Source organism: Lynx rufus, unplaced genomic scaffold, assembly GCF_022079265.1.
Source record: "Lynx rufus isolate CCGP_SWC_20201006 ecotype Redwood Valley unplaced genomic scaffold, mLynRuf1.p SCAF_23, whole genome shotgun sequence".
Taxonomy (NCBI): domain Eukaryota; kingdom Metazoa; phylum Chordata; class Mammalia; order Carnivora; family Felidae; genus Lynx; species Lynx rufus.
In genome coordinates, this window is record NW_025814838.1 from 5,692,782 (window position 1) to 6,242,398 (window position 549,617).

The following is a 549,617-nucleotide window of genomic DNA, read 5'->3' on the forward strand; positions in this document are numbered from 1 at the left end:
TTTATTTTTGACAGAGACGAAGACAAAGTGTGAGCAGGGGAGGGGCAGTGAGGGGGAGACACAGAATCTGAAGCTGGCTCCAGGCTCTGAGCTGTCAGCCCAGAGCCCGACGCGGGGCTCGAACTCACAAACTGTGAGATCATGACCTGAGCCGAAGTCAGACGCTCAACCGACTGAGCCACGCAGGCGCCCCTGCATGTGACGACTCTTAAGGGTTAAATGAAATGAGTTGTTGGGAGTCTGCGTTCTACAAATTCACCGCGTGGGTGTGGGCCAGCGCCTCCCTCCCCAGGCCTTCTGTCCCATGGTAAAGTCTGGGCAAGTCATGTAACCTCTCTTGCCTCAGTTTCCTCCTTGGGAAAAATGGGGCTATTACTGGCAGGATTAAATAACGAAGTACGTGTTTGGTGCTAGATCACAGCCTGGCACGTGACAGCGTTAGGTAAGCGTGAGCTCTTGGGACCATCGCTGTGCCCTCTGTGGTGATCGCAGCCCTAGGTGGGAAGGCTCTCCGGAAGTGTGAGCATCTGGCGTGGGCCAAAAGCCCTCTAGGAAGCCAGTGTTGGCAGAGGTGACTTTGACCTCTCTTGCCTTTTGGTACGGAATATTCAAAATATTCAAATGTCCTTCCCCCGTGCCCTCAGGCCCCCTCCCCCCATATAGAACATCTATTTGGCTTCTGTCTTCCTGCAATGATGCTTTTGCTGTATCCCCCTCAACCCCCAAATTCATATGTTGAAGTCCTAGCTCTCCTTGTGATGGTATTTGCAGATGGGGCTATGGGGAGGTAATTAGGGCTCCATGGGGGGCGGGCTGTGCTGGGAATAGTGGCTACCTAAGAAGAAGAAGGAGAGAGAGAGAGACAGAGACAGAGAGACAGAGCGAGAGAACTGCCACCTCCGAGCTGTGAAGACACAGTGAGAAGGGGCCATTTGCAAGCCAGAAGGAAAGCCCTCCACCGTGGCTCTTAGGCAACAGACTTGACAAGACAAAGGGCCCACAGTGACACCTGGCTGGATACAAAGAGGCTCTTTAAGCCACAGGCCCTATGCAGCTGACCAATGGGCTACTTGCAACCCACCTAAGATTACCAAAAAAAAGGGAAAGTTCTATCCGTCCCCCCCCCCCAACCCCACCCTCCCTGACTCTGCCCTGTGACTCTGGCCCTTCACCACCTCCTGGGGCAGGACGGCCTCTCCTGTGCTGTCCTGCCCGCTGCCCCCATTGCGGTGTATTCAATAAACGCTTCTCTCTTCTGTTCTGCTTTGGGCGAATCCTCGCCCGGCCCTCACCACCGGCCTCCACCCAATCGGGGACACCCCACACTCACCAAGAACCAAATCTGCCGGCACCCTGATCTTGGACTTCCCAGCCCAGAAGGATGAGCAGCAAATATCTGTTGTTTAAGCCTAACTCCTAAAACTAGGAATTTTGTAAGAGCAGTGCACGTTGACTCAAATAATGCTCACTCTGCTTAGAATGCATCCAAAAATTAAAAACCTATGTATTGATTATTTACACATGACATTTTGTTTCAGCCTCACAACTCTGTGGAGAACACTCTACCATGTTCCATTGTACAGATGAGGAGACTAAGGCTTCAAGGTCAGGTGCACTCGTCCCGGGCCTAGAGCTCCTGGGTACCAGAGCCAGCTTGCTTGCCCCCAGCTAGCCTCCAGGGATTCAGGGGAGGGACTCGCCGACTCTGACACTGGTCGGGGGAGCACCTTGCTGGCCTCAAGGGGTGACAGGGTGGTGGGGAGCCTTCCTGGTGGTTAGCGTGTGATGAGCAGAATTCAGCTTCTCACACAGAGGCGAGCCAGTCCCACGGCAGGCAGGGAGTTTGTGCAAGAAGTAGCCGGAAGAAACAGAACACTCCCAGCTTGGTTGGTTACAACAAGGCAAAACCTTTAATAACATGAGTGCTTATTACATTAGCTGCTTCAGGGCTCTGACATCTTTGATTTCTGGTCATGTTTTTCTAACACGTAAAGGTGAATGCCTCCCTCAGGGCCACCTGGATGGTTGGGGTCCTGAGGATTCATGTGAGTGGGCAATGGGGACAACTGCACGCGCCTGGGGAATCGGGGGTCCCCCTCCCCCCCAAGCCACCACCCGTGACTTTGAGTAAAGTCCTCTTCCAAGGAGGGAAGAATGTGGAGGTCCTTCCAGTAAAGAAGGAAGAGAGGAAAACATCTGGCACAGATACACAGAGAGAGAAATGACATCATGGGGTTGGCTTGAAAAGTGGGGGGGAGGGGGCTGGAGGGGGAGGGTTGGGAGTTGGGGGAGGGGGGTAGGACCCGGAGGGCCCGGGGCCAAGTTTGGGAGAGGGCTGAGTCCATTTGGTTTCATTCTTTGTAAAAAGTAATACCATCACGAGGACCATGCCATGCAACCTCCCAGCCACCTCTGTTCGCTGCCCCCGCGGCTGTGCTGGGGCGGAGGCCAGAGGGCAGAGGTCAGTTCAGACGGGCGTAGTGCGCCTGTTGGCCGGATTATTATGCAGCGACTCCTTGAACTCTTTGGGCGTGGAATTGTGGAACTGTAGAAAAGCGTGGTCCCGGTCGGAGTTGAGGAGGGTCCCCATGGTGATCTTTGAGGGGTCCCGGGAGAGGGTGAACATGGAGATGTCAGTGGAAGGGATGGTGTGGAAGCCTTTGCTGATGGGGGACAGGTCTCGGGATCTGGGCTCCGTGGAGCGCGAACTTGAACGCCTCCGGAATCGATACCTGTAGGGCGGAAGGCGCGCAAAGGTGGATTTCTTCAGGAGCTCCGAGTGGGATTTGGCACGTAACTGCTGATGTTTTTCTATATAGATGTGCACAGCGACAACTCCCACGATTTCTGCGATGATGAAAGAGAAGGCCCCGAAATAAAAGGACCAGCCATAGGAGTAGCTTTTTTTGGAGTCACGCTGCCCGGGGTCTCCGGCATTGGCTGATATATAAACTATGATGCCGATGATGTTGCTTAACCCTAAAAGAAGGGAAAAGAGAAACACATCTTTCACACACCTCTGCGGTAACTTTGAGCCTTGAAATATTTATAGAAAGTGTGGAGGTAACAGGGAGACAGGTGAATGGATTTATGGCTGGGAAATCCCACCACGGGGTATGTCTCACGAGGTCCGTCTCTTGGGAAGTGAGGAATTCTGCTGCTCGGTCCCAGGTGGCCTGCGTTCAGCTATGGGATGCGCCCTATTCCTGTAGCGAGCGCCGGCGAGCTCCGGAATGCATGCATTCTCCCTTACGAGCCATTCATTCCACCAAAACCTGATCTCTGGCGCTAAGTCATGAGGATGGCAGAATGAAGGAGGTACAGGTACCCGCCTCTGAATGCCTCACCGTGGGTAGGAGAGACTGACATGTAAATGCAATTAGAGCAAAATACAGTGAGGGCTCTATCAGAGACGCATGTAAAATGGTTCGGGAGCAAAGGGAGGCAGGACAGGTGCGCCCCTGGGGTTTGAAAACAAGGTGACATTGAATGGGGTTGAGCCAGGAGCTGAAAGGCTACTGACTACATAATGTGACAGAAGAAATCAAGAGTGACCTGCTAGGGTGTTAGCTTGGATGATGAGGTGACACCCTGAGCTAAAATGAGAGGCAGCAAAGAGAACAGGTTTAGAGAAGAGGAAAGATTGGAATGCACTGAGGTGGACGTGTTTATCGAGAGTCTAAATGCAGCTGTCCGGTGGACATAGATGGGTCTACACCTGCAGTTGGGGGACCCAACGAGTCCAAGGGGAAGGGACCAGTAGCTGACTAAGTCTTTTTTATCTGCACCGGAGAAGGTAATGCTTTCAGTTAGCTGTCGGTTGAGCATCAGGAATTGGGGAGCGCAAAGCCGATGTCCCCAGTAGGCATGGCCTGCAGACTTAGTGTCCCTAAGTGCCATCGGAGTAGCCCTGGAAATAGTCACTTAGAGATGAGCTGATTCTCTAGGGAGTGGTAAGAAGAAACAATAGAACCTGAGGACCCAGGGGCTGTGATGATCTCTGACCACCTTCCTCACATTATTGTTCCAAAGGTTGAGTCTCTCTTTTTGTCTCTTCCGGGGCGTGATACCAACATTGACTCGGGGGAGTTGGTATATCGGCTGGCATCTCCTTGCCTCCAATTTTAGGGCGGGGCTAAATGGAGGCCCTCGTTACAGTTCCTAGCACAGCTGGTGAATAACCAGATCCAGCGGCCTCCTGTGCTCCCTTTCTGGTCCTTGACTGCTCCGTACTCTTCTTGTGGATCCCCAAGGTCTCCCCAGTGGTCCATCAACTAAAGGGTTAAAGCTGGGCACGCAGGGGCCACGAGACTCTGCTCCAGTGCTGTTCTGACCTGCTGGTGCACGTGCATTGAGGGGAGTTAATATTGGATTATGATCTCTGGCCATTCATTCTCCATCTAGGACTTGCTTCAGGAAGGCGGGCTGGGGGGTCTGCTTCTGCCCCGTCTCCTCTTGCAGGCATGATCCTACGCAGGCATCCAGCAGGTAGGCAGCGAGTTCTAATCACTGAGCTATTTCTAAACATGGGCGTTGACACAGACAGCCCGTGTCAGGCTGCAGGAAACCACAGGATGAAAAACTCCTTCTCTTTCTGGAGTGTCAATTCGGCTTGAAGATTAGTGGGGAAGACACATTCTTTTATATTAAAATGAACATGGATATAATAAGGAGGAGAGAGCAGAATTCACATGAATTTTTAAGTGTAAATGGGAGACAGACTTCAAAGACATTTCAGCTCACTCAAGGCGCTTCTAGTGATGCCCCCCGAGTCCCCAGGGCCATGTTTTCTTTCTCCTCTGCTAGCAGGGAAATTCTGGTGGCAAAGTTTGGGAAGCCCCTCAAGGAAGCCTTTTTTGGGGGAGGGGGAGGGGGAGAAGTTCAAAGAAAGACCTGGATGTCAGACCAGGTTAAAGGAGGTAGGAAGCCAAGTGACTTGCCATTAACTTCTAGGGCTCTTACCATGTGCCAGGCACTGTACAAAGTCTTAACATGCACCATCTCAGTTATTACAACCGACCTGCTCCTCCCTTGGGGAGTCTGGGTGGCACAGTTGGTTAAGCATCTGACTCTTGGTCTCAGCTTGGGTCACGATCTCACAGTTTGTGAGTTTGAGCCCCACATCAGGCTCTGAGCTGATGGCACAGAGCCTGCTTGGGATTCTGTCTCTCCTTCTCTGTGCCCCTCCCCGACTTGTGCGCACGCGTGCTCTCTCTCTCTCTCTCAAAATAAATAAATAAACTTAAAAAATTAAAAAAAAATTAATCCTCTCTTAAAGTTTATTTCTTTATTTTTTGGTAATCTCTACATCCAACGTGGGGTTAGAGCTCACGACCCTGAGATCAAGAGTTGCACACTCTTCCAGCTAAGCCAGCCAGGTGCCTCTAACCCTCTTTTACAGAAGAGGAAACTGAGGCACAGAGAAGATATGTAACTTTCCACGCTGACAGTGCTAGGAAATAGTAGAGGTGGGATTTGAACCCAGGACTGTGTTTTGGCCACAGCGCACTTAGATTTCAGTAACAAATTTTAGGAAGAACAAGATGTAGGTGGGCAATCACTTTCTCCCAACCACTAGACTGTCAACATCTTGAGGGCAGACCTAGGCTGGCTTTGTTCATGGCTTTGGCCCCATCTCCTAGCCCAGAGCCTGGCCATAGCCAAGAGTGTTTCCTGAACGACTAGGCACATTGAGTTGCCCGAGAATTAACAGGTGCAATGTATATACCAGCAGCTCCTATGTAGTAAGTGATTACTGTGTACTAGGTGCTATCCTAGGCATCTTGCAAATACCAACTCATTTCAGCCTCTTAACAGCCTCAAGAAGTAGGGCCATCGTTACCCCCACTTTTCAGATAAGGAAACTACGTCACAGAGAGGTGAAGGGACTTGCCCAAGGTTACACAGCTGGGAAGTAGTAGAGCCAAGATTTGCACCCTGCAGCCTGGCTTCAGAGCCCATGCTCCTCTGTATTATGCACAGTGCCTGTCCCGTAGTAGGTGCTCAACAAAAGGTTGTTGACTGCTTGCCTGAAACCTCAGATCCTAAGAAGAGCTGAGCAAAAAAGAGCCTTAGAGAGTGCCGAATCCTCTGACACTTTCATTTTATAGGTGGGAAAATGGAAGCATTTCAGCATTCCTTTGGGAGATGGGCGTGTCTAGGAATAGACCCCAAGCTTCTGGCTTCTCCTCAGGGCTTTCACCGCTGCCCCTCATGTTTCCCAGTCCCCATGTGTCCGATCCACCTGCCATCTTTCACAATACCCTTTGTGAGAAAGAAGTTGCTGGTGACACACTCTTCCCTGACAATCCCCTTGGGGGACAAAATAATGATCCTTCTCCCACATGGGAAACCCGAATGTCAGCACAATGCATTATCCACTGGGTCAGTCAGAGCCCAGCGGGTCTGGACAGGCCGCGGATGACTAGAAAGTGCCTCAAAGCCACACAAGTTCCTGAGTTTGCCAGTTGCTACCGTCAGTCCACACAGAGCGTGGTCAGGGGCCGTGACCACCTTTGGGCTGACCACATCCCCACGGCAAGATGGCGGCTTTCTCTCTGGTCTGTTGCTGGATTTGGTGTGGTTCAACTTCCCCGTTTTCCTGTTTCCCAGGGCAAACAGTGGGGGAAGAATGGGGGCAAGGTCTAGGAGGGGAGCAGGGCGCTGGGTTTTAGACTTTGGAGCCATGTTGTTGCTGCTTTTCCAATACTAGAAAATAATATTGGGGGGCACCTGGCTGGCTCAGTCGGAAGAGCATGTGACTCTCGATCTCGGGGCTGCGAGTTCGAGCCCCACGTTATGTGTAGTGATGACTAAAAAAAAAAATAAACTTAAAAAAGAAAATAAAACAATATTGTGCTTTTTATGGTCAGCCTCTTTCCAACAACACTGAGACGTGGATACTATTATTATTTCCCATTTTACAGTCGAAGAAACCAGGGTATGGGGAGTCGGGGAGGTTCCCGAGGCTCACCCAGGTAGAGCCAGAATTAACATCTAGAAGGAAAGCCCCCCCTTTACACACCATTTCTTCTTCTACTGTTCCCACCCTGCTAAATAGTCTGCCATCACTGGGCCAAGTTGGAAGGCCACCACCGGAGTTGAGTCCCCTTCCCCCACCCACCTTGTTCTATGCTTCTCTAAAGTATTCGTCCTGAGGGCACTGGATGAGGGGTGGGGTGGGAAGAGATGGAAGGGGGGATGGAAACGCAGGGGTAAGAGAGGAAATGAGGCGGGTGGAGGAGGGATGGAAATGGGGGGAAGAGAGAGAAGGCAGAGCATAGGGCCCCTTCCCGAACTGACTCATCCTTCTCGCCACCTTCTGGACAGGCCAGGTATTGGTTATGAGCTCTTCCCAGAGGGCATCCGGGGCTGCTGGCTTTTTACCTGGTTCCCGGAGACGCTTTGAACAATATGAGGATTTGAGCCCTTGGAAAGCCGTGACACGTCTCAAAGGGCCAGACACATATGCAGACGTGCCCAAATGAACAGCAAGGCGGACCCCGTCAAAGCACACTGAACCAGTCCCTCAGGTCACACATTACACGCACCACACCTGCCCCCCACCCTACGCGCAAGCATGACACTTGAACAACAGGGGAGTTAGGGGTGCTGACCCCCCGCACAGTCAAAAATCTGTGTTTAACTTTTGGTTTTCCCAAAACTTAACTACTAATTGCCTACTGTTGACGGGAAGCCTTACTGAGAACACGGTCAACAAACTTGTATTTTGTTTGTTCTATGTATTCTATACTGTATTCTTACAATGAAGTAAGCTAGGGAAAAGAAGATGCCATTAAAAAAATCATAGGGAAGACAAAAATACATTTCCACTACTGTATGCATTTACTGAAAATCCATTCCTCAGTGGACCCGCGCAGTTCAAACCCATGTCGTTCAAGGGTCACCATACATATGCTGTCTCACTAGTCAGCCCCTGTCCCCCTCTGAGCTGATCCTGCCACCCTAGTCTCCTGCCTTCCTATGATGCCACCCTCGCGTATCAGCATCTTTGGTTCTAAGTGAAGTCTGTGGCTCTTCATTCTTTTTTTTTTTTTTTTTTAATTTTGTTTCAGAGAGAGAGAGAGAGAGAGAGACAGGGAGAGCAGAGGAGAGGGGCAGAGGGAGGGAGAGAGAGAATCCCAAGCAGGTTCCACGCCCAGAGCAGAGCCTGGTACGGGGCTCCATCCCACGACCCTGGGATCATGACCTGAGCAGAAGTCAAACTCGGAGGCTCAACTGACTGAGCCACCCAGGAGCCCCTGGCTTTTCATTCTTCACACGAGCGGAGTATTTTCTCGCTCTTGCCCTGGACGGAACCCTGAATAGCACTGCTCTGTCCTTGTGGGCCTGGCTGGGGGTTGGTGCCTGTGAGGACCTCGGGGCCGGGGCCGGAAGCTCACCTGCAGAGACGAAAAAGATGCCCGCGCTGAGGATGACATTGTGTCTGCTTCGGTGGAATTCACTGGCCGCCACGCAGAGCCCGCCAAAGAAGAGCAGCGTGACGCTGAGGATGGGGAAGACACTGGAGGCCCTCACAGCTCCTGCGGAGAGAAGGGGAGAGGGTTCCACCTGCGTCCCCGCCAGCCCCGGGATCCACCCATCCCAGGCACAGGCGCCCCCGGGGAAAACAGCACCTGCGGAGGAGGACAGAGCCTGCATCTAACATGGGCGTGAGACCAGTACGGCCGCTCAGGGCTCTGTGCTCGGTGCTAACGCTCTCCAGTCGCCGTCCTGAAATTCTTAATCAGTCTGTCTTTGAATTGCGTTTTAGAAGTGAAGCCTGATGGGCCCACAGACATTGCACTAGGGGACTCGGAGCCTTGACTTGTGTCATCGTCTCTGTCTCCCCACACCCCCTTCTCCTTGGGATGGGACCTTAGCTGCCCATTCTCCTGCCCCAACCAGTGATCACTGGCACCCTTCGTTCCTGGTGGGGGCTGGGCATGGACGGAGGAAGGGTCAGGGTTCGGCGCGAGCCCCAGGCACCTGCAAAGCTATGCATTCACCCCTCAGAGTGTCTCCATGCCCCTCGGAGTAGTGTGACATTAGGTAGGCAAATAAAAGACACTGTGACAGATCAAGAGAGAGAGAGAACAGAAAAGAAGAAAAAGCTTTTTTGCCTGTGTTTTGAAGGAGGAGCTGGGATCTTCCTTCACTCTGGACCCTGCCAATTCTGTAGCCAGCCCTGCACCCAGAGTCTCTCCCGTCGGCTCACATGCTGTTGGCCAAAATGCAGAGCCTTTTCCCACTGCACACCTATCTTTGCCTATTTCTTGGTCTGGCAATATTCTCTTGATACCCACTTAGTCACCGAATGAACAAAGGAGTTTACTTATCCATGCAACAATGTTACTGTGTACCTACTGGATGCCAGGCGCTGTGCTGGGCCCTCAGGTACCACCAGTGGACATGTGCGGCCACCCCCAGGGCACAGGAGCTGCCCTTCAAAGTAGGGGCTGGCTGAGGGGCTGGAGCAGCTCCTGGAGGCCCCTGTGTTAACTCTTTAGTTGCTGGATCATGGAGAGGCCCTAAGGGAGGCCCCTTAGGCCTTGGGGAGGGGTCCTATGGTAGGGGTTCCAATATTTACCCAGCCAGTATAAGGGTATTTCCTGGCCTGTCCAGACCAGAATATACCAGTTGAATAAATTCCATGTTCACGGTGTACAAAAGAGTTAGGGTCCCAGGTCTCATGGGGCTTACAAGCCAGTTGAGTTGACAGTCAGACATGGCTATGTCATTTGCAGGCCCCAGCGCAAAATGAAAATGCAAGGTCTCTTGTTCCAACATTAAGCATTTCAAGATGGCGACTGGAGAGAATTGAACACCATGAGGCTCTTGGAAGGGCCGGGGATGGTGAGAAGTTGTAGGATTTAGGGTATATTTCTTTTGATCGATCGATCGATCGATTGATTGATTTAGAGCAGGGGAGGGGCAGACAGAGAAGGAGAGAGAAAGAATCCCAAGCAGGCTCCAAGCTGTCCGCGTGAAGCCAGACGTGGAGCTTGAACTTACAAACCCCGAGATCATGACCTGAGCCAAAACCAAGAGTCGGGTGCTAACCGACCGAGCCACCCAGGCGCCCCAGGATATGATCCTAAGGTGAAGCCACCAGAACTGGCAATGCGTGGTGGGAGACACAGGAGCTGAAAACCGTGCCCATATCGGGTGCCATGCTGCTGAGCTCAGGGTGGTGCCCAAAATGCCTAGGGCATGTGCAGGTGCAGCAGTGGGGGGGGGCGTCATGGCAGGAAGGGTGTGAGTTCATTTTTGGCCTCGGGAAGTTCAAAGCTGAAGGTTCAAGGCTTTCAAGCCCCCATTCATGGTGACCCTACCCCTGCTGTTTCTCTTTGCTACTGCACAGAGGTGCTTATGTGCCAACTGCCAAACTCTTTCTACAACTTAATGTCATGTCACAAAAGTTTTCTGAAAGTCTGGTAGCTGATTTAGCCAAGGGGGCTGCCTGGGAAGGGCATTGGAGTAGACGTGGGGTGAGGGTGTGCGGGCACACAAGGGTGAGGTTCTCTTAATGAGAAGAAAATGAAAGAGTGTTTGCTTTTGCTTAAAGACAGCCACCCACATACCCAGCACTGGAGTCTGGGCAGACCCGGGGCCCCATAACAGCGTCCCTCCCAACACTCTGCTTCCATGGTGAGGTTTTGGGAGAGGCTGGGTTCCCTGCTTCCTTTAGCCCCCAGTCGAGGGGTACCCTGGGGAGGGGGGGCTCTGGAGTCCCGGGTGGGCACATGAGCCTGGCTGCAGGCACAGCTCATTAATAACTTCTCAATATTGACACATATGACTTATGGGCTTCCATTTGGACCCTCAGCCTGGCACCCCACAAATATCAGGGGTTGATCTGCCTCCAATGGCTTCAAGGGAAACTTGCGGACAAACCTTTAAAGCATTTGTTCGCATTGTGTATTGGCAGGAATTGCGCAAATATTCAATGTGATGAGTTTAATTGATTGAAAGAGCCTTTAAATTAAAAAAAAAATTTCAAAGCATGATTAAATTATGATTATGCACAAAGGAGACAATCTGAACGTTTGACGCTATTGAACTGTGTTGCTTATAAAGGTGCAACTTTGCAAGGTGGCTGCAGTAACGACGTGGCAACCAGCTGGTGGCCAGACTCACTCTTTACCCACAAACGAGACACAGGGTTGCAGGTATCTGCCTCAGGACGTCGCCTCTGTGATTTACTCTACTTTCATTTTAGCCCTATGGACACGAGGGGGCTTCAGACAAAAACGTTTTACTGTCTTCCTCCCCTACTTACTTCTTTCCTCTACTGTTCTTCCTCCCCAAACTATCTAGGGGTAAGTTGAGGTTGGAGAACCCTGCAGGAGCGTGCCCCTGGCTCCGTGTGGTGGGGTCGGGGATTCCAAAATTCCCAGCGGGACATTCGTGTACTCATAAAGGCCTCTCCTTAACCTCAGCCTGATTCTGTGGCCAGTGAAGTGTGGGTAGACCGTGGGATGGGGGCAAGGACCCTCACCTTCTTAGGGGGAGCAAAATACTCTGTTGGAAAAGCAATCCACCTCTGGGAAGAACTTAAATCAGTTTTACAAGTTGTGAAATAGAAGTTATAGCTGTGTTTCACCTCCAGCAGGGCAAACATCACCATGTTGCATTAAAGCAGGAAAGAAAAACAAAGAAAAACCATGCGTACTCAGTAAAATCCCCCTGGAGATGACACTAAGGTCATTCTTCTGAGGAGGTCCGTGTACGAAGCAACATCTCTACATGTGGCCTGTAGTCCCCGTACCAAATTTTTCTGCTGCTGGTACAAATTCCCATAGGCATTTGGATAAATCCTACTAGATGCATAAGGACCGCAAACAGAGAAATGGTATGTTTACATTTTAAAAATCATCTTAAAAACAACTATTTCTTAATCGACCCTACTACCCCTTACATTGTAATGTGGTTCAAGGCTCATATAGAGACTTACAGTCCGTCTGCAGACTAACAGGTGTGAGTAGGGCTAAAAATGGTTGAAATTGAAACACCATTCTTCTTGAGCTACGAGTTACAAACATACTCTGAATAGGACAATTTATTGAAGTTTTTATTATTTTATTTTATTTTTAAAGTTTATTTTTGCGAGAGAGAGAGAGAGAGAGAGAGAGAGAGAGAAAGCAGGGGAGAGAAAGAGAGAGACAGAGAGGGAGGCAGAAAATCTGAAGCAGGCTCTGTGTGGACAGTGGAAAGCCCTACTCAGGGGTCGAACTCCTGAACCTCGAGATCAGGCCCTGATCCCAAGTTGGACACTTAACCGACTGACCCGTCTAGGTGCCCCTCTTGAAGTTTTTATTTGTAATAGCCATAAAAAAAAAAAACACCCCTTACTTTTAACATTCCCTAACAGTAAATTTAGTCAATGCCTTTGAAATTCCCTTTTGTCTGAACTTGACACACATTTTGTTGAAGAAGTTACATTTAGATTATGTTAAGCCCCAAGTTCTCTCTGTGCCTAGATCAATGTCAGGTCCCTATTTGCAGCTGGACTTTGCTATGCTTGTCTCGTGCGACAGAAAAGAGAGAGCCCACATTGCTTCATCATTCCAAGTTGAGCCCTGGGCTGAGGGTAACGTGTCTGAGCTCAGTTAAATTTCTTGAGCCTGTCACGTAGATGACATTATCATCTCCATATCCGACTAGATAAAGACGGCTGAGAGATGGAAAGGTTAAGCAATTTGACCCAGGTTTAATCCAGCCAGTAGGGAGTCAGACAAGGGTAAAAGCCCAGACCAACCAGAACCCAGAAACCTCACACCAAGCCATCATCTCTTCTGCCCCTCACGTGACGCCTTTGTGACAGTCCCGCGTCAGATCCAGGTTACTGATCTCGGGACAACCCCAGCCCACATGCTGGCCCTGCCCCAATAGGATGGAAACTACAGAGAGGTGAACTTGGATTTACATCTATTCTCCCAGGGCTTGTTCCTTAGGACCGTGCCCATTAATACCTCAACTCAACTCTCTCAGGAAGGCGAAAACTTGTGTTCTAGTTGAAGAAAATTCCTTAGATTTTCTCCTAAGCAGACTAAAAAGAACCTTTCAGTTTTGACTCACCTACTTTTCCCCTTTCTATTTCTGGTTTATTGACATTAAAGAGACTTAGATATCAGAATCGCTTGAATGTCTCTGTCTAGTAGCAAAGGTCCCAGAAGCTCCTTTGGAGTATCCGTTTCCAGGGGTGAGCACTGAGGAGCCTCAGGGGCAGCCGGGCAGGGCCACCCTCCCCTCCCTGTCCCCCCACCCTGGGGGAGACCCCAGAAGTGGAAACTTACGCAGGAGGTACTCTGCTGTGTCTTGTTCATAGTCTGCGTCTTCAGGGAAGTGATCGATTTTCTTGCACACTCCTCGGAAAGCCCCTGTGGAAACAAATGTGGGCCTGAGCTGGGGGAGGAGCCAGAGCCCCTGGGGTGAGCCTGGGTCCTCACCCCTACGGTGAAGATCCTTCCATGGTTGTTGTTGGCTGTGCATATTGTTGGCCCGTCAGCATCTGTCTGGGACACAAAAGAGAAACAAGTAGAGGAGGAAAAAAAAAAAAAGAAGCAGAAGACTTAACTTTTTTGCCTCCTAGATTTTTTTGCATGATGTTGAGATCTATCGGGAAGGGCAAATAGCTATGAAACATAATCATTCATTATGAGGACTGCTTTATCTATTCCCCCCCCCCACACACAATTGGTGAGGAAAAAAAGAAGGAAATGGAGTTTGTGTGTATTAATTTTCCGTTTTATCGATGAGGAAACGGGCCTAAGAATTTTGCTTGGGCTCACATGGTAAATAGGGGAGCCAGCATTCCAATCATGATCTGCTGACTCCCAGGTGTCTATCCTGGGCGTAGCTTCAGGAATAGCACACTGCCCCTGATCCTGCTCATATCTGACACGGGACTATCCCCTCACTCCTTCTCCTACCCTGGGTCATAGTCTGCTGTGCTTGGCTGTGTGGCCCACGCCTTCAGGAAACACAGAATGTACAGGTTTCTTGCAGAAACTGTCAGCATTTGCTTCCTTTTTTCTCTTCAAGATCAGTTTATAAAAAATGTTTATTTGAGACAGAAAGAGAGTGGGGGAGGAGCAAAAGAGAGAGAGAGAGAGAGAGACAGAGACAGAGACAGAGACAGAGAATCCCAAGCAGGCTCTGTGCTGTCAGTGCAGAGCCCGACCTCACAAACCCCTGAGATCATGACCTGAGCAGAAATCAAGAGTTGAACACTTAACGGTGCCACCCAGGTGCCCCTAATATCAGTTTGACTTAAATCATTTTGGGTATTTGATAGTCATTGTGGGTGTTTGTTAACTAGGCAATTAACCAGTCTCTGGGGCAGCTAATGGCTGTGCCAGTTCTTATAAATGACAGCAATTTCTGAACTCCTCACCTTAACCCAGCAGGACATTATGCATCATTGTTCTCATCCCAGCCTGAGAAGGTGGCATGGAGGGGAGGGGCAGTGTGATGTCACGGAGAGTAGACAAGGTTTTGGATCACACAGATCTGGCCTTATACTGCAGCACAGTTACTATAAGGATTAAATAAAGTATGTGAAGTGGAGATAATTTTTGCAAAACTCCAGGCGTGCCATCATAACAGCTAGTGCTTATTCAATGCTTCCAGTGGACCAAGCACAGAGCTGAAACCTGACATTCCTTTTCTCAGTTACTCTTGTCCACCTCCCTGGGAGGTAGGGGCTATTAATCCTGACATTTGATGATGAGGCAACCCAGATCACAGAGGAGACTGAGGTGTCACAGCTGGAGAGGAGAAGAGTCGATATTGGAATCCAAGCTTCAAAGCCTGTGGTTTTCACCATTAGACTATGAAAGGTAGCCATTATTATTATGTCGATTATTATCTTGTAATAATGAGTGTCATGCACTTAACCCCTGCTACAAGTAGGCTCCGAGCCAGAGGCATTTCCCAACAAATGTGATGCAATATGCAGAACATCTCCTTGGTTCTGATTCTCTGCTCACCAGGCAAAGGGTGGACACAGAACCAAGGAGAGGGTCCTGGAGAGAAGACTTGCAGATTAAAGGAAATTCTTGGAAGAAACACAAAGTCATAGCTTCTTCCCTGATATTGAAAGAAAAAGCCTTCATTTTTTTTTCTTGTTCAGACTGTGTAAAAATTTTTGAATATTTATTTGAGAGAGAGAGAGAGAGAGAGAGAATGGGGGAGAAGAGCAGAGAGAGGGAGAGAGAGAGGATCTTAAGCAGGCTCCACGGTCAGCGCAGAGCCCGACGTGGGGCTCGATCTCAGGACCACGAGGTCATGACCTGAGCCGAAATCAAGAGTCGCATGGTTAACCGAATGAGCCACCCAGGCGCTCCTTTTTTTGTTGTTTAGATTTTAGAGTTCCATTCGCATATTCCTGTTAGTTTGTAAACCCCATTCCCTTCCAGCTAGTTGAATAATAAGTCATAGGAAGTCACACACGCTGAGCCCATGTCATGTACTGGGTGCTAACCTAATTCCTTTACATGTTTTATCCTTGTTAGCTCTCAAAACTGCCTTATGAAGTACCTGGCATTTTGATCCCCTTTTACAGGCGAGAACACAAAGGCTTAGGAAAGTGAATGATTTCGTCAAGGCACACAGCCATAAATGGCATTCTTATAAGTGGCATGCTTGAATGGAAGTCTGCCTGACTCCAAATTTAAAAATTTTTAAATGTTTATTTATTTTTGAGAGAGAGAGAGAGAGAATGAGTGGGGAGGAGCAGAGAGAGGGAGACACAGAATCTGAAGCAGGTTCCAGGCTCTGAGCTGTCGGCACAGAGCCTGATGTGGGGCTCGAACTCACGAATGGTGAGATCGTGACCTGAGCTGAAACCAGGAGTCAGCCGCTCAACCAACGGAGCCCCCCAGGTGCCCCTCCAAAGCCAGAGTCCTAACCACTGTTGTGAACTGCACTCTCTTCCACACATTGAGAGTTGCCAGCAACATCCTGGGCCAGGTGGCTTTATGATAATTTCGTGGTCTATCCATAGCCACCAATTGTGGAAATGAATCGGACCAGTGAGTGATTTTTTTTCCACCAACCATGTTTTTTTGCCCCATAATCTACGCTGGGGACCACCGAGCAAGGCAAAGGTGGTGGTTGTAGGACCGCCTCCTGTTTGTTGTTTGACAGGCACCACAAAGGCTTTGATAGGAAGAAACGTTGGTGCTGAGAACGAAATGTGGACGTTACTGAGACAGACCCGTCGGATCCACGTGGGAATAAAGAGCTCCGCGCATGTCTGCACCTGCTTGTGAACCGGGCCTTACCCGAGGTGGTTCACACCTGGAAACTACAGCTTAGAGCCAGCAAACACCGGAAGCTCCCGGAGAAACAGTCCCCGGTATTTAGGGTCTCAAGCCACCCACCACCTGTTCTTGCACAGCCCATGAGCTAAGAATGGTTTTTGCATATTTAGATGGCTGGGAAAAAAAAAACAAAAAAAAAACAACCCGAAGAATATTGTTTCATGACACACAAAAAACTACATGAAATTCAAATTTCAGTGTCTGCAAATAAGATTGTATTGAAGCACAACCGTGCCTGTTTGTTTACGGCTTCCACGCTATGATGGCAGAGCCGCGGAGTTGTGGCAGAAACAGCAAAGCCAAAAAATATTTACTATCTGGCTGGGGAAGGTCTTGCTGATCTGTGGTCCGAAGATCCCTGTCCGGTGAGAGAACACAAAAAGAGGAGTCTGGGCCTTCCGGGGACTCTCGGAGGACATAATCCGAGCTGGTTCTTCTGAAGGGGATAACATCTAGGGCAAATCTGGGTCACGGAATGTTCTGTTTGGTGTTTTTGCCTGGTTTGTTTTATTTTTTACCTGCGGTAGTTTAATGCCTATTTTGATGTATTTTTTTTTTAAGTTCAATATGTTGCTGCAATTTAAAATTCAGGATATGTCACATGAAAGCCTCATTTACAGCTTCTGTTAAAAAAATGGGGATCTCTGTCCCACATCTCCATGTGAAAATACTCCCCTGCACCTGGGGAGTCGGCCGCCCCCTGGAGACCGGTGCGAACTTTCCAGCTGGCCAGATTCCCCACCTGGCTCTCTGGCACTTGAGCTACCTGTGGCGAATTACCTCCCCCAGCCTCAGTTTCTTCCTCTGTAGAATGACGACAGCAACATCAATGTCGTGGGGGTTGTCATGAGAATGAACGGAGCCTCTAACAGCAGACAGAGCGTCGGCTGGTATTCTCAGCACATACTCTTTTAATCAGGCAATGACGTAAACCACTTAGCACAGCTCTTGGCACATAGTAAGAGCTCAATAAATTATAGCTATTACTACCATTGGTTTTGGTAGGTATTTTAGGACCAGAAGAGACACATTGGTGCCAGGTTGAGATTTAAAAAAACAATCTAAAACGAAAGGGAATCAAGAATTTCCCTGAGGAAGACTCCACGCTGAAAAGGAAGCTGCTGCCATCACGACTCATCAAAAAGTGAACTTGGCTGTTCATGCAAAGAGCACATTGCCAGCTCCCTGAAATAACCACTGTTTAGCATTGCTGTATATTTCCTTCCAGACTTTCCCCCCCCCCTCCATGCTTTCACACACAAATGGTTTTATAAAATTGAGATCATGATGTTCTTCTCACTTACATTTTTCTCAGGAGTATTTCCCCCTATCAGTAAATCTAAGAAAAACAGGATGGGTTGGACTTGCCCACGAACCGCAGAGGGTGGAACCAAGAGAGACGTTGAAAGCATCTTCCCTGCAAGGATGAGGCAGGACACAGGGACAAGCACTCACCCAGCACAGTTTAAGCCAAGGCCCTGGGGCAGAGAGAAGCAGAAAGCAGGAATGTGGTAAACTGGGAGGAGGATCGGTGGTGGGAGGTGATCTGGGCGCAGATCCGGTGGTTACAGGGGAGAGGCAATGTGCACGCAGGGTAGGGCAGGTGTGAGACCTAGGCTGTGAGAACCCACAGACCGCAGGACCCTGGGAAGAGGTCTGGAGTGGAAGAGAGAACCAAGGTAGATTTCCTGGCGTGTCAAAGTGAATCAGTTGCAGAGACTGGCTTTCTGGTGAAAACAAGCCTCATCCTGGGCAGAAAAGAATGTGCTGATGGTTCATCTCTGGCTCAGCCGATGGAAAAACACGTCTTCCGTAAGAGGAAGGGGACTTTCTTTCGACCAACAAGCCTTCTTAAAGGTCAGACCCTAGAAATATTCCCAGTAAAATAAAAAATGAGGTAAGAACGCCCACCATCGCTTCTGTTATTTACCACGGTTCTACAAGTTCTAGTGCAAGAAGAAATAAAGCAGAATTGAGAGTAACAGGCAATAGAAAAAAATAGGACAAAATTATCATTTTTTTTCCAGGTGAGAGAATAGTCTGCTTAGAAAGCTCGAGGCAATTTGCTGGACAAAATATTAGTATGAATGAAAGAGCTCAGTCAGGTGGCTTCTTCTAAGCTATTAAACCACATAAGAAAGAAGTAATAATCAAGTCATTGTGGCACCGATGTTTGAAGAGTAACATTGATCAGAATATTTGTCAATGCAGAGAAATATTACAAGGAAAGCAAGAAGCAGTCCATTATCCCATGCTCAGATAATCGCCGTTAACTGAAAAGAATAGAGGTATTCAGGGGTGCCTGGATGGCTCAGTTGGTTGAGTGTCTGACTCTTGATTTCAGCTCAGGTCATGATCTCATGGTTTGTGAGATTGAGCCCCACATCAGGCTCTGTGCTGACAGCATGAAGCCTGCTTGGGATTCTCTCTCTCTTTCTCTGTCTGTCTCTCCCTGGCTCGTGCTCGCTCGCTCTCTCTCAAAAATAAGTGAATAAACTTAAAAAAATGCAGGTATTCATAGTTGGAAAATTCAGACAGTATATATCAAAAGGCATAAGATTAAAAGTGAAAGCATTTCCGTAAACCCCCCCCCCAAATTCTGTCACCTGATAGCTCAGTAGGGCGACTTCTGTTGACCAAAGGTTGAGTGAAATCATGTCTATGCTGAGATCTGAAGGGTAATTAAAAGTTCATCGGAAGAAGGGAGGTGTGTTGTCCCAGTCAGAGTGCAATAGCGTGCGTGTCATCGAGAGGGAGAGGAAAACTCGTTTGGGAACTCAGAGTAACTGAGGGTGTTTAGAGCAGCAGTGGTGGTTGGTCTGAAAGACAGTTCCAGTGGTTCCCGGTGGGTGGCAGAAAGGTGGTGGGAACCTGGGATAGGGCAGGTATGACATCTGGGCTGTGACGATTGGTCGCTTCAAACTTTGTCCCCCCCCTTCCTAGGAATTCACTAGTGGCCAAGGCAGAAGATTCTGGTTCTAGGAACGTACATTCTCACTGGGGACAGAGTCTCCAGACTACATAGATGAACAAGGTCCCTGTGCTTTGAAGGAAACAGAACAGATGATGTCATCGTGACTAGGCATGGGGTGGGGGCAGACGGTGAGCAATTTGGGGCAGTGTGGTGGTGGTGGGGGGGGGCGGTGTTCGGGCTCTGACCTGCATAAAGAGAAGGAGCCAGTTATGTGAAGCGTGCGGAGAGGGCTTTCTAGGCAGAGGCATGGGCTCTGAGGTGGGAATGAGCTTCGTTAGTTTGAGGAACAGAAGGAAGCCCAGAGGGTCAAGACAGGGTCTCTTGTGGCAGATTTACTGGGTCAAACTTCAGCGAGAACAAGCCTAGACCACCTGCTGTGCCAATTCGGGCAAGGGCCAGATAGAGCTTTTCTGGGTCATCTTAAGACAGCTCTGCTCAAGTGTTTTTGGCCTCGGGTCCAGAAATACTGGACACAGAGCAAACAGACCTTCTCAAGTGTGAAGTCCTGAAGGGAGACCCTGAGTGAGGGGCAGCCATCCCCTGGATGTCCTTCCTCCAGCATCAGCAGAACCTCTAGATGGTTTTCCAGGAAGGACCCCCACATCTGGCTGCTGAGTGCAGTGTGCATAGCCCACACTGATGGTCCTGGGAGAGAATTTGGTGGCCGGGGCACCTGCCTTCCCCAACCTAATAAAGGGACATCACTTCTGAGTAGTCTCTGGATGGTTACCACGTGCTCAGAATGACGGTGGCCCTCTCAGCTCAGTGCCAGTGCCCAGAACACGGTCCAGCCCAGGAACCCTGCCAACCCAGTGCCTGGACCTTGGCACCCATCTCAGCCAGCAGCCCATCTGGGGCACCCAAATTTCAGGCCCCCAGAGTCCAGCTCAGAGCTCAAAACCAAGGCTAAGTGGAGACCGGAGCTCTCGGTCTAGAGACATAGGTCTTTTGTTAGGTCCCCATCGTGACGACTTTGCCTTAAGGAATCAGGAACGAACAAGCATCAGGTTTGTTTATGCACCAGGAATACTTAAGAAAGCAAAAGTTACTGCCTGACTGTGAGAATGTAATAGAATAGAGCTCTATTACGGAGGATAAGAATAGCTTAAAACAGTGGTTTTCCAAATGGGCTGCATGTTGGAACTTCCGGAGTGGAGGCTGGGGTGGCTGGAAAATATTGGTGCTCTGTTTTACCCCCGGAGCTTTGTACTTAATCTATCTGGGCATGGGGAGTTTTCTATTTTATTTTTATTTTTTAATGCTTATTTTTGAGAGAGAGAGAGAGAGCGAGCATGAGCAGGGGAGGGGCAGAGAGAGAGAGGGAGACACAGAATCCGAAGCAGGCTCCAGGCTCTGAGCTGTCAGTGGGTTCGAGCCTGATGTGGGGCTCGAATTCACCAACTGGGAGATCATGACCTGAGCTGAAGTCGGACACTTAACCGACTGAGCCCCCAGGCGCCCCTGGGCATCTGGAGTTTTCAAAGCTCCCCAGATGAGCCTAACTGTTCAGCTGAGATTGAGAACCACCCCCTTCCAGGTGAGTCCACTTGAAAGTAGGGACCTTTATTTCATAGTAAATAATGAGGTTCAAAGAGACGCTCCCATCTTTATCTTGAAAATGAAACGATCATCTATGAGCATACATTTGTTTGGTCTTATCTTTTCCAACTATGCGCTGGGATGAACAAAAAAGCAAGCTGTGTTGATTTTCAGCGGGAAGAGAACATAATTTCTTTCTGGTAAAATCACGAGAGCCCAATATGAAATCCTTCACTCTCCCAGCTGGATCGTAAAGTCTGACTTTCCCAGTAGGATCATAAAGTAGGTCCTTTTGGCAAAAAATATTTGAGTACGTCATCATCTTCTCAAGAGGTTCTCTTAATCCTTTGATATTCAAATCACTGGATGTGCCCTATAGCACATCATCCTTCTTGTTGATTTTTTCTTCTTCCATTGCTAACGGGTGTCCCTCCGCCCGGCTCCTGGGGCCCCCGGCTGGCATAGCACATCACTCCTCACATCCATTCCGTGACACTCTGTGGATTTTGCTAGATGTGCAATCTCACTTTGCAATCGTTTTTGCCTCTATTTGCATTGCATTGGATTGTCCCATGTTGACAAGAGCTGGCAATCAGAGAGAGGCTGCCAGACAAAGATGGTGAATTGCGGGGTACGGAATGGGGGTGGGGGTGTGGGATGGGGCAGGGAGGGTGTTTCAGTTGAGCCTGGTTTTATAAGTGGTCAGGCCATGCATGCACATATTCCCGTGAAGGGGATTTGCTTGCTTGTCCCCGCAACCGAGCATGTGCGGGGATTTGGGTAATGAGTTCCTGAACTAACCTGGTCTGTCTGAGCACATACAGTATAGCTATTACGGCTCATGGCTTCTAATAAGGGGACCACAAGAGTGAGTGAGTTTGGGAGAAACAAAGATCCTCTTTGATCGAAGTGTACAACCTGATTCACTCTCGTTCAATGGATGTCCGTCGAGGTGCCTGGTTTGCATCAAGCTCTGTCCTGGGCACTTGGGGGTTTATCAGCGAACTAGATAGACTAGGTTCTGGATCTCAAGGCTGTTATGCTCTAGTGGGGAGACACCTACAGTGAAGGAATAAATACAAATATTTCTGTACAAAGGAAAAGGTCCTTTTAAATAGTGATACGTGCCATGAAAATAATAAACGTGGAGTTTATTATTTTGACTCGGGGACGGACAGTCATGAGATTGGGCGGACAGGGAAAGCCTCTCCAAGAAGGTGCCATGAGTGAGAAGATGAAGCCAACCACGGGGAGATTTGAGGGAAGAGCTTTCTAGGAAGAAGGCATCACATAAGCAAAGGCCCTGGGGCAGGAAAATGTGTAGTGTGTTTCTGGAACCAGGAGAAGTGATACAGAGTGAGTAGGGGGAGAGCAGTTCCATGAAGAAGCTAGACTAAGCTTTAAGCAGCTGAGAAACGCAGTCTGCCTTATAGTTTTAAAAGATCTCTGGATGCCAGGGGTTCGCAGAGGAACAGGAATGGAGTGCACCTTCAGAGGAATCATCGAAAGCCACTGTGAACCCTTTGAAGAAGTAACTGGCAATTGGGGGTGGAAAGGCAAGCCAGCCAGAGTCCTCGCACATCCACTTGAAGAGAGATGCCCAATGGAGAGAGCATCTTGCCTTGGGACCAAGTACGGGAAATTTAGCCAGGACAAGGGACTCTGGGTCCCTTCTCTGCACCTAGTTGATAGGCCTGCTTCCTTCCTTCCTTCCCTCCTTCCTTCCTTTTAGAGAGAGAGAGAGAGAGAGAGAGAGAGAGAGACTGAGGGGGAGGGGCAGAGGGGGGGGGAGAGAGAGGGAGAGAGAGACAGAGAGAGAGAATCTTAAGTAGGCTCCATGTTCATGTGGAGCTGATGCAGGGCTTAGTCCCACAACCCTGGGATCAGGACCTGAGCCGAAATCAGGAGTCAGACGCTCAACCAACCCAGCGCCCCTGGCTTGCTTTATTTCTGAAGAGCCTAGTGTTGTCGATCAGCCCATTGGGTGGGTTTGGGGTAAAATACTTTCCCTGGTCCTTAATTATTTGGCTAACTGCAGGTGCGACAGGGACACCAGCCTAGCCCAAACTCAGGTCCTAGCCAGTCCCGGAGCCCAGAGCTCCGCCCATCTTGACCGAGATGATTCCAGTCCACACCTGTCCTCTGCCTCTCCTTTGCATTCGCACCCAACTGCACAGGCACCGGAGGGAGATTCACCAATGAGGCATGTATTTGGGGTACAGCAAAACAGGGGTACATAGAGGGAGAATGACACTGGAAATTATTTGATTTTTGACTTTTACAAAAGAGCATTAAAATAGTATGAAAAAAATCAGAAGTGTGTTGATTTTCCTTGTTTGATAGCTTATTATTTTTTTTTTTAAGTTTACTTTCTTGAGAGGCAGAGACAGTGTGAGTAGGGGAGGGGGAGAGAGAGAGAGAAAGAGAGAGAAAGAGAGAGAGAGAGAGAGAGAGAGAGAGAGATTACCAAGTTGGCTCTGCACAGTGAGTGCGGAGCCTGACGCAGGGCTCGAACTCATGAAACCATGAGCTGAAATCAAGAGTGGGATGCTTAACTGACTGAGCCACCCAGGCACCCCAGTATTATCTTAAAGGTGGATTACTATGAGGGTGGGGTGGTCACCATAATCACTTGTGTGCTTCTGAAAGCCCTCCTAATCCTACCTAGGCAGGCACTCACAGGAGTGAGAACTCAGCCCGTTTCCTTACCACAGAGGCGGCCATGGCTGGGCAGGGGCTCTGGGGAGAGGCCTGCAGCCCCTTCATTTCTGCTGCTTTTAGGTGATGGCATCTCTCCTCCAGAGGTGCCTGGGAAAGTTGCATGTACCTGTGAAAGGTCCATGAAGGTCCACGAAAGGTCCATGAAAGAGTCCACTGGACCTTTGTTTTAAAAAAAGCACACTCCCGGGCCCCTTACTGGAGGCACTAGTTGGATTCTGAGAACCTGTGCTTCTTATCAGGCACCTCAGATCCCAATGCACATCAGAGTCTGAGAGCCACGCTCTCTAGCCAAGTGGACACAAGGTCATCGTCACACGCACAAAGGCCGTGGCCGAGGACAAGGAAGGTGGGGTCTGGAGCGTGGAGGGTTTAAGGACGGCGATTCCCCCTTACAAGATCTGAAGCTGCAAGAGGCTGGAAACGGAACAAGGTTGTCTGAGGTCTTCCAACATGTGGGCACCCCACAGCCCGGTCCCTGGCACACCTGTGCCTTGGACTTAGCTTTCACGTTCACCAGTGTCAGCGGACTTCGGCACCACTCCCAAACGCAGCCCTGCACACGACCACGGAGGCGCGCTGACATTTGAAGGAGATTCGGTGACCTATCCCTCGTGACCTGACCCCTCCGTTTGCTCTCTAACTTCTGCATGTCACATGTCAACGCCACAATCGCAGCATCACGTGTGGAGGTGTGGGGTTCGAAAGGTTTTTATTTTGAGTGGACTTTATTTTTCAGATCAGTTTTAGGTTCACAGCAGAACTGAGCAGAAGGTACAGAGATGCCTCATATCCTTCCCGTATCCTCCGCACACACAGCCTCCCCCGCTACCAGTGTCCCTCGCCAGAGAGGTGCACCTGTGACCGTCAACGAACCTACCTTGACACGTCATTATCACCCAAAGTCTACAGTTTACACGAGCGTTCGCTCTTGGCGTCGCACATTCTATGGGTTGGACAAACGTGCAATGATGTGTATCCACCAACATGCAGAGTGGTTTCACTGCCCTGAAAATCCTCTGTGCTCCACCTGTTCGTCCCTCCATGTCCCCAGTCCTTGGCAACCACTGTGCTTGTTACGGTCTCCATAGTTCTGCCTTTTCCCAGCATGTCAGAGAGTTGGGATCACACAGTATGCAGCCTTTTCAGATGGGTTTCTTTCACTGAGTAATATGCACGTAAGGTTCCTCCGTGTCTTTTTTTTTTTTTTAAATTTTTTTTTTCAACGTTTATTTATTTTTGGGACAGAGAGAGACAGAGCACGAACGGGGGAGGGGCAGAGAGAGAGGGAGACACAGAACCAGAAACAGGCTCCAGGCTCTGAGCCATCAGCCCAGAGCCCGACGCGGGGCTCGAACTCACGGACCGCGAGATCGTGACCTGGCTGAAGTCGGATGCTTAACCGACTGCGCCACCCAGGCGCCCCAGGTTCCTCCGTGTCTTGTCGTAGCTTGAAGTTCATTTCTTTTTAGCACGGGTCAAAATCTCATTGCCTGGATGTAGCACAGGTTTATCTATCCATTCCCCTACTGAATGACGTCTTGGTTGTTTCCAGGTTTTTGGCCTTTATGAATAAAGCTGCTATAAATATACACTTGTGGGTTGTGTGTGGACATAAACACCAAGGGGTATCTGGGTAAATACCAAGGCGTGTAATTGCTGGATCATATGGTCACAGTAAATTCAGTTTGGAAGGAACTGCCAAACCGTTTCCTTTAAAAGGCTTATTTATTTATTTTGAGAGTGAGAGTGAGCAAGCATGAGTGGGGGAGAAGCAGAGAGAGAAGGAGAGAATCCCAAGCAGGCTCTGAGCTGTCAGTGCAGTTCCTAACATGGGGCTTGATCTTATGAACCTCGAGATCATGACCTGAGCTGAAATCAAGAGTCAGATGATTCACCGACTGAGCCACCCAGGCGCCCCACTGTTTTGAGTGAGTTTCTGTTCTCCACATCCTTGCCAGCATTTGGTATTGTCAGTGTTCTGGATGTGGACCATTCTAATAGGTCCACAGGTCCATAGGTCCATAGGTCTAAGAGGTATTCTGTGGTTTTAATTTGCATTGCATGACGACATACGATGTGGAGCATCTTTTCATACATGTACTTGACATCTGTATATATTCTCTGAGGATGTATCTCCTCTGTTATCTGTTCTATTTTTTAATCAGGTTGTTTGTTTTCTTATGGCTGAGCTTTAAGACTTCTTTGTATATTTTGGCTCACAGCCCTTTATCAGGTGTGTCTTTCGCAAATGTTTTCTCTAGCCTGTGGCTTGTCTTCTTATCTTCTTGACATTGTCTGTCCAAAAGTTTATTTTTTAAATGCTGATTTGGCACTTTCTTCATTAGAAAAAAAAAAAAAAATTAATCCAGTGGAGCGTTTTAAAAAGCGGCGTCTCTTAACTCTTGAGAGAGCTGGGCTCAGATTTCTGCCGCTACAAACTTTGTAAACATGTTGCAAAATCAAACCCGCAGCACCAGAGCCCGTGTTTAAACTGTCTGTGCAGAAAGTCATACTTTTTGACATTTTGTGCCATTCTGACTCTGCTAAATGGAGGAAAGGGAGAGAGAACCTCCGCGGTCTGTTTCCCCGCTACCCTGGGCTGCTCATTTCAACCTCCACTGGTCAGCTCTGCCCAGCGCTAAACAGCTTTGCTCCCAAGCAAATCCAGCCCAGGCCCTGACATTTATATCCAGAATCTTTTACTCTCTTCTATTCATTAAGCATGGGAGGTTGCCATGGCAACCATTAACCGCACCTGACATCCAGGAATAGTTCTGGCATTTCGAGCAAACACCACACTGGGATTTCGTTCTGCAAGGTAACCTTGCAGCCTGCGCGGTTTCTCCCCGGCACCTGAGCTTTTCCTTCCAGGCCCTTTGCCTGGCTCAGAGGCGGAGAGAGAAGGCGGGTCTCTCCTTCTCGATTCCCCATTCCCCTGCCCACTCGCCCACTAGGATCTCCTCGGGACCTGCAGTATGATGGAGCTGTGGTGGGGTGTCTCTGGGCAGGACGTGTGAGGGCCGCAGCGCGCGCACGTGTGTGTGTGTGTGTGTGTGTGTGTGAGAGAGAGAGAGAGAGAGAGAGAGAGAGAGAGAGAGAGAGAGATGGGGTCGGCAGAGGCGGATGCCAACGTATTCCAGAAAAGCAGAGAATGGAAAGGGGTGTGCACATGACTGTATACACGTGTGCTGGCGGGGGTGTGAGCTTCTGTGAGTGGTGCACGCACGCCTGGGTTGCACCTGAACCAGAACCATGGGCTGCGTGTGGAACCCACGGGACCTCTCTCCCCTCTGCCATCCCGCCTTGTCCTTCTCGCAAGCTCTCCCTCTTGCTATGCTCTAGATCAGCCATTCTCAAACTTGAATACGCGTGTGACTAGCCTGGGCACCCCTGAAAACGCAGGCCCTGAACACGCAGGTCTGGGGGAGACCCTGAGATTCTGCCTGCTTCTGGGATTTCTAACCAGTTCCTGGGTGCTGCTCATGCTCCTGGTCCATGAACCACACTTTGAGTAGCCAGGCCTGGCTGACCCCAGAAGCACCACCCCCCCCCCCCAGAAACTGAAATAGTACTGGTGCCTGGACCCTACCACGGAGATTCTATCAGAACCTGTGGATATGGGCCCAGTCTTTTTATTTAACTTGTTTTTTAAATTTTTTATTTACTTTTGAGAGAGAGAGACAGACAGAGCACGAACAGGGGAGGGGCAGACAGAGAGGGAGACACAGAAGCCGAAGCGGGCTCCAGGCTCTGAGCTGTCAGCACAGAGCCCGACACGGGGCTCGAACTCACATTCGTGAGATCATGACCTGAGCCGAAGTCGGATGCTTAATCGACTGAGCCACCCAGGCGCCCCGGGCCCAGTCTTTTTTAGAGGCTCCGCCAGATTATTCTAAGGTGCAGCCACAGCCCTGGGTCTGCTGCTCTCCTTACTGTTCCTCTAACACACATTTTCTGTCTGTGAGACCTTTGCTGTGGCCGGCCTGTCTGCCCGACCACTCTGTCCTGGGCCTTCGGGGAGCTGGCTCGTTCTTAACACTCAGGTCTCCGCCTGCCTTAACCGCTTCCAGTCACTTCCTTCGTAGAGCTTACGATTCTATGTGAGTGTGCTAATTATTTCTATTTATTGCCTTGTTTACTTTCTGACTCCTTCACCGGAATACAAGTGCCTGTGTATCTCAAACGTCCCACACGAGACCTCATGCAAAGTAGGTAATGTGTGAGTATTTATCAGATGTCTCTCCGTTGTGTGTGGCACGGGAGGGAACCTCAGACAAGGTGGCTTCTCATGGGATAATGAGCAAAGTTGTTAACCTGGCCTGTGTGGTCTGGTGTGATCTGGCCCTTGCCCACCCGCAGCTTCTTCCACCCATACTCCTCTTGGCTCCAGTACGTACTAGCTGTTTATCCTCAGGCAAGTCACTTGACTTCTCTGAGCTTTAGTTTCCTTAGCTTAAAATGGGTATAATGATGCTACCCTCGGAGGGCTGCTACAAGTGTTAAAGGGACAGTGTTAAGAGCCAAAAATCTTGGAAACATCTTCTGGTGGTTTTAAGGGTTGGATTCACTATATAGGTGACCAGGAAAGAGGTCCATAATGGGTATATTTTTAAAAAGTTGCAGTTCAATATGGAAGCCCTCATCTCATTTTTGTAAGCAAAAAATATGTGCAAATGGATTATAAGGCAGTTAATGTGAATGGTGGCCCCAGGAGTTGAGCAGTGCACTGCCTGAGCAGCTGTACATAGGTTCTTTTGTGGATTGAAGCTAGATAGGTAGATATTGATTCAGATTTCAAATAGTCATGGATACAGATCTGCACATAGATATGTCTCAGTAGGCACAGGAAAAGATTAATAAAGTTACTTTCAACAGTGGTTACCTCTGTGGGGTGGGGAGGGCATAGCATTTGAGTGGCAGAATTGGGAAGGCAACTTTTGCCTCTTACTCTCTATTTTTTAAAGTGGATTATGAGTGGGTTTTGCTTTCTTTGACTCTGTTTTCCTATATTTCTCAAATTTATTTTATTTTATTTTATTTTTTTAATATTTTTTTTTCAACGTTTATTTATTTTTGGGGGGACAGAGAGAGACAGAGCATGAACGGGGGAGGGGCAGAGAGAGAGGGAGACACAGAATCGGAAACAGGCTCCAGGCTCCGAGCCATCAGCCCAGAGCCTGACGCGGGGCTCGAACTCCCGGACCGCGAGATCGTGACCTGGCTGAAGTCGGACGCTTAACCGACTGCGCCACCCAGGCGCCCCACCTATATTTCTCAAATTTAAAACCTGAAAATTTTAAAGTTTAAAACTAAAAGCAGAGATAACATATAAGGAAATGTCTAGCTGATCACTGTCTGCTGTGGGATTGTGTGTTCAGGAAACAGGTCAACTAGAGGGGAACGAGAGGCCATCGAGAGTCTGCATGATGGGGGCGGGGGGTGCAGGTAGGTTGGAGGCTAGAAGAAACCCTCAGCATGAAGCTTACAGCTTGTCTTGGCAGTTTCTGGCCATACCCAGGGGTGCCCCAGGGTTCCTTGGAAGTGCTAATGAGCTCACAGAGCTGTCCTCGGGTGCTGGCTGGGCCGTGTTTCTCTGGGGCATCTGGAGGTGGTGTCTCCTCTGTCTCACCTAACTACACAATGATGCTGATGTGAGGATCTCAATCCAAGTAGGACAGTGGGAGTCACCAGGAGGGAATGGCGGCGGCTCCACGTGAGTTCCGGGCTGTTTTGCTCTCCTACTCGTGCGTTTCTAGCTTCTAATGCAGGTTCTGCCATGGTGCTAGCTGTGTAACCTTGGCAAGTGATGTCTCAGTTTCCTCATCTGGGAAATGGGCATAATCATAGTACTTAACTCTCAGGGTTGTTGTGAGGATTGAATGAGATCAAATAGATGAGGCAGATAGCATGCTGAAATCCTCATTTTTAAAATTAAAAAAAATTTTCCAATGTTTATTTTTGAGAGAGAGAGAGCACACACGAGAGAGTGGGGGAGGGGCAGATAGAGAGGGAGACACAGAATCTGAAGCAGGCTCCAGGCTCCGAGCTGTCGGCACAGAGCCTGACACGGGGTTTGAGCCCACAAGCCGCAAGATCATGACCTGAGCCAAAGTCTGATGCTTAACTGACTGAGCTGCCCAGGTGCCCCTAAAATTCTTTTTAAAAAATTTATTTACTTAAGTAACCCCTATATCCAATAGCGGGGCTCGAACTCATGACCCTGCCATCAAGAGTCGCACGTTCTTCCAACTGAGCCAGCCAAGTGCCCCTTGGTGAAATACTCATTAACTCCCAGCTAGGATTAGTCTAAATATCATTTCCAAGGGCTACCATCCCTAATTCGAAATTCGGAATTCCAAACAGCTCTGAGCAAATAAATGCACCTTATGATTTGGGAGCAAAACTATGAGATCGTCACATGGACTCAGCTGGGGGCAGAACCTGACCTGAGCTGACTTGGGAAAGCACTCGTGGTCTTCGTTGGTCTCACTTGGTGCAATATTCCCGAGTTTTGCTGCAGAGCGACGGATGCATCTATCTGATGGCGGGAGGCTGTTACAGAGGTGTTCAGCCATCTATAGTAGATGTCCCCTAGCACCTTTCTAAAATCCTACCGTTCTGATTCCTGGAATGCATCTGAGGAAGAGACTAGAGGTACAGCTACGGCAGACCACACACTCTTCATTTGTATGCCTTTCTCCATATATTTATATCACATGTTTTGGCATTTGTTTTCTATTGCTCTTTAAATCAACTCACTTTTTTTTTTTTAACTGAGATGTATTTTAAAAGGAAACTTTATAACCCAACTGTAAATGGAAAGCTAGTACCGCTGGCCATAAATAGAAGGGCATTGCAAAAGATACATACAATGGAAACAAAGTGATGTTATTAAATCCAAGCTGGATACTGTGAATTGAAAAGCAAATACCTTTCTCCTCATGGGGTGAGATGTTATTTAGTGCCCTGTCTGGGTACCAGGCATCTGCCGTGGGAGCATGGGTGTCCCCTGCTGGTGGGCTGTCGGGTAGCCCCCTGGGGGAATGAAGGGACCAGGTGACCCCCTTCCATCTGGGGTGGGCAGCACTCACATTCCATGCCCACAGGCACGTGACATCAACGGTCATACTTCATGTGATGAGAGCAGCCTGAATTTGCTCAGTGCCACCCTGCCCCCATCTGCAACCGGAAATTTCCTTCTGATCCACCAGGCCCTTGGACCTGTGTTGCTGAGACTGCCCCGAGGGAGGCATCATTTAATTTAACTAGAGGACTGCGAGCCTATAAGCTGGTTTGGCCAGGAGCTAGACTCTAGGCAGGAAGATGTTTGTTCATTAATTTGTCCAAAAAAAAAAAAAAAAAAAAGGTCTACAGAGTGCCTACTATGTGCTAAGCACCATGCTTGGTTCCATCGGTGCAGAAGAACGTTAGATGAATGAAATCCCTGCCCTTCTGGACGTGGGGGAGAAGGAGCAAGCTCATTACTGCTTAGGAAACATGCTATGAAGGCAATAAGTAAGGTGCCATGACCGCCAATCACAGTGGGATGGATGGGAAGCCTCTAGAAGGGTTGTCTGAGCTGAGGCAGGATGCTGAACGTGAATCAGCCACGCTGAGAACAAGGGGGAGAGCATTCTGGAGGGCTGGCCGACGTGTGCAAAGGCACAGAGGCTAGAATCCTCAAGGGTGGTGTTCTCAAATTTCAGGGGGTGCAGCACCCCCAGGAGCACTTGCTAAAATACAGATTCCTCAGAGATTCTGAGCCGGGGGGTCTGGAGCGGGGCCCGAAATTCTGCACCGGCTCCCAGGAGATGCTCAGGGTCTTTCTATTCTGCATGCCCCACCCCCCTGCACATGTGATGCTTCTCAAGAGAAGCTCCTTTCCTTATAGCCATGGATGCCATCTCCAAACACAGATCCCCCGGCCCAGGGTGTTGGGGGTGTGCGTTCTCTCTGGGCTTCCAGACCCGCCAACACTCCACACGCCAAAACCAGGCTGTGGTCTCTCCAGACCTCACTTTGCCAGAAGCACTCATCGGCCTGCACAGAAACAGGAGCCTCGTTCTCTCCAGTGCTGTGACTCCAGGGTCTCGTCCATCCCTGGGAGCAGTGACTTCACATTCTGCTATGGTCCCTGGAAGAGGCCGAGGAGCACACACATGCCCTGTCCTCTACCCATCTCGCCTCCCACTGTCCGATTCCTGCACGATGCAACGGCCTTGAAGAGAGCCAGCCTGCTGGGATGGCTTGGCAGTCAAGAGCGCAGGTTCAGGACTAGCCAACCCCAAGTTCGAACCTGCCTGCCCCTTCTTGCTGGTGCAACCTCGTTCAAATTTCTCCATGTCTATGCTTCAGTTTTCTCAGCTGGAAAGCCAGAGAGGCCAAGCAAATGAGATGCTATAAATACAGCATTTGGCATGTGTCTGGGACCCAGGCTACATGGACGATGGTCATGATGACGGTCACTATGCAGCCTGGTGGGTCACTCGTGGGAGCCCTTCATTCACAGGAGTCCCCTTTCTTCCCGTCTGGGAAGCTGGCCCCCCTTGTGAGGTGTGTGTCCCAGGACTGTAGGAGGCCTTTGTCTTGTTATGTGTTTGCCTGTGCGTTTTGCCCCATGTCTCACGGGAGAGGGCACTGCGGCTCAGGGAAATGAAGGACGTGATCTGAGGAAGACCCAGCCAAGTAGCCGAGTTGGAATCTGAACCCAGACCTGTTTGTTTTCACTCCCCAAGTCGCCGCCATAATAGGACTGTGGGAGACACCAGACAAACTGGGCAGACCTGTCACTCATTCCAGGAGCCAAGGGCAGACAAGGCACACACAGCCTGGGTCAAGCTGGGGGGTTTCCGGGGGTGGGGTGGAATCTTAGGGCGTCTCAGCTGGGCTGCTGGGAGGCCATCTGGAAAGGCGCCCAGAGCAGAATGAAGCCACAGACGGATCGATCCGTCGTCGCCCCAGTGAGCAACATGGCCGCCCGCACCATGCTGGTTCTGTGGGGATGTCAGGAAACAGGCCAGGACCTTCCCGCGGGAGCTTTGTCTCATTGGGGAGAGAGCACACAGACTCACAAAGAGGGAATCCATTTGGAGTGGGCAGTGAGTACTCAGAGTTCAGAGGAGCTTCTGGAGTGCTGGGCATCAGGCGGGGCTGAAGGGAAGTCTGAGCCTGGTCCCCAGCCAAGTCACTGACGCGGAAGGCGTGGGGCGGTCGTGTTTCAGGAGCTGGCGTAGCCGGGGCGGCATCCCCAGGCGGGGGTTCCTGCCAGGGATTGGAAAGGACGGCTGTGCTTGGCCTTGGAGCCCTGCGGGATGGGTAAGGTCCAAAGGGTTCCTGAGACCCTCCAGGTGCTCTTGGGACCTTGGGATCACTTACACTCTCTGAAACTCAGTTTCCTCCTCCGTAAAAGAGGGATCATAACAGTACAAGACCCCCGATGAGACAACGCCTGTGCAGCTGTTAGCAGGCAGGCACAGAGTACACGTTCAATACGTGCTCTCAATGAACACCTGATGCTGGGGATACGGAGGGTGGTGGCCAGAGTTGGGGGAAATGAAGTGACAGGTGTGTTCTCACAGCTGAAGAAATACACCCCAGAAGTCCAAATGCCCCTTCCTTGGATTTGGAGAAGACCTTTCTCCCAGAATGTCTGGGCAAGGCGCAGAGGTGGATAAATCTTGGCCAAAGACACAAGGCAAAGGAGCTGTATGACAATGTGGCCTGGTCCCCTGTAAGCGGTCAGTGAATACTTGTTGAGTTAAGAGAACTCCAAAAATAATTCTGCGGGGCGTCGAAATGGGGCTGGGGCTGCTGAATTGCGGAAAGTGCCAGCACGAGCCATCTCCTTTGAGCTTCAGGTGGGCCCGGCCACTCCCTTGTTCCGGGAGCTTCCCTAAGATCCTCGGCAGAGAATAAAAACAGCCGCACGAATCTGCAGCTTCCTTAGGCGGTGACCGAGGGGCTCAGGTGGTGATCGAGGGGCTCACAGCCTTGCACACTTGGCGACTGTGGCTCCTCAAACACCATCATGCTCAAAGCCCACGGCTCCTGTTTTCTACCCACTACCATTCCTGATTGTGCAGCAGGGGGGCTCCCGGATGGCATGGACTTGGACAGGGGTTGGTGGTGGGAGGAGGAGGTGGAGGAGGGGGCAGGAGGGGGGGGAGGAGGAGGTGGAAGAGGAGGAGGGAGGGAGCAAGGGAGAGGAGGATCATGGGGGAGGAGGAGGAGGGGGCAGGAAGAGGGGGGAGAGGAGGAAGAGGGGACAGGCGAAGGGGGAGGAGGAGAAGGTGGAGGAGGGGGAGGAGGAGGGAGGAGAAGGTGGGGGCAGGAGGAGGAGGGGGCCGAGGGAGGAGGGGGAGGAAGAGGGGGCAGGAGGAGGGAGGAAGAGGAGCAGTGGGGAGGAGGAGGAGGAACAGGAGGAGGGGGAGAAGGAGGAGCAGGGGGGACGAGGAGGGGGCAGAAGGAGGAGGGGAGGAGGTGGAGTGGGAGGAGGAAGAGGGAAGAGGAGCAGTGGGGAGGAGGAGGAGGAACAGGAGGAGGGGAGGGGGAGGAGGGGGAGGAGGAGAGGGGAGGAGGAGGTGGGGGCAGGAGGGGGAGGGGGCAGAAGGAGGGGGAGGAGGTGGAGGGAGGGGAGGAAGAGGGGGCAGGAAGAGGGAGGAAGAGCAGGGGGGAGGAGGAGGAACACGAGGAGGGGGAGGAGGGGGAGGAGGAGGTGGGGGAGGAGGAGGGAGAGGCACAGGCAGCCGTGAGAGTCCTTAGAGAATTTGCCAGGTTTCAGAATGAAGCTGCCACATGGCTGTAGGGGAGTCGGTGGGAACACAGGGACATATATATCTATACGTGAGGGCTGTGGCACCCACACATGCAGAGCATTGTGCTGGCTAATAAACCCCGGGGAAAAGAACCAGGCTCCGACCAAAGAAGATCCCGTTGTCCAGATTGGGCCACGAGGGCAAGGCTTCCTACGTTCTCCGCATCACCGTGGTGCGTTGGGGCAGAAGGGCAAAGCCCCTCGCTCAGGCGGCAGGCTCCGGGTCAGCCTCGGCTGCCGGGCTGCCCTGTGGGCGGAGGGGCTCTCGGTACCCTGCAGCGGGCCGCTCCGTGCGCCTGGGCCCAGGGCTGTCTTACAGGGTCCCGTGCTTAGAAGAGTCCCGTGCTTGACCGAATGCTCTGCCCCACTGTCTTGAAAGCCTTCGTGTTTCCTGACCCGGGAGCTCCCCATTTTCAGCTAGCACAGGACCCCACAAATCATGCTGCCCATCCTGCAGCCCACACAAGGCGACCAGAGAGGAGCTCTGTTTGGGGGCCGTGTACACATCCTACATCTATCTTTTGGGCCAATTTCGTCTTTTCACTGAACCCAAAAAGGGTAGAAAAGTTGAGGTCTTAAACACAGAAAAGTGCTAAGAAAAGGAACCTCTCAACATAGGGATTGGGGCGCCTGGGTGGCTCAGTCAGTTAAGCAACTGACTTCGGCTCAGGTCATCATCTCATGGTTCATGGGTTCGAGCCCTGTGTTCGGCTCTGCACTGACAGCTCAAAGTGTGCTTGGGATTCTCTCTCCCTCTCTCTGTCCCTCCCCGACTTGTGCTTTCTCTCTCTCTCTCTCAGAATAAATAAATAAACTTAAAAAACAACCACATAGGGATTATGAGCCTTGACTCTGGAGCCAGAGTGCCTGGGTTTAAATTCTGTCCCTGCTGCTCAAGCTGTATAACCTCAGGCAAGTTGCTCTAGCTCTCTGAGTCTGACTTTCCTCATCTGTAAATCAGAGATAATAGATTCATCTCAGAGGGTTTTTGTAAGAAATAATGATTTTACATATGTAAAGTTCTTAGAATGTGAAAGTTTCAGCTACTATTATTTTTTTAAAAAGACAAATTGTTATACACGCTGTGATTACTATTTATTCAGTGCCTACTGGGTGAGAAACATAGTTTCATTTAATCCTTACAAGAATACCGTGAGATACATACTGTTGTTTTCATCCGCGTTTTTATAGATGAGAAAACTGAAGCACAGAGAGGGTAAGTGACTTGTGCAAGGAAGCACGGCTAAGAAGGGGCCTTGAACACAGGTGGCCTAGCTCTGGACCTGGACATTATATTCCTCTTTGCTATGCAACTCACCAAAACTGGGGAGGGACGTAGATTGTTTTGATGGGGAGGGAGGCACCACTGAACTAAATTATGGGCAGGTCGATTAGAGAGGATTATGGAGGAGCCAAGTGGAGATGCCCAGTGGGCTGTTTCCGACCCACAGCCTCAGAACAGGAGGCCATGGTTTATAGTCTAAACCACTTTTCCCCACTGTCTGATACGGTCCAGCCCCAGCTACCAATGTTTAGTTCTGTCTTCCTTCTTGTTGGCTGGGATTTCATACTTAGAGCAGGTTGGTGAAGGCGGGCTCTAACAGTTTTCCAAATCAACTCCTAAACGGGTCAGGTCCAGAGACAGACGGGGCAACCGATCACGCTGGAAACACGCATCTGAGGACAATAGGCCTGGCCTGGAAAAGCCTCTCCTGCTTCCTTGTGCCCAACCTCCCGCCTCATTGCTTTTTATCACATACTTAAAAAGGTCTTAAAATGAACCAGGTATTTTTAAATAGCACTTTACAGATACTAACTCACAGTAACCCCATGGGATACTGACTTCCCATTTTACAGATGGGAAAGTCGAGGCACAGGGAGGTCAAGTAATGTGCCTTGTACCTGTCTGTAGAGCTTTTGCTCTTAAGTTTTGCCCCATACTGTGGCTGAGAGAGGCAACCCAAGTGTGCTGTGGTTGGCTGCCTCCTCCTGACACAGAAAAGGGAAACTGCCTGAGAATGCTCTGAGGGTCTCGGTCCCCTGTGTCCATGCTGGAGAGCTGTCCAGGAAGCAGGAGCCTGTAGAATCCTCGATATTCGTCGCTTGCAGGGACATCACCTAGAGGGTGTCCAGGAAGAGCGTCTACCTCTGTTTGAGCTCAAGCACCCTCAGGAGAGTCGCTCCAATGAGCTGATCTGTGCACACTGACTGAGCACCTCACAGCAGGATGTGGGGAGTCCAGAAAGCCCCCACTTTTTGAACCCTCCTCCTTGAGGAGGAGAATCCAAGGTGAAATTCCAGGATATGGACACCGGAGCCAGACCGCCCAGGTTCAAATCCCTGCAGCAACACCTACTAGCTGTGTGACCTTGGGAAAGTCACCTAACCTCTCTGTACCTCAGTCTCCCCACGTGTAAAATGGGGATAACAACCGCCCTATCGCATAGGAATGGTGCGAGGATTAAACGAGTCCATCTGTGATAAGTGATGACAACAGTGGCGGGCACGTAGGAGACACGGTCTAAGCGACAGCTATTTTCATTGTTGGGGATTTCCTGTCTGAGATCGACTATCTGATACCTTTCCCTTGCCCTCGGATGTTCAATTTGTCAGCGGATTCCGTCAATCTCCAAAGCGTGCCACCGTGTGGAACACTTCCCCTGCATGCTGGTCCGAGCTACCAGCACCTCCTGCCTGGATGGCTCCAGTAACCTACATGTTCTCCCTGCTCCACTTTTCCTCATGCCTGGCCCACAGTGATGTTTTACAGAGAAAACCACTTCGCATCACTCCCTCGCTTCCCATCAGATTTAGGACCACCTCTGAAGTTCCCACCAGGCTCAACGGTCCCTCCGTCATCCGATTCCCTTCTGTCTCCTAGCCCTCATCTCCTACCATGCTACCCCCTTGGTGTTCCAGTCACACCAGCTGCAAACACACGGAGCTCTTCACTGCCCCAGGGCCTTAGCACATGCTATTCCATCCACCTGGAATACGTATCTGTATTCTCACATGCCTGGCTTCATCTTCCACTCGGGTCTCGGCTCAGATGCCCTCCCCATCATCCATGGTAGGACATGATCTGATTTCCTCTTGAAGATCTGCTCCCGTCTTTGGGGAGAAATCATTACTTACACAGCGTGCTCTTGCAATGTTTCTACCAAGTCCCACCAGGCACTAGGCACCCCTGTGTGGAAGCACGTGAACTGGAATTCATCTGCTCACTCAACAGGCATTGTGCTAGGAAGTGTGTGCAAAACCAAGGCAAACGAATAATGTGCCGGCTCACCAGGAGATCAAAGCCCGAGCTAGAAGCTTATCTGGTGGTTTTCTCAGGCTGAAAACATGCCGTGGCCCAGAACTTTCCGTGAAGAGTGAAACTGCTCTAACAGGTGTCAGGAGGCCTAGGTTTGAATCCCAGCTCTGATGCTTGTTGTGTTGACCTTGGGCAAGTTACTTAACCTTTCTGAGCCTCTCCTACCTGATGATGCTGCTGTTGGGAGAAAAAGACATAAAATACAGAAAAGCAGCTAGCACATTAGGCACTAAATACTTGTTTGTTGCCTTCTTTTTCTACCCTACATACTCATTAGTCCTTTTTCCTTCGTTCAAATGCCTTAACTTTGTGCACTTTGCTGAGATATAGAGCAGTGGTTAAGCATTTGTACTAGAGCCTGACTCCACTGCTTTCTCAGCTGTGTGACCTCAGGCAGGTTGCTCGACATCTCTGTGCCTTAGTTGCCACATCTGCAAAGTGAGAATAATAATTCACAGAGCTGTTATGAAGGATGAGCTAATTCAGAAAAGGTGGGTTGGCCGGTGGCACCTAGTCAATGCTTTAAAAACCATTAGCTCTAGGGGCGCCTGGGTGGTTCAGTCGGTTGAGCGTCTGACTTCAGCTCAGGTCATGATATCCTGGTTCATGAGTTCAAGCCACGCCTCGGGCTCTGTGCTGACAGCTCGGAGCCTGGAGCCTGCTTTCGATTCTGTGTCTCCCTCCCTCTCTGCCCCTCTCCCACTTATACTCTGTCTCTCTCTTGCTCTCAAAAGTAAATAAAACATTAAAAAAATCCCAAAACGATTAGCTTTCACCACTGATACTATTAAGCAGTGGGCTCAGGCACAGACAAGGGCAGCCTGCAGAGAGGACGGATGGGATGGAAAAACACAAGGCCACAGCCTCGAAGTTGTAGAGATGGCACAGGCACCCCAGAACGCAAGAGGGAAACGCGTGCTCGGTCTGTGCCCTGGCCAGCTGCAGGCACCAGAAGGGCGGATTGCTTCCAGAACAGCCACACTCAGACGCAGAACGCACTGCACTTCTGTCTACGGTGGCTACAACGGGGAGTGCTTTGGGGTGACCCAGCATCTCCCCCCCACCGGGTGCACTGGCCCTCCTCCTGGATCCCTGGCTCATCTGTTCGTTCATGTGAGCTTTCCCGAGGGTCCACAGAGACAAAGCCTGTGTCCCATGCCCAGGAAGTTTCAGGTGCAAACAAGAGTCGGGGTTGGGGGGCAAGTGAAGAATTCAGGGAGGAGAGGAGGCAGACGCATCGTCAAGCTCATCCCCCTCCTCACGTGCAGATGAGGGGACGCTAAACGGACACCCTTGTGCTGCAGGCCCAGGGCTGCTGGAGGCGTCCGGCCTCCGCAACCCACCCCTTGTTTTCGGAGATGCCACCGCCAGCCCCAAGACGCGGAGCCATGCCTCAGAAACACGAAGGACACAAGGACGTTCCCCCCACCACCCGGGGATGAGAGCCCTTCCCTGTCACACACCAGGCAGGATTCCTTCCCTGGCTGTGTGTTCCCCACGAACATTTTGTCGCAGGTGGGGGGCCTCTGGTTCTCTCAAGGGGTGCATGGAACAGAAAGGTGACCCTTCCCTGTTCACTGGGTGCCGTGATGGGGGGAGCACGTGGGTGCAGGTTACAGCAGAGTCTAGGAGTGCAGTGTGTGACTTAGGAGTTGTCGTCGCTTGTGTTGCTGGTACACACACTCCTGGAGCTGTGTGTGCCAGAGGCTTCCGGGCTGGGCTCTTGGGAACAATCCCCGAGGGGCGGCGGAGGGAGAGGGAGAGCGGAACGGCCGCGCAGCTGTTATGTGGACTCAGCACTTCCATGGGGACTGTGGAGTGAGAAGGCATTTTATTAAATTATTTACTTATTTATTATTTTCTCAAAAATGTTTTTTTTTTTTTTTGAGATACAGAGCGCCGGTGGGGGAGGGGCAGAGAGAGAGCGAGGAAAGAGGGTCAGAAGCGGGTGTGGCCCTGACAGCAGCTAGCCCGACGTGGGGCTCGAAACTCAAGAATCGTTAGATGGTGGCCTGAGCCCGAGGCACCCCGAGAAGGCGTTTTTGAGTGTCCCGAATGAAGGCAAGGAGGGAAGGCCTCCGCATCCCCACCTCGACCAGCTGCGGGATGTGGGATGCGCGTGTGACCTTGGCCAGGGCAGCTCCCTTATGCGAAGGGCAATTCTGGGATAGGCGCTCAGCTGTGAACAGGCTGGGCCAGCAGGTGCAATCCCAGCAGTGGGAGGAGGAGGGCTGAAGGGGAGCTTGTGCACCTGCTGCAAAGGTCAAACAGACGGGGGTGCGAGTCCTGGCTCTGTCGCTTTCTAGCCCAGAGATCTTGGCTAAGTCAACCTCTGGGAGTCTCATTTCCCCCACCTGTAAAAGGGGGAGGCGGCCAGGATGGGCTTCCTAGGGCTGGGGTGAGGGCTGATGGAGGGCTGAAGGTGGAGTGTAGCCTAGAGCTTGGCAGTGTTAGGAGAGGTCGTTATTATGCCCGGAAACAGCACATGGAACTGGGGGATTGGTGTGTGGTGGGGGGTGGGGGTGGGCAGGAGTTAGGAGTGGGAAAGATGGTTCCCCGGGAAAGCGTCTCACAGCTGGGGACGGCTGAATTTTGAAGAAACTGGCCATACAGGGAAAGGTGTGGGGTGGGGGAGGTGAAACACGGACAGAGGAAGAGTTAATAACCCAGTGGTGGGAGAGAGCCCGCAGATGGCCAGGAGGTCCCTGTCCTTTGGGGTCAGCACCTGCCTCCCTTTGCCCCACACTCCTGCTACACGGGAAACCAGAGTTTAGTACCTTTCTGCTTCTGAAACTTCCATTCAGCCTTTTCACTTGCTCAGCTTGGTGAGCTTCACCAGCTGGAAGGGAAAAAGCGAAAAGCCCAGAAGGAAGAATAGGAGCCCCGAGCTTCCATGGGGCTAAATATAAGCCCCAGTCAAATGCAAAGAAACCTAAAAGGCAGTGAGCACGGTGACTCCAAGAAAAGCCCACTGGAGGGATAATCCCCTCAATGGCGGTGGCACGGCTGGGTGAATGACACCAGGTAGGCACCAAAGAAAATTCACTGGGTTGGTTCCATCAAAAGGCTCCACGCCAACTGGACCTGGAAAATGTGCCATACTGCCTGGTGTCCAAAAAAGGAGACTGAGACCAGCTCTGAGCCTACCTCTTTTTTGGGTTCAAATCAGTTCAGTCTCTGAGACTGGATTCCCCAGAAAGGGTGAGCAGAGAGATGACTGGAGGCGAGTAATTCATGAATTAGTCCATTAGTTCATTCAACAAACACCGATTGGTCAGCTAGTATTTGCCGGGCACTGCTTAGTCGCGGGGCCTCAGAGGAGATGATGTTGGATTAGCACTTTCAAAAAACCCAGTCTCCCCGGTTACAAGTCAGAGCTGGTGGTGACCGGAAGGTGAATGACAGAGGCTGAGCAAACGCACCTTTCTTGAGCCGGGTGCTGGTGACCAGGTGTGTTTAGTTTCTGGAACTTCATGAAACGGTATGCGTGGGATGCATCTCTTTGTGTGCACCTTACACTCTGATTTTTTTTTTAAAGTTGAACAATTTAAAACCTCTAAGTCCTAAAAAGATGACAGTACCCTTTTCCATGTGCAATTAGAAAAACCACTCTCTTTAACATATGTATGAGGAAGTACAACACATTCTAATTTTTTCCATGATGACTACTCTGGTCAGTTTTTGAAATATCAAATCTCATTTTTAAAAAGCTTTTCTCTCTCTCTCTCTCTCTCTCTCTCCACTCCCCCACGTGTTCTGGCCCCAAGCACACACGCTTAAGTTTGCTCCGAATCCAGCCCTGGTGGTGACTGAAACCCACCAGGTCTCTGTCTTCCCGAAACTGAAATTCTAATGAAGGAAAGCAGCCATTCTGTAGGCAAATTAATACAGAAATGAGTTGACTGCAGATAGCAATGAATGCTATGGAGAAAATCAAACAGGCAACGGAGCACAGAGCTGGTGGGGGGTGTGAAGAGTCAGGGAAGGTTCCCTGAGACGATGATATTTAAGTGGATTTCTAAATGGTGAGACGACCTCCACAAGAAGAGCTTTGTAGGCAGCAAGAATGCGCGGTTGAGGGACCACAGAGCTTGCTAGCTATGAACAAAGGGTTGATGTGGCTGGAGGAGAGGAGAGAAGGGGGAAAGGAACGGGAAGGAAGCTGGAGAGGCAAACAGGGACAGAACGGGCAGATCAGCACTTTACAAACACCTAGGCAGCTTTAAAAATTCCAGTGCCTGGAACCCTCCCCCCCGCCCCCCGACAGTCACTTGCAGCCCAGGCATGAGTGTGTTTAAAAAGCCCCCAGGTGAGTTCATGAGTTCGAGCCCCACATGGGGCTCTGTGCTGACAGCTCAGAGCCTGGATCCTGCTTCGGATTCTGTGTCTCCCTCTGTCTCTGCCCCTCCCCCACTTGCACTCTGTGTGTGTGTCTCTCTCTCTCTCTCTCAAAAATAAATAAACATTAAAAAATTCTTTTTAAAATTGGATTCTGTGTCTCCCTCTCTCTGACCCCCCCCACTTGCACTCTGTGTCTCTCTCAAAAATAAACATTAAATATTAAAAAAAAAAGTCCCCAGGTGATTAAATGTGCAACCATGGGCACCGGAAGCCCACACAGACGTTTTTGAACTTTTATGTGCATCCCATTCACCAGAGGATCTTGTTAAAATCCAGATTTTGATTCAATAGGTGGGTTTAGGAGCTGTGTTTCCTTTTTTTTTTTTTTTTTAGTTAAAAAATTATTGATTTTGAGAGAGGAAGAGAGCAGGGGAGGGGCAGAGAGAAGGAAGAGAGAGAGAACCCCAAGCAGGCTCTGCACTGTGAGCACAGAGCCTGTTTCGGAGCTCAAACTCATGAACTGTGAGATCATGACCTGAGCCAAAACCAAGAGTCAGATGCTTAACTGACTGAGTCGCCCAGGTGCCCAAGGAGCTGCATTTCTTTTTTTTTCTTTTAAATGTTTATTTATTTTTGAGAAAGAGCATGAGCAGGGGAGGGGCAGAGAGAGAGGGGGAACAGAGAATACAAAGTGGGCTCCACACTGACAGCAGAGACCCTGACCCAGGGCTCGAACTCATGAACTGTGAGATCATGACCTGAGCCAAAGGCGGACTCTTAACTGACTGAGCCACCCAGGTGCCCCAGGAGCCGCATTTTTAGCGAGCTCCCAGGTGATGCTGATGCTCCTGGTCCAAGGACCACACTTTGAGTAGCAAGGTTTTGGGCTGTGATAAGGAGGCTTATTTTTTAAAGAGCCGGGGAAGCCATTGGAGAAGAGTAAGCAGGAGGCTAGCACGACCTTCTGGATGTTTTCAAAAGATTACTCAGGCGACAATGTGGAAAATGGATTGGAGGGAGAAAAGAGTGGGCGCTGGAAGATAAGGGATAAAGGAATCAAGGGGGAAGGCTGAGTGACTTCTCTTGCTTTTCCTGCTGCCCCAGGCCCTAGGGGCCATGGGCATTGGGAGAGCACGAGAGAGATTACAAATCTACAGCATCCAAGGCTTTAATCTCGAGTACCTATCTGTGTCATCTCACTAGACAGATATTCAGAACTATCCCACAAGGAGTAAGTCAACTAAGTAATGACTTTCAAAGCCAGACCTATGCCCCAAGCAGAGCAGAAAGGAGGTGCAGGTCTGGGGAAGCACAGAGGACCAGGAAAGTATACGGTCGTTTTAAAGTATAAGAAAATGATCACTGATGTCTCAGCTCTTTGGTTGACAGCTAATAGCAGTCTCTTGGGTGACAGAGAGGCCAAGGTGAGTGAAGGAAGCATGTTGTTATTTGGAGAGCTGATCCTGCTGGATGCATATTACTAATTCCCCCAGCCCTACTCCCTGCCTCGAGCAATGCCTTCAAACCAGTCTCCACAGTCCCGAAAAGAGTCAGGAGCCAGAGAAGCAAGGGGTGCAATGAAGATCGCGGGGGACGAAGGGCAGACCTTCGCAGAGCAGACAGGGGTCCTTCCTGCTCACGTACTTGCTGTGACCGTGTTGGGCTGTGGGATGTCACACTCCTCCCAACCCTACCAGAGAAGCTGGCTGACTTGGGTTGCTGTGCCTCCAGCGGTGCGCTAACATTCCGGGCTTAATCCCTCAGCCCCCAGGGAATAGATCCCAACTTATCTGGAAATTCATTGACCCAGGAAAGAAATAAAAGTGAATGTTTCTGCAAGACAAAATGACCCAATGTTACCCAAACTTCATAGTGTGTGAGACCCCTTTTTAGTATAAAGGACGGCCATAGATCCCCAGATAATTGAGTTATTATGCTTTTTTCTAGCAACCAGGGAGTACAAAACCAGGGGTTCTGAAGGTCATATCCTGCCAGAGAACTTAGTGTGGTTGGCTCTTACAGCATTTTGGAGAGACTGACAATCATAGCTAACATTTGAAAACTTCGGAAGCTCACACAAAATCTAGAATTCTGGCTTTCTTCCAAAAAAAAAAAAAAAAAATCAGAGGACCCGGCAACAGTGGGCCCACATTTCTGTATGGGGCCGTATAATTTCCGGCTTGCCATCATGCCTCCAACCCCTTCCCTCTAGACAACCCATCTGGCTCTGTAGGCACCTGGGTTTGTGGCCCTTGTCTCCACATTCCAGAGTCCATTGCTTGGACCCATGAGGTCCCAGGTCCACAAGCTGGGAACAAAAGACTGACTCTTTATCTGCACTTAAAAGCAGTTTGGAAGCCACTCAGATCAAAGATCTTAGTCATAGCTCAAAAAAGGAGCCTACAAAGTGAGAAATGAATGTAGAAATAACCACAGCTTTCCACCCAGAGTTCTTTGATGTCAGTGGTCTCTGATTCTCAAAGTGGGGGAGTTGTGCACACAAGTACTTTCAGATTTTGATCTCTCCAAGCAAAAAGGACTGTAAGTCCCTCAAATAGCACGGGAAATGTTGTCCTAGGAGGCATCATTCCATCCTCTGTGTGTGTTCAAACGACTTCATTAAGACCTGATGGGCAGCAAATAGGTTCAGGTCATACTTCTCCCCTTCCTGTCCTCCCCTCACCACTCCCCGCCCCCCCCCCAGAATAAGTTCATGGAAGGCAACATGGCAATATAAATCAAAAGACTTTGAGATATGGCTATCTTTAAGGAGGGAGAAGGCTGGAATAAACCATGTGATTCTGGATTTCAACTGGAGATACGATGGCAAACTCATGTTTAGCTTAATATCAATATAGATTGGGAAATATCAGGTTATAGATATGTCTATACACGTGGGTTTGTATACACACATACATTTCCAAGCTCTGTCTGCCGGCAGGGTCTAGAAGCAACAGCATGCTGGTACACCGAGCGTAATCAGTACCCCGGATTTTGATCTCCAATCAGAGAACCAGAGCTCTCTGGAGAAATAACTTCCTCTAGGGCTGCAGCAGGGAACACATAAGATGAGCCTGGAGCATCTCGTAGGCCAGGAAACGAGGAAGTGTCCAAGATACCCACCAGTGGGCATCTATCAAAAGGACACAGGTGGGGTGCCTGGGTGGCTCAGTCGATTAAGCGTCCAACTTCCGCTCAGGTCATGATCTCATGGCTCGTGGGTTCGAGCCCCACGTCGGGCTCTGTGCTGACAGCTCGGAGCCTGGAGCCTGCTTCTGATTCTATGTCTCCCTCTCTCTCTGCCCCTCCCCTGCTAGTGCTCTGTCTCTGTCTCTGTCTCTCAAAAATAAATAAACATAAAAAAAAAAAAAAAAAGGACACAGGAGCCAACCAACAGAGCTCCCAGTAGCCAAAGCTGGAACATTCTCAGCAATGAGATAAACAGTGGAGTAATGGATTATAATCCAAGGTATAAAATAAGTAGCTACGGGTCCATAGTGACATAAAGCAATAAACGGATGAATAAGTAAATGGGCGGTAGGGAAGGAGACAAATCTCCTGTACAGAAGAATTCCAAATAATTTATACAGTTATGGCCACCTCAGGGAGGGGAGCATAATTCCCCAGAGGAATTTCCTTCCAAATAGCAATGTCCAGAAAGGGGTGCAATGCAACTCTACAGGGGAGAAACCTGACACACACAACCTCGGCCAGGTGACGGAGGTCAACATCAACAGTGACAAGTCATGTGGAGAGTTCGCGCCCTTGGTAAGATGTGATGAGAACGGCACTTTGTGTGGTCCTTCCTCTCGAAGCCCCATAACCCCTGATGTAATCATGAGAAAAGCATATTCTACAGAATCCCCAGACAGCCCTTCTCAAAACCACCGAGGTCATCAAAAACCAGGGAAGTCTAAGAAACCCACAGTCTAAAGAAGCCTAAGGAGATATGACGGCTAAACATAATAGGAGTGGCCCAGATGGGATCCTGAAACAGGAAAAGGACATTAGGTAAAAACTAAGGAAATCAGAATAAAATTCAGCTTTAGTTAATAATGTGTCAATATATTGGTTCATGAGCTGGAACGAATGCATCATTCTAATGTCCTTAACACCAAGGGAAACTGGATGTACATATACAGGAACTCACTCTACTATCTTGGCAGCTTTTCTATAAATCAAAAACTATTCTAAGTCGAAAGTTTATTGAAACATATGCTCATCTTTTAACTCAGTGTTCTCAGCTCTAAAAATTCCATAAAGAAATAATTCTGAACGTGCGCGAGAATTTATTTACAACAGTGTGTGTGTGTGTGTGTGTGTGTGTGTGTGTATTGTTTTTAACTGGAAGCAGACTAAATACCCAATAATAGGGGATGAAGTAAATAAATTATGATACATTAGAAAATGACATACTATCTGGTCATTAAATGATGCAGTAAAACATTTGTTCATGTAGAAAAGATGAACGTGATGCTTTAGTAAATAAAAAAGTACTTTACAAAAAAATTTATGGTATAATCTCATTCTGGTTAAAAATAAGGGATTCCTCAGTTAAGCAACTGACTCTTGGTTTTGGCTCAGGTCATGATCTCACAGTTTGCGAGTTCAAGCTCTGCATTGGGCTCTGTGCTGACAGTGCAGAGCCTGCTTAGAATTCTCTCTCTCTCTCTCTCTCTCTCTCATTCTCTCTCTGCCCCTCCCCCATTTGTGCACGCTCTCTCTCTCTCTCAAAAATAAATAAAAATAAACTAAAAAAAAAAATAAGGGTTGGCTAAGTAGGGCATAAAATGTAAATGAGCCTGGGTGGCTCAGTTGGTTAAGCGTATGGCTTCAGCTCAGGTCAGATCTCGCAGTTTGTGAGTTCGAGCCCCGTGTCGGCCTCTGTGCTGACAGCTCAGAGCCTGGAGCCTGCTTCCGATTCTGTGTCTCCCTCTCTCTCTGCCCCTCCTCTGTTCACATTCTGTCTCTCTCTGTCTCTCAGAAATGAATAAAAATGTTAAAAAAATTAAGAAAATGTAAATATATATATTTGATGGGGGTTATAGCTGTGCTAAGAGAATATGAGGATTATCATTACTTGTTACTTTCAAGCTAATTTTTATTTCCTAAGTTTTCTATAGTGAATACATTGTTTCTATTGTAAAAAAGAACATTAAACATACATATATATTTATGTTTGCATATGTTTATATATACATATGTATTAAGTACATACATATATATGTATATAGTTTATATGGATATATATATTTTTTTCTATATATATGTTTATATATACATATGTATTAAGTATATGCATATATATTTATATGGTTTATGAGACTGACTCAGGACAATATTTATATGTTTTATATGGATATATATATATATTTATTTTCTTTTTTTTCCTTAAGAAAAGGAAACACAGGCCCAGGCTGTGGACCCCCACTTGACTATGGCGACAAGCAGCTTTGGGGTAAAATCCAGTTCTTCTCTTTCTCAAGGCCACTGGGAAAACAACGAGGAGATCCTTCTCAGTACAAGGGTTTTGCTGCTGGACACGTGTGGGAAACAGAACAAGGTGGCACACGTGGGTGGAGAGGTTCTAGAACTTTGCAGACCCACGGTCCTTCCTGTCCATCTTCAGGCTCCTTTCTTGGATGATTCTCCAAGAGGTTCCGTTTGTTCAGGCCGCCAAGTCTGGGGGACTCTCCCAGCTGCCTGGCGTGCACTAGGCTCTCACAAAACGCTTGCTGAGCGAGCCAGTGAGTAAGTGGACGGACACAGGCATCTTCTGCTCTGCTTGCTCCTTGTCCTCTCTTGTTTCCCTTTCTAAGTTGAGAGGATTTCTATTTTGGTTTTTGGAGGCCTTGCTTTCCATAGCACAGCCGTCCTCTTTCCGGCTGCCCGTTCCAAACCCCTGAGCAGCTTCAAAACAAGCCCAGGACTCGGGGTCTTGGGGGTCTGGCGGAGGGGGTGGGCATCAGTGCTTTTGAGCATTCCCTGGGTCACCTTCTATGTAGCCAGGACTGAGGACCGCCCTGCCGGCTGTGCTCCCAGCTCCTGTCCCTGGGTGGGGGGCGGCTGCCGGTAAGGGCCACTCGCAGATCCAAATAACCAGCAGACTCTGAATGAATGACCAAGCCCTTTCTGGTGCAGGGCATCACCCGCTTGGGACTTTGGTGACTCATGCAGGCACCGGGCAGCCCCTCCCTCCTCCCTTCCTTGGCATTCTGATAATCCTGGGTTTACAGATAATTTCATTCTTCAGACACAGTAGTTGTCATGCACACCAAGGAATGAGGAGGGTTAATGCTTTAAAATCATCACTTAATGTGTGTGTGTGTGTGTGTGTGTGTGTGTGAGAGAGAGAGAGAGAGAGAGAGGCATCACAGGGGAGCCTGTAGATCTTGAAACACCCCTGGGATGAGCACGCGTCCCCAGCAAGCCCAACCTCCCTTTCCAGAGGATAGTTCAGGAGTGTCTTCAGAGATAACAGAAATATTGCCTCAGCCCCCCTGAGCTTGTCCTTTGCAGCGCTTATCTCAAAAATAATTGATTAATTTTTTGTGCACAGCTGGGTGTCTGGTGAGGAAGAGGTTTAATTTTGTTTTCTGCAAGAGAAACAGTTGATGTGTGGTTCTGGGAAAGCTGCAAGTTCAGAGGACAGATTTATGGAAGGAGACAAAAATGGGAAGTTATAGAGCCCTGTCAGGGCAAACTGGCCCAGCTGTTGGTGCGGGAAGGCAAGGTGTACCTGCCCCCAATATGGAAGCCACCCTGGGGTAGGGGTGGGGGGCAGGGGAGGATAGGACCGGAAGTGAGGTCATCGAAAGGGAAAGACAGTCATGGATTGATGGACAATGGGAACACTCCTGACCTTGCCATCCAGAGAGCAGGCTCGTACTTGAATCTAAAAAATCTGTATCTCTTATTCTGGTGTGATGTACCTCTTGCAAAATTCTCCTCTTTAGCTGCTCCAGCAGAGTTTGGTGGCTGGAGGTGATGGCTCTAGGTAAAATCCTGGTGCTGTCCCTTAGAGCTGTGACCTAGCAGGTTACTTAACCTCTCCAAACCTTAATTTTCTCACCTGTAAAATGGGTTTAATCCTAATACTCCTTAGAGTTGTTTTGTTTTGTTTGTTTTTGGTTTTGTTTTTTAGAGAGAGAGAGAGAGAGAGAGCACGTGAGTGGTGGAAAGGGCAGAGGGAGAGAGAGAAAACCTCAAGCGGGCTCCACACTCAGCATGGAGCCCACTGTGGGGCTCTGTCCCATGACCCTGGGATCATGACCTGAGCTGAAATCAAGAGTCAGCCACTCAACGGACTGAACCACCCAGGCGCCCCACCTCTGAGAGTTATTTTAAGGATTAAATGAGATATTGTGTGAAACATGCTCAGAATAATACCCAGTCCAGAAATCGCTAAATCACTCAATAAATGTCAGCTTTTTCCTTTTTTTCTTTTTTATTCACACCTTAAAGGATTATAGCAGCATGGGTAGAAATTGCACTATCTCTGGATACTGAGATCTAGCTGCCATCAGCGCCAAGAGTAGCAACTTGAGAATGTATTTGGGATTTTCCTGTCCCAGGAGGCAGGCTGGGTGGCTCGGCAATGGGGATCCTTTCTGAAGCTAGAATCTATGGTGGCAGTTGTGACACATCGTAGCCTCCAGGGAGCACATCTCCCTGGGCTCCAGTTCAGGCAGAGACTCTGCAGAAAGATGGACTGCCCATCTGGACCCCAGGAAGCAACCTGGAGACTTAGAAGGACCCAAGGAGAGAAACTGGACCTCCCGCTGAACTGGCAGGTGGACTGCTAGGACCTGGCCTCTGGAGGGCGCTCCTGAGAAACCATTCCTAGGCTGAGGCGGCAGTCACCTGTCCCCCACCTCGAGGGCAGTCACCACCTAGCACCACTCTATCCCCAGTGCCTGGCGCCTAGTGCACACTCAGTGTCTATCTGAATGAACAAGTGAATTAATGAATGACATACATTTTCCAAAGTCCTTTCACACCTAGTATCTCATTTAATTCTCATAAAAGCCCTATGAAATATGCAGGGCAAGGATCATTTTTCCAATTTTTACCGGATAAACCGGACCAGGACTCATACGTAGTTGGCAAGATTCCAGGTCTCAGACCCCTATTGTTCTTTCTACTATAGCGTGCTGCTTCTAAAATGTCTTTTGTTTGTTTTGCCAGAAGTTAAGGACAGTATGGTTTTATCACCATCATCTGCCTAGACTTTTTTGGAGTGTATAAAGTCACTTGACCTCCTTGCCAAGCATCTCCTGGCTATGAAGACAATTATCTCCTCCAGTGCCCTGGAACCTGGACCTTCTGCCCATCAGAGCAGACAGACTTCTCCCTTGGCCTGTGGGCAGCATTAATGAACAGCGGCTGGGAACCCCGTGGCTTTGGCACAGGAAGCCCTGCTGCCAGCAGGGATGGTGTTGTGTCCCTTCACACTGGCTAATTCAGGGGATTTCTCATTCCTAAGCCAAGGGGATTGCTGGCCCAGCTGCCTGGAGGGGAGACATCCTGGTGTCTTCTCCAATGCCCTCTCTAAGCGAAGAGTTTTCAGATAAGCAAAAGGACGCAGTTTCACTACCTAGATTTGCCTTCCTGCTCCTGGACCTACGACAGGTGCACAACACTGTTTGTGGGAAGAATAGATCTTTTTAGAAGCAGCAAATTTTTCTCAGAAGGGAGATAAGGCATGCACAGTTTTCTATGAAAACACATTCCTGCAGCTGAGGAAGAAGCTGGGGAATCAGATGGATGGGATAAGAGGCAAGAGGATTGGAAAGGTTTTGATTCAAGGTTTTTATGTTTTTTTTTTTTTCTTCCCCACCCATAATGTTTCTAGTGTGGATCCTGGAACCAGATGCATGGTCAGGGGTGAGAGAGAACCTCTCCTCTTTAGATCTCCCTTGGTGATTTCCAGGGGACTCAGAACATCTGTTGACTGATGCGAGGCAGATAGATTTGCTTCACTGGGGGTCAGGTTTCGCAGGCTGGAACCGAAATGGAACCAGATCCGAGTTGGAGAATATTTCTCAATCACTTGTAGAGGGTATCACAAGAATCTTATTATCAATAACTGTAAGTTCTGAAATGTGCAAGGGATGTGCTTCTTATTTTTATATTAGGGCGGCCTCTGTTCTCACTCGATTGCATTCTGATATACTCACTTCAATGGGACGGAAAAAGAAGGTGGAGCGAACAACCTTATTGTCCATTTTGCAGATGAGGAAACTGAGGACACCAAGAGTTCCACAGTCTCTTGTGCAGATTCACAGCTGTCAGGTATAGAGGAAGATTCAAATGCTGCAAGGTAGCTCTGAAGTCTACACTCCCAACTGGATAAATGGAGTTACAAGAGAACCAGAGATTGTATGACAGAGTTGGGGGACCCTAAGGTCATCTAATCTTCTTGTTCTGTAAAGATGGGGCCCCCAAAGGGCTTGATTTATTCCGGGGCACAGAGTAAGTCGGGGCAGAGTGGAGTCCAGAACTAAGATTCTGGCTCTTCTAACAGGGAAGATTTCAGATATTTTCCCAACATCTCCAGGATCTTTAAATCCAAGGGACAGGTATTTTCTTGACTTGGGTGAGAACCCATGTCCAGAGTGGTCAAGATCTGAAAAACCAGGTCTACACAATCACCCACACGTTTTCCAGAGCCAGATGTTTAGCATGGAAGAAACTTGACATCCAAGCAACGGAAATAATGTTTCACTTTCTCCCTGCCAGCTTTCCGGTCTTCTAATCAAACACCTTGGTTTGGTTTCTTCTCCCAACACACCAGCGTCAAGTCCTCTCTGGCCTTCCCCGTGCCCCATCCTGGTCTGGGAAATTTAGGCTCTTTTCCTTAACCCATTTCATTTTTTAGGATTATTGTTTGGTTCATTCTGGTTTAGACTGTACCCAAATTTCTTAGGACTGACTCAAAGGAAAAAGCATTTTGTTAAAATAGCTGCATTGCTTTTAAACAATTTGTCCTCCTACTCACTTTTTCTTTTTGGAAGACAGAAACTGAATATAGATTTGTGGGAGAGAGATACAGAGGGAACCAGAGAAGAGGGGCAGAGAAGAGAGAGGCTCGGGAGAGGGGACGGGAGAGAGGAAGAGGGGAGGGCAGGACAAGGCAGAATACCAGCTCCAGGAATGACGCCAGGAAATCAGCCAGGACTCTTCCCCACTTCTGGTTGTGTACAGGCTGAGACCCAAAACCAGTCCCTGTTTCTGTCAAAACGGAATCAACGCCCAGCCCAAATGTATATTTTTAAAGATCGCATCTTTTCCACTGCCCCTAAACAGGTAGTTTCATTAACGAAGGGAAGGGACGTCTCTCTGTGGTCCCCTAACCGGGTTTGGGTTTGGGGAAGCTGGTAGCCAGAACACAGGGAAAACAGGCACAGGCTGTACCCCACAGGGGGGATTCCTGCTGACTCTGTTTCCCCATTCATGACTCCCCAGGAGGAGCAATTGAAAAATTGAGCTGCTTGGCACAGCGGGAGGGCAGTTCATGCATATTCAAATCCCTCCCTCCCAGCACTAAACTTAGCTGCCACCTTGCTCATCCTGAATGCCTTCCACCTCCGCGTACCGGTTATCCTATCCGCTCCACCTGTGCCCAGGAGCCTGTCTCCTCTGTCGCCCCCACGTGCTTACCTTGTCATTGACCGTGATAATAACAGCTAACACTTAGGCTGGCTCTACCCGGTATCCCTGTTCAATGCATGCTACATGTGCGAAACCGTTTAATCCTTATCACAACCATATGAGGTTGGTGCTGTTATTGTCCCTTCCCTTTTGTTGACAGATGATGAACCTGAGGCACAGAGAGGTTAAGTAACTTGTCCCAGGTCACACAGCCAGTAAGTGGCAGAAGCAGGTCTTGAGCCCAGCACTGTCTGGCCCCCTATGCCATGCTTCTGTGGCATATGTCTGACCCCCTATGCCATGATAATAACTCAATCCTGTGTACCTGGCTTTCGCCAACACAACTTTTCTGAGGAGAATACTGGCCTTTCATTCTGGTCCAGGTTCTTACAGGGCCCCTTGTCATCTTCTCCTAAAGGATATCGCTTCTACCCCTCACTTGATTATTTAGGACTGAATGGTTTGTACTAAGTCAGCAAGATAAAATAGTTGCCCTTGAACGCCTGCCAGAGAGCGCATTCTTCAAGTGCATTGTTACAAGGTGGTCGCCGAAAGTACAGAAGTACCACTGAGAGGAGGGTGTTTGGCAAAGGTTTCATCCATCTCCCAGGTATTCTGAGTATCCCTCTGGATCAAGCCAGACTAGTGCTGGATCACTCAGTGCTGTGAACGTCCACAATGCCAGCACGGTCACTGAGTGAGAACGATACACAAACACTTGGCCAAGGGCTCTATCAATTATTATCTCATTTAATTTCCATAATAACCCTAGAAGGGAGGTACTATTTTTTAAAATGTTTTTAATATTTATTATTTTTGAGAAAGAGAGAGAGGCAGAGAGAGAGGGAGACAGAATCTGAAGCAGGCTCCAGGCTCCGGGCCGTCAGCACAGAGCCCGACGCGGGGTGTGAACCCACAGACCAAGAGATCATGACCTGAGCCGAAGTCAGACGCTTAACCGACTGAGCCCCCCAGGTGCCCAAGGGAGGTAGTATTACTTTGACCATTTACAGATGGGTACCCGTGTACCGGAAAAGTGAAGCAGTGTGCCCAAGGTCACACAGCCACTTAATGGCAGAGCCAGACGGGACTTCAACACAGAGCACTGTGCTCTGTGGCTTTGGGGACTTTGCCATCAGCCCGTGTTGAGGATTCTCTGTTTTGTGACATGAAACATCATCCACTTAGGAAGGAAAATATTCTTATCTGATCTTGGTACCAAGGAGAGTGGGATGTGTCTAAATTCTAAAACTTATTTATTCTAGCAACTATTTATCAAACACATACTATGTGGCCGGTGCTGTGCTAAACACTTCATATATAATATTTTATTTTGCCCTCAAAATAACCTCATGACTACAGTTTTATCCCCATTCCATGTAAAGAAACTCAGACTCCAAGAGATTAAGCAATTTGCTCAAGGACGAAACACGGAGCCTGTTGGAGAGCCAGGTCGGCTTGACTGCAGGTCTGCTTGGCCACCGGGTTCTCCCGTATTCTGAGCACCGTGGGTGTGAGGTTGACCAGGTTTCCCCTAGACAAGGGACTGCGAGGAAGCTTGGTTCACAGGCGGCTTTATGAACCACCCTTAGTAAGAATGTAGTTCATTGTCAGGTGCAATTCACTCTCATTCTTGGCTCTGTCCAGTCCCTTTTTTCCCTTAGTCCAATTTTAAAAATTGGACCCATCTTTTCTTATTTTGTGTAACTAAAGCCCCCTTAACTCTTTTCTGGAGCAAGACGGGTATCAATCGACAAATATATTAAGTATTATAGCCCCATTTCACGGATGAGGAAACTGAGGCACAGAAGAATTAAGTAACTTGAATAGGGTCCCCTAGTTTACAGGTGGTAGAATCAGGACTGCAAACCCAGGTGATCGGGCTCCACAGGCTGAATCCTTGCCCACTCTGCTAAGCTACCAGCAGCTACCAGGGCAATGGAAGGAGCCAGGAGTGTCTCTTAGAGTGAGCTCTGCAGGTAGCTAGAGGGGAGACTGGGACCCAGGCACGAAGGGCTCCCTGCGAGTGGGTGGCCACCCATTGTGTTGATGGCTCAGGCCCACGGGCTCATCAAAACCCTCTGAAATGCAAGGCTCCCACTCTTGTCAAATTGAACCGGCTTTGCAGATTTCAGTTTCAATCCTGCCAACTTGAAAGTTTTAGCATTTCAGCTGTTTCAGAATTATAAAAGCCTACAAATGCTAAGGTGCTTTTTTTAGAGTTAAAAAAAATGTGTCTTTTCCCCACCATCACATAACAATCTGAAGGGATTTTTTTGCAGATTCTTGCCAAATGTGTATTTTTAAAGATTGCATTTGGCTAAAGACCAGAAGTGGAAAATCTGGGAGGAATGTTGAGGAAGTTCTAAGGCATATTCACAGAGGAGGAGAGGGGAAAGCTCTTTCCTCTCTGCAGACCCCTGGGTCTGCTGGGGTGGATGTTGTTTATTTCAGCTTTCTTGCTACCTTTGGTGACAAAGAGTTTCTTTAAAATACTGACACCTCAGCTGGTCGGGTGGCCCAGAGGACATGTGGAGTGTGGCCCTGGCCAGGGAGGAACACCATCACTGCATGAAAAGCTCCCGGCTCAGCAACTGTCACCAGGAGCCAGATGGCCTCTTAGTGGACAAAGTTACTGCACTTATTGGATCAGGTGGCAGCTCAGTCCTCACTAATTAGGTGTCTTGTGTGTGTGTGTGTGTGTGTGTGTGTGTGTGTGTGTGTTTATGTGTCACAGACTCTTCCCCAGTGTGAATCAGCTCAATCATCATTTTGCAGTGTTTCAGATTCAGATTGCAAACATCCACCAACAAATAGGAGCCTTGCTTTCTAACGAGCTGGAGATGTGTGGAAAATAGAATCACTCACAGTAGTAGTGAGCCACAGATGTTCCATGGAGACAGCCGGCTGTGCCAAGCACAGACGGTATGTGTGACCACGAGACAGGATGCAGAATCTTGCAATGAAAGTGTTGCCCACAGAGCCCAAAAGATGAAGAGATGAAGACAGGCAGAGATGGAATCTGGTTTCTTCTTCCAAAGTCCTGGCCTTCTGTATAGCTGCCTGACACTCCATTTGGGAGTGGTCCAAAACGCTGAATGTTTAAATTTGAGTAACTGCCACCAAGGCCTTCACTACCAAAGTAAAAAGATGCTTCTAAGGAATCAGAATAACCTGGGTTCAAATCCCAGCCCCAACCCTCAACTGACTGAGTGTCTGTAACAAGTCATTTAATCTTTTAGGACCTTGGGCATAATAATAGGGCTTCCCTGTTGGGTTTTCATGAGGATTAAATGAGAGAATACAAAGAAGTCTCTTGGCATCATGCCTACTCACAGCATATGCTCAGTAAACAATAGCTATTACCACCACCATCACCATCATCACCATTACTACATCATCATCACCACCACCCTTATCACCATCATCATCATCACCACCATCACCATCATCACCATCACCACCACCCTTATCACCATCACCATCATCATCATCATCACCACCATCATCATCATCACCATCATCACCATCATCACCATCACCATCATCTCTAGCTCTGCAATCCTAGCAAGTTTGACCTGCTAAACTTCATTTTTCTCCTCTGTAAAAATGGAAATAATTATGTCTACTTCAGAGTTGAGTTAATGTTTATTAACTTCCAGCACAGTGCCCAGCACATAGATGCTCAGGAAATGTGAATTAATTTTTCTTCTCCACATTACCTTCAACTTTACTTTAAAACATCACTGAATTTGGCTATTAAGAATCAATATTTATAGTTCAATGCAGGTTCCCTCAGCACCTGTGAACCAAGAGGCATGGACATTGACCTGTCCTCCAGGAGATGATCCTCTAATAGGTAAGACAAAAGCTGAGTAGAATGGTTATGTTTCCAGGGAGACCAAGAGGTTAGAGAGCCTCAAGGCATTTGCTCAAGGATAACAAAGTGGTTTCCAAACAGGTCATTCTGAGTCCAGAGTGTACACTTTTAACCATGACTATCATGACTACCATGGCTTCCAGGAGAGAATGGGTAGAGGTGAAACCAAGGGTTTGCATTTCTCTTAATTGCTTCAGTTCTTTGTTTTGAGGAAGAAAAAGAGAGAAGGGGAGGGAGAAGAAAAATGGTTTCTGATTTGTGTGTAGGGGAAAACAAGTATGCTCCTAGTGTCCTGGGAGCTCACTCAGTTTCCTCTGAATAAGGAAGGCCCTACTCAGAGGTCAAGATCACTTTAAATACCTTATAGAGGAGTACTCCTCCTTCACAGCAGGAGGCAGGGCTTGGCCCCTGCCACTGTTCAAGGCAAATAGCAGAGTTTGTGTCACTGTTGGGGCTCTGATGAAACAGCCCCAGCAATGGCATCCTTGGAAGAAATCCCACACAGTGGTTAAGAGCCCAGGTTTGGAGCCAAACAGAACGGGAATCACATCCCAGCTATGCTACCTACTGGATGGGTGACCTTGAGTAAGTGGCTTAAACTTTCTAAGTCCCCGGTTTCCATTTCTGTGAAGTGATCACTCAATAAATGGCTTTGCTGTTTTTATTGTTTTCAGAACAGTGCCCCCTGGGGGCGGGCGTGGTGGTGGCAACAGAGGGTGCTAGGGACAACTGAAACTCAGAGCTCATATTTGTGCTTCCAGCCCATTCTAGGTGGTCTCCTTTCACTGCAAAATCTTTGAATGTATGTGTGTGTGTATGTGGGGGGGTATCTTTTAATAATTAAGACATTTTCCTGATAACCACCCCCTTGCTACAATCTTTCAGGATAATAACCTGTCCATATCTATTAAGATCATAACCCCATACCTCTACTGATTTAGCAATCTCATTTTTGGTAATCTAGCCTACAAAAACAAAAGCAACAGCATATAAGGACACATGTGTAAAAATGACTGAAAGTGAGACAAAACAAAACAAAATTGGAAACAAGGTGGATAGTGCGCGCTTCGGCAGCACATATACTAAAATTGGAACGATACAGAGAAGATTAGCCTGGCCCTGCGCAAGGATGACACGGAAACAAGGTGGATATTCATCGACAGGGAAAAGGTTGAATACACTGAAGGGATTCCAGTCTGTGGAATATTATGCAACCATTAAAAAGATTGAGTCAGATCAGTGCCTATAAACCTGGAGGAATATCTATGATGTATTGAGGGAAAAAAGCAAGTGGCAGACCAGTATCTCCAGTGTGGATTCAATTTTAAAAGTCAAACAATGCCGCTCCCCCACCATGTGCATGTACGTATGTGTTTCGAGAGTGAAGATACAGAGGAAACACATCTAGCTGTTGACATTGGTCACTTTGGAGTGAGGTAGGGAGGGGACAGAGTGGGAGTCGGGTAGGGCATATTATTACTTCTCTTTCTATTTTTAGATGGTTTCACTACTTAGAGTAAACAAATGTTACTCTTATAATTTTATCTAAGTAATCTCTACACTCAACGTGGGGCTCAAACTCAGGATGCCAACAGCAAGAGCCACACGCTCTACTGACTGAGACAAGCTTGTGCTATAGGCGATCACATAAAATAGGCTTTTCTTGACACTCCCAAGTCCTTGAGGGAAGGGGTCACACCTTTTCAGCTTTGCTGGTCTCAGACCTGCTCAGTGCCACCCTTACCCAGAGGAAGTCCTCAGTAAGTGTGAAATACATGAGTGAGCATTTACTCAGCCAGTGTTATGGGATCTGGCTTTCCAGGGAGCCCATTGACCTCGAAGTGAGTTTCCACTCAGACAAACCTCCTGATGGCGATCATGCTTAGCTAATTCCCTACCACAGAGCTGTGTTCTTCAATGTTTCCTTTTCAGTGATTGATGACTGTGAAAAATTGAAGTGGCAAAGCTTGTCAATCACCCTAGAAGATGACACTTAGCTGGGAGGTCTAGTGGCTTTGCTGGATGACAGTTAGGACCCCTAAAAGGACCTCTTCACATTAACACACACCAACCTGTACAAGGAGCAAATTTAAATCTGGGTTAAAAAGTCCCAAGGGCAAAAACGTGTTGCTCAAAATGGCATTTGGCTAGCTACCTTCCAACAGCTTTTCCCAGCTTCTTAAAAAATACATAACATACCAGAAAGAGATAAAGACTCATAAGCCTAAAACCAAAGACTGAAAGACAACCTAATGGCACAGTCTTGGGAGAAACAACGCCAACTATTAATGCAGTTGGAGATAAATGAGAAAATAGAGGGGGAAATAAGACAGATTTGAAAGAAAATAAACTGTAAGCAATCACACTGTTCAACTCTGTACTAAAACATTTATACGTTTCTATGAAGCGAATGATTTTCCAGACAACAAAATGACTCCAGAAAAAGGCCCAATATAGACAAGACATGAGAGAAGTTATCAAAGAACTACTTTCAAAAAAGCCCCAGGCCCAGAAGGTTTTACAAGAAAATTTCCATGCTGCAGAATCTACGTCACAGCATAGAAAATCATTTTATCAAGCTACTACCACTCTGATTCCAAAACTTGACACCAGGAGCACACAAAAAGGCAAATTTCATTGACAAATACAGAGAAAAACCCTATTTACATATTAGCAAATCTATTTCAGCATTATGAAAAATTAAGTATGTCTCAAACAGATTTATCACAGGAATGAAAGATAGTTGGCTAATATGAAAGGCACTAACTTCGCCTATTAGCCAGCCAAAGGAGAGAAAGCTAGCCATGTCAATAGATACCCAAAAATGGAAACCTTCATGCCCAATTAAAATTCTTACTTAGCTACATAGTGACAGAAACTCCAGAGCATGATAAAGAAAACACTTTACGCCAATAGCAGATGCCAGGTTTCTTGGTGAAACCCTGGAGCAGCTAGATGTTCACTTTAGGGGGAGCAGGAATCACCCCTAGGAGTCTGCTAAAATGCAGATTACCAGCTTTGTACAAATTCTATGATTTATATCCAAATCTGCAACCACACTTTGAGAAACACAGTCTGCAAAGCATTACAATTACAGTTAGGAGCAGGGCAAGGCGACCTTTGAGCATCACCACTACTTAACTAAGCCTCTAACTAAGCCTTGACTATTCTCTAAGCCTCGAAGGAAGAACAGCAGGGGGAGAAAAAGTTCTCTCTACTATTTGCAGATGATATGACTGTTTACCTGAAAAACCAAATTAAATTAATTACAGTGCAGATAGCACCGCTAACCAAGTTCAAGCAACTTACAAATAGATTAATTACTGAACACTAGCTTCTTCATATTAGTAATACTAACCACTTAGAAAATATCTTGGAGAACACCACCCATTAATGTTAGTAACCAAAAATATAAAACCTACCTACAAACAATGTGCCCAATCAACATATAGGCTTGAATGAGGAAAATGGAACTTCTCTAAAATACATAAAAGAAAACATTAATAAATGGGATATATATTATGTTTTTAAATGGGGGAAGACTCGATGTTTGAAAGAGGTCAATTGTGCCCAAATAAGTCTATTAATTAAATTTTTATTAATATCCCAGTTTTCCTAGCAACTTGATAGAATGGTCAGAAAATTCACAGGGAAAATCAAAACGTTAGAACTAAGAAGATGTTGATAAAGAAGCATGGTAAGGGAGAACATGACCTTCCGGTATTAAGAGTCTCATGAAGCTATATTAGTTCAAACAACAGAGTGATAGAGCCTCAGAAATAAAAATATAGATTAAAAGAAAAGAATAGAAAATCCAGAAACAGATACAGTTCTAGTATGTGTGTGTGTATGCATGCGTTTAATAAAAGATAAAGGTCATAATTCAACTCCATGTGGATGAACTATTTCGTAATTCATAAATAGTGTAATTTGCAGTTTAAATATCTAGGGCAACTTTGTGTCCAAGTACTTGGTATTTTCCTACTGCTTACAACAAACACAGGAGGAAAGTAGCATGGAGGCGGGAGAGGGGTATAAAGCCTTCAGGATTAGCTTGCTATGAGCCCAATACGAGTTTCCAGGCCCTCGTGGTTTCCCAAACATTTATTAAGCTCTTAGGCTCCATTATTGCAGGGTCAGAAAGGATGGTTGCAGTTCTTGTTCCTCTGTTTACTTGATGTTTGACTTGGGGCAAACCACTCAGCCTGAACCTCAATTTTCTCACCAGAAAATGAGGAAAATGCTCCCAAGTCTTGTGTCGTTACTAAAGTTGGGAGGAAAAATGAAGTCATGGATGAAAGCTCTGTAATCGTAAAGCATTGAGTGAAGGTAGACATCTGGTGACCTGATCCTTATTTAGGGTTAAAAGCCCAGACTGTGGTTAGAGGCTGCCTTAATTTGCATTGGGGCTCCATCACTTCCCATCTGTGGGTCTCTGGAAAGGCTCTTTGTACATTGGTTTTGTCATTTACCAGCTGTGGGTCCTTGGGCAGTTTAGTTAACCTCACTGTATTTTGGCTTTCCTCATCATTAGAAGGGTGATAACAACAGTGGATAACTCAAAGTGTTGTTACAGGAAGCATACCACTTAGAACAGTGCCCAACGTGTACTAGCTAATCAATAATGTTTGTTGTTTATCATCATAATTACCTCTGGGGATCTATGCCTCTCCTACTCCAAGGTTAAAAGACTGGGCCTGAGCCAATCAGCCCCGTGGGACCTCTGGTCTACAGTGATTGGGTCAGTAATGGACATGTGACCTAATCAGAGCCTATGAAATGAAATGAGGCTTGTACCTGCTGCAAAAGACACTCCTACACTAATGCTGGATTCAAGCATAGAAGAATCTAACCCTGAGAGCTGCTCTCATACATATTGTATCCGTGAGTCTCTCATTGTTGGAGGAGGTCATTGAGAGGATGTGGCTGCCAGTTGACTTAGGAACTGGACCCAGGCAATTGGAGGCTCCTCACACCCCCATCCCCACCCCCACCCCCACCTTTGGAATGTATGCTCTGCTCACTGTCCCCACAGTGGAAGCCATTTTCAAGGACATAACCTTGAGAGAGTAAGGTGGTGTTGAGACCTTCTGGACTGAAAATGTGACTGAACCCAGTTATAAGGCCTCTAAGTAAACTTTTACGATTCCGGCAGGCAATGAAGAGAATAATTTGTCTTGCGGCCGGCTCAAGACAAGCCTTGTATATAAGTTCCCTTGCCTATTAAAACTACCACCTTCCAATCTGTAGTGGTCTGCCTCTTTCTTGGGTCTCTCCTTGCCCTCGGGGCATGCGGGGACAGTTTACAAAGCCCCACTCCTGTGCTACTATGAACCGAAGTCAACAGAGAGGAAGAGAGAAGAGAATGGTAAGAGAAATTCTGTACTTGTGAGTTTGATCCCTGAGCCAATAGAGATCTCTCTGAATGTCTGTCTGTCTGTCCCTTTTTTCTTAAGACCATTAGAATTGGGTTTTCTGTCACTTACAATTGAATGAATTCTATACAACAGTATTATTATCCTATTATGAGCTCAGACAATATGTTCCCAAATTCGCCAGAACAGTTGGGTCTTGCTGTTAACACAAACTCGGCACTTAGTACATTTTTCATCCTCAGTGTGTGGTCACAGAATTATGAATGACGATCCTTCATCCAAATGATGGGCACTTTTAAGGATGAAGACAACACTGCCCTTTTCCAAATACTGGTTGAGAGCACAGACTAGGGACAAGTTCGGAGCTTCAAGCTCATGACCTTCAAGCAGCAGCCCCAGGGCTGGAATGGAAATTAGCTGAGACCATCATTTCAAATTTCAAAAGGTCACCATTTATGAATAGATTCTTTAATGTTCACCCAAAACCGGATGATAAATCAGAAATGAAAGGATAAAGGGCTGAAACAATGGTTACACACGACTTGCTTTCCATGACCCAGTAAACTCTATCTGTGCCCAATTAGACTGGCAATGACCTCCTGGGGTTGCATTCAGACTTTTAACATCAGTTACTCCGTCACATGGCACCTCATCTAATAACCTTTCGCTGGCTGTCTGTGATAGAATTAGCAGGGGTTGGAATGTCCGTGTTTGAGTGTTTCCTGATCAAAAAATACAGGATGAATATGGGGAAGAAATTAGATAAAACATCCCTTCTGAGTTCAGCATTAGTGCATCCAGTGGCCCTCTTAACACCCCCACTCGAATGTTCGATGGGAAGCTGTAAATTCATCATGTTCAAAACCTAATTACCAGCTCCCCCTACAAACTTTCCATCAATAGACGGCCTCGCCATCCATGCAGAGGTTAAAGCTAGAAACATAGGAGTCCCCTGACCTTGTTTTCCCTTGTCCTTGATGTTCAATAGGGAATTCTGTTGATTCCAGCTTTTAAGCATCTCCCAAAGCGATAGCCAATGTCTCTGTCACCACTGCCACTTCCCCAATGGGGAAATCCATCATTGAACCTGGATTATTGCATGAAGGACTTTTTTTTTTAATTTTTATTTGTTTTGAGGGGTGGGGAGGGGCAGAGAGAGAGGGAGAGCAAGAAAACTGAGCAGACTCCACAGTATCAATGCAGAGTCCTATGTGGGGCTTGACCCCATGAACTGTGAGATCATGACCTGAGCTGAAATCAAGAGTCAGACTCTTAATCAACTGAGCTACCTCAGGCGCCCCTGCATGAAGGACTTTGAACTGGCCTTCAGATATTCTTCTTCCCATCGATTGTCCACACTGCAGCCAGAATGAGCCTCAAAAATGAAAACCTTATCATATCAGATTTTTAAACTTACATTGTAAATGTTCCAAAGGGCTCCTTTTGCTCCCAGGATAAACTTAACATACCTTCCACAGATCTGAATGGCTCCTGCTATTCTCGGGACTCACCCCACCTGTGAATTTACACCTGCCTCTAGCCACTACTGAATGCTTAGGCTTCTCTACTAGTCCATACTCTCTCTAGCCCTGAGACCTCTGTGCCTGCTGTTCCTTCTGTCTGGAACAACCACCTTATTCCTTCATCTCTGTAACTCCCTTCATCCTTCAGCTCTTAAGAGAATTGTGATTTTTCTTAGTTCTTTTTAAATGTTTATTTATTTTCGGATGCCTGGGTGGCTCAGTCGGTTGGGCGCCTGACTTCGGCTCAGGTCACGATCTCACAGCTTGTGAGTTCGAGCCCCGCATCGGGCTTTGTGCTGACAGCTCAGAGCCTGGAGCCTCTTCAGATTCTGTGTCTTTCTCTCTCTCTCTGCCCCTCCCCCGCTCACACTCTCTGTCTCCCAAAAATAAATAAACATTAAAAAAAATTAAAAAAATAAATGTTTATTTATTTTTGAGAGACAGAGCACAAACGGGGGATAAGGAGAGAGAGAGGAAGGGAGACACAGAATCTGATCTGGGCTCTGGGCTCTGAGTTGTCAGCACAGAGCCCGATGTGGGGCTCGAACCCATGAACTGCAACATCATGATCTGAGATGACGGAGCCACCCAGGCGCCCCTGTAATTTTTATTTTGGAAGATTCGTCTCAGCCCAGGGAGGAAGCAGCTTGGTGGTTAAAAGGAAAAACCACGGAGTCGTGTTGTTGTGAGTTCAAACTCTGTCTCAGATAATAACTAGGAGTGTGACTTTGGGCCACTTACTTAACCTCTCCATTCCTATGTTGTCTTATTTGTAAAATGAGGACGATAAGCATTGTTAAAAGGGTCAAATGTGATCACATAAATTACTTAGCATAGTAGCTGGCACATAAATTCTCAAGCAGTGTTAGATATTGTCATTATTATTTCACTTCTATACATGGTCGCTTGAAAGGCTTTGTCTTTGGTTCCGTTCTCTTATTTTTCACACCCAAAATGTGAAATTTTTTTCACAAATGTATTTTCACATTTTGCCACTGACAATTTCTAAGTATGCATTTCCAGATCAAGCTTCTAAAGTCTTCTCTTACTGGGGTTGTTGTAATAGCCCCATGGCTTAATCTCTCTGCTTTCCTTTTAAATCTCTAAAATCTGTTTCCACATAGCACCTGACTATACTTAAAAAAAAAAAAAAATGTCAGTTCAGACCACATCACTCCTCTGCTCCAAACCTTTCAATGGCTTCTCATTATCTTTCTTTCAGTCAGGTGTCTCAACCCCAGTTGCCACTGTTGACACTGGGGACTGGAAAGCTCTTTGCTGTGAGAACTGTCTTGTGCATTGCAAGACGCTTAGAAATCATCCCTGGCCTCACCCAGCACCTGCCAGTGCTTGCCTACACCCCTACCTAAGTCGGGACAACCAAAAATGTCACCGGACATTACTAATGTCCCCAAGGGGCAAAACCACCCCCTGTTGAGAACCACTGCCTTGGCATAAACTCTTGATACCTTATGATAATCTTCAAGATTATTCCTGGGTCACATGCTCATCCTGAGAGCCAGGCCGGGGTTGGTGCCACTCAAGCCACATGGACAGAGAGGACAGAATGACAGAGTGATGGGGCAGCCCCCAAAGTAGATTAGAATACTGTTATCAGAAGCGGGGGGGATGGATGCAGGGCTGGCCAAACAGCAAACCAGCAGGAACAGACATTCCTGGAAGCATCCTCAATACCCTTTGATTCTGCATTTCACTTTGCTTCCCAGGGCCCAGCACTGGGACCGGCCAGGAGCAATGTCTGTTCTCTGGAGGCCTGGCAGCACCCTCCCTCCCCTAAACTCTCCATCTTCACGCACAGGGTCCTTTAATTATAGGTAGAAGGTAGACAGTTTATACATTTAAGCCCCCATCCGCTAAAAACCTGAGGACTCAGCTCTGTTTTCCTGTGCTTTGCTTTGTCTCACATGTAAGGTGTCTCTCAACAGATCCCGAGCCTCCAGCTCTCTGTGGAGTCGTGGCTGAGCTTTGTTGGTGTTCCTGAACAAAGACACGAGGCGCAATGAATCCTCCAGGCCCTGTCGGGCGTTCTACCAGCAGGGTTGCATTTTAATCAAAGACATTGCTTTCAGTGCTTGCTGGAACCTCACGTTGCCTCTTACATCCCAGTGGTGGTGCAACAATGGTGGAGCTTAGCTGCAGCCAAAGAGAACTCAGAGCAGAGAGACTGGAACGCGCCAAGGGGACTGTTTCATCTCCCAGTGGGGAAGATAAGGCACAACTAGAAGGAAATCTTCTGAAGGAAGTACGAAAATGGTTCCTTCAGGTTCTCTCCTCAGCCACTGGAAGTTTGTCAACAAAATTAAAATCACAGCTGTAGCAGCCATTCTCCACGTTTTTGATCTCAGGACCCCTTTCTATTTGTGCAAATTACTGAGCTGCTGTTAACGTGGGTTATATTTACCAGTATTTCCTGTTTCGGAAAATAAAACTCAGAGAATTTAGAAATATTTATTTTAAAATTCGTTTTGCAAATATTAAACTCGACTGCATGTTAATACAAACAACATATTTCTATGGAAAATAGCGATATTTACCACCCTCCCTCCCCCCAAAAAGTAGAGGAGTGCTGTTTGTTTTTACATTTTTGCAAATCTCTTTAATGTCTGGCTTAATAGAAGACAGGTTCTCGTATCTACTTCTGTATTTGACCTGCTGCCAAATGTTTTGGTCGAAGCACAGGAAGAAAACGCAGCCTCACACAAATATGTGGTTGGGAAACACACGAGTATCTGAATAGCCTTCAGACATGATTGTGGATATTCTTCTTTGATATGACACCAAAACTCAACAAGAACTGATTTCTTAAAGGCTGGTGACTATGTGGAATCTGAAACCATATTAATTAACTTTTCATGTTCTTACCCACTAAAATCTTTGTTCTAATCCTGTATTTTGACCAAATCTTTTACCCAGGGATAATTTTTTAAGTAGGCTCCATGCCCAATATGGGGCTTGAACTCATGACCCTGAGAGATCAAGAGTCATGTGTTCTACCAAGTGAGCCAGCCGGGCACCCCCAGAAATAATTTTTAACATGATGCATTGGTTCTTTGAGAAATACTGGTTCACTGAGTTACACGGGTCTTCCAAATTTGGCACATTTCTTGACACAATATAAAAAAAAAATCACATTCACTCACAGGGGCAGATACAAGCAAAATTGTAATTTTCATTTGAAATCTTGAATTTTACCCTTGGCAACAAATGCCATCAGTGGCTTTCCTCGAAGTGACAGGATCACTTAGCTCATTTTCAAGAAAATGTCTGCCAAATATCCAAGACCAAATAACCATCATTTGCCTGTCAGTCATTCTTTCAAGTGAATGTGGTGTTTCATGGGAAAAAAAAGCAGCTAGCTCAGCACACAACTCAGTTGCACAAATGCCTTTGCTGGAGACCAGCAGTGTAGCCAGTGAAGAGCTTTTGTGTGCTTCCCATGTTGTTACACGTAAGGCTTGAGATTTCACAAAATTTAAAAAAAAAATTTTTTTTTCAACGTTTATTTATTTTTGGGGGGACAGAGAGAGACAGAGCATGAACGGGGGAGGGGCAGAGAGAGAGGGAGACACAGAATCGGAAACAGGCTCCAGGCTCTGAGCCATCAGCCCAGAGCCTGACGCGGGGCTCGAACTCACGGACCGCGAGATCGTGACCTGGCTGAAGTCGGACGCTTAACCGACTGCGCCACCCAGGTGCCCCGAGATTTCATAAAATTTAATAAGGACACTTTGAAAGGACACTAGTGTTTTCTTGCACTGTGAGTTAGCGATGGTGATAAACACAGTGACAGCTAGTGTGGATGGGTGCTACTGCCTTTATTCGAGCTCAGGTTCCAGTAGTGTCACCCACTGTTGGCTTTGGCATCATTGGTGCAAATGTCAACACAATGAAAAAGGCGGATCACATCTAATTATTGCTCTGAGATAGTCTTGACCTTGCAGACTCGCGGCCATGAAATGGTCTTGGGAGGCCTTCCTTAGCCGCTGGAGTTAACAACACATGCTCTGAGAACACTGAACTATCACAACAGTGTTAAGGATCTCAGTTGTCAGATTTGAAAGACTCAGGGTTGAATCCCACCTCTACCACTCACTAGCTGTGAGACTTTGGAAGTTACTATGCTGAGTTCCCCTTGTTCATCAGTAAAATGGGTATAATAATACCCCATGGGGCCCTTGAGAGAACTAAGTGAGATAATGCATGCAAACACTCAGTATGCACCTGCTATTGTTATCTATCAAGGTTCTAATGGAACTAACGGTTCCTCAGTGTGGCTTATCTGGGGGACATTCTAGAATACACATTTCTTAAAATTTTGACCACCTCATCAACCAGTATGAAAAGAACCTGGCTTAAGATCACTAGTTGGGTTCTGGGCTGACAGCTCAGCGCCTGGAGGCTTCTTCGAATTCTGTGTCTCCCCCTCTCTCTGCCCCTCCCCTGCTCATATTCTGCCTCTCTCTCTCTCTCTCTCTCTCTCTCTCAAAAATTAATACAACATTAAAAAAAATTAAAGACGTGTCACTAGAGACCATGAATCTGATTCCTTGGTAGGATCTCCGTCAGCTGTATCACTGGCTTTGCTCCTAGAAAGCAAAGATGCGAAGATTTGTGAGGGTGAGGGGACAACAGAATAGTGGTAACCATGGCCTGGAGAGTTCCTTGCTGTGGACGGAACTACGAACATGGGCAGACATTGCCCAGTGCCAGACACTGTTCTATGTGTTGTACAGATACTCGCTCATCAAATACCCATAGCAACCTCTGGGTGGTACAATAAGAACCTCCCTTTTACGGATGAGGAAAGAGACACAGAAAGGTTAAGTAACATTGGTATACTGTCGTGCACTGTTATACACTGTTGACCTTGGGATGTGAGCCCAAGCAACCTGACTGTAGAGGTGAGCTCTTAACTACTACACTATACTAGGAAAGCAGAAAAAAAAGGAGGGGCGTAGGTAATGGCTTTTCCAGAAGGTTCTTTCCTCCACCACAGGACTTATATTTAAAAAGCACAATTTTGCTCTGAAATAACCTGTTAAGAAACCCTTTGAGTCACTGAGAAACTCTAAGAAAAATGAAAACTGTACCAAAAAGCACAGTGCAATGCAGATAAATATATGGCATGATTTTGAACAACTGGTTAAGTGTTAGAAAAAAAAGATTCCATTTGGACCTTTTTTTTTTTTGAATGGCTATGAGACTGTGACATTGAAACCACAAAAAGGAAAATGAAATCCTAGAAAACAACTTAGATTTGCACTGAACATTGTCCACCTAATCATAATAATTTCATTGGCTTTCAAACTTCAGAATCGACCTGTAGCCCCAGCATGGGGGGCACTGGCATAGATACAGAACAAAATGCAAACAGAATGAATTCTTGACAATGTAAAAGTAAAAATACAACTAACAGACATGGGTGAGTGGAAGGGACAATGTGGACACCGTCATTCCAGAAAGGGGAAGCTGAGACATTCTATCCAAGGTGGATGGGGAAAGAAATAAAGATTTATGTTATCTTTAGAAATTGGAAAGGTAATCAATACAGAGGGTGGAGTGATTTAGCTAATCCTCCTCTATTATGGCAGGAAGTCGATAGATTGTAAATCAAGAAATAGAGGATAAACATGTTATTTAGACATACAGATGTAACCACTGGGAGAACCAAATCAGAAATGGTTAAAGAGGAAACAAAAATCTTGCTCTGAGGAAGAGAACTTGGGGTAGGGGGAGTAAGCACCCCTGAGGCAGATGCTTGTCATTAAAAGCCCTTCTGGATGATTTAATTTTTTAAGTAGGCTCCATGCCTAGCGAGCAGCCCAACGCGGGGCCCAAACTCATGACCCTGAGATCAAAACCTGAGCTGAAATCAAGAGTCGGATGCTTAACTGACTGAGCCACCCAGGCGCCTCTACATGATCTAATTTTAAACATAATGCACATGATTAAATGCCTTCATAAATTATAAGATAATTTTTAAAAGCTTTTTGAGTAAATTGTGAAGAATTTGAACCGGAGGAGAAAAACACACCCTTTCCCATCTCTTTCACACAGTACAGCACAAAGACAGGGAAATGATATTTATTACAAATTCACCAAACTGGAAGTAATAGTCCTTTCGGGGCAAGGGGATGAGATTCCAGTGATGGGGATCCAGCACAGAGGAAAGCTTGCCTGGCCTGTTTTGTTTTAAAAGTTTATATTGAGAATGCGTTTTGTGTTACTTGTATGTTACCAGTGTTTTAAGAAAATACAGTAAGAAAAATATGCCACTCAAAAAACATAACAAAAATCAAATATCCAGGTTTTTTTTTTTTAAAAGACAGTTTAAAATTTTAACCAATGTGTGTAGTCACTCAATTTGTCTCCATGGATTTTTCTAGAAGTAGGCTATTGTCCTGCTTTCTTTCCCCTCTGCTTAAGGATAAGAAACCAGGAACTCTGAGTTCGTTTCTACTCCAGCCCCCAGCACTTAGGAGAAGTCAGTTCTCCTCTGTGTGACCTACACAGCCTTTCAGTGAGTGCATTTGGCAAATGTGTTTTGAGCCCTTACTGTAGGTCAGGCTCCTTGGAGACATACAAGCCCGAAGAGAACGTTCTGTGGCAAGCCCCTTCTCCCCGTGACTAATACAGGACCCTTGCTCCATGTTCGGAGAGTCATCTGGTCCGAGAGACATCCTGGTCTGTTCACCTGGATACACTCTCTCAGCATCTTTCCTACGCATTTCTGGACTTACCAAAGATTCTGAGAACTTGTCTACTTTGCTCTCTGCTGAGTCCTCAGCACCTAGAACACAGTAAGTGCTCGGTAAGGACTTGGAGAGCAGGGGATCCAGGATGGGTCTGCCCCGGCTGCAAACCACTCACTCCCCACCTCCCATTGGATCTCCAGGCTGAGAAGAGGGACCAGCCCGGGAGAAGGCGTTAGCCTGGGCTGGAGAAGGGCGAGGATCTGAGTTAGGAGGGGCTGCCCACTGGGAGGGGTGAGTCTAAGAATTTTGCAAGATTCGCTCAACGTTAGAAACTTCCATGTCACTATCATCCACCCCATTTCCCCACAATAAGAGATACAATACTGAAAACAGTAAGGGGCCAAGAGCTTGCTTTCAGGGGAAGAGGTAAGATGAGGGTGAAGAGGTGCTATTCCACTGTGACCAGTTTTCTAGAAGCACCAGGGCAAGGTGAGGCAAAAACTTAGAAGACTAGGGTCGAAGTTCGTGCCTGCGGGAAGCCAGGGAGGTCACAGGACAAAGCACTCCTTTTATCAAGCAGCAAAGAACTCCATTGAGGAGGAAACCCAGACCGTGGCAAACTGAAGAACATGTCAGTTGTGGGCTTAAAACCTCCAAAGCCTTCCAGTTCACCCAGAGTCAAAGTCAAAGTTCTTACAACATCTTTCAAGGCCTTATACAATCTGGTATCTAGCTCCCTCGACTGATGTACTTGCTCCTCTGAGCTCATCCTCTTCAGGCACAGTGGCTCCCTTGCTCCTTGAGCACCCCAGTCACATCCCACCACTGGGCCTTTGCACTTGCTGTTTTTTTCCCCCTGTCTGGAATGATCTTTCTCCCAGTAGCTGCCTGGCTTGGCTCCTCATCTCCTTTATACCTGGGGTTAAATGTCGCCTTCTCAGGGAAGCCCACCTTGATCACACTACACTTTCACCCTCCTTCCTGCTCCAGTGCATCTTCCAGCTTTTGGACAGTTTGGAGAAAGTCCATAGCGCTGGGCTGGGACTCTCCGTTACCTAGGCTAAAGGGATGGCCTCGCAGCTCAGCCCCAGGGACTGTGACTGGAAAATCATCTTTGGAGGTGGCCCAGCATGAATTTTCCTTGGTTCAGACCTTATGATCTCTTGGAACCTAACCCCTGCCATCCCCCCAGCACACGGGAGCTGAGCCATCACTCACCACAGAGCGAAAAAGCAGAGAAGAGCAATTATTATGCTGTGCAGCAGACCTTTGACTCAGATTAACATCGTTGCCTGTTGATTTGATCTTTTTATTTTTCTCTAAACACTTAGAGCATTTTGATCACAAGCCGGATTCATCTCTGGTGAAAAGTACTATTTTGAAAAACCAGGACTTACATGGTAGTATATATTTTAAGGCATTTTCAGCTGATAAACCGCTAATTGGTCCTGCAGTCCTGTAATTTGCAAAGGGTCAAAACGATTTGTTGTAAATACACATCTGTATTGACTGCGGCATGCCAAAACCAGTTTCCACAGGTGAAGCAGAATTTTGCAATGGCTGAGATGTGGAAGACACTTCAACAGTTACCCGTGATTTTTGGAACTATTTTAACAGGTGGGTGTTATTGTATTGCAAGACAGCTTTGCCTCATGCTGAATGGCATATGCCACGGAATACAGAGTGGTGGAGATACCATTTCTTAAACATGCAGGTAACTGAATATACATAGAATCTGAAGCACAAGGGATGGAAACAGAGTCTGATGGATTTGTGCACACTATGTCCCCACAACATGTATTTACTTTTTTCTCTCCCTGAGTGTGCACCCAGAGTATTGCAAGAATTTGAAATGAGACTATTGAACTACTCTGGATAATCTTTGAGGGAAAAGATGGGAAATAAGGGACAGACAAATAATGTTGAGATATTCAACATAGTGACGTCAGTCTTCCTCAAAAGACACGCTTACTGAATTGCTAACAGTCATGGCAGAGATTATAGGATATATTATTTTAAAAGTGGTTTGTGAACGCTTAAGAGCAGAACAGTGACTGGTAGGGATTAGCATGGGTTCACCAGGAGAAGCTCAAGGTAATTGAATTACCCACCCTGAAGCGACAAATTCAATGAATATTTATTGAGTATCTAGTATGTTCCAGTTCTAGGTGGTTCAGCAAAATGTGGTGGGTAGAGCTAGTTGATAATATTTCTTAAAACGCACAGGCTGAAAGGTAGATACATGGTGTCAGGTTTTGCCCGCCCCAATCTCATCCCAGGTGCCCACTTCTGTCCTCTCCAAGCCCAAGGTCATCAAGACCCAGGCCTGGTGGTGTATTGGTCTGCTGCATATCTAGTGGGTGTTTGTGCTCCTCGAAGATGATTTCAGGGGTGCCTGGGTGGCTCAGTCGGTTAAGTGTCTGCCTGCAGCTCAGGTCATGGTCTTGCCTTTGGTGATTTTGAGCCCTACATCAGGCTCTCTGCTATCAGCAAGGAGCCTGCTTAGGATCCTGTCTCCCTCTCTCTGCTCCTTCCCCACTCTCTCTCTGTCTTTCTCAAAAATAAATAAACATTAAAATATATATATATATATATATATATATATATATATATATATATATATATGGTTTCCGCCTTTCTGAGTGCTGCGTGAGAATCAGGCTGCAGATCCCGAAGTAACGGCAATCTACACCAGAACTTGATTCCTGCCTGACACAGAGGCGAAAGCTCAAAGAAGTCAAACAAATGATGGGCCCCAGTGTACTCCTCAGGAAGTGGGACAGCCATGAACCTAGTGGCTTCCCCAAGTTTGCAGACACTCAAGCGCAACGTAGAAGATGCAACGATCTCCAGTGGTTTGCTTACTTGCATCTAATCAGGTTCTTTAAGAAACTCTGTTCTTCTCACTTCCAAACCATTGGTGTTGCCGTTAAAAAAATACACACACACACACACACACACACACACACACACACACACATATCACAGGGCACCTGGGTGGCTCAGTCGGTTGAACGTCTGACTCCTGATTTTGGCTCAGGTCATGATCTCACGGTTGCAACATGAAGCCCCACATCGGGCTCTGTGCAGAGCATGGGGCCTGCTTGGGATTCTCTCTCTCCCTCTCCCTCTGACCCTCCCCTGCTCCTGCACACACACACACACACACACACACACACACTATCTCTCTCTCTCTCTCAAAATAAACATTAAAAACAATTTTTTTAATTTACATTTGATTTAAAGAGGTGGTGTTTCTCAGAAGCCCAGTGCTACAGTATCTGAATCTTGTTAGCTTTACCATTTCTTTTCCTTGACCTTGCTGGATTTAGAGTAAACATTGGGGAAGGTTGGGATAATTCTTTTTCACAGTTGTTTCTGTTGTTGAATGGCTCAGAGCCAGTGACTAACATCAAATACTCCTTGGCACAGGAGTGAGCTGGTTGGAAGAGACCGTCCGTCAGGCCCCAGGCCCTTCAATGAAGGCAGTGCAGTGTGGTGGTTCAGGTGAAGCTTCTGGAGATCACATTGGCAGGTGACCCAAAGCAAGTGAGTTACTTCTATGAGCCTCAGTCTCCTTGTGGGTGGAGCAGGTCTGCTAACAGTACACAGGACTATTATGAATTGCATCTATTTGCCCTAAATGCTTATCCAAGTGCATGGAGTACAGTCATGAAAGGCAGCACAGGGTAGGGTTGGGATACTAGCTCTGCCTCTTACTAACCATGGACTCTCTGGGTCTCCATTCTCTCCTTTGCAAAATGGGGATAAAAACAGTATCTACCTCCTGAAGAAGTAACAAGGATCAAATCATATTTGTCAAACACTCACTTAGAACAGTGGCTGGTATATAGTATGTGTCTGGGTTTTTTTTAAGTTTATTTATTTATTTTTGAGAGAGAGAGAGAGAGAGAGAGAGAGAATATGAATAGGGTAGGGACAGAGAGAGAGGAAGAGAGAGAGAATCCCAAGCAGGCTCTGCACTGTCAGCGCAGAGCCCAACGTGGGGCTTGAACTCACAAACCGTGAGATCATGACCACAGAACCACTGAGGCGCCTCTACGGTATGTGTCTGTTAAGTAAGTAAATAAATGCTCAGGATTTAGCCCAGATGTGAACATTCAGTCGGCCCCAGTAATCGTAGCTTGGTACATGCAAGGCGTTCGTTAAGTGTCAGTTATTTCTTATTTCCTTGGCCCTTCCGGGTTCTCATGGCCCAGCATCTCCTTTTCCAGCTTCCTTGGAAGCAGTCCCCAGGATCTATAATTGACACCTGCCCTGTTTCTGATTCCAGGAGGGAGGGCAGGCCTATCCTGGAGGTGTGGCCTCTTATGCAAGCCTCTTGGGCTGGAGAGCTGCTAGTCTAGACTTTACTGTTCATCTACATCATTTTGGAGCAAGCCTCAAGAGACCCTTAAAATGCTAGTCAAATCCTGACAACTTCTTCAATCTCTGCTTTTCTTTCCAATTTTCACCAGCCCCTCTGCTCCTTGCCCCCTAAGCGTCAGTGCTCCCTAGGGTTTTGTCATTTTCCCTGTTTATATTCATTGGCTTTTCTCTGGCCCTTCTTGTGTGCTTTCATGTCTTCAGTTTCCACCTATGTTTAGGTGATCCTAAGGTCATGCCTGGTTTCACCTCTGACCTAAGCTCTACAATACTGATCCTTAACATTTTGGAGGATGCAACTCTCTCCCTAAAAGCACCTATTTACATGACATTTTTCTTCAAGTTTCATGAACTACTGAACCTCATGTATGGAGCAAATGGAGGGGAACTGCTGTCTAGACTTCCAATACCAGCTGCCTGTTTTTTGTGGACATCGGTTTCTTTACCCTCACTTACTCAGTAGCCATCTATGATTGACTCCACCTTCACCCTAGTCTCTAGGGTCCTGTTCTTTCCACTGCCATCAGAACACTGGCTCCTAAAGTTTCCCCCTTTTGCCAGCGCTGACAGATGCTGTTCCCTGCATACCTGGGCAGGGGTTGCATTTTCCTGGAGACCTTTAAGAGGGAAGGATCTCACTGACTTTCTTCCACCCTCTCCAAGTCTCAGGAAGAAGTGAAGTACTACCTGGGCAAAGAACTAAGTGCCAGTTCTCCCAGAAAGAGAAGAGGATGCACAGAATACCTGGTGAGATGAAGAGTCTATGATGAAGGCAAATAGTACAACCACCTCTCCCGACCCAATATTCTTTTATGAAAAAGACTATTTTTTTACATTTATTTATTTTTGAGAGACAGAGTGAGACAGAGCACGAGCAGGGGAGGGGCAGAGAGAGAGAAGGAGACACAGAATCTGAAGCAGCTTCCACACTCTGAGCAAGCAGTCAGCACACAGCTTGATGTGGAGCTCGAACCCACGAACCGTGAGATCATGACCCGAGCCGAAGTCGGACGCCCAGCCGACTGAGCCACCCAGGCTCCCCCGCCCCCAATATTCTTGAGAAAACAAAGGCTACTTCCAGAAATAAAATGTTGTTATGGATTCCTACATGCCTCTCCAGTGAGATATAACAGGAGTTGGCAAACTTTACTTCTTCTGTAAAGGGCCAGACAGTAAATATTTTAGGCTTTGCAGGCCAAGCAGCAAAATTGAGGATACTATGTAGGTACATATGCAACAAGAGAGAAAACAAATTTCCATAAAATTTTTATTGGCAACGTTCAGAAGTACAGATGCTTAAATTTGAATTTCTCATCATTTTTATGTGTCATGAAATATTATTGGATATTATTTAATTTTTTCAACTACTTAAAAATGTACAACACATTCTTAGTTTGTGGGTTGTACAAAAATAGTAAAAGGGCTGAATTTGGCCCATGGGCTATAGTTTGCCAACCCCTGAGATATAGTTACGTATCATGGTAGATATATACTACTGTGTTTTCGGCTTCCGGAATTTTAGAGACAAAGCATGAGGATATATACCCTGTCTATTGAAGAGTGTCAAATGAGTGGAGTGTAAGTGTGTAACTTTTATTTTAGCTTTCAACTGTGTTACATCTAATCTCTTATTTCCTTAATGATATTTTGGGCAGATGTCAAAACTTTCCAGTCACTTGTGCCTGTTAAAACTTCCAGATTGCAATGCTCTATCCACGTTTGTCCCTCTTAAAAAAATTTTTTTTAACATTTATTCATTTTTGAGACAGAGAGAGACAGTGTGCCAGTGGGGGAGGGGCAGAGAGAGAGGGAGACACAGAATCCGAAGCAAGCTCCAGGCTTGGAGCTGTCAGTAGACAGCCTGATACGGGGCTCGAACCCACAAACCATGAGATCATGACCTGAGCTGAAGTCCGACACTTAACCCACTGAGCCACCCAGGCGTCCCTCGTCCCTCTTTTAGCTTCTAGCACCTTCAGTATGCTGTGGCCGGGAGCAGAAAGAAAAGAAGGCCAAAATGTTACTTCACTCAACTTGGTGAAGGTGTAAACCTTTACTATTTGTTGTTACTGCTTCGCCAGCTAACACTGACGGTCAGGGTTCTCTGCGTGGCGGGGACCTACGTGTTGTCTGTCTTGTGGAGACACATGCATTGGTTACTGGAGGCCTTCCCACTGCAACTTCCCTCTCTGATGTGGGGTATCTGAGTCTGATCCAGTCTCTTCCCTCCCACTTGGCTTCCGACACTGGAAACTCATGGCTCCACGCTGCTGGACCAGCAGCTCCTGTGGTCCTGTGGTCACGCTCCTGTGACCACTTTCGAAAGGACTTCTTCCCTTTGGATGGACTCAGCTCTGGGCCAAGGTGCAGGGTTTGGGGAATGCAGCGGGAGATGACTCTCAGTCCTTGCTTCACCCTCAGGCCCAGCAGCCCTGTGCAGGGCAACATCTTTGTGAACATCATGTAGCTCTAACCAGGGTCTGCTTGCCTAATGGATGGCTCTCTTGGGTGGGATACTGACCAAATGGCTCACGCTCAGCTATTCACCAGTTCCACACAACCCACTGAACCTCCCCATCCCAAAAAGGCTGCCCCAGTGTCATTCCCTCTCTCAGCCTGGTGTCTCCCCCAACTTCCCTGCCCAAATAGGCACACAAGCAACGTCCAAACCAGGAATGTGATGCCAGTCTCTCTTTTTTCCAGGCACCCTCAATCTTTATAAAAGATTCTTCTTGGAGCCACAGGTGACTCACTGAAGAACCACAAGTATTTAGGAGAAAGGGAGGTGGTATAAGAAAGCTAGCTTATCGTTTGTCTTTGCACATGGGTATTATCTTTACAGGATGAATTAAGGACTACTGGTCAACATATTATTTAGAGGTATGAAGGAATAAAGGAACCATAAGAAGCATAAAAATACAAATAGTTGAAAATGCTTGCTACTGTGTTTCTTCATTTTACAGGTATGGAAACTCATGATCAGAGGTTAAGCATCTTCCCAGGTGTTGCAGGCAATAAACGGCAGGATCCAGGTAAGAACCCAAGTCTACCTGATCTCAAGCCCCTTGCTGTTATCCCATGTTCTCTGTGGTCAGAGAACAGTGCATAAATGATTAAAGGCCCATTTGCTCCTACAGTGAAAAAGTGGGCTTTGGCAGGGTCGTGTGGATGGAGGAAAAAGAAAAACAACATTGGAGTTTTGTGGGCTTCTCTTTAGCCTCAGAAACACTGGTGTCACTGGGGGGGGGCACTTCCACATGTCAGAGTATAATTTTTAAATGGTTAGAAACATAATTTTCCTAAAATATACAATGAGCTCATGTCAAGTTTTATTCAACTCCTCAATGAGAGAACTGGCAGAATGACAAAGCTAGTTCAAAGGGGGATGTTATATATATTTTTCAGGGAAAAAATTCTGAAGCAAGATTGTCAAGTTAGGAAACTGATTCATGTTCTAGAGAAAGGGCAATAAATCTACAACATTTGGGGTTATGTCTTCTAATGAACAGAAATCATTTGCACCTCTAATGAGCAAATTAATTTGCATCTTTCCACGTTTCTACAAGTAAACATCTAACTATACCACTGACCCTGAATCTGTAATGAAACTTAAGTCAAACAAAATTACATTCCCCTAGAGGATCCGATGACCCCCCCCTTCGGTAAGATTGTTAGAAACTGCTCTAAGAGAACATTCAAAGGATACAGTCATCTTTTTGTGGGCTTTTTTTTCTTGTTTTATTTTTTCTTGATGGATACCAGTAAGCCCACTAGTCACCATGCTAATAACCTACACTGGTTACCCAACCTTGGAACTCGGATCACTTGCCTTTTTTTCTAATCCAGAAAATAAAATGTCAAGTGATGAAGCAAACAGAATTACTTTCAAATCATCTACTTCCTTGAATGAGTAGGATGGTAGGGGGGCTGGTTTGAGGTAGAAGGAAGAGGAGTCAGTCCTTTTCACCAATGATAGAACTTAGGAATAAGATTCAGAATATTTAATCACCGGTAAGACACAAGACCAGTCAGAATAGATGCTTCCGTAGGGCTGGGGCAGGATCATGATGGACCCTGCTGGGCTGGGTCTTAACCCTTTACTGGACAAATCTCATAGATGTCTGGGAGGTTCCAGGATAGGCTAGGGTAGCTACAGTGGTGGTGGAAGGGGGAGGGTTGATGGGGGACTTGGGCCAGATGCTGTTTACCAAGAAGTAGGAAAGTATTTCAACATTTTAACAAGCAATATGGCCATACAGACATGTTCTAGTTGAATGTTATCATGCTCACACCTCAACCTCTGCCACCTCCCCAATCCTGACTGGCCCTACAAACACAGGCATAGTTACTCACCCCCATCCTGCCTTAAAGCTCCAGTCCACCTCTCTCCTCTATTTGCCTCTTGGGCTTTAGGGACAAAGAAGAAGCATGCAGGGAAAGGAACAGAAAGGAGGTCAAGAGTAAGGAAGAGAGTCAGAGCATTCTGTACCCACGTCTCAGGGAAGGTGCTGCATCAGATCTAGGAGAGGAGGAGCAGAAGTGACTGGCTGGTACTGTTCCTAAACTCTAGAGATAGACCAGGGCTCCCAACAGCCAAGGATCCCTGTCCTTATATTCTGTTGGAGGGAGCTAGGAAATAGGAAAAGTATGAGTTACCATATGCGAGAGCACCCAGCACAGAGCTTGGCACATGGGAAATAGTCAACAAACGTTACACCCTTCTCTCATCCCTGTCCTCAATCACATCTTTGCAGCTTCCCCGAAGGCTTCTGAACACATAAATAAAGCTGCAACCCCATCTGGCTGAAAAAGTCAACCATCTGGAGATTTGGAAATATAGGGGAACTTCTAATGACTGGCTAATTTTTTTTTTCAGTTTTTCAGCCAGATGTTTGATGTCATTCAGGCCCATCTGTAGCAGAAATAGCATTTTGTTGAAACTCTTTTCTGTCATTTTAAGTTCCTTGTCCTAAAAGCTAAGTGGGCTTTATTTTCTTTGTAAGCATTTTTTTCAATGAATTGAAAAAGTGATCACTGACTAATGGAGAACAATTCAGGAATAAAATACGAAAATATCAGAAATTTAGATTAAAAAGGACTTTTAGATAATTTCCAGGGCTCAAAACTGGCAGCCTATGGATCAAATTCAACAATAAGGTAAGTTTGGCTTGGCAGGCACTGCATTAAAAATTGTTTTAATTTAGTTTCCCACATTTTATTTACTTAAACATTTTTTTCAGTGTTTGTTTATTTTTAAGAGAGAGAGAGTGAAAGAGACAGAGACAGAGACAGAGTATGAGTGGGGAGGGGCAGAGAGAGAGGGAGACACAGAATCTGAAGCAGGCCCTATCTAGGCTTGGAACTGTCAGCACAGAGCCCAATGTGGCGGGGCTTGAACTCGTGAACCACAAGGTCATGACCTGAGCTGAAGTTGGATACTTAACCAACTGAGCCGCCCAGGAGCCCCTAGTTGCCCACATTTTAAAAATCAAGAGATCTTACAACTGGCTTTTTAATATTTGGAATATTGGGATGAATTTGGTACACATCGGCCCAGAGTAAAAATCAACTCAAGTCCCATAGTAACTGTCCCTTAGATGGGGGATTCTTCTCTCTGGTTTGCCTCAGTCCCCACCATTCTCTGTTGCCCCACCCTGAGACCACATTTCAGTTTCTATAGATCTTCTCAAATGCAATTACTTCCCCCTCACCCACCATAGAATTAAGAGGACAGCGAAATCCTTGTTCTAAATGTTATATTACCTGCTTCATCTGCATGGACATTTGGATTTGTTACTCCCTAATCTTACCTGGGGCTTTCATTTCAGAATTGGATAAACTGAGGCTCAAGGGAGGAAAATAACATGTACAATTCACAGAACTGTTAGCGACAGAAATGTGATGAGTCCTCGGGGTTCCTTGCTACCAGGCCAGTGGTCTTTCCATTATGTAAATATATCACTTTGACTGTGTCTCAGACTTCAAGAGGTCTTAATGAGAGAATCATGCATTGAACGTGTTCTCATTCAAATGCACATGCTGCCATTGAAAACATGCAGCAAGTTGGGGCCCTACTTTGTGAATGCCTTGCGTGCTTTCCAGATAATGAGTCAGGCATTCGTTCTGCTTTCTGAGTGTGGGTGTCTCTACATAGGTCGATTGTTTTTTTTTTTTTTTTTTTTTTCATTCAAAACGTGTCCTTTGCTGTCTCTGAGTGTGTGCCTGTCTGATGTCTCCTGCACTCCTGCAGATGCTGCACAGGCATGCTGAGTGTTCCGGGACCTGACACTTCTGAATGGAAAAACCCATGTGTCTGGGCATTCTCATGAGCTAATGTTTGTAGCAGTAGCAACCTATCCACTGGAGCATGAATTAATGTTCTCTAGCAAATGCTCTGAGAAGAAACATGGCTAAGGTGAAGCAGGGCCTGCTGGGTTTAGGTATATAACCTCAGGCAAGTCATATAATTTGTCTAGGCCTCAGTTTCTTCACCTATAAAGTGAGGATAATATGGGTGCCTGGGTTGGCGCTGTCGGTTAGGCATCCGCCTCTTGGTTTCGGTTCAGGTCATGATCTCACGGTTGTGAGATCGAGCCCCACATCGGGCTCTGTGCTATCAGCACGGAGCCCACTTGGGATTTTCTCTCTCCCTCTCTCTCTGTCCCTCCCCACTCTCTCTCCCTCTCAAAATAAACTTTAAAAAATGAGGATAATAACAATGCCTACATCAATGAGCTCCTTTAAAGAGGAAAAAGTTAATTTTTCAAAATTGTGAGAACAGTGCTAGCATATAGTAAGTACTAAATATAAATGACATTCTGGTGAGTTATAGAAATGAAAACTGGAAACATCCCTTCTCTCACTTGAGTGATGTGATCCTTCTTAACTCATGTAATCATTGCCAGGCCCGTTGTAAATAGTCAATACTTGTTGCTTTTAACATCATAATGACTTAGAGGAGTTTCAGAAAATTTAGATTCCAGTGATCCACTACAGACCTATGGAAGCAGAGAATCTACTTGTGAGGCCTCATAATCTTTTTTTTTTTTTTTTAAGCTGCCCATGTAATTCTGATGATTTAGCCAAGTTTGGAAACATTGATGTAGTTTCATTATCCTTGAATATCTTTGGTGGTGGAGAACTCATAACCTCTTAAAGCTCCCCATTCCACACTGCATAGTTATTTATATTGAGGTAACACCTATTTTCCTCTAGCTCTTACTTCTACCCTCTGGAGGCCACAGAGAACATTTCAAATCTCCTTTCCATATGACAACTCTTCAGATATTTGCAGACAGCTGTCATGTCCCTCCCAAGCATTCTCTTTTGGACAAAATAGTCACATTCTCTCATGGTTCTTAAAAAAGTGTGGATGAACTGACTCTTCTAATTTGATATTAGGGAAAACTGAGCTACAAGACCTCCAGTTATCCTTTGACACTAAAAGACCAGAAAAATGAGGATGTCGAGACTCTGGGAGACAAGGGATCCTGAATGAGAGATGGGTATGCAGCTTTTTTCCACAGGATGAATGCTGCCTACTGCATGTGTCTTCTCATGCAGGAGATCAGAGGTTCCTGAAAATTCCTTGAACATTTGCTATATTCATACACAAAGAAAAATCTTGGCTTCAGATTTTCAGCCAGGTCCATCTAGGTGGTAGTTCTACAGGTGTACACATAGCTAATAATTCACTGTGATTCATTCAAGTTCATGCATCTTACTGTATTTAATACTTCAAAAATGTAAAAAAAAATGTATAGCTGGGTCAAGTTGCATGAAGACTGCAACAAATTTTCTCCAAAGAATTCACCTAAAAACATATCTTAGATTCATCTAGTTCCATCTTGATTCAAATTCTCACTTCTCCCACTAAGCCCACAGAATGCCTGGGTGGGATTCCAATTCCTTGTGCAAACTGTGGGTGTAGGACATGATGTTGGAGAAAAGAGAAACCATCAGTTGAGAAATTCTGAGCAAGGATTCAGGGATTTTAGGCCCTAACAGGAGAAGCCAAAATTGGTGTTTAATTCTGCATTCCAAGGTTAGTTCCCAGAGGCAGAAGAATCAGAAATAACTGAAGCATGGTCTACATATGTACCTTGTTTGACTCAGATTTTTTATGCCATCCCTAGAACCATGTATACATCAAAACATCTACCAAATCACAACTTTTCAAAGATAACTCAATTCTTTGTTGTCAATATAGGAAAGGGAACTATGGAACTTCCCTAAGGTAAATGACTTCACCATATCTGATCACCAATGATCACAAACTTTAGATTTTTGTCAATGTTTGGGAAATAATTATTCTAAAATTTCCATCAGTACCCTGGATAAAATAAGAGCTTTGGATAGTGCTAATTCATGACCACCTATTCCAAACTAATCATTTCCCAGATTAATAATTGAGGGTTGGAATAGGTAAATGTCTTAGCCAAGGTCACATGCATAGTTTGCAGCATTACCCAGGTCTTCTGGCTTCAAGTACAATGATCTTTGTTGCATTTAAAGTAGTCTTTTCCTACCTGGGATTCCCACCAGTTGCAAATTTGTGTTGGAAACAGAATCAATGGTAGTAGTGCTACAGTCAGGAGAGCAGTTGTTCAGAGTGTGAGGACATGGGAAGAAGGCCAGGGAATGATGCAATATTACACTAGCAAGTGATGTCATAGCATGATTTCCTAAGAGATTTACATAAATGCAAGTTCTCAAAAAGCCCTGACAAATGCCAGCCAGTGGGAATGCAGGCATGGAGAACCAATGGCAAACAAGGGAGGGGAACATACAGGAAACCCAGATTTCCTTGCTCATCACTGTGACAAGCTTCCCAGATTCCTCAGAAGCCTGAGAAAATTCCCTTTTGCCCCTCTAATCCAGTGCCTTCCCTCAGGCACACAAGCTCCACAGAGCTTTGATTTTCTTCTCTATTTTCCTATTTGCTACCACTGACATTCAGGCATTTCCCAATGATGCTGAGAGTGACTCCTCATGTAGTGAAAGTGAGTTTAATCATCAGTCAGGCTACCCAAGAGCTTGACATTCTAAAAATTGGTCTGTCCTCTTTGTTATAATTTGGAGCAAAAATCTTCAATTTTTTAAATTAGAAGCTGTGATTTTTGGAGAATCAATCTTATACAAATGTAATGGGAATATATTTGTTGAGTTTGGAGATGACTTAAGAAAGAAAACAGATGGATACCAAATACTAACACTTCAGTTTTGTTTTGATCCCAAACAGTGAAACATCTATTAGTAAGGAAGTTTTGTTAAAATGTGTGTGTGCATGTGCGTGTGTAAGGGTTCACATATGTTAAGTCTCGTTGGCAATGCAAGTTCGTGAAAATATCTACTTAGACCAAACTCATAAGAAACTGTTAAGACTACGTTAGAAATAAGGAAATAGCTCAGAGTGTGCCAGCCTAGGTCACAGTTTCTCCCTCTCTCTCTCTTTCTCTCTCTCTCCCTTTCCCTCCCTCCAATCCTCCCTCCCTTTCGCCCTCCCTTCCCCTCTCTCTTCCTTCCTCCTTCTCCCTCTCCCTCCTCCACTGAAAGGCAATTTAAGCAGAGCCAAAGACCCCATCTCAAGCCACAGATCAAAGCAGTTCACAATATGCTTAGGAATTTTAGATTTGAAGACTTTGCTCAACTGCAGAAGCTGCCTAGAGTGCCACAAAATCGCATCTCACAAAGCTTAAACCATAAACAATCAACAAGACCCAACCCCTTCATCCCACTCAGCATTCGTCTTGCTGGAAACAGTCTGGACATCTGCACATTCTCAGCAATAATTCAAACTATTCCTCTTTCCCCATCACTCCATCTCCCCCAACACCCGCTGGAATATCATAATATCAGAAACTGCATTATTTGGGGCCACTGAGAGGAATTTTGTAAATACCTTCTAGGCAGCAGGTCCTCCACAGCCCCGAATGGGTCATTACTTCTTCATTCTTCCTGCTGGTTTCATTATCACTTGTAGATTTAGTCCTGCACACACCTCTGGAATATAACCAGTAGTCCGTGCCCACTGCAATGGTCATTAAACTAAAAGCTGCGAAGGCTCCCACGGTGGTGATCAACATCTGGATACCTCTGTCACACATCCTCATAATTCTTCATGGTACTCTGGATGGCTGGGGGTTGGAGGGGTAGGTTCAATGCCAGAGGGGAAAATCACTCTGCAGCTGGGTAACCTAGGGCAGGCTCTTCCAAAAATTCGGGTCTCCTTTTGTCACCATCCACAGAGACTTTAGGAAACCTGGGATCTCCTGTCTGGAGCTCTCTCCGGTTCCCTGGGTCGCCTATGGCCCTTGGAAGGGTGCAGGCTCCAGGGGGTTGGTCCACATCACTGCTGCCTTCTGAGGATCCCTGGGTTCCTTTCATTCCTCAGGAGCTTGGTAAAGATGAGGGTCCGTGCAGGGCATGGCTCCGGAGCCTGGAGCTGCCAGCTTGGTTTGAGATGCGCCTGGCTCCTCACAGCCCCGGGAGACTCAAGGCAAAGAAATCCAGAGAGGTCTATGTGTGTGTGTGTGCGTGCGTGCGTGTGTGTGCGAGCGCGTGTGCTGGGGGTGAAGGCGGATGGCAAAAAATAGCACTGCTGGGAGGCGAGTCGCTGAGAAGAGTGTTCATTGCTTCCCCAGCCTCCCAGGAAAGCTCTCCGCCTGCTCCTGACACCCCCGCTCAAACTGGAGAAAAGACAGAGTCCTGGGGCGGGGGCCGGCCGGTTTCATCGGAGGGCAAAGGTCTGCGGTGCTGAAGGGACAGCTCCCGCCTGTTGCCCCGCCTCCGCCTCCCTAACGCCCAGGCTTTAGGTCCGTGGTGCTGAAGGGACAGCTCCCTGGCAGCCGCTGCTGTTGCACCCCCTGCCTTTCCAGCGTCGGGGCTAGATTGCTGGGGTGCCGGAGGGTCAGTCCTCCCTCCCGCCGCCTTTCCCCAGTCCCTTTCCAGGCCAGCCAGCCGGCTCGGCTCTGCCTGGTCAATCCCACGCTTCGCGCAAAGTTTCCGGAGCCCAGGGCAGTCAGCGCCCCGGCTCGTCGGCGCTGCAGCACACCCTGTTCCTCCGCTCCCGGAAGGGTTAAGAAAAGGGGAAGGGGAAAGAAGCCCGCAGCGCACTCTGGCGCGCTCTCAGCTCCCACCCAGCGCGGCGTTTTCCCCCCACCAATGAGCCAGGCAAGTTTGCCTTTTGCTGCGGGCGCCGCTGGAGCCCATTGGGGAAGACCGAGTCTTCTTAAAGGGACCGGCAACTCCCGGCGACAGATCTATGTCTTACTCGGGCGGGTAAAAAGTGTGGTCACAGGCACATCTGTGTATAGTCTGTCTCAATTTGGCTCCCCAGAAAACAAACCAATATGTCTACCCTCCTTTCTCTGGAGCTTTCGTTTACACCGGAGACAACGTGCTCAGATCAGACCCGGAACTGTTCATATACATATGATCATGTATTCCTAAAAGACAGAAGGAACTGAACGTATATAGACTCTGTTGTACGCATATCATAGATTTGGGGCGACAGGGTGTGAGATATTGGTCTTTGATCTCATATACTTTAACATCTTTACATCTGTGGTGGTGGGGGTTGCTGGATTCAAGGTGGGATAGTCAATAAAAATGTCAAATTCTTTCCAAAAGTCCCTGGAATGTTCATTTGTTTACATTTTTGTCTAAGTTAGACCATGAAGCAGGTGAAGTTAGGTCTGCTTTCCTTGTTAGTCCAAAGTGCAAATGCCATTGCACACTTGAAAGCTAGTGAGAGTCTCCCTTTAAAATAGTGTTGCAAATGATCAGCATTTGACCAGCTTTCTATTACTATGTATTCTGGCTTACACATGAACACAGAGTTGACTAATGACAGTCCACAGAAATGCCATTATTATTATTATTATTATTATTATTATTATTATTATTTTCCTATGGCATGACGGGAGGCTGGGTGTTTGGAATTGAGGCTGCTTGGGTTGTTTCTGCAGTTTCTGAGATGTGACCACTACCAACTGTCATGTTTGAGTATTATTAAACTGGACAGAAATATAATGGAAGGTAATCACAAACACATATAGTCTCCTGGTGCCAAGTCAGGCTCTCTGTCTAAGAGCATCTATACAGATGACTGAGTAGCAGTAATGTATTGAAGATTTCTCAGATGTAATCACAACTTCTTGGTTACTTTGCTACATTGGGGGGGGCAGTTTAAGGTCACTTGAAGACTTGATTCTTGGTGTTAGATAAACATACCTGTGCATACATGGATTTGAATATAAGGTCATGGTGTGATTGTGTTTAAATGTTAACCTGTGCTGTGTTCAATTTAGTTAGGAGTTCTGAATGCCTGGGAATTTGTGGCAGAAGAAAAGAATGCATGCAAATATATACATGTACCTGTAGACACTGTTGTGGGCCATGTGAATATGTTTGCTATAAATACATAGCTGTGTGGATGGGTGGGCACGCATGCTTGTGTATAGGCATAGCATATGTTTGTGCACCTATATGTATTTAATTCCATATGCATATGTCATGGTTCACAAATACTGTTTTATGGGCAGGAAGTAGAAATATGAAAAATCTGCCACATAACCAAAATGAAAAAGATAAACTTGGGCCCAGAACCATAGCTAGCTTTACTCCCAAAGAATGTAAGAGACAACAGAGGAAGGTCTCCAAGGCCTTCTATAAGTGACTTAATTTTTTTCTTAAAAAGAAAATTTGCTTCTTATTACAATGTTCTGCTTTGGCTTTTTTTTTTTTTTTCTTTTTCAAGGAAAAAGCTATCTGTAACTTGGAGATGAAGTTGCTTTTTCCTGGGAGATGTTATTAGATGAGTGAAATTTTCCTTCCCTCCTCTCAGAAAATTAAATAATATAAAATAATTGAAAAATGACCATAATAGCCATTCCAGGATCTGTTTCTTTCTTCCTTTAGTCCAGTAAGGGTGAGAAAGGTCTTTTCCCAGAGCAGGGCCACGTAGATGGGAGGTCAGTGACTTTGGGCTTAAGGAGAGTATGCTCTAGTCACTCCATTCACCAGACCTGCAGTAAAATGAAAGCAGCTTCAGCTAAGGTGATTGTGCCCAGGAGGTCCAGCAGAAGGAATTGGGTATCCAAGTAAGATACTGTGGAATAGCGAGGGGAGAGTAAGGAGCTCAGGCAGATGAAAGTGATAACTGTAGATCAGGATACTGTAGACAGTAGGAAGGAAAGAAAGGGGCATGTGTTATAAGATGGAGCTTTATACTGAACCTTTGGCCTGATGAAGCAGGATCATTCTTTGCAACTTCTGCCCAGGGCCAAAGCTGATCACAGAATGTGGGAAGTCCTGAACCTGCATTTGAAGCAAGTAAGAACACCTGCCTGGAGTGGGAGTGTGGAGGTAGGGGGGCCATCAGTTAGTTCCCTGTGATGATTCCCCACTTACTAGGGGGTGACCTCATCCTTTCATTCAATTGAATGTGTAGGCGGTATATACATGGGAGCGTAGAATCGGCTTCTAAGCTTAGATTTAATTGCTTATTTCTACCACTAGAGGGCTCTTTCACCAGATCAATCTGGGACCCAAGAGATTCAAAGCACTATCACATCTGAGGAGCCAAGATGGCAGAACAGCATGGAAGGTTTTTTTTTTGTGTGTGTCTCGCATCCATGAAATACAACCAGATCAACACCTAGAAAACCGATCTGAGGATTAACACAACAATCTGCACAACCTGAACCACAGAACTCAGCAGGTACACGGCGCAGAGAGGTGAACTGGGGTAGAGAGAAGCCGCAGAGGGCAGGGAGCTGGTGGAGAGAGGATGGAGCCGGTGAAGAGTATGGGAAAAGCACTCCCCAGTAGCAGCTGGAGAGAAAGTGGAAAAGTAGAAACAGCCGCAGGGACCGAACTAAAAAGGAGAAAGGAGAAAGGAGAGGGTTTAAATTTCATTAAGACTATAAACAGTGGGAGCGCAGAGTCTGAAACGCCGCAGCTCTATACCTGGCGGTGCTCTGGTGAGAAGGGCGAATCCCCAGGAGCAGAGTGGGGTCCGGTGTTCTTCAGGCCACACAGGAGAGGCGGTTCCCCTGCTGGGAGGACATCTGGTAGAGGCTGTGTGGGTCCCCCCCAAAGCAAGGCTCCAGTGGCCCCGGGAGAAAAACCACTTTCGCTGGTGCTGGAACAAAGTCCCCGGGGGTGAAGCCTGGTGCCAGATGCGTGTTGTGATTTGCCATAGACCCTGAAACGCTGCTGCTACACTGTCGCGCAAACTTTTTCTGGGGCGGGCTGGCACCCGGTCGCAGTCTCCGGCCCGCTGCAGCAGTACAGTCTTGCGAACATTCCTGAGTGTGGCCGGCATCCGGCCATTGCTCGGTGAGACCCTCCACAGAGGGGCAGAACAGGTCGATGCCGCAGTCCCTCAGAAGTGAGGGGTCGGGAAACACAGCCGCATCTGCCTGGGTCTTGGTCACGGACAGTCTAAAAGCGGGGAATGGATGGAAGCCGAAGACAAAGGATAGATGTGCGATTGCTGATCCGCGAGAACAGAATTCTGATACTAGAGACCTGGCGGCTGGCTGACGCCATTTTCACTGCCCCCGCGCATGCGCATACGCCCCTACAAGCGCCACAATCATCCACCCCAGTAAGCTAAGCAGCGCCATCTAGTGGAGAATGGAGCCATTACACTAAGCCCCTTCCAAATGGGCCAACATCGCTCTTCAGGAACACAACTCTCTGCCTGCTTAGTTTACGGACAATAAAGCGCTTCACAGTTTGACTTCTAGGGGAAAACGAAGTAATTTCAATCATATTTCAGTCTGTTTGCTGGTCCATCTATTAAATTTTCTTTTTTTTCTTTTTTCTCTTTTTCGTTTCTTTTTCTTGAATACAGAAAGAAAAATTATTTGAATTTTTAATTTTTATTAAAATATTTTTCTTCAATTTTTTCTACTATACTTTTTACTTTTGTGTAAATTTTTTCAAATTCTATTTTACTTCCATCATTTCATTTTATTCTACTTCAGTCTATTCATTTTTTCAAATTTTCAAACAATTTCCTTTTTTTTCTTTCTTTCTTTCCCCCATTTCTCTAATTTATCAAGCTCCTTTCAACACCCAGACCAAAAGGCACCTAGAATCTGACATCATTTATTTCATTCGTGTGTGTGTGTTGTTTTTAATTTTTTAATTTTAATTTTTCTAACCTCATTAATTCCTTTTATCTCTTCAAAATGACAAAACGAAGGAATTCACCACAAAAGAAAGAGCAGGAAGAAATGACAGCCAGGGACTTAACCAACACAGATACAAGCAAGATATCTGAACCAGAATTTAGAATCATGATAATAATAATACGAGCTGGAGTTGAAAATACATTAGAATCCCTTTCTCTGGAGATAAAAGAAGTGAGAGTTAGTCAGGATGAAATAAAAAATGCTAGAACTGAGCTGCAATCTCAAATGGATGCCACGGAGGCAAGGATGGATGAGGCAGAGCAGAGATCAGTGATATAGAGGACAAACTTATGGAGAATAATGAAGCAGAAAAAAGAGGGAGATTAAGGGGAAAGAGCATGATTTAAGAATTAGAGAAATCAGTGACTCATTAAAAAGGAACAACATCAGAATCATAGGGGTCCCAGAAGATGAAGAGAAATAGGGGTAGAAGGGTTATGTGAACAAATCATAGTGGGAAACTTTCCCAACCTGGGGAAAGACACAGACATCAAAATCCAGGAAGCAGAGAGGACTCCCATTAGATTCAACAAGAGCCAACCATCAACAAGGCATATCATAGTCAAATTCACAAAATACTCCAGGTAAGGAAAGAATCATGAAAGCAGCAAGGAAAAAAAGTCCTTAGCCTACAAGGGAAGACAGATCAGGTTTGCAGAAGACCTATCCACAGAAACTTGGCAAGCCAGAAAGGAGTGGCAGGATATATTCAATGTGCTGAATCAGAAAAATATGCAGTCAAGAATTCCTTGTCCAGCAAGGCTGTCATTCAAAGTATAAGGAGAGACTAAAAGTTTCCCAACAAAAATTAAAGGACTTTTGACCCCTAAACCAGCCCTGCAAGAAATTTTAAGGGGGACTCTCTGAGGGGAGGAAAGATGGAAAATAAATAAATAAAAATAAATAAATACCAAAAGCAACAAAGACTAGAAAGGACCGGAGAATGCCACCAGAAACTCCAACTCTACAAGCAACATAATGGCAATAAATTCATATCTTTCAGTACTCACTCTAAACGTCAAAGGACTAGATGCTCCAATCAAAAGACACAGGGCAACAGAATGGATAAGAAAACAAGATCCATCTATATGCTGTTTATAAGAGACCCACTTTAGACCTAAAGACACCTTCAGATTGAAAGGAAGGGGATGGACAACCATCTATCATGCTAAGGGTCAACAAAAGAAAGCCAGGCTACTCATACTTATATCAGACAATTTAGTCTTTAAAATAAAGACTGTATCAAGAGATGAAGAATGGCATTATGTCATAATCAAGGGGCCTATCCACCAAGAAGACCTAACAATTGTAAACATTTATGCTCCAAATGTGAAAGCACCCAAATATGTAAATCAGTTAATCACAAACATAAAGAAACTCATTGATAATAATACCAGAATAGTGGGGGGCTTCAACACCCCACTTACAGCAATGGACAGATCATCTAATCAGAAAATCAACAAGGAAACAATGGCTTTGAATGACACACTGGACCAGATGGACTTAACAGATATACTCAGAATATTTCATCCAGAAGCAGTGGAATATACATTCTTCTCCAGTGCACATGGAACGTTCTCCAGAATAGACCACATACTGGGACACAAATCAGCCCTCAACAAGTACAAAAAGACTGAGATCATACCGTGCATATTTTCAGACCACAAAGCTACGAACCTCGAAATCAACCACAAGAAAAAAATTTGGAAAGGTAACAAATACTTGGAGACTAAAGAACATCCTACTAAAGAATGAGTGGGCTAACCAAGAAGTTAAAAAGGAAATTAAAAAGTACATGGAAACCAATGAAAATGATAACACTACAACCCAAAACCTCTGGGATGCAGCAAAGGTGGTCATAAGAGGAAGGTATATAGCAAATTCAGGCCTTCCTAATGAAGGAAGAAAGGTCTCAGATACACAACCTAACCTTATACCTTAAAGAGCTGGAAAAAGAACAGCAAATAAAACCCAAAACCAGCAGAAGACAGGAAATAATAAAGATTAGAGCAGAAATTAATGCTATCAAAACCAAAAAAACCCAAAAAAAAAACAAACAAAAAAAAAACCAAAAAAACAAAACAGTAGAACAGATCAATGAAACCAGAAGACGGTCCTTTGAAAGAATTAACAAAATTGATAAACCACTAGCCAGTTGGATCAAAAAGAAAAAGGAAAGGACCCAAATAAGTAAAATCAAGAATGAAAGAGGAGAGATCATAACCAACACAGCAGAAATAAAAACAATAATAAGAGAATATTATGAGCAATTACGCGCCAATAAAATGGGCAATCTGGAAGAAATGGACAAATTCCTAGAAACACATATACTACCAAAACTGAAACAGGAAGAAATAGAAAATTTGAACAGACCCATAACCAGTAAATAAATCGAATTAGTAATCAAAAATCTCCCAAAAAACAAGAGTCCTGGGCCAGATGGCTTTCCAGGGGAATTCTACCAAACATTTAAGGAAGAGTTAATACCTATTCTCTTGAAGCTGTTCCAAAACATAGAAATGGAAGGAAAACTTCCAAACTCTTTCTATGAATCCAGAATTACCTTGATTCCAAAACAAGACAGAAACCCCACTAAAAAAGGAGAACTATAGACCAATTTCCCTGATGAACATGGATGCAAAAAATCCTCAACAAGATATTAGCCAACCAGATCCAATATACATTAAAAAAATTATTCACTACAACCAAGTGGGATTTATACCTGGGATGCAGGGCTGGTTCAATATTCACAAAACAATCAATGTGATTCATCACATCAATAAAAGAAAGGACAAGAACCACATGATCCTCTCAGAAGATGCAGAGAAAGCATTCGACAAAATACAGCATCCTTTCTTGATGAAAACCCTCCAGAAAGTAGGGATAGAAGGATCATACCTCAAGATCATAAAAGCCATATACGAAAGACCCAATGCTAATATCATCCTCAATGGGGAAAAACTGAGAACTTTCCCCCTAAGGTCAGGAGAAAGACAGGGATGTCCACTCTCGCCACTGTTATTCAACAAAGTATTGGAAGTCTTAGCCTCAGCAATCAGACAACACAAAGAAATAAAAGGCATCCAAATTGGCCAGGAGGAGGTCAAATTTTCACTCTTTGCAGATGACATGATACTCCATATGGAAAACCCAAAAGATTCCACCAGAAAACTGCTAGAACTGATTCATGAATTCAAAAAAGTTGCAGGATATAAAATCAATGCACAGAAATCAGTTACATTCCTATACACCAACAATGAAGAAACAGGAAGAGAAATCAAGGAATCGATCCCATTTACAATTGTACCAGAAACCATAAAATACCTAGGAAGAAATCTAACCAAAGAGGTGAGCAATATATACACTGAAAACTATAGAAAGCTTATGAAAGAAATTGAAGAAGACACACAAAAAATGGAAAAGTATTCCATGTTCCTGGATAGGAAGAACAAATATTGTTAAAATGTCAATACTACCCAAAGCAATCTATATATTCAATGCAATCCCTATCAAAATAACACCAGCGTTTTTCACAGAGCTAAAACAAATAATCCTAAAATTTGTATGGAACCAGACAAGACCCTGAATAGCCAAAGCAATCTTGAAAAAGAAAACCAAAGCAGGAAACATCACAATCCTGGACTTCAAGCTGTACTACAAAGCAGTAATCATCAAGACAATATGGTACTGGCACAAGAACAGACACTCAGATCAATGAAACAGAATAGAGAACCCAGAAATGGACCTACAAACATATGGCCAACTAATCTTTGACAAAGCAGGAAAGAATATCCAATGGAATAAAGACAGTGTCTTCAGCAAATGGTGCTGGGAAAACTGGACAGCGACATGCAGAAGAATGAACTTGAACCACTTTCTTACACCAGACACAAAAATAAACTCAACACGGATGAAAGACCTCAATGTAAGACAGGAAGCCATAAAAATTCTTGAGGAGAAAGCAGGAAAAAGCCTCTCTGATCTTGGCCTCAGCAAATTCTTACTTAACATATCTCTGGAGGCAAGGGAAACAAAAGCAAAAATGAACTACTGGAACCTCATCAAAATAAAAAGCTTCTTCACAGTGAAGGAAACCATCAGCAAAACTAAAAGGCAACCGACGGAATGGGAGAAGATATTTGCAAATGACAGATAAAGGGTTAGTATCCAAAATCTATAAAGAACTTACAAAACTCAATACCCAAAAAAACAAATAATCCAGTGAGGAAATGGGCAAAAGACACGAATAGAGACTTTTCCAAAGAAGATATCCAGATGGCGACCAGACACATGAAAAAATGCTCAACATCACTCATCATCAGGCAAATACAAATCAAAACCACAATGAGATACCACCTCACACCTGTCAGAATGGCTAACATTAACAACTCAGGCAACAACAGATGTTGGCGAGGATGTGGAGAAAGAGGATCTCTTCTGCACTGCTGGTGGGAATGCAAACTGGTGCAGTCACTCTGGAAAAAAGTATGGAGGTTCCTCAAAAAATGAAAAATAGAACTACTGTACAACCCAGCAATTGCACTATTAGGCATTTATCCAAGGGATACAGGTGTGCTGTTTTGAAGGGACACATGCACTCCAATGTTTATAGCAGCACTATCAACAATAGCCAAAGTATGGAAAGAGCCCAATATATATATATATATATACACACACAATATATATATACACACACACATACATACATACAATGCAGTGTTACTTGGCAATCAAAAACAATGAAATCTTGCCATTTGCAACTACGTGGATGGAACTGGAGGGTATTATGCTAAGTGAAATTAGTCAGAGAAAGACAAATATCATATGACTTCACTCATATGAGGACTTTAAGAGACAAAACAAATGAACATAAGGGAAGGGAAGCCAAAATAATATAAAAACAGGGAGGGGTACAAAACATAAGAGACTCTTAAATATGGAGAACAAACAGAGGGTTACTGGAGGAGTTGTGGGAGGCGAGATGGGCTAAATGGGTAAGGGGCACTAAGGACTCCTGAAATCATTGTTGGATGTAAATTTAAAAAATTTGGATGTAAATTAAAAAAATACAAAAAATAAATTAAAAAAACAAAACAAAACAAAAACACAAAGCACTATCACATCTTACAGTAATGGAGCCTGGCTCTCCCTGTTTGCTGATAATTTCTGATCCTACTTTTGTGGTGGGAGACTGGGAGGCATTTACATGGTTTAAAACTGATGTTTGATCCTCTTATTAAGGCTTCGTTCTATCTCTTCTTTAAGTAGGCTTCATGCCCAGCACAGAGTCCAACATGGGGCTTAAACTCACAACCCTGAGATGAAGACCTGAGCTGAGATCAAAAGTTGGATGCTTAACCGACTGAGCCACCCAGGTACCCCGAGGCTTATCTTTTTTTTTTTTTTTATTGGACTCTTAGTGGAGTAGCTGGCTTGGTATATCTGCTTTTTTCTCTGTGTATCCTTTTATATATTGTAGTCACCTTCAACTCAGGAGGGGTCAGTGCCCCTTGAAGGTGGTTGTGTCTTTCAGGAAGGTGTACTGACAGTTGTTTTAATTCAATAAATGCTTCCTGTGTGCCTACTATGTGCAAAGCTTACCACTTTGCAGGACACAAAGATATGGTTCCTATCCTCCAAGGAGCCCATAACATAGTAGGGGGCATTTCATTACTACATTTGGCTGTAAACACTGGAAACTCACTGGAGACAGTTTAAAAAATTGGGAGATTTTGTATAAAGATACGGTGGCATTTCAAGGAACCTTAGGGCAAAGACACAATCAGGCCTTAGCAAGGAATTGAAGCCAGGAAATAAAAGTCATCAGGGGCCTTGCCAGTCACTTTATTTTTCATCTCAGCCTCTTTTTCTTATTATTTTGTTTTTGTTGTTGTTATTGTTGAGAAAAACCATTTTGCCTTCTCTATTCTGCAATCCTTAAGATAAAACCTGGATATAGAGTTTTTACATCATCTCTACTCAAGAGACCCAGACTGAAGTGGGAAATTTTAGTCCCAATTCCAAATTTCCAGGAGAGCAAATGATTGGTCTGTCTTGTTTCATGTGCCATTTCTTGGCCCAACCAGTTGTGGTCATGGAGAGAGGATTGTGTGCTACAAACATGGCTATCGGGACCACCGCTGGGAGCTGAGGAAGGGAGGAAAGATCTTGAGGTAGGAGGAATTTCTGTAACGTCTTAAATGACTACTACAAAAAGTCCATGTAATTCACATTTGGAGCCACTCCATGACGCCCAGATATTCAACAGTAAAACAGGATCACAAATGAGAAGACAACATGGCAGGATTGGGGGACTCTTGGAGCACTCTGATAGAAGTGGTACTGGGCTAAGTGTCAGTGATACCAAACCAGCCTCACCTTTTGTCTATGCCCTTATTCCAAGGGCAAAAGGTTAAAAGAGAAAAATTTTTCTAGACTTACCTGAGGTAAAGGTCAAGGAGGATGGTGGAAACCAAGCTGACTCAGCCTGGGTAGTATAGTTTCTGCTGTCTTATAATTTCTCCTTGATGTTTCCACATGGTCTAGTTATTCGTTTTTCTACTGTTAGATTCAACTTCATGCAAAAAAGCATTGAAAATGACATGTGGCTATAAAGCACACCTTCCCATTATTATTGAAACTCTAGTCTTACCAACATTTAGGCAACTGAAGCCCCCTGGTCTCACTTGCTCACGGCCAAGTGCTTGCAAGTTCGATTCCCACTATACACACAGGTGACGGGACAGTGGGTGGTGGAACGGGGGCGGTGGGGGGGGGGAGAGGGATGGCAGGGACGCAGCATCCTGATATTACAAAGAGAACAGCTAAGATATACCGTCTAGAGTTCATGAAAGGAGAACCAGAGGTTGAGGCATGTTATTGAGAGTTACAAAGATAACAGAGGAACTAAAAATATCCTACAACTGTATTTGGGGTGAAGCAATTTGAACTAAGACAAAAACACAACTTGGTTGCCTTCTGGGGAGAGGGACAGGAGTGAGACCAGTCCCTTGGGACTGGTCACGTAGGGCCTTGCATCCTATTGGATTAAAAATCTTGTGCATGTATCCTTTGAAAAATGTTTAGTCAATTAGAAAATAAATGAAAACAGTATGCAGCTAGCTGCCACCTGCCCATCTCTCTCAGCCACCTCCTGCTTTATCAGTATAGAAATGCCAGGTGTTTCCTGTGACTCATCTGTCTATTCCCCGTGCCTGGAATGCTCTTCCCTGAGATAGCCTTTTTATATAAAAAAAACACATTTATTTTGAAATAATTTTGAATTTACATAAAAGTTGCTGCCACCAGATGTTCTCCTGGTTCAATCCCTCACTTCATTCATATCTCAGCTCAAATGTCACCTTCTCAGAGAGTCCTTTTTTAACTGCTCTCTCTAAAATGACACCCCGTGCTTCTCTCTGTCCTCTTACTCTTTTCTCTTTCTCCATAGCATTTATTAATATCTGACATTATTCTATGTATATATACACATATGTCCATATGCATGTATATATGCTTTTATGTTTATTGCCATCTCCCCCAACTAGAGCAAAAGAATCCTGAGAGGACAGGTGCTTTGTCTTGTTCACATTTAAATTAGAAGACCCTGGAACAGTGCCCAGAATATAGTAGGCACTCAATTAGCATTTGATTAATCAATTAATTGCATAAAGAATCATTACATTTCACACACTGCAACAGGCGCTGGAAAGTCAGTAACAATAAGCAAGACAGACATGTTATTAATCGTCTGGAACTCTCAGTCTACTGGAGAGGACAGGGGTAATTGAACAAATCAGAGTAATTGTAGTAGATGCTGCCGGTACCCCCCAGAAGCCCAGATCCCCTTTACTGGGTTGGTGCATTTTTACCCCCAATCTTGATCTCTTTAGCCCCTCTACCTGCTCTCAGCTGCCTCTTCTTGGGAGAATTGCTCTCAGCCAATAGGAGCCCGCCCCCCCCCCCCCCCCCCCGCCAAGGAACTTCGAGGCCCTTCCTCAGGGACAGCCTGCAGTCAGCCAGTGGCTGAAACAAGGGAGCAAAAGGCAGCCCTCTTGCCAGAGGGACAACTCTGTGGCACAGGTGATGCTCCAGAGTCCTCCGTGGGCCAGGCCAAGGCTAGACTTCACCTGGGGCCATGCCCTTGTTTAACTTTGTCCCCTTTCTCTGTGGTTCTCAAACTTTTAGTGTGCATCAGAATTGCTTTAGAGACTGACCACACAACATATTATCACTGAGTTCCATCCCCAGAGCTTCTAGGGTGGTTCTTGAAATTTTTCATTTGGAGTAAGTTCCCAGGTGATGCTGATGGTGCTCCTCTGAGAAATCACAAGTGGAGAATCACTGCCTTCCTAATGCTGCTCCCCATGCTCCCTTACAGGTTTCCCCCAAAGATTACTCCTTCTATAAATCACATGTATCTGAATCCCTGCCTCAGGCTCTGCTTCCAGGAAACTCTTCCTAAGAAAACAAGGAGGGCCGTCAAGGGGTCTGTGAGGGGAAGTGCAGGTCAGGGACAATTAGTGTTGTCGAGGGTCATGGAAGAAGGCTTCACAGAGGACGTTCCATGTAACCTGAACCCTTAGGGATGGGTAGCCAAGTGAAGAGCAGGGGAAACTGTGTTCCGTGCACTGGACTAGCATGTGCAAAGGATGGTGCATTAATGAACTTGAGGGAGTGAAAGATGTTTAGTGTGGCAAGTGTATAATGTGGGGTCAGCGTGGTCGACCCTTCATGCTTGAATATTGTACATAGATAAGATGCTTGGCCATGAACACTCTTCAAGAAAATATTCGAAGCCGATTAGCTTTTTGGAGGAACAATATTGCCAACTGATTCCCAAGCTTGATATGTAGCAACCTGTGAATATTAAACCTTGAAACAAGTAAATCCCAGGGGCGCCTGGGTGGCTCTGTCGGTTAAGCGGCCGACTTCGGCTCAGGTCTTGATTTCGTGGTCCATGAGTTCGAGCTCCGCGTCGGGCTCTGTGCTGACAGCTCAGAGCCTGGAGCCTGTTTCAGATTCTGTGTCTCCCTCTCTCTGACCCTTCCCCGTTCATGCTCTGTCTCTCTCTCAAAAATAAATAAATGTTAAAAAAATTAAAAAAAACCACACAAGTAAATCCTGAAAAGATCCTTGAGCCCAGTTGGGAGCTGGTCATCCCCCATTCCACCTAAGACAAGTCCAGGAAGAGAGATGGACAGAGGAGCATCTCCCAGAGGGCAGAGAGAAGGGTGGTGGAAAGCACTAAATAAAGGAGTTCTCCCTGCTCACTAGGAAACTTCTTTCATTCTCAGGAAAGGGGAATTTTTGTTATTCCTACCCAGTTGGATTAGATGGTGTCTATGGACCTTGACTGCTGCGGGTACCTCGGTCTCTGCTTTCAAAAGGAGTTCTTCTTCCAGGCCAGGACTGCTTATCTACAACCTTCTTATTACATGACAAAAATAGATTCAATTTATTTCATCCCTTTTTGAGTTTAGCAGATGAACATAAATCCCAATTTATACAGATGACAAGAAGTGAAATTAGACAAGTAGTCTATTGGTCATGAAGTTTCTAGTCAGTTGACAGAAACCCAGCTCCAAGCATAAAAGACAAATGAAAGCAATCAATCAGTGCACGTGACTGCAAAGTAGATATGCCCGTGGGTGGCTGGACCTGGGACCTGCATCTTCCTCTCAGCCCTGTCTCCCTCTAGACAGGTCCATTCTTAGATGGGCTGTCTTCTCAACTACCAAGAACTCCTGGCTTGCATCCTCCCAACTGAGTAACCCTAGAAGAAAGAGAACATTTCTCCATCAACAGTTATAGTAAAGGTCTTGGGACAGGTTTCTCAGTGACTCATTTTGTTCATAACCACCTGAGTCAATCATTGTGGCCAGGAAATGAGATTCACTGATTTTCAAGTCTGGGCTATCTTTTTGTCCCTGAACACACAAGAAGGATGATCAGCCTCACCTTAATTCATGTGGCCTGAGAGTGGGATAAGGGGCTGACTCTTTAGGGGAAATCAAGGTGGTGTCCGCAGAAGGATAAGTAGATGATGAGTTGTAAAAGCTGACAGATGTTCATGGTGCTCTACAGATAAAAAGATGCCAGATCATGCAGGGTCTTTTAGCCATGTTAGATCATTCAACAGATTATCTCCTAAGAGCCACTGGTTTACCAAGTCCTGCTGTAGCTACTGAAGATACAGCAATGAGCAGTACAGATTCTCTGCCCCTAAGGAACTTCCATTCTAGGTGAGAGAGACAGCCAGTGAACACGTAACCCAACAAAAAAGGCAGGTAGTGATAAGGCTGCAAAGGATACAGAATCAAGTAATCTAATGGGATATGACTGGTGTTGGCAGCAGAGGAAGGACCACACTAGGTAGCATGGTTGGTGGGAGGGGGGGCGTTCTGAGGAGGTGACTAAGTTGAGAAAAGTCAGCGGTAGAGGAGTCAGCCCTAAAAGGATCTAGAGCAAATGCCCACAGGAGAGGGGTTTTCAGATGCAGAATCCCTGAAATGAGCATGAATGTGGCTCGCTGAAGAACAGAAAGGATAGTGTGGTGGGAATCTTATGCACAAGACAAAAACTCATAGCAAAGTGAGGTCAGGGAGGTGGGCTGGGGTCAGATTATGCAGAACAGGGGCCAGGGTAAACTGGTTTTCTTCAACAGTGTAAAGCCACTGCATGATTTCAGACAGGGAGTAAAATTATTTGATCTATACTTTGGAAATTTCACTCTGCCCACTGAGTGGGTAGACTCTACAGGGGCAAGAGTAAAGGTCTGGAGACAAATTAGGAAGCTATTTCTTTTCTTTTTTTTAATTTTTATTTATTTTTGAGACAGAGAGAGAGAGAGAGAGACAGAGCATGAGTGGGGGAGGGGCAGAGAGAGAGGGAGACAGAATCCAAAGCAGGTTCCAGACTCTGTCTGCACAGAGCCTGACGTGGGGCTCAAACTCACAAACCTTGAGATCGTGACCTGAGCCGAAGTCAGACATTTGACTGAGCCACCCAAGTGCCCCAGGAAGCTATTTCATTAACTCAAGCTAGACATATTGGCATCTCAGACTAGGGTTGCTAAGGATTGTGACTTTTTCCTGAGGGCAGTGGGGAATTGGGATGTTTTAGCAGGGAATGATGTTTTCAGGGTTTTTTGTGTGTGTTTTTTTTGGGGGGGGGTTGTGTGTGTGCATGCATGCGCATGTGTGTATGTGTGTTACATCGGAGCTTTGGCTGTACTCCATGGAATAGAAATTACAGCAGAGACCAGGACGATAACAAGAAAGTAGCAGTCATTTGGCCCCAAGCTTCTCCAGGACATTTGCTCTCCTTCCCACCTTCTAGGCTGAGGTATGTGGAAGGAGGGCATTGTCTTTTCCTCAAGACCTCGCTAAGGAAATCAGACTTGGGGGTAGGGGGTAGAGACAAACTTAGCCAGAAAAGTTAGGAGAAAGAGCCTTTCTTCTTCTCTCATCCTAAACTGGTTTTGGGGACAGAAGCTTACCTCTATAGAAGCACCAAACATTGTAACTTGGTTGACATCTGACAGAATTGGTGGAGAGTATGGGTTTGGAGTCTGTTGAAACCTGGATTCAAGTCCTAATTGCATTACTTGCTCTATGACCTTGAGAAAACTACTGAATCCTCTGTGCCACTCTTTCCTTGTAAATACAATGATAGGACCTGTGTCTTTGGTCCATGTGATCTCCTTATTATATAATAAGGATTATATATGACATTACACATAAAGGCTTAATACAGTGCCTGGCATATATGAAGTGCTCAATAAATGTCAGCTGTAGCTATAAATAAAGTGATGATGCCAAAGAAGCCCGTCCTCTTAACGAGATTAGTTTTAATCTGCCACCTTCAGAATAACAAACGGGTGACTATTACATGGTTAATCACTTTCCATGAGAATTCTGTGCTAGGAAAGCAAAATGACCCAAGAGGCACTTAGAGATTCAAAAGGTGTCTTTATTGAGAGGTAGGATTAACACCTCAATAGACAACTAAGAGGCACAACATCCTTTTGGATACCTTCCTAAAATCAGTGGAACAGGATGTGGTTTAGGACTATTCCTATGGCTTGGAATGTTGGCCAAAGTCCTAAGGCTAAAAACAACAAGCACGAAATAGTTCCACATCTGGAGCCACAGAGCTGCCAAGCAACTCCCCCAGGGTCTTGAAGAGATGGCCAGATAGGTTCTACAGCTCTGCCTCTGATAACTCCCATCTAGACTCTATGGACTGAAGAGTAGGACTCAATGAGGTAGGGGAAATAAGAGGGCCTGGGGGAGAAAGGTGCTTTGGTTCTTTTTGTCCCAACCCCATGGTGGAGGAGGGGATGGTTCTTACCCACCAAACCAGTCAACTCATGAGAGAGATTATGGATACGCCAGAGGGGAGGCTGAAACCTCATTCCCTGGCCAGTGCTTGCTGAGACGTGGATGCTCTAGGCTGGCACCTGAAACTAAGTGTGGGCTGGAGCAGAGCCCCAGGAGGGAGCACATGAGACAGACTAACAAGTGTCACCCATGAACGCGTGAACATAGAGAGGTGCCTGGTTCCTGCCTGGAGAATGGCGAAGGCAAGAGGCTGGCTGGAGCAGCTCTCCCATTATAGGGTGAGGAGAGAGGGCACCAGAAAGGCAGTCTGGACTATCAGGGTGTCGTGAGGCATCGATGCACTGAGTGCCGCACCGGTACTGAAGAAAATCACTGAGCTCAAACTCTCTTCATAGGACCATTCACACAAGAGATCAGCATTCGGGAGAGCAGCACTTGAGATCAGCAGCTACAAGAGACCCGCTTGTGGCACCGTCTAAGTAAGGCGACTCTTGACTCTTGCCCTCTGCCTACCACTCCTTCCCCATCCTCAGCCCCAGAGGAGGAGGAGGAGCAGAGAAGGACCTCCTAGCCTCCTCTCCCACTGCAGAGGCCCAGCACTGGCAGCCAGGCTGGACCTGGAGAGAGAGAAAGGCTTTGGATTGAATGCGAGGTTGGGGTTTTGACTTTGATGGAACTGGACCTAAAAACCCTTTCATTATGCAAAAATTCCAAATATGCATAAAGGCAGGGAGGAAAGTATAATGAATGAAGGCCCCTGTGCTACGTGCCACACGCTGCAGCAGTTACTGGCATATGGCCCAACTTGTCTCATCTCTATGTCCCATCACTGTCCCTCCTCACTGAATTATTTTGAAGAAGGCCCCAGATATCATATTGTTTCTGGGTTGGGCTTTTGACTGCCTACGAATGAGTCCTAATTACAAAACTCAGGTTCTTTTTTTTTTTTTTAATTTTTTTTTTTAACGTTTATTTATTTTGGAGACAGAGAGAGACAGAGCATGAACGGGGGAGGGTCAGAGAGAGGGGGAGACACAGAATCCGAAACAGGCTCCAGGCTCTGAGCTAGTCAGCACAGAGCCCGACGCGGGGCTCGAACGCACGGACCGCGAGATCATGACTTGAGCCGAAGTCAGCCGCTTAACCGACTGAGCCACCCAGGCGCCCCAAACTCAGGTTCTTAACATTGAGAGTGACCAGGAGCCCCTGGGTTCCGTCTGTTGCTTCCTTTTATGTTCTAGAACATAAAGAACATAAAGTTCCATGGATGCAGAGACTTTTTCCTTTTTACTCACTGCTCTATCCCCATACTTAAAAAAATATTTTTTAATGTTTATTTTTTAGAGAGAGAGACAGAGACAGAGAGTGTGAGTGGGGGAGGGGCAGAGAGAGAGGAGGACAGAGGATCCGAAGTAGGCTCTGCACTGTCAGCACACAGCCTGACGTGGGGCTCAAACTCACGAACTGTGAGATCACAGCCTGAGCTGAAGTCCAGTGCTCAACCGACTGAGCCATCCAGGAGCCCCAAGCCCCCTGGTTTAGAACCAAACACAGACATGGAAGTATGGATTCAACTTCTGTCAGTTTGCCCAAACGTATGATCTCATTCATGAAACCAAGTGGGCCCATGGCCATTCTTTGGCTAATTTTTCAGTTTTCCCCGCTGTGTTGTATTGCACTCAGATCTTTTGAATCTTCTTTTGGAATCAATTTTTTGGCCATCTATATTTTCCTATAATATAACCTAGTTCATCAAAATTTTCTAATTTCCTAGTCTGTATTTAGTTATGCATAATATTTTCTTGCATGTTTCATTTATTTTCCTTAGTGGTAATTCTCTTATTCTTTTTTTTTCTTGATTTCTCTTGTTCTTAATGGTTCCTTGTCTCCCTTCTTCTTGATCAGATTAATTTAAGATTTCCTTTTTTTCTTATTGATCCCCAATACCCACCAAAGATCCACTTTTGAATTTTGTCTCATCCATATCATATTGGGTGTAAGTGTTTTAAAGTTTCAAATATATGCATGGCAGCCTTCCATAATTGTTGACAGAGAGATAGCTTTACCTCTCTTTAAAAAATAGGTAAATCTGTATATAACTATATATACTGTGCATACATACATATGTGTATACACATACATACATATATGTTTTTATGTATAAACTTATATATACATACGTATCTATTTTTTTAAACAATTTTTTAAAAGTAGGCTTAATGCCCAGCGCAGAACCCAATATGGGACTTGAACTACAGCCCTGAGATCAAGACCTGATCTGAGATCAAGAGTCAGACACTTAACTGACTGAGCTACCCAAGCATCCCCATACACATCAATTAAAAAAAAGGGGGGTATTGGGGCACCTGGGTGGCTGAGTAGGTTAAGCATCCAACTTTGGCTCAGGTCACAATCTCATGGTTTGTGGGTTTAAGCCCTGAGTCGGGCTCTGTGCTGACAGTTTAGAGCCTGGAGCCTGCTTCAGATTCTGTGTCTCCCTCTCTCTCTGCCCCTCCCCTGCTTGCTCTCTCTCTCTCTCAAAAATAAACATTAAAAAATTAAATAAAATAATAAAATAAAAATAAAAAAATGGGTATCTGGAAGGTAGGAGGGCCAGATAGATATTAGATACGTGATCAAGTGATCAAGTTTCCTTTGTCCCCAGAAGTTTCCTTTGTCCCCAGAAGTCTAGATTGTTTATTAGTCTCAATTAACTTTTAAATTACTTTATACTCTTTAATCAATCTGGAATTCACACTGATGTATAGTGTGAGATGAAAATTTAATTTTGCTTTATTTATTCCTCCCCCCCAAATATTAATCAACTGTCCCACTGTCATTTATTGAATATTTTTCTTTCTTGCCTTTGTGTGGCTGCTTTTATTATCTAATAAAGTCAGGTACATGAAAGATTATCTCAGTACCATCTGCTCTATTCCATTGATCTATGTTTCAGTACTTACACACACTATGCTCTTTTCATCTTTGAAACTTTATAGTCCATTTTAGTATCTGTATTCAGTGTGTCCCTTAATTATGTTTCACTTTCAAGTCTTTTGGCCATTTACTTACCTGGTTGAATTTTAGAGTTATTTTGTCAAATTCTCTTCCTCCCCACCAAAGGAAAAGAAGTACAACAAATAAAAATTAGGAGTATGGGGATATTTGTTAGGATTGCATCAAACCTATGTATTTGTTTAGGAAGAACTGACATTATGAAATAATTATTCTTTAATTCCATTCATCTGATCTTGTTTCAAATTCCCTGGATGATTTTTCTTCACATATGCTGCTTCTTGTTCTGTTCATCCTCATTTTAAAAGGGAAGAAATTGGGGCGCCTGGGTGGTTCGGTCGGTTAAACATTTGACTTCGGCTCATCTCAGGTCATGATCTCATGGTTCCTGAGTTTGAGCCCTGCTTTGGGCTCCCTGCTGTCAGTGCAGAGTCTGCTTCGGATCCACTGTCTCCCTCTGTCTCTGCCCCTCCCTCAATCTCTCTCTCAAAAAAAAAAATTAAAAATTAAAAAAAAAAAGATACAAGGGAAGAAATTGAGTGTTGCCTGAGATTACACGGCTAGTACGCAGTAGAGGCTGGATTTGAACCCACATCCATCTGATGGGGGAGCCTGCCCTCTTAATAATCACTATGCTCCTTTATTTAAGATTATATTATACTAGGAAAGAATGCTAATGACTGTTTTCCAGAGAAGTATCAATTTCATCAAGATTTTCTGGTGTTCCAGCATGAATTGCACATTGCACTTTTAATTAATAATTTTTTAAATTAATTAATGGAAACTATTGTGGCTACCCTCTCATTCCCATGCCCCTGGCCCACTCTCTCATCCTGAATTCAGAACCTTATGATTTGGGCTTTTCCACACGCGGGTTCGTCAAGCCCCTGTTGCGTGAGTCGAGAGAATTCTCGCTCAGGATAGAGTGCTCTGGTCAGGCCAAGCAGTTCAAGTCTCGGATCCCAAGGGTCTGGTGTTCAGTTCAAGTTCAGGGTTACAAGGTCCAACTGTATGCCCTTTGGCCAACGCTGAGTAGTTTCCTGGCCTACGTGTCGCCCCCTCAGGTGGGTCCATGGAACAGCCAGAAATGCCACTTCTTTAGAAATTAACCAGATCCTGTCACTACCCAATGAAAAAGCAAAAACTTCCACATTTCCCATGTTTCTTAGAACAGACCTATGTTCTCTTTACCTTGGTCAACAGGGCCGTGTGAAGTCTGGCCTCACCTCCCTCTTTGTCTTCATCTCGCACCCTGTTTTCTTTTGTTCACTTCGAGGCTGGTGTCTTTATTTTGCTTCTTGAATGTGCCAGGTCCTTCGCCCAACCCTGGCTCCCCTCTGGGTGTTTCTGCTGCCCGGGATGCACATCCCACAAAGGCCACTTCCTCGGAGGGGATTGAAGGCAGCTCTTTGGCTCCTACCAGCCTCACTGCTCTTCCCAGCAAGGCTCACACAGCAATGCTGTTATTTATTGACTCGCTTGCTTGTCTGTTTCCTTACCACCCGCCTGCCGCCCTGGAGTCCGCATGCACGAAGTCTTCTCCGCAGTGTCTCCAGAGTCCAGCACAGTGTGGGGCACATGGTAGGAGCTCAATTCATACACGTTGGACCGGGAATCCATGACAACCTGGTCTTGCGGCATCCTAGCTGTGCGCCTCTGGACAACTTAACTCCTTGAGTACAGTTCTGAACCTGAAAAACTGACAATACCGTGGGGATGTTTTGGGAAAGAAAGAAAGAAAGAAAGAAAGAAAGAAAGAAAGAAAGAAAGAAAGAAAGAAAGAAAGAAAGAGAAAGAAAGAAAGAAGGAAGGAAGGAAGGAAGGAAGGAAGGAAAGAAAGAGAGAGAGAGAGAGAGAGAGAAAGAAAGAAAGAAAGAAAGGTGAAGCCCTTAACTCTCCATGTGGCACACACAAAGCTCTCAAGAAGCGCTAGCACAAATCACCACCACCCCACCATCATCATCATCACAATTAATTAATAAAAGCGCTGTGACAGAAGCAGGCAGAGAGTGGCCCAGATGAGATTTTGTAGGATTGGAATCTATTCAGTTTGGAGCAAAATCATACAAGTCAAACAGCTCATTGCTATTTTATTTATTCATTTTTTGCCAGGGCCCAAAGACTGATAATTTTTTACAGGAACTAATTCACCCTGACTGTTGCTCACACCAGCCATTTATTATTACCTCTCACAGTTCTGGGAACTGACCTGGGACCAGCTGTGTGGTGCCGTTCAGAGTCCTTCCCTGGTTGCAGTTAGTTGGTGGCTGGGGCTCGATTCATCCCAGGGGCTTCCCCACTCACGTGTCGATGCTGGCCGTGGGCTGGGACCTCAGCAGGATTCTTCGAGGGAGCACCCACACGTGGCCTCTGCGTGGCCGGGCTTCCTGACAGCATGGCAGGTGGGGCCCAAGAGCGGGCATCCCAGGACATGAAGCCAGGTGGACACTCTGTAGCTTTTTCTAGCCTAGCCTTGGGAATCACAAGGCATTACTTCTGCCACATTCTATTTGTGAGAAGCAGCCCAAACTCAAAGGGAGGGGGTTAGTCTCTACCTTTGGGTGGGTGACGAGTCAAAGAATTTGTGGACATGTTTAAGACCACCAAACTAGCCCTAATGAGAGAAAACTGGGGTATGGATCAGATGATTCTTTTTCTTTTTTACTTTTTATTTTAGAGAGAGAGAGAGAGAGAGAGAGAGAGCGTGTGTACAAGAGCAATGGAGAGGGGTAGCGGGAGAGAGAGAATCTGAAGCAGGCTCCACACTTAGTGCAGAGCCTGATGTGGAGCTGGATCCCATGACTCTGGAAGCATGACCTGAGCCAAAATCAAGAGTCGGTCACTCGACCCACTAAGCCACCCAGGCGCCTTGATTCTTTAATCATCAGCAGAAATAAATACAGTTGTCAAGTGGCTCCAAACATTCACGTCAGCTCTCTCTCCCGGTAGGCATTACGGTTATTATGTTGGAGCGCTAGGTTTGTACCCACCGAGGTTCAAATTCTGGCTCTGCCACCATTAGCCTGGAGACTCTAGGCGAGTTTGCTGGCCTCTCCAGGAAGCGGATGTGATAACAGCAGAAGCACAACGAGCATCGGCACACGGGAGATTCACTATCTCTACTGTCACAGGCACTCCAACCGGGCAGAGGCACACTCCTTCCAAAGGAGGGGACAAGCGTGAGGGTCCCTTTGCCCTCAGCCAGGTCCCTTGGGGACTTGAATTCCACGCTTCTTACCGTTCATGCGGCTCTCAAGTGAGCCCCTCTAAAGGCTGGGTTCCAGGTGCTGGGGTGGGTGGTCATGGCAACAGCCCCGTCGCAGCCGGCGCGTGGCCAGGGACTCAGATTTGCCAGTGTGGGCGCAAACACTCTCTCCCCAGAAAAGCTGCTTGAAGGCATAGACTAGGGGAAGGGAAGGTTAAAAATAAAGAGTGGTCATGTTCGGTTTTGAAATTAAGGAAAGCCTGGACTCAAAGGCCCTTTGATTCTCTTGCTTTGGGAGAGGCAGGCTGTTGATGGAGGCATCATGGAGCTTCCTTCCCTAGAGCTTTAATCCGTGGGAACATGTCGAACCGAACGACTGCACTTCCTGGCTCACAGCTGGGGTCTCCTCTGGAACATTCATGTTTCAGTTGCTTTTCAAGGTTTGTGAACTGGCAGCCCTCGTCCTCAATTTGTCTGAGAGATTTTGAATTTTCAAGCTTGAATGTTGTCGCAGTGGGCACTTACTCTCCAGTTGTTCCCTACCCTCCCTGTTATCTGTGTCCAGACAGCTCGTTTACATCTAATGTTTTCTTGGCTCCAACAGTCATCCAAGTTTGGTTTTGATCCCGCTTCCTTTGGCTTTCGTTTTCCTGCTCTCCCAATGCCAGTAAAACATACCTGTATGAAGTGCCCATGGCGTTGCCAGAACTGTGCTCGGTACTAATCAGCTATAACCTCAGTTACTATCCTGGAAACCCTGCCACGGAGGTGATCTCCACTCCACGGAGAAAGCAGCCAAGAATCAGAGGGATTCGTCGATTTACCCAAAATGACAAGGTTTATAAAAGTGACAAGACTGGTGTTTGAATCTAGGTGGTAGCAGTCAGGTGTTTTTAGTTGTAAGTGACAAAGAAATCCACTTCAAATGGGCTTAATTTAAGAAAAAAAATAATGTGATTGATTGTCTCTAATAGTGTATGTCCGGGTCCAGGGGCTCAAACTCGATCTCCCAGTTCTGGCTTCCTCTATCCGGCATCATTTTCAGACCAGCCCTATCCTTGTGACAAGACGGCCTCTAGCAATCTCCTAGCCAACAGCCTACCCTCTCACCAACCCTAGTAAAAAAGAAAAAAGAAAAAAAGAAAAAAAAAGAGCTTTTTTTTCCCTCCAGTAGGCTTTTTTTTTTTTTTTTTTTAAACACCCAGGACACGATGACTCTGGTAAGAATCAAATCCCATAATCATCTCAGAACTGATCTTGAGGCCAGAGGTATACAGTGGACTTAGGTCACATCTTCATGCTTGAAGCCTCGGTGGGTTAGCCCCACCTGAACCGAAGTGACGGAAAATGAGGGATGCACTGTATCGCAGGGAATATTGGTGTGCTCTTTTTTTCCAGAAGGGAAAAATGTCCAGTACCTATGCTAGCAAAGACGTTTATGGACTTTCTCATAGGCCTCAGAGGTATTGAGAACCTTCCACTAAGAGTGAATATGTAAGCACATTAGGGACTAGATGGATCTGTGCCTATAATCTTAGCATCTAGAAGGTGACTTTATAATATGAGCTTATAGAGGACACCTGTTGTTGGCATCTCCTAGAACCCATTCCCCTCAGTCTTTTAAAAATTAAAAGACCATTTTCTTCTGGAAAACCACCTATCTCCCATGTAATCCAAGGAGACTGCCTCTTATCTCCACACTATTCCAAGGGCAAACATGTGACCCAGGCTTGAAAAATCTGATATTTATCTCCCTGGTGAGGATAATTAAATTAGAGATGGATATTCAAACCAAGCCAGAAAAACTCCATCCTAACACTTTCATGGGGACCATTGGAAAAAAAGAAATTCTCCTTCCACTCGTATTGCTAAGCTCTGGGGGTAGTGACTGGAGCTTCCAGGGGCAACCAAGAAAATGAACTACGGAGAAAATTAGATGAAGGTAGAGAGGGACAGCTTTCTGATATTGTATGAGTCCCTGGATCCGTTTGTACCCGAAGCCAGACAACCCAAGGCTTATTTGGTTATCGAAACAAAGAGATCATGTCTCTCTTTTTTTCTTTTAATGACTCCACTTTGAGGTGGCTTTTGCCACTTGTAAACCTAAAAGCACATACAAGTGCAATCCCCAGGCAGGAATTGCCCTCCAGGAGGGAACAAGGCGGAAGGACACTCTTCACATTTAGCCAGAGGGAAAGGGAGGGCAGATGGCCCTCTTGTTTTAGGCTGCGGGGTGTCTGAGGGCTGGGGCTCATCCCTAGTGAGGCTCTGTCCTAAACCTTGACCCCTTAGGCACTGCCCGCCTCTGTGGACTTCTTTTTGGAAATTCCCTGGAAGTTATTCCATGGCTGATTAGCAATAGTGATACTAATACCGTTTCCATTGATTTCATCTTTTTTAGCAGAAGTTGTTCTGGAAGAAACAAACTCCTGAACATTTAACGTGGGGCTGAAGCACGCAGGCAGTAGGGTCTGAAAGATCTGCATTCAAGCCCTCATTTGATCACTTACCAGCTGTTTGACCTTATTCAAGTTCCTTGGAAACTCAAGATTCTGCTTTATCGTCCATAAAAATGGGTTGAATGATAACATCCAGCTCCTGCGGTTTATATGAGGCTAATGTGGACTTCGCCTTGGTGAGAACCTAGTGAAAACGCAATAAAAGCTAGTTGTTGTCATCATTATGAAGCAAACTGCATTTCCCCCAAAACGTTCAGTTTTGTGAGTAGTTCAATTAGAAATCTCTCCCTTTGAGGGGCACCTGGATGGCTCAGTTGGTTAAGCATCTGACTCCTGATTTCAGCTCAGGTCATGATCCCATGGTTCATGGGATTGAGCCCCAAGTTGGGTTCTGTGCTGCAAGTGTGGACTCTCTCTTCCTCTCTCTCTGCTCCTCCCCCCTCTCAAAATAAATAAATAAACACTGAAAAAAAGAGAGAAATCTCTCCCATTGCTCTGTTCTTTCTTGCGCATGGGCATTTTGGTAGTGGATGTAACTAGAGGTGATGGGTATTATCGAAGATTTATGAACAGAGTGCAGTTAAGACTTAGACTTAGGAACCTATCCTCTTTTGTGGCTGGGTGGACTTGGACAAAAGGCTCCATCTCTTTGTGACTCAGTTTCCACATAAAATGGGGATGATGGAAATTAGTATCTGTCTCTTTGGAATTAAGTAAATTAATATTTGTAGAGTGTTTAGAAGAGCGACTGGAACATGGTACATGCTCTATGAAGGCTGGTCATCAACTATGCATTTAATGTGGTGCCACATCAAATGGAAACATGGCTCAGTGGCCAAGCACTGACTTCTGGTAGACACCAGCAACTCTGGGAACGTGCTAAGGCTTTGCTGAGTTCCCATTGCTTGGGTCCTCCTGTGGTCTTGCTAATCTCAACATCCCTCAGCAATGCACATTTTGGTGACAGCTCTGGCCATGCCGACATTGTGTGTGGGCTTTAGAAAAATTTTATGTGATTCATCACAAAATTTTTTTTTAATGTTTATTTATTTTGAGAGAGATAGAGGGAGTGAGCGGGGGAGGGGCAGAGAGAGAGGGAGAGAGAGAACCCCAAGCAGGCTCTGCGGCTGTCAGTGCAGATCCCGACGCGGGGCTCGATCCCACGAACTGTGAGATCATGACCTGAGTCAAAACCAAGAGTTGGACGTTTAACCGACTGAGCCACCCAGGTGCCCCTCATCACAATTCTTTTTTCTTTTTTTCCCTCATCACAAATTTTTAAAGGCAGCCGGCATTCAAAATCTGGCTCTTCCACCTGCTGTCTTATCTAGGGCAAGTTCCTTAACCTCTGAGCTTTCAGCTTCCTCCTCTGTAAAATGGCAAAACTAATGGTCTCTACCTTGTAGGGTTGTTGTGAGGGTCAAGTGAGTTATTACGGTAAAGCCCCAGGATAGGGCTTGACACGCTGTAAATGTTAAATTACTATAGTATTTACATTATTATAATACGTTATTATAATAGCGTCCAGTTAATGAGTTCTGCAAATTAAAGGCCCCCCAAATACCCTCAGCATTCTTTTAAAAGGGCTGAAAATATGTGTCCATTGATTTTGTACATTAGAGGTTTCAAGCTTGTGGCCTGCTTCAAATAAGTATCCAATGGGCATATTTTATTTGCATAGTCTAGAGGTTCAAAAAATTAGAATTCGTGGCCCATATTTTAAAATCAGGATGTTTTAAAAAATAAAAAAATAAAAATAAAATCAGGATGTTTTACATAAAAATCCAGACTTCCAGCTTTTCTGGAGGAATGGGAAAATATGGCATTACCGGCCTGTATTCCCGCACATTGTCTCTGGGAGAGGACACCACAGTGGTTGCTCACATCAGACAGGACAAGGTACTCTTCCAGTCAAGAACTCTTGGCTCACAACACTTGTGATTTTCCCCCCTGGAATGCTTCATGCACTTGGCTTATCTGCCTGGCTCCTGTAATAAGGAAAATAATAGCTAACACATATACAAAACATACCATATTTCAGGCACTGTCTTATTTGATCACCACAACAATCCTAAGGGAGAAGTATTAGTATTGTCCCTCACCTTAAGGATGGGAAGTCATGGCTAAGGAAGTTCCCAAGGTTATGAGCGCACCATTTCACTTTTCTCTAGAATAACCCCTTTATTCTAACCTAGGTAAAGTTTTCTGCAGTTGTATCAGTGAGATGGGAACATGGTCCAAGAGTGTCGATATTCAGTTGTCATGGTCATGTTGGCCAAGAGGGCTTAGTCATGGATGTCTAAGGTCATAACTTAGGGAATTAACTGCCTAATTTCCCCATTGCCCTCAACGTCACCAGACTCATCTCTGATACCCGAGGACAGTCCTACTCAGAATAGAAGCTCCTATCAGAAACCATTGCACTTGAAGTGAGTGTGACCTCCCAACTCAGCCCTGTGCTGTAGGGCATGGAGGAACAAAGCTACCCACAGAAGTTGGTCCATTCTGCTCATCTTTGACACCCCTTCCTAGATGGCTGTACTCACTTCCCAAATGTGCCTAGAATCAAATGAAGATGACACACCCCTATACTGAATGCATTACCCACCTTTCTTTATTAAACCTGTGTCCTTTTTTTTTTTTTAAATGTTAACTTACTTATTTTGAGAGAGAGAGAGGAGGGAAAGCATGAGCAGGGCAGGGAGAGAGAGAGAGAGAATGAGAGAGAGAGAGAGAGAGAGAGAGAGAGAATGAGAGAGAGAGAGAGAGAGAATGAGAGAGAGAGAGAGAGAGGGAATATCCTAAGCAGGCTCCATGCTGTCAGCACAGAACCCGATGCAGGGCTTGAACTCATGAACCGTGAGATCATGACCTGAGCCGAAATCAAGAATCAGATGCTTAACCGACTCAGCCACCCAGGTGTCCCCTGTGTCCCTTTTTGATAAACATAAAAATCTCACCAAGGCCAGGAGATATCCATAGGCTTTCATCCCAGAGCCTGTGATTCTCGATTGAGAAATTTCTCCATTTCCTACACCGTCCTTTCAGCAAGACTTGGTCTGGCTTTTCTTCCTGAAATCTGTATTATAGAAACAAGACACCTTATTTCCCTTTTCTGGTCCTACAATTATGTAATAATATTTGAAGATGTTGTTTCAAAATACGACTCACCCTTTCTTCCAAACCCTGGAGAATCACTGATCTCTGAGTGATTCTCCTGGATATTTAAGAGGATATCTTTATCCAAATGGTAGCTTTGGAGATAATGCCTGACAACTGCTATCAAATGCTTAACATTTGAAAATAAATTCACAAAACACAGAAGATGAACAGATGGTCTGTGAGTTTTGTCCATTCTCTGTAGCTTTCCACCACTCTCTGCTGCATCAGACATAAAGGAGTTGGAGCCAGCCCCAGGTGGGTGTACTTTGAGGGGGAGGTGAGCGGTCCCCGGGCCTGAACCATACAGAGCAACAGCTGTCTTCAGGGGCCCTGCACGAGGGCTACGCCCACAGAGGTGGGGGGTCCTTGCTCCTGGTTCCTGCCGGTGGGGACAGCGCGAATGGGGAAGGGGCTTAAAGTCATCCGGTCCTCTGGTTGCTAGGACGGCCTTCTTAGTTTCTTTTCATCTTGTTCCCCGGACAATTAGGAGTGAGATTTCACCCCTGCCTGTGCTTGCCTGGGGCGCCCCACATTGGAAGGTGTGCTTCCAGAATCCAGTTTGGTCGATTTACTGGCATCTGGGTCAGACTGTAGGCTACAATCTTGTCCACGCTAGGTGTATCAATTTCTTGGGGTTGCTGGAACAGATGACTACAACCTAGATGGCTTAAAACAGTAGAAATTTATCCTGATCGAATTATCCTCTTAAAACAATAGAGATAGGCAGTTCTGGAGGCCAGAAGGCTAAAATCAAGCGGTGGGTAGGGCTGCGCTCTCTCTGGAAGCTCAAAGGCTCAAAGGGAGACTCTGCTCCTCACCCCTTCCAGCCGCTGGCAGCTGGCAGTATTCCTTGTCTTGCGGCCACATCTGCACCCCAGCTCCCCCTTTGTGTGCCTGTGTTGGCTCCCTTTGCCTCTCTCTCTGATAAAGATAGCAGTGACGGTGTTGTGGCCCACGCTGGTAATACAGGGTAACTTTTCATCTGAAGATCCTCAGTGTACTCACACCTGCAAAGACCCTTTTCCCCAAGGGTAAAAGCTAGAAAAGGTGACCTTTACAAAGTCCAGGGTTAGGACTGGAAATCTCAGGGCGGTCATTCTTTGACTTACTACATCAGACCAGAGCCTTAGTCTTATCCTTCTTCTCCTCCATTCCAGTCCTGGCCTCTTCCTTTCAGAACAGTCATACAGACCCTGGCGGTTCCTACAAAGTCTGATCCTGGGATGGCTGAAAAAGCACCCTACTGGGAATCAGTAGAACCAGTTTGGTTGGATAGTCTGAGAATCAATCACTTTTTCCTCTTATCTCTTCAGGGATAGCAGTCAAGGTCAAGTGCACCTCTGCTTGCTCACTGCTCTATTGGAATGGTCTCTGTTGATCTTCCTTCTCTTCCCCCAACTCGTGCACTCGTGTTCTCTAAGGTAGATCAGATGTTATCCCTTTGTTGAGAGTCTCTGTAGAAAGACAGAATAAGGGCCCTTCAGAGACGTCCATGTTCCAATCCCTCAGACCTGTGAGCACGTTCCCTCACATGGCAAAAGGGACTTTGAGGATGTGTTAAGCATTGTGAGTTGGGAATATTATCCTGGGTTATCCAGGTGGGTCCAAAGTAATCACACTGGGGACAGTCACAGACAGAAAAGGAGACATGACAACACACACAGAGGTTGGAGTGATGTGTTTTTTGTTTTTTGTTTTTAATGTTTATTTATTTTTGAGAGAGACAGAGACAGAGCATGAGTGGGGGAGGGGCAGAGAGAGAGAGAGAGAGAGAGAGAGAGAGAGAGACAGAATCCAAAGCAGGCTCTAGGCTCTGAGTTGTCAGCACAGAGCCCGATGCAGGGCTTAAACTCACGAACCACAAGATCATGACCTAAGCCGAAGTCGGATGCTCAACTGACTGAGCCACCTAGGCGCCCTGGAGTGATGTGTTTTGAAGGTGACAAGAGGCCATAAGCTAAGGAAATGCAGTAGCCTCTAGAAAGTGAAAAAGACAAGGAAACAGATTCTCCCCTAGAGCCTCCAGAAGGAATCTGTTCTTCTCACACCTTGATCAGTAAGACTGATTTTGGACTTCAGGCCTCCAGAACTGTAAGATAACAAATGTGTGTTGTGTTAAGCCAGTTTGTGATCATTTGTTACAGCCACATCAGAGGGAATGAATATGGTGTCCACGGGATTCTCACTGGACTTCGAACAAAGTCAAGCTTCTCACCAAGGTTGACAAATGCCTACCAGATCTGTCCCCTGCCTTCCTCTCTGGCTTTGTCTCTACCACTTTGCCCGGTTCTTACTATTCTCCCTGTGCTGGTCTTCAGCAGGCCAGGCCTCACGCTCTGGCCTTCGCTGTCCCCTCTGTCTGCAATGCTTTGCTCTGGCTCCTTGTCACTCAGATAAAACTAGCACCTTCTCACGGAGGCCTTTCTTGAGCATTTGGGTTAAATAGCTGACAATCCAACCATCCCATCCCTGCCAGTCTTTATTTATTTTTTTTCCTAGCACTTGCTGCCATCTGCAATCATGTTATTCACTGTTTAACATGAATCCCTCCTGGAGCATCAGCTGCATGAGAATAGGGCCCATGTTTTGTTCCCATCTGGATCAGTCATTGGTCCTAAAGAAGGATTTATCAAAGGAATGAATGAATGAAAGATATTCTTTCATTTTCAGCTCTAATAATTTCTCTCTGCAGTCATGGACTGTTTGACATAGCTTCAGCCTTTGTAGCATAAGAGCAAATCACCCTCAAGCCCAGGTTTGAGGCGGGAGATGATAGAGGATGGGATCTGGAGGCCTTTTCTGCTTGTGCCTTTCTTCAATCAGTTTCCTCTCCCTTAAAATATTTTTAAATATTTCCCCCTTTCCCCCTTCTTCCCTGTAAGCCCTCCTCTGGGTTCTGTCTACTTACAACCAGTGGCACTTCTCAAGGATAATCTTGGGGTCAGATACCTTCAGGGGCTCCTCCACTAAAGTTGCCATGGTTGCTTTTGGCCTTCTGCTGCTTAACTAGGGCAGTGATGTGAATCTGATGCTGCTCATGTTTAGGGGCTCAAGGAAAACTCCTCTATTTTGAGACTAAGGGCCTTTAGTTCTTGTGGGCTTACATAAATGATGATTTCTGTTCCATTCACAAGGGGCCTGAGTCTTTTGATCCCAGGAATAAGTCGTTTCCATTTGGATACATGATGTCAGTCTGCTTACCCACAGCAGCTCAGAAACTCTCGGTCAGGGGAAGGATGACCATAGTGCCTCCTCCCACCCTCCACTTTACCTCAAGGGGGAGTGTTGATCTGATCCATCAAGATCGTGCACATGCATTAGACACAGTGCTAAGACCCCTTTTCTCTCCCATACTCCACCCTGTATTATGTCTCTTAGAGGAAACCTTTTCCATCCACGTGGTAGGCAGGTTCTCACATGGCTCTCACTAAGTCTCTGCCTTGCCTATTTATGCCTTGTATAGTCTCTTCTCCTTAAGCATGGGCTGGACCTAGTAACTTGAATGGAACTTCCAGCTTAGAGGTATTATCGCTATACTGTCTTTTTAGCTGGTACACTTTGAAAAGCAAGATGACATTTTGGAAGAGTGCATATGGTAAGGAACTGAGGGCAGCCTCCAGCTAGGAACCACTGAGGAATTGAAGCTGTCAGTCAAATTCCTCACAGGCAACTGAATCCTGCCAGCAACCATGTGAGTGAGCTTAGAAGTGGATTCTTCCCTAGTTGAACCTTCAGATGAGACCACAGACAGTGACGGCCTGAGCCAACACCTTGATTGCAGCTTGTAAGGGAGCCTGAATCAGAGGACCCAGCTAAACTGCCTGGATTCCCAATCCACAGAGACTGTGAGCCAAGAAATGTGTTGTTTTAAGATGGTAAGTTTTGGAGTAATCTGTTAACAGCGATAGATATGTAATACAATCCACATGACATCTAGGAATTCTCTATGCAATACAGCTCACGTTAGAATTAAGATCCCACATTGGGATATGCAGTCCAATCTTCAAATAGTAATCAACGTTTTATTTGCTAGGCACTGTCCTTTTTGTATTTATTCCCTCTTGGGCCTTGTGGGGGAGAGTGACCGGTTGAAAGAGAATTGGATGTTGCTGTGTCTCTTGTCCAAATACCATTTTAATCTTAACCTGACATCTGGCCTAATTTGGGCAGGCTATATGCTAGGGAGAGTTGCATTTAGGGGACAAAATCCATAGTGGAGAGAGTGTGGTTCAATCATTGGGCAAGGGCTCTAGAATTCAAACTTTTATTGCTTTCAGAAGTCAGGATTCACTTTTGGAGCCAGCGCTGCAGGTCTAGGAAATGATAAACAGCAGAATTCCATGTGGGTCAAAGCAATTTCAGATCAAAACCAGCAAAGACAGGACCTGAGATATTTGGCTTTAGGGCTTTTACAGCCAGATATTGATAGATGGCACTGGATTGAGTGTCCCAGATTTGGTTCCTATTTATCTTGCTTTGCATTCCTCTCTGATTTTTCCAGCATCTGTTTGTGTATGAGGTTAGAAAAAGAACCACAGCAGAAATAACATCTGAAGATTTCAAAATGTTGTCCTCATTGGTTTATAAAGCCTGTACCATCAGCTCCCCAGTTGGCACTGGTATTCAGTTGACAAGCCTGAACTCTGGAACCATGTCTTTGTATGTTGAGATTGAAGAGACAAATAAGAAGACTGACTTCTGGTGGTCCATAACCATGGGGAAGCCCAGGTAGTTTTCTGGCAATTTCTTTCCCATCTATCTAATTTCTCTAATGCTCCCTAAGTTCATGAATAGCTCCATTGCGGGACTGGGTAGTAGATACAAAATTGGTCACTTCTGAGATTAGATGGCTTCCATACTGGTCACTGGGGAAAGCCACTTGCCATGTGCAGACAGTCCTATGGAGATGTCTGTCTGGTGAGGAACTGAAGCTTCCAACAACCATGTGAGTAAGCTTTAAAGTGAATCCCATCTCCCCTTCGTTGATCCTTCATATGTTAACTGCAACCCTGGCCATCAGCTTGACTGCAACCTCATGAAAGGTATTATGCCAGGTAAGCCACACCCAGCTTTCCTGCCTGTAGTGATTGAGAAGCAATACATATTTGTTGCCTCAAAGTTTTGGAGTAACTTGTTATACAGCAATAGATAACTAATGCAATGTAGGTCTGGCCAAACTACCTCCCCCAACTCCCCGCTCTACCCCAGACCTAGTCCTTGGTTTAGGACTGTCCATGTGACCATGCTGAGTCCAATCAGAGTAAACTGCTCCCACTCTTTCTCACTGGACATGATCCTAGGAAGAGAAGAGGCTGGGGCTTCTGCATCTTCTTGTCCTTGTGAGTGGAAAGTTCTGGGATGTCTTGTTGGTCTCTATATCCTCAGCACCCAGAATTGTGCCTGGCTCAAAGGAGCTGCTCAATAACTATGAAGTGAAAGGTGGGTTTGTATCCAGCAGAGAGAGAAAAGATGAGGGGAGTGCTCAGAAGTACAACAGCAAGCTCTTCTCTAATACCATCTTAAATGGAACATGTCATCAAACATCTATAGAAATCCGGTTATTTTTGTTTTCTCCATGTGATGCATAGAACACACAGTTTCTTCCTTACGTTTAAGTTGGCTTTCCCCAATGTTAACTGGCAGAGTTTCTAAAATTCTGCAAAGAACGTACTAGGATCAATGGATTCACTGCATCTGCCCGATGCTCCATTTACTGGGCGTTTTCCAAGGAGGCAGGAGATGAATAAATTTTGTGGAATCATAATGTACTTGGTGTGACAGGTTTGCTCTTTTCTGCTACCCACTAGCATTAGCAGCAACAAAGGCATGTGCTATAGATTGGATTAGTACATCTTTCAAAAGGAAAATAGAAGCATGATTTCATTCAGAGAAGAAGATATTAGGCTGACACCCAGTGATTCATTAATGTGCCACTCTGATCTCAGAGACTGGGGCTCCTTCTCATGCCAAACATATGGCATATTTTATTTTCCTTTCCTCTCCTGGCCTCCCTGGGGAAGTAGGGTTGTGGAGAAAAGGGCATACACTTTTGTTGTTGTTGTTGTTGCAGATGCTGAATTAGAAAATAGGAAAAGGTAAGTTGTTTGACAAATAGTGACATCCTCATTGACCGCAGAAAAGTGTTGCTTCTGTACTGACAGCGACCTCCTTGCTTTTGTCGTAGCTGGGATGAAATTTTTGTTAAGTACTTTGTGCCCGAGGATTTCATACACCAAGCCACACTGATTGGATCACTGAGTGGATACTCTGATTCTGGGCACAGGATAATTATTGAGTCCATTAAGTGTGAGATTTGCAAATGGCAGAAGTCTCGACCTCAAATTTACAGCAGCCAGGTAAGTGGATGGAGAGTGTGACACAATAGGGCATAGTGGAGACTTTGGTGGAGTGAGAATCCGACTGCTTTTATAACTTTTTTTTTTTTTAAGAGAGAGAGTGCACGTAAGTGGGGGAGGCGGCAGAGGGAGAGAGAGAGAAAATCTTAAGTAGGATCTACACTCAGCACAGAGCCCGACGTGGGGCTTGATCCCATGACCCTCAGATCATGACCTGAGCTGAAATCAAGAGTCAGACGCTCAACTGACTGAGCCACCCAGGCGCCCCAGAGCCCACACCGTTTTAAAGGAGACAGCTATTTCTCAGTTCGGTGGAATTATTTCCACGTGGAAACCAGGCCGAGGGCTATTAGTCTCCCAATTTTTTTTTTCAAGTGAATCTTATTTATATAAGTGAATCAAAATTTATATAAAGTATCCCATTTTTAAATGTTCACAATGATTTCAATGAAATAAAAATTGTGTGCCTGTGAAACAAAGCTCATCCACTGGCTGCCTCAGCTTATGGCTCTCAGTTTATAACCCCTGTACCAGGACCTATTTAAAAGCAGACATGTTAACAAGAGAGTTTGCATATATTAACTCAGTTTAATTATATCAATTCTTAAACAAAAAATTTCCTCCAAGAGACAATAGTTCACGGTAACTGCAAAGCTCACTCACAATTTTTAAAAATACCAGTCATGCTTAGCATTCAAAGAAGATAGGGTAGAATAACTGTAAAAACATTTACTGGGAACATCAGCCTCTGACTTTAAAAATTACAAATACTGAAGCGTTTTGGTATCAGACACAGTAGTTTTGACATCGTCTGTTCATTTGATGAGTTTCTGGAAGTTTGGAAAATTGTACCTCTATAATTGGATAAAGCGCTTACTCTAAACTAAACATTTTCAAATGTAGAAAACAAACTAGCAAGCTACACATACAAAGAAAAGCCCTCTAGGACAAGCCCTCCACATGTTGAATGCCAGCAAATGCACCATGGATCCTGGAAGACTAGAATTGATACATACACTTGGCCTGAAGTCTTAACACTTCAGGCTTGACAATGGAGTCTGCATTCACCTACACATTAATGACAAACTCTGGGTTAGTATAGGAGAAGCCAGCAAATTCATTTTGGTCCAAGTTCATGATGAAGAGTTTATCAGTAGGCGTGAGTTCCACAGGCTGTCTGGTGAACTCTTTGTCGAAGTTGGAGGTGTCTCGCTTGTCTCTCTGCCAAATGGAAAGCAAACACATTAACATGGCATAAGAAGGAGGCACGACCCACACCTGCCAGTTAGTGGGAAGCCGATGACATCTCATGGGCAGAGTCAGAAAGAGCCCTGTGCTGAGTTTTTTAGCAGGTGCATTGTGGCATACTACCCCTGGCTTTCATTTCACATTGTATGTTGTCTTCAGGAGAGAACATTTGGTGGAGATTGCCTAAGAAAAGAAATGAAACATGAATTTCTGTAAGGATTGCCATACAGTGGTATGTGTGTATGTGCGTGTGTGTGTGTGTTCGGTTTTCTTTGGCTTTGAGATGAACTGAATTGGAAACAACTTCTTACCATGCAAAATGCAATAGAACTAGTCATGGGGTAGAACTAGTCCAGTGCAGCGACCCCTGTGGCTAGGAGGCTCCTTTCTTTAAAAAGGAGAACAGGTGCACCACCACTCAGCTCCCAAGAAGGTAGAGTGGCATGTGGGGACATCAGATGGCTGCCTGATGAAAGGAGCTGACCACTGTCCACCCCACATCCCCTGGTGCAATCTAGGCTTTGAAGGGATGCTCATAAATCCACCCACAGACTAGAATTTGGGTCTTCGTCAGCCACAGGCTCTCTCCAAGGACGTTTACAGCATGTATCTAGTTAACAAACTATAAGAAACAAAACCCAAAGCTTAAAGTCAAGTCTGTAAGGGCAGCCTTAAAACAAACAAATATTCTATTCTGGTGAGTCTGAAATTTCTTTTTTTCTGGTGGGGGGGGCATTAATTGCAGTTTACTGACCACAGTTTGGGGCAATCTTTTCCAGGGAACGTCAGAATGTGGGCTAATGACAACATCTCACAGCTGTATGATGTTCTCACCTCCTCAGGGTCCTTCAGCCTATTGTCCCCTGCAATTCTCACCACCCAAAGGCAGGGGAGCTGGAGTCCTCACCCTCCATGGTTTGACATATGACAGAACTGGGGTGCAGGAAGATACAGTGACTTGCCCAAGGTTGTACAGTGGGTTAGTGATCTTCACTTGACCACACTGCTTTTAATTCACCTCAGCCCCTCTGACTGGGGGGAAAGCCTGATGGCTGGTTTATTACTGGATAGCCAAGAAGGCCAGAGTTTGCCTGGCAGAAGCCAGAGCTGGGTCAGATTGTAAAGAGGGGAGGTTCAGTGAGTACTGACTGATTTGCTGGAGTTCGGCCAATTGCCACCCATGCTTTAGGTTTAGCTCCTAATGGGCGCTGACTGGTAGGGTTTCTCATTGCTGGGCTCACGCCTCTTCGCCAAATACCTCCCACAAGAATTCCTTCTTTTAGGATGCTCCTTTGAGATGGGCAAAGTGTCCCTAGGAAGTTGCCACTTACTCTTGGTTGTATGTGTTGTGGTGTGGGAATGGGAAGCGGGGAGTATAAGCAACACACTCGAGGAAGTGTAGCCAGACTGCAGTGGGCACAAGATGTCAATGGAGCTGTTTTCTAGACGGTGGGCCATCTCCTGCCATGTCCCACCCACTCTGCTTCGTCTTGTCCTGCCTGATGTCAGCCTGTCCTGTGCTGTCCCAGGCACTGCTGGTGTTATTTCCTGTATTCAGAGAAAGCTCAAATGTCACCTCTTCCTAAGGGAAGTGCCTGTACATCCCTCTCTGGACCTACAAGTCATACATTGGCACCCTTTTAATCATCTTCATTGCACTTACTTATTATCAGACATTGTCTTGTTTACTTATTGCCTCTCTCCAGGTAGGGAGGGTCCTTGCCTGTTTCTTCACTATGGTATTTCCAGTGCCAAGAATAATGCTTGGCACACCGCAGGCTGTCCACAACTATTTGTTGAGTGAATGAACCAGTCAATGAACGAAGACTTGACTAAGGATGAGCCTCTTTGCTTTTTTCCAATTTATATTTGTCCTTGAGTCAGAGACTACCCTCCATAGCAAAGCAATGAAACTGTTCCCACTGATTCTATGGGTCCCTCACATTGGCCTCTGTCCATTTTGAGCTGCAGTATGGATTGAACTGTGTTAGGTCCCTTCAAGGTCTGAGAGCTCCACGATGGTATGTGGGCGCCAAGAAGGCAGGCACTTGCCTCCTTTCAGGTCTCTCCTGGGAACATCGACCCCATCTGGCCTTCCCTGCCTTTGGGCATCCCTGGAGGTTCCCTTACCACGAGCCCCAGCTTTCAAAGCTCTTCCCCATCTGTTGTGCTGGTGAGGTCTCGTGCTTCAAACAGCCACATGGTCCAAATAGAACCTGCCATTCTAGATTTTGTCTTCCAGGCAGATCCCCCTAGGAAATACCCCTGAATTTTACCCTAGAAGGTGGGAGAGGATGGGCCTCTCCTTTTTGGGTTGATAGCATCTGAAGCCACGTGAGCATAGCATCACTCATGCAAGGAGGGTTATCAATTCCACTGGCCTTCTATTGATTCCCCAAGAAGGCCATTATGGTCCTACCCTTCCTTAGAAGAGGTACAGGTGAGTGAGAAGTCTCAGAAATGCCAAGAGGGATCCTTGGCATACCAGCAGACAATTAGCCATGGCCAACACGGACTGTGTTTAGGTTTCTTTGGATTTTATTTAATTTCTTTTTAAAAATTCTTTCTTAATTTAAGTTCTTTTGGAAGATCTCAGCTTGTCTCATCTAGAAGAGCCAGGCAGGGTCAAGCTGGGGGCAGTGTGCTGGCAGAACTGCATCTCCCTGAGGGCTGGAAAGGATGCCTGCAGGATGATAAACTCTAAGAAGCAAGACTCAGGCCTCAGAACTGAGCTGTAAAACCAGTTACCTCTCTCTCTATGGGGATCTGTCTCTGTTCAAATCTTGGTGATTTTGTGGTCTGTTCAAGCACAGAGACTGTGCCTTTGGCCTTCTGGAAGAAACCCACCCCGCTACCATCTAGCCTGTGTCCTTCCCCGCCCCCCCCCCCCCCCACATTGCACTCGAGGAATGCCCCAGAAATCCGGGTCAAGAGAGCATTGCTGCATTTCCTCCTTCAGCCTCAAACTATGGTCTGCAGAGAGAAAGACGGGCCCTGAAGACTTCTGATGACTTTTTCTTTCTTGTAAGAAGGCTCCACCGACTAACTCAGAGACTGGTTATCTCTAGATCACATCATGCTTTCAATCACTTATTTAGCGGCAGTGGCATCTGTAGGGCTCCCTACTGTGCTGCTGACACCCAGCAGAGAGCCTGACACTCAGCTGGTGCTCAACGAATGCTTCCCAGATGAACGGAGAGTGGAATACATGGACGATGGCACAATGATGTGGAAAAATCTTTCTTCCTGAATAAATTTGCAAAGCGTTGCCCGGAGATTACATATGCTGAAAGCTCTGTTTCTTGGTCTTCCTTGTACTTAAAACATTGATAGAAAAGGAAACTGCAGGAACTCTGACCAAGGATCCCTCACTTCCACAGAGGCCTTTGTTGACCAGCCCTCAGCAAGGTGTGTTAGGGGAACAAAGACTTTGGCTTGAGTACCTCTTTCTGCAAACTATTAAACTATTTTGAAAAAATAATGGCAGCAATTTGGAAAATGTAGAGTGCGGTGTGTATATACAATATATTTTTTCTATCTATCATCTTATCTATCTATCTATCTATCTATCTATCTATCTATCTATCTCATCTATCATCTATCTATAGCTACCTATCTACCTATCTTACATTGTTCTCTAAAGTTGTCTCAAATAATCTGTCAGTGGCCCAATGCTTCTGTATGGTTTTTATCTTCCTGACAGCATGTCCAAGGAAAGACCTGGTGACCCAACAGCCAGACGAAGGACCTCAAATAACTTGCCTGTTGGTGGGCATGGCTCAGAGACGCCAGCTATAGAGTGGAAAGAGTCTTGCACCGAATCAGGAAACCTGGGTTTGCACCCCAGCTGACTGACCTTGGGCAAGTCACTCCCTCTCTCCAGATGCCAGTTTCCCCCACAATAAAATGGGGGTGGAGGCTTCCGCCCCAATTTCCCTCCTTCTCTAACTTCCTGAGCTCATCAGCTGAGACTTCAAGTTTGCCACACATGAGGTCCTGCAGCAAGGAGACGCGGAGGGCAGACAGGAGCGAGCCAGGGGCCTCTCTGCCTGTGCAAATCCAAAGCACGCTTTTCTTAAAGATGAGAAGTCTTACTTCAACGGCATTAGTCAAGTTTTTAAAGTTCTCCTGATGGTCTCTTAGAAGCCCTGGTGCTTCTGGAAATCACTCGACTTGTGATAGGAATTCTCTGTAGGGCTGCCTGAGAATAGAAGGAGGCAGTAGGCAAGGATGGGAAACACCCTGCTGTCCTCGTCCACTCAGGCAGAAACAGGATTTCTCCCACCCGAGGGCTTTCCTTGGCTTCTGGGGGCTCACAAAGCTGCTTGCAAGAAAGAATATTTAGTCCAAGCTGGGAGGAGTGGTGATTTTGATAAGAAAATCAAGATCTCCAGCCATGCTCCTAGCTGGCCCCTAAACTTGACTCTGGCTTTGAGCTCCGATATCGTTGGAAGCCTCAGCCAGCTCATCCCATCCCACTACAGGCCACCAGAAGTCCCTGAATGGTCCCCAGCCCTGGCCTCTCTGACCAGCTGAACCCTGGGGCTGAGGTTAAAATCTGGGTTTAGTTCCTTTCTGTCCTAAAGCCTGAGGAGCCCTGCTTTGTAGTTTGGGTCCACGTTTTTCAAAGAGCCGTTTTCTTGAAATAGCATTTCTTCTTTTTTTTTTTTTTATTGTATCTCGATGCTAGAAAAAAAATGGCACAGAACAGATATCCAGATACAAATGGACATTTCCACAAACATCTTGCAAAACAACATCAAAGTGAAGAATACGACTGTCTATGTTTCAGGAAATGGTGTCTTTCTCAGAGTGCTTATTTAGTTTCCCAAAACAGCCACAAACCTAGGCGAATCCCTTCCACCCAGGCATGGGTCTGCCAGGCTCCAGAGCCGCCTTCTCGACAAATCAAAGCAGGTCATTGTGGTTAATAACACTGGGACACAAATTTCAAAGCATGTGTAACAAAGTGGTTTTTTTTTTCTTTTTGCGTTTGAACAACAACAGAAATAAAACCCCAAAGCAAATAAAATTTGAAATGTAATGTAAAACCACGGTCCTCTGGGACCTTGCTAGAGTGACCATGTCTTTTCAGGGAGTGGTGCAAATGCCCTTTGCAAGTAGTTTGAGGATGAAGGTGATCAGGGATGCAGAGGATCAGAAATCACAGCATTGGAGGTGGTGCCCGAGCTGGCTGCCTTTTGACTGACCCCTTGAGGTACTTTTAGATTGAGACTGTCTAAAAGCACACTCTCGGCATTTTAAAAGGGCCGAGATAATCGTCTTAACTTTGAGTCTAAAAAAAATAACAAATAAAATTTTATTTTTAGCATGCGGCTCACGGTGCCTCCAAACCGGGCAGAATGGAGGGCTTCCCTCTAAGTGAAAGCCACCATATACTTGGATACACGCCAAGCTCTGGGTCCGGCAGGAAGGGAGAGAATACTGCTAGCGTCCGATCATCGACTCGCTTGGTGGGAATAATCTAGACTGGATGCTTGGAGTTGGAAAAACGTGTGAAATGGGAGCGCTGGAAAAAAGGGAGAGAAAGCAGGCATTTTCTGTCCCCACTGGATCTACTGAGCTGACACATTGGCGAACGTGGATTGTAAGAGGACTTTGCGAATGTGCTAATTATGCGGCAACATTTTCGCCATGCCATCTGCATAATCCCATCTCACAGAGATGCTCCAAACGACCTGAGGACATTTGGGTTCTGAAACATGGTCACTCTAGTCTCGTCAGCAAATAAAACATGGATGCAACGTTGCAACGAAAAAAAGATGTCACCACGATAGCCGTTGAGCTTGAATGACAGAAATGAAGGACGGAGGTCTACACATCTACTTAGCTCTTGACTTCAGGTTTTAAAAATTCAGAGTTAACAAAGGAAAATCCTTCGAATTCTGATTGGTCAATATTCCTGATGACTTCCTGGTCAGGAGGTGTTAGGACGGGTGGATGGCGGGTGAAAAACCGGTCGAAGTTTTCAGCATTTCGCCCACACTATGAGAGGGGAAGAAAAGAACTTGTGGTAGGTGGAAAAACAAAAACGAAAACAAAACCCCGAACAAAACAGAACCAAACAAAACTGGGCTGTGGTTTTCTCGGATCCCTTCCCTTTCGCCGCCTCAGAGAGGTGGTTTCGATGACCAGAAATGAGAGCAACAGAAAATGCAAAATTCTCATGACCTTTGGTACATGACCTTGGGCTCCCGACTTTCAGTTTCTAGGGCTTGTGAGCCACCCCTGGGTGTCCCCTGGGCAGTCAGGAGCTGCATGGCAAAGGCATGAGATGGTGGGGCTGGTGATATGTGGCATGTTCCCCCCCCACCCCCGCAAGGCATCAGCCAGGCCCACCTGTTGAAAGAGATGGGATTAAGGTACCTGTGATGTTTCATGTGGCACCAGATGCTAAGTCATGAGCCAGTTATACGTCACCTGGGAGATCCCAGTATTTAGCAGTGGATCCCTCAAAGGGCTGTCCTCTGGCTGCCAGTCAGGAACAATGTATGTTTCCAGCTCCAGAGATACAGGAATTTACAAACTCTAGTCCATGAAGACAGATCCCAAGACCTGGGTTTGGTTTCTGCAATTGCCAGCCAACCACGAGGCCTTGGTGAGCTGGGTGGGTCACTGACGCTTAAGTGCAAGATGCCAGCAGGCAAGCTCAGCCATTCTCTCTCCAAATGGGAATGGAAGGTGTGGAATGAAACACACAGCAGTGCTTGGTGGGGCAGTTGGGATCGAGAGAGAAAAGCATGATCATTTCTCACCCATCCTGGGGTCCTCGGGCTGAATCAGAGTTGTAACGTGTGTGTATGTATGTGTGCGACTGATTCCCACCCAAACATTGGCACGAAGTTCTGGTATTTCGAACACAGTGTCTACAGGAGGCGACCACAACCTGACAACACAGCAGAAGCACTAGCAGTCATGATGGCTAATATTCATTACACATTTGCTAAATGCCAGGCACCCTAGAATGCTCTCCTTGCGTTACCTTATTAAATCTTCCCAATGACCCTACGAAGTGGGCATCATCCCTACTGGACAGATGAGGAAACTGGGGCCAGGGAGATTACGTAACTTGTTCAAGGTCACACAGTCAATGAATAGCAGAGCTGCAACGTGAGACAGGCCCCTCTGACGTCGGAGCCTAAGCTCCTGGCTCCATTTTACACGAATGGTTTGTCGGTTGATGAGTACGTGACTAAGTGGGGCAGGGGGGTGGGGGAGGGAGGAGGAGTCAGGGATGGGGATGATGAGGTCTCTGGTTTGAATGACAGTGAGAATGTGGTTATAGCAATCCCAGAGGCAGAGAAAATGGGAAAATTCGGAAGGACAGCTACTTCCGTTTGGACATGATGACTTTTTTTTTTAATATTTATTTTTGAGAGAGAGAGCGAGCGGGGGAGGGGCAGAGAGAGAGGGAGACACAGAATGGGAAGCAGGCTCCAGGCTCAGAGCTGTCAGCACACAGCCCGACGCAGGGCCCGAACCCACGAACTGTGAGATCATGACCGGAGCCGAAGTCATATGCTTAACTTACTGAGCCACCTAGATGTCCCTGAACACGATGACTTTGAGGGACCAGGGAGGTTCCAAGAGATGACCCAAGGGGGTTAGAAGTACAGATTCTGGAGCTAAGGAGAGCAGTCTTAGAAAAAAAAAAACAAAAAACAAAGTACAGAACATGGAAAGTGGGAAAAAGATAATAATAATAGTAATAAAACCCACTGAGCAGTTTCCAGGCAACCCGCACTGCTAAGGGTTTCACATACATCACCTCTTTGCTTCACATAACCACCCTGGGAGGTGGGGATCTGATTCCATGTGCCAGGGAGAAAATTGCCCCTAAAACTGAGAGCGGGAAGAGGAGAACCAGAAGGGAGCACTGTCAGGCAAGCGGGGGACTGAGGGAATCCAGGGAGAAGGGCGTTGTCGTAGCTATCTCCAAGAGGTCAAGCAGGAAAAGTTGCAGAGAACAGGCCACCCCACTTGGCAATTAGGAAGAGACAGATGAGAAAATGGAGAGCTGACACTGAGCCTGAGTCGCTGGCAGAGGGAAGGAAACTTGAGAAAGTCAAGGAGTGCATATTTCCCCTTTGCTCCTTCAAGCCCTACAGTCAAGGGAAGCAGAGATATGGGGGGGTGTGTGCATGGGACTCAGCTCTCAGATGGCCTCAGCTTCCTGCTTTGTTCCCGTCTGGGCAGAAGGCACCCACGAGGCCATAGCCTGCAGACTCTTACAGGGTGTGCGGAGGAGATCAGGACATCATGCGTGCGACTGCTCCTGGGCACTGAGGAAGTGTCAATGCACCCTAGCTATAAGCATTATAACAAACTGATTTGTTATTCCAAGCTAAATTCTTTGAGCCCTGTTGATATCTTTGCCTCCGGTCTCAGAAAACAAGAAGTGACCCCCCCCCCCACCACCAATGCCCAGCCATGCAATCAGGACTTGGGATATGCTATGCTGGCCAGTGTGGGAGGGGGGAGACTTTTGCCCAAAGAAGGATGGACCCTCAGCGCAGTGTGGTCAGGATTATTGCTCACGTTCTTGCATTGCTTATGCATTTGTTTTCACTCAAGAGATATTTACTGAGTTCCTACTATATGCCAGACCCTGTGCTAATAGTAAATTATACAGAATCTATGCCTCATGGGAACCTACGTCCTACTGGGGAAGGAAGGCAATAAACACATAAATAGAAGGGGAACTGTAAATGTAAATAGAGGTATCTTAATGTCAGTCAGAGGTAAGTGGTATTAAGAAAAATAAAGTCAGGTCAGTGATAAAGAGCAAAGAGAACACCATTTTCGAAAAAGTGGTCAGCTCTGAGGAGATGAGCTTTGAAGCAAGCCCTCAGTGAAGTAAGGACATGTGAACGTCTGGAGGAAAAGCATTCTAGGTGGAGGAAAGTGCATGTGCAAAGGCCTGGAGACAGGTGCTCGCTCGGCAGAGTCACCCAACAGCAGTGAGGCCAGTGTGGCCAGAGCAGTGACCCGGAGGTAGAGGATTTCCATCTCAGCTCGGTAAGAAGCCACTGCAGGATTCCGATCAGCCCACAGGCTCTGCTCATATTTCTGTGGGATCATTGGTGCCGCGTACAAAGTTGATGGACGGGCAAGGAGCAGGGATGCCAACCAGATGAGACAGGATAGTGCCTCAGAAGGAGGTACCTCTGGGATAGAGGGAAAGGTGCATCTGGAGTGGGGGAAGGGGTGCAAGATTTGCTGATGGGTCAGACCGGCATTTCAGGACGAGAGGACTTGTCGGACCCTACAGCTTTGCACTTGGGCTCCACGGTGAATGGGGGAAGGGGTAGAGAGCCTTCGGGGGGCAACGGGGCACTTGGTTTCCTGTTTGATAAGTCTGAGAGTCCAGTGGGGATGTCGAGGGTTGTAGGAGTCCCCTCATCTGTGGTGTGGGGACAGAAAAGGGGGCAGCAGCTAGACTGACAGCAGAGGCACTAGGGAGGGTTAGAAACTGGGTGTCATCATCTGGAGCAGAGAGACGGTGCATGGAGCTGGGGGGCAGAGCGTGGCAGGGACCGGTGGTTGGGAGTAAGGCAGACCTGCGAGGCTTCCTCTTTGGCCTGGGTGCTGGGACCCAAACCAGCCAGCATAGGAAGCACGTGAGCTGAGACACAGAATCTTCGGGGGCCGTTTTTCTTTAAAAGCCATCAGTTTCCCATGCACGCCAGAAGGGCTGCTGCTTTGCCGGGGCCTCCCCAGAGGCTGTGATAGGACACAGAGAAACAGCTTCCGGGAGGCTCCGAGCCTCCCCCTTCCCTGCACTCCCCGCCACTCCCCCCCCCCCCCTCAGAGAACAATGAAATCTTTAAGTGAGATAGCAGAGGGGACATGGAAAAACAGGGGTTAACCAAGGGGGCACAATACAGCGGGAGCGTGATTTTCCTGCTAATAAGCAGCTTACGGAGCTGGCAGATCACAGCCTCCCTAAGTGTTTCCGTGTTTTTCAAATGGAGCTGTCACTGCCCATTAGCTTCAGGAGCGCTCCCTAAATGGAGACGTCAGCCCTGGGGAGGCACAGCCTGGAGGGCTCTGAGCCTGCTGTGTCCTTGGAGAACGTGCTGCTCTGCGGCTGTGATCCAGTGACACGCGCAGCGTGGACCACACCTGTTTCTCTGGCTGCCCTGGCTGGGTACTTCAGCCTCACTTAGCGACTGAAAGAAAACCCACCTCCCTTGTGGCCAGGGCACCACCGGAGCTCCCGGAACCGTGCCGGGGACCCAAGCCAACATGGTTATTTAAATCACAAGGCGCCTCTTTCCAGGGTGGGAGAGGAGAGCAATAAGGATTTTGACTTGTTGTTCAATTGTGCCTCTGAATCTGAGAACCTAGACAGTTTGAAAAGCTTCTCTGTGAGCTGCTACATGTGAGCTCTTCGCCCCCCACCCCTTCTCTTCTTTCTAATTTCTGTTTCATTGTGTTAATAACAGCTCCGGGTCTGGCTGTCGAAAGTGGAGTTGGCTTAGTCATAGCAGCAAGAGGGATCTTTCAGATGCCAACCTGGATATGTCATTTCTCTGCAGTGGCTCCCCCTTGCCCAGGGCCTACACTCCTCAGCATGGCTCACAAGGCCCTGGTCACCGGGTCACTAGCCTCTCAGTGCCCATTCCCCCACCCCAACACGCCCTCCAGCTGTACTCGGTCCCCGGGGTTCCCAGAACACTCATGCACTCTGTCACTGCCCAGCCTTTGCAATGAGCTGTCTCCTCTACCTGGGGGGGGGGGGGGGGGGGCGCAGAACACCTGCCTCCAACCCCCCCCCCCAAACCAGGGCATTTCCTACACATCTTTTTCCTCTCCAGACAGATGTCACTTCCTCCAGGAGACTTTCCCTGGACCCCTCCTCTATATGCCTGGGTTTATCCCACCAAGATATAAGATGTTCATCAGACAACTGGTGGGGGGGTGGGGGGGGGGGAAGAAAGTTGACATCAAACTATCCACCAATAGGGAAAAGAAGTTAAATAAGTAATGATACATCTATTTGATGTATTATAATGCAACACACTTTTAAAAATTAAAAGGAGATGTAGAAGAATATTAAATGGCATAGTTACATATAATTACTAGCTGCATACAATATGTTCCCATTCTATAAATTATACACACAAATGTGTGTGCTTACAGATATTGTATATTGTCTATGTGCATATAAAGACCAGCAAGTTACAGACTGCTTACTTTTCTCCTTTATCTCTTCTGCTTGTGTGTTTGAAAATTTAAATGACAGATTTTTTTTTTAATAAGAAAAAAACCCACAAAAGCTCATTTAAATGAGGGAGCTATTGCCATTTTGAGGCCTTGGTGCTTCTTCTGCTGGAGGTGTGCTAAAGCACTGGAGATATGATGGCACACAAGAGGATCCCTATCCTTGTCATCACGGAGCTTGTGGTCTAGCAGGAGACAGACACACACACAGGCCACCACATGGCACCATGTGACAACTGGGGCCATTGAGCACAGAAGTGAGGCACCTAAGAAGGGCCAGGAAGACTTTCTGGAGGAGGTGACATCTAAGCTGAGTGCGACCAGAAAGAAAGACACCAGGGGAACCCGGCCTCTATCAAGACAGCAGGAACCCAAACTACAAGGTCACGTTGAAAATATACGTAAGCCATACAGCCTGGGCAAAAAGACAAAAGAGTATTCTTTTTTTTTTAATGTGCAAATTCAATGAAATTCTGGGTCCTTTTCATGCCTTACAGACAGTTCTTCGCAGCAGGACAACACAGGAGGGCCCCACCCAGTGAGAAGCAGTCAGTTAAGCACAGAGCTGTAAACACGTTGGATCATTTTTAAGTCGTTTGTGTACCAAGGTTTCTCTCCCCAGCAGAGTCAGACAAAATACAGCATAGAAAGAAAAGAAAGATTAAAGCTCCTTTGTCTGCAAATAGTGAAGATTCCTTACAATCGGGGTGTTTGATCTCTTGTGTCTATTTAGAAGGAAGTCAGCAAGAGAAGGGGCTTTTGCACTGGGTAGCAAGTTTGGTGTTTTGTTTTATCTAAAAATAAGATGCAATGCTTTCTTTTCCTCCAGATTTTGGTCTAAATGCCATCGCCTCAGAGGAGCTGTTCGGGATCATCTCCGGACAAAGTAGGACCTCCAATTCTCCCTTCCTGTTAATTCTCCCTCAGGGCATCACTTTCGCACAGGAAATAAAAATACCCAAATAGCCCAATCTCTATTACATGTTTATTTCTTTGCTTCTCTGCTGATGAATTATATTCCCATCTAGACTGTAAGCCCCACAAGAGCTGAAGTCACACCATGGCCTTCCCAGGACTCAGGACAGGTTCTGGCACACAGCAGGCACTCAATGTTGTCAGACGGATGAGTAGCAGTGCCTATTAAGTACATATAAGCCCGATACTGTTTAAGTACTTCATAAGCAGTATCTCATTTAATCCAATGGTTCCATGATGTCTCTGCTGTACAGCAAGGCTTAAGTACCTATGATTTGATCCCAGATCAGGCAACAATCCAGACTCTTCCATCAGCCTTGTACATTTCTTGCCGAAACAAACAAGTCATTCAAAAGCACAAGAAAAAGAAACAACAAAACCCTTTGTTATTTCACCCTCTCCATACCTTCATGACCTTAACATTTTAGTCTGCTGTCCTGGCCGGACAAACAGATGGATGGAGACTTTGTATAAAGATACAAAATATAGAATCAGTCCTTTATTATTTACCCTGCTTTTAAGAAACAAGATGAAACACTCTAAACATTTTCCCGTGTGAACAGAGTGTCATATTTTTCTTATCTATTCTTCACCCATGTCGCTGGCTTCAAATAAAGTTACCCCATTTATTTGCCTATGTTTTTATAACTTCGATTCTCACGGGTCTGTGAGACAGGCAGGAAAAGGGTTATCTCCACCGAACAGATAATTTGGAAAGTTAACGACTTGGTCAGGGCCATACAGCGTCAAGGAGGGGAACCAAGATCCAGGGTTGGGTCTGTTCGATTCCAAAGACCACAGGCTTCCTACTACATTTTACTGTCTTACGAATGGTGGGAACTTAAATGCCGACTCGGGTACCGATTCCTTAAGCAGGTGAGCTGACTTCCCTAAGCCAACTTTTTGTTATGTCGAATTAACCTACCTTATCGTGTGGGGTGAGGAGGACTTGATAAAATGCACAGAAGACATGTGACATGGTAGCTGGTAGCTTCCATGGAGTGCAGTGAGCTAGTCTACTGGCAGTGGCCGTGCTCTGGCTACAGAGGGGTCCTGCAGGCCCTGCCATGACTCAGCCTGTCCTGGGATATTGCTGTTGCAAGTACAGACGTTTAAGAGACAAACGGGTATCTTTTCCACCTGAGGCTAGTGGGATATGGGAGGGTGCAAGGTGACATCAGGCCCTAAATGGGGCTCCCAGTTAGAAGTGAGGGGCAGATGTGGGCCCGGGGGGCAAAAGGGACACATTTCCACTCCCTCCCCCCCACCAACCCAAGCCTTGCTGCCTCGAAAAGACATTTTTTTAATTTTTTAATGTTTATTTATTTTTGAGAGAGACAGAGAAAGAGTGAGAGTGGGGGAGGGGCAAAGAGAGGGAGACACAGAATGGGAAGCATGACCTGAACCAAGTTGGACGCTCAACTGAATGAGCCACCCAGGCGCCTGGGCTTGGAAAGACATTTTAATGCAGATTTACATACCAAGAAGTTGTTGTTCTTCAGTGGTGAAGGGTGGTTGTTTTTAAGAAACTGCACATGTAAATAAACAAGAAATGAAAGTTCTTCTTTCCCTTTCTGGGTCATGCATGTCTTGACATCATGGCCTCAGAGCCTTCATGGAGTCAGTATTTCTGGACAATCAGTGAGCTCAGGGCCATATAAATGAGAAAGAAGAGGGGCTTAAAAAGAGTGGAGGAGGGGACTCTGAATTTACCCTACAGAGGCACTCATGCGTATGCGAAACTAGGAAGCTATTGAAAATGAAGTAGATCTCGAGATGCTGACAAAACACAATCTGCGAGACAGAAGGTAACAAAGTGAGGCACGGGAATTGAAGACGCGTGCTGGCATCCTCCTGTGTGATGTGGGGTAGTCCTGCGCTTGTACTCAGCCTCTCTAGAAGGCTGGCCCAGAACTGGGCCACTGTGAGTGGCTCCGGGAAGGAGAACCAAGGCACCTAGCTGAGGGTCAACGGCGGGCGGAGGAGACAGTCTCACTGTATAGTTTTGATGCTGCTTTGCATATTTCACATATTTTAGGATTTTTTTTTTTAAAGGAGAGATCAGAATATCGAATAATATAATGAGGTCAAGAATGAGAAGACGAGTCTCTGAGAGAAGATTGTTCTGAGGTCACTGACAACTCCCCAGGAGAAATGTCAAAACAGAGAGGTGGAGGCAGAAGCCGATGCACCAAACTAGAAAAAGAATGGATTGTAATGAAATACGATCTTGGAGGTAACAAGAATTAGCAGTTCTTTCAAAGGTTGTGTGTATGAGCAGACAGGGGCAGCGGTCCTACTAGTGGGAAGGAGCGATCCCAGGTTTGAGGGAAGGGGTTTTTCTTTAATGTTTATTTATTTATTTTGAGAGGGTGGGGGAGGGGCAGAGAGAGAGAAAAAGAGAGACAGAGAGAGGGTCTCAAGCAGACTCCGTATTTTCAGCACAGAGCTTGACATGGGCTCGAACTCACGAAATTAAACTGGCACTCATTTGGACTTACTAGCTGTGTGGCCATGGGCAAGTTACTTAACCTCTCTGAGCCTACCTCCTTACCTACACACGGAAGGTAATAACAGTAGTATTTCACAGGGTGGTTGTGAGTAGACCGAAGGCTCTGCTTTCTAGTAAAACTGAATAATTTCACAGAACATGCCTGGCCCATTTTATCGTTACGGTTGTAAACAGTATTAATAAAGTCCTGCATCCATTAACTGGAGGGCCCATCTTCTTGGCCTGGTTCCGTTCTATTTCCTGTGTAAGTCACCGAAGCAAATCTTCTGGCCTCTGCTCGTTCCTCTCTAGAATGATGGTATCTATACCCACGTCGAAGGGCTCCTCCAGTTCTGGACTTCTGTTACTTTCCAGAAGTTATTGCCAGACACATCCTAAGAGCTTTGTGCTCTCCCCCAGCATGTGACCTTCCCATCTACCAGTTCAGTTCACACGGCTGGCATCTCCACCAGGGGACAGCTCAGAGTCATGCACTTGGCAAGTGATTTAGGAACTTCAGTTGGCCCAGGAGTCTGCCAACTCCAACTGCCCAAAGGGAGCCTGGTTTGATCCACAGCTCTCCACGGGTGGGTGGAGGGAGGGAGAGAAAGATAAACAGACAGACCCCGGGCCTCTGTGTCCTAAACAACTCTTGGCTATTTGTGCGTCAGTGTCTGAATGTAGCCTAATATCTTGACGAGGATCTGTGTAAACTTCACACTCTGGATAACCGAAAGAACAAACAGAGCCGAGTGGGGAGATGTCTACTCCTTAATGAGCCCGTCTTGAGTGCCTCAGCTCGGATGCTGCCATGCCCTGCCCTCGGAGGGCATTCAACGTCTGCGGTCTTTGTCAGCCTCGAAATCAAAGCCTGAAGGAGCCGGTGAAATTTGCATCTTTGAAAACCCTGCCAGTGAAGTGTAAAAGGTGTGAATATGTTACTTGTTTGTTGCGACATTTTAAGATAAATTTTAAATCATTTGAATTGTGAAGAATATCTAGTCTCTGTCTATTATGTAACAGACACTGTTGGATGGTGGTATTGGCTCCTTCCCACCGGTGCAATTTCAAACCTTAAAAGGGGCTCCAAGTGCTCCTGAAAATCTTTCCAAGGATACTGGCAGTGTGGAGCCCGTGGTTCAAGGCCTCGCTCTGCCACCTGCTAGCTGCGGGACCTTGAGCAAACATCCTAACCTCTCCAGGCTGCGTGCCCTCGTCTGTCATACGGTGACAATGACACCCATAGAGACCCCCATAATGACACCCATAATTCTCTCTCATAGAGAATTAACTGAGGTAGTGCCTGGAAGGCACTTAGAACGCTGCTTGGCACAGACAGTAACTCAATATTTTGTCCGGTATATTTGAATAGTACGGGTTTCAGAAGAATGACTTTAAATCCCAGCTTTCTGAAAGGTATTGTTCTCCTGAGCATTTGGTGCTGCCTCGGGGAGGGAGGTTCTATTCTTAAATAAATCGTATTAAGTAGAAAGTTCGCCCCCTTTCTTAAGCCTTGCTTTTGGAGTTGTAATAGCAAACATACAAAGGTTACACTTTGTGGTTTCAATTCAGAAATGTCAGCACATCAAACACACATTCAGACATGCACTCAGAGACACTTACTCATACGCTGTAAAGGGCAATTAGGTTCGGAGGAGAATGTCACATGAACAGAACTGCAGCTCATTAAAGCAGTACTTGAAGCTTTTGACCTCGGCTACACAAACAATGTTTTCAGATGACAGGATTGCCGAGAAACCAAGTCCTGGGAGCATGATTTACTTTCCGAAGCAGTTTGGCATCTAGACTCCTGGAGGATGCAGGCCATGATATGTGATCAGATAACGATGCAGTGTTTGGGAAACACTATCACATGAAAGGCTGTCGTGATGTAGAATGGGGACCAGGGGCTCTGCGTTTTCAGCCTCCAATATCCCAAAGCTTTGCTGATGTGCAGATGCCTGAAAACCGTACGGGGCTTTATGTCAAGTGACGAGGAGGACAGGTAACAAAAGCGGAAATGATTGGAATCAGACTATCACACGAGGAGGGGTTGGAGTCGGTGAGGCCTGACACCCCGGCTGGAGTGAATGGAAGGAGTGAGCAATGCTGATCACGTCTGGGTGGTCCCAGACGGTTGCCCAGAATGAATGGCTCTTACTGTCCGCTTCTCAGCGAGCTGTACTCCTCAAGCCCCACTCAGAACGAATGGGCCATCAGATGGAGCACACTTTAGAACCGAAAGAGAGCCACGTTCAATAGCGGGCAAGTCACTGTACAAACACCCTAGTAGTTAGGCCTCCGTGGGCCGTAACGAAGCAGGGTGCCTTTGTGACCTGGTTACTCTTCTCCCACCTCCTCAGTTTGCTGCATCTCTGCTGACAGCTGGGGAATGGAGCCCAAGGCGTGTGCCTCTACCCAGTTTTCACAGCAAGCTTTGCACTGGGCATTAGGGACACCGCCAGACTTCACTAAGGCAATTCCTACTAGCGTATGAATGCCACCAAAATCTCGATCGGGCATGTTGATTTAAACACACTACATCGGCATATCTTCTACTGTGACTCGAAGCACCACATACGACAAATTCAGCCAGCAGACATGCTTACCCATGGCCTCCATGCACCCTCTTACTGCAGCATGGCCAAATTCTGAGCTGCTCACCCAGACCAAGGGGACTGCCCGGCTACCACCCCGAGCACGTGGGACCTCCCACACTGCCATAGAATTTACACTGACAAGAGGAGGAACAGCCATGCCCTACTCCGTGCCCCGCATGCCAGCACTCTGAACTCCAGATGCTTTCACGACAACCTATTTCATCCCTTCATCCTGCTTTTCGCCAGGACCAACAACTGGCTACCACATTACACTTGAGGAGCGATTATGCAGGCAGTCTGAAGGGATTCTCCTTCATCCATTCCTTCTTGGCCCCTGGGGTAATCACTGGGCATCCACAAGGTGCCAGGAACCAGGGAGGGCTAGGTGTGCCGATATGAACACATCCTGGAGGCCCTCAGGCATCTCTGTCCCGTCCAAATGCCCACTGGCTCCCACCTGGACGAGCGCAAGAGCCTTGAACCAGTCTCCTGATTTCACCCCTGCACCTACAACAGTCAGAGTGATCCTCTGAAAACCCAAAGTTGTATCATGCCATTTCTCTGCCCAGGGCCCTCCAAATGCTGCCCATCTCAGCCGGAGTAGAAGCCACAGATCCTACAGTGCCTGCACCATCTGCCCCTCCCGTGGCCTCACCAGTATCATCTTCTTTTCCCCCTTCCTTCGCCCACTCAGCTCAGCACTTGGATTCTGTGCTCTTCCTTGAACATGCCAGGCAAGCTCTTGCCTCAGGGCCGTTGCACCTGTTACCACCGCCCGAACCACTCTTCCCCCAAGATACACACATGGCTCACACAGTCCCTCACCTTCCTCCCATCTTTGCTGAAATGCCAGCAAGGCTTTCCAGCCACCTCTCTCTGATCCACCTCTCACCATCCTCACCCCTGCTCTGATTTCCTCTACAATGCTTATCTCCTTCTAACATATTTGCTGATGTTTTTTAGTTTATTTTGAGAGAGAGAGAGAGAGAGAGAGAGAGAGACTGAGAGAGTGAGCAGGGGAGGGGCACAGAAAGAGGGAGACAGAGAATCCCAAGTGGGCTCTATGCTGTCAGCGTGGAGCTTGACACAGGGCTTGAACCTGCAAACTGTGAGATCATGACCTGGGCCAAAACTAAGAATCGGGGGCTTAACCGACTGAACTACCCAGACGCCCCCATTTGCCGATTTCTATGTCTATTGTTTGCCCATTCCTTCTAAAATAGAAGTTCCACGAGAGCCGGAGATTGTGTTATTTTCACTTCCCTGTCTCCAGCACCTAGAATGGTACCTAACGTCAATAAACACCTGCGGAGAGGATGACCCAGGGCGCTGGGCGACATCCCAGGAGGACAGAACCAGAACACCCTGCTTCTCAACCCACTGCTCCACCACACACTCAGCAACACACACCGCCTTCTAGCACACAAACTAGCACCACCCACCAACACACACTGACCCACCACAGCCTGCCGTGTGGCCCGAACCACATTCACCAGCACGCTCTGTACTAGAGCTTACACACCCCTGCAGCACAGCCTTCACCATCCTACACGGCATACTAACTACAACAGGATCTGCCTTTCAGCAGATGAAAGGTCCGGCAGCAGCCCAGCACATGTGAAAATACGCAGCATCTCGGGCCCTACCCCGGACCCGCTGAATCAGAATCCATATTGTAACCAGGTACCCAGGTGACTCGTGTGTTCACAGCAGCATTTAAGAAGATCTGCTAGGTGACCCCAGGGCACCCATAACACTGAGCTGGGCGACAACAGAGTGCAGGAGCCACGGCCCTCGATCCAAAGCGCAAGGATTCACGCGCTGCATCACCGACCCTTCCCCATGCTCTCCCTGCGCACACAACCACACGATGCCATGACCGAAACAACTCAGCACCCAAATCGAGCTCTTTAGGAACTTACACAACGACCTATTCCTTCGAGATGCCCTTCTGCACATGAGAAAAGCACCGCAGGCTCTAGTATATATCCCTAGAGAACCCCTTATGTTCCTCTGCTCAGAGCATTGCAGCCTCTTACCTTACAGCCGTTCGTGGATTCCTTCATTTATTCAGTAAAAATTATGAAGTGCCGGCTAGGTGCTAAACCTTAGGCTAAGCACCGGGAATCAACACTGACAAAGACAGTCAGAACCCTTCAGTCCTAGTCAAGAAGACCGGCATCGTGTGGAACAAGCAATTACAATAAAGTGTGATGAGTTTGTTGATAGGACACTAGCAGAGAATCAATAAGAGCCTCCCTGAGGGGATGATGTTCTCCTGATCTGATGAGGGGGAAGGAGCAAGACACGAACAAGGGACAGAGGACAGAGGTGGGCGAAGCGTGGGGAAGGGTGCGGGCATCCCAGGTGGATGGCTACGCACGGACAGAGCCGGGAAGGGAAGAGAACGCAGTCGCATGTTTGAGGAACCAAAGGAAACTCAGAAACGCTTGTTTTTGGAGGCAGGAGCTGAAGCTGTGGAGGGGGCAGACGCCGGACCATGGAAGATCCCTAGATGCCACATATGCTAAGGAACAGCAGGCACGATTCTGGGGGCAGCAGAGAGCCATCAGGGAAGCTTTAAGCAAGAGCGACACAATCAGATGCACATTTGAAAAAACCACTCAGGTACGTGAAAGAATGTGCCAAAGCTAGTGTATCTCAGTAGTTATGAACAATGCTCCGTATACGGCTCCCTGCCATAACAAAAGATGGCAAAACCCACGTTAATGAACCTCCAGTAATAGCACCCTTCACTGATGTTTGAATATGATCCTCTGTTATTACCCCATGTTTTTTTTTTTTTTCTCCCGTTGCTCTCTGCTTAATATTATGCATGAATCTGGAACACTGACAGATACACGCATGCCTTTTAATAACCCGCAAGGCACATGGCACTCTGCACACACTTACCACGGGCCTCGGGGAGGGTGTGCGGAAGGGAAATGTGAAATCCTTGAGTGGGATGAGGACTCTGAGGCCAGCATCCACAGCCCAAAGGCACAGGTGCAGGTTGAATCGGAAGACGGGGTGATGCATGTGTTATTATTTCTAATTCAGTCTCAGGCAGCAAGGGCAGTTCCTGCTTCCCCTGAGAGCTGGCGGCTGAACATCTTGAAATATCCAGTCCAGGGCAATCACTGCACTTTGAAAGCCACTGTTCAACCCACCAGAGGGAATTCAAGACATTGGCTGGTTGGAAACCATTATCGAACGCAGAACAGTCTGAGGATCCTATTGATCTGTTATTAATTATTGTAATCTTTTTATATTATCAGTGGTTAGAACAGCTCCTTTTTCCTAAGTATCTTCTATGAGCCAGGCGCTGGCTAGATATTTTTATATTCATTATTGCTCAGCAGGAAGTTTCAAAATATTTACCCAGTCAGCATGGACTCAGTTGTAAAGAACCAGTACTAACAGGAACCGGTTAAATGCCAACCTGACTTTGAGTAATCACTACCCCCCAAAATTTTAAACTGAGTCCTTGGGCCTCGTATGACTTGCGGATGTGTTTACTTCGGCCTGAACTGGGTTTAATTTTTAACAATGTGTGGCTGATATATCAAAAACTAGTGAGCTCTCACCTAAAAATCTTGGTGAGGACAGAGCAAGGCAGAGCCTGTATCCCTGCAGGGCAAACCTGGCTCGTAGAAGATGCTCAGAAAAAGGTAGCTGTTATTATGGATAATTAAAAAAGAAGATCACAGTCATTAGTAACGGTCACCAGAACCCTGCAACTGGGCAGCTGGAGGTGAGCGCCTGTGGGGCCTTGTAGATAGCTTGCCCGCCCTGCGGTCTGCCTCTGTCCCCAATCACTCCCTCTCTCATATTTACATTACCTGCCTGGCCTTGTAGGCAGCTGAGCCTGCGACCTGTTCCCAGAAGGCACCACCCCTCACCCAGACTAGGCGAGAACCAATGTCTTCCCCTTAAAGAAATTTTCCTCCTTGCCACGTCCCCCCCTCCCCATGAGCTCTTAACACTAAAATCCACAGCACAGAATCTCAGCCTGGGGCACATCAGATTCACCTGGAGGCCCCACCCGCAGGGTTTCTGAGTCACGGTTTCTGGGGAGGGGCCCGAGCATTTCATTCCTCAAATTCCCAGATGATTCTGCTGGTCTGGGGACCACCCTTTGAAAACCACTGCTCTACAACTAAAGAATGAACCCTACCCAGAATGTCACCGGGTTCAACGCTGGGAGAGATGCAGACATTTGCATCTTTCTACCGGCCAAGTGGAGGGGAGGGTCCACATTTTGAGACGTCATGAATAGCCCATGAAACCCCCATAAGTTTTGTGTCCCATCTCTGAGTTCCCAGTTCCCTGAACAGAGAACCTGTTCTTCTCTCCCAGGCTGCCATTTTGATCTTTTTCCAAATGGTTCATTAGAAGTGAAAGTGCTGCCTAGGACATGCAGTGCCCCTCTGTCACGCCCAGTGCACACACGGACGTCATCTTTGGGAAACAGCATCAGTTGGACTCAACACTGTTCTATCCCTCAAAGACCCTGCACCCAAGACATCAATCAATGTGTGACGCCGCTAACAAAAATCATTATCCACTCTCCAAGAGGGCCGACTGCATGCCCCGCATGCACTGAGCACTTTACGCGTCATAACGATCCTCTGATGCAGAGACTATTAACATCGCTGAATCACAGGTGATGAAACAGGGGAGCAGACAGGGGAACAGAGTTCACCAGCTCTAGAATAATCAACAGATTTTTGTTGGACCCCACTGTATTCACTTGAGGGTCAGACACGATTAGAAACGTGCTCAATCCTGTGCCTGTATTTGAAGACGGATGCTGATGACCCGGCAGACAATCAGCACCTGCAGGTGATGTCATTTGGGACATGCTTGCAGGTGGAAGGTGTGCATGTGTGTGTGTGGGGGGGGGGGGTGGGTATTTGGCCTGAAATCACAGGGCTCGGGAATTTAAGACCAGCATCTGCAAATGTCTGAAGGGTGCTCTGCAGAGAAAGAGGCTCTTGATGACAGAACAGGCCAGAGGGATGGCAGTCCGGGGAAGCTGATTAGACACCAACACGTAGGTTTGCCACAATTAGAAGGGCCGGAAGGTGGAACTGGCGGTCTCTAAATAATCTAGCTTCCTAACCTCAGGGAGTGTCCAGAGAGACACAGGATGCATCAAGGATGCTGTAAAGCAGGGATGCTAATGGTGTGGGATGGTCGGGAAGGTGCAGCACCAGGGAGATGGGGAGAGTCACCTGGGAGGCTTTCTTTTTTTTGTTTGTTTAATTTTTTTTTTAGTATGTTTTTACATATTTTTGAGAGAAAGAGAGAGTGCTAGTTGGGGAGGGGCAGAGAGAGAGGGAGACACAGAATCCGAAGCAGGCTCCAGGCTCCGAGCTGTCGGCACAGAGCCCAACGCAGGACTCAAACTCACAAACCGCGAGATCATGACCTGAGCCCAAGTTAGACGCTTAACCAATTGAGCCACCCAGGTGCCCCACCTGCGAGGCTTTCCTAAACCTACACGCCCTTTGCCCCTGGGCATTCTGCTATGCCTCGATGGAGTCAGGCTGTCTGAGATTTGAATCCCTACGTCCTTGCACGCTGGCCAAGTGACCCTGGACAGAGCACTTAAGCTCTCCATTTTCTCTTCCAGGACACAGAGTAACAGCACCTCCGTAACAGGCTGTGGTGAGGATTTCATCAGATGCCACGCGTGAAGCGCTTACTAGGGTGCCTGGCGCGTAATAAGTGGCCACGAAATGAATAATAATGCTATCAACATAACTACCGTTATCGTCATGGATCTTACAATTTCCGGTTACAATGACAGTGTTTTTGTGCATGTTTCAGCCTCGGTAGGCAGTTTCAGAGCTCATAATAAAGTCATCGGGTCTCCACTCGTCTTAGTCTAACAAAGAAATATCCTGTCTGGGGAGCTGTAGTTTGGATTGGATTCATTCAGGGCAAACTCCTCCTCCCTGGGTGTGACAGTGCGCCCAGCCGAGTCTCTGGGGATGGAAAATCCTCCCGTGTGTGCACAACTGTGGAAATGGGAGGCTTGTCTTTTTATACTATAGACATTGCCTCCCAGCTACCTACACTCAGAGCCTCCAAGAGGTCTACGAGTGGGCCAGCTTTTGCTTTTATTCTGTTTCACTCGGGTGGGAGCTGGCTGGTGGAGCTGTCTTTATTTACTGCCTCAGACGCACTGTATGTTTCAGAATTAAATTTAAATACTGTAACGTGGCCTTTTCAATGTCAATTTGAAGAGAAAAGAACACAGTCGAACCAAGGAAAGAACGAGGGCAAAATGAGACTCTTTGTCATGGTCCAAAACTGGACCTGAACTCCCGCTCACTGACGAGACATCTCCAAAAAGTTGCCAGCGAAGACAGTCATAATAACTGAACCAATAAGCAAAAGTTCGTATCTAGCATCTCTCCCGCATTTGTAGAGGCTGGGCTGTGTGAACGGAGATCTCCGTTTTTGTACCCAGTGACTGTGCGCATCAACGGGAGCACTTACAAACATATTTGAGGGAGCCATCGATGTCTAGCCCTCGGAACACCGAGGGCGCACACACTCGGGAGAGGAGAGGGTTATGTTACGCATGTGAAGCCAAGAGTCAGAGAGACCAGTTTACTTACGGCTTTTGGCTTATATGGGGGCTGGATCTCTTTGCGTTCAAGTTTCTCCCAATCAATATACCGGAAAAATGCATGCTCTTTGATGTCACGTTCACCTTCAGGTCCACAACCCAGACGTTTGCCCGGGTGTTTGGTCATCAGCTTCAAGAGAAGAGAAAGGTTGAGTTTAATGAACTTCGGAGGACACGTGAGCCACTCAGACATGAGGACTCCAATGAATTAGGGAAGAAACGACAATAAGAGACTCAATTTTTATCTTCTGCTTTTCATTCCAGCAATACTTTCCCAGAGAGGTCTTTATAATCGGAAGACCTGACAACAGTGCCTGCCGCTGCTTGTCCCAAAGCAAGACTGCTTATGGTTAATCAGACCTAAGCCTCAATGTGGCCCTGAACTTCAAGTTAGAAATGTCACACAATGCATTCTGATTTAAGAATGAGTTTTACGCAATTACTGGTGCATTTAATGAGGACAGTTTCAATATCTTCAAATGCCCCGCCTCCCACCTCGAGAAAGCTAGAGTGTGACCAAGGCAAAGGCCACGTTCATTCTGATAATATTTGCATTTCTCAGTAAAGCGCTTGTGAAAATGACAAAACAGAAGAAAAAATATTAGTCAAATGGACCCAAGTTTCAAGTAATTACTTTCCAAAAGCTCATTAAATAGTCAAAAGCTAACCCAGCTCATTTTGCTTGGATCGCACATTACACTAAACTCCGCTGAGGTTTCTTTGGTGTTCCATTTAAATTACTTAATTATCAAAACCCTCCATCTTTGGGTCTCTGAGCCAGTGCTAAATAACAAGATGAATAGATGCTCCAAGATGAAACCAGACAGGCTTCCTCTTGTAAATGAATCCAAAGCAGCATGAAAATATGTCTGATCTCAAGATTTGAGCAAATGCACAGAGAGCAAAGACAGAGCTGGTGATTTCAAAACAAAACAAAACAAAAAAACAACCAACAAGAAGACCCTCAAAGAGGAAAAACAAGCAATGGAACATATAAGACCAAAAAGCTTCCCAGAGTTGACCTGACACCATGATGTCAGAGTCCTTGGGTTGTGCCCAGGATTTATGGATTATGGCAAAGAGATGAACCCAGCAATGTATACCTACCCTGCTGGACACTCAGCTTAGCCTGCTTCCTGCTTCCAAATAACTTGTCATCAGAAACTATCCCCCTATACACACACATACTCACACACACACACACACACACTCACATGAGCACATATACTCCATATGTGCTATTCTCATATTCTCAGGGGGGAAATAAGTGGGCATTTCTATTCTAAGCTTCTACCTGATTTGCATGCACCTGATTCCCACAATAACCCAGTGAGGTGGGTTTATTATTTTTCCCATTTCAATGGGAATAGACACTCAAAGAGGTTAAACAACTAGCAAGGACTTGGACAAGTGAGAAGTGACAGAGCTGAGCTTGGATCTCACCTCTGCCTTCTCCAGAACTTGGGCTTTTATGTTATTTTAAAAGTTTATTTATTTATTTATTTTGAGGTGGAGGGGGTAGAGAAGGAGCAGAGACAGGGAGGGAGGGAGAGAGAGAATCGAAGCAGGCTCCGTGCTGTCAGTGCGCAGCCCGACCCAGGGCTCGATCCCACAAACTGTGAGATCATGCCCTGAGCTGAAATCAAGAGTCAGATGCTCAACTGACTGAGCCACCAGGCCCCTCCAGAACTTGGGCTTTTAATAACAAAGCTCTTCGTGTGTGGGCTCCCAGGGATATTTGTGGTGTGGCTTGGTCAGGAAGGGTTTATGGAGGGCAAGCACGTTGGGCCAAGCCCTGACAGCTGTGTAGGGTTAGGATAGGAGGAAAGGAAGGGCTACGAGGTCTTGATTAGCACTACCAGTGATATTATCAATGATGGCCTCTGTGTACTGAGTGTTTCCTGTGCACCCAGGCTCTGTGCTTAAGGCTTCCTAGCCATTACTCTTTCATCTTTATTTTCACTTTACAACTAGTATCCTCATTGTCCAGTAAGAAACTGGTCCAGAGAAGTAGTCATTTGCCCAGAGGCACACAGCTAAGTAGCAGAGCCGTGCTTTGAACAGATCTGCCCTGCCCGGAGCTCTAGCTGCTCTGTTATGCATTCTGCTTGCTTTTGTGCGAACCTGTGGCCAGTGGGGGCTTCTGTCTGCTTTAAGTTTTTCGAAGTGGGAGTGGCATTCTGAGCACGTGATACTAATTTTTTTTTTTCCTGGCAGAAAATAGGTTCTTTAATGGGATGGATATATAAAGAAAGGACTTTTCAATGGGAACAGAATGGTTTTCAAAAGCCGAGCTCAATTTCCGCATAAGGACAAGGATGGCCAAGCGAAGAAAAGCCACTGCAGAATCATCCAGCACTAATGCGAGTCTCTGCCCAGTTACTGCACTCTGAGCTGATGTGCCTGCAGCCATGCAGACAGCTGGATTTAATCACTGTTCCGATCTCTGATCACCTCCCAGACGCATCCCCTGGGGCCTGCGGTTCGGGAGGAAGTGTCTGCTGTTCGCTTGAGTGTTTTCTCTTCTTTGGAGCCTCAACCTTGAAGAAAGAGCCCACACCGGACGCAGCCCACTCAACTCAGTAAGGTCCTCCAACCCGATAGTAAGAAAGTCACCCCAGTTAATCCTGAAGGTTATGGGTCCTAAATTAATAGAAATCTGCTCCACCAGGGAAACCGCTAATTGGAGCTGAAGCTGAATGCAGCTGACCTGGAAAATCCTCTCTCCTCCATGACCCACTTAGAACCCCCAGCTGTCCCAGCAGGGCAGAGTCGTGAAGGGGAATGTCTTGAGCATGTATGAAGCACCTACTATGCGCCGATACCACAGAAGGGGCTTTCTCTTATGTTACCTGATTTAATGCTCTCAGACAACTCAATGATCAATGAGGGTTGTTAGTCCATTTTTAGAGGTAAAGAAACAGAAGCCCAGAGCTGCAGAGTAGGACCACACACCTAGGAAGTGGATGGGGTGAGCTGTGCAGAGGGTCTTGGGCTCCCAAATCCCCCATTAAAACAACTCCTATGGCAGCGTATGCATACTTAGATGCCAAGAGGGGCCTGGCGTGTAATGTAGTAGTGCCAGCATCAGCAACAGTAATAATAATAATGGCCCATGGGTTCTGGGTCAGAATGCCAGGCTCTGTTGTAAGTGAGCCGCTGGTATGAACTCATTTAATCGTCACAGAATCCTGTATGGAGAACTATCATTATCCTCAATCCACAGACAAGGTTGAGGAATTTACCTACAGGCATAGTGCCGCTCATGCTGGGACCAGGATTTGAACCCAGATGAAACTGGGCCGGATGGGGATTTCTGCAAATTGGAGAAGGCACGCCCTTCAGGGGACATGGGCTTCCCATCCAGCTGGCTATCACATGCTTTATAGGAATGACAGACCAGCATGGCGGGATCAGATTTCTCAAGAGAAACTGGAAAGTTAATGTTCATGGGAAATCCCTTGCCCTTTAAATGGTGGCAATTGCTAAACAAACTAAAAGCTCAATATACGACCTCCGCCCACTCTTCCTCCCTCACAATGAAATGTCTACAGGGGTCTGCACTGGCCTTATGCTGTGTTCTCCTCCTCCTCTTCTTCTCCTTCTCCTTCTTTTTTTTACAAGCCTCACTTACGCTCCTCACGGCCCTCTGGATCTCTATTCTCTGTTCCTCGTTTTCCCTCCCCTTGCCTCATACTTTCAAAGAAAATATTTTCACCCAATTCACTTTAAGATGTTGGGGACTGAGACAAAGTCACACGTGGTTTCCCCAGGGATATTTGCAGCTTAACCTATACAGCTGAGATACAAAGCTCAGATGAGTCACCAAGAGTGAGAATCTAGGTGGTGTGAGAAGGTGCTCTACACGGAGAGGGTGGCCCAGCTAATACAAAGTGCCTGCGTTTTCCAGCTTTTCTGCATCCATGCAGAGCACCAGGCATCTGATTGGGGCTCGGAAGCACGGGGCTGGATCGAGCCGTGGGAAACCAGCAAACACCCCAAGGATCTAAGACCGGCAGCCCTGGTTTATTCAGACACACAGGTGGGAATCCACTGGGAAGGCATGGTCATGCCCTAACCTTGAAAATGCACCTGTACCTCCACCTGGTGGGAGAGTGAATACTTCATAAAGGCAGGATCCACGAGCCATATTCTCTGCGGCTCTCACAGCGTTTTCACACTTCCATCAGAGCTGAAATGTTCCCACATTGGGGTAATAGGTTTAAAAGCAGTGGTTCTCAAACCACTTGGGGACTTTTGCAGACTTTTACAGATGTCCAGACAATCTCTGGGTGAGACTGAGGTTATGTACAATCTGAAAAAGCCCTGCAGATCATCCTGATGGCACCAAAGGCGAGGACCAAGGATCTGCAGGGACTCACCGAGGTCAAGCACATCTGGCTTAATGCCAGATGCATAACAAAGCAATCTTCACCAGCACCCATGTGCCCTGCCTTCTTCACAGGTGCAATCTGCATACACTGCAGGATATAGTGTACGTATGCTTTTCAGCCCTTCGTGGGTTGGGCGAGGGGAGACCAGGGGTTTTGAAGACACAAAATTTGGGTCAGCTTATCCAGAGAATCCCTTAAACTCAACACTGCATGGTATTTTCTTAAGACAAAAGTTACACACTGTTAGTATTAACCACACACACATATAGAGCAGAGCAGGGCGAGGCTGACAGATCGGTGCTGCAGACCTCTTGCACACCTTCCCATGGGTCCCAGCTCTTTGGCAAAGACTCTGTGTTTCCTATCTCATTCATTCAATATGCATTCCCCTGTGCCGGGCTAGAGCCTGGAGCCCAGCCAGCAGCAAGATACTGTTGCAGGCAGACCTCTCTGGTACTTTTGTGCAGATTGGAAAAAAGCCCCCTTTGCTCCGGGAGGTCCATGCCAGGCTCACAGGCCAGCAAGGGGGGAGAAAGATAGAGTTCAGTCTCCATTCCCCCTCTCTCCCTGGGTGAGTTGTCCTTGCGCGGGGTCCTGACCGCAAGCTTTCAGGGGCTCACTCACCCCTTTGCAGATGGCCACAGCTTCCTTGGACATGGACTTTGGGTAAGCCACGTTGTGTTCCATGATGGACTGGAAGAGCTCGTCCTCATCCTCCCCTTCAAAGGGTGCCTGTGGGGCAGAGGATAGTGTGGGAAGAGAGGGTTCCTGCCTGCCCCTCCCCAACTGCCCCAAACCATTGGGCCCTTTCCCCTGGGGTCCAACAGCGAGGCCATACCCAGGGGCTTCAAGGGAGAAGACAAAGAAAAACAGTCAAAAGACTACGTTAACCCTAAGGCCAAGGAAGTCACAGCGTTTCCAATCTATGAGCTGGTACCAACGGGATACCTTCGTCTAGAGAAACCATGCAGATGGGGTTGGGGGAGGACTTTTCTTACCAATCAGCTAAAATTCAATTACCTGGCCAGCTAACATTTCATACAGCAGGACTCCAAATGCCCACCAATCCACGGACTTCCCATAGGGCTGATAAGCAATTATCTGGAAAAGAGAAGGCATTCCATCAGGGAGGCGGGCAGGTAGCCATGGCTGGAGACTGAACACTCACTTCTTTAATGTAAGAGTGGAGCATCTTGGGGCTGGGAGGTGGAAGGAGAGCTCTCCGTTTGCCTCTCATCTGCCTACTGCGAAGGATTCAATTGGCTGTTACAGTCCCAAATATGAGCCACTAAAAGAGTGACTAAGGAGCCTAGTGCCCACTCAAGCCATTTCTTTACCTTAGGAAGACGGATAGATGCCATTTACAAGAGTACCTGCAGGTGGGGGAAAACATCTGTGGCTGTCAACATTGCCTTTTAAAAGCTCTTAGTACAGTGCATTAATTTTATTTTTTTTGAGAGAGAGAGCAAAAGAGAGCGAGCGAGCAGGGGAGGGGCAGAGAGAGAGAGAGGGAGAGACAGAATCCCAAGCAGGCTCTGAGCTGTCAGTGCAAAGCCCGATGCTGGGATCGATCTCACCAACCGTGAGATCATGACCTGAGCCGAAATCGAGAGTCAGACCCTTAACTGAGTGAGCCCCTCCAGGAGCCCCCAGTGTGTTACTTTTTTTGTTTTAATACAGTGAATGGCATTTTTAAGAAGGAAAACAGTGTTTGCTTCTCATTACAAAAGTAATCACATTTATACAACAACAGAAATACACTTAACTGAATGCTGAGCTGTACTCATAGAAAAGAGTCTAGGAAGAAATAGACCAAAGAGCTATCATAATTTTTCTCTTGATAAATGATTATGGGTGATTCTAATTATTATATTCTCTCAGCTTGTCTACTGCTACTACTGAACTGTGCCTTAGAAATGGTTAAGATGGTGAATTTTGTATTTTTTTACCACAACTAAAAATTTGTAAGTTACAAAGCTGTGATAGCATTCTTATTATTATACTATTTATTTTAAAATATAGATAAGCAAATAAATAATAAAAATATAGACAAGCTAAGAGAATACAATTAGTATCACCCATAATCATTTATCAAGAGAAAAATTATGACAGGTCTGTGGTCTATTTCTTCCTAGATTCTTTTCTATCAATACATAGTAAATTCAGTGTGTATGTATGTGTTTTACACACACACACACACACACACACACACACACACACACACTTTAATATGTGGAATTTTAATGAAGTATTTTATTCACTTAAAATTTCCACGCAATAGTTGCACATCGATGTAATCAGTTTTTATCTCTGCACAGCATTCCCCTGGATGGCTATACCAAAATTTATGTTGTCTATTCCCAAGATCAGGTTTCTTCTGATGCTACAATATGGATCCTTGCAACTGGATGGTTGGACATTCGTCCAATTATTTCCTTAAGATAAATTCCTAAAAATAGAATTGGTGGATCAAATGGGATGTATGGTTTTTTAAAAATTATTTTATTTTATTTTCATCTTAATCCCCTTCACCTATTTCCCCCATACCCTCCTACCCACCTTGTGTCTGGTAACCATCAGTGAGTTCTATATAGTTAAAAGAGTCTGTTGATTTGTCTCTCTTTCTTTCTCTCTTTTTCCCTTTGTTCATTTGTTTTGTTTCTTAAATTCCACATATGAGCGGGATTGTGTGGTATTTGTCTTTCTCCGACTGACTTATTTCACTTAGCATTATATCCTCTGGATCCATCCATGTTGTTGCAAATAGTAAGGTTTCACTTTTTTATGGGTGGGTAATATTCCACACATATATAATCATGTATATTCATTCCACACCTTCTTTATCCATTCACCTATCGATGGACACTGGGGCTGCTTCCTTAGTCTGGCTATTGTAAATAATAAACACAGAGGTGCATGTGTCCCTTTGAATTAGTGTTTTTGTATTTTGGGGGTAAATTCCCAGTAGTGCAATCACTGCATCATATGACAGATCTATTTTTAATTTTTTTGAGAAACCTCCAAATTATTTCAGTGGCTGTACTGGTTTGCATTCCCACCAACAGTGCAGGAGAGTTCCCCTTTCTCCCCATTCTCGCCAACACTTGTTGTTTCTTGTGTTTTTGATTTTAGCCATTCTGACAGGTGAGAGGTGATCTCATTGTTTTGATTTGCATTTCCCTGATGATAAGTGATGATGAGCATCTTTTCATGTGTCTGTTGAACATCTGGATGTCTTCTTTGGAGAAATGTCTGTTCATGCCTTCTGCAATGATAACATATTGTTTTAAGATTTCTGATACTTATCACCAAATCGTTAGAGCATGGCCAAGTCTGGAATAGCTGTGTGACCATCCACCTTTCAATATATAGGGGTGTAAAACTAACTGTATCAAAAGGTTGAAAAGGTGATACAGCAAAGGTTCAGGGTCGGTCCCGACTGCTACTTCCGAGTTGTGTGACCGTGGGGGAGGTTACTCAACTTCTTGATGTCTCAGTTTCCTCACTTACAAAAGGAATTTTATAACATCTAGATCACGGGGTTTTGCGAGGAAGAGAGGGAGATACATTCCTCTCGCACATTACGTCCTCCAAATGTTAGCTGTAAGTAGAAGGTTTTCTCATTCAGTCATTGTTTTACTCAATGAATGTGTCTGAGCAAACTTGGCTCTAAAATGAATGTCTGCTTATTGAATTCCATCTTCTACCTAAAATCTTCTACCCTAAAATCAGAAATGCCCTCTGAGGAGAATTAAACAGCAAGAGACCGGAGGGAAAGCTTTCCGTGAGAACACTTACTGAAAGTGTTTTCACACTTTTAAAGTACTTCATGTCTTATTTGATCCTCATGACAACCTAACAAGTTAATCCTTTCACAAAGGAAAACAGAGCCTGGGAGGTGAAAGAAGTTGCCAGAGGTGATGTGGCTATTAGTTAATGGCAAAGCCAGGGCGAAAGCCTGACCCCTAGCTTATTCCTCCCATCAGTGGGTTGGAGGAGGGAGCAAGGGCTTCCCCGGGAACACAACTCCAGGCATCTCAGGTATCACAACCACCCGGGAACTCTGGAAAATCACGGATACGTGGGTCCTTCCTTCAGAGATTCTGATTCAGTTGAGGGTAACACCTGGCCAGCCTACATTTTAAGAGCTCCCCGGGGACCTCGAAGTGCAGCAAGCTTCGAGCCAGAGATTACTGAACTCACGGCAGATCAAGGACTTGTCTGATGCTCTATTTAACAAAATGATGATGAACCAAGGTATGGCACATAGGGAAAACACCACTGGATTCTAATACAGGAGTCCCCTGCGTTTTGAAAGTTTGTGTTATGCCACTTTGCTTCTACGAAAGACCTACAATACTTCCTGCTTTCATTAATCTAAAGAAATATGAACAGGACTTTTGCTTTTATGCTAAAGGGAAAAAGCAAAAATAGAGTTCAGCATTTGGTTTTCATGGAGCCATTACAAAGGCAGCGAGAGTGGTACTGCCACGCTTCTCCCCAGGAACGACATTCAGCATCAAGCAGTCATAGCTTTGAATCGTGTGAGCATCTGTGCTCGATCTCAATTTATTTTTCTTAAAATCCTTATTTATTTTTGAAAGAAAGAGAGCACAAGCAGGGGGCGGCAGAGAGAAAGGGAGACAGAATCCGAAGCAGGCTCCAGGCTCTGAGCTGTTAGCACGGAGCCCGATGTGGGGCTCGAACTCAGGAACTGTGAGATCATGACCTGAGCCAAAGTTGGATGCACAACTGACTGAGCCACCCAGGCGTCCCTTGATCTCAATTAATTTTATGTACCCACTAGCCAGATGTGTGTTAATGCATCAAAAAGAAGTTATTTTTGGGGGCTCAGAACATTAAAAAAATGTCTCCATATAAAATTGCTATGCTATAAAAATACTTCTTCAGGGGCGCCTGGGTGGCTCAGTCGGTTGGGCGGTCGACTTCGGCTCAGGTCATGATCTCGCGGTCTGTGAGTTCGAGCCCCGCATCGGGCTCTGTGCTGACAGCTCAGAGCCCGGAGCCTGTTTCAGATTCTGTGTCTCCCTCTCTCTGACCCTCCCCCATTCATGCTCTGTCTCTCTCTGTCTCAAAAATAAATAAACATTGAAAAAAAATTTATAAAAATACTTCTTCACTTCAAGCCATTTTGGCTTAGAAAAGGTTTCACAGGAATGTTCTACTTTTAATAGAAGGGGAAATCTAAAAAAGCATTAATTTAAAAGATTACTTTTCAAGTAATCTTTCAAATAATTATTCAAGTAACACACAAACATATTTACCTTGTGAAAAATGTAAACAGTATACAGATTGAGCTAAATTACTCGTCACTGTGCCCTTAACCTCAGAGGTAACCAATGTTTTGAAATCAGTCTGTAACCTTCCAGATTTTCTATGCTTTTACATGAATTTCGACATACTCATAAGAAGCATATAGCAGTGTTCTGTGTATTGTTCTTGTTTTCCATACATGGTATCATATTGTATTTAACATTCTGTACCTTGATTCCCGCCCCCCCCAATTTTATTGAGAATAATTGGCACACATCACTGTGTAAGTTTAAGGCATACAGCATGATGGTTTGATTTACATATGCTGTGAAATGATTAAAATAAGTTCAGCTAACATCCACCTTCTCATATAGACACAATAAAAAGAAATGAAAGAAAAAAAAGGAAAAAAGTTTTCTCCCTTGTGATGAGAATTTTGGTATTTATTCTCTTAACTTTCCTACATAACACAGCAGTGTTTGCTATGGTCATTGTGTGTACATCCTCAGTAATCTTATGACTAGAAGTTTGTATCTTTTGACCACCTTCCCATAATCTCCCTCCCCATCTTTCACCTCTGGTAACCACAAGTCTGATCTCATTTTCTGAGTTTGGTTTTCTTTTTAAAAATTCTACATATAAGTGAGATCATACAGTATTTGCCTTTCTCTGACTTATTTCACTTAGCATAATGCCTTCAAGGTGCATCTGTTGTTGCAATTGGTAGGATTTCCTTGTTTCCTACCCCTGAATAATATCCATTGCATATATATACCACACCTTCTCTATCCATTCATCCACGGGGGGACACTTAAGTTGTTTCCATGTCCTGTAAATAATGCTGCTATAAACATGTGAGTGTAGATACCTTTTTGAGTTAGTGTGTTCCCCACACCCCCCCCACCCCCGGATATATTCCCAGAAGTGGAATTGCTAGGTCATATGGTAGTTCTATTTTTAATTTTTTGAAGATCCTCCACACTGTTTTCCATAGTGGCTGCACCAATTTACATTCCCACCAATAGTGCACAGGGTTCCCTTTCTTCCATGCCCTCACCAGTTCTCTCGTGTCTTTTTTTTTTTAAATTTTTTTTTTCAACGTTTATTTATTTTTTGTGGGACAGAGAGAGACACAGCATGAACGGGGGAGGGGCAGAGAGAGAGGGAGACACAGAATCGGAAACAGGCTCCAGGCTCTGAGCCATCAGCCCAGAGCCCGACGCGGGGCTCGAACTGACGGACCGAGAGATCGTGACCTGGCTGAAGTCGGACGCTTAACCGACTGCGCCACCCAGGCGCCCCCTTTTTTTTTTTTTAATTTTTTTTCCAACGTTTATTTATTTTTTGTGTATCGTGTCTTTTTGATGATGGCCATTCTAACAGGTGTGAGGAGACATTCTCATTGTGGTTTTAATTTGCATTTCTCTAGTGATGTTGAGTATCTTTTCATGTACCTGTTGGCCTTTCATTTATTTTCTTTGGAGAAATGTCTATTTGGGTCCTTTGCCCACTTTTTAATTGGGTTATTTGTTTTGTTTTGTTTCCGCTATTGAGTTGTAGGAGTTCTTTATATATTTTGGATATTAACCCCTTATCAGATATGTGGTTTGCAAATATTTTTTCCCATTCCCTAGGTTCTCTTCTCACTTTGTTGGTGGTTTCTTTTGCTGTGCAGAAGCTTTTTAGTTTGACATGATCACACTTGTTTTGATTTGTTGCTTGTGCTTTAGGTTTCATATCCAAAAAACATCATTAACGAGACCCATGTTGAGGAGCTTTGCTCCTATTTTCTTCTAGGAGTTTCATGGTTTCAGGTCTTACATTTATTAATCCTTTTTGAGTTAATTTCTGTGAGTTGTGTAAGATATGGGTCCAGTCTCATTCTTTTTTTTTTTTAATTTCTTTTTTTTTGAGAGAGAGAGAGAGAGAGAGAGAGAGAGAGAGAGAGAGAGAGAATCTAAAGCAGGCTCCAGGCTCCAAGCTGTTAGCACAGAGCCTGAGATGGGGCTCGAACTCACGGACTGTGAGATCATGACCTGAGCTGAAGTCAGATGCTTAACCTATTAAGCCACCCAGGCACCCCTCATTCTTTTACATATGAATACCCAGTTATCTCAGCATCATTTATTAAAGAAACTGTGCTCTGCATTGAGTATTCTTGGCTTCTTTTTTAAACATTAGTTGATTACATATGCTTACGTTTTGTTCTGGGCTCTCATTTCTGTTCCATCCTATTTATCTGTTTTTGTGCCAGTACCATATTGTTTTGATGACTGTAGCTTTATGGTATAGCTTGAAATCAGGAAGTGTAATGCCTCCTGCTTTGTTCTTTCTCATTTCTTCAGCTATTTGGAGCCTTTTATGCTTCCTCATAAATTTGGGGAGTGTTTTTTGTACTTCTGTAAAAAATGAAGTTGAAATCTTGATAGAGATTATATTGAGTCGATTGATAGCTTTTGGTAGTACTGACATTTTAATAATATTAATTCTTCTATCCATGAACATGGGATGTCTTTCCATTTATTTGTACCTTCTACAATTTCTTTCAGCAATGTCTTGTAGGTTTCAGAGTAGAAATATTTCACCTCCTTAGTTAAATTTACTTCTAAGTATTTTATTGTTGTTGATGCTTTTGCAAATGAGATCCATTTCTTTATTTCATTTTCAGAAAAATCATCATTAGTGTATAGAAATGCTACTGGTTTTGTATACTAATTTTGTATCTTGTAACTTTACTAAATTCATTGATTCTATCTAACAGTTTTGGTTGAGTCTTTAGGATCTTCTACATATAAAATCATGTCACATGCAAATAGAGACCATTTTACTGCTTCTTTTTCAATTCTGATGTTTCTTTTTCTTTCCCAATTGCTCTAGCTAGGACTTCTAGTACTATGTTGCATAAGAGTAGTGAGAATGGACACTTTTGTCTTATCCCTGCTTTTTCTGCATCTATTGAAGATATGATTCTTTTCTTTTCTTTTATTAATGTGATGTATTACAATGATTGATTTGCACATGCTGAGTCATCATTGCATCCCAGGGATATATCCCACTTGATCGTGGTGAATGATCTTTTTAATGTGCTCCTGAATTCAGTCTGCTAGTATTTTACTGGGAGTTTTTATATCTATATTCATCAGGGATATTGGCCTGTAGTTTTCTTTTCTAGTAGTGTCCTTTTCTGTTATTGGTATTAGAATAATGCTGACCTTCTAAAATAACTTGTGAGTATTCCCTCCTCTTTGATTTTTCAGAAAAATTTAAGATAGATAGATGTTAATTCTTCTTCAAATGCTTGGCAAAATTCACTAGTGAAGCCATCTAGTCCTTGGTAAAATTCACTAATGAAGCCATCTAGTCCTTTGCTTTATTGGGAGATTTTTGATTACAAACTCAATCTCCTCACTAGTAATTGATCTATTCAGATTTTCTATTTCTTCCTGATCAGTCTTGGTAAGTTGCATGTTTCTAAAAATGTTTCCGTTTCTTCTAGGTTGTCCAGCTTGTTGGCATGTAGTTGTTCACTGTACCTTGATTTTTTTCTCTTAACAATATGTCTCAAAGATCTTTCCATATCTACATATATATCTCACTCTTTAAAAATTTTTTTTTATGTTTATTTATTTTAGAGAGAGAGAGAGAGAGAGAGAGAGAGAGAGAGTAAGTTGGGGAGGGGCAGAGAGAAACAGAGACACAGAATCTGAAGCAGACTCCAGGCTCTGAGCTGTCAGCACAGAGCCTGATGCGGGGCCTGAACCCACGAACCATGACTGAATGACACACCCAGGCACCCCTAACTCACTCTTTTGAATTGAATTGATGTGGTATTCCATACTATAAATAATTCAGTCTATTGCTCATTCCTTGATAGACATTGCTCAAGTTAGTATATACAGATGTGCTCTGATCTTTATAAGAGCTGTATGATATTTCTTAATGTGAATGTAACATATTTTAGCTAACCATTCCTTTGTTGATAGTCATTGAGGTTGTTTCCTATTTTTCATTATTTAAAAATAGCACTGTAATGAAGAAAGGACTTTGAACATGTATCCTATCAGCTGTGCATGTACGTGTGTGTGTTGTAAGCTAAGTTCCTAGAGGAGGAGCTGCTTTGGTAAGAGTATGCAGGTTTTAAATTGTGTGCCAGATTATTTACTTACATGGGGCCCTCCATCATCATTGTTCCATATAAGTGACAGTCAAGAAAGGAATTCTAGAATTCCCATTTCCAAGACTCTGTGCCACATCCTCAGTTCCTTTCCTTAAAAATCTAGTAACAGATTGCAAAATGCCACTTCTCTGAGCACCAATTCAGAGAAAAAGGAAGGCTATCATCTGGCACAAATTCTGTACCATGCCATGTTGGGGAAATCCATTCTGCAACTGACCGTTTCCTTTGGGAAGGGAGGGGGAGGCACTAGAATTAAATCTTTTCCCTTTCATTTATATCTTACTCACGGAAAGGAAAATTCTGAGTCTTTCAGGGTTTAGTATCAGTACACAGATCCTGTGTCATATGTCAGCCCAGGAAAGCCCTCTCTGTCTGTCTCTCTCTCTTTCCCCCCTCTTAACAAATGTTTCAATGTCATAATTAGGCAGTATCATATGGCCATGAGCCATCGCAGCTTGAAGAATTTTACTGATGTGCGGTGGATGGTTCTTTTTGAGTTTTATTTAAATTTTCCCCCAAACCTTGATGTATTTTGGGCCTGAGCTTCTGGATGTGTGCTAAGTTAATTTGCATGTGTGATAGCAAAGGAATGATTTAGAGTACAGGAGAAGGACCAGCCTGAGGTTTGCTTGCCAGGTACCCCCCTGGACCTTTCCCAGTCCTGACATGGCCATCCAGGGAAGAGAGGAGACATCAACGCAATGTGGACACGTTAGGGGTCCCACCAGCTCTCACCTCAGGGGCGATGTAGTCTGGAGTGCCACAGAATGTCTTGGTGGTCACCCCATCCCAGATGTTTTCCTTACACATGCCAAAATCAGCAATCTTGATGTGGCCCTCTGAATCCAGCATCACATTGTCAAGTTTGAGGTCACTGCAGCAGACATAAGAATTTAAGGATTTAACCAATGCTATTTATTTCAAATCAACCAACAGCTACTCATGATGCGCAAAACACCATGCTTAGTGTTGGGGAAGCACAGAAATGGATATAAACCAGTCCTTGCCCCCCGGTAGCTTCCAATCTGGCAGATAAAGAGAGGTCTACGCGCTTGTGTGTTTTTCTTTTCCTACAGATCCAACTGTGCCAAGCATCTCACAAGGACACAATGAGACAGCAGCTCTGAGAAGAGAGAGATCCACAGGAAGCTAAATAAAGAGCAGAGCATCCATAGAGCTAATCTTTGTAATTTAAGGGCCCCTTATATTTCATAGTAAGATATATTTTTCACAAAATTATTATTTTTGAAAATAACTCTGAAGATCATGGAGAAAAAAAAACTGATGGGGACAATCTGATTTGAGTTCAAGTGCTCTAAGCTCTCCTAGGCTGATTCCTAGCACATGACCCCAAGAGTTCCAGTTGATTCTTTCAATTAAAAAAATATGTTGCACACCTACTATGTGACAGGCACTATGCTTGGAGCTACTGTGAACGAGATAAACATCTTGTCCTTGTTCAGATTAAATTCCAATAGAGGGGAAAAGACAATTAACAAGTGTTCACATCTATAAGCATGATCATTACAGATTTTGATGGGTGGTGTGAAGAAAATGAAGAGCACAGTTAGTAACTGGGGAAGGTTTCTCTAAGCAGGATGTCAGGATGTGTCACCTCCATGGAGGTAACATTTGAGCTTTAACCTAAAGGACATGTGCTATACTCTCATTCTTTTATTTCATCTGTGTCGATGAGGAGAGCTTGGTTATTTTGGTAAATGCTTGCACAATCCCAGCATATTGGGTTATTCCAATATCATCACACTTTCCTCTTCCCTAAACATCTACTCCAATGTCAACACTTGGCATTTCAGTACCAATGAGGAGTCATGATCTGTGGGCAAGTCTTCCTTGATCTCAATAGAGACCACTTTCCTGAGAGATAAGAGGGTCTACTATACAATTCAGATCTCTACCTTAAGTCATCTTCATTGGGTGGTGGACATCTGTGGTCCCTACCTATTTTAGCATCTTATGACAAGATCATCCCAATATTCCTTCGAAGGATCACCCTTCCCTGATTCTCATGCCATAGAAGGGTGGTGGTGCTGATCCTAGCTCCTGGCTCCAGGAGTGGTTATGTGGGCCTGTTCTGGCCATATGAAACACCCCACCGTGCTGGTCACAGTGATAGCTTCAGGAATGGCTATGTGATCCAGTATGAGCTAGTCAAAGACATTGAGCATCAGCCCCTGGCACTTTGGCTGGTATCGTCAAAAAAGAAATGAGCTCTTTTTACTCTGGGATTGCTCAGCTGGTAGAATGTAAGTCTAGAAGTCCCAGGGGTCACCAGAAAGAGAAGAAAGCTAGTATAGATAAAGAGGAGCCTAGAGGAAAGGTGATACAGTGAACACTCATAACGTCATTTGAGCCCTGGATCCATCCATGTGTAAAGTCAGATCTGCCCCTTGGGCTTTTCAGTTATGTCGGCCAACAAATGTCTCTTTTAAACAAGTTAGTTTGAATTGAGTTGCTGTCATCACTTTAGACTAAAAGAATACAATCAGAAAAAAACAAATACATCGGCATCTCCTATCTGTGTCTGTGAGGTCTATGGGGGGGTGCCCACTTGGCACCACCTGTTCCATGATCTTTGGTACTGTCCATGGTACCACCCATATCCAGGTTTCATACTCATCTACAAGCCACAGTGGTCTCTGAATGTCAGCTTAGAATTTGTAAAACTGGATTTTGCAGCAACATGCCAAGTCTACATGTGACCTGATTAACAGAGACCCATGACATTCCCCTCAGCTTGACCATATGCCCCAAAACAGGCAGCTGGGGCAACTAGGGAAGTGATAACATCTTCATGTGTTCTAGCAAAGGAGTGGGCCACCCTCAGGTGCCAAGGGCCAACAGGTTGTGCAGCTAGGGGACACTCCAGTCATATTCATTGTCACAGAGTAGCATTTTGATAGTCTACTGCATTCTTTTGTTCAATGCAATAATCCTTCATTTCTGTTTCAAAAGGAGGCTGGAGCAGTTGTTTACATTTTCAGAAATCCACCAATGGCAAAATCATCACACATTCCAGGGATGGTGATCCATAAATAAGACTCTAAGCTTGGAAGGATCTTTGTCTCCCCTCCATCCAACATCTCCAGCCATGGTCCTCAGAGAGGGCAAGTCTAACATAATTCCTCATCCTCTTTATATAAGGATTGTCCAATTAACTGTAGAGCTAAATGAAAGAGGGAAAAAGACTTTTACCACATGAAGGTAGTTTCAATGAAATTATAAAACCACACATCCTCTGTTGTGTGATTTTTTTAGTTTTCATTTGATTATCAATTTCAAAAACTCTGTCTCAATCAAGGTTCTTGACTATGAGCAACCCCCCCCAAAACAAACAAACAAAAAACCCCCACAAAAAAACAAAAACAAAAAACCCAACTCTGACCATTTCAACCTAGAAGGAATTGTTTAAAAGGTACTGGGAGTTCACAGAATCTCCAAGGAGGCTAGACAACCAGATGTGGAGGCAAGGCAGCCAGGAGTAATGCTGAACTGCAATGCAGAGCTAGTCCAGTGACGATGTCACAGATGCCACCACAGACGTCTTGTTCCATGAGGCCTAATGCTGGACTCTGGGTGCTGTTGCTAAGAACTAGTTCCCCTCATGCCTCTGGAAACTAGATGTGGCTGATTACTATGGCCACTCTCAATTCTACAGTCTCTGCCTTTCTTGGTCACTACTTTCTGATTCACGGTGTTGTATGAGTGTGACAAGTGTCAAAGCCTAGGTTATGTGTCTGCCCTTGCTGCAGGAAGACTGTGAAAGTATGTCATTTTCTCTCTGTAGAGTAGGAGCTAGACTCTGTTCCTACACACAAATGAAAGAGATTCAGATGCTGAATTCCTTAAAAGAGTGACAAATGTCCCCTAAAAAATATGACTAGTTGAAGAAGAAAGGGAGAATGTGTAGTTAGGAGAGATAGCTTTGAGAGTTAGCTGAAGTCTCAGCACCTGAAATTTAATCTTTGTATTTTATGACCTGAATGGCAAAGGTCCTGGATGCCAGACCCCAACCAGGTCCCTACTAGATTGGAAACCTAGCCCTGGATCTCAACCCAACTGACAGGAAACTCTACTTCCTCTCCTGGTCCCTCCCCTGGAACGGGATTTTCTTCCAATAAAGTTGCAGTCCCACATTTAATCTACTCAGCAATCCTGAGCGGCCAGTTCTATTCTAGTCAAGACCCATCCCTCACAAGAGTTAGGTTCTAATGTCAGCACATAAGGTGAAAATCATGTAGAGCCAACGATTACCCACAATCCCCCTTTCTTTAGTTAAGCACCTGCTGAAGTCACTGGCTTGAATTAGGAGGTCATGCCACAGGGTGGATAACGTGTTCCTTTTAACACCAGAGTTCTGTTTGGCACAGGACACTCCCACTATGGCGGTCAAATGGAATCGGGGGCTTCATAGGTGCCATCTCTTGCACACGTGGTGACACAGTTTCATTGAGGGCAAGCATGGCCAGAATGAGCACACGATTTACAGTTTAAATTCTTATTTTTCTCTCTCTTCCTATTTCTTCACTGAGCTCACCCTTGTGCCAGGTGAAACCACTCCTTTTCCTGACCTTCATTCTTCCACTATCAGGAATAACTATGGAGAGTAGGGATTCTATGTACTCAGGATGACTGTCCTTCTCCGCTAGCTTCATATCATGGCTTCAAGGAGTAAAAAAAAAAAAACAAAACAACAACAACAAAAAAACAACAAAGCCCCTGGACTCTGCAGGCTTCTGGCAAGATACACACTTTCCATCCCTTCATTCCACCAGTGCCCACAGCCCCCCCTCCACCATCTGCCTTGAGCCCACCAGGGTTCATCTCTTTATACCTTTTTGGTCCTATGTCTTTCAATTGCACTGCGATCCCAGGACATTCAGGTCACCCTAACCCTCCAGAGCCCGATCCCGTGCTCTCCACAGAATGACAGGCACCCTGCTCACCACGTGGCACACACCAGCCCCCCACCCTGCTCGACTTTTCTCTACAGCACTTATCGCAACCTGACACACCGTGTCTCTGGGATTTATGGATCTGTCTCCGACCACTACAACAGAAGCTCTACAAAGGCAGGCGGTTTTGCCTGTTTCCTTCCCTGCTGCATCCGCACCATCTAGAAGAGTGTCCAGCACATAGTAGGCTTTTAATAAATGTATGTCAAATAAATGAATGACATGGCGTTTCATGGCTCTTCACGATCTTTTCGATAGACTCTCGCCCATGCCAAGTGCCCTTTGGAAGCCCCGTGCCCCTGCCAGCCTCTCTTGCATAACCAGCCAGCCCAAGCCTGCACTGCCTATGCCATTTGCATCCATGTGGCATCAGGAGAATTGTACACACTGGACTCACTGACCAATAGCAGCCTCAGGCTCAGTAGTCTGCCGTGCGTGAAATATAAAACGGTATGACTCACACAGCCATGATCATACACTTGCTCCTCCAAAAACGGGCAAATGCCAAGTCCTGAACTTAATCCTGTCTTTCAGGGCAAGCATTTCAGAGATTCATTTCTAAATTGTAGTTACATAGCAAAAAAAAAAAAAAAAAAAGTGTTTCATAATAATAGGATCCATCATATCCCGCCAGCCGAGATTCTCTGCTTGCTCCCCCAGATTGGGGGTCCAAAGACAAGAGAAGGAAGTGCCAGGCCCCCACCGGTGAGCCTCCCCTTCTTAAAGCGAATGGTCTCACATCTGAGGCTCTGAACCATCACTGGTGGTGGAGTCCATAGAGATCTTCCCATCACCATCGAGAGCTGCCCAAACTTTGCCAGGGCAGTGGGCGATGCTGCCTGGCAGAACACATGCCCAAGTCAGGACTGGAGGATTCCTCCCCCACCATGGATTCTAATTTTAAAAGCAGTTAAAGAAAGAGGCAGGGAGGGAAGGAGCTGAGGGAGCCGCAAGGATGGAAAGGGTAGCAGTGCTCACTTACCGGTAAATGATGCCCTTGCTCTGTAAGAAGAACAGACCGATGGCAATTTCTGCAGCGTAAAATCTGAAATTAGAAAAAAAAAAAAAAGCGATGGAGAGATTCAAGGACATCGTATGCCTGGCAAACCCTCAGAATTCCATACGATATTGAACCAGGCGTAGGGCATTAACATCTCACCATGGATGGTCAGCCACACGTCTCCTAAAACGACGTCTGGGAGTGTAGATGTGTGGACAGAGTTTAGAGAGCCGGGAGGCTGCCTTAAGGACAAATCAGAGGTTCAGCACTTGCTCAGCGGGGAGGAGGCCCTGGGAGAGGACGGACTGGATGGAGAAGGACAATTTCTGTCTACGACAAATCGAGTATCTGAATACTAACAGCTAAACTGTTGAAGGCTTACTGTCTACCTGCCACCATCTCAGGTTATTATCTGATTAAATTCTAATAACAGTTCTGTGAGGTAGGCCCTACTTTTACCTCCCTCTTCCTGACATGAGGAAACAGAGGCTTAGTGACAGAAAATAACTTGATTAAGTGATATCACTAATGAATGGCATGACATCTGTCTAAAGCGTAAGCTCTTTTTTTTTTAAAGTTTATTTATTTATTTTGAGAGTGAGGTGGGGAGAAGCAGAGAGAGAGGGAAAGAGAGTCCCAAGTAGGCTCCAGGCTGTCAGAGCAGATTCCAATGCGGGGCTCAATCCCACGAGCCCATGAGATCATGACCTGAACCTGAAACCAAGAGTCAGACTAAGCCATCCAGGTACCCCTAAAGTAAGCACTTAGCAAAGGCTGAGAAGAAAAGAGATTTTGAGAGAACCAGAAAGTCCAGTTATACCACAGGGTTAGGCAGGGCTTTAGGGAACTATGTTAAGTGTTCTGACAATTTGTTTTCTGTGATAATGAGCATAGGGTCCGTGCTCAGTTAGGCATTAGAAGCAAAAGAAGAGCCAACCCCCTGGTCCTATGGGAATTATGAGTAGATCTAGAAGCTCAAGAATGCAAACCCTACCAGAATACAGTGCTCACAACCTCAGCAGGTGGGAAGAGAGGGGGCAGAGCTGAACTGAACAGGAGCCAGCAAGCCTTGGGAGTGACCAGATAGAGCCCTAGATTGAGCCCTCGGGGGCTTTCCAGAGGGACAATAAGATTTTAGCAAACCCCTCAGGAGAGGCTAACTCTGGTCATCCCACAACTTGCTGTCCCTGTTTACCAACAGCAGGGGAGGAACACGATGAGATCTGTGTTCTCAAAAGAAGATTCTGGCTGCCTTGGAACTGACAGGGACAGAATGGACTCAGCAGGGGAAACAGTTCCAAAAACCTGAATCAGTCTCCCCACCCAGGAGCCACAGGGCACAGCTACAATGCAACTTGATTCCTCATCCCCCAGGAATAAGGGCATCTGAGTGTGTGTGTGTGTGTGTGTGTGTGTGTGTGAGAGAGAGAGAGAGAGAGAGAGAGAGAGAGAGAGACAGCGAGAGAGAGAGGGAGAGAGAGAGGTGTAGGACAAAAATCTGGGTCAGAATGTGGATCTGTCTCACACCAGCTCTGTGATCTTGAGCAAGTTTCTACAAACTCTGGGCCCAGGCACATACTAAGCTCTCAACAAATACTGACAAATGAATAAACAAAACCTACAAGGATATCCCCCGAGGCATCTAGGGGGCCTTTCCCTTAGGAGTCTGGGGCAAAACATCAGCGATAAAGAAAGAACTGTGGTTCTCAAGCTTTAGGTTCTTAGCTGGTATCAGGAAAACAAAAAAGAAAAGGATCCCATATCAAGCAGAATACCTTTTTCCCCTGGCCATACATTTATCATGAAGCGGTTCAAGATGTTAACAATCCCTATTCAGCTAAAAATCCAAGGGAACAAACATGCAAGGATCCCACAGGAAAAGAAGCCCAGCACAAGTTTGTACTTACACAGCATGAGGCTCCTTAAACCGGCCAACTTGTTGGATGTGGTACATGAGGTCACCCCCGTTCACGTACTCCATCACAAAGTACAGGCGGTCCTGGGACAGGAGAGCAAATGGCAACATCAATATCCTGTGTTTCTCAGGTTCCAGATGGAGAGCAGCGAAGAGCTGGGATTTATGATCAAAACCCCCAGGACTCTGTGACAAGCCCCTATTTGCCAGTCCCATTATTTCCCAAATGCAGTATTTGTGACACTGGAAGAATGCAACTGGGCCAAGGTGGCACATGATTTTTTTTTAAATTAATAACTGCAAAGTTCTATTTGTTTGGAAATGGAAATTGTAATTAGATTAATATTGTGACTTAATGGATATTATTATTTAGGATAAAAGCTAATTGTAACAAAGAGTGGAAAATAAATCCATGGATCATATTACAGATAACAGGTAACTGTGGTAACCAGCCTCCAGGATGGCCCCCTGTGATTTTCACCCCCTGGTCCTCACGTCCTTGTGTAGCCTCTTCCCACAAGGAATAGGACTGACTTGCATAACTGGTAGAGCAGTGTAAAAAATGGGGGCACCTGGGTGACTCAGTAGGTTAAGTGTCCGACTCTTGATTTTGGTTCAAGTCATGGTCTCACGGCTCGTGAGATTAAGCCCCGCATCAGGCTCTGTGCTGACAGCATGAAGCTTGCTTGGGATTCTCTCTCTCTTTCTCTCTCTCTCTCTCTCTCTCTCTCTCTTTCTCTCTCAAAATAATTAAATAAACATTAAAAAAAGAATATTGTAAAAATTACAGTGTGTGACTTCCATGACTAGGTCACAAAAGATACTGTAGCTTCCATTTTGCTCTCTCTTGGATCATTTGTTTGGGGAAGTTGGCCACCACGTCATGGGAATGCTCAAGCAGCACATGGGAAGGTGCATTTGGCCAAGAACCAAGGCCTCCTGCCAATGGCCAGCACCAACTCCCCAGACAAGGGAAGGAACCACCTTGGGAATAAACTCTCCAGCCCCAGTCAAGCCTTCTGATGACTGCAATCCCAGCTGACCACTTGCCTACAACTTTTCATGTGAGACCCCAAAACTAGAACCACCCAAGTTAGCCACTCGTGAGTTCCAACCCCAGAAACGGCTAGATAATAAATGTTTATTGTGGTTTTAAGCCATTAAGTATTGAGGTATTGTAATAGATAACTAACTAACATGTGACTACGGAGGGAAACAAATTCTTTGAATTTGAGTGGCCTTGGAGGGCATATCCAGAAGGAGTGCAGGACTGTGAGACAAGGAGCCCACAGAGAACTAAGCTGACATACGTGAAGTGCTCTAACACGATGGTGGCCTCATCACAAATGTTTCAGCTACCATCAACAAAATCTTATGGCTCACAGAAGATTATTTTATACATAATAGTCATAGATGCCTTTGCCCAATGTGTACTGTCTAATAACTGGAATGATAACTATTATAAAATAAAGCTGCCAGGGCACGTGGGTGGCTCAGTTGGTTGAGCATCTGACTCTGGCTCAGGTCATGATCTCATGGTGTAAGAGTTCGAGCCCCGCGTCGGGCTCTGTGCTGACAGCTCAGAGCCTGGAGCCTGCTTTGAGTTCTGTGTCTCCCTGCTCTCTCTGCTCCTCCCCCACTCGCACACACTCTCTCTCAAAAATGAATAAACATTAAAAAAATTAAAAAAAAAATAAAGCTGCCATCTTGTGAGCATTTATTATGTGACTTAGCCAACTGTCTTTACATATTTTGTCTCACTTATCTCTCTAAACAATCCAACAGGACAGTATTACCATGCTTCCCCTTTTAAAGATGTTAAAGTTCAAGCCCAGAAAGGGTAAGTAACTTGCTGATTGTCGGTGATTCAGCTGTTCAGCGGCAGAGCCGGGATTTGAACCCCAGGCAGGTTGGTTCCAAACCTTATCAGGCTGCTACCCGTGTAAGACTCTGACTAGACGTTGTATGGATGTGTGCGTGTGTCCTCCCTTCTAAGAGCTTCCAGTCCAGGAGGGGCGAGAAAGGACCTAGAGATCCAGCCACACAGCAAGACAGAAGCTGACAGGTCACAGGGCAAAAGTACAGGTTGATCACTTATTTTTGCAAAGTCAAGGGACTTTCTCACACTACTTCACCCCCTCAACATCTTTACTGAGAGGCAGAGAGGGAGGCAGAGTTATCACTTCTGTCTCTCAGTGTCCAAGGCGTATGAGGCTTGCAAAAAAAGGTCATCCACAAGGTAGTGGCAGAGTGGAGATAGTCAGTCAGAACCGCCGACACCCAGCCCCTGGTTCTTTGGGGGTTTTTTTTTGATAGAAAACAAGCCTTAAAAATAGCATCTGTCTTTGCTGCACATTGAAGGGAACCAAAACACTTGCTTTTAAAAATTATTTTTAAAACTAGCAGATGGCATTGGCCACAGAGAGAAAAGTAAGTAAAGGAGAGATTTCACTTGCTTGCTTGCAGCTTTGGAAGAACTCAGCTTGCCCCCCAAACTCATTAGTTAGAATCCCAACATCAGGGAGAGCTCTGCTTGTAGCTAATGCCGTGTTTTGTGGTTTGCTTCTGCCATGAACCGTATGCGGGAAAATCCTGAGATCCATCATCTTTGAACTGTACTGAGTCTGCCTTGGGCACACCAGTGCTTCATATAGGAAACAGTGTGGCTGGCGTCCTGCCTTCTCTGTTTTCTGAACGAACACTTAATGATGCCCGCCCTAGGCCAGGCATGATTTTACTACCAGGGAGGCTGCTATGAATAATCCATGGTGCCTGATGTTAAGGATTCCCCAGATGCGTGAGGAGACCAGGTAAATTTCTAAACGGCACTGTTTCCCAAAATGTGGAGGGAGATAATTTTAGGTGGGCTATGGATGCATAAGGCTTTACCTTCATAGTTTTGTGTTTATTTTAATGTGTATTTTGGAAAACAGAACTAGCCCTTGAAGCCCCTGATTCTGTGGCTATTATTGCTGAGGGGGACAGCGGAGTGCATAGAGTTACAAAGGACGAAGGAGTGAGGCAAGGCTGGGACCAGATTATGATAAATTGCATAAGGCCATCAACTTCAAACTTTGGTTGTCTCCCACACGAGCTCCAAGATTTTACCACATTTACCCGCCTCATCCGCTAAAATTTACTTAAAGATATTTCCATTAAAATTTACTTCACTTTTTTTTACTTAGACACATTATTTAACGATTTTACAACTTCATACCAAAGTCATAAGTGGAAATTCATTGTCTCTGTAAAAAAACAAAAATGCATATCTGGAGTCTATCAACTCTATGCTGTATCTGGTCTGGCTTTTGCTCTATCGGTCCCTCAACGGACTTATTTTTAAAGCAAATGCAATTTGTCCATGTACCACCAAGTTCATCTGGCACTCCAAGGTAAGGCACATCCAAATTTGAAAAACACTGCCAGGGGCAACCTCGAGCCAATCTTGAGCAGGGAGGTGAATTTTAGAATGGTTCCTTGAGCATTTATTTTTGCAAGTCATGTATTAGGTGTTAAAGGGGTAAACAATGATGAATAGCATATGGGCCTTGCCCTCAGAGAATTCAGAGTCTTGTGAAAACAGATATGCAACCAACTCGAGCCAGAATCTAAAATAAAACGTGATAAGAGGAATTGCGTGACAGGCACGAAGAGGGAGCTCCGGGGGCGTCAGCTAACTAAGTGGTCCTCACCCACTGCCTCGGATTCTTACATAATTATCCCCCCCACCAACATAATGCCCTGAGATCTGACTTTGCTCCCCACTCTTCCAATAAAATCGTTTCAAGGCCTCAAAAGATCTTTCTTCTGGTCACGTGCAGGGTTCTCCATTAGGACCTCTTCGCTGTACTGAATCTCCCCGAATTGTTCAAGTTTCCAGCGAAGACTTGTCACAGCTTAAGACTTCAGCCCTCATCTCTCTGGGCTGATGAGTCTTGACTTATATTTCCATCCCCTGTCTTTCTCCTGAGCTCCAGTTCGCTCCAGCTGGCTACAGGACGTTTCTACGTGGGTGTTCCACTGTCGACTCCAATTAAAAGCGCAGAAAGGCAAGCTCTCCCTTCCCTCTTCAATCTAGACAGCCTGCTCAACTTTCAAAGCGTTTCCCCCAAAACTGTCATTGTTATTGTTGTTATTCTTCATTAACACGCTGCCCTTGTCCCCCGAGCATGAAACGACTTCAGGTAATTTTAAATTTCCCTTCCCCTTTCTCGCTTGTGTTCAGTCACTGAGGAAATCAAACTAAATGTCTGTCTGTCACACCGCATCATGCAAAATGGTTGGATAGAATGTCTCACATCTGGAGCGGGAATGTAAGGGTAGTTTGATTTAAAACAATGACTGCAAGGCATGTGCCGAATTTATCTGGGTGGGGGAGGGCGGGCATGGCAGAGAATTCAAAGAAATCGTCATTCTTTCCCCAAGGCGGCTGAAAGCGGGATGTGATGTGACGCCCACGTGACTGCTGGGGGGGACACCTGACACTTTTAAGAAGATGCCACAGACAGAGAGGATCCAGAATGTGGGCAACTCCAAGAGCATGCGCCATGCTTTCAAGTGAGTTTCAGTAAGCATTTGCCTATTGAATGATCTTTAACGGTTTGCGAAGCTGGCCAGTGAATCGATCCTGTCCGTAAGCCGTTCCTTTTATTGCTCAGATGCAAGTACTCGTCTCGAGAAGCTGTGCAGTGCCATGGTGGAGAGCCGTACCTGTAGCATGCACTAGTCCTGGGTTCAAGTCTCAATTACACCGCTTGCACACTCTGAGGGCTTGCATCCGGTACTAAACCCTCCCTGCCTTCCCAAAGGGGTAACGACAGCTTCTCCTTCAGAGGGTTTTGCAGAGATATAGAGATGATGCATGTCACATCCTTGCAGATTCAGTGCCTCCCTCAAGTAGTCATGGACATGTGTCACACACAACTTTTTCCCCTCTGTATTCTATAGCCTTAGAATCCTTCTCAGAATCAAGCAATGGATGCTCCTCTAACTTTCTTTCCAGCTTTCCAAGCCTTGCCCTTCCACACAGAGAGCAAAGCTCTCAAGGGCTAGGACCATCTCTACTCTTCCTTGGATTTCTATAGACCTTTGATTACTGAATGAACATGCAAAGGCCACCATTATATGCCTGGGCTACGTTCCTGAGTCCTCTCCTGCACTCACGATCCTCAGATGCTTCAGCTGCCTAAAGCGCCAACACGTGCAAAACTCTCACCAGCTTCCCCTCCTCGGAGGCACTCGATGCTGTGTTTGTACCACCAGCGGTACGTCATGCCTGGCTCCAACCTGTTAGTTTCCTTGCACTCAAAATGGCGACTCCCACTTGACAGGAGCACCAGTGATCCTTTCCCTATAGATCCAACCCCTTCTTAAGGGTTCCTACTGAGTTGGTAGCAGCCAACTACCAGTGGACTGGGCCAGGAATAAAACTTCTGACCTATGCTGAGCCAATCAGATTCTGTTTCCCAAGAGTACGAATTAGAACCAATCAGATTCTCTTTCCCATGAGTGTGAATCAGGGAATTCGGCAGATAGGCAACCTGCAAGGAGTTAGAGAGGCTATGCTGTTACCATGATCAGGGAGAAACAAAGAAAACAAGGATAAAGAAACAAACATCTATTCTAGAAAGCTCTGAAGTTCTGGTTCTTCATGAGGCTCAAGTATATCTTTGCCTTTGGGTTGTTTCCTTCCAATAAGATTCTGTCTCTCTCTCTCTCTCTCTCTCTCTCTCTCTTTTTAATGCAATAGTTTGGAGGAGGAGGTTTTCTGTTTCTGGCAACCCAACTATTGCCTACTGAGACTCTGCCAGAGTTCCTACAGCAACACCCTTCTATCAAACCATACCCCTGGGCACTCATGCCAACTCTGAGCCGATCCTGAGTTACCAGGACCCCTTGGATGTTCTCGGTGTTCAAAGGACATGACCTCAGGGGCCAGGTCTACAAGTAGAACCATCCTCACCCCTCTCCCTGTCCCTGCGTGCATTCTGGGGCGATGCCCATCCCAGCATGCCTTGCAACTGAGTTCTTGCTGGACCACGACAGCAAATTTGGGGAGGAAGTAACTTCTGTCCTTCAATGACTCATAAAATCTAATTCTATTTAAAAAAAAAAAGAAGTGCATATGTTCAATTGAAAAGAAAACATTTAAAATAGATGTTTTGCTAAGGAGACTTAACTGCCTGTGCCCACTGGCAGTTGGGAAATTGCATGAATGTGCCAGGCTGACAATTGTCCCTGAGAAAAACTGTAAAAGGACCGGAGGAAACATAATCCTTTTGTGCCCATGCAGCAAGGCGCCCCTCAAACTCAGCTCCATTAGTGCAGGTAGCCTCCATTTATTATTTATTCTGCACATTGTACATCGTCTCAAATCCTCACTTATTACACTCACTTGAAAGATGATGAAACCAATATTCAGAGCTGTTAAGTGACTTTCTAGAGGTCACACAGCCAATAACCACACACACAGACTTATGTGGCTGAGGCGCTCATGCTTATCCCTCTGTGCTTCTAGAACAATTTGCCGAAACCCCAGTTCATCTAATGAGCAATTTTAAAAATTCAACTTCTTTCTGATGGCTTTTACATCTCCTTGGGTATTAACTTTGGCCATCTTGTGGCACATTCAACACTTTCAAATTGTTTTATTATAGACATTTCTGAAATAATATAAATTCAAAACAAAGATAATTATCCACGGACCCCTCCCTAAATCAAATCAAGGTTTTCATTTGTCTGTGTCTTTTTCGGATTCTTTTCCGTGTGCATATGCAGTTTTAACACGTTTAGAACAATCTCTTAAATAAAATTTAATACCTTTCATTTTCGGTTAACGTTGTGCCATGCATATTTTTCAGAGATTTTTTTAATCCATTTTTTTTGAGAATATACTTCTGATGTAACTTTGCTTTTCCAAATAAGTTTTTTAAATTTAAATTTGCATCATTCTAAGAATGACAAAAGTTGTTTTGCATATTGGTGGGTGTCTTTTTCCCTTTTATCTATTTTGGCCACCTTCGGATTTTTTTTTTTTAATTCTATTAAGGATCTTTCGTTTTCAAAATTCTAAGTCACTAGCGAGAAAAACACATCAAATTTGCAGCACGTTAGACTGGATTTGTCATTTTTTCAAAGTAGCTGATTCATAAAGGAATTCTGGGTCACAAAATACAAAATGACAATCCACTCGGGTTACACCGGCCTCCTCTCTGCTCCTCAAACACGCTGAGTATATTCCCGCCTAGGGCTCTTACACTCACTCTTCCTCCTTGTCTAGAACGCTTTGCCTCCAGATAACCACATGCCTCGTTCCCTCACTTGCTCTGGCCTCTGCTCAAACGTCACCCTTATCAGAAAGACTTTTCTTTGATCATCCTATCAAAAATAGCATCCCTCCGACCCAATCCCTCCATCTCTTCCCCCGTAATGTTCTGTCGCACTGTTGTTGGTTATCTGTCTCCCCCCTTGGACATAAATTCCACAGGAACAGGGGACTTTATCCCTTTTGTCCACTGATGGAGCCCTCACAAGGATGCAGCTGGGTCCTGACACATTTATTTCAACAAATAAATATTTGCTGACAGGATCAATAAGCATTAGTAGCCTCTGTATACTGCAGGCATGGTCTGACTTCTAGGGAGGCTGGCTTTAGAGATACTGCCTGCTGCAGCCCAGCCTGCCTCCCCTCCTCCGCGGCACCAATCAAGGGGTCAGGGGCGATGCAATTCCAGAAGGTGAGTGTGAGCCAGATGACCGCCTCTATGGGCCTTCCCCAAAAACGGGGTGTTGCCTTCCTGCTCACCTGAGACAAGCAACCGATGATGGTTTGCCTCATATATATGCAGTGCTCCCTACATTTGAAAATCTCTCCCACCATAAAACCTTTCCAATCATTGCAGTATCCTTGTAGGGTGAGCAGGTGACTCTTCCATAGTGGAAGGAACCCCTGAAGGGGCTTTAGGAAACCTGGCTGTCTAACCAGACATTTCGCCTCTCTGAGGGGTGGTTTCCACCGAAATGTGGACAGCACTTGCTTATAGTGTTCTGGTGAAAACTGGATGGAATCATGAGAGCAAAAGTGACTTAGAAACTAGACAAAGGAACCTGGGTCAGGATAGCAAGGTTGGGGGTCTGGATTCTTGCAGAACAAATCCCAGTGTCACCATTAACCTACTGTGTGAGACTGCACGAGTTACTTAACATCTCTGAATCTCAGCATCCTCCTGGAGAAAGCAGGGGCAGTACCGGTGTCTACCAGGAGAGGCGCACAGAACATACACTGCGAGCACCTGCAGAGTGCGGAGCGCACAGCCGGCCCACGCTGACGTGCTCACAACGCCAGCTGCTGGGTTTTGTTGTTTGTAACATCACGGTTAAGGCCATGTGGGCTGCAACTCAACATAATGTGCTAGCAAAAGCCTGGCTCTGCATTCAGTGGGCCTGGGAGCCCGTGCTGTGTCTGGGGAAAACTACCCCCAATATCCTACGTCCTCAAACCTTTCTCCTGCAAAGTGGGATGACAGGTAACCCTTTCCATAGCATGGATTTTTTGGTGAAGTGAAACCAAGTGTTTGGAAGACCACACGTGGGAGATGCTCGGATGGAAAGTCAGGTCCATTCCCAAGACAGAAACATGGGGGAGCACCACGAGCCTTCACTGAGCAGGCGAGAGGTGAGCCAGCAAAGGGTTGGGGCTCGGGCCCCTGCCAGAGCCTACGGACAGGATGGCTGCTGGTGGCTCTGCCCCAGGGGCATCACATGGCCTAGAAATCCAGGCAGCCATGCTCAGCACCCTCAAAAGACTAAACATTTGGGGGCGCCTGGGTGGCTCAGTCAGTTAAGCGTCCAACTTTGGCTCAGTCATGATCTCACGGTTCATGATTTCGCATCCATGTGCTCTGTGCGGACAGCTCAGAGCCTGAGCCTGCTTCGGATTCTGTGTCTCCCTCTCTCTCTGCCCCTCCCCTGCTCATGCTCTGTCTCTCTCTCTCTATCTCTCAAAAATGAATAAACATTAACAAAAAAATTTTTTAAAAAGACCTAACAGTGTCACAGTTAAGTGTAAAACCCCGTGGAGCCAGGCTGCCTGGGTTCAAATCTTGGCCCTGAAATGTACTTGCTGTGTGGCCTCAGTCCCCTCGTCTTGGAGGGGTGATGACAGGACCCATCCAAAGGTTGTCATGTGGTTTAACAGTGTCAGCCTTTGCCTCACGTGAGTAGGCATTATTATGTCTTTGAAGTGAATTTAATTTATGTAAACTCAAAGTATATGTGCTTAAAAAAACTATCTGCCACGAAGGCAGTGAGGGCATCTCCTCAAGCCAAGCACAACTGTGACATTTATGGTTACATTTTCCCCAAACCATGCGGCCCTTAGAGAGAGTAGCTACTTTGATCCGCACCAACAAGATGGCAGTCTGTTCCACCCTCAGCCTTGCTGGATTAGGAGACTGCGAGGTGGCCGCCAACATGGGCCTCCATCCCCACACAAGACTCGAACCCATGGAACTGTGTTCTCAGCGCCGTCTCTCTTCCCTGACATGTGACACCCCTTGAGGGGACCCAGGGCACCGCATGATTTCCAGATAAACCCCAGCCCTACTGTCTAATGCCAGAAAGCATACTGAAATACGAGTGAGGCAGTGCAGTATGAAAAGAATTGCCTCAAATCCACTCTACTATCATTTTGAAAGCAGTACCTTACTAATAAAGATACTGTACGTTAATAATGTTTGTCACACATGACTAATACCTCCAATCTCAATACATTCAACCGAAATTGAAAATGGCGCTCTAAGTTGGTCCAACCTCTTGCTTGAGAACAGGATCTCTTCTTGGTCTATTCACCAGACTGAGACCCTTCTTGATCTACTGATGTCAGTGGGTAAACCTGGGGACCCACGATGGGAAAAGGAGAAGATGCAGCGTGGAGGAGTTTAGAGGTTTAAGAATCTAGTCTGGTCCTGTCTCTGCTACCTCTTGAGTGCCTGAAGGACCTAATTCCCTAAAACTCAGGCTTTGGAACTCTCTTCACCACTGTGCCAAGGATGTGAACTGTTGCTCGCGTAATATTTTTCTTCACATCGACTCTCTTCTTTTACGCAAACGTTTTATTTTAGAAGCAAGTGTTGACTAGTCACCTTTGGAGCATAATCATGAACCAATTTGTGACAAACTGTCCAGTAACAAGAAAGAATCAAGCGTTTATCCAGCGTTTCCTATACGAGCTGTGCCATGGGGAACCAGGCAAGTGAGGAGGGGCAGCCTGCCTTCAAAGAGGCATATCCTACCAGTAAATGAAAAAGAAATGACAGAATTAGGGTACCGCCATTAACGGGCCTAGGGGCTGAGTGAGCATCAGTGACGGCCAACATCACAGAAAGAGAGACATGGGGTGTTCTGTGCCTTTGAACCAAAGAGCACGCCTTCTACGTTCTTACCAAAGGGATCGGACCTGATTCTGCCCGAGTCTCTAGGCCCGGCTACCGATTTGCAGGAGACACATCAGACAGGAAAACTGTGCAAGAGGCCCACACCTGTGCAATCCGCAAATCCAGACCGTGAAAACGCTCTGGGTCAAACAGCCCAGGATCTTCAGCAGATGAAGGAACGGATAAACAGAAGGGATGGAGGGGAGAAATCACTGTATCAAAAGGCTTAAAAGACACAGCCAGTGTCTAAAAATGGGAAAGATTAAACTACCGTATTAAAAGACGATAAGACTCAAGTGATAAAACTATAAAGACGCACAAGGAAGTCAAGCCACCGCTTGCCGGGAGATCGAGATTAGAACACGAATAACCTTCCAGAGTGGCGGCCAGAGTTCTGTTTCCCAACCGGGGTGGTGGTTTGAGGAACTTAACCTTATAAGAACTCATTACTAAAACATCTATTTTGTGTGTGTGTGTGTGTGTGTGTGTGTGTGTGTGTTTTTAAATATTTGTCTTATAATACCTCGTAAGCAAAACAGTGACTTAGAAATGGGTGTTTGCCAAAGCTTAGAAACGGAAGCCTGGTACTCTTCTGTTAAAAAGAGGATACAGGTGTGTTGACACCAAACAGAAACATTCCCCTGGAGGCATTCAGGAGAACTTAAAGCTAATTAAAAGGGGAATGTAACTTTAAATCTATGCACCAGCCAAAGTCACCCTTTGTACCCAGGGCCACTTTGCGCTGGGGCATATGCACCCTACTTTGGCAAATACGGTAAGTGACAGAGCCGGGATATGAGCCCAGGTCCTTCTGACCCCAAAATGTATCAAGAGACTTCTTCGAACAGGGAAGGAGCCGAGGTCCGGTTCCGTCCCTTTCACACAGGGCTGTTCTAAGCCCGGTGTGCGGTTACACTGAGAAAACCCACCCCAAACCCAGTTTTAGATCTTTCTGGGCTGGGAGTGTTGAATCTAACTTAGCAGAGCACAGGACTTGGTGATGTTGGAGAAGAGAGGAAGTCTCAAGCCTTAAATTACATGCAATATACGATAGCATCCCGTCTTACATAGGAGGTGGGCTCTAAAATTAGCATGCATAGTAAGAGCTGCACAGAATTGAAATAATCTCAAAGAATCCCTTAAAGCATCTTGAAGTCACTGGGCCACTGGCCCTTTAGAAGCTCCAAAGGCAAGGATTAATTTTTTACCTTTTCGCATTTGGGCTCTGGCCACTCCCTCCTTAGGCATGGAGGCCAGGGTCTAATTTGAATGGGGAAAAGTGACAGGTTCCTTAAAGGGATGGCCCCTGCTCTCGCAGATAGACATGGAATCATAGTTAACAGCGAATAGGGCACAAGTGTCCCCTTCTTTTCTTGGGAGCCACGGTTTTGTGCTCACTAGTCCCTGCCTAGGACACTGTGCCCCCTGCTCCATTAGTCTCCCACAGGCTGTGTTTTCAGGCAACACCTCCCTCAAGGAGGTCCCTGCAACTGGCAGAATATACCGGAGCATTTATCTGGAGGGTCTGGAGGGCTGACTATAACCGTCTAAACCCACATCCTGTGGCCCTTCCCAACTCACTCCCATCGCTAAGCTCTGCTAGAACATCTTATATTGTGAGAGCAAAAGTCCTCAGCTCCTGTCCTCAAGTCACCTCTTGCTGTCTGAGAAAGACCCTGCTCTGTTGGTTATTAAACCAATTGCCTGAGTTCTTCTATCCTCATTGAAACAGCATCTGCCTAGGGGAGAGCTTCTCAGTGGCAACCTCAGAAACTTTCAGCAGCATCCCCTGGGCACAGCAGCCTCCCATCTCCAGAATGGAAAGGGTCCAGGTGCTTCTTTGGAGTGAGCACTGCTGGGATGGCTTTGGTCAAAGCCTGGAGAAGCCCTAGAGGTGGAATGGCCAGGCCCCCGGACAAATTACCATGGTCTGGAAGCAGGAATGGAGCTGGGTCAGGAACGGCGGCTTCCCGGGCAGGGCCAGCACCCGCTTCTCCACCATCGTGCATTCCACATCGTCATCTTGGATCACGACGTCCTTCTTCAGAATCTTCACAGCATAGAGCTCGTCTGTGCCTTTCCGCTCTGAGAGCATGACCTGGGAAAGAGAATAAGCCTGTCAGGGTGGTCGGAAGGGCCCAGAAAGCCGCGGCAGCGATGCTCATTCAGACCCACTCCAAGCTCTGCCCAGATGCCCTCTGTGGACACTGAAACAATGGATAAAGTTTTCTCCAGACCTCGCATTTTGAATGGCTAAACCCAATCAGTAGGGAGGGTTCCAACAACAACAAGCAAGTATCGATCCTTTTGGGATTTGTATCAATGCCCAGCCAACAGGGCTAGGATGTAAACCTCATGAGGGAAAGGATCTTTGCTGGTTTTGTTTACTGCTGTCACCCAAGAGCCTGATATAGTGCCTGGTACACGGTAGAGTTTCGATAAATATTTGTTGAATGAGAGAATGGGCAAATTCCTGATAAAACTGAATTTGGAGCACCTGTCTCCTTATTCACTCGATTATTTAATATTCAAGAAAAGCCTGCTAAGCACTGGGAATACAGCAATAAAGAAGCAGACACGTTCTCTGCCCCTGCCGTCCAGAGGAAGAAAGGCTTCTGATATTAATTACAGGGATGATTAGTGTAATATTTTAACACCCTCTCCTGTTGTCCTGGGGCTTCCTTCCATGCAGCTGTGGTCACCAATCCAGCATGTTAATCAGGGTGGCCCAGGACACATCATTATTTTCACTGGTTGTGATTATGCCAGATGCCACAGTGGCCAGCGGGTACCATTTTCAAGAAGCCTCTTAGAAGCAGCACAGGGCAGTACCACTACCCTGCAGGAGACCTGATCGGCCCTGGGGCTTCTGGGAAGGCTTCCTGGAGGAAGAAGCAATCAGACTGCAATAAGCATTCACTGCATGCAGTGTGTCGTGTCACCACTACATTTTTGAGTACTTATCAATGCGCCACGCAAGTGGTGGTTTTCATTTGTTATTTCTCATTACTTTGCAGAACCCCATTTTACAGGAAAGCCAGGCTCATGGAGGGGAAGATGCCCTCACACAGCAAATTCAGTTAGGGACAGGGCCAGGGTTTGAACTCAGGTCTGACTCTAAAGTCTCTGCCTTTAAACACTTGACTTGCTCAGAGCTCCAGAAGAATCCTCAAGGTGCTTAGGTGGTTGGGTAAATAAAATGCTCACACCTGACTCAGCTGGGGGACCAGAGAATGCAATAGAGCCTTAAGGCCAGAGGGAGGGAGACCTAGAAAGCTCTTTGAGGCAGGAGGGCAGCTTGGCATATTTCGTTCAGCTCTTATCTTAATGGTAAATTAGAGTCTAACTGCATGGAAGCTTCCAGGCTGAGCCCACCGGCTCCCAGAGGCCCCATTTCCTGCTCTCACCATCTCCTTTCTCATCACAGCCAGGGGTGGCCATGGGCACTGTAGACCCAGGAATTTAGAGCACTTAGCAAGAAAGTTCCTGGTGCACACTGCCACTACCATAGGACTTTCTCAGCTTCTCTCCTCCAGCCCCACTAGAGAAATAAGGGCTGCCAAGCTGAGCAGGGCCTACCTGCTGGGCATCTACTCGATCCCCACGCAGACCCGCCAGTCCACATGGCAGGGTGGGGCTCAAAGCGCTGGGCCATGTGTCTTCAGTTTGTTTCCGGTCTTCCCTGTTCTCTCGCTAGTCCTCAAGGGCCATTTTCCCTTCCCCAGCCCTCACCACAGCAGAAACAATGCCTCCAGGAGGCCAGTGTTCAAGGACGCAGAGAGTCAGGTGGAGACAGGGCTGTTCTGCTCCCAGGGTCCAGAGAAGATTGGGGAAGGGACAAGTGCAGGGTGGAGGCAGGGACGTGACTTGCCTGGGAGACAAACCAGTAGAGGGGCTGAAGGTGGAAAAAAGAACCTTCAGCTGAGAGGACCCCTGAGCCCAACAGGAGGGGGCTCAGTAGTGAGCCGGTTTCGAGTGTGGACAGCCCCACCGACCCGTCACCACTGGTCAAGGCACCATCTAACAATCCCTTTCTCTTTTTTTTTGCTTTTTAAAAATTTATTTATTTTTTATTTTTTATATTAAATATAATCTATTGTCAAACTGGTTTCCATACAACACCCAGTGCTCATCCCAACAGGTGCCCTCCTCAATACCTATCACCCACTTTCCCCTCTCCCCCACCTCCCATCAACCTCAGTTTGTTCTCAGGATTTAAGAGTCTCTTACGGTTTGCCTCCTTCTTAAGTCTCAGGATCCACATATGAGTGAAAACATAAGGTATCTATCTTTCCCTGTATGACTTATTTCACTTAGCGTAATACCCTCCAGTTCCATCCACCTTGCTTCAAATGGCATGATTTCATTCTTTCTCATTGCCAAGAAGTATTCCAAACAATCCCCTGCTCGACCACCCAAGACACCGAGGAGGGGGCCCTGGACACCTTGAGTGTCAATGCAGTCATGATAGGACATCCCAGCCCCCTGACAGGAGGAGAAGCAGGACAGTTGGCCGAGAAGTTCCCTGATAATATTTCCATTATCCCCATTTTACAGATAGACTAACTGAGGCTCAGAGAGCTTAACCTGCTCGAGCTAACAACTGCTCTAAAAATGCTGCTCTGGCCATGTTACTCAAATGCATACAATCCTTCAGTGATCCCCACAAGCCAGACAATTCCGTGACCACATTTTCTTCTTTCTTTTTCTTTGAATATTCTATTCCCACCGCTTGCAATGTCCTTCTACACTCTTTCACTGCCCAGAAAATCAGTGATTCAGCTCAGATGTCACCTCCTTCTCAAACCCTCAGGGATGTACTCAGACTAAATGGGTCACTCCCTCCGCTGGGCACCAGGACTTTTTTGTAGCTATGTCAGTCACTTTAACACAAGTTTCCCAAACTTCCATCAATCATTCGTGTGCCTTTTGCACATCTTTTCCCATCACCTAAACTGGTATTTGCTTAGTATTTTAACAACCTCGTCATATTTTTACTTAACTAAATTTATCTGAAAAAGGAAACTCTGTATCACCACTATTAATGGCAAGCCAGTATCACCAGCCATAAATGGAAATAAGCATAAAAATAAATAAAAGCAAAGCAGTGCTAGGAAATTCTAGTTAGCTTTTGCTAGCTGCTGAAGGTTCCAAGCCAGCCCCTGCGTGCTCTCCTTGTTAAAGGGAAAAATGATGTTAGCAAGTGTTAGAGAACTATTAACGGCATATTGTCATCAACTGAGATTTTCTTGTTCAAGTAATAGGAAAGACTGAAAGAAAACATAAAGAGAGAATCGTTCTATCATGATGTGATTTAATTTCATTTAATATCACTTCTATGTACCACCTAAAAAAATCTCAAGCACTAAGCTAAAATCACCTTGCAAATCATCAATGCTATGTGCTTTGCACCTCAGGAAATACTGTGGCATTTGCAGAAATCAGGTTTTTTAAAAATTTCTTTTACATTTATTTTTTTTAAGAGACAGAGAGAGACAGAGCACAAGTGGGGGAGGGGCAGAGAAAGGGGGAGACACAAGCAGGCTCCAGGCTCTGAGCTGTCAGCAGAGAGCCCGACGCGGGGCTCGAATTCACAGACTGAGATTGTGACCTGAGCCAAAGTCGGACACTTAACCGACTGAGCCACCCAGGCGTCACTGAAATTTTTTTTTTTTAAGTCAACTAACAGGGATGTGTGTGGATTCTGGTGCCTTGCTCTGTCCCAAGCAACATGGGTAGAAGGAAGAAAAAACCGATACCAGATAGCATCTCTGACATTGTGTGAGTGGTGTACAAATGAGCCAAGGTCGGGAAATTCCCCTGTATTGGCTGGAGGAAGGTAGGAATGAAACACATGAAACGCTAGTAACTATGGAGATACAGAACTGAATCAAATCCTAGAGCAGGGGTCAGAAAACTTTTCCTGGGAAGGGCTGAATAGTAAATATTTTAGTCTCTATATCAAACACTCAACTCCACCACCATAGTGGGAAAGCAACCATAGACAATACACAAATGCATGGGTGCAGTTATGTTCCAATAACATTTTTTTGTATAAAACTAAGTGATGGCTGGGGTGCCTGGGTGGCTCAGTCGGTTAAGCATCCGACTTCAGCTCAGGTCACGATCTCGCGGTCCGTGAGTTGGAGCCCCGCGTCGGGCTCTGGGCTGATGGCTCAGAGCCTGGAGCCTGGTTCAGATTCTGGGTCTCCCTCTCTCTCTGCCCCTCCCCCGTTCATGCTGTGTCTCTCTGTCTCAAAAATAAATAAACGGTAAAAAACATTTTTTTTTAAAAAATAAAAAAAAAACTAAGTGATGGCTAAATGTCCACTGATAGATGAATAGATGAATGGATAAAGAAAACAGTGTGTGCATGTGTGTGTAGGTGTGTGTACACAGTGGAATATCATTCAGCCACAAAAAATAAGGAGATCTTGCCAAGTGTGACAACGTGGATGGACGTAGAAGGTATTGTGCTAAGTGAAATTAGTCAGAGAAAGAGAAATACCATACGGTTTCACTCATATGAGGAATCTAAAAACCAAACAAACACACAAACCAGAAACAGACCCACAAATACAGAGAACAAACTGGTGGTTGCCAGAGGGGAAGGGGTTTCAGGATGGGAGAAATAGGTGAAGGGGATTAAGAGGTACAAATTTCCAGGGGTGCCTGGGTGGCTCAGTCGCTTAAGCATCCGACTTCGGCTCAGGTCGTGATCTCACAGTTCGTGGGTTCAAGCCCTGCATCAGGCTCTGTGCTGACAGCTCAGGGCCTGGAGCTTGCTTTGGGTTTTGTGTCTCCCTCTCTCTCTGGCCCTCCCCTACTTGCGCTCTGTCTCTCTCTCTCAAAAATAAACATTAAAAAAAATAAAAAAAAAAAAGAGGTACAAACTTCCAGCCATAAAATGAATAAGTCATGGGGACGAAAAGTCCCACATAGGGAATACAGTCAACAATATTATAATCACATTGTACGGTGATGGATGGTAACATTGAGGTGAGCATAGCATAATGTATACAATTGTAAATCACAATGTCATACACCTGAAACGAACAGAATAACGTGTGTCAACTATACTTCAATATAATTAAGTAAATACGTACATACATACATAAATGGAGATGGGCCAGGCACCAGATGTTTCTAGAATATGTGTTTCAAGAAAGATCAGAAAAAATAAAAGTGACCACATATTCACATTGGCAGTTCAATTTGGAAGTGAATCTTGGCATGCCTTTCAATTCTTCTGACTCTTTATTAGAAGAACCTTCTGGTTGGGCAGTGCACCCACCTGGCCACAGCTGATTGGATCAGAGGTAGCTACTAAGCTACTCCTAAGCTGAGCCAATCAGTTTCTCTCTCCAAAGAATTTGGAATAGGCTAAGGGCCAGGGCAAAGTCAGTCCTGGGTCCCTGAATAGAGAAACACATAGGTCTGCCTAGATTGGTCCTTTTCTACCACATGCAGGCAAAGAAGAAACTGATGTGTCTTGGGGGCAGGGGGGAGGGGAAGAAGTTCAGAGAATGAGAAGAGGCCTTCCTTTCCAGTTCCTGGTTCCAATTTCTCATGAGGCTTGGCTGTTACCCATGAGAAACCTCCATATCCCTACAATAAAGTTACCATTTTTATTTATATCAGTTGGAGAATATTTCTGGTACTTAGGGGGTCCTGTAAGACAAAATTATTATTTGGGTGGCTCAAATTCTTAATCAAAATTAAAATTTCAGAAAGCCAAATACCAACAGGTCAGTATGCAATCAAAGCCAAGGCAAGGTCCATTCTCTATAAAGGACGATGCCTCCTGCTTCTTGGGGGACATTCATTTATGACACAGATCCCAAGCACCAGAAGGTCTGGGCTGTGGCCTGTGGTCTGCATGTTAACAAGTGTCTCTCCCCCTCCCGCTCATGACCCTAACACGAAATCTGTTGATTTGCGGAACTCTCAAAATCGATTCATTTCATATGGTGGTCAGGAGGTATTCATGGGGAAAACAGACTTCTACCTTGATGTTCCTAACAGCTTCTTCTTCTCAGCAGTCATTAACAGGGGTAAGAAGGAAACTTCTCTTTGTTCCTCCTTAATATTCTCATCAGGCTTTCCCTTTCAATAGGAATCTCTCCGGCCCCTCTTGGAGGCCTTTTTGAGAGCTTTCCTCACGTCATGAAGGAGGTGGTTTTTCACAGTGCCTATAAAGATTTAATACTCCTCAATCCAAGACACAATTTATGCCCCTTGAACCTGGGCAGGCCTTTGTGACTGCCTCAATGAACAGGATGATGGCAGTGGCCCCCTGTGACTTCTGAGTAGTAGCTTCTCAGTTTCTCTTGGGACACCTGCCTTTGGAGCCCTGGTGCCACCATGCCAGTGAGGCCAAGGAATGAGACCCCGTGGAGAAGCCCTGGGACTACATGCCAGCCAGCCCTGGTGCTCCAGCCTCAGCGGTCCCAGCCACTGCAGGAGAGACCCCAAACCACGATCAACCAGCAAGCATTCCCAATTCGCGATCCCTGATGCACGGAGACATTGGGAGATAATAGTCTGTGGTTGGTGGAGTTTGGGGATGATGTCTCACCAGCGATAGATGACTAGAACAGAGTCTTCTAAGTTTCCACGTGCACTGATGTAACCCAGTGTTGCCAGGTGTGGTCCCTGTTACCTTGGTTTCTTTAATTCTTGGGTTTCATTATGCATATTCTCTTCTATCACTTTCTTTATTTTATCTTATTTCATTTCATTTTATTTTATTATTTTATTTATGTTATGCTATTTTATTTTTAAATATTTATTTTTGAGAGAAGGAGGGAACAGGGGAGAGGCACAGAGACGGGGGGAGACAGAGAATCCGAAGCAGGCTCTGTGCTGACAGCAGACAGCCTGATGCAGGGCTCAAACTCACAAACTGTGAGATCATGACCTAAGCCGAAGTCAGTCTCTTAACCGACTAAGCCACCCAGGTGCCCTTCAATCAGTTTTATTTTTAAAAGGCTTCAATTAAGAGATGCAACAGAGAAGGAATTCATTGTGCCTTCCAAATGTGTCATCTTTTCTAGTCTTATCCAGGACTTGGAAGGCTGGCCAATTCATCCATTCATTCAGTAAACATTACGTGTCTGGGATGCACCAGGCACTGGGATAGGCACTGGGGATGCAGGGCTCACAAAGCTCGCCCTCCTGCACAAATAATTACCTAAATCAGTTACGATTAAACTCCAGCAAGAGAAGTGCACGGCACCTCACGACTGGTTAAACAGAGGACCCAACCTGATCTCGCAGGTCAGCGAAAGATGTTCTGGGGAAACAATAGCGAAGTGTGAACCTAGAAGATCAGCAGAGCCAGCAGGCATATTCCAGGCAGAGGGAAGAGAACTGTGCTCCCTTAGGATCACACTATCCAAACCTACAAACCTTCTCCTAGAATTACTGTAGGAAGTGAGCACTCAAGCTCTAGAATGCAGATCCTAGATTTCAATTCCCAGCTGTCTGCGAGGCAGCAGCCAATCATCTCTAGCAGAATTGGAGAGATCCAGCAACCAGAGCAGCTGGGATGGAATGGTACAGGGTTTGCACCAGGAAGAAGGGACGGGGGCGCTGGAGGCGGGACCAGCATAGGTCGGGGGGGGGGGTCCTTATGGGTTGGTAATGATAACCCCTCCCATTTCTTGCTTATACTGCTCAGGATCTCCTTTAATCTCCACTGGAATGCACAGTGGGAACTTCAGTACCTCACTTTACAGACGAGGAAGCCAGGGCGTAGGAAGTGCGTGTCTTGCCTAAAGTTTCTCCCCTAGAAGTGAAACTTCCTACGGCCCCTGTCTCCAAAACCCACGCACTTAACCATATTCTGATTCTCTGGACCTCAAGCACCAAGTGTTCTGCTGTGGGAAATTATTCAAATTATTTACCGCAAGCTGTCACAGGAGGGTTTCAAATTCGGCTCCAGATCCCAGCCCTGTTCCTCCTTTTTCTACCCACCCCACGTGTTGAGGCTGGGGAGCTCATGGGCTAATTCAAGGCTCATGAGACAGAACAGTCATTTCTTTCTCCATTTCTTATACAGCCATTGACAAACCATTCATTTACTTGGCGAGATGGGCTTGGTCTGAGTTGGTGCCACAACCATGCATCCAGGTTCCTCCATCCACAAGCTCTTTGGGATTCTGTGCCAGGCACAATGCTAGGCATTGGTGATGTGCCCTAAAACAGATGGGCATGGCCCTGCTTCCAAGCATTAAGCGACCCGGGGAGATCTTCCTTCCTCCCTCTGTGCCCTGATGCACTGGCATGAGAGAGGGAAATAAATGGCAGAGAAATCGCCATTGCCACGGCCACAGCGATGGCCAGGTTCTAAAATGTTCCTTCAAATGGAAATGATCTTTTGCTTTTCATTAATTGCCTCATGAAGTTTCTGGAGCTTCCAGTTCAGTTAATACCAACATAGAGGGCGTGGGCTGTTTGCTCAGCTGTCCCTCCGTCTCCAGGGTGAGGATTCCAAACAGATTGAAAGGATGTGTTGAAGTGACGCTCTTATCAAATTCCAAGCCACATCTGTTACCCAAGAATCTTCTGGGAGAGATGTGATAAATAACAACGCTCCAGTGGCAGCAGATAAAATGTGGGAAAGTAGCCCAGGGACTCCTGGATGCAAAGTACGTTGCGATGAACTTTACTGGTGAATGCAAACGGCAGAACGTGCCTGGAGTCGTGGCCTTTGCATAATGTTGCATGATGGTTAGGGCATGGGGTTCAGAGTCACGGGACCTGGTACCTGCCCGAGTTCCACTGCACACTAGCTGCGTGACCTTGGGAAGTTCACCGAACTTCTCCTCCTCTGGTAATACGGGGACACCAACAACACTTAGCTGTTGGTGGTAGTGAGGGAATTTTACAGGATACAGTGAGCAAAGTGTGCACCTTAACACCGTGCTGGGCAAATGATGCGGGTTTAACACCTGGTGGTTGTCCATTTTTCTAGGGCTGCCGTAGCAAAGAACCAGAAACTGGGTGGCTCAGCACCACAGGATTTTATTCTCTCACAGTTCCGGGGGCCAGAAGCCTGGAACCAAGGTGTTGGCAGACGTGCTTCCTTCTAGAAGCTTCCTTCTAGATTCTCACGGAGAATCTGTTCCATGCCTCTTTCCTGATTTCCAGCGGTTGCCAACAATCCTTGGCTTACAGATACGTCACTCCAATTTCTATTTTCACGTGGCGTTCTCTCCTGTGCCCCCATGTCTGTGTCCAAATTTGCTCTCCTTTTAAGGACACCAGTCACTGAATCACCATACCAGAACTTGATTACATCCTGTAGTTAGGACTTGAACACATATTTTGGGGGAAGACAATTCCACCCACTACAGTGGTTATCATCTATTCATCTTTATCAGAGAACGATCGACCGAGAACGACCGAGGGGCCTGATCATGATCCTTGCCCACCAGCACCAATGTCTGCTTCTCAACTAACTGTGGGTCCGTGCACTTACCAATGTGAAAGGGCAGGCATAGTCAGGAACCCAAGACCCCGCTCCCATTCCCCAACTTCACTGGACACCTGACGAAAGTCCAAAGCCAAACTGAGTCTCTCTTAACTCCTCTTGGTTAAGCCCCTCATCCAAGGCGTCAACAAGTTTTGTCAGCTCTGCATTCAAAATGTATTCCCTCCCCGACGTCCTTCCTGACCTAAGCCACCATGCTCCTGAGTCTGGCCTCCTGAATTGTCTCCTAATTATTCCTTGCTCCCCCGCCCGCCCCCACCCCGACCACTTGTTCCCAACCAACACGCCCACTGTTTTCTACATACCCCAATGATGCTATAAAATGCAAGTGGGTCTGTGCTCACTCTGCCTTCCTAGGATCTTCCTCTCCCCCCACTGCACTTAGGGCTCTCCCCATAGATATGCTCAAGTTTACTCCCTCATCTCCTTGCAGAGGTCCTCCCTGACCACCTTCTCTAAATTAAAAAAAAAAAAAAACTTTTTTAATGATTATTTATTTTTGAGAGAAACAGAGTGTGAGTGGAGGAGGGGCAGAGAGAGAGGGAGACACAGAATCCGAAGCAGACTCCAGGCTCTGAACTGCCAGCACAGAGTCCAACTCGGGGCTTGAACTCACAAACTGCAAGATCATGACCTGAGCTGAAGTCAGATGCCTAACCAACTGAGCCACCCAGGTGCCACTGACCACTCTCTCTAAAGTTACAGCCCAGTTTGTTATTCCTCATCCACTTCCCCTTACTTTGTTTTTCTTCACAGTACTCACCACACCTGGCATTAGAGTCTTCTCTCTCTCTCCTTCCCTCCCTCCCTAGATGTAAGCTCTCTGAGAGCAGTTATTTTGTTGACTTGTTTACTGTTGTACCCCCAACAGACACTCAAGGAATATTCATTGCATAAATGAATGGGAAAAATCTGAGTGAGGAGAAAGTAGCTTCAAAAAACAAACAAAAACCCTAGCTCTGGGTCCCTGGAGATCTCCAGTGACTTAGGTCTAAGCGTTGTTTAACTTATATATGGCCATATCTAACCCACATTTCACAAAGAAATTGAAGTGTCATTCAAGATTATATAACAGAAACAAGTGGATTTCATGATATGTAAATTAGACTTCAATAAAGGTGGTTAAAAGCATTATACACTATAAAGTGTTTACAGTTTCTCTCTTTTTCTCTTCCTCTCTCCTCAGGTTCCTGGAGGCCAAAGCAACCAGAGACACATGAAATCTAACACAAGTTCATATTTCCTTTAAGGAAAATCATTTTTTAAAGAGAAGAATAAGCTTTCCCTAGAACTTAGGTCTCAAAGAAATGTCTCGCATGGATCTTGAACTCATAGTGCTACAGTGGATGGTGTTCTTAACAACATCCCTACAACAGGGAAGGTGGAGGAAGGGGAGGAGGAAGGGGAGGGGGAGAGGGAGGGAGAGAAGGGGAAAGGAGGAGAAGGGGGAGGGGAGGAGGGGGGAGAGACCAAGCATCTAGCACTGTTGGAACCTCCAAGCTGAACTAACACACTGGGATTAGGGAAAGACTTGAACTTGAACTCAAATGGTGCATCCAAAAGAGAAAGACAGAGACAGACTTGAGGCTCATGGGGTCCCGAAAGTCCAACCTGGGAGAAGAGGATGGGTCAATAAGGTGCCTGAGCTGAGGTTGGCATGGGACAGGGAGAGAGAAGCAAGTTAACGCCGGGTGTATACGCCGTAGGCTCACTGTAGACCCCTGGCCCCCTCCTCTCCCACACCCACCACACAAGGGAGCAGGCTCGGGGGCAGGTCTTGGGTGGTGGTCTGCTGCAAGGCGTGCATCCTCCCTTATTTTAGGGTTCCATCTTTTCAGGGGTTCCCCTGCTCTCTGGGCTGTCTCCTGTGGGTTGCACCCAGCCCCATGGAGGCCAGCAGAGGGTACTTTAGATCAGCTCAGCTCTGATCTGGAGGCAGACGCTGCTCCTCCCCTCCCCACCCTTAGCTGGGGTCTGCCTTGCAGGCTGGCACCAAGCTCCTGTTTCTCCAGGACGCACATTAGAATTCTCTGCGGAGCTTCCAGAAGCTGATGCCTGGGCCACAGTCCAGACCAATTAAATCAGAATCTTCTAAATATTGGGGGCCTTCTTGTGCCAGGCTTGGCCTGCCCGGGGGAGGACGTAGTGGTGGTTTGGCAGGCCATCAGGGTGGTGGTGTAATCAGGGGCTGGAGCACTGGGCAAACACTGTCCATCTGCCCCTCCCAAAGTGTTCACCCACTCAGGAGGAGGACTGTGAGAGAAATCTGGGTGCGGCTGCGTTACAAAATGAAGGTTAGCTCCCGCATCCACATCTTCTAACATGACAGGGACGCTGACAAGCTCTTTGAGGTAAGAATGCGGCTGCGACAGAGTCTGAAGAGCTGGAAGCTTTGCATCTAATTAGAATTGTGAGACCCCGGTGGTACAAGTTCGGCTCTGTAATCATGAATTTAAAGCCTGGCTCAGTCATGTGCTTGCTGTGTAATCGTGGGTGAATTACTCAACCTCTCTGAGTCTCAGTTCCCTCGCCCATGAAAGGGCCACAGTGGCAGCTCATCCCCCACAGGGCTGCTGTGAGAGCGAGTGACACTGGGTCAACGCAGTGTCAACGCAGGTGACACTGGGCACTCAGCACCACAGCAAGCCACATTGTTAATGCGAAAGCAGAGTCAGGAAGAATAAAAGAGATGCTCCAACTGTCTCTATGGGGAGCATGGTTCTCTCTCCCTTTATCGGAAGGGACAAACAGAAAGGCAGAAGGCGAGCAGAAGCCACAGACCAAAATGTCTGCAAAATCAATCTCCCAGGAGATGTAATGCCAAGTCCGGAATGAAAGCCAGGTCCTACATTCGTGCTTAGAGATGGGACGGGCACGAGCCCTCCCCAGGAGGCTAAGAGGACCCTCGGGGAGGTGAATGCTCAGTGTGGACAGGGCTTCCCTGTGAAATCAGCAGAGCCTCTGTCAGCTTCCAAAGTTCTGAACGAGGGAGGACGATATGCCTGGCCTCCAGGCCTTCACCGATCAGTCTGTTGTGGCATGCAGATATGCCGAAGTCCGCCCTCAGACTGGGCCAGGGATAAAGACTTGGCTCGAGCCACTCAACCCTTGGTAACCAGAGGCCTGGAGTGTGGGGCAGATCCATTCCAACTGAGCGACCTTAGAGCATGCTGGATGTGGGAGCAACATGTAGACAAGAGTCCATCATGGACTGATGGATGACTCCATGGCATAAGGCATGTGAAGAGCTCAACAGAGAGAAAGAACAGAAGGTGCCATGTTCATCATGGCCGATGAATTGTTAGCCTTTGAGGCTTTCCCGACCTTCAACTTTCACTGGACAAGAAGATGTCCTAACATGCTCTAGGTTACCCTCAGGGCCCCGAGTTTGATTCTACAAAGTGTATTCTTTTTTTTTTTTTTAATTTTATTTTTTAACATTTATTTATTTATTTTTTTATTTTTTAAAAAAAAATTTTTTTTTCAACGTTTTTTATTTATTTTGGGACAGAGAGAGACAGAGCATGAACGGGGGAGGGGCAGAGAGAGAGGGAGACACAGAATCGGAAACAGGCTCCAGGCTCTGAGCCATCAGCCCAGAGCCTGACGCGGGGCTCGAACTCACGGACCGCGAGATCGTGACCTGGCTGAAGTCGGACGCTTAACCGACTGCGCCACCCAGGCGCCCCAACATTTATTTATTTTTGAGACAGAGAGAGACAGAGCATGAACGGGGGAGGGTCAGAGAGAGGGAGACACAGAATCCGAAACAGGCTCCAGGCTCTGAGCTGTCAGCACAGAGCCCGACGCGGGGCTCGAACCCACGGACCGTGAGATCATGACCTGAGCCGAAGTCGGCCGCCTAACCGACTGAGCCACCCAGGGGCCCCTCTACAAAGTGTATTCTTATCGTTCAAACTTCGGATCAAGTTTTCTAAGCACGTATGTCCACACATACTGTGTGTTTAAATTTTATTTTTAATGGTGGTCACATTAACCAAATATGAAGTCATGTGGGTTGGGGGAATCAAATGCCTTTGCCTCTAGCCACAAACAGGAAGTTAACAGTGTAGAAATGATTTCTGGCAACTGGGGAGACTTGTTAATTGAAGAAGTACTTCAGAAAAAATGGAAAAGCGATACAGTGGGGAAAAGATGTTAATTGGGAGTTAATAGTGTGGATCTGGGTAGGACTTGGTGGGTACAATCTTCAAGTTGGACGAACAAAAAATAAGAACCGTGACACTCAGCACGCAGATCAACTCCGATGATACAACTTGGTTATTTCATGATTTATTATGTAAGGCTTTCTGTATTTAAAATAAAATCTCTTTATATGGTTACATATGTATGATTCCAACTATATGACATTCTGGAAAAGGCAAAACCATGGAGACAGTGAAAAGATCAGTGGTTGCTAGGGGGTAGGGGGGTGGGAGGGATGAATAGGCAGAACGCAGAGGATTTTTAGGGCAGTGAAACTATTCTGTATGATACTATAACGGTGGATACATGTCATTATACATTTGTCCAAACCCACAGAATGTACAACGCGAAGGGTGAATCCTAATGTAAACTGTGGACGTTGGGTGATAATGACGTGTCAACACAGGCTCATCAATGGTAATGAATGCACCACTGTAGTGGGGGACATTGATAATGGGGGAGATCAGCCAAAATTTCAGGTCAGAGTTTGGGTTAACAGGTGTGTTAAGATTTAAGCCTTTTAAAACGATGTCATGTGACACCTCAGATTTAATCAAGTTGAACTATTGCCCACTAGCAGAGAGAGCCGGAGGAAGTGTGAAAGGAAGTTTAGAATGGAGGTACTTTTAGCCGAGTCATCTCTGGGCTTGCTATTGTTAAGCAAATGTCACTACACCGAGGAAGGAATGACTCACAGCCAATGCTGGGGACAGGGGGGCAGAGGGGGATAAGGAGATTGGAACCTCATATGCCTAGCTCCTATGTTTTCAATGAAGACGTTTAGTTGGATTTCATTTAAAAATTTTTTTTAATTGTTTGATTGGGTTGTCCTAAGAAACGCAAAAATTTCAAAACCCTGGGCTATATCACTCCTAATTACTGATATCATAGAATCGGTTAATGATAACTGATAGGTATCAACTCCAGTTATTGTAGCGTTCTTTTGAGCCAAAATCAATGCTGGCGATATGTATGCTTAGTCAATTTTCTTTGAATCATGTGTTACAACTGACAAAGGTAGATGGTTAAAATAAAAGCAGATTTCATTTGACTGTTTTTTCACACGGTTCCCCAGGGAAAGCAAACCAGTAACTGATGCCTTTTACCGAAAGAAACTGCAGTGAAACCCTTAAGGGTCTGTCATCGATTTGAACAATTAGGTTGCACAAAGGAAGCCTGTTTTCTCTCTAATCTGATCTGCCCTGTGTGCGCAAGCCTTCCTTTGCTGGTGGTGTTATAGGCTAATGGAGAACGGGCTTCCTCCAAGGCAGAAATGGAGCACTTGGAGGGCACCTGGCCATGTGGCTTAGTGGTTATGCATTCAGGAGACGGACCCCCTGGGTTTGATCCTGCATTCACTGTTTGCGTAAATCTGCAAGTCTCTTGTCTGTCTCAGCCTCTACTTCCTCATCTGTGAAATGGAGCTATCAATAGTACCCACCTTGTAAGATCGTTGTAAAGTTTAAAAAATTTTTTTTAACATTTTCTTTATTTTTGAGAGAGAGAGAGAGAGAGAGAGAGACAGAATGAGCAGGGGAGGGGCAGAGAGACAGGGAGACACAGACTCCAAAGCAGGCTCCAGGCTCTGAGCTGTCAGCACAGAGCCCACTGTGGGGCTCAAACTCACGAGCCGTAAGATATGACCTGAGCCGAAGTCCGACGCTTAACCGACTGAGCCACCCAGGAGCCCCAAATTGCTGTAACATTTAAATGAGCAATGCATACAAAACATTTAGACAAGTTCTCAATGCTCAGAATATATTATCAATCTCTGCAGTGGTTTTCAATGAGGTTTTGGGCAGGAGCGGGGGTTGAAACACACTATGTCTAATCATATTCACTATCCTTATTTGTGCATCCCACATTTTTACCCTGGGTGTTGGGCAATTATAACCTACAGGTTTCTGCTATTATGTTTGTTGTAGAAAAAAATTATGGGTTATGCTGTTAGAAACCCGGGATTCATCTTAACAGGACTGTGGATTTCTGAAACAGCACATAAAGATGCAGTTGACATGGATATGCAGAGAGTAGCAGGAGCCGTGACAGCACAGTAATTGGACCAGTGGCCATGAATTATCACCTGAGACACAGTTTCCATGCTAATAGCCTCTAGCTGGCCCTTCAACAGCAGAAGTAGAATTCACTTCGTATTATTTTTCCCAAAGAGTCAGGCAACACGTTCAAGAATGTACAGGCTTAACAGCAACTCCCACTTTGGTCTGTGTATCAGACAGGACAGTTATTTCCTTCCTTCTCTTAGAGAAACTGCCCAAACCCCCTCTGCTTTTCAGAGAGCCTGTTTCTGTTGTCCTTCCTGATGGATGGCTGGCAAAGCGACCTCTCCCCATGGCCACGGATCATCGGGATCCCTGTGCCATACTGGCCCATCAGATTCTCTTTCCTGGGATTTTAAAATTCTAGGATAGTCCAGATGTGAGAAATAGATATTGAGAATTGAGGAGTGACACAGGCTGGTGCATATCCACAGAGAGAGACATTAGCAAGAAGCAGGGATGACAGACTGGGGCCCCCAAGATGGAGGCCATGTTGTGGGTTTCCTGGAAGAAGCTTCCTTGTTCCGGCTGTACTTCCTGCCTTTGGGTATTGATGAGAGACACAGAAACAGGCACGTCTTTCTAATAAGTACCCCCTTTGCTCACTCTGGCTTGACCATCTACTCGTAGCAGGGCAGAGGCTTATAAAATTTGAATTCCAGATATCTCATTTTCCTTGATATAATCAATTCTGTTGGGGGAAAATGGACCCCTCTAATTTCTTGTTCTGTAATGGACTCTCTTCTGAGGAGTGGAGGTAAGGGCTGTAGAACAGCAGCAAGTCATTTCACGGAGGAGAGCCGTGGAAAAATCAGGAAGGTGGAAGGACCTCACCATGATTTGGGAAGATGAGTTGGCAAAAACACGCTGCAATCAGAATTGCATTTGAAAACGGCTGGGGGCTGGGAGGAAGGTGCCATAATTGGGATAGAACCAAAGAGAAGGCAGGAATCCAAGATCAGATAGCAAATGTCAAAAGGTTCTCTGGAAGAGGATTAAGGGAACAGGTAGCAGAGACTTTGAGCTATCCGTGAACCATATGATAAAGGAGCTCACCATATGGCGCAAGAAGATAGCAAAGCAGGTTCAAGGAAAGGAAAGTGCTTTTGTCTGTAGGATTATATAACCACATCTAATGTATGTACGTGTATGTGTGCGTGTGACTCCATACCACTAATGAGATTAAAATTAGGATAGACTCCTACATCAGGAGCTCCAAGACTTAGGAAAGGCCTTTGTTACGGGTTTGAACTAAACTGCCTTTTCATTCCCTCATGCCGTTTCTTCCTGTGTTAACTCAGCGCAGTGGCTGGTTCCAGCAGAAGACGCTGTAGTCTGGGGCTCGGAGCTCTGGATTGCTCTCTTGTGCACGAACCCAGAGCTCACGCTAGCTAAGCGTGCTGGTGGCTTTCAGGGAGACAAGCCTTGACGTTGCTGAGGATGCAGTGCTAGGGGGCGAGTGCTGGCAACCGGCACCCACTATAGCAGGCAAACCAAGCACAGAGCTGGGGGTGGGGGCACAATCTTTTTAGGGGCTCGTGAGAGCGTTTTAATTTCTCTTAAAATCACAGAAAAAATGGGCTTTTAGGTTAAAGAAAAATGCTTTAACTTATTATATTAATATATTCGTCCTTATACCAATGCAATCACATAAGGCATCATTTTTAACTTTTTTTCCACAGCAGAAGGAGGGACCCACAAATGTCATTGTGCAGCTCCCTAGCAGTTCTGAAACTGCCATTTCAAATAAAGACAAGACCAGCAGGTTGGGGGAGATGAGTGGACCCCAAAGCAGAGACATAATCTGTCCGAGATGGGAAGTTGTAACTAGAATCACAAGACCTACTTTCAAATCCTGGCCCTGCCTCCTTCCCGCTGTGTGGTGTTGGGGAGGCCACTCAACCTCTCTGATTTACAATTTCCATGTAAGTATAATAGGGTTCATGTCAGTAACTACCCCGCAGGGCTCAGGGGAGAGTTCGTATGATGTAATGCATGTAAATCCGTAGCATGGTCCCAGGCAATTCATACGAGGTCAGTCAAAGTTGGAGGCAATGGGGATGGGGTGTGTGGAATTGTAGAGGTAGGACAGGTGAAAGGGTGGGTGCAGGTTAGAAGAAATGGAGGTTGGGGGCTGAAAGGAAGCCAGCTGAGGAGTTACTACACACACTAGAGATGCCTCCCGGACCTGGAGGATCCCACCAGCTGAGACCCTCAGAGAAGGGAGAAGGGCAGGGGCTGGAAGCGGGGAGTCCATTGTCATGAGCCTGCTCAGGAATCCCTGCAATGGCTCACAGGTCCCATGAGCATCTGCACACAGGTAGGTGATTGACAGGAGCAGTGATGAGGGAGGGCAGGCAATGTGGAGCCTTCCGTCACCACGGGCATGCAGTTTGTCTAATGGCAGAGGCTCAAAGTAAAACCAAGGCACGTAAACTCTGCTTACACTCAGAGGGAAAAAGAAGAGAGTGGGAAATGAGCAAATAAGAGGGAAAGCTGTTAACCTTCTAGAATATGCCTGAGGTATACCACCGTTGGGACCAGGAATGCGAGATCGCATGCATCTAAACCAAACCCGGTCTGTCAAATGCCACTGACTAGCTATGTGACTTTAGCAAGTTATTTTAACTTTCTGTCTCTCATTTCCTCATCTGTAAGATAGAGATAACAGCAGCCACATTATAGCATAAGTGTGAGTGAATACATGCAAAGCCCTTATAACAGAGCCTGGCGTATAGGAAGGACTCAATTGTTAGGTGGTATCATCACCATCATCACCACTGCCACAGAATATATGTTCCATGAGGGCAGATATTTATCTCTGTTTTGTTCACATCCATTTCCTCTTCACCTAGAAGAGTACCTGGCACATAGTAGATGCTTAATAAATACTTGTTCGAATGAGGGAATCCTTAATTATGCCTGTTGGTGAGGAGTTTATAAAAGTGATGACTTCTCCTTGGGATGGGGTATGGATTCCAATCTCGGCCCCAGTTCCTGTCCCTCATGTCTGCCCTCTGCTGTCGTAAGCAGCCACCATGCCTTGTGTTCAGATGTGGGGAGTAAGGAGCCAGGAGATCACTGATAAAAACTGGGAGGCAGGTGTTTCAGAATTTGCTGAGGGTAGAAGTCACAGTTCAAAAGGACAGGGCACAGGTGGTGGGTAGGGAGTGGAGGCAGCAAATCTCAAAAGAGTAGTTTCATTCTCTGGATATATTTGGGGAGGAAAGGACCCAGAGGGATGGTCAAGATCACAGGAAAGATTTTTAAGGGTACAGGAAATGTTGAGCATGCTTCTCATCTAACAGAAAGGACATGGGGAACAGGTTTCAGACACTTTCTGTACCTTCCAGATATTCACTGAAAAAGGAAGCAAAAGACCTCATGTTCTTAAAAATAACAATAGTAATTGAAGTGCCAAATCGTTGTGTGAATGTAAGATCTTTAAGACAGTTTTTCACAAAACATGACACTTGTACCATCAGCAATACAAGGACAAAAGTATTTTTCTTTTAATAAGTTTTCCTAAAACATAGTAGAGTAAGTATACAAGTGGAAGATCAAGTCTGTGACTTTATATATATCATTGTTTAAGGGCAATGCTAAGAGAAGAAAACAAAGTCAACTAAATCCATTTAAAGAAAAAAATTTAAGATAGTAAGGAGGTATGTACATGCCCCCCCCCAAAAAAAAAACCCTAAACAAGTGCATGAATAAGAGAATATTTGGGAAATGTGGCCAAGGCTATATTCAACTCTGTTCTACAGTCTGCATTTTGAGCTAAAGGAATTAGCATCAGCACCTTGGAGAGTGGCACACAAGTTCTAAGTCTCTAGGGGTACCTTATGGGAAGGCGCCATGGCCTAATCCTCAACAGTCTCCTTAGTGACACTCAGGCAGTAATGTCACCAACCTCTTGGGCATTATTCTAGCAAAGTCAGGCATTTGGCGAGGACACTGAATGGTGTCTCATCTCTCAGTTTTTTTTTATTTTAAACCTTCTTAGATGCATATAGAGCAACGGACCTGGATGGGACCTTTTGAAGATAGAAGTGTTATACCTGGGCACCCAGTTTCTATGGACTTCCCACTTTTTCCTTTTAATTTCATAAGCTGCTGACTTCTTCCTACTTAATTTATTCCTGGCTTATGCTATGCTTCAGGAAAAGCAGCACCAACACCTGGCATGTTCCATGATTCGAACACAAGGAAATGTCACCAAAAAGAGGAGCTTGATGGTTTTTTGTTTGTGGAGCATGATAAGCCGGGAGTTCTGAGGGCAAAAGTCAGAAAGTCTCTTGTGTCCCCAAGAAAGATTCCATCCAGAGCTGAAAAGTAGGCTGATGCCACTAGCTTTCCACCAAAATTGTTCTCCCGGCCTCCCTTGTACAGAGGCATGGCCATGTGACTAAATTCTCTCTAATAGAGTGTAGGCAGAAGTGATCGGTGTCACTTCCAAAGCAAGGCTTTTAAGAAGCAGCTTGTGCCTCCCCCATACTTCTCCCCCTCCGCCCTCTGAATGTAGACAAAAAAACAAGGCAGGAGAAATTAATGGAGTCATGTAAGACGGAAGGAACCTGGGTCCCTTAATCACCATATGGAGAGAGTGGGTGAGGTCAGGAACACCCATCTCAGACTATTACACGAACGGAAATTGAACTTCCTTCATGTCTGAGCTAGTGTACATTTGGGGGTCTATTTGTTACAGCAGTCGAATCCACCCTAACTCGTGAAGGAGCTCAGGTACCTTGGCCACCACACAGGTCAGCCAAACCTGGCTTGAGGCTGGGGTCAAGAAGAGGAGACCTTCTGAGATTTTCATTTACTCCCCCATCGCCGTTTTGTGAAGCTCACTTAACTCATCCTTTAGGTACAGCCCAAGACCCGCTTTCTCACGGAAGCCTTTGCTGACTTCCAATGAGGGCCAAGCCCACTCCCGCGAGCTCCCACAGCACACATCAGACATCACAGTTGCACGTCACGTGTATCAGTGTGATTTCTTGACTAATGTTTATACCTCCACTGCATTTTAAAGTATGCACTTTTCAGAACTCATAGAATGACACACTACTTAGTGCATTTTGTTGTATGTAAATTTCACCTTAAAAATTACCAAAAACAAATACTGAACTCTGGTTAAATGGCACGTATGCTGAAGAATTTAGGGGTAAAGTATACCAGTGTCTGCAACTTGCTTTTAAGTGCATTAAAAATGGGTTGACAGAAAGACGGATGGATGGATAGATGTGTGATGAAGCAGAACCAGTCAAATGCTGTTGTAGAATCTAGGTAGTGGGTATTAAGGATCTTCACTGTACAATTCTTTCAACCGTGCTATATTCAAAAATTGTTTTTCCCACAATAAGATACTGGGGAAAAAGTTCAATGAGAGCAGGGACCATGAGTACATTACGTGAAAAGAATTGTTCTGTGTATATTATATATTTTTAATCATAATATTCTATGATTTGCTTCTGTTTAAATTGATATTATGTCATGGACATCTTTCCATGATGACAGGCAGGCAGACAGACAAAGAGAGACCTCGTTCTTTTGAATATATCATGGATATACCATAATACGTTTAACTTTCACGTTATTGAACTGTTTTCATTTTTCTCTATTACCAATCATTTCCCATGATTTCCAATCATTTCCCATAGACTTTTGTGTTGCTGGGTTTGAGCTTCTTTATGTTACGTCTACTTCACCACAGCGTACATCTGCCTCCCCTTGCTCCCCACCCCAACTAGCACAGGAGTCCATAGGCAAGAGTCAGGAGTATAACAGAGAAAGGAGTCTCCACTCAAACATCTCAGCATAACTTTTCAAAAAAGATTTGGGTCCTACAGATCACTACCACAAGCACATCTGAAGTCTTAGAGGGCAGGCGATACTGGCCTCAGTTAAATGTTTGTTGTGGCCACATTTGAGGGTTAGAAGAATCAAGTTTGTAATGTAGACAGTTGTACTGGTGCTGTGTCCATTCTCTATCAGGTACCTGCTGTCTTTCTCTTATAAGGTCCACTCATGCAATCCATCTGGGCAGTGCACAGCTGCCCAATTTATATAGCTGGAGAATAATTTTATCTCCAGTGATCCCTTGACAACCACAGAGGTTAAATTCTTACAAAGTGTAGTGGCTGGTAAAGCAGAGAACTCACAGATGAAAGGAATCATGGAAAACAGAGAGTCAAACTCACTGTAAGGAAAAAAAAAATTTAACTATGGATGGGGACGGACGTTAGCTAGACTTCACCGTGGTGGTCATTTCACAATATATACAAATATCGAATCATTAGGTGGTATACCTGGAGCTAATAAAATGCTATATGGTGATTATACCTCAATAAGAATGCGTGAATGAATGAATGAATGAATGAATGAATAAAATAGAGCATGAAGGATAAAACTAGAAAAACAAACATTAAATAGTAAATGAGTAATAGATTTGAAATGCTCTGTTACAAAAGTTCCAGAAGGCATCTATCTCCAAGTACGCCAAATGTGCCAAGAAGCCCTGCTTAGCAAGACAGCCCTTGCAGGTAAACACTCCCACCTGTTCAGGAAAGTAAACTCCAGACTGTTCTCTTTTTCAGAGTTTTTGAAACAGGGCTTACTCGTTTGGAACTCAGTGGCCTTCCCGCTTGCTTTGTCATTTGTTTTATTTCCACAGGTCTTAGCAAAAGGCATGTGTCACTCCCTAGCTGCCCCACAAATTATGACAGTGCTTAAGAGCACATTTTTCTGGGCCGGATCTGATACGGTGGACCTGGGAGAGGAGAGGTGTGAAGGCATCACCTCAAAGACCGATGCCTTCCATCTTTGGAAGAGGGAGACCAACGAGCATGCTGTGTCGTTCTGTTTAAGCGGGTTGACCTATGGGGCGCCCCGCGTCGGATTCTGTGCTGACAGCTCAGAGCCTGGAGCCTGCTTTGGATTCTGTGTCTCCTTCTCTCTCTGCCCCTCCCCTACTCACAGTCTTTCTCTCTCCCTCTCTCCCTCCCTCTCTCTCTCTCTCTCTCTCTCTCTCAAAACTAAATAAACATTAAAACAATTTTTTAAGGGGATTGACCTATACACCTGACAAGATTGCAACTGTCAAAAGTAGGCATTCAGGGACACCTGGGTGGCTCTGTCAGATTTCGGCTCAGGTCACGATCCCAGGGTTGAGGGATCAAGCCCTGCGTCAAGATCTGTGCTGACAGCATGCAGCCTGCTTGGGATTCTCTCTCTCTCCCTCTCTCTGTCTGCCCGCCCCAAATAAGTAAAGCATTAATTTTTTTAAGCAGACATTCAAATATAAAAATCACATTAATTTAAAACCATGGTGGGCAAAACCGGAGGTGCAAAGGGTTACTCTACGTTTTAGAGGATCACTGAGGTTTTGTTATTCTGTCTCGGCTTTCATGACATACTTTGTTTTCATCTGTGATTTGTTTGATGCCACATCCCCAGCCTGGAGCAGAACTCTCAATTATTGTTACAGTTTCCATGGAAACATATGATCTATTCTCTCTCATTCCCTCACTGTTCCCCAAAGACCCACTCTCCCACTTCTCCAGCCACCCCCAACTCTAACCATTTCCGAAAAGTCCTCTGATACTTCCGTTCCTCAAAAACTCTCCAACCTGTGTAGTTAAGTGACCACAAAGGTGCAGAACTATACACAGAGTATGCTAACCTTTGCAGTAACAAGGACAAAAAAACCCATATTTATATTTGGTAAATTAGCATGTAGGAACCAGAAGCATGCAAATTCAATGAACAAAATGTTTGCACACGGAGGGCAGCGGCAGTGAGGGGGCACAGAAAGGTGTGAACCTGGGTGGGAGCAGACTTCTCAATGTTTATCCTTTCCATATAATTTTAATTATGAACCACGTGAGTACACTGCTTATTAAAAATAGAATTTCACTTTTAAAAACTCCCTGACGGGCTCATATTACCAGAACCCCTTCTTCATTTAGGCCCCTTCTTTCCTGGTCATCATCTGAATGCCCCTGTTCTTAGCAGTTTAAATCTCTTGACCTCACCGGTTTGTCTTTCATCCCTAGGCTTCCAGACTCCTTTCCCACGCAGGTTGTGACCCTCTTCCTGTTCTGACTTCTTTTCCAACCTGATCTACATTCCATTTGTATTCATTTATTCCATATGCTTTTATTGAGCACCTGCGAAAAGCAGGCTACGTTGGATCTGCAGTGGGCATTTCTCTTCCCAGAATCCTTGACTCCCTTATTACTGTAACCTTCTGGCTCACTGGTCCTGTTAATTCCCCCCTTAGCTCAAATTTGCCACCAGCTTCCTCATGTCCACACCCAGGCTGCTCAGAGGTACCAGCAAAAATCACACAGAGGCATGGACCACTTCCATCACCAACTTTAGAGAGCTGCTCAGCAGTCTTACTGTGTTTTCCTGCTGTCACTCCCATTTCCTGCCCAAGCTCTGCAAACTCTCCAGCCTTCACCTCAGATCCCTTATTTCATCTCAGCAGATCACCCTGTGACCCACGGACAGAGAAAATGCATGCATTCAATCCATAGGCACTGGATGAACAGTGGTGAACAGGGTGAACAGTGGATGAAGAGTGGCGAACAGGGCAGAGAAGGTCCTCCTCTTGTGGCATTCAGCTCTTAGCAGGAGTGGAGAGACAAACCAACCAACAAACAAGAAGTGTACCATCCGGTTATGGCTGCTAGGGGAGAGTGGAATATGATGGGGAATGATGAGTGGCTGAGGAGGTGGCTATTAGGGAAGGCTTCTCAGAAGAGGTGACGTGGCTGAGATGAGAGTTATAAGAAGGAGCCAGCCATGCCAAGAATAAAGGGAATAGCATCACAAAAGCTCTAAGAGACGGGGGCGCCTGGGTGGCTCAGTCCGACTTCAGCTCAGGCCATGATCTCACGCTTCGTGGGTTCGAACCCCACATCTGGCTCCACAATGTCAGCAGAGAGCCCACTTGGGATCCTCTGTCTTCCTCTCTCTCTGCCCCTCCCCCACTCACACTCTTTCTCAAAAATAAATACATTTTTAAAAAAGTTTAACAACTGTGAGAAAAACAAACAAACAAACAAACAAAAGCCCTAAGAGAGGAAGGGGCTTTCTGTGTTTCAAAAACCCAAGGACCACGGCGGTCAGAGCACCAGGGCGTCACAGGGGCAAGAAAAAGAAGTCAGGCAGAGAACTGGGATCAGATTCTAAAGAGCAATGTAGGCCAAGGACACAGTATGAAATTTATTTCAGTGTGACGGGAAATCATTGAAGAGGTTTTATTATTATTATTATTATTATTATTATTATTATTATTATTATTTTAAGTTTATTTATTTATTTTGAGAAAGAAAGAGAGAAAGGTGCAGAGAAAGGAAAGAATCCCAAGCAGGCTCTGTGCTGTCTGCTCAGAGCCCAATGCAGGGCTCGAACCCACGAACCATGAGACAATGACCTGACCAGAGCCAAAGTAAAGAGTTGGATGCTTAACTGACTGAGCCACCCAGGCGGCCCATCATTGGAGAGTTTTAATCAGGGGAGCGTCTTGACCTAATAATGTAACTGTTCCAGAATGAGCACAGGTGCTAAATGGCAAGTTACTGGTTACAGGTAACAGGAGTGGCCGCAGGGAAGTCCAGCGGGTGTATGAGGTTTAGACTAGTGCTCCATTTGTGAAGGTGGAGAGAAGTCAGTAAATGCACAACATGCTTTGGAGAAGGATGTGTCAGCATTCGTGAATGGATTTCACATGGCTGGGGGAGGGGAGGGAGGCAGCTAAGAACAACTCAAGGAAAACTCCCAGATTTGGGGCTTAGGCTGCAGAGGTGGAGAAGAAATTTATATTTTTTGCACACTTAACTTCATGGTATGTATGAGATTTACACAAGACATATCTCTGGCACACAGAGGGATTAGAAGACCCAAAACAACACTAAACAACTCAGGAATACTTATAGCACAATCTCAGCTTCAGTAAAACAGCGTCTCCCAGTATCTATAAAAGTATCTAGAACCACTCTACGAGTCCCAGGGTCATCCTTCAACTCTGCTGCTGTTTGAGAGGAGGGGTTCCTATTCTTGGCTGCAAAAGTGATCTTTTCCAAAAGGCACATCGGATCGTGTCACTTCTCTGTTTAAAAACTTCCAATGGGGGGCGCCTGGGTGGCGCAGTCGGTTAAGCGTCCGACTTCAGCCAGGTCACGATCTCGCGGTCCGTGAGTTCGAGCCCCGCGTCGGGCTCTGGGCTGATGGCTCAGAGCCTGGAGCCTGTTTCCCATTCTGTGTCTCCCTCTCTCTGGCCCTCCCCCGTTCATGCTCTGTCTCTCTCTCTGTCCCAAAAATAAATAAACGTTGAAAAAAAAAATTTAAAAAAAAAAATAAAAACTTCCAATGGTTCCCCAGTGCTCTACGAATAAAATCCAAACTCTTCATCACAGCTCACAAGGCTTTGCAGGATCGGGCCCCTGCCCATCTCTGCAACTGCACATCCTCCTACCTCGCCCTGCTCATGACATCTTGGCCCCGACACCTTCTGATGGTACCTAGAGTGTGCCAAGCCCTTCTGCACCTCAGGACCTTTGCACTTGCTATCCTCTCAGCTGGCAACATTCATTCTTAGCCCTTGGAAGGTATAGCTAATTCATCCTTATCTTTCAGGGCTCACCTCTTCAGGTGGTCTAAATGGGTTCCCTCTGGATGTGTGTTTCTGGCGCACAGCAGGCTATTCATTTTCTTCACAGTTTTCATTATGAACTGTAGTGGGGATCTACTTTTTACTCTCTCCCTCGCTGGAATGTAAGCCCCATATGAACAGCAAATGTGCCTGCCTTGTCACCTGCCCTTCTGGAGTGGGTGCAGCCCCCAGGCCATACCGTACCTTGCCAAAGCTTCCTTTCCCGAGCACCATCAGGAAGTTAAAATCGGTCAGTTTCATTCGGTCTCTGTTCCCATTGTTGTCAAGTTTGGATATGGTGTTGGTCGTCTTTTCTTCTGGAGCCTTGGTCCCCTGACCGATCTTGGCCCTCTAGCAGAGGAAGCACACAGAACACATCATTAGGGTTTGAGGATGCCCTTGTTGGAGGACACAGGTACACGTTGTGAGCTGTGGTTTCTGCAGCTCGCCCCCTCCCCCAGCCTGCCTCTCAATGAAAAGCATGGCCAACATCCACTCTGCAAGCCCGAAACCTGGAAGCCACCCTTGGCACCTGTGTTTCTCTTTTATCCATCATGTCTCAGCCACCACCAGGAACTGTTCTTTCTTCCTCCTAGCTGTCTCCAGAATTCATCTTCCTTCCACAACCACCTGTTACTATGTTGCACCGGGACAACCCACCTTGGTTCCCCTCTCACTGGGCTTTTCATGCAACCGGAGTGAGCCTCCACCTCTTCATACCAACCAAGTCGCCACCTGCTTAAAAGCTGTGACCCACTAGGTTGGGGATAAAGACCTCGGTGCTTTCACTGGCCTACATGGCCCGGTATGATCAGGTTCTCCAACCTCATCACTTCTTGGATCCTGCCCTGCAACCCACCTTCATTTTTTCATCTCCCACCTCAGGGCCTTTGCACCTGCTCTTTGCTACTACGGGATGGCTATTGTCTCCTCTTTGCCAACCGAGTTACCCCTGCTTCACATTTTCACTTCCCCAGGGAAGCCTTCCTTAACTGTCTATATCTGGATTACATGTCCCTATTTGCTTCCTTCATCCACTTTACCCCCCACTTATACTGGATGGTAACTGCTCACTGTTTTCCCCAATGCACTGGAAACTCTGTGAAGGCACAGAATCTATCTCTGTAACTTCCCTGACAACTAATACAGTTTCCTGCTACACAAAGAGATGGATGGGGGAGGCCCGTGCTGGCCCTCAGTGCAGTGGGGGGAGGGTCTCGCTGCTGTGAGCAGCAGAATGGTGACTCAGAATAGCAGCAAATGCTTTGCAATGGGGAGAGAAGAGAAGGTCAGCAGTGAGAGATAAAATCGCCAGGACTTTGTTACTGGGTTCACCTCCAGGGCTAGAATCCTGGCCCTGGAGTGGAGGAGCGGTGCGGTCCTGAGGAAGTCAGTCAGCTCAGGATGCCCCTCTGCTCAGATGTCCCGTACTTTAGCATCTCTCTCAGAGAAAAGGCTAGAGGCCACAGACGACCTGGCCCCTCTGTACCTTCTCCGATTTTGGCCTCTTCTCCTTGCATCACCCTGGCGTCATGGCTGTTCTCTGATAGCACCAAACATGCCCTTGCCCCTGGGCCTTTGCACTTGCTGTCCCCTGTGCCTAGAGTCCTCTAGTCCTCAGTCCCCTGAGCTTCCTCACTTCGGATAAGACAGCCTTGCCCAACAACGACACACAGAAGCTCTCAGCCATTGCCATTACCCTTCTTTACTTGTTTCTCATCATATCCCTTATCACCATCCTACAAACCCAATATTTACTTGTTTCTTAATGTCTCCTCTTTGTCCTCACACTAGAACATGAGCTCCATGAGGTCAAGGATTTCGTCTGTCGTGTTCTCCTTTCTCTGGCACAGAGTAGGCACTTAGTTGTATTTGGCACTTAGTTGTTTCTAAACCTTAGTCCCCTTTTCGAGCACATGGAGATCATGAGAGAATGTATCTTGGAGTTCTTTGCACCATTCCTAGCACATAGTAGGTGCTCAACAAATGCAAGCTATTTTTTGGTTTATTTTGAGAGAGAAAGCATGAGTGGAGGAGGGACAGTGAGAGAGGGAGAGACAGAAAATCCCAAGCAGGCTCCGCACTGTCAGTGCAGAGCCTGATGCAGGGCTCGAACTCACAAACCGTGAGATCATGACCTAAGCCAAAGTCAGAAAGTCAGACGCTTAACCAACCAAGCCACCCGGGCGCCCCAACAGATATTATTATTATCGTCCCATTATTATCGTCCCTCTATTCTGTTAGAGACAAAGAGGCAACAAAAATTTTTTCAGGGTTTTGAATTTCGGGAAAGACTCATTCATTCAAAAACTACCCACCGAGTGCCCGCTAGCTGCCAGGTGATACTCTAGATGCTGAGGATCAATCAGAGAGAAAACCAAACATGGATGCTCAAAGAATTTACACCGCAGCAGGAACCGGGTCCCCCACCCTGTGTCCAAAGGATATTCTGGAGTTATCCAGATAAACAACTTGATGTCAGCAACAGAAACAGCATTTGTGGAGTAGAGAGTAAGACATATTCAAAGAACCAAACACCATTTAGTCTGGCCGGAACACAGAGTGCAAGGTAGATGTGGCACGGGATGGACAGGCCTTAACCCTGTCAAGAAGTCAATGCTGGGGCACCTGGGTGGCTCAGTTGGTTAAGCATCTGACTTTGCTCAGGTCATGATCTTCTGATTCGTGAGTTTGAGCCCCTCTGGCCCCCTCTCTCTCTGCCCCTCCCCTCATACCTCTCTCACTCTCTCAAACGTAAATAAACATTTTTAAAAGAAGAAGTCAATGCTAATTATGAGCATAAAAGGCTTTAAGGAGGCCCTGGCATGATCATATTCCATTTATTTTATTTTATTTTTAAAAAAAAATTTTTTTTTCAACGTTTATTTATTTATTTTTGGGACAGAGAGAGACAGAGCATGAACGGGGGAGGGGCAGAGAGAGAGGGAGACACAGGATCGGAAACAGGCTCCAGGCTCTGAGCCATCAGCCCAGAGCCTGACGCGGGGCTCGAACTCACGGACCGCGAGATCGTGACCTGGCTGAAGTCGGACGCTTAACCGACTGCGCCACCCAGGCGCCCCTCATATTCCACTTACAAGATCATCCTGAGTCCAGAGAAGAGACCCATTTGAAGGAGGTTGAGTTTGGGAACCACTGGACGTGACTAGAGACATCAAGGTGCCAGATGCCGGGTGTCTCCGGCACAGAGGGAACAAAGTGGGTCGGTTTGGAGGTAGACTTATCGGAGCTGGGTGCAGACTGGGAGAGAGGCTCAGGGATGAAGCCCTTGGCTCCTGTGTTGTGCACCTATGAGGACAGGATGCTTCCCCACTCAGAGGAGAAGTGGAGAAGGGGCAAGTGTGGAGATGTGGGTGAGAGGGTGGGAAGAGCCTGACTTCAGACACACAGAGACTCCCCCCTTTCCCACAGGGGCTTAAACTCTGAAGTTTACTTCCTCCTCGGGACACGCCTGTTCATTGTCGTTGCCCCATCTGTCCTGCTGACAAAGCATCCACCGTTTTTCCTCTTTTTGCAATTGATGTTTTTTAATTTACATCCAAGTTAGTATATAATAATAGTTTTTTTAATGTTTATTTTTGAGAGAGACAGACAGAGAGAGAGACAGAGAGAGAGAGAGGAGAGGAGGAGACACGGAATCTGAAGCAGGCTCCAGGCTCCAGGCTGTCAGCACACAGCCTGATGCAGGGCTTGAACACACAAACCGCGAGATCACGACCTGAGCTGAAGTTGGATGCTTAACCGACTGAGCCACCCAGGTGCCCCTGTAAATTAATGTTTTAAATATTACAGTGGATAGACTGAAACGCATAAATCTCAAGCGTACAGTTCTAGGAATTTGGACAAATGGATACACCCTTGAAGCCAGACCCCAATCAAGAGAGGGAACATTTCTATCACCCCCAGAAAGTTCTCTGTGCCCCTTCCCGGCCAATCCCCACTCCCACGAACACAACCTCTGTTATGAGTTCTATTCTCATAGGTCAGTTTCGTTTGCTCTTGAACTTCATCTAAATGGAATCATAGAGTGTGCCATAACCATAGAGTGTACATAATAAGGAAGATATATTTGGTCTCTGCCCCTGGTTCCTGACACAGAGCTCCTAAAGTTCTTGTTAATTTCCCAATAGGAGCATCTTGTATTCTAATTCTCTTGGTGGGCTCCTGGATGGGGCATGGTCACCAGAAGGACCAAGCCATGATTTTTCAGAAGCTTGGAATTTTCAGCCCCATCCCAGGGTTGGAGACTGAGTTAGTTAATAATCAGTCATGCCTCCATGATGAAGCCTCCATAAAAATCCCTAAACTATGGAGTTTAGAGAGCTTCCAGTGTGGTGAATCTCAACCCCCTGGGGGATGGAATCTCCTGGGCTCCTTTCAGACCTTACCCTGTGTATCCCTTCATCTGGCTGTTCATCTGTATCCTTTATCATATCCCTTAATATATAATAAACCAGTAGAAGTAAGTGTTTCCCTGAGTTCTGTGAGCCATTATAGCATTATCAAATCTGAGGAGGGGGTGGTGGGGACCCCTGATTTGTAGCAAGTCAGACAGAAGTGTGGGTGAGCTGAGAGCCCACAATTTGCGACTAGAGTCTAAAGTGGGGACAGCCTTGTGAGACCAAGCCCTCAACCTGTGGGGTCTACACCATCTCCAGGTGTCATCCGTGAATTAAATTGTAGGACACCCAGCTGGTGTCCACGGAGGACTGGAGAATTTCTTGGTGAGGGAAATCCACACATTTGGTGAAGATCTGTGAAAGTCTAACAGGCTTCCCTTTATGGAATAAGCAGTCCTTGCATCTGGCTGCTTTCGCTCATCATCGCGTTCTCCAAATGCACCCGTGCTGTTGCCTGAATCAGTGGTTTGTCCCTTTGTATTTGCTGAATAGCGTTCATTGTTTACGTTCTCTTCTTTACAGGCATTTGTGTTGTTTCCATTTGGGGGGCTGTTAACAGAGCTGCTGTGAACACACACGGTCAAGTTATTTCCTAGTAAGATACGTGCTGATTCCAGCGTCCGTGGGGCAGCCAAGCATGTGCACCTGGGAAGCACATGCAGGGACAACTGGCATCTGAGCTGGAGACAGAGGTTTGGGGGTTACAGGCGTAGAGCGAGTGGTTAAAAAATGAGCTCATCAGGTAGAGAAGCAAAGCGCCAGGGCAGAAGTAGCACTGCCTTTTCCGGGCCATTATCTTTCCATCATCCCAAATCCTCACCCTTGGCCCCAGGGATTTTTGCCCAGGCTGTCCCGACTCGAATACGTTCCCTCCTTCCTCCCTGACCCTACCGTCTTCCCTGCTTTAGGACCACATCTCCCACCTTCTTGGAATCCCGAGTCAGGACCCACTCAATCCACACACTGCATTCTCCAACCTGTGAGGACCCAAATCCTGACTGTCCCTGGTCCCCAGCCCCCATTCCGGCCCTTAGGGGGACACCGCAGGTCTCAGCATGGCCGGCCAGTGAAGCACGAGTGAGGGACTCACCCAGTTTCTCCGTTTGCCTTTGCCTGGTGCAAAAATTTTTTTCTGTTCCTCAAGGAGCAGCAAATGACCAACCAGCTTCATCCCTCAGTCCTGTGAGTAACCTCCCTCCTCTGAATTATGGGACCCAAACCCCCATCTCAACTTGCTTCTGTGACTTTTCCCATAGGTACAGGCTATAGACCTATAAAGTGTATGTTCCCCATACAAGCTACGGTGTTCGTGTCTCCCCCAACTGCCATGTAGGCTATAAGGTTTGGGTCCTCCCCTCCAAAATTCACACATTAAAATCCTAACCCACAAAGGTGATGGCATTAGGAGGTGGGGTTTTGGGGAAGGAATTAACTCATGAGGGTGAAGCCCTCATGGGGGGGCAGCAGTGACCTCCCTCCTAGAAGAGTCCCTCCCCCACCAAGAGCTCCATGGGTCCTTCCAGGGGGTGAGGACACAGTGAGAAGAGAGCCATCTAGGAACCAGGAACGGGCTCCCTCACCAGAATATGACCAGGCTGCAGCTTTGATCCTGGACTTCCCAGCTTCCAGAACTGTGAGAAAAAAAGTCTCTATTGTTTAAGCCCATGGGTTTTTTGTTGTTGTTATAGCAGCCTGAACAGACTAAACCAGATTCTAAACTCTGGATCAGAAGTCTAATGGCCCCATCCGCCTGGTTTGCACAGTGCTGATGTTGTTTTAATAATTAAATTAGTTGACAACTGTTGAAAAGCAGATGTTCTATAAAAACCCATATTTGCAGCTTCTTTCAGGGAAGTAAATATGGCCACATGGGGCCCCATCCAGCAAGGCATAGTGTTTTTAGATAGGACATGTTCTCTCCAGTTTCCCACAGTCCCCACCATGCCCTATTGTACGACACCAAGCTTTTTTCCCTCCTTGTTTCCTGCCTGGCTCCTGAAAGCATTTGGGTTTGTGACCCCCTATACGGTGAGCCTGTGGAGGACAAGAAGCCCATTCTGGGTCCCCTCTGAAAGTCCCATGATCCCCAGGAGCCCCAGGCCTAGCAGGTACTTTGTCAAAGAGCAAAACTTTTTAAATTGAGGCCCAAATTAAAATTAGCCCCTATCTTTCCGGGTTGGATATGTCTTCAGATACAGGAGTACACTAAGAGTTGTCTTTTCATGTTTGCAATTTAGAGCCCTAGAATCCAGCACTCAAAAGGAAAGCAAATTGACCACGCGTCTGAGGAAGAAGCCTGCCTCCTTCCAAACTGTGCTGGAGGGCAGCAGAGGCGTCTCGGCGGCCGGCACCCAGGGCTCCAATTCAGATGATGAGTGCCTCCGCTGGCTTAACCTACAGACTCCACTGTCACCCCCACCCCTATAAGGAGCTCCGGAGGGGCACCCCAGGACCAGCAGCAGAGGCGAGGCGTCAGGAGGCTTGGAGATCCTTCCTAATCCTCAAGCGGCCCTTCCAAAGCTCCGAAGGAACACGTTCTGAGCTTTATTTATTCCAAGGGGGAAGCTGACGATGGCAACAGTGGCCTGACATTTATATGCTATGACGTGCCAGACGTTCTAAACGCATTATCTCATTCAATCCTCACATAACCTTGGAAGCTAAGAAGTGTTGTGATTCTCCCATTGTACAGATGGGGAAGCAAAGGCTCACAGTTAAAGTAACTTGCCTGCAGTCACCCAGTGAGAAAAGTGGCAGAGCTGGCCCTTGAACCACCCGAACGGAGCAGGCTTCCCACTGCACCCACAAGGCCCAGGTGTCCCTCCAGTCCCTCCAACCACCCCCCCCCCCCCCCCGCACTGTCCTCTCCACACCTGAGGCTCCTTACGGCTCACACCTGCAGCTCTGCCTGTGGGTTCATTTCCTGGTTGCAGGAGCAAGCGGAATCCACAGGCAGGGCGAGCGGCAAATGCTGGCCGTTAACGCCACTGAATGCAGCCGCTAGCCAGCGGCAGAAGTTGAGCCGGTGGATAATAACTACTGCAGTTTCGCGTCCCCCACATGGGACCCCGTGAGGCACACGTTCAGCTTCTCTGACGAGTCAAATCCCAGCGGCCCACAGCGCCGACCTGCTTCACGACACACACTTTCCCGGCCTCCTGCCTTCCCAGCGTCTCTCCCACTGACGAGCATCAGTCGTCAGTGATGCTTCCCAGGATCACTTCCTGAAGAAACTACTTGTGCTTGAATCTTTAACGGCTGCTTGTGGGGAAAACTCAACCCGGGATGATGACCAGCGATGGGATGTGAGAAAGTTGCTTAGCCTGTCTGGGCCTCAGTTTCCTCATTTGTACACCAAAAATGGGGGTGCTCATAGTATCTCCCATTCGGGGGTGTGGTGAGGAGTAACTCAGTTAACATTCCGCAGCACTTAAAATAATAAGGGGCACACGGTAAGCATTTTGTTACGTAAGAAAATCCCAAGACCATCAGAAAACCCATTCTGAACCGTCCAAAGTGGAGTTCTCCCTTCTCTGGCCCATAGGCAAGCCCGTGGTCAGACACAAGGCCCCCAGGCTGAGCCGACTCGGACGTTCTGAAATACACCCCACGCAGTAACTGCACTGAGCTCACCCTACCGTGAAATTCTATTACCCCAACTCCAGCAGCTCGATTTCACCATCACTCAGAATTTCTCCAGATAAGAGGCTTGAAAGTAATTTCTGAGTCATTCTGGGTGCTAATTGCTTATTGCGTAGGGATTACATTTCTCACGTTCAAGGTCAACTGAAATTTCTCTATGTGTCTGAGAATAATTTTCGGTCTGTTGGAAGCATTTTTTTTTTTAATCAACAACTATGGTATGGGGCAATTATAATTCAGGCATAAACAAGCGTTTGCAGGCTCTTGCTAGAAATAAACGGATGCGTTTTGTTGCACGCAGATAAAGCAGCCCTGTACTTCATGCCAATAACTGGCCCCAACAAATGCCATGTTCACGTAGGAACTGTTTTCTCTGACGTCCTGAAATGTCACCCCGGCTGCCCTAGGATGGAAGAGATCATTTTGCAAACTGAGACTTTATTTTATGTGAGAAAATAGTGGCCTTTTTTTTTTTTTTTGTCCCCACAACAGTACATTTTTGACACAGCAGCAAATGGGCATATCTTCCTCCAAAAGCTGAGGGAAAGCGATGGAAGGTGTTCTTTGGAAGGGTGAGTCAAGTGTCCAGCTGTTGGCCCTGCTGCATGGGAAGTCCTTTTACCAGCTCATATGGGCTTGAGCCGGCTCCAAAGCAATAACCTTCACTTATCAAGTTCACTGGAGAGTGACTGATAAGCTCAAGGCCCATGTGTTTGTCCCACTGGTTTCCAGGAAGGGATATTCCCTTCCCCCTGGGTCAGACCCATCACCATAGTCTAGTGTTGTGGAGGGCACAAGAGTCAATACTTAAATGCTATTTCTGTCAAGTTGAGGGGGAAATTAAGGTAGATCTTGGGACAAATGCCAAATCCTTGCCAAGGCCAGAAGTCCTTCTACTGTGATGACCAGCTACTTCCTTAGTCTTACCTTGAACTCATCCATTGTTCTCTCTCCTCCACCCACACTGGCCTTTAAATTTCACACAGTTGCCATGTAACCCCACCACCACAGGGCCTTTGCACATGCTGTCCTCTCTGAATGGAATTGTCTTTTGCCTCTCTATTCAGTTAATTTGCACTGTTGATGCCTCAATGACACCTTCCCTGTCCTCTGAGACAAAGTTACATCTCCCTCGTAGATGTTCTCAAAGTAACATGGACCTCTATTTCACAGAACTTTACCTGGTCACAACTTTTTTTCTTATTTGCCTGTGTAATTACTTGATGAACAAATGATAGTGATCTAATTCATTTTAGCTATTTTATTCATTTTTCTTTGGATTTAGCAGGCCACCACTGTTTATCTAGAATTGATGATTTCCCATCAGACTCAGTATATTGAGTTTGTGCAAACAAAATAATGTGTTTTCCCTTCTGAAACTACTTTAAAATCATTCAATACATATGTAATGAAATAACTCAAATCCATCTTCCCCGAAACATTTTCTTTGTAAAACTGGAATGTGTCCTACACATCTGCTCCTCTCACGTAGCTGAAAATGGGGTTTATTGGCCCCACAGAAGGGAGGGGGCTCAGCTCACGTAAATGTAGAGGCAGCACTCTAGTCCAAGGTTACGGCCAAGGGCTCTTCATCTTTGGAAGATACACCTATGAGCATTTCATGAAGTCACTAGCACAAACAAGTCCATTTGCTAACAGTACAGCACCATCCCACCAATGGATCCAAACCCAGATTCTATCCCTCAGCAAGCCTAGTTGATTCAGCCTTCAAAATATATCACTTCTCAGTCCACTTCGTTCATTTACCATTGCTACCGTCCCGGTCCAAGCTACCATCACAATGACTCAAGGAGCGAATGAGCACTTTCGAGGAGAAGTCTAAATCTAAATGAGGACAGGGAGGTGGGAACGGCTTCACAAAACAGGGTACGTTTGGCTGGGGTTTTGCAGGATACATAGGAGTTTTCTGGGAGGTGGAATAATACTGCAAAGGCACAGAGTCATGAAAGGCCTTGGTAGAAACCACACTATAACTGGGCAAAATGGCACAGAGGCAGACTCAACCAGTTCCCACTGGTGTAGAAAGAAAGACATCTTACCTCGAATTTCTGCCGTAGTTCTTCATTCCCTTCACTTCCCTCTGGCGGCACGGGCACATTGAAGTACTCGCCTTCCTCCTGGCTCAGCAGCTTAAACCTAAAGGGAGACAAGGAGACATGACAAATTCCATGACTGTACTCGATATTATTTTGTTGATTAGGATAAGAAAAGGAAGACTGTAGACAGCTCTACCTTAAAAAACGTGTTGAGGGTTTTTTCTTTTGGGGAGCGTGTGCGTGTGTGTGTGTGTGTACATGCATGCATGTCTGTAGCCAGGCATGCTGTATTTTTGTCACTATCCTACAGATATCAGAAAAAATGAATATACTGTGTTTATAAGATGCAAACTTCTGGCTGACTCTGCCTCTCTCTCAACACGCACATACTTTCTCCACCAAGTGCTTTCCCATTCTGAAAGAATGCTGTGAAGATCTCCCATAGTCGATGGATTCTTATCACATTCTCCCAGCATCCTGGCACTCACTCAGCAGCATTTGGATGACTACAGACTTGTCTCCATGACGCTGTTTTCTCTGCAGATGCCTTCCTAAAGTGCCCTGTATTAACCTCTTGAGAAACGGCATCCCTCAGTGGGTAAGTACGCAAGCCCCTGGTCAAAGTCTGCCTGGGTCCAAATCTCACCTCTGCCTTTGCCTCCCTGGGTCACTGGATAAGCTGGCTAGGCCCTCTAAGCCTCGATCTTTCTCATCTATAATTGGAACAGGGGCACCTGGGTGGCCCAGCCGGTTAAGCATCCAACTCTTTATTTCAGCTCAGGTCATGATCTCACAGATTGTGAGTTCGAGCCCCACATCAGGCTCTGCACTGACAGCGTGGAGCCTGCTTGGGATTCTCTCTCTCTCCACCCCTCCTCTCTCTGCCTCTCCCCAACTCGAGTTCTCTCCTCTCTCTTGAAATAAACAAATAAACATTTAAAATAAATCAATAAACTGGAACAAAAGTCTTTTTCAGGGGCGCCTCGTTGGCACAGCTGTAAGAGCACGTGAGTCTTGATCTCAGGGTCATGAGTTTGAGCCCCATGTTAAGCACGGAGATTACTTAAAAAAAATCTTTCACGGGATTATTGTCAAGCTGAGATACGGTGACTCATGTAAAATGATAAGCATAGTGCTTGGCATTTAGCAAGAGATAAAAGAAATCATCATCATCATTACTGATATTGACATTATCCTAATAAACAAGATGGCTTCAGTAGGCTTTTGACCACAAAGATCTTTCTGTCTACTCAAAGGGTAACACGAGAGTGAGGAAGGAGAAGGAACCTTCCAAAGATATTTGAGTCACTGGGGGGGGGGGGGGAGCCACCTCACTCCCAAAGAAAGACTTCCTAACTCCAGTTCACAATTTTCATGACGACTTTTCCTCCACTCACAAACCTTCCTCAGCAGCTTCTAAAAATAGGAGGAGAGGTGATTCAAAGCAGAGGGGACTAGTTGAGCCTTTAGGCCTCCACGTTTAATATTCAATTACCTTCTTCCCAGTTTCCATTGAAATGACCAAAAGAAATGCAAACGTAGGAGAACAACTGTATCTTTGCTGGCAATCAAGGGTGCCATCCACACAGCAGAGACGTCTAGGAATTCCCACAAATTAAAGTCATAGTAAGAGAACATGAAGCAGTGGTTGGCAAACATTATTGGCCTTTGTGAATTTTCCTAGTCTAGATATTATGGTCAACTTGATGTTTTTCATGATATCATCTCTTTTTTAAATGATAAATACACTTCAAGAAGGAAGCCAACGGGTTACAAGTAAAGGAACTATAGAAGAGTAAATGTATGCAAATCAAAGTTACACAAGTCCTAGCAGATGGCCTGGCTTATCAGAGGCTCTGAGCCTAATGCCTGGACCTCTTTGTTAACATAAGAGTTCAGCCAGCAGCAAGAGTTAAAGAATGTTAAGGGTACGGCAGCAATGTTAAGGGACTCTCTCTTTGTGGTTAATCTGAAAGTTTGAAGGAGCTGGCCAAAGAATAGCTTGGTCAGGGCACAACTCAGTATTACCAATGCCCAACCATGAGCCATCCAAACCGTGTACAGTCTAAGCCACTTTGGAAACTACAGATCAAGCTGTGACCAGTCAATGGGACCTCTGACTGAACCCAACTAACAACCTGGGCCAGACCACAGGGACTGGATGACAGTCACCAATTCTGGTCCATAGTCAGGAAGCATGGGATGCATCAAAGTGCCCTGTAGACGGTATGCTGTCACTATTGCCGCTGAACAAGGACGCTGTACCTGTGAGAAAAGGAAAGGAGGGATCCCTTCCAACTTGGAGTTGCACAAAACCAGCAGGGGAAAATGCCCCCCTCTAGAGCAGGAAGGCTGCCTATTGGGTAGCTGTCTCCAGCAGTGGATCTCTCAAAAATAGCCACAGGGAAGAGGATCCCTGTTCTGACAAGGAAAAGTTCCAAAAAATTCCAAAGACCCCTTTCTCCCTTCATCTGAATTTGAAAAATTAGAACTGAGAAACTCATCATTCCTGTACTCATCAGTCTACAAGGATGGGCAGATATAAAAAAATAACAGGATATATGAAAAACTCATTCAAATAAAGAGAAACAATGAGAAATCAGGTAAGTACCTCCCATGAAACAGAATTATTGCCAAAAGAGAGAAAATTCTAAAAAATATCTGGTTTGTACTTTCAATGAGATTCAAGAGGCTAAGTCATCTCTGAAAAGGGAACCATGGGAGATTAGAAAAGGCTACTTTCAAAAGAAAAATATAATTACGAAATTTAAAAATCCACTGGAAACAATGAACACTAGGATGGATAATTCAGATAACAATTAGGAAATTAGAAGACAAACCTGAGAATTTTTTCTGGCAATTAAGGCTGATATTTATATATTGATTAGGGCTGAAGTGAATGCTTAATATACCATTAAGAAAAATTCAGGGCATGTGGGTGGCTCAGTCAGTTGAGCATCCAACTCTTGATTTTGGCTCAAGTCATGATCTCATAGTTTGTGAGATCGAGCCCCATGTCGGGCTCTGTGCTGACAGTGTGGGGCCTGCTTGAGATTCTTTCTCTCCCTCTCCCCCCACCCCGACCCCACCCCACACTCACTCTCTCTCCCTGTCTTAAAAATAAATAAATAAACTTAAAAAAAAGAAAAATGCATCTCACCAAAATTAACATACAACATGAAAGGAAGGAATATCACAACATATATACCAAGAAACACATATTATGATCCATCTTATATAAAAAGTTCTTATAATTCAATAAGAAAATGAGAGGCAAAAATCAGGACACAGCCATTTGTAAATACAAACAAATGGCAATATACAAATGAAACTATTCAACATAATTAGTAACAAAGTATGTATGATAATGAGTATTATATAAATATGTATAATTAGTAACAAAATATGTATAATCCTTGCATTATATCTTTGAAATTTACAATACCAGGTGTTGACAAGTGTGGGTGAAATGAGAAGCATCACACAGCACTGGTGAGAATGTAAATTGAAAAAAATTGCAGAACAGTTTGGCAAATGCTTTAATAATACATATGTTCTCAAAGCCATCAATTCCAGGATTAGAGATTCCTTAGGAAATAATGAAAGCTGTGCATAAAGGTTTTGCTGCAAGGATTTTGGCTGTAGAATTATTTACATAGGTAAGCATTACACATCTTATAGTAAGGAAATAATTCTGTAAGTGGAGGCAGATCTATAGAATGGACCACAGAAAATGATGTTGCCCAAGATGAGTGATTTATAGGGAGAAGTGTTCATTACACATGGTTAGGTGAAAAATGCAAAAGCTGCTAAACACTATGTCCGATAAGATTTCATTTGTGCTTCATACACACATACGTGAGCACAGACACACGCACAATCACATGTACACAATACAGACACACAGAGAAGAACCTCTTAATCAATAGTGATTATTCCTGGGCAGTGGGATTCTGGATAATATTTTTTTCTTATTTACATTTTTCCAATAATTATTCAATTTATAATAACCACTAACACTTACTGAGTGCTTACTATTCAGCAGACACTGGGCACTTCACTGATATTAATTATTTTAGTATTATAGCACTCCTATGACATAATTACCACTATTATCTCCAAATGAGGAAAGGAGTCAGAGAGGCAAAGTAAGTTGCCCAAGAGTGCACAGCGAGGAAATGATGGAGCAGAGATGTTAACCCAGGAAGTCTGATTCCAAAGCCTTAGTGTTTTGTTTTGGGTTTTTTTTTTTTCAAAAGAAAAATAATAAGCCAAATGACATTATTAGTAACACCAAAAGAAAGCTTAAAGAACATAATTTTAAGGTAACAATGATATAATAGTTGTCTGAAGAAGGAGAAGGAGGAGGAGAAGGAGAAGAAGAAGAAAAAGAAGAAGAAGAAGAAGGTTGGACCCTGTGCTGACAGCTCAGAGCCTGGAGCCTGCTTCAGATTCTATCTATCTGTCTCTCTCTCTGCCCCTGCCCCACTCACACTCTGTGTCTCTCTCTCGAAAATAAACATTAAAATGTTTTTAAAAAGAAGAAGAAAAGGAAGAAGAAGGAAAATGAAATAGGATGGAAAAAAAACCCTCAGAATCAGAAACACCATGATGAAAACATGGCAATTATGACCATAAACATTAAAACGTTTCCCTATGGAAAAGAAGAAAGACTTTCAGATTCAGGGTTTGTTTTGTTTTGTTTTGTTTTATGTCCAAGAACACACCGCTTGCTATACCAAACAAAAGGACTCAGATTAAGCAGAAGAAAACGCACAGGGTCCATGAGGTAAGCTGTATTCACCACTCTGCAACCAAAGGTGGCAGGTTAAAAGGTAAATCAGATGTCCTCATTCCTTGGCTTCTCAACTTACTCCTGTGGGCAGAAGACAAAGTTCCTAAGAGGCCCCCATGGTATCTGCCGAGCATTCCCCCCAATCCTGCCAGTCCTTGTCCCCCACCACTACCCCGTTTTCAGATCCAGCTTCAGCCACATAGGTCACTTCTCTGCCCCTCAAGCCTGCTAGGGATGCTCCTGCTTCAGGGCCTTTGCACTTGCTGTTCTCGCCATCTGGGACAATCCCTTCCTAGACCTCCACATGTTCACTCCCTCACCCCCCCTTCAGGCCTTTGCCATATGTCACATTTTCAGTGTGTCCTTTCCTGGGAACTGTATTAAATAAATCAGATTATCACCACTGCCTGGCATTCCCTATCCTTGTTTCTTGTTGACTTTTCTCTATAGCATTTGTCAGCCTCAAATGTGCTATTTTTTACTACTCATCTGTAAAAATTTTGTATATTGTTCTCCAGATAAAAAGAAAACTCTGTGAACACAAAGATTCTTGCCTGTTTGCTCACCAAACTCTCCTCAGTATATAGGTACTCACGATGTATATCCACTGAAGAAATGTCAGCCACAAGGCAAAACCATGGGCAAAGAGTATCTATGGCAACAGATATAATTCAGTGTTGATAGAAGTCATTTTTGAAAATAAGTCTTGAAGAGTCATGTGGTCAGTGATGATGCCACACACATATAAGACCAAACCCATCAAATGAAATCAGATGTTTGAATAAATCATTACTGGGAGAACCTTAGAGAGCACTATACATTTTGGTCAGATGAAACAAATAAAAAAATAGGAAGGCATAAGAGATCTAGATATTATATTAAGATGGAATTAATAAACACTGAAACGCATGCCCTACAAGTAGTAAATATAATCTCTGTATTGAAATGTGAACATTTAGCAACAATGAACTAAGCTAAATTGGAAAGAAAGAAAGGGGAAGGGTGGGGAGGGCACAGGCCATATTCTCTGACCATAAAGTACTGTACTGTCATTTGACATTATTAATGAAAAACAAAACAAAAAGCTAGCGTCAGAGGTTTCCAAAATGCCTAAATAAAAGCACGCTTGAAAGGAAATTAAAAACACAAGTGCAGACCTTGAACAAGCAACAAAGGCTGGAACTCAACATATCACGAGTTGGAGGAAATCTTGATTCTCTCTAATGCTTGTTCTTTATTCTTGGAGAGCGGAGTCAGTTCAGAGAGGAAAAATAAATTAGCGCAACGTTCAACTGAAATTCAAAGGCAACGACCCAACAAACCCACAGAAAACAAGAACACCGAAACGCAGAATTGATATGTAAATCCCAGAGCTCCTTCTTTGCAGAAAAATAAACCACAGCAAAACAGAGGAACCTCTGGAAAACAAGGGGAAGGAAAGGAGACAGCAGAAACAAAGTTAGAAACAAAGGAGCGGATCTGACGACAGATGCGGGGCTGGTGGCAAAGCAGCAGATGAGGGGCCTGAGGCTGGCACACCACATCTGGGAGCTCTCACAGCTGCCGCTGTTCTGTATCTGTCACGTGGTCTCCAATCGCCACGCAACAGAAGAGCGGGGAGAGCTCAGTCCCCGCCAGATGGGGAAACTGAGTCTCCGAGACCAGATGTAACTCACCCAAGATCACATGGGGACAAGAATGCGAATTTCTAGAATTTGATACATTTACAGCCAAGACACCAGCATAGATGTGTTGGCCCTGAATCTGAAGAGGACATTTATTTGCAAAAATCCCAAAGGAGATTTTATTTAGCAAAAGTTCCCTCCTCTAATTTCGTCGGCTTCACGATTCTCCTAGAAGGGGCATGAGCGGGGCTGGAATGATCTCTGATGGATGGAATCATAACTGCTGAGAAGGCTATAGTACAGAGACGTGACGTGATACACCTGAAGTCACAAAGCATCCATCCCCTTAGGAGACCCAGGGTCCAAACCCACCCATCTACTCTCTAAGCCTCTGCCAATCCCCGTCCCAGCAGGTGGAATGTGGTGTGCATGAGCTTAGGCCCTGGCATCGTAAAGACCTGGGCCCAAACTCAAGCGCGTCACTTACAAGCTGTGTGTCCCTTCACACATTGCTCGACTACTCTGATCCCAGGAACGACGATGCACCCAGAACTGGTGGGACAGTTGAAGGATGATGAGGTGTACATGCGGGGATAGTTTGGACTTGGTCCTTCTGTCCTCCCTGTGCTCTGCTGTCTGTTTCCAGGGGGTCGATGGGGGCAGGCATGGGACCAAGGAAGGAGTGGCACCTGTAGGAGAGAGCCCTGCCCTGTGGGCCTGAAGAACCACGAGAAGAGAGCAAGGAGAGGGTAAAAGCAGAGGGGCTCTGCCCCACCTTCTCCCTGAGCCCTGGACACAGACCTACGTGGAGGGCCAAACGTCACAGGAGCAGCAGGCCAGGGAAACAGGGAGAAACCAGACGGCACTCTGGGTCCCCGTGCAGGAGACAGAGATGATGCTCCAAAGCCAGGGAAAGGACCCGTCCTGCCTCAGCGGGCACAGGTTCAGGGACCAGGTAGGATCGGCCGCTTCGTGGCAGTGAAGCCCAGAAGGCACCATATGCAGGATGGTCCCCTTCTCCTCGCCACCAGGAGGTCACAGAACCACGTAAGAAAAGTCTGGGTGCATTATAGAAAATAAAGAAGCTATTATGGGTACCTGTGTATGACTTCAGGACACCTGGAAAGTGATCAGCACAGAGTCTGGCATCCAGTACAAGTCGATAAGTGGTAGCTATTGTTCTTGTAATTACTATTATTATATTCTCTCTCCTGTCTCACTTAGACCCCGTAGGGTTGTGCATCCTTTCTCTTTAACCTCTTTACTCCTGACTTAAAGAGAAAGGAACATGCAATCTGTCAGTAGTGACAATGGCAGCATGCAAAGTCAGATCATCCACATGCTAAGAAAAATTACCCATGTTTTTGTCATGAATGGAGGTTGTTACTTTGTCAGATGCTTTTTTTTTTTTTTTTGCATCTATGATCCTGTGAGTTTATCATTTCTCTTGTCGATGTGATGCATCACACTGATTGATTTGCGAATACTGAACTACCCTGGCATCCCTGGGGTATATGCCCCTTGATTATCGTGAATGATTTTTTTAATGGATTATTGGATTTGGTTTGCAAGTATTTTGCTGAGGATTTCCGCACCTTCGTTAAACTTGGGAAAATGGCAAAAAGATGGCAGTGTGACCTTTCACTGTCACGTGAGAGTATTTTCTAATTAATTCTCCTTCCTCACTTCTACTTATTAGTTGTTACTATTTTTTTAAATTTTTTTTTTAACGTTTATTTATTTTTGAGACAGAGACAGAGCATCAACAGGGGAGGGACTGAGAAAGAGGGAGACACAGAATCCGAAGCAGGCTCCAGGCTCTGAGCTGTCAGCACAGAGCCCGACGCGGGGCTTGAACTCACGAACCTCGAGATCATGACCTGAGCCGAAGTCGGACGCTTAACCGACTGAGCCACCCAGGCGCCCCAAGTGTTGCTATTATTTAGTCTTGTTACTTATAAGCCACAGTCAAATAGGACCCAGATGGCCTCCCAACTCTGCAAAGATAGACACTAACTTCTAGAAGTTTTTTCCAGTCTGGAGCGCCTGGCTGGCTCAGTCGGATGAGCATGCAACTCTTCATCTCTCTGGGTTGTGAGCGCCTCGGTGGCTCAGTCGGCTAAGTGTCCAACTCTTGATTTGGGCTCGGGTCATGATCTCAGTCTGTGAGATCGAGCCCCACATTGGGCTCTGTCCTGAGTCTGGAGCCTGCTTGGGATTCTCTCTTGCCCTCTCTCTGCCCCTCTGCAGCTCAAGTGCTCTCCCTCTCTCTCTACCCCTCTACCCACCCCCCTAAAATAAATAAATAGACCTAAAAAAATAAAACAAAATCTTAAAAATATATATAAAAAAGAAGTTCTTCCAGTCCGGTAGACGGATGCCCTCCGTGGTTGTGATTTCATTGCCCTGGTTACCAGCTAGTGTCACCACTAATTTAGCAACGTTATGTCAGCATTCCTGTGTCTCCTGGCATACCAGGATCAGCTTCTCAAACCTTCAGAATCAGCCATTCATCTTCCTGGCTTCCAATTTGTGAGCTAAGGAAAACTGTGACAAATGCTCATTATCTATTTTTTGAGAATGAATGTTGTTAACCATTTGTGAGCTGTGCTTGAACACACCTTATTACTACAATTCTTTTAAAAAAATTTTTTTTACGTTTATTTTATTATTGAGAGACAGAGTGAGACACAGCATGAGCCTGGGAGGGCAGAGAGAGGAGGAGACACAGAATCCGAAGCAGGGTCCCGGCTCTGAGCTGTCAGCACAGAGCCCAACACGGGGCTCAAACCCACCAACCGTGAGATCATGACCTGAGCTGAAGTCGGATGCCCAACCGACTGAGCCACCCAGGCGCCCCTCCTATTCTTACTTTTATACACACTTAGCTTCTGTCCTCCTTCACAATCGTTAATAATTGATTACTAGTTATTCCTGACATTTCCTCTTCCCTTCCGGAAGCTAAGCTCCATGAGGGCGTGTTTGTCTTATACCTGACGGATCTCTAGTGACGCAAATGGAATGGAGACTCAGTATCTATTTGGATAAAAGTCTACAATAAGGAGGACAGACATGGAAGTTGTAAGGTGAACAATGGGAAGAGAGTGGAGTCCAGATGCTACATTCTCTTTCTTGCTACACCAGTTGGATTCTTATTTTCTTGCACTTGTAACTGAAAAAGCCCTGAATGAAGGCATTCAGAAAGGAGACCATTTCTCTTAAAGAGATAAGAGCATCCACTAACCCCTGCTTTGCCCAAAGCTATGGTGCCAGGTTAGACTACGTATTCTGACTCCTTTCCTCAGATGATAGAGAAACTGTTGCCCAGGGGGCTTACCCAGCCTCTTTGCTGGGAATATGGGAGCAAGGATTTTTTTTGCCACAAGAAGGGAACAAAAGAGACCATTACAGCCTCTTCCCAGTACCTCTGTGGCCAGGCTTGGTAGGCGGGCCCAATGGAGTAGTATCTTCTTACGAAACCAGAATCTGGCAGTGGATTGCAAATATCTTTAGGGTATATCATGAGAGCCACGTTAGCACCCATGGGGCCAGCCAAGACATAGAACTGCGTCAAGTAGGACAGACAGAAAACAATAGAATAGTGAAGACTATAGCAAACAGAAAATCCGTGTCCTGTCTGGAGGGGGCATTAACGACTCACCTGTTCTCAACCGTTGCCTTCTAGGCCCAGTTGTCCAGGTATTTCTGGTTTTGCAAGCCAGAAGTCCAGACTTCTATGGAAAGTGTTCTGATTTTGAAAATACTAGCGAGTGATTTTTTTTTTTTTTTTTTAAGCACGAGGACCAAATAAAACATATATGTGAGGTAGGTCCAATCTACCAGCCATCACTCTGTGACTCTGCCTTCGTATTTCATTTTAGGAGGAAAAGGAAAACATTGTTCCCACGTTCGATGGACCAAGCTGTGTGGTAGCTTTCAAAGCAAAATCCCCCTTACCAGCCATCAACACCGGCTTTCTGCAGTTCGGAAATCCCAAACGACAAAGATCCCATGAAGTCGTTCCTGCTGGTCAGATCCCAATCCCAAATCTCTACAGACAGCCTTCTGTCTTTGTCCGATTCTTTCAGTTGGCTGCAAAGGGAAAGAAGAGAGAAGTCAGAGGAGGTCACAGTGATTTTGCAAGCAGATGAAATGTTTAAGAGGACAAGGCCCCCGAAGGTAGGAATTTTTAAAGAGTACAAGATGTTGCAAGAAACGTATTCTGTTTCCAATTCCAGAGGAGATCCCCAGGGAGGGAGAGGCTTTGCCAGTTTGCCAGGCTGTGGCTTAACCGAGCAGAGGACCTAGGCCAGCTCTGACAGAAACAGTTCTAGCTACTCCTGCTGCCTTATGTCTTAATAGAGCTCGTGGTGTTCAGGAAACCCTGCTGCCACAGTCACTCTAAGAAATGCGGATATCAATTATATAATTGCGCGAGTGTTTGCACACGCGTGAGTTCGCGTGAGGCTGAGGACGTGCACAGAGGAAAAAGTCTCGTTGGTGCTGGTCAGGGCCAATGGTTCTGAGGCGCATCCTTGAATGAGGCTGAGATGGGCCCCCAGTTTTGCCCTGAGAGAGGAGCGAGGGGATGGCCGTTCCCACAAGCAGTCATGCTTTGGGCCCACAGTCCTGGCGAGTCAGACTGTTGGAAGCCGAATCCCCCTCAACCCCGTATCTTCTGGGGGGACTCTGGCCACATTCTTTAGCCTCCTCAAGCACCATTGGTTATTGGGGATGAAATTGCCAATGGAGTTAGATCACTGAATATCGTGCTTTTTATAACCACGATATGTTCAATAAATATCGGTTCACGTAACTAACACTCGTGGGCCCAAATGCATCAAAAAGTGGCCCCAGGTTCTTGGAGCACTAGCCAGGGAAGACCCTCCATGGAAGCTGGCAGAGAACTCCCAGCAGGCTTCAGCCTCAGCACATGCATATCTACAAACTGAGTCCTAGAGGGGTTATCACCACACCCTATGCGTTATGTCCCACTGTTCACAGAGACCACTTCTCCCACAACTTGCCTTCACCTAGCAACACATCACACTATTTTCTATCCCACCCACTCCCCACACCACAGACATTCTCAACTCTATTAAAAAAAATAAGTTCCAATTTTTACTTGGCTTGCAATGCAAAAATGCATATGGAGGGGGAGGAAGAGAAGGGAGGCGGGGGAGAGGGAGAGAGGGAAGGAGGGAAGGGAGGAATGAAATGGAAGCTAGGAGAGGCACTCCCCGATCTCAGGTGGCCCACAGGCCAACCTCCACCACCCGCGCTGGGCGTAATAATTTTAACTCACAATCTGAATGTCTCATTCCACTCGGGGTTGAGGGAGCATTTGATGGTTTTGGTCTTCTGCTTGCTCTCGCTCTTGGGGTCAGGAATCAGTTTCAGTTTCACATAAGGGTCTGACAAGCCATTGGGGTCCATAGGTACAAGGTTTTTAGCATCTCTTACTGGAAACAGAAAAAGCAGTTTCAGCATTAATAGCCCCAAAATGTTTTTGCATCAACCAGTGAGGGTTGTAGAACGTCCGGAAGAGTCCTTAGCATCACACTTACTGGGAGGTGTAACTTATCAACATCAATAGCTAAGAAGCATACAAAGTGAGATAAACTGGTAAGATGCAGCCTCTGCTCCATATCGGTTCCAAACTGATTTCTGACTTTCATACTGCTCTACCCACTGTGCCTCCGAGATTAGTTGTACGTTCTCTAAGCTTGCTTTCCACAAAGCCAACAAGAGAGATTGGCTTCTTTCATGGAGCATGTTTTCAAGGTTCATCCATGTTGTAACATGTTTCAGTACTTAATTCATGGCTGAAGATCATCCCCTTGTGCGGATAGATCAAATTTTGTTTATCCATTCATTGGTTGAACATTTAGATTGTTTCCACTTTTTGGCTATTGTGAGTAGTGAAGCTATGAACATCTGTGTACTCTGCCCTAAAAGGTCACAAGTTGTATGGTTGCATTTATAGGAAATAATCCAGAACAGGTAAATCCACAGATACAGAAAGCAGACCAGTGTCTGCCAGGAGCTGGTGGGTAGGGGGAATGGGAATTGACTATTTAATGGGTGAGGGGTTTCCTTTACTAGTGATAAAGTTTCTTGAAACTAGATACAGGTGGTGGTTATACAGCCCCGTGAATGTACTAAATGCCACTGAACTATACGCTTTAAAATGGTTAATGATGGGACACCGGGTGGCTCAGTTAGTTAAGCATCTGACTCTTGATTTCAGCTCAGGTCACGGTCTCATAGTTCACGAGATTGAGCCCTGTATCAGGCTCTGCACTGATGGTGCAGAGCCTGCTTGGGATTCTCTCTCTCCCTCTTTTTCTCTCTCTGCCCCTCCCCTGCTCATGCTCACTTGCTCTCTCTCTCTCTCTCTCAAAATAAATAAATAAACTTTTAAAAAATGGTTAATGGCTAATTTTATGTTACATGAATTTTACCTGGATTCAAAAAGCAAAAGCTAAAAAAGAAAGAGTTGCCCTCCAAACCAAGGTGCACCTGTCATCCCCAGACAGCCCAGAGAGAAGGCTGGAAAAATATCACAGCATTACAGGTAGACTTCACCCTCAATGCAGAACACCCTGAGTAAAGGAGGCTGTAAGACCAGCTTAAAGAAGAAAGGATTCAGAGGGTCAGTAGTGTAGACGCAACTAGCGACAGGAAGGACGAGGTGGAGTAAGACATCAACTTACAGAAACAGGAAGAGGTTAGCTAGGAGTCAATTTGAAAGTCAGTAATGTAGGTAGCCAAGAGAAGGAGACAGGAAAATGGGAGTTGTGCAGGTCTTAAGGATACAGTGCCAACCATCTCACTTATGATAGAAAAATCCAAAGTATTATATTAGCAGATTGAATCAAGCAATGTAACAGAAGGCTAATATAGAATGACTCCTACCAGGAATGCAAAGATGGTTCAATCTTAGAAAAATCTATTATTAAAAATTTTTTCATTATATGTATAGGTCAAAGGAGCAAACCATAGGATCACTGCAATTAGCCAGAGATAGCAGGAAATTTTCTTCACGTGATAAAGGCTATCTGCAATAATAGCTCCATAGTTAATGATAAATGCAGCCCCATTAAAGTCTGGAATGAGACAGACATTCATTACCACAGCTATTATTCGACATTTTTTCCTAAGTGTTCTGTAAGTGCAATAATATAATAGAAACAGAATATTGGAAAGTAGGGGATAGAGCACCTCCTCATCTCTTATCACCTTTGCTTCTACCCTATTACAGTCACCTCCTCCCTGAAGTTTATCATCCCAGAAATTACACCACTTTCCCAGTCTCTGTTTCGTGTACCCTGCAATCCTATGCTCCTTCCTGTTTTTCCACTTCATTAACCCTAGTACCCCACTGCAACAAGTCTTATACCACCAGTCTGTTGAGCCAATATTATTTTTAATTTGTTTTAAGAGAGAGAGAGCAGTGGAAGAGAGAGAATCATAAGCAAGCTCCATGCTCAGCAATGTTCATTCTCAGGTTGTTCAATCCCACAACCCTGGGATCAGGACTGAGCAGAAATCAAGCTGCTCACTCAACCAGCTGAGTCACCCAGGCGCCCCTGAGCCAATATATACTTAGCCTAGTTTCTCCTCCCTATTTCCTCTTGCCTTTACTTAATTCACCCCCAGCCTAGAGTTCATAGTGCATTATAATCACTCTCTTGGAAACACCCAAAACTCGCTTGCTTGTGCCTCTTTCTTTCCATTTTATTTATCTGGAAACAAAAAACACAAACAAACAAAAAACCCAGCACTACTTAAATTCAAAGATCTTTCCTTTATTTTCCTACAACCAAGCCGCAGACCATTGCTGGTGTGAGTGGAGGTAATGACATCTGACTTGTCTAAGAGTATATCACTAGTAATGGGTTAGGACCGAATAAATGAGATGGAAAGGGGGCTGGGAGGACTTCCGGGGGAGTGACAAAGGGCCCCAGGACACAAGCTGTAAGTTATTCTGCACGGATGCATTTCTGCACTCCAGCATATGGCCTTTGCTTCCACTTATCCACAGGCTGAATTCTCACTCCATCTCATCCTCATGCAGGTTGTACCTCATTCTTGCACCCAAAGCAAGAACTTTTCCTCTTTGACTTCGACTCAGTGAAGGTCGATAAGCAGGTCCCCACGAGGCATTAAGAATTCTGCTAGGCACTGGGGACACGGGGACACAGGGACAACATCAGATGTCGATCCTGTCCCCAAGGAATATAGAAAAACAAATGTATTCAAAGTATAGCTGATTGCTAATGAGTCGGTAGCCAGGTCACATAGTGTGGTGGATACAGGCTACAGTATGTCAGGGTCTTGCCTAGAAGCTACTTTACATTTCAGAACCATTCAATCGGATGCAGAATATACACATTTAGGAAAAAACCTGGCACCCAAGGAATGGTCAATAAATGCCACCTATTGTACTGCTATTTTAGTGTTATCATGCCTCATATTCAGTGTCTTCTCTTATTGTATTTGTCCATTTTTATTATGAAGACTTAACCATTTCCAAATGGACTGATATCAAACAGCACCACTTCTGGAGCTTTTTCTTTGCGAAAGATGCATCTGAGCTTTCCACGTGAACCTCTCCAGAGTGCTGCTCAAACCTTAGTGTGCAGAAGAGTCACCCACAGGGCTTGTGAGACACATATCCCCGAGACCCACTCCTACAGATGGATTCTGATTGAGTGAGTCTGGAGTGAGAGCTGCTCATTTGTTTTTCCAACACGTTCCCAGGTGATGCTGCTGCGGGTGGTCCATAGAGCACACAGGAAGTAAAGCTTTTCTAGAGGATGTAATTTCTTCAGATCCCCATGCATTTTCCCCATCGAATATAATCTCCAACTGTTACTTCTTCTCATTTATGGAGCCTTCCAGGGAAAATAGCATACACCAGTTTCCAGGCTGGGATCTTGTAATGCCGCATCTATCACATAGGGAGCTGCATAAAAATCTGATCTGAGACGCCCTGAAGCACCAGAAACTTGTCTGTCTGGTTGATCGGCAATACATATGCAAGTGCGAACAGCTCACTTCTCCTCTCTCTTCCAAGGCCGACACCCCTGTCCCTCACTCTCTGTTTCATGAACTGACACCAAAGAACCATCGCCAGAATGTTCTTCTATTGTAAGTTTACAACTTCACAGCTCTTTACAGAACAAGTGTGTGCTGTATTCTTGAGCCGATCTCACAGTTAACAGTTTAAGAATGACCTCTCCTTGGGCATCTACTTCTGCCGAACCCAACATCTGTGACAGTGATATGACTGTACCTCTTCCCCAGACCTTATAGATCCTTTCTTCCCCTTGCGTCCTTTTGGGTTGATCCTCTACTGAAAAGGTCAGAACTCTCTGTGGAAAAGAATGGAGTGGAACTGATTCTGGGGCTGTGGCATTCACATCTCAAGAGCCCTAACTACTAAAACCACCATATCATGAGCTGTTGACAGTAGCTGCGGGCTAACAGCCAGAGGCCTGTCCCTCCTGAAGCTTTTCAAAGTAGAGTCCTGTTTCCCAGCCACAATGTATTGAGGAAGCAAATCTCTCTAGACCACACTTGGCGAGACTGACTTTGATTTTTCTTGATAAATGTTTCTTTACTATCTTTGTTGATATCCAGCCAGCCCAGATGGTACAAAATGCTTCACACAAAGCAGAAATAGCAACCTTCCCCCCTGGTGGAAGTTTGCTAAATGTACAGAAGAAAAGTGTCCTGATCCAGAGAACACTGCTCGTCTTGGACATGAAGCAGGTCGGCGGGGGGTGGGGGGTGGGGAGGGAAGGTCTGGTTGTTTCCATCAAAGGGTCTTCAGAGCAAAGGAGGCCTTCTGCATTCTGGTGGAAGCTACCTAAGACAGTGCTGAGTCCATAAAAAAACAGCACTACTGTTAACTATTTTCCTAAGAATTGTTCTTCAACCAAGAACTTTCCTACTCTTTCCCCTGACCCTCCCCCCACCCAAAATACAACTCTCTATTGGAAAAGTCTGAATAATTGTGTTGCTTTAAAGCCTCTATCTCACACTGTGGGAGATAAGCAGGAGCTTCTCTTCATCAACTCCTTTAAAAGGCACTTCCTTCAACATTATGAGTCCTCACTTGTCCTCCCTGTGTGCCCTTACAACAGTTCTTGAAAGTACTGCCCACTATGATGACAGCACAGAGGAGGAAATACTGAATGCCCCTCCACAGGGGAAGCATAGATAATCCATAGCACAGTCATACTGTGAAATCCTGTGCACAGGTTAATAATATGAACTAACTATATGCGTTAACACGTTGAACAAAATGGCAAGGTGAAGAGAGATGATCACAGTGTAAAGCTTCTTTTTTTTTTTTTTTTAAGAAAAACGTCTGTGCCCACCAGTGGTTCAGTTGCGGAAAGGTGGATCTCTGCTGTGAGTTACATAATAGCATTGGGTCAATGTTATATTTCCTGGTTTGGATAACAGTACCATATGCCCATGTAAGAGGATGCTTTCGTTCCTAGGAAATACACACTCAGATATTTAGGGCCAAGGGAACCATGACTCCAACTTACTCTCAGATGGTTCAGAAAAAAATATTTACTAGAATGATAAACCAAATGGGGCAAGATATAAACGACTGGCTAATCAGGTAAAGAGTATACAGATGTTCCTTGTACTAGTCTCACAACTTTTCTGTCATTTTGAGATTACGGCAAAATAAAAGGATTTGAAAGACAGGGGCCTCCAAATCTTCAAGGGAGAAGTACAATAAAATACATTTTCTGATGAGCACCAGGTGATGTATGGAAGTGTTGAGTCACTATATCATATGCCAGAACCTAATAATACTACACTGTATGTTAGCTGACTGGAATTAAAATAAAAACTTAAAAAAAAAAAAACAACCACGACCCAGCAATTGCACTACTAGGCACTTATCCACGGGATACAGGTGTGCTGTTTTGAAGGGACACATGCACCCCCATGCTTATAGCAGCACTATCAACAATAGCCAAAGTATGGGAAGAGCCCAAATGTCCATCGATGGATGAATGGATAAAGAAGATGTGGTGTATGTGTGTGTATGTATGTGTGTGTGTGTGTGTGTGTGTATATATGGAGTATGGAGTATGGAGTATGGAGTATGACTCGGCAATCAAAAAGAACGAAATCTTGCCATTTGCAACTACGTGGATGGAACTGGAGGATATTATGCTAAGTGAAATTAGTCAGTCAGAGAAAGACAAAAATCATATGACTTCACTCCTATGAGGACTTTAAGACACAAAACAGATGAACACGTGTGAATGGAAGCAAAAATAATATAAAAACAGGGAGGGGGACAAAACAGAAGAGACTCATAAATGGAGAACAAACTGAGGGTTACTGAAGGGGTTGTGGGAGGGGGGATGGGCTAAATGGGTAAGGGGCATTAAGGAATCTACTCCTGAAATCATTGTTGCACACTATGCCAACTAATTTGGATGTAAATTTTTAAAAATTAAAAATAAAATTTAAAAAAAAGACAAACAACAACAACAAATTTTCCACAAAGTCGTGTATGAATTTAAATATCTAGATAAGAATCTGGAAGGATATACCCAAAATTTACTTAATGTAATGATTATATGTGAGGAAGAGGGGAAAAAAACCTAGTTTGGGGGTTGTGGGCAAAACAGATTTCAGCCTTGTCTGTCACATTCTGAATTTATCACAAAGAGAAAGCATTTTGGTATTAATAGCATTTTTTAAACTAAATTAAAAAAAAAAAAACACACACAACTCGGTTGTGCACTTCCGGCCTCCAAGAACCCACCGCTCTGGCCTTCAGAGACCCCGTCCTTGTTCCCCAAGACCACACAGCAATTTGGGTCGGCAGAGTGAGGCTCACAAACTCGTGGTTTGAATCACAGAACCTTTGGTGAACCATGCACAGACGCAGGATGACCTCACTGAGATCAGATGGACCCCCTCAGCACCCACCCCAGGAGGAATGGAGCAGAGAAACAAAACAGGTAAAAAACAAAAACAAAAACAAAACAAGTGCAGAGCCCATTTTTTGCTATCCTGCCCCACCCCTCTCCTATTCCAGTGACCCCCTGGTGGCTGACGGTTTACCTGGGCCTTTGGTTAACCCCAAATCCCTCCCCATTTCCCTGCCACACTGTCTCAAGTTGCAAGCTTCCCTGGCCTTTGCTCTAAAGTCTACCCCTGGATCCGTGTCCCTTTGATTCCCGTTCACTTATTACTTCCTCTAACCCCAAGGTTAGAGGCTGTGGCTTTTGTGAGCCCTGGATCCATTAGAATCCTCCTCCCATAGGTATCTTAACTGGCCATCCTCTGTGGCCTCATCTGATGGGTTCTAACTGGTAAGCAAGCAAACCTGGGGTCTTTGGGCAGCACACATGCAGCATCTAAGTCACCCCAAGTGCGTCGTGACCAAGGGCTCCCGGAACAGCTGGCTTCCTGTCACTGCTGGCAGGGGCACAGTTATCACACATCTTATTATCTGTGTTGAGACAGACTTCCAGCTGGGACCGTCACAGTGTCTGTCTAGAAGACAGCCTGTCAAGCCATGGCAAGTGATGATCAGGGTGGAGCATTATTGCCGATGAAATCAGGAACTAAGTTAGCAATGCTCAGACTTTGGAGTCAGACACATCCAGGTTTGAATCCTGCCTCTGCCATGACTCTCATTAACTGGGTGACCTTGGTTAAAAGGCTTCTCTGAGCCTTGGTTCCCGTGTCTCCAAAATGCTGGTAAAACCACAGACAACTCAGTGGGCTGTTGGATAATAGCTAGGGCAACATTCATCCCAATTTGCCCAGGACAGCCTCAGTGTATACCTGTTGTCCCTTTACTCTCAAAGTGAACTCTACTTCGGACAATGGATTTGATGGTGACTGTAAATTCGGAGGACAGTAGTGTTAGGGCAGAATGTAGAGTACGTGACAGAGGCTCAACAAATGTTGATTTCCCTTTCTCCTTGGGGAAAATTCAAATCAAATTATGTAACTATCAAATTATAATCAAATTATATCTCTGGCCTAGGAGACTATCCCTCCACTGCAATGTTCATGCAAATGAATCTGGAGAAGGTACTAAGAGAGCAACAGGTAATCTGAAACCAGATGCGACACATCTACTTGGAAGCTTCCTGTTATGACTTGCCTCTCCATTCTGATCCAGCCACCTGGAGCCTCACGTGGAATGTTTTGTCGATCTCATTGAACCCTCCGATACCTCAACTCTTTCCTTTGCTCTGCTCCATCTATGCACTGCTATGGTATGACTTCTTTCCTGACCCTGCCCATATAGAGAAACCTTCCAGTCATTCTGGCCAGGGACTTCCCCATCTTCACCACATCTAGTCTTTGCAACAACGCATCCTCTCTGCATCCCTCGGACCATCCGTGACACATGGCGTAGAGAGTGTTCCTGGAAAAAGCATCCTACGTGGGGCTTGGTACCACCATACACACACACTCTTCGTCTCCAACCACAACTTGGTCCTCCACACTTCCTGTCTGCCCTATGGGGTGTCCCTAATCAACTGTCTGTCCCATTCTCTGCAGAAACATTAGGAATTCCCATTTTTTTAATGTTTGTTTGTTTATTTAATTATTTAATTATTTTTGAGAGAGAGAAAGAGTGAGAGAGAGAACACAAGTGGGGGAGGGACAGAGAGAGGGAGACACAGAATCTGAAGCAGGCTTCAGGCTCTGAGCTGTCAGCACAGAACCCAATGTGGGGCTTGAACTCATGAACTGTAAGATCATGACCTGAGCTGAAGTTGGGCGCTCAACCAACTAAGCCACCCAGGCGCCCCTTAGGAGTTCCCATTTTTAAGGCTCTCATCAGATTCCCATTCCTTCTCATTCACTTGGTGATCTTCTGTTCCCTATGTTTGTGTCATGGATTTCTAGTTCCATTATGGAAATGTGGGCTGAGTAATTTGTGGGCATTGGTGGGCGGGCAGGATTTAATGAGGTTTCCCTTGAAAGTTAACATATCACCAATCTTGTGCATACGAGAAGATTGTCTCATTAGAGGGTACAGGCTTCAAGATAGAGATAATTAGTAATGACTCTAATAATATTATTTAAAGTCACCTATATCCATATTTTTTTAACCTGTTTTATGTGTCAAAGCCTGGCAAAGTATGTTTAAAACCCTCTAACAAGAGGTGGTTTTTTTCTGTACATTTCTTTGTTCATTTCTACTGGTTTTTGCTTTATGTATTTTGACCCTATGTTATCTGAGATTCATCACCACTTCTCAGTCTTAGAGTTACCTTGCACAATTAAAATATGCTTTGTGTACAGTTTATTATTTGTCTTGAACCCTACTTTGAATACAGGTGCTTTTCCATTTGCCCTGGCCTTTTCTCCAGGAACATCTGATACCCTTTTACCTCTGGATAAATATTGTTTGTCCTCTAATCAGGAGACTATAGATGCTGGAGAGGATGTGGAGAAACGGGAACCCTCTTGCACTGTTGGTGGGAATGCAAATTGGTGCAGCCACTCTGGAAAGCAGTGTGGAGGTTCCTCAGAAAATTAAAAATAGACCTACCCTATGACCCAGCAATAGCACTGCTAGGAATTTACCCAAGGGATACAGGAGTACTGATGCATAGGGGCACTTGTACCCCAATGTTTATAGCAGCACTCTCAACAATAGCCAAATGATGGAAAGAGCCTAAATGTCCATCAACTGATGAATGGATAAAGAAATTGTGGTTTATATACACAATGGAGTACTACGTGGCAATGAGAAAAAATGAAATATGGCCTTTTGTAGCAACGTGGATGGAACTGGAGAGTGTGATGCTAAGTGAAATAAGCCATACAGAGAAAGACAGATACCATATGGTTTCACTCTTATGTGGATCCTGAGAAACTCAACAGGAACCCATGGGGGAGGGGAAGGAAAAAAAAAAAAAAAGACGTTAGAGTGGGAGACAGCCAAAGCATAAGAGACTGTTAAAAACTGAGAACAAACTGAGGGTTGATGGGGGGTGGGAGGGAGGGGGGGGTGGGTGATGGGTATTGAGGAGGGCACCTTTTGGGATGAGCACTGGGTGTTGTATGGAAACCAATTTGTCAATAAATTTCATATACATAAAAAAAAATAAACATTAAAAAATTAAAAAAAAATAATAAAGTTACACGTTTGTGAATGAAAAGTTACTTTATATTATCAACATCATTCCATGCTCTTACCATTATCATTGAATATATGTAAGAAAATTTGACATTAAAGAATAGTAAGTTAGAAAAAAAAATATTGTTTGTCCTCTACATCTATCACTTTTTCATGATTGTATTCATTTCTTTGTCTCCTTCCTCCACCCTCTGGGAGCGATCCTTAAAATTTGTTTCCATATTACTGATTATATTTTATGCAGTAGGCATTCCTGCATTCACTGTTTCTATGCATTTTAATTTATTGTTTTAAATTACCTGGTATCATAACATGATATCCTTCTTGTTTATGCCTTCTTCTTGACCAGCTCCTTTTTCATTTCAGTCTATTGATTTATTCCCTCCTGCCTTCCCTCCCTCCCTCCCTCCCTTTCTCTCTCTCTCTCTCTCTCTCTCTCCCCCTTCTTCCCTCCCTTCCTCCTTCCTCCTTCCTGCCTATGGTATTTATTTAGTTTTTTAAACTGGCATTCAGTAAAACTGACTTTTTCTTTTGATATATAGTCCTGTGAATTTTAACACATGTATAGATTCACGTAACCAGCATCCAACCAGGATACAGTTCTGCCAACCCCTAAAAAATCCCTTGTGCTGCCGTCTGTGGCCACAACCTCCACCAACTCTCAGTGCCTGGCAACTACTGATTGTTTCCCATCACTATGGTTTTATCTTTTCAAGAATGGTACATGGGCGCCTGGGTGGCTCAGTCAGTTAAGTTTCCGACTCTTGATTTCAGCTCAGGTCATGATCCCAGAGTCATGAAATCAAGTCCTGCATCAGGCTCTTTGCTGAGTGTGGAGCCTGTTTGAGAATCTCTCCCTCTTTCCCTCTCCTCCTCTCCCCTGCTTGGACTCTCTTTCTCTCTAAAAATAAAATTTAAAAAAAGGTATATAAATGGAATCATATAGTATGCAACCTTTTGAGACTGGCTTCCTTCACTCAGCATAATGCCTTTTGAGAGTCATCCAAGTTGTATGTATGAGTAGTTAATTCCTTTTTATTGATGAGTAAGTAGTATTGTGCTGTACGGAGGTACCACCATTTGGTTATCCGTTCATGTGATGAAGGACATTTGATGAAGGACATCTGAATGGTCTCTAGTTTTTGATGATTATGAATAAAACCACTACAAATATTCATAGGTTTTTGTGTGAACATAAAGTTTTATTTCTCAAGGGTAAACTCTCAAGAGTGGCATCATTAAGCCATATGGTATATATGTACATTGCCACTGGCAATGACTGAGAGAGTTCCTCTTGCTCTGTATCCCTACCAGCACATTGTATTCACAGTATTTATTGCCATTACTATTTTAGCCATTCTAATAGGCATGTAATGGTATCTCATTGTGGCTTTAATTTTCATTTCCTTAATTTCCAATGGTATTGAATATCTTCTCAAGAATGAATTTGCCATCCTTATATTATCTTTGATGGCATATTTGTTTAAGTCTTTTGTCTTTGTTTTGTTTTTGTTTTGAGAGAGAGACAGGGAGGGAGGGAGAGCGAACATGAGGGTGGGGGACAGAAAGAGAGGGGGCAGAGGATCTGAAGTGGGCCTTGCACTGACAGCAATGATCCCAATACGAGGCTCGAACTATGAACTGTGGTATCATGACCTGAGCCGAAGTCAGACACTTAACCAATTGAGCCACCCAGGTGCTACTGGTTTGTTTTTAGTGAGGCTGGTGTTTTCAAGCTTATGAGTCTGAGAATTCTTTACTCTGGATACAAGTCCTTTGTCAGATATGTGATTTGCAAATATTTTCTTCCAGCTTGTAGCTTGTCTTTTCATTCTAGAACAGTGTCTTTTGCAGAGCAAAAGGTTTTTTTCAATTTGAATGAAGTCATTTTATAATTTTTTTCTTGAGTCATGTTTTCAGTGTCATGTAGAATTCTTTGTGTAACTCTAGGTCATAAAATTTTTCTCCTGTGTTTCTAAAGTTTCGTATCTTTACATTCTACATTTAGATCTATGATCTACTTTCAGTTACTTCTTATATAAGGTATGAAGTGAAGGTCAAGGTCCATTTTGTTTGCATATGTCTGGTCAATCATTCCAACGTCATTTGTCAAAAGACTACTCTTTTTCCATTTGTTTTTTTTTTAACTTTTTTTTTAATCAATGGGCCATATTTGTGTGGGTATATATGGACTCTCTACTCTGTTCCAGTCATTTACGTATCTATCCTTTTGCCAAAACCACAATATTCAAATGCTGAACCTTTATATAGTAAGTTTTAAGACTGTACTGTGATTCTTCCAATTTCATTTTTCATTTTAAAACAGACAATAGGGGTGCCTGGGAGGCTCATTCGGTTATGTGTTCGGTTTCTGTTCAAGTCACAATCTCACAGTTTGTGAGCTCCTGTGTGGGGCTCTGACTGAGAGCTCAGAGCCTGGAGCCTGCTTCAGATTCTCTGTCTCCCTCTCTCTCTGCCCTTCCCCCATTTGTTCTCTCTCTCTCTCTCTCTTTTAGAAATAAATAAACATTAAAAAAAATAAAACAGATAATAAAGTCTATAGTTCAATCTATAAGAACTGACATCTGTACTATGCTGAGTCTTCCAATCCATGATCATGGTATGTCTTTTCATTTATACAGATATTCTTCATTTCAGTGTTTTGTAATTTTCAGAATAAAGATCCTAGACATGTTTTGTTGGATTTATATCTAAATATTTCATTTTGGGGGAGTTACTATAAAAAATTTTTTTTTCAGTTTTGTTTCTAATTGTTTACTACTGATATATGGATTAACAATTGGAGCACATGAGTGGCTCAGTTTGTTAAGCACCCAACTCTTGATTTTGGCTCTGGTCATGATCTTGCTGTTTGTGAGTTTGAGCCCCTGCACTGTCAGTGCAGAGCCTGCTTGAGATTCTCTGTCTCTCTCTCTCTGCCCTTTCCCCACTTGCATTCTCTCTCTGTCTCTCTGTCTCTCTTTCTCTCTCAAAAATAAATAAACATAACAAATTTTAAAGGTGTTTATTAAAAAAAAAAAGAATAGAGGGGCTCCTGGGAGGCTCAGTCAGTTAAGTGTCTGACTTCAGCTCAGGTCATGATCTCACAGTTCATGAGTTTGAGCCCCCTGTCAGGCTCTGTGCTGGCAGTTCAGAGCCTGGAGCCTGCTTCAGATTATGTGTCTCCCTCTCTCAAAATAACTCAAAATAAACTCAACATGGATGAAAGACCCCACCCCCACTCATGCTCTGTCTCTGTCTCTCTCAAAAATAAACATAAAAAAATAATTAAAAAATAAAATTAATAAAAAGAATAGAAAACTTATAAAAGAAATTGAATAAGACACAGAAAAATAGAAAAATATTCCATGCTCCTCAATTGGAAGGACAAATATTGTTAAAATGTTGATACAACCCAAAGCAATCTACATATTCAATGCAATCCCTGTCAAAATAACACCAGCATCCTTCACAGAGCTAGAACAAACAATCCTAAAATTTGTATGGAACCAGAAAAGACCCCGAATAGCCAAAACAATCCTGAAAAAGAAAATCAAAGCTGAAGGCATCACACTCCCGGACTTCAAGATGTATTACAAAGCTGTAATCATTAAGAACAGTATGGTACTGGCACAAAAACAGACACTTATATCAGTGGAACAGAATAGAGAACCCAGAAATGGACCCACGAATGGATGGACAACTAATCTTTGACACAGCAGGAAAGAATATCCAATGGAATAAAGACAGTCTCTTCAGCAAATGGTGTTGGTAAGACTGGACAGTGACATGCAGAAGAAAGAGCCTGGACCACTTTCTTACACCATACACAAAAATAAACTCAAAATGGATGAAAGACCTAAATGTAAGACAGGAAGCCATCAAAATCCTCGAGGAGAAAGCAGGCAAAAACCTCTTTGACCTCAGCCACAGCAACTTCTTACTCAACACATCTCTGGAGGCAAGGGAAACAAAAGCAAAAATGAACTATTAGGACCTCATCAAGATAAAAAGCTTCAGCACATTGAAGGAAACAGCAAAACTAAAAGGCAATTGACAGAATGGGAGAAGATATTTGCAAATGACATATCAGATAAAGAGTTAGTACCCAAAATCTATAAAGAACTTACCAAACTCAACACCCAAAAAACAAATAATCCAGTGAAGAAATGGGCAAAAGACATGAATAGACACTTCTCCAAAGAAGACATCCAGATGCCCAACCGACACATGAAAAAATGCTCAACATCACACATCATCAGGGAAATACGAATCAAAACCACAATGAGATACCACCTCACACCTGTCAAAATGGCTAAAATTAACAACTCAGGCAAGGATGCAGAGAGAGAGAATCTTTTTTTGCACTGCTGGTGGGGATGCAAACTGGTGCAGCCACTCTGGAAAACAGTATGGAGTTTCCTCAAAAACTTAAAACTATAACTACCCTACGACCCAGCAATTGTACCACTAGGTATTTACTCAAGGGACACAGGTGTGCTGTTTTGAAGGGGCACATGCACCCCAATGTTTATAACAGTGCTATCGACAATAGCCAAAGTATGGAAAGAGCCCAAATGTCCATCGATGGATGAATGGATAAAGAAGATGTGGTATATATATATACAATGGAGTATTACTTGGAAATCAAAAAAAAAAAAATGAAATCTTGCCATCATGGATGGAACTAGAGGGTATTATGCTAAGCGAAATAAGCCAGTCAGAGAAAGACAAATATCATATGACTTCACTCATACGAGGACTTTAAGACACAAAACAGATGAACATAAGGAAAGGGAAGCAAAAATAATATACAAACAATGAAGGGGACAAATCATAAGAGACTCTTAAATACAGAAAACAGACAGAGTTGCTGGAGGGGCATGGGCTAAATGGGTAAGGGGCATTAAGGAAGACACTTGTTGGGATGAGCATTGGATGTTATACATAGGAGATGAATCACTGGAATCTACTCCTGAAATCATTATTACACTATATGCTAACTAACTTGGCATGTAAATTAAAAATAAATAAATAAATAAATAAATAAATAAATAAATAAATAAAAAGGAAAGAAAGGAGGGAGGGAGGGAGAGAGGGAGGGAGAGAGAGAGAGAAAGAGAGAGGGAGAGTGGGAGAGAGAAAGAAAAAGAAAGAGAGAGAAAGAAAGAAAGAAAGAAAGAGAAAGAAAGAAAGAAAGGAAGGAAGAAAATTGACATTTGTGTGTTGACTTGTATCTGGCAGCCTATTTAAACTTATTCTTTCTAGAAGGTTTTTTGGTAGACTGTGGATTTTCTACACAAACAATCATGTTATCTGTGTTTACAGCCAATTTTATATTTTCCCGTCCAATCTGTATTTATAATTTTTTTATTTCTTATTGTCTTATTGCACTGGTTAAATCTTCCAGTATGATTTTGAATACAGTGGTGAAAAGGGACATTTTTGTTTTGTTCCATAGCTTATGCAGAAAGCATGTGGATTTTCTACAGATGATCTTGATCAAGTCAAGGAAGTTCCCTTCTATTTCTAGTATGCTAAGAACTTTCATCTAAGTGGATATTAAATTTTGTCAAATGTTTTTCGGCATCAATAGATATGTTCGTGTGTTTTTTCTTTCTTTAGATTATTAATATGATGGATTACATTAATTGATTGTTTATTACTTAAACAGCCTTGTAGTCCCAGAATAAAAGTCACTTGGTTGGGGTATATTATTGTTTTTACATATTTCTGGATTTTATTTATTAATATTCAGTTGAATATTTTTGCAATTGTGTTCATAAGGAATATTTTTTGTATTTTTCTTGTACTGTTTTTGTCTGGTTTGGGTCCCAGGGTAATGCTAGCCTCATAAAATAAATTAAGAAGAGTTCCTCTTCCTCCATTTTCTAGAAGAATAAGTGTTATTTCTTCTTTAAATATTTGGTAGAATTCCACAATGTAAGTTTCATTTCAAGCACTTCTTTATCTGGATGCTGCAAATTTTGATGTGTTATATTTTCATTTTCTTCATTGGTTCAAAATATTTTCTAATTTTCCTTGAGATTCTATCTTTGAACCATGGGTTATTTGGACATTTGTTTTTTAATTTCCATATTTTCCCATGAGGCTCTACTCCCATGATTTTAATATCTACCTAAAAACTCTTTACTGAGCTATAGAACATTATACACAACTGTCTAATGTATATCTAGTATTGGATGTCCCATAAGTACATCAACTCAAAAGGTCCAATAATATTCATTATCTCCCTGTTCTCTCCCATCACCATGTCTGCTCTCCCTCTTTCAATGTCACTCTTGATGAGTGCTCAACCATCCACCCAACTGTCGAAGTGAGAAATCTGGAAATCTCCCTGGTCTCCTCCTCCTGGTGCAACCTCACCTATGACTATGTACTGTTCATTCTACCTCTTTATCACTTCATGTACCTGAGCCTTTCTTATTATCCATACAGCTACCATCTTAATAGTAATAACTGTGTCACAGGATTACTGTAATTACCAGGTTAAATTTGAAGCCTGTAAAGTGCCTGGTATTGTCCTTGGCAGGTAATGAGTGATTAGTAAATAGCAGTCGTCATCTGGTTGTAGTTTGGGCACTCATTTTTTTCTTTCCTAGTGAAATTAAGATCCTCCTAGTTGGTTTCTTGCCTACAATCTTGCTCCATCCAGCCCTTCCTCCACACCCCCACACCAAAGCGATCTTTCAAAAACTCAAGTCTGAACACATACTTTCTAAACTAAATCCTTCATAGTTTTAGAAAATCTATTAATATTATTCACTCTAAAACTAGGTCAAGGGAGAAAATAACTCCAAAAAATTACAAAAGGAAAGTGACAAAACTCAATAATCATTCTTTTTTTTTTTAACCTTTAGAAAAATGGGAATAGATGACTGCTTTTCTTGGCAAAATAAATACATCAAAGGCCTTCATCACACTTATTGGTACAACTCTAGAGGCATCTCCATTTCCATTAAGACCACAATCAAAGCATTGCCTGGGTGGCTCAGTCGGTTAAGTGTCGGACTTTGGCTCAGGTCATGATCTTGTGGTGAGTTCGAGCCCCACATCAGGCTCTGTGATGTCAGCTCAGACCCTGGAGCGTGCTTCAGATTCTGTGTCTCCCTCTCTCTCTGCACCATCCCCCCACCTCATGCTCTGTTTCTCTCAAAAATAAATAAACATTAAAAAAAATTTTTTTTAAAGACCACAATCAAATTAAGAATGCCCACCATCACTATAATTTAACATCATTCTGGGAGTACCAACCAATGCAATTACATAATAGGAAAGTATTAAGAGGCTTAGACATTGGAAAAGAAAAGACAAAATTAGCTTGTATTATCCAAATTGTATCCTAGAGAAATTCCTCAATGGTCCTGGCATGTGACTGACATTCTCCTTCTGGTTTGCAGCCTTCATAAATTTTTCCCATTTTCAATCTCTTAGTCATTCAGTGGGAATTTGGATGAAGGAGAAGTTAAATATATGGTCTCAGCTGAACATGAATTACTTTTTTTAATTAGGAAAAAAAATGTTACTCTAAATCTGAAAGAACTCATTACTTAATGGAAGGCCAGTCTTGTGCACATTATTCTTAATAAACTAGCACTGGATACAGCTTGGAGGCTCCAAGATTCAGTCAGCTGCTTTCCCTAACTTCTGACCTCCAACTGTCATGCTCTGTTGCTGCGTTCTCCTTGGAACCCAAAACCTGGGAAGCTGGCAGTTCTGTACTCCCCTAAGCCCAGTTCAGTGTCATCCATTCTCTACGAAGGTTTCTCTGGTCACTCAGGGTGCTGCAATTCCCAGGGCTGCTCGACACCCACTGACTCTATACAACCTCACCCCACCCTCCTGGGGAGGCTCTGATTTGGTCTTCTTTGAGGTCTCACAAGCCCGGTCTCTTCATACCTGGTACTCCCCAGTGGCGTGGGCAATATCACTGCCAGGTTCTCCTCCCCACCCAGGGATGCAAGGCTTGATGGAGACAGAAGAGGAGCTCTTCAGACCAGCTTCGAAAAACAAGAATAAACCCTGCCCCCATGCACATCTGTTCCCCTGAGGCTGGCCCTGGGGGGTCTTTCCTTATGCGTAGCACAGATGGCTTGTGAGTAAGGCATCCAAAAAGCTAGTTTTGGTTCTTGTTTGGAGACCATCTCATGCCCCAACTTGAGAGAAAACAAGGACAGATGAGGCTTACAGCTTCTTCACCCACAACCTTAGGACAGGAACCATGATGGTGTGCCTGGGCCAACTGCCCCCCCCGTCCCCCACCCCCAGCACTAAATGCAGCAGAAACACCAGGCGGATGCCGTTCAAACCCTCAGCTGCAGAGGCTGCTGACATGGCTCTGGGCGCTGCTTCACAATGTGATTATTTCTAAAGATGTGACATAAATACTAACATGGGGTCCCTGGAGCTGTAGAGTTGCTACTTGGCAGCTTAATTTGGACATTCAATCAAAACTGTCCGTCGGCAGCTTTGCACATTCCAAGCAGCAAGGGCCAGAAGCCCCGCAATCTGCTCTCTAAGTGATGGGTTTAATTTCCAGAGGCTTGGGACAAAAGCCTACCCAGCTCCAAGGAAGGCGGGCTTACCTCCCTTCTCTAGAGAAAAGTACATATTTTCTTATTTCTTCAATGGGCTCCCTGCTTTGATAGAAGAGCCCTATCTGCGTTAACCACATCACTGAATCATGGAATCCAACGGATTTTTTAAAACTTGACAGCCACATTCCCATGCCATGTTCCCCAGGCAGTCAGAGGAAAGGGCTGTCATTTGAAGATAAGTTTTCTGTTTCTTCAACCGTCATACAGGGGCGATGGGGGAAGAAAACATCTGTTAAGATGAGTCCCAACAGGGGAATGTTCCCCCTTATGTGCTGTCAAACATCCTCAATGGTGCAGAAGCACTAAAAGAGGGAGATTTTTCCTGCTGGATTCACTTATCCTAAACGGATGGATGGATGGATGGATGGATGGATGGATGGATGGATGGACAGATGGATGGGTTGGGTGGATGGATGATTAAAGCAATGGGTCTTAACCGAGCTGAGAGAGACTGCCATCCTTCCCACTTTTTTATTATAATTTTACCAAACTATTCACATCCCAAGGCCATTGTGGCACCTACTGAATATTTACCACCTTCCCTCACTCTTCACACACACACACACACACACACACACACACACACACGCATGCACACACATTATATTCAAAATACTTCCAAAATGGCATAGCCCAGGCACCTGCTAGCCAGTACTGATGCCATCGTCAGCACTGGAACAGGGTCTTGGAGGCCGCTGATTTGTCCGGGTGCTAACTTTCGTTACTGGGCTGTGGGGAGGTTCAAGGAGGATCCCAGGAGAGTAGCTGAGACAGTGAGGAGGGCCAACTTGGGAGGATCACAGCTATCTGCCCGCTGATGCAGAATATTGCTGGTGTGTTCTGAAAGAAGGTCTATCCTGGGGCGCCTGGGTGGCGCAGTCGGTTAAGCATCCGGCTTCAGCCAGGTCACGATCTCGCGGTCCGGGAGTTCGAGCCCCGCGTCAGGCTCTGGGCTGATGGCTCGGAGCCTGGAGCCTGTTTCCGATTCTGTGTCTCCCTCTCTCTCTGCCCCTCCCCCGTTCATGCTCTGTCTCTCTCTGTCCCAAAAATAAATAAACGTTGGAAAAAAAAAAAAAAAAAAAAGAAAGAAGGTCTATCCTAACTGCACTAAGACACTCATGCACATCTGATGACCACTTATAAAAGGGTGCACAGCTGGGATGAGGAGCGTTCTATTGCTTCCGGTCTATCACAGCCCCATTCTATGCCTCTGTCTGATAGTCCAAGCTCAGCTCAGACCCAGGTGAACACTCCGGGGACCCTAGCTCGCTGAGAACGAGCCCTGGGATGTTTGCTTGTGCAGTTCAAACAACTAGTTTGAGGCACACTTGTGGCTGGGCAATATGTTGAGGTTTTAAGTGATGTATTTCTTCCACTTTGCATTTCATTGAATTCTGTCACTCACCTGGAGGCCCTTCCCTCCCACCCCCTACCACGCAGCTAGATATGAGTCATTTGTGCCTCGGGGAGAAGGTTGCCAAGGTATGACTGAGGGACAAAGGCAGCAAAGTCTTGGCTTTTTAATTCTGGAAGCTTCCGTCTCTACCTTCGTTGCCATCAGACCTCTTTTAAAAGCAAAGCCCCAGAACGGTAGGGAGAGTACAGAAAGCAGCAGGTATCACTCCTTTGGACTCTGAATTCGTTCCACCTTTCTCCTTCAGCCAGAAAAGCCGAAGCTCCTATGCACGTCCCCTCATGAAACAGCCTTCCAGGAGCCTCCCCAGCCTGCCAATCCTGGAAAGAGGTGGGAGTCCAAATCCCAAATGGGCTTAGCTGGGACATAAATAAGACCCACATGGTTTCCAACAAGCTCAAAACAACTCCCCTTTCCCTCACACCATGAAATGAGAAATGCTATTCCAGGGAAGTGGTTCTCAAAGTGCGGGAAGTGGGCGGGGGAGGGTGTCCCAGACCAGAAGCATCGGCATCTCCTGGGAACTTGTTAGACATGCAAATTCCCAGGCCTCACCCCAGACCTCCTGAATCAGAAAGTCTGGGGGTGGAGCCCTGCAATGTGTTTTTTTACACACCTTCTAGGTTATTCTGATGCACACTCAGGTATGACAACCATTGCTCTCAACCTGCTCTGTCCAACAGAACCTCCTGGGAGGATGGACATGTCTACCGTCCAATACAGTTGCCACTGGCCACATGTGGCTATTGAGTACTTGAAAGGTGATGATCGTGTCCCAGGAAATGTTCTTCGGCTTTTGAAATTTTCATTCACAGCCACATGAGTGGCTGCCATGTTGTATGGCACAGCTTAGACCATTGCGTCAGACTCCTGACGGATACCGCTGCCTTCACCCTGTCTTCCTTCCAGGTCAGCCTGTGAGCTGCAGACAAATTAATCTTCCTAAAGCACAGACCTTACCATGTCATCCCTACTCTCAAAAAAAATCCTCAGTGACTCACCATTGCCTACTGATTTCCAGTCCATGTTCTTTTCGTTCTTTTTTAAGAAGCCTGAAAATGATTTATTCCCAGATATGATAGAAATAAAGGTTAAATAATAACAACTAGTGGCAAATAAGCTCTTGCTATGAGCCAAGCACTGTTCTCAGTACACATAGTATCTCATGTAGTTCTCCCAAAAGTCTCATGATGTGAATATTACCATTTCCCCCATTTTACCGATGTGGAAACTGAGCGGATGTTAAATGACTCGTCCCAGGTCACATAGATGGTGACCGTACGGCAGGGATCTGAGCTCAGGCCGTCTGGCTTCAAGACTGCATCGTTAACCATGACATCACACAGTCTCTGAAAACCTACATGGGTCAGACTCTTCCCCTTATTTAATCCATAACTACAGTCCTTTGTTCTGTAGCAGCAGTCTGCCTTAAACATATCACTTGCTCTCTTGTAGTGAACAAGCAAAAGCCATCTTCAGATGTCTTAGACATATTTCTCCCCAATATAGCATCTTTCCATCTCAAAGTTGCCTCTGGCACATTTTAGGTAAAGTCAGCACATCATTTATCATGGTGTTAAAAAAAAAAAAAAAAAACCATGGTGAAGAAAATATTGAACTTTAAACTAAGAGATTTAAAAAAATGGCCAAACTGTTGAAGGCAGGTGGGATGCAATCAGGTGAGAAATGGGAGGCAGTCTTTGGATTAGGAGAGGCTTTTACATCTAGAAGAAGCCTAGCCACCACAAGGCTGACAGCCAAAATGTTTAGCAAGCAGTGTTACCCATCAGAATGGACACAGTCAAAACCCTGGAGTAGATGTGAAGGCTCCCCCTGGCCTAGACATTCACCTTTTCATTGTTGGATCACTTCCCAGGGGGGTGGGGTTCTGGAGAAGGGACCAAGAGGTCAAGGAAGCAGAGGGCACTTGGGGTCTTGATGATTTGCAAACTGGTACAGAGGTATTTGATGTTTTGACAGCAGCCCTGGTCTAGATGACAGAGCATTGCATGATTATCCTCCACTTTATGGTAAAAAATACTTATGGGACTGAATCATTTTAAGCAGTTAAAAAAAAAAGAGTTAAAGAAAGCAGATGGATGGTTGTCAGGGGCTGAGGGCAAGGAGGAACGGGGAATAACCGCTTCAATGGGGGAGGGGATTTTATTTTGGAGTGATGGGAATGTTTTGCACAACACTGCAAATGTATTAAATGCCACTGAATCATTCCCTCTGCAATGGTCGGGTTTATGTTATATGAATTTCACCTCAGTAAATAGGGTGGGAGAGAATCAGGCTCCATCCAAAGCCCAGAAAAGATGAGCAAGCTGACCTTCATAATGATAATCACACCGTAGCTGAGACTGTGGAGCAGGGTCTGAAGATGTCTACGATCCCTCCAGAGTTTGGCCACTCTGATCACTGGCTCCTTTCTGTCCCCACGATAACTTTCCAGCCTTCTCTGCCACTTCCCTCTGAGTATCCCAAACTCTAGTCACACTTGGCTGCTATTCCCTGAAAGTTCTGCTTCCTTCGGAGGAGACAGACAGGATCCTGTCTGCCAGCAGCTTCTCACAAGGTATGTGCAGAGTGGCCAAGCCGGGCAGATAGTCACTCTCTTTACGGGAACTCTGTTTACCCTAATCACAAGTAGGAGCCCTGGTGAGTTGGGCTGGACCAATTCTCAACTCTGGGGACATATCAGAATCAGCAGAAACGGGACAGGTTCCTTTTGCTTCCTTTCCTCTAATCCTGTTCATTTTCAGGGCGACTCGGAGATAGAAGTCTCCATGCAGGAGACCCGTTCGGGCCCCTCTTACCGTGCAGGTCATATGGAGCATTGAGAGATCTGAAGGCAGAGTAGGCTTCAAAGAGAAACCACCGGGAGAGAGTGCTTAAGGGTGTGTCATGATGGGGCACCTGGGTGGCTCAGTAGGTTAACCGGCCCGACTCTTGATCTCGGCTCAGGTCATGATTTCACAGTTCGTGAGTTTGAGCCCCGTGTGGGGCTCTGTGCTGACAGCGCAGAGCCTGCTTGGGATTCTCCCCACTTGCACTTGTGTGTGTGGGCTCTCTCTCTCTCTCTTTCTCTCTCTCAAAATAAATAAACTTTAAAAAAGGGTGTGCCATGATGATGATGTCATTAAGCTCCTCCTCTTCTGCCTGGAAGCCCCACTTGCCCTGTAGCTAAGGCTCAAGAACCAAAAGCATCATGCTAGTCCTTACCCCTGACCATAATCCTCACACCTGCCCTGGAGGGCAGATAACGTCAGCTCCCCCTAGAGGTCAGAATGCACACAACCCCTTACCAAGTGGGTTCCATCCCTTGGTCTTTTGCTCAAAGCCAACTCATCTTTGAAGTCCCATCCCTAGTGCCGCCTCTCACCTGAAGCCTTCCCTGATTTCATCTAACCCTTCAATGGGATTCATTCCTTTTTTATGTTCAGTAGCACAGTACATGTTGGGGATGTGTTTACTTGCCTTACGTATTCTATTATATTTAACAAGCTCTTTAAGGGAAGGGACTAAGACTTTCCATCTGGGGAAGGAGCACTGCCCAGTGGCTAAGATCTTGGCCTCTGACAGACCTGGGTTTCAGTCAGAGTGATGCCATTTTCTAGTTGTGTAACCAGGGAAAGTTACAGAAGATTAACTGCTACCTCACCAGGCTGAAGTGGTTTTAGGAGCTATAATGCATCTCTCCCAATAAGCACCTAGGACTGGGCCATATATTTCCTAGGTGCTCAATATATGCTTATTAAGTGTCATTAATTCACTGATTTCCTGCAAGGTTAAAAGCCTCGTGACAGCAGGGTCCCTTCCCATATTATGTTCCTAGTCCTAGCACAGTGTCTAGCACACAGGAGGTGGTCAAAAAATGTGGAGGACTGAATTGATAAGTGGATAAATGAGATGTTCCCTCCTCTCCATGCCCTAAACCACCACAGAGCTCCAATACCTGCATGGGTGGATGGCCCTCCTTGGGTTTCTCAGAACACCTTGCACTGATGTCTGACACAGCACATCCAACATTTTATTGTGATTATCCACTCACTTGTCTTATGCACAGTGGTGACTCCATAGCCTAACCCAGTGTGAGGCACAGGTGGAAGGAAAGAATGAATGGCCAAGAATTCTGTCACCTTGGGAGTATCCCGAGGTCTCAAGCCCAGAAAGAATCTATAGGTTTTGTGATTTGGGTCGTTCTGGCCAATGATGATGGTGATGACATTTACTGAGCATGTATTATGTGGCAGGTGCTGAACTACCGGCCCTCCAGTGCCCAAGCTTTACCACTGCTCTCTGGGAGGCAGGAATCCAGCCCGTTCAGAAAAGGCAGGGTCTTGGGGCACCTGGTGGCTCAGTTGGTTAAACATCTGACCCTTGGTTTCAGCTCAGGTCATGATTTCACTGTTTGTGAGATCAAGCCCCACATCGGGCTCTGCACTGACAGGCGGAGCTTGCTTGGGATTCTCTCTTTCCCTTTCTCTCTGCCTTCCCCCCCCCAACCCCACTCAAAATAAATAAATAAACTTAAAAATAGTAATAAAAAAGAAAAGGAAGGGTCTTGACTCATTTAAGAACAGACTGTTCTGAGACCATCTGCTTCATTGCCCCAGGATCTGGGGACTGAGCTCTTCCTCGGCATAGCACCTCCTGCATTTTAAGTTCCCTTATCTGATCTAAAGCCTCTTTCTTCAGCAAATAAGTATCGTGGGGTGTGAGGGGCTCAGGCACAGAGCCAGAGTTCCTGGGTTTTAATATAAGCTCTGCTACTCAGCACAGTGTGCCCTAAATGTTCCCTAACTCCTCAGTGACTCAGTCTCCTTGTTTAAGAAATGGGCCTGGGGTGCCTGGGTGGCTCAGTCAGTTAAGCATCCAACTTTGGCTCAGGTCATGATCTCGCAGTTCGTGAGTTCAAGTCCTGGGTCTGGCTCTGTGCTGACAGCTCAGCCTGGCCTGCTTCAGATTCTGTGTCTCCCTCTCTCTCTGTTCCCTCCCCTGCTCATGCTCTTTCTCTCCCCAAAATGAATAAACATTAAAAAATAATAAATAAATAAATAAATAAATAAATAGAAATGGGGCTAACGATAAGGATATAATCTCATAAGGATATTGTAATAATTAAATGAATTAGCAGGGATGCCTCGGTGGTTCAGTCAGTTAAGTGCCCGACTTCAGCTCAGGTCATGATCTAGCATTCGGGAGTTCAAGCCCCACCGTCAGGCTCTGTGCTGACAGCTCAGAGCCTGGAGCCTGCTTTGGATTCTGTGTCTCCCTCTCTCTCTGCCCCTCCCCTGTTTGTTCTCTCTTTCTCTCTCTCTCTCTGTCAAAAATAAATAAACATTAAAACAATTTAAAAATGAATTATCAGAATGTCTGGCACATGGTAAACATCCTGTTTGTGTTAGGTTGTTATTTTTGGCTATGATTATGTATTAATACTTCCATAATAAACTTAGTGACCTTGACCATGGTGTCTTCATTCCCCAGAGCTCTCAGGGTCCTCCCACCAGGACCCGGGAGAAATGGGCACTCTTCATTCTATCTCTGAAGCTCTCACCACCTCCTCTTTAAAAAAAATTTTTTTTTTTTAACTTAATACATATAAAACAGAATCCAAAGCAAATGTTGCCTTTCATCCTACCTGAACTTAAAATAGATGCTTTAATTTGTGCATTCACCTTTGGGTCTTTATCCACATTAACATTCAATTTTTACCTAATCATAGAACCATAACTCTATTTCATATTTTACATTTTCACCTACCATCATCCCACGTGGGGCCATGATGGAGTAGCTCCTAGAAGCTCAACATTCCCACTGAGAACTATAAAAGAGCCAGATAAACAAACAAACTGATTGTCCAAAGAATTGGAATGTTGAAGGAACTAGAAATGAAACGAGCCCCATATTTTATGTGGCACTCTCGCATTGGGGCGTAAGCCAATTCTCTGCACAGGGCAAGAGGCTGGGTGGGAAGCCAAGAAGAGGACCGCTGCGGAGATACAGAGAAGTCCGGGCCAAGGGATGAGGGGTGAGAGCTGCAGAACTTGAGGGGCTAAGCGCCAGACAGAAGGAAAGAGCAAAGAAGCCAATCTGACACCAGGGACTGGTTTTCCCTCCAGGTTTTGCCAATGTAAATGCAAAGGCTGAGACACAAAAAAGCCATCCACTGAGAGTTTCTGACGGTATCATGCATGGTGCTGGAGAAACAAAAATTGCAGGTCAGGACCCAGTAAGGAAGAGCACCCTAGGAAGTAGTCAGCCTTATGGATGGAAACCTTTAGCTGGCTCCATATAAAGGGGGAACCAGCCCGAGGAGGAAGAGAACCTCACGTGCAGTTCTCTAATTTGGCAAAAAGTTGACTGGAATTCAAACAAAACTTGCAAGCATACCAAGAAACAGGACTAAAATAAAAAACAGATGGAAGTACGGATCAACAGGGGACCCAGGTGGCTGGGTGGCTGTCGGCTGAACGTCTGACTTCAGCTCAGGTCATGATCTCATAGTTCATGGGTTTGAGCCCCATGTCGGGCAGGCTCTGTGCTGACAGCGTGGAGCCTGGAGCCCGCTTCAGATTCTGTGTCTCCCTCTCTCTCTGCCCCTGCCCCTGCCCCGCTCATGCTGTCTCTCTCAAAAATGAATAAATGCTAAAAAAAATTTTGTAACTAAAAAATAAAGTAACCTCCATTAAGATTTTTTTAAAATGTGGGTGGGGGGATAACAATATGGGAAATTTCACCAGAGAACTATAACCCATAAAAAGATAAACTTTAGAATTAAAAATACAGTAATTCCCAAATTGAGGGATATTCTACAATAGTACCCTTCAAAACCAAAAAGATTACAAAAAGCAAAAAAAGAAAAAAAAAAAGACAAATTGTCATGAACCAGAGGAGTCTAAGGAGACATGACAACTAAATGCGATTTGGTATCTTGGGTGGGATCTGGGAACACATAAAGGATATTAAGGAAAAAACCAGGGACACCTGAATAAAAGCTGGAGTTTAGTTAGTAGTAATGTACGAATTAGCATTCATTTCTTAGTTTTGACAAATGTACCATGATAATGCAAGATGTTAACAACAGCAGAAACTAGGTGAGGGGTATAAGGAAGCTCTGTACTATCTTTGCAACTTTTCTGTAAGCCTGAAAGTTTTCTAAAATGAAAAGTTTATTTAAAAAATGCAATACCTAAAATTAAGAGCTCAATATAAGGGGTAAGCAGCAGACTAGAAGCCGTAGGAGGGCACATTAGTGACTTGGAAAACAGCTCATTGAGAACAATCAGACTAAACAGAGAGCATAAAGGATGTTAATACTGAAGACAGTGTCAGAGGCAAAGGGACACAGAGGTCTAACATATGTGTAACCAAAACCACAGATGAAAAGAAGAGAAAGAATGGGGCTGAGAATGGCCACACATTTTTCAGTACTGATGAAACACAACAAGCTCAAAATCCAAGAAGCATACGAATATCCAACAAGATAAACCCACAAATGTGTGCATACATGCCCTCCTCCCTAGGAACAGCATGGTCGAGTTGTTGAAAATCGAAAATAAAGGGAAAATTTTAAAGTAGCTAGATGGGGGGAAAAGACATTATCTTCAAGGAGCAACAAGAAGAATAAGAAAAATGGTGAAAAAGAAGAACAATGAGATAATGTCTTGAAAATAATGAATGAGGGGCACCTGAGTGGCTTAGTCGGTTGAGCATCTCTCAGTTTCAGCTCAAGTCATGATCTCTATCTCTCAAAAATGAATAAACGTTAAAAAAAATTTTTTAAATAAAAAAATAAGGTAACCTCAATTAAGATTCATGGATTCAGTTCGTGGGTTCAAGCCCCACATCAGGCTCTGCACTGGCAGCACTGATAGAGCAGAGTATATCTCTCTCCCCCTCTCTCTGCCCCTCCCCCACTCTTGCTCTCTATCTCAAAATAAATAAACATAAAAAAAAAGAAAATGCTGAACAAAAATAACTCCCACAATTCCTATCAAAATAACACCAGCATTCTTCACAAAGCTAGAACAAATAATCCTCAAATTTGCGCGGAACCAGAAAAGACCCCGAATAGCCAAAGCGATCTTGAAAACGAAAACCAAAGCAGGAGGCATCACAATCCCAGACTTCAAGCTATACTACAAAGCTATAATCATCAAGACAGTATGGTACTGGCACAAGAACAGACACTCAGATCAATGGAACAGAATAGAGAAGCCAGAAATGGACCCACAAACAGATGGCCAACTAATCTTTGACAAAGCAGGAAAGAATATCCAATGGAATAAAGACAGTCTCTTCAGCAAATGGTGCTTGGAAAACACTTTCTTACACCATACACAAAACTGAACTCAAAATGGATGAAAAACATAAACATAAGGCAGGAAGCCATCAAAATCCTCGAGGAGAAAGCAGGCAAAAACTTCTTTGACCTCAGTCCCAGCAACTTCTTACTCAATATGTCTCCAGAGGCAAAGGAAACGAAAGAAAAAAGGAACTACTACTGGAGTCTCATCAAAATAAAAAGCTTCTGCACAGTGAAGGAAACAATCAGCAAAACTAAAAGGCAACCGACAGAATGGGAGAAGATATTTGCAAATAACATATCAGATAAACGGTTAGTCTCCAAAATCTATAAATAACTTATCAAACTCAACACCCAAAAAACAAATAATCTAGTGAGAAAATGGGCAAAAGACATGAATAGACACTTCTCCAAAGAAGACATCCAGATGCCCAACCGACACATGAAAAAATGCTCAACATCACGCATCATCAGGGAAATACAAATCAAAACCACAATGAGACACCATCTCACACCTCAGTATAGCTAAAATTAACAACTCAGGCAAGGATGCAGAGAAAGAGGATCTTTTTTGCACTGCTGGTGGGAATGCAAACTGGTGCAGCCACTCTGGAGAACAGTATGGAGGTTCCTCAAAAAATTGAAAATAGAACTACCCTATGACCCAGCAATTGCACCACTAGGTATTTACCCAATGGATACAGGTGTGTTGTTTCGAAGGGACACATGCACCCCCATGTTTATAGCAACACTATCAACAATAGCCAAATTATGCAAAGAGCCCAAATGTCAATTGACAGATGAATGGATAAAGAAGATGTGGTATATATGTGCAATGGAGTATTACTCAGCAATCAAAAAGAATGAAATCTTGCCATTTGCAACTATGTAAATGGAACTGGAGGGTATTATGCTAAGCGAAAATAGTCAGAGAAAGACAAATATCATATGACTTCACTCATATGAGGACTTTAAGATACTAAACAGATGAACATAAATAAGGGAAGGGAAGCAAAAAGAATATAAAAACAGGAAGAGGGACAAAACATAAGAGACTCTTAAATATAGAGGACAAACAGAGGGGTGGCTGGAGGGCTTATGGGAGGGGGGATGGGCTAAATACGTAAGGGGCATTAAGGAATCTACTCCTGAAATTATTGTTGCACTGCATGCTAACTAACTTGTATGTAAATTAAACAATAAGCAAATTAAAAATAAATAAAATAAAATAGCTGAAAAAAAAAAAGAACTTCCAATTTTGAATTCTATACCAAGCAAAAATATTCTCCAGATGTGAATGTAAAAAACGTATCTTTTGATTCATTTCCAGCTGTCCTAAACTAAATGCTAAAGGCTTTTTTTTTTTTTTAACATTTATTCATTTTTGAGAGACAGGGAAACAGACTGCAAGCAGGGGAGGGGCAGAGGGAGGGAGACACAGAATCTGAAGCAGGCTCCAGGCTCTGAGCTGTTAGCACAGAGCCTGACGTGGGCCACGAATCCATGAACCCTGAGATCATGACCTGAGCCAAAGTTGGACACTCAGCCAACTGAGCCACCCAGGTGCCCCTAAGGGGGTTCTTTAGATAGAAAGATAATAATTGCAGAGGATAATGTGACTGTGTAAGAAAGAATGAAAAACTAGAAAGGATAAATATATTAGTAAGTCTAAACGAATGCTGATTACAGGCAATAATAATAATAATGTATAGTTGAAATGACATGTGAAGTTAAAGTACATAGGGTTGGATGTGTAAACGGAGCTAAAATGTTTACACACCTAGGGTTATTTGGTTGGTAATATAATGACTCTAAAAGTCAAGGATGCTTGTTGAAATCCCTGGAGACAACATAAAACTGTAATAATATATAACTAACCAGTTAACAGGAAGGAGAAATGAAATGAACATACTTGAGTAATCCAGAAGAAGGCAAGGCAAAACCAAAGAGAAACAGGAACAGAAAATGGGGGACAAATAGAAAATAAATAGGAAGATCACAGATATATATAAATGGTCCAAATGCTCACATTAAAAATCAAATAACACTGAATTAAGGTTGTGTCATATATATACACGATACATATCTCCTTTTTCCTTTCCCTTGTCATCACTCACTTTTCAACCACTTTTATTTTGCATAAATATATATACATATATAAGAAACAGTATACATTAACCAAAAGAAAACTTGTATCTTTATAGGAGGCACAGAGGCTTTAAGGCAAGAAGCATTACTTGAGATAAAGAGATACATTTTAAAAAGGTAAAAAATATCAATCCAGCAAGGAGATATAACAACTATAATTTATAATAGTAACATTGCTTCAAAATATATAAAGCCAAAGTGGAGAAAACTAAATTGGAGAAAATCCACAATCATAATAGGGAGACTTGAACACTGTTCTTTTAGTAACAGAACAAGCTAGCAAAATAAAACTCAACAAAGATATAAAGGACGTGGATAACACAGTGAACAAATTTAACCCAATTTACACATATTAATGTAGTGTGCAACAACCAGGAAATATATATTCTTTACGAGTGCAGGTGAACTATTTACCCAAATGTCAAAGGAATGAAGTGAGGCGTGTTCTCTGACTACGTAGAAACAAAGTAGAAATTCGTAGCAAAAAGACAACGAGAACATCTACAAATGTTTGGAAACTAAACACAGAAATACCTATCCTTCTATGTCCTTCCAAGAATCCTGAGACTATCCTTGTTGTTTTTCATTCTTTCTTACATAGTCACCTTTTCCTCTGCAATTATTATCTATCTAAAGAGCCCCTTTAGCATTTAGTTTAGGCCACCTGGAAATAAATAACCCACAGGAAAGGAAAACATGGAAATTCAGAATTTTCGAAATGTGGGAGAGTCCACTAAAGTTGTGTTTAAAGGAAAAAGTGTTCATCTGACAAATTATAATCTAAGCATTTATCTCAAAAAAAAAAAAAAAAAAGATTAGAAAAAGACCAGCAAATTAAATCCATGTGTACTTTCTCATTTTGCTGGGTTTTCCCCCAAGTTCCCCTCCCCCATCCTCTGCCACCTTCCTTTCTCTGGCTCCCCGACTCCCAGCTAACCAGCCAAGTGGCAACCAGGGCTCTACCCTTCCACACCTGTCCCCTGCTGAGACTACCACCTGGAAACAAATGGATCGAGAGGGTTATTCTCTGAAAATGGAATCACGCTGTACACGTTGCTCGGCAAAATGCTGTTCCTACTTAACAAGACATCTTGCCGATTTCTCCGCATGTCAGTTTGGAACTACCTCATTCTTTTCAAACTGCCTGTTACACCAGCACACAGACAGACCACAAACTATTCAGCCACTCGTTCTCCCATCAACAGGCATTCAGGAGGTGATTAGCCAGAAATATCCTTCTACCTCCTTCCCAGAGTCCTGAGAATCCCTGAACGGAGCCTAGACGATGAGATTTCTCACGCTCTAGCGCTCAGGTTCTTCCTGCTACGACAGCATTTTTGTAGGCCACACGCTCCTGTGAACTCCGTTTCTTTCTCCCCTTACAAGAAAAATGAGGAAAGTATACCCTTGTATGCCCAAGCAGGAAGCAGAATCCAGGTCGGATGGTTCAAGAGATTTTAATCAAAGGACTGTCACAAATGTGAGCGTTGAAAGGGTCAACAATGGATGGTGAGGCACTGGGGACCAGCAACTATGAACACCCCCCACCCTCCACTCCAGGCCAGTGAGCCTGGACCTGGGGAGAAGTACTGACACCTGATCTCTCCCCTACAGTCCTACAATTGCTTCCCAGTGCTCGACCAGAGGCTACAGGGCAAGAGGACCTGGGTGATGCTGGGGTCGGCCTGCCCAGGCACAGAGAAGAGCAGAGAGTGGAGGGGGACTGCAGGAGACAAGCAAAGAACCACCAGCAGGACCGGCCAACGTGAGTAGTAATAGATAAAAGAATAGCAGCATTTCAAGGCTGAGTGACGGGCCCACCATGTTGATACTCCCCACAGGAGGAAGCTGTCTTCCTGGATGACAGCTTCCAGAAATGGTCGAGGGAATGAAGGAAGGGGAGATAAAATGTGGCAGCAGAGGGTGACCTCACCTATGGTGGAGTAGTTACACAGAAGGTTCTTGGCTTGCTGTGTGACCTCAGGTCAGTTGTTCACCCTCTCTGATTCTCAGCTTATTAGCTATAAAATAAGACTGCTTGGGATATTCCCTGCCCACATACTCCTCTCTGTGGTTGAGAAAATGAAATGCCAGTGAAAGTCTATTTCTCCATTCTCTGAATGTGGGCTTGGTCATGCGACTTGCTTTAGCTGCTGGGACGTTAGCCAATGTGGTGCAGAGTCCTAAAAAAGCGTATGTGGTGGCATGAATTGAATTGCTCCCAGTTAGTGCTCTTGAGACTCCTAAGTCAATAACCGTGAGAACAAGTTAAGGCTAGCCGGCCCCGTCGTGGGAAACACACGGTCACGCCGTGCCTGTCACTCCAGCTTAAGCTGTGCCAACCACCAGACATGACAGTGAGGCCATCCTAGATCATTCAACCCCAGGCAAGCCGACTCAGGTCGGAAGCACTTCCCAGCACACCCACAAAATTGACAGAAAACTTGTTGTTCTAAGCCCACTACATTTGGAGTGATTGGCTGCACAGTAAAGTTTACTGATACAAGATAGCAACAGAGTGGGGGGTTAGGGTTCCAGAGGTGCAAATCTCATGGGGCAATGCTCCAGAGGATACACCGCTCCCCTGTCCCATAACGATGCCAGGGTGAGCTCTCTCCACAGTATGGCTGTTGTCAAAGTCTAGTGAGCCTCAAGTTTTTTTGTTTTTTTGTTTTTTTAAAGGAGGAAAAAAAAAGATACAATCTAAATGTTTAGATTGCTTTGCTCCTCCAGACTTCCTCTTTTTTCCTTTCCTTTTTTAACAAATTGCCCACTGTAAACAGTTCTTTTCTTTTTTCCCCTCCCGGGAAGTTATTTATTTTTATGGGCTTCTTTCGGGAAATAAAAATCAATTTTGGAATGCAAGTGATACATTTTACTCTTCCAATAAATGAAAGCTAGAAAATTAAAGGCCCCGAGGAACAACCCCTCTGTACTAAAATGATGTAGAATGCAGCCCAAATGTTCTTATGTGAACGTTTTATAAATCGTGGCTGCTGCTTGCTGATGGAAACTTGGAAATCACTCATAGAAGACACAGAACCATAGCTAGGAATGGCTTAAGGCCGGGCAGGCCCGTGCAGACTCACACATCCACAAAAAGGCACTTCTCAGTAACCTGTTCCTGTAACTCACCATTCTAGAAAATTGTACATATCAGGGCACACTTCCTATATGTGTGTCTGGGAAACCTGCTCGTTCATTTATTCAGTATATAATTAATGAGTATCTACTACGTGTCTAGATCTGGTGTCTGAACAATGAACAGGACAGACATAGATGGTGCCTTCAAAGAGCTTACAGTTGGGGCGCCTAGGTGGCTCAGTCAATTAAGCGTCTGACTTCAGCTCCAGTCAGGACCTCAAGGTTCCTGAGTTCGAGGCCCGCGAGGGGCTCTGTGCTGACAGCTCAGAGCCTGGGGCCTGCTTCAGATTCTGTGTCTCCCTCTCTCTCTGCCCTTCCCCCACTCACACTCTGTCTCTCTCTGTGCCTCAAAAATAAATAAACGTTAAAATAAACAAAAGTAGCTTACAGTTTAGAGAAAAGACACAGACATTAATAAACAAGACGTCTTAAGTCAGGGTCCCTGAAAACAGACTCTGATGTGGAGACTGGTGGGCAGGGGGCTTACTGAGGGAGTTTCATTTGGAAGAGTCCCAGCAAGGAATGAGGGGAGAAAAGTGAAACAGAGGGAGGAGTTAAATGGCAAAGAAGACACAACAGAGACCTCACCCCCTCTCTCAGGAGCTCTGTGGTTGGGACTGCCCTTCAGACATGTCCCCAACTGAGGCAGGGGCTGGGCCCTTGTTCTCACTCTCCACTGTAACCAGTCACCGGGCTGGCCCTGTAAGCGGGCATAACCTTGAACGATGCAACTCCAGTTCCTGGAGAAGGACTGAGCTGTGAGCGGCCAGCAGCCAACACTCCCCACAGCTCGGGGCAGAAGTGCCTCAGTCTTAAAAGGGGACCTGGGTATCACACCACAGTGTGCACGACACAGGAATTTCTGCCAGGTGTGACAATGTGTTGTAAGTTCCAAGCTCAGAGCAAAAGGGACCTAATGTGGACTAAGGGTCAGCAGGTGTCACTGTGCTCTTTTCTAAGTGGTATAAATAAAGAAGTTTGGGGGGGCGCCTGGATGGCTCAGTCGGTTGAGCATCTGACTCTTGATTTCAGCTCAGGTCATGATCCCAGGGTCATGGGATGGAGCCCCACATCAGGCTCTGTGCTGTGTGGAGCCTGCTTGAGATTCTCTCTTTATCCCCCTCCCCTCCACCCCCCCCAAATAATAAGAAGAAGGAGGAGGAGGAGGAAGCGAAGAAGGAAGGAAGGAAGGAAGGAAGGAAGGAAGGAAGGAAGGAAGGAAGGAAGGAAAGACAGAAAGAAAAGGATAAGAGAGAAAGAGAAGGAAAGAAAGAAAAAAAGGAAGGAAGGAAGGAAGGAAGGAAGGAAGGAAGGAAGGAAGGAAGGAAGGAAGGAAGGAAGTTTGCTATGCATTCACAAACTCAAAACTCACTAGCCACTCAGCCCTGATACACCTCCCTTTCATCCTTGCCATGACCCTGGGAGGTAGGTGCTCTCTCCACTGGGAAGGTAAGGATGCTGAGACTCAGAGGGTTGACTCACTTGTCTGGAGTCCCAGAGCCAAGTCCCAGAACTTGTCTGGATCCCAGTAGCAGAGCTGGGATCCAAACACTTGGCTAGCTCTGTGAGAAAAAGGCCTATGACCCTTTCTGCACACTTCTGGTCTCGTCTCTCCTGCACCTCGGGCCCCTCCTTCACCACGCTTCTTCCACTCACATTGTAAACCTGCTCACGTCCCTCCCGTAAATGACCTTCTCTTAAGCTGACTCTTTCTTTCATAACCCACGTTCTCTTAAGAGCTGCCCACACTTTTCTTTCCACTTGCTCTCCTTAATGCCCAGCCCCTCGCCGCCCACACTTGCTCCCACCGTGCCATTGAACCAGCACCATCCAAATCTCGATGCTCAATGACCACATCCGGTGACTTTGTTTCCACTCTTAGCCTGTTCCCTCTACCATTACCAGTTAGCAACATCTAACAGGCCGGCCACATCCACTTTCTTAAACGTTCTCCTATCTTGGTTCTTGTGACCCCCACCCCCACCCCCAGCTCTCTGGTTCACCTTCTTCCTCTAGAAGCACCACTTTTAAATTCCCCTTCACTGGCTCCTTTCCTTCCACTAACCCCCGACGTGGATCTGTTTCACAGGGTTCCAACCTACCACTGCTTCGCTACTGACCTGAGTCTCCAGATACATAAACACATCCACCTACTGGACATAGGCACCCATGCAACCCCGAAACATCTCAGACCCAGCCCATACAAAACCAGCATCATCACCTTTCCTTCCACGGGAGCCTGACTTCTAACCCTGATCACTTATCACGCTCGCTATTCACACATCTTCCCAAGCCACCAATCTCACTTAATCCCTGACCCTCCCTCCCCTCCTTGATTCTCCACATCAACTCTTCTCGTCTGTCCATTTCTTCTGTCACTTCCTTAATTCAAGCATGTCCCACCTCATCCATCCTACTGAGATCCTTCTTTTTAACCATCACCTGTGGTGTCTAGATCAGATCATTACCACCTCCAATGGCTCACCGTCTACCAAATAATGTGCAAAATCCCTAGAATGTGTGAGCAAGGTCTTCTGCGACCTCGCATTGATCTGTCTTCACAGTCTCATCCTAGAGTCTCAACATACCAGAAACCTTCACTCATGGGGTCACTTCAGCCTGACAGCCCACCTATTCAACCCACTTTTCCACCTACTTAGTAACCTACTTAGAAACATTGACTGTGCCCCTGCATGTGTCAGTTACATGGGCATATTGTGGTAGGAAAAATAAGGTGGGTTCCTGCCCTTCATCCAGTGGAGGGGAACAAGTAAGAAGCAAACAAACAAACATCATGACAGCTACATGTGATAAACAGAAAGAAAGTATTTAGACAGGGGAATGGGATAGAGAGGGCCTGGGAGGAACTTCTTTGGATAGGCTCAGGGATGGCCCTTCTGAGAAGGTGACATTTAAGTGGACAGCTAAGGGGTGCCGCAAGCCAGCCACATATAGAGACTGAGGAAGAACAATCCCAGGCTGAGATCTTGAAGAGCAGGTGAAAGAAGGAAGGAAATCATCTGGTGGGGCAGGGAGAAGGACATCATTGAAAGGGACAGAGGGGAGATGGGGTTGGAGAGAGAGGCTGAGAGACCCAGATCCTGCAGGCTCCTGGAGCAGTGGGGAGGGGCCCAGACTGCGGGCAGAAGGCTCTAAGAAGCAGCTCTGGGGCAGTGTAAGCAGGGGAGCGGCATGGCCCCATTCACATTTTAGCATGGATCTTTCTGGCGGGGGTATGAAGAGTGCATTTCAGAGGGCAAAAGCCCATGAAAGCTGCTATTCATCTTTCAAAGGACAAAAGCCGACAAAGCACCTAGCTGAGCCCTAGCAGGGGGCTGGTGCTCCCCCACCCCCCACCCCTCAGAACTAACTCCTGGCTCTGTGAAGCCATTCCCACCCCATGGGTAGGGATTCCTGTCTCTCATCAGCAGGCACCCCGCCCCCAGCACTTTCTTTCAAGCTGGGTTATCACTTCACACACACCCCCTTCTAGAGTGAGCTCTCTCTTCCTCTCCCTCTCTTAGTAGGCTGTGAAATACTCTGTGTGTAAAGGGTCACACTCCTTCATAAAGCCCTCACGGTGTCTGGCACACGGCCTCCCACACGGGAGAGACTCAAAGAACAAGGGAGGAATGAATGAAGGGAGGAAGTCCAAAAGGGAATAGCTCTGTGTTCCCCGGGAACACTGTGCATTAAGAGCCTTGGTTTAGAATCAGTCACATACGTATTTTAATTCAAGCCCCGCCACCCACTAGCTGTGGGACTCTGGGCAAGTGAATCCACCTCTCTGAGCTACACTTTTCTCTTCCGTAAAATCAGAATAATAGCGGATGTAGGGTGGATATTTTTTCATACAGTTGTCTCAAGGACCTACAGAGACCAAAAAAACCCACCAGTGTCTCTTCCCCTTCCCAAAAGTATACCTGCTGGGGAAGGACAGGGTCGGCACAATATAATACCTGTCAACAAGGTTCAGTCTTTGTTGTTTTCCACAAACATCTGTTGAGCGCTGACCATAGGCACCGTTACAACCATCACCCCATTTTATCTGCCACGAACATTTGGGGAAAGACACACCAAATGTGGTCCTGGGTGAGGGCTGAATCTGGCCCTTGCCAGTGTGCCCTGGGCCCAAGACCCACCAGTAGCCAGGCCAGGGAAATAGGCCTTTTGAGTTCACTTTCAGCCCCCAAGCCCGAGTCACCAACCCCCTTCCCTGGAGACCCAGTCTGTGGCACCCCTGCTAAGGCAGTCTGGGGCCAAAGACATTTCAAGCCCATCTAGAAGAACCTTTACCCACAAGCCCCCTGAGCTGTCCCTGAGTTAATGACAGGCAGAGACAGCGACGAGCCCAGGGGCTTCTTTGGATAAGACTGGGAGAGGACAGGGTCAGCACAGTCCAAAGCACGGACTTGCAACTACAGAACACCAGGAAGGATAGATGAAGAGGCTGGGGCCAAGGGGGACCACATGCGGAGGAAGGAAGAAAGCTGTTCATCTGCTACAAGGCTGAAGAAAAGCACACTCATCCCTCAGTTGAAATCACTGTTTCAATTCCTAAACCGTCCATCTGGCACCGTGGCCAAGGGCCTGGGCTTTAGATTCAAACGGACCTCAGATCAAACCTCAGTTCTGCCACTTATTAGCCAGACCTTGGGCAAGTCAGGTAAGCTCCCTGAGCCTCAGTTTCCCCATCTGTAAATGGAGATAAGATGCATTCATTCGGGTAAAGAGTTCAGCGCTGTGCCTGGCACTCAGGAGGCCCTTGTTTTCATGCACTTTATATTTACAGAGAGGGAGAGACTTTAATGATTTTTGCCAAGGGAACCGTACTGCACACGCCCCTGCAACACAAGGAGAAATAAGCAGAAAGATGCCACGGAGCATCCTTTGCACCTGTTGGCTCTTCGTGCACCTGCCCACGTGTCTTTCTCCACTAACGATTCCATAATCTCCTGCCCTTTGATTCCCTTTTCTTTCTTTAATTCTTTTTTTTTTTTTCAACGTTTTTATTTATTTTTGGGACAGAGAGAGACAGAGCATGAACGGGGGAGGGGCAGAGAGAGAGGGAGACACAGAATCGGAAACAGGCTCCAGGCTCCGAGCCATCTGCCCAGAGCCTGACGCGGGGCTCGAACTCACGGACCGCGAGATCGTGACCTGGCTGAAGTCGGACGCTTAACCGACTGCGCCACCCAGGCGCCCCTTCTTTCTTTAATTCTAAAGGCCTCTAGGATTGAGATTTCTTCAGCTACTGGTGAAGACGGTGGGTCAGACTGGAAAAAGAAGTAAAATCAAAAGATCATTGATCTTCAACTCAGGGGGCAGGCTCTCAGCTCTTTTTCCAAGCCCCTGTGCGGGCTCGTCCTCTAAGCCGAGGCAGACACCCAGCAAGGACCACGGAAGCTGGCGTGAGAGTCCCAATCCAGCCATCCACGGCCGCCTCCGTAGGGGGAGGAGGAACACACAATAGCAGTCAGTTACCCACCATTTCCCTCCTTCCCCGGCACTTCTCAGAGCCCAGCAGGCAGCTGATGATAACGCGGTGACATCTGACAGCTCATGGAAAGCTCGCTGTCTCTGGAGCTTCCAATCACCAGGTGTCTGAAGAGGCTGCAGGAACAGTCAGCTTCTGCCCTCATTAAGAGCCCTTTGGTGGGCAGAAGGGATGATTGTTAGAGCAACTGTCAGGTTCATCAGCCGACTGATGAGGAGGGGAGGGCGGCAGCCCCCAGAGCTCTGACCTCCTGACCCACGCCAATCCGGGCTCCTCATTTGCATCTCATTTGCATGGCATGCTTCAGAAGAGGGGGGCTGCTCCAACTACCATGCGGAGAACTCATTCCCTGTTTGCCGCAAAGCCAGTCCGCACAACGGTATCGGCCCTCCAGGAAAACAAGACCTCAATCAGACCACGGGGAGGAGGACAGATGTAGTCCGCACTATTCCGGGACGCATGACCAACTAAATAAAGCCACGGTTACCTCATGCGCGAGGCCAGACAGAGGGAAAATTCCGAATGTTTTCAAGACACTGTGTTAGAACGATTCAGGCTAATCGCATGCAAGTCTTGTACTATGAATGTCAAGCTGCACCAGCATCAAATAAATGAGCTGTCAGCAGCTTGGTCAGAGTTCCCAGAGAAAAGAACCTTTCCCTTCTCTCAGAACAGTTGCTATTTTGTTTGATTGATACACACACACTCCTCCTTGGCAACCGTTTTCCATGGTACCATTGGATCCAAAAGCCACAGGGTCCCCCGATCTCGGGAGGATTATAGCATTGTCTCTCAGTGTAATGTGGGTGCCAAGATCTCTATGGGAAAGCAGGCATGGGTTCAAATCCCAGCTCTGGCACTTACGAGCTGTGTGACCTTAGCCAAGTCACTTAACCTTGCTGGGCTTCAGTTTCCTCCTCTATAGAATGGGGACAACGTTAGTCTATCTTAAAGGGATTAAATGATGTCATGCCTGTAAAAGGATGTGGTACAACACCTGATACCTCTCACGAAATACAAAGTCAGGAGATGCTTCCTATAAGCATCTCCATTTCTCATCTATAGTTGAGAAAACAAGAAATGGAGTTGTAAATATGTACCTCAAAGGAGCTAAGAGAACCCCTGGAGTCACAATAATGGATTCGCATTGAACTAAGCAGAAAAGGCAAAATCCTTACAGTGGATTACAAAGCCTTCAGCAGCGGCCTCCTGTTACGTCTGACCTCCTTCTTGCTCCCCTCTCTTTGCCTCACTCCACCTAGACACTGAGCCTCTTCGCTACTTCCTCAAGCATGCTGAGCCCACTCAGGCTGTTCCTCCACCTGGAATGCTCTTCTGGAAGAGCATGGCTCTTTCCTTCAGCTCCTTCAAAAGTCTTCACTTGGGGCGCCTAGGTGGCTCAGTCGGTTAAGGGTCCGACTTCAGCTCACAGTTCGTGAGTTCGAGCCCCGCATCGGGCTCTGTGCTGACAGCTCAGAGCCTGGAGCCTGCTTCGGATTCTGTGTCTCCACCCCTCTCTCTGCCCCTCCCCCACTTGCACTCTGTCTCTCTCTCTCAAAAATAAACATTAAGAAAATTTTATAAAAAAAAAAATTTAAACACACAAGTCTTCACTCAAATGTCTCCATCTCGGTGACTCCTTCCCTGCCACCATAACTAAATTTGCAAGCCTGATCCCTTCCCTCATACTTCCTGCCCTCCTTTTCTGCTTTATTTTTCTCTTTAGCATTTACCATCTGGCATATTGTATATTTTACTAATTTACCTACTTTATAGTCTCTCTCACACACTACCACAGAGATCTATCTATCTAAGTACAAACTGCAGACCAAATCCAGCCCCCTGCCTGTTCTTGTAAATAAAGTTTTATCAGAACACCTCCTCCCCCGTTTGTTTACATACCGTGGCTGCTTTCATATCATCGCAATGGCAGAGCTGAGTAGTTGTGATGGTGACCAGATGGCTCCAAAGTCTACCTGGTCCTTAACAGGACAAGCTGGTGGAGCCCGGCACAGCATATGCGCTCCCAAAGGGCAGGACTTTGTCTTGTTCTCTGACAAATCCCCGTGAGTAGGTCCAGTGCCTGACATCTACAAGATGCTCCATAATAATGCCTTCTTGCTGAATGAGTCAAAGTGGGGGTCAAAGTGGGGTACCAGAGGGATGGTGTCAGAGAGCTAAATCCTGCTCAGGAAGTCAGAGCCATGAAGCAGTGAAATGAAACCATGACAAGGTATGTCATTAAAATATAAAGTGCCAGGAGAAAGAATTAAAAATGGTGGTTCTCAGAACACCTGGGTGGCTCAGTCGGTTAAGCATCTAACTCTTGATTTCGGCTAGGGTCATGATCTCACAATTTGTGAGATTGAGCCTTGAGTCAGGCTCTGTGCTGACAGTGCAGAACCTATTTGGGATCCTCTCTCTCTCCCTCTCTCTCTGCCCCTCCCCTGCTCATACTCTCTCTCTCTCTCTCAAAATAAGTAAATAAGCTTAAAAAATACTTTAAAAAATGGTGGTTCTCAAGTGTGGTCCCCTAGTATGATGATACATTGGCCACCCCTGGGAACTTGTTAGAAATTCAGAGTCTCAGGTGTGCCACAGACCTACAGACTCAGAAACTCCAGGGGGTGGGGCAGTCTCCAGGTGATTCTGATAGAAGTTCAGGTTTGAGACGCATAGCCCTCCAGAGCAGAACCAGGGTTGGGGCAGGGGATGTTGCTTTTCATCATAAGCTCTTCAGTGCACACTGGGTTTTTTAACTCTAGTCTAAAATGTATCAATCATAGCTTTTTATTTTCTGTATCTCTGATGCTTTGACGACCCTTCCCAGGGCTAGCCAGTTCCAGGAAGTAACAAGTGCACCTTTCAAAAGCCAACCAACCAATCCTCAACTCACACCCCAATCGTCTCCTCTGTGAAGCCCTTACACAACAGGCCGTTATTCCCCTGCACTGACCTCCCCCCGGGCCCAGGTACCAGAAAACCAGAGACAGTGCCTGCACCTCAGAGCCTGCTATTACTCAAAGGAGCCAGTCCTAAGCCTGCTTCCCCTGCCTCACCTGTTCCTTCCCACGGAAACCACAAGAAAGGCTCCTCCCCACAAGTCCCCCTCCAACCCCCTGCCTCCCGACTGAGCCAGGTGCTCCCCTGTGTGGCCCTGCGTGGGGTGGCGAGGCGTGGCCTCCTCCTCTTGGGAACCATGAATAACAAACTCCCCTTTCAATGACAATCACCTCCTCACCGCTGGCCTTACTATGCCTGAATAATAATAATATCGACATTAGACAGGTGGGGGAGGGGAAGAGGCACAGACCTAACACAAAGAACAGTGTCAAAGAGGTGACATCCAGAAGGCAATTGGCACAAGAGTGACGGGATACAAAAAGCTCTCGACACGGCCCCAGAGAAAAGGGCCACAGCCAAGAAGATGAAATACATCCGGCCCAACCCTGAGTCTGGAAAAAACCAAAAACCTGCATAAGAACATGGGGAACGTAGGCCAGCAGCACCTGGTGTGGTAGGCGGAGAGGTTTCACTGACTGTAAACCCATGATAAATCAATAGGGCGATGTGGCTGGCCTGAGCCCAAACCCCCACCCCCCACCCTGCAAACAAAAGAATAATGTCATCTCGGGATGCAGAAAGGGAATCGTGTTGACTACAACACTGATTTTTCAAATGGCAGGTCAAAGGTCAGTGAAATCAATTGAGAGAGTCTAGGCCATTTTTCTTAAAAGATTTTCTTAAAGGAAGGAGAACAGGACAGACCAGAATACAAGGCTGCGGAAGGAAAGATACCACAGCAGAGTGCCGCACTGGCGTGAGGAGAGGGGAGTATTATTTCGTGATGGCTCGATTTCAGTTGTGAATGTGCGCGTGTGTCCGTGATCTGTCACACAGCATAGCAGGCTGCGGTCAGGAAAGACTGAAAGCCACCGACATAGAACAAGGAAGGTGACAACCCCTCTCTTTGCCGTAGCCCTGGAGGATTCTCCTTCACGCGGGGCCTCCTGCTGGATACGGGAGCTCTTTCACTTGGAGAGGGGTCTGGGAAGAGCTCTGGCTTCGTGCAGGTGAGGAGGTGCACACCTACACCCACTGGGGCTCCGGGCTGTGGGTTAGGTGTTAGCAAGTGGCTGAAGGAGCTGGGACAGCTTCACCCGGGAACTGAAAGATGCTGGGGCACCTAAGAATGTCTTCAGGTCAATGCCAGCCTCAGTGTACCTGTACTGGATGAGCCAAGGAGAAGCTTCCCCAAGTTCATTAATATCCGCTGTAGCAGCTCGCTGGGCCTGGCTTCTGGGATCGCCCGCTAACTTCACCCCATCCACCTGTGCCGTGGTCCTTCCTCCGGGTCTCCTGACTCCCCCTTCCAGAGATCTTCCCGTCCCCAGCTTCTCCAAGATTGCGTAAGATCTAATTCCTTCGGTAAACCCCTTGTTCCATGGTTCTCAGAGTGGCTCTGATTTCCCTGAATACCGGAGCCTCGCAAGGCCCAGCACCCACAGCGCTAGGTGAGCAGTGGGTTCTGCCATGGAGCCCTGCCCCTCCCCCGTGCTCAAACCCCTTTGTATCCTGATGTTTCCCAGTGTAACCTGAACACCCCGTGAACACCTTTTTATTTGTAAATGAGAATGCTTTCAAGACTCTGCTGTGAACTTTATTCTATCCCTCTCCCTCTCTGGATGCCCTCAATTCCTAACTAGCTTGAGCTGACCCAGAGCACTCAAGAACAGGCCCCGGAATCACACAGCCCGGGATCTGACCTGCCACTTCATAACTGCGATCTTTAAGCCGGTTGCTTAACGTCTCCCACATGCAGCCTCTTCCCCTGAAAAATGGGGAAAACTTCAAAGGTTCAAGGTGAACATGACTTGAGACAGTCTCCTTAAAACACCTGGCATATAGTAAATGCTCAGTAAATGCTGGCTGTGTATATAATTGGGACAGCGTGTCTTCAGGCAGCAGATTTACAAGTCATGTGCCCTGAACACCTCGCTGGCCAGATACCATCTCGCAGGCCATTTTAGGCAGAACCGAATGTCTCGTAAAAGACTCGGCCCAGGTCTCATAAGTTTTCCAGGACACACGGAGCCAGGGAGCGAGGTAACGAGAGAAATAACAACAGCTGGCATGCATTGGGGGTGCCTCTGACCAAAGCTCTCTCTGCCTGCCCGTTACAGGCGGGGTCTCCGAAAAGCTGGACTTCTGCCTCGGGAAACCCACGTCCTGACATGGCCACTTTGGAAGGAAATAAAAACATCACTCAACAGGAAACTCCCAATTCGGCAAATCCAGCAAAAATCAGCCAGGAAACTCAGAAAGGGCAGGGAAAACCATGCCACTCCAAAGAACAGCAAATACATACAGCACCCCTGGGACATAGCAGGTGGTGTTCTAAACACTTTACATACACTGCCCGTGGGCTTCTCTCAATGACCCTACGAGATGTGCATTTGGGCAGGTCTTGGCCAGTGAAGTCTGCCTTTCTGCAAAAAGACAGGCTGCCTTCAAGAGGGGGCATCATCCCAGGCTCACAATCCAGCAAACACTGGCTCTCATACTCCCAAAGGAGATAAACTGATGAATGGGGGCATTGGGAAAACGGAATCCTATGAAGCAAAATCTCCATCACACAAGGGAGCCAGGTCCTGCGCCTCTGTTTCCTTTCCGTAGAATGGAAGGAAGCACACTGAGAGGGGAAGTCGTGAGCCAGATTCACTGAGGGAATGCCTGTAGAGCTCACCAGACAAGCGCATGTCAAGTGTTTTAGAAAAGGAAGCGGCCTGGGTGGCTCAGTCGGTTGAGCATCTGACTTCAGCTCAGGTCATGATCTCGCGGTTTGTGGGTTTGAGCTCCGCGTCGGGCTCTGTGCTGACGGCTCGGAGCCTGGAGCCTGCTTTGGATTCTGTGTCTCCCTCTCTCTCTGCCCCTTCCCCACTCATGCTCCATCTCTACCTTTCTCTGTCTCTCAAAAATGAATAAATGTTAAAAAGAAAGAGAAAAAAAAAAGAAAAGAAAAGAAAAGAAAAGAAAAGAAAAGAAAAGAAAAGAAAAGAAAAAAGAGAAAAGGAAGCTGCTGTAGGGGGTGCCTGGGTAGCTCAGTCAGTTAAGCATCCGACTTTGGCTCAGGTCATGATCTTGTGGTGGTGAGTTCGGGCCCTGTGTCGGGCTCTGTACTGACAGCTCAGAGCCTGCAGCCTGCTACGGATTCTGTGTCTGCCTCTTTCTCTGCCCCTCCTCTGCTCGTGCTCTGTCTCTGTCTCTCAAAAATGAATCAACATTAAAAACAAATTTTAGAAAAGGAAGCTGCTAATAGTCTCCACCATCACCACCTGCCAGCTCACGACAGAGGCAGGACAGACGGGATCAAGTCCCGGTTGCACTCCTCCCCGACCATTTGACTTGGGCAAGTTATTTGAACCCCCCCCCTTGGTGCCTCAGTTTCCTCATCTGTAAAATGGAGATGATATTAGCAACTATCTCATAGGGTCATTGATGGGATTTCAGGAGGTGACTGGGAAGGGACTTATGCAGCCCGGGGCCCGGCACCTCTTACCCCAAGTGTTGTTACTGCTCTGTTTCTTGCTGGCAATAGCAGCAGGAAAGAACCCCAGTCAGTCGGAGAGGCAGCTCAAGATCTTGAACAGTATCCCCTCACCACCCACCCCTTTAGCCTTCTCTTCCCCGAGGCGGCCAACCCAGCACCGGGGTCATGTGCACATCCATTAGGTGTCAACTATCAGCCCTCCTCTCTTCCCTCCCCCTCTATCCAGTACCCATGCTGCCTCTTCCAGGGAGCTCTCTGGGATGTCTTGGGCCCATACTGCTCCCTCCCTCACCAAAACTACAGCTGCAAGAAAGGTGGGGACCCCATAGAGGCAACAGGCAAAAGATGAGGTCTCTCCTATGGACTTGATGCTAATCTGTGCACTCAGGGAATTGCCAATGTTAAACCACCTCCTGCCACTCTCCCCTTGGCTGTGTCTCTGTTCTAATACCCTCACAGCCTCAAACTGTATCTTTCCAACAGATGCCCTGATATGCTGGAAATCCAACAGACGGCTCCTGGGTGCAAACCCTGCCTCCCCCATGTGTCGACAGGGTGACCAGAGGCAGGTGCTCAGATTCTTTAAGGAATGAGCAAAATAAAATGACTAAGGACGGCAGTGACTGAACACAGTGACCTTGGCTCCACAAGTACTCCCAGGATCTAAGTCCCCTGCAGCCTCCTCCCCCCACCACCCCCATCACTAGGCTCCAGCCACCCCACTTCCTGTCAGTTCGAACATAATGCCTAAGCCCACCTCTCTCCTCCCTAGGGCCTTTGGCTGTGTTGTCCCTCTGCCTGGCATGTCCCTCCCCTGGATTTCAGGAGCTGGCTCCCTCCTGCTCATCACGCAGGTCTCAACCAAAAGCTGTCATCCCTGCCCACACCCGAAGGCCACCCTCAATCACAACACTCTGCTGTTTTTACTCTCTTTATGGCCTTTATTGTGGTCTGAAAGTATTTTGTCGACTTTACCGTCCTCTTTGACTGTTAGAAAGAACTCAGGGGCCACAAGAGCAGGTGTCTTATTTGTAATAGTAAGCAGTGCCCACACACAGGAGGCACCCTGTTGTTGAAGAAGTAGGGAAGCCAATATTCGAACCCAGGCCTGACTCCACAAAGCCCTTCCTCCAAAGCCAGACTATATTGGCCTGCAATTAGTACAGACTCGCAGCAAGTCAATGAGAAAAGCAGGCTGGAGGCTGGTGACTGGAGAGCTAGGTAAGCCCTCTCCCTCTGGATGCTGGGAGTCAAAGGCAAACCAGGGAGGAAAGGTTCTGGGTCATTTTACACAAGCGACTCATGCCAGGCGCTCGTGCTTCATGAGGTCTACCCCAGGGCAAGCAGGTAGGTCCAGGACACCGCAGCTTTGTGACCTCTGAAATACCACAGCCAAGGTGAGGCTGGATGTCACAAAACCATCCCAGGCACGTCCGTCCGCCTGTGGCCGCCTGTGTGGGAGCAGAGCACGGGTAATGCCTGCCACCTAGTGGACACGGCACACCGTCCTGTTTCATTTCGACTGAGCAAGGGTGATGGAATTTTTAAACTGCATACAGATGACCTGGGATTTTGTGGAAATGCAGACTCTGATTCCACAGGCCTGGATGGAACACGAGGCTCTGCATTTCGAACCAGCTCTCCAGCTGGTGCCAATGCCGCTGGTCCACAGGCCCCACTTAGCGCAGCTGGTGCCTTGCGATTCCTGAAGCATGAACGCCCCCAAATGAAACTCTGAGGCTTGGGGCAGCCACGCTACGGGGAACAGAATCGGAAGGCACCAGAGTATTACAAGCTTTTTGAGTCAAGGAAGTTAGACCTGGGGGCGGGGTGGAGGGGGCGGGCGGGTTGTGTGTCTCAGGGATCTCGCCAGGGAGGTGCTGCTAAAAGGGCTGCAAACAGGCATCAAATGGCAAACACCAGGAGGGTCAGAACTCAGGCCCAGCTCACAGGATGAATGTCACACAGAGGCGCACGCTAGTGACAACGAAAACCCGCAAACACCCAGGCAGGGCCTGGGCCCGGCTCTGCCCCAGCTCAGACTCACCCAGCAGTCCTCCCAGAAGCCACAAACACCCTGTCGCTGGCATCGGCCGCTTAATTTTCGCTGCTACTGTGGGTGGAGAATTTCATTTGAATTCATTTTTCCTATTCGGAGATTTTTATCTTACGTTTGAAAAATCACAACTTGTAAGTAATAGGTTTACTGCAACCGGAGAATCAGTTCCTAATACATACAAAGAGCACCCTCCGCAACCCCAGTCTCTCTCTGCTCCTGTTTCCCAATCCTTCTGCGATCCCGGTGTTTACACCCTGGTTTGTATCCCTCCACACCTTACTTCCCATCCTTATGAAAATACACACACATCACTTCACACACAGGAAGTGTCTGTTGCAGCCGTTTATTTCTTCGAAATGAGATCATGCAAAATATATTTTTATGCAACCTGATCTTCTCACTTAATATTACATCAAAGATGTTCCTCCAGGTCAAGGGTTGCCAAACTGTTCCTGGTAAGAGCCAGAAAGTAATAATTTTAGTTTCTGCAGATCATCCAGGCTCTACCACAGCCACTCAATGAACTCACGATTATGTCACCAAAGCGGCCATAGTCAGTATGCACATGAATGATGTGGCTATGTTCTAATAAAACTTTATTTGAAAAACGTGCAGTGGCCATATGCACAGGCCATAGTTTGCCAACCCTGCTCCAGATCAACAGCTGTAGCTCTAACCTACTAGTGTTTTGTTTTTAATTATTTAGAATGTTTAACAAAAGTATAATACGAAGTGTAAAATACTATAGAAAAGTATACAAGTCATTAATTGTACAGTTTGTGAATACATGTGTGCTACTAGTTCCCATATCAAAAAACAGAATATAACCAGGTCCACAGAAGCTCCATGCACCCATTTTAATTCACTATTTTCTCTTTATTTTATTTTAGAGAAAGAAAGAGAGCACACAGGGGAGAGGGCAGAGGGAGACAGATGAGAGAATCTTAAGTGGGCTCCCCGCTCACACAGAGCCCGATGTGGGGCTCTCCCATGACTCTGAGATCATGACCTGAGCCAAAATCAAAAGTCAGACGCTCAACTGACTGAGACACCCAGGCGCCCCTTAATTCGCTACTTACAACAACTGCATAATATCCCATAAAATGGAGACGCCCTAACTAGGCTGATTCCAATTCTTTGCCGCCACAAAGTATCAATTAAACATGCTTGTTCTGGACTTTGTTTCCTTGCATGCTAGTGTTTTATTTCAATAAGACAGACTCCCAAATGGGAAATCTGAAAAACAAAGTGTGCATATATATGCATGTTTTAACAAATGTTACCAAACCACTTTCTGAAAGGCAGTAACAAGTCACAGCCCTGCAGGTCCTGGCCGTGCCCCCTGCACGGCATTCGGGATCCGTAATTGTACACCCAGCATATCTGAGGCTTGGGGACCTCAGATAGTGATCTGGGCTTGATAATTCTTTTTTTTTTTAAGTTTATTTATTTTTTGAGAGAGAACGCGCCAGTGGGGGAGGGGCAGAGAGAGAGAGAAAGAGAGAGATTCCCAAGCAGCCTGCACACTGTCAGCACAGAGCCCCAACACGGGGCTCGAACTCACAAACTGTAAGATTATGACCTGAGCCAAAATCAAGAGTTGGACACTTGACCAACTCAGTCACTCAGGCGCCCCTGGGCTTGATAATTCTGATGAGAGTAAACATTAGGAAGAGGGGAAAGAACACTAAGTAGAATGAGTTTGGCTCCCTCCATCTCCAAACAACTCTGTCTTTTTGAGTACCTCACAGCCCACAATAAGGCTTCAAAGGAAGGGTGGGCAAGGATCCCCTGGCCTCACAGGTGTACAAACAACTATCCAGGATGCACTGAGAAAAACGGCTAAAGCTGCATAGACAGAGACATGATTTAACTCAATTTCTTCATTAAAAAAACAATGAAGAGCAGCGGGTGTCTTGCCGGCTTTGTTTCAGGGCAATTTGCTCTCCAGTGAGCACACAATGAAGTATTTTCAACAAACCTATTCTACTGCATTACTTTCTCAAAACAAAAAATCCAACAACTAAGGAGTGTGATGTAGTCTAAGGGCTCGTGGTGCCATGGCAGCCCCATTACCACAGCTCCCACATGTGTGTGGGGTGTGTGGGGCACTCATGTCTGCACACACTGGGCACTTTCCTGAGGACAGATGGTGTTCGCAGCTTTTACCAGACCCTCAGTGGCAGCTGTGACATTAAAAAAAAAAAAAAAAAAAAAGGCTTAACTTGATGGGGGTTGAGGTGACACAGCAGAACGTATTTGTCAAAACTCAGCCATCGTACGGTGAAGATGTGTGCACTTCACTGTTCGCAAATTTACCTCAAATGTAAAGAAACACCACAACCGTAAATAAGTGTTGTCTTCTAGCTGGTAGTTTGCATGCTTCAGTGTTTAGGAGAAAAACTAAATTGCTGTCTTCGATCTGCTTTGAAACGTGTCAAAAATAAGACTGGTCGATGCAGGGAGGGTAAGGGGGACAGACAGTGATTAAGCAAGTGTAGTAAATGTTAATGGCAGGTTCTAGGTGGGTGACCAAATGGTTTGCCCTGTAAAGTTCTTTCAGCTTTGGGGCCCCTGGGTGGCTCAGTCCAGTTGAGCTTACAACGTCAGCTCAGATCACGATCTCACAGTTCATGAGTTCAAGCCCAGCATCAGGTCACTGCTGTCAGCGCAGAGCCCGCTTCGGATCCTCTGTCGCCCTTTCTCTGCCCCTCCCCTGCTCATGCTCTCTCTCTCTCTCTCTCTCAAAAATGAATAATCATTTTTTTAAAAAAAGGAGGGGGTTGCCTGGGTGGCTCAGTTGAGTGAGCATCCAACTTCGGCTCAGGCTATGATCTCAGAGCTTATGGGTTCCAGCGCCACATCGGGCTCTGCGCTGACAGCTCAGAGCCTGGAGCCTGCTTCCGATTCTGTATCTCTCTCTGCCCCTCCCCTGCTCATATTTTCTCCCTCTCTCTGATACACATAAACATTGAAAAAAATTTAATTCATTCAGCTTTGCTGTATGTTGGACATTTCTCTTAATACAACATTGGGGAAAAATACTAAGCAGTAACATATAAGGGAGGGGGAAATCCACAGGAACTGGATCCTACCCCTGTTCCATAACGAATGGCTTTGAGAAGTTACTTCCTTTCTCTGGGCCTCAGTGACCCACCTGTTTAACAGAGGTAAGGGAGAGGGGGCTGAGCTGTACTCTGTGTCCGTTATGGGCAATGATGATGCTGTGGTTTCATCTCATTCTGTAAAACTTGGGCATCTTTATAAAAAGATCCTTTGTGGGGAGGAATGGCTTTGAAGGCAGAGACTGCCCCCTAGTGGGTCCTAGTGGCCTAATTTATGATCATTTTATATACCTGCAATTGATGCACGGCTGGAAAATATTTTGAGATATTATTCTATCTGTACTCTCTTTCTTCACATTTTCCTGTTCTTCCCCCTCTTCTCTTTCCCTTTAAAGCAGAAAGTCAGCTCAGTAGAAGTGCGTGGTGATGCCAAAAGCAGAAACAGCCTTCAGGTCATTCTTGCTCTGTGTCCCAAACTTCCAAACCTCAGAGGTTTTAAAGAGGAAATCACATTAATATAGGGGATTTGTGGGCACTGAGTGTCTTGAAAAAAAGTTTTGAGGGGGAGTGGATTTTCATGACAAGAATGAGATTCCTTATGGCTAACAGAAGGAAGAAAGGTAAGAAAAGATCCCAAGGGTCCCAAGGGCATTGGCAAGGCCAATGTTCATCCAGGCAAAGAGACCTGTCTTATCCCCTGCTGTAACTCAAGGGTCTAGAATACGCTGGGTGAAAAGTAGAAACTCAACTGATATTGTTGAATGAATAAGTGAATGACTGGGAGAGTGAGTGAATGGATTCTAGAGGAGTTTATAGCCAGAATGTAGGGAAAGAAAGCCACACTCAAGAGCTAATAGTCTCCTACACCCCCTGCCATTCTGGTGTCCCCACTCGTGTGCACCATGTACGGTATTCCTTCTCCCTGGGACATGGTATCCTGGTGAGAATGTGGCTGTGAGCCAGACTGTCTGGGCTCAAATGTGAGACCCACCACTTGCTGTGCGGCTCCTGGAAAGTTATTCAACTGGCTCTGTGCCTCAGTTTCCTCACATGTGACAGGGGGATGATAACACCCATGACAGAGGATGGCTGTGAAGATCAATGAACCGATCTATGTACAGCATGCAAGAAGCACTTAATAAACACAGCTAGTTTTTTTTTTTTTTCTCAAGTACCTTGGCACAAAGCTCACTCCATCCAGATAATTCCTATACATCTTACAGACTCAAGTCAGCCATGGTTCCCTTCGGGAGGCTTCAGGTGCCCCTCTGCATGCCCCCAAGGTACCAACACAGTATGTCACCTCACGACACAATCATCTCTTCCCCCCCTAGGCTGTGAGCTCCCTGAAGACAAAGACTAGATGTCACTGGTCATCAGATCCAAGCTGGTACTCAGGCCCTTCCTGAATGAATGAATACCCATGCTTAGGGAGCTCACCTTACTTTTCTGCCCATAAGATGCCACTTTTCTCATACTGCAAACACTGAATCACTCCAAACTACTCCCACACCTCCCACCTCACCCCTCAGGGTACAGCACATACCCAAGTCTGCCCTCTGCTCTTCTGGCCATGTCCTGCCATATTGGCTTTATCTTTAGAAAGATACCCAAGTGGAATATCAAGGCGAAGGCACCCTCATAGGTTTTCTTATACTCTTTTCCCATTGTTAGAGTCCCCATGATGGCCAAAACCTTCTCTACCCTGAAACAGTCTTTAAATAACACGAGAGTCTTCTGTGAGCCTTCAACATCGATTTCCTTTCTCCTAAGAGTGCTTTTGAAATCTCTTTTGGGATAAGGTGTATAGGTAGATGTGATCCTCAACTTTTCCCAACAGCCTGTCAAGGACTTATGTCTCTTTGGTGCTCTTCTCCTTTTGATGTGTGAATATCAGATCTTGGAAAGGATTAAAATACCATAATATTGGGAGTACCTAACTCTTTCTGGGAGATGCTTCATTCTAAGAAGGTTCTGTACAGCACAATACAATGGGGAGGACTTTGAACAGGGGTCTTGAAGAAAAACATCAAAATAATTGCTCCTTCTGCTTTTCTTTACAAACAGTCCCAATTTTTGTGAGATAGAGTTATGGATACAAATACGGATATGGTTAAGGATTTGCAGATGGCCATAAGGTAGATGAGAATGTAAATAATGGGATGCCAGTTGTTACGTTAATAGAGAGAGACTGAATTGAAAGGGGTTGATATGTATAAGAACCTGGGCTTTGTAAACTCAAGGAGCATCGCACAACTTTGATCTGGGCTTTCCTACATTGCATTGCCTGCTCCCGTGATAACGCTCAGCCTCATGATGTCTCTATGGTTTTCTATTATTCTACAAGTCCCACTGCTCTGGGTTTTTTCTGCATTGTCCAGGGAATGACAGTGGTCATGGCTCCAAAGAGTAGGTCCCAGTCTCAGTAATACTTGCTGTTTACCTTGGACGTGGTCCTTAAGAGTTTCTGTGTGGTCTCCCTTCCTAGGAGAGTGGTGTATCATTCATACATACATCCGCGGATGCCACAAATAGTTAGTGATGTCCATCAATCAAGGTGCTGGGGAGAGTGTGAGCCAAAGCAGACACTGTCCTGCTCTCATGGAGCTTAAAGCCCAGCGGGAGAGGTAGGCGTAATCACGCCAACACGAAACTGCACCTGACACAAACTCAAGTTCAGGGTACCATGAGTGTCCAGTATAGTGGGAGGTCAGGGGAAGCTTCCCTGATGGTGAGGATGAGCTAGGCCTGCAAGAAGGGGGAAGAGTTACCCGCAGGAAGAAGACGAGAGGGCAAAGATGAGCATTCCAGACTGAGGAAACAGAAGGTGTAGAGGTCGTCCAATGGCGGTGGCGGGGGGGGGGGGCATCCTGGAGAGGATGAAGGGTTCAGAGAAAAGCAGAAGAGACAGAGAAGAGAGAATGAGGCCGCCACATGAGACTTCTCTGTCCTAACGCAATGAGAAGCCACGAATCAGTTTTTAAAAGAAAGAGAACTGATCAGATTTCCATTCTGAGCTTGACCTGCAAGATCCCTGACAGCAGACCTCAAGCCTGGATTTCAGGAGCCACGGGAGATGAGGAAACCTTCAGATCTTTCACAAGCACCTGGCCTCTGGACACGATGGGACTTCTGAAGAGCATGTGACATTCAGAGAACATGGCAAAGTGTCCTGGGCTGGTGAGTAGAAGGTCCTGACACTGAATGCGCCTCTACAGCCTGCAGGTGAGATGATTTGGCCCTAGCTCTGCTGGGAAGGGCTCTCTCCTCTCTGATCTACCTGGCTGAGGTCAGGCAGGAGGGCCTGGAGACCCAAGCACAAAACCAGAAGGATGCTTGAGAGAAAGGAGGGACATCTGGGCATCCAGGACCCTCCACACTGGGTCAATGCACCCATCTCCCAGCTGCTGTGAGTGTTGGCCATGAAAGGCTCACCGGTGCCCCTGTGTCCAGATAATCACCCTCAGCCACACAGAAGCCACCTAGCTTGGGAGGACACTACCCTCCCACCTCTGACCCCAGCAGCCTGCAGCAAAGACTGACCATCCAGTAAGCTCAGGCTGCCAAAACAGAACACCACAGACTAGGTGACTTAAACAACAAACACTTAAGGGGCGCCTGGGTGGCTCAGTCGGTTAGGCATCTGACTTCATCTCCGGTCGTGATCTTACAGTTCATGGGTTCGAGCCCCACGTCAGGCTCTGTGCTGACAGCTCAGAGCCTGGAGCCTACTTCAGATTCTGTGTTTCTCTCTCTCTCTCTCTCTCTCTCTCTCTCTTCCCCTCCCCCATTCACACTCTGTCTCTCTCAAAAAATGAATAAACATTTTTTAAAAATTAAACAACGACAACAAACATTTATTCCTCAGAGTCCTGGAAGCAGGGAAGTCAAATAACAGGTGCACACCACTTCAGCTCCTGGTGAGAGCCCTCTTCCTGGCTTGTAGACAGCCATCTTGTCGTTGTGCTCTCACATGGTGGAGAGAGGGAAATCTATTTCTCTTCCTCTTCTTAAGCCACTAGTCTCATCAGAGAGCCTCACCATTGTGATTGCGGCAACTCCTAATTATCTCCTAAAGACCCCATCTCCAAATACTATTCCACTGGGTTAGAGCTTCAACATACGAAGGGCGGGGGAAGGCAATGCAGTCCACGGTGGACTGACCCTCATAGGCCACCTCCCTTGCCTCAGGGAGGGAGGATCAGGCTGACGCTAGTGTTCAATGGAGACCATTCTCTTCCTTAGCTTTTCCTGCTCTGTCCTCACTGTTCTCCTGTGAGCAGCCCCAATAAATCACTTGAACAAAAATCTCCCTCTCGTCTCTATTTTTAGAGAACTCTGAAAACTGACAGCTGATGAATCAATGCTATCAGAACCCTGGGCATGCAGATATCCTGCCCCTGACTTTAAAGGAGCCAACTTCCCTCCTTTCCCCTTGTTATGGGTTGAATTATGTCCCCCCCACCCAAGATATATTCATGTCCCAAGCCCAGTACTTGTGAATGTGACCTTACTTGGAAATAAGGGCTTTGTGAATGTAATTAAGATGAGGTCATGCTAGATTAGACGAGCTATAATCCAATGACTAGTGTCCTTATAAGAAGAGGAACCTTGGACACAGAGACACCCAGGGAAGAATGCCATGTGATGATGAAGGCAGAGACCGGAATGATGTACCTACAAGCCAAGGAACATCGAAGATTGATAGCAACTACTAGGAGCTAAGAGTGAAGAATGGAACAGACTCTCCCTCAGAGTTCTCCAGAAGAAACCAAGTCTGCTGACACTTTGATCTCACACTCCTGGCCTTGGAACAGCTAGAGAATAAACTCCTGCTGTTGCAAGCCACCCAGTTTGTGGCCCTTCAGGACAGCAGCTCTAGGAAATTATATACCCTTGGTTCACAGGCATATAGTGGGACTGCCAGGGAATCATCAGCTTGTGATCAAGATACACCCAAGCAGATCTGCAAATAAAGGGGAAGACTTTGACCTTGAATTTGAATTTGGGATGCTATATTGTACCACATCAGAAAAAGACTCTCCAAGAAATGCCCCTAAGAGGTAACCTAGCAAAACCACAAAGGAAATACATGGGGGGGGGGAGGGGGAACCAAACTAAAAAGCAACCCAGTACATTGTACTAGAGAGTCCACCAGACCTAGATGATAAAGTGTCTTTCTAAGCCTATTTCCTGATGAGTAGAATGATACTACTACTCAGCTCATTAGAGTTACTAAAAAAATGTAAACAAGATAATGCCTGTAAGTGCTCTGCACAGTGACTGACACATTAGAAACAATTCCAAAGTTAGCTATTGCTTTATTATTGCCGTCATTACTAATGGTGTATGTTCCTGGAAGCCTAACTTCTCCTCTAAATTATCTTCATTCATAAAATGAGCATAGTAGATATTTCACAACGGTGTTGTGGGGATTAAAGAGATAACGTGAAAGGCTTTTTTACTGAAATATAGGTGGCATATAAATGCTATGTACATTTGTATATAATGTGTTGATTTGACACATTTATATATTGTGATATGATTATTGCCAGAGCGTCAGCTAACACCTCTATCACATCACATAATTATCATTTCCTTTTTTTTTTTTTTTTTTTTTTGGTGGGAACCATGGATGGACTTTGAGGGCATTATACTAAGTCAGGTCATGTGTACGATGGGTTCCATAAATGTTGGCTGCCCCCAATAACATTATCTGAGCCGGCGTAGTTCCTAGAGAATGACACTAGAGGGCAGGAGGGTCTCATTTTTGCCCAACCCCAGCGCCTGGAAGCTAGGAAAACCCTCTTCTCCAGAATCAGCCTGCTTCTCCCCCCCACCCCCACCCCCACCCCCCACCCCCGGTTCCTCCAAACATCCCTATGGCAAGAAATCGGCCACTTGCCTTCCTTTTAAAGGAAAAAGCAACTCAATGGAATGCACGTTTCTAAAGAGCTCACTGGGTATCATGAACCTCAGTTTAAAACAGGGATGTAGTTTACAGGGATATTTTTACATGGTTTAAGTAAAGCCCCTCCCTGCACAGAGAGACTGAACCAATCTGGGGCCTCAGAAGCAGACCCAATTTTTGCAAAATCAGTCCCTTCTGTGATCAGTTTCCTAAGTTACCAACTCATAAAACCTTGTTTGTACGGATTAGTTATAAAGTCTATAATTTGTGTCACAAGGCTTTGAGAGAGAATTCCTCCAAAGTTTTAGTCCTGTTCTTGTGTGCGTTTTACTGTAGCTTTATGGCTCAGTATTTACCAGTTCCGCACAGCTGCATTTCCGTTTTGCTGGAGCTCCGCATGTCAGGGCCAATTATTTCTTGAATGTTCTATTCCAGGAGCAACAGATGCCCTGCTCCTGTCTTCCCCTAGTCCCCCCTGCACCTCCCCAACCGTCTGTATTCTCCCTCTTTCTTAGTATGGATATTTCAGAAGTGCAAAAAGTACAGGGAATAATAGAACGGGGACCAGCGCAGCCACCGTCAGGTTTAGGAAAGAAATATTTCAAATACGTGGAACGCCCCCAGCGATGCACACTGCGTCCCTCCTCCTGCCCAAGTTGTCACAGTCTCAAATTGGGTGTTTGTCACCAAGACTATTTTCCCCACTGGGAAAGTCTGCGGAAGCACGAAGCATTCCTTCTTGGCTACCTTCAAGGAACAGAACTGGACACTCCACAGACAAGGAACGGGGGTGGGAAAGGGAGAGGGAGAGAAGGGGAGTGGGGACTTCCCCGAGCTCCAGCCAGCCCATTGGCTGAGAGTGGGAAGGGGGAGGGGTACACTTTCTAAGGATGCCTGCAGCGGGGAGGGACTGTGATGGGGGGTGGGGGGAGGAGGGAGGCAGGGTCACGCAGTCCCCTTCCCGCCCCTGGCACTGTCCATCCCTCCACCAGCTTCCCCTCCCCCAAAACACAGACGGGACCCGCGGAGCTGGCGCCGGAGCGCCAGCGCCACCTACCGACGACGATGAGGACTTCCCTCTCGATGTGCGCCTGGATGTAGATGCGGCCTCGGCGCTCAGTGTGGTCTGTGCCGCACAGGCTGGGGACGTTCATCACGCAACGCTTGTGCACGTTCATCATGCAGGCTGCGAGGGCACAGAGGGGCGCGGCTCAGGCTGGACCCCTCCCGTCCGGTCTCTTTAGAAGGGCTCCTCCAACCCCTTCCACCCCCAGGCCCTGCCGGACAGAGGAGGTGGGACTTGTCTGTCCTCTCTGAGCCTGAGCCCACACCCTGCATGCCTCCAACGGCTCTGAAGCCAGCATCACTAACTTCAATGCCGCTACATTTGGGGGTGAGAGGCTCATTACTGAGCAACAGACAACTAACTGGTACACCAGTCCACCCATGACTTGGGAGGCTCCAAACCACGAGGAGGCAGCCCAGCCACCAGAGGCCGCCACTGAGCAAATGTACTTACTGTCACATTTCATCCCCTGGTGGATGAGTCCATACAGCAGTGACCCGCAGTGGTCACAAAACGTGGGGCTGGAGTATGTGTGGATCTTAAACTTGTGTTTGCTCCGGGGGTCCTAAGGCCAAGAGAAACAAACAAGAGAGACCAGTGTCAGCGTGGCATGCCAAGGACTCACACGGCATCGAGTATCAGAGGAGAACTCGCCGAGAACTGCACCTGGCCCCCAGCGTTCCTCACACCTGTTAGGACCATCACCAGAGTTCTGCTCAGACGTGCATTTAATAAAGAGCTGTTGAACGAGTGGATGACTAGAACAGCAGGTGGTCCCACAGCAGCCCCAGTACATTTGCTGGGCTTCAAGTCCTCCAATCGAGAGCCTCACCCACTGACTCCTGCCTGAAGCGAGGCCTGCAGGGACAGCAGACAGTTAACAGTTAACCGGGTCGCCTTGATTCTGTTTCTTCCCCCTTTATCCTCTGCGCAAGCTTTGGGAACTTTTAGAGTGATCTAAAACCCAATTCTGAGCATAAAACCCCCTGCTTAAAGGCCATTTGGTAATACGTCATCACCTACAGAACAGAGTTCAACGTCCAGTGAAGAGTCTGCAGGTTGTGGCAGAGACTGCTAGTTTTTCCAACAATAGCCATTCTTTAATAACAGAACCCTTGAGTTTGAGCAGACAGTGTGGCCACCCAATTAGAGACTGCATTTCCCAGCCTCCCTGGAAGCTTTGGTATGGCTGTGTGATGAAGTTCTGGCCAGTGGGATAGGTATGCCTTTAAAAGAATGTGTACACGCCTCTCTGGCCCCTTTCCTCCTTTCCTCTGAAGGAGGAACTGGAACCAAATACCTCTGACCCGAACCTGGAGCCATGTGTTGAAAGAATAAAGCTACACTACTGGCCTTGGACTTCGTCCCATTGGGCAGACACCTCAGAGAAAACCTACCTTCTGTCTTCTTTAAGTCACTGTATTTGGGGGATATTTGTTACAGCAGCTTATTCGGTTCCCTAACAAGCATGCCCTTCACAACCTGGCAGTGTGATACGGTGGTTAAAGGTACAGATTTTGGAGCATAAACTAGCTGGGTTCTTCTCAGCAGTATGACTTTGGGCAAGTGACTTAACCTCTTTGTGTTTCCGTTTCCTTGTCTATAAAGTGGAGGTAACGATAATGCTATAAGCTTGTTAGACCACTGGGAAGAATAAAGGCATTCATCTGTGTACAGATCTTCGGACCAGCTGGCACGCTGTAAGCAGTACACGCTCTTGTATTATTATCCCTACATCTCCCTTATGATCCCACCTGTGTCCCCAAATACACACTCTGCTCTCGGTTACACAGGACTCGTTCATGTCCCTCTGGCTCGCATGGTGTCTGTCTCCCTCGAGAGTGGCTCTTCCATCACTGCACTCGCTACAAAGCTCCTTCTTCTCTTCCCCCAAAGCCAGCGGGAAAGCTGCTTTCCCCGTGAAACAGTGTACCGCAGAAGTTGAGAACGCGGACCCTGGGTTCCCACCCAGGGCTCATCTGACACAGCAGCCTTTGGTATATGCCACCCATCTCTTCCCTCATTCCTTCTGCTCACCATGAGTTTACGGGTGCAGGTGCCTTCTTAAAACTGATATTCTTGCGGGGCGCCTGGGTGGCTCAGTCGGTTAAGCGTCCGACTTCGGCTTAGGTCATGATCTCATGGTTCGTGGGTTCGAGCTCCATGTCAGGCCCTGTGCTGACAACTAGGAGCCTGGACCCTGCTCTGGATTCTGCCTCCCTCTCTCTCTGCCCCTTGCCCACTCACCCTCTCTCTCACTCTCAAAAATAAATAAACATTAAAAATTTTTAAAAACTGATATTCTTGCGACAGACAGAAAATAAACAGACACAATGAGTAGATGTTATTTCATGTGCTATTCAAGTGATGAGTGTTTTTCCTGAAAGATTCTTTAGATAAACTGTACTGAATTCTAGCGTATGTAAAAAAGGTGAATTTTTCCTGCATGAAAACAATACCTTAATAAGGCTGACTAAAAACATCTTCAGTCACTGAAGGCTTTGGGGGCATTCACCTTAGAGCTGAAAATGCTTGCCTCAAACGCTCCAGGGAAACACCTGTTCATGACCAGGGTTGGCCTGTAGGGGGAGCTCAGGGCTTTCCCTCACTCCCCGCTCGCCTCCAAGCAGAACAGATCTGGTTGGTCAGATTCCAAGACACTGATTGGCCCGGCCTCAGTGGGCAGAGCTTGCACACGTGTGGAAAGGTGCACCTGTCATCTTTCTCTTTCTGTCTCCTAGCTCTCTCAGCTCCCAGGAGACGGGTGGGTTCAGATCCCGTGGTCCAGTCCTGAGAGGGTTGGGAGTGAGTGGCCTGGGGCAAGTTCTCTCTCTCTCTTCTTGGCTCTTGTGCTCTCTTCGGGTTCCCTGATATGTTGACCTTATAGAAGCCAAGAATTCCTTTTGATTACGGTTTCGATTTCCCGAGGCCTCCCTAGTATAGAAAAAAGGGGTCTCCAAGGACCTCAAGAGGTCGACCTTGAGATTTGGGACAAAATCCCAAATAGTAATAAATGGCCTCCTTGCTGGGTTTCACTTTCCTCCATGCATACATCTTAGAGTATCTTGGGGCAGGGAGAAGGCTTTGAGCATTTCTGACTAGGTATCACCAAGAACCTTCTCCGTCCCTTCATGTCTCTCCAACAAGAGATGCCAAGTGGCACAAAGAATGGGAAGGGAAATGAAACATTTACCGAGAGCTGCCCCTGTGCCAAGCGGATGCTGGATGTCTCACGCGCACTTTCTCCAGCCTTCAAGCTATTCCATTTGGAAGGTCCGATTCGTTTCCATCTTAGCACCAGTGAAATGGGCCCAGACTAGAGAGTGAGATTTTCCCCAAGGTCACTCAGCTGGCCCACTGCAGCGTGGGGATTCACACCAGGGTCTGCCTGGCTCTGAAGCCGGGATGCACTAAGCTTCTCTCCCTGCTCCCCAACTTCATTAATGCCCCACTGTTCTGGTCCAGCTACAATAGCACCTCCTTCCTTCACTCATTCCCCCAGCAAGTGACTCCTGAGAGCCAGGGTGGTCCCAAGCATCGGGATACAACTGTGAGCAAGGAGACAGAATGCCTGCTCTCGCTGAATTCACACTCTAATGGCAGAAAGAAACCAAAAACAAAACGAGACAAAACAAAAACCCCACACCCTGCCCTCCCAGATCTTCCCCATCAGAGCATTTAACCACTGTGTTGCAACTGCATGTTTAATCCCATGTCTCCAATGCTTAGCTGCAAGCAACACGAGGGAATTTTGCTCCGGGGCATATATTGTACTTGGCATACAGAAGGTGCTCACTAATAATGAGTGAGAGTTAGCATTTACTGAGCATTTACTCATGCCAGGAACTGTTTTCCAGGGACTGACCAGGCATTAACTCATGTAGTCCACATAGCATCCCTGTGAAGTAGGTACTTCACCCATTTCACAGATGAGGGCCGAGGGGTGCAGTGACTTGCCCAGGGCCCCCCCGGCCTTGGCAGCACAGCACTTTGCACAGTGGCTGGCACCTAGTAAGAGGTTCGTGAGCTGTGGTGGCAGCTGCAGGGCTCCATTCACCCCTGCTAACCACTGACAGCCCCTAAGCAATGCCCGTGCTGTTTCAGAAAATGGCTTGGGGAGTACCATGCAAGACGGATTAGAGCCAGACAGGAGAAAGGAAGGCCAATTAGACAAGCTTCAGGGACAAGTTTGTGTATTTAGAGGCTGTGGAGGCTCCTCCAACCTTGCTCCCAGCCCCGGCTTTCAGGAGGGCTCACAGTTATAAGTACCAACTCCACCCATCCACCGCCCCATCCCTCACACCACCCAGACCAATCAGGTCATCCCCTGACCGCTGCTGTCCTCCACCCTTCTGCCACCTGGGAGAGCTTGGGATAAAGCCACAGTCCCACAGCTGTGGGACTCCACGACCCACAAGGAAAATCTCTCAGGGTGCCCGTCCATGCCTGCTCATGTCCAGCACCATCTCTGAGATGGGTGGGTTTGCACTTTGAGACATCCTACTCCCCCAGACACAGGTGACTGGCGCAGAGGTAGGCGCTTGGCTCAAATGACTCACACGTTTAGTGAGTGGAACACAGGCAGGCCAGGGGTCATGCAGCTTGGGGGATGAGGGGGCCATTTTTTTTTACAGTGGGCTCCAAGGAACAGAGAGGAACAAAGACAAAACGCCGCATGACCCGAGGGAAGGAGCTCCTGGCTCCCGTCCCTCAGGGGCCTGGCATCCTGTCCTCCAATTCCATCTGACTCTCCTGGGTCCTCTGTGCTTACACCAATCCAAGTAGGCATCTGTAACCTGCAGCCAGTGATGAGCATCGAGATATATTTCTAATCACTTCGGCTCAGGTACTGCCCACTGGCCAATCAGAAGGAAGAGCAGGTTCAGCGGTGCTGGGAGTTAACTCTTTGGTTGCTGGATCACAGAGAGGTGGTGGGGAGCTGGCAGAGGAAGAAATGGGGGAGAGGTAGAAGGAGAAGGCTCAGAGGGCCTGGCAGTTATTTCCCAACCAGTTTTAAAGTATTTCACGATTATCAAAACTGGTACAGTAACGTCAGTGCAACAGGTTAAACATCAGCCTGGCCTTTGAACAAAATGCATTCCCTTCCTAGCCTCGGAGGCTGCGGCCATTGACCAGCTCTGGGATGAGCCTGGGGATCCACGTAGCCTCAAAGTCAGAACTTTCCCTATGGTCTTGTTTAGATCCCATCCAAAGAGCCCTCCCCCATCTTTCTAGTCGGATCCCCCCATCCCAGGCCCCACAGACTGGGTCCCCTCCAGTCCATGCACAGCCCATTCCTATCCCTGGCCTCGGTCCTCCTTGATGCTCAGAGGTTACAATCTGGAGCCCGTGGGCCATTATCAACTTTGCAAACAAGCTATATTTGCTTCATATGGTGCTTCTTAAAAATTCAAGTTAATTGACTACATTTACAAATCACGAAATGTCAGATAAAAATGTAAATCTCTGGCCCTTTTTGAAAAACCCCAACTTACAGCAACAATGGACACACATTCCCAGGGGCTGAGCAGGGGTTGCCCCCCTCGCACAGGGATAAGCCTTCCAGTTTTCCACAGTCCCTGCCATTCTCCATCGTCTTACACCATGCCTGCTTCACTCATTTCCCCTCCCTGCCTGGTCCCTGTAGGAATTTCGGTTTCTGACCTCTCTTAGAGCCCCCCACCCTCTCTACCTACAGTCCACTGGCTGGGAACCGACCGCGTGTCAACATGTCCCCTAAACTCCTGAATGAGTTCATTTGGCTCAATGCCAAGTGCTTTCAGAAATAGGTCTGAAACTACTGTATCCCCATCCCAGTACCAGCCGTTGATTTCCAGGGTCCCCAGTCATCTCTCCCACCCTGGGAGTCACGTCTCCACAAAGACCCTGGTATGATTCCTCTCCACGCTAGTTCGTGTGGTTGGGGTTCCTTCACGCTTCCTACTAGGCGAGCTTGGATTTCTGAGTTTCCTACCACTTCTGATCCTGCTCGCAGAGATTGCTCAATCACAAGAACAAAATGACAACGAGCTCCTGTGACTCTTACTGCCCCCACGAATCAAACACAGACTCTCTGCCTAGCACTGTGCCAACTGTTCTGTATCACATCATTAAATCTTCAGAATGGCCAATGGGGGAAGAGCTGTTATGACCCTGGTATTCCAGATGCGCCCACTGAGGCTTAGGGAAGGAACTTGTTCAAGGTCACAAAGCAAGAGAGTGGGAGAGTCACGACTGGAATCCAAGTTTGCCAGGTTCCAGAGCTACGGGCAGTGGAGTTGGGAACACTTGCCTATCACCTGTCTGCCTCCCTGCTCCTCGGTGTCCCCAGAGGGTCTCCCACCTGACAGGGGTTACAGGTGACGGCAACCTTCATCTCACGCAAACACAGCACTGGCCAGTGACAGGCCGCTTGCGGTTCCTCACCGCCACCCCCCAACCCCCAGGACCAGAGGACAGGCAGATCTCAGCTCAGCATCTTTGGTTCATCGCCTGACTCCAGGCACAAGCAGCTAAGGAGGAAGGAAGCACAGATCAGAAACCAAAAGGGAAAAAAAAAAATGTTTAAACATCTAAGTCACAGCCCAAAATAGCCTTTCTCGGTCTGAATGGGCTGTGTGGCTTTGTTCGCAGGTGGGCCGAAATTTGGCGGAGCTGGGGCAAAGCTGCAGGAATCAGGAGACTGGATTGAAGCATAGAGGCCAACAAAACACACACCAACATCAGTCAGACGAGGAATAAAAGCAGCCTGGACACGTACAGGCTACAAAAGCCCCTGAGGGCACATTTCCCAGGAGGCAGCCGGGCAAGGTGAAATCGAAGATGGTGTGGAAATGCCAGCTGAACAGAGGGAAGGTTCCAAACAGGGGCTCTGGGGTTAACTGTGTGACCTCCGGCAAGTGACTTCACCTCTCTGAGTCTCTGGTTCTTGTGCACAAAGTGGAGATATAAAAACAGTACCCACTTCATGGACTGGCTTCATGGATCGGCTCCCCAGCACAGGGCCCCCTGCACACAGGAAGGGCAAGCTCTTGCTTCCAATGTCCCAAAGAGAAAAAATCATCGCGGGGACACTTTCCCAGACTTCAGTCCTGAGCCATCCTAACTCTGCACATCCACATGCTACGTATAATATGTACTTGGCATTTTTCTTGAACTCAGCAGGCCTTTCACTTAAATAAGCCTATTTTAAAATAAAACTGTTTACAGAGTGTGAACGCGTGGGATTGATGTGCAAATTATGTTTTTTTCTAATACACCTTAAAGTGAAGGAACCAACTCCCAAAATAAAATTGTAACATGTGCGTCCCAACAGCGTCCATTGAGAGGCGGCAGAGACACAGATACATATATTCTTAGTGGGCAGGCCCACTGCCATTCGGCATTATCTATCAAAAGTACAAATGTTTCAAACTGAGGGTAGATGGGGGGTGGGAGGGAGGGGAGGGTGGGTGATGCCTTCCTTGAGGAAGGCACCTTTTGGGAGGAGCACTGGGTGTTGTATGGAAACCAATCTGACAATAAATTTCATATTTAAAAAAAAAAAAGTACAAATGTTTCTTCCCTGGTGACCCAACTGCCCTACTCTGGGAATTTATCCTGGAGCTAAACCCAAATACATAGGAAATAATATGTATATGTGGCTGTTCCCTGCAGCGTTATTTATAACAGCAAAATACTGTACATAAGCCAAGTGTTACAGGTAGGGAGCGGCTTAAATAAATCATAGCGTAGCTACACGGTGATATGCTGCTCAGGTGTCAGAAGAATGAGTTTTCTGCACTAAGAGGGAAAAACCTTAAGGGCATATATGTTTATTTATTATTTTTATTTTTTATTTTATATTTTATTTATTACTATTAATGTCTGTTTGTTTATTTATTTATTTATTTTTGAGAGAGAGAGAGAGAGTGAGAGAGAGAGAGAGAGAGAGAGAGAGAGAGAGACAAGTCGGGGAGGGGCACACAGAGAGAGGGAGGCACAGAATCTGAATCAGCAGGTTCCAGGCTCTGCACGGTCAGTGAAGACCCCAACGCGGGGCCCGAACTCAAGGGCTGTGAGATCTTGACCTGAACCAAAGTCAGATGCTTAACCAACTGAGCCACCCAGGTGCCCCTTAAGGATATATTTTAAAGTGAAACTTTAAAAAAAAAAGCAAAAAACAAAAAAACCAAGATGCAGAGGAGTGTAGGCTGCATGCTACCATGAAGAAGAGTAACTATATTCCAAGTTACTCATGCCTACATAAAAATACACTGTAACAGAAGCTAATAGAAGTGTTTGTCTATAGAAGCAGGAAGAAAACAAAATGTACAGAGAGTAAGACTTCTCCAAAGTGTTGGGGCACCTGGGTGGCTCAGCAGGTTAAAAAACCAACCGACTTTGGCTCAAGCCATAATCTCTTGGTTCGTGAGTTGGAGCCCCACATCAGGCTCTTTGCTGTCAGCATGGAGCCTGCTTCCAATCCTCTGCCGCCCCTTCTCTCTTTGCCCCTGCCCTGCTCGTTCTCTCTCAAAATAAACTTTCAAAAAAGATACGGAAAAAAAAGAGTATTTAAGTGTTTATCTGAGCGCCACAGAAACCTCACAGCAGGTACCCCAAATTGCAAACAAAATACCAAAGCTTCCTAAGAGACCAAGAAGCGCGGAAACCTTCACGGGGACTGTGTGGACTGAGGTTTTGGGAACATGAAATGTGGATCATGTGAGAACCTGTAATGACACACACGCACTGCGGTCAAAGGCAGGGGGATTATAATTTGGTGAAGATCTCTCATTTTGTTCCTGGGAAGAAAGTCAACAGAGCCGATAACGCTGTGTAAATGTTCCTGCCCCGGTGACGGTGACTCGGTTTGCTCAAGCATCTGATAAGCCCTGCCTTCTTCCAGCCACCACCCCTTTGCAAATAAGTAATTGTTCGATCGCAAAGCCAAGCTTCTGTTGTGTAAACTGGGGTAGAATTTTAAATATGATTTGCTGCATTAAGAGCTGCACTGGGGTCAATGTCAATACCAGGGGTTAATTAACAGCCACGTTCAAACCTAACGCTGGGCTCTGGAAGTTAGGAGCTTTTTGATGCAGGGGCAAGTTCTCTAACCCCTTTTAAGTGTTCACTCCTCCATCTGAAAATGGGGTAACAATTATATCTAATTCCCAAGTTAATGAGAGTTCAGTGAATGAATGCATGGAAACTGCCTAGTAGTCTCGTGTGGAAATAAACATTTAATCCGTGTTCACTGTTACCATGAATTTTCTGTCCATACCCTTTGTCTGTATTTAAATTCAAATCTGTTTCTTTCTAAATGACTTGTAACACATTTCCCATATAATTATTAGGGATATGAATCATTCACCTACAATACATGCAGTAAATATTTTTGCAGTTTTTCATTTGCCTTTTAATTTTGTTTCCCCTTTTTCAACATATAATAAGGCGTGTATGTGTGTGTGTGTTTAAATAAAGTGCCAATTTTTCCCTTTTCTTTGTAGTCTGTGTCTCTGCTGTTATATTTAGAAAGTCCTTCCCAGTACGATATTTTCTTCAATGTCCTACAGTTTCACTTTCTGCACTGAAATCCTTACTTCTCTTGGAATTCATCTTAGCAGGAGCTCGGAGAAAAGACCTTCATTTCTCCCCCTGAATGTGTAGCCAGTTGTAACAACTGTAGGGGGATGTATCTTCTCCCTGCTGACTTCTATCACACACTCGTTTCTCGTGTGTATCCTTTGTTCACTTCTACATTTTCTCTTGTGTTCCACTGATTTCTCTCTAGTCCTGCCTCAGTACCACACTACTTTAATATATCATAGGTTTACAATATCTGAGCCTCTAAATGCATGCATTTTATACCCACCTACCCCGACCCCAACATTACTGTCCACTTTGAAAATCTTCATGGTTATTCTCACGCACACAGTTTTCCAGATTGTATTGGACAGGCCCATCTCTGCCAACCCTACCTATTTTATTGTCCTTCTAGAAAAATCCCCACCTACAGCACCAGCTCAGTAGAGAGTAGAGCATCTGACCTTGGGCTTCCAGCCAGTGCTGAGTGGACCAAGGTCTGGTCAGTGGTGTGCAGTTTACGAAGGAAGAACTGGACCGATCAGAACTGGACTAATCAGAATTTACAACAAGGAACGGTGCAGTCTTGGGAGCTGGAGCAGAGCTAAGGGGATGCGTGGGTGTCTGATGTCGAGTCAGGGCTGGAGGGCGACAAGGAGAGAGGGAGAGACGGACAGAGAGAATGAATTCACATGTAATTTGAGTCTTTTATGTCCTTCCAGAAAACTTGTCTTTTCTAAACTCTACTTAGTTGCCACCAATGTTAAGCTAGTCTTCCTTTCCAGGGTTTACATTTTATTTCAACAAATGATCTCAGTGCATTAGTTAAGTAGGTGGTTTTCAACCTGATTACGCCAACCACTGTGGCATGCGTGCAATTTTTTTTTTTTTTTTTTAGGGATGTATTTCCAGGCCTCTGGGTGGGACTCACAGCAATGAGGAGCCACGTTTTTCTGGGGGTGTTGCATCGCTTGGAGTCACACAGAACACTGGTCAGAAGCTCAGAACTAGAGACACTGGCCCATCTCTGCTGATGGCAGCCACGGACTAGACACGCATCCTGACCACGCTCTCCAAGTGGGACATATAGTCTGCTGGTCCCCACGGTCTCCACTCGCTGCTGGCTGGCCCCAGCTGGCATCTGAGTAACTCCTGCTGGATCCCGGCCCCAACTAGGATAACTGAGGAAGTCCATTTGAAATAGCAGCCTCATCCATTCATTGAGTCTTGGAGAGAAATATAGACCCGACCAGCCCTTGGGTGCAAGTGGGAGTCCTCAATCTCACAGCGAACAGGGAGCTGCCTTCCTTCTTCTGGAAGGCTGTGTGCACTTATAAGCCGGCTCCAACTCTAAGTGGCTTCAGGACATCAAGCACTGGACCGGCAGATTCAGCTCCAATCTGGTCCCTGAGTCAGCAGAGAGTAGGAGAAGCCCCATCCTTTCCAGAAGGTGATGCCGAGAGCCTGTGAGGTGCCTCCCAGCCTGGAAAAGGACTCAGTTCACTGGGAACAGGTGGTTTCGTAGGATATTTAAAAGATGAGGCTTCAGGTCAGGTTGCCTAGACTGAAGAGCCAGTTCTACATCTTCCTGGCCATGTCCCTTGGCCACGTTGCTTAAAAGCTCCACACTTCATATTAACTGGTGATAACAGCGGCATTTATTTCCTGGGAATGTTATGGGGTGTGCTTTACCGAAAACCTTTAAAACAGCTCCCCAACAGAGAGAGGACACTCAATAAATACCAGCTGTAATTATTATTAATCATTAATGATTGCTGGCCAGGGCATCCCTAGGTCTACTGAGTTACAACTTTTTCCAATAATCCCCACTTGCATTCCCCCCTCTTGAACTTCGGTCTTGATTTCCTGCACCAATTCCCTCCACTAAAGCAACGAGCTATTCATTCATTCATCCATTTATTCACCCAATATCTGTTGAGTGTATCAGGTGCTGGATGAGCAGAAGCAGACACAGGGTCTGCCCTCGTGGGCCCCAGCCTAGTTCGGAGGAGACCATAAAGAAAGAAGCACAAACAAATGGTAGGCTTCCGACCGCTGCAGAGAAGCCTGGAGTGCTTAGACAGTTTTCGGAGGGCTTCAGCTGGGCAGACAGGTCTGGGAGGTTTCCCTGACAAGTGACATGTGAGCTAAGATCTGAAGGATGGGGGGCAAAATCTGGGCAGAAGGCACCAGGCTGGGGCTCTGCCCCAACCCCAGGGGGAGCTACTTCACTGCATGGGGTCCTGGCTCAACCCAGGTAGATTTGGCTGACATCACCCCATTGCCACCAGCCTGGCTTCAAGCTCTGCCTCAGCCCCTATTCCCTGTCCCCAGCTCGGACCCCTCAGCTATGACATAGATCCTAGCCCCCGTGGGAGGGAATTTAGTAGAGAGCTCATGAGTCAGACTCTAAAGCCAGAGAGTCTGACCTCAGTCCCAGCTTTGTTACTTCACAGCCATGCGGCCTCAAGCAAGTTACTTACCTTATATGAGCCTTGATTTTCCCACCTGCAATGGAGCCCAAAGCTGTCATGTGGAGAGACACTACAGCAGAATAGCACGCACTACAAGGTCACGCTGCCTAGGAATGAATCCCAACTCAATGACTTCCTAGCTGTGTGACTTTAGGCAGGTTACCTAACCTCTCTGTGCTTCAGTGTCTTCTTTAAAGTGGAAATAATGATAGTAGCTCTGCATGCTCATGAGAAGCTAATGAGCAAATATCTGTAAAAGAGTGCTCAGTAAATACTATGAAAGTGCCTGTTGAATACAGTAAATAAACGTTCCCACCTTCTAGGTTTGTGAGGAGTCATGAAACCATGATTATACGTCGTGCTTTAGCCCAGTGACTAACAGGTAGTCCAGACCCCATAAATGTTAACTTAAAAAGAAAACTACATCTGTGACCTTGGGCAAGCCACCCCATGCTCTGGTCTCAGTTCCCCCTTCAGAAAACAATGGGGTTAACAGAGCACTCCCCAGGGCCCTTCAAGTTCTAACAACCACCTATGCAGGCTCTTCACAGAGTCTGCCCCGCCTCTTCCTGTGCAGGTTGTTATGTGAATTCACTGCTCAGAGCGGACGACAGAGGTCTTTCAGGGGCCAGTCACCCTGCCACAAATCACACCCCAGCATTATATATAAACCCTCCAACACCCACAAGGTACGCACACACATCCTCGCCCCTCACCGCCCCCCTCCCCCAACGGTGCTATCAGCCCACAAAGGCAGGAGCACCCCTCTGTCCCTGCTGAGTGAGGGTCGCCCCAAAGCAAGACCGGAACACAGGGTTTTACTCAACTTGCAAAGATGCTGTCAGTTCGATTTCTAGGTGTAGAGCACGGTGCCAGCTTTCTGACAGCTCCCTCTGCCACAGGGGCCCTCGGCGTACCCACGCCTGCCTTTCAGAGGGGCAGAAAGAACCTTCATGCAGAAGGACATGAGGGACGCTGCTAAAGCCAGTGCCTGGCGGGCCACCATCAGCACCTGGGACTCTGGACACCACAAGACCATGGAGGGTCTCATCCTAATGATCCTAATCACTAGCAATGAGGATCCTAAGCCATTAGGTCCACAGAGACAAGAAGCCTGAGGAAGATGAGTTCTGTGCAGGCTGGCCCTTCACCCTTGACCAAGAACGTCCCTGAGACACCACTCTGCTCCACAGAAAGTTCTGGAAGCTATCATGTGCCTGACACTGCACTACGTGTGTGGTGATCAAACAGCAGGTGCTGACCTCACCTCCAGGGATTCATAGATTCCAGTGGGGGATTATAATTACAGCGGACCCTTGAACAATGTGGGTGGTTAGGGGCGCTGACCACACCCACGCAGTTGAAAATCCACATGTAACTTCTGACTCCCCAAACACTTAACTACAAATAGCCTCTGACCAAAAGCCTTACTGATAACATAGTTGATTAACACGCAGTGTGTATGTTATGTGTATTATATACCATATTATAATCAAGTAAGCTAGAGAAAAGAGAATGTTATTAAGAAAGTCATAAGGAAGATGGGGCGCCTGGGTGGCGCAGTCGGTTAGGCGTCCGACTTCAGCCAGGTCACGATCTCGCGGTCCGTGAGTTCGAGCCCCGCGTCAGGCTCTGGGCTGATGGCTCGGAGCCTGGAGCCTGTTTCCGATTCTGTGTCTCCCTCTCTCTCTGCCCCTCCCCCGTTCATGCTCTGTCTCTCTCTGTCCCAAAAATAAATAAACGTTGAAAAAAAAAAAATTAAAAAAAAAAAAAAATAAATAAAAGAAAGTCATAAGGAAGAGAAAATATCTACACCACCGAATCGCAAAAAATCATGCAGTTCAAACTCACGTTGCTCAAGGCTCAGCGGTATGCGAGTAACAGCTAACATACGCCAGGCACTATGCCAAGAACTTTGCATATAATTCATGCACCTGACCCTCACTGATCATGTGAAGTAAGTTTATTTTTCTCCCCATTTCACTGGGGAGAAAAGTGAGGCACAGAGAAGTTAAGTCATTGGCCCAAGGTCACACGGCTAGTGATTTGGATGCAGGATCTGGGCTTTTTGTCGCCATGTAAGTCAATGGAAAGTGGCCCTGTGATGTGTGACAGTGGTACTCGCAGAGTGAAAAACAGGAAGAACAGACCTGGTCAGGGAGGTCAGGGAGGGCTTCCCTGAGGAAGTGATGCTTGAGCCGTGGTCTGGAGGGTGAGTTTTGAGTCAACCGGGGTTCTTAACCCTGGACGCACATTAAAGTCAATCAGGAGGCTTTGAATCAAGCAGGGATTCTGACTGACTTGACTGGGATGGGCCCAGGCACTGGTATTGGGTTATACAGCTTTGCAGAGGATTCAGATGTGCAACGAGGATGGGGCCTCCCTGAACTCCGGGGCAGAAGAGAGAGAGGAGCTCAGCACAGGGAGCTCCAAGTGCAACCACCTGGTGTGGGAGAGCAGGGAGGACCGGAGGCTGCAAGGAGGAAGCTCGGTGGGGAGGAAGGATGTGGTCAAGGAAGGGGTGGAGGGGTGACAAGGCCTTCTGAGCAGGGCGACCCTATTATAATCTCTCTTCCAAAGGGGACTCGGTAAGAATGACAGGAATGCCAGGGGCACAAACCCTTTGGGATTCCAGTGCAACGTAACAACCAGGTCTGTCTCCAGGAAAGCGTGGCAAAGGAGGATGTGTGAAAACCTTGCTTGTCAGCCACGTCAGAGCGTCGGCTTTGTCCCAAGAACAGTGGGAAGCCACTGACGTGTTTCCAGCAAGGACGATGACAGGATCGTATCTGGTTTGGGGAAAGATGACTCCACTGTAATGTGGAGGTGACAGGCTGGTGAGAACAGAGAGGAATCAGGGAATGGAACAAGGGGCTAATGGTCCAGGGAGGGCGAATGGAGCCTGGATCGGGCCCTGTCTCTGGGGATGGAGAGAAGTGGGTGGCCATGTATTGTGGTGGGAAGAGCAGGCTTGGGAGCCAGACCACGCTCAAACTCAGACTCGGCTTATTAGTCATGTGACCCAGCAAATCAGCTAACTTCTCTGTAGGTTGGACGTAGAAAGAGGATCTTTCTCATGGGGTGAGGCTTCAATGAGTTAGTGCATGTAAATCACTTAGAACAGCGCCTGGCATATGATAGGCATTATATAAATGTTAGCTATAATTACTGTTCAGAAGGTACAACAGGAGCTGGCAATGGAGAGAATATGAGGGTAGGGAAAGGCTGGGGACACAGAAGAAGAAGAAGAAGCCCTAAGAATGGAGCCTTGCTCAGTAGGATGCTGGAGAGCCACGGCTGAAGGGTGAAGAGGACGAAAGACAGAAGGTTGCATGACGAAAGGCTGAGATGCAGAATGAAGGAGGAGAGCCCGGGCCGGAAGGCCAAGATTGAAAGCAAAAACAGGTCCAAGATTCTGAGTCAAGCACTTACATAATATGCCAGGCGCTGTGTTAAGCTTTTTGCATACATTACCTCATTTAATACTCATGAAGTAGGTATATTATCATCCTCATCTTGAAAATGTAGAAGCAGGGGCACAGAGAGAGTGAGTAACTTATCTGAAGTCACAGAGCTACTAAGTAGAAAGCTGAGCTTTGAACCCAGGCAGACCAGCTCTAGAGCCCATACTCTTTATGTCCAAGACCATAAACCTGACTCTGAACATTTCACTCTGCCCTCACTCCCAAACTACCACTACAAATATAAAAAAAAAAAAAAAAAAAAAAAAAGTTTAAAAATAGGAGAATCCATTTCAGCCCAGAAATCAGGGAGAGGTGCCAAGCAGAAGCCAAAATCTCTTCAAATGTTTTTCAGTATATGAAAAAGGTGAGGCTTGAAGTGGCCTGCCTCTCCCAAGCCTAAAGAATTAGAGTCACAAGGCCTGATGATGGGGTGGGTGGTGGACCAAACACAGCAAGCCAAGGTGAGTCCTTGAAGGCGCCTGAGCAGCAGCAGGCACCTGATAATTCTGCAGGATGATGACTGACCATCACCCTCTCAAAGCCTTCAGGGGAAGCAAGTGGCTGCCAGAGCCAACGGCAGAGGCCAGTGGACGTGGAGAGTGCTGACAGCAGCAGAGGGCGCTGTAGCAGCTGTTTCCCAGACCAGGGCTGGCTCTCCCGTTCCACCTAGCCCATTTAAAACTCAACCGTGCCACAGCCAGGGTAAAGGGACCTGGGCATACTTCTAAGGTTCTCCGCCTTGGAATGTTGCGCCCTCCCTACTCCCCCAAAGAACGCTTATTTGACTAAATCCACATTTTCTCTTCTCCCTTTTTTTGAAAAAGTTTATTTATTCTGAGGGAGAGAGACAGAGAGCATGAGGGAGGGGCAGAAAGAGAGGGAGAGAGAGAGAATCCCAAGCAGGCTCCATGCTGTCAGCAAGGAGCTCGATGTGGGACTTGAACTCACGAACCTCATGACCTGAGCCGAAATCAAGAGTCAGATGCTTAACCGACGGAGCCACCCAGGCACCCCATCTCTTCTCCCTTTATAAGAAGGGTGGGGGAACCTTCCACTGTCAGTTCCCACCTACCAACGTAGAGCTTACTCACTGGTGGTGTCCAGAAGGATCCCAGTCCAAAAATGTGCTTAAAAACCACCACAGCTGTGGGCCCCTGGGTGGCTCAGTCGGTTAAGGGTCCAACTTCGACTCAGGTCACGATCTCTCTGTTCCTGAGTTTGAGCCCCGCGTCCGACTCTGTGCTGACAGCTCGGAGTCTGAAGCCTGCTTTGGATTCTGTGTCTCCCTCTCTTTGCCCCTCCCCTGCTCATGTTCTGGCTCTGTTTCTCTCAAAAATAAATACACATTAAAAAATTTTAAAAAACACCACCGTTGTAATTCTCAGATTTTTGTTGTCAACATCGAAATTTAGGAGATTCAGACTTCTCTTGAAAAATAAACAATCTGGATCTAGGTCCTTTAAAGAGCAGGAATTTTTTTTTTAAATGGAGCTGGGTAGTGGCTTCTCCTTTCAGACAGGGTGGACACATCGCTTCTCAGCCTTTTGGCTAAGATCAAGTGTCGTATCAGACGGGGTGGACACTCCTTATTGTCACACACTTGATTCAGCTACTTGCCTGCCAGGCCCTGGCTGGCTTTGAAGTTGGAAATCCTGATAAATGGGATGGAATGAGTCCTTCCAAAGTCATGTGGCCACAAACAAAACATTGAGGAAAGCAGAGGAAAAAGGAAAGAGGGGGTCTACCGTGTCATACTATTTGGATAGACTTCAAAAGAAGGCACACTGCTCCCCCTGGTGGCCGTACCATTCTGCATTCCTCCAACAGTGTGCAAGGTTCCCATTTCTCCACATCCTCTCCAACGCTGGTTGTCTTTTGGGTTTGTTTGATATTAGCGATTCTGACAAGTATCTCACTGTGGGTTGGATTTGCATTTCTTGGTGATGAGGGATGTTGAGCTTTTTTTTTTTCCCCCCATTTACCTGTTGGCCACTTGTAGGTCTTCTTTGGAGGAATGTCTATTCAAGTCCTTACCCCATTTGGAGGTTCTTCAACAAATGAAAAATAGAACTACCATCTGATCCAGCAATCCCACTTCTGGGTATTTATCCAAGAGAACTGAAATCAGGGTCTCGAAGATATAGTTGCACCCTAAGTTTACTGCAGCATTACTCACAATAGCCAAGATGTGGAAACAGCCTAAATGTCTATCAACAGATGAATGAATCAAGAAAATGTGGAATAGGGGCACCTGAGTGGCTCAGTCGGTTGTGCGTACGACTCTTGATTTTGGCTCAGGTTATGATCCCAGAGTCATGGGATCAAGCCCCAAGTCAAGCTCCATGCTAAGCGTGAAGCCTGCTTAAGATTCTTTCTCTCGGTCTGTCCCTCTCCCCCACTCACTCTCTCTCTCTGTTTAAAATAAAAAATAAAAATAAATACATAAAATCTTAAAAAAAGAAGAAAATGTGGTACATATATGCAATGGATTATTATTCGGGCTTTGAAAAAGAAGGAAATTCTATGATATGGGACATGGATGAACTCTGAGGACATTATGTCAAGTGAAATAAGCCAGACACGGAAAGACAAATACTGCGTAATTCCACTTAGATGTGGTATCTAATATAGCCAATCTCATAGAATCCAAGAGTGGAATGGTAGTTGCCAGAGGCTGGGGGGGAGGGGGACATGGGGAGTTCCTAATCAATGGGCACAAAGTTTGGGTAAGCCAAGATGAATAAGCTCTAGACCTGGAAAACACTGTGTCTGTAGTCAATAGTACTGCACTGTGCACTTAAAAGTGTGTTAAGAGGGTAGATCGTATGTAAATTGTTCTTTCTGAAATAGAATAAGATAAGACAAGACAGGACAAGACAAGACAAGACAGTAAGTAGTTCGATGGGGCAAAAAGCGAGCACCGACTGCTGGCCTGGGTAGCTGGTCTGATGGAAGGGGTAGGAGGTGTGGGAGACAGAAGGCACCCCAGAAAGGCTTCTGGTTATAGAGAAATGTGCTTGCAGAGATCCGTCAAGATGACACTTTTCACGTAAACAGTTTTCAAAGGCCATGCGACCACTGCAAACTAAAACCAGCACCTTTAATTCCAAATTCTAAATTCCTAAAGAGAGAATCTGATCAGTCTAGCTTGAGACAGATGTCCACATACATATGGACCAAATGGGGCCGAGGCTGTGGGGTCACAGAGCTTGGGGCGGGGGGAGTGCATATTTGGAAAGGCAGGTCTCAGAGAACAGGGTTGTCTGCTTCAGTTAGATTCGTCCAAGTGGACAGCGTTGAGGTTATGAGGCAGTCTGGGGTACTGAGTAAGAACATGGCCTTGGGGGCCAGACTGCCTACACTTGCATCCCGGCTCCACCACTCACTGGTCATGTTTCCTTGGGCAAGTCACTTAGTCTCTGAGCGTCTCAGTTTCCTCATCTGTAAAATGGGGATGATAACAGTGGTACTTCTAGAGTGTAATGAAGAATAAAGAGTTATTATATGTAAAGTGCCTAAAACAGAATTATATCTATGAATGCTGGCTCTTAGATATTACTATTTTTTTTTACTTTTTTAATATTTTTATTTTATTTTTGAGAGAGAGAGAGACAGAGCATAAGTGGGGGAGGGGAAGACAGAGAGAGAGAGAGAGAGAGAGAGAGACAGAATCTGGAGCAGGTTCCAGGCTCTGAGCTGTCAGCACACAGCCTGACATGGAGCTTGAACTCATGAACCGTGAGATCTTGACCTCAGCCAAAGTCGGATGCTCAACCACCTGAGCCACCCAGGCATCCCTTGGTCATTGCTATTTTTAAAAAATACTGTATTTAGGGGCTCTTGGCTGGCTCAGTCAAAAAAGCATATGAGTCTTGATCTCAGGGTCGTGAGTTTGAGCCCACATTGGGTGTAGAGATTACTATAAATAAATAAATAAATAAATAAATAAATAAACAAACAAACAAACAAACAAACTTAAAAATAATAATAATAAGTAAAAATAAAAGTACTATATTTAGAAATCCTAGAATCCTAGGCCACTGAAGACAGGGGAAGCCATCAGGAATACAAAAAGCTGGAGACAGAAGAAAGGCGAGAAATGAGGTCTTTTGACTCTGGGACCAATGCCTTTCACATCCCTGCAGGCTGCCTCTCTCCAGGGTCATCAGCCTTTTGATTTCTCTACTTCCCTCAGGCCCACAGGTTCCACGGGCTAAATCTCTGGGAAACTGCCTTTCTCGGGCTCTGAGGCTGGTCCGCCACCAACTAGGAGAAGCCAAAATAATTCATAAGACAGGACACCTCCACCCCGTTCAAATCACAGCAGCCCTGCCCTTTTGGTGCAGGACAAACAGTTGGTTTCTGTTCTCAGGACGCTGCGCATCATAGATTTGCTTCTTCCTCCACAGCATGAAGCTCCGTGTCTTTATGACAGAGAACTATTGAGAAGCAATCCGTGCTGACCTTTACCTGCTGCTTCTGCATTGCGCAAGCCGGCACAGGCACGGGGCAAACGGGAGCGAGCGGAAGAATCAAGTGCAATTCTCCCTGAAGTCGGAAGATGTGCGTTTTATCACATCACCCTCATTTTATCAGACTCTTCCTCCAACCAGCCCATGGGACGTGTCTGTGTGTTTCCATTTCATGGCAAGCGAGATGGATACATGCCACGCCAAAAACAAGGCTGCACTTTTGAAACCCACTCTCAAAGACCTGAAAGGGCTGCTGGTGATAATAATTTTGGCACGTATTTTGTGCCAGGCATGGCACACAGCCCTTCACAGGGATTAGCTCATCTGATCTTCATCTGAGCCTTATGAGGAGGGTGTTATTTTATCCTCTTTTTACAGATGAGGAAACTGAGGCAGAGGGCAGGTAACTAGCCCAAGATTATCCAGCCGCTTGGCCAATTGCAAACCTAGCATTCAAATACAACTGCCCCGGTTTCAGAGCCAGGATACAATATTGCCTTACACTAGCTTCCAAACTCAGTCACCCATCAGAATTACCTGAAGGACTTTAAAATACCTGTTTCCAGGCCCTTGTCTGTATTTCTAAAGGTGAGCTCTGTTTTTAGCAGGCTCCCCAAATAATGCTTAAGCATTCAACCTGTCTGTATTCTGCAAAGCAGCCATCTAGAAACTGTAGTGGTCTGTGTATTGTTTTGATCTGCCAAACCTCTCTGCTTCCTTTTCTTTCTTTTCTCTATCTATCTATCTATCTATCTATCTATCTATCTATCTATTTTGGTAGCAATGCCTCATTTCTCCTTTGAAAGCCATCCCACCTACGCTGTATTTAGACTTGGAGGGAACACTATAAAGATCCAGCCAAGGTCTACTTAGGTAACTTGAACTTGACGAAATAAATACTCTTCTGGAATTTGAATTTAAAACCAAAGCAACACAAGAATCAAAATGAGACACAACTGGTCTGACTGTTCAGGTTTTCTTCCAATTCTCTAAAAGTACATCATATCTTGGGGTGCCTGGGTGGCTCAGTCGGTTGAGCATCCGACTTCAACTCAGGTCGCGATCTCGCGGTCTGTGAGTTTGAGCCCCGTGTCGGGCTCTGGGCTGATGGCTCGGAGCCTGGAGCCTGTTTCCGATTCTGTGTCTCCCTCTCTCTCTGCCCCTCCCCTGCTCATGCTGTGTCTCTCTCTGTCTCAAAAATAAATAAAAACATTTTTAAAAAATTTAAAGTACATCATATCTTTTCCAATAAATTCTAATCTGAGTTAACCAAAGATGGTTTCCTTTGCACACAGCCAAACAACACCAGTAAAAGAACCACCAATGTGGTAGAAACCCACATCTACCACAGATACCCCCTATACAGCATCCATAGCAACTGATCTTAGCTCTGCCAATATGGGAAATTAATATCCTTATACAGCAACTGGTTGGTCAGCTTGGGATGCCCTTCTTTAGCCAAAATAGACGGTCCCCAGTCCCGATTCTGTCATTTGAATCTATATTTTGAAAAATCTATACAACAGCTCTTTGGGTATTTAATGAAAGCCTAGCCTCGGAACTAAACAGGCCAACTCTCAGAGCACCTCCAAGCCTCCCTGTGAGGCATCTTTTTGGCATTTGGTAACACACACTCTGGTTACTGAGCACTTTGGCCATGAATGCAGAAGTTACAAACTGCAATGTTACATAACATAAATTGAATGTATCTTCAGCACAATGATGCACTTTCAGTTTTAGATAGGTAATAGATATAAATAAAACAGACAGACTGCCTATACTGTTCAGACTGAACTGCACCTGACATTATTTGTCCTTGAGAGATACAGATGGGCCTTCTTTGGTCCATGTGATGGTGAGATCTTACCATGATGCCAAGAGGGATGGTGAACCCTAACTGTTGTTTCCCCTCTTGGAAGGAGCTAGACAGGCTTGGAGCATCATTAGAGCTCACCTGTGGGGGTCCCCAGTTGGTGTTATGTGAGACTTAACAACCCAGACTTTGAAAAACATGGAGTACACTGTTATGTTGCTCTATCTGAGCCAAGAAGACCAGCCAATGTAGGTGGGAAGTGGGCAGGACCTCAGACTATGGCAGAGCTAGGACTTCCCTCCTTCTCTCGGCCAAAGATGAATTGGCCCAGATTTATCAGGAGCCAGAATCATTTTTTTAATGTTTATTTATTGAAAGAGAGAGAGAGACACACACAGAGAGAGAGAGAGAGAGACAGAGAGACAGAGAGACAGAGACAGCATGAGCAGGGAGGGGCAGAGAGAGAGAGAGAGGGAGAGAGAGACACATAGGATCGAAAGCAGGCTCCAGGCTCTGAGCTGTCAGCACAGAGCCCAACGCAGGGCTCAAACTCACGACCTACAAGATCATGATCTGAACCAAAGTCAGACACTTAACTGACTGAGCCACCCAGGCACCCCCTGTCAGGGGCCGGAATCTTATCAGGGGCATCTGAAGATTCTCATTTGGGGGATAAGCTGGCTCCCAGCTGGTGGATGACCTCCAGAGCAACCATATCCAGAAGCAACTGCAATTGCTTACAGGTATACTCAAGCCATCACTCACATTTGATTTCAACTGAATTAAGTGGGAAGCCTGAGTCCACACTGGAGGTGAAGTAGCACCCAAAACAAGCAAGACGCAGAAACCAGTTAAAGAACACCCCAAAGTGATCTCCGGAGCTCTGCAGGCGACAGTCTGGAATAAGACAGTGAGCAGAACTGACAAGTGGACGCCAGAATATGTTCAGAAAATGTGGCCTTTTGTTTTTGCATGTGTGTGTATTTTTCTATTTCCTGGCCAATCATACCATACACAGTGCTTTGCTGTCTGCCTTTTTCACTGAGTAATATATAATGACTATATTCTCATGTCAATAATATTTTAATCACTGTGACTTTTTAAGTATAAGCTGCATATGATAACGTACAGGTTTTAAGCTGACAGTTTTGTCAGTTTTGAAAAGTGTGTTCACCTTTATAGGCACGATCTCAATCGAGACATAGAACATTTTCAGCTGTGGGGTGCCAGGTGGCTCAGTCAGTTAAGTGTCCAACTCTTGGTTTCCACTCAGGTCATGATCTCACTGTCTGTGAGTTCGAGTCCTGCATCGGGTTCTGGGCTAACCGTGCAGAGCCTGCTTGAAATTCTCTCTCTCTTTCTCCCTCTGCCCTCCCCGCACCCCGGCTCGCACACTGGTGCGTATGCTTTTCCTCTCAAAAATAAATAAATAAAGTTGGTTTGTTGTTTTTTTTTTTTAAGAAAGAACATTTCCAGTTGTTAGCAGGCTACCCAGATGTTGTGACATTTTAGTAACTGTGCAGCAACCAAATTTGGGATACACTTTACTTACATAAACCCCAACTGGCAGCCATTTAGGAAGTTTCCAAATTTTTGTTAGTATGAATACTGACGCAATGAGTATCACTTTAGCTACCTGTATGTGCATATCCTTAAGCAATTCCTCAGCAAAAATTTCTAAAATTGTAATTCTTAGGTACAAAGGATTAGGCTTAGTAATTATTAGGTCAAAGAAAAGTCATTAAGTCTTTTGATACATGTGGGTAATTTTCTCTTGAGAAGGATTATACTGATTTACACACTCATCAGTAATATATTAGGGTACGTTTTTCCTCCTCTTCCTCTTGTTTATGCTTGCGGCTTGAGTCCTCTTTCTTTTGACATTATTACTAAGACCATGTTTTATATTTATGTATGTTTTTGCAGTATATCTTTGCCCATTTTATTTATATTTAAGAGGACAGGTGATTCCTTTTTTTTAAATGTTTATTTATTCTGAGAGAGAAAGAGCATGCACTCATGCAAGCAGGAGAGGGGCAGGGAGAAAGGGGGAGAGGGAATCCCAAGCAGGAGCCACACTGTCAGCACAGAGCCTGATGCAGAGCTCGAACTCATGAACCATGAGATAGGACCTGAGCCAAAATCGAGTCAAACGCTTAACCGACTGAGCCACCCAGGGCCCCCTTCCCATTTCATTTTCAACCTATGCTTTACGTTTCTCTTATACATTGCTTAGACTTATACATTGTTTATCCAATCTGATAGTCTTTACCTTTTAGCAGAGAATTTCAATCCATTTACATTTATTAGATAACTGATACTATCTGCTATCACTTCTACCATCTTAGTATATATACTTTTCAGAATTCGTAATTCCTTGCTGACTTACTTTTATCTTTGTTCCTATATTTTAATTTCCAAATTGTTTCTTCCACATTAAAAAAAAGTCTATAACTCAGGTCAAGAACTCACACTTTGTGAGTTCAAGCTCCATGTTGGACTCTGCGCTGACAGTGTGGAGCCTGCTTGGGATTTCTCTCCCTCTCTCTCTGCCCCTCCCTGGCTTCTCTCTCTCTCTCTCAAAAAATAAACATTAAAATAATAAATAAATAAATAAATAAATAAATAAATAAATAGTCTATTTGAACCAATACGTCTATTCCAACAATTAAATAGCTTATTTAGCATTTGTTAATCTAGACTCATCATTGACTATGGTTTACTTTTTTAAAGTTTATTTATTTATTTTGATAGAGAGAGAGAGACAGAGCCAGAGAGAGAGTGCATGAGCACACGAACAACAGAAGGGCAGAGAAAGGGAGAGAGAGAGAATCCCAAGCAGGCTCCATGCTGTCAGTGCAGAGCCTGATGCAGGGGCTCGATCCCACAAACCATGAGATCATGACCTGAGGCAAAACCAAGAGTCGAACATTTAACTGACTGAGCTACCCAGGGGCCCCTATAGTTTACTTTTTAAAAAAAAATTTTTTAATGTTTGTGTGTTTTTGAGAGAGAGAGAGTGAGTAGGGGGAGGGGCAGAGAGAGAGGGAGACACAGAATCTGAAGCAGGCTCCAGGCTCCAAGCTGTCAGCTCAGACAGCAAGATCATCTCACAAACTGTGAGATCATGACCTGAGCTGAAGTCAGATGCTTAACTGAGCCACCCAGGCACCCCTATAGTTTTCTTTTTTTAATTATAGTTGGCACACAATGTATAGTTTACTTTTTTTGCTAACTTTATTAGGTTATGTTGGTAATTGTGATCAAGTTAGCTTATAATAATAACATGTGGTAGCTACTGATTTTGTCAGCCCATCCAAGTTTCCCAACCCTTCTTCTTATAACAGACTCTGCTCTCAGAGCCACAGGGATGTCACATGATCCAGGCCTGATAACTGTAAGAGCTCATTCTCCCAACAACAGAAGATCAACCAATCAGAACTCTTCCCCAAGACTGATTATAAATGCAGCAAGAGAAAGCCCACTTCTTCCCCTGGGTCTCCATCTTCCCACAGGGTTGATTATCATTAGGTTGATAGACATAGACGTGCCCTATCTACAATAAGAGCAAATGAGGCAAGGACAAACCAGCCAGAGTCCCAGCAGGGAACAGATGTCATACCCAAATTAAGAGAGCTTAAGAGAGTTTCATAAAAGGACCACTTGCAAAGATGTGGGCATGGTGCTGGGAAGCCATAGGGGATAGTGCAGTAACTGGGGGCTAGTGAGAGCAAAGGGACAAGGGCAAAGAGTAGCTCCTGGAGCCCAAGGAGAGAATTATGTGGAGAAGACTGCCTTTGGAGGAGTAACCCTTAGTCAAAGGGTAGAGCCAAGATGACCCCATATTAAATACCCAGCTCACTCTCCCCTCACTTTCCAATCTACTGGTCCCTCTGGCTGAGCCCAACCAGGAGTCAGGGTAGAAGGGCAACCCCCAGTGATGCATTCCTTACAGGTCAGTCTCTCAGGGAGAAAGCAGAGTGGATCCAGAGGGCAAATAAGACAGCTGGCACAGATGAGGGCCACTGCGGCAGAATGCAAAATGGCCACGACTCGTCCATTCCTGTATGCATCCTGGCAGTATAACTTTGTAGCTCCTCCTCTTCAGAGGTGAGGTCTATTTCTCACCCCTGATTCTGGTCTTAGCCATAACCGGTGTGCCACAAAGGAAGGCTTGAAAAACACCTATGCTTTGGGGATTCCCTCTCTTGCCGTGCTTGAAACCCTAGGCCAGTGTGTAAATGTGCCTAGGCTAGCCTACTGGAGGAAAAGAGACCACATGGAAGAGAAACAAAGCACCCATGCCAACAGGCTGCCAACTGGCGGTCATGTTAGTGAGGCTATCCTAGGTGATCCAGCACCAGCCAAGTAACTGTCTGACAATGACACTCGACAGAGCCCAGCAAAGATCAGCTGAATAGACTCAGATCAGAAGACCATCCAAGTAGCCCAGAGAATCATGAAAGATAATAAGGGATTGTTGCTTCAAGCTACTAAATTTTGGAGTGGTTTGTTACACAGCAAAGCTAACTGATACAGGTGATAAGGAGAATTCACCTTGCAAGTATCAGGGTCTCAGTTCCAAGTATCTGAGGCCCTTGTCCCTGGAGCTTATTCCATTCCCTATGTCCTTCCCACGAACCAATCTGTTTTCCTACTGCTAATTTCAGTAGGGTTTCTCTACTTTCAATTAAAAAAAATTGTGAAGCTTTACTTTTTCTCTGTAACCTGATATAGTTTAAAATGTACAGAAATCCTTCGTTCCTCTCAAGAGCATTTACCCACGAAGCCTATTATTCTGGGAGAAGAAAAGTTTCTTGGGCAATGTTCTCATTTCTTTTTTGGTTACTTGCCTATTCTGGTTTCCAATTTCTTCTTGAGACAAAATTGGCAAGTTAGAATTTCCTAGAAAATCGTCCATTTCAACCAGATTTTCAAACACATTTTTATACATATTCATACATTATATATATAATATATATACACATTCTTTTTAATATATACATTCTTTTTAAATCTTCTATTTTCCTTTTATTAAATCTTTAACATTTAGCTCATGATTTATCATGTTTAATATATTTCTTCATAAAGACCGGATTCAAAAACACAAAAGCAGGGGTACCTGGCTGGCTCAGTTGGTAGAGCACGTAACTCTTGATCTCAGGGTCATGAGTTCAAGCCCCACACTGGGTGTAGAGATTACTAAAGAAAATAAATAAACTTTTTTAAAAAATAAAATAAAAACACAAAAGGATATATGCAATATTAGTATGCATCATCCTTAACTGCCCTGATCCAGTGATGTAATCAGGAAGATACAGGACATAGCAACGGCTTTTATTCAGCATCTTGACTCTAAAGAGTAAGAAATCATTGCTAAAACCATAAAATGTTGAAGAAAGTGTCTTTAGACAAACCTACAGAATCCTCTCGTAACTTCTGTACTGCCTGGCAGAGAGCCCCTGCTCAACAAAATTAGTTATTATCATTGGCTATTATTCCTTGACAGGTCAGAAGGTAACTGGCATCCCTTCTTGAGTAGGAGAGACTCACCCAGGTATTAATAATAATTCAGAAACCATTTGTTCAGTGCCTTTTTTTGTGCCAGACACTATTCTGGATGTGGCTCAAGTCTCACTGAATATTCACCAAAAAGGAACGATGATTTAGGTATTATTTTCCCCATTTTAAAGATATGAACTAAGGACTACAGAACTTAAATTATTTTCCCAAGATCACTGGCACAGTAAGTAAATGGCAGCATTGAAATTCGACACCAAGGTTTTCTGGCTCCAAAGTCCAGGCTCTTTTCTCAGCATTGCACTCCAGACTTTGAGGTTTTATGTCAAGTAATGGAAATGGAGACAGCAATTACCTCATAAGGGCATGCTCTGGGTGGAGCACTGTACAGAATTATCAGTGCATTCATGATTAGGGGGTAGACAGAGCAATCGAAATGCCCTTAGCTACTTGTACCCAAGGGCTCACCGTGTGGTGGGCAGTGTGCTAAGCACTTTCATGCAATGGCTTTTTAATCCATTTGTTGTTAACGCTACTGTGTTTGTTGTTAACCCTTTTTCATTTTAAGGATTTTAAAAAAATCATTACAACAAACCCATGTGGTTGGTACTAATATCCTAGTTTACGGATAAGGAAACTAAGACACAGAAAAGGAAAATGAGACACCCAAGTTCCCCAAATGACTTGCAGAGTCAGGACCTAGACTCTGATAGGTCTGCCTATAGAGTCCACAGCCCTAACCACCATTGTCTCTGGACATGATCAATAAATTACCTACCTTCCCATTTGTAGCTGGAGATGGTTAAATCCTACAGAAACCTGGGGCAGAGAAAAAATGAGATGCATTCCCGTATGAGGTTGTCTATGACTCTCTGAACCACACTGAGATCTGTGGATCTTTTACGAAGTCCCGTGTGATGGTTTCCAGGAATTCTGTTCTGTGGTGGCCTCTTGGGTCAATGGGATCTGAGTAGACTGACCGGAGATCCTTCCCCCACCACCCCCATGAAGAGTGGAGTCTATTCCTTTCCCACTTGAATCTGGGCTTGGCCGTGAAACTACTTTGTTTAGCAGGACATTATCAAACATGATGCGCAGGCTGAAAAAGCACCTATGTGTTGGGGCATGCTCTCTTGCTCTTCTTGGAACCCTGAAACCACCATGTGAACAAGCCGGAGCTAGTTACCTGGGGGGTGAGAGGTTATGTGGAGGAGAACCAAGGAACCCAGGCTGACAACCTGCTCACTGCCAGTCATGTGAGTGGGGCCATCCTAGATCATCAGATATCCAGAGACACCGGCAAGAACCCTTTACATTTTGTGCCCAGGACAAGTACCTCACTTGACTCACCATAGTTCCAGCCCCAAGAGACAAGTCCTCTTTTCTTGTTCTAAGAAGATCTCCTGGGAGGCTGTGTATGTGGTTAGTATTCTAAGTGCTGGGTAACTATAATGTCATATGTAATGCTTATGGACCTCTCTACAAAATCCAAGAGACCACAGGATCGAGGGCTTCCAATGAGGAGGGACCAAGACCATGCCTGCAGATGACCAGAGGTAACACCCAGGAACTCTGCCATATTTTCAGGTCCCCCACTGGCGGATGCCTATTATATTGTCTCTTCCCATTTGCGCTGAATGGTTGGATCGGCAACTAAAGTCACTGGGACAGAGCCTGTTCGTCAAGTTTCCTCAGGTAGCCTAGTAGGCCATAATGTGGAGCTATCTGTAGAAGAATGCCAACTACACAAAGTTCTACTAATATGCAGAATATTTCCTGGCTCAGACTGGGGTTAGAGTAGCAAAAGGGTAGAAGAAGGAAGGAGCCTAGCACATCCCTTTGCATAGATGGAGACTGTGCTTGTCTGCTCCATGAGCTTGCTGCACACCGGGTCCTCCAAGGTCACACAGGAGGAGGGCATCCCTCCCTAACTGCATGACTCTTACAGGCAGCCAAAAGAGAGCCTGGCCAGGTTGGCGAGCAGGTGTGACCAGATCTTTAATCATGTCTCCAGCCACAGATGGGAAAAGGTCAATGAACTGAGTCAAGCCAGTTCAGGAGTCTGGACCGATTTATCATCCTTAGTGCCAACTGACCTTCTTGGAACTGTGTCCAGAGATAGAATCATTCCAAGTAGGCTGCCAAATCCTATGCATGCTAGCTGCAGGGAGTACTGTCTGCCATCCCCACACCCAAAGCAATGAATGGCTGCACTGCTCCATTCATACGCACAGGGGTCTCCTACCACTTAGGGAGCTTGCATGCCCCTAGGAAGGACTGCCAAATGGCAGGCAGGGGGCCTGTGAGTCCTTCAGAATCACTTGGTGGCCATCTGTCCTTGCTGCCCGCCCAGCATATATTCACTGTTATTCATTACCACCCGCCATCATCATCTTCACACATATAGCGCTTGCTATATATCAGACACTTCTACAGATAAATATACACACTGGATACTCATAACAAGAGTATTATTTTATCCATCTTTCAGCTGAGGAATCTCAGGCACAAAGAGATGTAAGTACTTTACGTTGCCCAAGGTCACCATTTCTGAGCCTAGGAATGCTGGCTCCATCCACAGTCTAGATTTTAACCAGTACACAATCCCTCTTCTCCAGTTCTCCTCTGAGGGACCACACCTCCCCGGCGCTCAGATCACCGAGTGGCCAACGGGGCCTCCACACCAGCAGTAGGCACATGACCAGACCTGGCCAGTCAGCATCCTTCCGGCTACAGGTAACCCACGGCACAATGAGACTTCAGCCTTTGTCATTTGAACTGCAGTATCGATAAGACATAAGACCATAGGTATCTCAGCCCTCACGCTCCCTTAGGAGAAAAGCCTTTCTAAAACAGGTACCAAGACAGGAAGCTTAGCCAAGAAAGGGAGAAAGGTCCTGAGGACCTCCTTCTGGTACCTTGATTCACTGTGTCTGAAGCCAGTCTCTCTACCCTTGGGCTTTTCAGCTTCGGGGACCAAAAGTTTCCCTTTCCACATAAACCAGTCTGAGCTGAGTTTCTGTCTTAGGCAACAGAAAAAAAAGTCGATAGATAGAGCCAAGATACAGGAAACATCATCCTCTTGGCTGCTGCGTGAGACTGAAGCCTTGGGCTGCATGAACATTCAGAGCTGCATAATGGAGCTAGGATGAACCCCCAAACTTCCCTGCTTATTATCCTGGGGAACGAGAGAAGGAATTGCATTAAAAGGGCCAGGAAGAGTGATGTAAGAGAACGTGATGAACGGGCCCATCTTCCTCTCTGCAGAGAAGTCTTGGTTGTTTCACGGTGAACTTTTGGAGTTCTTAAACCCAAGGACCACAGTTTCCGAGCAAAGGAACTGTCACCACAAGCTCTAGAGTGTTCATGTTGCTGTGGCGACAGTTACGCCCCTGATTTGCAGCGAAATGGCAGATGACCACTTACAGAAGGCCAACCCTGGTCGACAAATGCAATGACAGAAGGTAGTCACCACTCACGACTGGCCAGCCGTCGGCTGTCAGGTCTAAGTGGGTAAGGACCGACCCAGTAATGAAGACAATGCCACTGGGGGAAATTCCAGGAAGGTGAACCAAAGCAGGAACGAAGTAAGAGAGGCAGGGGTAGTAGCCACACACAAGGGACGCAGTTCATTACTGGGCCAAAGGAAGAGTGTGCATGCTGCACAGTCCCACCAAGGCGTGTTCAGCTGCATGGAAAAGAACGCCCCCTAACAATGAGACTTTACTAAGAGGAGTTCCTCATCTCACATATGCACTCCGGGCAGAAGGGAACTCAGAGTTGGCTCTGCAGCTCACCAGTGTCATCAATGACCCAGGTTCCTTCCACTCTTCTCCCCGACTCGGGATGAGTGCATCTCCCTCATTAACCCAAAGGTGCTGCCACAACTCCGTACATTGTATCCTCCCACAAAAGTCCCCAACAGGAAAAAGGAAGGGATGTCTGCTCTTATCAGAAAGTCCTTCCTAGAAGGCCTCTCCCAAGGGTCCCACTGAGCAGAACAGGATCACCTGGTCACTCACTGACTACAAGGGAGCTTGAGAGGCAAGTATCAGGCATTTTCAGCTTTTGGCATGATAGCTGACATCTGCCAGAAAGAACACAGGGAGGGCTATGAACGGCTGTTGAGTAGGCTTTCGACGGTGTACCCCAAGCTTTGGGCCCCAAAGCCCCAAGGCTTTATTTGTTAATGTTTATTTATTTTGATAGAGAGAGAGACAGAGACAGAGACAGAGACAGAGTGTGGGTGGGGAGGGGCAGAGAGAGAGGGAGACACAGAATCCGTAGCAGGCTCCAGGCTCCGAGCTGCCAGCACAGAGCCCGACGCAGGGTTCGAACCCACAAACTGTGTGACCATGACCTGAGCTAAAGTCGGCCACTCAACCGACTGAGCCACAAAGGCTCCCCCCACAAAGGCTTTTGTCATATCCTTACAGGGCTCATACAGTCATTCACTATTAAGTTTCCTTAAGTCAACTTATCTTTTCTTTAACCTAAATACCTTTATTTAGGTAGGAAATTTTACATCCCTACTGTAAATTCAAAAACCACTACCAGACACATTTTTCTAATCTATATTAAAATAAGTTCATAATGATTAAAATAAAAGTTATTTGCCTGTTTTACCCAGCAGGACCCCCTGCCCCACCAATAATAGCCAGACTTTGGGACACACAGAGCAGGGTAAACTCCTTTCCTCCTAATTCTTCGGCCCTGGTATCAGGAATCCCCTCACAAACTTCTATAAAGTGCATCGTAAGGTACCGTCCTGACTACATTTTTACAGTAGTGGGAACAATCTAGCATCTGACCACCAGTCTCCATGCCCCGCCCCCCCAAAGATGAAGACATTTAGCAAAACCATAAGAGGGGAACTAGCTGGCTTCCTAGGAAGTCACACCCCACTCCCAAAATGCTTTGTTTTATCCTTTCTGCTAAAATGAAAAATGTCTCAGAGGCTGAAGGGACCACCTCATGCCTTGGAATAAGAACAGTCCAACTTTTTTGGGGGCACCTGGGTGGCTCAGTCAGTTAAGTGTCCAACTTCAGCTCAGGTCACGATCTCACGGTTTGTGAGTTTGAGCCCCGTGTCGGCTCTGTGCTGACAGCTCAGAGCCTGGAGTCTGCTTCAGATTCTGTGTCTTCCTCTCTCTCTGCCCCTCCCATGCTCATGCTCTGTCTCTCTCTGTCTCAAAAATAAATAAACGTTAAAAAAAAGAGTCCAACTTTTTTTTTTTTTGGTGGGGGGCATCTAAGCATACTCCTATTTACCCAAAAGGAGGCACTGACTATGGGCTGAGAGAGGTGACAGGTGACCAACACCCCATTACTTACATCAGAGGCTGGACCTTTGTCAGCGCCTGGGCAGGAGAAAGTGACAAATTCATGGCACCGCTTGTGCACGACGAAACAGCAGACTGCAAAAGACAAAATAAGGGTAGGAGGAAGGGAGGAAGGGAAGTGGAGAGGGGGGAGAGAGGGAAAAGGGGGAAGAGATCATTAAGCCTGACTTCTCAAAAAACAAAGGCTTTTACACCAAAATAAACAATGACATCAGCTTCCACACCTTACCCTTTTTTGAAGCCAAACCCTTGGGTACCCTCCTGCCGCATCTTGCAAAAGTGTTAAACTAGGGGTTCAAGAGATCGCAACCGCTCAAAATGACACCCCTCCCCCTCCCCAAAGATCACTTAAGCTGTCTGGTCTTGCGCTGGTTTTGAAACAGAATGTGATCTCTTAGATTGGGCACCACAAGATGCCGTCAGCTCATGTTTAGATCCAGAATGCATAAGAAATACATATCTTTAAACGCGAGAATCACACTCAGAGACTGACATGCCTAAGAGGAAGGGCCGTGCAGAAAAACAAAGTAAGCAGAAATGGCAGACCCGTGACCCCGCTCGCCCAGAAGCAATGCCAACTGTAAGTGCAAGAGTGGAAGAAAAAGCCACAATGTTCACATTGTTACTACAGTAGTTTGTAACCAAATACATGCATACCTATATTTGAACTTGTATGAGTTCAATGCATCTATGATATGGCTCCACTATCTGGGAATTACACACTCGGGGGAAGGGGCAGTCAGAGGCTGTATGCAAAATAAAACTGATTTGGGGGGCACCCGGGTGGCTCAGTTGGTTGAGCGTCCAACTCTTGATTTCAGCTCAGGTCACCATTGCAGGGTCATGGGATTGATCATGAAGCCTGCTTGAGATTCTTTCTCTCCCTCTCCCCTCTCCCCCACTCACACACTCTCTCTCTAAAATAAAAAAATTTTATAACTGATTTTTGTTGGTGTGTTTCAAATCTACCTTTACAAACTCCAAACTGTGGCTTCCTGGAGGACGCATGCCACACTGCAGGAACCAGCTCAGAATCTTTCCAAGGAACATTCTCAGCGAATGAAACAGCCCAGGAAAGCTCAAGACTATCCCTAGTGATACAGTGAACCTGGGCAACAATCACCAGTGGCTGTTAACATCACAAAAAGACTCAGCCTGCCTATTGATGAAAGTTACCATGAAGTACTCACCACCTACCCAAGTACTCTGGACAAAATAATCAAGCCTGAATCAGTTCAAGCATTTGGATCCAACTACCGATTTACAGAAAATACAAGTGACAGAGACACATATTAAATGACATCACAGCGAGGCAATGAGGAAAGAAATTTTTTTAATTTTTATTTATTTTTGAGAGAGAGAGAGCGCACGGGGGAGGGGCAGAGGGAGAGGGAGACACAGAATCAGAAGCAGGCACCAGGCTCTGAGCCATCAGCACACAGCCCCATGTGGGACTCGAATTCACAAACTGTAAGATCCTGACCTGAGGGGAAGTCGGAAGCTTAAGGGACTGAGCCACCCAGGCGCCCCATAGGAAAAAATTTTTTAATATACAACATTGTAGAAAAACTACAAGACAACCAAATAGTTTCTTCAACAAAGTAGTTGCAAAGAGGACAGGAGAGACTTTTAGAAAAGTTAAGCTCTTCTGCAGGATACTGTAGGGGTGGGGACACTTATGGAATGTACAACACAAAGTGGGAAACCTAATATACACTGTGCTTTTAGTTACTAACAGTGTACCCACAGCAGCTCATCAATTGTAACAAATATACCACACTACTGACAGATTTTTTTAAGTGCTTTACATATATTACTTTGTTTGATACTCGTAACAATACCTTAGGCCTTTTGTTATTTTAATTGAGATATAATTGACATGTAACATTATTATTAATTTCAGTGTACAAAATAACGATTTGATGTTTGTATATACTGCAAAGTAATCACCCAAATGCCTAGTTAACATCCATCACCCCACATTGTTACCAATTTTTTCTTGTGATGAGATCTTTTAAGATCTTCTCTCCCAGTAACTTTCAAATATACAATATAGTGCTATTAACTGTAATCACCACACAGTACATGACATGCCCAGAACTTAGTTCTTTTGACCACCTCCTCTGGCACCAACCAAATTGTTCTCTGTGTCTATGAACTTGGTTTTTGTTTTTGTTTTTAAGATTCCACATCTAAGTGAGATTATACTGTATTTACCTTTCTCTGTCTGACTGATCTCATTTGCAAGATGTTGATAATAGAGAAACTGAGGGGGGATAGGGTTGAGGAAGCATATGGGAACTCTCTGTACTTTCTTAATTTTTTTTTTTATTTTAGAGAGAGTGTGTGCAAGCAGGGGAGAGGGACAGAGGGAGAAAGAGAGACAATCTTAAGCAGGCTCCACTCAGCACGGAGCCCAACACAGGGCTCAGTCTCATGACCCTGGGATCGCGATCTGAGCGGAAATCAAGAGTTGGACGTTCAACCAACTGAGCCACCCGAGCCCCCAGAACTCTCTGTACTTTCTTAGCAAGTTTTCTGTATATTTAAAACTGTTGCACCTGCTTCGGATTCTGTGTCTCCCTCTCTCTCTGCCCCTCCCCTGCTCGCACTCTGTCTCTCTCTCAAAAATAAATAAGCATTAGAAAAAAAAAATTAAAACTGTCCCAAAAGAAAAAAAAATGCAAGAAGTAAAGAGTAGGGCGGAGAAGCAAGTTATATATTCAAAGAGATTTAAGAAATCTATCAACTAAATGCAATATGTGGACCCTGTTTAGATCCCAGTTTAAATAAATTACTAGTCTGGACAATAATGAAATAATCAGGAAAATGGATACATTCACTTTGTGATGATAAGAGGGAATTACTGCTATGGATAGGGGATTAAAAAACTTTTGATGTGGTTATTTTTTTGTTAAAGAATCCTCATCTTTGAGGCTACATCCTGAAATCTCTATGGATAAAATGATTTAATTAAAATAATTAAGCATGACAGGAAGGAGATAGAGAGGGAAGGGTTATAGATGGGGAAAAAAAATTAGTCATGACTAATCATTATTTGAACCTGAATTATGGACACATGAGGATTCATTATACTAAGCAGTCTACTTTAATTTTTTTTAATGTTTTATTTATTTTTGAGACAGAGAGAGACAGAGCATGAACAAGGGAGGGGCAGAGAGAGACACACACAGAATCCGAAGCAGGCTCCAGGCTCTGAGCTGTCAGCACAGAGCCTGACTCAGGGCTCGAACTCACAAACCGCGAGATCATGACCTGAGCCGAAGTTGGACGCCCAACTGACTGAGCCACCCAGGCGCCTGAAGCAGTCTACTTTCATGTATGTTTGGTATTTTCCACAATGCAAAAATTTTAAATCCTCGTGGTTGGGAACCAAGAAGAGGTCCAAAGGAGGCAATTTCTTTCTCCTTTGCTCACTCCCTTTTCTGTTTTAATAGTTACTGTATTTTATGAGTCATACATACTTTGTATAAAGACGTTTGTGTTAAACAGTGTGTGTGTGTGTGTGTGTGTGTGTGTGTGTGTGTGTGTGTGTGCGCGCGTGTGTGTGTCCCACTCTGGGCCTGTATGTCTATGAATGCCAAGAGAAATATATGAACAATGGTCAACAGAAGCCAGGGATGGTTATCTCTGCGCAGTAGGATTGCCAGTTGCGGGAGCCAGACTTATGACATCTGGACAAATTTGCCATGATGACAGCTCTGTGACCTTGAAGCCTTCTTGAGCACAGCCCCCAGCCTCATTCTTTCTGTTTTGTTCAAGCACACCCTCAAGGACACGGTTGGAACATAATGTTCTTGATGTGCTCTGGAGATAGGACTATGACACACAATTCTGCTTGAGTGTCTCTCCCAGGTGGTCTACTAACACATACTCCCCAGCCTCTGGGGCTATGAAAGCAGGGCTTGTGGAGGTTGGGGCTGTGGAGATCTACTCATCTTGCAGCCACCCAAGACCTGCTTCTGTCTGTAAGTCCCCTTGCTGAATCATTTCTTCCCAAGCTGGATTTGGCTTTTTTTCCCCATTTGGTCCTGTGACTCCTTCGGCCTTTAGAGGTCATTTTGCATACACCTCCTTTCCACAGAACACCAATTATGTCCACTTTCAACCTTACATTTTTTCTATATTGTTCAAAGTGTTTACAATGAGTAAATATTAGTTATATAATCAGGAAAATAAGCTTATTTCCATTTTGAAACAAAACCAAGAGTCAAAGAAAAACACAGGTCAGGGAATGAGAAATATTATTGCCAGAATTGGAAACTCAGGGGTTGGGGTGATAGCTGAATGGACATGGCTAAAGAGGAATTTAGCAAACTGGAAGTCTAAATTGAGGGACTGCCCCAGAATTCAACAAAAGGTGTGGGAAGGCGTAGAAGAAATGATACAAACATGGAGGATAGATCCAAACATTTTAATATCCATCTAAATGGATGTTCAAGAGACAACAGAGAGAATGGTAAAGGTGCAATCAAAGAAAATAGAAAAAGAAAATTCCCTAAAGATTAAGAAGAATTTGAGTCATTAATTTGAAAGAAACGATCAAGCAAGCATCAGTATGTATAAAGGAAGAAAAGACTGAGAGTGACAGTATCTGGGATCATTCCAACATGTCCAGCAGGGGCAGGAAGAGAGGAGGGGGAAGACTACCAAAAAAGGAACCAAAATAATTTTGACATCCGATTTCTCATCTGCAATTCTGAATTTGTGAATATGATAGAGCAGTATCTTCAAAGGCTTAGGAAAATTCATTTCAACTGAAAACCTCATACGAAGCCAAAATGGCATTCAAATGAAGGTTCAAAATAAAGACATTTCCAAATACAGGGACCTAGAAAATTTACTTCCCACAAAAGGAGTACTAGAGTATATACACCCCACAAAACAATAACCCCACCGAAAAATGAATGAAAAGAGGCATAAGAAACAGTAGTGAAAGAAAGAACAAAAACAAAGAAGGAGGGCCGCCTGGCCCACTCAGTTGGTAAAGCACACCACTCTTGACCTCAGGGTTGTTAAATTCAAGCCGCACATTGGGTGTAGAGATTAGTTTTTTTTTAATCTTTAAAACACACACACACAAAGGGAGTGAGGAGGAGGAAGACTCTAAGTCATAAGAAATGGGGGTGGGAGAAGGGCTGTAACACTGAGATGTGCAAAGAGTCTTGTCTTATTCCTCAAGAGGTTATGGATACTGAGAAGGCACATATAAGACACTGTAAGCTTGAATATATGTGCTAACAATTAAGAACAAGACTAGAAATATTACGTATAATTTTCAGACTACTGAAAGAAAAAACTGGACAAAGAAAACTCAATCCAACTACACTTGAAAGGGCCCTCCCACATGCCCAAATTCCATATAAATATTATATTCTTTTCTTTTTTTGCTCCTGTATAGAATGACTTGCACTTCAAATTCTTTAATCCATCTATAATTTCTTGGCACCTGATGTGCATGGGAATCTACTTTGCCTTTTTTTTTTTTTTTTGTCCGAATAGGTGATCAGTTGTCCCAATGTGTTTCATTGAATAATCCATCCCTTCCTATACACTGGGGTCTGTCTCTGGACCTTCTGTTCTCTTCCACTGGTGTGTCTTAGAGCACAGCAGGGTGAGTTTTAATTATAGTAGCTTTATAATATGTTACATCTCGGCAGGGCAAGTCGTCTCTCCTTATCCTTACATCCAACATTTTCTTGGCAATCACTGCGTGTTTATTCTTCCAAGTGAACTTTAGAATCAGTTTACCAAGCTTTTAAAAATACCAATGGAATTCTTATTGGAATTGTATTTGGTCAACCACCCCCCACAAAGAAATATTCACTGGAACTTTGTTTGAAATTGTCTCAAATTTAGAAAAGTGTCAAGAGAGCTGACACTTCTACAAACAATGAGTCTTTCTATCAGGAATAGGGTGTCCCCTTGTTAAAATCTGACTTTGTGTCATTTAATGAAGTCTTCAATTTTCTCCACAGGTCCTACACATTTCTCATTTAGTTTGAGTCGAGGGAACCTTTTTTTACGCAATTGTGATTTGGACATTTTTTTTTCCATTTTATTTTCCAACTGGTGATGGTTTACAAATAGAGAAAATATATTTATTTTGTAAGCATTTTTTTAAAACTCTTAATAGGGGCGCCTGGGTGGCGCAGTCGGTTAGGCGTCCGACTTCAGCCAGGTCACGATCTCGCGGTCCGTGAGTTCGAGCCCCGCGTCGGGCTCTGGGCTGATGGCTCGGAGCTTGGGGCCTGCTTCCGATTCTGTGTCTCCCCCTCTCTCTGCCCCTCCCCCGTTCATGCTCTGTCTCTCTCTGTCTTAAAAATAAATAAACGTTGGAAAAAAAATTTTTTAAAACTCTTAATAGTTTTTTTCTGGGTTTCAGTTGCTTTCCTTGAGGTTTCTAGAAAAAGAAACATATTAGACCCATTAATAATATTTTTTTCCTCTCTGATAGATACACCTCTTTTCTTTTCTTATCTTTCCCCCTCCTTCTCATATTTCCACGTTTGTAACTTTCAGAACAACGTGGAAAAAAGGGGATGAAAACAGACAGCCCTGCCCATTCTGAACTTTTACCAGCTTTACCTCTCCCTCACTCTCTTCTCAAACTAATTCTTAGAATTTATACTTCCCTTGGGAACTGTCCATAGTGTTCTCCTCAGTGTATGTCCACTGTGTCCGCTCATCTGGGATGATAATATGCACCTTCTCATTCTTTCTTCACATTGTATTTTTAGGTAGTTTCTCTTTTTATTTTTTCCAGAGATTTGTCCCATTCATTGTCTATTTGATTTTTCTACCATTAGAGATGCAAATCATGGATATGTTTCTCAATTCAACTGCTTTTTTTCTACATTATTCATTGCTACTTTTATTTTTATTGCCCTGCTTATTTTAATTGTACTACTTATCCATATTTGTTATTGCATTACTTCCTAGTTAGGAGGATGAATTCTGGAGTCAGGTGGTGAGGTGTGGATCCTGGGCACATTATCTTATCTCCCTAGGCCTCAGTTTCTTCTCTAGAAAATGACGGTGATAATAACAGCAACCATATCACAAGGGTGTTGTCAGAATTAAGTCAGTTAATACATGCTCAGAACTGTGCCAAGGATATCAGGAGTATTCATCAAATGTCTGCTGCTATTATTTATAGTTCTTTCTCAAGCTTCTTGAATGAACAGCTCAGTTAATTTATTCCCATTCTTCTTCATTAAAAATTCAAGATTTTTGGGTGCCTGGGAGGCTCAGTTGGTTGAGCATCCAACTTCGGATCAGGTCATTATCTCGCAGTTTGTGGGGTGGCAGCTCGGAGCCTGGATCCTGTTTCAGATTCCGCGTCCCCTCCCTCTCTCTCTTCTCCTCCCCTGCTAGTGCGCTCTCTCTCTCTCTCTTTCTCTCAGAAATAATAAATAGATAAACTTAAAAAAAAATTAGGGGCACCTGAGTGACTCAGTCAATTAAGTGTCTGACTTCAGCTCAGGTCATGACCTCACGGTCTGAGAGTTCAAGCCCCACATCAGGCCCTGTGTTGACAGCTCAGAGCCTGGAGCCTGCTTCAGATTCTGTGTCTCCCTCTCTCTCTGCCCCTCCCCTGTTCATGCTCTGTCTCTCTGTCTCTATCTCAATAAACAAACACTAAATTTTTTTTTAATTAAAGATTTTAAAGCTAAAACTTCCCTTTCAAGGACAGCTTTGGTGGCATTGTATGTTTTATACTGAGTTGCCATTTTTTTTTAATTTTTTTTCAATGTTTTTATTTATTTTTGGGACAGAGAGAGACAGAGCATGAACGGGGGAGGTGCAGAGAGAGAGGGAGACACAGAATCGGAAACAGGCTCCAGGCTCCGAGCCATCAGCCCCGAGCCCGACGCGGGGCTCGAACTCACGGACCGCGAGATCGTGACCTGGCTGAAGTCAGACGCTTAACCGACTGCGCCACCCAGGCGCCCCTGAGTTGCCATTTTTAAGTTACTAAGTGGTCTCTTTCGGTTCTAATTTCAACCCAGAACTGTTTAGAGAAGTTCTTCCCCACCACCGCCATTTACAAGTAGTCACTGTGGTCTAGAATCTTTCTTCAAAACATCTAAAATCTCAGTAAGATCTTATTCATCCTTAGTCTCTTTAAGGGGGCAGGGTGCAGGATTCATCTCTACTTTCCTAGTGTCTGCTCCAATTCCTGGTACATAAGCGATACTTAGTAAACCAGTATTTTGTGAATCAACGAAAAAAAGAACGAATTACCATCAGCCACAGAAGAAAAAGAAAGCCCAATCAACCAACCTCTTGGTAACACGGAGCTCTGGCAGGCCTTCCACAGTCCACCACCATGAACAGGGATGGAAGTACAGCGGCCATTGTCAAGGTCTCTTTAAGGGAGCCTTCCAACTGACCACAGAAATAATCCATCGCCACCAAGCTAGAATCAATGCGCCAAGTGACTTGACTACACTCCAGCCTACTCCATGGAGAAGCTGGGAACATACCGGAACATCGATGAGCTTCTGGTACAGGTACCTCCTTTACACAATGCGTTTCTGGAAGTTGTGTAAATCAAATTCCCCATTAACTAAAACACTATAAAGAAAAGTAGTAAGGCTGGCTATTTAAAGAAACAAACTAAATCCTTTTGTGATACAAATAAACACCCCCTCATTTCTGTTTGGCAAATTCAGGGTAAAATCAGTTTTTCTTTAAAAAGAGACAACATTTACTGAGCTGTGAAACACACACCAGGTCCTACTTTCAAACAGGTACTTGGTAAGAGCCAAGAATTCCTAGATCCTTCATGGTTTATTCAACAGCTCCTTGCTCTGCAGAAGTTAAAAGCCCACAGCCCACAGCCCTCAGCCCTCAGAATCCAGCCTGTAGCCATGCTTCACTAGGACTATACAATGGAGTCTCAAACTCAAATGCCTGGGGGCCAGGTGAGCAATGAAACTGTCCAAGGGTCAGGTGGAAGAATGCATGCATGACCTAAAAGGGAAAATTAGGACTCAGCTCTAGTAGAGAATGAGATGAAAGGTCCCAGCTCTATCCACCTCCACCCCTCCCTTTTTACATGTAAGATCGTGAAGGTCACAGGCCAGCTCTGTAGGTAGAATAATGCCTTCCTCCAACCCTCACCAACAACGTCCATGTCCTAATCTGTGGAACTTGTGAATGTTACCTTTGGTGGAAAAACAGACGTTGCAGATGTGATTAAATTAAGGATCTTGAGATGGCAAATTATCTTGGACTATACTGGTGGGACCAATGTAATCACAAGGGTCCTTACCAGCTGGGGGCAGGAGGGTCAGAGTCAGAGGAGGAGATGTGACAGCAGAAGCGGAGTTTGGAGTGATGTCACTGCTGGAAAGGAACACGAGCCAAGGAATGTGGGTGGCCTCCAGCAGATAGAAAAGGCATGGAACAGATTGCCCCTGGAGCGTCCAGAAGGAACTCAGCCCTGCTGACACCTGGATTTTAGCCCCATACGACCCATTTCAGACTCCTAACCTCCAGAACTGTAAGATTATGAATCTGTGTTGTAATAAGCCAGTATGTTTGCAGTAACTTGCTACAGCAACGACAGGAAAACAATATCCCAGCTACTGGTTGATCCCAGAAGCAGAAGACCTTAGTCAAAAGCCCAGGGTACTTCTCTGGAGCATCTGTCCCAAGAACACACTGGGATCCTGACTTCATTTCACACTGCACCCCACCCCTAAATTCCCAATTCTAACCACTATAATGTATTTATTCATTGCATCCAAAGGGGTCTGAATCAAGTTATCAACATTTCATTTTTTCCTTTCGGAGTTGATTCTCTCCTTCTACCTCATTCTCACTGGGATCTCTAGTGGCAAATTGACATCCCTGGAAGTAATCTTTGTCCCTGAATCCTGCAACATCTGCCCGAGACAGAAATTCCAGTGCTAATCGCAGCTGTCTGTGGAGGGAGAAGAGAAGGGCCCTCAGCTGTTTCCTCAGCCCTCACCTGTCTCAGCTTCCAAACAGCTGGCTTGCAAGAGAGAAAATCCTGTCTTCTGCCAAGAGTTACTCGGGGCTCTGCTGGACCTCGGTTTGAACCTTCATTTACCACCTATACGCTGAAGCCATTACTCCAACCACTATACCTCTCTGGGCCTCAGTTTCTTGTCTCCAAAATGGGAACAATAAGAGTATCTACTCCCAGAAGGCTGTTTTGAAGCTTAAATGAGACAACACACACAAAGTGCTGGATGGACAGGGACACTGGAGTTGGAACCACCAGTCCTCGTATCTTGCTTTGCAATGGCTGGGGAGGACCCCTTTTTCCTCCCGGGTCAAAGCCAAATCACAGGCATGAAACTCTGCCTAGTGTCCAAGATGAGGCAGGGCTCCCCCGTATGTTTTCCCAAACCATCTCCACAATCAAAGGCACGGTTTGCACCCAACGCCTGGCCCCCTGGCATTCAGAAGACTGACCCACACGGTCACACTACTTGAGTCCACAGAGGGATTTCACATCCGTGATTTCACCCGAGCCTCATCACGGCCCTGTGAGGAAGACGTTTTGACCTGCATTGTGTTGACAGAGGTGCTAATGCTTAGAGAGAAACGATGTGTCCAAGGGCGTCCAGCTAGTCAGTGGCACTTCTTGTACTAGCAACCAGGTTTGTCTTCCTCTAGAGCCCACACTCAACTAACACGGTGTCACTGCTTTTGTGTTTGTCATCTATCTCACTGTTCCAGAAGAAATCCTCCCCCGCTTTCCTCACCCCCGCCATCCAGTCAGTTGCTAAATCTTACTGAATCTTCCTTCGCAACATCTTTTATACCATATCCTCTTGTACATTCCCCACTGATTCCACCCTAACTGCCCCCAGCAACTCAGACACGCAATCTTGCCACGAAGCCTGGTCTCCCCAGAAATGGACGAGTCCACCTTGATATTGTATCCCTACGAGCCAAGGTTTTCCAGAACTGCAAAGGAGCTGCGGCCACCGATGTCACACGACAGCCATGATTTCTAAATGAGATGTCATGTACAAATGTGCAGCAGGAGGGCACAAAGCAAGCTCTCAAGGAAGGTTTATTTTACTTCCTTCCAGGTTACAGGGGTTCGTGGGACAAGCTCTGCAGCCAAGCTGCCTGGATTCTACAGCAGGTGCCACTATTTATTAGCTCTGTGACCTTGAATAAGTCCATTGACCTTGCCGTGTCTCTGGTTCCCAGTCTATAAAACAGAAACAATAACAGTACTTTTCTGACAGAGTTGTTATTAGGCTTATGAATTAATCTTGGCACAGTGTATGGACACAGTAAGTGCCAAACAGATACTAAGTATTGTCAATAAGATTCCTACCTACTCCCCTCCACCCCATGCAGCCTACACACTCTTTAAAAATTCATGCTCTGAAAACTCACTCTTTATATCCTTTCCCTGCTCTGACACATTCACTAGCTGCCTACTGCCTAAAGCTGCAGTGACCAATGGCAGCCACTAGCCACATGGGGCCATGCTTATGCAAATTCATTTTAGGTAAAATTTAAGATTGAGGTCCTCAGGGGCACCTGGGTGGCTCAGTCGGTTAAGTGTCCGACTCTTGATTTCAGCTCAGGTCAGGATCTCACGGTTCATGAGATCAAGCCCCACATCAGACTCTGTGCTGACAGTGTGGAGCCTGCTTGGGATTCTCTCTCTCGCTCGCTCGCTCACTCTCGCTCTCTTTGCCCCTCCCCCCACTTGCACTCTCTCGCACACATTCTCTCTCAAAATAAATAAAGTTTTAAAAACTTATTTAAAAACTAGGTAAATAAGGGGCGCCTGGGTGGCCCAGTTGGTTGGGCGACTGACTTCGGCTCAGGTCATGATCTCACAGTTTGTGAGTTCGAGCCCCACGTCGGGCTCTGTGCTGACAGCTCAGAGCCCGGAGCCTGCTTCGGATTCTGTGCCTCCCCCTCTCTCTACCCCTCCCCTGCTCACACTCTGTGCCTCTCTGTCTCTCAATAATAAATAAACGTTAAAAAAAATTTTTTAAACTAGGTAAATACAATAAATAAAATTGAGTTTCACATTCACACTAACCACACTATTGCAAGTGCTTAATCTTAAGTGGCTAGAAACTACCATATTGGACACTCAACTATTGTAAGTGCTTAATCATCACAGAAACTCATCATAGAAAGTCTTATTGGACAGCACTGGCCTAAGAACAAAGTTCGAATTCTGTAGCTTGGCATCCATTGACAGTATAACCACAGTGTAACTTTAGTCTTGTCTCCTCTGACTCCTGTGCCTCACACTCCTGCCCAGGCTAGATGACTCTCCCTTTCCATAACGCGTTTTCCTCACCCCCTACTGTGCAAATTTGTTCCAAAAACATATCCATGCCAGCAGACCATCATATGCAATCCACAAAGGAAACTCAAGGCAGAGGAGCTCCCGCCGGCATATTGAAAGCCAGATTGGAATAGAAACGACACATGCCACATGATAATTCAACTCAGGAGCCCCACGGGACAATGGTTGGCTCATCCTACTTACTTTAAAGCAGGGGTTACAAACTCAAATGCCTACTGAGACTAGCCCTTGTGACTAAGTGAAGCAAGCCAGTGCAATCCAGCAGAGGAAGGTGGCTGAACTGAAGTGGAGAACGCATACCCATCCCAGAGACACTCCATCCAACAGCAGCCCTGGGGTCACCAGCCCAGCACGGCCAGACAGGGGTTTTTTTTAAAGCTCTGCACGACCCACCCAAAGACATCGAGTCTCTCCAGTTTACAAGCTCCGCTTTTGTGGGTCATCCTGACTCACGTTGGTTACATATTATCTCTGAGCTAAAATATCCTCAACCACACAATAGGAATAAGACCACCTACTTCATACAGGATTATGAGAATGAGACCAGATTAATGTGCCTGGAGTGTGCCTGCCTCCCGCCTAATTCTTAGTAAAAATATGAATGAATGCATTAACAACGAATGGATGAATGAATGAATGAATGAATGGGCTCTTTGGTCATTCTCACATTCAGACATCGCTCACCATAGCTGAGTCAAGAGGCAAGCAGCTGCGGCCAGGAGCAGTGGGGCAGTTCGTACGGATCCATAGACGGCTGGCCCCAACAGTCAAGCCGCGTGAGCTCAGAGGGCCGCCTCCCAGTCCTGTGTGTAGTCAGATTTCCTTTTGAAACAGTATGCCAGCTTATGGTTTCAAATTCAAACACTGTAGATGAGCATACGGTCGAGAATCACTAATTTACTCCATTATCAGAGGGAACTAGTCTCTCCAGTTTCTTGTGCGTCCTTCTAGAAATATTCTCTGCGTGTGTGTGAGCACATGAGTCTACACCCATAAATGGAGTGAGACATTCTGGATCTCCTTTTTGGTATTTTTAATCTATGGCCCTTTGGTTTTCCCCATATGATACAATTCTACACCACGGTTCTCAGCCCTGGCTGTACACTGAGTGGCCTGGGGTTCTGGAAACAGATCAGTGCTCAGGTCCCACCTCCAGAGAGTCTAATTAATTGGGGAGTAGTAAGGGGTGTGGGGGGAGAGGCTGAGGACAGGTACACTTAAAAAGCTCCCCAGAAGATTCACATGTTGAAAAGCATCGCTAATCTGCAGAATCCACTCACACTTTTTCCCAAACGAAGACATCTGGGGGCCCATTCCATCTCAACATGCAAAGAACGACCCCATTCTAGTTCCACAACTGCATCTTACTCCATCACATGGGTGGGCGACCATTTACTACCCAATCTCATAAGGACTTCCTAAAGCTCCGAGGAGGATTAAGGAAGAAGCAAACTTCATTTGTTTATCAACAGCCAAGCAGCGGGGCGGGAACCACACAAAAGCAAAAGCAATAACCTTGCAGTGGTCAGCAACTGCAGGAAAGGAATGTTTTCGTTTATAATGTTACCAAATTTATTTACCTAAGCAAGAAAAAGCAGCAGAGCCAACAAGAGGTAAATAATAGGCCTCAGAAGTAAACAAAGCCGTGAGAAGAAAACCACCCCCCACCACCACCTTCTGCCATACCAACCCTAGGGAGACAGGCCCCCAGGCGGGACAGCTGCTGGGAACATCCTGCTTGTTTGGATAACACTTGGAGACTGTTCTTGACCCCTTGGCCTCCCTCTTTTGATCAGACTCCGAAAGTGGGGCCAGCAGGACATAATGCCACAGCCTGAGTGAAAATATCAACATCCCCTCATTCACCAGGCGTATCTAGCCCTAGACGCATTCAGATCAGAAGACTCGGTCCCAGAACCAAGCGTGGTGGGCATCTCTTGTCTGGCCTAACCAGCATCCATCCTTTGTGTTTCCCCTTTGGCAACCGGTCCCTCTCTGACCCCCTAGTTCCTGTGAGCTGGCTAAGGTGGCCCTCCCCCTCTGGCTCCCCTGGGGGTGTGGAGGTAGGACCCAGGCCACGGTGTGGATTCAGGGATGGGCATGTGACTCAAGCTACCCAATGAGAATCAGTTTCAGCACTTGTGCTGGCATCATTAGGAAAGAGGCCATCCTTTCCAGCGGTGCTGCTAAGCTGGTAGGGAATCAGTCTGCATGTGCCACCTTGATTACCACAAAGAAAAACACTGTTCTGACGGTGAAGCCAACAAAGAGAAAAGCAGAGCTAAGAGATATCTGATGAGCCCGTAGGAGCGCCTGGATCCAACCAGGCCTGAATCCCCACCCCTCGACTTTTCGAGACAAGTTAAAAATCCCTCTTTGCCTAAACCAACTTGAATTGGGTTTTTGTTTCTTGAGACCAAAGGACTTCGGACTAATAAACCGAAAGGTGAGAAGTTGAAGAATGGCCAGTGAGGTCTCCTATTTTCTCCTGTGCTTCATGTATTCCTATAAATAAACCTCTTTTCTATTTTAATTAGGAGTCTGGTGTTATGAACACTCAATTGGATCGGTCTGTGTGGGTGAATCAAGGAAAGGTAGGATACAGTGCCTCACTCTTCCCTTAATTTTTGTAAATACTGCAGCCTTCAATGAAGAAAAATACACCTAGGAGTTTGCTCCGTAAGAGAAAGCACCAGAAGATATAACAACTGACAAGTCTTTATCCACAGACACCTGTTACTTGAGCTTCTTTTCAGTAAGTGTGCCCCTAGGGTGGGCACATGCGACTCACTCTCACAGATGCAACTGTGATTTATACCATCTGCCTACTCCCAGCTCCTATCCTTGCTCCTGAAGGAGGGACCACAGATCCACAACACCGAGGCCTTTCTGGACACGACAATGAGTCACATCCACCAAACTGTGCCTCTGGAGCTGAGTGGCTTGAAGCCCAGAGAAATAAATCACATCAATCTCAGTCACTCTAAAAAGCAAACAGAGAAAGCTTAATTCTCTGGCTTACAAACTCAGCAAGGAGGGCGGCCTGCTATGTGAATATTTGCAAAAATCGCCAAATCAAAGACAGAGCTATGGACATTCAGCAGGGGATATCTGTTGGTTTTGCCGGTCCGGTCCAGCGTCCACTGCCCCTTCTTCTGGTGACTGGCATGTTGATTCTCCTTTGGGAGGCCAGCCCATCTCCACTGTGCACAGTCGATCAAGGCTGCAGCTCTCCCTCTGCCAAGGGGTTGGCAATGTGACCCAGGATCAATCCCACTCCTTCTCCTGGGAATTTGATTCTCGAATCGATAGTGTCACCCTGCAAAGGCTGCCTATCAGTTCCTGCCACCTAGATCCAAGAGCTACTCTGAACCCCATACTTTCTAAGGCCCGGTACTGCATGAATGTGGTACCCCATATGCTCTCAACGGATTCTGTAAAGAGAACTAGAGTCCGTTTGTGTTGCTTACAAAGCACCCCAGCCACTTCAAAGGCATCTGATCTCACCCCATCCTGATGCAAGCATCCTTCCTACAACATCCCCAAGAGATGGTCACCAAGCTTTCACTGCACACTTACAGAGCAAGAAGCTCTCCACTACCTATAGACAACTCTACTATCAGAAAGTTCTACAGATGGCACAGGTGTAGGCCCCTGTAACTCCCTGACCCTGCCCTGTGGACAACTCTATCATGAAGTTCTAAAGACTGCACAGATGTAGCCCCCCCAATAACTCCCTGACCCCACCCTCTGCAGCCCCTTCCTCCTTTCCCTGACTCCTCCTCCTCCTCCTGTTCTTTCAGGAAGCCAATGACCAGGAACCCCCCCCCCACCCCTGCCACACACACACACCTGTTTCCCCGGTATGTCCCTTCACCAGACTAAACATTTTCATTTCCTCTCAATACATTTGGATATACAGGACAAAACCTTCTCACTATCATCGCCAGTGCTCTGAGGCCCAATAAAGTCATAGCAAAAACGTCCTCACGATGGAGACTTTCCACTTGCTTTCTTTATTATTCGAATAAGACAGTTAAGGGTGGAACACTTACACACAGAAAAACAGGAAAAAAAAAAAAAAAAAAACCCTGGAAGGAAACATGAAATGTTGACAGTGGTGATCTCTGGTTGTAAGGATTTTGGGGGTTTGTTCTTCCTTTTATAATCCTGTATTTCCCTAAGTATTCTAAAATAATAAAGCAGATATGAATTTTGATCAACTTCATGAAGTATCACTTAATACAAGAAAATAGACCCTTTTGGGCATCTGGGTGGCTCAGTCAGTTGAGCAACTGACTCTTGATTTCGGCTCTGGTCATGATCCCAGGGTCATGGGATCAAGCCCCACAGTGGGCTCTGTGCTGAGGGTGGAGGCTGCTTGGGATTCTCTCTCTCTTTCTCTCTTTCTCTCTCTCTCTCTCTCTCTCTCTGCCCCTCTCCCCCACTCTCACTCTCTCTCTCTCTCTCAAATAAAAATACAAAAAGAAAGAAAGAAGATAGACCATTCTAGATGCACAGTTTGATGAGTTGTGACAGGTGAGTCAAACCTACGTAACTGCCACCACAATCAGGACACAGAATGTTTGCACCACGGCAGAAGCCCTCCCGTGCCCTTTTGCAGTTAGCGCCCTCGCCCCGCCTCCTGCCCCCAGCACCCACTCAGCAGCTTTCTCTTACTACAGATTAATGGGATCATACAGTATGGACTATTTTGTGTCTGCCTTCACTCACTCAGAGTAACGTTTTGATTATTAACAATTAATATAGCACACTTATCAGTGTCAGTAGCCAGCTCATTCTCACTGCTGAGTAGTATTTCGTTACACAGTCCTTCCAACGTTTCCTTATCCGTTCATCTGTTAACTGATGTTTGGGGATTTTTCTCCCCCCCACCCCCAGTTTCTAGCTATCACGAATAAAACTGCTAAGAACGTTCATTTATACATCTTTGTGTGGACACATAATTTATCTTGGTAAATACCCAGGCAGGGGGCTACTGTGTCTTATGGGAACTCTGTGTTTAACTTTGTGAGAAACTGCCACTTCTTTCCAAAACTGTTGCACGGCTTTATTTTTTAGAATGGAAACAATCCAATGCATTGTTGTTGCTTTTCTATAGATTTATTGGTCTGTCGGGGGTCTCAGTAGGAAATGGAATTCACCCTGGATGTTCAATTAAAGACACGAACAACCGTGGGATACTGTCACACCACGTGTCATGAAACGGTATCGACAACAACCAAGTAAGAGCTGGAACCAAGGAACAGGGGCCGCTGGTCAGGAGCAGTCACTGCAGAAGGAGGCCAGAGACAGAGGGGAGGTGTGCGGGGTTGGAGGGGGCGTAAAGTACCTCGAGATCTCCCCCCTCCTGCCCTCTAGTCTCTGCTCGCCACCTCCCACTGGCCTAACCGAGGCAAAAGTCAGCCAGCAAAAGAGCCCGGGAGATGCAGGGCACAGAAGTCCACCCCAGGACACAGGGCAGGGCAGAAAAGGGCAGAGGGTGGTGGTCCTAGAAAAAGCATCAAAGAAGCACTAGACACTGTCCATCCCCTGAGGAGGAGAGAAAAAGAACAAAGATTAGATTTGCAGTCCTCTGAGATGTCAACACTCACAAACCAATGTGAGTCTTGGAAGATGGAACGATTCTATCACTATGACCACCACAGCTACAGCAATAACTACTACTGTTTATCCCTATTACTGCTAGTAACAATAGCAATAACTTTATTGAGTGCTTACTATATACTCCAAGCACATGCTGTGTTTATAGCACTATCTCAGGTAAACCTCAAAAGAACCAGAGAAAGCAAGTCTATGATTATCCCTCATTTTGCATTTGAGAAAAACTGAGACTCACAGAGGTGTAAAAAACCTGCTCTCAGGGCTCCAGAGGTGGGTGACGCCCCAAGCGTACTCCATATTGCCTCCCAAAGGCTCCATCGCTTACCCACGCTGTGCTGTGGACGAGCCACTCTGTGCCTCGTCAACTCCTCCGTGAAAAGGTCTGTCTGTCCTCCCCTCGGACCACTGGGAGAATTTAACACAACAGAGCAGTTCGGCAAACACTTTTTTGAGACCCAGGGGTCCTGTACCACCGCGGTCTCTAACCTCGCAAGGGTTGCCACAATCCTTTCAAAGGAGGAAACGATGCCTCAGAAAGATTCCCTGCATCCTAAAGACGAAAGAGCCAGTAAGAGGCAGAGGAGGGATTTGACCTCAGGTCTTCCCGTCTCCAAAGTCATACTTCGCCCTTGGGGAAAGGAGAGGAAGGGTAAATAATGTGCAAACGGGGTGGGTTTGGTCCTTTACCTTGTAGATCCACATTTTCACACGCATGTGTTTTCGTGCCAGTCTGTGGCTCACTGTCAGCAGCACAGCTTCAAAGCTCCCAGACATCCCGCAATGATGTGCTTCCTTCCATCACCAGGCATTCGTATCTGCAGAACCCCACGCCCCAGAGCCCAGGACTTGGGGCAGCCACCCTCTCCATTCCCACCATCCTTCTAGAACATATAAACGTGAAGAGCTGAGAGGTGCCTCTACCCTTTGGTGCCTCCTGAGAGACGACACTAACCTTTGACACCTCTACTGATTTCCCAAGAAATCCAACAAGGTCTAAATACAAACACACAAGCTGCCTGCAGTCTCAAAACTCAGCATTCTTGTCACGTCTTAATACCCTGTCATTTGAGCTACACTCACCCTCCATGCACTTTGAAATCTCTTTTGCTTTATACTCTGCCAAAAGGTTCCAATTTTTCTGTACTGGCATTGACATGATGCAGAAAGGAACATGTGAGCCATGAGGGCTTCAAAAATAGCCTGGAACTTTTCAAGGAAGGGGACCGTAGTGGGATGACAGGCAAGCTATTCTGCATAACAAAGCACCGTGTCCCCAGAGTCAGGCACAAGCCCACCCTTCCCCACGTACACACACACACACCTATCAATCACTCCCTGAAATATCATATCTGTGGGAGGACGAGAAGATAATGGTATGATCAATGGGGCTCCAGAGAGGAAGGGTGGGGTGGACTCCACCCCGTGGGGAATTTTCTACTGACAACAGGTCAGTTATGCTTGGAGTTAACCAACTCATCATGGTAATAAGTGATGATGATGATGATGATGATGATGATGATGATGATGGTGGTGGAGGAGGGGGGAGGAGGAGAAAGATGGCAACAACAATAACTAACAATATTGATAAAATGCCTACTATGTGCCAGGCACTGTTCTAAGCTCTTTACATAGATAAACTCATTTAATCCCCACAAGTCAATGACGTAGGAACTACTAATAGTCCCATTTTACAGATGAGGAAAGCGAGGCATGAGAAGCTAAGTAACCTGTCAGTAAGTGACAGTTGGACTAGAACGCAGGCTCTCAGACTCCAGAGTCTTTGTTCTTACCCACTATACCTCCAGCTCATACTCCCCCAAAAGAAGCACTCATTCCAGGCCACCACTGCAGGGAAAGGAGGGGGAAGAACCCTCTTCTCTGGACCCTTATTCCCTAGAAACAGCTTGAGACCCACACCGAGCCTCAGCTTTATTGAGCATTTACTATCTACTAGGCATGTCCCTGAGGGAGTACTTTCACCCTCCCAATGACCATTTGAGGCAGGCTACCATATTAATTCCTCCACTTTCTTTTTTTAAAAAAATGTTTATTTATTTTTGAGAGAGAGACAGACAGAGACAGAGAGTGAGTGGGGAAGGGGCAGAGAGAGAGGGAGACACGGAATCTGAAACAGGCTCCAGGCTCTGAGCTGTCGGCACAGAGCCCAACGCGGGGCTCCAACTCACAAACCACGAGATGGTGACCTGAGCAGAAGTCGGACACTTAACCGATGGAGCCACCCAGGCGCCCTGCTTCCACTTCCAAGATAAGGAAACTGAGGATCAGTGTGCTGGTTTCCCCTCATCTTCCCTCCGCATCCATTCTTCCCCTGACTGCTGTGTTCTGAGCCCTGGGAGGCTGACCCCTGCAGAATTAACCCAATTCCCCTTGCCTCTGGGTTTCCAACTGGGCTCAGCCAATGGGTGAGACCGACAGGTGACTGGAGAGGAGAGAGGCTGGGGTATTTCTTCCCTTTCCTCCTTGCCTTGATTCTGCCATGTGGGAAGCAGTCACATCCCTCCAGAACCACCATATCTGCTGGTGGTCCCTTCATCCTCAGCTCTATAGACCCCAGACCATTTCCTCCACTTGCTTCTTCCTCCTGAGAGATGTTAAATAATCCCATCAAGTTTTCTTCATTCGAGCCACCCAAGTGATTTCTGTTTGCTGCTAGGATCCTGCAGGTATAATCACAGAGAGAGCAACTCGCCCAGAGTTACACCACTAGTAAAAGGCAGATCAGACAGATGGGTTTGAGCCCGGAGCCCACTGTCTCCAGCACTCTGCCGTGCAGCTTTCCTCAGAATAGGGGGGACTAGTCCTAAGTCCTCTGAAGGCAGGGCCAATAGCATAAATGTGTCAAGCATGTAGATAAAGTGCAATAGGGAGTGGTGGGGACTGAGGCAAACCAGAGGGCACATGCCCCACTTACAGGTAACCACACGTAAAAGCAAACACCGTGCAAACAAAAAGTAGCTCCGTGACTATTTCTCACATTTTCCCGGGAACCTCACCACTCACTCTCCAGAAACCTCCTGCTGCTAGAAATTGTTCCTGACTGCACCCTAAAGTTCTTTGCACCTCAGTCCTATTCCCAGTCCTTCCCACACAGGCTTTTAGATCTATTCTCCACTTTTAAAAAAGAGTCAGGCAACAAAGATAATTAATTCCTTGGCTTCAAAGGCTTCTTCCCCGACCCAACGCATTTTCTCCGCATCAATTCCTTGGCTTCAAGGGCTTCTTCCCCGACCCAGCGCATTTTCTCCGCATCTGGGCCACCATCCTATGCCCCCAGCAGGCGATAACCAGGAAGCTGCTTCTGTCTCCCTTGTTGTCTGCTCTTTGGGGGCTGGGAACCCAGCTACACCTGCTGTCCAAAGGAAGATGAGAGAAGAAGTGTTCGGACCATTGCCCACAGTCTGCAGCATAGCAGCATCATCTGCGCTGTGGGCAGAAAAGGCCACAAGAATCTCCGCACGTGAGAGAGGAAGGAGGCACTCTGAGCCACTGACCTTGAATGAAGTCAGACAGCTGCCGGTTTGCAGAGCAGAGGCACCTCTCGCCCCAGAGCTATTTGCAGGCATGTCTCACAGCAGGGGCTGCAAACTGGTGGCCCTCAGGCTCCTGGGCTCCTTCTGCGCTGTGCTTCATAAAACGATATGAAACCACTGCCAATACGTATAAGATAGGAGAGCTTACAATTTTTAAAAACCCAAGTTGCTGGCTTTCGTTTCCCCAAATTAGAAGTTACAGCACCAATGGGTCCATATTCTCCCACGGTGACAAGGCCGATGGACCCGAGTTCAGTAAAATGCGAAGTCCAAGGGGGCAGGGGATTTGTCTGGTTCATTTGCTGCTGTGCTGTATCCTCATGCCCAGAACCATGTCTGGCACACGCAAGATACTCAACGAACATATTGTGAGCGAATGAGTAATTGACTCATGAGTAAAAGGCAAACTTTATTCTCCACTTTACCAGCAATCCCTACTGGGTTTAAGTCACTTGTTAATTGCCTTTCCAAGCCTCTGCAGACCCCCAGCTCTTAGTGAGAGATTTAAAGGCAGGCAATACATAGCCCCTGCTCCTCGGAAATGAAAGATCCAGAACAGGGAATCATCACCACCACCACCAGCACCACCCTCCATCATCATCCCTTTTGGAGCAGGTACCGTGAGCCAAGCGCCATTCTGAATGTTTTGCACGTGTCGGTTCTTTTAATCCTCCCAACAGCCGTATGGTAGGTCTCATTATTGTCCTTTCTATGCAGAAGAGGAAGTGAGGCAGGGGAAGGTGAATGAACTCATCCAAGATTATGTAGCAGCAGGTAGGAGAAGGCAGGACTCAAAACCCGGCGGCCCAGCCCCACAGCACGTGCAAAATAAACACGTGATGATAAAGCCAGGCCGTGAAAGACCCTGTGGCTCTAGTCTTCACAGCCCTAAAGAAACGACTCCCAGTGCAAAGAGATGGGATCCTGTGACGTGATGGCTGTGAGCAGTGACAGACCAGATTCATTTAACGCATCTTCAACGTGATTCAGCCGGAAGCCACTTCAAGCAGACACTTCCGGGAGAAGCCATCTGAGAAGGTGCTTCAAAAAACACAGTTTCCCTCAGCCTCTGGCTTCGTGACTAAAGACACCCCCCCCCCCGCCCCGGTCCTCTTTGTTTTGCTGAGACAAGCATATCAAATCACAGATGGTGTCGACTCGGACGCTGGGGCTGCAGTGGCCGAGAGAGATCATTCAAGCTTGGCCGACCTACTTGGACCCAAGAGCCTCAGCAGTAGAGCAGCAGAGCTTCGTGGTGACACGGCATCAGAAAGGGAGCGTCAAGCCCAAGGGTGCCACACAGCAGCTGAAGTTAGCGGCTGGACAAGGGGGGAAGGGCGCGATAAACAAATGTCTGGCTGCAGCGGGGACAGAGGAGGTACCCTCTCTGCATGTCGGCAGCTGCCAGAGAGGGCGGAGGGGTGGGGCGGAAGGTTTAGAAAACACGCAGACTGCCTCAGCCTGAGATCCAGCTCTACGCTCACACCAGCTACGCCACCTCCTGCCCAGGCAACGTCCCTCGGAAGGGCCTCTGTTTCCTCATCGGTGCGATGGAGCTGATCGGATTTTTCTTTCTGCTCAGAAAGTCAGGAATTTATTTATTTACCCATTCCTTGCACACCACCCATGTACGGAATGTCTACTGTGGGCCAGGCGCTGCCCCAGACAGCAGAGTAAATGACACACAAGACTGAGGAGGTCTTGCCCTCCTGGAGGTTCTGGTATAAAATCCCCGTCCCAGTTTCTCATCCGGGATGGAGGGAACGAGACCTACTTGGAAAGGCTATTTAGAGAAGTAAAGTTATGTTATTTTTATATAAATAAAAAATAGAAATCATCTACTTAACACCATCAAGTGTCAGGCAATGTTCTAGACCAGAGGTCGGCAAACGTTTTCTTCAAGGATAAAGGAGTGATTATTTTAGGCTCTGCAAGACCACACGGTGGCTGTTGCCACGACTCCATTCTGTCCTGGGAGCGCAAAAGCAGCCACAGATGACACACACAGAAACAAACAGGCTCGGCTGTGTTTCCATACAATTCTGTTTGCAATCCAGTCAGCGGATCCGCGAGCCACGGCGTGCGACTCTGATCGAGACCGGCACCATCCAGGAGCAGGTGGGGCAAGGACGGAATCATTGCATCGCCCACTTGAAATGTGACTGGTGTCGCCGAGAACCTGAATCTCTTCATTTTATTTAACTTTAAGATTTCAGTGGAAGGAACCACAGGCGGCTCGTGGCCGCCACAGCCCACAGTACGGATCCGAGTGCCCGGTAACTCCTTTCATCCTCAAAGCAGCCCTGAAGCAGGCAAAGTGCTAGCACACTGTCACCAGCGGATGTTTGATAAGCCAGAGAGAAGGTGCCGCTCTTGCTGATGGCGAGGATGATGTCTGGGCAGCGTTTGAAGAGAAGGGCTCAAGCCAAGGGCAGGGCCCGAGGAGGACCCATTCCCGCAGCCAGCAAGGAGGAGGAACATCATGTAGACAGCACCAACATCTACTTGAGACAAAATGAGAAAACGGGAACACCTTGTGTGGCAGCCCCAGGCAGCCCTTGGAACTCCTCGGAAACACACCCCTCGCTAACCTTAATGAGGCTCTTCCCCAGGAGAGGCACGGCCACCCCCGTTAGATCAAACAGGCAAACAAGTGCCTGCGACTCTCCACCTAACCGGGCCCCCCAGCGACATCAGAGAAGACCACCTCCCTCCACAACGGGGATGGCCTCCAGCCCCCAACGGAAACTGCCCTCCCCACCTCGAGGGAAATAATGAGTTTGCTACTCCTAACTGATGTGCAGCAAAGGAAGCGTCAAAGACTCTTTTCGTTTTGTTCTTCAAATTTCTAAAATGCAAGTTTCAACTATCCAGTGAACCCCACTATGCTTCCGGGTTCTGTTCTGGACCAATAATAAGACCTATCATTGGCTGAGAATTTATACGTGCTGGACACTAGGGGCGCCTGGGTGGCTCAGTCGGTTAAGCATCTGACTTCAGCTCAGGTCATGATCTCACAGTTCGTGAGTTCAAGCCCCGTATTGGGCTCTGTGCTGACAGCTTGGAGCCTGGAGCCTGCTTCAGATTCTGTCTCCCTCTCTCTCTGCCCTTCCTCTGCTCATGCTCTCTCTCTCAAAAATAAATAAACATTAAGAAAAATTTTAATAATAAATTAGGGGCACCTGGGCGGTTCAGTCAGTTAAGTGTCTGACTTTGGCTCAGGTCATGATCTCTTGGTTTGTGAGTTCGAGCCCCACGTCAGGCTCTGTGCTGACAGCTCGGAGCCTAGAGCCTGCTTCAGATTCTGTGTCTCCCCCTCTCTCTGCCCCTCCCCCACTTGTACTCTGGCTCTCTCTCTCTCTCTCAAAAGTAAATAAACATAAAAAAATTTTATATGTGCTGGACACTGGATAAGGTACAATAATATTCCTAGTAAGTAGAAATAATCATGGTTAGCACTCATTCAATGTTTACCACATGTCAGGGACCGGGCTGAGCACTTCTGTGAGATCACCACATACTCCTCTCGGCCACTCAGTGAGTGGCGGATTTTCGTTGTCTCCATTTTAGAGATGAGAAAACTGAGGTGTGGTGAGAGCTGAAGGAACATGCCCATGTTCTCACAGCTCAGAAGGGGGCCAGAATGGATTCAAGCCCTGGTTGTCAGACACTAGCACAAGCTCATAATTACAAGTCCGGACTGCTAAAGATGTAATGGCAGACAAGACAGACAGGGCCCTGCTCTGAGGTGAAAGACAGACAACAGAACAGGTCGGTTAAAAGTCTGGGTCAGAAGCAAAGTGGTCGTGGAGCACGAGGAAGCAAATCTAGCCCAGACTTCGCAGAGAAGGGTAATCAGGATAGAAGTCCCTTAGAAGCTAAGGTCCAGGGGTGCCTGGGTGGCTCAGTTGGTGAAGTGTCCAACTTCAGCTCAGGTTATGATCTCACGGTTCATGGGTTCAAGCCCTGCCTTGGGCTCTGCGCTGACAGCTCAGAGCCTGGAGCCTGCTTCAGATTCTGTGTCTCCCTCTCTCTCTCTGCCCCTCCCCAGCTCATGCTCTGTTTCTCAAATTAAATAAAAATTAAAAAAAAAAAAATAAAGCAGCAGCAGCAGCAGCAGCTAAGGTCCAAAGCAGGGGGTGGGGGGTGGGAAGGGGGATTCACCAATCAAAGAGCATGCCAGAGGGGTTCCAGAATAGAAAAAGCACATGCAAAAACCCAGAGAGTGTGTAAAACATTCAAGGAACCACAAGAAGCATAATATGGCTGGAAACCAGTCTGGGAGGACAAAGAGATGGAAACCCAAGTGGCCCCATGGTTAAAAACAGAGACGTCAGGAAAAGGAACCAGGTGGGAGGTGGCCACGCTTGGGGCATGTTGAATTTCAGGTCTGAATGGTACCACTAAATGGAAATGCCTAACTTAAGAGGATGGGGAAACTGAAGCTATAACTCAGAAGTGAAGTCAGGACTGGAGATAGGAGTTCAGAGGCTGCAAGAGCAAAAATAGGAGATAATCCACAGAGACAGAGAAAAGCAGAGCTCTGGGCCCAGAGACTTGGCACTCGGACATCCGATGTTTCTGCCGGGCCGGCATCCATCCCGTCATGTAACAGCACTCTGGTTTTTCTTTGGGAAACCACCTGTTCCCACTCTCAGTCCTTGTGGTTCAGGCAGACCTAACTCTATCTTGGCTCCCAGGGTGATTAGGTAACCCAGCTTGGCCGACGAGAATACCGAATCCTCCTGGCCACTGAGACTGGTTTAAGGATGTATACACGATCCAACACAGGCCAATGAAACCGATACTGAAAATTCCTACAGAGACTCTCAGGTAAGAGGTATTCCCATTCCATTGATGCAGCTAATGGAAGTTGCTGGAAAATAAATTTAGATCCGCCAGTTACCACTGCCTCATCAGGGAAGAACATGCCTGAGAATAAAACAATACACGGGAAAGCAGAGTCATGATGCGGGCAGAGTCAGACGGTTGGCCACCACCTGAATACCTGGATCCCACCATCCCTGAAGCCAGTACACATACCCGAGATTCCCAATTAAGTGACCAAGTAATGTATTTTTTGAGTTGCGAAACCATCATCTGCAACTGAAATACTGCGACACTGGAGGTACCTAAAATCGGGCGGCCAAACAAAAGAGAAGAACCAGTGAACGAGGAAGGAAAGCAGCCACGAGAGCAGAGACAATCTCACCAGGTGTCACAGAACCCAAAAAGGGGAAGTTTTCGAGATACGACAAGCCATCAATAGTGTCAAAGGCCACAGGGAGGATGAAGACATAAAGGCTGTTGGATCTAGTGAGGATCTTGGTGCCATTGTTTGGGAATCTCCCAGAAGCAGGTCCTAAGCCGCTGGCGGAAGTACACATAGTTCATTTGAGAGGCGAGTTCAGGAACACTGGTAGAGGGTTGCGAAGTAAGACAGAGAGGAGAAGGAAGCCTACGGAGGATGCGTTCCCAAGCCAACTCCCGTCTCTCACTGGCTGAGGGCTGCTCCTGGACTGGGAGCAGGGGCATTAAATTCCCCAGCCCCCACACCTCAGCCCGGCACACCTGTGGACAGACTGCGCCGAGGGCCAGAGCAAGCCCTCAGGCAAAAAGATGCAGGTGCTGCCAGGCGGGAGTCAGGGCAGAACACAGTGAAATGGAAGGCCATGCGCCCCAACGGTGTCTGCCTCAGCACGACCCTCTGCACCTCAGTGTCCTATCTGTGTAATGGGGGGAGTCGCCTAGAACTGCTGCGGAAACAAATCCAAGTCAGTACTTAGCCTGGCCCCTGGGAGACAGTGCTCACACAGCCCTGATAACTACAGGCACACCTCATTTTATTGTTCTTCACTCTATTGTGGGTCACGGGTTTCTTTGTGTGTTTTCACGAATTGAAGGTTTTGGCAACCTTGCATCGAGCAAGTCCATCAGCACCATTTTTCCAACAGCACTTGCTCACTCTGTCTCTGGGTCACATTTTGGCCATTCTCAAAGTATTTCAAAGTTTTTCATTCCTATGTGATGGCAACCTTGCGATCAGTGCTTACAACTCACTGAAAGCTCAGATGATGGTCGGCATCTTTTCGCAACAAAAGCTTCTATTGAGGGATGTCATCGTTTTTACAGACATATTGTTATTGTACACTTAGCAGACTATAGTATCGCGTGAACATAACTTTTATATACACTGGGAAACCCAAAACTTCATTTTACTCTCTTTATTGCAATATTTGCTTTACTGCAGGGGTCTGGAACTGAACCCCTAACCTCTCTGAGGTATGCCCGTGTTTTTACTCTTGGTGACCGCTGTGGGAGTGATTCCTATATACAAAGTTAGAGAAAACGGGACCCAGTGAAGAAGTGGCATCAGAGAATGCAGACGGACAATCGAGGACAGCAGCAAACCCAGGACACTCTGGCTGGATAAATGAGAATCACTACTATTCTATTTAACCAGCAAGCAAGCTTGTGTTCATTGGTGTGCAAAAGTCATCGATTTAGCAAAAAGGCTTTTTGCCAGGTGCTGCCTTTTCACCCATCCCTTTGCAAAACATCAGTTATGCCCACTGTTAAAAACAAAACAGCAAAAACAAAAACCAAAAAACAGCAACAGTACATTCATCCTGTGTCTTTGGTCCTATCCTGGAAGTTGCATAAGTGAAAGCTTTAGAAAGATCAGATGCAGGGGCGCCTGGGTGGCTCAGTCAGTTAAGTGTCTGACTGACTCTTGGTTTCAGCTCAGGTCATGATCTCATGGTTCATGAGTTCAAGCCCCACGTAGGGCTCTGCACTGACAGTGCGAAGCCTGCTTGGGATTCTGTCTCCCTCTCTTTCTGCCCCTCCCCCACTTGTGTGTGCGCGCGTGCGCGCTCTCTCTCTCTCTCTCTCAAAAATAAACAAAAATAAACTTTCAAAAACAAAGATAAAATGCAGAGAGGAAGAGAGACTCAGAAATTGCCCCCACAGTGTCAGCTTCTCAACAGTTGTGGCTCTTCCCTCAAAATTGGCCAGTTGATTCTCAAAGGAAAATACAAAGTAGCCAAGGCAAACACTGATGGATCCGCAGAATGCTTCGCATAGGCACACAGCACACGAGGGTTCTCAGCCTACTGTTTCCTTTACCCTGGACCTGATCCACAGAGGGTAAGCAACATATCTAAGTGAGACTATTTATTTTGTATTTATTGTAACAAATGTCTGTGTAGCATTTACAATAAGCCAGACATTCCTTACAGATTTTACAAATACTAATACATTTAATCTGCAAAACAACCGTGTGACGTAGGTTCCGTTATTATCCTCCCTTTACAAAGAAAGTAACTTGCCTAAGGTGCACACCATAGGAAGTGGCAAAAACAGGATTTGAATGAAGGCAGTCTGGGTCCAGTGGCCCTGAACCACCACTTTGCTTACCTCTATGGCAATGAGGGAACCGGAGCACTCCTAAACCCTGACACTAGATCAATCTATCTCTACAGGCATTGGTAAGAAGGCACTTAAAATAGCAAAAAAAAAAAAAGGAAGAGGAGGAGGAGGAGGGAGAAGGGGGGAGGAGGAGGAGGGAGGAGAAAGAACAGTAGCCAAAACAGCTGACGTGGAGCATTTTCTAAATGCCAAGTGCGGGGCGAAACCATAATAATAATGATAACGGCAATCCTCAGAGCAATGCTGGGAGGTAGCACCATTTTATCATCATTTTGTAGATGAGGAAATGGAGAATTTGAAATTGTGTGAGGTTATTCAGCTAGAAAGCGGGAGAGATAGCAGTTGAAGCCAGGTCCGCCTGCCTCCAGAACCTTCACTACTAAATTTAAGATCAGTGATCCCTGCAGGTGCAGAATAATGGGAGCCTTGAACTTCAGGGCAGTGGGGCTGTCCACTTAATTTCGTTGACCACAGTACCCTGGTGATGGCTCAATAAAAGGGAAAAGTACAAAGGAGCGTCTTTGGGGGTTGATTCGAGCGGTGGTACAACTACAAAGGTGAAGGGCAGGAAAAGGGACTTTACCAAAAACCTCCGGGAGCAGCCCAAGAGAGACTCAGACTTCGAGATGCCGCAAGTGGGAAGAGGCACGGAGGGAGTAAGCACAGAGCTGCTGCTGTCTACTAGAACTTGTAGCTGAAGCATTTGCTTTGATGTTGTGTTTTTATCGTCTCTCTCCTGGGACACCTGAGGCTTTGGGCGGGTACTGAACTTTCTCAAAACAATAAAAAAAATAAAATAAAGAAACAGAAAACAACATTTCCTTCCCTTTTCTTTGCTCTCCCAGAGCTTACCAGGTTCAGGGGCCACACGTGTACTAGTTTCTCATTCAATGTCATTTACAATACAGCTTACAGGATCGCTGTCCTTAACCACAGTCTCCCGGACATGTGTACATCCTAAAACTTTTTTCTTTATTACCTTCTACTTCATCCGTGTTGGGTACCACTGCATGGCGTCTACTAGGTCTAGTTTTTATGGGATTTCTTTTATTTATTTATTTTTTTTATGTTTATTTTTGAGGCAGACAGAGCATGAACGGGGGAGGGTCAGAGAGAGAGGGAAGCAGAATCTGAGCAGGCTCCAGGCTCTGAGCTGTCAGCACAGAGCCCGATGTGGGGCTCGAACTCACAGAGCATGAGAACATGACCTGAGCCGAAGTCGGACGCTTAACCGACTGAGCCACCCCGGCGCCCCTACTTTTTATAGCATTTCTTTTTTTTTTTTTAACGTTTATTTATTTTTGAGACAGAGAGAGACAGAGCATGAACAGGGAAAGGGCAGAGAGAGAGGGAGACACAGAATCCGAAACAGGCTCCAGGCTCTGAGCTGTCAGCACAGAGCCTGACGCGGGGCTTGAACTCACGGACTGCGAGATCATGACCTGAGCCGAAGTTGGACGCTTAACCGACCGAGCCACCCAGGTGCCCCTAGCATTTCTTAATTAAATCAGCAATTCATAAATACACTCCCCTTTTCAAAGGCTAAATTGTTTTTACAAAGTGAAAAAAATGTCTAACCTTTTCCTTTCTTATTTTTACTTTGAAATCTTTACTTCGTCCGTAATTTACCCCACCTATAATTTACTTTTGTGTAAGATGTGAGTTAAGAATCAAACTTGGCATCCTTCCACACGGCCACTCAATTATGCCTCTACCGTTTCTTAAATAAACCATTCTTTTTCCCACTGATCCAAAATGTCACCTTTTGATACACTGAATTCCCACATTTCCCAAGACCTTTCTGTCCTCTCTGGGACTCTAGTTTCTTACGCCTCAGCTGGAAGAATTTCAGCAATTATTTGAAATGTGCTTCATGGCTTAACAATAGGTATTTTATCTTTTAAAAGACATTTCTAAGAGGCACTTTCATGCACTGTTGGAGGGTGCATAAATTGGCATAACCTTTTGGAGAGCAATTTAGCACCGTCTACTACAACTGAAAATGCTCACATCCTCTGCCTGAAAACCCGACTTCTAAGAATATTCTACAGAAATCCTCACTGAAGTGCCCAAGAACGTTTATACCTGCACTGCTCATCGTAAAAACAAAACAAACAAACAGAAAACTGGAAACAATCCAAAGGCCCATCAATAGGGTATTGGTCAAATAACAAATACAAATTAATATAAATAATATGGTGTCCACCATATTATGGAGTACAATATGGCCATTAAAAAATATGGTAGATCCCGGGGTGCCTGGGTGGTTCAGTCACGCGCTCTCTCTCTCTCTCTCTCTCTCTCTCAAATAAATAGATACAGGAAAAAATCTAAGACATAACAGGCCAAAAAAAAGTAATCTGTAAAAATGTATATAGAATATAATTTCATTTTTGTTAATTAGTAATATCTGCTTATATTTACCCATAAAAGATCTCACAGGATAATACACCTAAATGCTAAGTCTGTAGTTTCTATAAGGTAGAGACTTTCTATCTAGATTACCTATATATAGTTATACATTGTTACATTCCTTTTAATAAGTGTTTCTTTGGTGACAAAAAAGACAAAGATATTTGGTGATTAAAAAATACAAAAAAAGAGGGGTATCTGGGTGGCTCAGTCAGTTAAGCATTCAACTCTTGATTTAGGCTCACATCATGATCTCATGGTTTGTGAAATCGAGCCCCACATCAGGCTCTGCACAGGGCCTGCTCGGGATTCTTTCTCTCCCTCTCAAAATAAATAGACTTTGTAAAAAATACAAAAAAACTAAACGTAGACATCAGCTTATGAATGAGTGAGTATGAGATACTCCCATTTGATGCAGGAGGATTCCATGGCACAAGAAGTCCGTGTAGGAACAAAGCTCAAATCCAAACGAAAATTCTGTTCAGCCCTGTGGTACAGAGGCCATCCGACCCACTGCACGCTAGCCCTTCAGCAGGAAACAAACCCATCTCTGGCCTGACCCCTGCTTCTTGGCCTTGGTCATCCCACATCTACCATGTTCTCCTCCATCAGAAGGCTCTCATCATCACAGACAATTCAGGGCAGAGTGACAAAGGGCGAGATAAGGTGACACTTCCAAGTCTTGCCCACGGTGCGAGATGTAAATGTTTCACTGGCTTCTGCTAAAAGCCATGAGCAGACAGGTGAGACCAGTACTTCCCTTTACCTGGTACTGCAGAGCCAAGGACCTTATCTTCCCATTTGCTTATGTGATGTTACAGGCAGCCTTAACTTCTAGGGCTGGAACTGTCCAGAGAATACCTCCACCCACCCTAAAGAAAAGACAAAGCCCACAGCCTCCTCTAAGGAATTCCCTGTGGAAGGCTCTTTCCGCAAGAGTCCCTGAGGCTTCTGTCATATGAAACTAACAGAGCTTCCGTGGTCACAAAAATTAGCCTAGGAGGATTTGCCTGATGCTTCCTTCTGCCCGCCCACACATATCCCACTTAGTAAGTCTTAGATTTATGTATTTCCTTAGTCCTTTTTATAGCATTCATCACATTTAGTGTCTGACTGCCCTCTAACTGTAGACTCTGAGAGCAGTGACTGTATCTGTCCTCTTCACTGCTATACTCCTGGAATCTAGCATAGTGTTTAGTACATAAGTAGGTGCTCAATTAACATGTGGTATGGAACTGGATGAGTGGATGGATGGATGATGCATGGCTGAACGGATGGACGGTTGGATGGTTGGGTGGCTGGATGATGGATGAATGGATGGAGGGGTGGATGGCTGAGTGGCTGGACGGTTGGATGAGGTGCCTTGGCATAAATTTTCCATACCAGACGGTGCCAAATTAAACCAACCAGGGCCTCTCTTGGGTGAAGAGATAAGGAACACAAGCAGATAGCTTTGGTGAACTAGAGTGTCCGTGGATAGATACCCACAGCTTTAGCTGTGAGGGCCAACAGAGTACATGGTCTTGGAATAACCATGTGGTTGATGAGATCATTTTACCCTCCATCACATCTTGCAGCTAACCCTCACTGCATCTAAGGTATCCCAGACAAGCCTTCCTTTGCAACCTGAAAATCCAGCTAGCACTCAGGAATATTTCACTGCCTTCTGGCTTCAGAGAAAGTTTAGGGCCAAATAAATAATTCTAAGAAGCAGAATTTCAAGCAATGGGGAGACAAGTAGGGAAATCTTCCTAAACGTCCTCAATTCACACCAGGAGGGAGGTGATCTACTAAGCCAAACATAATAAAGTCAGCCTTGGCCGTAAAAGGATCTCCACATCCCCTTGATGTTGTCCCCAGATTCAGTTCTAGAGTACCCTGCGGTGCTATCTACCCACCAACCCAACAGCCCTGTGTCCAGCAGAATTTGGTTCAGGAGATATGAGCGACTGTGTGATATACCTAAAGATTGACTCAATTCCTACTGACCTCTCCAATGCCAAGACTTGCAGTAACACATGCACACACACACACACACACACACACACACACACACACACACCTCTCCAGCCATACTGAACTCTCAGGCATTGCCCACATGCATCACACTCTCCCCTCCCATCCTTTGTACATGCTATTTCCTTGGCCTGAAACATTCTTCCCCTGATTATTCTTTGCCTGCCTAACTGTAATCCACCCATCTTTGAGTCTCAACAGATAACACCTCTTCTCAGAAGGTCTCCCTGACTTATCCCCAAGATTTGAACAGATGTCCTCTTATACAGTCTCAGAATTGCCTGGCTGTACCCTAATTGTGGCATTGCTACACTGTTTCGTAATGCCTATTCTGTCTCCCAGTTAGATCATCAGCTCCTTGAAAGAAAGACCAAATATCATTCATTGTTGTAAGTCCAGCACGCAATGCTCAATGAATCTGCTGAATGAATGAATGTACAAATGAATGAATGCACTAACACACCGCGCCCCCTTGCTGCAGCCTTCCTTTCCTGCCATGAAGATCTTCACTCAACCACCCACAAGCTCTTGAGACCACAGGAAGAAAATCAAATAATCTCAAAAGCTCTAACCAGCAAATGAAAACAACAGCTAAAATTAAGCATAATTTCTAACAGGATGAGCTCGCAGCAGACAATTCGCAATTAATTAAAACAGCCCCTGAGTGTGATGCCCAGTGCTTTCTCCCAGCTGCAGCGGGGCTTTGCCCAGTGCCGGCTGGAGCACTGATGTCCCTGCTAAACAGGGTGGCCGGTGGGGAGCAGCCCCCAGGGAAAGGCAGCCCCACCATTGGTAGCCAGATCATCCACATTTTCAAGCGAGGCTGGAAACTGTCTATGGTTTCGAAATGTCAGCGGCAAATTCAATGACGAAAAAGAAAACCTCCGTGGACGGCTAGCTAGCTTTCTCTGGAGTAAATCATGGCGAGAGAGATGGCTTTGTGGCCGTAGAGAACCACAGTCACGGAGCTCTGCCATTCGTCGACCGAGTACCTTCGACGTAGTTTTCAAACTCCGTGCCTCAGTAAAGCAGGCGGACGATGGCATCTCAGAGGGCAGGCGTGAAGACGAAGTCCCTGCAATAAAACTCACAGTATCCTGCACGTAGTAAGCGATAAACACGTGCCCTCTCCATACAGCTGACTGGGGACCAAGGTCTGCGGCCTCAGCCAGGTGCACTGAGACTCTAAACCTACCGCGCGTGCTCCTACACCTGCCAGTGCAGGCGGTATCGCATCCCAGGGCTCCCAGAGCGCCTGGGCCAGCTTCCCTCCATTACCCAGATCTGTAAGCGGAGCATTTCCATGGCAATAACCTGCTCCACAAAAGGTATGGTAAATATTTACTACTTTTTCGCACATTTCACATTATTTGGGTCTAACTACCTAACTGGCACTCTCCACCGCTCCAGAAAAATGGCAATGGAGAAGCCAAGCCTCCAGGGAACTAAACGGAAGTGCCTTCAGCAACAGGGACATGGGCCGCCCGCATGGGCAAGCAAGAGTGTCACATGGCCACAGATCTAGAGACTTCAGGGGGTCTGCTCACAAGGATGTCCCCAGAGCTGCTTACTCCCCCCTCCAGCCGCCCCATCCTCTCAGCGGCAAAAGCAATACATTGCAAATATTCTTAACAACCCCCCCAAATCCCTCTCTCCCTCTCTCCTCAGCCCCCAACACCCACACACATCCACGGAGCCTCTCAGAGATTTTTAAAGCCTTGTTCACACATTCACAGAACATGATACCACTCAGAGTTCCAAATGATAAACCCTCTACGTGTGTGTGTGCACGCACACACACACACACACACACACACACAACCCCACTGTGTCTGCTCAGGAAGGGAGAGCATCCCCTGGAATAAGGGGTGGGGGGGATGCTTCTCTGCTCCGGGCTTTTGAAATGTCAGCTGAGACAGAGAAGAGCTTGTGATTCACTCCCTGACTCACCCCCATCTCTGCAGTGAACGCAGCACACAGATTTTCATTCACTCCCTCATTCAGGCATGAAACCTGTTTTCAGCAAAAAAAAAAAAAAAAAAGGAAGGAGAAGTGATGGAAGGAAGGAAGGAAGGAAGGAAGGAAGGAAGGAAGGAAGGAAGGGAGGAAAAAAGAAAAAACTCATTCAGGCACAAAACTCTGTGCCCAGACTTGCACCAGTCCCCAAAGAGACATAGAAAAATAAAATGCAGTTCCTGCCCTCAAGTTTTTCAGTCTGATGGCTGGGCAGGGGAGCAGCTCACTACCAATCAGTGTAGTAAGTTCTATGGCAGAGGAGAAGCAGCTAGAAGCTTCGTGGAGGACAACACATTCGACTGTACGAGCATGAAAGGTTTGCATGACAAAAGAAGTCATAAGCAGGAAGGAATGACACAGGACAGACCAGGGGGACCTATTTTCAACATATATCACAGATAAGGGATTCGTATCTACAATATATAAAGACAGCTACTATCAATCAATAAGAATCCCACTAGGAAAAGGCAACAAAGTAATACAAAGAGGAAATTTCCAGAGAAAGAAATACAAATGGGCAAGGAGCATATGAAGATATGCCCGGTTTCATGAATATCTGGGAAACAGGATTTAATACAAGATAGTTTTCCACCCATTGGATTGGCAAAAAATTGATGCCCAGTGTTGGCAACCATGTGGGTTGAATGCATGATGAGCGAATGAAAGAATGTAGAGTTGACCCTTGAACAACGTGGGGGTTCGGGGACGTTGACCCTGACACAACATAACTACTACTGACCTACTGTTGACCAGAAGCCTTACCGTAACATAAACAGTCGATCAACACACATTTTGTATATGTATTCTGTACTATATTCTTGGAATAAAGTAAGCTAGAGAAAAGAAAATGTTATGAAGAAAATCATGAGGAGGGGCGCCTGGGCAGTGCAGTCGGTTAAGCATCCGACTCTTGGTTTTGGCTCAGGTCATGATCTCACTGTTCATGTTGGGCTTGGCATTGACAGCATGGAGCCTGCTTAGGATTCTCTCTCTCCCTCTCTCTCTCTCTCTCTGCCTCTCCCCTCCTATCTCTCTCAAGATAAATAAAGAAATATTTTTTTTTAATTTTTTTTTCAACGTTTATTTATTTTTTGGGGGGGACAGAGAGAGACAGAGCATGAACGGGGGAGGGGCAGAGAGAGAGGGAGACACAGAATCGGAAGCAGGCTCCAGGCTCCGAGCCATCAGCCCAGAGCCCGACGCGGGGCTCGAACTCACGGACCGCGAGATCGTGACCTGGCTGAAGTCGGACGCTCAACCGACTGCGCCACCCAGGCGCCCCTAAAGAAATATTTTTTAATAAAGAAGAAAATCATCAGGAAGAAAACATACATTTACAATGCTGGACTGCGTTTCTTGAAAAATAATCCACATATACGTGGACCCGCACAGCAGTTCAAAGTCCTGTTGTTCAAGGATCGGCTGTACAGTAAAGCACCTTCCATGTGAGGGAATGAGCACTGTTACCTCACTATTCCCTTCCCTCCTCCAGTGTTCCTGGCACAAAACAGACACTCAGCAACCCCCTGCAGAATAGCGTCAAATAGGGGAAGCATTGCTACACAGCAGAGCTTCAGAGGATTGTTATCCTTCAAACCCTTCTTGATGGCTCTTCTGGGATATGGGGGATGATTGCAAGTAGCCCAGTGGGTCTGGGAGCAGGAGCTGGGGACAAGGCAAATACAGGGACCCAGCTACCCAGGGACCAAAGTGCTCCTCGGAAGACCACCACTCCTCCTATCCTCACCAAAGGCAAACCGGGGGTGCTCAGACATTCCTCTTGCCCACAGACAGAAATGGGGAACAGGGAGAAGGGAGGTTTGCATGTGACTGTTCCCTGTGGAGAATAGGGAGGAAACAGATCCAGGAATGAGAGGCAAAGTATCGAGCAAGGTGGTGCCTTTTGCTAAAAGTGAAACAGCAGGCAGCTACCACTGTCAAAAGCAGAGCCACGCCTTAGAGATGGGCCCCTATCTCGAGGGGCCGCAGATACGAGGAGGCCCCTTCTGTTCTACCCACTAGTGGAAAGAGCCAACACTTACTGTTTACTCTGTGCTGGGCACTGGCCTAAGACTTTCAGGTGCCCTATCTCTACGGCCCTCTGACATAGGTACTCCCGGGCCTATTTTACAAAGGAACTCACTCAGAGAAGTTAATCAACTTACAGGAGGCCACACAGCTTGGCAATGGCAGCACTGGGATTTGAACGTAGGTCTATCTGACTCCAAAACTCCCTGCTCTCAACTACACGGCTTGACTCTTAGCTGGCCTCATGCTAGTTAGTCAACCCTCAAGGAAGAAATCCTGCCCTGTAATGGGTCAGGACCAGACAGGGGTTTATCCACCAGTGGGAAAAGGGAAGTCAACTCCCAAGAAGGAAGTCCCATCCAGTAATGGGTCAGGACCAGACAGGGGTTTATCCACCAGTGGGAAAAGGGAAGTCAACTCTCAAGGAGGAAGTCCCACCCAGTAATGGGTCAGGACCAGACAGGGGTTTATCCACTGGTGGGAAAAGCAGGAGCACAATTTAGCGGGGAAGGGTCCAGCAGACCAGATATCTAGGGAGGGAACCACTATTATCATTCGGGGCACAAAGAGTCTGGAACCTGGGTTACTTCTGGGCTTAGGTGAGTGTAGGTGTGCCTCACTGTTCTCCCCACCCACATCTGTTTCCCCTAGAGGGAGCAACAGGAAAAAAAAAAAAACCCTTCAAATCAGAAGAGCCCATGCCACTGTAGACAGAAGCAGCAAGGAAGTGGGCAGCTGGGTGGGCCACATCCGCCCTGCAGCCTTGGGGTATCATGGGTGGTGGCAATGCTGGGGAGAGTGAAGGAGGCTGGTCCCTCAGCCCAGGAGAGGAAGGGAGGAGAGGCTCCCTTGAGACACAATGCGTCCATGAGACACAATGCAGAGTCAGGTCTAGCACTCCTAGATCTCATGGAGACCTGGGGCCTAACCATGAGACCTCAGGCAGTTGACTTAGTTTCTCATCTGTGAAATGGGCATAAGAATGGTATAGTCCTAGGGAATGGAGTTAGGACTGGGGGCAAGGACGGAGATACCACTACTTAAACCAACTTGAACCTGCCTGGCTTTGAGCCCACCAGACCGCCCCTCTGCCACTAAATTGGAAACTCTCTAAGAGAAACTGTCTACTGTAACTCCAGCACCTACAACCATGTGTGGCACATAGTAGGCACCCGATAAATATTGCTTGAATCGGTATATACTAGGTGCTCAAAATTATTTGTTGGGAAAAAAAAATAGAGAGGTGAGAAGGAATGAAAGCACGTAAAGACAGAGAGGAAGGGACAGAGGAAGCTGGACCCCCTGGAAGGCTCCCAGCCCAGGAGAAGCAGCTGAGGTCGACCAGTTAGTCAATCTGCCTCCTTTGGAGTTCTGGGCAGAAGAATATTAACTACTCTGTCCCAGTTAATGGGACCAAGTAGTGCTGATCAGTAGGTGATGGCTGGGCTCACTCTCGGACCAGTCTCTGGGATTGAGCCAAGGTAACCTTTCTTTTCCTTTTCTAAGGAGGTTCTTTTCTCCTTTGCATATGAATCTCATTCTCTTTCCCCCAGCATCCACCTTTAAGGCTCCCCTAGAGTGCAAACACTCAAATGGTCACCTGTGGTCTGCAAACTCTGGGCCCAAACCACATGTTTACGCCTGAATCACTGTCACTAGAACAGTCTGTCACTGTCACTATCACTAGAACTGTCTCTATTACCATTCCTCAGGAAAAAAAGTGTATTGTCAGTAAAAACCCCAACATGATAATGGGGTGCTCAGGCACCCCATAATAATGGGGTGTCCAGGCAGGGTGCTAAGCACTTTATATGCTTACCTCACTTAATCCTTTCGGCAATCCTTTGAAGTAGACTTTCAGGGTCCCATTTTACAGATGAGGAAACTGAGGGCTAGACAGAATGTAACATACTCCTTCGCAACTGTGTCCACCTGGTAACCTACTCTACTCATTCTTTTTTTTTTTTTAATTTTTTTTTAACGTTTATTTATTTTTGAGACAGAGAGAAACAGAGCATGAATGGGGGAAGGGCAGAGAGAGAGGGAGACACAGAATCGGAAGCAGGCTCCAGGCTCCGAGCCATCAGCCCAGAGCCCGACGCGGGGCTCGAACCCACGGACCACGAGATCGTGACCTGAGTTGAAGTCGGATGCTTAACTGACTGAGCCACCCAGGCGCCCCTCTACTCATTCTTTAGGTGGCCTCTTAGCAAAGCTGTCCCTGAATGAAGCCTCTCTCCAATACTGTCCTGGCAGAATGAGCCAGCCCTGTTATTCTCTGGTATTAAAAGGTGCCTTATGAAACTCATCCTTTGACCTTTGACAGCCCAGTGAAGTGAGCGGAGAGGGTGTGGCTCCTAGAATCCACTCTGCTGCTGATCACAGTAACAGATACATTATTTAACTTCTCTGAGCCTCAGCTGCCCCACCTGTAACAGGGGGAAAGGAATCCTGGATGCCGGAGTTACTGCAAGGGTTACTGCTACTCATCGTTGCCCCATTTATCCTCCCTCCTGTGCTTGAGCCAGCTCATGAGCCAACTGTATGCATCCCTTCTCAACTCTGTGCTCAGACATGTCACATGAAATTGACCACGGTGGGATATTTACACCCATGGAAATCAGCACTCAGCAAGCATTACACACCAGGGTTGTGTTTTTGTTTCTTTACCAGAGAACGAATTATTAGGCATTTATCAGCACATCACTGCTTCTTCCATCCTTTCCTGATGCACAGAGCAGGAGGACCTCTCGACACAAAGATTCTACAGCTCCTGGTCTATGATGTCCAGGAAGCCAAGAGGTCACTTAGCATCTCCCCCAAAGAAGCTCCACAGAGACTCGCTCATTCAACTGAGAATTATTGGACACCTATTATGTGCACCCACAGCCTACCATCCTTCGGCAAGGGTTATAGGAACCCTGCCATCTATCATTCATCAGACCTGAAGGATTTTCACAGCTGTGACAAATGGGAGAAGGAAATTAATAATAAGTCCCAAAGGTGGCAGGGGAGGATCACATATATCATTTCTGTATCATCCCCCATCAATGGTAAATTACCTCCTGATGACAGGATACCCCGTCCCCCGGGCTCACCCACACTCACCACACATAGCAGGAACTGAGTGAAATAAAGACCCAGTCTTTCACGTTCTCACTGTCAGAATTGTCAGAGTGCCCCCTTGGGTGCTGGGAACATCAGAGAGCTTGGAGCTTTGGTCTCTAAAATGAGGAGGCTGCTGCCCCATGCAGAACCCTACTCTCTGCCCCTCAATCTGCCATGCTCTTTGTTCCCCACCCCCCGTCCCTCCATCCTCCTCTCTTCCCTTCAGTGCCTTCTCTTTCTGCTCATCAGTACCTCCTTCTCCCCACCCCCAGTCCCCTTCTCTCTCTGCCCCTCATTCTCTTCTGCCCATTTCTTCTCAGCTGGCAATGACAGGAAGTACAGATGGAGACAAAGCAGACATTCCTTAAAATGCTGATATGAAACTAGCCAATTCACATTAATTTGGCACACTGGCTCTTGGAAGACTGACCTAGAGCTACACCATGAACTAGATCCCCATGAGGATTTGGGAGCAGGTGGTGGAGGGAAATTACTCAACTCCCAGAATCTGGCCCATCAAGACCTGTCTCTGACCCTGACACTGTCACCCTCTACGGTCCTCCCTCCAGTCATCGAATGACAGATGTCCTGTCAGCAGGAAGGGGATCTGGCTTGAGTAAGGCATGAACTCCAGGGACCACCTGTACCCCTAAGCTCTGCCAAGAGGAAATGTGGGCAAAGCAGAGAACCATTTGAGACCATGGGGGACCCTGACTTCCCCAGAAGGGCCAAAGGGCCGTAACATTTGACTTTGATGACTCAAGCGTTTGTCATTCCAACTCCCCCACAGCAGGGTGAATAAAAAAATCTAAAGATTTAACTTAAAAAAAAAAAAGTTTAACAAGTTAATTTTCTAAATTTAAAATGTTTCAGAAAGAAACAACCTACAGAAGGGTAATTTTAAGCTATATTAAAGCACAAGGATGACATCATGAAATTCTAATTATATAGACTTTGAGGCAATAGAGTCAGGCAATTCTTCTGGATGCAGTTAGAAATTTCTCACAATATGTCAACACTACGTGGGTAACCCATCTTCTGGACATACTGAAAGTCCATCTCGTAGATTATTTGAAAAAGGGAAATTATAGGTACCCTTCTGAGACCCCACGCAAGATTAGAGCTCGTCGGTCTCACTGTTGACCCGGAATTTCTCTCCTAAGATAAGATTATTTCTAAGAGCATATTTATAAAGATGAGAGTTGGGACCAGACCAAACCTATCATCAGTTTATAGATCCATATGGAACCAAGCTGTTACCTCTCCAGAAAAGGGACAGCAGTGACCTGGGGTAAAAATCTGGGGACCCGGAGCCTTCCCCAGGTGATCTCTTTCCTTCCATGTCAGGAAAGGAAAAGTGAATTAATCCATTAGCAAAGTGTCCTAGAGCAGTGCCTGACACACAGTAAACCCACAGAAAGTGTGATGACATCCGTGAGGAGGACGGAGAAATGCACTCCAAGCCACCCGGTGCTATTTCTTGCAAGTGCCGTGTGGCAAGGTGGAAAAAATGGAAATCACTCCATTCGCTAACTTTTCCTCTAAAAACGCATCCTGTTTCTGAGACATCTTACGCATCTCAGTAAACCTTCACATTTTTAAAGGCACAAGGCCCGTATGATTTATATGCGTGCGTAACACAGTCAAATAGAGCACATGCGCACACGTGGAGGCTTTACAACAACGCCCAAAGGTAGGGCATCATCGGGTGTCTCATTTTATGGCTGAGAATGCTCTGAAGCTTCAGAGCAGTTAACGGAGCCCCACATGACCCTGGTGGGGACAGTACAGCAAGGACTGGAGTCCCTGACTCTTCCTCCTCACAACTTCTCCTTTTCTGCTGTCCTGCTCTGCCTGACTTTATCGCTACACTGCTCTTCCCAGAATTTCCCCACATGCTCCACGGGAAACAAGAAGTGGGAAGAGACAGTCTCTGCCCCCAAGAAATGAGAATCATGAACAACTTTTGTCTCCTTTCCTGAAATCACAGCAAAACTCAGAAGCCGGCGGCAGGGGGACCAGAGGAGGAGCGGAAGTTAGGACGCCTCCAACCCTAGGTTTGATTTCTGAAAAGGAGTTGAGGGCCAGGCTTCTTGGTGTTTTTATTTATTTATTTTTTAATGTTGATTCGTTTTTGAGAGAGCATGTGTGATTGGGGGAAGGGCAGAGAAAGAGGGGGAGAGAGGATCTGAAGCAGGCTCTGCACTGACAGCACTGAGCCCGACGTGAGGCTTGAACTCACGAACCATGAGATCATAACCTGAGCTGAAGTTGGATGCCCACCGACTGAGCCATCCAGGTGCCCCACGGGCTTCTTGGTATTTTTAAAGGGCCAAGGGAATGAGCCTATCCTAGGAATGCAGCAGAGAGGAAATTAACTTTCAATGAGCATTTGTGGAGGTTCTTTAAAAAAAAAAAATCCATATTTAATGCTACAGCGAGATTGGATTATTTCATCATGCCAGCAATGCAATGGAGGCTCAAGGAGACTGAAGAACACAAAATTAGAAAAGAGGACAAAAATGGAACATGCACCCAGCTGCTGTCCATATGCTCCCCGGGACGTCCCAAGGCCTTCCTCAAACCACTATCCAAACTCCAACTCTCCAAACCCCAGGGTCACACATCTTTGAAGGAACACAGCACTGGCGAGAAACTAATTCTACACAAGTGCCAAATATTTTCCCTGACACGATACACCCACACTCTGTCCCTCACTTTGGTATGCTCTGATGGCATGATACGCTCTGGCCTGCCAAGTCTGACTTTTTCTTTTTTAATCCTCACTTTCCTATAGACACACGGCCGAGGTGGCTTTGCCAATCCGTGATTAATATTCAAGGTTCCTACATTTCCTTCTGTTGTAGAGGGCTAGGCCACCCTTCTCTGGCTTTCTGCCAAGACAGCAGAGGAGAAAGAGCCAGTGGGCAGGGAGGTGGTCAGGGGGATGACGGCTGGAGACTGAAGGGATCATTTTTTCCCTACGTCATCCAACTAGTTAGGGCTGCTAAGAAAGTTACTGGTTTTGGCTACTGGGTGGTGTTTTGTAACCAGCTCCCTTACCTAATGGTCTTAGCAGGAAAGGTTTTTCCAAGTGATCCCTTTAGAGCTTCTGAAATTAATAATAATGTAATTTGTGAATACTGTTAATGTGACATTCTTTTTTCTGATATGTAATTACTATTTATACATTCCTCTTCTTGTTTCGTTGACAAAACAACAACAAATAACAGTGCTGATAGCAACCATCCTTCATTTATTCTTGACTTTAATGGGAATGCCTCCAGTAGCACAAAATTAAGCATATTTTTGGCTACGAGTTGGCCATAGATCGTCTTTATCAGGCTGAGAAAGTATATTTTTATTCTTAGTTCTTTCTCTGAGTTTTCACCAAGAATGAATATTGAAATTTTAGCAAATACTTTTTTGGCATCTATGAAGAAGATCGTATTTTTTTTTCCTTTGACAGATCAATGGGATTTGTTAATAGACTTCCTAATAATAAACCATAATGTATTTCTAGAATGAACTTTCCTTGACCATGGTGCATTGTTCTTTTCATATCCAAAAGATTCAATCTGCCAAAGTTTTATTTAGGATAATTTTCTCTGTGTTTGTAAGTGAGATTAGAATATGCCTTTATTTTTTTTGTGCTGTCTTTGTCAGAATTCTGCATCTTTATAATGCTAGGTCAGAGAGAAAAACAGACTGTTTTCTTCTTTTTCTATGGTTTAGAGAAGTTTTTCAAAAACCAAAAGGGTTACTAGTCCTGGAGGTTTTGTTGATGGGTTTGAAAATTTTCATCATTTCCTTCTCTGCACTTAGTCTAGACCAGGGGCCAGTAAATTATAGCTTGCAAGCCTGCCCCTTGCTTTCATAAATAAAACTTTATTGGAACACAGTCATGCCCACTTCTTTACAAATGATCTATGGCTGCGTTCATGCTACAATGGCAGAGTTGAGTAATTGCTACGGAATGTCCCGCAAACCTAAAATAGTTACTATCTGGCCCTTTAAGAAAAGCTTTTCCAACCTCTAGTCAAGACAGGCTCTCTTTCATGAAAACAATTTGGAGATTTCTGTTTTCTCAGACTTTCAGATTTAATACCAGAAGTTAACAACAACTACCTTCTGAGATCTTTAGTGCCCAGCAATGAGCTGAGCTCTTAACATGTATTTTTTCCACTGAATAAATACAATCACTGCATTATTATCCCCACTTTACAGTGGAGGAGAGTAAATAACTTGCCTAAGATCAGGAGAGGGGAGTGGAAAAGCTATGATATAAATCCACACATACGTGTGCTGAACACCATTGTGGGATTATGTCTTGTTATCTTATAATTTTTCCTATCTCTGTATTTATATATTTTCTCATTCTTAATTTGCATATTAAGGATATATATCCATTATACGTATTACATACTCATTTTCACATATTCATTTTATACACACACACACACACACACACATATATGAAGAGTTAAAACATCTATTTTATTGGCTTTTTGTTTGTTTTGCTTTGTCCTATTTTCCAGGACTAATTCTTAGAGTTATGCACACAATGCTTTTTAAAATATATTCTATACTACATCAGAGTATAAAATATTATATATTCTTGAGGCGCCTGGGTGGCTCAGTCGGTTAAGCGTCCAACTTCGGCTCAGGTCATGATCTCGCTGTTTGTGAGTTCGAGCCCCACGTCAGGCTCTGTGCTGACAGCTCAGAGCCTGGAGCCTGCTTCAGAGTCTGTGTCTCCCTCTCTCCCTCTGCCCCTTCCCCACTCACACTCTATCTGTCCTTCTCAAAAAAAACATTAAGAAAGAAAGAAAGAAAGAAAGAAAGAAAGAAAGAAAGAAAGAAAGAAAGAAAGAAAGAATACTATATATTCTAACACTATATCTATTTTTTTAATGTTTATTTATTTTTGAGAGAAAGAGAGAGACAGAGGCAGAGCACAAGTGGTAGAGGGGCAGAGAGAGAGGGAGACACAGAATCTAAAATGGGCTCCAGGCTCTAAGCTGTCAGCACGGAGCCTGACACGGGGCTCAAACTCATGGACCCTAAGATCATGACCTGAGCTGAAGTCAGGCTCTTAACTGACCGAGCCACCCAGGCACCCCATATCTATTTTTTTTTATTTTTTTAAGTTTATTTATTTATTTTGAAAGAGAGAGAGAGAGAGCACAAGCGAGGGAGGAACAGAAGACAGAGGGAGAGAGAGGATCCCAAGCAGACTCTGCGCTGTCAGCACAAAGCCCAATGCGTGGCTTGAACCCATGAACTGCGAGCTAATGACCTGAGCAGAAATCAAGAGTTGGACACTTAACTGACTGAGCCACCCAAGTGCCCCTAAGTTTTTATTTATTTATTTATTTTGAGAGAGAGAGAGAGAGAGAGAGAGAGAGAGAGAGAGCGAGCATGAGCAGGGGAGGGGCAGACAGAGAAGAGAGAGAATCCCAAGCAAGCTCCACTCTGTCAGCACAGAGCCCAATGCGGGGCTTAAACTCATGAACCCTGAGATCATGACCTGAGCCGAAATCAAGAGTTGGACACTTAACCGACAGAGCCATTCAGGTGCCCCTCTAATGCTATATTCGAATTCTACATTCTTAGTTTTCTCCTGGGGAGTTTTTTTCCTTCCCGTTACCCCTGCAGTGGAATTAAGCTAATTTGTAGTCATTTTGGTCGGTTAATTTTTTTTTAATTATTTTTATATATATTTTAAGTAGGCTCTACACCCAACATGGGACTTGAACTCTCTACCCTGAGATCAAGAGTGTCATATTCTACCAACTAAGCCTGCCAGGCACCCCTAGTTGGTTAATATTTTTTATTTCTAAAACTATAAATTTGGGATACAGATTTGACACTATCTCATACACTGTGACTTATAATACTTTATCATCAACTATACTATATAGCCTAAAATAAAACTTTTCAGTTTCTTTTTTCATTAAACTTTGTATTTGGAGATAATTGTAGAGTTTGATGTAGTTATAAATTATAAAGGATCGCATGCATCCTTTACCCAGTCTCTCCCAAAGGTAACATCTTGCAAAACTTACCACATCACAACACAACCAAGATATGTGACATTGATACAGTCAAGATACAGAACATTTCACAGGATCCCCCATGGTGCCCTTTTACAGTCACACCCACTTCTGTCCACCCCCACCCTTTCCTCACTCTTGGCAATCACTAATCTGTTCTCCATTTCTATAATTTTGACATTTCAAGAATGTTACATAATTATAATCATACAGTATATAACCTTTAGGGATTGGCTTTTTTCACTTGGCATAATTCTCTGGTGATTCATCCAGGTTGTTGCTCATGTCAATAGTTCATTCCTGACTGATATTATGTGATGTGGAAATACCAGCTTGTTGAGCTATTTACCTGTTGAAGAACATGCGGGTTGTTTCCAGCTTTTGGCTATTATGAATGAAGCTGCCATAAACATTTGCATAGAGGTCTTAGCATGAGCTTCTAAGTTTTCATTTCTCAGGGATAAATACCCAAGAGTATAATTCCTGGATCGTATCACAACTGCATTTTCAGTTTTTTAAGAAACCACAGAGCTATTTTCCAAGCTGGCTGTCCCATTTTACATTCCCACCAAAAATAGGTTAAGAGTGAGCCAGTGTCTCTGCATCCTCGCCAGCATCTGCTGTTGGCATTATTTTTTATTTTAGCCATTCTGATAAGTGTGCAGTGATATCTCATTGTGGGGCATGTGTGTGTGTCTGTCTGTGTGTGTGTGTGTCGTTAAACATCTTTTTATGTGTTTTTCATCTGTATCTCCTTTCCTGTGAAATGTCTGCTAATATCGTTTGCCCATTTTCTAAATGGGTTGTTTGTTTAGTTGAGTGTTAAGTGTTCTTCATACAGTCTAGATAATGGTGCTTTGCAGATATGTGGTTTGCAAATATCTGGTAGCAGTCTGTAGTCTGTCTTTCTTTCTCTTAAGGGGTCTTTCACAGAGCAATAGTACAAAATTTTGACGAGGTCCAATTTCTCCACTTTTCCTTTTATGGTTCATGCTTTTGGTGTCAAGTCTAAGAACTGTTTGCCTGGCTCCAGATTCCAAAGATTTTCTCCTGTGTTTTCTTCTCAAAGTTTTATAGTTTTACGTTTTAGTTTTAAGTCCATGATCTATTTTGAGTGAGTTTTTGTATAAAGCATGAGACTTAGGCCAAGGTTCATTTTTTTGCCCATAGGATACAACTGCGCCTTGTTGAAAATGCAATTTCCTCCACTGAACTGCTGTTGTGCCTTTGTCAAAAATCAATTAGACATACTTGTGTGAGTCCATTTCTGTGTTCTCTATTCTGTTCCATTGATCTACGTATCTATCTCTCCACTGACACTACCCAGTCTTGATTGCTGTTGCTATGTAATAAGACTGATTCTTCCCACTTTATTCTTTTTTTTCCAAAACTGTTTTATCTATTCCAGCTCCTTTGCCTTTTCACTTAATTACTGAATAATCTTGCTTACATCTATAAAATAACTTTGTTGGGACTTTGATAGGAATTACATCAAACCTGTGTATCAATCTGGGGAGAACTGATGTCTTTATTATGTTAAGTCTTTCATGTTCATTGCTAGTAGATAGCAATACAATTGATTTTTTGTATGTTTATTCTGTATCCTGCAACCTTGCCAATTGCAGTACAATTAGATTGTGTGTGTGTGTGTGTGTGTGTGTGTGTGTGTGGTGTTTTTTTAAGAATCCCTGGGATTTTCTGCATAGACAATCATGTTATCTGCAAATAAGGACGGTTTTATTTCTTCCTTTCTTTACCTGTATGCCTTTTAAAAAACTTTTCTTGCCTTATTACAATGCTTACAACTGGCTAGACCATCCAGACTATGTTGAATATGTCCCAGGATTATTAAGTAAAGTGTTTTATTTTTAAACCCTTGAGTTTTATAACCTTAGTTACTAATTTCTAGTTTTATTTCATTTTGATCAAAAAGTTGATGGCATATTTTCTGATTAAATATTCCATATATAAGACAATCAGTTATGTAAGTTTCCCTTATCATCACTCCCATACTATCTACTTTGCAGTCTTCATTAACATAAACTGGGATTTTAAACTCAAATAGACTATGAAGTTATTTTTATGCCACATGGCCTTTCATTCACAAATATTTTTGACATCTGCTATATATTTTATTATTAAGACTTTTTTATTTTTTAAAGTTTTTTTTTAATGTTTATTTATTTTTGAGAGAAACAGAGAGTGCAAGCTTGGGAGGAGCACAGCGAGAAAGAGACAGAGGATCTGAAGTGGGCTCTGTGTTGTTAGCACAGAGCCCTATGTGGCACTCAAACCCACAAACTGCGAGATCATGACCTGAGCCAATGTCGGACACTTAACCAACCAAGCCACCCAGGCACCCTTAGACTTTAATTTTTCAATCAGTTTAACATTCAAAGCAAAACTGAGGGGGAGGTAGAGAGAGTTCCCACATATTCCTGCCCCCAAACGTGCACAGCCTCCCTTATTACCCTAACTGACACCAGAATGCTTCATTTGTCACAAGTGATGAACAATCTGCCAACTATTTTAATACAAGATTTATAGCAATTATTTGGACTTAATATTATGTTTAAGTACTTGATGTATTCACCCCAGTTCCTCTATACCATAACTTCTTCCTTGTTGAGTTCCTAATATTGGATCGTCTCTCAATCAGATGGACAACATCTTCAAATAACTCTTTCATCAGTGGTATATTTCCAGAGCCTTTTTATATCTGAAAACTGTCTGTTGCCTTCACACATTAATGAAAGTTTGAGAATCAAATATGTAGATGATATTTCCCCTCAAAACTCTGCTGATGGCAGCTGCATTGTCTTAAGTCTCCTACTACTCACTGCAAATACATATCCAGACCCTGGAGTTGCCAAAAGATGTATGGTGTGGATTATCCTTAGTCCTGCTCTCTGCCCACTTTGATGATGATCAGATCCACTTCTCAAGCCAAGGCTGGAGGCCAGGATAATGTACACAGCACCAGGTTTCTAGCACGCACTCATCCACTGCTGCTCTGTTGTCCTCAAACAGACTCCTCTCTCCTCCACTATCTGGTTCTCCGATCCCAGGATGCACTCACACCATAGTTCCTCTGGTCTCTCCTCGGCAGCTTACCTATGCAAGCCATGCCACTCGAGGTTCAGTTCACCACCAACAGTTCCCTACACAAACCAGGGCACAATTAAACTGCCTCACTTAACTTCCTGACTTCTCTGAGTAAATGTAGGAAGATTAGGGGTTGTAAGAAGGCTCTGGTCATTTCAAAAGTAATTCCTGAGCAGAAGGGGGCTGACTTTTTACTTGGTACAAACTTGGGTCTCTTAGTTTAGGAACAGAACAGCAGAAGAGACACTGTTTCGATTTATCTTTGCCTCCAGAGGTGATGCTTAGAGTGAATGGACCCAATCCAGCCCTATCTGCCTTACCGTTTATAGAGATTTCACTGAGATTCCACCAACTGGTTCTCTATTTCCAGTGTTGTTAATAGCATTCCTCCTATTCTATGCTATCATAGGCATTTGAGGGAAAAGTTAGAAATGCTGCATTAGAGGCTGATAACCAACTGTTATTTTCAACCTGTGCCAATACTAAGTCTTTACTTGGGGTTATAGAGCTTCCAATGTTCATGGCAGTTGCAGATCCTGTCTTGCATGAACCAGTGTGGTCCTACTGTGCTAATAATATGGGAGGGTTTCCTTCCAGGGGATAGCTCTACAACAGATCCCCATAGAACAGTGGTTCTCAGAGTTCACTGTACAGAAGCATTGCCTGGGTAGCTTATTAAAAATTGATCAGGCTTGGGGCGCCTGGGTGGCGCAGTCGGTTAAGCGTCCGACTTCAGCCAGGTCACGATCTCGCGGTCCGTGAGTTCGAGCCCCACGTCAGGCTCTGGGCTGATGGCTCAGAGCCTGGAGCCTGCTTCCGATTCTGTGTCTCCCTCTCTCTCTGCCCCTCCCCCGTTCATGCTCTGTCTCTCTCTGTCCCAAAAATAAATAAAATGTTGAAAAAAAAAATTTAAAAAAAAAAAAATTGATCAGGCTCCACCCCAAAGATTCTAATGGAATCCAGGGTCTACATTTTTAACAAACACCAGGGGGTGCACGCAGGTGGTCCAAGAACAGCTCTTGGAGAACTGCAGCACCAGAAGCACCTCCTCTAAAACCATCAGGCATGAACTTTTCAGCTGCCTCATCTGGTAGTTCCTCAAGGCCACAAATGGAAAGAGGTAAATATAATTCTGCACCTACTACAACTGCTGCAACAGAACTGCCTGGTGCAGCCACACTAGATAAGGCAAAATGTTCTCAAATTTTTTCACTGCTTGTTAGACTCCAGCAAATGCCCTTTCGCCAAAAAAATAGCACTTAATGGGAATTCTAGAGATGGATTTCTACACATCTGAAATGATATATTTACCACATTATTCTTAATGGCATTGTTTGCAAAAGCCCCAAATTGGAAATAATCTAAAGCTCACCACTAAAGGACTGGTTTTATAAATTATGAATCATCCATACAATGGAATACTCTGCATCTGTTTGTTTTTTTTTTTTAACTATGAGAAAGCTCTTTTTCCTACTTATACAGAACGATCTCCAAGATGCAGGGTGGGAGGGGAAAGGGGAGTAATTCAAATATGTAAAGACTGGCATGGCGTGAGCCCCCACCAGTCAGCGAAGATACGCAACAAACCAGGACAAACGTCGGCCATTACATCATATGGAGCCTAATGACCAAATATCAGCAGACAAAAACAGCAAAGAATGTGGGTTGTAGTATCCCACCTTTTCCCATGAAAACATTGGGGGTGGGAGAAAAAAACTTCTGGAAGGAGTTGGGAAAAAGGGGTGGGTAGTGGATAAACAGGAGACAAATAAGTAACAGACTTTAAAACTACATACTTCCTTATATTTTTTGAACCATGTGAATATATTACCCCCCCCCAGTTACATTTTAAAACTCTCTAATTTTTTTTTAACTTATGAGATTTTTGATGTGGAAAAGGGAAATGCATGCCCAAGGCTGGTGTGACTTAATTTTAATTTTATATTCCTTTTGGGTCCCTGTGGTTTGGTATTTGTCAAATGTGCCCATTAGCAAGCAGTTTGCTGCAGTAATGAAGGTGGGGTAAGCTTGCCTCACCTATAATGGTAAGTGGCTATGGTCCAACCAATGATGTTCAAGAGACTGACTGAATCAGGCTTTACAAAAAAGTACAGATTATCTCTCCCAGTAGCTCTCAAACCTGGCTGCTTGCTATAATCACCTGGGGAGCCTTTAATAAAACCTGCTGCTCCTGCCTCACCCCCACATATTCTGATTGAATTGGTTTGAGGTAGGGCCAGAGCACTGGGACCTTTAAAAGCTCCCCTAGGTCAATCTAACATGCAGCCACTAGTGACAACCTCCTCACTTGGCAGGTCTGAGGTGAGATTCCGAATCCATATGTAGAAACACGGCCTCCAGGTGATACCGTTCAGCCAGGTTTGTGACCATCAGCTCCAGATGTGCCTGCCACCCAAAATAAACCCTTCCTTGTTACCCCAACCATCACCACACTCAAGCAAGGACTTAAGCATTTGCAAAGGCCAGGTTTAGAGGAGAAAAGCCAACTTTGTTCAAGACGTAAGAACTCCATTTCCTAAATGAAGTCAGATATGGTTATTTCTGAGAGTGTGGCTCACACTCCTACAGCCCCGGTTTCTTCCTCCTCCTCTTTCCTCCCCACACACAACTCCAAGGGCCCTGATCGGAAATCTGCCAGTGCTCACACCCCACCCTCTAGTACCCCAGTAACAGACCAAGAGGGAGAAAGCACACATGCGAACGCGTTCCATTTCGAACCTAAAGTGGGTAACGGTTCAAGGAGGGGAAAAACTTTGTAAACTGAAAATACTTTCTAGAACTGGTTGTTGTAACAAAGACCAGTGGTGAGAAAGCCCAATTCCTAAGAATCGAAAAATAAAGATCTTCCTTCCCCTTAAAATTACTACTAAAGATTTTTTTAAATTTTATTTTAGACAGAACACACGAGCAGGGTAAAGGGCAGGGGAAAAGAGAAAGAGAAAGCGAATCCCAAGCAGGCTCTGTGCTCAACAAGGAGCTCAATCCCACAACCCTGGGACCACGACCTGGGCCAAAATCAAGAGTCGGACGCTCAACAACTGAGCCACCCAGGCACCCCCAAACTACTATTAAAATAAGTCATTATTTCCTGAGGGAGGGGCTCCTGATGCAATTCCATAAGATTTCTCTGCAGACATACCCGGGCCCTCTCCAGCCAACAAAGTCAGGCCTTATGCTGACAGGGCTTGAATATATTTAAGGAAGCTCCAGGGAGTAAAATAAAGGGAAATGGGAGCTTTTAATGTCCTAAAAACTGAAGAAACACTTTTTTCCCCCAAGGTCTAAAAATCAACACTTCTCTTATAAATGCTAGACACTTTGGAAGGCAAGGTGTCCCTAGAGAGAAGCTTCAGCAGACTCTCCTTCACACCCTCTATGACCACCTAATCCTGTTTCTCTACACATGACCTGATTGGAAAAAGAAAAGCTTTTATTCTGAAATGATAACAGACAGAATCAAGCAAGGCCAGGAAGGAAATCCACCATAGCTCAAAGGGAGAATTCCATAAAAAGAATGTCAAATGGAGGGATAGATGGATGAATGGATGGATGGATAGATGGATGGGTGGATGTGTGGGTGGGTTGGTGGATAGATGGATGGGTGGGTGGATGGATGGATGGATGGATGGATGGACGGACGGACAGATGGATAGCCGGGTGGCTGGGTGGGTGGGTAGATGGGTGGATGGGTATCAGTTCACACAACTCTCAAATCCAGGGCTCTAGATACCAGAACTGAAAGTCTTCATGTGAAAAAGTGTTACTTCTCTCCTTAAAAAGGTTATTTCCCCCAACTGTACATGCTATCACCTTGTTTCCCTCCCAAATCCCCAAATCACGAAGGCTACCTATATCGGTTAAGATGCTTTGTGCTTCACTGACAGAACAGCCAACTACGTGCTGCTTAAACAACAGGAGTTTATCAATAAATCTCACACACACAGGAGTTTGGAGCAGGAGGTTTCTGGGGCTGAATGAGTGATCCAAGGATGTCAGTGCTCCAGGCCAGTGTCACTGCAGCTCTAGGCATCTAGTTATAGTCACGAGGCAGTGGCCGTAGCTCCAACCATTATTTTCACGTTTGACAACCTCCAAGGCAGGAAAAAAGGGAGTGGGATGAAAACAAGAGTTCTCCTATCTTAGGCTGACCAAAATTGTGCCCCATGCTCGCCTCTAGACCAACCGCTGACACGGGAAATAGAATCATCATGGATCATTCTTACCTTGTCCCTTGGGGACATTGCCACTAAACACAATTAGGAACAGAGGGACAATGGCTATGAGAAGGGCCCACATCACCTGCCACAGCAGCTACTTCTGAATCCCCAGATACCTACGAGGCCCCCTCCAATCAGAACTGCACCCTAACAATTCCCAAAATGTGCCCTCCACAGATATTCCAATAACCTCTTCCACCGATGGCTATGTTTTGCACCATCACCTCAGCCTCTTACTCAGAATCACACTAAAACCAGCTCAAGCAAAGGAGGAAGTCTGTTATAAGGAAAGAAAAGTGCCTCACGGAAACCAGGGGCAGTAAGTGTGATTTGGCTTCAACGCAGGACCGTCAAGAACCGACACGGCCACCTGCATCTCTCTGGTCCACAGGACCTCCGAGCCTGCCTCCCGCGGCTGTGTCTCTGCAGCTAAGCTTTCTGTGCTTCCTGGTGCGCATCGCGCAGTCCCCAAGATGGCACACCCTTCCAGTCTGGCGTTGATGGAGGCTGGCTGGCATCTCTCAACGCAAAGCCCAAGCACCCAGAGGAAGAATCGGGGGAGCCATGCCTGGTCCATCATCAGTGGGCAGGGAAGGGCAGGTCACACAGTTCAAACATGATGGCTATGGACCACTCCTTAGGGTCTGTTTGCCCAAAAGCGGGGGATGTATGGGCCTCAAAGTCACCCCAAAGGTTCTGTGTGAGCCCTCTTTGCAGGCTCTTCACCCTCCTCCTGGGGCATCAGCCGCCAAGACCCAGCAGGCCAGAAGGATGGGAAGGAAAAAAACAGTAGGCATCTCTGTCTGCCCACCTGACCCTCACACCTCTCGGGGGCACAGCTGGCAGAGCGCAGCTGGAGAGGAGGGAGGAAGCCATCATCTTGCCTGGCAGCCACCCTCTCTCTTCCCTCCTTCCTGCTGTGCCTCAGGTTGGCTCCTGCCCAGGTCCCTGCTCACACCCTCACACCCACCTAACTACACTCACCCTCACATTCAACGCTCCCCTCTGGGCTCCTCTTTGCCAAAATGCTTTCCCACACAGGGGTCCCTGTCTTCCAGCTCACTCTCCACGCACATGTCTACCTCAGAAGTGAGCTCGGTCTATTTTAAACTCCTGTAGCTGTCTGCCATCTGTCTCGTCTGGAGGCCTCGTGGTCTACTGAGAGGAGAATAGAACCAATTTGGAAATCCGGAAATTGAATTCTGGTCCTTGCTCCACCATCAGCTCCAGAACCTTGGAACCATCATGGCATCCTTCCGGTGGCTGACAGAGAAAATTTCCCCTTGGCTGGTTCCTGGGGCTTCCGGCAGCATCAAAGGCAGTGAAAGGTAAAAGTCTCGGGCTGTGAGGTGACAGTGCACAGTAAGGTCTTTGGGGGTGCCTTTGCTGACCCCAAGTGGGCGCTGTTTGGGAATTAATGGCTCCCTCTACTGCCTTGACCAGACACTCCCAGTGTTCTGGGAGACCAGCCAATGACGGATGGGGAATCCTCAAGTCCATCCTTGGGCACTGATGCTTAGAAATGGTTGCCATGGCAGAGAGCTCTGCCGCGGGCTTTCTGAGGGACCCTGAGCAAGTCGTCAGCCTCTGTGAGCTTCTGATTCCTTCCGATGTGACTAGGCATCTGCTCAGAGTCATAGGATGTGACAGGTGTGTCTCTGGCTGTCACATAACAGTGCCTACCACACGATGTTGTTGTAAGGATTAAATGGGCCCAGTGCTAGCCAAGAACAGTAATGACATTAAGTGTTTTCTATGTGTCGGGTACTAGGCTAAGAACTTCGCATGTACAAATTCATAACAAACCTATGAGGCCCATAATAAAGCACTCGATGTTTTCGTTTGGAGACATCACAGCAACAACAAGTTAGAAGAGAGAAATCTAGAAAGACACACACTGAAAACCAAATTTAACTCCTTTCCTAGAAGCTGCACACGAGTTGTTGAAATGCTTTTCAAAAGAGCGACTCCATAAATTTGGGTGGGAAAAAAACAATCTACCTTGAGCACCTGCCCATCCGCAAAAAATAGAGCTGCTATGGAGGTTCGAGAGACTGGCCTATCAATATTCCACACACACATGCTTCCTGCCATCTTTCCTCATACCGCTATCCTCCCCCAGATGAAAGCTTCCCACATCCAGAAGACACCAGCTGGCTGGGAGACAGCTGCCTTCCCGTGTAAAAGGAGAATTACTAGGGGGTCTGACCGTCACATGGGTCTCTACAAATCCCATTTTGACCATAGCAGATGGGAGAGAGAAGCAATTATAGGTGTAAAATGTTACAGAAGATGTTCAGGGGCTTCCACGGTGGTGTGGGAAGGGGGGTCACATTCCACAGAACACTGTCTCCCACCACCTCATCAATCCTCTGCTCCTCACTCGCCTCCCTCCCAGACGGTCTCAGGAACCCCAAAAACCTACTCTGATTTTGCAGGTCAGCCTCTCTTCTTGGAAACCCAAGCACTAGAAGAATGGGAACCTCACCTTCTCCCATAGATTCTATCAAGGTGTCAAAGAACTCTCCCACATGAAAACAGGCTCTTCCAAAATGAAGCTGGCACAATCACTTTTTATCCAAGAAGTATTTACTGAGCATCCACTATATGCCAGATGCTATCCCAAGCTCTGAGGCTACAGACGTGAACAAGTTGCTAAGGTGATACAAGAGTCCCCGTGTTTCTGTGGGTCTGATGATATACAACATATTATTACATTGACATGAATTAAGGGATTTCTGTCCTGCAGCCTCTGCTGAGTGCTTTCTATACCTTATCTTACTTCCTTCCTCACAACCACCTAGGAGGCTCTTCATTCCTATTTGACAGATGAGAATACCAAGGCTCAGAGAGGTACATAATCTGCCCAAGGCCACGTAGCTAGAAAGCAGCTGAGTTCAAATGCAACTGTCTGGTTCAAGAGTTCACACTTTTAGCCACTATCCTCTGGAGACCACACCGGTCTCTGAATTCTAATCGTTCAATAACCCCCCAGGGCCTCCACAACGGACGCCAAACCTTCCCACAACAGTAGTCCTCCTTATCTGAGGTTTCATCCTCCCCGGTTTCAGTTACCTGCGGTCCACCAGGGTCCAGAGGCAGGTGATCCTCCTTCTGATGTATCATCAGAAGGTCAATAGAAGTCCCCTTGCTTCATCTCATCATGCAGGCATTTTATCATCTCCCACCATCATGAGAAGGAGGGTGAGGACGGGACAATCAGATATTTTGAGAAGGAGAGGGACCACATTCACATAATGTTTTTACAGTATATTGTTACAGTGGTCCTATTTTATTGTGAGTTTTTGTTGTTAATCTCTTATTGCACCCAATTCTGTATGTATAGGGAAAAACTTGGTTATGTATAGTGGTCAGTACTATTCCCCTATTTCAGGCATCCTCTGGGGGTCTTGGAATGTATCTCCTGTGGATAAGGGGGGACCGCTGTATTTTCTATTATGACCTCCCACAAATATTTCTCAGTCACCTTGATTCCTGCCATGGCAAAAAACTAACCCTTCCTGAAAACATCCCTCACACTTTCTCTCCTCTGGGCTATCCTTTACTCTGTTCCCTCTTACCAATCTGTCCTCTGTCCTTTGGCTCCATTCCAAAACTCCAAACCCCATCTGACAAGACCTCCTTAAACACTAGCTACAAAAGCTACCTTCTTAGTTTTCTTGTGTGAGTAAAGAGAACCACTATATTACTCATGTCCAAGGTCAGACAAGAGTGTCAAAGTAAAATCATGTATTGAGGTTACTATTCCAGGTTTGGGGCGGGGGTAGGGGGGAGTCACCTTCTCCAGGAAGCCCTCACAGTCCCTCTAACAGAGGGGTGTTTTCCACCCATTTGGCTCACTGCCCTCTTTTTCTACCTCGCCCCCCAGCCCTTCTCACCACCCCTTTTACATGGTGGGCATTCATGGAGAGCCTCTAACAGTGATCACTGCTGCCTACAATGCCTGACTTGCACGTGGCAGAGGGTCCCCCCCACACAGCAGTGACTTGCACAAGCTCTTACTTAATACACATTTGCTGAAATGACTCTGCAATTTCTTACATTTCTACACACTTCAACGATATTTCCAAAGCCGGTGTCCCCACCCAGAGCCCACTTCGCCCCGGACCTAGCCTATGTGAGCATTTTGGGACAGCTCATGACACCCCATGGTTGCAATTACCACTGATACGCAACAAAGTCCCACATCTCCGTCCTGAGTCAGATCCATGACCCAAGCTCCAGGTCTGAAGCCCTACATGCCAACCAGGCTGTGCCATGTGGACATCAGCGAGGCACCTAAAAGAGGAACTCAGAATTCCCTCAAAACCTGGTCTTCTTTCCATGGTCCCCCATTCTGCAAACGGCACCACCACCACCCCTACACAGAAGCCTGACAACCATCCCTGCCTCCTCCCTGTCCTGGCCCCCTCCACATCCAATCAATCACCAATTCCTCTCAATAACTCCCCCTCCAAATAAGTCTCCAACCATCCACCCCCCTCTCCTTCCTCACTACACCCAGGCATCCTCCAGTCCTACCCAGACTACTGCAAGCACCTCCCAACCCAAGTCCCTTCCAGCCTTGCCACCTGGAAATTCATCTTTCAACTGGAACCAGAGTAGTTTTCTAAAAGGCAAATTGAATCATGTAATGCTAAAAAAAAAAAAAAAAAAAAAAAAGACCTCTGCACCCTCAGAATAAGATCTACACTCTTTAATTGGACACATGAGCCATTTGTGATTGGATTCCTGCCTTCCTTTCCTTTAACCACATCCCCACCCTATAAACACACAAACACAGATGCTCTCTGCACCAGCATGCCAAATTGATTTTGCTCCCTCAGCCCTCCTGTGCCTTTGTTATTCTCTCTGCCCGGAAACTTCTTCCTCTTCTTTCCACGCCCTCCTTTGACTTAATTAAACCTATCATCTTTAGGGCTGGACTTTGATATCACTTAGTCCTGGAAGCCTTCCCAATGCCTGCCATCAGGAGCCCCGACTCTGCACACCTCAAGGTCTTGTGCTTACAGTGACCACACCACACAGGCACTGTATGTGCACCTGCCTGATTATTTGTCTGTATTCTGTACCAGACGATGCTTTCATAATGGCAGACTGTGGCAACTGTATTCACTGTTAAACACCCTACCACCGCCACCGAGCACAGCCAAGTATTCAATAAATACTTCGACGAATAAATAAATCAACTAATGTAGACATCAAGGCTTCTGAGAAAACTCTTGACAAAAATAATCCTGCAGGGCGATACTCTGATGCCTGGGAGCTGCCTGGCAGACTGAGATCCTTTATTTAAGCTTTTAAGAAGGGCTTCACATTTGGGAGAGAGACAGGACAATCTTGGGCAGGAAAGGCTGGAGTTCAGCATTGCAGGGCTAATAAGGCAATGTCAAGAACAGAGTCCCTGGCATCCTACTAGAAATGGTGAGAACGTGAGCACTCTTTCCAAGGAAAGAGCCAGGCTCAAGAACACACATATCCTGGTTAATGAGAGGAGAGTCATGCCCAAGAAGAGAATGAGCACCCATGGCTACAGATGCCCAATGACCAGCCAGGCCTGACAGTGCCCCAGTGGGCATATCCTGCAGAACGAAAACAGAAACTGCTGTCTCTTCTGGTGCCTCTTCCTGGGTGGTGACCCACTGAGCCAGTCCCAGGGTGAAGGACAGGGATCCCAGTAGAAGGCACCCCAGGCATGGATCTTATAAAAAGGAACGGTCAAAAGGGGACAATTTCAAAGCTTTCCTATTCCTGGCACTTTCTATCCCATTCTCATTTCCCCCCATATCTCAATATCCTTTCTGGAAGCTGTGTTCCGTTCTTCCTCCACAGAGGGCTCAGGGTTTGAGGTACATTAGAAATTGGGCAAATAAGTGTACCCCAAATGTACTAACCAACGGCCAGATGTTAACCTAGATGGTCTTATCTAGTGTCCTGTGCTAGAGTCCAAGGAAACAGCCAACCTCTCTATTACCTATTAGTTTTTACCCAGATGTAGAATAAAGCTACATGGGGTCTACTCATTACAGGAGAAGATGATTCGCGACTGGAGCCTTTGGATTTTAGAATCCAGATCTAGAGATATCATGCAGTAGTAGAAAGTAACAAAACAAAGATGAATATTAGGGTCTTGAAAAAGAATTACTTCTTCTTCTCATTAGAAGAAATAGAAATGGGTTAATAAGAAACACAGAAATACAGAAGCTGAGTTGTGTGGTGGCCACTAGATCAACAATTCTGATTCTCTCCTCCTCCGGAGCATAGAGCAGTATGGCACCTGTCCGCCCCTGTTTGAAGTTAGCCTAGCCACGTGACTTATTTTGACCAGCAGTATGTGTTGGGCAGTGATAGGTACTTCCAGGGAGAGCTTCAAGAGCCACCACAAGACTTGCCAAGGTCCCTTTTCCCACCTCAATGATTATAAAAGCATGCTTCAAGCTAGGGTGTCCATTGGCAGCTCCCTGTTGTGGTAACCAGCAACCCTTCCCCTCACATCCTAGCCAAACCATGCTGATCGTGGTTGGGACCCAGAGATAATGCCAGGAACTCCAGACATGCCAACATCAGCTCAGCATTAGGAGAAACTCTGTCATTACTAGAGCTGCTGGGAGCAGTATGTTAGTTCCTGAAGATTGGATGGTCACCAGTGATATGCTGGGAAGGGGATTCAAGCATCAGGTGGTACAGCTAAGCACTTAAATTAATCATCTTTTAATAACAATACCACATACCCTCTGAAGAGCTATCCCTTTCCCACTCTTTGTCCACAAAATGCCACCCTGAGTTCCAAAAGGGCACAAGTCTGGTTAATCAGACCATTGTTTTCTCACTGGCCCCTGTGGCCGATTCAGATCAGTGAGATGCAACCACAGAGATGCAAATGCTCTTCCTTGCATAAACTTGAACACAGAGGAAATGTAGAGCTTCCAAGGCCATCTTGGCATATCAGTGAGGGGAGGCTCTTTCATGTGAGAATGTAGTTGAGATGGAGTAAGAGAAACCCTGACCTGGTACCACAACGAGCCCCTGGCTCAAACTATATCTGAAGGTAGATACCCTTGGACTTTTCTGGAGTGCGAAGCAATGAATTCCCTTCTTAATTAAGCTAGTTTAAGTTTCCCATCATCGGTCACCAAGATTTTTGACTCATACAAAGGGCCGGTTGGAATAAATGAATTTTTAGGTTCCATCCCATCCTGAGATTTTAAGGTTCGTATGTTAGCATTAGCTAGCTACCCTCAGCATTAAAAGGTGTATGTAGTTAGGAGAAAAGAAAAAAAAAAAAAAGATTATTCTAAACAGCAGGTGGATCCTGTAAGATCAGTCAGGTCTGTGCAAATCTAAACTGTGTTTGCCAACTCTGGCTCCTAAAATAAATAGCTGCCCTCTGGACATTAGCCAGTGGAGGTGGCTCATCTGTGACGTTAGCGCAGCCACAATGGTCAATCAGACCACATTCCCTGATTCCTCAATAAGGTGCAACACTGGCGAGCCCAGGTGGCTCAGTCAGTTTGGCATCTGACTCTTGATTTCAGCTCAAGTCACAATCTCATGGTCTATGGGATCGAGCCCCATATCGGGCTCCACACTGACAGTGCAGAGCCTGCTTGAGATTCTCTCTCTTCCTCCCTCTGCCCCTCCCCAGCTCACGCACTCTCTCTCTCTCTCTCTCTCTCTCTCAAAACAAATAAAAACAAAATAAGGTGCAACATTGGGTTATGGTGGTAGAAGCTGGTGGGGCTAAAGCCCCTGGATAAGGGAGGTTTGCTGGTTTTCTTTTTGAGAATGTGTTGTCAAAGCACACATGTCATTGAGACAAAACGCAATGGAGATTCCTGCAGAGACGTGCCATAATGACCACGACAGTCAGCGTGTATGCTTCAATATCGACGCATTCAAAGGTATCATGGGAAAAAAATACAACATAAAAAAAATAAAAAATAAAAGCTAAAGGGATCATGGCCCCTTCAGGTGCTTTCACCACATGAAGATCTGACAAAGTAATTCTGCTAAATGTAAACACAGTTCGTATATATCTTCAATCTAACGAAGTGCAGATAAGGCGTTACGAAGTGCCAGGAGGCAGACGTCTTCTGTTTGGTCTACACTGTGTCCTTAAGAGAAAAAAAAAACTCAAATTTTACATAAAATCCAGATTCTCTTGAAAAACCAGAGGAGCTGGCAGCCGTGGTTCACACTCCAACAGGGCACAGGTTACTATTAAGTGTCCTCTTTACCAGGCACCTACTCCCCAGTTAGACCGGGGCGCTCCACACCGCTGCCTTACCCCCAACTCGATTCCTCGTTAGGTCTCCTGCCTGGATCCTGTAGGACTTGAGTTTATAACCCTTTTACATTTGCCTAGGTGTCCACGGAGAGCAAGGAAGTGTCATTTTAATCGGCCAGGGTCGTTTTTGGACACTGGACTCCAGTGTTTGCGTGATCTTCTGGTAGCCTTCCAGGCATCACCGGGCCAAATATCACATACCGCGAACCATCAGCCCCCAGGCCTTTTGCTGGTATCGTCCCCCCTCGCCTGCCCTTTCCCGAAGCCTTTGCCGACGGGAACTCAAGTGAGCCCATTAAGACTCGACTCAAATGCCTTCATCTTGTGAAGCCTGCCTTGATGCTAGCCCAAGAATTATGGTTCAGAATTAATGGCTTGTTTCTTAAAATTCTAGTAACGTGAGGGCAAACCACATCTTAGCCCTTATTTCGTCCTGCTTTGCTTTACACTTTTGTAGGGACCAGGCTGTCTCCTCATGAGACCAACGTGTCTCTAAGGACAAAGACGAAGTCTCCAGCTCCTCAATCATAATTCGTGGTCACTCGCTAGGCACCAGCACTTTATCTTCCTCTTCTCACTGAAACCCCACCACGGCCCCTACGAGCCCCTATCCATGTGTCCATTTGAAAGATGAGGGAACTGAAGCCTAGAGAGACTCCGAGTCCCAAGAGCGGTTTTCTTAACTGCTGTGCTGCCTGGGCACGCTGCCTCTGCTGCCCTGTACTTGGAAGGCAGTCGAATGTGTTGGGTGGAACAGAACACCTCCACCCACTGCTGCAGGACTCTTGAAGGCAGGCACCTTCCCCCGCCTCCCATCCCCCTCCCCAGGCTCAGCCCTGAGCCCGAGGGGCCTGCAGCGGGCTGTCTCACCCACTTCTCTCCCCCAGAGCCTGCAGTGAACGCCACTCTCTGCTCCCACACGCGCGCCTGGCAGCGGGGCTGGGCAACCTTCCCTCATCACACGACCCCTTCCGGCAGCTCTGCTTCCCTCTGAAATTACATTAAATTGTTCCATTAGTGTCAAAAAAAGGAAGATGCATGATACTTTTATGAATTTCCTTTTTTAAAGAAAGTTATCTTCAGAGCTGTGCTCGTGCTGACGGCTTCCAGAAAGTTGGAGGTTATGTGGGGGCAGGATTTATTTGCAGAAAATCACAAAATCAGTCTAAATACCAGAGTTTATTCCAGTTGGCTTGCCTGAATCGATACAGATATGATAATGCAAAATCATGGAAGTTGACTTCAATAGACAGTTCTCCAAAAAATGATGTACGAAACAACGATAAACACATGAAAATATGTTCAACATCATCCGTAGGGAAGTGCAAATCAAAACCACAATGAGGGCGCCTGGGTGGCTCAGTCAGTTAGGCGGCCGACTTCAGCTCAGGTCGTGATCTCGCAGTTCGAGCCCCGTGTCAGGCTCTGTGCTGACAGCTCAGAGCCTGGAGCCTGCTTCAGATTCTGTGTCTCCCTTTCTCTCTGACCCTCCCCTGCTCGCTCTCGCTCTCTCTCTCACTCTCTCAAAAATAAACATTAAAAAAATTTTTTTAAACCCATAATGAGATACCACCTCACACCTATTAAAATGTCTACTCTCAAAAACAAAAAGAGAGAAAGAAAGAGAGAGAGAAAGGAAAAGAAAAAAGAGAAGAAAAGAAAATATCAAATGTTGATAAGGATGTAAAGAAATTGGAACCCTAATAGACTGTTGGTGCGAATGTAAATTGGTGAAGCCTCAATGGAAAACAGTATAGAGGTTCCCCCAAAAAATTAAAAATAGAATTAACATATGACCCAGCAATCCTACCTCTGGGTATATATCCAAAAGGATTTAAAGCAGAGATATTTGTATACCCCTGCTCATAGCAACATTATTCACAATGGCCAAAATGTTTCAGAAGCAACTAAGCGTCCATCAGTGGATGAATAGATAAACAAAATGTGGTATATACATACACTAGAATATTATGCAGTCTTTGAAAGGAAGTAAATTTGGGGGTGCCTGGATGGATCAGTGGTTTAAGTGTCAGAATCTTGATTTCGGCTCAGGTCATGATCTCAACGTTCATGAGATCAAGCCCTGCATCAGGCTCTGCACTGACATCAGGTAGCCTGCTTGGGATTCTCTCTCTCCCTCTCCCTCTGCCCCTGCCCTGCTCTCTCACACTCTTTCAAAATAAATAAATGAATTTTTTTAAAAAGAAAGGAAGTAAATTTTGATACATGCTACAATATAAGTGAACCTTGAAAACATTATGCTAAGTGAATTAAACCAGCCACAAAAATACAAATACTGTATTTATCTGAGGTACCCAGAGCAGGCAGAATCATAGAAAGCAGAATAGTGGTTGCTAGGGGCTGGAGGGAGGGAAGAATGAAGAGGTGTTGTGTGATGGGTACAGAGTTTGAGTTTTGCAGGATGAAAGGAGTTCTGGAGATTGGTTGGTTGCACAACAATGTGAATGGATTTAGCACTACCGAACTGTAATGATAAAATGGTACAGCCCGGAAAGGACCTCGGGGAGAGTTTCATGGATGCCTTGTGGAGCAGAGGGGTTTGGGCTGGAGCTGAGGGGAGGTGGACCAGTTGTCGGGAGCAAGCTGCTATTCCCAATGAACCTCTGTCTCCCAAACCAAAGACTATGAGGGTCAGGATCTCGCGAGAGTCCATGCAGCAACCCTCCGCACTGCCCAGGGTAGAAGGGGGATGCGGAGCGGAGCAGAGACACAGCCAAGAAACATCATGCCCACGGCGAGGATCTGACTGCTCCAGGGCAGAGGGAGGGATGGCTTCCGGGAGATGAAGGGAAGCATGAAGGTATGGCTGCCCCTCTGTCTGAGCTCCCTCCAGCCCCCGCCACTCCTGGGTGTACCTAAGCTGCCAAAACAAACTTCTAGAGACCTAAACTCCTCCTTCTCCTTTAGTCGGAGACAGAAAATGGTGAAAAGGCCCAGACTCCGGCAAAAACCCATCCCAACAGTCAGTACTGGATAAACACAGACCATCTCCGCAAGAGGAAACAGGAAAACCCTCTGTAGATTCACTCACTCAAAAGCACTTATTATCTCTGATTACAAGCCAGACACAATCCCTGTCTGATGGGAAAACAGACAAAAATCAGTCTGGTAAAAATTAAACCACAATGTTCAGAAAATGCCATGAAGGAAACAAATTTGTCATAGTAATGATGACGACTAAGATGGGGGGGTCTCTCTGGCAAGTCTAGCAGCTACACACCCAGTGTCCATCCCTCCCATCTCTCTTACTAACAGAACCTTGATATTATTCAATGTTCATGGATAAAAATATTCTAACTCGTAGCCTCATTTCCAGTCCTGGACAATGAGATCTCGATGGACTTCTTGGGTAGAGTATCACTACCCCTTCTAGACTAAAAAAGACAAAGCTTTGCAAAGAAGAGAGTTTTGACCCTTCTTTATTCTTCATGCCTGGAATGCAGATTAAAGACTTGGAGGGGCGCCTGGGTGGCTCAGTCGGTTAGGCGCCCCGACTCTTGATTTCTGCTCAGGTCGTGATCTCACAGTTTCTGAATTCAAACCCTGCACAGGGCTCTACATTGACTCTCTCTCCCTCTCTGCCCCTCCCCTGCTTGCACAAACAAGCTCGCCTCTCTCACTCTCTCTCAAAATAAATAAATTTCCAAAAACATTTTTAAATAAATAAATAAATACATACATACATAGATAATAAATTAATAAATAAATAAATAAATAAATAAAAATAATAGCAAAGGCTTGGAGGTTCTGCAGCTATTTTGGGACCATGGTAAGGCCGAACTACCTGCCTATAAGCTGGTGGACCAGGAAGACCAAAGGGGTCTGATGGCTTAATGACATCATTTACCTGTTCTGCAAGGTCTGGTTTACCTACAGTCCTCTCTGCCTTTTTTTTTTTTTTTTTTTTTTTGCTGGACCTTACTTTCTTCTTCCTTTTTTTTTTTTTTTTTACAGATTTTATTTTTAAGTAATCTCTACACCCAACGTGGGGCTTGAACTTACAACCCCGAGATCAAGAGTAGCATGCTCCACTGACAAAGCCACCCAGGCACCCCTGATCCTACTTTCTTAATTTCTTCAATGATGACATACTCCTTTTGTGTAATGAGAAAAGCTAATAAATATACTTCATTTTAGGGGTGCCTGGGTGGCTCAGTTGGTTAAGCATCTAAATTCAGCTCAGGTCATGATCTCACAGTTCACGGGTTCAGGGCGCACGTCAGGCTTTGTGCTGACAGCTCAGAGCCTGGAGCCTGCTTCAGATTCTGTGTCTCCCTCTCTCTCTGCTCCTCCCCCACTCACACTCTGTCTCTCTCTCTCTCTCAAAAATAAATAAAACATTTTTAAAAATTATATATATACACACACACTTCATTTTGAAATATATACCTATCTGGTTATATAGCAGAGATCATAAAAATATTTTCATGAGCTCTAGTATTTTTGTCAGACTCCAGAAAACTTTAGAGATTTTTTTTCTAGATTTTTCCATAACTATTCTATCAGGAACTTCAGTCCTCAAAGCACCTTTATATAGTATCTCCTCAGATGTGTTTTATGAGTATTATTATTCAATTTTGTTTTATTTTTTTTTTTTAACGTTTATTCATTTTTGAGACAGAGAGAGAGCATCAATGGGGGAATGTCAGAGAGAGAGGGAGACACAGAATCTGAAACAGGCTCCAGGCTCTGAGCTGTCAGCACAGGGCCCGACGCGGGGCTCGAACTCCCGGACTACGAGATCATGACCTGAGCCGAAGTGGGACGCCCAACCGACTGAGCCACCCAGGCGCCCCTCAATTTTGTTTTAGATCCATCCTAGGAAACATTCCAAAGGTAATAGAGCTATAGTTACTTTCCCTCAGAAACAACTTTGTCGCTGGATCCTCATCAATTTACAGCCCTCACATCATACTTACATCACAGCTCAAAAATAATTTGACAGATAGTACAGTTAACATGGCTTTTTACACAAAATACTTGAATTTAAACAGTAAGAGGAATGTTTCACCTTCAAAATACTCATTCTAGAAGGTTTAATCAAGAAAACTGAGTCTGAATGGAATTCCCAGAAAGGTGGACCAGAAATATTTTCAAACCACAACCTGTTAGCATAAGGGAGCAGCCAAGTCATGTTTAAAGCGCAGCTTCACACAGATCTTTAATCATGCACATGCCGAGGCTATGAACTTCTAAGCACAGAGTTGGCTGAACTCGTAAGTTTTTATTATTTTATTTATTCACCTATTTTTGAGAGAGAGAGAGATAGAGAGTGAGCAGAGGAGGGGCAGAGAGAGAAGGAGAGAGAGAACCCCAAGCAGGCTCCGCACTGTCAGCACAGAGCCCAATGAGGGGCTTGAACTCACGAACTGTGAGATCGTGACCTGAGCCAAAAGCAAGAGTCAGACGCTTAACCGATTAACTCCAATCTCATAAGTTTTTAGACGGCACTCTATCTTTCTTCATGTATAGCCTCTCTGCAGTTGTAGTTTTGAATTCTTCTTGATCCAAGAGTTATTTTAAAAGGTAATCTTTTAATTGCCTGATGGTTAGGTTTGGTTGGATATTTGTTTCATTTCATCCCTCACAAAACAGGTAACATAATAAAAGAATGCCTATTTACTCTTGACCTGATTCTACTCAATAATGAAAACCTGGTCATGTGGAGTTGACTGCAATTAGGGAGAAAGTAATAAAGTTTCTTCCAGTGGATTTAGCCTAATGCACCAAGGACAGATTGTTGCTTCTCTGGTTTTCCTACAGAAATCCTCTCCGCTTCCCTATTATCACCATCCCAGTTTCCTTTATATCCGATGGGCTTCCTGCCATCCCTCCAAGTGTGGAAAATGCCCCATTCCCAGGTTAGATCACCCCTCTTGTTTAGAAGGTCACAACACTCATTACTTATACAAAATGACCCCACCCGGCTCAAGGGGGGGGGGTGTCTTTCACTGCCTTTGCTGACAAACCCCATTCATTAAGACCCCATATTTCAACTCATCACAGTAACGTGAAGTGTTTCCTCAACCCACTGAAAACATTCTGGGCTAGTAACCTCAGACCACCGAGAATGACAAACACCTCAAATGTGAAATGCTTTGATGAGTCCCTCACACGCCGTTGATTTGGAGGCAAGTGGATTTTTCTAAGGCAGACACAGAATTCTTTCTCACTTTGAACTGGCTTCCTGAGATCACCTACCCTCAGATACCCATCAACGTCATGCCAGAAAGTGTAAGAAACATCTGATCCTCTCTCTGGGCCCCTGAGGAAACATTTTTTTCAACCAGGTGTAAATGAAGGTCAGTGCCTCTGTTTTAAATGTGGTCCATCTGGAGAAGTAAAGATAACTTATGAATGGCCTTTTGCCAGTGACCACCACCTGCATGTGGCTCGCCAGCTCTGCTCTTGTCCTTGTCACTCATATCTGTCTGGGTCGATCCCATTCATAATCTAGACCTGCGGCCCCTCCTAATCTCTGAGGCAGCATTTTTTCTTCAACTGCTCAGAGCCAAGCCATATAAACAAGGAGCCTGGATGAAACCACAGGGAAGGTTTCTCTGGGTCAACACATCACAATTCTAAAACCACACCAGGAGTGTCCGTGCCACGGACCATGTACTGGTATATGGAACAAGCTCCGGGTTTTATTTTAAAAAAGCAAGGTATGGGGCGCCTGGGTGGCGCAGTCGGTTAAGCGTCCGACTTCAGCCAGGTCACGATCTCGCGGTCCGTGAGTTCGAGCCCCGCGTCGGGCCCTGTGCTGACAGCTCAGAGCCTGGAGCCTGCTTCCCATTCTGTGTCTCCCTCTCTCTCTGCGCCTCCCCCGTTCATGCTCTGTCTCTCTCTGTCCCAAAAATAAATAAACGTTGAAAAAAAAAATTAAAAAAAAAAAAAAAAGCAAGGTATGCTAACATTTGAATGTGTTCCTTTTGGGAGGAAAGAAATAAATGCATGTGATATGCATGTGTATTATGGACTGGTTCCAGAAGCACAAACAAGAGATTGGTAATATTTCATAGGGAGATAACCTGAATAAGGGTCAAGGGTGGGAGAGAGACTTCTCAAGGCAAACGCTTGGGTACCTTTTTCATTTTGAACCAGTGACTATATATCACTATTCAAAACGTAAATTAAAGCTTTCTTGAAAAGAAATCAGAGACCCAGCCATATAATAGGAGACAAAGATGCCTGATAAACGATGCCATTAATCTATATTTCTTGACTTGGAAAAATGTTTACAATACCTTAGTTGTGGAGGATAAAAAGAGATTTGAGAATAACGTGTTTTAGTTTGGGCTTCTAATTTTAAGATACATATAAATGATGATTAAAATCTACAGAAATATAAACCAAAATGTTAATGGTTGGCTTTTTCCTAAGTAGTGGAAGGATGGGTGATTTTTATTTTCTTCTCTTGGTAATCTCCACTTTCTAATTGTTCTGTAATAATAGGCAAGCTTTTGGGAATTTTAAAATGTATTTATAAATTTAAAAAAAGAGAGAAGAACCCATCTCCTGCTTTTGTTCTACACACTCCACTCCTTCCTAGGCAAGGCAGTGGCTTTGGGGCCACAAGACTTCACCGCGAATACCTTATTTGGAGGGGGGGCAGGCGGGCTGCCAGGAAACTTCCCCGTGGCCAGAAGCAGAGTGGGGGAGGCAGGATTTTAAAAGTCAGAGCTGTAAACCTCGGCATAAAATAAGCAGCCAGGCTCTCATTTCAGCCATGTAAACAGTAATGTGTATTCATTAAAACTGCATTAGTCTAAAGAGTCCCCAGGGATCGAGGGCTAACGAGAGGGGGTGGGGAGAGAGGCTGCCGCCGCACCTGCTGTTTGCCACACAGTGTCACGGCCAGAGAAGGGCCACCCAGAGGGGCTTCGTGGCTCTCATCAGTCTTGTTAAAGGTAAACAGACATTGAGAAAAGGGAAGTAGCCAGGAACCCAAACGTCTGGCTTGCCAGGCCCTAACCTGCCCTGCGAGATGATTCTTGAGGAAAACGTACACCCCAATGAGGAGGCCTGCTAGGCATCACCAGCAGGGTCCACTGCAGAGCTGGGCCACAAAGAGGCGGGCACAGGAGGCTCCCGCCCCTTCCCCTGGAGGCCGTGCAAAACGTGATCGTGGGAAACCAACCAGGAAGGAGAGTGGTGGCCGACGTGCATCAAGGGTTTACTGCTCTAAAGGCTGTACATGTCTTAACTCATTTAAATCTCCCAAAGGCCGCATGAAATGTGTGCCATTACCATCCCTATGTATGGGTAAAGAAAAGGAGGCACAGGAAAGCTGAGCAATCTTCCCAAGGTCACTCAGCTAAGTGATGGTGTCCAGACTCAGAAACAAGTCTCACTCCAGAGCCCACAGTCTCAGACTCAACACCAATCTGCTCCTCCCAAATTTTGCCTAGCATCCGATTCAAACCCGGGCTTTAAAACGGTGACCTAGAACCCTGGCCAAGGATCTACTGGGTAGCTAGTGAGAGCAGGAACCACAGCTGTCAAACCCACAAATGCCAACAGTAGGCTGTATTGGCCCCATTGTACAGATTAAGTAACTGGGCTTAAGAGCTTGGGAATATTTCCATGTTCTCATCCTCACGACAGAAATGGAGACCAGGGCTACCCTCTGCCCCCAGGCAAGTGACACAGAAGGGACACAACTTAAGCTAAGGAAACTCAGAGAAGTATCAACAGCTCCCAGAAGCAGGGAACAAAGTTTCCTTTCCTTTTCTCTTTAATGTTTTTTGTGGGTTTTTTTGAGATTAAGAGAGCCAGTGGGGGAGGGGCACAGAGAGAGGGAGAGAGAGAATCCCAAGCAAGCTCCACACTGTCAGCACAGAACCCGATGCAGGGCTCGATCTCACAAACCATGAGATCATGACCTGAGCCAAAATCAAGAGTCAGACACTTAACCTACTGAGCCACCCAGGTGCCCCCAACGTTTCCTTTTCATTTTGCACTGCACAAAGCCCAAAATTACCTGAGCAGGAATTCTGAGATGAAGAACAAAGAAAAGGAGCCAGGAGGTTCCGACTGATACTCCAAACCTCCCCACCTCCAACCACCCAGCTGAGCCAGAGAAGCCAGAAGAACTTCCTTCCCCAAACTGGGAGCAGATCAGCAGCTTCATGCTTACTTCCCCTCTCCTAATCTCTACTTAGAGCTTTCAAGATTAGCAAGTCTGATGATAACTGTTTTGGTCGCTTCACACTCTTTTCCCACACTCACAAATGACTTCCCTGAAGCCTGGCGAAGAAGGAGAAGATGAGGTTCATGGCCACGTATCTGCCAGTAGGACACCATTGAGAGCTCAGCCCCCCACCCCCACAGTGTTGGTGTTACAAAATCCCACCCCTCGCTCTAGTTCATTGGCCACCAGATCTAAGCTGGGCCAATCAGATTCTTTCACAGACTTTAGACTGGAGGCTGAGAGTCATGGCCACCAGCATCTACACATCTCCCACGTAGAGTTAGACACAAGGAAGGCAGGTGTGCACAGAAGTGAGAATAGTGAGTACAGGCAAGAAGGAGAGGTGAGAAATGGAGAGCCATCTTCCAGCCCCCAGATTCCTCCCCTCTCCTTTTAGCCAGACTGACCTTCCCCTTGGTCCCAAGCAATGTCCCCACACTCCTACACCAGATAGCCCCTCTAGCTTTAGCTGACTTGAATTGGTTTCTGTTACTTGCAATCAAAAATGCTTAACTAACACACACCTCACCCTCACTGGCCTCACACATGAAGACCTCTGGCTAATGCACCCAAACGGCGGGAAATAAGTTAGCTGACAGGTAAACAAGCCAAAAGTAACAGCAAACAGGATGACAGTGAGGACAGCAGGACTGGCTTCAGCCTGAGGGCAGGCCCCAGGACTCAGCCAGTGTCCATTAAGCACCTATCAAGGGAGGCTGCCCTGGGAAGACAATATCAGGGGCCACTCAAATATAGACCCTGCCTTCAAGCTTATAGGGGAGCGGAAAGATTCACCAACAAAGCCATTAGCGAGAAATAAGGGGGGAAATGAACTTAAGGGTTAATCTGTTGATTCTAGGCAAAAGGGGAGTTCTGAGACGTCTAGCCCCGTGGGGGACACAAGAGGGAACACACTCCTGATGGGCAAAGGGCAGCATCTTTGAGAAAGGAGCTCCTTGGGGACAAGGAGAAGACTGGCTTGGCTGCACTGAGGCTCCAGGGAATGGAGGGTCGTAAGACTAAGCAGAGGGATGGGAAACAGGAAGCAGGTAATGGAGGGGAGTCACATTCAGGTAGACATTTCCTACCTGCTCTTCCATCATTATACACCCCCTTCACGACATCCGCTATTTCCACACACCATCCACAACACTATGACTACTTCCCTTTAAATTAAAGTTACATTACTTTTTAACTTCAAGTGTTTTTAAAATGGAAATGGTCTGAAAAATATAAACCGTATGACCAAGAAATTCCACTCCTAGGTAAATACCCAAGAGAGCTGAAAACATGTTCACACAAAAATTGTCCTTGATGCTCATGGCATTACTCATAATAGCCAAAAGGTGGAAACAACCTAAATGTCCATTGGTGGATGAAAGGATAAACAAAAATGTGCTATATCTCGATGGGATATTTTTAGCCATAAAAAGGAATCCTGACACATGAACCTTGAAAACATTATACCAAGGGAAAGAAGCCGGCCCCAAAGGACCATACATTGCATGATTCCATTTATATGAAATGTCCTGAACAGGCAAATCTAGAGACTGAAATTAGATGAGTGGTTGCCGGAGGGGGGTACGAGATTGGGCTGGAGACAAGTGGGCAGTGCCTGCTGATAGATGTGGGTTTCTTATGGGGTGGGGGGTGATGAAAATGTTCTGGGATGTTCTAGAATTAGATGGTGGTGGTTGTACACCATCATAAATATACAAAGCACTGAACAGTACATTTGTAAATTTTGGAAATGGTGAGTTTTATGTTATGTGAATTTTAACAAATGTCAATAAAATCGGAATAATAAGTAATTTTAAGAAAAATAATAATGTTTTAAAAGGAAGTGAAATGAAAAATAAAAATCCAGCATCTCTTAACAGAACTAGGAGTCAACCGTAAAAATAAACACAACCAAAACAAAAACATGTTCGTTCATTCTGGCTTGACACCATTGCCTGCCTGGCCGCAGCGTTAGGGTGGGGGTTGGGGTGTGAGTGAATTTTAAAGCACACTGGTGCCAACCTGAGGCTTCCTGCTTTGCCCAGTCAGAAGAATAAGAAAAAAAAAAAAAAGGAGAGGAGAAGAGAGAGAGAAGAGAGGGAGAGGAAAGGGAGAGAAAAGAAAAGAGAAAAAGAGAAAAGAGAAAAGAAAGAAAAGAGAAAAGGAGAAAAGAAAAGAAAGAAAAGAAAAGAAAAGGAGAAAAGAAAAGGGACTATGTCTGCCACACTGTGATCTCATGTTAGTGTCAGGTCTTAAAAAAACTTGTTGCCTGCCCCAAGCCCCACTTGGACCTTTGGGAAACTTTGCTCTAAAGGATGAAATCAATGTTCACGTGTTGCCTTACCATGTGCCAACCGATGTACCTGACACCCAACATTGGGTCATGTCATTAATCTATCACAGCAAGCGTGTGGCCTCAAGCCCAGAGTGAGCAGGAGCCAGGAGGGAACTCGGAGGGGGGTGGGGCACATAATGAGGAAGGTGACACTGACCTCAGGCGATGGAGGAGAAAAAAGTTCAGAAGGGGGACAAAGATCTCACCACATGCTCTTCCCCAGGCAGCACAGCTTGTCGCTATGGACTGAATGTGTGTGTCCCCCTAAAACGGACATGTGGGAGTCCCATTCCCAGTGCAATGGTATCTGGAGACGGGGCTTCAGCAGATAATTAGGTGATGAGCACTCATGAATGGGATGAGAGTTCCTATAAGAAGAGACCCCAAGAGCTTGCTTCCTCTCCCTCTGCCCCCTGCCATATGAGCACACCCCCGGACGTCAGCCATCCATGAGCCAGGAAGAGAACCTGCTGGCCCTCGGACCTCCAGCCTCCAGAACCATGAGAATCAATTCTTGTTGTGTAAGCCACTCAGTCTGCGGTACTCTGGGAGAGCAGCCCAAACAGACTTGTGATATAGAAATATGGAAGAAAACTCACAAACAGCAGGAAGGTGTGGTTGAATGGAACGGGAGGGATCTGTTGGCACCATGTAAAACCTGTGCCCCAGAAAGGTATCTACTGAGATGGAAAGTGAATCGTGACCCAGGAAGTGAAAGGACACGTGACGTCAAGTTTGCGGTGTGGGTCTGTTGGTTCCACAACCAGGTATTGAGTGTCAGCCGTGTGCCAGGCACTGTTCTAGGCACAGTGCACGAAGCAAAACAAGCCCCTGATTTTGGGGGGCTTATATTCTCGTGGATGTGAGGGGATCACACTACTGATGCGTGGGAGAAATGGGAGGGTGCTCGTGGAGGTGGTCACTGTCTTCCTTTTGCACACTTGTACTTTATGGTTTTCCTTTTTAAGTTTTTTTAAAAAAATGTTTTCAGAGAGAGAGAGCATGCAAACAGGGAAAGGGCAGAGGGAGAGAGAGAGAGAGAGAAGGAGAGAGAGAATCCCAAGCAGACTCTGCAGTGGCAGCGTGGAGTCTGATGCAGGGCTCCATCTCATGAACCGTGAGATCACGACCGGAGTGGAAATCAAGCGTTGGATGCTTAACTGATTGAGCCACCAAGGCGCCCTTACGTTATGGTTTTTCTATATTGAGTATGTGAGAGTATTCTGAAACAAAGCGAAGGCCCAAACATCTCAGCTCGGCCAGGCCCCTGAGTTCTGGCTCTGTCTCCTGTCACAAGTGTCACAAGTGTGTTAGAGCCACACATAGTGAAGCCTAGTGTTGGTCCAGCATACTCCATACAGGTGCCTTTGCAAAGCTGTTCGTGTGCCGGGGCCGTCCTCCCCGTATTCTGTCTATAAAATCCCCAAGGGGACCCCTTTTTCAAATCACTCCTACCACCTCCAGGCCTCAGCAGCAATCTCCGCCCTACAGCCGTCCTGAATAATCCCATCTAACCAGTTAATCTCCAGAGTCACTGCTCAAAGCTCAGCCAGTTCCCCTCTAGCTCTTCCTTCTCCCAGGGCCGGGGATTTCAGCCCCCTTCCCTTTCATCTTTAGTCTCACTCACACCCCTACCTATGCTACATGGAATTTCTCTCCTCACCTGCCGCCCCCAATCTCCCGGCACACTTGTTTCCTCCCCGTAAGGACAAGCCCATGGGAAGAAGGCAATGAACTGACCCTCTGTTAAATCACAAAACTGCCACCGCAAGCCTCAGAGGTTGTGCTCCTGGATCCAAGGGCAGGTGAGGTCCCTTGGCCTGAGGGCGTGGCTGGCAGGGGGACAGGCTCAGGCTGGGGCGGAGGAGTTTGGTAGATGTCTGCAGGGCCGGCTGGGAATCCCTGTTCCTCCCAGGGTCTGCCTGTTGGTCCCTTCCCCCACAGACTCCATACTCACACCAAAGCTGGGGTCTCTGGTCTCTAAGAAAGGCACCTCCCTGACTGGCTCCTAGATGTCTGAAGCCTTGATATCATGGACGACCGCATTTCAGGACATGAAAGGGCCTACGTGCACCTGATCAAGAGTCTATTCCACCCAGGGCTGATACAGCAGTGGTTCTCAACTGGAGGCCATCTGGAGCCCCTAGGAACATTTTGGCAGTGTCTGGAGACATTGTTGATTGCCACAATGTGGGGTGAGAGCTGACGCTCACATCTAGTGGGTAGAGGCCAAGGATGCTACTAAACATCATACACAACACAGAACAGCCTCTAATGAAGACATATCAAGCCCAAATGTCAATAGCACCGAGGTTGAGAAATGCTGCTCTAACTAAACTCCTCCCAGCACTGGGAACTCACGGTCCCCTCCCACCAGCCCATCCCCATCCAGGCAACCCACTGCTCCTACACACACTATTTCTGGATGGCTGAATAGATGAGGCTTGGTTCCAAATCCTCCAGAGGTCGGGGTCTCTGCCTCTACTCTAAAACTCCTTGTCGCCCTAAAACTCCTTGTCGCCTCGCTGCCTCTGGAGGCTCTCAAAAAATGAGTCCAAAATCCCTCCTCCACAATTTAATATATGATAAAGGCGGCATTTCAATTCTGTGGGAAGCGATGGATTATTCAATAAATGGTATTGGGACAACTGGCTGGCCATCTGGTAGAAAATAAAGCTAGATCCTCACCTCCCTCCTAAAACCAAAATAAATTCCAGATGGATTAAAGATTTAAATGCAAAAGGAAAAAAAAAAGTTTAAGTAGTAAAAGAAAATATGGGAGAATTGCTCTCTAATCTCGTTGAGGAGGAGGCCTCTCTAAGCAAGACACGAAATATAAAATACACAAAAAGAAGAAGGTCATCAGTTTGGCTATTTAAGAATTTTAAATACCTACAGAGTAAAAGAGTCCATAATAAACCAATTTCTCAAAGTTAAAAAACCAACTTTACATACTATTATATGTAAGACACATGCCAAAAACATGTTCTTTAATCATAAAAACCTGTTAAAATCAGCAAGAAAGTAGAAAAAGGCAAAAGACAAGAGAGAGTTCACAGAGAAATGCAGAGTTTTCAAACATAAAAAGGTGCTCATAGGCAAATAAGAGGGATACCCCAGTGAGACACCAAGTTGCCACTAATGAGGTTGGAAAAATGAAAACATTTCAATAGTGTTCTGTGCTGGTAAGAGTAAGGGAACACACACTGTCAGATGGAAATGCAAACAGACCCACTCTGTCAGGCAAGTCAGCAACATTAATATTAAAGCACACGCCCTTCGTCCAAGAGATGTCAATGCTGTATCTATCCCTGGACATGAACCCAAACCCACACAGGTAAATACATACAGGAATGTTCATGACCGCATCATTTGCAACAGCAAGAACACTAACAACAACATCAATGCCCGTAGTTAGAGAACCAGTTCAATACATTATCCTGCATTCATAAAATGTTATGAAACTCTCAAAAGTAAATGAGGCCGCTCTATGTATTGATCCCCAGGAGACCTTATCAAAAGGAAAAGCCATGGATGAATGGGTATCACAACAGATTTCCCACTGGACAAAGAAAAATGGACAGGTGTCTATTCGGTCATTCATTCAACCAATATTTATTAAGCACCTACAATGTGCCAAGCACTGTCCTAGGTGCTGGGACTCCGCCAGGAGAAATTCCATCACAGTATGCATGACTGCACACGCCCGGAGGAAGCCTGGGAAACTGCGAACAGTGGAGGCTTTGGGTTGGTAAATTTGGCAAATAAAACAACAGGGCAGCTGGGTATATCGGAATTTCATATAAACAGTGGCTAATTTGGTAGTACAAGTTTGTCCTACGCAATATTTGGGATATACTTATACTAAAAAAAAAAATTATTCCTTTAGCAACCTTACTCTGGAGGTGCAGTGAGGGAGAATGAAGCCTCTTGAACAGGAGAGAGATTTCCTTTGGACGCTACTGTATGCGGTAATGTACTCCTTGGAATTATAATCAAGTACATGCATTGCTTTTTGTTTTTTTTTTTTAAATGACACAAATGAGTAAGAAGAGAGAAGAAATTCCAGCTTACACTGCAATGTGCTTTCCTGGCCAGCTCGGCCCTTGGAGTCAGCCTGGCAGCCGGGCGGCCGCATTCCAGGCCCGGCTGCTTCTCTAAATGGAAGCACTCGTCCCACACCCCAGCAGCAAGCTAGCAAACAAGATTCCAGGCTGTGCTATTTTTTTTTTAAAAAAAAACAGGTTCGATGCAAAGAAAGAAATATAGAATGCAGTGGGGGAAAGAAACACCGGGCATGGTAGAAACTAGCCTTTTCCAAGAGAATTGAGAGAAATAAAGTTACATCTCTTGAACAGCCTGGTTTTTTAAAGATCTCTGGGGCCTCTCAGATAATCTCCGTCTGTCCTTCCCTCTTTCTTCAGAGAGATCTTATCACTCCGAGAGGGAAAGTGCATTTTGTGCAAAGATCCCACCCCCAATCATTATGTCCCAAATATTTTTTGAGCACGAACAATAATGATATTTATAAAACACTATACGCCAGGCCCTCTTCAAAGCATGTTAACCAATATTAACTCATTGAATTATGTCAGTAACCCCAGGAGACAGATGCACGTAACATCTTTTGTACATATGTGGACACTGAGGCACAGAAAGGCTCAGTAGCGAATGAAGACCACACAGCCGGCAAGCAGAGGACCCAGAATTCGAACACAGCTAATCTGACCCCAGAGCCTACCTCCTTCACCCCAGGCCACGCCTGTCGCAGGCACTGGGTGGTGAACCAGAAACCAGACAGACACAGTCCTGTCTTCACGGGGCCTGTGGTTCGTGAGCGAATCAATCTAATATTGGGCAGATGGCGCTAGGCTCCACGACAGACACAAATAAACACTGGAAAGGACCACTCACTCATTTATTCAACAAATATTTAATCAGGCCCTCATGTGCACCCAGCACTGCTCCAGGATGCAGCAGAAACAAGGCAAGCAGATCCCCAGCCTCGGGAAGCTCATGGTCCAGTAAACACCCAGGAGGAATTTCAGAAAGGATGTCAGCAAAGGCCTGTCTGGAGAGGAGACTTCTAAGCCAGGGTGACATTTAAAGCTGAGACAAAGAACATGAGCTTAGCATCTGAAGAGGAAAGTATTCAGGGCACAGGGAACCACACAGCTGCAAAAACCCTGGGTGGGGAATGAGTTCAAGTTCACCCTCAATCCCCAAACCCTTCCGTGGAGGCCTTGTCCCCCACAGCATCCCCCCTCCCATCCAAGCCAAAACAGCTGCCTGCTTGCTGAGCTCCCCTCCCAGCTATCTGCACAATCTAAGGCAGAAACAATTTAGCCTCTTGCAGTTTAGAGGCATGTGCTTGCTGAGTAATTGAAGTATTATCTTTTTTAACTCTCGAAATGAAGGCACTTCTGACTGTTCACGTTCTGACCAAGCTTCGAGAATAGCTGCTGCTGCTGCTGCTGCTGCTGCTGGGAGAGAAATGATGTGGCAAATCCACTACCCAAATGTACAGAGCAGATCTGTCTAAATCCAAGTGGAAAAAAACTAGGCCAGAAACCAGCAGAATCTCCAGCTTGCTCACTCTCTCCCTCTCTCTCTCTCTCCCCCTCTCCCTCTCTTTCTCTCCCTCCCCCTCTTTCCCTCTCCCTCTCTCTCCCCCTCCTTCCCTCTCCCTCTCTCTCCCCCTCTTTCCCTCTCCCTCTCTCTCCTTCTCTTTCTCTCTCTCTCCCTCGCTCTCTCTCCCCCTTCTCTCTCCCTCTCTCTCTTCCTCTCTGTCCATACACACACACACACACACACACACACACGCACGCGCGCTAAGTTTCTCTTCCTATCCCTACTCACAAAACCTTTGGGCCATGTATTTTTGTCCCAAGCAGGACAGCAAAAATCAGTGCTCTTCACCAAAGCCGTCTCAGTGAGAGGAAGGGTTTAGAAATAACACATGTAAAACTCTGAATCCGGGTTCTGAGCACAATGTCATCAACAAATGACAGCTATTATCGTGCAGGAAAAATGGTGAAGAGTGAGAATCTGGAGCCAGACAACTTAGGTTGTAAATACTAGCTAGAGGCCAGCTGTGTGAGCAGAGCAGCTGCTCTGCCTCAACCTCCCCATCCATAAAATGGGTACTGTTATGACAGGGCTTACACTTCACACGAGTTACTACACAGGAGAGAAAGGCTGCAAACAGTGCTGGGCTCTCAGTAAGTACTATCTCCCTTGCTACCCTCTACTACGACGGCTACTCTTATCACCATTCTGTTGTTGTTAGTAGTAGTAAGACCCAAATTGAAATTACCCGTGAATTCTTTCTCAAAGGACTTCTGACTACTCCACAAAAAAGCAGAGGCAAATGTGCCATAGTTACATAAGATCAGCAGCAGGGAAAACTGGATGAGGGGTATACGTGAACTCTCTGTATTAACTTTGCAGCCTTTCTGAAAACCTAAATATTCCAAAATAAAAGTTGTTTTGTTTTTTTTTTAAGGCAGAGGCAAACATTTTCTCCCTGCCTCCTCAGCCCTTCTCCCAATCCAAATCCAAGTCTCAGAAAGGACATAACATCATGCACACAGATAAGAACCACACGCCCACCCCACACACAGCCCTCCCTCTGCCCTGTGAGGCTGCTTGTCAACTGGCGGGGAGTTAAAATCAAGTCCTCTCCCCAGGAGTAAAAATCCGGGACCTCTGCCTGCCATCAGGTTTTCTCTCTTGTGAGTGAATATTTATTGAGTGCCCACTGTGTACCAGGTACCGGTTCCAGGAGCCGGGGAATACAGTGAACAAGACATACACACAGGCAGCGATGGGAACTCAGAGAACATATTTGCCAGGCCAGAGTCCTCCTGTGGCCTCCGGTGCTGGGGAACGGTCACTACAGGGTTTCTTTTTTGGCCACTCGAATCTTTGGGACCTCAGAGAAGGTGCTGCTACCAGCCAATTCCTGCAAAGGAGACTTTGGGGGCAGGGGAGAGGGGGGTGCATTCAAAGCTCAGACGAGAGTCTGCAGCCCCAGGAACCCAATCAGGAGGGTTTCTGGGCAGGACTGGCAGAAGCAACCCAATTTCCCATTTAATTCCTACTTGGCATTCCAAGGAGATGGGCAGGAGAGACCTGCCACGTTTGTCTTTAAAAAAAGACATTTCTCCCACGGCTTCCTCTTCTTCTAATTCCCTCATCTATCCATCTACTCTCCCCTTCCGCTCAAAGCTGTTTCCTGCAGATAAAAACACCCCACAACTTCCAGTCTGCAAAGTGAGATTGCAGCCAGCAGGCTCTAAATGCCGCGCGCTCCCAATCAAGCGGCAGGCGCCCCCGTGGAGTTAACGATTTTTCTTTTAGGCAAGAGAACCCATGCCTTCTACTTACCCTTAGGAGAAAGCCCATTGGGGAAGGGGGTGCATGCGATCGATCATGAAGGATTGGCTGCAGAGAGAGGGGCTCTTGCCGCACCGTACGAACCGTGAGCAATTTGGAACTATACCCAAAACCCCCACAAGCTCAGAGCCAGAATGACAGACACAATTTATATTTCCAACCCGTCTTTGGGAACTGCATTTTGATTAGGGAAGAAAGTTCATCCTGTGGATTAGTCAGTTCCAAGCAGGGGGAGGGGAGGAGGGAACAGAGGTGCCCCTTTTCAGTTCAGAAACCTCACAGGAGAGGGGGGAGGGTCCAGCAGGTCTAGAAATGGGGACACGAAGAAGGCGTGGCACATGGAACCAGATCCCACTGCCAGAAATCTCTAGCCAAGTTGAAAATGCACATGCCTTTTTACCCAGAGCAGTTCCATTTGCAGGACCCCAGATTACAGATGTGCTCACAGTCTTATGCCCGTCACCAGGAGGCTGCACGGGACATCCACCGAAGGGAGCACTGTGTGGCTGTTAAAATGAACACAGCTGCTCTAGATGTGCTTGGAGAGCTCCACGATACATCGCCAGGTAAAAAACAACAAGCCAAGAAATGTGCATACGGTGTTACTAAGGGTATAAAAAAGATTCATACATGGACTATCTCTTTACTAAGACATCCAACACTAGTAACAGTGCTGTCCCTCCAGAGACGAGAATAGAGCGCCTGGGGACAGCAGTCAAGAGGGAGATTTGTTGCTGCTGCATACCGTGTTATGCCTGCGGGATTTCAAACTTCACATTACATATTTATTTTTGTTAAATATTTATTTGTTTTTGAGAGAGAGAGAGAGACGGCACAAGCAGAGGAGGGGCAGAGAGAGAGGGCGAGAGAGAATCATAAGCAGGCTTCACGTTGTCATGAAGCTCGATCCCACGAATGGCGAGATCATGACCTCAGCCTAAATCAAGAATCAGACGCTTAACTGACTGAGCCACCCAGGCACCCCTGTATTACATATTTAAAACAAACTAGTTTATTTTTTTTTTTTAATTTTTTTTTTCAACGTTTATTTATTTTTGGGACAGAGAGAGACAGAGCATGAACGGGGGAGGGGCAGAGAGAGAGGGAGACACAGAATCGGAAGCAGGCTCCAGGCTCTGAGCCATCAGCCCAGAGCCTGACGCGGGGCTCGAACTCACAGACTGCGAGATCGTGACCTGGCTGAAGTCGGACGCTTAACCGACTGCGCCACCCAGGCGCCCCTAAAACAAACTATTTTAATGCATAATAGATAAATAAAAATACTTTGGAAAAAGAAGACAAAGGAGGTCATTATCAATTATGATCAGCACATGCATACATACACACACACACACACACACACACACACACACACAGAGTTTGGCACTGGGGCTGTCTGAATGCTGCAAAGGTACATCCATCATCGTGTTCAAGCCAGTAAGTTGATACTTGATTTTTGTAACCAGGAAAATGGCCCAAGTTCTCAGCAGAGAGATTTGGGAGAAATGTCTTCCCAACAGTCAAAGAACAGAGAATATATTGGTCTTACCAACAGATAAGGAATGGAATGCACAGTTTCCCCTAAGCTGTCTGTCCTTCAACAATTATTACCCTTGACCTTCCGTGCCTTCTGCAACGCCAACCAATGTTGCAAATGCCAAAAGCCAGTTCCCAATGTCTCTGCTGCCTGAAGGCCAACCTGTGGCCCCTTTTTCAGTCCCACCCCTTTTTCCTTGGGAGCAGGTGGAGAAGCAGTGTTTCACAAGTTTGGCTGTGCTGAGTGGCAGATTTCCACTTCTGCACAAACTCCAAGAATGACCTCAAAAAACAAACCATCAACAGGACCAAGGAAGGACAAGTCCTGAGCCCCAGTGAGAACTATCTCTCACCTAACACTATTCATAAAATGAAGAGTGTTAACTATTTGTCTTCTGGACACCTACTATAGTTCAGGCATAGAACTAAAGAATCACAGACATTACTTCATTGGACCCTCAAAACAACCCAATAAAGTACAGTCATTATCACCCCATTTTACAGATGTACAAGCGAAGTGAAGAGGTTAAATGGCTTGATAAGGATCACACACTTAGGGGCGCCCAGCTGGCTCCATCAGTAAAGCATGTGACTCTTGATCTTGGGGTTGTAAGTTCAAGCCTCACATTGGGTGTAGAGATTACTTAAAAATAAAATGTTAAAAAAAAAAGATTGCACACTTAAGGATTGCATAGTGGCTGGCAGACAGTAGGTTATCATTAAGTAGTAACTACTATTATTACTAGTATTATTATTTTATTATGAATTTTTACCTTTGTCAATGTTGTCATACTCCTTCCTATCTAAGAGTCTTTGCACAGGCTGTGCCCTCCGCCTGCAATGCTTTTCTGCCCATCCTCGCCTATTTTTTATTTAAACTTCACTTAGTCAAGAAAGACTTCTCTGACCCCCCGAAATAAGAGAGGTCACCTTGACATACACTCTCACCCACCTTATTCTTTTCATTTATAGCACGTATCATAACGGGAATTATACTATTATCTGTATAATTATTTGCCTGTCTGTCTCTCCTGTTAAGTGGTAAGCTCCATGAGGTAGGGACTGTTCTTGGCATACAGCAGGCATCAATTAAATACTAGATGGCAGGAACAGGGAGGAAGGGGTGGAAGGAGAGGCGAGGAAGGAACCAACAAATGACTGAACTTTAAAGACAGACAGGGTCTGGGCACCTGGGTGGCTCAGTCAATTGAGCGTCCGGCTTCATCTCAGGTCAGACCCTCACTGTTTGTGGGTTCGAGCTCCACAATGGGCTCTGTGCTGACAGCTCAGAGCCTGCTTTGAATTCTGTGTCACCCTCTCTCTCTGCCCCTCCCCTGCTCATGCTCTCTCTCTCTCTCTTTCTCTCTCTCTCTCAAAAATAAATAAACATTAAAAAAAAATTTAAAGATAGACAGGGTCCCAAAAGTTCAAGCGGTCCAATACCCTCCTCAGCTCACAGTTGAAGACAGGAAGATTCGTGGAGGTCAGGGTCAAATCAGACAGGATCCACTATTAGAAACTGGTCAGTTGCAGAAAACTGGTCCATTCCAGGAACTGGAGGACATGAGCTTCCATGTGACAGCTGAGTGAGCCAACTGCAGGTGCCTAGCAGAACCCCCCAACCGGTGATATCTGATATAGCAGGTGTTTGATTAGGGCTCCACCTAAGAAAACATGTGCATTTAAATTCACCTCAAGAACCTTTTTCCAAGCTTATGAAATCGGTCTGATTATCCCTTCACAAAGTCTAAAAAAGCAAAAAAAAAAAATTCTTCACACATCAACAAGCAGTAGTCTTTAGATTCAAAATGCCCTTGCAAACCCACAGGAAACGCTGCTCTTGTGTATCACATCACAGCACGAAGTCCCCACTTCCTTCAGGGGGAAGAATGAAGCCATCTGGCAGGAGTTGCTCTCAGCTCTTTCCCGCCACCCCCCTCCCTGCTCAGGGCTCTACAGAGCTTCTCACTCATGCCTCCCCCACCCCGCTGATCCATCCCACTCCAACAGAAGCACAAACTTCATCCTCATGGGTCCTGCAGCCTGTTTATATAGTTAGGCTCTCCATTCCAGGGGAAGCTTATACTATTTATATGGTCAATACCTCGCACAGAGCCTGGCACATAGCAGGTACTCAATGTTTACTGGATGGATGGATGGTGGATGCATAGATTTATGAAAGGATACATGAGTGGATGGGAGAATGAGTGGATAGATGGTTGGATGGATGGGTGAGTGGATGGACGAATGGATGAAGAGCATTCCACCTGACCTTCAGATGCCCTTTCCAACCTTTCATATGATAGCTTACAAGAGATTAACTGTGCTTTTGTGTATTGCTTTAATCCAAACCCTAACTGTTGAATATAAAAAAAATTTTAATGGAAGCAATATTAGAATAAGGCTATTTATTTCCTCTCGCAGGGCCCTTGCACATACTGGTCCTTCTACCTGCAATGCCCTTCTTCTTCCCCGTCTACCTGCAATGCCCTTCTTCCTCTCTTCTCATAGCTCTCTTCCCCTCTTCTCTTTTCCTTAAAGTGCCAGCATAAATATCACCTGCACAAGAAGCCCTCCCTCATTAAACTTCCTAGATACCCCCCACAAGCTCACTATTCTCACTATTCTCTCACTATTATCTATTTCCTTTTTTTTTAATGTTTATTTATTTTTGAGAGAAAGAGAGCACAAGCAGGGGAGGGGCAGAGAGAGAGGGAGACACAGAATCCAAAGCAGGTTCCAGGCTCTGAGCTGTCAGCACAGAGCCCGACGCAGGACTCAAACCCACAAACTGCGAGATCATGGCCCGAGCCAAAGTCGGACACTTAAACCGACTGAGCCACCCCAGTGCCCCTCTTATCTATTTCCTTTATACTTGTTTTAACTTGCAGTCTATTTTTCTGCTTACTTCTTTTTTGTCTCTCTCATGCTATAAACGTAGGTTTGATGAAACACAGACTAGCTGTATGTCACACACTTTTTTCCCCAGCACCTAGCATAATGCCTGCATATAGTATATCTTCAATAAATATCTGCTGATTGAGTTAATTAATCAGTTAGTTAAGTCAGTAAAAGGGAAATGGGCCCAAAGAAGTAAGTTTTAGGAGTTATGTCTCAAAAAATCTTCTTGAATCAAATTAAATGATGCAAATATCAGTAACAATTCGTGTGAAGTAAAATATATTTAAATTTTTTCATAAAATCCTGGCTCAGCAGTCTTTTTTTTTTTTTTTTTTTTTTTTGGCTCAGAAATCTCCAAAGGCAGAAGAGTAGACTGGAAGAGGGAAGAAGTAAAAACTTGCAAAATGCTTTGTCTTGCAAAAATGTGAATGGGTTGATTATCACATTAAAAGGCAAAGTTTCATAATTCAGAGAAAAAATAAAAATTCAAATATATGTGGTTCACAAGAGACTTGCTGAAAATAAAAAGACACAAAATAAAAATGAAAAAAGGGAAATCTGTAATGAGTAGGAATATTAATATCAGACAAAATTTAAAGCATGGAAATATTACAGAGGACAAAGATGAGTGTTCTGTATTCATAAAAAGTATATCAATAATAACAATTCCATGTGCCTGGCACTGTGTTAAGCTCTTTACATTTATTACATCATTTAAGTATTAAAAAAAGAGTTATACTGGCATTATTATTATCACCAAGTTTGCAGGAGAATATAAAACCGTCCCATCATTTCATCATTTACAAAGAGCAGCCAAGAAGGGTTTGAGCTTAAACGTGTCTGACTTCACAAGGAAGACTAGAGAATTGTGAAATTCTGACTCCTACAACATAAAACTACATGCAGAATACATAAAGCAGAATTTGTTTTAAAAAATATATAAAGAGGGGAGCCTGGGTGGCTCAGTCGGTTAAGCGTCCGACTTTGGCTCAGGTCATGACCTCACAGGTTGTGAGTTCGAGCCCCGCGTCGGGCTCTGTGCTGACCGCTCAGAGCCTGGAGCCTGTTTCGGATTCTGTGTCTCCCTCTCTTTCTGCCCCTCCCCCGTTCATGCTCTGTCTCTCTCTGTCTCAAAAATAAATAAACATAAAAAAAATTTAAAATATATATATATATATATATATATATATATATATATATATAAAGATGTGTTGAAAAAAATCACTATCATGGGAGACCAGCATACATTCTATCCAATCTTTGACAAAACAGTAGACATAATTTAAATTATAGAAGGCATTCAACTCAAGAAACTAGGAAGAAGCCATAACGCTGAGGAAATAGTGAAGAATAAGGCAGGAATTAATACAACATGAAACGGAATTGAAGGATCAATTTAAAGGGAGGGTGTTTGAGGGGAGAACAGTAACACTCTGGCAAAGCTCGTCAAGAAGATTTCAAAAATCAAAAATAGGAACATCTCTGTAAAAATGAGAAACGAGACAGAACTTCAGATGGCAAGGAGGTTTTACAAATCACTACAGAATAATATGTACAGTCCTATACTAATAAGTTAGAATTCAGTTAAATGATTATTCTTGGGAAAACATACAAAGTATGCCAAAAATGGATACAATTGGAAATTATATAATAATGGAATAAATTGGAAAAATGATCAAATAATTGATCTCAGAAAAGGCACTAGTCCCCAAAAGTTGTTTTTTATTTGTAGGCGGGGAGTGGTATGGCAAGTATGCTCAAACTTTTAAAGAACATTATCCTAAGTATCAAAAAAAAGGGGGGGGGGAGGAAAGAAAGAAAAGATAGGCTTCCCAGATGTTTTGATGAAAAGAGCAAAAACTTGCTGAAGATAACAGACCAACAAAGTAAACTTCCAGACCAGAGATACTAAATGTAATGTAAATAAATTTAGCCCAATAACATAACAAAAGAATAATGTCAGAATGAATCAAGTACCGGGGAGGATAGTAACAATAGATGTCATAAAGGTTACACATTATTTTGGTGTTTTACGATGAACATTGATTTTTCAAAAGCAACAGTGTTATTTCCTGGGAGAAAATTGAAGTGATGATCCTATCTAGTGATCAAGAGAATTTGGAAATGTATGTATTGTAGGTGAGGGTATAGATTAGTGACCACTTCCCTGGAGAGCCATCCGGCAACAAAAACCTTTAAAATGACCAAGTCTCTGACACAGAAATTGCAATCTGGGGAACCGTGCTAGGATATGTATAAACAACAGTTCCGGTGTTTTTATGCCTCCTGTAGCCGTGCCCTTTGGTAATGTCCTCCAAAACATGCTCTGGGCTTGGCCACTGTCACATGCTTTGGCCTATGGGACAGACAAAAGCTTGACACAAACACAACAAAGTTTGTGCGTCGGGGACTTTCATGCTGCTGCTCTTGCAACTCTGTGACTGCTATGTAGACAAGGCTGGCAGGCTGTGAGATGAGATACCACAGTCACCCAAGCAATCCAAGCAATCCACCAGCTAGCTCACTGCAAGCACCTGAGTGAGCCTAACCTATACCCACAGATTCCAGGCCAGAACAAAAGAACTGCCTAGCGCAAATTACAGCCCTGCCGAACGGAAGTATTTGTCGTTTCATACCACTAAGTTGTGGGATGGTTTGTTACACAGCAAAAGCTAACTAATACTAAGGATACTAACTTATCCTTAGGAAATATTCAGAAATAGCCATCCAAAGAGATAAATAGACAAAGATGTTATTTGTAACAGTAATATTACTATTACATATTGATATTAAATATTAACATTATTTAAATATACTTAAATAATATTAAATAATAGGGGCTGCTTTAGGTAAATTTTGGTATATACACTCCATGAAAATCCACACAATCATTAACAATCCTTTGTAGAAAAACGTTTGATGTGGCAAATATTTACAATGTACCATTTAGTGAAAAAAGAAGACTATAAAACAGTATTATGGTATGACACTACTTTGGTTAAAACATGAAAATAATTACACATATTTATCTGCATGGAAAAACACTGGAATGACATAAAAAATGTCCCAGTGTCAGTCTTTGAACATGAGGGGTTTTTCCTTTTTCTTTCTTTTTCCTTTTTTTTTTTTTTTTTTTTTTACACTTTTCATATTTTCTGCATTGATCCTAAGTCAGGACTTGCAAACAATCACTGGGCTGCCCTGGGAGCTGAACCTGGGACACTCTGAGCCCACGGAAGGCCACTGCTGAGAAATCAGATAAAGGGTAATCCAGGCATGGATGTTAGAAAATCCTCCTAGTATAATCCCTGTTAAACCAGCCTAAGCATGGTGCTTGTCAGCACACTTAGGAAAAGCAAAAGGAGAGAGAGCTAGAATAGAGCCGCCATGTTGCTGGTAAAGCCCTTCATGCCATGGTCAATGTATCGACTCCGCATCCACCAAGGTTTCCTGGCTTCTCCTGTCTACAAGTGCCATTCTCTCCTCCAGGCTCTCTCTCCCATATACCCTTCTTACCTTTCCCTTTATCTATTGGTCTTTTGGATTTTCTCAGAGTCCCTTTGAGGGTAACAGGAGAGTTCAAATAAGGGGCTAGCAGAGAGGTATCCAAAGATAAAGTACATCCAGGGTCTTAGCATGGCTCCCCCGTTACACTCCATCAGACCATCCCTACAGTCAAGAATACGCACAAGGGCCAAGGGCACCTGGGTGGCTCAGTTAGTTAAGCACCTGACTCTTGGTCTCAGCTCAGGTCATGACCTCACAGCTTGTGAGTTCAAGCCCCACATCAGGCTCTGTGCTGACTGTGTGGAACCTGCTTGGGATTCTCTCTCCCTCTCTCTGTCCCTTCTGGCTCGCTTGCACTCTCTCTCTATCTCTCTCAAAATAAATAAATAAATAAATAAATAAATAAATAAATAAGCAAGCAAGCAAGCAAGCAAGCAAGCTTAAAAACAAAAAGAATAAGCCCAAGGGCCACTCCAAGTCTACCCTATAGACAGAGGGATCACAGGACACAGATTTCCGATCCTGCTAAAAAGGATGCTATCTGGTCCATCCCCATGTCAATGAGCTGATTCTAATCACATGGAATCGTGGAAGTAAAGCTGGAACCGGTGACAGACTGAGACCACAAGACTTGGATAACAGTCTAGTTCTGATGCTAACTTGACACTGAACCTAAGAGTTCATGTCACCTCCCTGAGCCACCCTTTCCCCCACTGCAAAATAGGTCCAATGCGTCCCCTTAGACTGTGTTAAGCTCCCGCAAGAACTGATGTTTTTCTCAGTGCTGTATACCAACAGGCACTCAACACATATACATCAAATGCAATAAATAAAACTAGCTGACCGCTAGCTCACCCAAAGCTTCATGTGAAGAACACGGGATGGGAATGCAAGTGCTTTGAATGTATAAATCACACTACGATGTATACTTTCATGTTTTTTTACTAATATGAAAACAGAAATAACATTGTCTTGGAAATGACATGCTCATCCCTTGAGACAAAAAAGCTCTGGGGCTTTTGCAAAACAAGGTTTGAGAATCACTGAAGTAAGAATTAAAGCTCATGACCTTAAAACGACTTAATCCCCCAAATCGGCAACACCGCATCCTGAAGCAACAGAGTTATTTTAACCAACCATGTAGTCAGTGTTTAACGTCCAAGACATAAGGCACAGAAGGGCAAAGGGGGTGCTATTTCACAGCATTCTTATTGAAACAGATGGGGGCAGTGGGGGTGAGCTTTCCCAACACATCTGTCTACCGCCAATTAAAACGTTGAGTGTTGAGGTCCTCACCAAAGATCTTCTGTCAAGGGCTCACGGTAACAGGTATTTCTTTATCACTGAGACCAAGGGAGCCAAGGTACTTATTAACAGGAATTTGTTCCAGCAAATGACACAGAGAGATGTGGGATCCAGCCGTCTCCCAATTTGCACACACTTGAAAGCTGTTGGTGATACAGCTCTGGGAGGGCGTGGGCAGGGGGCCTATGGTTTTTCACACATTACACTGGAAAGGCTTCTAACTGTACAAGAAGGTAGGTTGTGGGAAGCCAGCCAAGCTAAACACTGACAAATTCCCTTCTGGTCAGTGTCTGCAAAATTTCTGTGCTGTCTTTGGTAGAAGCTCCTTTCCCGGGTCAATGTGATGGGCAGACATGCGGCATTCTCTTTCACAAATGGTTTCATGAGGATGCTCATCAGCCTACCCAGGTCATTCAGAGCAACACAACCCCTTGCAACCGGGCATTAGATAGATCTAGAGCTAAAATCACCATAACTGACTGGTTACTCTGGTTAAAATCTCATGCCTCTGGTTAAAAACCATACTCTGGTTAAAATCCTCTTGAACTGAGGATTCTAAGAAGTGATAACAATAACTCATGACACCCTCGTATACACTCTGGAGATATGCCCAACAAAGGAAACTGGGCAACACAGTTTAGGAAATGCCCAAGAGAATCCCTGCTCTCCAGTTATGTCTTTATTATTTTAAAAAATAATATTTGTCTTTTTTTAAGTATATTTATTTTGAGAGAGAAAGAGAGCATGTGAGAGTGGGGGACAGACAAAGAGAAGGGGAGAGGAAGAATCCCAAGCAGGTTCTGCACTGTCAGTACAGAGCCCTACTTGGGGCTCTATCTCACGAATCATGAGATGGCGACCTAAGCCGAAATCAAGAATCAGACACTTAACCGAATGAGCCACCCAGGCGCCCCAAAAATAATATTTGTTAGCACATACTCAATGGGAAAATTAGAGAACACAGATGTATGCACCTGTAAACATATACAACAGACACAACACACACACACACACACACACACACACACGCACAACAGCACTTACAACTTCACATGATAAACTCATGTAATAAACACATATAAAATGTGTTTTAATTTTGATGATAAACACATATAAAAATATATAAGAATACCATGTGTCCCTTTAGGTTTTTTTCCTAGACATATACACACATATACACATCTTACTTCATAACCTGATTTTTTTTTCCTAACCAACCATATATCATGACCATTTTCCCAAAGAATGCAAATGGCAGTATAATATTCCATCAAATGTTTTAACATTATTTACCCATTGTATAGTTTGGCTATTTACAATTACTCTCTGTTATCAATGGCAGCACAATGGCTTTACTAGTACATGTCTTTACACACATCTCTGTTTCCTGAAGAGGCTCTGGAATTGAAAATACTTTAAGTAAGGGATCACAAAAATTATAAGACTAGGTTGATGCAAAGTATGCCTTCATGGATATTGAAATATCCTAAGATTACAGTAGACATCGATGTCAGGAGGAAGATCATGACTCGGGGTCCCAGTGTCTTCAGTAAACGGGGGGCGGGGGGGACTGTATAGTGTATAGTGGTCGACAAATGAAAATGAGAAGAAGCAAGAGGGCAGAATGGTCACTTACTAGAAGTCTTAAAGGTCAGCTCTTAAACAAGAGTGGGACCTCCAGGAAGCAATAATAAAGAACAACAGAAAAGTCAACTCCTGACTCAAAAGGGTTGTTATTCCTGACTGGGATGGTATCCCCAGAGGAAAGTTGGGGTTCTCTTTAGGCAAGAGGAGACACTGTTCAATAGAAGCAAGTCCAGAGTGTATAGTGAAGGGTCATCAAGGGCATCAAGAGAGCCAGGAACCAGGTATGAAGCAGGAAAGGTACTGGGACTGGAGCTTGCCTCTCAGCCCATGACTAAGAATTACAAGGTGGGAAGCATGGTTGGAAGTGACCAGCCTCCTAAGAATTCTGTGGGGTACATATCACTTTGCTTCCAAAAATAGTTAAAGGCACTGAGGAGTGTCTCTCCTGGTTTCAAAGAGGTGGCCAAAGATACTAGATGTATGAAGATGTTCTGTTCTGTCACAGCTGTCACGGGAAGGGTCAAAGCCCCTACAAGGTTCAGAGCAAGAAAACGGAGCTTTATTCTGGGCAAGGACTATCTCGTAGGGTACAGGGAAGCTTCTTGCAATAGAGTAAGGGTATTAGGAGCTTTGCAGAGTGACAGTGAGGTCTATCTCAGGGAATCTTTTCTTGATTCAGACAATAAAATTGGAGAATGCAAGGTCAGTGTGTTCGTTCTCAAATATTAACTCCCTCAGTAAGGATTTTCAAGGTAGCTGCAGAATGTAGGATTCTATAGAAACTCCTAGAAGTTAAGTAGACCCATTCATTTATTAATTCATTTAAAGAGTATGTATTGTCTACTCTGTGCAAGGCAACATTCTAAATAGAAGAGTGAACAATTGAGTCCCTGCCCTCATGGGGAATGTACTGTTTATCATTAACAACAAACAAAGAAATATACAGTAGAATGCCAGTTAATATTAGGTGCTCTAAAGAAAAGGGAAAAAAGGCTATAGTGTTATTTATTGTACAGAGATAACAAAAAAGAGAGATTGAAAGAGAGAAACAGTCAGGAAAGCTGGGTTATACTGCAGTAATAAGCAACCCCGAAATAGGCAAAATGTTTCTTTTTCTCTGATACTACATGTCAGTGCCAGGCTGTTCTATGTAACCAGGATCAAGCTGATGGAGAAGCCTGAACTCAAGAGACTCTAGAACCAGTAATGGCATGCTCCAGCATAAAAATGGCACAGACCACTTTGGATTACAACTCATTGGCCAGAATTACTAATATGGCCCTACCTACCCACAAGGGAAACAGGAAGTACAATCCTATCATAGGCCCACAAGTCCAAAAACCAGAAATACTTAGTGACAAGCATTAGTGATTATGACAGTAGATAAATAGATGCAGATTTACTAATAGTAATAGCTAACACTCATATAGCACCACTACAAACTAAGCACTAATGAAAATACCTTACACATACTGACTTACATATCCCTCATATCAATGCCATGGACATAGGCTCTATTAATATTTTCAATATCAATCTCATTTTATATCTGAGGAGGCTGAGGCAAGGAGAGGTTAAAAATCTTAACCCAGATCATATACTTGGTGAGTGGCAGAGCTGGGATTCCAATTTACTCAAAATAACACCAAACTCTATGATCTTAATCATTACATTATGTTGAATATGGATAGAGGATGGATGGATGGATGGATGGATGGATGGATGGATGGTTGAACAGACTGATGTATGAATGAATGGATGGGTGCATGGAAGGGGTGGATGGATGGATGAGTGGATAAATGAGTGAATGGGTAAAAGGATAAGTGGATGGATGGATGGATGGATGGATGGATGGGTAGATGGGTAGATAGGTGGATGGGTGGATATGTGGATGGATGACTAGTCATGTTAAATGGAAATAATAGCATTTACTAAGAAAATAAGAGAGCTTGACTCTCGCTCCACCAGTATAAAGCGACTCACACGCTTGCAGGTCTCACATTCACCCCACCAGTCTTGGTCATCCAGCTATGTCACTATATTCTCAACAGCACACCTGTGGAAAAGCTGTCACAGGGTTCTAAGCACAAGGCCAGAGGCCAGCACAGATGCGACGTGTGCTTGCCAGTGAAATCCTTCCAGCCATCTTATAACCAGAAGATGGTTATATCTTGTAACCCTTTTTGGCAGGCGAGTTGGAGTAATTCCTTACAGATAAAGACAGTTAAGCCCAGGCCAACCCAGGGATGGCCATGACAGGCTGTGGCTGAGAAAAAGCAGCCATGACTAGGGCGGTGGAGAGAGGGTAGATCGACTGGTCATTATGGCAAAACCAACGGTGTCTGAGTCAGAAGCAGTAGGTTTTGAGGATTTCCCCTCTGGCACCAGCACACATTAAAATGGGAAATGGTTACCAAGCAGCATTTTGCTTGCCAACGGCATTCAACTTCCTGGGTAAAGAAAATACAGAAAGGCAGCAAGGAAGACAGCCTTGAATGTTCTGCCTCCCCATCCCATACCCACTATTCCCCTGCTACACGATCGTGCCAAATTGGTTTCCTCCTTACCACCTTTACATGGTTCATCCCAGGGCCCAGAACAGTACCCTTCCCAACTCTGCATGGCTGACTCGTTCCCATCTTATAGTCCTCAGGTCAAATGTCAGTTGCGGGGGAGGGGTGCCCCTATCTAAGATAGCCTCTGCTGCCTCCTCCTGATTTGGCCTCCCATGACATTTATCACAAACTGAACTCACTCTGTGTTTTTTCAATTTGCTTACTTGAGTGTTGTCCATCTGCTTGCTGAAGTATCAGCCCCATGAGGACAGGGACCTATCTCAGCCATTCTACCTCTACAGCCTAGCTCGGTGACTGGAACATGGCTGGTGCCCCATAAGCGAACGGATGTGACAGCTGGGGGCACGGAGGAATTGGAGGCCAAGTCTCCAGAAGAGTCTGCCCAAGACACTTCCACTCCGCCATTCCACTTCCAGGTAGACGTTCAAAAGAGTCATAAGCAGGGTCTCAGAGAGACATCAGACACCCATGTTCACACTGGCATAATGCACAATTCACAATTGCCAAGAGATGGAAGTAACTCCAGTGTCCATCGACAGTTGGATGAATAAGCAAAATGTGATATATATGTACAATGGAACATTATTCGGCCTTCAAAAGGAAGGAAATTCTGACACGTGCTACAATATGGATGAACCTTGAGGACATTATGTTAAGTGAAATAAGTCAGTCACAAAAAGACAACTACTGTATGATTCCACTTACATGAGGTACCTAAAGTAGTCAAACTCCCAAAAACTCCCAGAAAATGGAATGGTGGTTACCAGGGGCTGAGAGAAGGGGGAAATGGGGACCTGCCCGTGGCTATAGCATTTCAGGCTGCAAAAACCTCTGGAGATCTGCTACACAACTTACCACACCTATACTATTCACTAAAAAATGGTGAAGGCGGTAAATCTTATGGTATCTTACCATGATTTTAAATGTCTTAATATTTTTTAAAACAATAAAATGTCCACCTATCCCAGGGAACAGGGCAGAAAGCTGTAGCTAAATCAGCTAAAAGGAGAGGGGGTGGGGGCTGGAATTAGGGAAAGATCCAGGAGCAGAGGGCCCACTTCCTGTCCTGTCCATTCTTTGACATACACCTTGGGAAGATGGACACAGGGGTCCGTGGGCCCGGGAGAGTCAAGAGAACAGGCAAACACTCCTTTCAACATCATGATGACTAAAGACTTCTAGAAATCTGCTCTGAGAACCTAATTAGGGTGCAAGCCCAAGATGCTTATCAGAGCCCTGTTATAATAGTGAGAAATGGAAACACTCCCAATGACCATCCTCGGGGCACCTGCTAGGAAAAGGTAGTCAAGCCGTGCACTGGAGCCCACAGAGCCACACAAAAGAACAATGGTGAAATGGAAAATGACGAACAGGTAGTCTCATAAATCATCATAACCCCATCTGTGTGTATGAGAGACTCAGAGACAAACAAAGAAAACAGACAAATACACCAAAGTATCAACATTTGTCGGGGGTAAGATTACTTGCTTCCTCTGTATCTTGCGATGTTTTGTAATGAATATGTATTGCTTCGGCAATGAGAAAGAATTATTTTAAAGAAGAAAATACGGCAGGGAAGTTGTTTATCAGGAAACGCTAGGGGATCCCAAAGAAAATTCTCATACCCTAAGAGTCAAATTATAGCACAGAAGAACCCCCAGTAAGGAACAGAAAATACAAAACTTCAGTTATATAATTCAGAAAGGCCTGCAGAGGCTGCCAGACACCCACAGAGACCCAAAGAGACCTTCTGGAACTCAAACCGGGGCACAGAAAACACACAAAAAAGTACAAGAACCCATCCAGAGATGAAAGATTCTATGTACAGCATCAAAAAAAAAAAAAAAAATGAATGTAAGAAAGAGTAGGTAAGAAACAATGTTCTTACTCCTTTTAGGTACCAGTGCCAGCTCTGGGGGGAAGGGTGAGGGGGCCGTTCTCAGAGCACATTCCCAACACCCGCTTCCAGGGAGCCCCTATAATTAAGCTAATGCTAAGAGGAAGGAGCCCTTCTATTTAGCTGTCATCTGCGTGAGCACAAGAGGTGAGTCAGGCAGCCCCTGTAGCAGAATGGAAAAGACCCAGGAGGCTGCCAGCTGACCTAGCTTCCACGGTGATCGCTCAAGTGAGGGTGGGGATACACACAAGGGAGTCTAGCGCATGACCCTCGCAGCTGGGGACAAATAATAACAATAGTAAACACCTTTAGAGCATGTCTTATGTGCCAGGCACTGTTCTAAATGACATATGTATATATCAGGGATTATATACATATACTCATTTAATTTTCTCAACAGCTCCATGAGATAGTTACTGTTAGTATCCCCATTTTGCAGACAAAAACTGAGAGGTTAAGTAACTTCCCAAAGGTCACAGACGCAATAAAGAGAGGCAGCGTTCGGACCCAGAAAGCTGGGGTTCCAACGTCCATGGTCTGAATTACTATCCTGTTCTCTCCTGGGAATCCAAAAGACCACAAACAAGTGTTTCTCCCAGACTACCTGGACATTGGTTTATAAGAGATTCATCTCAGGAAGTTACGTGGGGGGGGGGGGGGGGAGGGGGGGGGAGCCTGGGTGGCTCACTTGGTTAAGTGTCCAACTTTGGCTCAAGTCATGATCTTGTGGTTTGTGGGTTCCAGCCCGGCATTGGGCTCTGTGCTGACAGCTCAGAGCCTAGAGCCTGGAGCCTGGAGTCTGCTTTGGATTCTGTCTCTGTCTCTGTCTCTGTCTCTGTCTCTCTCTCCCTCTCTCTCTCTGCCCCTCACCCACTCACGCTCTGTCTCTCTTTCAAAAATAAATAAACATTAAAAAAAAAAAAGTTGTTACATAGAAAGCGTCAGGGTCCAATATCCTTGGCACCTCATCACAGGATATGAAAACAGCGAAGGCTTACTCAAGAAAACCACTTTCCCACCCCCACGTCCCCTACTACTTGGACCCGCAGCCTTCCGTATTCTCTAGTTCCTAAGTGCCTACAAAGTGTGAAAACCAGCTCTCAGCAGGGGCCACACTGCATTCAACCACTGCCCTGCCTCTTGAGAACAGAGTCTGCAGGCAAAATGACAAGTCTGACTCCATTCTCCACTCCCTGCTTGCACCCTGCTTGCACTACCTTCAGAAGGCTAATTACCCCCCCTCTCCACCTCCATTCTGCTTTTGTAAAACAGGGAGAACAGTATTAAAGTCAATACTCATTACTCACAGATTCTGTACTTGCAAATTCGCCTACTTGATATTACTTGTAACCCCAAAATCAACACTCAAGTTACTTTCCTGGTCATCCTCAGACACATACGCAGCAGCAAAAAATCTGAGTCACCGAACGCACACATTCCCAGCTGAGGTTGAACAAGGTGATGTTCTACCTTCTCGTTTCAGTTTTCATGTCGGAAAGTTTTCTTTTTTTTTTTTTTTACAGTATATTTAGTACCACATTTTTCACATTTTTGTCCTTTTTGTTAGAAACTTTGCTATTTCAAATGGCCCCCAAGGGTGTGTTCCTAAGTGCAAGAAGGCTGTGATGTAACATTTCAAGAAACTAGGTGTGTTAGGTAAACTTCATCCAGGCATGAGTTGTAGTGCTGTTGGCCATGAGTTCAATGTTAATGAGTCAAAAATAGGTATTAAATAAGGTGACTTTAAAGCAGAAATACACATAAAACAAGGTTATGTATTGATGGGTTGACAAAAATGTCATGGTCAGAAGCTCAAGGGACCTGCCCCCGTATTCCCCTAGGAGCAATGTTTCGGTATTTACTAATTCGGCATTTGCAGCAACTTTATCCAACATTAACTACCACAAATAACGAGAACTGTACCTCAAAGTACTGTCAGTCTTAAATGAGCTGGTATCGGGGCGCCTGAGTGTTCAGTCGGTTAAGCATCCAATTTTGACTCAGATCATGGTCTCACGGCTCAGGAGTTCGAGCCCCACGCTGGACTCTGTGCTGACAGCTCGGAGCCTGGAGCCTGCTTCGGATTCTGTGTCTCCCTGTCTCTCTGCCCCTCCCCCACTTGCACCCTCTCTCAAAAATGAATAAACATTAAAAAAAATTTTTTTTAATGAGCTGTTATCACTAAGGCACCTGCAATAGTGCTTTGACAATACTAAGTGCTAGGTAGGCATTCTCCATGTTCATTTATACAGATCTCTTAGCTTGAAGACTGAGAGAAATAAAAAAGAACTGGGGCCCCACAAAGAACAGCTAGCGTTCATGACACTAGTGTTCATTAGACAAATATTTAGAAAGTGAGCAGTGATGATATGGCACCCCATTGGTGAAGAGCTCAGAGTCAATAACTGTCTTTAGGTTGAGGAAAGAAGACTCCAGGAAACACACGTGGGGTCCACGCCTGGGGTCTACTCCCCTTGGTTTTCCTTGAGCATCATACGGGGTGTCTTGACGGTGTCAGAAAGCTGGGCTGGTCATGTGACATGGTAGGCTGATCAGAAGCTCCCTCGGTGGATTTCACATTTTGAACAGAGCCATTCATCCTGTCTATGCTATTTTGAAGGAATGGACCATTCCATCTACTTCCTGGATCCCCAGAACTTCTCTGGTTCCAGAACTTTCCAAAGCCTAAGTCTTCACCTTTTCCTTCACAGCTCTGATTTCTCCCATATCCTTCTAATAAGTTCACTTTTGCTTAAATTAATCAGATTTAGCCTATACTACTCACAGTCAAAGGATCCTAAGACAGGAGTTTTCAAGGGATAACCTTTCTTCTATCCACCCTCAGAATAAAGGAAAGTCCAGTGCTAACCACTTTCCCCCAGTGAACACTTTATTTTGAGAGGTGATATTCTGAAGGGAGAAATCAGAGCGAATACATCTATGAAATACCCAGATACCTTTAAATGAGTTCACTTCTTCTGGCACAGAGGAATTTCATAAGCAGGGTTCCCAGAGAGCTCACAAATGAGATCACCAAACTGCTACCCGGGCCCCCAGAAAACTCCTGAACAATAAAACACTACAAATTACCCCAATAGCATTCTGTTTTCAGAAAGGGAAAGAAACAGCAGATTCTACAGACGAAGAGCCAGGGCAAGGAGAATGAGACTTATCAGATGAAACTCATTTCCTTTATATATGTGTTTTATTTTTTCAGTTTCGTTTTGGCTTGGTTTTGGACAGTTGCAAGCAGGTGGACAAGGGAAGTGTGATATGGAAGATGTGTCTGGACCTTAGCAAAGCTCTCCTCAGTGTTGTTCTCAATAGTCTTTTAGGAAAGTCAGAAAAACATACTCCATCTTCTCAGATAATTTGGTGGACTAGTACCATAACACAATTTGCCTTCATGTCATTTATACGCAAAATGACATAGAATTTTTTCCATATCTAGCTTCCCCAGTGGACTGGAGAATGTGTAAATGAAGGGACAGCATCTGTCTTTGGCACCATTATATCTCCCACATCTAGCACTATGCTTGCTACTTACATCGGAGTTCAAAAAACTGCATGCATGCATGCATGATCAACAGGTGAATGAATTTATGCCACCTGGTGAGAGACCTCTACAAGAGTTGCAACCATAAATGCCTACAGGGCCAGGCGGATGTGAAAAATGAGGCAGAGACAGGAGGAGCCACATCCATCCAGAAGAGTCCCCTCCTGTCGGTTCCAGCTCTGCCACCTGATGGATTGAAGAAGGCAGGCTGCCGGTTACTGTGATCTTTCAAAAGGCACCTAAATACAAGTATTTTAGGGTGCCTGGGTGGCTCAGTCAGTTAAGCGTCCGACTTCAGCTCAGATCATGATCTTGCGGTCCGTGAGTTCAAGCCCCGTGTTGGGCTCTGTGCTGACAGCTCAGAGCCTGGAGCCTGCTTCCGATTCTGTGTCTCCCTCTCTCTCTGACCCTCCCCTGTTCATGCTCTGTCTCTCCCTGTCTCAAAAATAAATAAACATTAAAAAAATTTTTTTAAAATACAAGTATTTTATGATGAAACCCTATTTTTAAACATAGGTCTTAAATTTTTTTAATATTTTAACTTTTTTAAAAAAATTTTTAATGTTTATTTTTGAGACAGAGAGAGAGAGAGAGAGGGAGCATGAATGGGAGAAGGGCAGAGAGGGAGACACAGGATCCGAAGCAGGCTCTAGGTTCTGAGCTGTCAGTACAGAGCCCGATGCAGGGCTCAAACCCACGAACCACAAGATCATGACCTGAGTCGAAGTTGGATGACCAAGTGACTGAGCCACCCAGGCACCCCTAACTCTTTTTTAAAACATTTATTTATTTATTTTTGAGAGAGAGACAGAATCCAAAGCAGGCTCTGAGCCATCAGCACAGAGCCCGACTCAGGGCTCAAACCCATGAACCATGAGACCATGACTTGAGCCAAAGTTGGACACCTAACCGACTGAGTCACCCAGGCACCCCTAATATTTTAACTCTTTTCAGTTGAAATAAAATTATGTCTAGGGTGAGATTTAGCCCTTAGACGCCACCGGTGAGCTCTGCTAACTGGTAAGTTCCGGCTCTAGAAGTTCAGTCCTGTCTCACTCAGTGTTTTCACAGTAAGACCAGAGAATGGATCAAAGGAGTCAAGTTTTCAAACAACACATAACCAAGAAGGTTAGTGACCAGGCTGAAAGACAGAATTAGGATTGTCAGCATATTTAACAGAAGGGATTTAGCATGAGCTAGATAGAGGGTCCAGAAACCAAATTTCCAAGTCCAGGAACCCAGCTTGGATTAAGAGGTTTTCAGATTCAAAACCTATCAATCACTGGAGGATTTCATTAGACAAAAAGCTCAGTGAGTCAGCAGCATGAGAGAGCAGCCAAAAATTAGTTAGTGATTTTAGACTAATTGAACTATATTACCAACATCAGTGATTACAAATTGGCGGCCCACACATTGTTTGGCCTGTGAGTTGGGTGTTTTTTTGGGGGTGGTTTTTTTTTTTTTTTTTTTTTTTTGGTTTTGAAAAAATAAATTACCAATACTCCAAAATTAAGAGAGTTCCCATAAACAGTCTGGCTTCCTGTCTCTCTTGAAAAAATAAAAAAGGAAGCATCCAACAACAGTAGTCCTGTGTTCCCACACTCACAAGAGACAGGCTTGAGCTAAGAAGTGGCCACGCCTGTGAGACGGGACAGGTTTCCCATTTCCCCAAAGTCCTCGCCACTCCCTGCAGCCTCACCATCACCAAGACTGTCAGTTGCCAAGTTCATCACACTTACACTGTTATTTTCTCTACGGTACTCTTACAAGAAAACAAACATTCCTCTGCACCCACATCGCTATGAAAAGGGGGGAAAAGCGTGCATTCAAAAAAAATACATGCTGTGAAAAATTATATATTCCTTGTGTAAGTGAAGAAAATCCTTATGGTTTAAAATATAGGCCATTTCTGGGGCGCCTGGGTGGTTCAGTCGGTTAAGCGTCCGACTTCGGCTCAGGTCCTGATCTCGCAGTGCTTGAGTTCGAGCTCCGCGTCGAGCTCTGTGCTGACAGCTCAGAGCCTGGAGCCTGTTTCAGATTCTGTGTCTCTCTCTCTCTGCCCCTCCCCTATTCACGCTCTGTCTCTCTCTGTCTCAAAAATAAATAAACGTTAAAAAAAAATTTTTTAAATATAGGCCATTTCTTGTATCTGCAATGCTTCATTCAGGTAAGGTATCTGCCCGCTTCCTATAGGAATCTGTGTTTGTAAATCCCGATCTGCACCATGAGATGTGAAGGTTCATCTCTAATCAGTGATAGGCAGAATCCAGCTGAAGAGTTACATGGGATTTCAGAATTCAGTACATGAACAGGCTGGGAAACTGAGGACAAGTTCAAGAACTTTTAGTTCGTGTACAACAAAATTCTATGATGCCAATTTTAATGTCTGTCTGTTCTGACATAGAAAGCTAGACGTTGTTGGTGAAATCAGAAAGTTGTGGAACTGAACGTTTAGCCTAATACTATTTTAGTAAATACACAAGGATGTGGGTGTAGGTGTGTATTTGTTATAAACATGAAAGAGTTTTCCCATCCAACCCTGAAATTCAGAGATTCTGCGAAATTTCTACATTCACTGACAGCCAAATACAAGACCAGGAAATGACCAAGTGATTTATAGAGGAAAAAGGCAAGAATCTGGTGGAATCAGAAGTAAGTGTGCTGGGGAGTATTTAAAAAATAACAATTTTTGGTGAGGCTGCGTGGGAGTATATGTGTAAGAGCCTCAGAAAACCGGAAGAGGAGAGCCTTGAAGCAGACATACTACGGTAACTGCCTCTAGCTGACATCTTTTGGGGTCTCCGCCCATCCCTGGTGGCCTTCTTGGAAACCTGTAGGGTGGGACTCCAGCCCATGTCCCCAACCCCTGGCCACAGTTCGATGGCCCAGGGGTGGGCACCTGACCCAAGGAGGGTCCCAGAAACTTGGAATTATACCTAAGAGATGCTACGTGTCCCAGTTGGGAAACGGTGTGAATATGGCCACAAAGAGCATGGCTGATGTGGTGCAAACACAGGCCAAGGAAGGAGAACAAGGCAGACGTGCAGAAACGAAAAAACCAATGGGCCAGAGACAGAGAGAGACTGAAAGAGCACAGCTGCCTGTGTTCCTGACAGTCTTCCAGTTAGTTCTTCCGTCCAGCTGCTCACAAAGGCCGGCTGGACCTCCTGCCCTTTGATCCCATTCGAGACCTTCCAGTAACGACCGTCACAGCAGCAGTGGTTCAGGACTCACAGATGCTTGCCATCAGCTTGGCAGTAAGTGCCTTCCGTATAAAGGACCATTGAATTTTCCTGAAAACCCGAAAAGGCAGCTACTATTTCCCCTCCTCCTTTTTTTTGCAGGGGAAGAAACTGGGGCGCAGAGACTTTCAGTAACTTCCCAAAGGTTGCCCAGCTAGGAAGTGGCTGAGCAGGAACCTGAATCCAACAGAGCTGCTCCAGAGCCTTGCATCGGACCATTAAATATCCTGCCTCTTGGCCTAAGTGTGCTTGAGTGAATTTCCATCACTCGTGACCCAGAAAGCCCTGCCTGAGACACACGGGGCCCACATGGACTTGGGGGAAAGCAGCCACCTGGGAGGTGCCGTCCCGGGAGCCCTGCCAGATCTTCCTGCAAAGTTGGCTGGCAAAGGGCTATTTCCTGCGCCCGAGGTGGCTGCTGGCACCAGGGCCTCTGGGCACAAGAAGAGCCCTGGGGAAGCCATTCGGGTGCTGATATTGTATCCCCCACTTGACAAACACGTGTTGAGCACCTACTAGGCACCAGCGACCGCTCTAGGCACTGAAAAAATAGCAGAGACAGGCAAGGCAAGGGCTCTGCTCCCCTAAAGCTTACTTTCTACAGGGAGGAGACGTGCTCATCATTTTAAATGGTCAGAGATGTCATGGAAGAAACAAAAGGTGATGTGATAAGAGAGTGTGAAGAGGGACACCTTGCAGAGGACAGTTGGAGAAGGCTTCTCAGAGGCAGTGGTGTCTGAGCTGAAATGGAAACGATGAGAAGCCATGATCCTGGGGAAAAAGTCCACAAGATGGACTGAGGCAGGAACAAGCTTGGCAGACTCAAAGAACAGAAATAAGGGGCACCTGGTGGCTCAGCCGGTTAAGCACCCCGACTCTTGATCTTGGCTCAGGCCATGATCTCACGGTTCGTGGGATCCAGCCCCATGTCGGGCTCTACGCTGACACTACAAAGCCTGCTTGGGATTCAATCTCTCTCCCTCTCTCTCTCTCTCCCTCCCTCTCTCCCTGCCTCTCCCTGCTCGTGCACATGTCTCTCTCAAAATAAATAAATAAACATTAAAAAAAAAAAAAAAGGACAGAAAGGAGGCACAGTGGTCGAAGCACACTTTCACTCTACATATCTGTTCAGGTCCCTTGGTATGCCGGGCACGTGGAGAGAAAGGCACCCGTGCCTCAATCCCCTGGTGCATGCAACTCAGAGGCTGGCAAAGGAGTGAGAGTGCAAAAATGGCCAGGTGTTCATTCCTCCCTGTATCCACACCCTTTGCAACATGACTCGGCAGCTCTGGTCCTCAAGAGACAGTGCCTGCTCCCCACTTCTTGAGTCCGGGATGGCCACTGACTTCTTCTTGGCCAGGACAATGCAGCAGAGGTGGCTGAGGGCCAATTCTGTAGCAGCTCTCCAGAGTCCATGCAGGGCTGTGTTCTTGGAACCTTGGAACCTCGCCCCACCGCCACGCCAACAAGCCTGAGTAGCCGGCTGGGAGAGGAGACACACGAGGCCCAGTTCCCCCACCGCTCCAACTAACACACACCCAAGAAGTGCACAGGGGAGTGAAGCCACCCCAGGCCGGACAGGCCCCAGGTAACCTGCCAGCCATCCTCAAACACACCAGGAAGCCAGCCAAGATCAGCAGAGCTGCCCAGCTGACCTGTACACTCTCCTGCGGTCTGGGGTTGGGGGGCGAGGTGGGGGGGGGCGGGGTCTGTAATACAGAAGCCGCTAACTCATACATCAGGGTGGATGCCCAGGCAGAGAGAAGCACAGGCGCCTGTGAGGAAAATGGGAATCAGCCCATGAGAGCCTGCTTTGTGGCCGTGCTTGGTACCCCTTCCCCCCAGAGGCAGCAACGGCTCCCACAGGCCACACACAAGAGAAACACCTCAAGGCGCCATTGGAAGGTTCCAAGTGAACTAGAACAAACCTCTGGTTCAGCCCGACGGTCTCGACTCACCCACCTGGCTTTGCATCCTAACCTGCCTCTTCCTAGCTGGGAAAAGTTGCTTCACCTCCCCGGTCTCTGTTTGCACACCTAATGATGGAGTAAATAGTAACACACAGAGCAGAGCATGTGCCACACAGCACGCGCTGTAGAAGTGTTTACAGTTGTTGTATAAAAACAGAAAGGAGGGAAACTCCCCACACGAGGCACATATCACTTGCTGGTGGTTTTTAAAAGGATTTCAGGTGGGAACACAGACATGCTTTCAATCACCCTAAACCACAATAGGTGAAAACTGTTTCCTTTTCAATTCTTTTTCAATCCTCCCAATTATATCAAACAAGAGCGTTTGAGGCTGGTGCTTGCATGTTGTGAACCCCACTCTAATAGCTGCTAAACTCTTGGAACGAAGAGGGAGGAAGTTCCAAACTCAGATCCTCATCAGCAAAGAGTACCTACAATTATGTAATATTCATAATAGAGTTCTTCATATATACAGTCACTAATTATTTGTGGTGATGTTTTTCCATTCAGATAGTGATAAAGTTTCCTTTTTTTTTTTAAGGTGTCTTATTGGGGTGCCTAGGTGGCTCAGTCGGCTAAGAGTCTAAGTCTTGATTTCGGCTCAGGTCATGATCTCACAGTTCATGGGTTTGAGCCCCACATTGAGCTCTGCACTGATGGCATGGAGCCTGCTTGGCATTCTCTCTCTCCCTCTCTCTCTCTGCCCCTCCCCCACTCATTCTCTCTCTCTCTCTCTCTCTCTCTCTCTCTCTCTCTCTCTCTCTCCCCTCTCTCTGCCCCTCTCCCACTCTCTCTCCTATTCTCAAGATAAATGAATTAACTTTATTTAAAAAAATAAAAATTGGGCACCTGGGGCACCTGGGTGGCTCAGTGGTTAAGCATCCAACTTCGGCTCAGGTCATGATCTCACAGCTCATGAGTTTGAGCCCCACGTCGGGCTCTGTGCTGACAGCTCAGAGCCTGGAGCCTGCTTCAGATTCTGTGTCTCCCTCTCTCTCTGCCCCTCCCCCACTCATTCTCTCTCTGTCTCTCTCTCTCTCTCTCTCTCGCTCACTCTCTCTCTCCCTCTCTCTCAAAAATAAATAAAATACTAAACAATTTTTTTAAAAAAGCTTCTGCTTAGATGCAACATACATCATGTCTGTTCACATTCCACTGGCCAGTGTGCCTCACACGGCTAAGCTCTGCACCAATGGAATAGGAAAGTACATCTATCCTGTAAGTAGACCCTGTAAGTCACGTAGCAACGAGGAGGGATGTACCATCCCCTTACAAGGAGAAAGCAAATAACTGACTCAGTAATATAATCCACCGCAGTGACCTTGAGCAGTAACCTCACTTCTATTTCTCCATCTGTGAAATGAGAATACCTACTTCAGAGTCAAAATCGATAAATATGAGTTCCTTTCCCCTTTCCCATCTTCTGAGATTCATCCAGGGCAGCTCAATGCAAATTTAGAAAGACCTTGGTAGACCAGCTGTATTCCAGCATCTGGTCCAAGACTTGCAATCAGCTGTAAACAAACCCCCAAGAATGTGGTACTAGATGGGGTGCACTCCCCCCGCAGAAGCCAGCCACGGTCCTTTCTATGTCCCTCATGTCACCAGTTTGTAAAAGTCATATTGGACAAACACCAGTTCTGGAACCAAAGAGAAAACAGGGGAAATGGGTCCATTAACTGACAGCGTAACATTAGGGTAGTCGTAAGCGCACACATTTTGGAATTTCAACGGTGGCTCTGCCACGTGACCTTGAACGAGTTGAAAAACCAGACCTCAGGTTATCTGTAGTAAAATAGGCACGATGAGCTATTAAGGCATAGGGTACTATGAAAATTAAGTGAGGTAATCCCTATGCATAGCTTTTTATGGTGCCTGGCCCAAATAAATGCTCAATAAATAGTAAGTCTTATTAATGCTGGTACAGGTCCCAGAGTACAGACATTCAAGTATTTCACATCGATGTTTGCCATCCAGCATAGGAAAGTGCTCGCTTATACCAGCTGCAAAAGTCTGAGTTCAGTTTTGTTTCCCATTCTATAATATGGGACAGTGCACTGTTCCCTGTGAATCCCATAGCGATGCCGTGACCGTGCCTCTGACTATAAAGGATTTTCAATTCTTTTTGAAGGATATCAACAAATGAAAGATACAGAGGTCATTTCTGAAGGTGACAAATGGCACAGAGCATGGCAAAATCAGTTCCCCCAGCCTTCTGTTCACAGGGCATATCAACCAAAGGCTGCTATGTATGTATATATACACACGAGGAGACCACAGAAACAGACCCCCCCCCCCAGGAGAAGATCTCCATTTCCCATTCTTGGGGGCTGGATCCCTTGTTTTCTGTGTGGTGGATGTTTTTAGCAACGAAGCTTGTTCATCTCCCAGCCGGAGGACCTGTCACCAATTACTTGGAAAAGAAATGAATAATTAAACAGACTTCTCTCCTGAGATACCAAATGGAATGTCTGGGTACCAGTGAAAGGTTACAGAAAATCGTCTCCCGGTGCCTCACAGCAGTTTGGTCTCTTCCTAAGTCTGCTTAAGCTTTCCAAGTTTACCTCTGACTGCACCAGTCGTGACCCTGAGTTAGTCACATAATCTCTCTGAGCCTTAGTTTTCTTATCTTTAAAGTGGGACTGATGGATTACTTAGAAGTGGTTATTCGGGCTTCAAGAGCTAATTCAGTATAGATGAGTCTATCATTCCCGATGCTAGAATGACACAGGACTCAAGACTTGATGGAAACAGACCAGAACAAACACAAACAACTTGGGAAGGACTGGTGTCCAGGAGATTGAGGTAAAAATTCTTACAAATTAATGGGGTTTTGGCGTGCTGGTGGGGTTCGGAGCTGATGGCCAAGAAAAAATTCTTGTAGACGTCTTTGGTGCAAAAAGGCGATTTCATTAAAGCACGGGGACAGGACCCGTGGGCAGGAAGAGCTGCACTGGGGTCCTGACCGTTAACTGATTTTATACCTTCAGGTTGGGAGGGGGTCAGGGATAGAGCAAGTCTAAGGAATTTTGGAAGCAAGGTTTCCAGGACCTTGAGGGGCCAGCTGTTGCCAGGGAAACACCATTTATTACTGTTTAGTAAAACCTCAGTCATGAGACCCTTCAGATGTATATCAGGGGGCCATAAACTTGGGAGTATGATTGCCAGCATATATCGTGGGGGAGATAAAGGAAGTTTCCAAAGGAATTTTTATATGTTAAAGTAGACTTACAGGGTCCTGTGGGGTCAGGATAATATTAAGCCAAGATTCCCTTTTGTCCCTAGCAAAGTGTCATCATTGAGGCAGCAGAGGTCCTAGAGAGAGGTCACTCTGCCTGTTTCAAGGACTTGTCAAGGGAATTTAATTTTTCATTTGCCCTTAGTTTCCCACATCACCATGGCAAGCACGTAAACCCGTTTCCTTTGTTCTTGGGGAGCCAGGAGTGCAGAGGAATATCACACACATCCCACCTGGGGGAAGGGGGTGCTGTTAGCCTGTACTTTGCCCTCAGCTTGCCCCACACTCCCTCATCACAAATCAATAACAAAATATAAAAAAAGGGGGGGGGACATTCACTGAAGATGAAATATAACTGTCCAGTAAATAAGTAAAAAGATGCTCAACCTCACTAGTGATCGAGACAATGCCTTGATAAAATTAAAATGCTATTTTTCTCCCACCAGATTGGCGGAAAATGTTACAGCTTGACATATCATGATGTGGGCAGGAGGCAGTGAAAAGGAAACACACGTTGCCAGCGGGGGCATACACAGGCCCAGCCACTTAGAACACCTGGTGATATCCATTAAAATCTGAATTGTGTACGCCCCATGGCCAAGCCATTCTACTTCTCAGTAACTAGAAAAATATTTGCATGTGTATCAGACATGCATAATTAGGATGCTTAATGGAGTAGGGTTTGTAATAGATGCCACCTCTAAAAAAAAAAAAAAAAAAGAATTTCAGTGTTCATCCACAGGGGAGTGGCCGCAAAAAGGGGAGAAAGTTGATAACACGAAATACTACAGAGTAGTTAAAAACGTGACAAGAGATTGCTCTTCAAGACACCGTGAAGTGAAAAGCCCACTTGTGGGATGATGCCTGCTATGCGACACCATTTAGCAAAACACACACACACACACCAACTCTGCCATATAATCTGGATGGTTACAAATATGAACACAGAAAAGATTCTAAAAGCAGACGCCAATGGTGAGCTCTGGCGAAAGGAGAGAAGACCGCGGATGAGATGTCGAAAGGGCCAACTTCATCTTATTTGTGATATTTAATTTACCTTGATGAGTAAAATTAGGCATTTCTTATGAACCTAACTTTTTTAACGTTTTTTTCTTAAGCAAATTCTACACCGGACATGGGGCTTGAACTCATGATCCCAAGATCAAGAGCCACGTGCTCCAGCCACTGAGCCAGCAAGGAGCCGCATCTTATGAACTTAATTTTTTTAACACAGGAGGACAACCTCACTGCATCATCCGCAGTGGTCACAAAATCTAGTGGACTCCAGAATCAACAGAAGCTATGCTTATGGGGATAAATACGGCCATAATTATTACCACACGACTGCAGCTTCTGTCTCCCCGATGTTTTCTCTTTACTGGAAGAAACAAGGAGCCGTGGCACATCTGGCTTTTTGCTCTTCTAAGAGCTGGAGACCTACGAGCTTAATCTCTTCCCAGGAGCGATAATTAACATTTTTAATGCAGGCACTTTACAATCAATAGAGTTAACAACTGCTGCTCTTATCTACTTACACTTAGGTGAGAAAAGGAGGGGAAATGATGCTTTAAGTCTGGAAGAGCAGAAAGGATAGAAATTCAACAAGAATCCACAGAGACCAGGGGTAATTTGGCCAGGTGGGGGTTCTGAACTCAGGAACAGGAACTTGGAAGCTTGGAGTACAAAGTCTAGAAGGCAGATTCTTTAGCCTGCCCTCCACAGCCCTTCATATTCTGGGCTCAAACCTAACCCTTCCGGAACTTTTATTCCACTCCATTTCGGCCAAAGGGCAGAGTCTGTGCCAGGTGGAAAGGGTAGGACCTGTTGCAATGGAGGGGCAACCTATTGCAACCCAGAGGCACCAGATGAAACACAGTGACCACCCTAAGAGCCCATTCTGGTCCATCTACTGTTTCTTGCATTAAGAGACCTCAGCAGTGTTAACCATAAGAAATATCCAATCTCCATGTAGGATGGAGGAAGGGGAAGAATGCTTGACTTTGTTTCCCATTTAATCACATACATACACCACCACCACCACACCCGAAAAATAGGTTTCGGCTTTTTAAAAAAAATCTATTAAGTTTTTCTCTTCCCCAGCACATATCACTATCCATAATGGTCTCTTCTTTCTTTGTTTACACATTTGTCTGCCTCCAACTAGAATGTAAATTACATGAGGACGTTCTCTGTTTTGTTCACTCTACTGCATCCCTGGTATCTGGCATACAGTAGGTGCTCAATAAGTATTTTTAATCTGGAAGGTGGGGATACTTCCGGAAAATCAACAAGAAGCTTGACATCTAGTACCTGAAAGTGAACTAGGTCACTGAGCAGAGGGTGGTTAGGAAAAAAAACTGAAAATGATTCTTTTGGAGGGAACCACTTCTGTTCCTGAAGAGGCAAAACATCCTAAGCTTTTATGAGGATTCTTCTCTGTGGCTCTGTGGGTTGTTTAAACATTACAAACTTTATGCCAATGATGCTACAAAGGAGAAAGGGAGACCCTTATTACAAATGTTCAAACCCAAGGGATGCCTGGGTGGCTCAGTTGGTTAAACAAATGTTCAAACCTTGACCTCAGTTTAGCTAAGATTTTTACTCCATGTCCATAACGAGTGACAAAGCCAGTACAAAAATAAAGAGCAGTCACTTCCTCTTTTATGTTTAAAAAAGAGAGAAAGAGAAATGGGGGGGGGGGGAGGTGGATCTTACTGAACTCTGAACTTCCTTTCTCATAACCACAACTTACTACTGACTTACTTTGGTACAATGATTGCCGAATAAATAATAATCAGGCACCTCATTGGTGCTGATAAAGTTTTATCCAAAACCCTGCCTGGAACACTGCTTACTGATTCCACCCTTGAAAGGAGCCACACCAGGGATTCTGATTAGAAGACAAAACTGACCCAAGGCTACCATGAAACTCTGTGGCCGCTACAGCTCCACTCAAAGGACTGACATTTTTCACGCCAAAATGAAACTAAACCCAAACCGGCAGGCTATTCTCAGGCACAAATCCACAGCCAGGTATCCTGGAGGGAGCTTGGATACTGAGTGCAGCCACCTGAGTTTGGGTCCAGGTCCTACCATTTTCTTGCTCTGTGATGTTGGGGGAGTGGCTTAACTTCTCTGGGCATCAGTTTTCCCATGTTAGACAGAAAAAAGGCTTTTGTTCCTGGTCTGGTCAAGCCAATTCCAACTGCACCCAACCTTCCTGTGAACGACAAATACAACTCTGGACAAAATTTTTAAAAGAGTAAACAAAAGGAGTCAGATTCTGTAGGGCAAGAATGAAATTTGTAGAAGGGGAATGGCCTAGCTTTTACTAGGAGAGCATGCCAGTCAGCAGCAAGCAATAGCTAAAACTCCAACACCAAACCATAAGTTTTTCTGCCTTGCGAAGCCAGAGGGCAGATTTCAGGTCAACCACAGCTACTGGAAAGTAGGAAGGGAATCTAAGAACAGAGAGCACCAAGAGAAGAGGACCCCAAATGTGTATAAATCTATCCAAGTGTCTGGCTGAGTCCTGAACCATGCATGTGTGGGACAACCTCAGAGAAGCCTCAAAGATAAAACAAATGGAATTGACATCTGAGCTGATGTCCAAGAGACAGTTATTGTCCAACCAAGACAACAGCTTACTAGGACGAAAATATCAACATTCTTCAGACAAACACAACTCAATCCCGTGTCTACAACATTATTAACACGATGTCCAGGATACAATCTAGAATCACTCAACCGACATAGGAGAAACCAGGACAATAGGAGCAATCTCAAGAGAAAAATATAATCAAACCAAAAAACAAAGGGAGGAATAACTGCTAGTCGGTTGGGGCAATACTCTGAAATTATATGAGAGGCAAGACATTTGGCTGCAAGTAACAGAAAACCCATCTTGAAAAGGTTTAAGCGGTTAAGAGAATTTGCTAGCTAACAGAACAAAGTTTCCAGGGAGGGGACTGTATCAATGGTAGTTAATTCAGTGGTTCGATGACACCGTGAAGGACACAGATCATCTCCTCCTCCCTCCACCCTGCCATTTATGGCTGGTCAGCCCTGTCTTTCATGGTCAAACAAAGTTACCACAGTTTCAAAGTATGACATGAGGTAAAGACAAATCCTTTGTCCTGTGTCCCCTTCCTTCTGGCTGTTACATTATCCTGTGAGCCTATGACTCTCGGGGCCCTACCACAGCCTTCTTGGGACCAAGAGGGGTGATCCTGATGACACTTTGAGGATAGCAAAGAAATAATTGGGAGAATCCTGACTTTTTGATGACCCTGATAAGCCCCAATCAGGCTAACCCTAGAGCCACTTCCCTTCAGACAGTTTGTTAAGTGTTCTGTTATTAACAATCAAAGCATCCAGTCTGAGACAACCACCAGAATTGGGAAAGTAGGAACGAGGTTGCCTTCCTGGTTTTATTAAAAAGGGAGACTACTGGGGTGCGTGGCTGGCTTAGTTAGTGGCGTGTGATACTCTTGATCTTGGGGTCATGAGTTCAAGCCCCATGTTGGGTGTGGAGATTACTAAAAAAAAAAAAAGATAAATAAACTTTTTAAAAAGTAAAAAATAAAAAAATAAAAGGAGATCAGCATGCTTTAGAAAGATGTTTAAGCATGATAGCCCCAAACTGAGACAACTTAGCAACCAGAAAAATTAAAAGAAAATTGAAGAGATTAAAAAAGAAGAAGTAATTCCATATTGTTCAATGTCTTATACAATTAAACTTTTTGAGTACCACCAGTAATATGCGTTAGATATTTTGAGAAAAATATAGCCCTGTATTAATATTAATAATTCTCAAATCTCTACCTCCATCCCTGACTTCTTAATATTCCCAGTGGCCTTTTGGATACCCAGACCTGAGTATACCACAGGTATCTCAAATTCAACTGTCTTTACCCACAGAATTCACGGTCTCTCCCCACAGGCCATCTTCTCATCTTGAATTTACTACTGCTATTTATGATTCCTGCATTCATCAAATACCCCAACAAGAACTCGCTCAGCAGCTGACGATATTCATATGCTGTACTTCTGTGCTATGTGCCAGGCAAAGTCCTGCTCTGCCCCACACAGGCATTGCCATATTTGATCCTCACAACTCTATGAGGAAGGTACCCCATCCTTATCATCTACCCCTGTCTAAAAATGAGGGTGCAGGGCACCTGGGTGTCTCAGCCAGTTAAGCGTCCAACTCTTGATCTCAGCAAGGCCATGATCTCACAGTTCGTGAAATCGAGCCCCGGGTTGGGCTCTGTGCTGACAGTGCAGGGCCTGCTCAGGATTCTCTCTCTCTCTCCCTCTCTCTGTCTGCCCCTCCCCCACTTGTGATCTCTCTCTCTCTCTCTCTCTCTGTCTCTCTCTGTCTCTCTCAAAATAAATAAATAAAACTTAATTTTTTTAAATAAATAAATAAAATGAGAGTGCTAAGGACAAGACACTTGCATAGCATTTGAATCTAGATCTTTCTCTTTTCCCTACTTCACAAAACAAATAGAAACCAACGGGCAAGAATTTCTCAACAGGCCTCTAAGCTTACTTAATTTCCAATCCATTTTCCCTTTTCTGTTCATTTTAACCCATGCTCCCCCTTCTCTCCTCCCCCCTCCCCAAAGATGTCCTCGGGGTCCCCTTCCCTTACTTAGACACTCTCTTGTCAGCACTTAAAGATGTTGGCCCACCACCCTGAAGTCTTCCTCTCCCCTGCCTTCTGTCTGCCACCTCCAAATCTTCTCTTCCTGAAGCCTGACATTCCTGGTGCTTCGACTTCCTCCTAACACGTGTCCCTTCTCTCACACATCCTCTCTCACCTCACAGACTCACTTCCTCATTCCCTCACTGCCTCAACTTCCTCAAAACCCAGCCCGGAACTTGGGCCCCTTCTGTGCAGCCTGCCCAGGACCCTGGGAAGCGAGATGCCCCCAGTGTTCCCACCACCAGCACGATTACAACACGTACCACACTGTGCTACACATGTTCGATCTACGGGTCTTTCCAGGAGACTGGGGGCCACCTGAGAGCAGAAACATGCCTGGTTTCCCTGTATTTCCCCACACAGAAGGGGCGGCCAAATATACCAGCTGGACCACACTGTGCTATTTCTTCTCTGTTACTCTCCTCTGGGGGGATTTTGGAAAAGACACACAGGGATGGAAACCATGCCTTCCGTGCTCCCGCCGAAGGCTGATCAGGGCTCCTGGCAGGGTATGTGAACCGTGAGCTTCAGACTCAGCCAGCCTGGGATTGTCACCCTCTTCAAATACTTCTTAGCTTCAAGACCTGGGGCAAGTTACTTAAGGTCCCTGAGCCCTAGATTCTTCAGGGAGTTAAAATGAGACTTAGCTCCTAAGGTGCTTTAAAGGAGATCATGTGTGAGCATTCGGCTCAGCGCCTCAACAAATTAGAACAGGTCCCCAGGAAGCATTATCATTCCATGAACACAGCTGCTGTTTGTGACCCTTCCTTCCAAGTGACCCAAGACTTTGACAGTTCTCAGCTCAGCAACAAAGATGGAAGGAAACCAGCTGACTGTGGTCATATGACCACCCCAAGCCCTCAGACCAGAAGTCACTTTCTGAATTCTTTATTTGGGGCTATGGCAAAAAAAAAAAAAAAATCCTATGGCCAAAAACAAACAAACAAACAAAAATCTACACATATGCAAACTCCCTCACTGGGAAAACAAAACAAAACAACAAAACAAAAACAAAACAAGCAAACAACAACAACAAAAACCCACAACGATTAAAGCACACATTTCTCCCACTAGGAGTTTCCACATCCCATCATTTTGCCAATTTTCCCGCTGCTGCTGCCTCTGGAGATGATCTTAGTCACGGTCACATACCCCAGAGCTGGCCTGACTGTTCTCACTCACCCTGCCCGGGACCTTCCCCACCACACAGCTCTCCCACCCTGAGCCCCTCACTGCGCAGGAGAACTCGGGTCTGACTCCAGTGGGTCTGAACTCAGTCTAGGCTCTGCAGTTCTTAGGAAAACTCTTTATCCTCACTCAGCCTGTTTCCCCCTCTGTGAACAGGAACAACAGTCCTAGCAAGTCTTAGTGGAGGGTAAAGATTCACAGGGAAAGAGTCACAGTCTGAGAAATGGCCAGCGCATCGCGAGCCCGCAGATACCAGCTGTCTTTCCTCCCTTCCCCATCACGCTCAACTCTACATTCCTTCTATACATACAACCCTGAACTGAAATCTATGTTTCAGTCCTGACTCTATGTAACTCTGGAAAAATCTTCTTAAAGGCACTATAACAGGAGCAACCTTATATGGCTCTGCAGGAATTAAATGAGTTAATGTACAGGGGTGCCTGGGTGGCTCAGTCGGTTAAGCGACTGACCCCTGGTTCGGGCTCAGGTCATGATCTCAGGGTTTGTGGGTTTGAGCCCCGATGTCAGGCTCCACAGCAGGCAGCACAGAGCCTGCTTGGGATTCTCTCACTCTCCCTTTTTCTCTCTCTGCCCCTCCCCCGCTTGTGCTCTCTCTCTTAAAATAAAAAAAATAAACTTAATAAATAGATAAATAAATAAGCTAATATACAAAAAACACTTAGAACAGTGCCCGGCACATAGCACGTACTCAATAAACATCAACTCAAGCGAGCTGCATTTGAAAGCCTTATTTGAAGATGTCCAGGAAATACCTCCTCTCCCAGCTAAGAGAGCCCTCCCATAGGGATTACAGAAGAACATACACATTCACCAAAGCAGGAACAGGTCTACCCCTGATTTCATTTTTTCCCTTGCACTTGACTTTTTGTCCCATCTGGGGCAGCCTGACACCCACTGGGGGCCTCGGGCACCAAATCAGAGAAGGTCTGAAGGGAAAACAATGAGACCAGCTGTCATTTGGGCCCCCTCCTATCGGGAACCCCAGAGAATATAAACACATACTGACCTCAGCCCTTGGAAATCCCAGCTGGAGGCAACCACAGGGATACGGGGATACAAGGCACCTCCTCGCGAGCATGCCGTTCCCACATCTCCCGGAAGCTCTGTGCAGACCTTACCCAGCTCTCCTCTGTGCTGATTCTGTTCGCAGAACACTTCTCTCTCAACCCACAGTATCCCCCAGGATAATCAGTTCCTTCTCTCTGCAGGAGCGGGACGGCTCTATGCTAGCACTAGAGACAGTACTCAGGTCAGGACAAGTAGTTCCACCGAACCCAACAATTCCACTTTCAAAACCTCTTATCCTATACTTAGAATTCTATTCGGAAAAAGAACTCTCATCAGTGATATCTGAAAGCTCAAAGATACCGATCAAAATAATCTTGGGATATTGTGACGGAGTGAAAATACAACCTCTAATTATAAAGAATTCAAAATAATGCATTTATATCCTCTCTAGAAAGAAATAAAGCCTCCACAGTCCGTGGGCCAATTTCACGAGCCTCCAGGGCCTCTGCTCTATACTGTTCACAGTGATTTTCAAACTGCACTGACCATTACCCATACTGAGAAACACTTCACATTTGACCCAGTTCACGCGTGCCTACGTACGCACGCGTGAAATAAAAGTTTTATGCGGCAATACTTACGCTTCCTGAGTATTATCCATTCTGACAGTCTTCTATTTGTTCATGGTGTTCATGACCTACTAAATTGATTTCATGACCCTTCATGAGTGACGATCCAGTTAAAAAATACATTTAGAAGAATTCAAGAAAACTCATCCCTGAGTGGAGCTGCAATGAGGTGTAAGGGTCGAGGGCAACAAGGCATTGAAGTCACAGAGTCCAGGCTTAGGAAACAGGCTGGCAAGACAGGGTATAGGGGAAGTCAGGTCAGCTATGTGAACACCAGATCTCCTTCCTAGGAGCTGGGTGGCCATGGGCAAGCCAATCTCATGCCCTAGGCTTACTCGGATTAAGACTCTCTGTAAATAATATTCTGGTGCTGACAAGATACGGTCTCTGAACCCAGACAGCAAATAAATCAGTTCTGTGAAAGGGCCAGTGAAACCCCACAGGCTTACTAATGATCAAGAAGACACAGTTTGGAGCTAACCTCTAAAAGACACCTGGAAGCATGGATTGGATTCCTCCTCACCCCTCTATGGACAAGGTACTCCTTCCCCCTGCAGCTGGGGGTGTTGAAGCCTAAGGCTCACAGGTGCATCCTCCCTCCCCATGGTCATGCCACCTTCCCAAGAGCAGCCTTCAACCAATGTCTCCTTGGTGCGGGTCCCCATCATCCCACCTCTTTCTTTTCTAAGTGTATTTATTTATTTTGAGAGAGAGAGAGAGCAGGGGAGGGACAGAGAGGGAGAGAGAGAATCCCAAGCAGGCTGCACACTGTCAGCACAGAGCCCAATGCGGGGCTTGAACCCACAAACCATGAGATCATGACCTGAGCCGAAATCAAGAGTCAGGAGCTTAACCGACTGAGCCACCCAGGCGCCCCCAGCCCCCGCCACCATCGTCCCACTTCTGAAGGGCCATCCCAGCTCCAGCCATGGATTGGCTTTGGTCTCTATTACAACTACTGCACCAGGGTGCAGCCAGCCTCTTTCCCTGCTTCCCTCAATCCCTCATGCGTGTCGTGCCCCAGACCTGATTCTCCAATAAGCCACCTGTGTGCAGATCTTCATCTTTTAAGACAAAGCAGCAATGATACTGGCCAAAGTCACAGGAGGAAAACTAAGTGAGAATGCTGACCTCAGGACATTTTTCCGAGGGTATTTTTGAGACCTTTTTTTTTGTTTCCAGAGCTAGCATTTAACGAGCAATCACATGTCTTTGCATACCATGTCTCGTTCGATCTACATGGTGCCCTGGGAGGTAGGCTCAGGATCCTCACCTTCATCCCACAGACGAGACACCAAAGATTAAAGAGGCTAAGAAAGGACTCCACACGTGCTCGGCAGAGGAGCTGATGTCTGACCCCATGCCCTTGACCTCATCCTATCCCACCACAGCTCTATAATCACACTCGCCACACTGGATCACACAAATTCACTCTCGTGTCTGTCTCTTTGAGGATCTCCCCCCACCCCCCGCTCCCCCCACAAGGGCCAGGACCTCATGTTCCAAATCTCAAGCTCTTGGTGCAGCACCAAGCACAAGGCAGGACCCAGATGGTTGGGAGTAATGGTGGCAGTATTCAGTGGCGATGGTGTTAGAATTCAGCGTGTCCTGTGTGCCAAGCCCCGCGCTGTGCCTGTTACACAACAACATATCATTTGGCCCCGCCTCTTCCCTATGAGGTAGGTGCTCTTATCAGGTGCAAGCAGTGGACACTCACTTAGGACCCGCCACAGAAGCCAGTACACTTCAGCAGACGCGCTCTGTATGAGGGCATGTTTTCTAGAGCTAAGCAGTCATGCGGGCCTGAAATTGGTCTGGTAAGTTCCCCAAAATGCCAGCCATACTTTGCAGCTTCTCCCAGCAAGAGGAAGAGCCCATTTCCTCCTTTATTTCCTCCTTTAATTCTGGAATGGGCTTGTGGCTTGCTTTCACTAACCAAATATGTCACAAGTGACACTGTGCAACTCCAAGCCGAGGCTTCAAGAGGCCTTCCAGCCACTGCTTTGTGCACCGGGAACACGCTCACCTCTGTGAGACGAAGCAAAGGCTAGCCTGATGGAAGACGAGATTCCACCTGGAGAAAGGCCCCGGCGTCCCAGGCCCATCAGCTGGGGCCCCAGACGTGTGAGCCCAGCCAGCAACCGCCAACCCCCGTCCAGACCAGAAGGGTCACACAGCTGAGCCCAGCCCAAATCACTGACCCACAGAAAGAAGAGCTAAATAAAACGGTAGTTATTTTAAGCCACTAAAGTTTGAGGTGATTTGTAACACACAACAGGTAATTGGTCTATTAGATGTCCAGATAGCCAAAAGCAGAACCACCAAAGGATTCGTCTACAGGAATGGTGACAAATAAGCAAAAGAAAAGAACAGAGAAGTGTTTACGACGTCCACCGGCAACCAGGAGAGCCAAGAATTCCGACCGGCTGGCAAACTACCACTTGTGACAAGCACCAGACTGTTCTAATACCAAAAAACAAGAAGAGTGCTTCTTCATTTCATACTTTGCAGCAAAACAGACCAGGCTCTCCCCCAAACATACCCTCATAGGTTTGATAAGATGAAGAGGTCTAGAGTTGCACATCTGTTTTTACTGAAGTCAAGTGAGAGATCAAATCGGATACATCATCCCAAAGGAAAAGGAAATCACGGCTGTGGGGACCGGGGCAGGGCTTGCTGTGTTCACCTACATGTTTTCCCACCAGACAGAGCTGGCTGACATGTGCCAGTGCCCCTCGCAGTCGACACAGCCCTCCCTGTGCCAACAGAAGGTGAGCAGAAGTGACATATGTCCCTTCCAGGCTGGAGCAGTTAGGAAATGAGTGTGCTTTTGGGGCACCTCAGTTAGTTGAGCCTCTGACTTCGGCTCAGGTGGTGATCTCACAGTTCGTGAGTTCAAGCCCTGCATCCAGCTTTGCACTGATGATGTGGAGCCTGCTTGGGATTCTGTCTCTCCTTCTCTCTGACCCTACCCCACTTATGCTCTCTCTCGCTCTCTCTCAAAATAAATAAATAAACTTAAAAAAATAAAATAAACATTAAAAAAATTATTAAAAAAAGAAATGAGTGTGCTTTCTCATGTTTTCTCCCCATCCATTGGGCTAACGGAGAGAAAGCTGGAACCCTCAATGACTGCGTGGAAAAATGCCTGACCAGGATCACCCACAATGGTCTGGGCCATGAGAGAGAAAGAAATCTCTTTCTGTTAAGCTGCAGAGACTTTAAGGCTTATCTGTTACAGCAGCTTTAACAGATTCTTACTAGTACGTTAACTAGCATAGATGTTTTGTTTTTTTCTTTTAATATATTTTCAATGTTTTTATTTATTTTTCAGAGAGAGAAAGACAGAGCATGAATGGGGGAGGGGAAACACAGAATCTGAAGCAGGCTCCAGGCTCCAAGCTGTCAGCACAGAGCCCGACCTGGGGCTCCAAGTCGCAAACCGTGAGATCATGACCTAAGCCGAAGTCGGACACTTAACCAACTGAGCCACCCAGGTCCCCCATTACAGACGTTTTTAAATGCAAGCCCTAAAAACAGTTTGAGCTCCAAGTTTTCCGTGTATTAGCAGAACTAAATTTTTTGATGGGAAAATTGTCAGAATGCCCTGGCTTCCTGGTTCTACAGTTTGCACCCGATGGGCAACATTGAAATAAGAAGCAGATGTCCCCCCAAGAAGGCAAACGGTACCAGCCCTCAGTGACTGATTCCAGAAGGTGCTTGTCTCCCATACAGATGTCACTTCTGTGTGTACAACTAAAAAAGTCCCAGCTGATATTTTTGAGGTTCAGCCTCAGTGATTTACACTTGCTTTTTAAATGTTCTATTAAGGGGCCCCTGGGTGGCCCAGTCGGTTAAGCATCCAACTTCGGCTCAGGGCATGATCTCCGTGAGTTCGAGCCCCGTGTCAGGCTCTGTGCTGACAGCTCAGAGCCTGGACCTGCTTCAGATTCTGTGTCTCCCTCTCTCTCTGCTCCCCACCCCTACTCGCACTCTGTCCGTCTCTCTCTCAAAGATAAACATTAAAAAAATAATAACAGGGGCGCCTGGGTGGCGCAGTCGGTTAAGCGTCCGACTTCAGCCAGGTCACGATCTCGCGGTCCGTGAGTTCGAGCCCCGCGTCGGGCTCTGGGCTGATGGCTCAGAGCCTGAAGCCTGTTTCCGATTCTGTGTCTCCCTCTCTCTCTGCCCCTCCCCCGTTCATGCTCTGTCTCTGTCTCAAAAATAAATAAAACGTTAAAAAAAAAAAATTAAAAAAAAAATAATAACAAAATAAATGTTCTATTAAAGTATAATAACAGAAAAGTGCTTACAAGTATACAGCTCAGTGAAATGTCATGATCTGAACACATCAGTGTAACCAGCACTCAGATCAAGAAACAGAACACTGGTGGCATCCCAGAAGCCTCTCTCAGGGATTACCCCCTGGTAATGGCTGTCCTCCCTTCTGACCCCTCTAGTTACTTTCACCGGCTCCTGAACATCAAGTAAATGGGATCATACAGAAGGTACGGTGCCTGGCTTTTGCAGCTGTCGTTACCCCTGGGAGAGTCATCTATGTTACACATAGCTGCAGTTTGTTCCCGTACGTTGCTGTAAGATATTCCACTGTGTGTCCACTATTCTGCTATTAGACAACTGAGGTGGCTTCTAGCATATGTTATATTGGAAGACATTCTTTTCACTCCAGTCCACCAGGGCCCATGATGAACAAAGGCAGGGACTTCAGGAGAAGAACTGTTCATCTTCACAGAGAAACACAGGCAAAGCATGAGACTGTGTCCCCAAGTTAGCAGCATTCACATATTTTTGAAAATCATTTCCCAACAGGCTCTATGAAGGGCAATTTGCTGGGGGTGGGGGGAATGGGAGGGGGAGAGTTCAAACAAAAGTGATCAAAGCCTGTAAACTAGAAAGTGATATAGTTCTCATAAAAATCACAGATCAAGCCATAGAAAACTAGCACCAAAACCCAAATCACAGGACTCCCTCTTACAGTCATTTCTCCCCTATACCATTCGTTCAGTCAACAGGTATTTACTGAACACATCCTATGAGCCAGGTTTGGAGCTGGGTACTTGAGAAAGAACAGGAAGTGAGACAGATGTGGCCCCTACTCTCACAAAATTGACACTCTGGTGGCAAAGACTAAACACTCAAACTAACATACAATTAGAAAATGTAAAGCTGGGGCGCCTGGGTGGCGCAGTCGGTTAAGCGTCCGACTTCAGCCAGGTCACGATCTCGCGGTCTGTGAGTTCGAGCCCCGCGTCAGGCTCTGGGCTGATGGCTCAGAGCCTGGAGCCTGTTTCCGATTCTGTGTCTCCTTCTCTCTCTGCCCCTCCCCCGTTCATGCTCTGTCTCTCTCTGTCCCAAAAATAAATAAACGTTAAAAAAAAAAAAAGAAAATGTAAAGCTGACAAGGAGTTATAGGATTGTACGAGGGGGGACCCGGTTTGGAAAAGCAGGGAAGGCCTCTCTGAAGAAGTGACACTGAGCTAAGTACTGAAGGAGGAGTAGGAGGCAAGCTGGGGGAGAGGAGAGGAAAGAGCAGTTGAAGCTGAAAACAGAGCATGTGCAAATGCCCTGGGGTAGGTAGGAGCATATCATGGTTGAAGAAGACAAGTTGGGTCTTCGGCTAGAAAGTGAAAAGTGGGTAAAAGGGAGGTACAAGTGAGGTTCATGAGGACCCAGGGCAGACAAGGACTTGTAACTCATATGAAAGACTCTGGACTTAATCCTGGGAAGAACAGAAATGCCAGCCATCAAAAGAGGTGTATCTGGGGTGCCTGCGTGGCTCAGTCAGTTAAGCGTCCAACTCTTGATTTTGGCTCAGTTCATCATCTCACGGTTCATGAGATCAAGCCTCAGGTTGAGCTCTGTGCTAACAGTGCAAAGCCTGGTTGGGGTTCTCTCTCTCTCTTTCTCTCTACCCCTTTCATGCTCATGCTCAGAAGCACATTCTCTCTCTCTCTCTCTCTCTCTCTCTCTCTCTCTCCCTCTTTCTCTCTCTCTCCCTCTCTTTCCCTCAAAAATAAGCTTTTAAAAAAAGAAGAAAACATTTTTTTAAAAAACATGAGTATCTAACTGAAATACAAAGAGGTCCCTCACCACTCTATATGCCAATCTTCCTTCCCTAGGTGCACTATTTGGCCCAGATAGAATTATCAATACTCCCAACCATACATTTTGCCATATACATAAAAACAACCCAGATAACTATTGAAATTCTCATTTACAGCAACACCAAAATTCTAAATAATGGCCCCCACTTTGGGGAGGGAAAGGAGATCTTCAAAATATGGTTAGCTCCTAAAAATCACCCAAGCGCACCATCACAAGACTAGAGGCAGTCCTGCAGACTTCACCCTCCACCTTCACCCACATTATTTGGCAGCTTCTTCTTCAACCCAAAAGAGCACGTAAACATTCCATCTGGAGGATGAAGGGAACTCAAAATTTAAAAAGTGAAATGGTCAGAAATCTATTTAAAGTTGAAATGCCATCAACACGTTTTCAAAATGAAGACAGCAGATGGGACCATCACAGATCTCAATTCAGCTTCTGAGGTTTCCCACAAATTAAAGATTCCAAAGCCAGGAAACTGTTGCACAGAAAACACTGTTGCTCACCCGTGTTCCTGTCACAGCTCTGACCCCAGCTAAGAGTTTCTCACTCAGAAACATTGTGAGTTGCACCTGCACCTAATACTATTGCCCACAGCGTGTAAACACGTTCATTCTTGCATCAAGTCCTTGACTCAGGTTCATTGCACTTGCCTCCCCAACGGGATTATAGAGTCAGTAAGGACAAGACGGCACCCAGCCCCAGGAATAAATGCAAACAGCTGCCATTTATCAAGCGCTCAGTGCACGTCAGGCGAGGCACTAAGGAATTACTGGACGTGTGCCCTCTAAACAAGATACTATTGTTTCCTTTTACCTCTAAAGCAACAGAAGCTCAAAGTGTTTAAGGAAATATGTTCCTGGGCCCTGTACCAAGAAGCCAAGATTTGAGGCAATGCCTTTCAATTTCCAAAGCACAAACTCCTCACTACCCATGCAGCATGGGCTCCATTAACACGTGTTGGATAAGTGACAGCAGCCAGGCAGGAGAAAGGCAGTGGGAGGATTCCTTTCAAAGGAAAAATCATTTCCACGGCCCTCTCTGCCTAAGGATGCAGGGAAGAGAGATATCCCTATTGTTAGAACCGTAAAAATAACCCAGTAACCACCTCCCAAAATAGAACAATCAACAATATGACTGACACGAAAATCCAAACGTCTCTCTACGACGTGAGACCCTCAGTGCTCCGGTGACACCCCCCACAGCCTCTAAATGGTCATTTCAGCTTCTCGTACCTGCCCTCCAAGCCCACAAGCCTGGAATTTCGGGATCTGAGTCACAGCAATTACTGTTTCAAATGTGCTTCATGCTCCTCTTTTTCACACGTTTAGCCACTTCCCTCACCCTCTTTAGAACAATGACAACAAGCACCTCCTAGTCACTATCCTGCCTTCACAAGGTCCAAACCCTCCTATATGACGTTGATCTCCAAGCGCCGCCCCTCCCCAACCCAAGCACACCCTCCTTCCCATTCCCTGCATGTGCTCTGTTCTCTCCTTTGTGTGTTCAACTTGAGTTGTCCTCTGCGTGAAACACCCTTCCCAGCCCCCAGCCTCCTGTCAATCTGGGAACTCCCACTCCTGCTGTAAGATTGTTCCCAAATGTTACCTCCTCTGTGGAATCTTCTCCACCCCTCCCAGGAGTAAGGATGTCATCCCACTTCTCATTTATGTGGCAGAACTAACTGGCCATGTGCTGTTCTCCCCACAAATGACCAGGAAGATCGTCAAGGGCACAAGGATAGATTCCTCTCCAAAGCCCATACTGCAACGGGACATTTTACAATACATTTCTTTTAAGTTATTTATTAGTTACTGTTCTTCTTCCACTAGAATATAAATTCCATGAGGTCAGGGACTCTGTCTGGTTCACTGCTCCAGTTCCAGTGCCTAAAATAGTACCTGAAACATGGTAGGCACTCAAAGATTTGCTGAGTGAATGAATGCACAGATGGACAGATGGCTAGATGGATGGTGGAATGGATGGATGGTTGGGTGAACTGATGGATGAATGGACAGCAGATGGAAAAATGGCTGAATAGATAGATCAATGGATTAGTGAGTGGGTTGGTGGGTAGATGGATGGAGAGATAGATCGTTGGATCAAGCAGGATCATGCTTCACCAGCCCAGGGTCATAGAGTCATGGAGACAGAGCAGGATTTGAAATCAGGCCTATCTGATTTTTTGAGCCTGTATTCTCAATTCGATTTATACTGCCTATCTAGAAACCCAAAGTCTGGTCACTGGACAGCAGCAAGATAAAAGAAGAAAGAGTCTAAAATTCCCACCCCCCCCACCTGGGAACATGGTTATTTTTGAGCTAAATTAATTTCCATCTACTTAGTAAATGCCAAGACTCAACAGGAAGGCATCTGAACCCTCCTAGTGTGGGTCTCAGTTCCCCTTCTGACTCAGTAGGGCAACGCTCTGTGTGTGGGCTGAGGGAAAGGAGACATCCAGGAGACACAAACAAGCAAGACAGAGGACAATAAAAAGTAACAGCAACAATACCAATAGTAATATTAAAAAATTGATACTCCTGAATAAAAGCCACCGTCTCTTCCAAACCTCGCTGGAGCCTACAAGTGTGATGTCTTTCAATTCTCGGCTACATCGAGTTTTCTTCCAACACCAACCATTCCCAGGAAAAACAATGATGCTCCTTCTCTATTCACAGGAAGGAACAGCCAGTATGAAATTAGACCCAGAGGTAAAACAGGACGAGGCTTGACATTAGGCAAAAGTAGGTGTGGGGAGGATGGTTTAAGGGTAGAAACTAACATACCCCTATGTGCTCATAACTCCCTGTAGTTCTTTTATAATAAAAAATAAAAAGCATCTATTAAGTGCCCAAATTTGTGTTAGCGAGGCATTAAAGACATGTTAGCACCAAACCGAGATCAGAAAAGACAGAGATCATTTTCTGCATGTGATTCAATGAGGCTTACTGTGAAACTACTTACAAATTACCTTCCAAATGAAAGCAAACACCGCCTAAGCCAACAAAATGAACAGCTGTAGAACATCAGACCTCAACCCAGGGTAAGGAAGGTATCTGGGAGTCAAGGCGAGTAATCCTGTGTCCCTCAAAACTGGCTTTCAGTTCAGATGCCTCTCACCGAAATGCTTTACGCTCCCTTTTTACTTATTCTCAACCTGTCGGCTCAAACTTGTTCCTCCACCTCTGAAATGATCTGATTTTTTCTCCACCTCAAACTGCAACCCCTAAAACAAAAAGGAAGCCAGTTCATTATCTGAGTTATTAGCCAGGAGGTGATGAAGTTCTTTGTCGAACTAGGACAGAAGCCATCTTCAGGTAGCTATCTGATTCTACTAAATATTCATCTTACTCGCGACCATGGCACAGGTAAAGATTCAGGGCTTCTCGGGGCGCCTGGGTGGCGCAGTCGGTTAAGCGTCCGACTTCAGCCAGGTCACGATCTCGCGGTCCGTGAGTTCGAGCCCCGCGTCGGGCTCTGGGCTGATGGCTCAGAGCCTGGAGCCTGTTTCCGATTCTGTGTCTCCCTCTCTCTCTGCCCCTCCCCCGTTCATGCTCTGTCTCTCTCTGTCCCAAAAATAAATAAACGTTGAAAAAAAAAAATTTTTAAAAAAAAGATTCAGGGCTTCTCTGCAGAATGTGACAGAGATAAGACCTTCTCTGTATCTTCACCCAGGATATGAGCAGCTTCACACAATACAGATTTTTTAGCTCTGGCTCCCTGGCAACTCAGACTTTCTCCAATTACTTCGAAGGATGGGAAGTTATTTGCCTTTCGTTTTTGGTTTTTCATTCTCAGACCAAAGAATTCCCTGACTCCACCCCAACCGTTGCATAGGGTAGCATCCCCCTTATAAATTCTCATGCACCCTGTACACTTCCTACAAAGTGCTTAACAAAAGTAAGCTTAAATATGGTTACAATGATTGGTAGAATATTGATCTTTTAATGTTTATTTATTTTTGAGAGAGAGCTCAAGTGGGGGAGGCACAGGGCGGGGCAGGGGGGACAGAGGATCCGAAGGGGGCCCTACACTGACAGCACAGAGCCCAACATGGGGCTTGAACTCACAAACTGTGAGATGATGACCTGGGCTGAAGTTGGACGCTCAACCGACTGAGCAACCCAGGTGCCCCATGATTCACAGAATATTTACACTGTAAGCTGCATGACATTAGGATCTTCTTGAGCTCATTCACCATAGTATTCCTGCCATCTAAAATAATTCCTGACATATAGAACTTAATGAGTGAATATTTTTTGGAAGCATGAATGGATATATAGAATGATAAATGGATGGAGGGATGGAGGGAAATGGATGGATGCATAAATGCATGTAAATATATAAGGTTCCTACCAGATTTTCAAGCAGCCATCACACCTCCAAATGCCACATGTAAACACTGTGGATTTTGTATACCCTATAAAAAGCCCAACAATCTATATAATATCACACAATTTTAATGGAGAAATAGGATGAGTCAAGCCAAAGGATCCATGAAATTAGATCAAATGCCAAAAATGATGAGACCAAGCTTTTGAATGCATTATCCAGAGATGGTGAAATATTCAGCTGATCCCTCTACCCACCCAAGAAGTAATTAGACTACAAAGTCAAAGGAGCAGAACCCGGATTTTAAATTGTACTTAGTAGTAATTTTTTTTTTAATTTTTTTTTCAACGTTTATTTATTTTTGGGACAGAGAGAGACAGAGCATGAACGGGGGAGGGGCAGAGAGAGAGGGAGACACAGAATCGGAAACAGGCTCCAGGCTCCGAGCCATCAGCCCAGAGCCCGACGCGGGGCTCGAACTCACGGACCGCGAGATCGTGACCTGGCTGAAGTCGGACGCTTAACCGACTGCGCCACCCAGGCGCCCCTGTACTTGGTAGTAATTTAACTACCTGTAGCTGAAAAGCATCAAAAGGAGATGCATATTCTCAAAACCGTGACATACTGATGTATTTACGTATGTTTTTTATATACACACATGTGTGTGCGTACTCACAGAGACAGAAACAGAAAGCTAGGCAGAAAAAGACAGAGAAAGAAGAAAGACTCCAATAACAAGAATACATATAAATAACTGTCAAACCTTTGGTTCATCCTTTGACCAATTACTTTCTCTGTTATCTTTTTCTTTCTTGACCCAAAGACACCATAAACATGCTGGACGTGGTTCTAGGCAGGACACCTGGGTATCACCAGTACTCAGAAACAATATATTTTTTTAATTACTTTCTAAGAACCTGCATATCATATCAGTTACATTTCCAAAGGTGGCATTTTCCATATTTACTTAGAAAGGCATTCTGTTGCCCAGTGACAAAGCTTTTTGAGTTTGCCCTGAGTGCTTGACAGCTCAAAATGAATTTACTGTTGCCTCTCCAACAAATCAGCCCTCCTTTTTAAGACCCAACATTAATTCGCTTAAATATTTTTTTAATGTTTGTTTATTTTGGAGGGAGAGAACGCGAGCTCGCATGACCAGGGGAGGAGCAGAGACAGGGAGACACAATCCAAAGCAGGCTCTGTGCTGACAGCAGAGAGCCCAATGTGGGGTTACCGGTTTTTAAATTTTTTGAATATTTAGTTATTTTTGAAAGAGAGAGAGCATGCACGTGAGCAGGGGAGGGACAGAGAGAGAGAAAGAGAGAAAGAATCCCAAGCAGGCTTCCACACTATCAGGGCAGAGCCTGAGGTGGATCTCAATCTCAGGAATCAAACCCTGAGATCATGACCTGAGCCAAAATCAAGAGTCAGACATTTAACTCATTGAGCCACCCACGCACCCCTCACCTGAAGATTTTTATTTCAAATGGGACTTTGGGCCTAAAATCCCACTTCAGGTGGAAAAAATAAAAAAGTCAAACCATCAAATACAAAGTCAAAGAACTTCGGCCTTTTACCCACATTGAACCCTCAGGACACATTCAGAAAAAGCTAAGAGGTGAGCAGAGTTTCACTCACAGTCCTCTGGGATCTGCTTCTGGAAGGGAAATGGAATAATAGAAGGCTGCTTCAGTAGCTCACAGCCTGACTTACCGATTGTACAAAAAACAAACCAACAAACAAAAAAACAAAAAAAAAGCCCTCTTTATGAGAAAGTCCTACCTAAAGTATAAGATATCACATTATAAGTTGCCAGGGAAAACTATGCCAAAAATAAAATTAACCTTTGATTCAGCTTTGATTGTTGTTTTTAAAAAGAGCACACTTTAATCTCTATGTGTTGACTACACACGAAAATAAACTTGTATCGCACAGAGTTAAACGTGGATAAAAACGGCAATGTTTGAATTCATGAAACATTTTGGGGTTCTTAAAGAATAACTTCTATTAAAAGGTTAAGAAAACCGCTTTCAGATCTACACAGGAAAGAGAAGAGCTGGCTTACTCATTATAATCATTCCTGCTAGGTTTTCATAGTCAGAAAACTAGTGAGCTGGGGTTTTTCTAGAGAGTCCCTGACAAGTTGAGATCTTTCTCACGAGGAAAGGGTGAGAAAAGAGAATCTAAACAAGCCTGGCTGGCTGAGCAGTGCACTCACTGGTGCTGCCCAAAGTCTATGAAGAAACACATCTGAGAGGAAAACCTACCTAAATACACGAAAGTGGCCTAGTCATTCAATGACTTCCAGAATGAACTTCTCCCACTTTGACAGAGTTTCCTACCATGAATCAAGTAATAATGATCGTCTCACTTAGAGTCATGGATACTTACTGTGGATATTTCTCTTATACCTTGGTGTATACCATAACTCTATGAGATAGGTACTATTAGCCCCATTTTACAGATGAGGAAACTGAGGCCACTACAGGTGGATGACTTGCCCAAGTTCACAAAGCAAGTAGGTGGCAGAGCAGAGATTGGAACTCAGTTCTACCTGACTCTAACCCCATGCTATGAATTCTGAATCTCTAAATTGTATTGCTTGCCTGTTTATACTAAAGTGACTTCCTTTTAAAAAAAAAACAGTTTTGGGGCTCCTGGGTGGTTCAGTAGGTTAAGCATCTGACTTCAGGTCGGGTCATGATCTCACAGTTCATGAGTTTGAGCCCCACATCGGGCTCTGTGCTGACAGCTCAGGGCCTGGAGCCTGCTTCGGATTCTGTGTCTCCCGCTCTCTCTGCCCCTCCCTTGCTTTCTTTCTCTCTCTCCCTCTCTCTCTCTCTCTCTCAAAAATAAATAAACATTTAAAAAAAAATTTTTTTAATTAGTTTTTCTCTGCCAAACTGCAAAAGCTTCTTGGGGTAAGAGTCTAATTCCACCCAAAGTCTTGTTTTCATTACAATTAACACACAAATGCAAGTTCTAAGGTCCTCTAAAGAATGCCAGAGGGGGCGCCTGGGTGGCTCAGTCGGTTAACCGTCTGACTTCAGCTCAGGTCACAATCTCGCGGTCCGTGAGTTCAAGCCCCGCGTCAGGCTCTGGGCTGATGGCTCAGAGCCTGGAGCCTGCTTCTGATTCTGTGTCTCCCTCTCTCTCTGCCCCTCCCCTGTTCATGCTCTGTCTCTCTCTGTCTCAAAACTAAATAAACGTTAAAAAAATTAAAAAAAAAAAGAATGCCAGAGAAAAGTCAGCCTTGCTTCTCTGAGGGTCCCATTTATTATCCAGAATTTAGTTTCATAATACAGATATTCAGCCCTAGCACTCCGTCACCAGAGGCCTTAAGCTACCTCACAGAGTGTGGTTTTATAGAACATAGAGACCGTGAGTAACAAAAAGGGGAGAAATTTTATGGCAATCTAGAATTTTGTCCTCTAGCAGTACAAAAACAAGGGAATCTATTCATAAGCTCCCCTGATCACACAGAAATCCATGATTTCCCATGGCTGATGGACTTTCCATCCTTCCTCCCTCCGCCCATCCCAGCATCCCCAATTTCCACGGCAGCACGATGGAGCACGGAGGCTCAGGGGGTTCCCTGCCTTAGGATCATCTTACACAACTCTTACCCAAGAATGGCACAGACCAAACCCCCTCTCCCCTTCTACTTTTGAAATGGAACACCGCCACCCTAACTTGTAGCCAGGAACAGGACAACTTGAAATTTACACCACATTTTCCATATACCCCTTTGTAACATGGTGTGGGTATACGATTAAGTTCTAGCTAATAGCTCAGACGCAGAAGTATCTTGCAGCAAGTTCCATAAGGGACAGTGAGCATGTGACCTTTGCCTGTCTTTTTACCCTTTCCTCCTTCCTGCTGGCTGAAACAAAGATTTAATGACTGGATCCTAGCATCCTTCTTAGACCTTCTAAGCATCTAGCATCCTTCTTAGACCATAAGCTAATTGTCACCTCCTGGATGGTGGAGCAGAAAACTGAAAGGAGATAGGACCCTGGGCTCTGGACCTCTGACTAATGTAAGAAACTAAAACCTTATGTATTCTTGGGGTACCTGGGTGGCTCAGTCAGTTAAGCATCACACTTCAGCTCAGGTCATGATCTCACAGTTCATGAGATCGAGCCCCACTTTGAGTAAGTTCGGGCTCCGCACTCTCTCTCTCTACCCCTCAAGGGATTCTCTCTCTCTCTCTCTGCCCCTCATTCACTTGCATGCTATTTCTCTCTCTGAAAAATAAATAAATAAATACATAAATAAATCCTTATGTGTTCTCTATAAAATGTTGATCCCATTTTAATTGGGCGTACTTTCAGAGGAAATCGGTGGTGTCAAAATATTCAGGTGGCTCCAAAATCAGTCCCAGGCAACTCTGAGCAGATCAGAAGATAACCTTCTCCCCTTCCTGGAAGCCTCCCTCCAACCTAAGCATCTCTATGTCAGGGGCTGCCAGTCCACCCTATCCCCTCTCTCTTGCTCCTTCCCGCTCCAGCCCAGATGGAATAAACTGCCAAAACAGTGACATGGGTGACCAGATGTTCACAGCTGGATTTCAGCTCTCACCTAGCAGCTGGTTCCATGGCAAAGCAACTCTCTAGGGACAGTCTTCTCTCACACCAGCCCCCACCTTGGGGGATCTGGGGGACAATCCCAGGGGCTGATCTTTTCTGAGCACTTGCTCTATGCTAAGCTCTGATCCAAACATCTCCCATGCAACAGCTTTGGGCTACTCAGCAACTTTTTAAGGTAGGTCCTGTTTATTGGACCCATTTTATACACAAGACACCTGAGCTCAATAACACGGCTGGGAAGCCTCGAAGCCAAATTCAAACCCACAGTGACCTGCCTGATGGCCTATACATGTATGTGCACTACCCTACACTGCCCCTCAGGGACAGGAGAAAAATAAAGGTGATTAATAATAATAATAATAATAATAATAATCGTAAGTACTTCTACCTCTGAAGTTGCCGTATTTGATGAGAAACTTTAATTCTGCTTTACTCTCACTACACCAGAAAATTCCTACCACTTTCCAGGCTTTGAAAAACAGGATCTCCTGCTTCAGGTATGTCATCACCTACACATCCAGAGTGACTTCCCCAAGCATCAGTGACTGCAGAGCGGGTGGGAAAGCAGCAATAAAAATGTTCAAAAATCACCCTGGACACCAGCAAGAGACAAAGACAGAAACAGATGCATGGAAGTGAAAGGTAACCTCAAATATCATCTACACATTCCAGCACTAAGACACCACTGATATTCTGCTTCGGGGGCCAAAGTTCTAGAAAACAATCTGTTTGCAAAAGAGCCTAAGCTGTTGCCACTTTAAAGGGATTTGGAAAGACCTGAAACTAACATAACACTGGATGTTAATTATACTTCAATTAAAATAATAATAATAAAATTAAAATAAGAGCATATAAAACTGGAGGGGCACATGGGCGGCTCAGTCGGTTAAGTGTCCGACTCTTGATTTCAGCTCAGGTCATGATCCCATGGTTCGTGGGTTCAAGCCTCATGTCGGGCTCTGTGCTGACAATGTGGAACCTGCGTGGGATTCTCTCTCTCTTTCTCTCTCTCTCTCTGCCCCTCCTCTGCTCACGTGTACCTTCTCTCTCTCTCTCTCAAAATAAATAAACTTTAAAAAAGAGAGTATGTAAAACTGGAAAAAAATAATGAAGGGATTTAGGAAGTTCTCTGGTGCAGAGTGTGAGGCTGGCTGGGGCTCCACATCTTGGTAAGAGAGGCTGGGAAGGTCTGAAGGCTCACTGTATGAGCCAGCTCTTCCCTGGATCTCAGGTGAAGGAACCTGAGAGTCTCAGAAGACAGCAGTGCCACAATGAGAGCACCGTGTATGACTGACAATGCCACCTACACTCACCAGGGATCACTGGACTTTTCCCTGGGGGGTTGGAGGTGCTATAACAACAACAACAAAAAAATCAGTACTAAGTCACGTCGCAGACTCTTGAATGCTCAAATGCTTTCTTCTCCTGATCTAAACCCCGCTCCCCAGTCTGGTCAATTTGCCCCTACGACACGCCCCAGAAATGAGACATTTCTCACCAAACTCAACCACACATGGCTCAGAATTGGGGAGGGGGGAAAAAAAAAAACTTCCCAGAACAGAAGTTGCAAACTTGAATGCCTACCAGAGACAGAAATTCTGGGTGAGGTGGGCCCAGCTGGGAAGGACTAAGATAAAATGGTGAATGTGTGCCCCCCCCCAACTATGAAAATAACTCCAAATGACTGTTCCAACAAGAAAGTAGGACCAATTCTCAGCAAACTCGAAGCTGGAAATTCAAGGATGTATGTGAAATCTCCCAGTTCTGAATGTGGACATCAAATTCAAAAAATGTTGGATACCCTAAGGGCTAAACAAGTCCACAGGGAATTTGACCATGGAGAGCGAGTTTGCAGTGAGAAATGGCCAAGGCCACCTTACACAGGAGTACAAGTCACTACTAGGTTGAGCATCTCTGGCTAGGGTCAAGGATCTCAAACCAGGTGCAAAGACCCAGGTAACCAGTCACTTGGAGTCCTTCCTGTAGGTAGCCAGAAGATGGAAAGGCAATCAGCATCGGCGAGGCACCCCATCTGGAACGACCTCTTTCAGAGAGGGAGGAGGCCCAGGGGACAACCCCGGTCACTTTTCTAGGGGATGCACCATATGCAGAGGCGGCAGCCACCTGTGGAGACTTCTGTGAAGCAGGGGGAGAGATAGAACCTCTTTCTGTGAGATGAGGAAGGGCCTCTCTGAGGAAGGGATCCTCCCAGAAATGGCCCCTGGAGACACTTCTTCCAGAAGCAGGACTGGCCAAGCAAGATAGGTTCAGGCTCTTCCAGCCGCGAAGGCAGAAATAGGGTCTCTCACGGCACTCACCTGTCCTGGATGAAGCATCACTGCCCCCACATAAACACACGCCTTAAAAGGACCCTTTTGTGGTGATGCATTCCTAGCTTGGCAGGTCACTCTGACAGATACGATTCCTTCACTCCCTGCCTAACTCAGTCACTTCTAGAAAGTCTTTTTCACCATCTCTTCCCACAAACTGGGCATCCCCAGAGCCCCACAGCCTACCTTGGCACTGGAATCCTTGCTTCCCGAAGCCCCTGCAAAGGCAGAAACAGGCATGTCAGGCAGCCCTAGGGGCCCAGCCACCAGCTAGTTCCCCCACGTCACCCCCCTCCCCGTCCCTCTACCCCAGGTGCAACCTCCTAGCCACAGGCGGGTGCCCAAGAGTCTTCCGCCTTTGGGGGAGGGGGCAGCTGGGAGCTCGACGGTAACCCCTACCTCCCCCTCAGAAGGCAGAAGAGAGAGGCTGCGACCACCAGGTGGCGGGATGGGGGGAGCCTTTCCGTCGCAGGGAGGGTGGGGGGCAGGCGGGAGATCTGCCCACAGAGATGCCCCGGTACCTTCGGGGAAAGAGAAGAGATAGAGCCACATCCAGAGGGAGGATGAGAAAGACCCCGCGGTGGTGGGGTTCCCCAGGGGGCTGCGAAGAGAGAAAGGGCTCCCCATGTCTAGAGGGACGGGGCGAGAGCTGGGAATAAAGGTCTCCGCAGTGAAGCGAGGGGAAAACTGAGGAGCGCAAAGGGGAACCCTGGCCCGCAGGAAAGAGCAGTAAGAGATAACCCGGGGCGGCACGGCGGGAGACACGGAAGGGGAGGAAAGGATGCCCCACGCCCGCAGGGAGATAGACAGGACACCCAGGGCACTGCCCCCGGAAAGGAGGGGAGGGGGTGCGGGCGCCGCGAGCCTGGAAAGAGGCGGGGAGACGGGGAACCCCGAGCGAGCGGGCACTCGAGGCGCTGCCCTCCAGGGAGGGACAGCCACCCCGCGCTCGGAGCAGCCGGAGAACCAGCGCCCGCGACGCGCGGCCCCGGGGCTCTCCCGAGGCGGCTGGGAAGAAGAGCGGGCAGGAGGCGCCCCGCGGCCGGCCGTCTGGGGCCGGGGAGGAGGAAGCCGCAGGACTGTGCACCCGGGCGTCCGGGGCGGGGAGCCGGGGATGCGGGGCCCGGCGGCGCTCGTCCCCCCCTCGGGGACGCGGAGAGGGGGGCCCCGCGAGTGGCGCTGCCCTCGGGGCCCCGGGAAGGTGCCCTGCGCCGGCGCGCTCTCACCAGATGAAGTCGGTGCAGTGGCTGCAGAAGGTGGGCTGCTTGAAGAAGCGGGCGGTGAATTTGTGGTTCTTCACCTCGTGCACGTTTTTCTGCCGGAGGGCGCCTTTGCGGGCGAAGCGCACGGTGCTCTCCTCGCCCTCGCTCGGCGGCGGCCCCGCAGCCGGGTCAGCCATCTTGCGCGCGGGGAGCGGGAGCCGAGAGGTGCCGGCCCCGGGGCCGCGGGAGCGCGGGCTGCGGGCCCGGGAGGCGCGCGAGGAGGCGGCCGCTGCTGCCGCCCGGGGCCGCGGGCGCTTCCCCTGCGCCGGCTCTGGCCGCCGCGGCGCGCGGAGCTGAGGCTGTCACTCGCCCAGCTGCCGCCGCTCGTCCAGCTGCGCTTGGCACCGCTGGCCCCAGCTGCGGGGGAGGGAGGCGGAGCCCCGGGCAGGCCCCGCCTCCTTCATTTGCATCGCGCTCAGGCCCCGCCCAGCGCCGCCAGCTGCTTTACATATTGGCACCCCTGAGACTGCCGGCCTCCCAGCGAAGTGTTCACCGCCGCAGCGCTGCGGCGCGGGGACCGCAGCCTGCTATCAGCCTGAGCCTGCTGTCAGCCCTGAGCCTCGCCCCCTGCCCCACTCCTGCGCCTGAGGTTGCATTAAGGGGATGAGCACCTTGGGTGCACCCCCTGGGGAACCCAGAGCGGAAGGACCGACGGGGACTGGGGGTGGGAGGTGGCAAGGGTGGGCGCGACGGATTCCACCCGGCCTCTGCAGAGACTGGTGCCCATCCACCCCGCCTCCATCCCATTGGTCATTCTGCACGCGTCTCCTGGAGGGATGGACTCCCGCTGTCACTCATTCGGAAAGGCCTGTGGCTCCTCACACTTACACACACAAACGCACACACTGCAGAGGTAGGGGAGGAGCACAATTATTATTATATGTGTGTGTGTGTGTGTGTGTGTGTGTGTGTGTGAGCGTACATGTATGTATATATATATATATATATATATATATATATACACATCTAAGTAAGACAGTGGATATATATATATCCACCACAAAGACATTTCTTGGCTTTGCTTGCCCAACCATTTAGAAGGGAACTCCCTACTTTCTGTCCATCCCCTCCACCAAGAGACTCAGTTTCTTCAATTGTAAAATGGGGCTGAAGGTGACCCGTCTTCACAAATGCTAGTCATATTTGTGCACCATCTGAAAAAAGAAAAACAAAAAGTCTATCCGGTTGTTGAATTTGAATAGCAAGAGGTATCCATAATAGTAAAATCTCTCCAGATGCTACCACCTGCCCAAAATACCTGCATCTGGAGGCTTCTTCTATTTGTTAAAGAGGGAAATTAAAAGATATTAGAGAGATGCTAAAGACACACTAACGTCCAACTGGGATCCTCTCCTGGATGGAATCTGAAGGATGGAAAGGTAACCAAAAAGAATGATAATTGTCCAGATGAGTAAATAATGCAGTATGATTTAGCCCTATCCATGCCCTGTGTCTCAGACATCCCCCACACCAAGCCCTACTCTCTGGGAACACAGTGCTGCATTAGACCATGAACTTCTTCACTACACCTAGGTTCTGAGAGCAGGCACTGCTCACCATTATGTCATCAGAGCCAAACTCCGTGCCTGACACCTTCTCAGAGCCCCATAAATATCAGTTGAATGAGTAAGTGATTATGTAAATATGTGAGCAAATGAAAGCTTAAAGGGCACTGCCCCTCACCCCTCACTGTGTCCTGTATGTGTTCAATAATAATAAACCTCGAGTGCTAGGTAGATGTCACAGGTACTTGCACTGTCTTACTTAGTCCTTGCAACAACGACCTTGTGTAAGTCCAGAATTTTCATTGTGAAGAAGGATGGTGAGGCTCGGGGTGATTAAGATATACACCCAAAGTCACGCTGTTGTTGAATGGAGAGGTTAGGCCACGCTAACTACAAAGCATACTGGTGATAAAGGCGCGAAAGAGAGCAGGGTGGAGTTGAACAAGCTACAGTGAACTCCTGCCTAATGAAGCTCAGGTACCGCCATGACGATTTCGCCGGGAAGCTGCTGAGTGGTTAAGTCATTATTAGGCTACATGTGGAGAGCCAGGGCTGTGTTAATAGAATGTCCCTGTGCTTCATAGGAATTCAAAGGTAAGGAGGAAAAAATAGCATTCACTTTTAAGGTTGACATGTTTTGGAAACTGGACGTGCCTGTCTATTATTAGTCCTTTCAGAGGCCCCATCACCAACCAGGGAGGCTTGGGAAAACATCCCAGGAGACATTGCTGCTGAAGTAGATTTCCTTTGAACCGATGAGCTGGAAGCTTGCAGCCCACATCCTGCCTTTTGAACGAACTGCTCTGGATGACTTTGCTCTGTAACAACAAACAGTACCTCATGGGGCCGAGCCTGGAGAGGCAAGGGCTGGTGGATACCAAAGAAACACTGGATTCTGGGAGGGGCTGCACCATCTGAAGATGAGGGGACACAGTTCCCATTGGACCCAGATCCTCAGGGCAGGGGTATACAGCCAGTGGCCCTTAGATGCATTTTTTTAGCCAGCGAAGCAAAATTTTTTTCGTTCATATTGGGTATAGAATTTCAGATAAATACCCAGATTCTGACTTCTCTAGGAAGCAAGATATGGTTACATGGAACCCACATTCCACCATTCACTCATTCATTTGTTCATTCCTTTAGCAATGAATTTATTGAGCACCAGCTAGGTGCTGTTCCACACACTGTTAAATAAAACAGACAGCAGGCCCAGCCTTCATGGAGCTTATAGTCTAATGGGCAAGATAGGCAATAACCCAATAAACGAACAAATCTATACTAGATGGTGTAGAGATTGATGCTGTAAAAGAAACAAGAATACATGGTAAAGGAATGAAGAATGACAATGGCCAGGAAAATCCTTTCTGATAAGGGGACATCTGAGAAAAGATCTGAATGAAGTGAGAGGGTGAGCCACCGTGCTATCTGAGGGTAGTAATCGAGACAGAGAAAACAAGCAGATGCAAAGGACCTGGGAAAGGAGTGTGCTCAGCATGTTGGAGAAACAGGAAAGAGGCCTCTGTGGCTGGAGAGGAGAGGACACAAAGGGTACAAGACAAGGTCAGTAAGGTAGCAGGGCACTGTAGACTTGTAAGGAGTCTGGATTTCATTTCAGCGAACAGGAGGCTATTGGACAGTTGAGAGCAGAGAAGTGGCCTGATTACTTGCTTCCTTTTTTTGTTTGTTGTTGTTGTTTAAATGTTTATTTTTGAGAGAGAGAGAGAGCGCGTGCGCGCGCGCACACACACACACACACACACACACACACACACACGCGTGGGGGAGGGGCAGAGAGCGAGGAAGACAGAGGATCTGAAACAAACTATTTGCTGACAGCAGAGAGCCCAATGCAAGGCTTGAACTCACAAGCCGTGAGTTTTGAACTTGAGCCAGAGTCAGATGCTTAACTGGCTGAGCCACCTGTTGTTGTTTTTAAAATTACCCCAGATACTGTGTGGAAAATAGATTGAAAAGGGGATAGAATAGAAGCAGGAGAAGCAGTCGAGATCATTTGAGTAGATAAGGCAAGAGATGGTGACAACACAGCTTGGTGCCACATGGGCCTAAAGGCTTGCTATAGATTCATTGTGGGTCCTCTAGGTCACCAGAGCCCCACTCGGTCCACCCTGCTAATAAAGGCATGAATGCTAGCCACTTGAAAGATTTCAGAGGCAACAGGAGGCAGGTTGCTCTGGCCTGGAATGGAGTCCAACGTGTCTTAAGTCCAAGCTTCAAGGTTTCTGTGGGTGCCATAATGAATTATCACAAAACCAGGTGGGCTAAAAACAACAGAAATTGATTCTTTCACAATTCTGAGAGCCAGAAGGCTGAAATCAAGATGTCGACACGGCCCTACTCCCTCTGGAGGCTTCAGAGAAGAATGCTTCCTCGTCTCTTCCAAATTTCAGTGTCTGTCAGGGCATCTGGGTGGCTCAGTTGGTGGAGTATCCGACTTCAGCTCAGGTCATGATCTCACCAGTCGTGGGTTCAAGCCCTGCGTCGGGCTCTGTGCCCACCGCTCAGAGCCTGGAGCCTGCTTCAGATTCTGTGTCTCCCTCTCTCTCTGCCCCTCCCACGCTCATGCTCTGTCTCTGTCTCTCAAAAATAAGTAAATGTCAAATTTCAGTGGCTTCCAACATTCCTTGGCTTGTGGCCACATCACCCCCATCTCTGCCTCCATCTTCATATCAACGTCTCTCTCTGTGTCTCTCTTCTCCTCCTCTGTCTAATCACCTCTGTGTATCTCTTACAAGGACACGGGTCATCAGATTTAGGGCTCAACCAGATAATCTGGGATGATCTCTTCATCTCAAAATCCTTAACATAATTACATCTGCAAAGAAACTTTTCAAATAAGATAACATTCACAGGAATGTTAATTCCAGGAATTAAGACATGAACACTTCTTTTTGGGGGGGCGGGGGCCACCACCCAACCCACCGTAGTGCATAACCCTGGACAAGTCACTTCCTCCTTCTGTGCTTTGCTTTCCTGTACAACAGGGGTGGAGATGTAATAGTTTGCCTTCCAAATCTTTCATTCCAAGGTTGCATTCTCCAATATCATAGTCACCAGCCACATATGGCTAGTGAGTATCTGGAATGTAGCTCATCTGAATTGAGATGTGATTGTAAGTATAAAATACGTCCCAAAATATCAAGTACTTAGAATGAAAAAGAATGTAAAATACTTCATAAATAACTTTTATCTTTATTGCATGTTGAAATTGTAACATTTTGGATGTATTGGGCTAAAACGGATTTCTAAAGTTAATTTCACCTGTTTCTTTTTACTTTTTTAATGTGGCTACTAGAAAATAAAAAACTATATATGTGACTCACATTATATTTCTCTAGACTATTTCTCTATTCGAAAGAACAGACTTTAAATAATACTAAATAAATTAATTGTTAAAATTGGGTAATGTAAATAAAAGCTTATCTCTACTCTATGTGGTATCAGCAGTGATGGCTTGACCAGAGGCTGAAGGACCTGCTTTCAAGATGCTCACTCACATGGCTGATATGTTGGTGCTGGCTGTCAGTTGAGAGCTCACTCAGGGCTTTGAACCAGGGCCTTTGGGTCTCTTTATGTGGGCCTCTCCATGGCAGCTTGAGCTTCCTCATATCATGGTGGTTGCATTCCAAGAGTGAGTGCTCCAAGAGGTAAGAAATAGAAGATAAAAGTTCTCAAAGCCTGACCTGGAAACTGGTACAGCATCATTTCTGACATATGCTAATGGTGAAGAAATCACAGAGCCTATATTCATGTCCCAATAAAAAGACCCCATGTCTCAGGGCACCTGAGTGGCTCAGTCGATTGAGGGTCTGCCTCTTGATTTCAGCTCAGGTCATGATCTCCTAGTATGTGAGATCAAGTCCTGTGTTGGGCTCCATGCTGACAGTGCAGAGCCTACTTGGAATTCTCTCTCTCCTGCTCTCTGTCCCTCCCTTGCTCATGCTCCCTCTCTCTCAATCTCTCTCTCTCTCTCTAACTCAAAGTAAGTAAATAAACATGAAAAAAATACCCCATGTCTCAATAAAGAGTGTCAGAAAATTGGGGGGGCCACACAGGAGGAGCTCAATAAATGTATATTGAATTAATAAAACGCCATGATTCCCATTTAACATATGAGAAAACAGAAACTTGGAAAAGTGAAGCAATTCTCAAGGTCACTTTAGAACTGCTACTAATGGTAAATTAACTAATATTAAGAAACAGAAAAGTATGGCCCATTCAAAGGGAAAACCTAAATCAACAGAAACTGTCTCAGTGCAAGACCCCATAGAGAAACTACTAAACAAAGATTTTAAAACAACTGTCTCAAAATGCTCAAAGAACTAAAGGAAAATATGGAGAAAGTCAAGAGAAGGATGGATGAACAAAGTGGAAATATCAAGAGAGAACCTAAAAAGAAACCAAAAGAGATTCTAGAACTGAAGAGTACAATAATTGAAATAAAAAAAATCAGTAAAGGGATTCAAAGGCAGATTTGAGCAGACAGACGAAGGAATCAGTGAACTTGAAGATAGGACAATGGAAATTATCAAGGAACAGAAGGATAAAACAAATGGAAAAAAAAAAAGTAAACACAGCCTAAGGATCTGTGGAATGCTATGAGTAAAGTCACATACTTATTGTGGGACCACCCCAAGGGGAAACAAGACGGAAAGGGCAGAAAGATTATTTGAAGAAATAATGGCCAAAACTTCCCAAGTTTCATGAAAGTCATGAATACAGTCACCCAAGGACCTCAAATAACTTTAAGTGAGGTAAATTCAAAGACACTCACCCCGAGACAGATTGTAATCAAACCGTCAAAAGACAAAGACAGAGATTCTCGAAAGCAGCCAGAGAGAAGTGACTCATCACATACAAGGAATCCTCTATAAGATGATGATCAGATTTCTCATCAGAAACTTTGGAGGCCAGAAGACAGTAAAATGATACATTCGTAGTGATAAATGGAAAAAAGAAACAACGACAACCCTGTCAACCAGGAATCTTAAAACTGGCAACACCATCCTTGCAACTGTGAGGAAGACAGTAAGAAGACTCGTTCTTGGATAAACAAAAACTCAGGGATTTTTTTCATCACTAGACTTGCCCTGCAAGAAATGCTAAAGACGATCATGTAGATTGAAATGACACTAGATAGTAACTCAGAGCCACGTGAAGAAATAAAGATCTCAGTAAAAGTGAACATATGGGCAATTATGAAATCCAGTGTTATCATAGAAATGGTTTATACCTCCACTTTTTGTTTTCTACATGGTTTCCAAGACTAATACAATTTGGGGCACGTGGCTGTCTCCGTCGCAAAGGTATGCAACCCTTGATCTCAAGACTACAAGCTGTACACCAGGCATGGAGCTCACTAAAAAAAAAGAAAATTAAAAAAAAATAATAAAAAGACTAATACATGTTGTTTACAAAAGAATTATTGGGCCTAAAAGCTAGTTCCATTGTAAGTCTGGTTTGTAACGCCACACGTTTTTTTCTACATAATTTAAGAGGCAATGCATTATTGGTTTGTGTTTTTGGACACACAGTATATAATGATGTCATTTTGTGACATCAATAATTGAAGGAGGTGGAGGTTTCCTGGGGGACTCAGTCAGTTAAGCGGCCGACTATTAATTTCGGCTCGGGTCATGATCTCACAGTTCGTGAGATTGAGCCCCACGTTGCGGGGGGCTGACAGCACAGAGCCTGCTTGAGATTCTCTCTCTCTCTCTCTCTCTCTCTCTCTCTGTCTCTCTCTCTCTCTCTCTCTCCCTCTCTCCCTCTACCCTCCCCTGCTGTCTTTCTCTCTCAAAATAAATAAACATTTTAAAAAAATAAAAAAATATAATTGAAGGAAGTGGGAACAGTACCGTATGCGAGCAGAGTTCTGTATGTTGTTGAAGTTAAGCTAGTACAAATTTAAATTATAGTGTTTTAACTTTAGGATGTTAAATGCAATCTCCATAGTAGCCACAAAGAAAACAGTTATAGAATATACACAAAAGGAAATGAGAAGGGAATTAAAATGTTTCACTACAAAAAAATCAGCTAAACACAAAGAGAGTAATGCAAGAAACAAGGAATAAAAAAACCATAAGGCATATAGAAAACAAATAACAAAATGACAGAAGTAAGTTCCTCCTTATAAGTAATTCAGTAATTTTTTTTGTTTGTTTTTGAGAGAAAGAAACAGATAGCAAGTGGGGAGAAGAGCAGAAGGACAGAGAATCTCCACACTGAGTGTGGAGTCTGACACTGGGCTTGATCCCACAACCCTGGGATCATGACCTGAGCCAAAATCAAGAGTTGGACACTCAACTGACTGTTGATTTCAGCTCAGGCCATGATTTCAGGGTTGTTGGACCAAGCCCCACATTGGGCTCCAAGCTGAGTGTGGAGCCTGCTTGAGATTCTCTTTCTCTCTCCTTCTGCCCCTCTCCCCTGCTCACACACACACACACACACACACACACACTCTCTCTCTCTCTCTCAAATAAATAAATAAATAAATAAATAAATAAATAAATAATTAAATAATTAAAAGGGGGGTTAAAATGGTACTTAAAATTTTTTTCTAATGTTTACTTTTGATAGTGAGAGAGAGAGCATGCACACAAGCAGAGAAGGGGCAGAGAGAGGGGGAGACGTAGAATCTGAAGCAGGCTCCAGGCGCTGAGCTGTCAGCACAGAGCCCATCGCAGGACTCAAACTCACAGACTGTGAGATCATGACCTGAGCCAAAGTCTGACACTTAATCGACCGAGCTCCTAAAATGGTACTTTCTATGTTTCGTTTTCTTTAGCACAACAAAAAAGTGAATGGAAACAAAAACTAATATTGCTGGGACACAGACATGGAACCAGACCCTGTGCTAAACACTTCACATGCTCTAATGTCTCCGCCGTATGATTCCTATATTATAAACACGTGAGGAAACTAAGTGACAAAGGCTCCGAGGCTCCATGTTACTAACTAATGCCACTAAGATTTGAACCCAGGTCTTCTGACTCCAGAGCCCATGCTTTAACCATTATGGCTGTTTTCATGACATTCTCTGGGAAATATACTCATATCTCATTAGGATGGGGAATTTCTGCATAGGAAAAGTCTACCAGAAAAGACACCTTAAAAAAAAGATGTTTTTGTTATAGTTTTGCATACATACAATAAGGTACATTAACTTTAAGCCTACGGCAGAAATGTTTTTACTTGTGTCTACACCAGATCAAATTACAGAAAAGTTCTAGTTCCCCAGAAAACTCTCTTGTGCCCTTTTTCAGGAAATATCTCCAGAGGAATCCACTGAATGACTTCTATCATCATAGATTAGGTTTATTTATTTTAAGAACTTTTTTTAATTGTGGTTTAATATATGGAATATATATCTTAACCATTTCTTTTTTCCCAGTTTTACTGAGATATAATTGGCATAAAATATTGAGGTTTTTTGGTTGTTTTTTTAAATGTTCATTAATTTATTTTGAGAGACAAAGAGAGACAAGCAGGAAAGGAGCAGAGAGAGAGGGAGAGAGAGAATCCCCAGCAGGCTCCAAGCTTATCAGCGCAGAGCCCAATGCATGGCTTGATCTCATGAACCATGAGATCATAACCTGAGCCGAAATCAAGAGTCAGACGCTTAACCGACCACTGCTAGGTGCCCCTGGCATGAAATATTGTTATTAGCTAAGGTGTACAACATAATTGTTTGATACATACTGCAAAACAATTACCACGATAAGTTTAGTTAACGTCATTCACCTCACCTAATTGCAAATGTATTCCCCTGAGTTAAGAACTTTTTGAGATCTACTCTCTTAGCAACTTTCAAATATACAAGATAGTATTGTTAGTTATAGTCACCATGTAGTATATTACATCCCCAGATTTTATTTATCTTCTAGCTGGAATTTAGTACCTCTTGACCACCTACTCCCATTTCATCTACCTCCCATTACCCCTCTCTGGCAACCATCAATCTGTTGTCTGTTTCCATGAGTTCATCTTTTTAAGACTCCACATATAAGTGAGATCATATACCATTTGTCTTTGTCTGACTTATTTCATTTAGCATGATGCCCTCAAGGTCCATCCAAGTTGTCACAAAAGGAAGGATTTCCTTCTTTTTATGGGTGAATAATATTCTATTGTTTTGTGTGTATGTATGTGTGTGTGTGTATACACCATATGTTTTTATTCATTCATCCATATTCAGCCATTGGTGGACACTTAGATTGTTTCCATGTCTTGGCTATTGTAAATAAGGCTGCGATGAACATGGGGGTGTAGATATCTCTTTGAAATCGTGATTGTGTTTCTTTCAAATATATATCGAGACGTGGAATTGCTGGATCACATAGCGGTTCCATGTTTAACTTTTTGAGAACCTTCCACACTGTTTTTCAAAACAACTGCACCAATTTACATTCCCACCAACAGTGCAGGTGATTGCCTTTTCTGCACACCCTCACTAATACCTATTATCTCTTATCTTTTTGATGGCAGCCATTCTAACAGGTGTGAGGTAACATCTCATTGTGGTTTTGGTTAACCATCTGTAAGTGTATGATGGTGTTAGGTGCGTTCACAGTGTTGTGCAACCCATCTCCAGAACTTCTTTCATCTTGCAAAACTGAAACTCTATACCCATTAAACAACACCCATTACCCCCTACCCCGGCCCCTGGCAGCCACTTTTCAACTTTGTGTCTCTATGATTTTGAATACTCGAGGTGACTCATATAGGTTGAATCATACAGTATTTGTGTATAACTGGTGGTCTTAGTCCAGGCTGCTCTAAGTTACCATAGACTCAATGGCTTAACCAACCTTCATTTCTCATAGTTCTGGAGACTAAAGATCCAAGTTCAAGATGCCAGCATGATCAGGTTTTTGGTGAAAGCGCTCTTCCTGGTCATGTCCTCACATGGCCTTTCCTTGGTACGTACATAGAAAGAGAGAGAGAGAGATCCATCTCATGTCTCTTCTTCTTTTTTTTTTTTTAATTTTTAAAATTTTATTTAAATCCAAGTTAGTTAACATGTAGTGTAATATCAGGTTCAGGAGTAGAATTTACTGATTCATCACCTACATATAACACCCAGTGCTTATCCCAACAAGTGCCCTCCTTAATGCCCCTTACCCATTTAGCCCATCCCCCCTACCCACCCTCCCTCCAGAAACCCTCAGTTTGTTCTCTGTCTTTAAGAATCTCTTACAGGGCACCTGGGTGGCTCAGTCGGTTGAGTACCTGCCTTCGGCTCAGGTCATGATCTCACCTGAGTTCGAGTTCGTGAGTTCGAGCCCCACATCAGGCTGTCTGCTGTAGGCACAGATCCTGCTTTGGATCTTATTCCCACCCCCTCTCTGCAACTCCCCCACTTGTGCTCTCTCTCTCTCAAAAATAAATAAACATTTTTTTAAAAAGTCTCTTATGGTTTGCCTCCGTCTGTTTTTATCTTACTTTTCCTTCCCTTCCCCCATGTTCACCTATTGTGTTCCTTAAATTCCACATAGGAGTGAAATCATATGATATTTGTCTTTCTCTCACTGACTTATTTCCCTTTATTTTGATAAGGGCATTAATCCCATATGGGGGCTCCATCCTCATGACCTCATCTTAATCTAATTACCTCCCACAGGCCCCGCCTCCACCTACCATCAAACTGAGGATTAGAGCTTCAACAGATGCATTGGGAGTGGGGCACATTCAGTCCACAGCACTGGCTTATGACCCTTAGCATAATGTTCTCGAGGTTTATCCGTGCTGTAGCATGTATCACAATTTCCTTCCTTTTCAAGGCTGAGATCATAGATTAGTCTTGCTTACTCTTGAACTTCATATAAATGGGAATCATCAAGTTTCTGGATTTTTTCACTCTACACGATGTCTGTAAGATTCGTCCATCTTTTATTATGTATGTCAGTATCCATTTTTTTTATTGTTGATCTGCATGAATATATCACAATTTGCTTATCCAGCCAATGTCAATAGCCATTTGGGATGTTTTCGGTTTTGGACTATTTTGGAAAACTTCATTATAAACATCCTAGTGTGTGTCTAATGTTAACACGTCTTTTGAATAAGCGCCCAGGAGTGGCATTTCTAAAAACCAGCTACTTTAAAGCCTTTTGGCCCTACTCCCAATCGCTGAGGCTGGGTTGTCTCTGGGATGTCCCGTGGTCCTGTGTCTACCCCTCCTCTCCTAGCAGAGGCCTCCTTCAGGGGGAAGGCTGCATCTCCAGCATCCCTGTCATTCTTTTCAAGGCCTCTGGGTCCTAGGTGGGTTCTCGGAGCACAGCAACAAACAGGAACTTGAACAGGAAGTAATTGTGGGTAAAATGCTGTGTAATAATGAACACAGCACAATTAAACCCAATATTCAGGTCAGGGAAAGTTCTTGTATGTTTTACTGAGTCCTAGAAAAGAAAACTGGAAAAAAAAAAAATGAAGCCATGAGGGCACAAACGAAGAGGCTAATATGTAGAAGGGCCTTGTTTCCATCAGGGTTCTCCAGGGCTCCCTGCAGTGATGGCGACAGTAATTGTGGCTCAGATCCCAAGACAGACTAGCAGTTAGTAGGGTTCCGGCTCTGCTCCCATCCTCATTCAAGAGGCTAGGGGGGAAAACATCAGAGGCCCACTCATTCTTTGTTCAAAGAGGGTCAGCGGGCATTGGAGACACAGTAGAAACCCTCTAGCACCAATCTGAGACTTTCTCAATATTTTCAGAATAATTGAGAGCCAGTTAAATCAGGAATAACTTGGGGCGCCTGGGTGGCTCGGTCGGTTAAGCGTCTGATTTCAGCTCAGGTCACGATCTCACAGTTCGTGGGTTGGAGCCCCATGTCGGGCTCTGTGCTGACAGTTCAGAGCCTGGAGCCTGCTTCTGATTGTGTGTCTCTTTCTCTCTCTGCCCCTCCCCGACTCACACTCTGTCTCTGTCTCTCACAAAAATGAATAAACGTTAAGAGAAGTTTTTGGTTTTTTTAAAATCAGGAATCACTCTCCTCTTGAGGCCCAGGGTGATTTGGTGCCTTGTTAAAGCAACGCTGAAAGTCATTACAGGGTCCCTGTTTTGCGAAACAGGATGCCAAGGGATGACTAAGTCTGAAAAGGGAGCACTTTCTCTTTCTCTTTCCTCCAAGATGCTGTCTGGAAAGGAGGAACTGGGAAGGCCTTCTCCACAGACAGTTTGAATTGGGTGGGAAAGGCAGTTATGCCTTCCTCACTTAGGACTTCCTCAGTAGGACGAGGGGGAGGCCAGTGGGGCCGAGTCATGTAGGTACAGAGGATTAAATGAGCTGATGTCGGAAATGTGCATGGAACAAGCCATAAATATGTTTTCAATTACCGTCATCATTATTGTTTCATACAATCATATTGAATTTCCTATTATCATAATTATCATCATTTTGTCATTATTTAATTATTGTCATTGTTACTCATAATTATTTTTGCTGTAGGAGGGAGAGGGTTGTTTCATCACTGGGCATAGAGAGGATCTGCTGTTCCCATCCTGGCCTCTAAGAAGTCTTTCTTGGGGCACCTGGGTGGCTCAGTCGGTTGAGCATCCGAATCTTGATTTCGGCTCAGGTCATGATCCCAGGGTTGTGGGATCAAGCCCCGTGTCAGGGTCCACACTGAACGCGGAGCCTGCTTAAGATCCTCTCCCTTGGGGCATCTGGGTGGCCCAATTGGTTAGGTGTCTGACTCTTGATTTTGGCTCAGGTCATGATCTCATGGGTTCATGGGTTCATGAGTTCAAGCACTACATCAGGCTCCCCGCTGACAATGTGGAACCTGCTTGGGATTTTGTATCTCTCCCTCTTTCTCTGCTCCTCCCCTGCTCATTTTCTCTCTCAAAATAAATAAATAAACTTAAAAAAATTTTTTTTAAAAAAGATTCTCTCCCTCTGCCCTTCTTCCCTGCTTGCTCTCCTGCTCTCTTAAAAAAAAAAAAAAAAAGAAAAAGTCTTTCCTGATTCCTAGATTTTTAAGTAGTTGTCCCTCAGCTGTGACCCTCTAGCCATCCCAAATAGACCGGATCATTGCACTTACCCTATACTGTGTCACCTTGTGTACTTGTCCATCTCTCCAAGTCACCTAGGACCTCTGAGAGTACAGAAGTCTTGTGTTGCTTACCAATACATCCTCCCCAGAGCTGAGCACAGAAGCTGTCATATAATAGCCACTGGAACTATACTTATTATCTTAGATGACTCTGAATTATTGTCCAGAGACCTCTCCTCAATTTTTCCTCAATGGGATTGCACTAAATTGGTAGGGGACAGGGGGGACGGCAACCTTTTCCAAACCTGTCAACTCTCCTAGTTAGCCTGAAGGTATGTAATAATAAAACTATCATTACTGTTTCTTTTAGTGCTAAAATTTACTGAGGACTTCATATGTACCAAGCATTGCTGTAAACTTTTTTTCATGGAGGAATTCATTTAATCTTCACAATAATGGTATCGATAGGTAATATCATCACCCTTTTTCTACAGAAACTGAGACACAGAGAAGTCCAGTGGGCACCCAAGATCACTCAGTCACCAAGGGAAAGAGCTGTGTTCCATCTGACCTCAAAGTCTGTGCCACTGAGTTCTAAGTGAGACTCGGCTCCCCAGGCTAACAGAAACTGCCACCCACATTTGTGAGAAGATGCCAGCTCCGTGCTGCCCCCCCCCAAGCAATCTTTACTTACTCCCTCTTAAAATGAGAGAGTGCCAACAGGGAGAGCATATGAGGAAGAGAAAATAGATTTTGTCATTTCTGTAAGAGGCCACCTGATCCCTGCAGGTTAAAAAGAAAGCTTTAATATAATATCTCTCTTTGTCCTGGGATTCTTTTATACGCTTGGCCGGTCAGCTTCATCTTGAGCTGGCCAAGCAAAATGCCCATCCATAAAACTGCTTCTAGATGCAGGACAGCCTGGAGAAGGGAGGTTTTAACAAGCAACCTCAGTGCCAAATGTGGAAAGCATAAAAGAAGCTATTCTGTCAAAGGGATATTTATTGCACACCTTCTCTGCTTTGGGATTTTTCATCAGTACCTCCAAGGTTTAGGTGTTTTTTTAAACAAGTGTCAAGGTATCCACAGAGCATGTTTTCTTCCCACCACGCTGAATTCTTCAGACAACAGGCTAGCAGAGAATAAAATAATAGAATATTTCGTTGGAAAATGACTTTTTACCTCTGCTCATTTTTAGAAGTTAATATGTTCACATTTGCAAAAGTCAAAATGATATAAAAAGATTATCACTGAGAAGCGTGCCTCCTACCCCAGCTATTCTCTCCAGCCCGTTAGAAAAACCATGTTTAGGGGGCGCCTGGGTGGCTCAGTCCATTAAGCATCCAACTTCGGCTCAGGTCATGATCTCACAGTTCGTGGGTTTGAGCCCCATGTCAGGCTCTGTGCTGACAGCTCGGAGCCTGGAGCCTGCTTCAGATTCTGTGTCTCCCTCTCTCTCTGCCCCTCCCCTGCTCGCTCTCTGTCTCTCTCTCTCTCAAAATAAATAAACTTTAAAAGAGTAAAAAATAAAGAGAGATAACCATGTTTATTCATTTCCTAGTTTCTTGTTCATCCATCAATACCTCCTTTGTCAGATTTACCTGTTTCAATATGAGAAAATGAGAATACAGAGGTGCCTGGTGGCTCAGTTGGTTGAGTGTCCAACTCTTGATTTCAGCTTGGGTCATTATCTCACATTCTCGAGATCGAGCCCGACATCGGGCTTCCTGCAGAGCATGGAGCCTGTTTGGGATTCTCTCTCTCCCTCTCTCTCTCTGCCTCTCCCCTCCTCAAAATAAATAAATACACATTTTAAGAAAGAAAATGAGAATACATATTTTTACATATTCTTCTTTCCCCTCTTCCTTACACAAAAGGCATTGAACTATGTACAATAATCTGCACTTTGTTTTTTACTTAATCTCTCCAGAGGCCTTTCTGTATCAGAGCATAGACAACTTTATTAATTTTTACAGCTGCATTTTATTCCATGTAAGGATGTACATAGTTACTTTAACCAGTCCTTCATGGGTGAATACTTGGGTTGTTTCCAAGCGTATTTTATTACAAATGGCACTGTAATAAATGACCTTGTACATACATCATTTTCTCCCCACGGCTGAGCATCTGTACAGTAAATCCCTGAGCTAAGGATTGCTAGGTCAGAGGGTAAGTGCATTTTCAAGGTTGGTGGATGCTACCAGCTCACCCTGCACGGGGGCTACAACCTTGTGCGCCCACACCAGTCATGATGACACTGCCTATTTCCTCACCGCCTCCCAAAAAAGGTAGACCTTTCTCTCTATGTCTTTCTGATGAGTGATAAACAGTGTCTGAGTGTAATTTTAATTTGCATTTATCTTATTATGAGTAAGGTTGGGCATCATTTCATAAGAACAGCGTGTTAAAAACACTTTTGTTGTGAGTGACAGAGGCTCATTAGGGTAGCTCAAGCAAATGCAGGGGAAATTACTGTAAGAATTACAGAGGGGTCTCATGAAGCCAAGACTAGCGATCTAGCCAGGCCCCCAGAATGATGATCAAGAACATTTTTAAGTGGTAAGCAGATGTCTCCCTCCCTCTCTCTCTCTCTCAACCCCCACCTGTGAAATATGGCCTCCTCACATCTCCTCAATGTCCCAGATACCATTCTCATCCTCCACAGGTGCTACCAGTAGCTTCAATCCAAATACCCAGATTGAGATTCTTGTTGACCCATCTTGTTCCCTAGGGCATCCCTGGTCCAATCAGCCATTGTTGGAGGTGGGGAGGATGAAGAGAATCTGAAAGGGCAATTGCCGGGGGCCGACCTACAGCAGATGTCTAGTGCATCCCTACAGAAGATCCCCGGCCCCTTCACCCATTGTCCCTCCTCCATATGGGGCTCTGCCAAAAGGACAGAAGGCTTCTGTTGTTTTTGGCAGAATCCCATTTGGAAGATAGTCTACTCTTCTCTACATGGTCACAGTGCTTTTCCAAGCCAGTCATGGTACTTCCTTCCACTCCCATTGCTAGTAATGGGTTTAGGAATAGACATGGGACGCAGTTCTAGCCAATGATACACAAAGAAGTGTTCATTCCTCACTGCTGAAAACAGGTACAGTGTCAAAACAGTCCCTTTCCTGTAACTGTATGTTGTGCTGTCTGGATTGAGCCCCACATAAGGTTCTGTGCAGAACATGGAGCCTGCTTATATTTCTCTCTCTTTCCCTCAGACCCTCTCCCTGCTCGCACACACACTCTCTCTCTCAAATACAAATAAATAAATAAATAAATAAATAAATAAATAAATAAATAAATATTTTAAATAGACAAATAAAGATGGCTGAGGACTCTAATAGATATTTCTCCAAAGATGATATACAAATGGCCAGTAAGCATATGAAAAGATGTTCACATCACTAATCTTCAGCCAAATGTAAATCAAAGGCATAGGGAAATATTGCTTTATACCCATTAGGATGGTTACTGTTTAAAAAAAAAAACAGGAAATAACAAATATTGGTGAGGATGTGGAGAAATCAGAACCTTTGTCATTGCCGGTGGGAATGTAAAATGGTGCGGCTGCTATAGAAAACAGCATGAAGCTTTCTTTAAAAATTAAAAAACAGAATTATCCTATGATCCGGATATCCCACTCCTAATTTTTTTTAACGTTTATTTTATTTTGGAGAGACAGAGAGAAAGCATGAGCAGGGGAGGGGTAGAGAGAGAGGGAGACACAGAATCCGAAGCAGGCTCCAGGCTCTGAGCTGTCGGCACAGAGCCCGACGCAGGACTCGAACCCATGAACCGCAAGGTCATGACCTGAGCCAGAGTCAGACCCCCAACTGACTGAGCCACCCAGGCACCCCCAGAAATCCCACTTCGAAGTATGCATCCAAAAGAATTGAAAGCAGGGTGTCAAAGTGATATCTGGCACATCCACATTCACGGCAGCTGTCTTCACAACAGCTAAGAAGCACAGGCAACCAACCCAGAGGTCCATCAATAGATCAATGGGCAAACAAAATGTGCTACATACACACGATGGAATATTATCTTGCCTTAGAAAGAAGGAGGGGCACCTAGGTGGCTCATTCGGTTGAGCGTCTGACTTCAGCTCCGGTCATGATCTCTCGGTTCGTGGGTTTGAGGCCCGCGTCAGGCTCTCTGCTGACAGATGGGAGCCTGGAGCCTGCTTCGGATTCTGTGTCTCCCTCTCTCTCTCTCTGCCCCTCCCCCACTTGTGCTCTGTCTGTCTCCGTCTCTCAAAATAATAAATAGACATTAAAAAAATTTTTTTAATTAAAAAAAGAGAGGAAGGAAATCCTATCACATGCTATGATATGGATGAACCTTAAGGACATGCTAAGTGAAATGAGCCAGCCACAAAATGACAACTACCTTATGATTCCACTTCCATGAGGTATCTAGAGTAATCAGATTCATTTCCTTCCTCCATCCATACAGCCCAGCTTCAGGCAGTCTCCCTCTCCCTCAGCATTAAGCTCTGACATAGCCCAGGGGTTCTCCTTGTGGCCTTTGCTGTTTGTATCTCCAGCTCTGAGACTGCTTTAGAATCCCTGGCACCCCTGCCAGCCATTCACTCACCGCCTCGTCTGTATCATTGGGCACTCGTCCTTCATCCCATCTTTCAGTCACGTCCTCTAAAATTTAGCCTCACCAGGGGTGCCTGCCAGGCTCAGTTAGCAGAGCATGTGATTCTTGATCTCAGGGTCGTGAGTTTGAGCCCCACATTGGGTGCTGAGATCACTAAACATACAACAAATACGTTAAAATTTAGCCTCTTTTCATAGTCCCCCTTTCTCTTTTTCAAATGTTTATTTATTTTGAGACAAAAAGTGCACACACAAGCAGGGGAGGGACAAAGACAGAGGGAGAGAGTATTTTTTTTTTTTTTTTTTTTTTGTCAAAGCAGAGCCTGCAACACAGGTCTCTGTCCCATGAACCTTGAGGTCACGACCTGAGCCAAAATCAAGAGTCTGAGTCTGACGGAGCCACTCAGGCGCCCCTCCCTCCTCCTCTTTATTCTTACCAGCCATTGTGAGCATTTCCCCACTCTCTTGAGCTAGCTTCCTTTCCAAGCCTTATTTCATGAAATCCTGGATGACTTGTTTTCTGAATTGTCTGAAATCTGAGCATTAGGTAGGACTCTTTCAGTTGCAAGTGACAAAAGCTGAATTTAAATGGAATCAAGGACTCGTTTTATTTTTTAGGATTTTTAGACTCACGTAACTCAAACCTGCAAGGATAGAATTGTCTTCAGGCACAGTTTGATCCAGGTTTTTCAACCATGTCCTTAGGAACTGCTCTCTTTTCTGCCTCTTAGCTGTACTTTCCTGGGTTGATTTCATCTTCAGGCACAATCTGTCTATGTAGGGGCACTGGTAGCTCTGAGCATCGTTGTACTGATTTAGTAACCCCCCAAAAAAGAGAGCTTTCCTTTCCCCATAGTTTCAACACATGTCCTGAGCAGCAATGGCTTCATAAGTATATTAGTTTCCTGTGGCTGCCATAGCAAATTGCCACAATCTGGGTGGCCAAACTAGAAATGTATTCTCTCACCGTCTTGGACAAAAGAAGGTGGAAATCAAGGCGATGGCTGGACCACTCCCTTTGGAGACTGTAGACAAGATCCTTCATTGTCTCTTCCAGCTTCTGATGGCTGTCAATATTCCTTGGCTTCCTCAGTTTGTGACCACATCACTCCCATCTTTGCCTCAGTATTCACATTGCCTTCTCCTCTGTGTGTCTCTCCTGCTCCTCTCTATCTGTCTCATCCCCCTTGTATGTCTCTTATAAGGACACACATCATTGGATTTTGGGTCTACCTGGATAATGAGGTGACCTTTTCATCTCAAGACCTTCAACTTAGCTACACCCACAAAGACTTTTCTCCAAACAGAGTCATGATCACAGGGGCCATGTATTTGGACAGGGACACATTTTTTGAGGGCCAGAATTCAATGCCCTCCAATGGGAATGCAATCCATCCAGTGTCAAAGGACTGTGCTCTCAGAAGGGTCCAGGACTTGGTTTAATGTTCTGTTGTCACCATCTCAAAGTTTGTAATTGTTTAAGGAGAGGCCTTGCAGTTTCATTCTGTACAAATCCCCACAAGTTATGTTGCTGGGCCCGCTCCTGGGTAGACAGACTATGAGAAATCTTTACTGGGGATCTATCCCAGGCCACTTTCCAGGCTATCAGGCCCCTGGAATGCATGTGGCTTTCCCACCCCTACCCTATCAATCTTGGATAAAAATTAAGAATGGATAGAAAGTACTATGGGACATCTCTAACTTAGGATATCAGGGAAGACTTCACATTGGAGGCAACCTTTAAACTGAAACATGGAGGATAAAGAATTGGCTAGGCAAAGTGGGAGACAGTCTTGCAGGTGAAGAAGAGACCATATGCAAAGAAAAGAGGCAGGAAAGTTAGGGGAACTTGCTCATCAGACTTCTTGTAGCTAGAGACAGAACCCAGCTGCCAGGGATGCTAACCACAAGGGATGTTCCCAACTGGGCTGGATGGAACTGGGGGGTTAACCAAAGTGGTAGGAAGCAGACAGAGTATCTAGAACGGCAGAGTCACTTTCTACTAGGGTTCTTGTCACTTCCCCTCCCAGTTTGTTCCGCCTGGTTGGCCAGAATTTGGCCCAAGACAACGGTTCCTCTAGATACTTCCTCTACCTTCTTGAAAGACAACAACATCAGCAAGAAAAATGAAGAAACTGGCCAGCATCTCAGAGTCTAGTTGACCAAGACTTTCTGCTGGTATCCATATCATTGAGCCCCTATGTAGGATAAGAGAGGCATTTCAAATAATTGGCGGGAAAGATGGATTCACCAGTAAATAGTTTCAGGAGATCTGGGTAGTCATCCAGATTGAAAATGGTGGAAGGTTGGCTGAGCTCCTACCTCACTCTTGTTACCAAATTATTCTGAGATAGAGCAAAAATGTTAAAACTTTAAAAAAAATTTAAATAACAAAGAAACTACTACAATACCAGAAAATGTGAACATTTTTTGTAATCTTAGAAGAAAGAAGGCCTTTTGGGGCACCTGGGTGGCTCAGTCGGTTGAGCGTCCGACTTCTGCTCAGGTCATGATCTCACAGTCCGTAAGTTTGAGCCCCGCGTCAGGCTCTGTGCTGAGAGCTCCGAGCCTGGAGCCTGCTTCGGGTTCTGGGTCTCCCTCTCTCTCTCTCTGCCCCTCCCCTGCTCACACTCCGTCTCTCTCTCAAAAATAAATAAAGATTAAAAAAAATTGTTTTAAAGAAGAAAGAAGGCCTTTTTGAAAAATGTTTGTTTATTTATTTTGAGAGACAGAGAAAGAGAGAATGAGCAGGGGAGTCAGAGAGAGAGAGAGAGAGAGAGAGAGAGAATTCCAAGCAAACTCTGCACGATCAGCACAGAATCCGACTTGGGGCTTGAACTCATGAACTGAGGAAGATCAGGAACTGAGCTGAAATCAAGAACCATAGACACTTTATTTTTTTAAATATTTTTTATGTTTTTAATTTATTTATTTTTAATATTTGTAATGTTTATCACTTATTTTTTTTTTTTTTGAGAGAGAGAGCACAAGTGGGAGAGGGGCAGAGAGAGGAGACACAGAATCCAAAGCAGACTCCAGGCTCTGAGCCATCAGCACAGAGCCCGACTTGGAGCTCAAACTCATGAACCTTGAGACCATGACCTGAGCCGAAGTAGGATGCTCAACTGACTTGAGCCACCCAGGCACCCCTTTTATTTTTTATTAATTAATTTATTTATGTATCCATTCTGTGACTGACATTTAGATTGCTTTTTTTTTCCAGCTTGTGTTTATTGTAAACATTCTTTTTTTTTTTTTTTAAGTTTATTTCTCTATCTTGGGAGGGGAGGTTCAGAGAAAGAGAGAGAACCCCAAGCAGGCTCTGCACTGTCAGTGCAGAGCCCAACTTGGGGCTCAAACACATGAACCGTGAGACCATGACCTGAGCTGAAGTCAAGAGTCAGACACTTAACTAACTGACTGAGCCACCCAGGTGCCCTGAAAGAAAGCCTTTCTAAGAAAGACACAAAATCTGAGAAGAGAAAAGATCGATAAATATCAATAAGTTAAAAACAATGTAAGTTTCCATAGAACAAAAAAAGAAAGATACCAATCAAAATCAAAAGGCGAAGCACAGGGACGCCTGGATGGCCAAGTCAGTTGAGCCTCCAACTCTTAATTTAGGCTCAGGTCATGATCCCACGGTCGTGGTTCTGAGCCCCAAGTTGGGCTCAGGGCTAATCGTGGAACCTGCTTAAGCGTCTCTCTCTTTCTCCCTCTGCCCCCTCCCCTGCTCATGTGCTCGCTCTCTCTCTCTCTCTCTCTCTCTCCCTCTCTCTCAAAAATAAAAAGTAAATAAATAAAACAAATTCAAAAAATTTTTTAAAAGACAAACTGCAAATTGGATGAAATATTCACAACACGTGTAACAAAGCATGGGCTACTTTTCCTAATATAAAAAGACCTTTTAAAAATCGATAAGACAGGGGCGCCTGGGTGGCGCAGTCGGTTAAGCGTCCGACTTCAGCCAGGTCACGATCTCGCGGTCTGTGAGTTCGAGCCCCGCGTCAGGCTCTGGGCTGATGGCTCAGAGCCTGGAGCCTGTTTCCGATTCTGTGTCTCCCTCTCTCTCTGCCCCTCCCCTGTTCATGCTCTGTCTCTCTCTGTCCCAAAAATAAATAAACGTTGAAAAAAAAAAATTAAAAAAAAAAAAAATCGATAAGACAGACGAAAGACCCAAGGGCAAAACAATGTTGACAAAGGCTAAGCATAGGTAGTTCCCAAGAAAAGAAGTCCATGCGGCTTCTAAACATATAAAAGTGAGAGACCACTGTTCACCCATTAGATGGACAAGATTAAAAGGTTGACAGTAGATTAGATTTAAAAGGAAGTGTAAACGCAGACACCTTCACACATTGCTCGTGAGCACATGTTGGTACAACTTCTTTGGAAGGAAATTATAAGCAATTGAAAATTACAAGTGTCAAAAAACAAAACAAAACAAAAACAACTTTGACCTGGGAGCTCTAGTTTCAAAAGTTTATCCTAGACATGCTCTCAAATCTGAGTAAAGATGTTTACTCAAGATAACTTTTTTGGTTATTGTTTGCAGTCGCAAAAAATGAAAATAGCCTTTCCAGTCGATGGGAAGATAGTTCATTATGTTAGAGAGCTTCCATATACAAATATTACAAGGCCATTTTTTAAACTTATTTTTATTTATTATTTTTGAGAGAGAGAGAGAGCATGAGCAAGTAAGGGGCAGGGAGAGAGGGGGATAGAGGATCCAAAGCGGGCTCTGTGCTGACAGCAGAGAGCCTGATGCAGGGCTCAGACTCAAGGGCCATGATATCATGACCTGGGCCGAAGCAGACACTTGACCGACTGAGCCACCCAGGCGTCCCACAAAGCCATTTTTTTTTTTAATTTTTTTTTTTTTGTTTTGTTTTCAACGTTTATTTATTTTTGGGACAGAGAGAGACAGAGCATGAACGGGGGAGGGGCAGAGAGAGAGGGAGACACAGAATCGGAAACAGGCTCCAGGCTCTGAGCCATCAGCCCAGAGCCTGACGCGGGGCTCGAACTCACGGACCGCGAGATCGTGACCTGGCTGAAGTCGGACGCTTAACCGACTGCGCCACCCAGGCGCCCCCACAAAGCCATTTTTTAAAGTGAGGTGGATCTTTATGGGCCCCGATGTCAAACAATTTCCAAGATACACTGTTGGGGGCATAAAAATCTGTATGTGATATACCCACTAGTGTAAAAAGAGTAAAGGATGAGAGACAGACAGACAGAGATAGACACAAATACAGAGATGAGAAAGACAGGGAGAGAGATGATACACAGAACATGTCTGGAAATTTACATAAGAAAGTGATCATAGTAGTTGCCTCCAGGGATACAGCTAAAAGAGAAACTTCATTTTCATTATACATATTTTGTTACTCTTTGAATTTCACCATATTATTACTTTCTCTGTAAAATATTTAAATGACAAATATTAAACGGATGGGGATGCCTGAAAGGAGGGAAGGAAAGTAAAGCTCCCCATAATCCTCATTTAAAAAACAGTGTTACAAAGAAACAAAATCCCCTTCCCTAAGTCAACCACTGACAAGTATTGGGTGCAGTTTCTTCCAGAACCATTTCTGTGTTTATACAGATATGGTTGTATCTTATTTTGGCATTTTTTTTCCGGGGGTGCGGGGAGGGGACTTTAACATAGGGACTTTTATACACTTTTCCTCTCCCCACTGTCTTTCTTCCACCCAAGCAGAGAGCCAGCTTTGAAAGTCTTGGCACAGAGGTTCGTGGCAGATACACAAAGCAGGACACCTCCATCAAGACTTTCTTGGCTTTTCTCCAAACATCTAAGCCCTCTAAGAATATAGAGGGCTTGCAGGAGGTCTATAAGGGAGAAAAAAGTTTTCAGGAATAGGGGCGCCTGGGTGGCTCAGTCGGTTAAGCGTCTGACTTCGGCTCAGGTCATGATCTCACAGGTTCGTGAGTATGAGCCCACATCAGGCTCTGCACTGACAGCTCAGAGCCTGGAGCTTGCTTCAGATTCTGTGTCTCCCTCTCTCTCTGCCCCTCCCCCTCCTTCTCTCTCTCTCTCTCTCTCTCTCTCTCTCTCTCTCTCTCAAAAATAAACATCAAAACTTTTTTTTAAAGTTTTCAGAAATAAAAGGCACCGAACAAGACAAAGATGGTTATTTCATATTTTACACTTACAGAAAGTGTATCACTACCATGGATATGTGCCATTCACCTCACTGGGACAGAGAACAAAGCATGGGTATCCTGATTAATAACAGGCATTTACAAATTCAAATAGGTAGAGGAGGAAGAAGGGAGTAGAGAAGCATGAGGAAGGGGAAAGGAGAACTTAAAGCAGACTGAGGATGCCAAAAATAGACCAGAGGAGGGAGCTGAGTAATAATGTGATCAGATAAGAAAAAGAAAGTACTGAGCGGGAGGAGATAGAATTTCCATTAGCGTGAAGGACATAAAAAGGCAATTCACAGAAAAGGAAATACAAGTGGCTTATAAACATAGGAGACAACGCACACAATTGAGGGAAAGCAAATTAAAACCAAGATGAGATGCCATTTCCCCTTATCCCACTGGCAAGCACAAGGTGCCAGGAGCCAGTAAGCGCCTCAGTGCAAGTTAGAGAACGGCGCCCCCTTCTGAGCAGAGGCGCCGGTGACGGTGGCGGGGGCGACCTGGAAGACAGTCCTGCCTGCCCTCAGCCTGGACCTTTTGCAAACAGACACAGAACAATACATACAACAAAACATATGAAAGGTTGAGAATACACAGTATGTAAAAAGAAGTACAAAAACCCTCTCTCCCTCCTCAGATAACCTTTTCTTGTTTTACCTGTGGCATTAACGTTGTAATTCTAAATAATGTGATTATACCTCTGTCTTGAATTATCAGCCTGAAGCTGTTATTGTCTCCATTGTTATTAAAGTGAAGTTCAGCTCAGTGTCACTCTCCCTCTTTCCTGTTCCCCTGGTTTTGTGTGACATTATTTCTAGCTAATTCTTGCTGTTTGCCAAAGAATATTGATGAAGAACCCATACATAGTTGTCTCTTTTCTACATGTTGGTTCTTCTTAAGAATTTATTATTTGTGGGGCGCCTGGGTGGCTCAGTTGGTTAAGCGTCCAACTTCAGCTCAGGTCACGATCTCACAGTTCCTGAGTTCGAGCCTCGTGTCTGGCCCTGTGCTGACAGCTGAGAGCATGGAGCCTGCTTGGGATTCTACGTCTCTCTCTCTCTCTCTCTCTCTCTCTCTCTCTGCGCCTCCCCTACTTGTGCTCTGTCCCTCTCTCGCTCAAAAATAAATAAAAAATTTAAAAAGAATTTACTAATTGTATCTATTTCTTGCTTTCATGATTAAAAAAAAATTTTTTTTTACTTTATTTATTTATTTTGACGGAGAGAACAAGTAGGGTAGGGACAAAGAGCAGGGAGAGAAGCCCAAGCAGGTTCCTCACTGTTGGCACAGAGCCTGACACAGGGCTCAAACTCACCAAGCATGAGATCATGACCTGAGCCGAGATCAAGAGTTGGACACTTAACTGACTGAGCCACCCAGGCGCCCCGCTGACTTTGTGATTTTATTTATTTTTATTTATTATTATTTTTTATAGTTTACAAATTTGTTGGAAATTTTTTAAAATTTTTTTCAATTTGAATCCAAGTTAGTTAGCATATAGTGCAACAATGATTTCAGGAGTAGATTCCTTAATGTCCCTTACCCATTTAGCTCATCCCCCCTCCCAAAAACCCTCCAGTAACCCTCTGTTTGGTCTCTATGTTTAAGAGTCTCTTAAGTTTCATCCCCCTCTGTGTTTTATTATTATTTTTGCTTCCCTTCCTTTATGTTCATCTGTTCTGTGTGTTAAAATCCTCATATGATATTTGTCTTTCTCTGACTAACTAATTTCACTTAGCATAATACCCTCTAGTTCCATCCACATAGTTGCAAATGGCAACATTTTGTTCTTTTTGATTCCCAAGTAATACTCCATTGTGTATATATACCACATCTTCCTTATCCATTCATTCATCAATGGACATTTGGGCTCTTTCCATACTTTGGCTATTGTCGGTAGTGCTGCTATAAACATTGGGGTACATGTGCCCCTTTGAAACAGCATCCCTGTATCCCTTGGATAAATGCCTAGTAGTGCAGTTGCTGGGTCACAGGGTAGTTCTATTTTTAGTTTTTTGAGGTCCCTCCATACTGTTTTCCAGAGTGGCTGCATCATTTGCATTCCCACCAGCAGTGCAAAAGAGATCCACTTTCTCTGCAACCTCACCAACATCTGTTGTTGCCTGAGTTACCCAGGCAACATGTTAGCCATCCTGACAGGTGTGAAGGCGGTATCTCATTGTGGTTTTGATTTGTATTTCCCTGATGATGAGTGATGTCGAGCATTTTTTCATGCGTCGGTTGGCCACCTGGCTGTTTTCCTTGGAGAAGTGTCTATTCATGTCTTTTGCCCATTTCTTCACTGTTTTTTGGGGTGTTGAGTTTGATAAGTTCTTTACAGATTTTGGATACTAACCCTTTATCTGATATGCCGTTTACAAATATCTATTACCATTCTGTCTGTTGCCTTTTAGTTTTGCTGGTTGTTTCCTTCACTGTGCAGACGCTTTTTATCTTGATGAGGCCCAATAGCTCATTTTTGCTTTTGTTTCTCTTGCCTCCAGAGTAAGAAGCTGCTGCAGGCAAGATCAAAGAGGTTTTTGCCTGCTTTCTCCTCTAGGATTTTGATGGCTTCCTGTCTTACATTGAGATCTTTCACCCACTTTATTTTTGTGTATGGTGTAAGAAAGTGGTCCAGGTTCATTCTTCTGCATGTCGCTGTCCAGTTTTCCCAGCACCACTTGCTGAAGAGACTGTTCTTTATTCCATTGGATATTCTTTCCTGCTTTGTCAAAGATTACTTGGCCATCTGTTTGTGGGTCCATTTCTGGGTTCTCTATTCTGTTCCATTGATCTGAGTGTCTGTTCTTGTGCCAGTACCATACTGTCTCGATGATTACAGCTTTGTAGTATAGCTTGAAGTCCGCGATTGCGATCCCTCCTGCTTTGGTTTTCTTTTTCAAGATCACTTTGGCTATTCAGAGTCTTTTCTGGTTCCATACAAATTTGAGGATTGTTTGTTCTAGCTCTGTGAAGAATGCTGGTGTTATTTAATAGGGATTGCATTGAATATGTAGATTGCTTTGGGTAGTATTGACATTTTAACAATATTTGTTCTTCCTATCCAGGAGCATGGAATCTTTTTCCATTTTTTTGTGTCTTCTTCAATTTCTTTCATAAGCTTTCTATAGTTTTCAGTGTATAGATTTTTCACCTCTTTGGTTAGATGTCTTCCTAGGTATTTTATGGCTTTTGGTGCAACTGTAAATGGGATCGATTCCTTGATTTCTTTCTGTTGCTTCATTGCTGGTGTATAGGAATGCAACCGATTTCTGTGCATTGGTTTCATATCCTGCGACTTTGCTGAATTCATCAATCAGTTCTAGCAGGTTTTTTTGGTGGAATCTTTTGGGTTTTCCACATAGAGTATCATGTCAAATGCGAAGAGTGAAAGTTTGACCTTCTGGCCAATTTGGATGCCTTGTATTTCTTTGTGTTGTCTGATTGCTGAGGCTAAGACTTCCAACACTATGTTGAATAACAGTGGCGAGAGTGGACATCCCTGTCTTGCTCCTGACCTTAGGGGGAAAGCTCTCAGTTTTTCCCCATTGAAGATGATATTAGCGTTGGGTCGTTCATATATGGCTTTTATGATCACAAGGTATCATCCTTCTATCCATACTTTCTTGAAGGTTTTATCAAGAAAGGATGCTGGGGGCGCCTGGGTGGCGCAGTCGGTTAAGCGTCCGACTTCAGCCAGGTCACGATCTCGCGGTCCGTGAGTTCGAGCCCCGCGTCGGGCTCTGGGCTGATGGCTCAGAGCCTGGAGCCTGTTTCCGATTCTGTGTCTCCCTCTCTCTCTGCCCCTCCCCCGTTCATGCTCTGTCTCTCTCTGTCCCAAAAATAAATAAACGTTGAAAAAAAAAAAAAAAAAATAATAAAAAAAAAAAAAAAAAAAAAAAAAAAAAGAAAGGATGCTGTATTTTGTCAAATGCTTTCTCTGCATCTATTGAGAGGATCATATAGCTCTTGTCCTTTCTTTTATTGATGTGATGAATCACGTTAATTGTTTTGCAGATATTGAATCAGCCCTGCATCCCAGGTATAAATCCCACTTGGTTGTAGTGAATATTTTTTTTTAATGTATTGTTGGATCCAGTTGGCTAATATCTTATTGAGGACTTTTGCATCCATGTTCATCAGGGAAGTTGGTCTATACTTCTCCTTTTTAGTGGGGTCAATGTCTGGTTTTGGAATCAAGGTAATGCTGGCTTCATAAAAAGAGTTTGGAAGTTTTCCTTCCATTTCTATGTTTTGGAACAGCTTCAAGAGAATAGGTGTTAACTCTTCCTTAAATGTTTGGTAGAATTACCCTGGAAAGCCATCTGGCCCTGGACTCTTGTTTTTTGGGAGTTTTTTACTTACTAATTTGATTTCTTTACTGGTTATGGGTCTGTTCAAATTTTCTATTTCTTCCTGCTTCAGTTTTGGTAGTATATATGTTTCTAGGAATTTGTCCATTTCTTCCAGATTGCCCATTTTATTGATGTATAATTGCTCATAATATTCTCTTATTATTGTTTTTGTTTCTAGTGTGGTGGTTGCGATCTCTCCTGTTTCATTCTTTTTTTTTTTATTTTTTTTCAACGTTTTTTATTTATTTTTGGGACAGAGAGAGACAGAGCATGAACGGGGGAGGGGCAGAGAGAGAAGGAGACACAGAATCTGAAACAGGCTCCAGGCTCCGAGCCATCAGCCCAGAGCCTGACACGGGGCTCGAACTCACGGACCGCGAGATCGTGACCTGGCTGATGTCGGACACTCAACCGACTGCGCCACCCAGGCGCCCCTCTCCTGTTTCATTCTTGATTTTATTTATTTGGGTCCTTTCCTTTTTCTTTTTGATCCAACTGGCTAGTGGCTTATCAATTTTGTTAATTCTTTCAAAGAACCAGCTTCTGGTTTCATTGATCTGTTCTATTGGTTTTTGTTGTTGTTGTTGTTTTGTTACTGTTGTTGTTGTTTCAAGAGCATTAATTTCTGCTCTAATCTTTATTATTTCCTGTCTTCTGCTGGTTTGGGGTTTTATTTACTGTTCTTTTTCCAGCTCTTTTTTTTTTTTATTTTTTTTTTAACATTTTATTTTATTTTTGAGACAGAGAGAGACAGAGCATGAACGGGGAGGGGCAGAGAGAGAGGGAGACACAGAATCGGAAACAGGCTCCAGGCTCTGAGCCATCAGCCCAGAGCCCGACGCGGGGCTCGAACTCACGGACCGCGAGATCGTGACCTGAGCTGAAGTCGGACGCTTAACCGATTGCGCCACCCAGGCGCCTCTCCAGCTCTTTAAGGTGTAAGGTTAGGTTGTGTATCTGAAATCTCTCTTCCTTCTTTATTTTTTTTTCTCTTCCTTCTTAAGGAAGGCCTGGATTGCCATATACTTTCCTCTTATGATCGCCTTTGCTGTGTCCCAGAGGTTTTGGGCTGTGGTGTTATCATTTTCATTGGTTTCCATGTACTTTTTAATTTCCTCCTTAACTGTTTGGTTAGCCCATTCATTCTTTAGTAGGATGTTCTTTAGTATCCAAGTATTTGTTACCTTTCCAAATTTTTTCTTGTGGTTGATTTCGAGTTTCATAGCGTTGTGGCCTGAAAATATGCACGGTATGATCTCGATCTTTTTGTACTTATTGAGGGCTGATCTGTGTCCCAGTATGTGGTCTATTCTGGAGAACGTTCCGTGTGCACTGGAGAAGAATGCATATTCCTCTGCTTTTGGATGAAATGTTCTGAGTATATCTGTTAAGTCCATCTGGTCCAGTGTGTCATTCAAAGCCATTGTTTTCTTGTTGATTTTCTGATTAGATGATCTGTCCATTGCTGTAAGTTGAAGTCCCCCACTATTCTGGTATTATTATCAGTGAGTTTCTTTATGTTGTGATTAATCAATTTATATATTTGGGTGCTCTCACATTTGGCGCATAAATGTTTATAGTTGTTAGGTCTTCTTGGTGGATACACCCCTTGATTATGATATAATGCCCTTCTGCATCTCTTGATACAGTCTTTATTTTAAAGTCTAGATTGTCTGATATAATTATGGCTATACCAGCTTTCTTTAGTTGACTAGTAGCCCGATAGATGGTTCTCCATCCCCTTCCTTTCAAACTGAAGTTGTCTTTAGATCTAAAGTGGGTCTCTTTTAAACAACACATAGACAGACCTTGTTTTCTTATCCATTCTGTTGCCCTATGTCTTTTGATTGGAGCATTGAGTCCATTGACATTTCAAGGGAGTACTGAAAGATATGAATTTATTGCCATTATGTTGCTTGTAGACTTGGAGTTTCTGGTGGTGTTCTCTGGGTCTTTCTAGTCTTTGTTGCTTTAGGTCTTTATTTTTTTGTTTTTATCTTTTCTCCCCTCAGAGAGTCACCCTTAAAATTTCTTGCAAGACTGGTTTAGTGGTCACAAACTCCTTTCATTTTTGTTTGTCTGGGAAACTTTTTATGTCTCCTTTTGTTTTGAATGACAGCCTTGCTGGATAAAGAATTCTTGGCTGCATATTTACCTGATTCAGCACATTGAATATATCCTGCCACTCCTTTCTGGCCTGCCAAGTTTCTGTGAAGAGGTCTGCTGCAAACCTGATCTGTCTTCCCTTGTTGGTTAAGGACTTTTTTTCCCTCACTGCTTTCATGATTCTTGCCTTGTCTGAGTATTTTGTGAATTTGACCATGATATGCCTTGTTGATGGTCGGTTTTTGCTGAATCTAATGGGGGTCCTTTGTGCTTCCTGGATTTTGATGTCTGTGTCTTTCCCCAGGTTAGGAAAGTTCTCCGCTAAGGTTTGCTCACATAGCCCTCTACTCCTTTTTCTCTCTCTTCATCTCCTGGGACCCCTATGATTCTGATGCTGTTCCTTTTTAATGAGTCACTGATTTCTCTAATTCTTAAATTGTGCTGTTTTGCCTTAGTCTCCCTATTTTTTCTGCTTCATTATTCTCTGTAAGTTTGTCCTCTGTATCACTGATTCTCTGCTCTGCCTCACCCATCCTAGCTGCCATGGCATCCATTTGAGATTGTAGTTCCATTATAACATTTTGTATTTCATCCTGACTAGCTTTTACTTTTCTTTTATCTCTGCAGAAAGGAATTCTAATCTATTTTTGACTACAACTGTATTCTTATTATCGTGGTTCTAAATTCTGGTTTAGACATTTTGCTTGCATCTGTGTTGGTTAAGTCCCTGGCTGTCATTTCTTCCTGCTCTTTCTTTTGGGTGAATTCCTTCATTTCATCATTTTCAAGTGAGAAGAGGAATTAATGAGGTAAAAAAATTAAAATTAAAAAATATATTAAAATTAAAAAATTAAAAACAAACACACACAAAAAGAATCAAATAAATGATGCTAGATCCTAGGTGTGTTTTGGTCTGGGTGTTGAAAGGGGCTTGATAGATTAGAGAAAAGGGGGAAAGAAAGAAAAAAAATAAAAGGAAATCATTTGAAAATTTGAAAAAATGAATACCCTGAAGTAGAATAAAATGAAATGATGGAAGTAAAATAGAATTTGAAAACATTTACACAAAAGTGAAAAATATAGTAGGAAAAAATTAAGGAAAAATATTTTTAATAAAAATTGAAAATAAAAATAATTTTTTCTCTTTCTGTATTCAAGAAAAATGAAAAAGAAAAAAAGAGAAATGAAAAAAAAAGAAAATTGAATAGATGGACCAGCGAACAGACTGAAATATGATTAAAATTACTTCATTTTCCCCTGGAAGTCAAACGGAAGCGCTTTATAGTCTGTAAACTAACCAGGCGGAGAGTTGTATTCCTGAAGAGCCAGGTTGGCCCAGTTGGGTGGGGCTTAGTGTAATGGCTCCATTCTCCACTAGATGGCGCTGCTTAGCTTACTGGGGTGGATGGTTGTGGTGCTTGTAGGTGCGTATGCGCATGTGCCAGAGTGGCAAAAATGGCGTCACCCAGCCACCCAGTCTTTTACCAGATCTCAGTTCTCCCTGATCAGCAATCGCGCACCGTCCTTTGTCTTCGACTTCCATCCATTCCCTGCTTTTACACCCTCCGTGACCAAGCCCCAGGCAGCACCTCCCTTCTGAGTTTTATCTCAGATGCGGGTGTGTTTCCCGACCCCGTATTCCTGCGAGACTGCAGCCTTGAGCTGTTCTGCCCCTCTGTGGAGGGTCTCACCAAGCAATGCCGGGGTGCCGGCCACACCCAGGAACGTTCGAGAGACCGTGCTGCTGCCAAGGCCCAGAGACCGCGACCAGGTGCCAGCCCGCCCCAGAAAACGTTTGCGCGATAGTGTAGCAGCAGCGTTTCAGGGATTATGGCAAATCACAACACGCGTCTGGCACCAGGCTTCACCCCCAGGGACCGTGTTCCAGCACCAGCTAATGTGGTTTTTCTTTGGGGTCTGCTGAGGTGGCCACACGGACTCTACCAGATGCCCTCCCAGCAGGGGAACCGCCTCTCCCGTGTGGCCTGAAGACCCCCGGACTCCACTCTGCTCCCAGGGATTCGTCCTTCCCACCAGAGCACCACCAGGTATCAGCTGCGGCGTTTCAGCCTCTGTTCTTCCCCTGTTTATAGAGTATTAATGGAATTGAAACCCTCTTCTTTCTCCCTTTTTAATTCAGTCCCTGCAGCTGTTTCCACTTTTCCACTTTCTCTCCAGCTGCTTTTGGAAGGGGTGTTTTCCAGTATTCTGCCCCCACTCGCCTCCCTCATCCCCGTCTCCATCCTCTCTCCACAAGCAAAAACGGCTCCCTGCCCTCAGCGGCTTCCCTCTCCCCCGTTCACTTCTCCGCACCGTGCACCCGCTGAGTTCTGTGGTTCAGGTTGTGCAGATTGTTGTGTTAATCTTCAGATCAGTTTTCTAGGTGTGCAGGGTGGTTTAGTGTTGATCTGGCTGTATTTCATGGACACAAGACACAAGAAAGTCTTCCACAGTGTTCTGCCATCTTGGCTCCTCCCTCGCCTTTGTGATTTTAAATAATAGACTTAATCCTTTATTTTTGCTAGCCACGGAAACCATCTTGATTCATATTTTTAATTCAGGTTTTTGCTTTTATGCATTTGTAATCAATAGATGCCCGCCCTGCCTGGCTTAAGAGGAGTGGGGAGTTGTAAGAAGTAAAAGGTATTGGCTGGGGACTGAGGCGTGTTACAGAATCCGAAGAAGGGCTGAATGGCCAGGAGGAGCAATCAGGACAGGCTCAGCAGCAGGGGATGCTCAGCAGCAGTGGGGATGTTCTCCTCAGAGCGGCCTTCACAGTCCTTCTGTCAAAACCTCTAACTCCACGTGGGACAGGGGTTTAGGGTGTTGTGGTACAGATGTGGCTGCTGAGTCAATTCCAGAAAAAGGGAAACGGTTAAATGGGCACCTGTAACACAAACGTTGACTTCTTTGTTCATCAGAAGGTTGTTGAATGAGAATGTATTTGGGTCTGTTCGGAGGAAAACAGATCAGGTCCCCAACCCTGTGACAGAGCTATCTAGAGACCAGACTGCCCATGCCCCCAGGTGCTTGGTTCTCCCTCCCTCAGAGAACCCGGAAGTTTCTGTGCTTCTAGGACCACCATCCCCTTCTTTGGATGTGGTCCTTGCTTTGGTGGACCAAAGCTACAGGCAATTTCTGCAGAGGGAACTGCAAGAAAGCAAACCTCCAGCCTTCTGGGTTCTTTTCCATTCTGTACACAAAGGTGCAGGCCTGCCCCCTGGTGGACGCAGTCAGATAAACTCGGGGAGGAAATTACTCCCCCACATAGTGGGGAAATGCCTGAATCGGATAAACACATGTAAAGTGCTTCGAACGGATCCTGGCACAGGGTCTGCACTACATAGGTGTTTACTCAAAAAGAAAAGAAAAAAAAGTCCTGTTTGATTAGGAGCGCTGGCTTTGGGGTCACACCTACATGAGTTTAAATGCCAGCTCTGTTACACACTAGTTCTGGAAGTTTGCATGTGTTTTAGTTTCTAGTTTTCTAGGACTGCTGTAACAAAGTACAGCAAACTGGGTGGCCATATGTGTGTGTGTGTGTGTGTGTGTGTGTGTGTGTATGTGTGTATGAATTTTATACTTTATATTACATATACTTTTTAAGTGTATTTATTTATTTTGAGTTGGGGGGTGTGCAGAGAGAGAGGGAGAGAAAGAATGCCACCAGTGCAGAGCTGATGTGGAGCTCCATCCCATGAACCCTGAGATCATGGCCTGAGCCGAAATCAAGAGTTGGTCGCTCAGCTGACCAGCTCTTTAAAGAAAAAAAAAGAAAAAAAGAAAAAAAAACAGAGGTGACTGGGTAGCTCAGTTGGTTGAGTATCTGACTCAATTTCAGCCCAGGTTATGATCTCATAGTTCATGGGTTTGAGCCCCACGTAGGGCTCACCAGTGATAGTGCAGAGCCTGCTTGGGATTCTGTCTCTCCCTCTCTCTCTGTCCCTCCCCTGTTCACCGTAAGCTCACTCTCTCTCTCAAAATAAATAAATAAACTTAAATATACATATATGTATGTACATATAAATACACACACACATAAATCAAAAACAGAAATGTATTGTTTAACAGTTCTAGAGGCTAGAAGTCTGAGATCAAAGTGTTGGTAGGACCATGCTCCCTCTGAAATCTGTAGGAGGAATCCTTTCTGGCCTCTTCCTAGTTTCTTGTGGTTTTCCAGCAATCTTTGGTGTTTTTTTGGCTAATGTATGCATCACAAGCATCTCCCATTAGATCCCTTTAGTTCTGCTTGAATTGCTTTTACAGAGACACGTTTTCTTTTTATAATTTAATAATAAAAAGAAAGGGGAACAAGCCACAATCATGTCTGACTGGCAGGGTTGTGAGAATGAAAATAATAAGGGATGTGAACCACTTAGCGCAGTAAGCACTCGATGAATAGTGACTGCCTGTATTCTCGCCGCAGCTTTCATCGAAACATTAATTTTAATAGACAGCAACTGGAAACAAGCTAATTGTCCAACTAATGGGAAAGATTTATTCAGGAAATTACAGTTCAGCCGCTTGATACATTATGAAGCGGCATTAAAAATTACATTGACCAAACGTCTATAATAACAAGGAAAATTGTTCGCAATATAAGGGAAAATAAAAAGCAGGACACAAAATTCAAGCTTTGTAGCATGTTTAAAAAATAACGTAAGATAATGGAAGCAATGTAAAAGCAGCTTTGCTAGTGTAGTAGAATTGTGAGCAATTTCTTTTTCTTCCTTCTGTTTCTTTTTCTGTGTTGGTAGTTTCCATGCCCCACTTTTGGGGGACATTTTAATTTTTTTTATTTGTTTGATTTTAAGAGGTTTCTTAAGGTGTTTTTTGTTGTTGTTTTGAGACAGAGAGAGAGAGAGAGAGAGCAAGGAGGGGAGGGACAGAGAAAGGGGGGAGAGAGAGAAATCCAAGCAGGTTCCATGCTGTCGGTGCAGACCCTGATGTGGGGCTCAGACTCACAAACCATGAGATTGTGACCGGAACCAAAATCAAGAGTGAGCCACTTCACCGACTGAGCTCCCCAGGCGCCCCTTGATTTTAAGTTTTTAATTTTAATTCCAGTATAGTTAATATACAGTGTTCTATTAGTTTCAGGTGTACAATACAGTGATCAACAATGCTAAACCCTACTCAGTAGGAACATGCCCTACTTTTACAACAAGAAAACAAGATCACTGCAAGTAACAACAACAGCAACAAAAAGATAAAGTTGACATTATACCCCCTTTAGAAGGATTTCATATCCAGCTGAATAATCACCCTCCCCACTTTACAGAAACCCTCATTTTCCAGTGAGAAACATCGCCAATGTCACCACTGAGAGGCTATGTTTTCAAATCTGCAGTGATGATCCCTCAAGTTGCTAGATCTTTCTCAGCATTTCTTTTTTCCCTCACTTCTGCCAGTTCTATTCTAAACTTTTTAATTTTTCCTTTTCAACATGTTCCCGAGTCTCTCCTATCTCTCTCTGTCCCTAAACACTTGTACTGAGAGAAGATGAGGGACAGAATCCATTTTCCCAACCTTGGTTTTCCATCTTGATAAGCAGGCAACTGGCCAAGCAACCTTGATGTTCCCAACCATTTCAAGTCTAAATCTTCTCCGAACAAACTACTTCTGTAGTTCTTGTTACTTGAGGTCATAAATGTCTTTATTGTTGAGAGCTAAGGGGAACATCCTGTTCTTCTCTTGGTAGTTTTTCTAATTCTGAAGCGTTTTGGTCCCTCCTTCAACTCCTGCTACTTTTTCCCTTCTTCTTGGCTGCTGCCCAGAGATGGTTTTCCCAAGTGTAGTCCCTCTTAGCACCCTCAAATGGGAGATCTCGCTAGGGATAATTCCTAATTCTGTGTCCTTGGGGCCAGGGAGAACACAAATGCCTTGTCCCACTCCATGCTCCCTTTCCACCCTGCATTTCTAGCTCCCATCTGTTATTATGAACACATTGCATTTTGTAAGTGCTCATTACCCAAAACTCAAGTTCCAGTTTCCTCCATTCTCCTTCAAGAATCATCTTCTGAGATATTGGAGTAGGGTCTTAAGACCTTATTAAAAGGATGGAAAGATAGACTGGTACCTACAGACTAAGAGAAAATATTTGTAAACCACATATCCAATAAAGGACTAGTATCCACAATATATAAAGAACTCTTACAACTCAATAGCAAAAAAAGCAAACAAACAAACAAACAAACACCAATCCAATCAGAAAATGAGCAAAAGATATGGAGATATTTTATATGAAGAGAATATATAGATGGCAAATAAGCACATGAAAAGATGTTTAATATCATCAGCCATGAGGGAAATGCAAATTAAAATCACAGTGAGATATCACCTCACACCTGTGAGAAAGACTAAATAAAAAATAGTAACAACACCAAATGTTGGCAAGGATGTGAAGAAATATACATTGCTAATGAGAATGCAAAATGTTACAGCCATTCTGGAAACAGTTTGCTGTTTCTTTTTTTTGTTTTTAATTTTTTTTAATTAATTTTTTTTTTTTTTTTGAGAGAGAGAGAGAGACCAAGCATGAGCAGGGGAGGAGCAGAGAGAGAGGGAGACACAGAGTCCAAAGCAGGCTCCAGGCTCTGAGCTGTCAGCACGGAGCCCAACCTGGAGCTTGGACTCACGAACCGTGAGATTATGACCTGAGCCGAAGTCAGATGCTTAACCGACTGAGCCACCCAGGTGCTCTAACAGTTTGCAGTTTCTTAAGAAACTAAATATGCAGCAGCTATATGACCCCAGCCATTGCACTTTTGGGCATTCATCCTAGAGAAATGACAATTTATGCTCACACAGAAATCTCCACACAAATGTTTACCATAGCTTTATTCATCTTAGTCAAAAACTGGAAACAACACAAATGTCTTTCACTAGATAAATGGCTAAATAGACTCTGGAACACCCATACCATGGAATACTATTCAGCAATAAAAAAGAATGAATTATTGATACAGGCAACAGTCTCCAAAAAATGATGCTGAGGGGTAAAAACAGCCAGGCCCCAAAGGTCACATACTACATGACTCCATTTATATAACATTCTTAAATTGACAAAATTATAGAAACAGAGGAGAGATTAGTTGTTGCTCAGAATTGACGGGGAGTGGGGGAAGATGAGAGTAAAGTAATTGTGGCTATAAAAAGGCAACGTGAAAGGTCTGTGTGGTGATGGGAATGTTTCTGTATCTTGACCATAGCTTTCAATATTGTGGTTGTGATATTATACAATAGTGTTGCAAGGAGCTGTAATCGGGAGAAACTCAATAAATAGTACTTGGGATCTCCCTAAATTTTTTCTTACAACTGCATATAGATCTACAAAATCTCAAAATAAAAAGCTTACTTTCTTTACGAAGGAGAATTACAACATGTAAAGGGGAAAAAATGATACTGGTTGTTAAATATTACTCACCTTATGGCTAATACTTGTGTACTACTTACTATGGGTGATGTACTGCCCATAGGTACTGCTAGGTACTTTACATTATAATTTTTTAATATTTATTTATTTTGAGAGAGAAAGCAGAGGAGGGGCAGAGATAGAGAGAGGGAGAAAGAGAATCCCAAGCAGGCTCTGTGCTGTCAGCACAGAGCTCAGTGCGGGGCTCAAACTCATGAACTGTGAGATCCTGACCTGAGCCAAAATCAAGAGTCGGACGCTTAACCATCTGAGCCACCCAGGTGCCCCTTTTATTTATTTATTTTTAAGTAGGCTTCACACCCACCCAGCAAGGAGCACAACATGGAACTCGAACTCACAACCCTGAGATCAAGCCCTGAGCTGGGATCGAGAGTTGGACACAACTGACTGAGCCATCTAGGTACTTCAAATTATTAATTTCACTTTCTTTTTTTTTTTAATTTTTTTTTAACGTTTATTTATTTTTGAGACAGAGAGAGACAGAGCATGAACGGGGGAGGGGCAGAGAGAGAGGGAGACACAGAATCGGAAGCAGGCTCCAGGCTCCGAGCCATCAGCCCAGAGCCCGAGGCGGGGCTCGAACTCACGGACCGCGAGATCATGACCTGAGCCGAAGTCGGACGCCTAACCCACTGAGCCACCCAGGCGCCCCTTAATTTCACTTTCTTAAATCCTATAAAGTAGTACTATTATGCTCTTTTTTTATAGGTTAGGACACTGGTGCTAAGCAACTTGCCCAAGGTGACATGGCTAGTAGGAGGTGGGTGTGGAATTAGAACACAGGCACTCTGATTCTATAGTCCTTGGTTTTAGTCACTATGCTGTGTGCAAAGCCAGGCCACTCACAGGGGCCTCTTCCTAGAGAAACACTCTAGTTTCCAGCCTTGCTATTCTGGCCTCAGCCTCTCCCTTCCTCAGTGCCTCCTTTCTTGGCCTCCAGGGTGTATGTCTCCATCTCTCTTTTTAGGGAATGTTCAGCATCAAGAAACAGAGCCTGCCAATTCATCTTATGTTAAACTCTGAGGAATTGGTATTATCTCCCATAATAAAATGAAGCAGCTTCAGAGGTGGTTGAGTCGGCAGCTCAATTATATCAGTGAAGCCCAGCTTCTTTCTGCTTTTCCGTTCTGCCATGCTTGACCTATCAGCCTCTTCATGGCCACAAGATGGCTGCCCAAGCGCCAGGCAGCACTTTTACACAACAGTATCCAGAGACAGTGGAGGGGTTGTTTCTTCCCTCTTTTTCTCATTTTGATTGACAAGAAAAACCTTTTCCAGAACCCCCAGCACACTCTCCACTTGTGTCTCCTTGGTCAGAATTTCTAAGGTCATGCATAAGCCAATCATTAAGCAAGGGGAACAAGAAAACAAGGTTGGTTTAGACCAACTATGCCACTTCTCAGGGGTAGAGACTACCTTCCCTGAAGAACATGACCACGTGGAAGACAGAAGGTAACTAGAAGAAAAAAAAAAGGGGGAGGGGGGAAGAGGAAATGCTCACATGCTCATTGACTAGCAAAACCGATGTCTGTCTCACACAACTCACGGACATGGACCTCATCTTGGGATTCATCCTTGTCTTTTCATGAGCACAATCTCCTGAAGACCAGCCTTGCAGATCAGAAAGGGGACCGTCTAGCTCAGCAGTTCTCAAACATTCATGTGCCCAAAGAGGAGAGTGCAAGAAAAGCAGCTCTATGGGAAGCTGGAACTTGATACTAAATCTGCTTCATTCTAACACCTGGGCTCTTCTTAACCACTGTGCTATTAAGCTCCTACTGTGTGCCAGGTATTGGACAAGGAGCTCCCTTAATGCCTAGAGTGGGGGTCAAGCCTGAGAATTTTCCCTTTCCAGTGTCCACATGACCTGTTCATCTCTCTCCCAGTACAAGTTATACTTGGCTCCCAGTTTCCATTCCTTCTGAGCAAAGGTCTGCTCTAGAAATTCTCATCGAGGGATCCTGGCCCCATTGTGTGTTTCCATTCTGTCCTCAACTCATCAAGATTCCTCACTTTCCATGAAAAAAAGGGTGTGTGTATGTGTGTGTGTGATAAACAGATTCTCTCCCAACTCCTTCCATGACCAGTTTTGTGTTCCAACCCACTTGGGACCACAGTTTTCCCATAGTGATGTCCCGACCTGAGAGTTTCTACTGTCCTTCCAGCTTTGACATCCTGAAACCTGGGAACACAGAAGGGCTGCAGGTGGGCATGAGAAAAAGAGGAGGAAAGGAGATTATAGCTAAGCTTGGGGAGCATTGCCTTTCTCTGGGGAGAAAGGTGGCTGATCATTGATGCTGCTGGATCTCATCAAACACGGGAGCTCTCTTAGAATGCTTATTTGAATCTAGGAAACTAATGAGCAGTTGCCAAAGCCACCTTTCTGCTAATGGTTGCACGTTGTATTCCAGCTAATGAGCCTTGATTGGCACCACATTCAAATGCAAATCTGGGTCTTTGTTTCTTACAAATACCTTTTTTTTTTCTTTAAAATGCAAGCCCTGGGAGACTGGGAGTTTCAACTTGATTGCAAATCTAAAATGAGGCTTGGGGACTTTATTCCTTTAATTGCTACCCCAGATCTGCCTGCTCACCCCATTTTCCCAGAGTCATCAAAAATGTTCTTTTGGAGTAGACCTTACATCTAAAAGAGAGAGTGGGCTCAAAACTGGATAGAAGTTGGTGCAGGTTCTAACCTAGTACGATCGGGGCATCTGGGTGGCTCAAGAGTTGGTTAAGTGTCCAACTCTTGATTTTGGCTCAGGTCATGATCTCACAGTTTGTGGGTTCAAGCCCTGCATTGGTCTCCAAGGTGACAGTGCAGAACCTGCTTGGGATTCTCTCTCTCTCTCTCTCTGTCTCTCCCTTGCTCGTTCACCCGTGTGCATGCGTGCGCTCTCTCTCTTTCTCTCTCTCTCTCTCTCTCTCAAAATAAATTAATAAACTTAAAAAAAAAAAAAACCTAGTAAGAGGCAGTAGCATCTGCACCAGTATTGTGAAAAGATGCCCTCCCTTGTCCACTCCTCTGTGAATCTCAAGACCTGACTAATCTCGTACCTTCTGAGTCTGACAGTTTTTCATCCTAGTCTTAATAGCCATTGTTAAAAAACAAAAATTCAACTGAAAAATCATGAACTGAGAAGCACCCAATCTAGCAGACAGAAAGGGGCTCTGAAGAGCTATATAGGCAAGAGACTGTATAGGCAGAAGGGAGCAGGAACCATGCAAAATGCAGATTGGTTATTGCAAGGTTACTTTCCTTCTAGGGGAGGGAAGAGGTCTGTCAGGCAGATGACCTATCAAATGCTGCTCTGACAACTCCTGATTGGCTGGTTTAAGATTCCATTTCTGGGAGAGTCAAAACTGTATTTCAGAGAGGTCTTGGTGTGGTGATGTGGGCTTAGCATACACGACTCCACTTTAGGTCTGTTGTCTTATCTTTAACACAATCGTGTCAACAAGTTACCTTACCATGCCTTTTTGAAAATGTACTTCAGAGAACAACTATTCCCCTGACTTTACTTCTCCTGAACAAAGAGGATCTAGCTCAGACACAGTGGGTGTTTAATGACTGCCTGTTGGGTTAATACATTTATGTGCAGCAAGATAGCCCATTTCTGCCACCGTCTTTTAGTCTTTCCATCTATTTCTGACATTCCCAAGATTAGTCCGAGGGTACAGCATCCAGTGCAATAGCTGAACTATCAGTCAGGCTCATGAGGATTATTTTCTTCAGAGATGGAGAGGTTGTTAAGCCCAGCTGACTAGATAGGCTCCCGCCAGGCCCTATGGCTGAGTCGCCCCTGGCCGAGACTGAAGTGAGCACCTCTCTCTCCTCTCCTGAGTTGTTGTACTGGGACACAGTGGCTCAGGTCTGAGAAAGGAGGCAGTACACATGGCATAGGACTTAAAGCATGGACTTTGCCACCCCTTGTCCTGGATTTGAGACTGAGCTCTGCCCAATAGCAGCTGTGTGACCAAGTTCCTTAGCTTCTCCAAGCATCTGTTTCTTCATTAGTAAAATGGGGGTGATAAGAGAATGCAGTGGGTTGTTTGCAAGATGGCTCCCATAATTCTCTTCCACCCCATATCCATAGCTTGAGTAGGTCACTTCCGTACATAATCTGGTTTTAGCCATGTGACTTGCTTTGACCAATGGGACATTAGCAAATGTGATACAGGCAGAGACTGAAGATGTATTTGCATATTAGGGCTTATTCTCTGGCTGCTGAGAACCTTCCCACTACTATGTTGAATAAGTATGGGCTAGCTGATGAGAAACATGTGGCAGTCACCCCAGTTGACTTTGGGCCAGTTGCCAGACATATGGGTCAAGCTATCCTAGATCAGCTCTAGCCAAGCCACCCCAAATCAGATAAACTCCCAGCTGTTAAAAAAACAAAAACAAAAAAACAGGGGCATCTGGGTGGCTCAGTTGGTTAAGCATCCAACTCCTAATCTTGGCTCAGGTCATGATCTCACGGTTCATGAGATCGAGCCCTGCACTGGGTTCTGTGCTGACAGTGCAAATCCTGTTGGGATTATCTCTCCCTCTATCTCTGTCCCATCCTCTCCTTCTCTCTCTGTCTCTCTCTCTGTCTCTCTGTCTCTCTCAAAATAAATAAGCATTTTTTTAAAGACTCAAAAAAACCCCCCAAATCAACTGAGTAAATGTCAACTGTATTGACTTTATTCAGTGATTCGTGCATCAGCAGGTAGAAAAGAGTCCTGAATAGTTGTACAAAATAAAATAAAAGACTTACAGGCAGAAGGAACAAGGGCAAGAAAGTTATATGTACAAAAAATGGATTGGTTGTAGCAAAGTCACTTTCCTTTAGGGGAGGGCAGGAGTCTATCAGGCAGATTACCTAACTAGTGCTAACCAGGTAATTCCTAACTAACTGGTTTAAAATTCCACTTCTGGGAGAGCCAAAATGATAATTAAGTTTCGATTTGGTAATGTGGGACTTACCACAAGAGACACTGCATTTGGGGCCTGTTGTCTTATGTTTAATGCAGCAAAACCATGGAACTATGAGAAAAAAACAAATGTGTGTTACTTGAAGACATGACATTTGGGGGAAGTCTGTTACGCAGCAAAAGCTGACTAATACACGTAGTCTTACTCCTAGGGATATGTGAGCCTAAAATGCATATGCATTTAAAGTGCTTCAACCAGTGCCTGACACATAATAAGCATGAAATCAATATTGGTTGTATCATCTGATCTGTGAAGGCAGGATACTGAAAAGCTCCTGGCGGCAATCTCCACTGCGATAGAGAGGACATGGGAGGAAAGTCTGCTTTATTTAGTCAACACATAGGGTCTGACCTGGTTCTCACCCACAGGGAGGCTCTTCCAGAGCCTGCAAAATTACCACCAATCACTGCTAATCTGCGTGGATTGTGAGTACCTCATTCCAGTTCCATCTTGGTGAGTCACATCTACTGCAAAATCAGCCAGTGGGAAGGGGGCAGGCCCTTTTACTCCGATGCCACCAATGAAAACCTGCCACTGCCTATCCCTGACCCAATGAGAAACACCCCACTCGCCCACCCAGATGGTCTGATGAGCGCCCTTCCCCACTCACTAGTCAGCAGGTCTGGGGAAAATCTTGGCAGAATGGATTCACATTTGGAATATTCCTTCTCATGCCCAGTGTCAATGCCTCTGAGCCTCTGACTTGCACCCCATTCCTATGTCCAAAGAGCACCTCATGTGTACTCACATACCAGTTTTCCACTGCAGTCTTAAAGCACAAAAGTTCCTTCTCTCTTTGGCCTCAAATTGAGGCACAGGACACCACATAAAGGAAGTACTGTCTGAGAGTGTCCCTTGTGAGATGGGTGTACTGGTATTGAGTACCAGCTCCCCAGATTCACAAAGCTTCCAGGAGAGGTGAACTCTGCACAGAACCAGCTACACCCCATCACTACACCATGGCAACCCTGTTTGTTTTCCCGACAATCAGCAGGGTTCTCATAAAAGCAGTTCTGCATATTCCTAAAGCCAAACACTGGAAATAACCCACACGTCTTTCAACAGTAGAGTGGGTTAAAAAAAAAAAAAGGTGTGGTTGATTCACACAATGGAATGGAATGCCATAGAGTAGTGAAAATGCACAAACACTTCACATAATAACGTGTATGAATGTCACAAACATAAAGTCAGTGAAAGACAGAGCTAGAACAAACAATCCTAAACTTTGTATGGAACCAGAAGAGACCCCGAATAGCCAAAGTAATGTTGAAAAAGAAAACCAAAGCTGGGGTGATCACAATTCCAGACTTCAAGATGTATTACAAAGCTGTAACCATCAAGACAGTATGGTACTGGCACAAGAACAGACACATAGATCAATGGAACAGAATAGAGAACCCCACAAACATATGGCCAACTAATCTTCAACAAAACAGGCAAGAGTATCCAATGGAAAAAAAGACAGTCTCTTCAGCAAATGGTGTTGGGAAAACTGGACAGCAACATGCAGAAAAAGTATTTTCTTACACAAAAATAAATTCAAAATGGATGAAAGACTTAATGAAAGACAGGAACCTATCCAAATCCTTGAGGAGAAAGCAGGCAAAAACCTTTTTGACCTTGACCACAGCAACTTTTTACCAGACATGTCTCCAGAGGCAAGGGAAACAAAGGCAAAAATGAATTACTGGGACCTCGTCAAGACAAAAAGCTTTTGCACAGCAAAGGAAACAACCAACAAAGTTAAAAGACAACCAATGGAATAGGAGAAGATATTTGCAAATGACATATCAGATAAAGGGTTAGTATCCAAAATCTATAAACAACTTATCAAATCAACACCCAAAAAACAAATAATCCAGTGAAGAAATGGGCAAAAGACATGAATAGACATTTTTCCAAAGAAGACATCCACATGGCTAACAGACACATGAAAAGATGCTCAACATCACTCATCATCAGGGAAATTACAAATCAAAACCACAATGAGACACCACCTCACACCTGTCAGAATGGCTCACATTAACGACTCAGGAAACAACATGTTGGAGAGGATGTGGAGAAATGGGAACCCTTTTGCACTGTTGGTGGGGATGCAAATTGGTGCAACCACTCTGGGGAACTGTATGGAGGTTCCTCAAAAAATTAAAAGTAGAACTGCCCTACAACCCAGCAATTACACTACAAGGTATTTATCCAAAAGATGCAAAAATGCTAATTCAAAAGGGCACATGCACCCCAGTATTTATAGTAGCACTATCAACAATAGCCAATTATGGACAGAGCCCAAATGTCCATTGACTGATGAATGGATAAAGAAGATGTGGTATGTATACACACACATGCGCGCGCACACACACACACACACAATGGAATATTACTCAAAGATCAAAAATAATGAGCTCTTGCCATTTGCAACAACATGAATGGAACTAGAATGTATTACGCTAAGCAAAATAGTCAGAAAAAGACAAGTATATGATTTCACTCATATGTGGAATTTAAGAAACAAAAGAGATGAACATAGGGGAAGGGAAGGAAAAATAAGATAAAAACAAAAGGAGGCGAAACATAAGACACTTAAATACAGAGAACAAACTGAGGGTTGTTGGAGGGGAGGCGGGTTGGGGGATGGGCTAGATGGGTGATGGGCATTAAGGAGGGCACTTGCTGGGATGAGCACTGGTTGTTATTTATATGTAGGTGGTGAACCACTAAATTCCACTCCTGAAACCATTACTACATTATGTGTTAACTAACCTGGATTTAAATTAAAACATTAAATTAAACTAACCATTAAAAAAAAGAATGCCAGAAATTAAAACAAAGGAAAACAACTATCCACTGTATTACTACCATAACAAAGTATCTCTTTCCTTTATATTCTTTCTCAGCCCTTTATATAAATACAACCATAATTTATGCAGAGTTGTGACCACAGCATGGACACAATTTTATACTGGGCATTTGACGTTATATGGTAAGCATGTCTATGATGCTGCATTTCTATGGTGCTGCAATTATGATTATAAATGCATGCAGTAAAAATTTTAGCAACTTCTTATACAATTAAATCTTTACCGATCACAAAAAAAAGGTTAAGTGAAAGAAAATGCTCCAAAAAAAAGTATTTTGAATAAATCTACATAAAGCTGAAAAAGAAGCGAAATCAGGGGCAATAGACACAAACTGAAAAAAAACAAAAAGCAATCTAAATGTCTATCAGCCAGAGAATGGATACATTAATTAATTAATTAAAAATAAAAGGGGTGCCTGGGTGGCTCAGTTGGTTAAGCATCTGACTTTGGCCCAGGTCATGATCTCGTGGTCCATGGGTTCGAGCCCCCACTTGGGCTCTGTGCTGGCCACTCAGATCCTGGAGACTGCTTCAGATTCTATGTCTCCCTCTCTCTCTTTGCCCCTCCCCCACTCTCTCTCTCTCTCTCTCTCTCAAAAATAAATAAACAAGCAAAATCAAATGACATGGTCCAGAGATACATTCTAAGGTGATACATGTATGAAGAAAAGCAATAGAGTGATTACCAAAAACTCAGGAACATGGTTCCTTTTGCGGGGCAGGGAGGAAAGGGTTTTGAAAGTGAAGGCCCATCGAGGGGGGTCCTAGGGGGCTGGTCATATTCTGTCTTTTCATCTGCATGGTGGTTACTTATGTAAGTGTTTGCTTTATAGTAGTTTCTTATGCTGTCCCCTTGCTTTGTGGATTTTTCTCTATACGTGTTATATACCCCACTCATTGCAAAAAAAGATTTTAAAAAACAATTCCTTTAATTTAATTCAATTAATTAATTTATTTATTTTAAATTTTAGACAGAGCGAGCATGAACAGGGGAGGGGCAAGGGGGGGAGAGAGAGAGGGAGAGAGAGAGAGAGAGAGAGAGAGAATATCCCAAGCAGGCTCCACACTCAGCATGGAGCCCAACGCAGGGCTCAGTCCCCCAACCTTGGAGTCATGACCTGAGCTGAAATCAAGAGTCGAACGAGTCAGACACTCAACCGACTGAGCCACCTGAATGCCCCTTACAAAACAGTTCGATAGCACCTGCCCTTTACTCCTAACGACAAAGGCTCCAACCTATTCCAAGGGGTCCGGCAGGCACAGATGCCATGACATCCTTCACTCATGTCTATCACTCCTGCTTCCCCGTGCTGCCTCAGACCCGGCTCCTCATACCCTCTTCCCATGCCAGCTATACAATAACAGCCCCATGGCCATCCATGCATGGAAATGGATATTGGTAATAATGGTGATTGGGGTCAATGGTGTTTATTTCTGCAACAAGGTCTGAGCTCCTTTTCAGCCAATCAGAATGCCAGTGATAGCAGTGGCAGCAGTAATAATTGGACTGGTAGTCTTCTGCATGTGTACTGACTCTGACTGGAACAAGGTTAGAATTTGCTAGTACATCCCAAGTTTGATTTCCAATCACACTTCGTTCCTGTTCAGTTTTAACTTGGCACATATTTCAATAGCAGGTATGGGTTTGCAAGTCTGAAGAAGGGAAGATATATTCTGTGCTCCATCAACCAGAGCCATGAAAAACACCAACCTTTAGAGGAGAGGCAGATGAGAGAAGCCCCCTATAGGGAAACGAAAGGGAGCAGCCAGAAAGTGGTCCCCAGGAAGCCTAAGAGAAGTGAAGTTTCAATAATTGTGGTCATGTTCGAATCCTGCCAAGTCACACAAGATACAGTTGGAATCAGTCCAAATCCTAGAGCTGTGATTTCCTTCACCTGCCATTTTTTGAATAAATTACGCACATTTGTACTAAAAATCCATTAGTCTGAATTGCATTTTGGAAAATAGTTCTGGAAGAATGAACACAAAACTACTCACAGTGGTTATCTCTGGGGACCAGGATGAGTCGATTGAAGAAAGGGCTCTCCCCTTTTTCCTATACATGCTCCTGAATTGTTTTAAATTTTTAAAAGAAGCATTAATGCATTTGAAATTTTAAATGAAGATTATAAATTAAAACAGCCACACATTAACTGATACTAGCATAATGTTGGACTAAGCGACCAGGAGCCCCTGACAATGGAAGGGGGAAAGAATCAGCTGGGCACTGTTGATGGCAGATGGGGGATCCGGCAGGCTGAGGACCCAGGATGGACAGAGTGTTATGAACAGGTGGTGGGAAGTGACTTGTCCCAGTAACTGCAAAGGAGGTGTGGTCTTCACGCGGGTGGAAATACAACAGCAAGAGCAATGCACCATCGAGTTTTCAGGGGGCTCCTCCGGTGCAGATGGTCTCATAAAGATGGGCAGGAAATATAGGCAAAGAGAAATAGGGACACTATTTGAATTCTCACTGGCACCTGAGGTCCAGCGCTTGGGATACACTTGTGTTGAGCTCACCTTGGGGCGCCTTCTCCAAGAGGCAATGGGAAATAAGGAGGAAGCTGCTCCTCACCTACCTACACCCACCCCCAGGCAAGACACATAGGTCCAAGAAAGAACCCAGAGCAGGAAACGGAAGGCCAGGTGGAGTTAACAAAGGTTTGATTTAGCCAATCTGTATAAAATTTACCTGCCTTCAGAAGTCTACATAGTGCCCTTTTCATCACCTCCTAACAAGCCTCGATTGTATCTTTTGTTTTGTTTTTCAGTCTCTGCTAACTTGGCTGGCAGATTGTGATATAGGTAACATTTCATATCAATTGCTTGCTTGCTCAGGTCCTTGAGGGGGAGATTGTAACTTTCATCTTTGCATCCCAGGCAGGTCATTGGACCTAGAATTAATGAATAAAAGTGCTGTGGCATTGTTGTTTTCTTTATATTAAAATAATATAAAGAGTTAAACATTTTATCCATAGGTATAAGTACAGTAAAATTTTGTGAATACTTGACCCATAGTAATGCAAATTCAGGTGTGATTTCCAATTGGCTCCCATCATCAGAAAAGGTTAACCCAGGATATCTCATTAATACTGCAATACACAACCTTGCATTTTGTACAGTTGAATTGCTGGACCAATTTACAGCATAGTGGAGAAGTTACAATGTAGTCAGACTTCCTAGTGTGAGATGCTTCAGCTAGGGGGCGTGTCTAAATGAGGGGTCTAATAGAATAAGCACAAAAGAAAATAGAAATTTTCACCTTAAAAGTAAAACTGTCACTTGGGGTGATTGGGTGGCTCAGTCAGTTAAGTGTCCAACTTCAGCTCAGGTCATGATCTCATGGTTCATGAGTTCAAGCCCCATGTCAGGCTCAGAGCCTGGAGCCTGCTTCAGATTGTGTGTTGCCTTCTCTCTCTACACCTCCAGTGATCATTCTCTCTCTCTCTCTTTCTCCCGCTCTTTCTCTCTCAAAAATAAATAAACATTAAAAATTTTTAAAAAACCTGTCAGTTATTTTACCAGCAAAAATGGGCTAATTTGGGGATAACAGAGAATGACAACTATGGACATAGAAGCCACAGCAAAACCATAGGAGGCCCAACAAGCCAAGAAGAGGAGCATTATTTTACGGAGGAGGAGGAAGTTGGCAGGGGTTCTTTTAGAAGAAATTCCATTGGAGAATTTCTCCAAAGCAAGAGCTCAAGGTGAAGTCTTTTCTCATTTGCTGAGTCGCATCTCTTATAGGATATGCAATGTGCAGCTTTTCTTTAGTGGGTCTATAATTGACAGTTCTTCTCTTGGGGTCTAGTAATGGACAATTCTCCCTATGATTGACATTAAGTGGTATGGCTCTCCCTTCTAGCCTCTTGACTGTAATGAGGTTTCCCTTTACATTTTTCACAGTGTCTTCTCCGTCACATCAACCTGTGGTCAGTGGGCCAAAGCGACCTGCCACCGTGTAAATAAAGTTTTATTGGTATACATCAGTGCTCATCCATTTACATTTTATTTTTTTTAATGTTTTTTATTTATTTTTGACAGAGGGGGACAGAGCATGAAAGGGACAGAGAGAGAGGGAGACACAGAATTCGAAGCAGGCTTCAGGCTCTGAGCTGTCCGCACAGAGCCTGACGCAGGGCTTGAACTCATGAACCATGAGATCATGACCTGAGCTGAAGTTGGAACATCCATTTATATTTTGTCTGTAGAGGCTTTTGCACCACAGTGGCAGAGTTGCACAATTGTGATAGAAACCTTATAGCCCATAAAGCCATACGTATTTACTATCTATTTCTTTACAGATACAGCTTGCTGACTGCTGTTCTAGACGCTCCTCCAGAAGCAGCCTACAGTACTAACCCATCTGAGCAGGAGTGACATCAGTGGGGTAAGGAAGCTTCACAATAACTGTATGAGGTAGGCACTATCATTATCCCCACTTTACAGATGAGGAAACTGAGGCCTAGAGAGGTTAAACAGATTTCCCAGAGTCACAGAGTTGAACCCAGGGAGTCTGGCTCTAGAATCTGCATGCTTAATCACCACCTGCAATGCCTCCTAATAATTCTCAGAAAGAGAAAACAAAAGCAAAACACCCAATTGCCAGAGGAGAGAAGTGTGGGGTGGATGGACAAAATGGGTGAAGAGGAGTGGGAGAGACAGGCTTCCAATTATGGAATGAATAGGTCATGGAGATGAACGGTATAGCATAGGGAATACAGTCAATGGTTTCATAATAATGGATGGTGACAGATGGTAGCTGCACTTGTGAACATAGCATAACCTATAGACTTATTGAATATCTATCTTGTACACCTGAAACTAATTTAACATTGTATATCAACTATACTTCAATTAAAAAAAAACCCAGCCACATACAAAGATTCATACTCTTCAACAGCAACATAGGAGGCTAGGAGGAAAATGAAGCAATGCTTTCAAATTTTTGAGTGAAAAAAATATTTTCATCCTAAAATTCTAGACCCTGATATCTTATAATCAAGTATAAGAACAGAATGGACATGATCAATGATGTAAGCCCTCAAAATGTTTTTCACTAACATACTCCTTGTTAAGGATTCAACAAGACAGCATGCTCTACCCAAATGAGAAATTAAAATTACAAAGAGAAAAACAGGAGTCCAGGAAACAGCAGAACTAGGAAAAAAGGAAAGCAAATTCCTAGGATGGAAGGAAATCCACAGTTTGAAGCAGACCTAGGGAGAGCCTGTTCAGACTGAAGCAAGAAGACAGGGAGCCTCCCGGGTGGGAGGTTGTATTAGTTAGCTATTGCTGCGTAACAAACGAATGTAAAAGTTAACTCAAAACAACAAACATTCATCATCTTACACAGTTTCTAAGGGTCAAAATTCAGGGAGCTGCTTCTGGTTAAGGGTCTTCCATAAAGTTGTACTCAAACTGGGGCTGTAGCCATCTGAAGTTTTACAGGGACCAAAGGACATGTTCATTCACCTGGCTGCTGGTGACAGCCTTCAGTTACTTTCCATGGGGGGCCCTCTCTATATGACTTTTTAAAATACTCAGAACAATATGCTGCACACCTGAAATGACCATAACTTTGTATGTCAATTATACTTCAATAACAATAAATTAAAAAGTGCTCAGAACAGTGCCTGGCACATATTAATCGCAATATAAGTGTTTGATAAATGAATTAAATAAACTTTCCCAGGGACACTGAGCCAGTAAGTGGTGGAATGGGATTTGAATCATCTAGAACTGTCGCTCTTAACCACTCCCTATGAAACCCATGGCAGTAAAAAAGGTGTAATTTGGGGGCTACTGGGTGGCTCAGTTGGTTAAGCGTCTGACCCTTGATTTCAGTTCAGGTCATGATCTCACAGTTTGTGGGTTTGAGCCCCATGTCAGGCTCTGCACTGATGGCATGGAGCCTGCTTGGATTCTCTCTCCCTCTGTTTCCTGCTGATGCACACACACACTCTCTCCCTCTCTCTTCTCTCAAAATAAATAAATAAGCATAAAAAGTGATAATAAAGGTGTAGTCTAGAAAGCAAAAATCTCCCATCCCCTTCCCTGACCTCCATTCCCACTGCTCACAAGTGATTAGCGTCAACAGTCTCTGGGTGTTCTCCATAAAAGTATCTACATGTATCTTACACTTTTTCAAATGGCCATTTTTAGAGGCTCAAAAAATAATAATGACTCAATGTCCAGTCTGTACCAGACTCTCTGTTATGGGTGTAAAGAATGTATCTAGAGGATTGAACAGTGTTTCTGTATGCACTGAAGGACTTATGTTCTCAACTGTGGGACAGAAACCAGTATAATTCTTGGCACCAAGAGAATCCCAATCACCCTCTTTGGTGTTATCACCTTTAACTAACGCCCAGAGCATGATGCTTAAAACATGAAAATTTAGGAGATTGCACCAAAGTGACACATTAAAGATACAAATGGCTTGTTTTATATTGCTGACACATGTTGGTTAGGGATAACTGGCCCAGAAGCAGGTTCAGAAAAAAAATTTTTTTGATGCACTGGATTTACACGGTACGAATAAACTATTTCTAGGTGCTTCAGTATGCGGCTTCAAGGAGGAGGAGGATGAAGATGCAAACTTTGGAAACTCAAGGGAAATATATTTTTCTATAATTGGTGTCGTATCAAATGGAATTGTGTTCAGCTTCTAGTAAGAGATCCAATTAGCATGGATTAAACAATGTAGGGTTTATTCTCTGGTGAAAAAGGCTGGAATTGGTGTGGCACCTTCACAAAGTTATTTGGGATCCAGGCTCCTTCTCTGATGCTTAGCATGTAACTTTGAACCTCAAGGTCAAGGTCATTCATGTTCACATTATGGCATCTGGAGCTCATGTCCTAAGCAGATGAGAGGGATGTCCCCACTGAATATCCCTCTTTAAGGAGTTTTTTTTTTTTAAGTTTATTTATTCACTTTGAGAGAGAGAGAGAGAGAGAGAGAGAGCACAAGTTGGGGAGGGGCGGGGGGGGGTGGGGAGAGAGAATCCCAAGCAGGCTTCACACTGTCAGCGCACAGCCCGATGTGGGGCTCAAACTCATGAACAGTGACATTGTGACCTGAGCTGATGTTGGACGCTTAACAAACCGAGCCACCCAGGCCCCCCTCTTTAAAGAGTTTTAAAGACCTGCTTGTAGCTCACTGGCCATCCTGCGCTGCTAAAGGAAACTTAGCTGGGCACCGTGCCACTCCAAATAAAATCAGCTTTCTGTGATTAAAGAAAGGGAGAATGGATGGGCTATAATAGGCATCTAGCAGTCTCTGCAACGGGGACTCTCTCCAAGAAAAGATACTACTTTGCTTAAGTAGGCACAAAACTCTTCATTTTCCCAAACTTATGGCCTCCCTAGAATCTCTCAGCTCTATAAATGGCACCATTCTCCAACCAGACGTTGAAGCCAAAAGCCTATGAACCATCTCTGATTCTTCTTTTACCTTACTACCCCCTGTTCAAACCATGAACCTGTTTTGTTGACTCTCCCCTCAAAATATGTCCCTTGCCACATCGGGCCCTGTGCTGACAGCTCAGAGCCTGCAGCCTGCTTCTGATTCTGTGTCTCCCTCTCTCTCTCTGCCCCCCCACACTTGTCCTCTCTCTCTCAAAAATAAATAAACATTTAAAAAAATTAAAAATATATGTCCCATGCCTTTCTCATTTTTTTTTTTTTTAAGTGATCCTTATATCCAACATGGGACTCAAACTCATGGCCCGGACTTCAGGAGTCACATGTTCTATCGACTGAGCCTGTCAGGCACCCCTGTCCCATGCTTTTCTCAATCTAACTGCCACTGTCCCTTCCTACTCAAAGTCACCCCTCTTCCTACCTGGTCTTCCTGCTTCCACTCTTTTCTTCTTTTTTTTTTTTTTTTAGTGGCAGGTCTGTAGGATTCCCCAGACCTGAGGAATCATATTCTCTCTAGAGAAGACCTGAGAAGCTGCATTTTTAATAAACCCTTAGGTAATTATGATGATGACAATGATGCTTATGATTGGGACTATTATTATTATGGTGGTGGTGGTGGTAAGATACATGTAACATACAGCTTACTGTCTTAACCATTTTTTAAGTTTTTTTAAGTTCATTTATTTTTGAGAGAGAGAGAGAGCACACATAAGGGGCAGGGGCAGAGAGAAATAGGGAGAGAGAGAATCCCAAGTGGGCTCCACACTGTCAGCACAGAGCCTGACTCAGGGCTCAATCTCATGAACCGTGAGAACAATGAGATCATGACCTGAGCTGAGATCAAGAGTCGGATGCTTAACCAACTGAGCCGCCCAGGTGCTCCATTTTAACCGTTTAAAGTTTACAATTCAGTGGCATTATACGCATTTGGAATGTTGTGTAACCATCACTACTATCTAGTTTCAGAACTTATCCGTAACCCCAGATGGAAACCTCACATCCATTAAGAGTCAAAACCCGTTCCCTCCTGCCCCCAGCCACAGCTCTGTTTCCCTGTCCGCATGCATTTACCTATTCTGGACATTTCATATAAGGAATTATACAATCTGTGTCCTTGTCCGTGTGGCTCCTTTCACCCAGCATAGTATTTTCAAGATTCGTCCATGTTGTAGCACATATCCATACTTCATGCCTTTGAAGTCGGGAGGCCAGAAGGGGAAGCTTTCACGTTAAACCACAAGCCATCAATCACAGGAAGAACTGTCCATTTCCGACCCCAACAGAAGAACCCTCCCTAGGAAACAATCAGTCCCCAAAAGGAAAAGATGGACACTGCATTTCCCATGAGAAATCAACCACTGCTGCAACTCAGCCAGTGAGAAACTATCGTCACCCAGAACTTCTTTGGAGAAAACTCCAAGGAACCTTCCTTCAGAACAACCCCTCCTAACTTCCTCCACCTTCTCCATAAAAATAAATTCCTCAGCTCTGTTTGTTAGACTAGCCTATGTTCTTGCCATAGCTTGCTTGTCCCAAATTGTAATTCTCTCCTCTTCCCAAATAAGCCCACTTTTTGCCCGTAAAATAAACTTTTATTTTTTAAGGATTTGTTTGTTTAAGTAATCTCCACACCCAACATGGGGCTCAAACTCATGACCTGGAGATCAAGAGTCGCACGCTCTACTGAATGAGCCAGCCAGGCGCCCCCATAAACTTTTATTTTTAAGGTCAATGTGACCTATGATTGGAATTACTGGGTCATATTGTGATTCTGTTTAAAGTATTGAGGAAGTACAAAACCCACCTCCACTGTGCTCCCATATAATCCATTCTCTACACAGCAATCAAAGTGACGAATTTAAAATTTACAACACATGGGGCATCTGGGTGGTTCAGTCAGTTGGGCATCTGGCTTCGGTTCAGGTCATGATCTCATGGTTCGTGAGTTCGAGCCCTGTGCCGGGCTCTGTGCTGACAGCTCGGAGATTCTGTGTCTCCCTCTCTCTCTCTGCCCCTCTCTTTCTCCCTCTCTCTCTCTCTCTCTCTCAAATAAACAAACATTTAAAAATTTTAAAAAAGATAAATAAAATTTGCAACATATCATACTTCAGCTCCACTTAAAACTCTCCAGTGGAGAATTGTATAGACTGGCCTATGCAATATGGCCCCCACCTCTTTCCATAGATCTCTTAATTCTGTCTCCTCACTGACTGAACATTTTCTGTTCCCACCTGAGGACCTTTGTACTTGCTTTGCTTTCTAGCTGGAATGTTCTTCCTCCTGACCATCCCCTGGCCAACTTGCTCTCAGACTTCAGGCCCCACCTCCAACATCACTTCCTTGGAAAGGCCTTCATCAACCATCTTATCTAAATGAACCCCACCCAGCCTCAATCACTGCCTATAAAATCACTGTGTTTTACTTTCTTTACAGCACTTATCTGTACTGGAATTAGCTTGTTTTTGTATATTTGCTTTTGGTATTGTCCACCAGAATAGGAGCTCCGTGAGAGTGGACTTGTCTTGATAATCTATCTATGTAACACCTGTTTGGCATGTCAGAGTGTAAATGAACATTAGTAGTTAAGTAAGTAATCATTTGCTCCTCAGGGAATCTAAAAATATTGTTCAGAGTCAGGAAAGAGATTGGTGGGGGGTTTTGATAAGAAGTTAAGATTTCAGTATTACACAGCTTGTGTGAGTTATCTTTGTGCTGTGAAATGACAAGCAGATCTCTTAAGTATTGTAGGGGACAACAACTTTTCCTTTCTTCACTTCTAGGTTCTTTGGCTGATCTAATAGTTGACATGAGACAGATTAACAGGAGAAAAACAAATTTAATTTTGTACACACGAGAGATCATACAAACATGAGACTCAAAGAAATGACCAAAACAGGCAGCTTGATACCTTTCAGACAAAGAAATAATAAGTTTGTGAATAATTGACAACACAAAGCAGTTTCGGGCTCAGGGACACCAAATTAATGAAGAAATAATAATGGTTGTTTCTACAGCCTTCTCAGCCTTGAATCCCCCATCTCTTCTGGATGCAGGGAGGTCACTGTCCATGAGGGGAATTTACTTCTTGCTTTCAGGGGGACAGGGCAGGGTCAGAGTGTCCATCTGGCACTGGCTGTTTCTTAAATAATTTTAATTCAGAATAACCAATATACCAAAGTGGCATCTTTTGGGGCAAGCTGTCCTGAACCCCATCAATATCCAACTAGTATACACTGAAGTGTAATTATGAGAATTCATATATAAACTTGGAAGAAAATCCGGGAGAATATTTAATTAAAAGAAACACCTCTGTGACTGGAAACCAACAACTGCCCAACAGAGAGAGTGGCTAAATGTTTAAGAGCAAGAACCACATAGGGCCACGTGGGTGGCTCAGTGGGTTAAGCGGCCAACTCTTGGTTTCGGCTCAGGTCATGATCTCATGGTTCCCAAGATGGAGTCCTGCATCAAACTCTCTGCTTGGGATTCTCTGTCTCCCTCTCTCTGTGTCCTTCCCTCTCTACCTGCCTCTCTCTCTCTCAAAATAAGTAAATAAACATTTTCAAAAAGAGCAAGAACCACAGATTTTACCACTTAGTAGATACATGACCTTGAAAATAGTACTTCACATCCATGTTCCATTAATAAAAATACCTAACTTGGGGCACCTGGGTGGCTCAATCAGCTGGGTGTCTGACTTTGGCTCAGGTCATGAGCTCAGGGTTTGTGAGTTCAAGCCCCACATCAGGCTCTGTGCTGACAGCTCAGAGCGTGGAGCCTGCTTTGGATTCTGCGTCTCCCTTTCTCTCTGCCCCTCCTTTGCTTGCCCTCTGTCTATCTGTCTCTCTCTCTCTTTCAAAAATAAATAAACATCAAAAAAATTTTTGTTTTAAAAACCTAACTCATAGGTTTAGTGTAAGAATGAAATGACCTGATGCTTGTAGAGGGCTTAGTCCAATAAGAAGTAGCCATAATTATTATGCCTTTATAGTTATAATTCAGTAAAAATATAAAAATACTGTAGTTCAGAGCAATGTAACTATTCGAAAAGTTTGGCCATCATTTAAAAAGAAATTTAAAAATGTGTATTATGCCCATGGGATATGTGGGCACCATTCAAATCCTGCGACAAAATTTAGTGAGCATCTACTCTGCACCAAGGCTCAGAAATATTGGCATGGTTCCTGCCCCTAAGGAGACCACACCCTTAGGTGAAGCCCATCAAAAAGAGGCCATTCTAAAACAATATGATGAATGCTGATATGATAACCCTTTTGGTTGGCACCACTCCAAGAAGCTTCTAGTAGTTCCAAACACTCATACCTATAAGAAGCTATTTCCTGGGAAGTTGAGTTTTTAGAAACACTATGGTAGACATTACTATTTGTCCCCCAAATCCATTCTCTTCTTCTTCCTAAGAAAAAAAAAATTGAACTTTTGGCTGTGCACTTGACCATCCAGAATAAAGACTACATTTCCTGGCCCCTCTGGAATCTAAGGAGACTGAGTTCTGGCCAGTGGATGTGAGGGAAAGCAATATATGCAACTTTCAAGCAGTGCACTGCAGTGGAAGGTGTGCACCCTGCCTCTTCACCTCCCCTCTTCCCACTGGCTGGAATGAAGACACAGTGGTGCGCCATCTTGGACCATAGAGAGGGAAGCTTTTAGGAATGGCAGAGCGACAATGCAGAAGGAGTCTGACCTCCTAACCAGCATCCAGAGCAGAGCTGTCATGTTAATTTCAACGTGTATGTGGGAGGGAAATAGACATCAATTTTGTTGGAGCCATTGTTATTTTGTTCTCTGTTACCTGCAGACAAATCTATTTCAGAAATAATCTACGGCTTTCCTGGCCCCACCTCTGCAACTTATATTGTAGGAAGTCTATGGTGAAGCCCAGGTATATATTTTATTTAAGCTTCCCGGATAATTTATTTTAATGTTCAGACAGTTTGGGGAACTATAAAGTTGCAAATGGCTCAACAAAGTGCTACCAGGAAAGGTCTTGAATGGTAAGTAGGAACTAACCAGGCAAAGACTGAGGGGAAAGACAGTCCAAGTAAAGAGGAAAGCCCGAGTCAGTGAGCAACCACATGGTGCCAGCGAGGAACACCCTCAGGGGTTTAGCATTCCTGGAGCACGGAACAATAAACACGCAGGCCTATGGGATGGAGCTGGAAGGCTGCAGACGTAATCTGTATCACAGAGGGCCCGGGACGCTACCAAAATAGTTACCCCTCATAAATTGTGGGAAACTATTTCAGAGTTTAAAGGAGAGGAGTTGACCCAATTAGACTTTTGTTTTTGTTTTAACAGTTTAACATCTTAGAACACTTGTCTTATTTTTTTTAATTTTTTAAAATATTTATTCATTTTTGAGAGAGAGAGAAACAGAGCACGAACAGGGGAAGGGGCAGAGAGAGAGAAAGACACAGAATCCGAACAAGGCTCTGGGCTCTGAGCTGTCAGCACACAGCCCGACGCAAGGCTCGAACCTATGAACCATGAAATCATGACCTGAGCCGAAATCGGACTCTTAAACAACTAAGCCACCCAGGCCCCAGAACACTTGTCTTTACATGTTAACATAGATCGTTAGAGACAGGGTCATGCTACACATATTGTCTTTCAATGACAGCAAATATTCATCCACAACATCATTTTAAACAGATAAATACCATCTCATTTTATGAATATATCAGATTATTTTTAACCAATCCCATTGTGGTGATTTCATCTGCTTTAATTTAGCTGAGCTAGGACTACATTTCTAAGAATTCCCTTCCCTATGGTCTGGGTTACAGCTGGCCATGAGCAAAATGTGTGCAAGGTTTGGCAACTGGAAGCAAAGAAGCAGCCATTTTTATGGTCTGTAGGTCGGCATACAGCCCTCCTGCCAGTCACACACGGGGAAGCTGATCTGCTGGTTCATCTCATTGGCGTGGGCCACCAGCCATACCTCCAACTGCCCCAACAACTGTGGGTGTCCTTCTGCTTCTCCACACCCTGGGTCATGTGCACAATGGGTGCCAGCTTCTCCTGCCAGTTACCCACATCATCAAAGTTGGAGGTAGTAACAGATGCATGTTCCAGTCTGTCCTTGTATGTCCCATGCTGTCCTCATGCGCTCCTGCTCATCTTTGCATTTCCCCGCTTCATAGGTATTTTTCCTTCCTAGCTGGTGACGCTGCTGACTTTCACACACAACACCAGATTCCAAAAAGCCACCCCCTTGCATACTGGTTACGTTACCACCGATTCCCCGCTCCCACAATAAATCTCTTATTCCAAGGGCGCCTGGGTGGCTCAGTTGGTTAAGCAGCAGACTCTTGATTCCAGCTCGGGTCATGATCTCCTGGTTCATGAGATCTAGCCCCAAGTCAAGCTCCATGCTGATAATGCATGGAGCCTGCTTGGGATTATCTCTCTCCCTCTCTGCCCCTCCCCTGCTTGCTCCTGCGTGCCTGAGCACTCTCTCTCTCTGTCTCTCAAAATAAATAAATAAACATTTAACTGACTGAGCCCCCCGGGCGCCCCCGGTAGGTCAAATTATTTACTTAGGATAAATTCCTAGGAATGGGAGTTCTGGATCAAAGAGTGTGGCCATTTTTAAGCCTTTTAAGTTATGAAACCAAATGTGATCCTTAGAAGAATAATGATTTCAGTGAGAATTTAAGCAGCATTGAGTCTGGACATTTTTACATGCCTTGGGGTATTTCTTTTTAAAAATTTCTTGTTCATATCCTTGCCTGCATGATATTCATCTTTTTCTAATGGATTTGCAAGAGCTATTTATATGTAAAAGATCTTAACCCTCTGTCTGATATACATAATGCAAATAATTCTCCAGTCTGTCCTTGCCTTTATATTTTTCAGTGTGCTTTGGAGATACAGAAATGTTAAATTTTTATATAGCTAACACTATTAATACTTTCCTTGGTGATTATTCTTAGGAAAGCCTTGGGCATCTTAAGATTATATTAGTATTCATTTATATCTTTTTTCTAAGCCATTTATTATTTCATTCTATGATGTGATTTGGTAGTCTCATATATAAACATGTGAAATTATATTGTACTGGGAGTGTGTGTTTGTATATATTTCTACTTTCTTTTTTTGTCCCATTGATCTTTCTGTAACAGTATCCCAACTGTTTAGATTATTTTGGTTTCATGATAAATATTAACTATTTAACCTTTATTTTTTTATTTAAAATTTTTAATGTTTCTTTATGAGAGACAGAGAGAGAGAGAGAGAGAGAATGAATGAACAGGGGAGGGGCAGAGTGAGAGAGGGACACAGAATCCAAAGCAGGCTCCAGGCTGTGAGCTGTCAGAGCCCAACGTGGGGCTCAAACCCACAAGCCGAGAGATCATGACCTGCGCCGAAATTGGAGGCTTAACCAACTGAACCACTCACGCGCCCCTATTTAACCTATATGTTAAGCAACTATAAGTTAAATAGTTATCATATGCTAATATGTGAAAACAAAATAATGAAAATATAGTTATGTTAAATAGTTAACCATTAGTTATGTTAAATAGTTATGTTTAGGGGCACCTGGGTGGCTCAGTCGGTTAAGCCTACCACTTTGGCTCAGGTCACCATCTCGTGATTCGTGGGTTTGAGCCTCACGTCAGGCTCTGTGCTGACCACTCAGAGCCTGAAGCCTGCTTTGGATTCAGTGTCTCCCTCTGTCTCTGCCCCTCCTCTGCTCATGCTCTGTCTCTCTCAAAAATAAATACACATTAAAAAATAGTTATGTTTAATAGTTAACATAACTGTGTTTTCATTATTTTGGTTTCATGATAAATATTAACTATTTAACATAACTATGTTTTAATAATTTGTGTTTCGTGGCGGTATGCCCAGACAGTGGTCCCCCGGTTCTGTCTCTTGCTTCAACAGTGTTTGGAGGGAACAGACCCTGGGGCACCCCTTCTACCAGCCTGCAACCACCCTCCATTTTTTCCAGTCACAACCTTCAGAGCCATCTTCTCGGCCACCCTCTGTCTCCCGGACCAGCCAACGCCCTATTCTGAGCTGAGCATCTTATTACAGATCAACCACGAGCTCCCACATTCATCAGAATTATTCCACCGAGGTGTAAGCCGCGTCAACTGGCTGGTGGACACGCACTTGTGAGCCTCCTACTCCAACTTCTCTCTGGGCTTCTGTTTCCACCACCAGGGCCTGGCTCTCTGCCTCCTGATTTGGCAAGGAGCGCAAGGCTCTCTAAAAGATGCATAACATGCGAGAGGCCCCGCCCTCTTCCCGGGCATTCAGGAGCCCTCGCAGGATGAGTGGGGTAAAGCCCTGGACGCCAGGGAGGCCGCCCTGGTTCTGGAGAAGAACCTGAAGCAGGCACGTTTGGATCTGCCAGCGCACACCCCCTGCTCTGTGACTTCCTGAAGACCCACTTCCTGGATAAGGAGGTGAAACTCACCAAGGAGATGTCACTTCAACAGTCTGGCTGGCCCCCAAGTTGATCTAGAAGGACTAGGAGCCCGCAGCCTTTGAGGGCCCCTCTGGCACCCCTCTGGTGCTGGGGCTTGTGCCTAAGCCTCTCCCTGCAGCCACTAGACGGTTTTTCAACCACCCTGGAGCCCTGGACCAAAATGGAAACAACAAAGCTTTCTGCAGAAAAAAAAATAATAATAATTGTTTCATGCCAAATGTGAATTGCTAAGGTGAGACTCATCTTAAAATTCACTTTTTATTATTTTTTTCCTTTTCAAGTTTTTACTGAAATTCTAGTTAACGTACAGTGTAACATTAGTTTCAGGTGTAGAATTTAGTGATTCAACACTTCTATACATCACCCAGCGCTCATCACAGGAAGAGCCCTCCTTAATCCCCATCATCTATTTTACCCATCCCCTGAACCACCTCCCAGAACTCATTAAAAAAATTTTTTTGGAATGCTTATTTAATTTTTTTTTTTTTTTGAGAAAGAGAGAGAGAGTTTGCACGAGCAGGGGAGGGGTAGAGAGAGAGGTTGAGAGAGAGAATCCCAAGCAGGCTCACCCGTGTCAGCACAGAGATGGAAGCTGGAGAATTAAAAGCCAATCTCCTGAGGAATCGGAAGAGAAAGATCTTGGCTCCTTGACAAAATTGTTGAACCACTCAACAATCTGAGACTGCCTACCACTCAAAACATCTTGTTGTGTGACATAATTGTCTTAATTGTTTCATCCATGGTCAGTTGGTAGTTCTGTTATTTGTAGCAAAAAGAACCCCCTAACTCTTATATAGTTATTTGTTGATTCTGCCTGCCCGGCATGTGGCCCTCTTCTGGCAACTGCATTCTGATTTTCCTTTAGGGAATACACACACGCGCACACACACACACACACACACACACACACTGCAATTGGTCCAAGTGAGTTCGCAGTCTCCAGTTCCTGGGGTGAGCACGTGACCAAGTCTGGCTAACTAGAGTGGCCCACCCACCTACCTGCAGTGAGTAGGCTGAGGTTCCCTTCTGAGACATTGGGCAGGACTGTCTGGGAAGAGAAGCTCTCTTTTCATTGGGGTTCCTGCTTAGGAATTAAACCAACACCGGAAGACAGAGGTGAGGAATGGAAAGACTAGTTTCCGATGATATATATCTTTGAGCTTTTGAGACTCTCCTTTGTCTGGTTTATCTTTGGGCATTTCTTTCAGTTATATGAACCAACAAATTCCTATTCTTTCATAAACCGGTTAACAATGGGAAGGATCCTGACTGATACAGACCATAGTCCTTGTTCACAGACAGGGCCAAAGGGCCTCAGCTGAAGTGTTGGGGGAAGGGCAGCCAGCTACCGGAAGGACAAAGCAAGACAATTCCAAGAGGTAGCTGCTAACATCTGTTTCATAGATAATAGAAGGTGAGGCCCTGAAGGGCAAAGCGACTTACCCAAGGTTGTACAATGAGTAATTAGAAGCATGCAGATTCTATCTCAGGTCTACTAAAACTCCCAAACTGAAGTCTTGTTCAACTGAGCCATACTGATTCACAGGGTAGGTCTATAACCAGAAATCAAGCCTGTATATTGCCTCTCAAACATCAAGAGAGTTTTATTGCTGTTGGCTGGGTGGGGCTGAGGACAACCCAGAGTTTCCTTGTATTTGAGAGTCAAGTTCATGGTTCTTCTCTTAACTATTTTCCAGATCAGTTAAGAGGAGGCAATGGCAGCCATAATTAGGTCTATGCAACATCACTACTGAGGTCCTTCTCCTTGCCGTCCTCCCCAGGGCTCCCTACACCCTGTCTCAGGTTCCGTCACCTTGGCAAGGAAAGGAGCTTCCCTCCATAACTTCCATCTTTTCTTCAGGACACGCAGATGGCTATGTACATGGATCCAGAAAATTCCAGGTCAGCTGAAGCCCTTCAAAGTAGCCCTGGTGGAACAAGCTAGGACAGCTCCAGTGGCTGTGCCACACCCCTCTGGGAGGCCCCTCTCAAGTGAGGCTCCCACGCACACGTCTAGGACCCTGCCAGCAGAAAGCCATTGCTCACAACATCTCCAGCTCTGTAATAAATTCTTTATCATAACACCTTGCTGCTTTCCCCTGGATCCAATCTAGTCAGTGGACTCCATCTCCACAGCCCACCTCTACCAAGTCCAATCTGACCAGCAGCCAGCCTGAGGGCAGGGTGTCTAGCCCACTGGCGGCTGCCTCTTCATAGAGCCCCTCAGCCAGTGGTGGTTCCACAGGGTGGGGAACACACAACTCATGTACCCAGGATGATTTTTGAGAGTAAGCTTGCAGCTTTAAATAGCATCACTGAATCACACGGTGAGAAGGCCATTTCCTTCTCAATTATTTTTCCGTCTTTCAGATCAAGGAAGAGAAGCTCTGTTTGTTGTCGATTTGTTTTTATAACTCTTCAGCATGTGCTAATCTCTCTTTCTGACATTTTTGGGGGGTTCTTTGTATCTACTGCCTTTGTACAGTTATTTTACTTATGGCAATTGGTGCTGGTGTCTAATTTACGGCAGTGATGTTTTACTTTTTTTACTTTTATTTTTTTAAGTCTATTTATTTGGAGAGAGAGAGTGTGTGTGTGGGCAGAGGAAGGGCAGGGAGAGAGAATCCCAGGCAAGATCAGCACTGCCAGCATGGAGCTTGAAGCGAGGTTCGAACCCATGAACTGTGAGATCACGGCCTGAGCTGAAGTCAAATTCGGATGCTTAGCTGACAGAGCCACCCAGGCGCCCCAAATGTATCCATTTTAAATGAATCTGTTCAAAGGCAAATAATAGGTGAATAATGACAGAGACTAGGTACTGTATGGCAACAATAATGAGGGTGGGAAACAAATCACTTAAATTCAGCAACTGCTGCTCAGAGCCCAGGGGCTCCCCACAGGGGTCCCTAGCCTCCCCTCTCCACTTCAATGCACGTATCCACAGGCAACTCCGTCAGAGTGGTTATCAAGACAGGAAGGTAACCTTGTGCTACCCCAGCCAGACAGACATCCCCCTTCCTTCCCGCATGACAAAAGTCTCCAACCTCCTGAGCCTGTGCTGGGTCAGGAGGCTTTCTTGCTAATCTGCTCTTCCATCCACCAAAATAGGGAGTAGAGTCCTGGGGATCCCCTAGTACTGGATCCTCCAGGAACCCTTCGTAGGTCAGTAGCACTGACCATCAGCACAGAGCACGTGTGGGCAGGAATGGCTGGGAGACCTTCCTGGGAGGCCTTCCCAGGGGGACACAGAATCCAAAGCACCTCAAGATCATGACCCGAGCCAGTCAGACGCTTAACCAACCAAGCCACCCAGGCGCCCCTGGATGTTGGAGAACTTTTTATAGAGAGCTGTCACTAGGAGTCTGGCCAGAAGCTTTAGTGTTTCTAAAGTTTGGTCCTTCAAACTCCATCAGAATCACGTACTAAAAATATAGATTTCCCTATGGACTCAGGAGCTCTCAATGGGGCCTAAGATATTTACCATCAGGAAAATTTGAGAAACTATACTGGCAAAAAGACCAGTTATAAAGAAAGATATCTTGGGGTGCCTGGGTGGCTCAGTTGGTTAAGTGGCCAACTTCAGCTCAGGTCGTGATCTCATGGTTTGTGAGTTTGAGCCCCATGTCAGGCTCTATGCTGACAGCTCAGAGCCTGGAGCCTGCTTTGGGTTCTGTGTCTCCCTCTCTCTCTGCCCTTCCCCTGCTTGCACTTTGTCTCTCTCTTTCTCTTAAAAATAAATAAACATTAAAAAAAAGAGAGAGAAAGATATCTTGCGGTGCCTGGTGGCTCAGTCGGTTAAGTGAATGACTCTTGACTTTGGCTAAGGTCATGATCTCCAGTTCGTGGGATTGAGCCCCATGTTAGGCTCTGCACTGACAGCACACAGACTGCTTGGGATTCTCTCTCCTCTCTCTCTGACCCCCCCTGCTTGTGCTCATTCGCTCTCTCTCTCTCTCTCTCAAAATAAGTAAATATACTTAAAAAAAAAAAAAGAAATATACCTCTCCCCCTTCCATATCCCTTTTCCCTCTGCTCACCCCATTTTCCCTCTATTTCTCTATTTCTTTTAAGTTTAAAATAAAGTGTTCCCTGAGTGCCTACAACCACAGTGTGAATGTGTGTTATGGATGGTCTTGTACATCCTCAGTTGGGTTTCCCCAGAAATGCCCTGTAGATTGGAGGGCAAATTGTTTATCTGTGAGAGAATCCAGGAAGCAGTGGACAAAGAGTGGGGATGAGACCAGAGGAAAGGAGACAATACAGGGTTCTTTAACAAGCAGCCCCACGCTGTGGGTAACCGGGCTCAAACCTGCTAGAGGATTTCAAGAGTGAAAAGAACATGCCTCTAAACTGTCCAGCCTCACCGGTGGATAAACTGGGTATTTATCTGCCATTCTCTACCTGTCATTGGTTGAGAGCCACTCCTAGGGCCATTAACTCCCCAGCACTTCAACTTGCCCTCACACAAGCTAAGTACATGCCTGTGCCAGACAAAGTCCATGAGCAGAGTATCATCTGTGCTTGTAGGAAGAAGCCATTGGGCTTCCTCAAAAAATTAAAAAATAAAGCTACCATAGGATCCACCAACCCCACTTTTGGGTATGTATCCAAAGGAAATGAAATCACTATCTCGAAGACATAAGTGGACTCCCATGTTCATTGCAGGATTATTAGCAACCCAAATGTCCATTGACATAGATAAGTGGATAAAGAAAATATAACATACGCACACAATGGAATATTATTTGGTCCCAAAAAAGAAAGACATTCTATCATTTGTGACAATGTGGATGAGCCTAGAGGGTATTACGCTCAGTGAAACAAGTGAATCACAGAAAGAAATACCATACGATTCCTCTCATATGAGGCATCTCAGAGTCAAAAGCTTAGAAGTAGACAATAGAATGGTCGTCATCAAGGGGTGGGCAAGGAGCAGGAGACAAGCTGTTGTTCAACAGGTATAAAGTTACAGTTATCCAAGGTGAGTAAAGTCCCAGAGATCTTCTGTACAGCACTGTGCCTATAGGTAACGATATGGTGTTATACACTTCAAAATTTGTTAAGCTGGTAGATCTCATGTTAAGTGTTCTAACCACACTATACACACACACACACACACACACACACACACACACACACACCACAAGTGATACAAGGAAATTTTGCAGATGATGGATGTTTATTATCTTGATTATGGTGATAGTAATTTGAGTGTATACCTATGTCCAAATTCATCAAATTGTATACATTAATTTTGTGCAGTTTTTTGTACACCAAGTACAATTCAATAAAGCTGATGTAAAAATAGAAGCCACTAACATATTCCGTAATGGTGAAAGCCGAGCAGGTGGTGTGCTGATAAATGTTTAACAGTGGGCTCTCCTCAGCAGAAAAGCACTGACCTGTTGCATTTGCCAATGTCCATGCTGTAAATATCCCCACTACAGCCAATTCAAGCTACCAATGTGATGTTACTGAAAGCAGAGTTGGAAGCCATACGCATGTTTGACTCTCATGTGTTGATACAAGACAAGTCCAGCACAGCCCTGGAAGGAGATATGGGCAGGGCACCAATAGCATCTCCTATAGGTACAGCCAGAGTGCTTTGCTATAGCATAGAATCTCACAGGTGGTTTTTTTTTATTTTGTTTGTTTTTTTAGAGAGAGAGAGAGAGAGCAGGAGAGAGGAGCATATGGGAAGAAAGAGAATCTTAAGTTGACTCCATGCTCAGCATGGAGCCCAGTGCAGGGCTCCATCCCATGACCCTGGGATCATGACCTGAGTCAAAATCAGGACTGGTATGCTCAACAACTGAGCCACCCAGGCACCCCAGAATCTCACAGTTTTATGTGATTTTTATACTCTATTCTGTGCTATATCAGTATTGGAACTTGTCATGAAAAAATGGAATTCTTCTCCAAATCTGCATAATTTCACACCCCAGGAAGGTATGTGTTGTTCATTACATTTACACCATCTCTTCCCCCACCTGCCTGCCACCAACACACTGGCATGCACCCACGGAATCAGTGAAAACCCATTTAAAAAGTAGACTTCAGGAATAATCGAGAGATGGCGGCGTAGGAGGACGCTGGGCTCACCGCGCGTCCTGCTGATCACTTAGATTCCACCTACACCTGCCTAAATAACCCAGAAAACCGCCAGAGGATTAGCAGAACAGAGTCACCGGACCCAAGTGCAGACGAGAGGCCCACGGAAGAGGGTAGGAAGGGCGGCGAGGCGGTGCGCGCTCCACGGACTGGCGGGAGGGAGCCGGGGCGGAGGGGCGGCTCGCCGGCCAAGCAGAGCCCCCGAGTCCGGCTTGCAAAAGCGGAGGGGCCTGACGGACTGTGTTCCGACAGCAAGCGCGACTTAGCGTCTGGGAGGTCATAAGTTAACAGCTCTGCTCAGAAAGCGGGAAGGCTGGAGGACAAAGGGAGGGTGAGCTGCGGAGCCCCCGGACGACAGAGCTCAGTTTGGCGGGGAACAAAGGCGCTCTCCAGCGCCATCTCCCCCGCCCATCCCCCAGCCAAAATCCCAAAGGGAACCGGCTCCGGCCAGGGAAATTGCTCGCTCCGCGCGAACACCCAACTCTGTGCTTCTGCGGAGCCAAACCTCCGGCAGCGATCTGACTCCCTCCGGCTGCACAGGGCCCCTCCTGAAGTGGATCACCTAAGGAGAAGCGAGCTAAGCCTGCCCCCCCTGCCGCCGTGCACCTTGCCTTCCCACCCCAGCTAATACGCCAGATCCCCAGCATCACAAGCCTGGCAGTGTGCAAGTAGCCCAGACGGGCCACGCCACCCCACAGTGAATCCCGCCCCTAGGAGAGGGGAAGAGAAGGCACACACCAGTCTGACTGTGGCCCCAGCGGTGGGCTGGAGGCAGACATCAGGTCGGACTGCGGCCCCGCCCACCAACTCCAGTTATACACCACAGCACAGGGGAAGTGCCCTGCAGGCCCTCACCACACCAGGGACTATCCAAAATGACCAAGCGGAAGAATTCCCCCCAGAAGAATCTCCAGGAAATAACAACAGCTAATGAACTGATCAAAAAGGATTTAAATAATATAACAGAAAGTGAATTTAGAATAATAGTCATAAAATTAATCGCTGGGCTGGAAAACAGCATACAGGACAGCAGAGAATCTCTTGCTACAGACATCAGGGGACTAATGAACAGGCACGAGGAGCTGAAAAACGCTTTAAAGGAAATGGAAAACAAAATGCAAACCGCCACAGCTCGGATGGAAGAGGCAGAGGAGAGAATAGGTGAACTAGAAGATAAAGTTATGGAAAAAGAGGAAGCTGAGAAAAAGAGAGATAAAAAAATCCAGGAGTATGAGGGGAAAATTAGAGAACTAAGTGATACACTAAAAAGAAATAATTTACGCATAATTGGTATCCCAGAGGAGGAAGAGAGAGGGAAAGGTGCTGAAGGGGTACTTGAAGAAATCATAGCTGAGAACTTCCCTGAACTGGGGAAGGAAAAAGGCATTGAAATCCAAGAGGCACAGAGAACTCCCTTCAGACGTAACTTGAATCGATCTTCTGCACGACATATCATAGTGAAACTGGCAAAATACAAGGATAAAGAGAAAATTCTGAAAGCAGCAAGGGGTAAACGTGCCCTCACATATAAAGGGAGACCTATAAGACTCGTGACTGATCTCTCTTTTGAAACCTGGCAGGCCAGAAAGAATTGGCACGAGATTTTCAGGGTGCTAGACAGCAAAAATATGCAGCCGAGAATCCTTTATCCAGCAAGTCTGTCATTTAGAATAGAAGGAGAGATAAAGGTCTTCCCAAACAAACAAAAACTGAAGGAATTTGTCACCACTAAACCAGCCCTACAAGAGATCCTAAGGGGGACCCTGTGAGACAAAGTACCAGAGACATCACTACAAGCATAAAACATACAGACATCACAATGACTCTAAACCCGTATCTTTCTATAATAACACTGAATGTAAATGGATTAAATGCGCCAACCAAAAGACATAGGGTATCAGAATGGATAAAAAAAACAAGATCCATCTATTTGCTGTCTACAAGAGACTCATTTTAGACCTGAGGACACCTTTAGATTGAGAGTGAGGGGATGGAGAACTATTTATCATGCTACTGGAAGCCAGAAGAAAGCTGGAGTAGCCATACTTATATCAGACACACTAGACTTTAAATTAAAGGCTGTAACAAGAGATGAAGAAGGACATTATATAATAGTTACAGGGTCTATCCATCAGGAAGAGCTAACAATTATAAATGTCTATGCGCCGAATACCGGAGCCCCCAAATATATAAAACAATTACTCATAAACATAAGCAACCTTATTGATAAGAATGTGGTAATTGCTGGGGACTTTAACACCCCACTTACAGAAATGGATAGATCATCTAGACACACGGTCAATAAAGAAACAAGGGCCCTGAATGAGACACTGGATCAGATGGACTTGACAGATATATTTAGAACTCTGCATCCCAAAGCAACAGAATATACTTTCTTCTCGAGTGCACATGGAACATTCTCCAAGATAGATCATATACTGGGTCACAAATCAGCCCTTCATAAGTTTACAAGAATTGAAATTATACCATGCATACTTTCAGACCACAATGCTATGAAGCTTGAAGTCAACCACAGGAAAAAGTCTGGAAAACCTCCAAAAGCATGGAGGTTAAAGAACACCCTACTCACGAATGAGTGGGTCAACCAGGCAATTAGAGAAGAAATCAAAAAATATATGGAAACAAACGAAAATGAAAATACAACAATCCAAACGCTTTGGGACGCAGCGAAGGCAGTCCTGAGAGGAAAATACATCGCAATCCAGGCCTATCTCAAGAAACAAGAAAAATCCCAAATACAAAATCTAACAGCACACCTAAAGGAAATAGAAGCAGAACAGCAAAGGCAGCCTAAACCCAGCAGAAGAAGAGAAATAATAAAGATCAGAGCAGAAATAAACAATATAGAATCTAAAAAAACTGTAGAGCAGATCAACGAAACCAAGAGTTGGTTTTTTGAAAAAATAAACAAAATTGACAAACCTCTAGCCAGGCTTCTCAAAAAGAAAAGGGAGATGACCCAAATAGATAAAATCATGAATGAAAATGGAATTATTACAACCAATCCCTCAGAGATACAAACAATTATCAGGGAATACTATGAAAAATTATATGCCAACGAATTGGACAACCTGGAAGAAATGGACAAATTCCTGAACACCCACACTCTTCCAAAACTCAATCAGGAGGAAATAGAAAGCTTGAACAGACCCATAACCAGCGAAGAAATTGAATCGGTTATCAAAAATCTCCCAACAAATAAGAGTCCAGGACCAGATGGCTTCCCAGGGGAGTTCTACCAGACGTTTAAAGCAGAGATAATACCTATCCTTCTCAAGCTATTCCAAGAAATAGAAAGGGAAGGAAAACTTCCAGACTCATTCTATGAAGCCAGTATTACTTTGATTCCTAAACCAGACAGAGACCCAGTAAAAAAAGAGAACTACAGGCCAATATCCCTGATGAATATGGATGCAAAAATTCTCAATAAGATACTAGCAAATCGAATTCAACAGCATATAAAAAGAATTATTCACCATGATCAAGTGGGATTCATTCCTGGGATGCAGGGCTGGTTCAACATTCGCAAATCAATCAACGTGATACATCACATTAACAAAAAAAAAGAGAAGAACCATATGATCCTGTCAATCGATGCAGAAAAGGCCTTTGATAAAATCCAGCACCCTTTCTTAATAAAAACCCTTGAGAAAGTCGGGATAGAAGGAACATACTTAAAGATCATAAAAGCCATTTATGAAAAGCCCACAGCTAACATCATCCTCAACGGGGAAAAACTGAGAGCTTTTTCCCTGAGATCAGGAACACGACAGGGATGCCCACTCTCACCGTTGTTATTTAACATAGTGCTGGAAGTTCTAGCATCAGCAATCAGACAACAAAAGGAAATCAAAGGCATCCAAATTGGCAAAGATGAAGTCAAGCTTTCGCTTTTTGCAGATGACATGATATTATACATGGAAAATCCGATAGACTCCACCAAAAGTCTGCTAGAACTGATACATGAATTCAGCAAAGTTGCAGGATACAAAATCAATGTACAGAAATCAGTTGCATTCTTATACACTAACAATGAAGCAACAGAAAGACAAATAAAGAAACTGATCCCATTCACAATTGCACCAAAAAGCATAAAATACCTAGGAATAAATCTAACCAAAGATGTAAAGGATCTGTATGCTGAAAACTATAGAAAGCTTATGAAGGTAATTGAAGAAGATTTAAAGAAATGGAAAGACATTCCCTGCTCATGGATTGGAAAAATAAATATTGTCAAAATGTCAATACTACCCAAAGCTATCTACACATTCAATGCAATCCCAATCAAAATTCCACCAGCATTCTTCTCGAAACTAGAACAAGCAATCCTAAAATTCATATGGAACCACAAAAGGCCCCGAATAGCCAAAGGAATTTTGAAGAAGAAGACCAAAGCAGGAGGCATCACAATCCCAGACTTCAGCCTCTACTACAAAGCTGTCATCATCAAGACAGCATGGTATTGGCACAAAAACAGACACACAGACCAATGGAATAGAATAGAAACCCCAGAACTAGACCCACAAACATATGGCCAACTCATCTTTGACAAAGCAGGAAAGAACATCCAATGGAAAAAAGACAGCCTCTTTAACAAATGGTGCTGGGAGAACTGGACAGCAACATGCAGAAGGTTGAAACTAGACCACTTTCTCACACCATTTACAAAAATAAACTCAAAATGGATAAAGGACCTAAATGTGAGACAGGAAACCATCAGAACCTTAGAGGAGAAAGCAGGAAAAGACCTCTCTGACCTCAGCCGTAGCAATCTCTTACTCGACACATCCCCAAAGGCAAGGGAATTAAAAGCAAAAGTGAATTACTGGGACCTTATGAAGATAAAAAGCTTCTGCACAGCAAAGGAAACAACCAACAAAACTAAAAGACAACCAACGGAATGGGAAAAGATATTTGCAAATGACATATCGGACAAAGGGCTAGTATCTAAAATCTATAAAGAGCTCACCAAACTCCACACCCGAAAAACAAATAACCCAGTGAAGAAATGGGCAGAAAACATGAATAGACACTTCTCTAAAGAAGACATCCAGATGGCCAGTAGGCACATGAAAAGATGTTCAGCGTCGCTCCTTATCAGGGAAATACAAATCAAAACCACACTCAGATATCACCTCACGCCAGTCAGAGTGGCCAAAATGAACAAATCAGGAGACTATAGATGCTGGCGAGGATGTGGAGAAACGGGAACCCTCTTGCACTGTTGGTGGGAATGCAAATTGGTGCAGCCGCTCTGGAAAACAGTGTGGAGGTTCCTCAGAAAATTAAAAATAGACCTACCCTATGACCCAGCAATAGCACTGCTAGGAATCTACCCAAGGGATACAGGAGTACTGATGCATAGGGGCACTTGTACCCCAATGTTCATAGCAGCACTCTCAACAATAGCCAAATTATGGAAAGAGCCTAAATGTCCATCAACTGATGAATGGATAAAGAAATTGTGGTTTATATACACAATGGAATACTACGTGGCAATGAGAAAAAATGAAATATGGCCTTTTGTAGCAACGTGGATGGAACTGGAGAGTGTGATGCTAAGTGAAATAAGCCATACAGAGAAAGACAGATACCATATGGTTTCACTCTTATGTGGATCCTGAGAAACTCAACAGGAACCCATGGGGGAGGGGAAGGGAGAAAAAAAAAAAAAAGACGTTAGAGTGGGAGAGAGCCAAAGCATAAGAGACTGTTAAAAACTGAGAACAAACTGAGGGTTGATGGGGGGTGGGAGGGAGGGGCGGGTGGGTGATGGGTAGTGAGGAGGGCACCTTTTGGGATGAGCACTGGGTGTTGTATGGAAACCAATTTGTCAATAAACTTCATAAAAAAAAAAAAATAAATAAATAAATAAAAATAAAAAGTAGACTTCAAGAATCCCTCCATTGGGTCAACCTAACAGTAATGGACATCTCTTGTTTTGCCTGACTGGCATCATCCCCCCTTCTTCTGATCATGACACTTCATTTTCCTTTAAGCAACTACTCCTTACCTCACCCTGAGTCTACAGGCTTTATTTTCTGGCTTTAGCAGTTAGCCCATGACACAGGCCAGGCCAATTCGAGCACTCCATTTCCCTGGCATTAGGGACAAGAATGCACGTAGGCCAATGACACTCCGCTTAGAATTACTGAAAAAGGAAATCCCTTCCCACTGGATTACTAGGCTAGTAGGATGGGAGCCTGGAGCTGCTGGTGGCCATCCTCCCCCATGAGGAAAGAGGCCCCTGAGAATAAAGCCAACACGAAAGCTGATTGAAAAATTAATAACTGAGTCCTGATAGCATGACAGAAGCCCTTTGACACTAACTGTGCCTGAAGACACCTCCAGACTTTTCCAGTATTCTGAAGATACTTTCAAACGTTTTAATTACGTGAGTCCATAAAATCCCTTTTTTACTTAACTCACGTTAAATTGGGTTTTCAGTGGCTTGCAACCACAAGATCACTGGCTGATTCACAAATCTGACATCAAATGAGCTAGACTTTATTCGGTACACACGCTTCCAGCTTGCCTTCCTTGGCCCCAAAGAGAGTTTAGCTTAGACACAAGAATACAGTTTATTGGGGCCCTGCCTCTGCAGGGGCTGAAGACAAATCCCGGGCTGAACTGGTCTGTGTAAGGCAGCCAAAGGCACAAAGGGGGTCACTTCAGGATCCGTATGCTCATTTTCTGTTCGATGTCCATCTTCTCCAAGGACTGTGGGGGGAGTGGAGGGGATGGGTGGTGGTCAAGAGCCCAGTCCTCTAGGCTTTCAACCTCCTCTCCCATCCCCAAAGCTACACCCTTCCTTGGCTACCCCTCTCCTTCTGCCCACCTCCTTCTAACTGCCTTTCCCATTTGCATCTGTCCCAGGGACTCCTGACATCCACTCCCCAGGCCTGAGGGCATTGTGACCTTGGTGAACTCCAGGAAGGACACAGCCCCATCTCCATCTTCATCCGCTTCCTGCACCGTGCGATCAGCGATGCTCTCCAACTGCTCTTCTGTCACCTGCACCCCAACCATCAGTCGGAGGACCTGGGAGGTGCGGAGGGCACGAGAGGAGTCAGCCCCATCCCTCAAACCTTGCCCGCATCATCCCAAATGTTACTACCAATTTTGTAATCTTCCCCTCATCCATTTCTTCACTCCCTACCATCCCCCCCCAGTAATTTCCCCTACTGCTTCTCCACTCAAACCCTGACCTGTCCCTTACTGTCCCACACTCACCTCAATAGTATACCCAAACTCATCACCCAACCCCAAGCCTTAGAACCCAACCTCCTCCCATCCCCCACCACAACCTCCCACTATTCCCCGTTCTACCCACCCACCCCCCTCACAACATCTATTCCAGAGTTTCTGAATCTCAGCACTGTTGACATTTGGGGCCAGTTAACTCCTTGCTGTGGGGGGAAATGGGGGCTATCCTGTGTATTGAAAGATGTTTAGCAGCATTTTTGACCTCTACCCACTAGATGGCAGTAGTGCTGCCCCGCCCCCGGGTGTGACGACCAAAAATATCTCTAGATATTGCCAAGGTCACTCAAAAGGCAAGATCGCCCCCATTCAAGAACCACTGATCTATTGGGTCGTCTGGGTGGCTCAGCTGGGGTTAAGCCACGGACTCTTAGTCTGGGCTCAAGTCATGATCTCATGGTTGGTGAGATCAAGCCCTGCCTTGAGCTCTGCTCTGACAGTGCGAAGCCTGCTTGGGACTCTCTCTTTCTCTCTTTCTGCCCCTACTCCAATCACACTTGTGCATGCGGGCTCTCTCTCTGTCTCTCAAAATAAATAAATAAACTTTTAAAAAGAACCACTGATCTATTTCCAACCTCATTTCCATAGACCTCCAATCTATTTCCAACTATTCCCCATCCCATTTCCATAGACCTCACCCAATCCCTGTTTCTCACTCAATACCCCAGTCATCTGTGACCACCATGGGCCAGCCATCTGCACCGCCCCCACCCCCACCCCCACAACCTTTCCCTTCGACCACCCATGCTCCACACATCACATCTCTGGTCCTTGCGTCCTTCCAACCTGTAGCATCTCGTGCCGGGAGATCTTTCCGTCCCGGTCCAGGTCATAGAGCTGAAATGCGACTGGAAGAGAATGGAGGAGGGAAAAGGTAGGTGGGTCTTCCCCTGGTTCTCTTCCAGCAGGTCACCCTAGAGGAGGAGGGGAGGTCCTCTATAGGCCCGCTAAGAGAGGGAGGTGCCTGGGGCCTCTCACCAGTGCGGTATACCTAGGGTCTCACTTGGGGAGAGGTGGGTCCCCACAAACTCACAGCGAAGTTTGTTCATTCTGCTGTTGAGGGGTTCAGGTTCCTTGGGGTCTCGAATTCCTGGGTCCTCATCATCGATGGGGCGAAAATGAGCCAGGACTCTGACAAAGCCTGGGAAATCCAGACGCAGATTCCTGGGGTGGGGGAGATGCAGTGGTCGCTTTGGCCCTCCCTCTGTCTCCGTTAGTGCCCCCCCGCCCAACACACCCACCAAGTTTTTCCCTCCATCTCCCCACCCCCAGCGAGGCCTCACCCATCAGGGAAGAAGCTGTCTATAATGCGTTCTCCCAGGGGGTTCACGGCCAGAGCCCCAATCTGCTGCAGATCCATGCGGCTGTCGAGTCAAAGTCGGAGGGGTAGACGGAGGGTTAAAGAGAGGAAGGGGCTCAGAGAGGCAGACGTGGCGGGTCCCAAGGCCAGCGCCCCCTCACCTCAGGTAGCCCTTCTTGTTCCTGTCCAGTGCCCGAAACCGGTGGTAGAGGCGGAGCAGACTGGCCTGCGAGACTGCGGGACGGAAGGCGGAAGGGTGACGCGGCCGCGGGCGCTCGGGACCCGCCACTGGACCCTCCCCGGGCGGCCCCGGGCCGTGGGCGGGGAACCGGGATTCGCCGGAGGGGACGCTCGCCGGGGACCCGGGGCCGCGCGGCCGGGCTGCAGGGGGCGTGACGACGCCCGGAGCCGTGTCCCCGCGCTCCCGCCGGAGACCCGAGGAGCCGACGCCAGCCGCCTCCCTCCTGTTCCCCTCTCCGCCCCCCCCCCCCCACACCCCTGCCGGACTCGAGGACACCTGGCCGCCAAGCCCGGGGCCCGGACGCGCCCCAGACCTGGACCCCGGGAGCCCGCGCCTGCGATCCCGGGCGCCCTCCGGGCCCGCCCCATCTCCCCGGACCCCCCGCATCCCCGGGTCGGAGCCCCGCGCCCCGCTCACAGCCGGTCTCCCGCCGGATGCTGTCCGCGTCGGGGATGCGCGCGGCGTGGGAGCCGAGGGAGCCCATGGCTGCGCCTGCTGAGCCGCCCGGCCCCGCGCGCTAGCCTCCCGCTCCCGGGCGCGGCCGCCCCCGTGGCCCCAGGGCCGAAGGGCGCAGGCCTGGCGCGGAGCCAGGCTCGGGAACCCCCGCGTGCCTCGCCTCCCACCCGCGACCCGGGCGAACAGAAAACAATGCCCGGGGTGGCGGGGTCAGAGGGGCGGCGCGAACAACGGGGCGTTTCATCCCGAGGTGGTGAGGTCGCCAGGGCCCCGCCTGCCCCACGCCCGCCAGGCCAGCTCTGCGTTCTCACGCCGCGGGACACGCGACGCGAGTCCCCCGGGCAGGGCCCCCACTCACGGCTCCCGGTGAGTAAGGCTGGGGGTCCCGACCTTATCATCCACAGACAGAATCCACGTCCTTCTGGGAAGGGGGCCGAGGGGTGGGGAGGGGAGCTGGACCCATTTGTCCCAGTCCCAGCTAGGGGCCCCTTCCCTGGGCAGGAGGGCCGGGCAGAAGAGACGTTGAAGGAACCCCGAAGAAGAGTGGAGTGGGAAGGGTCGTGAGCGGATGAGGGGAGCTGGTTTGAGTGGGAAGATCACTGGATGTGGAAGGACTGGATGGGGGCCTCAGCTATGCGGTTAACCCTGGACAAGCCAGTGTGACTGCGTTGCACCTCTTCTGTCGACACAGCGTAATTGTTGATGCTTAATGGAGTCACTGCTTAAAAATCAGGAGATTTAACCAGAAATCCAGTTCCCAGCTTCTGAGAAATCAGAAGTTTAAGAAGCCACTAGACCCCCTTACCTTGGCTGTACCTGGAGCACAGGTCCCATGTGTAATTGGGGCATCCACTGGGCACAGTCCCCACCTGGCTTGGTTCACGTCCTCCTGTATCCCGTGGTGCCCCTGGTAGAAGTTCCAGGCTGGAAGGCCTTGGACCTCGGCCAGCCCTCAAACACCATGGGAATCCACAGTCCAGTGAGGAGGTTACAAACATCACCGTGACCAAGCTTAATGTAATAATCATGGTAACAACAACAAAGGCTCTCTTTTTTCTAGTACTCACCATGAGCCAAGCACTTTGTGAAACACAGTGTACATGATAAGCTCACACTCCTAAAAGCACCTGCTAGACTGCCTGCTTCCCGCTTTTACACAATGGAGGCTGCCAGGGGGGCGGTTATGAACTATTTGTAAATCATGTGTCCTCGGCAGGGCACATATCCCCCCAAAGGGGCAAAAAATCCTATTCTTTTTATGTATAAAACACAAATGTACATATAGTGCATAAATAGATATATAGTGTATCTGTGGTATTAAAATTTCATAGCATTAAAATTTCACGATTAGGAAAAATAGTCTAAAAATGCTCCTTAAGTGAGGGCAGTAATGAACAAAAGGTTGAGAAACTCAGCTGTTAAAGAATGGGCCCCACAGGTGTCCAGGTTTAAATCTATCATTATCCATCTTCCCCCATCATAATCACACATTTACACAAATTTCCAAGAGGAAAAAATATATAAGCCATTTAGTATAAGGGTTCAAGTTCATAGCCACCCTGGAGAGAGAGAAGCTGGAAAAATACTGAATCTCTAGTCAAAGCCTCCGTGCAGAGGCTTGGATCAGCTCAGCCTTGAAAATATTGATCTAAGAATTGCTTACTTCTCTTTCAGATACCCCAAGGACTGAACAACTGGCATAAGGAAGGCCTGATTCCCTTCCAGATGTCCCCCAAGGACTGAAGCGTTCGGGAAACCACACTGCTCCCTAATGAAGCCCAGCAACCACTCCTGTCCACAGCTGTGAGTGAGGCTGTGAGTGTAGTTTGGGTTAGGTCCTGAACCCAGGAGGGGCTGAGAGTCCCTGGGATCTGCAATAATCATCTCAGGCCAGTGTGGGATGTTGATCTTGGAAAAAGCTTCTCCAGCCTTAATCTCTGAGTCAGAGCTCCCCTAAGGTAAGTTAGCCCAGAGAGTAATTAACAACTCCCATCCACACACTATCATCACAAGCCTAGAGGAAAACACTATATGCTAGGACCCGTTCGTGCTTCATGCACATGAGTAGAGTTTAAATCAACTTCACCATATACCTGGCAACATCTTTTGAGGGGGAGCACTTAAAGGGGAGATGGTGGGGTGCCCGGCTGGCTCAGTTGGTGGAGCATGTGACTCTTGATCTTGGGGTTGTGAGTTTGAGCCCCACGTTGGGTATAGAGATTACTTAAAAAATAAAATCTTAAAAAAATTAAATTAAAGGAGAGATGCTCTGGGGAGAATTTCATCTGCAGAATTGTAGGGCAAAAGCAGCCATAGACTTTACTTGAGCAAATAGACCTGTGTTCTTTAAAAAAAAATTTTTTTTTAATGTTTATTCATTTTTGAGACAGAGACAGAGCATTAGCAGGGGAGGGGCAGAGAGAGAGAGGGAGGGAGACACAGAATCTGAAGCAGGCTCCAGGCTCTGCGCTGTCAGCACAGGGTCTGATGTGAGGCTTGAACTCATGAACCTCAAGATCGTGACCTGCGCTGAAGTCAGACACTTAACTGACTGAGCCAACCAGGCACCCTAGACCTGTCTGTGTTCTAATAAAACTTCACTTATGGACACTAAAATTTGAAACTCATATAATTTCCTTGGGGCACAAAGCATTATTCTTTTCTTTCCAGCCATCTAAAAATGTGAAAACCAGGCACCTGGGTGGCTCAGTCCCTTGGACATCCGACTCCAGTTCAGGGCATGATCTCGTGGTTTGTGAGTTTGAGCCCCACATCAGGCTCTCTGTTGTCAGTGCAGAGCCTGCTTTGGAGCCTCTGTCTCCCTCTCTCTCCCCTGCACCTCCCCTGCTCATACTGTCTCTCTCAAAAATACATAAGCATTAAAATTTTTTTAATAAAACAAACCAAAAAAAACCCAAAAATGTGAAAACTATTCTTAGCTTGTGGGCCATACAGAAACCGGCCTCTGTCTGGGATTGACCCACAAGGCCATTGTTTGCTAATCCGCTCTAGATTATAATTCTGCATTCTCCACAGATCTGCTTCACTAAAAGACCAATATGCTTTCTCTTCAGAGCTCTCCAGGAAAAGGAGAATTGGGCACAATGACTAGCATAAACAAGAACCCAGTGGGGCATATTGTCCGGAGGATCTTGAAGCCAATGGATGGCAATGGGAAGAACTGGCTTTAACTCACCAGTACCAAGCCATCATTCTGGCAGACCCTTGGGACAAGATTGTCCATCTGGGGAGGGAATCTCAGAACTAAAGCCACACTGGTTTTCGGGCGAGAAGGCTGAAGAATCGAGTTTGGGAAGGGGTATGACGTAGTACAATTCTGGAGAGCTTGACATCAGGAGTCATTACAGGATGGTGTAAGAGTAATCTGGCTGAGACAGCAGTGTCTCTCTTGGGTATATAGAAATGAAAATCTATATTCACAGAAAACCAAAAGAGGGAAACAGCTGATGAACGGATAAAACATGGTGTATCCACACAATGGTTTACAACTCAGCAATGAAAAGAAAGGAAGTATCAGTACATGCTATAACATGGATGAATGTTGGAAACAAGCTAAGTGAGAAAAGCTAAACGCAAAGGACCACATGCTGTATGATTCCATTTATATGTAACATTAAGAATAGGCAAATCCATAGAGAAAGTAGATTGGTGGTTCCATGGGGGGGGGGGGGCGGCTGGGCTGTCCAAGGGGGAGAGGCTAGTGGGAGATGGGGAGTGACCGATAGAAGGTAGAGGACATCTTGTTGGGGTGGGTGATGAAAAGTTTTAAAACTGATGGCAGTGATGGTCTCACAACTCTGAATAAACTAAAAAACACTCAATAGTATACTTCACATGGATAGATTATGTAGTATGTGAATTAATACCCCAGTAAAGTTGCTATTAAAAAAAAAGAATTGGAGCACCTGGGTGGCTCAGTTGATTAAGTGTCAGGCTCTAGACTTCAGCTCAGGTCATGGTCTCACTGTTTGTGAAATCGATCCCCTTGTCGGACTCTGTGTGCTGACAGTGAGGAACCTGCTCGGGATTCTCCTTCTCCCTCTCTCTCTGCCCTTCCCTCGCTCTTACTGCTCTCTTGCTCTCTGTCTCAAAATAAATAAACTTAAAAAAAAAGAAAAGAATTTAAGAGAATGTCCTTCCCCTCAGCCTCTCAGACTGGGAAAGGATTCTGTCTCTCTGTCTCTCTGTCTCTCTCAATTTCACACACACGCTCACACACACACCCCTCCCTATCTGCCTTTTTGCATCTGTGAAGGGAGAGCCACACAGATTTCTCTTTGTGTCCTACTCAGATGGCCTTAACCTGTCCCCAGCTGCTGTGAGTACCAGCTCATAACTCATGATGCCCCCTTTCCTGAAAACTGCCCTTACTCAGAAAAAAGCCATGTCTCCTGAGAGGTTATACACACACACTCCAGAGGCCAAGTTCAGCCATTGGCACACAGCCCCACCACCCCTTTGCCTCAAGGTGGAATTTGCTTTGTGCTGAATTTGTGCTCCAGAGCTGCTTTTTTTTTTTTTTTTTTTTTTGTAGGATCAGAAAGAAGCTGGCCTTCAGCTGAGACCACATTCTCCCTTTTTTTTTTTAATGTTTATTTTTGAGAGAGAGAGACAGAACACGAGCAGGGGAGGGGCAGAGAGAGGGAGACACAGAATCCAAAGCAGGCTCCAGGCTCTGAGCTGTCAGCACAGAGCCCTACACAGGACTCGAACACACCGACCACAAGATCATGACCTGAGTCAAAGTCGGACGCTTAACCTACTGAGCTGCCCAGGCGCCCCAGCTGAGACCATAGTCTTGTCTTGACTTTTATTCTCTGCCCTATTCTGCTTCCCTCACTTTCTTAACGAATCACACAAACAGGAATCCCTGTCTCTGGTTCTGCCTCTGGGGAACGGGGCTAAGACAGGAAACTTATTGAACAGAGAAGTGAGCAGGGCAAGGGGGAGGTACGACTGGAGGAGAGAGAGAGACAATGGAGAGGGTAGATGATGTCTTCAGTCGACAGGCAGATACAGGACGTGGTGTCCCCAGAGCGGGGGCAACTTCCTGCACCTCTGAGCTCAGGCTGTATGGAACCCAGCCGGGAGGTGTGGCTCGGAGCTAGGCTGAGGCCATTCTCCCCGTCTCTCCACTGAACCCCATAGTCTTCGGGCACCCCAAGGGTTGGAGGCAACTGGGGCAACACTGGCGTTCCTGGACAATAATGAGGCTTCTCCTGATAGCCCCTGTCCTGCAATCATTCCTAGCGGCAACCAGTGTTGCCCCCTCCTTCACATGAATCACCCAGAGTTGCTTAGACACATATATGTATATATACATGGGGGTGCCTCGTAAGAGAAAGGAATCTGTCTCAGAAGCCTTTCCCAGCAGACTTCCCCTTAGTTCTCATTTGCTGAGGTTTCAACACATGCTCATATAAAAACAAACAAACAACAACACAGCGACACCCCCAGGAAAGGAAACGTGTGACCTGGCCACACATTGGAATCACCTGGTATTTTTTTTAATGCCAGATGCCAGGGGCCCAACCTCAGGCTATTTAAATCAGAGTTCAAGGGTCTAGAGTCAGTGAAAAATTACAGCAAATCTAAAAACTAGTGCTGGGTCATCTCCTATGGGGAGGTGGGGAGGAAGGAGGTGAGGAGCAGGAAGGAAAGGAACAAGTGGGTGGGGCCAATGAGAGGGCAGGGAGAAGAGGCCACTGTGTCTCCGGGGTTTAATCAACAATTCCCCCACACAAGCTCTGTTCCTCCTACTGGTTCACGTGAGCAATAGTTACTGCGCAGGCCAGTCCCGGACGAGAGGGTCAGAGCCGAGAACGAAACAAACACGGTCCCAGCCTTGTGCTTTTTCACTTCATGTCACGCCACTGACGTTCGGGCGTGTCGTGGCAGGTCCTTGAAATTCATGGTGTGGGCTGCTGTCGGTACTCACGGTGTGATTATAGCACAGTTGATTCATCCGCTCTCCCCCAGAGGGGCATCCGGATTTCGGGTCTGGAAAGCAATGCTGATACGAACCACTCTGTCCATTGTTCAGGAGTTTTTCCTGGGTAGGAGTTTTTCCTGGTGCAGAAAGAGTGAAACCACTCCGTCACAGAACATGTGAATATTTAACCCGAAGAGATACAGCCTAACTGTGTTTCAGTAGACTGTATTCCCTGCACTTCTGTGTATGATTTTATGTTTCTGTCACCAATGTATAAGCGGCCCATATATTTATAATCCAAGTGCTCAGGATTTGTGGAATGGCATTAAATAAGTAAAGAAAAGGAGTATTAGTGTCAGGATCAGAGGAATCTCATGGAAACAGAGAGTAGGCAGCTACCTGGCTCCCTCTGGGGGCAGACCATCCTCCACCTCTGCTTTTCTCTTTCTGGGTATTCCTGTCTCCTTCTGCAGGTGAGCATCCTCTAAAAGGCTCCCGGTGCCTGTCTGCTCCCTAATTTAGACCTGCCATTGACTGTGTGTTCCACGGCACCAGCTCTGGCTTGGATCTCACGGTATCTCATAGTTCCAGGGCTTCCCGAACTCTCCTTCCATCAATTCAGATTTTAAGGTGAATAGATCTATTGACATCGCTGGGGTCAGGCATCCATGCCTGGTCCACTCTGAGGCCAAGGAGTCTTGGTCACTTTGAGGCAAACATGACTTCCTAGGTCCACACCTTTTGCGGGGACTCTAAGAGCTATTCCAAAGTAGGAATTACAGGTGAGGCATGCATCCCCAAAGCATTTTTCATGCCAACTTTGCTCTCCCTAAATCAGAAGAGGCCACAGCAGACATACATGGCCACTTGGCCTCATGCAGATAAACTAGCAATTCCTCCCTTGGCACTGGAAGGCATGAAGCAAAGAATTTAGCATACTGTCTCATCCTACCGTGTAATTCTTACATGGTAAGAGTTAAGGCAAACAGACACTCTCATCCAGGACAATAGACCACTTGTAGGCAAGAAATTGAGTTCTTAAGTCAATATGTAATTCAAAAAGCAAGTGCAGGGAAAGTTATCCATTAACCACGAAACACAGTATATGTGGCTTTGTATCTACAAACTTGCATGGTAACCAATACATCTAACTGAATAACTTATGTCAGATAATGAGATCATGAAAGAAAAATCGCTGTACACCCTTTGACAGATGCTCTACCTCATCTCCTGACAACAGAATTCAAACTATTAGTTTTCCTCATTTCTGGGTATGTAATTGGAGTCAAAACAGTTAAAACACAGGTCTGATACAAGTAGTGGGTCAAAATCTAAACACTTGTAAACATCTCCGTTCTCATGGAAAGCTCAAGAAAACTACATAAGCCAGGCGGTTTGCATGTTTCAGGCCTTGAGATACTAGGTAATGATGTTATGAAATCCTCACAATTAGCAAGACTTTTAAAAACTAAGCATCCAATTGAACTGTAGTCTTATGAAGACAAATGCCACTTAAAACTACACGCAGATACCATTTTTTATTTTTGAGATTGGAAAAAATCCAAAAGTTGGGTAAACACTGTGGAGACTGTAGAGAAATAGGCATACTCATCCATTACGAGAGGGTGTGTTAATTGGCCTAACCCCTGCAGAGGTCACACAGGCACCATCTATCAACATTATAAATGTGTATACCCTGGCCCAGCAGTTCATCTCCTAAGAATTCATGTTACAGAGACACTTGGGCACTTGTAAAATGGCATGGAGGTAAGGTTATTTGATGCAGCGTTTTTTTCCAGCAAAACCCTGGAGACCACCCAAGTGTCCATCGGGTTAAATAAAGTACCAAGCCATGAAACACAGTGAAGCTATAAAAAAAATTTTTTAATTAAAAAAAGGAACACTTCCTACAAAGTGATATGGACAGATTGCCAAGATATATCAAATGAAAAAAGTAAAGCACAGCACAGTGTGTATCAGTGTGAAAAACATGCGATCTTTTCTGTAAGAAGTTGAGAGAACACAAAAAAATATGTACAGATATGTATTCATATTTGCATAAATACACCTTGAAGATACCTAAGAAACCAATAGAAGTAGTTGCCTGGAAGGTGGGAGGGCACAGTACAACTTGGGTGGGTGGGTCACAGCAGGTGAAGGGGAAATTTCACTTTATACTTTTTCATCTGGTTAGGTTTGGGTTTTTTTTTAAATAGTGTATTTATTTATTTTTAAAGTTTATTTATTTATTTTGAGAGAGAAAGAAAACACAAGCAGGTGAGTGGCAGAGAGAGAGGGAGAAAGAACCCCAAGCAGACCCCACACTGTCAGCATGGAGCCTGACACAGGGCTCAAACCCATGGACGACGAGATCATAACCTGAGCTGAAACCAAGAGTTAGACTCTTAACCGACTGAGCCACTCAGGCGCCCCTAATTTTATTTACTCTTTTTTACTTATTTATTTTTGTTTTTAAATTTACATTCAAGTTAGTTAGCATATAGTGCACAATGATTTCAGGAGTAGATTCCTTAATGCCCCTTACCCATTTACCCCATCCCCCCCCCACAACCTCTCCAGCAACCCTCTGTTTGTTCTCTATATTTACGAGCCTCTTATGTTTTGTCTCCTCCCTGTTTTTATATTATTTTTGCTTCCCTTCCCTTATGTTAATCTATTCTGTGTCTTAAATTCCTCATATGAGTGAAGTCATATGATGTTTGTCTTTCTCTGACTAATTTCACTTAGCATAATACCCTCTAGTTCCATTCATGTAGTTCCAAATGGCAACATTTCTTTCTTTTTGATTGCCAAGCAATACTCCATTGTATATATATACCACATCTTCTTTATCCATTCATCCATCAATGGACATTTGGGCTCTTTCCATACTTGGGCTATTGTTGATAGTGCTGCTGTAAACATTGGATGCATGTGCCCTTTCAAAACAGCACACCTGTATCCCATGGATAAATGCCTAGTAGTGCAATTGCTGGGTCGTAAAGTAGTTCTATTTTTAATTTTTTGAGAAACCTCCATACTGTTTTTCCAGAGTGGCTGCACCAGTTTGCATTCTCAATAGCAGTGCAAAAGAGATCCACTTTCTCCACAACCTTGCCAACATCTGTTGTTGCCTGAATTGTTTGTGTTAACCATTGTGACAGGTGTGAGGTGGTATCCCATTGTGGTTTTGATTTGTATTTCCCAGATGATGAGTGATGTCAAGCATTTTTTCATGTGTCTATTGGCCATCTGGATGCTCAGACATGTTCAGTAAGAAGTTTCTGTGGCCAAGACCAAAGAGGTTTTTGCCTGCTTTCTCCTCTAGCATTTTGATGGCTTCCTGTCTTACATTTAGGTCTTTCATCCATGTTGAGTTTATTTTGGTGTCTAGTGTAAGAAACTGGTCCAGGTTCATTTCTGCATGTCGCCATTCAGTTTTCCCAGCACCACTTGCTGAAGAGACTGTCTTTATTCCACTAGATATTCTTTCCTGCTTTGTCAAAGATTAGTTGGCCATCTGTGTGTGGGTCCATTTCTGGGTTCTCTATTCTGTTCCATTGATCTGAGTGTCTGTTCTTGTGCCAGTACCATACTGTCCTGATGATTACAGCTTTGTAGTACAGCTTGAAGTCCGGGATTGCGATGCCTCCTGCTTTGGTTTCCTTTTTCAAGATTACTTTAGCTATTCGGGGTCTTTTCTGGTTCCATACAAATTGTAGGATTGTTTGTTCTAGCTCTGTGAAGAATTTTGCTGCTATTTTGATAGGGATTGCATTGAATATGTATATTGCTTTGGGTAGTATTGACATTTTAACAATATTTGTTCTTCCTATCCAGGAGCATGGAATCTTTTCCATTTTTTTGTGTCTTCTTCAATTTCTTTCATAAGCTTTCTATAGTTTTCAGTGTATAGATTTTTCACCTCTTCGGTTAGATGTCTTCCTAGGTATTTTATGGTTTTTGGTGCAACTGTAAATGGGATCGATTCCTTGATTTCTTTCTATTGCTTCATTGTTGGTGTATAGGAATGCAACTGATTTCTGTGCATTGATTTCATATCCTGCGACTTTGCTGAATTCATGAATCAGTTCTAGCAGGTTTTTTTGGTGGAATCTTTTGGGTTTTCCATATAGAGTGTCATGTCAAATGCAAAGAGTGAAAGTTTGACCTCCTCCTGGCCAATTTGGATGCCTTTTATTTGTTTGTGTTGTCTGATTGCTGAGGCTAAGACTTCCAATACTATGTTGAATAACAGTGGCGAGAGTGGATATCCCTGTCTTGTTCCTGACCTTAGGGGGAAAGCTCTCAGTTTTTCCCCAATGAGGATGATATTAGAATTGGGTCTTTCAAATATGGCTTTTATGATCTAGAGGTGTCATCCTTCTATCCGTACTTTCTTGAGGGTTTTTATCAAGAAAGGATGCTGTATTTTGTCAAATGCTTTCTCTGCATCTATTGAGAGGATCATATGGCTCTTGTCCTTCCTTTTACTGATGTGATGAATCATGTTAATTGTTTCTCAGATATTGAACCAGCCCTGCATCCCAGGTATAAATCCCACTTGGTTGTAGTGAATATTTTTTTTAATGTATTGTTGGATCCGGTTGGCTAATATCTTATTGAGGATTTTTGCATCCATGTTCATCAGGGAAATTGGTCTATAGTTCTCCTTTTTAGTGGGGTCAATGTCTGGTTTTGGAATCAAGGTAATGCTGGCTTCATAAAAAGAGTTTGGAAGTTTTCCTTCCATTTCTATGTTTTGGAACAGCTTCAAGAGAATAGGTGTTAACTCTTCCTTAAATGTTTGGTAGAATTACCCTGGAAAGCCATCTGGCCCTGGACTCTTGTTTTTTGGGAGTTTTTTAGTTACTAATTTGATTTCTATACTGGTTATGGGTCTGTTCAAATTTTCTATTTCTTCCTGCTTCAGTTTTGGTAGTGTATATGTTTCTAGGAATTTGTCCATTTCTTCCAGATTGCCCATTTTATTGGCATATATTTGCTCATAATATTCTTTTATTATTGTTTTTGTTTCTAGTGTGTTGGTTGCGATCTCTCCTGTTTCATTCTTGATTTTATTTATTTGGGTCCTTTCCTTTTTCTTTTTGATCCAACTGGCTAGTGGCTTATCAATTTTGTTAATTCTTTCAAAGAACCAGCTTCTGGTTTCGTTGATCTGTTCTACTGGGGTTTTGTTGTTGTTGTTGTTTCAATAGCATTAATTTCTACTCTAATCTTGATTATTTCCTGTCTTCTGCTGGTTTGGGGTTTTATTTACTATTCTTTTTCCAGCTCTTTAAGGTGTAAGGTTAGGTTGTGTATCTGAAATCTCTCTTCCTTCTTTAGGAAGGCCTGGATTGCCATATACTTTCCTCTTATGACCGCCTTTGCTGTGTCCCAGAGGTTTTGGGTTGTGGTGTTATCATTTTCATTGGTTTCCATGTACTGTTTAATTTCCTCTTTAACTGCTTGGTTAGCCCATTCATTCTTTAGTAGGATATTCTTTAGTCTCTGTTACCTTTCCAAATTTTTTCTTGTGGTTGATTTCAAGTTTCATAGCGTTGTGGTCTGAAAACATGCACGGTATGATCTCGATCTTTTTGTCCTTGTTGAGGGGTGATTTGTGTCCCAGTATGTGGTCTATTCTGGAGAACGTTCCATGTGCATTGGAGAAGAATATATATTCCGCTGCTTTTGGATGATCTGTTAAGTCCATCTGGTCCAGTGTGTCATTCAAAGCCATTGTTTCCTTGTTGATTTTCTGATTAGATGATCTGCCCATTGCTGTAAGTGGGGTGTTGAAGTCCCCCACTACTCTGGTATTATTACCAATTAGTTTCTTTATTTGTGATTAATCAATTTATATATTTGGGTGCTCTCACATTTGGCGCATAAATGTTTACAGTTGTTAGGTCTTCTTGGTGGATAGACCCCTTGATTATGATATAATGCCCTTCTGCATCTCTTGATACAGTCTTTATTTTAAAGTCTAGATTGTCTGATATAATTATGGCTACTCCGGCTCTCTTTTGTTGACCATTAGCCCGATAGATGGTTCTCCATCTCCTTCCTTTCAAACTGAAGTTGTCTTTAGGTTTAAGATGGGTCTCTTGTAAACAGCACATAGATGGATCTTGTTTTCTTATCCATTCTGTTGCCCTATGTCTTTTGATTGGAGCATTGAGTCCATTGACATTTCAAGTAAGTACTGAAAGATATGAATTTATTGCCATTATGTTGCTTGTAGACTTGGAGTTTCTGGTGGTGTTCTCTGGGCCTTTCTAGTCTTTGTTGCTTTAGGTCTTTATTTGTTTTTTTCATCTTTTCTCCCTTCAGAGAGTCCCCCTTAAAATTTCTTGCAAGACTGGTTTAGTGGTCACAAACTCCTTTCATTTTTGTTTGTCTGGGAAACTTTTTATGTCTCCTCTTTTGAGTGACAGCCTTGCTGGATAAAGAATTCTTGGCTGCATTCAGCACATTGAATATATCCTGCCACTCCTTTCTGGCCTGCCAAGTTTCTGTGAAGAGGTCTGCTGCAAACCTGATCTGTCTTCCCTTGTTGGTTAAGGACTTTTTTTCCCTCACTGCTTTCATGATTCTTGCCTTGTCTGACTATTTTGTGAATTTGACTATGATATGCCTTGTTGATGGTCGGCTTTTGCTGAATGTAATGGGGGTCCTCTGTGCTTCCTGGATTTTGATGTCTGTGTCTTTCCCCAGGTTAGGAAAGTTCTCCGCTATGATTTGCTCACATAGCCCTCTACCCCTTTTTCTCTCTCTTCATCTTCTGGGACCCCTATGATTCTGATGCTGTTCCTTTTTAATGAGTCACTGATTTCTCTAATTCTTAAATTGTGCTGTTTTGCCTTAGTCTCCCGATTTTTTCTGCTTCATTATTCTCTGTAAGTTTGTCCTCTGTATCACTGATTCTCTGCTCTGCCTCACCCATCCTAGCTGCCATGGCATCCATTCGAGATTGTAGCTCTGTTATAACATTTTGTATTTCATCCTGACTAGCTTTTGTTTCTTTTATCTCCGCAGGAAGGGATTCTAATCTATTTTTGACTACAACTGTATTCTTATTATCATGATTCTAAATTCTGGTTTAGACATATTGCTTGTATCTGTGTTGGTCAAGTCCCTGGCTGTCGTTTCTTCCTGCTCTTCCTTTTGGATTAATTCCTTAATTTCATCATTTTCTTTTTTTTTTTTTTTAATTTTTTTTTTCAACGTTTATTTATTTTTGGGACAGAGAGAGACAGAGCATGAACGGGGGAGGGGCAGAGAGACAGGGAGAGACGGAATCGGAAACAGGCTCCAGGCTCTGAGCCATCAGCCCAGAGCCTGACGCGGGGCTCAAACTCCCGGCCCGCGAGATCGTGACCTTGCTGAAGTCGGACGCTTAACCGACTGCGCCACCCAGGAGCCCCAAATTTCATCATTTTCAAGTGAGAAAAGGAATTAATGAGGTAAAAAAATTAAAATTTAAAAATATTAAAATTTAAAAATTAAAAACAAACACACACAAAAAATCAAATAAATGATGCTAGATCCTAGATGTGTTTTGGTCTGGGTGTTGAAAGGGGCTTGATAGATCAGAGAAAAAAGGGGAAAGAAGAAAAAAAAGGGAAATTGTTTGAAAATTTGGGTAAATGAATACCCTGAAATAGAATAAAATGAAATGATGGAAGTAAAATAGGATTTGAAAAAAATTTACACATGCATAAAAAATATAGTAGAAAAAAATGAAAGAAAAATATTTTAAATAAAAATTGAAAGTAAAAATATTTTTTCTTTCTGTATTCAAGAAAAAGAAATGAAAAAGAGAAAAAGGAAAAAAAAGAAAATTTAATAGATGGACCAGCAAACAGAGTGAAATACGATTGAAATTACTTCGTTTTCCCTAGAAGTCAAACTGTGAAGCGCTCTACAGTCCATAAACTAAGCAGGCGGAGAGACTTCTGTTCCTGAAGAGCGAGGTTGGCCCAGTTGGCGGGGCTTAGTGTAATGGCTCTGTTCTCCCCTAGATGGCGCTGCTTAGCTTACTGGGGTGGATGGTTGGAGCACCTGTAGGTGCATATGCGCATGCGCGGGAGCGGTGAAAATGGCGTCACCCAGCCACCCAGTCTCCAGTGTCAGAACTCTGTTCTCCCCGATCAGCAATCGCACACCCGTCCTTTGTTTTCGGCTTCCCACTCCCCGCTTTTATACCGTCTGTGACCAAGCCCCAGGCAGAATCTCCCCCCTGAGTTTTATCTCAGATGCAGCTGTGTTTCCCGACCCCTCACTTCTGAGGAACTGTAGCTTTGACCCGTTCTGCCCCTCTGTGGAGGGTCTCACACAGCAATGGCCAGGTGCCAGCTGCACCCAGTAACGTTTATAGGAAGGCGTGCTACTGCCGAGACCCAGAGACTGCGGCCGGGTGCCAGCCCGCCCCAGAGAAAGTTCACACAATCGTGTAGCAGCAGCGGTTTAGGAATTATGGAAAATCACAACACGCGTCTGGCACCAGGCTTCGTCCTCAACATCCTTGTTCCAGCACCAGCGAATGTGGTTGTTCTCCAGGGTCTGCTGGGGCCTTGCCTTTGGGGGACCCACACAGCCTCTACCAGGTGTCCTCTCAGCAGGGGAACCGCTTCTCCCCATGTGGCCCAAAGACCCCTGGACTCTACTCTGCCCCTGGGGATTCACCCTTCCCACCAGAGCACCACCAGGTATCGATCTGAGGAGTTTCAGACTCTGCACTCCCCTGTTTACAGAGTCTTAATGGAACTTAAACCCTCTCCTCTCTCCTTTCTCCCTTTTTAGTTCAGTCCCTGCAGCTGTTTCCACTTTTCTACTTTCTCTCCAGCTGCTTTGGGTGGGGGTGCTTTTCCCACACTCTCCCCCCACCCTCCATCTCCATCCTCTCTCTGCATGTAAAAACAGCTCCCTGTTTTCTGAGGCTTCTCTCTCCCCCAGTTCACCTTACAGCACTGCGTACCCGCTGAGTTCTGTGGTTCAGGTTGTGCAGATTGTTGTGTTAATCCTCAGATCAGTTTTCTAGGTGTGCAGGATGGTTTAGTGTTGATCTGGCTGTATTCCATGGATGCGAGATGCAAAAAAACTTCCATGCTGTTCTGCCATCTTGTCTCCTCCTTTTATTTATTCTTTTCTCTATACGCGTAATCTCTATACGCAATGTGGAGCTTGAACTCATAACTCCAGGATCCAGAGTCACACACTCCACCAACTGAGCCAGCCAGGCACCCCTCATCTGGTTAGGTTTTGGACCATGTGAATTTATTCCCTATTCAAAAATTGAATTATAATAATTGTTTAGTTCAGTGTAAAAGAAAATAAAGTCTAACATCCAGAATATAAAGCCAAAGCCCTGCAGCCTGAGAGTAGAAAGCATTTTATTAACAAAATCTGATTTTAAAAGTATATGTCAACCCTAATGCTTTCATCCATGACTATCTATGGGTATCATATCAAAATAATTATGCTGAGTAAAAGGAGCCAGACTCCCCTCCCCCCAAAAAGGTACATCTCATCTGATGCCACTTTCATAAAACTCCACAAAATGCAAGCTAATCTATAGTGACAGAAAGCAGCTCGGTCGTTGGTGGGGGTGGGGGTGGGGCAGGAAGTGTGGTAAGAAGCAATTACAAAGGGGTACTAGGAAGCTTTTGTGCATGCTGGATATGTTCACTATCTTGATTGCATGATGGTTTTATAGGCGTAAACGCATGTCAAAATGTATTAAATTGTGTACTTTTTTAATATGTGCAGTTCATGGTTGATCACACCTCAACAACGCATTTTTTAAAGTTAATGTCACCATTTCCTCTATTTTTTAAATGATTTTTTAACGTTTATTTATTTTTGAGAGACAGAGCATGAGCAGGGGAGGGGCAGAGAGAGAGAGAGAGGGAGACACAGAATCTAAAGCAGGCTCCAGGCTCTGAGCTGTCCGCACGGAGCCCAACACAGGGCTGGAACCCACAAACCTGGGAGATCATAACCTGATCTCCCGAAATTAGGCGCTTAACCAACTGAGCCATCCAGGTGCCCCTCCTCAGTTTTTTGTTTTTTTTTTTTAATGTTATTTAGTTTTGAGAGAGAGAGAGAGCACAAGTGGGGAAGAGGGAGAGAGAGAGAGAGAGGGACACAAAGGGTCCCAAGCAGGCTCTGTACTGACAGCAGAGAACCCAAGGTGGGGTGCAAACCCACAAACTGCGAGATCATGATCTGAGCCAGATTCAGACGCTTGACCAACTGAGCCACCCAGGTGCCCCACTATCTCCTCAATTTTTAATTTCAATTAATTCAATTTGTTAATTAATTAATTCAATTAATTTCAATTTGTTATAGTTTTTAACAAATATATCTATTATTCAGGACGGGAATTATGTATGTAATTTATCAATAGTTCTACATACAGTTGAGGGTGAGTGTTCAAAAACTTTCTGGCTGAGAGAGGCGTGTAATCACAAGTGAATGGGAAAGATTGGTTGAAGCCAGTACAATGCCACATATTTAACTGCTGCACTCTGCTGCCCCCTGCTGTAAGTAGGTTTTATAGCCACCCTTACCTTCGTGCTCAGGATTTTCTTTTTTCTTTTTTTTTTTTACGTTTATTTATTTATTTTGAGAGAGAGAGAGCGCGCGCGTGAGCGAGCGGGGGAGGGGCAGAGAGAGAGGGAGAGAGAACCCCAAGCAGGCTCCACGGTGTCAGTACAGAGCCCAATGTGGGACTCGAACTCACAAACTGTGAGATAAAGACCTGAGCAGAAACCAAGAGTGGGTCACTTAACTGACTGAGCCACACAGGCGCCCCTCAAGCTCCGGATTTTTTTTTTTTTTCCAACGTTTATTTATTTTTGGAACAGAGAGAGACAGAGCATGAACGGGGGAGGGGCAGAGAGAGAGGGAGACACAGAATCGGAAACAGGCTCCAGGCTCTGAGCCATCAGCCCAGGGCCTGACGCGGGGCTCGAACTCCCGGACCGCGAGATCGTGACCTGGCTGAAGTCGGACGCTCAACCGACTGCGCCACCCAGGCGCCCCTCAAGCTCCGGATTTTAATGATGAGGAAGGATGACTCCAGAGGCAAATGACTGGAATCCATCTAAAAACAAACTCTTCTAAACCACACACGTGCACACACACACATACTCACACACACACACACACACACACACACTACCCATACATACACATACATGCATGCATATACCACACACTCATACGTGCGCACACACTTAAACACACTCAAATACACACACACCCATATACACACTCACATGCATACACACACACACACGTACACACCAGGAAGCAGCTCCAGATCTTTTTACCACTACACCCGCCTCAACGGAGACCAGAAGAACCATTCAAAGCCACCAATGAGAAAAAAACAAAGGCAAAGTGATGAGGCCAAAGCTGGAACTTCAAAACCTTTTCACGGGGAAGATGTGGGTGGAAAGGGGTCTTGGACTCCCCTACAGGCCGGCATTCCCCTTCATCCTTTCTCACGGTAACGGAAACACTGAAAACCAAGCCTCTTGTCATCCATCCAGTGGACATGAACACTTAACTATAAGAACTATCGTGGATGTGGTCCAAGAACTACTTACCAGTGAGCTCTAAGAGAAGCCCACACTCAGGTAAGGACCTGACAGGTGCCTCTTCACAGTCGTTTCCAAAGGCTTCCAAGATGGGTGAGCCCATGGCTTCCATCTAGGTTTGGTTTGGGGGGAAATTAACTTTTCTTTTCCAATGTTCTTATATTTTATGAAGAAAATGAAACCAAACTACTATATGTGAGACCCATCACTCTTTTACCATAAAGGCACACAGATCCGTAGGTCTACTTCTCTGCTTGTTTTTAACCTTTTACAGAAATATAACCAGCCGGGTCCTGGTAAACTTTTGACAACCAGCTTTCCAAATGCGGTTCTGAAGTGCACATTGGTTGATATTTTTAATTTACCTTAACAACAGGGAAGTGAAAAATAACACAGTAAAGACGTATTTTGGAACTTCACTCATTCTTCCATGATGTGAACACTGTCTTTGCCAAACCAGATCACAGGTTTCCAAGACTGGAAGAATGTCTCCCTGACTTCTTTTATAGCATTCCCAGACACAAAGCACTTTTAAATGTAATCTGCATTATTAGCATTCCCTTCACTTTCTTCAAGCTACGCAATCAACAACACGATAAATCAAGCCCCACTTTGCAGCATCTGCTGGCTCCCATGGTGTAAATTCTGCCACTACGACCGATTTCAAGCTGCTGATGTCATGTCACCCAGGGTTCAGGAGCAACCATTACATCGGACTTGCATCGTGCAGAGACCATGGATGTGAATCATTGCAAGAGCGGAGAGAAGTGATTAAAGTCACTTCCTAAAATCATTAGGAAGTGATG

General features: G+C 45.5%; 3 protein-coding genes, 1 long non-coding RNA gene and 1 pseudogene across 7 annotated transcripts; 1 reads left to right on the forward strand and 4 right to left on the reverse strand.

Moving 5' to 3' along the window:
• Positions 1 to 2,362: 2,362 nt before the first annotated feature.
• On the reverse strand, positions 2,363 to 84,734 carry CACNG3 (calcium voltage-gated channel auxiliary subunit gamma 3). The gene is made up of 4 exons (XM_047087903.1): positions 84,467 to 84,734; positions 13,299 to 13,382; positions 8,403 to 8,543; positions 2,363 to 2,979 (listed from the first exon to the last, which is right to left on the reverse strand). Exons 1-4 carry the CDS (start codon positions 84,675 to 84,677, stop codon positions 2,468 to 2,470), a joined length of 948 nt encoding a protein of 315 aa, XP_046943859.1. The 5' UTR covers positions 84,678 to 84,734; the 3' UTR covers positions 2,363 to 2,467.
• On the forward strand, positions 57,624 to 57,722 carry LOC124518093 (uncharacterized; annotated as a pseudogene).
• Positions 84,735 to 105,665: 20,931 nt separating the features above from the next.
• On the reverse strand, positions 105,666 to 115,571 carry LOC124518058 (uncharacterized). The gene is made up of 6 exons (XR_006963611.1): positions 113,966 to 115,571; positions 113,755 to 113,873; positions 112,624 to 112,782; positions 110,846 to 110,978; positions 108,369 to 108,533; positions 105,666 to 106,829 (listed from the first exon to the last, which is right to left on the reverse strand). It is a non-coding gene; the product is annotated as an uncharacterized LOC124518058 (long non-coding RNA).
• A 5,309-nt stretch (positions 115,572 to 120,880) lies between these two features.
• On the reverse strand, positions 120,881 to 454,118 carry PRKCB (protein kinase C beta). 2 transcript variants are annotated; one of them, XM_047087202.1, is made up of 17 exons: positions 453,911 to 454,118; positions 452,871 to 452,902; positions 318,236 to 318,318; positions 286,048 to 286,159; positions 285,586 to 285,714; positions 227,951 to 228,107; positions 226,603 to 226,737; positions 216,229 to 216,325; positions 206,310 to 206,456; positions 179,607 to 179,780; positions 167,242 to 167,333; positions 165,317 to 165,379; positions 160,097 to 160,235; positions 150,931 to 151,011; positions 150,535 to 150,642; positions 145,506 to 145,646; positions 120,881 to 121,533 (listed from the first exon to the last, which is right to left on the reverse strand). In XM_047087202.1, the coding sequence occupies exons 1-17, from the start codon at positions 454,081 to 454,083 to the stop codon at positions 121,381 to 121,383; spliced, it is 2,016 nt and encodes a 671-aa protein (XP_046943158.1). In that variant the 5' UTR covers positions 454,084 to 454,118; the 3' UTR covers positions 120,881 to 121,380. The 2 variants fall into 2 exon arrangements, with proteins under 2 accessions (XP_046943158.1, XP_046943157.1); XM_047087201.1 differs by lacking the exon at positions 120,881 to 121,533 and adding an exon at positions 124,654 to 127,566 and having other exon boundaries at positions 453,911 to 454,117.
• Positions 454,119 to 528,467: 74,349 nt separating this feature from the next.
• Positions 528,468 to 532,211, reverse strand: CHP2 (calcineurin like EF-hand protein 2). 3 transcript variants are annotated; one of them, XM_047087405.1, is made up of 8 exons: positions 532,049 to 532,211; positions 531,602 to 531,961; positions 530,708 to 530,780; positions 530,530 to 530,610; positions 530,280 to 530,410; positions 530,033 to 530,094; positions 528,902 to 529,024; positions 528,468 to 528,703 (listed from the first exon to the last, which is right to left on the reverse strand). In XM_047087405.1, exons 2-8 carry the CDS (start codon positions 531,639 to 531,641, stop codon positions 528,650 to 528,652), a joined length of 564 nt encoding a protein of 187 aa, XP_046943361.1. In that variant the 5' UTR covers positions 531,642 to 531,961; positions 532,049 to 532,211; the 3' UTR covers positions 528,468 to 528,649. The 3 variants fall into 3 exon arrangements, with proteins under 3 accessions (XP_046943361.1, XP_046943360.1, XP_046943359.1); XM_047087404.1 differs by having other exon boundaries at positions 531,602 to 531,964; XM_047087403.1 differs by lacking the exons at positions 531,602 to 531,961; positions 532,049 to 532,211 and adding an exon at positions 531,205 to 531,360.
• Positions 532,212 to 549,617: the final 17,406 nt, after the last annotated feature.

Bases quoted from the DNA above. Each gene is read 5' to 3' on its own strand.
- CACNG3 (XM_047087903.1), bottom strand. From the start codon at position 84,677: ATGAGGATGTGTGACAGAGGTATCCAGATGTTGATCACCACCGTGGGA. The intron at 13,383-84,466 runs GTATTTACAAAA...TTGTTTCCACAG, and splicing joins GAGGACCTGCTGCCTAGAAG to GGGCTTTCCGAGGAGTGTGC. The intron at 2,980-8,402 runs GTGAGCTTCCGG...CCCTTCTTTTAG, and splicing joins CATCTTTTTCGTCTCTGCAG to GGTTAAGCAACATCATCGGC.
- PRKCB (XM_047087201.1), bottom strand. From the start codon at position 454,083: ATGGCTGACCCGGCTGCGGGGCCGCCGCCGAGCGAGGGCGAGGAGAGC. The intron at 228,108-285,585 runs GTAGGTGGCGCT...TTCTGTTTCCAG, and splicing joins GGAAGTCCTCATCGTCGTCG to TAAGAGATGCTAAAAACCTT. The intron at 165,380-167,241 runs GTAAGTACAAAC...TTCTAATTTCAG, and splicing joins TTTAAGGAGCCTCATGCTGT to ATTTTACGCTGCAGAAATTG.
- CHP2 (XM_047087403.1), bottom strand. From the start codon at position 531,271: ATGGGCTCCCTCGGCTCCCACGCCGCGCGCATCCCCGACGCGGACAGC. The intron at 530,611-530,707 runs GTGAGGGGGCGC...TTGACTCGACAG, and splicing joins AACAAGAAGGGCTACCTGAG to CCGCATGGATCTGCAGCAGA. The intron at 528,704-528,901 runs GTCACAATGCCC...CTCCCCCCACAG, and splicing joins CCTTCCTGGAGTTCACCAAG to TCCTTGGAGAAGATGGACAT.